Source organism: Rhinoraja longicauda, chromosome 3, assembly GCF_053455715.1.
Source record: "Rhinoraja longicauda isolate Sanriku21f chromosome 3, sRhiLon1.1, whole genome shotgun sequence".
In the NCBI taxonomy this organism is placed as follows: Eukaryota; Metazoa; Chordata; class Chondrichthyes; order Rajiformes; family Arhynchobatidae; genus Rhinoraja; species Rhinoraja longicauda.
In genome coordinates, this window is record NC_135955.1 from 88,225,217 (window position 1) to 88,801,932 (window position 576,716).

A 576,716-nucleotide genomic window follows, 5' to 3' on the forward strand; every position below is an offset into this window, starting at 1 on the left:
TTGGACTTTGGTTAAGCTGCATATGGAATATTGTGTGCAGTTATGGTTGCCCCGTTAAAGGGTGGGTGTGGAGTCTTTGAAAAGGGTGTAGAACTGGTTTACCAGAATGATCCATCATGATGGCTAGATTAGGAGATATTAGCTACAGGAAGAGGTTGGACAGCCATGAATTATTTTCACTGGAATGCCAAGGGTGGCACGGTGGCGCAGCGGTAGAGTTGCTGCCATACAGCGAATGCAGCGCCGGAGACTCAGGTTCGATCCTGACTACGGGCGCCGTCTGTACAGAGTTTGTACGTTCTCCCCGTGACCTGCGTGGGTTTTCTCCGAGATCTTCGGTTTCCTCCCACACTCCAAAGACGTACAGGTATGTAGGTTAATTGGCTGGGTAAATGTAAAAATTGTCCCTAGTGCGTGTAGGATACTGTTAATGTGCGGGGATCGCTGGGCGGCGCGGACTCGGTGGGCCGAAGGGCCTGTTTCCGCGCTGTATCTCTAAATCTAAAAAAAAAACTAAAAAAAAAGATTGCAGGGACCTGGTAGAAGTAGATAAAATTATGAGAGGCATAGAAACATAGAAACATAGAAAATAGGTGCAGGAGTAGGCCATTCGGCCCTTCGAGCCTGCACCACCATTCAATATGATCATGGCTGATCATCCAGGTCAGTAACCCATACCTGCCTTCTCTCCATACCCCTGATCCCTTTAGCCACAAGGGCCACATCTAACTCCCTCTTAAATATAGCCAATGAACTGGCCAAAACTACCTTCTGTGGCAGAGAATTCCACAGACTCACCACTCTCTGTGTGAAGAAATGTTTTCTCATCTCGGTCCTAAAAGACTTCCACCTTATCCTTAAGCTGTGACCCCTGGTTCTGGACTTCCCCAACATCGGGAACAATCTTCCCGCATCTAGTCTCTCCAACCCCTTAAGAATTTTATATGTTTCAATAAGATCCCCCCTCAGTCTTCTAAATTCCAGCGAGTATAAGCCTAGTCTATCCAGTCTTTCTTCATATGAAAGTCCTGCCATTCCAGGGATCAATCTGGTGAACCTTCTCTGTACTCCCTCTAAGGCTAGAATGTCTTTCCTCAGATTAGGAGACCAAAACTGTACACAATACTCCAGGTGCGGTCTCACCAAGGCCCTGTACAACTGGCCCTGTACATAGATAGGGTAGATAGACTGAACCTTTTCCCCAGATTAGAAAAATCAAATACTGGAGCACAGGTTAAGGGTGAGAGGGGTAAAGTTTACAGGAGCTATGCAGTGAATTAGATTTTATTCACAGAGGGTGGTGAATGCCTGGAATGTGCTGCTGGCAGTGGTGGTTGAGGCAGATACAACAGTGGCATTTAAGAGACTTTTGGATTGGCATATGAATATGCAGTGAATGGTGGGATATGGATTATGTGTAGGCAGACAAGAGTTGGTCTTGGATTCATCTCGGGTACAGACATCATGGGGTGAAGGGCCTGTTCCTGTGTTGTACTGTTCCATGTTCGAAAGAGAGTATTCAGATTTAGGGAGAATAAAGGAGAAGTTATGAACATATCAGATGTCGGAAAATAATGTAGACACATTTCTTTGCACATCAAAAGAGCTACTCAATTATTCCCAAGGAATACAAAGATGTAAATATATTTTGAGACAACTCCAAGTGTAAAGTGCTCCTGTTCTTGCATGTAACCATGGGATAAACATCGTAGAATTATGCTGCAAAAATACAGTTCAGTTAATCATTCAACCAATACAAGTCTTATGAAGTATTTACTTTTACTTTCTGCTTATTTTGAACAGTTCTTTGTCTACAGCCTCACAGTGCAGACCCTAATTTGTATAGTTTATAACTATTTCAATTGGTGATGATCACGGTCATTGCAGTCCCTAGATCCTTATCTTTGGACTTTAATTCTGTTTCTGACTCCAGTCAATACTGTAAGAGCAGTTCTACTTCATTATTCCGTGCTACTTCAGTGTCTGCACTGTATGAAGCACAAAACATTGATAGGTAGGGGAATTAAGATCCAGAGGGCAGAGGGTTTAAGGTGACTTGGGTAAGATTTAACATGAACCTGAGGGACAACTTTTTCCCTCAGAGGGTGGTGGGTATATGGAATGAGCTGCCAGAGGAGATAATTGAGGCAGATACTATAACATCATCTAAAAGACACTTGGAGAGATACATGGACAGGAAATGTTTGGAGAGATATGGGCCAATCATGGACAAATGGGATTAGCTTAGATGGGGCACAAGTTGAGCTGAGCTGAGGTGGGGGGGGGGGGGGGGGGGGGGGGTGCTCAATTTGTCCACACCGACTAATGTGCCCCATCTAAGATAGTCCCATTTGTCCATGTTTGGTCCATATCCCTCCAAAGCTGGTTCCGTGCCATATGACTCAAAAACATGATTGTTCACGTAGCTGACCACTCTGCCTGTTTCTGCGTTATCTGGAATCTTCTTTCAAAAATGTAAACTCGCACTTGGTAGTCATGTTTTCACATCCTGTTAATGATAAAGCTGATTGGTTACAAATCTCATTTGGACCCTGCAATTTGAAATAAATGGTTATCTCTCCTCCCAAAGGAAGAGTTATTAGTTGCTCATTACACAAGCATGGGGTTGAGTACTTGCTACATAAACAGTAGCGTCTAGGAAATCCTTAAGGCAGTATGGTGTGCCAACAAGGAAAGATATTTGGAAACTATACCCCCTCGAGCACAAAACGAACATACCTGACTGTAACATATGATGGTTCCATCAATTGGAACTTCAGTAATAACTGGCTGGCATCATCTACTGTGTAGGAAGGAACTGCAGATGCAGGAACAAAATACTGGAGTAACTCAGTGGGATAGTCTGAAGAAGGGTCTCAATGCAAAACGTCACCCCTTCCTTCTCTCCAGAGATACTGCCTGTCCCGCTGAGTTACTCCAGCTTTATGTGTCTATCTTTAGCATCATCTACTGTTCTGATTGTACTTCAAGTATCAAATTCTGGATATATAAATAGATTCAATCCCGTAGCAATCCCAATGAAAGCCTACGTGATCCTTCTTTACAACTATTGTTTTGTAAATAATGAAAATAAGGGATGCTTGTAAAAAATTTAAGAAACTCTTTCCACTGCTTTGTGGAACACCTGCATTCAGTCCGTGGGGTGTCCTTGAGTTTCCATTTGCCAGTCATTTTAATTCCCCGTCCCACTTCCACTCTGAGCTATTAGTATGCGGCCTCTTGTACTGTGGCAGTGGGTTCCAAATTAAGCTTGACAAACAGTAGCTCATCTTCCATCTGGGCACCTTGCAGCCTTCTATTGAAATTTACAACTTCAGGGAATACTTTCCATTTCCACATTTTACAACACCCACGTTCTTTTGTCTGGGTTCCCTTATCTCCAATTGCTCCCATTTACTCATTGACCTTGTTTATAGCTAATCCCCATGGACACCCTGTCAGTGCCATTCCCCTCCCCCACCCTCCCAGCAGTTTTACAAGCTTCTTTTGTCCCCTTCTCAGTTCTGACAAAGGATCTCTGACCTAAAATGTTGACCCCATTCCTCTTTCCATAGATGCGACCTGCCCTGCTGAGTATTTCCATTTTGTTTTCCTCTTTTTGTTTTAACTCTTCCCACTGTGGGAAGTTAGCATTAGCACAATGTTCATTTCTTCAGCACGCACTGGATTAGAATTCCATTCACGGTAATGAGCAGCAGTGGCCACAGGAACAACTCATGTGAAGACAAGAGTAGGCTCCATCATCTCCTGAGATCTTGGGTGACTCGTGACTTAACAACACACTGTACCACACCTCTTAAAAACTTTGTTAACACGTCTATCAATACCAGATTTAAAACTTAATTTTGACCTAGCATCATTTTTGCTTATTCTTAGAGAAGAAGAGTTACAAATATCTATCACACTTTGCATATTGACATGCTTCATTAATCATTTTCCTGAATGTTATGGCTCTGAATTCTACCTTATTGCCACCAGCAACCGTCGTCCTTATCTGCACCTCCCCCAGCCCACTCTATCAATTCCCCTTAATTTCTTGAAATCATTGATCCACTAATCTCTTAACCTAAGTCACAGAGAATAAGGTCAGGCAGGGTCTCAACTGAAACCTCGACATCCCTTTGCTTATACTGATGCTGCTTGACCCACTGAATTTCCCCAGCAAAAGGGCACAATGCTATTTTGGGGCGGCACGGTGGTGCAGTGGTAGAGTTGCTGCCTTACAGCGGTGAGGCCCCAGGTTCGATCCCGCCAACGGGTGCTGTATGTACAGAGTTTGTACGTTCTCCCTGTGACTGCATGGGTTTTCTCCGAGATCCTCAGTTTCCTCCCACACTCCGAAGATATACAGGTTTGTAGGTTAATTGGCTTGGTATAAATATAAATTGTCCCACGTATGTCGCTAATAGGATAGTGTTAGTGTGCGGGGATCGCCGGTCGGTGCGAACTCGGTGGGCAAAAGGGCCTGTTTCGGGTCTGCATCTCTAAACAAAGTGCTGGAGTAACTCACCAAGTCAGGCAGCATCTCTGGAGAACATGACGATGTTTCGGGTCAAGAATAGGGGTCTCGACTGAAAACGCCACCTATCCATGTTCTGCAGAGCTGCTGTCTGACTTACTAAGTTACTCCAGCACTTTGTGTTTGAACAGCATCTGCAGTTCTTTGTTTCTGAATTTCCCCAGCAGATTGTTCTTTTGCTTTTGGAGAAAATAATTCCCATTTGTACAATTTCTTATTGTAATTTGATAAGGTTCTTTATACGGGATAAAAGCTGAAAAACTGGTAAAACTGAACTGAACTGAACTGAACTGAACTGAACTGAACTGAACTGAACATGCTGGAAAACTGAACTAAATACAGAATGACAAAACATGCAGTAGATAAGGCAGTATCAGATGGAAGATAAAGTCAAAAGTGTTTCAGCAGATCTGGAAGAAGTCAAGAACAATTAAGATTAAGCCAAGCTCAATCAACACTCTATAACCTGGTTTAATACCTCTAATAGCGTGCAAACTGACCTTTCTGCGTACCATTGAGAGGAAGAGAAAAGAAACAGTGCTTTTGTTCCACAACACTTTATAAATTGTTCACATTGAAAGAGTCGGAACTATTTAGCATGACTTCAGGCATTGTGTGCATGCCAAAGATAGATCTTATTTCCTTAATCATATGGTCTGTGTTAGTGTGTCAGACAACTTGTTTGATTTCAAAATACTTCAAATGACTGCCAAGTGGTACCAAAAAGTAATCTGATCTTTTTCATAATAATTGATAGGAAGCCATTGTAATGGTCTTACTGGCCACTTCCACATCAAAGGTGGTGCTTTAGGAGTGGCACAGGGAAGCAGCTGGTACAAATGCTGCCTCGCAGCGCCAGAGACCCGGGTTCAATCTTGACCTTGGGTGCTGTCTATGTGCAGTTTGCACTTTGTGCTTTTCCACAGGGTGCCCTGGCTTTAGAGTCATAGAGCCATACAGCGTGAAAACAGGCCCTTCGGCCCAACTTGCACACACCAGCCAACATGTCCCTTGTCCCATTTCTCTCATGTCCCCAAATGGTTTGTAGGTTAATTGGCCGTTCCAATTTGCTCCCAGTGGATGGGAAAGTAGGAGTGGATGGGAAAGTAGAATAACATAGAACTAGTGTGCATCTGGTTCTCTGTAGGCCGAAGGGGCTGTTTCCACACTGTATCTCTAAACACGACAGGAGGTTAAGGTTAATAGACTCAACACAATGCACATCCCCAGTAAATTTCCCCCGGTGTGGGACAAATAAAGAAATATATAATTATTATTATATACTGGCCAAGATGTCTATATTTTTGTGAATGCCAAATCAATAGAGATTTGGCAACTGCCTTCAGTTCATAATCACTATTGTGTATCCCTATTTTATACACATCTGACTAGTCTATAATTTATGAAATTTCAAAACTATAATTGCAGGTGTTGAAAACCTGAAATAAAACCAGAGAATTCTGGAAGCACTCAACGTGGAAAGAGAAACAGTTGAGGTTTCAGGTTGAAGATCTCTCATCAGATCCGAGAAAAAGGAAAATAGGTTAGTTTTAAGTTGCAGGGAGGATGGGGACAGAGTGCATAGGACAAATTACATAACTGGTAAAATCAGACCAGGGTTGGCGAGGTATATAATTCACACCCTTTATGATGTCCATAATGAAACAACTTTATGCCCTCAGACAGAACTGTGACAGAATCTGTCCATCTATATTCATACACCTGATTCAGAATTGTGTATTTAATATACAGATGTAGCTATTCCTACCACTTTCAATAAATGTTGCTGTGAACAATTTTCAACAGAGCAAAAGCATTAAAGCAATAATTATTCTTCCCAACCTACAATATATTGTATATATTGAATTGATATTACTATATATATTTTACATATTATATTGTATATATTTTCCTGCTTGTAAAAGGCAGAGACATCTATATACTAAAACTCTCGTTTGTTATCTTGTTTGTGACTGAACTTCAGCCAAAACGGTACACGATAGCGTGACAATGTTAGGCCCAATTTACTCACCATTGTCACTTTAGTGATAATGCAAGTAGTGTCATTGAAATCGGTGTTATATTTTAAAAGTAAATCTATCTCCTAGGGAGGGAGGAGGGAGGGGGGGGGGAGGTGGGGGTGAGGGAGGGAGGGGGGAGGAAGGTGGATAAGGGGGGGTTGAGGGGGATGAAGGGGAAGGGAAGTGGGGAGGGGGGGGAGGGGAGTAGGAGAGGGTGCTGCACCAATGCAGGAGAAGTTTGGGCCCAACGGGTCCACTTGGTCTAGTTATTAATAATAACTGACAAGGTATTGATCTTGGGAGTAATTCAGAGCTCTGGACTGGCAGGCCTGAATTCTAGAGAGCAAGGAGAAAGTTAGTTGAAAAAATCATTTTGCATTGATGACAGTACTGTATCATTCAGGTTACTAAATCTCTCGTTGAAGTTAGTTACAGTTTGTATTACTGCTACCTGTGCCTATCAATTAAGCTGCAAACTTTTACTTGAACAAGGAACAGCAGATGTTGGTTAATACACAAAAAAAACACAAAATGCTGGAGTAACTCAGCAGGTCAGGTAGCATATCTGGAGAACATGGACAGTTGACGTTTCGTGTCGAGCCACTTCTTCAGAATGATGCAGCTGGAAAATGAAGTGTGCTGAATTTTTAAAAGAAGGACAGAAAGTCCTGTATACTCTCAGTTCAGGCAGCATCTGTGGAAAGAGAAAGAGAACTTACAGTTCTGCTTAAAGTCTGAAGAATCGGTCTGAAGAAGAATCTCGATCTATCCATGTTCTCAATAGACAATAGACAATGGGTGCAGGAGTAGGCCATTCAGCCTTTCGAGCCAGCACTGCCATTCAATGCGATCATGGCTGATCACTCTCAATCAGTACCCCGTTCCTGCCTTCTCCCCATACCCCCTCACTCCGCTATCCTTAAGAGCTCTATCCAGCTCTCTCTTGAAAGCATCCAACGAACTGGCCTCCACTGCCTTCTGAGGCAGAGAATTCCACACCTTCACCACTCTCTGACTGAAAAAGTTCTTCCTCATCTCCGTTCTAAATGGACGTTCTAATACTCCACAGATGCTGCTGAGTAACTCCAGCACGTTGTGTACTTCTGGTCAAAGATCCACTTCAGAACAATGCTGATTAACCTGCTGATTATTTCCAGCTGTTTTCATTTTAGGCTTCCAACATCTGTACATTTTTTTTCCTGGTGTGGGAAGGAACTGCCGATGCTGGATCACACTGAGGAAAGACACAAAATGTGGGGCAGGCAGCATCTCTGGAGAGACGAAGTGGGTGATGTTTCAAGTTGAAAGTCAGGGGAGAGGGAGACCAGAGATATGGAAGGGCAAGGGGTGAAAAGGACAGATCTAAACAGACGCTGCTCAAGGAAATGTAGAACGTTTCATTGTTGGCTGAGGGGAAGGTGACAACAAGGCATTCAAACAGTAACATTAAAGATAGACACAAATGCTGGAGTAACTCAGTGGGACAGGCAGCATCTCTGGAGAGAAGGAATGGGTGATGTTTCGTCTCGAGACCCTTCTTCAGACTTCTGCAGTCTGAAGACGGGTCTCAAAGGTCTTTTATTGTCACATGTACGAATTAAGGTACAGTGATATGCGAATTACCAGACAGCCATACGAAAAAAAAGCAACAAGACACACAACTACATAAAAATTAACATAAACTAACATCCACCACAGCAGATTCTCCACATTCCTCCCTGTGATGGAAGGCAAAAAAGTCCAATCCTCTTCATACTCCCGCGTCGGGGCAGTCGAAGCTCCTACGGCTTGGAGTACCCAATGTCGGTCTCTGACCAGAGGCCGTGGGCTTCGTGATGTTAAGTCCGCAAGCACCCACGGTTGGAGCTCCGAGGTCGATCCCTGGCAAAGGGATCACGGACTCCGCAATTTAAAAGTCCCCTAGGCTCCCGGTCGGTCTCCAGCAAAGCCCGCCAATTCCTCGATGTTAGGCCGCAGTGCGGACGGAGATAAAATACAGAAAAAAAACGCATTTTCATCGAGATAAGAGATTAGAAAAAGTTTCCCCCAACTTCCCCCCCCCCCATAAATCAAGCTAAAGAACACTAAAATCATACAATTAACACATACTATTAAAAGTATCAGCCATGATCACATTGAATGGTGGTGCTAGCTCAAAGGGCTGAATGGCCTACTCCTGCACCTATTGTCTATTGTCTAAGAAGGAAGGAACAGACAGACTGTCCCTTTCCTTCTCCAGAGATGCTGCCTGTCCCGCTGAGTTACTCCAGCATTTTGTGTCTACCTTCGGTGTAAACCAGCATCTGCAGTTCCTTCCTACGCAAACAGTGACATTAATCAAGGAGGACAGTGACACTTTTTTTTTTCTTGACTGTTTTGTCATCTGGGTCAAACGGAAACCAATCAGATGCCAGGAGACTCAGCGTCCAACAGAGTGGATTGGTGGATGGAGGCAGGCGAGGTAGCCAATGGTGTCGTTGGCCCCATGGGGCAGCGTCCTATGGGGTCGGGCAAGGCGAGAGGTGCAGCCAATGCCTGGCGCTGGCTCATGGCAGTGTAGTGTAGTGCAGGTAGGGCCGGCAGCTGTTCGCGCAGCTGGCGAGTTCCCAGGGACTTTCACCGAGCGCTCCCCGCTGAAGCACAGCCTCTCGTTTGCCTCCGCAAGCCGCCGCGTTAGCGAAGCCCCAGCATAGTCAAAGGCGGGACTTTTTTCGTTGTTGTAGTTCAATTCAGTTCAGTCTGGTTTAGAGATACAACGCTGGAAACAGGCCCAGCAGCGATCCCCGCACACTAACGCGAGTTCTACAAACACTAGGGACAATTTGCAATTCTTTTACCTAAGCCAATTAATCTCCAAACCTGCCTGCAGGAAGGAACTGCAGATGCTGGTCATAAACCGACGATAGACACACAATGGTGACTCAGTAACTCAGCGTGTCAGACTGGAGAGAAGGAATGGTTGACCTGAACCGATGTACCTTTGGTCAACCTGGGTTGTTTTTTAAATGTGCTGTACAAATAAAATTGACTTGACTTGACTTGACTTTTCGGGGTCGAGACCCTTCTTCAGACTGCAATTGAACTGCACGTCTTTGGAGTGTGGGAGGGAACCGGAGCTCTCGGAGAAAACCCACGGGGTGGGGGTGGGTGGGAGAGAGAGGGACGTGCAAACTCCGTACAGACAGCGCACCGAGGTCAGGATCGAACCCGGGTCCCTGGCGCGGTCAGGCAGCAACTCAACAGTGTTGTTGTCCTTATTTATTCACAAAAGTGCTGGAGTAACGATTTCTCGGGTCGAGACCCTTCTTCAGACTGTCAGTCTTGCCAGACTGACAGTCTGAAGAAGGGTCTCGACCCGAGAAGCGTCACCCATTCCTTCTCTCCCGAGATGCCGCCCGACCTGCTGAGTTACTCCAGCACTTTGTGAATAAAAACCTTCGATTTGTACCAGCATCTGCAGTTATTTTCTTACAGTAGTCAATAGTCGTTTATTTGTCACATACACATAAATACACATACAGTGTTGTCCTTGCTGCCTGTCTAGTACCCGAGGCACTTATTTGCATCAGGTGCAGCTTTAAGGGTGTCACCGACGCTCTCCACAATTGGCGGTGGACCAGGGTTATTTTTCTCTCGTGAGGGAAAGCTCCCTGACAACAGAGCCTGTTCCCCTCCCCTCCTCGCATCTCTCTTGTTGTCCAACCACTCGGTCAGAGCGGCTGACGTGTGCAGCCCTGCCTGCCTGTCTGACTCCAAGGCAGGTCCACGTTTTGGTGGGTGGGGAGGACGTGTAGGAAGGAACTGCAGATGCTGGTTATAAACCGACGCTTATATAGACACACAACGCTGGAGTAAACTCAGCGGGACAGACAGCATCTCTGGAGAGAAGGAATAGTGAGAGAGACCAAGAAACCAGCGGGCGTGAGTTCGGCAATACGGATGACATGTTGGATCTCTCCTGAGCCGGGACCACAGGAGGAGTTGTTCAACAAAGCTCCTAGACGGCGATCGTAAGGCTTGGGAGCAGCGGGAGTTTGCAGGTAGGCAACCCGGGCCCCATCTCACTCCTCCAGCTCTCACTGTGAAGTGAGGTGAAGTTGCTCCAAGGGGACTGACTCGCCAGCAACGTCGAAGCTCCAGTCGTGTTATGCAAACAAAAGTCCACCCCCCCCCCCCCCCCTCCTCCTCCTCCCTGTTGCAAAACAAAACTTAGCGAGCAAACTTGTCGAAAGCAAAGGGCTGGGATATTGGCTCTGGATGTGCTGGATTACCTAATTCTGATGTCGGCGTAGATTGCCTTTAATGAATAATGGATTGACTGTGTTTGTCGGCTCGACTGTGGGAGCCCCGGCGCTTTGATCAGTGTGGCAAGTCAGCATCCACTAGTTTGGAGGAGACGTGTCAGGCTGGGTATTAAAATCGTGAAGTCTGACGGTTTTCACAATTATTCGACGCACAAATATATCCACGCTGTGACATGCCAAACTCCGTTCAGACTGATTTTTGTCTCGCAGCTTTTCTCTCCATCCCATCTGTGGTATAAGAAAATAACTGCGGATGCTGGTACAAATCGATGTATTCACAAAATGCTGGAGTAACTCAGCAGGTCCGGCAGCGTCTTGGGAGAGAAGGACAACAAGAGGCCCTTCAGAAGAAGGGCCTCGACCCGAAACGTCACCCATTCCTTCTCTCCCGAGATGCTGCCTGACCTGCTGAGTTACTCCAGCACTTTGTGAATAAATCGATTTGTACCAGCATCTGCAGTTATTTTCTTGTACTCCCGTGGCATCACGTTGATACCTATTCTGTTTCATTAGTTCCATCAGAGGGCCAGCCTCATCTGGCCTATTTGATCTGTTTAGTTACACTTCGCGAGCAATCAGCTCCGCTTTATTTATTTTACTAGTTTTTCCTCTCTTAATTCGCCCTCTGCGCGTAAGAAATTCCGCTTGCAGTTGAGCGTTGAACAAGTTCTGCCAAACAACGTGCATAAAAAAAATAATGTCAAGGGCAGCTACTTCAACCTCGCCTTTATCATTGAGTTCTTGCTCGTGTTTGAACCGAGGTTGAAATGGCTTTTTTTTTGTTAGTCGAGTGCATTAGCAGAACTGAGAGTACTGTTGACAATAATCCTGATATTAAATGACGGACGATGGCACTGTTGTCAGCTTGTTGCATCGTGGTTGAGGGTGGGTAAACTCTAGGTTGGATTGGACCCGGTTTAGTGGACGGGAGAGATTCAGACACTAACTGATTTTGTTCTGGTGCATTGGTCTAGAGCATGGTAACCAGGCCGTTGTCAGGCTGTGAACTCAGCCATTTCTTAACATTACATGAAACGATTTAAAACTCTTCCACATCATTTTTGCTCATGGTTCATAATTGTTTCTGTTTGGCTTAACATCAGTCAACCATAACGCTTTTGGAATAATTCTCCACTCAACTTCAATAACTGTTGGTAGCAGGCATTGTATATTTTTACCAACCGAAGGAAAACCAAAGGAAATTTATAAAAACTTCCCCTTTTGTAATTATCTAAATGGTAAATGGTGCCTTATTGCTAACTGATAAGAGCTACCCAGCATATTAAAAAAAGTGGTTGGTAACAAATATAATAACAATTTAAAAAAAAATACATCGTGAGGAAGTAATTCCTCAGAGGCAATCTCAGGATTAAAAAAACAGTATCAGGCTTTCACTTGATTGTAGGAAGAGGACGGGAAATGCTTGATGTAAATAATTTTACCATGCACACTGACTTTGTCTCAGAGTGTGTCTCTCTCTCTCTCTCTCTCTCTCTCTCTCCTCTTGTTTTGCATTAACATGGTTTCTTTTTAATTTATTAAATTTTATTTTTGTTTATTGTGTTATCTATGAGGTCTGTGTTTACAGACCTATTATGCTGCCATAAGTTAGAGTTGTGGTGTTCTGTTTTCCATACATATGACAATTAAAACTCTCGACTCTTTTAGACAATAGACTCTTGACTTTCTTATATCCAAGTATTGTGACTCGGTTTCCCTCAATCTCTCAAGGCCTCATTATGTTTCTTCTGTTTCATCAGTTCTATCATAGGGCCTGCCTTATCTGGCCTATTTGATCTGTTTTGTCACACATATTGGTTCTGCACTATTCTTATTTTGATATCTGATTTTCTCCGAGGTTGCCTTTTGGAGGTGCACAGCACTTTCTCTCAGAGCGTCTAATGATAAGCTTCAATTTATAGAGTGACTAAAAGTTGTAATAAGGAAAATGTGCAGAGTTGCATATTATTTACAGATACTCCTGGATGTAATATTTACAGTGAAGCATCTGGGAGCATCAATGCTAAGCACAACACAATTGATTCTAACACAATCAAACAGTCCCATCAGATTTGGATGGGATAAGGACAAAAATAACATGAGAATTAAAACTGAATGAAAAAGAAATCTTAAAATTAAGAGAACATTATTATGGAAGAGAAGTGATCTTCATGAATTGGGGTGGGGTGTAATGATAGCGGGGCTCATCTTGAAGATGATAGGACGATATTTGTAGTTGTGTAGGAAGAAACTGCAGATGCTGGTTTAAACCGAAGACACACAGCCGTTCCAGATGCCAACTTCTCTACATCGGCGAGACCAAACGCAGGCTCGGCGATCGTTTCGCTCAACACTTTTGCTCACTCCGCTTTAACCAACCTGATCTCCCGGTGGCTCAGCACTTCAACTCCCCCTCCCACTCCCAGTCTGACCTTTCTGTTATGGGCATCCTCCATTGTCATAGGAAGGCCCACCGCAAATTGGAGGACAGCTCCTCGTATTTCGCTGGGGCAGCTTACACCCCAGCGGTATGAACATTGAGTTCTCTAACTTTAGATAGCTCCTCTGTCCCTCTCTTCCCCCCCCCCTTCCCGCTTCTCCCACTGTCCCTGTCTCATATTGCATCCTTTCTTTGTCCTGCCCCCTCCCCTGATATCAGTTTGAAGAAGGGTCTCGACCCGAAACGTCACCCATTCCTTCTCTCCTGAGATGCTGCCTGACCCACTGAGTTACTCCAGCATTTTGTGATACATACAGGAGATGGGATTAGTTTAATTTGGCATCATGAGCAGTGCAGACATTGTGGATCCAAGAGCCTATTCATTTGCTGTACGCTACTATGTTAAAGAAAAGTGCCATTTTCTTTGTTCAATTCTTTCTACTGTATTAATGTACAGCGGCTAATTCCCTTATTCTGCCTAAGCACGAGATTGCAGATGCTGGAATCTGGAGCAAAATAATCTGCTGGATGAACTCTGTCAGTGGGGGTTAAGAGGTAAAAAAATTGTTGACATTTCAGGTTAAGAACCTGCATCAGCATCAGGAAAATAAAATCATGTGATTTGATTTTTGTCTCCTTTGTAGGTTTATTCTGTGATTTTAACAATACTTAGACACTCAGTGTGACCAGCATTCAGCACTTCGAGAGTTAAAGGTATAGCTTAGGCAGTGCATCAAAAGGAAAATAAAGGGACAATACAATATGTAACATAACACGAGTCAAAAAGAAAACAAGAATAGACTTAATGGACTGCTAAAATGTTGCCAAATTGCTGATTTATTCATTGTAAAACTGTAGACATTGTAAGTTCCTTTGTTAGAAGCACACTCTAGTATCTTAATGCTTGCATAACTTTTACAAGTCACAGTTCAGAATGTGAGCGTGGGAATGAACTGTACATGTGGTTGTTCATTAGTGATGGAGTTGCTTGCACCCTATGGATTTCTCATTAGTTTGGATAATATTAAAGGGTATTGTTACTGTAGTTAGAAAATGTTATAAAGAAATATCTGAAGTCATAGAGTCATAGAGTCCTACAGCACAGAAAGAGGCCCTTCGGCCCATCGTGTCCGCACCGCCCGTTACCAAACACAGTCTAATTTTAATCCCATTTTCCCGCATTTGGACCGTAGCCCTGAATGTTGTAGCATTTCAAGTGCCCATCCAAATGCCTCTTAAACGTTGTGAGTGTTCCCGCCTCCACCACCACCCCAGGCAGTGAGTTCCAGACTCCAACCACCCTCTGGGTGAAAAAGTTCTTTCTCACATCCCCCCGAAACCTCCCTCCCCTTACCCTGTATCTATGTCCCCTCGTTGTTGAACCTTCCACCAGTGGAAGAAGTTCCCCGCCATCTACCTTATCTATGCCCCTCATGATCTTGTACACCTCGATCATGTCCCCTCTCAGCCTTCTCTGCTCCAGGTAAAACAACCCCAAGTAGGGCCTCGACCCGAAATGGAGTCTGAAGGAGGGTCTCGATCCGAAACGTCACCCATTCCTTCACTCCAGAGATGCCGCCTGTCCCGCTGAGTTACTCCAGCATTTTGTGTCTACCTTCGATTTAAACCAGCATCTGCAGCTCTTTTCTACACATAAAGAAAGGTCCGCTGATTTGGCTTGGAGGAGGCAGGACACCACCACGTGAGTTCAGACTTTATAAGAATGTCGACATGCTTGTCAGAATCCTCGCCGTCACTGACCATTATCAATTTCAGAATCGTTTTGAATTCATCAAAACCCATCTAAGCTGGTCCCATTTTTGCCTTGTCTGACCTACATCTCTCTAAACCTTTCCTATCAATGTACCTTTTAAAATGTTAGTATTATACCTGCCTCAATCAGTTCCTCTGGCAGCTTTTTCAATATACCCACCACCCTCTAAATGAAAAAAAGTTTATTCTTGGGTTCCTATTATTTTTTTTCCCACTCATGCTATACTGACCGCCTCAAGTTCTTGATTCTCCAACCCTGAGAAAAACACTGTGTGCATTCACCCTATCGCTGTTCCTCATGCTTTTATATACCTCAGTCGCTCCTCAGTCTCTTACATTCTTATCGAAACATATAAGATTATTAAGGGATTGGACACATTAGAGGCAGGAAACATATTCTCAATGTTGGGGGAGTCCAGAACCAAGGGCCACAGTTTAAGAATAAGGGGTAAGCCATTTAGAACAGAGATGAGGAAAAACTTTTTCAGTCAGATAGTTGTAAATCTGTGGAATTCTTTGCCTCAGAAGGCAGTGGAGGCCAATTCTCTGAATGCTTTCAGGAGAGAGCTAAATAGAGCTCTTAAAGATAGCGGAGTCAGGGGATATGGGGAGAAGGCAGGAACGGGGTACTGATTGAGAATGATCAGCCATGATCACAATGAATGGCGGTGCTGGCTCGAAGGGCCGAATGGCCTACTCCTGCACCTATTGTCTTTTCCAAGGAATAAAGTCCTAGCTTTCCCAACCCCCCCTATTACCTATTGCTTAAGTCCTGATAACTTATTTGAAAATCTTTTCTGCACCCTTTCAAGCTTAATGGCATCTTTTCTATAGCAGGGTGACCAAAACTGAACACAATATTCCAAGTGCAGCCTCATCATTGTCTTGTACATCCCAACTTCTAAACTCAATGCCCTGACTGAAGAAGTGTACCAAAAACTTTCTTCTCCACCCTGTCCATGTGTGCTACCACTTACAGTGAACTATGTACTTTTACTCCTAAGTCCCTCTGTTCTACAACATTCCCCCAGGAACCTGCTGTCCACTATAAAGTTCTTGGCTTGGTTTGACAAAATGCAACAACTCGCATTTAATTGAACTATACTTCATTTTGCCATTCCTTGGCAACACTTACCCAACTGTTCAAGATCCTGCTATAATTCCTGATAACCTTTCTCATTGTCTATGAAGCCACCTGTTTTAGTGTCATTTGCAAACTTGCTTATCCTGCCTTACCCTCCAAATCGTTGATATAGATGCAAACATCAATGGACTGATCGCTGAGACACACCACTCATCATGGGCTGGTAACCAGTCTAAGAAACAACCTTTCACCATCACCCTTTGCTTCCCGCCATCAAACCAATTATGTATCATTAACTAGCTCTTCCTGGATCCCAAGTGAAAGAAGGAAGAACTTTGGTGACACAATGGTGCAATTGTAGAGCTGCTGCCTCACAGTACCAGGGACTCTGGTTTGATGCTGACTACGGATGCTGTTTGTGTGGAGTTTGCATGTTCTCCTTGTGACTGTGTGGGTTTTCTCTGGGTGCTCCGGTTTCCTCCCACATCCCAAAGAAGTGCAGGTTTGTAGGTGAATTTGCCTCTGTAAATTGCCCGCTTGGCGTGCAGACTGCAAAAGTGGGATAACATAGAATGGGTGTGTGGGTGATTGATGGTTGGCGTGGACTCAGTGGGCTGAAGGGCCTGTTTCCATGCTGTATCTTTAAACTAAACTCAAGTTGGTGATTAGGAAGGACAAAAGGGGCCACAAAATAGCTTTGGCAACTCTGTCCCCGAGCCAGACTTCTCCTTTGCCCACAACCTGCTCCAATCAGCTTTTGCAAGCTCCTATCTAATACCATCAAAATTCGATGCCTCAATTTAAAACTGTAACTTGTGGACCAGTACTATCCTTTACCATAAATATTTTATAACTAATAGAACTATAGTCACTGATTCCAATGTGCTCTCCCATTGATACCTCAGTTGTTTGTCTTGCCATATTTCCCATCTATTTCAAAATAAAGCTTGCATTTTGGGTGTTTGGCTAATTTTCTGGTACTGCATATTATAAAAATTGTGAACACCCTAGATTGTGTGAATGATTTTTACAGACTGGGAAGAATGTAATTCAAACATAGACACAAAATGCTGGAGTAACTCAGTGGGACAGGCAGCATCTCTGGAGAGAAGAAATGGGTGACGTTTCGGGTCGAGACCCTTCTTCAGACTGATGTCAGGGGAGTGGGTGGGACGGAGATAGAATGTAGTCGGAGACAGTAAGACTGGTGGGGGAACTTGGAAGGGGGAGGGGATAGAGAGAGAGAGGGAAAGCAAGGGCTATTTGAAGTTAGAGAAGTCAATGTTCATACCGCTGGAGTGAAAGGTACCCAAGTGAAATATGAGGTGCTGTTCCTTCAATTTGCGCTGGAAATTCCTCCAATCCAGCGCAAATTGGAGGAACCGCACCTCGTATTTCGCTTGGGTAGCTTACACCCCAGCGTTATGAACATTGACTTCTCTAACTTCAAATAGCCCTTGCTTTCCCTCTCTCTCCATCCCCTCCCCTTCCCAGTTCTCCCACCAGTCTTACTATCTCTGACTACATTCTATCTAACCCGCCCAATCCCCTGACATTTGTCTGAAGAAGGGTCTCGACCCGAAACGTCACCCATTCCTTTTCTCCAGAGATGCTGCCTGTCCCGCTGAGTTACCCCAGCATGTTGTGTCTACCTTCAATTTAAACCAGCATCTGCAGTTCCTTCCTAACTTTGAGATGACTAAGAGGCCAGAATTGAAGGAATGCAGATGTGTTGGAGGTTTGTGGGACTGGAGATTTCAGATAAGGGGGAGGCAAAGCAATAGGGATTGTTGCAAGATAAAGATGGGAATTTTATTTGCTTATTAAGAAGGCAATGTCAGTCAGCAAACTATGAGGTGACAGGTGAAAGGGCATGTGGTCTGTGTCATTGACAACAAATATCGACCATTTATTTATTATGGGAATAATTCTTGTTTGGGACATGGAAATCTTGTTTGCAGAGCCAATTTAGACAACATTCACTATAAATTATGTACATCAGTGCAAGAAGAATTCTGGTGACACATTAAAGTAAGACAATTTTGCAACTCCACCTTCCAAGTCCTTTGCTGTTTTCTTTGTGTCTGGGCCTACGTTATAGTGCAAGACAGAGCCGACGTTATACTACAAATTCCTGTTTAAATGTTGTATATTTTTTAAACATGCAAGAATAATTTCAGGTTTGCAAGGTTCCCATAAATAACAGTGACATGCCTCTCAAGTACTAGTGGAAGAGGTACGAAGAGATGTTACTTTATCAGTTGTACATGATAAACGTAATTCCAATCTTCTTGTGAACTACGAACCCTGCAATTTCAGCACTTTATTGTAGTTCTTACAAAACAGCAAGGAAACTTAATATCAAAAGGAAAGACATTTCTGCTTTTGTATTTGGCATCATCTTTGTGTGGTGTTCCACTATGCCAGCCAATGAATTGGTAGGGTGGTCCACTGTAAACTTGCACCAGCAAAGTTTATAGCAAGACAAAGTTCATGCACGTACATAGCAAACTGATCAAAACTGAAAAGAGAGGTACTTTTACATACTTTTAAGTACTTTTACTGTGACTTCTGAAATCACAGCAATTTTTTCAGTGAAATGCAATGAGCAGATAAAGTTACATCCATATTATGAACATAAACTCAATTCTAGTCATAGCACTGGAGTGTTCAGGCATGGTTACTGAGGTAATTACCTAATGATCTCCATTCCCCTGCAAGTATCTGCAGCAACCTTTAGCTACTCGCAACAACGAAGCGAGTCGTGTTAAGCTGAGCTAATTAGAATTGGACAAACGTGATGGTGGAATTTGAGATCCTCTCTGGCAGACTCAATAACTTCTTAGTCAAGACAGTTGGCTCCAAGTAAGTTTACAAGCCAAAGAATTAAAGGTAGGTGGGGTTCTTTCTGGGGAAAAAATGGGATGAAGTACTTTAGTATCATTTGGCATTAAGATTGTACTAGACCTCATGGTTAAATCCAAATATACATTGGGGATTCCCTAAGATTGGTCAGCCTGAGATCTTTGGCTGAGGGAAGTAGATTTTCTTAGAGGGAAAGGACTTGCAATTGTAGGTAAATAATGTATTCACATTGACCTAATTCTGCAACTGCAACAGATTAGGAGCATGAGCAATTTATCAGTTACATAGAAAGGCTTCCGTTCTCTTCCACCACCATAATTAGAACTTTAACAACTCACGGGAAAGATCTGATGGCCTTGAACTAAATTGCTTCCCATCAACTTGTTCATGAAAAATTAATTTTGCAGGCAAATGTTCTTTTAGTAAAAAAAAAAATGGTGGTTTATCAAAGGATATTCCTGTTTTGTGACCAACCAAAAATAGTTTTACATTGGGGAAGAAAGTGATAAATAAACTTTTCATTATTCATAAAGCAGATTTCCTAGAGAGGTGATAGTAAAATGAGTGGTTTGTGCAGAAATATTTGGCTTTGGATTTTGGCAGGATATTCCTTTGACAGGTCTTGGGGTTAGGTTTACGGGTCGCCATTAAGTGTCCAGTTTTTTTCTTTGTCATGTTTGGAACAGTTGTTCCAGGAGTAAACATTATTTCAAAGTTAACACATTTGCACTGTTCAAAGCCCAATACTCATTCCCATTATTAATGCTGGTGCTGCATCCTTGATCTTTTTTTATGTACTAGCAACATTTTGTTTAATATGGTTTGCATTATTTATTTTCTAGAAACTATGTTGTCTTCTTAAGCAGTTCCTTGCATAAAATGATAATGTGTCCTTTCCAGTTTTGTGGGTTGTCAAATAGCTCCCTAGGCACGGACTCTAAACAGATGGGGCAGGAGATATCTATTGGAGTAGATGAATGATTTTATTTGAGGAGGAGGTGAACTCCTTCACCTTTTACTTAGATCTCTCATGCGCTCACAATGCATGGCCTTTTGGTCCTGGATAGCTTGAGATCCTGAATGCTGCTTCTCCCCTTTGAACAGTCATGGGTTTCCAAGAGTTCGTGGAAATGTTGCAGTCTTTTTTCCAAAGAGGCTTTGTGAAAATCTTTTAATTATTTCCTCTGTCCAACTGGTAATCTTTTCCCATGACAAAATTCAGAAAAGAACCCCTGTTTTGGGAGTTGGGTACATGAATCATAGTTCCGGAGCCGAAAAAAGCAAAGATCTCCAACCTGAACGACTACCGCCCGGTTGCCCTAACGCCGATAGTCATAATAATAATAATAATGCATTACATTTATATAGCGCTTTTCAAACACTCAAAGACGCTTTACAGGGATTTCTAGAACATAGAGAAGTGAATAAATAGATAAATAAGTAAACGAGCAGAAAAAGGAGACAGAAGGTGAGGTGACCTTCAGTGGTTGAAGGCAGTGCTGAACAGGTGAGACTTCAGTGATGTTTTGAATGTGGTGAGTGAGGAGGAGTCTCTGACGGTTTGGGGTAGTGAGTTCCATAGGGTGGGAGCAGCGATGGAGAAAGCCCTGTCCCCCCAGGATCTGAGTTTGGTCCGGATGGGGGGGGGGGACAGGAGATTGGCAGCAGCAGAGCGGAGGGTGCAGGTGGGAGTGTGCCTGTGGAGGAGGTCAGTCAGGTAGGATGGGGCCAGGTTATGGAGGGCTTTGTAGGTCATGAGGAGGATTTTGTACTGGATTCTCTGGGGGATGGGGAGCCAGTGGAGTTTGTAAAGGACGGGGGTGATATGGTCACGGATCGGGGAGTGGGTGAGTAGACGGGCAGCAGAGTTTTGAATGTATTGAAGTTTACTGATGATTTTTGAGGGTGAGCCATAGAGGAGGCTGTTGCAGTAGTCCAGACGGGAGGTGATGAAGGCGTGGATGAGGGTTTCTGCAGCTGTGGAGGAGAGGGATGGACGGAGACGGGCAATGTTTTTGAGGTGGAAGAAGGCTGTCTTTGTGATGTGTTTGATGTGCTTGTCGAAGGAGAGGGTTTGATCAAAGATGATTCCAAGATTCCGGATGTGAGGGGAGGTGGATACTGGGAGACCATCAATATTGAGGATGAAGTTTTGGGTGGATTTGGTGAGCGTTTTTGGACCAATGATGATGATTTCAGATTTGTTGCAGTTGAGTTTGAGGAAATTTGATTGAAGCCAAGATGCTTTGAAAGGCTGGTCCTCTCACACATCAAATCCAGCATCCCTGACTCACTGGAACCACATCAATTTGTATACAGGGCAAATAGATCCACAGAGGACGCCATCTCTCTGGCTCTTCACACTGTCCTGACTCACCTAGAGAGACAGGGCACGTATGTGAGAATGCTATTCATAGACTATAGCTCCGCCTTCAACACGGTCATCCCCACCAAGCTCATCATCAAACTCCACCAGCTGGGCCTCAGCTCGTCATTATGTTACTGGATCCTGGACTTCCTGCTGGAGCGACCGCAGGCAGTGAGAATGGGCCCGCACCTGTCCTCCTGAGTACCGGCACACCACAGGGTTCTGAGCCCCATGCTCTACTCCCTCTTCACGCACGACTGTGTTCCTGCATTCGACACCAACACCATTGTCAAGTTTGCAGACGACACAACGGTGATCGGGCTTATCACCAACGGTGATGAAACAAAATACAGAGCAGAGGTGCAGAACCTGGCGGACTGGTGCTCGGATAACAACCTGTCCCTAAATACCACCAAGACCAAGGAGCCGATCATCAACTTCCGTAGGTCACATAACGGGGAATATGCCCCGATCTCTATCAACGGGGACAGTGTGGAGAGAGTGTCCAGCTTCAAGTTTCTGGACACTCACATTTCGGAGGACCTAACATGGTCCAATAACACTGCTGCGCTGGTCAAGAAGGCACAGCAAAGACTGTTCTACCTAAGAACACTGAAAAAGTCTGGTCTACCCCAACGGCTGCTGATGACCTTCTACCGCTGCACCATAGAGAGCATCCTAACACATGGCATCCCTGTGTGGTATCTCAGCTGCACGGAGGCAGAAAGGAAAGCTCTACAGCGGGTAGTCCATAGAGCTCAGAGGGCCATCGGAACACAGCTACCAGACTTGGAGGGCATCTACAACACACGATGCCTCAGAAAAGCCACCAGCATCCACAAAGACTCTTCACACCCCTGCAACAGTCTGTTCGAACTCCTTCCATCGGGCAGACGATACAAGGCCTTCTACGCCCGTACCTCCAGACTCAGGAACAGCTTCATCCCCAGGGCCATAGCTGCTATGAACCGGTCCTGCTGAGCCGGATGATCACAACGCATAGTGATCCGGCACAGATCAACTTGCACTTTATCCTGTCTAAAACTGTTACAATTGTTTCGTTGGGTTGCTGTTGTCTAAATTAATTAAATTATTGCATCGTATGGGAGGCGCATTCCCAATCTCGTTGTACCCCTGGGTACAATGACAATAAAGATATATTGTATTGTATTGTATTGTATTGAATGGCATGACCTGGCGACTGGAGCTGAAATTATGCAACTGGGGCCGTGATGCTGAGGATGGTGGCAGTGATAGAAAATGGTTGATTCACTTATCCTTCCAGTGAGTGTTTATGATTTGCAGAGGCCGCATTGGTAGAATCTTTCCAGTGCCTTGAAGTGTCTGCAGTGGATAGTTCAGGTTTCAGAACATAGGAAATTGCAGCAGGAGGAGGTCATTTGCAGTTTTCCCTCTCCCCGACTTTCAATCTGAGGAAGGGTCTTGGCCTAAAACATCACATATTCTGCAGTTCCTTCCTACTCATTTGCACTTTACCTCATTTAAAAAAAAAGACGATCAGGTTAATTGGATGCAATTTGCCTTTTAAAAATCCTTGCTGGGTTTCCATATAGACTGATACCTCTTCTTTCTGTACTTCCTTCTCTATATTTAACGTGTCCATCTGACCGACTCTCCCTCCCCCACCACAACTTCGACTGGGATATTGACAGCATCTGTTTTTATTGGTTAAAACCGATAATGAAATACAAATGACATACAAATGAAGCATAAGTCAGCTTCTCGTTCCTTTTATTGGCACTGTTCCTCCTCTTCCTTACTATTTGCATGTACCTAGAAGACTTCATGGATTCCCCTTTGTGCTCAATGCTATTCAGTTCTCTTACCCATTGCCTTTTTTTCCTTTCAATTCACCTCTCTGTTTACAATATTCAGTCTGGCTCAGTCTGGCTCAAAGTTGAAATATTTACCTGATACAACTCATTGATTCATAGTGTTTTGGTTGCATTATCTTCTTGATTTTGTCTGGATTTGGTTTTCTGACCTTCGTTATACATCTGAGACTTTGGAGTATGGTGCAACAGTGCTACCGCCTTTGGGGGACAGGAGCTGTATTCTAATCTGTGAGGGTAACGGAGAAACTAGAAAATGTAGGAACATTTTGTTTGGTTAAATATTCCTTGAAGCATAATTTTATCCCAACCTTTCTGTTACATTATTACTCTAGAGGATATTGTATGTATATTGTTTATACTGCTTCTAAGTTTAAAAACATCAGTAAATATCATGTATCTAAGGAGTTGATTGCCAAACCTGCAACACCGTTCTGTCCTTGTAATTTCTCACATTACTCAGGAATGCTGTTGGGTGTAAACTGTATTTGATGTGAATACAAAGACAAACAAATGCATGTTATGGTATCTTGAAGACTTTAAATTTAGCCATCTTACAAATACGTGCCTTTTAGGACATATTAGACCAAGTGGACCCGTTAGGCCCATTCCTCGTAGCGGGGGGACAGGGAAGGGGAGAGGGTGTGACTGAATGAGCCCTCTACTCAAAACCTCCTGTATTGGTGTAGCACCCTCAAACCCCCCTTACTCAATCCCCGTTATCCCCCCTCCTCCCCCACTGACCCACTCCATCCCCCCTACGCACCCCCACTTGCCCATTACCTGGCCCCACCCCCACTTGCCCCTCCCCTGCCCCCACCCCCACTCCCCCAGCACTGCCTCCACCCCAATTCCCCCCCAATTCCCCCCTCCCCACCCCTATTGCCCCCTCCCCCTCCCCTCATCCCCCTTCCCTCACCCACACCTCCCTCCCCTTCCTGCACGCACCCCACTCTCCCCCCCACCCCCAATCTTCCCTCCTCCCCACCCCCACTCTTCCCCACCCCCACTCTTCCATCCCCCCCACCCCCACTCTTCCTTCCTCCCTCACCCACTCCATCCCCACCCCCTCCACCCTCCTCACCCACTCCATCCCCACCCCCCCACCCCCCCTCCTCACCCACCCCTCACCCTCTCCACCCGCCTCCTCCCTATCCTCCCCCCTCCTCCTCCTCCTCCTCTTTCCCCCTCTCCCCCTCCTCCTCCCCGCCCTCCCCTGAAGCTCTCGTCACCCCCTCCGGCCCCCCCTCCCCCCCATTGGCCACTGCAGTCACTGGGGCGAGCCCCCCCCCCCCCCCGCGTTTGTTAACATTTTAATTTTTAACGGCTTTTAAAAAAATAGTCTAAACTATGAGGTAAGCGGGGTTTTACCGTTTAAAAAAAAAAAGGAAATTGTTCTCCCCACTCACACACCCCATCCTCTCTACAACAGCAGAAGAGGCGTAGACCCATTGGCGATGCCCGGCTCGGGCCCACCGATCCTACCGGTGCGTGCACTGGTTTGCGGGCGGGGAGCAACCCCCGAGTCGTGGCTTGCGCTGTTAGTCGCGAGCTGCGGGGAATGGCGTCGCGCTGCACCATGAGGGGAAGGCAGACGTGAAGCATGCTGGGACGGGCGTCGGTCCTTCAGCTGGTCCTCCGGGGGGGGGGGAAGAGAGCGCTATTCTTAAAGACGTGCGGGTCGCATTGTGACGTCACATGCTGAATACCGGCGGGGCCGGGGGGGGGGAGGGAGCGCGAGCTCATCTCTCACAGTCGCACGGGTGCCATTGTGACGTCACAAGCTGAAGACCTTCAAGAAATGGGTTAGAAAGGACATTTTTAAACTTTAAAATCTCTCTAGCTTTAAAAATGTAGCTTCAATTTGAATGAGAGTTGTTAGCCATTATGCCGAGGATAATGGTGAGTAACGTGGGCCAAAAATTGTGGTGCTATGGTACATTGAACAAATTTTGAAAATAAAGTTCAACAATGTTTGGATTGTTTCAACCAAATTAGAGCGGCAGTGTAGCACAGCGGTAGAGTTGCTGCCTTACAGCGCCCAAAGACCCGGGTTCAATCCTGGCTATGGGTGTTACTCTGTACCGGGTTTGTACGTTCTCTTTGTGACCTGTGTGGGTTTTCTCCAACATCTTTGGTTTCCTCCCACTCACCAAAGACGTACAGGTTTGTAGGCTAACTGGCGTGGTATCAATGTAAAAATTGTCCCTAGTGTAGGATAGTGTTAATGTGCGGGGATCGCTGGTCGGTGTGGACTCGGTGGGCCGATGGGCCTGTTTCCGCGCTGTATCTCTAAATTAGGCTAAACAAATTGCGCCATAACAAAGCGTGATCAAGTACAAATTGCCAGCTAAATTAGAACTCCATCAAATTTGGCGCACTAATTACGACTTAATAAACCAGGTGCGATATGACCGAAAAACAAGCTGGAGCCATGAGAGGAGAGCCTAGGTTTAACATTTTTGCTTGATGTCGGACAATAATCCTATCCCTTTGCGCTGCCATGGATCCTGATGACATCTTTGTTTTTGCACACTTTTCATCACTGTCCTGTATTTATATGTAATTCATGTATTGTGTGTTGTCTGAGTCTATGTGGCTGTGATGTTGCTGAGCGCAAAATTTTCATTGTACCTGTACCTCACTGCACGTGCATATTACAATAAAATCAGCTTGACTTCACTTGAGCAAAAAACTAACAATGTTAATGATTGGAACTTTTTCATACTTCGCTTGACTTGATTTTTTTTCCCCCACCATCTGACTTATCGATCAGTGCATTAGAAAGCTTTAACCACTTGATGTGCAAAAACATGTTTCTCCTTGTGTTGGTGGACACAAAATGCTGGAGTAACAGCGGGTCAGACAGCATCTCTGGAGAGAAGGAATTGGTGATGTTTCGGGTCGAGACCCTTCTTCAGACTGAGTTTCTTTGTTTCATTTTTCATTCATATGATCTATTCTGCTCAGTTGTTGGAAGCTTTGTTTTTGTCTTATAAAAGCTTCCATCAAATATCCTTTTGTCATTCTCTGTGCTGAGGTGAACCATTTAGCTTAACCAACCTGATCTCCTGGTGGCTGAGCACTTCAACTACCCCTCCCACTCCCAGTCTGACCTTTCTGTCATGGGCCTCCTCCAGTGCCATAGTGAGGCCCACCGGAAATTGGAGGAACAGCACCTCGTATTTCGCTTGGGCGTTATGAACATTGACTTCTCCAACTTTAGATAGTTCCTCTGTCCCTCTCTTCCCCTCCCCCTTCCCAGTTCTCCCTCTATCTTCCTGTCTCCACCTATATCCTTCCTTTGTCCCGCCCCCTTGACATCAGTCTGAAGAAGGGTCTCGACCTGAAACGTCACCCATTCCTTCTCTCCTGAGATGCTGCCTGACCTGCTGAGTTACTCCAGCATTTTGTGAATATTTAGCTTCTCAAGGTTATCCAAGCAATTGTGTTGCCTCAACATAACATAACATAACAAAACTTTATTGTCATACGGCACCAACACCGAACGAAATTTCAGCAGTCACAAGACACAGCAAAAAAGAAAAGAACACAGGACACACGACCCCAACACAAACATCCATCACAATGACTCCAAACACCCCCTCACTGTGATGGAGGCAACAAAACTTCCCCTCTCCTCCCCCCGCACCCACGGACAGACAGCTCGACCCCTACCGAGGCAACCGACACGCACAGCCCCCGCAAGGGGATGGAAGGCCCCGCGGCCGAGCCGCCCCGGGCACCGAAACGTCCCGCGGCCGCACCGGGCGATGTTAAGTCCAGCGGCCGAGCCGCACCGGGCACCGAAACGTCCCGCGGCCGAGCCACACCGGGCACCGAAACGTCCCGCGGCCGAGCCGCACCGGGCACTGAAACGTCCCGCGGCCGAGCCGTGCCGGCGATGTTAAGTCCCGCAGCCGAGCCGCGCCGGGCACTGAAACGTCCCGCAGCCGAGCCGCACCGGGCACTGAAACGTCCCGCAGCCGAGCCGCACCGGGCACTGAAACGTCCCGCGGCCGAGCCGCACCGGGCACTGAAATGTCCCGCAGCCGAGCTGCGCCGGGCACTGAAACGTCCCGCAGCCGAGCCGCACCGGGCACTGAAACGTCCCGCGGCCGAGCTGCACCGGGCACTGAAACATCCCGCAGCCGAGCCGCACCGGGCACTGAAACGTCCCGCGGCCGAGCCGCGCCGGCGATGTTAAGTCCAGCGGCCGAGCCGCGCCGGGCGTTGGAAGGCCCCGCGGGCGAGCTGCGCCCCGGGGAAGAGACCTAATAAAAGAAAGGTTTCCCCCGCCCCACCCCACCCCCCCCACACCCACCCCCACCCCCACCCCCCCCACACATACACAGCCAAAAACAGAAACAAAAACCATCCCAACACCGACACAAACAAAAAAAAGAAAAAAAAGACAAACGGACTGCCAGAGAGCCGCAGCCGTTAGGCGCAGCCAACTCCTCCCATAGAGCTATTTCCAATAAATTGTTTTTGTAAAAATAAAAGACACAGGGTGCTGGATTAACTCACTAAGAATTCCTTTTTTTTGCCATCTGTGTTCCTTTTTTTTGGTTTGACAAGGTTGGCAGCTCTGCTTTCCTACTTTTTCCCCATATCCCTTGATTCTGTTAGCCCAAAGATCTATATATAACTCTCTCTTGAAAACATCTAGTGAATTGGCCTCCACTACCTTTTGTGGCAGAGAATTCCACAGATTCACTATTCTGTGGGTGAAAAAGTTTTTCCTCATCTTAGTCCTAAATAGCCTACCCTTATTCTTAAACTGTGAACCCTGGTTCTGGACTCCCCCAACACCAGGAACATTTTACCTGCATCTAGCCTGTCCAAGCCCTTAAGAATGTTATATGTTTCTATAAGATCCCCTCTCATCCTTCTAAATCCCAGTGAATACAAGCCCAGTCAATCCGTTCTTTCCACATATGTCTGTCCCGCCATCCTGGGAATTAACCTGGTGATCCTACACTGCACTCCCTCAATATCAAGAATGTCCTTCATCAAATTAGGAGACCAAAATTGCACACAATACTCCAGGTGTGGCCTCACCAGGGCCCTGTACAACTGCAGAAGGACCTCCTTGCTCCTATGCTCAAATACTTTCACTATGAAGGCCAACATGCCATTTGCTTTTTTGCACTGCCTGCTGTACCTGCATGCTTACTTTCAGTGACTGATGAACAAGCACACCCAGGTCTCGTTGCACCTCCCCTTTTCCTAAGCTGACACCATTGAGATAATCTGTCTTCTTGTTCTTGCCACCAAAGTGGATAACCTCACATTTATCCACATTATCTGCCATGCATATGCCCACTCACCCAACATATCCATGCCACCCTACTGCCTCATAGCATCCTCCTCACAGCTCACACTGCCACCCAGCTTTGTGTCGTCCGCAAACTTGGGAGAAGTCACATTTAATTCCTTCATCTAAATCGTGAATATAACTTGTTAACTTCCTGACTTGCACTTATAATAAGCCTTCTTTACCACTCTATCTATTTACGTTGCCACTTTCAGGGAGATTTGGACTTGGACCCAAAGATCCCTCTGTATATGAATGCTGTCAAGGGTCTGTTCATTAATTGTATACTATTTGCCTTCATTTCCACCTCCAAAGTGCAAAGTCATGTTCTTGTCCTGATTAAACTCTGTCTGTCCCTGTCTCCACCCATATGTGCAACTGATCCACATCTGTCTATATCATATAACAGCCTTCTTCACTGTCTGCAACGCCATCATTTTTGTTTTGTGTCGTCTACAAACTTGTTGAACAACCCATCTTACGTTTTCTTCCAAGTCATGATATATATCACAAACAATCGTGTAAGGAGAGAAAAATAACAAGGTGTGATCCTGTGCAAAATCGATCTTTTAGTTTCGTTTAGCGTCGACCAGCAATCCCCATACACTAGCACCATCCAACACACTAAGGACAATTTACAATCTTTACTGAAGCCAATTAACCTACAAACCTGTACTTCTTCGGAATGTGGGAGGAAACTGGAGCACCCGGGGAAAACCTACGTGGTCACAGGGAGAGCGTACAAACTCAATACAGACAGCACCTGTAGTCTGCATCGAACGTGGGTCTCTGGTGCTGTAAGGCAGCAAACTCTTGATTCAGGAGAGGGTGAGGAAGAGGATGTATGAGTATATTTTCAGCAAATGCTGGAGTAACTCAGCAGGTCAGGCAGCATCTCAGGAGAGAAGGAATGGGTGACGTTTCGGGTCGAGACACTTCTTCAGACTAAGAAGGGTCTCGACCCGAAATGTCACCCATTCCTTCTCTCCTGAGATGCTGCCTGACCTGCTGAGTTACTCCAGCACTTTGTGAAATAAATACCTTCGATTTGTACCAGCATCTGCAGTTATTTTCTTACAGTATATTTTCAACAATCAGTTCAACAACGCTGCAGTCTCAGGAACAGGTAGCCCAATGGTGGCCAGCAATCCTTCTTCCATGGGAGTTGGGGCATGCAGATTGCCCTTCTGTGCACTGCACCTGCATCAAACAAGGCATTGCTTTGTCCAGCCTGAGAGACTGATGCAAATCAGTTTGTTGTCTGATCGTTGTGCAATGTTCATACTGTTCATTACAACATACAATGTTCATATGACACACTGGCCAACCTGAGGAGTACCTGCAGTCGACCCGAAATGTCACCCATTCCTTCTCTCCCGAGATGCTGCCTGACCTGCTGAGTTCCTCCAGCATTTTGTGAATAAACCTTCAGCAACAGACTGGGTCCACCAAGATGCAGGATAGAACGCCACAGGAGATCCTTTTTCCCTGTGGCTATCAAACTGTACAACTCCTCCCCCTTCTGTCGTGGGGTAGACTGACTTCCCTCCCCAGACCCCCCCCCCCACCTCCCCCCATCCCAATCTTTGCACTTCCCCAATCCTTTCCACTCGTCACTTTAATTTAATGTTTCATGTATCTTGTGTTTTATGACTATTGGCAGATCAATTTCCCTGCTGGGATATATAAAGTTCTTTCGTATCGTACAACAATCCGATTGTTGTGCTCTGTTTCCTTGTACTGGTAGAATCACTGGTAGTGTGTTGTGAAGGCTTGCAGTAATGTGAAGGAAAGGTGAAGCTTATTTGAATAATGCCTGGTGCAAATGATGCAGTAGATAAACTGTGGTGACTGAAGGTGTATTCTGTTACCCTGATCAGGGGTGCAGCTGGTAGACCAGTTGCCTCACACTGCCGGAGACCCAGGTTCGATTCCGTGCTCGGCTGCTATCTGTGTGCAGTTTGCATGTTCTCCCCGTGACTGCATGGGTTTCCTCTGGGTGCTCCATTTTCATCCAAAAGATGTGGGTTTGTGAGTTAATCATTATTCACTGCAAATTGCCCCAAGTGTGTAGATAGATAGTGGATGTGAAAGTGGGATAACGTAGAGCTTGTACGAGCAGGTGATCGATGAACAGCATGGTCCCAATGGGCTGCAGCTTTCAACCAATTAATTTGTGCAAAGTCATTAAGCTTCATGTAGCATGGCAACTGTCCTGTCCCTGCTCCACCAAAGAGCTACTTCCCCATTGACAACTTCTCTACCCACGAGCACCGACCATCTACCCTCTGTGATCTTCTCCAGGCAGATGTCATGAGGAAGGGTGTGCCACAACCTGGATCATCAATAGTTAATCCACAAGATATCTGTGTCCATTTGAGTCAATGCCTTGTCCTCCATTTCCAAAGATGTCTGTTCCAAATGGACTCCAAAGCCCCAGCGATATGCCAGAAAACTGAAGACCAATTCGTGTGTGGCCACACCTTATCGGTGGTAAATTAGCTGCCAGCTCTGTTCCAGCCACATTGAACTTTCAGTTGTGGAAGTGAAGGCAAGATTTAAGCCGTCCAGACAAGCTTACACAGGTGTTAGCTACTCACATGGACTGGCATCCTGTTCATAATCTAGCCAAAGAACAAGTTGACTCTACTGTGGTGAACAGGCAGGATAAAGGTGGTTTGCAGTCTCGATTACACTGTTGGGATGCAAAACAATCTCGCATTACATTCCCTGTGCCTGAACTTGCGGCTAATGAATATGGATCCCTTAAAATTTGGCAGTCATGATCTATAGCTGATTAAATACCATTTTTAAAATTTTGTGGCACGAAACAAAAGATAGAATTGTTTCTCTTGCTAGATGACTAATCTTTGGTGTTGGTATTGCCATAGTTAGAATGGTTGACCCAACTGCACAGCTAAAATATGTCTAAGAAGGAACTACAGATGCTGGTTTACACCAAATTTACTCCGCCATTTTGTCTATTTTCGGCTAAAATACGATTTTTTGCAACCATATTGCAGGTTTAATTTTGACATCGAGAAAAAAAAATTGCTGTTGGTGGATCACTTAAGATTGATATATTGGTGATTGCTGGGCTACACAGTGGGGCTGCTAATATAGTCGCTCTCTCAGCTCCTAGGAATTAGGGTTTTGATCTTGAGTGTGGAGTTTGCACATTTACACTGTGACTGCATGGGTTTCCTCTCACATTCCAAAGTTATGCAAGCTGGTGGGTTATTTGATAAGTGCACAATCCAAATTCAATTAATAGGGCTTCCTAATCGAAACTTAGAATGGCTGCCTATTTTTAGTGTGTGTTAAAAGTATGTTTTAGTGTTCCTTGGTTTGTTTTATGTGGGGGAGGGGTGGAGGGGAATTGGGGGAAACTTTTTTACAATCTCTAACCTCGACGGAGATGTGATTTTTTTTTTCCCGTATCTCCGTCCCCACTGCGGCCTAACATCGTGGAGTTGGCGCTGACCCGGCGCTCCAGGCCGCGGGAGTCTGCGGGATTTTAACATCGTGGAGCTTGCGATCCCTTTGCCGGGGTTCGAAGCTCCAACCGCGGGGCCTGTGGACTTTAGCATCGTGAAGCCTGCGGTCTCGGGTAAGAAGAGGCCGACTCGGGAGCTCCATGCCGCTGAGAAGAGTTTCAACCGCCCCGACGCAAGGGCTTCGGACCGTCGCTTGTGGGGGCTTTGATCGCCCCAACTGCGGACGGTTTGACTGCCCCGACTGCGGGAGAACAAAGTGGAAGATGATTGAACTTTATTACCTTCCAGGAATGTGGAATCCGCTGTGGTGGATGTTTATGGTAAATTTTATTTTGTGTGGCTGTGTGTCTTGTTGCTTTTTACCTCGTATATGGCTGTATGGAAACTCAAATATCACTGTACCATGATTGGCACATGTGACAATAAATTGACCTTGACTGTGAAATCTTGAATGGACAATAATTGGAAGTAAATAATTAGTGGACACTGAAATATATCAGCTGCAGATTAATGAGATGCATTTACTGTGCCTTTGAAATGCAAGGTTCCTTTGACCTCAACTGTACGACATGTTGGTGAGACCACGCTATGAGTATGGTGCATATTTCTGGTCACCCAGCAATAGGAAGGATGTCATGGAACTGGAATGGGTGCGGAAAAGATTCACAAGGATGTCACCAGGGTTGGAAGGCTTGAATTATAAGGGGAGTTTGGATAGGCTGGGATTTTTCTTCACCTAGAGAGAAGAAGGCTGAGGGGTGACCTTGTAGAGGAATGAGGAGCATAGATAAAGTGGATGGTCAGTCTTTTTCCCCCAGTGTAGGGGAATCCAAAAGTATAAGGATTAGATTTCAGGTGAGAGGGTAAGATTTGGAAGGGACATGAATGGCAACTTTTTCTGGCAGAGGGTGGTTGGAATATGGCAACACTGCCAGAGTATGTGTTAGAGGCAGGTACAATTATAAAGTTTAAAAGAATTTTGGATAATACTTGAATAGTAATGGTTTAGAGGGATTTCAGTCAATGCAGGCAAATGGGACTTTTACAGATAAATACAGGCCAATGGCTCAGATAGACATCTTGGATGAATTGGGTCAAAGGGCCTGTTTTGATACCTTATAAATCTATAATGTTCATGTTTACTTGACAGTATCCATTCAAGATGTGATCCAACTCCTCCTGTTAATTGTAACAGAGCAAATGTGGACCATGTGGTACAGGCTTCCCTTTCATTGCCCATTTAACTTCATATTATTTATACTTTTCTTCAAATTTGTGAAAATATGTAGAGCTACTAATTATTTGCTTGAGGTAGAATCTGTATGCATTATTGAAGTGTTATCTGATAAGAGTGCTTGCAGTGACTCTCATAGCCACATGTAAAGAATTGTACCAGAAAAGCCCTCGCAAGCATTTGCAGTACAGATACACCGATCAGCCAAAACATTATGTCCTGATGAGCCAAAATATTATGACCACCTGCCTAATATGCTGTTGGTCCTCCGTGTGCAGCCCCATACGCAGCAGGGTGCGATGCACTGTGTATTGTGACACATTCCTCCCGTGACCACCATTAAAGTTTTCTGTGACTTGTGCCACAGTAGACCTTCTGTCGGTTCGGACCAGACGGGATAGCCTTCATTGCCCTCGTGCATCGATGAGCCTTGGGTGCCCAACACCCTGTTGCCGGTTTGTAGTTTGTCCCTCCTCGGACCACTGTCGCTCCACTGCTGACCGGGAGCACCCCACAAGCCTTGCCGTTTCAGAGATGCTCTGACCCAGTCGTCTGGCCATAACAATTTGGCCCTTGTCAAAGTCGCTCAGGTCTTTACTCCTGCCCATTTCTCCTGCATCCAACACATCAACTTCAAGAACTGACTGTTCACTTGCTGCCTAATATATCCCACCCCTTGACAGGTGCCATTGTTACAATCTAATCAATGTTATTCACTTTGCCTGTCAGTGGTCATAATGTTTTGGCTGATCGGTGTACATGTGTTTGTTGTGGGGGAAAACTTTTGTTCAGGAATTAAGGAAAATGAAGCACTCATAGTGAAAAACCAAAATCTCCCTTATTATTTTAACAACAAAAGGATAAGAAGGTTCTGTGTAGGAAGGAACTGCAGATGCTGGTTTAAACCAAAGATAGACACAAAATGCGGGAATAACTCAGCAGGACAGACAGCATCTCTGGAGAGAAGGAATGGGTGACATTGTCCCTCTGAGGTACTCCAGGATTTTGTGTCTATCTTCGATGAGAAGGTTCTGTTTCTTTATCCTGCCACATTGAAGCCGTACAAATTTGAATAGACAGCATTCGATAAACACATTTTGACATTAATGTGGTTGACTCTGCGTAAATAAGACCAAGGTAAAGGTCAAATCACTGGATGAATTTAAGAGAGAGTTAGGTAGAGCTCTAGGGGCTAGTGGAATCAAGGGGTATGGGGAAAAGGCAGGCACGGGTTACTGATTGTGGATGATCAGCCATGATCACAATGAATGCCGGTGCTGGCTCGAAGGGCCAAATGGCCTCCTCCTGCACCTATTTTCTATGTTTCTAAAGGGTCTGGAGGTTCCATGCAATGTGTCGTACAACTTTTCAGTGCTTCATGATAGAATGTGATGGTGTGGAAATTTTCAACTGTGCTTTTTATCTGCACCTTTAGCTGTGGCACTGTATTCTGCATTCTGTTTCCTTTCTCTTTTTACACTCCTGTCGTATTTGTATAGTTTGATTGTTCTTGCGTGTTTTTAGATTGTTCTGGATAGCATGCAAAAATAAAATTCTTAACTGTATCTTAATACATAAGCCAATAATAAGAAACCAAAACATGATAAAGTCACAAGGTCATGTGATAGGAGTAGAATTAAATCATTTGGCCCACCAAGTCTACTCCGCCATTCAATCATGGCTGATCTATCTCTCCCTCCTAACCCCATTTTCCTACCTTCTCCCCATAACCTCTGACATGTGTACTAATCAAGAATCTACCTTAAAAATGTCCACTGACTTGACCTCCACAGCCTTCTGTGGCAAAGAATTCCACACACTCATCACCATCTGTCTAAAGAAATTTCTCCTCATCTCCTTCCTAAAAGAACGTCTTTCAAGTCTGAGGCTATGACCTCTAGTCCTAGACTCTCCCACTAGTGGGAACATCCTCTCCACATCCACTCTATCCAAGGCTTTCACTATTCTGTATGTTTCAATGAGGTCCCCCCTCATTCTTCTAAACTCCAGCGAGTACAGGCCCAGAGCCGGCAAACGCTCATCATAGCCCAACCTACTCATTCCTGATGTCCACATTTAGGGAGGCATGTAAAAGGCATACAATACCTACTTGGTAGCATAATACAAAATTTTACCATGCAAACAGTGGTCATGACTGAAGGGTTGTTCTGCTGTCAGCAAACCTTTCCTTGTCTAGACTGATGCCATGGAATCTGAGGTGGCCATCTTGCCTCTAGTCATTTAATTTTTTTAACATTTTTTTATTTGCTGATGTTCGTTCTACCCAGCTGTGCAACCCCAACCCAATGTCCTTCAGACCTCTTCATTATGTTCTTTTGCTTCACCCCCCCCACCCCCAATGCTACGCTTCCCCATCCCCTCACCTTAATATGTTCCTCTCTCCATCACTTGCACCACCACTGCCTCGTCTCTGCTTAACATCAAACTTTTTCTTTACTATCTGTAGTGTCAAGAGATTGCAGAGGAGATGCTTTTTGGCGTGCTTGCCAATGGATAGCTAGTTCTGTTATATTTGATGCTTTGGGCCTCATGTATGGTCGGGGAATATAACAGATTGGGAATCTTGCCCAAAACTACACTGTGAAGTAATATCTGAAGTAGGATCCGGACTCAAAAGGTCACCTATCTATGTTCTCCCGACCCACTGAGTTACTCCATCACTTTGTGTCCTTTTGTGTAAACCAGCATCTGCAGTTGCTTGTTACTACATTGTGGCCTTATTGTAGCTCCATCTTATGGTGCATTTTCTACCCCTAATGTTTTTCAGAACTTTCTATGCCTCTATATCAATTGGCCTGCATTAATTTTACTGATAGGTACGTTCTCTCAAAAAAAACTAACTTGGGCTATTCCTTTTTGTAGTATGCTACCAAGAATTTTATAGTATGCTACTAAATGGTGCGGTGGCGCAGCGGTAGAGTTGCTGCCTTACAGCGAATGCAGCGCCGGAGACTCAAGTTCGATCCTGACTACGGGCGCCGTCTGTGCGGAGTTTGTATGTTCTCCCCGTGAACTGCGTGGGTTTTCTCCGAGATCTTCGGTTTCCTCCCACACTCCAGGTATGCAGGTTAATTGACTGGGTAAATGTAAAAATTGTCCCTAGTGTGTGTAGGATAGTGTTAATGTGCGGGGATCACTGGGCGGCACGGACTCGGTGGGCTGAAGGGCCTGTTTCCGCGCTGTATATCTAAATCTAAATCTAAGTAGCCTAGGTTTGAGAGCTTGACATCTGGGGGTCCATCTAGATTGTGCAGTGTTCCAATTTTCAATTGTGGCTACTGTATCATTATAAAGCTTTAAAAACTACTAATTGCATTGGAAATTATATATGTATGTGTGTATAAAATATGTATGTGTATATATGTGTGTCTGTGTGTGTATATATATGCCTTTTTGTTGTTTATTATGATGTTTACAGAGCACTAAGGTTACATATTTCTGGTCGCTCAGAGAGTGGCAAGGTGGCACAGCGGTAGAGTTGCTGCCTTACAGCGAATGCAGCGCCGGAGACCCGGGTTCGATCCCGACTACGGGTGCTGTCTGTACGGAGTTTGTACGTTCTCCCCGTGACCTTCGGTGGGTTTTCTCCGAGATCTTCGGTTTCCTCCCACACTCCAAAGACGTACAGGTTTGTAGGTTAATTGGCTGGGTAAATGTAAAAATTGTCCCCAGTGGGTGTGGGATAGTGTTAATGTGCGGGGATCGCCAGTCGGCGTGGATCCGGTGGGCCAAAAGGGCCTGTTTCTGCGCAGTATCTCCAAACTAAACTAAACTCAGCTATAGGAATGTTTGCATATCTGTTGTGCTGCTGCAAGTAAGAATTTCATTGTTCCAGGACATATAACACCATGTCTTGACTTTTTACTTGAATTGTTTACTGGTAATAAATGCAACCCAATAAAATGAATAAATCGTCTTTACCCTAACATCTGGCAAAAAATAACTTTTAGGTGGTGAGATGAGGCAGAATCTATGGAAAAGAAAACAGTTGACTTCCTAGCTTGACGACTTTTCATCAGGACTGGCAAAAAAAATTGGATGCAGAAATGGTTAGAAATATTATTGGAAAGTGCAAGATTATGCAGGCCATCTCGTATAATTTCAATGAAGAAATGATTATGTGGGGGAACAGAATTGCTGCATGTTTCATTTGTTTTCTTTTTTTTCTTGTTCTCCATACATATTTCTTCCATATTTTATTCTCTTTTCCCGAACCATTTATTTCCCTCTGGTCATGAGATTTGCATGTGTTGTTTTGTGGCCAAGACTAGGCTTATCTTGGCATCTGCCCAGGCATCAACCAAACCTGATGCGTGAAAGGGCAATGTTTTGACCTGTGCAATTGGATGTAATAATATTTTAATAATTCATTCAAACTGAACACAATTTAGAACACAGTAGCTGTAAAAAAAAATATGGCTTTGTAATAAATGAAAATAAATGTAATTTCTATTATAAATCTTTAACTATTGTGATTTTGACGTAATTCACTTGCAAATACAGGGGCCCCCCAGATTATTTGAAGACCTGACCTATGGAAATCTGACTTCGCACAAGTTCACCTTTATAGTTTGAAATATTTTTCAAGTAGAAATGTTAGTTGCCTAAATGAAAACATCTTCAGAAGTTGGGGAATAGGAGTATCAGCTAATTAATTCAAAAGATAACCGGTCTTCAAAAAAATCTCTTGCATGTATCCTGCCTACAGTACTCAAGCAGATGTCCATTCTTTAAGAATGGTGCTACCAGTTCACAGCGGGCGTTCATTTTAAGATTTGTTTTGGAAACTGACAAGGTAACTCTTCTAATTGCCACTTGTAAAATAGTTTGTTAAGTGTTGTAGCATGCATTGATGCTTTAAGGTCATTGAAACTAGCCATTTATATGTGGGGCATTCTGATTCTGCAACTTTGTAACCACATAAGAGAAAGACAATAAATATTCCTGTGAATAATTGAATTTCATTGAAATTGTTCATTTGTCTTATGGAATAATCGGATTACAGATGGTTCTCAAGAACTGAAATTCAAAACAGACTTAGTTAGGTAGTTAGTTTAGATATTAGTTTGAGCTGGTTTAATTATGGTTTCATTTTAATATTTTGACAAAGATCATGGCCTTTTGTCAAAAAAACCCATTAAATTCTTTAGAATCTTTGGGTTAGATTTCCATGTAGGATCATTGTGAATATAATTACATTTATTGTAGCATGGAAAATAATGTTGAATTCATGCAGATGAGTTTTAAATCTTTTCATGACGGCTAAGCGATATCATCAGGAGAGTTTTGACAGTCCATCACGATAATCCATGGAAGCACAGTCTAAGAGGATTAAATAGTTTTCAGATAGTAACAGAGGACTGGGCTTGGTGGAATGCAAGCAGTTATTCTGATATTTTTCTCAGTTGATATCATCAGCAGTAACGAGAGAACCAGGCTAAATTCATTGCAGCATGGTTCGGAGGCAATTTGGCCCATCAAGTTCATGTTGGCTGCTTTCGGGGTAACTCAGCCATCCCATCCATTCGCTCCTTTCCCTAGCTTATTTGCAAATTACTTTTCCTCCTGTTCCTGTCCAAATCTCTTGTAACAGCCCTGATTGAAGAAGGGTCTCGACTTGAAACGTCCCCCATTCCTTCTCTCCAGAGATGCTGCGTGTCCCGCTGAATTACTCCAGCATTTTGTCTAGTCCTGATTGTCTTCCTCATCATCAGCTTCACTAAGTCTGTGCTAGTTAGACACAAAACGCTGGAGTAACTCAGCGGGTCAGGCAGCATCTCTGGACATAAGGAATGGGCAAAGGGTCGAGACCCTTCTTCAGACTGATGTCAGGGGAGTGGGCGAGACAAAAATATAATGCAGTCAGAGACGGTAAGACTGGTGGGAGAACTGTGAAGGGGGAGGGGATGGAGGGAGAGGGAAAGCAAGGGCTATTTGAAGTTAGAGAAGTCAATGTTCATATTGCTGGGATGTAAGGTACCCAAGCGAAATCTGAGGTGCTGTTTCTCCAATTTGCACTGGGCCTCACTCTGACAATGGAGGAGGCCGAGGACTAGAAAGGTCAGATTCGGAATGGGAGGGGGAGTTAAAGTGCTGAGCAACCGGGAGATCAGGTAGGTTAAGACGGACTGCGCGGATGTGTTCAGCGAGCCGATTTGGCGAGCCTGCGCTTGGTGTTGCCGATGTATAGGAGTTGACACCTGGAACAGCGGATACAGTAGATGAGGTTAGAGGAGGTGACACCTGGAACAGCGGATACAGTAGATGAGGTTGGAGGAGCCTGTCCCACTGACTTACTCCAGCATTTTGAGTCTACTTCGATTTAAACCAGCATCTGCAGTTCTTTCCTGCACACTGTGCTCCTGGTTCATCATTTGTGTACAAACAACAGCAGCTTCTCTCTAAATTTCTAGTGATCTTGTACACCTACGTCAACTTTTTATCCAGCTTCAAATTTGTTGGTATTAGAAACATAGACATAGAAAATAGGTGCAGAAGGAGGCCATTCGTCCCTTTGAGTCAGCACTGCCATTCATTGTGATCATGGCTGATCATCCACAATCAGTAACCTGTGCCCAACTTCTCCCCATAACCCTTGATTCCACTAGCCCCCCAGAGCTCTATCTAACTCTCTCTTAAATTCCTCCACTGCCCTCTGTGGCAGAGAATTCCACAAATTCACAACTCTCTGGGTGAAAAGGTTCCTTCTCACCTCATTTGTAAATGGTCTCCCCTTTATTCTAAGACTGTGGGCCCTGGTTATGGACTCCCCCAACATTGGGAACATTTTTCCTGCATCTAGCTTCATGAAGGACTGAGCATAAAGATGTAAGAAATAGATGCAGACGGAGGATAGTTGGCCTATCATGCATGCTCTGTAAGATTGTGGTTGATCTTTCTACCTTGGCCCCATAAGCTAGCTAAGGCCCTCCTTGGTCGTGGCTGACCATGGGTGATGCATCCTGGTTGTTGGCTGCTTGCTCCAAACCTTGGCTAGAGCAGCGTCGATGTGTGGTCGGATGCAAGCCTGGGTGATGTCATGAAGGACAGGCTGTTGCCCGTGCAGCACGTCCCCCCTCTCCACGTCGCTGATCGATCCAAAGGAACAGCAGAGCCGTTACAGTTTGGCACCAACACTGTCGCAGGAGCTGCCAGAACTAGGTTGTAGACAACGACGAACTGCCTTAGGGACTCCGACTCTGAATTTTTCTTGAGGTTTACTCCTGGAGCCTTTTCCATGACCTTCCCGTCTATAGCACCTGCCCACTGCAGCCTTCATCCGCCTTCCCAGCCATTGTGACGCTCCACTAAAGTCAGCCATCATCCTCCGCCTGTTTCACCGTTGAGGTCTTGGTTGGCCCCTTATGCTTGCAATAATCCTGTATCTTTGATTGATTTTCAGATATAGTTAGGAAAGTCAATCTCTGTTTTGAATATTTTCAGCAAATGAGCCTCCATTTTGTCTCGATCGTGAATTTGAAAGATTAACCATTCCATTGATGAAGATTTTTTTCCACTTTACTGCACTGAATGTCCAATCTCTTATTTGTTCATATTTCTCATTTTTGCACGACCTGATGTGCATGTATTTGGTATGGTTTGCCTGGATAGAATGCGAAATAACATTTTTCCATCAGGACCATTATAAACCAATACCAATGCCAAGTTGGGACTTGTATGTCGACACAGGAGCTCCAAGTTTCCTTATGGAAAGCTTTCCTGTGGCTAACATGGAGCAAGTGCTGGAAGTTCTGTGTCAAACTGCAGGCATTTCCTGCAGGTTGTATTCCATTATAATCAAGGCAACCAGCAATTCCTGTTTTTGTTTTCTAAGTTGGCAATAAATTCTCTTTTTGTGGGGTTCATTCGCTGCCCAAGTGTTTTCTAGGGAACGCAAATTGTCCAGAATTTACGGTCCAAAGACGTACAGGTATGTAGGTTAATTGGCTGGGTAAATGTTAAAAAAAATTTGTCCCTAGTGGGTGTAGGATAGTGTTAATGTACGGGGATCGCTGGGCGGCACGGACTTGGAGGGCCGAAAAGGCCTGTTTCCGGCTGTATATATATGATATGATATGATAAGAATGATTGCTGCTGTCCTTTGTGGACCTCAATGTAAGGAGTCTTCATAATGAGAACTCCCCCTTTTCTGACTTTGGCTGCTGTTAGGTTTTGGTTCAATGGAATCCTTGGCAAGCAGCAACTGGGCAGATAAACTAATTCTCACAGATTGCAAACCAGGAATTAAAAAGCAAAAATTTAAATTTCCTATACGATACAATACAATGAAACTTTATTCATCCCCGAAGGGAAATTGGTCTTCCAACACACAACAAGGTACACGAGAAACTAAATGTGAAAACAGGAAGAAAAGGACTAGTGACTGTTGGCTGGCTGCAGTGTGCACAGCGCCTTCACCGGAACAAGCAAACAAATGAACACAGACTTATCCCCTCAGCAGAGGATTCTAAACTAGAGTGCCCTCCCACCCTCCCACACCGGGTTTCCCTTTGTTCTCCCACCGTCCCTCACGGCCGTCCCCCCTCGCTGGGTCCCCATTGTCTTCCCCCCCCTCCCCTCACGCTCATCGACCGCCGAGGCCCCACCGCCACTGAGGTTCCTGTTACTGCCAAGGCCCCCTGCTGCCGCCGAGGCTCCCATTGCTGCTGAGGCTCCCGCCGCTGCCGGGACTACTGTTGCTGTTGAGGCTCTCGCTGCCGCCAAGGCCCCCTGCCGCTGCCGAGACTCCAGCCGCCACCGAGGCTCCCATCGTCGCCTCCGCTGAGGCTCCTTCGGCCCAGGCAGGCCTCGCCGCCCGGCTTCTCCGCAGTCCCCTGGGTGGCTTGTGGGGCGAGTCTGGCCTACAGGGGCGCGTTCCGGTCGGCGCCGCGGTTGTTCGGCGGGTGGATCGGGCCCGTGCGAGTCCCCGGACACTCCCGTCACACGGGCGGCTCCCCGGACACGCCCATCACACGGGCGGCTCTCCGGACACGCCCATCACACGCGTGGCTCCCTGGACACGCCCGTCCCTGGGACACTATACAGACAATACCTAAATATTAAGTAATGTGCAGACTTGTGATTAGAGTTGAAATATGCTTTTCTTATTTTAAAATATCAATGTGTCGACATATATTCATGCAGAGTCACCACAAAACATGTACAGATCTGATTCGACGATAGGCACAAAAAGCTGGAGTAACTCAGCGGGGCAGGAGGCATCTCTGGAGAGACAGAATGGGTGAGGTTTCAGGTCGAGACTCTTCTTCAGATTGAAAGTCTAAAGAAGGGTCTCGACCCGAAGCAGAAAGTCCGAAGAAGGGTCTCGAACCGAAAAATCACCCATTCCGTCTCTCCAGAGATGCCTCCTGTCCCGCTGAGTTACTCCAGCTTTTTGTGTCTATCTTTAAACCGGCATCTACAGTTCCTTCCTACGCAGATACAGATCTGATTCAATGTTCAAGAAGTCTAAAACCTGTTGTGTCAGTGATTGGCTTTAGAAATACTCTCACTGTTACATAAACAATTTGCTGGGAAAATATTTGCAGTGCTTTGGGGAAAGAACAGAGAACTGCTATTAATTGGCTAGCCTCACCAAACAATTGGTACAGGCACAGTGGAACACATAGCTTCCTTCTGCTTGGCATCATGTGCTTCTAAATGAAGCAGCCACTTTGTTTAGGGCCAGATTCCACAAACAAATGATTGATCAGACGGTCAAATCTTCTGCTGCCCATGCTGATCAATTTTTTGAGCATGTGCGGCACAATGGCGCAGGGTAGTGCTGCTGCCTTACAGTGCCAGAGATCCTGGTACGATTCTGACTATGGGTGAGCTTGTACAGATTTGTGTATTCTCCCCGTGACCTGCGTGGGTTTTCTCCAGGTGCTCTGGTTTCCCACCCACATTCCAAATACTCGGAGGTTTGTAGGTTAATTGTCTCCTGTTAATTTTCCTTTGGGTGTAGGATAGAACTATTGTATGGGGTTCCTGTTGGTCAGCAAGGTGGGTTGAAGGGCATGTCTCCTCGTTATATCTTTAAACTCAACTAAAATGGTTCAGGGCGTGGTCATCCATTCAATGACCTAGTGTGTAGGACCTTTATGAGTACCCATCAAGACATGCACTGTTTTGGAATTTTGGAAAAAACCAATAACCCCCACAATCAAAATGTGGACTACGGAAATGACAGAGACCCTGCATTTGGAAAAAATAAGATTTGCCTTAATTGACAAACCTGAGTTATTTTTTAAAATATGGTCTCCATTTATTGAATTTTTAGAAAAGTAAATGGGTTTGGCACAGGACTAAAATAATTTTTTTTAATTAAAAGTTGAAACTTGAGTTTAGGGTTGGATGTACAACTGTGGTTATTGTCTCCCGGATCTACCCCCTTTAATTTTTAAAGTTATACCTTTTTTTTAATTTTCTTATTCTCTCTTTCCAATAGTTTATAGTTTTTTTTTTTTCTTCTTCTTTCTGCTTTATTTTTTATTTTCTCTCTTTAAAATTTTAAAATTTGCGGCTATGTAAGAACTTTGTAACAAATTTGTCTTTTATTTCTATTTGTACATATGCTTTTCAAAAAAAAAAAAAAAAAAAAAAAAAAGACAAGACATGCACTATTCATTTCTCAAGCTTGGAGTGGGTCACTGTAGCCTGTGTTTGTAGCCATCGTAAAGCACATTTAAAAAAAAAATCTTTTTAGATTTAGAGATACAGCGTGGAAGCAGGCCCTTCAGCCCACCAAGTCTGCGCTGCCCAGCGATCCCCGCACATTAACACTATCCTACACACACTAGGGACAATTTTTACATTTTACCCAGTCAATTAACCTACATACCTGCACGTCTTTGGAGTGTGGGAGGAAACCGAAGATCTCGGAGAAAACCCACGCAGGTCACGGGGAGAACGTACAAACTCCGTACAGACGGCGCCCGTAGTCAGGATCGAACCTGAGTCTCAGGCGCTGCATTCGCTGTAAGGCAGCAACTACCGCTGCGCCACCGTGCCGCCACATATTGCGTGAGGTTCCGTTCGTCAAAATGCGCGAAGCATGTGGAGGTTTAGGAAAGGGTGCAGAGAAGGTTTACAGAGTGAGTCTGGATTAGGGTGTATTAGTTACAGGGAGAGGTTTGACAGACTTGGATTGTTTTCTCTGGAACGCCAGAGGTTGAAGGGATACCTGATAGAAGTATATAAAATTATGAGGCATAGATAGGGTAGACAGTCAGAACCTTTTCCCCTGAATGGAAAAATCAAATATTGTAGGGCATAACTTTAATAGACCACAGACAATAGGTGCAGGGGTAGGCCATTTGGCCCTTCGAGCCAGCACCGCCATTCAATGTGATCATGGCTGATCATCCACAATCAGTTCCTGCCCTCTCCCCATACCCCCTAAGTACGCTTTCTTTAAGAGGTCTATCTAACTCTCTCTTGAAAGCATCCAGAGAATTGGCCTCCACTGCCTACTGAGGCAGAGAATTCCACAGATTTACAACTCTCAATGAAAAAGTTATTCCTCATATCATATTATATCATATCATATATCTACAGCCGGAAACAGGCCTTTTCGGCCCTCCAAGTCCGTGCCGCCCAGTGATCCCCGTACATTAACACTATCCTACACCCACTAGGGACAATTTTTACATTTACCCAGCCAATTAAAATGGCCTACCCCTTATTCTTAAACTGTGGCCCCTGGTTCTGGACTCCCCCAACATTGGGAACATGTTTCCTGCCTCTAGCATGTCCAATCCCTTAATAATCTTATATGTTTATATAATATCCCCTCTCATCCTTCTAAATTTCACTGTATACAAGCCCAGTCGCTCCAGTCTTTCAGCATACGACAGTCCCGCCATTCCGGGAATTAACCTCATGAACCTACGCTGCACTCCCTCAATAGCAAGAATGTCCTTCCTCAAATTTGGAGACCAAAACTGCATACAGTACTCCGGGTGTGGTCTCACTAGGGCCCTGTACAACTGCAGAAGGACCTCTTTGCTCCTATACTCAACTCCTCTTGTCATGAAGGCCAACATTAAGTTGAGAGGGGCAAAGTTTAAAGTAGATTTGTGGGGCATATTTTTGACGCAGAGGGTGGTGGGTGCCTGGAATGTGCTGAGTGGGGTGGTGGTGGAGCTGGATATGCAGGGAATGGAGGGGGATATGGATTATGTGCAGAGAGGTCAGGACTGATCTTGGCATCATGTTTGGCACAGCCATTGTGGGCTGAAGGGCCTGTTCAAGTGGTGAACTTTTCTATCTTCTCTATTCTATTTCTTCCAGTAAATAACTGGAAGCCTAGTGAAAAAAAAACCTTATTCTCAGCTTGGCCCATTGCCCTTTGATATTGTGTACCAGTGGCAGGCAAAACATGATTATTTGTTTAAATAAAACCGAGGAACAAAATAAGATGTATTGTCAGCTCACCCGAGAGGCATCTTTCATTCGCAGATGGTATTCTTATTAAGTTAGTTACCTCACTAAGTTGATACAAGCCGCCTGTGATTAAGGTTGGAGCATCAGGGGAAGAGATTTGCTGGGCCGCACCCTAAGGCTCACTGCTAATCAAACGGCACAGAATTTGAATATTTTCAGTGTTGTTGGCGTACACAAATGTTTGATATCACTGGGGAGCTATTAAAAAAGAAAAGTAGAACCGCAACCTAAAACAAAAACATTTTGAAGTATTCTTTTGGATAAAAGCTTATATCTTGGTGGGCAATATCCCAAGTCTCGAATGCACTTGCCTCAGAAGAAGACAGAATGTTGAGCAGGTGCATAATTTGTGGGCCTGTCTCCCCTCTTCACAACCAGCAGAGCTTCGCGCTTATCCTCGCCTCTTCTGATGTCCTCCCAGGCTGTCAGACTCCCATTGTCAGTGATCGTTCCCTAGTTGTCTCTTGCGTCAATTAAACTCGTGTCCACATAATTAAAGGTGTCACAAAATTCTGGAGTAACTCAGCAGATCAGGCAGCATCTTGGAGAGAAGGAATGGTTGACGTTTCGGGTCGAGACCCTTCTTCGGACCCACATCAGTCGGAAGAAGGGTCTCGACCCGAAACGTCACCCATTCCTTCTCTCCAAGATGCTGCCTGACCTGCTGGGTTACTCCAGCATTTTGTGATACCTTCGATTTGTACCAGCATCTGCAGTTATTTTCCCACTCCACATAATTAAATACATTTGAATATATAAAAGATAGAACGTAAAACAGTACCGCACAATAACAGGCCGTTTGGCCTACTATGTCCATGCTGAGCATGATGTCAAGTTAAACATCACCTATTGTCTGCATATGATCCATATCCCTCCATTCCCTGCATATCCGTGTGCCTATCCAAAAGCTGCATAAATGCCACAATTGTGTCTGTCCCCTGACCAAGCCTGGCAGCACCTTGCGGGCACTCAACATTCTGTGTAATAAATAAAAACCTGCCCTGCCCTTTAAACTTTGCCCCTCTTACCTTCGAGCTACGCCTTCTAGTCTTTGACATTTCCATCCTTTTGACTGTCTACCCTATCTGTACCTCTCATAACTTTATTGATTTCTAATTAAATAGTAAAAGCAGAATACAACAAAAACGGAACTGAATAAGACTAAAATTGAACTAAATGTTTTTTCCCATTCTGCCGCCAGCCATTTCTTCCCATTCAATTCAGTGGGACTGATGTTCTTGGCATGCCAGCTGAACATAGCACAGGCCAAGCTGGCAGAGTTCCCAGACTGGGAGATTGGAGAAAGACTGCAACGTCCCTTGGGACTCCCATGAGAAGTCTACCAGCATCGTGCAGATGTCCTGCCGCATGGCGCCAGTGGTCTGTAGCTCAGCGGTTGGAAGGCTGCACTCTGCACTCCAGATCTATTGTTCAGTTAAATGTTTTAAAGTTGGCAGATGCAAATGGGATGTTTTGCACATCATGGAGATGGGGGTGAATCGAAACTGAAAATCAATATCTCCATCAGTTCATTATTAAAGCATGGTCCCAAATTGGGTGTGTGTCCTCTGACACTTCAGGGTATAAATTCCTCCACCCTTGGGGCAAAACCGAGCTAAACTGACAGTGGTAATGCACACCCTTAGAACAGTGATGTTCAATTTTGCTAAATTCCTTAACGTCTCTTCATTGTTTAAAATGAGAACTTGGACAAAGAGCTAAAGCCTACCGTAAAGTTAAGCGAAAAGTCATTTGATTAAGGAAGTTACATAATGGAATTGTGTAAAGTTCTGCTTAATTCAATCTGTTATTGTATGCCATTTTTAAATAAGGCTGGCAGCAAAGATCAATTAGGGTTTATTTTTGCTCCGGGAAGTGGTATTCCAGCAGCAAAGTCTTTGTTTACAGAAAACCAATTTTGAACTTGTTTTTTTGGGTAATGTGCCTGATTTTTGTCTCGTGATTCTTGGCGTTCAAACAAGGTCAGTGCTTTACATAATGTCTTTGTTTTTATTTGCCAATTGAGTGATGGACTTGGAACTTTGCTGTTATTGTCAAATAATCATCATCAAATTTGTAAAAAGCTGACCTCACATAGGAATCGAATGCACCTACTGTTAGCCACCAAAGTAGAACATTCCACCAAACGTGACAGGTGTTAACGTTCAGGCGATCTCTTTATAAGGAATGGCAAAGAGAGAACTGGAAAAGCACGCTGAGTAAGATGAACGTGATACGTTCGCATATGTTTTTAGTTAAATGAACGTTGAGCTGTGCAGTGTGCAGCTCGGCAAACACCACAGATCCATGACTTCCAATCATTTTCAACTTGCACCAAAATGTAAGTTTTCTCCAGAGATGCTGCCTGACGTGCTGAGTTACTCTGGACAGCATTTTGTGTCTACCTTTGATTTAAACCAGCATCTGCAGTTCTTTCGTACCCAAACCAAAATGTAACAATTAAGTTATGCAAAAAGTTGGTAAAATATCAAACTAAAACAAATATCAGGCAGTTTTTATTAATGTTAGAATTTACTAGACCAAGTGGACCCGTTGGGCCCAAGCCTCTCCTGCATTCCCCCTTCCCCTCTCCCCTCTCCCCTCTCCCAAACCCCTCTCCCCAAACCCCTCTCCCCTCTCCCCAAACCCCTCTCCCCAAACCCCTCTCCCCAAACCCCTCTCCCAAACCCCTCTCCCCAAACCCCTCTCCCCAAACCCCTCTCCCCAAACCCCTCTCCCCAAACCCCTCTCCCCAAACCCCTCTCCCCAAACCCCTCTCCCCAAACCCCTCTCCCCAAACCCCTCTCCCCAAACCCCTCTCCCCAAACCCCTCTCCCCAAACCCCTCTCCCCAAACCCCTCTCCCCAAACCCCTCTCCCCTTCCCTCTCCCTTCCCTCTCCCTTCCCTCTCCCCTTCCCTCTCCCCTTCCCTCTCCCCCTCTCCTTCCCCTCTCCCCTTCCCCTCTCCCCTTCCCCTCTCCCCTTCCCCTCTCCCCTTCCCCCTCCCCTTCCCCTCTCCCCTTCCCCTCTCCCCTTCCCCTCTCCCCTTCCCCTCTCCCCTTCCCCTCTCCCCTTCCCCTCTCCCCTTCCCCTCTCCCCTTCCCCTCTCCCCTTCCCCTCTCCCTTCCCCTCTCCCTTCCCCTCTCCCCTTCCCCCTCCCCTTCCCTCTCCCTTCCCACTCCCCTTCCCCTCTCCCCTTCACCTCTCCCCTTCCCCTCTCCCCCTTCCCCTCTCCCCCCTTCCCCTCTCCCCCCTCCCCTCTCCCCCCCTCCCCTCTCCCCCCTTCCCTCTCCCCCCTTCCCCTCTCCCCCCCTTCCCCTCTCCCCCCTTCCCCTCTCCCCCTTCCCCTCTCCCCCCCTTCCCTCTCCCCCCTTCCCCTCTCCCCCCTTCCCCTCTCCCCCCTTCCCCTCTCCCCCCCTTCCCCTCTCCCCCCCTTCCCCTCTCCCCCCTTCCCCTCTCCCCCCCTTCCCCTCTCTCCCCCCCTTCCCCTCTCCCCCCCCTCCCTAGGAGATGGATTTAAACTTTAAAATGTGAATAACTTAAAAAATATAACACAGATTTCATTGAAGCTTCTTCCATTAGCACCAAAGGGACGACGGTGAGTAAGGTGGGCCTAAAATTGTCACGCGATCGTGTACCGTTTTGGCTGTAGTTCAGGAACAAACAAACAAACAACGAGAGTTTCAGTATACAGATGACTTTCATCAATTGCATGGTTTTGCTTTTTGGAGCACGGCCGTTATGTCTGCTGGAAGTAGAGTGGGGTGGCAAAGTAGCACAGCTGCTGCCTCACAGAGGCAGAGACATGGGTTCAATCCTGACCTCTGGTTCTGTCTGTGTGGTGTTTGCATGTTCTCCCTGTGAGCTCGCAGGTTTCCTCCGGGTGCTCCGGATTCCTCCACATCACCACATCATGAGAGTTTGGCCTCTGTAAGTTGCCCTTAATGTGAAGGGAGTGGATGAGAGAGTGGGATAACATAGAACTAGTGTGAAGGGGTGACTGATTTTAGGCATGGACTTGGCGGGTTGAGGGCCTGCTCCCATGCTGAAATCTCTTACAAAAATATAGCAGAGGGGAAAGCACCACATGTAAGGGGATTCAACAACACAAACAAGAGAGGGTGCCAGTTTTCAGTCTCTCTTCAATGATGTCCTCATGGAGGTCAAGAGAGGAACCACAACTTATTGGAGTGCCTCGCTGTTAGGAGTTGCAAAGTAAGTCAATGTTCCTGTTTTTGTGATTCGAGTTCTGCCATTTCCGATGTGAATTGGACACAAAACGATGGAGAAGAAAAGAACAATGCTGGCAGTTGAAATCCACTTGCTTCCCCTTATTGCCTGGGCTCAGATACTTCCATTAGATTAAACAACTGCAGATGCTGAAAAACTGAAACAAAAACCAACAATGCTCGAAGCACGCAGCGTGTTCATGAACATCAGTGTACTGAGAACCGCAATCAAACTTACAGCCCACATGGTTTCTTATTAAATATAAGATACTTTCCACAACTCCCCTTTTCCTCATCATGTATCTATACACTGTAAATGGCTCGATTGTAATCATGTATTGTCTTTCCGCTGACTGGTTAGCAGGGCAACAAAAGCTTTTCACTGTACCTCGGTACACGTGACAATAAACTCAACTGAACTGAACTGAATTCTCTGGACCTGGTTGTACTCTGTTTAATTTTTTTCCTGTGTCTCCAACTGCTGGTTTTTAAAGTAAGTGTTATTCCCTCAGTTCCATCCACTTCTCCCTAAAGCACACGTAACTTCCAACTTTTTTTAGTTCTGATGAAGCGATCATGACCTGAAATGTAAATTCTGTCTCCACCCACTGATGATGCTCGATTTGCTTCCAGCACTTCCTATTTTTGATAGAGCCTACTGCACCTATGAAATTTGGCAGCGAGTGTCTAATATTTCTGGTTGCTCTGCCTTTTATTGTAATAAGAACATTAACATCCATTAAAAGCAGAACTAGGCCATATAGACCCTCCAGCCTAATTTGCTGTTTTGCAAGATCATGATCTGATCTTGGCCTCTGCTCCACTTCCCAGCCCAATCCCCCCAAGTTGTATCACTTAAAGGCTAGAGCTCGACCCATTTTAGCTTTTAAACGAAAAACAAAATGGTGGAGTAACTCAGCGGGCCAGGCAGCATCTCAGGAGAACATGAACAGGGGACATTTCAGGTTGGGGCGCTTCTTTAAACTGATTGCTTTGGAGTGTGGGGGGTGGGGGGGTGGGGGGGGGGGGGGGGGGGGGGGGGAGAAAGCCAGAAAGGAGGAAGGGCAGGACAAAGCCTGGTGAGTGAGAGGTGGATACAGGTGAGGAGTATTTTACATCGGCAGATGGTTGGACAAAGGCCAGAGATGAAGGTGTGAGATAAGGATAGAAGAAATTTGAATTGTGGAGCCAGAGGAAGGAACATAGGGGAAGGGGATAAATAGGTGCATGTCCAAGTGGGGCACAGGGAAGAGGAGAGAGACGAACGGGGGTGGTTTTGAGGTAGGATGCCTAAAATTGGAGAGTTCATTGTTCAGACCGTTATGTGGTAAGCTACTCAACGGAATATGAGGTGCTGTTTGTCCAGTTTGCACGGGGCCTCACTCTGGCAGTGGAGGAAGCCCAGGACGGAAAAGTCAGAATGGGAATGGTATGGGAAGGTACGATGGTTGACAACTGGGACATCCAGTGGGCCTTGGTGGACTGAGCTGCCTGACCCGCTGAGCTACTCCAGCACTTTGTGTCTTAGAAAGTTGACAGAGTGTCCTTATTTTCTGAATAGTCATAGTCATTTGAGTCTCTGAGGTTTGGGGGCATGCTGCTCTTCGAAGTACAGTAAGACGTATTTATTTGCCTTGCAATTAGTCAGATTCATCCACTGTTGATTGGTCATAAGTTGCAAAGTTTGCTGGGTATGCAACATATTTCAGAAGTAAGATGATAATGCAATTGTATCATCTAAGCTTACTTTACCAATCTAGAGCTGTGGGCATGTGGAAATAACATTTGTAAGTGTGAGTTAGATGTTGTGATTTCTATTTTTATTTAGATTTTGGAAAGTTTGGTACTTTTCATATTTACTTGTTAAAAGAAGAGATGAATTTAAGAGAGAGTTAGATAGAGCTCTAGGGGCTAGCGGAATCAAGGGATATGGGGAGAAGTTGGACACAGGTTACTGATTGTGGATGATCAGCCATGATCACAATGAATGGCGGTGCTGGCACGAAGGGCCGAATGGCCTCCTCCTGCACCTATTTTCAATGTTTCTATAATACTCCTTTTGGATTTCTCGTCTCAGGTGTTGGATGCTTTTGCAAAAATGGACTCATCCAGATAATTGCAAAAAAGTAGCAGAGTATTTCTGTAATGGGGAAGATGCGTGTTCCTATGAAGAGAAAAGTACTTTGTGAAGCGTAAACCGAGTGGCCTTTGTTAGTAAGCAGGGTATTCTTTACTGGGGGAAGAGACGGTGAAGGTTGTGTGTCAACATATTTGGATTGACTGTGCCTATAGTTATAAATTTGACACCAATACCCTGATCAACATTAGTTATCAGTACGAAACAAATGTTACAAAAGCTGTAAAACCACAGATGAGAGAAGTGCGGGAAGAGGAAGAGGCTGCCAGTAACATAGCAAATCCTGACTGTTTAAATATGCAGAACATTTATAATTTATTCTGTCCTCAATAGAATAAGAACATTTGTCACAGCTTCCACTAAGCACATTAAAAGTCTGATTGATTTCTTTCCACGTGCTGGGAAAAGTGTGGGCCCTGCAGGACTCAAAAAGCCATCCATCACCTGAGTGATCACATCCTCCACCACAAACACCGTGGCTTCAGGGTGAATTATCGAAAGAAATAATATTGGTCCTCCAAAATCCACAGCTTGTGCTACATAGAAGGGCAAAGGCAACAGGGGCATGGGAACATCTCCGACTGCAGATTTCCCTCCACTCATCCCTGCCCAATAACAATACCTTCACCAGAAGGACTGCGTCAGCTCAAGTTCCTCCGAACATTCTCAAGGGCAATTTGGGATGGTCAGTAATTTTGGGATGGCTCCATCAGTGATGTATACATACGGAGAGAAGAATTAAAACACACACTTCTACGGATGCACTATGAAAATCATACTGTAGAGTTGTATCACAAATTGGTTGAGCAGCAGGTCTGCCCAAGATCGCAAGAAATTGCAGAGGGTTGTGGATACCGCCCAGTCCATCACATAGATGAGACTCCCGACTGGAGGCCTTCATAACAAGAGGAGTTGAGTATAGGAGCAAAGAGGTCCTTCTGCAGTTGTACAGGGCCCTAGTGAGACCGCACCTGGAGTACTGGGGGCAGTTTTGGTCTCCAAATTTGAGGAAGGATATTCTTGCCATTAAGGGCGTGCAGCGTAGGTTTACTAGGTTAATTCCCGGAATGGCGGGACTGTCATATGTTGAAAGACTAGAAAGACTAGAGCGACTAGGCTTGTATACACTGGAATTTAGAAGGATGAGAGGGGATCTTATCGAAACGTATAAGATTATTAAGGGGTTGGACACGTTAGAGGCAGGAAACATGTTCCCAATGTTGGGGGAGTCCAGAACCAGGGGCCACAGTTTAAGAATAAGGGGTAGGCCATTTAGAACGGAGATGAGGAAAAACTTTTTCAGTCAGAGAGTTGTAAATCTGTGGAATTCTCTGCCTCAGAAGGCAGTGGAGGCCAATTCTCTGAATGCATTCAAGAGAGAGCTAGATAGAGCTCTTAAGGATAGCGGAGTCAGGGGGTATGGGGAGAAGGCAGGAACGGGGTACTGATTGAGAATGATCAGCCATGATCACATTGAATGGTGGTGCTGGCTCGAAGGGCCGAATGGCCTTTTCCTGCACCTATTGTCTATTGACTGTAGACTCTATACCTAACAATGCCTCAGAAAAGCGGCCATCATCATCAAAGAAGTCCCATCCCAATCATTCCTCCTTCTTCCCAGTCCCGACGAGCAAAAGACACCGAAATGTGGAAGCGTGCACCACCAGACTCAGGAACAGCTGCTTCCCCTTTGTTATCAGGCTACCATAAGCTGGAGTGTTGTCCAATTCACCTCTACCCCACTGCAACCATTGGACTTTGTCTAAGTGACTGATGCCCTGCAATGCTAAGCAACATGCTCTGCACTCTGTATTGTTCCTTTTGCCTTAGCTATTGTACTTGAGTTTGACTTGATTATATTTATGTATGGTAATACGGTATGGTAATTTATGTGTGATAAAACATAATACCATTATCTGATCTGATTGGAGAGCATGCAAAACAAAGCTTCTCATTGAACATTACGACGAAAAACCTAAACCTGAAACAAAACAATTTTTTTTTTCTCTCGCTTAATTTGAAATCAAGGTAGAAATACTTTTATACTTTTATAGACAATAGACAATAGGTGCAGGAGTAGGCCATTCGGCCCTTCGAGCCAGCACCGCCATTCAATGTGATCATGGCTGATCATTCTCAATCAGTACCCCATTCCTGCTTTCTCCCCATAACCCCCTGACTCCGCTATCCGTAAGAGCTCTATCTAGCTCTCTCTTGAATGTATTCAGAGAATTGGCCTCCACTGCCTTCTGAGGCAGAGAATTCCACAGATTCACAACTCTCTGACTGAAAAAGTTTTTGCTCATCTCACTTCTAAATGGCTTACCCCTTATTCTTAAACTGTGGCCCCTGGTTCTGGACTCCCCTAACATTGGGAACATGTTTCCTGCCTCTAACATGTCCAACCCCTTAATAATCTTACACGTGTTTGGTTTCCTTGGGTGTGGGAGGGGTGACATTTACAGTACCCAAAGAAAATACTGTCAAATACATTCTGGGCTACCAGCTAATGAATTTCCATCTTCTTTCATTAAACGTGTGTGAATATGATCATTTGGGGTCTTCAAAGGAAGACACAAAATGCTGGAGCAACTCAGCGGGTCAAGGCAGCATCTCGGGAGAGAAGGAATGGGAGACCTTCTCGACCCGAAACGTCACCTATTCCTTCTCTCCTGAGATGCTGCCTGACCGGCTAAGTTGCTCCAGCATTTTGTGTCTACCTTCGATTTAAACCAGCATCTGCAGTTTTTTTTCCTACACATTTGGGGTCTTTGGATTCGCTCAGTTGGTTAACTCTTAGAAACACCTAATAATACGATTGTAGAAACCGTTACACCTTCAGTTTACTTAAATAGAGAAAAAGGCCTCATTTCACGTATGAGGGTGTTGTCAACTTAGCACAGTAGAGATGGATATTGACGTGCACTGCAGGTACTTAAGAATAATTATGATGCACCCATGTTACGTGCTTAGCAGATCAAATTACTTCCTGAATTTTCCTTGAGGGAATGAACCTAGCTGTTGCCGTACATATCAAGGACTGGTGAAATAATGTGATGTGTAAGTTGGAGTTCAGTTTATTGTCACGAGTATCGAGGTACAGTGAAAAGATTTTGTTGTCTGCTGACCAGTCAGCGTGAAGGCTATACATGAATGAATAGTGTAAGAAAATAACTGCAGATGCTGGTACAAATCGAAGGTATTTATTCACAAAACGCTGGAGTAACTCAGCAGGTCAGGCAGCATCTCAGGAGAGAAGGAATGGGTGACGTTTCGGGTCAGGGGGGCGGGACAAAGGAAGGATATAGGTGGAGACAGGAAGATAGAGGGAGAACTGGGAAGGGGGAGTGGAAGAAAGGGACAGAGGAACTATCTAAAGTTGGAGAAGTCAATGTTCATACCACTGGGCTGCAAACTGCCCAGGCGAAATATGAGGTGCTGTTCCTCCAATTTCCGATGGGCCTCACTATGGCACTGGAGGAGGCCCATGACAGAAAGGTCAGACTGGGAGTGGGAGGGGGAGTTGAAGTGCTCAGCCACCGGGAGATCAGGTTGGTTAAGGCGGACTGAGCAAAGGTTTGAGCGAAACGATCGCCGAGCCTGCGTTTGGTTTCGCCGATGTAAAGAAGTTGACATCTGGAGCAGCGGATGCAATAGATGAGGTTGGAGGAGGTGCAGGTGAACCTCTGTCTCACCTGGAAAGACTGTTTGGGTCCTTGGATGGAGTTGAGGGGGGAGGTAAAGGGACAGGTGTTGCATGTCGTGCGGTTGCAGGGGAAAGTGCCCGGGGTTGGCGTGGTTTGGGTAGGAAGGGACGAGTGGACCAGGGAGTTACGGAGGGAACGGTCCCTGCGGAACGCAGAGAGGGAAGTGGATGGGAAGATGCGGCCAGTGGTGGGGTCCGGTTGTAGGTGACGTAAATGATGGCGGATGATTTGTTGATTTGGTGGGGTGGAAGGTGAGAACGAGGGGGATTCTGTCCTTGTTACGAATGGGGGGAGGGGGAGCAACAGCGGAGCTGTGGGATGTAGAAGAGACCCTAGTGAGAGCCTCATCTATAATGGAAGAATATGTTACATGAATGAATATGTTATTGTCACGTGTCAAGTCGCAGTGAAATTCTTTGCTTGCATACCCAAATGGACCTTTCAGAGTACCCCTGTGCCAGGTCCCATTTGTTCTCCTCTCCTCCCCCTCCCCCACACCGGGTCCTCCTTTGTCCATTGTTCTTCCCCCTTCCCTCACGGCGGATCGTCCTTTGTACCTTCCCATGATTACAATCGAGCCATCCACAGTGTACAGATAGTGTGATATGTTAGCAATCTTCTGCACTGAAACCCATTGCTCATGCCTCTTAGCTGTCTTTGTGTCTTCTTGTCGACAGAAATAACCTTTCTTCTTCCAGGGGATTTTTTAATCTGCTGCGAAAATTAATTGAATATATTGTTTGAAAAATCAATTCTCTCTTTCCGTACACAGATGTAGAAGAGATGGAGTTAAGTTGCCACGAGGTGCCAATATATGTAAGTACTTATTTTCCTAATATCTGAATTTCTATCTTTCATGAAAGTTGTGTCAGTTTTTGTTTGTAAACAGAAAATAAAGTTTGGTTGAAGGTGGAGAATTAATCCTTTCCCGTTTCAGGTAGCCAAATCTCACCGGTTTCACCAAATTTGGTGAGAAATCATTTGAAATTCTGGGTGCACTTTTGTTCTCTGTACCCAAAGAAGGATATTTTTGCTTCAGGGGCAGAGCAGCTTAGATTCAATAGATGTATTCATGGAATGAGGCTGTTATCCTGCAGGGAGAGATTAAATAGGAAAGATTTATCCTTACTTGATTTGGAAAAATGAAAATGATCAACAAGACAAAGAAGGTTTTGAGGGATTGAGAAGGTTGATACCCAGAAGCTATTTTCAGCAGCAGGAGTGGGCTGCTTGGCTTGCTTCTGTTTCTATTTCGAGTGTATTTACATATTTTTTCACAGTCACTAAAGTAGACCATAATCTTTCATTTCAGCCCACCAATTAAACCAAACTCTGAACTGTCTCGGTTGCACTCGGGATTCCAAGCTTTTGTTTTGTTTTGCTCTATGGTTAGCATTAGTTGTATTTTTTAAATTTATTGAACATCTTTTTCTGCAAGTAACGTAGGGCGGCATGGTGGTGCAGGGGTAGAGTTGCTGCCTTACGGCGTTTACAGATCCAGAGACCTGGGTTTGATCCCGACTATGGGTGCTGTCTGTAAGGAGTTTGTATGTTCCCCCCCCCCCGTGGGTTTTCTCCGAGATCTTCGGTTTCCACCCACACTCCAAAGGCGTACAGGTTTGTAGGTTAATTGGCTTGGTATAATTGTAAATTGTCCGTAGTGTGTGTAGGATAGTGTTAGTGTGCGGGGATCCCTGCTCGGCACAGACTCGGTGGTCCGAAGGGCCCATTTCTGCGCTGTATCTCCAAACTAAACTGAGCTAAAAGTGCGAATTTCATTGTTCTGTTTCAGTAAGAATGTCATTGTCCCGTTTCAGTAAATACGACAATTAAACATTCTTGACTCTCTTGGATTGAATTCTGAGCAAACGTCTGCACTATTTGATGCTGTGTGGCTGTCTGTGCAGTAGGGTTGGAGAGTCAGAATATTGGAAGTACGCACAAACATCCCATCACATTTAGCATTTTTAAATTAAATTCTTCTGTCGACTACAAAAACACATTGCGGCATACAAAATAACCCACTGGATCCCTGTTTTCATTTTAAAACATCTAAAATTGGTGGCTGAACTGCAAGTTATATTTTCTTTTGGTTTTCATGCATAATTATGGAATTAGAAAATGAATTATTTATAGTCAATAATAGCTGTGTTGTAGAAGATTTTGCAATTTACTTTGTATTTGCTGTTGTGCAGCTGCATGGACTGATTTTGTTTTAAAGGGTGAATCATTCAAGGTATTTCCTTTCACAAAATGCTGGAGTAACTCAGCAGGTTAGGCAGCATCTCGGGAGAGAAGGAAAGGGCGCATTCCTTCTCACCCGAGATGCTGCCTGACCTACTGAGTTACTCCAGCATTTTGTGAATAAATACCTTCGATTTGTACCAGCATCTACAGTTATTTTCTTATACACAAGGTATTTCCTTTGTTCCTCATGGTTTTGTTTTGCTGCTCAATGCTCTATCCTGTTCAGGGGAGACTGCTCTTGGAATTATGCGAGTACTATATTAATTGGCACATAAAAAAATCCACATCAGAGATTACCCCAGTGCTTCATAAGTGATTGGAGCAGTATTAAGCCATTCGGCCCATCAAGTCTACTCCCCGCCATTTAATCATGGCTGATCTATCTTTCCCTCTCAACCCCATTCTCCTGCCTTCTCCCCATAACTCCTGGCACCCTTACTAATCAAGAAGCTATCCATCTCAACCTTAAAAATATCCATTGACTTGCCCCCCACAGCCTTCTGTGGCAAAGAATTCCACAGATTCACCACCCTTGAACTTGAACGCTCTTAAGCACCACCACAGCTTGAACGAACAACCTGTGTCACAATGCTCTAATAGAGCTGATGCCTTACAGCACAAGAGACCCGGGGTCGGTCCTGACTACTGGTGCTGTTTGTACAGTGTTTGTACAGTGTTTGTACGTTCTCTCTGTGACCGTGTGGGTTTTCTCTGGGCTCTCCTGTTTCTTTCCACACTCCAAAGACATGCAGGTTTGTAAGTTAATTGGCTTCGATTAAATTATAAATCGCCCCTAGTTTGTAAGATAGGGGTGCTTGCTGGTCGACGCAGACTTATTGGGCTGAAGGGCCAGTTTCTGCGTTGCATCTCTAAAAAATCAAGAGGTCATATATGGAACAAAAACAGTATAGACTGCAATGAGTAATTCTGCGCTTAGAATACATCTTAGTAAAACACTCCAACAATGCTAATGGTTCGGGAGTTCTAGAATTTCGAGCCAGTAACAACTTGGAGGAGAATCTGCAGCTGGTGGCACTGTATATACACTTACAAAATTGCTAATGGGTGTAGAATGTATCATAAAGAGTCTTTGAGGACAATTACATTTTAATACATTGCAGAAGCATTGGGTTGTATTCACAGAGCTGTAATCCGAGCCATGTCCCATTAGCTGACTTGTGCTCAATGACGATGGATTTGCAAAGCTGGCGAAAGGTGTATCATTGTCAGTGGGTTTTAACAAAGGCGCTTTTGTGATTTATGATACCTGAACCATCCCCTTGATTCATTAGGTTACACCCACCACAATCTTTTCAGACAAATAACATTGTTCTCCAGTTACTGATATTTTACGGAAATAGACTAGGTCAGGGAGAATGGTCGGCGTGGACTGGTAGGGCCGGACAGGCCTGTTTCCATGCTGTAGTTGTTATATGTTATATGTTATATGTTTGGGAGCAGCTAAGGTATTATTTTGGACACACCTATTTCGTGATCTACCAGACGGAAAGGGTATTCTGTAGGTTGAATCTGAAAATGTTTCTGATAATGTTTGTTTTAGGGATGTAAACGTTTTGACAATCTCAATGTGTTCTGTAAATCAAAATCACTGACCAAAATGTTTACATGCAAGAAGAAATCTATATGTTATTTAAAAGCATAAAAAACTGTAGATGGCAAAAATAAGAATTTAAAAAAATGCTTGGGTCAGGCAATAATTGCAAAGCAAAATGGAATAGACATTTCAGATCACATCAATGACATCACGTCAGGATTAGTGTCAGTTCTGGAAGGAATCTAATTTCAAATAATTGGAAGCAATTTTAATAAAATACATGCCAAACATCTACTGGTTATATTGGTTTCATGGAGTTCAGGTTTAAAAAAAAAAAAAAAAGAAAAACAGGCTTAATTTTATAAGTGCTTCCTTGGAGCCTGGCAATAGTTGAATTGGTGGGATGGATGCAAAATGCTGGAGTAACTCAGCGGGTCCTGCTGCCTCTCGGGAGAAAAGGAATGGGTGACGTTTCAGGTTGGGAGCCTTAGATTTAGATTTAGATTTAGAGATACAGCGAAGAAACAGGACCTTCGGCCCACCGGGTCTGTGCCGCCCAGCGATCCCCGCACACTAACATTATCCTACACCCACTAGGGACAATTTTATTTTATTTTTTACATTTGCCCAGCCAATTAACCTACATACCTGTACGTCTTTGGAGTGTGGGAGGAAACCGAAGATCTCGGAGAAAACCCACGCAGGTCACGGGGAGAGCGTACAAACTCCGTACAGACGGCGCCCGTAGTCAAGATTGAACCTGAGTCTCCGGCGCTGCATTCGCTGTAAGGCAGCAACTCTACCGCTGCGCCACCGTGCTGCCACCCTTAAGGGATCAAGTATCCTCAGTTGAATTAGTGGGAATTAATCTAAATCATGTGGGCGAGCAAAAAAATGTAGAAGCACTTGTAGAAATATGGAACTGCAGATTCTGGTATACAAAAATATACACAAAGTGCTGGAGTAACTCGGCGGGTCAGGCAGCATCTCTGGAGAAAATGGATAGGCGAAGTTTAGGGTCGGGACTCTTCTTCAGACTGCAGATTCTCCTCAAGGTATGCCTACTCTGAAGAAGTTCTCCACAGTCTGAAGAATGTTTCCTGACCTGAAATGTTGCATAACTATGTTCTCCAGTGACGTTGCCTGACCTGGTAGGAGTTTTCCCAGCACCTTGCGTATTTTTAAGGCAGAAACATTTGCCATGAAAGGCAAACCTGTTGAACAATTTGCTGTTTTTTTAAATTTCAGGTTTCCGGCATCTACAGTTTTCATAATTTGAGTTTTGAGGGCAAGGCTGGATTATGGAGCTAGTGATTTCCTTTTACAGGAGTGCAAAAAAAAAGATGCTGAAGTTTTGTTTGCCTTGAATGGTATTTTCTGCTTAATTCTGCTATTTTTGTGTGACCTATTCCAAGCTTGCACAAGAATAGCAGAATTTCAACCAGAAAATACCAGGACAACCCAGGAGAAAGTCTTGCATGTCGAATCTATAATATAGAAAAAGCACTTTGAAGTCCATGTAATTTTGGTGATGTTTATACTCCATAAGGACTCCTCCAAATGTAATTAGCCTTTTCCTTCCTTCTGCCATGTTCTCCTTCAGATATGAATCAAGTATCCTGAGTCCCCACTTATTTCCATTCAACAAACTGTTCATTAGCAATGTCATCTTAAAACCCACAGAAAAAAAACCCAGTAAAACAAAAACAAAAGATTGTAACTCATGATAGTTCAACCACCAAATTTATGCTGGGTGCTTGATTTTATAATTTCATTATGCTCCTGGCAGCCCAGTAATGACCAAAATTCATGGGTATAATCGCAGCAGTTAAAGCCAACCTGCAATTAAAGTCAGACAACTCCTAAACAGGCTCTGTGCTGCAACAGCAGAAGGGTTAGTTTAGAGATACAGCCTGGAGACAGGCCCATCAGCTCGGGTTACCAACTGTCCCGTATTAGCCGGGACATCCCGTATATTGGACTAAATTGGTTTGTTCCGTACGGGACCACCCTTGTCCCATATTAGGCCCGGGGGGCACTGTAGGCCCGGACACTGTAGGCCCGGGGGGGCGCTGTAGGCCCGGAGGCCTGGGTGCCGCCTACTGGAGGTTGCATAGCAACCCGCCTCCCGGCCTGGGCGGCCGCCATTGGTGGAACGGGACCACATGGCCGCTGGCTGGGTGAGGTCACGTGGGGCGGCGACGTCACCTTTTGTCCCTTATTTGGGAGTGAGAAAGTTGGCAACCCTACCATCAGCCCACTGAGTCCATGCTGACCATCGATAATCTATTCAGACTAGTTATCCCACTACACACTAGGGGCAATTTACAGTTGCCAAATAACCTACAGACCCACACGTCTTTGGGATTGCGGAGGAAACCGGTGCACTTGAAGGAAACTCACGTGATCAAAGGGAGAACATGCAAACTCCACACAGGTCAGGAAGGAACCCAGGTCTCCGGCGCTGCGAGGCAGTAGGTCTAGCAGTTTTACCACTCTGCTGAAGTAAGGATAACCCGAAAGAACTGTAGGATGGCATGGCGTGTGAGAGTGTTTGTCGTGCTTATAATGCTGCACTCGATGCTATACTGTTGGAAGTTAAGGGAAGGTGGGTTGATTTGTTTCTGCAATGGTAGAAGGGAACTTAAACTGGAAGTCAATAGACAATAGACAATAGGTGCAGGAGTAGGCCATTCGGCCCTTCGAGCCAACACCACCATTCAATGTGAGCATGGCTGATCATTCTCAATCAGTACCCCGTTCCTGCCTTCTCCCCATACCCCCTGACTCCGCTATCCTTAAGAGCTCTATCCAGCTCTCTCTTGAATGCATTCAGAGAATTGACCTCCACTGCCTTCTGAGGCAGAGAATTCCACAGATTCACAACTCTCTGACTGAAAAGGTTTTTCCTCATCTCTGTTCTAAATGGCCTACCCCTTATTCTTAAACTGCGGCCCCTGGTTCTGGACTCCCCCAACATTGGGAACATGTTTCATGCCTCTAACGTGTCCAACCCCTTAATAATCTTATATGTTTTGATAAGATCCCCTCTCATCCTTCTAAATTCCAATGTATACAGGCCTAGTCGCTCCAGTCTTTCAACATATGACAGTCCCGCCATTCCGGGAGTGAACATAGTAAACCTACGCTGCACGCCCTCAATCTTATACGTTTCGATAAGATCCCCTCTCTAGGGCCGGTGGGAGGAGATGCCTGTGATGCTTAAATTCAGGGTTGCGGGCCTGAGCACCAGGATGCAGAGAACCAGGATGCACAGTGCCCCAAGAAATTTAATGAACCAGCACACTATTGGTCGCCAATAGTGAATAGAGCTTCAAATGTCATGTCTCACAGTTTGTATCATAAACTTCAGTTGTTCCGTGAATGCACCACACCCCCTTATTTGCCTAACAATAACTTCTCTCGATCAGGACTCATACCAAGTATTTATATGCGCCACCACACCCTTACTAACTTCTACACTGTTGTGAATCTCCCACCCACACCTTACAATTTGTGTTTTCAACCATGGTAACCAAACAGATTTTGCATGACAGTAAATGTTTGTCTTTCATGGAACAAGCTGGTACAAACCGGATGTTGAAGAAGCTGATGGGTGAGCACAGTCACAATCCACTTATTCAGTTGTGGAGACAAGTGGTTTCTACCACTGAATATAGGCACAAAAAGCTGGAGTAACTCAGCGGGACAAGCAGCACCTCTGGAGAGAAGGAATGGGTGATGTTTCAGGTCAAGACCCTTCTTCAGACCCGAAACATCGCCCATTCCTTCTCTCCAGAGATGCTGCCTGTCCCGCTGAGTCACTCCAGCTTTTTGTGTCTATTTTCGGTTTAAACCAGCACCTGCAGTTCCTTCCTACACACGACTGAATGTGGTCTGTGCAGGGCAGAAGTCATGGAAGATGATAGACAATAGACAATAGGTGCAGGAGTAGGCCATTCGGCCCTTTGAGCCAGCACCACCATTCAATGTGATCATGGCTGATCATTCTCAATCAGTACCCCGTTCCTGCCTTCTCCCCATACCCCCTGACTCCGCTATCCTTAAGAGCTCTATCTAGCTCTCTCTTTAAAGCATTCAGAGAATTGGCCTCCACTGCCTTCTGAAGCAGAGAATTCCGCAGATTTACAACTCTCTGACTGAAAAAGATTTTCCTCATCTCCGTTCTAAATGGCCTACCCCTTATTCTTAAACTGTGGCCCCCGGTTCTGGACTCTCCCAACATTGGGAACATGTTTCCTGCCTCTAACATATCCAACCCCTTAATAATCTTATATTGCATCCTCTTGCCTCATTAGCCTTCTCGACTCCCATTTTACCCTTGGCCCAAGTGCTCTTCTGATTTGGAACTCGCGGACAGAACAAGAATGCACCTCTTATCTTCAACCTCTTCCAGCTCCACAATCCCAAGTGTTTTTTTTTGCTTTCAGAGAATATTGCAACATGACTAGGTCAGAGAATCGCAGGGTGATAAAGCACAATAATGGGACCTTTGTCCCCTCTTCATGTTCTCATTGACGATTGAGGAACAATCAATGATTTATCCTTTTTCCAAGAATTTGGTCCTCTGCCTCAGATGCTTTTGTGATTCAAGTGCTTGGGCTGGATGATTCTCAAATGTTGTGAGAATCTCTTGACTCCCACCTGTCCACACACTTGGGCAGTGCATTTCAGATTTTAACCATCCTATGTGCGAAAATAAACTTGCGTACTTGGATCTCCTTTTAAACCTCCCACTCCTTACATTGAATCTATGCTCCCTGGTTTTTGGACACCACTTTGCTACTCATAATTTTCGCAAACCTCAGTCCCCACCGTACTTATCACTGCAATAGGGAAAATAACCCAGAGCTAAAACATGAAAATGCTGGAAATACTGAGCTGGGATTTTTTCCACATACTTGTTTAAAATAAACGCTGCCTGATGATATAGGTGAAAACATTTGGTTTTTATATCCTAAGACAAAAATGCTGGTTTTATTTAGCGATTAGCTCAAAGGTAGGATTTGTTTGTGGTGAATTCATAAATTCATGTGAAAGGAGAAGAATTAGGCTTTTCAGCCCATCAAGTCCACTCCACCATTCAATCATGGCTGATCCATCTTTCCTCTCAACCCCATTCTCCTGCCCTTCTCCCCCTAACCTCTGATACCCGTACTAATTAAGAATCTATATCTCTGCCTTAAACATACCCATTGACTTGGCCTCCACAGCCCTCTGTGGCAATGAATTCCACAGATTCACCACCCTCTAACTAATTCTTTGACCTGCAATGCCAACTCAGCAGAGGGCTAGGCACTTTGCAGTGAACAAAGATGTGAACTTTATTGAGTCAGTCTCAGGGAAAACACTGATGTTTTAGCACAATAAAACACTCAATGAGAGGCATGGAAAAAAGATGCAATGGCCAATACTTGTGCATCAATCCAGCTCCAAAACGTAAAGGAGTTTGCACAGAGCTTGAAGCCTATCCTTTCCATTATGGAAATTGGTGCTAGATTGATTGAAGAAACTCAATCTTTGCACATCCAGTTTTAATACAGTCTCTAATGATTCAGATTCACTTTAGGATGAAAAGACTCAAAGTGCTGGAGTAACTCAGCAGGTCAGGCAGCATCTCTGGAGAACTTAAGTAGGTAATGTATGGGATCGGGACCTTTCTTCCGAATGAAGAAGGGACCCGACCCGAAACATCACCCATCCATGTTCTCCAGAGATGCTGGCTGGCCCGTTCAGTTACTCCAGCACTTTGTGTCTTTTTCTGTACAGACCAACATCTGCAGTTCCTTGTATACGGTCGGGAGGACGTGGTTGTGTTGGAGGGATGGCAAAGGAGATTTACCAGGATGTTGCTTGTTTTGAACAACATCAAATGCAGGTTCCCTTCAAGTTGTCCAGCATCACGACCTTCAAAGATATTGCTGTTCTTTCATTGTCACCAGGTCTAAAGACTGAAACTCCTTTTGAAAGTATATTGCGGGAAAACCATTTGCAGAACTGGTTTCATTTCCAACTTAAATTTAATGAATGCTCTGGGTGGCACAGTGGCGAAGCGGCAAAGTTGCTGCCTTACAGTGCTTACAGCGCCAGAGACCAGTGTTCAATTCCAACTACCGGTGCTGTCTGTATCAAGTTTCTAGGCTCTCCCCGTGACTGCGTGGGTTTTCTCCGGGTACTTCGATTTTCTTAGTGATAGTCGTGTTAATGTGCGGGGATCGCTGGTCGGCGCGGACTCGATGAGCCGACGGGCCTGTTTCCTCGCTGTATCTCTAAACTAAACTAAACTAGTTTTATTTCTAACTTAAATCTAATGAATGAATGAATGAATAAGTTTATTGGCCAAGTATGTGCATATACAAGGAATGTGCCTTGGTGCTGCGCTCACAAATGACAACACAAACATACAGTTAACAATTAAGAATAAAGCATAACCACATCAAAACAATAAGGATCCAACATTACGGTCTAAACATGTGGGTGAAAATAAACCAGAGCAAAAAAGAAACTACAGACTTTGGTTATTGAGTAGAACTACCACTCGTGGAAAAAAACCAATTTTTATGCCTAGCTGTGGCTGTGGCTGGAATGATCTCCATTTTGAAATATTGACCTTCTCTCTCCAGGGATGCTGCCTGATCTGTTGAGCATTTCCAGCATTGTTTTTATGGGTCTGAATAGGTTTGTGTCAGAGCTTCGCACCATGAGCCAATTGGATTCATTACATATCCCCTTCTTTTGGAAGTAACTTCATTTTTATAAGAACTGACAACATTTTCTTTAACAGTGGCTTTTAACAGATGGCAATCCATATCTTAACCAACTCTACAATAAAGAAAAAATGAAATCTTTTGGTAATTAGCTTTTACCCCAATCATTACTGTTTCACTCACCAGTGGAAATAATCGATCACTCTTTTTCCGAATCCAAGCATTGCCAAAACCATTTTGCAATCTCTGTTTCTCATGTCAGGTCTGGCCATTATAGTCACTGGCTCCAATGCACAATGCTTCAAATGATCAATCATTATAACTGCAAGCCTCCCCCTTGGACAGTTCTATCACTACTCCATTTAAACTAAGTTGTATCTTATTTCATTGCTTCACCTGTTCTAGAAAGGCCATAAAAACAAATGTCACAAGATGCTTCATGAAGCTCCACAGTCCGATATTAGCTACGTTTTTGTGTGTTTTTAATCACTTTAGGCACAAAACCAAGAATTAAGTACCCTTTTAATGGCAACGCCCTTATTTACTGAACAGAAGTATTATTCCTAAGGCTCAAAATGATATTGATATCATAGAAGCCATTGCAGCTTACTATATTTCACATCTGTTTAAAAAGACCCAATATGGTTTGAAATATTTTGTTGTGGGTTAAGTTGCTCCATCTAGTCAGAGTAATTCCAGGGAAGCCAGGATTGCTTTTTTTTTTCTTTCCTAGCCTGTTGCGAAACTTTGGATATGGTGTGCTGCTTGTTCCACATGCAAGAAAAAACCCCCCCTCTCTTGCAGTTGAATGTATCTAAGGACCTGAAAAAAACATGGAAGCAACCCGATTAATCTGAGTGAGTTGAAATGGATAGCATTGAGGGACTTTCAGGTTACATAGAAACATGGAGAATAGGTGCAGGAGGAGGCCATTTGGCCCTTCGAGCCAGCACCGCCATTCATTGTGATCATGGCTGATCATCCACAATCAGTAACCTGTGCCTGCCTTCTCCCCATACCCCTTGATTCCGCTAGCCCCTAGAGCTCTTATCTAGCTCTCTTTCTCTAGTTCCTTGGAACCATCATCTCCACGGACCTTAAATGGGGGACCACCATCGACTCCACAGTCAAAAAGGCCCAAAAGTGGATGTACTTCCTGCGGCAACTGAAGAAACACAATCTGCCACAGGCAATGATGGTCCGATTCTATTCTGCTATCATTGAGTCCATCCTCACCTTCTCCATCAAGGTCTGGTTTGGCTCAGCCACCAAGCACGACATCCGGAGACTGCAATGGATCGTTCGCATAGCTGAGAAGGATGGTGGCTGCAACCTTACCCCCATTGACGAACTGTACACTACAAGGGCCAGGAAGCGAGCGGGCAAGATCATCTCTGACCCCTCTCACCCTGGCCACAAACTCTTCGAAGCACTGCCCTCTGGAAGGCGACTCCGGACTGTCAAAGCAGCCACAGCCAGACATAAAAACAGCTTTTTTCCACGAGTGATAGTTCTACTCAATAACCAAAGTCTGTGGTCTCTTTTTTGCTCTGGTTTATTTTCACCCACATGTTTAGACTGTAATGTTGGATCCTTATTGTTTTGATGTGGTTATGCTTTATTCTTAATTGTTAACTGTATGTTTGTGTTGTCATTTGTGAGCGGAGCACCAAGGCACATTCCTTGTATATGCATACTTGGCCAATAAATTTATTCATTCATTCATTCATTCATTCATTCATTCATTCATTCATTCATTCATTCATTCATTCATTCATTCATTTATTTTAAATTCATCCAGTGAATTGGCCTCAACTGCCTTCTGTGGCAGAGAATTCCACAAATTCACAACTCTCTGGGTGAAAAAGTTTTTTCTCATCTCAATTTTAAATGGCCTCCCCTTTATTCTTAGACTGTGGCCCCTGGTTCTAGACTTCCCCAACATTGGGAACATTGTTCCTGCATCTAGCTTGTCCAGTCCTTTTATAATTTTGTATGTTTCTATAAGATTCCCCCTCATCCTTCTAAATTCCACTGAATACAAGCCCAGTCTTTCCAATTTTTCCTTATATGACAGTCCCGCCATCCCGGGGATTAACCTCATGAACCTACGCTGCACTGCCTCAGTAGCAAGGATGTCCATCCTCAAATTAGGAGACCAAAACTGCACACAATACTCCATTCCTTCTCTCCTGAGATGCTGCCTGACCTGCTGAGTTACTCCAGCATTTTGTGATAAATACCTTCGATTTGTACCAGCATCTGCAGTTATTTTCTTATACTCTAGATATGGTCTCACCAGGGCCCTGTACAACTGCAGAAGGACTTATTTTCTCCTTGTACTCGAATCCTCTTGTTATGAAGGCCAACATGCCATTAGCTTTCTTCACTGCCTGCTGTACCTGCATGTTTACTTTCAGTTATGTAGTGACATGTCTGCCTTTAATTCTATCCGTAACATTTACTGAATTTTGGGGTGAATTTAGGAAATGACTGCAGCCTTTACAACACGTATGTCAATTGATGGATTTAAGAGAGAGTTAGATAGAACTCTAGGGGCTAGTGGAATCAAGGGATATGGGGAGAAGGCAGGCACGGGGTATTGATTGGGGACGATCAGCCATGATCACAATGAATGGCGGTGTTAGCTCGAAGGGCCGAATGGCCTCCTCCTGCCCCTATTTTCTATGTTTCTATGTTTAATTGATTGACACCATATGGAGAACAGAAAAGCTGTAATGTTTACACCACCAACGAAAACAAACAGGCAGGAGACAGAAGAACAGTAAATGCATAACAGCAAAAACACTTCACAACATTTAACAAATAGCACCTGTTAATTTATATTAACAGGTGTTATTTGTTAAATATTGTGAAGTGTTTATGCAGTATTAATTCCCTTTGACGGTGCAAATCTACCAAGTTTGTTCATCTGAGTCTGGAGCTAATTGTTAATTACCATAGGAGCGTTCAAAGTGCCCAAATTAGTTCCAGGAAACAAGGTGTCAGTCAGGCTTCCTTCCTTAGTCATGTGGCTAAAGTGTTATTGTCCGTTGGATGCTTATTTTCTAAATGGCTTCCTGTTTTTTTAAGCCATTGTTTTGAATTTTTTTTGTTGGTTTATTTGGATTCATTAATTGCAAGGTATAGGTGCAGATCTAATACATGGGTCACACAAAAGTGGTATGAATTTGGAGAGGCATAAGACAATCTCCAAAGAATAATCATGCAAAAGTCAATAAATGGGGTAGCTGATTTTATATATTTTTTTTAATAAGTTTCAAAAAACATATGCTGTTCCTGAAAGCATTTGCAGTGTTCAGCTTTCTCTATAAGTTAAAAAGTGCACATCAAAGGATTACTGTCAGATTTAAAGTAGCAGTGCTTTTCCATTGCCAGTTATTTTCATATTGTACCATCTGTTGGCTGGCTTAAAAAAGCATGGGTCAGCGGAATTGGCGCTGCAATTCTAAAACACCGAATACAGTTCACGGTTGGGTTGCAGTATTTTTTACATAAAACATTGCATGGTACCGCATAGGAACAGGCCCATTGGCCCACAATGTGTGTGCCGAACATAGTGCTAAGCCCAACCCTTATCTGCCTGCACATGATCCACAGCCCGCCATTCTCTGCGTATCCATGCGTCTATCCAAAAGTCTCTTTTAAGTGCCACTATTGTAGTAAATGTCTCTTCCACCCCATCCCTGGCAACATGTTCCAGCCGCTACCCCCCTTATCCCTTGATTCTGGTAATGTCTGGAAATCTATGGATCTCTGCTTTGGACGAACACAATGACTGAACCTCTTTGGCTTCTTGACGTAAAGTCCTATCTCTTCTGAAATTGTGCCCCTGTTCCCTGGACAAGCAAGTCGTCCTCCCTGCACTAGCCCACCAAGCCATCAGATTCAGATCCTTCCACTATGGCAGTGGCTGAGAGTGTCAGCACTCAATGTGGGGCAGGAGACATGCTGATGATGACCCAGTATCATTTCTTAATGATTTGTTGAATTTAGATACAGTGTGGAAACAGGCCCTGCAGCCCACCGGGACCGCGCCGACCCGTGATCATCAATACACTGGCTCTATCCTACACACAGGTTCACAAGTTATAGGAGTAGAACTAGGCTATTCAGCCCATCGAGTCCACTCCGCCATTCAATCATGGCTGATATCTGCCACCTAATCCTATTTACGTGCCTTTTCCCCATCACCCTTGACACCCGTTCTAATCAAGAACTTGTCTATCTCTGCCTTACAAATATCCACTGACTTGGCCTCCACAGCCCTCTGTGGCAATACGCTCTGACTAAAGGAGTTCCTCCTCACCTCCTTCTTAAAACAGCGCCCTTTAATTCTGTAGGGACAATTTGCAATTTTACCGAAGCCAATTAACCTTCAAACCTGTATGTCTTTGGAATGTGGGAGGAAACTGGAGCACCTTGAGAAAACCCACGCGGTCACAGGAATAACCTGCAAACTCCGTACAGACAGCACCCGTAGTCAAACTCTGGTCTCTGGCGCGATGAGGCAGCAACTCTACCGCTGCGCCACCATACAGCACACACCCAGGATATGAACTGTTTGCTCTCCTGCCCTCTGGGAGGCGCTACAGGAGCCTAAGGGCCAGAACAAACCGACTTAAAAACAGTTTATTTCCCTGGGCCATAAGAACAGTGAATGGAAACACTTGACTTGATGACTCTCATTTTCGTCGCACTTAAAAAACCCCACATTTTTAGCATTTTAGGTGTAAAACTCATTAATTATTTATTAGGTTTTTTAATTGTTTTTTTATTGATACTGGTATTTGTTGTGTTGGTTCCTATGTTTGTGCGATTGTCTTTGAAAGATCTGCACTGTCACACTGTTTCAGCTGTAGCACTTCTAATTTCGTTGTACTGTTCGTACAATGACAATAAAGGCATATTATTATACCGCAAAATGAGTACTACCTTGCCATTGGCCTGGGGTGTCATGTAGATCGCTGACAACACAGTAGAGGTGAATACCCTCAGCCTCCTATCTTCTGTCGTATGTCTTTTAGACCTGCAGCTCCGTTGAGGCGAGCCAGGCCAACGTGTCATCGTCCAGGTCAATCAGACCTCGTTCACCATTCGGTGGCCGGTATTTGGGGCAACTGGTGACGATGTGCTCCACTGTCTGTGTTGGGTCCCCACACTCGCAGAAGGCACTGTCCACGAGACCCCACCTCTTCATCGCTACTCCATAGCGCCCGATGCCTGTCCTCAAGCTTATCCACTGCTTTCGGGGCAGGTCCTGGCCAGGGACGTCCATGGGTTCACCGATGTAGCGGTGTAGCCTAGATGGTTCCGCTGACTTCCACTGGTCTCTCCATCTCGTCTTTGGAGGAGACACTGCCTCTACGCGGCTTCCCCCACGAGTAGCTTACAGGCTCATAAGCCCTTAAAGCGAAACTAATGTCTTTGCCACGTCTGCAGACAGCAAAACGCCATGCCTCCCCAGGCCAGGCGGCGCCACCAAATGTCGAGGTTTAGCGCTACTGCAGCTCAACGTTTGAAGGCCTTACCACCGCCAAGCTCAACGTCATCGAACAGATCAGGCCTCCGATGATGGTCCCTAAGATGGATGGAGAAACCCTCAGGTTGCATAGCAGAGTCAGGGCTGACTATGTTTCAGTGAAAATGGAACACAACAGTCCCTGGTCTCTCTGTGAAACTGTGGCCTTGCTGTAAGCTCTTCATGCTCGTTCTGGAGTCATTGAACATCAGCTGGAGGTTGGCTGGGGAGGGGGTGAGGGTGGGATCCACATCGTTCCAGCCGCACGCAAGATAGCTGCTCTGTTTTCCGCATAACAGGCAACCTCCATGGTTTGCAACTCCTGAGAAACACTTGGCATGTCTAATATATACTTGCACAGTTTTTTGCAGCCTTTGCAAGTTAGAAAACATTTGGCCAATTACTCAATTTTGACTGTGAATGCTAAGGTCAGTGTGGAGGCGATGACTCATATTGGCCACCTTCACATTCAGAGGAATAATATTTTTTGTTGCAGTAAAATATGTTTTCATTTTACAACATTGATCTTCACAAGATACACTTCTGGAATTCTAATTCATCCATCTCTTGCTAGCTCCCTGTTGTATCATAACCACATGGACTTTGTCAATCACGTTGGCTTTCTGTTTGGTAATGTTAATCCAAATGTTGAGCAAACTTAGCAAAACACAGGAGCCCCAACAAATATGACCTTAATCAAAAGCTCCTTCAGATGTGGAACTATGCCCTGTGGAAACTGGACAAATAATATCATAACTTGACACAAAATGCTGGAGTAACTCAGCGGGTCAGGCAGCATCTTTGGCGAAAAGGAATAGGTGACGTTTTTTGGTCGAGATTGAGTCCGATGAAGAGTCTCAACCCGAAACGTCACCCATTTCTTTTGTCCAGAGATGCTGCCTGACCAGCTGTGTTACTCCAGCATTTTGTGTCTATCTTCGGTGTAAACCAGCATCTGCAGTTCCTTCTTACAAATAACATTGTGATCTGGAGAGCAGTCGGCAGCCTGTCAGTCAGAGACAGTCGGCAGAGTAAATGTTCGATCTGGCACCTCTCTAATCATAAAGAAGGAGCTTGACTCGAAACGTCACCCATTCCTTCTCTCCCGAGATGTTGCCTGACCCTCTGATTTACTCCAGCATTTTGTGTCTGTCTGTGATGAAGACAATACGGCTTCAGAGAGAGCACCAGGGCTAATGCTGAATCCGAGGGAGCTGCCACAAGGCAGAGGGGTCCAGCCACGCTGTCAGCAGGTCACCTGGCATGTTGGCTAAACCAGACCCTGTCGAGACTAGCATGGCTTGCGTTATTGAGCGTGTGCTATATAGATTGCACATGTGCACATTCCCTTTTGCTTTCCTCATTCCCCAAGTAAACATCCGAGATAACTTTGATACTTCTCGCATGTTACTCCAAATGAAATAACTGCAGAATTGAAGAAATGTGCAAGTCCTAGCAATCAGTACAAATTTAATGTTTTGGGAATGAATTCATGTATCCCCATGTAGGAGTACCAATGTCTTGATGCTCTTCGATTGTTGTTTTGCAGGGGCAACTGTCCGTGTTGGCAGTGTTTGAAGAAACGTGTCTCTTTCCAGAAAATGTGGAATTGTACTTTATTTATGAGGGGTCACGTCAGATGCATGTCACTGTGGCACAGAGGCTGGATGCTAGGACACTGAAGTCAGTTATTCCAGGTAAGAGCACAAAGTGAAATTGGAGAATTTATTCATGGAGAGATACAACACCGAAAATGAACCTGCGATCCACCAAGTCCATCAAACAGCCATTTAGAATCATAGAGTCATAGAGTGATACAGTGTGGAAACAGGCCCTTCGCCCAACTTGCCCATACCGGCCAACAATGTCCCAGCCACACTAGTCCCACTTGCCTGCACTTGGTCCATAATCCCTCCAAATCCATGTACTGTCTAACTGTTTCTTAAATGATGGGATAATCCCAGCCTCAACTACCTCCTCTGGCAGCTTGTTCCATACACCCACCACCCTTTGTGTGAGAAAGTTACCCCTCGGATGTCTATTAAATCTTTTCCCCTTCACCTTGAACCTATGTTCTCTGGTCCTCGATTCCCCTACTCTGGGCAAAAGATTCTGTGCATCGACCCGATCTCTTCCTATCATGATTTTGAACACCTCTATAAGATCACCCCTCATCCTCCTGCACTCCAGTGTACACTAATCCTTTCCTAAACCACATTTTCCCTCCAGATTAGGTTGAGGTATATCATTGTCACGTGTCTGAGGTAGAGTGAAAAGCTTTGTTTTGCATGCTATCGAATCAAAACAGATAATGCTGTACATAAATACTATCAAGCCAAACTCAAGTTCAATAGGTAGAGCAAAGGGAAAGAGTACAGAATATAGTTCTCAGCATTGTAGCACATCAGCTCCATAGACAAAGTCCAATGTCTGAAATGGGGTCGAGGTGAATTGGACAGTAGCCTAGCTTATGGAAGAACTGTTTAGAAGCCTGATGACAGAGAAAAAGAAGCTGTTCCTGAGTTTGGTGGTGCATGCTTTCTAGCTTCGGTGTCAACTGTCTGACGGGATGGGGTAATTTACTGTGGCCAATTAACCTACCAACTTGCATATTTTTGAGACGTGGGAGGAAACCCATTAGGCAACAGGGAGAACATTCAGACTCTACAAAGATGGAATTGTAGGCCATGATTGTTTTGTTTAGTTTAGTTTAGAGATACAGTTTGGAAACAGGCCCTTTGGCCCACCAAACCTCTGCCGACCAGCGATCCCTGTACACTAGTTCAAACCTACACACAAGGGACAATTTACCAAAGCCGATTAACCTACAAACTTGTACGCCTTTGGAGTGTTGGAGGAAACCGGAGCACCCTGAGAAAACCCACGCGGAGAACGTACAAACTCCGTACAGACAGCACCCTTAGTCAGGATCGAACCAGGGTCTCTGGTGCTGTAAGGCAGCAACTCTACTGCTGCGCCACCGTGCCAATCCGGATTGAATCTGAGTCATTGAAGGTGTCAGATTGAAGTTCTGTTAGCTGCACCATCGTGCCACTCAAAGTTATCTAATGTATATTTGAATAGAGTTCACATAATCTCACTTTAAAAATAACTTGTAAACAGTGAATTGGATTCTGTTCCCTTGTGAGACAAAGCAGATATTGATAATTCAGTATTTCTCGTACCAAATGTATTTTGTGCCATTTAGTTCAAAAGTAGAGATACAGCGCGGAAACAGGCCCTTCGGCCCACAGAGTCCACACTGACCAGCGTTACCTGCACAGCGTTACCTGCACATTAACATGATTCTACACACACTAGGGACAATTCACACTTTTACCAAGCCAATTAACCTATAAACCTGTATGTCGATGGAGGGTGGGAGGAAACCACAGGTCTCTGAGAAAACCCAGGTGGTCACGGAGAGAACGTACAAACTCCATATGGACAGCACCCGTAGTCGGGATCGAACCCGGGTCTCTGGCGCTGCAAGCGCTGCAAGGCAGCAACTCGACTGCTGCGCCACTGTGCCGCCCCTTGAAGAAGATTGACATTTATTGAGGATTTACTGGAGTATGTCAGACTTTCCAGACAGTATAAATTCCTCAGGAATTTTGCTTATCAGGGAACATAACTAAACATGTTACGGAAAATAAGCTCGCCGTGGTAGTAGATTTTAATGCATCTTTATAGAAGCTTCATCAATTTCTGGCAGTTTAAACTTTTCTTGCAAATTGTGTAATACAAACTGATTTTTGCAGGGGCATTGGTAAGTATACTGATTTGCATTTGTACAGCTCACTTGGAGGGCGTGTAATTGGAAAGCGTTACAGAGAGAAGAAAATAGACTTTTGAAAGGATGGATGTATCATTTTGGATGTTCCATTGTGCATGGAGTACCTAAGTTTATCAATCACTTACCTGGAACGTGTTCTCTGACTTCTTATTGTCGAGGGCTTGTGCAATCCATGGCCTTTCCTGCTCTAAATAGCAGATGTTTGAACACAGAAATGTCACAATAGCTGGTTAAATAAAATAAAAACCTAAATGTTAAATATTTTAATCATTGAACAGCGAAACAAAATAAATTTGCCAGAAACCACTTAAAAACAATTCAGCACACTGAATTCAATCAAATAATGTAAATCACTCTCTCTACTGCCTACTCTCTCCATGATGGTTCTTGCCCATTTAATAGAATAGATGACTTCTCCAACTTCAGATAGCTCCTCTGTCCCTCCCTTCCCCTCCTCCTTCCCAGATCTCCCTCTATCTTCCTGTCTCCACCTATATCCTTCCTTTGTCCCACCCCCGACATCAGTCTGAAGAAGGGTCTCGACCCGAAACGTCACCCATTCCTTCTCTCCCGAGATGCTGCCTGACCTGCTGAGTTACTCCAGCATTTTGTGAATTAATAGAATAGATGCACTGGTGTTGAGCTGGATTTAACCTGGGACAGGTTCAGCAGGCTAATTTCTGAGTACATATGCTGGAAACTTGGCAGAAGTTCCGTTGTGTAGGTGGCTAGTTTGAGGTTGAACTGCTCCGTCTGACGCACAAGTTCTTAGTCTTTGTCAGGAGAGGCTTTGGTGAGGTGGCTGAGCAATGACAAGGTAAAATCTTTTACTTTCCTCTGCGTACTTGGTGGACTTAGAGATGGCAATCCGGGCAGTCACACGCTGCTCCTGCAAAATGTGGAAGACCAGCAAAACCTCCAGTATCCCTGGCGTCTATGTCGGCAGCAGATGTGTCCTGCTACTTCTCCTGATTGACCACACAAAGTGCGGTCCTGACATCCCGTCTGCTTCATTGGAGGCCTTTGAAGTAACTTTAATCGGACTTTATCTATGTACTAAAGCTCTCGTTTGTTTGTTTGTTTGTTCCTGAACTACAGCCAAAACGGTACACGATAGTGCGACAATTTTAGGCCCACCTTACTCACTGTCAGCCCTTTGGTGCTAATGGAAGAAGTTTCATTGAAATCGGTGTTATATATTTAAATATATTTATTCACATTTTAAAGTTTAAATCTATCTCCTGGGGAGGGAGGGGGGTGGAGGGAGAGGGAGGGAGGGAGGAGAAGGGAGGATGAGGGGGATGGGGAGGGGGAAGTGAGGAGGGGAGGGAGGGAGGGTGTAGGGGGAGGGGGGGAGGGGGGGAGGAGAGGGTGCTGTACTAATGCAGGAGAGGTTTGGGCCCAACGGGTCCACTTGGTCTAGTCTTGCACTAAATGTTGTGCGCTTTATCCTTTATCTGTGCACTGTGGATGGTTTGATTGTAATCGTGTGTAGTCTTTGCTTTGACCGAAAAGTACGCAAACAAAAGCTTTTCATGGTACCTCAGAGTAACTGGCTGGAGCTGCAGTTGGACTCATTGAGGAGTGTCTGTGATGCTGAGAGCACTGTAGATTAGTTTTAGGATGGTGGTCCTGCCAAAGGTACAGGCAGCAGGCAATTTGGATTATCACCAGGAAAGGTACAAGGGGTAAACAGGGAGTCTACAATTCCCATGTGTTCATTCCCCTCAGTAACGTATATAAGTCTATAAATTTTAGGAGCAGAATTGGGCCATTCGGCCCATCAAGTCTACTCTGTCATTCAATCATATCGTACCCTCTACCCTCGGTAGAGTTGCAACCTTACAGCGAATGCAGCGCTGGAGATTCGGGTTTGATCCTGGCTACGGGCGCCGTCTGTACGGAGTTTGTACGTTCTCCCCGTGACCTGCGTAGGTTTCCTCCGAGATCTTCGGTTTCCTCCGAGATCTTCGGTTTCCTCCCACACTCCAAAAACGTACAGGTTTGTAGGTTAATTGGCTGAGCAAATGTAAAAATTGTCCCTCGAGGGTGTAGGATAGTGTTAATGTGCGGGGATCGCTTGGCAGTAAGGACCCGGTGGGCCGAAGGGCCTGTTTCTGCGCTGTATCTCTAAATCTAAATCTAAACCCCATTCTCCTGCCTTCTCCCTGTAACCCGTAACACACTTACTAATCAAGACTGGTTCTGATACACAGCTGGGAGAATCGATTCATGGCGAGCCGCAGTGATAGAAAACTCATTAGTTCGAGGGACAGACAGGAGATTCTATCTGCCAACAAGGGGCTGGTGCGTTGGCTTCCTGGAGCCAGGGTCAAGGATGCATCCGAGCAGCAGCAGAATATTCTCAATGGGGTGGGCAAATAGCAAGAGGTGTTGTACACATTGGTAACATGATCAGCGTGATCTTGGTGGATCAAAGGGTTCTGTTTCCATGCTGTATCTCCAAAACTAGAAGCCAGAGTTAATTTAAAAAAAGTATATACTCGTGTGATGCTTGCTATTTTTAATTTCATTTTCATTCTTGTCTTTTGTTGCAGGTCATGATAGTTTGGAAGATGTTACAGTTTCTGCCTGCATGTACACAGAGGGACACTTGTTATCTATCCTTGGGTGCAGTCAGATAACCTACATAAACGATGTAGTGTATGAACTAGCTCAGGTTCTGATTGGAAGTGTTGACACCGTCACTTGCAGTAGTTACTTGGCTCTGCTTGAACGATTTGGCCTAACCATCGAGGCAGTGCAGTCGTTGGATGAGAAGATAACGGCTGCTGCTGAACACATGGAATTATCTCCATCTTGGAATCTCCTTGGAAATTGGCCGGAACAAGGTAACTGCACATTTGCTCTTCAGTTTACGGAATGTGACTTCATTTACTTGACTAGACTAGACAAATATCTTTAAAATGTTATAGTCAATAGTATTTATGGATGCCAATACCAAATGGCTTGATTTGCAAACACGTTTGCAAAAGATTGTGCCTTTCTCATTAATGAGGACTTAATATTTGTTTCTGATAAACTGATTCCTGAAATTTATGCGGGTTCAGTGTATCTGTATAATGTGAGGTTTGATGCAAAATAGAAGAAAAGATTCCATTAAATTAAGAAAAGATTAATCCATTTATTCATAATTTGTTCACAGAACACATTTGAACACATAAGTTCTAACGCTGCTTTTGGATGGTGTGGTGGGTGGGCTTTTAACATACACGGCTCTTTGCCAGTGCTCTCAATTTATGAATCTTGATTAGAATTAATCAATTAGATTTGTCGCAATGGATATTGGTTTGGATATCAATATGCAAGCCGTTCTATTTGGGCGCATCTGTTGAAGAATAGGTGGATATCGATTGTACAACTAATGAAGAAACGGAGGCATGTGGCAACAACTGCAGGGAGGCATTACCTAAAGCACGACTTCTATGTTTTTTGAAAGCTTGGTATTCATCATGATGGGGTTGAGCTGAAATGGCAGAAGATGATACAAACTACCCTCGGAGTGAAAAAATTGCCATGAGGTCCCTCTGAAATGTCTCCCCTCTCACAAGCCTGTATCCTCTTTATTTTAGCATCCTCTAACATGGGAAATCTTCTGGTTCTAATATAGTGCTGTAATAGAAACATAGAAACATAGAAAATAGGTGCAGGAGTAGGCCATTCGGCCCTTCGAGCCTGCACCGCCATTCAATATGATCATGGCTGATCATCCAACTCAGTATCCCGTACCTGCTTTCTCTTCATACCCCCTGTTCCCTTTAGCCACAAGGGCCACATCTAACTCCCTCTTAAATATAGCCAATGAACTGGCCTCAACTACCTTCTGTGGCAGAGAATTCCACAGATTCACCACTCTCTGTGTGAAAAAACCCATTCTCATCTCGGTCCTAAAAGACTTCCCCCTTATCCTTAAACTGTGACCCCTTGTTCTGGACTTCCCCAACATCGGGAACAATCTTCCTGCATCTAGCCTGTCCAACCCCTTAAGAATTTTGTAAGTTTCTATAAGATCCCCCCTCAATCTTCTAAATTCCAGCGAGTACAAGCCGAGTCTATCCAGTCTTTCTTCATATGAAAGTCCTGCCATCCCAGGAATCAATCTGGTGAACCTTCTCTGTACTCCCTCTATGGCAAGAATGTCTTTCCTCAGATTAGGAGACCAAAACTGTACGCAATACTCCAGGTGTGGTCTCACCAATGCCCTGTACAACTGCAGCAGAACCTCCCTGCTCCTATACTCAAATCCCCTCGCTATGAATGCCAACATACCATTCGCTTTCTTCACTGCCTGCTGCACCTGCATGCCTACTTTCAATGACTGGTGTACCACGACACCCAGGTTTCGTTGCATCTCCCCTTCTCCTAATCGGCCACCATTCAGATAATAATAGTTGGCTAGTGATCGCAAATGAGACTTTGTCCAAGGGTTATTTATTTTTCTAGTGTGGTTTTCAGATTCTGATTTTTGACTTAATTTAAAATGAGATTGCGCAATCAGTTAAAAAATCAAAACTGAGGTTTCTCATTTCAAAGTTGTTGCTTAGTAGTTTCAATTGTCCACCCTTTAATTGTTGATTTTGATAGTACAATAATTGCATGAGCAGCTTTGTAGCAAAGCAAAAAAACTGCCCATTGGATAGTTTCTACATTGGATTTCTATTTTGCCTCTTAAACTTTTCAGGTAATAAAAAGTCCACTTGAGTGCTAATATTTTTGCCACACAGTTTTTAGTTCCTAACCGTTCATCAAATATGTCTTATTTAATTTAAGTAATTCACAAGATACGTCATCGACCAACAATTTGTGGATTGCTTCTGTTTTGTAAAGTTCAAATTAGATATTTTTCGTAATGTGAGTACTGTGTAAATTGTCGAATGATTGTTTAAAATATCATTTTGAAGTTATTTGAACTGAGGCAGTAAGATAAACAAATGCCCTTCATGTTTTTCAGTCTGATAAAGTGTGTTGATCCATTGAGGTGATTTAGTTTATTACAAAAATATAGGCACAAATATTATGGTGTTTTTTTGTTCTCATGCAGTGAAATAATTAGTGTGCACTAATAATTATGGAAATCACTTTTGTCATGCGTCATTGCAATGTCTTTGCAATAAATATTTGGGTTTTGTCCAGAACTATTGCACAATTCTTTTTTGTTTCTGTCTGATTTTGCAATTTAATTAGGGCTGATTCAAGGAAACTAAGCAATTTGTATAATTTGTTGGCATAGTTAGAATGAAAGCTTTTTGGTTGTAACCATTCATGTATGGGTTGCATTCAAAGATTTAATTAATGCATCAATAATACCTCTTAAATGTTGCCAACAATACAGCGTAAAAGTAAGATGTAAATATATGGAAGTGCTTTAGAAGTTCTACAACTGCCTCACTGTACCCAATAATGTGCTGGGATTATATCCCAGTCCTATTTTTGGTAAACAGGCCAAGTGATTGTAGAAATGCCCACCTCAAATTGGATAACTCCAAGACTAAGACTGACTCTATGAATTGCTGAGAGCTCGGGTCTTAGATTGGTACAGAGTGGAGAAACAAGTGCTTTTCAGCTATTTTTGCTTTCCTGTTGGAATCTAGGAGTTTACGTTACCATGCATATATTTCACCTAACAGTATGCAGTTATTTAAAGTGGAAGAGAAACGATACATGGATGTCATCTTGCATTCAAGAGAGAGCTGGATAGAGCTCTTAAGGATAGCGGAGTCAGGGGGTATGGGGAGAAGGCAGGAACGGGGTACTGATTGAGAATGATCAGCCATGAGCACATGAATGGCGGTGCTGGCTCGATGGGCCGAATGGCCTCCTCCTGCACCTATTGTCTATTGTCTATTGTAGAACTGAATGAGCTTGATAGAAGATAGAACATGAATCTTCGGCCCACAATTTCTCTGTGATGAACATGATTGAAACTTATAAGATTAAGGGGTTGGATGCGTTTAGATTTTTTTTTTAGATTTAGAGATACAGCGCGGAAACAGGCCCTTCGGCCCACCGAGTCCGCGCCGCCCAGCGATCCCCGCACATTAACACTATCCTACACACACTAGGGACATTTATTTTAACATTTACCCAGTCAATTAACCTACATACCTGCACGTCTTTGGAGTGTGGGAGGAAACCGAAGATCTCGGAGAAAACCCACGCAGGTCACGGGGAGAACGTACAAACTCCGTACAGACGGCGCCCGTAGTCAGGATCGAACCTGGGTCTCCGGCGCTGCATTCGCTGTAAGGCAGCAACTCTACCGCTGCGCCACCGTGCCGTGCTAGAGGCAGGAAACATGTTCCCAATGTTGGGGGAGTCCAGAACCAGGGACCACAGTTTAAGAATAAGGGGTAGGCCATTTAGATCGGAGATGACGAAAAACTTTTTCAGTCAGAGAGTTGTGAATCTGTGGACTTCTCTGCCTCAGAAGGCAGTGGAGGCCAATTCTCTGAATGCATTCAAGAGAGAGCTAGATAGAGCTCTTAAGGATAGTGGAGTCAGGGGGTATGGGGAGAAGGCAGGAACGGGGTACTGATTGAGAATGATCAGCCATGATCACATTGAATGGCGATGCTGGCTCGAAGGGCCGAATGGCCTACTACTGCACCTATTGTCTATTGTCTATGATCCCAAAATAGACCAATCTCATTTACCTGTACATGATCCATATTCCTCCGTTCCCTGCATATCCATGTGCCTATCCAAAAAGCCTCTTAAATGCCACTGCCTCCACCACTATCCCTGGCAACGTTTTCCATGCACGCAACATCCTCTGTGTAAAAATATTAAATAAATCTGCCCCACAAATCCTTTAAAATTTGAGCCGCTCACCTTAGTTGTACTCTCAATTGATTGAGATGGAACTTTGAGTATAAGAAAATAACTGCAGATGCTGGTACAAATCTTCACAATCTGCTATCTTCACAATCTGCTATCCCAGCAATCTCCATTTTGGTCCAAGTCATTTATAGATATCACAAACTATGATCTCCTTGCTCTCTCAAGATTCTGAAAGCAAACGAAGAAATGTGTCAGAAAGAACTGCAGATGTGGGTTTATATCGAAGATAGACACAGAATTCTGGAGTAACTCAGCGGGACAAGCAATAGACAATAGACAATAGACAATTGGTGCAGGAGGAGGCCATTCGGCCCTTCGAGCCAGCACTGCCATTCAATGTGATCATGGCTGATCATTCTCAATCAGTAACCCGTTCCTACCTTCTCCCCATACCCCCTGACTCTGCTATCCTTAAGAGCTCTATCTAGCTCTCTCTTGAATGCAGCATCTCTGGAGAGAAGGAATGGATGACGTTTCATGTCGAGACCCTTCTTCAAAAGAAGAAATTTCTAAATGCTCTTAAGTCAGAAGTTGAAATGGAAAATATTTAAAACAATGGTTCACTCATACACATAACACCTCCCTCCCCTCCCCACTCCTCCCCTATCACTAATTCATACCTACTTACAGCCTGACTCCAGTCTGCAAAGACTGTACTCTTCCCCACCCACTCCTCCCCAATCACCACGTCACACCCATTTACAACCTGACTCCAGTCTGCAAAGACTGGGCCCTTGTCCACTACCCACACCCTCCTTGCTGCCCAACATCAGCCTGGCCACTTCTCCATCACTAACAATAGCAATTGAGGAGGTGGAGAAGCTATTCCGGATACAGAAGAGCCGGAATTCTCCAGGACCGAACAATGTTTCCCCCTCTACCAGCAAGCTCTGTGCCGAATAATTGGCACCAGTCTACACAGACATTTTCAATTGGTCCCTGCAAACTTCAAAGTCTCCACTATTGTTCCCGTACCCAAAAAACCAAGGATTGCTGGTCTTAATGACTGTTGCACTGACCTCTGTAATCATGAAGACCCTTGAATGACTTGTGCTGGCCCAGCTGAAAAATATCACAAACCCCCTGCTGGACCCCCTGCAGTTTGCATACCGGGCAAATAGATCAGTGGATGACACAGTCAACCACTTCATCCTCCAGCACCTAAACCGCCAGGAGACCTATGCAAGGATCTTGTTTGTGGATTTTAGCTCTGCATTGAAGACCATTGTGCCAGAGCTACCAGACTCCAAACTCTCCCAGTTGACTGTGCCTGAACCCCTCTGTCAGTGGATCATCAACTTCCTGATGGACAGGAAGCAGCATGTGAGGCTGGGAAAGCACATCTCGGACCCGCAGACCCTCAGCATAGGAGCACCGCAAGGCTGCGTACTCTCCCCTCTACTTTACTCTCTCTACACCAACGACTGCACCTCCACAGACTCCTCTGTCAAGCTTCTCAAGTTTGCGGATGACACAACCCTGATTGGACTGATCCAGGATGGGGAGGAATCTGCCTACAGACGGGAAGTGTCACAGCTGGTGTCCTGGAGCCATCGCAACAACCTGGAGTTCAATACTCTTAAGACAGTGGAATTGATTGTAGTCTTTAGGAGAGCTCCCCCTCCCCTCCCCCACTCACCATCAACAACACCACAGTCACATCTGTGGAGTCATTTAAGTTCCTTGGAGCTATTATCTCCAGGGACCTTAAACGGGAGGCCACCATCGACTCCACAGTCAAAAAGGCCCAACAGAGGATGTACTTCCTGTGGCTGCTGAGAAAACACAATCTGCCACAGGCAATGATGGTCCAGTCTTATACTACCATCATAGAATCTGTCCTCACTTTCTCCATCATGGTCTGGTTTGGCTCAGCCACCAAACACGACATCCGGAGGCTGCAGCGCATCGTTCGATCAGCCGAGAAGGTTGCTAGAAACATAGAAACATAGAAAATAGGTGCAGGAGGAAGCCATTCGGCCCTTCGAGCCAGCACCGCCATTCATTGTGATCATGACTGATCATCCCCAATCAATAACCCGTACCTGCCTTCTCCCCATATCCCTTGATTCCGATCCCTTGAGTCGATCAGCCATGATTGAATGGTGGAGTAGACGATGGGCTGAATGGCCTAATTCTACTCCTATCACTTATGACATGGCCTTATGACTTGTCATAATCATACTTTATTAGCTAAGTATGTTTTGCAACTCTGACTCTGAGATCAATGTGAGTTAATGTTATTGCACCGCATTCAACACCAAAAACATTTCACCTGAACGATCACCACCGTGATTGAATAGGGGAGAAGATTTGATGGGCTAAATGGCCGAATCCTGCTCCTACGTCTAATGGTCTTATGGTGATGGCCTATAGTGCCACAGAGAGATACAGCAGGGAAACAGGCCCTAAGTCAGCACCGACTTACAAGCTTAGAACTATGTTCCACGCTCTGTATCTTGCCCTTTACTTTAACTATTGTACTTGAGTTTGACGATTGTATTTGTGTTTGGTATATCTGAAGTGTTTGGATAGCATGAAAAACAAATCTTTTCGCCATACCTCGGTATATCTAACAATGATAAGCCTAATCCTAAACCCCATCTGCAAATTTGTTTTGCTGAAATTTCCAGTGTGGCGCGATTCGATTCAGGAAAGAATGTGGTGATGGTGTTCTCAGTTTTCAGTTCTGTAAAATTCCAGACATTATTTTAAGATATTGAATAAAATAGAAATTTAAGAATTGTTGCATGAATATATGGATTTCATGCATATTGAAGTGAACAATATAACTCTGCTTCACAAGGTTCCAATGCAGTTGCATCAGACTTTTTCTCATTTCTCATGAACATCATTGATCTGAAATTTTAACTCCATTTTCTCTCTCCAAGAGTCAAGTCAATAGTCTTTAGGTGTCATATATATTGACACGGAGCAATGACAATCTTACTTGCAACAGCTTAACAGGCCTGTAAGTGCAATACACACAGCTTTAAATATAACAATCAAAACTAAATAAATTAATAACCATAATACTAGTACAAAAACACAAAGTCTGCCGTGCAACCAAAGACAGTTCATACTGGGTCATAGTTGAAATTGGCGTAATGTATGTATATATATCAGATGTAGTTAAAATAGACATTATTGTGTAAATAGGTATATTCATATGATTGTAGTGAGTATATATGTAGTTATATATGTATTTTAGGTATTAGTTATTATAGATAATACTTGATAAATATTGATTAGGGAATGGGGGTAGGATTAAATAAATTCACACTTCTTCCTACTCCTTTTCGCACATGTAAAGACGTTAAGTAATGGATGAAATTCTTTGTATTTCTTCTGTTTTTTTGTTTATTTTGTTTTTTAATTGATGTCTTGCTATTGAGGGCGTGCAGCGTAGGTTTACTAGGTTAATTCCCGGAATGGCGGGACTGTCATATGTTGAAAGACTCGAGCGACTAGGTTTGTATACACTGGAATTTAGAAGGATGAGAGGGGATCTTATCGAAACGTATAAGATTATTAAGGGGTTGGACACGTTAGAGGCAGGAAACATGTTCCCAATGTTGGGGGAGTCCAGAACCAGGGGCCACAGTTTAAGAATAAGGGGTAGGCCATTTAGAACAGAGATGAGGAAAAACTTTTTTAGTCAGAGAGTTGTGAATCTGTGGAATTCTCTGCCTCAGAGGGCAGTGGAGGCCAACTCTCTGAATACATTCAAGAGAGAGCTAGATAGAGCTCTTAAGGATGGTGGAGTCAGGGGGTATGGGGAGAAGGCAGGAACGAGGTACTGATTGAGAATGATCAGCCATGATCACATTGAATGGCGGTGCTGGCTCGAAGGGCAGAATGGCCTACTCCTGCACCTATTGTCTATTGTCTATGTCTTTTAACATGTACGAAATAAAATGATAGAAAGAAAGAAAGAAAGAAAGAAATTGGAGTTGTGTAATGTTCGTATGGCTGACTGTTGCTGGAAGGAAACTATTCTTGAACCTGGTTGTCATGTTTTTCCACTGCTATTACCTAAGCATTTCCAGAATGTTCTTTTCAAGTAAACCTTCATCCTTATTTCATTTTCCTTTCCAGAGCTAATTCCCAGGGAAACCTTGCTACATGTTGCAGTGAGATTAGGCCTTTATAAATTCTCGCACTTTCTGCTGTGCAAACCTGGTGGAGTCCAAGCGGTTATGGCGCCGAATGAAGAAGGGGCAACACCTGTGGCCTTGGCAATGCAGAATGGAATGCAACACCTTGCTGAATATTTCAGAGAGTAAGTATCTGATGCAATGCGAGAAATATCCAATTATGTCATGTGTGTTCTCACCCACATTACATAAGTACAAATCAGTTTTCAGTTCTGTAAAATTCCAGACATTATTTTAAGATATTGAATAAAATAGTAATTTAAGAATTGTTGCATGAGTATATAGGTGGGTAGAAAATCGAAGATGCACAGCAAAATAGAGTAAAATGTATTGATTTGAGTGATGTTGCCTTGATGTTTAAGAATTGCAGTATTGGTTCTGTTTTCATCAGGATTAGCATGGGAAAGATAGACACAAAAATGCTGGAGTAACTCAGAGGGTCAGGCAGCATCTCTGGAGAAAAGGAATGGGTGACGTTTTGGGTCGAGATCCTTCATCGTTCATTTAGCATGGGAAGGTAGTTTCACTCGACATTGCAAATGAAGCTTTGACGGATTGATTGAATTTGTCCTCTTCCAACGATATCAAAATACTTCCACTGATCAATGCTTATCTCTTCAAGTTGCAAAATTGTCCCTAGTGTGTATAGAATAGAGTACGGGTTGATCGCTGGCCAGCACAGACTTAGTGGGCTGAAGGGCCTGTTTCCACACTGTATCTCTAAAGTCTAAAGTAAAGGGTCAAAGTGGGTGAGGGGAGATACAAAACCAAACACGGAGCTATTTGCAGTTGGATCAACACATCGGACACTCCAGCAATAGATCAGGTAAGCCTGGTTTCCTTTATCCAACGTTGAAGTAGGTTGAATTATAGACCACAACTTTGTTTTGAGTGGGCAGTGCATGAAGGAATCCTGCACGGGACTTTAATAAGACTTTATTTGCCATTAGACATTGTTGCATCTGGGCAGTGACCTTGAGCTCATCAATAGCACAGAGGACCTGTGTGGAAATAAAGTGCGAACGTAAAAGGTCATTCATGTAAAGTAAATAAACGTGCTCTGCCAAAGAATTTCTATCTTTGTAGAAACAATAGAAGAAAGACGACTGTTGTGCATGGGTGTATGCAAATCAGGTTTTGGTACAAGCTGAGGAAGGTGCAGGCAAACAAAAACAAGTACATCTGGTTCAGGGAATATGAGCTGTGATAGTTTGGGAATGATCACCTTGTTGGGAGTGTACTATGGGTCCCCAAATAGTCAACTGCTCAGATTAATGGAACTAATTTCTTCAGTCTGTTCATGAACTACATGATAGGACAAGATAATATTACTGAGCTGGACGGTGGAGGAGTCTTTGATGGTCAACAATTGCAATAATAGTAATTTTGATCAGGGCAAATTTCGTGATTTGCATAGTTGGTAATTTGATGTGTAAGATTCAAAATTTACAGGAAAATTTGACAGGAATTTGGGAGACATATTTCGAAAGACCTCTATAAAAGAGGCCTGTGGACTTTAACACTGCGAAGCCCGCGGTCTCTGGTAAGAAGAGGCCGACTCGGGAGCTCCGCGGAGCGTGTTTCAATCCGTCCCGACGCCGGAGTTTCGATCATCCCAACGTGAGGGCCTCAGACATCGGACAGTCGGCAGCAGCGACTGGGGATGGTTCAACAGCCCTGACCGTGGGTGAACAAAGAGGAAGATGTTTGAACTTTATTACCTTCCATCACAGTGAGGAATGTGGAACCCGCTGTGGTGGATGTTTATGTGAAATTTTATTTTATGTGGCTGTGTGTCTTGTTGCTTTTTACTTAGTATGTATGGCTGTATGGTAACTCAAATTTCGCTGTACCTTTGGTACATGTGACAATTAAATTGAATCTTGAATCTAAAGTGGCAAGTAGATAGAGGGGTAAAGAAGGTGTATGGTATGCTCGACTTCATTGGTTGGGACATTACGTATAAGAGGAACTCATTGCAGCTTTAAAGGATTTTGGTTAGGCCGCAGAAAAAATAGTTAAAGTTTCAAGTCAATGGCTTTGAATCAGGTCTGATTCACTCTACCTTTTTTTTTTAGCTATGCATATTTGACCATACACATTGATGCAACTTTATAGGATTTTGGTTAGGCTGCATTTGGAGTATTGGGTCCAGTTCTGGTCACCCCATTACTGGAAGGACGTGGAGGCTTTGGAGAGGGTGCATAAGATGTCTACCAGAATGTTTAGGAAGGAACTCCCGATGGTGGTTTACACCAAAGATAGACACAAAATGCTGGAGCAACTCAACGGGTAAGGCAGCATCTCTGGAGAAAAGGAATAGGTGACGTTTTGGGTCTCGACCCAAAATGTCACCTATTTCTTTTCTCCAGAGATGCTGCCTGACCTGCTGAGTTACTCCAGCATTTCATATTTTACCCGAATGTTGTCTGGATTAGAGGTACAAGGAGAGGTTGGACAGACTGGGATTGTTTTCTCTGGAATGCCGTACGTTGAGGCATACATAGACTACCGTGTTGACATTTAACTGGCTGTATTCTCTTCTTGGTTGCCCTTAATATACCTGTAGCTTCTTGTTGAGCTCAACTGCCAAAGCTAACTATTGCATTGTCATGGAAGGTAGACACAAAATGCTGGAGTAACTCAGCGGGTCAGGCAGCATCTCTGGAGAGAAGGAATGGGTGACGTTTCGGGTCGAGACCCTTCTTCAGACTGATGTCAGGGGGCAGGACAAAGATAAGATGTAGTAGGAGACAGGAAGACTAGTGGGAGAACTGAGAAGGGGGAGGGGAAAGAGAGGGACAGAAGAACTATCTGAAGTTAGAGAAGTCACTGTTCATACTGCTGCGGGGTGTAAACTGCCCAAGCGAAATATGAGATGCTGTTCCTCCAATTTGCGCTGGGCCTCACTATGACAATGGAAGAGGCCCAGGACAGAGAGGTCAGATTGGGAATGGGAGGGGGAGTTGAAGTGCTGAGCCACCGGGAGATCAGGTTGGTTAAGGAGGACTGAGCGGAGATGTTGAGCGAAACGATCGGCAAACCTGCGCTTGGTCTCGCTGATGTAGAGAAGTTGGCATCTGGAACAGCAGATACAGTAGATGAGGTTGGAGGAGGTGCAGGTGAACCTCTGACTTACCTGGAAAGACGGTGTGGTCCTTGGACGTAGTTGAGGGGGGAGGTAAAGGGACAGGTGTTGCATCTCCTGCAGTTGCAGGGGAAAGTACCTGGGGAGGGGGTGGTTTGGGTAGGAAGGGACGAGTGGACTAGGGAGTTATGGAGGGAACAGTCTCTGCAGAAAGCAGAAAGGGGTGGGGAAGGGAAGATGTGGCCAGTAGTGGGATCCCATTGGAGGTGGCGGAAATGTTGGAGGATATGTTGTTTACGACGGCTAATGGGGTGGAAGGTGAGGACAAGGGGGAGCTGCGGGATATCGAGGAGACCCTAGTGAGAGCCTCATCTATAATGGAAGAGGGGAAACCCCGTTTCCTAAAGAATGAGGACATCTCTGATGCCTTAGTATGGAACACCTCATCCTGGGTGCAGATGTGGCGTAGATGGAGGAATTGGGAGTAGGGGATAGAGTTGATACAGGAAACAGGGTGGGAAGAAGTGTAGTCAAGATTGCTATGGGAGATAGTAGGTTTATCATAGATGTCGGTCACTAGTCTGTCTCCTGTGATGGAGAATGCTTCCTTGGGTACAGAGATCAGCAGATTGTCCAACTTTGCATAAACCTTGTCATATTGGTTACACTGGTCCAAGTTGTGGACCATTTCAGTGGTCTTTTTGCAATGCATTTTGCATTTGAGTGCTTTTTGCAGTGGTAAAAGGACAACTGACTGACTGTTGTAAGAATTTCCAATAACATTCTGCTTCTCCTGGGCAGTGTTTAGGGATATGAAAACTTGAGGCTATAATTGCACTGCTATTAGACAATAGACAATAGGTGCATGAGTAGGCCATTTGGCCCTTCGAGCCAGCACCACCATTCAATGTGATTATGGCTGATCATTCTCAATCAGTACCCCGTTCCTGCCTTCTCCCCGTACCCCTTGACTCCGCTATCCTTAAGAGCTCTATCTCGCTCTCTCTTGAATCTCTCTTAATATCCCCTGGTTCTGGACTCCCCCAACATTGGGAACATGTTTCCTACCTCTAGCGTGTTCAACCCCTTAATAATCTTAAGATCCCCTCTCATCCTTCTAAATTTCAGTGTATACAAGCATAGTCGCTCTAGTCTTTCAACATATGACAGTCCCGCCATTCCGGGAATTAACCTAGTAAACCTATGCTGCACGCCCTCAGTAGCAAGAATATCCTTCCTCAAATGTGGAGACCAAAACTGCACACAGTACTCCAGGTGCGGTCTCACGAGGGCCCTGTACAACTGCAGAAGGACCTCTTTGCTCCGATACTCAACTCCTCTTGTTATGAAGGCCAACATTACATTGGCTGCTGTACCTGCATGCTTCCTTTCAGTGACTGATGCACTAGGACACCCAGATCTTGTTGTATGTCCCCTTTTCCTAACTTGACACCATTCAGATAATAATCTGCCTTCCTATTCTTACCACCAAAGTGGATAACCTCACACTTATCCACATTAAACTGCATCTGCCATGCATCCGCCCACTCACACAACCTGTCCAAGTCACCCTGCAACCTCCTAGCATCTTCCTCACAGTTCACACTACCACCCAGCTTTGTATCATCTGCAAATTTACTAATGGTACTTTTAATCCCTTCATCCAAGTCATTAATGTATATTGTAAGTAGCTGCGGTCCCAGCACCGAGCCTTGCGGTACCCCACTGGTCACTGCCTGCCATTCTGAAAGGGACCCATTTATCCCCATTCTTTGCTTTCTGTCTGCCAACCAATTTTCTATCCATGTCAGTACCCTACCCCCAATACCATGTGCTCTAATTTTTCCCACTAATCTCCTATGTGGGACCTTGTCGAAGGCTTTCTGAAAGTCGAGGTACACCACATCCACCGGCTCTCCCCTGTTAATTTTCCTAGTTACATCCTCAAAAAATTCCAGAAGATTAGTCAAACATGATTTCCCCTTCGTAAATCCATGCTGACTCGGAATGATCCCGTTACTGCTATCCAAATGCTCAGCAATTTCGTCTTTTATAATTGACTCCAGCATCTTCCCCACCACTGATGTCAGACTAACTGGTCTATAATTTCCCATTTTCTCTCTCCCTTCTTTCTTAAAAAGTGGGATAACATTAGCTACCTTCCAATCCACAGGAACTGATCCTGAATCTATAGAACATTGGAAAATGATCACCAATGCATCCACAATTTCTAGTGCCACCTCATTAAGTACCCTGGGATGCAGACCATCAGGCCCTGGAGATTTATCAGCCTTCAGTCCCATCAGTCTACCCAACACCATTTCCTGCCTAATGTGAATTTCCTTCAGTTCCTCCCTCACCTTAGGATCTCTGGCCACTAGAACATCTGGGAGATTGTTTGTATCTTCCTTAATGAAGACAGATCCAAAGTACGGGTTCAACTCGTCTGTCATTTCCTTGTTCCCCATAATAAATTCCCCTGCTTCTGTCTTCAAGGGACCCACATTTGCCTTGACTATTTTTTCCTCTTCACATACCTAAAAAACTTTTACTATTCTCCTTTATATTATTGGCTAGCTTACCCTCGTACCTCATCTTTTCTCCCCGTATTGGCTTTTTAGCTATCTTCTGTTGCTCTTTAAAAGAGTCCCAATCCTCTGGCTTCCCGCTCTTCTTTGCTATATTATACTTGTTCTCTTTTATTTTTATGTTGTCCTTGCCTTCCCTTGTCAGCCACGGGTGCCTCTTACTCCCCTTAGAATCTATCCTCTTCTTTGGGATAAATTGATCCTGCAACTTCTGCATTATTCCCAGGAATACCTGCCATTGCTGTTCCACCATCTTCCCTGCTAGGGCCTCCTTCCAGTCAAATCTGGCCAGCTCCTGCCTCATGCCTCTGTAATCCCTTTTGCTATACTGTAATACTGACACTTCCGATTTTCCCTTCTCCCTCTCAATTTGTAAAACTTATCATATTATGATCACTGCCTCCTAATGGCTCTTTTACCTTGAGTCCCCTTATCAGATCAGGTTCATTACACAACACTAAATCCAAAATTGCCTTCTCCCTGGTAATCTCCAGTACAAGCTGTTCTAAGAATCCATCTTGGAGGCACTCCACAAACTCTCTTTCCTGGGGTCCATTACCAACCTGATTTTCCCAGTCTACCTGCATGTTGAAATCTCCCATAACCACCGTAGCATTATATTGAAGACAGTTGTTCCTCACTCTTTCTGAGATAAACCATTCTAAAGAAAATCTAACTTTTGCCTGTTCCTGAGTCTAGCTTCTTGTATGAGAGGTTAATCATTGTGCATGATTGTGCTGAGAGGCAGGAGTTGGTGGCAGTGGTCAGTGAGTCCATTTTGATTGGGCTGTGGAAAGATGGAATGCAATGGAGATGAGACATAGATGCACCTGATGTCTTGCACTGCCTGTGGACTCACCTTTGGGTCAATGCTATTCAAAAAGGCAGTGAAGTGGAAAATTGTCTTACTCTGCTTCTCTTTCAATAGGCAATAGACAATAGGTGCAGGAGGAGGCCATTCGGCCCTTCGAGCCAGCACCGCCATTCAATGTGATCATGGCTGATCATTCTCAATCAGTACCCCGTTCCTGCCTTCTCCTCATACCCCCTGACTCTGCTATCCAGCTCTCTCTTGAATGCATTCAGAGAATTGGCCTCAACTGCCTTCTGAGGCAGAGAATTCCACAGATTCACAACTCTCTGACTGAAAAAGTTTTTCCTCATCCCCGTTCTAAATGGCCTACCCCTTATTCTTAAACTGTGGCCCCTTGTTCTGGACTCCCCCAACATTGGGAACATGTTTCCTGCCTCTAACATGTCCAACCCCCTAATAATTTTATACATTTCGATAAGATCTCCTCTCATCCTTCTAGCAGATGCTACCTGACCTGCTGCAAATTTTCTGTATTTCCTGCTTTATTTCAATAATGTAGAGATGAGTGGTGTTGGATTATCAAATCTGGTGCTCAGCTGTTTCCACCCACACAGTAGTAAAGTAGCCTTTAGCCACAGACGGCTGTGGAGGCCAAGTCAATGGGTATTTTTAAGGCAGTAATTGATAGATTCTTCATTTGTTAGTGTGTCTTGAGTTATGGGGTTGAGTGGGAAAGATAGGTCAGCATGATTAAATGGGGGAGTAGACTTGATGGGCTGAATGTCCTAATTCTGCTTCTATAACTTATGAACTTATGGTCTTTTGTTTTCTCTTCCTCAGTCTTCAGAATTCCCGCGTCACTCCCTCGACTGGAATTTCTAAGATCTTTGGTGACAGCTACATATTGCAGAAATGTCTTAACGGACCAACCACTTATATATTGACCATGGAGAACAACAGAAGGCAATCACTTGAGGCAGACATTCTACTTCTGCAGAGATACATGCAAGAGAATGCAGTAAGTTGCAAATGTTTGGCATTATTTGCAAAACGAAAGAAAATATAAGTATTGTGGTATCTTCCATGTGGTGTTGGCTATTCTTAGAAACTGTTTGCTGTGTGCTTCTGCATCTGTGAACAAGCTGGTATAGATCGGTATGTAGGCAAAGAAAGACAGTCACAAGATGCCGGTGTGACTCAGCGGGACAGTATTTGCAGTTCCTTCCTACACATATAGGCAAAGCAAGCATCAGTTCTGAGCACCTTGAAATAAACTATTATTCCTTCTTCTCATGACCTAGCTCTTCGACAAAGATTTGACAAATCTTTCTGAGTTGCACTTGTGTTTCGTGCTGGGAAATGTTCTTTGTTAATACTCCTGTGAAGGATCTTGTAAAGGTCAAGTTCTTAGAAACACTGTACAAATGCATTCATGAATTGATGTAGATCCCAGAACAAAAACTTGCTTTTATAATTGCCCTTTGATGTTTTAAATGATGAATGCCTGGATGCATATGGAAAATATTTTCAACTTTTATTTTTTCATGTTTGTAATTGTAGGATATTAGTGAAATATTATCCGACTTAACAAAGCTTGTAGAGTTAGTTCTGTCGCACATTCTGAACCCATTGGTGAATTTATGTTGTGTGGCCCATCTTCCGGCACCATTTTTCCTTGGAAATGAATGGGTGAGATGCACCAAGAACCGTCTGACATTGGCAGTGCCTCTGGCATTGATGCCATAAACATGTGGAAATTGTGCCCCTCAGCCTGTGATGAGAGTTGTAGTACCTTCAAAGATGTGCAAGAAATGGATCTTTTCCTTACGTTTCCTTAAATAGACTGTTGCTGCAGCTGATTTCTTTCAGCATTAGTGGGCGGCACGGTGGCGCAGCGGTAGAGTTGCTGCCTTACAACGCCAGAGACCCGGGTTCGATCTTGACTATGGGTGCTCTCTATACGGAGTGTGTATGTTCTCCCTGTGACTGCGTGGGTTTTCCCCGGGTGCACCGGTTTCCTCCCACATTCCAAAACGTACAGATTTGTAGGTCTTGTAGGAGAATGATCAGCCATGATCACATTGAATGGCGGTGCTGGCTCGAACGGCCAAATGGCCTCCTCCTGCACCTATTGTCTATTGTCTATTGTCTTTGGTAAAAGATTGTAAATTGTCCCTAGTGTGTAGGATAGTGCTAGTGTACGGGGATCACTGGTCGGCACAGCCTCGGTGGGCCGAAGGGCCTGATGTGAACTGTAGATGCTCATTTACCAAGGAAAGACACAAAATGCTGGAGTAACTCAGTGGAGCAGGCAGCATCCCTGGAGGACATGGATAGGTAACATTTCACTGGCTGTCTTTGATTTCTGTTGTCACCTGTTCATTGGCAATTTTTGAAATAAAGCAGCTCCTGATGTATGTGTGTAGGAAGGAACTGCAGATGCTTATTTACACCGAAGAAAGACATAAAATGCTGGAGTAACTCAGCGGGACAGGCCAGCATCTCTGGAGAGGAATGGGTGTTGTTTCATTACCGAAATGTTACTCATTCCTTCTGTCCAGAGATGCTGCCTGTCCCGCTGAGTTATTCCAGCATTTTGTGTCTAACCTGATGTTTTTGTTAGAACAATGCAGATGTTGGGAGGAACATGGCAAAAGTTGTCTTCTGGATGAGGAGCTTGTGTGCAATTTATCCTCCAGTGGACGGGTCAGAGGAAAGTTATGGGGAATTGTTTTTCTGCCTTTGCCTCTCCATATTTGGCATTGAAAAAGCAAAGCAGAGAGTAGAGAAGGTGAAACACACATGACGTATGGTAGCAGTAAGACTATTCATAAATCGCTCGCCAGCTATTTCGGGAAGACAATTTCAGGATTGACTAGGTCGTACCATATTTTGTAGAAACAAATTAAGGAAACAATAGTCTGCAGATTTGTTTAATTTAAGGTTAAATTCTTTTTGCACATAGACAGCATTAATGTTTATGTCAGTAGTTCACAAAAAACAGTCCCCAAGGGTAATTGATAGTCTATTCTCATACCAAACCAGCAGCTTAACATTGATACCCTCCTGAATGTTTTTAGTTGGAAGGCCCGCAATTAACCTTCATGCCCTGAGGCTTAAACAGATGAAGATCAGCCAGGTGAATGTGACTATTGGTGAAAACAGGTTCAGGTTTGTATTGAGGGTCTGATGGTTGAATGACTTGCTGGCATTTGATGCTAAGCTCACACGTAAAGAATGGCTGGAGTATTGCCAGTTCCAGTGGAATAGATGCCAGGAAGAGTAATTATTTTTAAGCATGGATGAGGAGGAGGTAATCCTCCTTGCAATCCTACTCGTTCAAAAGAGGAAACCAACAATGCAAGGTCATAATGGGACTGGTGAAGTGTTAAGAGCGGGGTATCACAGGGATGAGTTCCAGGTCCATCGCTATAGGTCATTTATATTATGGATTGGGATAAAAAGGTAATATATCTATGTTTTCTGATTTCTCATATTTTCTTATAGTATAAGCTATGCTATGCTTATGCTATGCTATCTTTGCTAGCTTGCAGAACAATCTCAGCTCACCATACACCGATCAGCCAAAACATTATGACCACCTGCCTAATATGCTGTTGGTCCTCCGTGTGCAGCCCCATACGCAGCAGGGTGCAATGCACTGTGTATTGTGACACATTCCTCCTGTGATCACCATTAAAAAGTTTTGTGACTTGTGCCACAGTAGACCTTTGGTCGGTTTGGGCCAGATGGGATAGTCTTTGTTGCCCTCGCGCATCGATGAGCCTTGGGCACCCAGAACCCTGTCCCCGTTTTGTGGTTTGTCCTTCCTTGGACCACTATCGGTAGGTACTCACTACTGCTGACTGGGAGCACCCCACAAGTCTTGCCGTTTCAGAGATGCCCTGACCCAGTCCTCTGGCCATAACAATTTGGCCCTTGTCAAAGTCGCTCTGGTCTTTACTCCTGCCCATTTCTCCAGCATCCAACACATCAACTTCAAGAACTGACTGTTCTTGAATATATCCCACCCCTTGAGAGGTGCCATTGTAATAAGATAATCAATGTTATTCACTTCGCCTGTCAGTGGTCATAATGTTTTGGCTGATCGGTGTATATTTCCCAATATCTTTCCCTCGCTCACATGTGAAATCAGGTGGAAAGGGGGATTGTGAGGGCAAGGTAGCATCATAGACCCTCAGGATAGTTTAGCAACAAAGTGACAGATATAATATGTTGAAAAATATGGTATGCATTTTGATAGCAGGAATAGGGAAGCATAATGTTTATTTAAAACGGTGATAAATTGAAAACTAGGGAACTGTACGCTGGATCATGAGATGCAGAAAGTGAACTCTAGGTAGAGCAAGCAACCGAGAAGTTGCTCAGAGTTTGAAGTGCCAAAATACGGAAATGTTGTTGAGATTATGCAGACCTTTGGTGTGACCTCATGTAGACCCGCTGTGTGCTGTTTTCCTCTTCTTATCTCGATGATATATTTGTCTTGGATTCAGTGTAGCATTTGCTGATTCAGTGCAGCATAGATTCACAAGATTGATTTTTTTTCCGGGTAGGAGCACTATCCTGTAAGAAATGACAGGGAGAAAGAATTAGAGATGATCTAGATGGATCAATGCGGAAGGGGGAAATTAATTGGGGATTGACAGAACAGATAGAGGGAGGTTATTTTCTTCAGTTGGAGAATTCAAGGAGTCATCATTTCATGACAAGATATCAGTTTAGGACTGAAATGTGAGAGGACTTTGATACTGTCGGCTGTATGTCTTTTTGAGGCAGACTTCAATTGATTTTTGGACGTGGGGAAGTTGGACTTGAAGCAGAGGATTAGCCATCTTATTAAATGGCAGAATTGGCCTTATTGGTTAATCCTGCTTTATATTTTACTTCCTTATGAAAACAAGTGGCCGACTATCCTCTTGAAAAAATAGCATTAATAAAAGATTTACTCGGGATTTGAAGTTATGCCTTTTGACTTCCCTGTTCAGACAGATTTTGCATTTTACCATGATCCAGATATTCTTTGGCAACTGGAAAAGGTGTTTTTGATGTGTAACACAGCAGACCAATGAATGGTTATTCATTGACGCCAGGCGCAAAAATCCATTACACATGAGGTTCAAATTGTGCCGAACAGAATCAGCACACACAATTAGCCTGTTCAAAGATAATTCCTACTCACCATCCACCATTGGGAAGCAGGTGGAGGGAGACAGCTTATTGTTGCATGTCTGTTTGGTGATGAAAGGGAGCAAGGTGGGAGAGCGGACTGAGAAAGTGCAGAAAGGATCAGGGCATCAATTGGTGGGAAATTGCTCAAATGTGTGAATTAAGAACAGGAACTGCAGGATAACTAGAGTAATTTCCAAGTGACAGACACGTCAAGTGACTAAGAGTATTGAAATAATTGTGCAAACAAGAATATTATATAATAGAAAATTCTGCTAACTGGAGGTTATAAAACAGACAAGAGTAGGGCCACTCAGATCCTGGAGCCTGTTCTGTTGTTTCACAAGGTCAGAGCTAGTCCAATTGTAACTTCGGCTCTGCACTCTTGACTACCCCAGTCACCCCATTGCTTATCAAGAATCCATCTATCACTGACTTGTAAATATTTTCACCCCTTTGCTTATCAAGATTCCATCTGTATCTGACATAAATATTCAAAGGTTTCACCAATCTACGAGGAATAGAATGACAAAGAATCTCAACCTTCTGAAAAAGCATTTCGCTGAATCTTTGCCTATAACAGTGGCCCCAGTTCCAGATTCGCCTCTAAAATGATCCATCTTCTCTGCATCCATCCAAGACCAAGTCCAATTAGGATCACAAATATTTAAATCAAGTTGCCACTCTTATAAACTTGAGCAGCCACCAGTCTAGTCTGCCCAACTTTTCCTCGTATGGCAACATACTGATTTCAGGCATCAGTTATCTACAGGCCCCCAAACAGTAGCCTGGATATAGGGTGTAAGTTACAGCAGGAGTTAAAATTGGCATGTAATTAAGGTAATGCCACTGTGGTTATGGGAGATTTGAATATGCAGGTAGACTGGGAAAATCAGGTTGGTTCGGGACCCTTAGAAAGGGATTTTGTAGAGTGCCTCCGAGATGGATTCTTAGAGCAGCTTGTACTGGAGCCTACCAGAGAGAAGGCAATTCTGGATTTAATGTTGTCCAATTATCCAGATTTAATAGGGAACTCAAGGTAAAGGAGGTAGTGACCATAATATGATTAGTTTTAATCTGCAATTTGAGAGGGAGAAGGTTAAGCCAGGAATGTCAGTGTTGCAGTTGAACAAAGGAGACTATGAAGGCATGAGAGAGGAGCTGGCCAAGGTCAACTGGAAAAGGATCCTAGCAGGAATGACAGTGGAACAGCAATGGCAGGAATTTCAGGGCATAATACAGAAGATGCAGGATCATTTCATTCCAAAGAAGAAGAAAAATTCTAAGGGGAGTAAGAGGCAACCGTGGTTGACAAGGGAAGTTAGGGATGGAATATAACTAAAAGAAAAGATGTACAACATAGCAAAGAGTAGCGGGAAGCCAGAGGATTGGGAAACTTTCAAGGACAACAAAAAGTAACAAAAAGGGCAATACAGGGTGAAAAGATGAAGTATGGGGGTAAGCTGGCCAATAATATAAAGAAGGACAGTGAAAGCTTCTTTAGGTATGTTAAGAGAAAAAGATTAGTAAAGACAATTGTGGGTCCCTTGAAGGCAGAAACATGTGAAATGATTATGGGGAACAAGGAAATGGCAGAAGAGTTGAACTTTGACAGTGGAACAGCAATGGCAGGAATTTCAGGGCATAATACAGAAGATGCAGGATCATTTCATTCCAAAGAGGATAGGACTTTGGTTCTATCTTCACTAAGGAAGACACAAGCAATTTCCCAGGTGTTTTAGAGGAAGGAGGATCTAGGGAGACAGAGGAACTGAAAGAAATTTGCATTAGGCGAGAAATAGTACTGGGTAGACTGTTGGGACTGAAGGCTGGTAAATCTCCAGGGCCTGATGGTCTGCATCCCAAGGTATTCAAAGAGGTGGCTCTATAAATCGTGGACGCATTGGTGATCATTTTCCAATGTTCTATAGATTCGGGATCAGTTCCTGTGGATTGGAGGGTAGCTAATGTCATCCCACTTTTCAAGAAAGGAGCGAGAGAAAGAAAACGGGGAATTATAGACATTGGTGGTGGAGAAGATGCTGGAGTCAATTATTAAAGAAGTAATAACAGCTCATTTGGATAGCAGTAAAAGGATTGGTCCAAGTCAGCATGGATTTATAAAGGGGAAATCCTGCTTGACTAATCTTCTGGAATTTTTTGAGGATGTGACAAGTAAAATAGATGAAGGAGAGCCAGTGGATGTAGTGTATCTGGACTTATAGAAAGCCTTTGATAAGGTCCCACACAGGAGATTAGTGGGCAAAATTAGAGCACATGGTATTGGGGGAAGGGTACTGACATAGATAGAGAAATGGTTGACAGACAGGAAGCAAAGAGTAGGAATAAACGGGTCCTTTTCAGAATGGCAGGCAGTGGCGAGTGGAGTGCCGCAAGGCTCAGTGCTGGGGCCACAACAATTTACAATATATATTAATGATTTGGATGATGGAATTAAAAGTAACACGAGCAAATTTGCAGATGACACAAAGCTGGGTGACAGTGTGAAGTGTGAAGAGGATGCCAGGAGGTTGCAGGGTGACTTGGACAGGTTGAATGAGTGGGCAGATGCGTGGCAGATGCAGTATAATGTAGATAAATGTGAAGTTATCCACTTTGGCGGCAAAAACAAGGAGGCAGATTATTATCTCAATGGTGTCAGATTAGGTAAAAGGGAAGTGCAACGAGACCTGGGTGTCCTTGTGCAGCAGTCACTGAAAGTAAACATGCAGGTACAGTAGCCGGTGAAGAAAGATAATGGCATGTTGGCCTTCATAACGAGAGGTTTTGAGTATAGGTCCTTCTGCAGTTGTATAGGGCCCTAGTGAGACTGCACCTGGAGTACTGTGTGCAGTTTTGGTCTCCTAATTTGAGGATGGACATCCTTGCTATTGAAGCAGTACAGCGTAGGTTCACGAGGTTAATCCCCGGGATGGCGGGACTGTCGTATGAGGAAAGATTGGAAAGACTGGAATTTAGGATGAGAGGGGATCTAATAGAAACGTATAAAATTATAAAAGGACTGGACAAGCTAGATGCAGGAAAAATGTTCACAATGTTGGGGGAGTCCAGAACCAGGGGGCACAGTCTTAGAATAAAGGAGAGGCCATTTAAAACTGAGGTGAGAAAAAACCTTTTCACCCAGAGAGTTGTGAATTTGTGGAATTCTCTGCCACAGAGGGCAGTGGAGGCCAATTCACTGGATGAATTTAAAAGAGAGGTAGAGAGAGCTCTCGTGGGCTAGCGGAATCAAGGGATATGGGGAGAAGGCAGGCACAGGTTACTGATTGTGGATGATCAGCCATGATCACAATGAATGGCGGTGCTGGCTCGAAGGGCCAAATGGCCTCCTCCTGCACCTGTTTTCAATGTTTCTATGTTTAATCCTCCAAATTTCCCTGCCTTACACTCCATTTGCCACAAAGTCTGCCCACACAATTATCCCATCCACAATCCTTTGTAGACACCTGATGTCTTCTTTACAACTTGCTTTCCTGTCTTCCCTGCAGAAATGATCTACCAAATGTTTCTGTGTTTTTATCCAATTCATTCATATAAATTGAAAGAAGTTGTGACATCAGCACTGATGCTGTCTGGCTGCAGACCACACAGATGAAACCGGGTCACTGAGAGAACATGCACGTCATCACAGGGAGAACATGCAGCTGGTTGCATCTTGCCAACCAGTAAGAGTCCCATTGATGCCCATTCTCTGATTCTTGCTAGCCAACAAACTTCTATCCATGCCAAAATGTTACTTCTAAAATCGTGAGGTTTGATTTTTTTTTTGTGATAAACTTCGATGTAGCACTTATATCTAACAATGTCTAGCTCAGCAAAAAGTCACCCCACTCTCGGCACCATCTTAAACTTTCATAAACACCTTCTGGAAATCTAAGCATGAGTGTTATCTAGTTTCCTGCACTGCCCGGCGGGGGCTTCAATGTCGGGAGTCCCGACCGCTCTGACGTGCAGCGGCAGCGTCTTTTCCCGCCCCGAGTCGCGGCGCTTGGGTCGGCCCGCTGCGGACCTTTCACCGTCCGGCGCGGCCTGGAACGGGGCAACTTCAACAGCCTGACCGCGGGAGAAGACGGCAGAGGAAGAGAAAATACATTCTGGCCTTCCATCACAGTGAGGAGGTGACTGGAGGAGACTCACTGTGATGGATGTTTCTTTTTGTTTGGTGTTGGTTTATGATTGTGTGTGTTATTGCTTATTTTTATTGCTCTTATTGTTGGACTGTGGGTAATCTTTCATTTGACTGTTTGAAATTGACTATTGACAACAGATGTTACATCTTTGGAGAACTCCATTAAATTGGTCAAGCATGATTTCCTTTTCACAAAGCAATTTTGACTTTGCCTGTTATTTTTCCAAGTGCCCTACTCCACCTCTGTTAACCTCTGTTCAGGCAGAGCCTGTTAAACAAGTATTAACGCCCTACTTCTCTGTCTTATGACTCACCACATGCCAAAGCGTAGCACAGAAGACAAATTCATACAAACATTGTATCCAGGACACACAGGGGTTCTGAAAGGAATGTATGGACTATGCGGAGCAAACAGTAAGTTGCAAACCAGTCTCCATGATCAGCTTTTGGAAGAAATTCCAATGTGAAGTATACATGGATTATGCTGCGCTCGATGGAACTCCAAGGTTATGGAAGTGTAGACCACAGAAATTGTCCATTTGGTTTAACAGGTGATTTTTTTTAGATTTAGAGATACAGCGCAGAAACAGGCCCTTCGGCCCACCGGGTCTGCGCCGCCCAGCGATCCCCGCACATTAACACTATCCTATACTCACTACGGACAATTTTTACATTTACCAAGCCACTTAACCTACATACCTGTACATCTTTGGAGTGTGGGAGGAAACCGAAGATCTTGGAGAAAACCCACGCAGGTCACGGGGAGAACGTACAAACTCCGTACAGATGGCGCCCGTAGTCAGGATCGAACCTGAGTCTCCGGCCCTGCATTCGCTGTAAGGCAGCAACTCTACCGCTGCGCCACCGTGCCGCCCAATGGCGGTGTTTGTTTCAACTGACTCCCATCCCTCACCTTCTTCACCCAATCCTGTCAAGATGTCAGCTGTTGCCTTATTCAAGCTCCTCCTATTCACGTATAAAGCCCTAAATGGACATTCCCCCCCCACATCAAAAATCTTCTAACCCCCCTCTCTAACTCCAGGTCCCTCAGGTCGGCCGACTTGGGGCTACTCACTATCCCACGGTCTAGGCTTAAGCTCAGGGGTGACCGCGCTTTTGCGGTTGCAGCTCCTAGACTGTGGAACAGCATCCCTCTCCCCATCAGAACTGCCCCCTCCATCGACTTCTTTAAGTCCAGGCTCAAAACCTATTTCTACTCCCTAGCGTTTGAGGCTCATTGAGGAGGCGCTGTGAACTGTTTGCGTGCTACTGTATGTTTCATTTTTTTCCTTAGTACCTAATCAGATGTACAGCACTTTGGTCAACGTGGGTTGTTTTTAAATGTGCTATACAAATAAAATTGACTTGACTTGACTTGACTTATACTGCTGGAGGCCCGGGTTCGATTCTGACCATTGGTACTGTCTGTGTGAAATTTGCATACTCTCCCTGTGATTATGCGCATGTAGACACAAAAAGCTGGAGTAACTCAGCGGGACAGGCAGCATCTTTGGAGAGAAGGAATGGGTGATGAAGACATCCAGTGAAATGTCACCCATTCCTTCTCTCCAGTGATGTTGCCTGTACCGCTTTGTTACTCCAACTTTTTGTGTCTATCTTCGGTTTAAACCAGCATCTGCAATTCCTTCTTACGCTATGTGCATGTTCTCTGTGTGACCTGGTTTCCTCTGTGTGCTCTGGTTTCCTCCCATGTCCCGAAGATGTGCAGGTTTGTAGATTAATTGGCCTCTGTAAAATTGGTCATAATGTGTAGTAATGGGAAGGAACATAGAAACATAGAAAATAAGTTCAGGAATAGGCCATTCGGCCTTTCAAGCCAGCACCACCATTCAATATGAACATGGCCGATGTTCCTGCTTTCTCCTGATATCTCTTGATTCCGTTAGCCCTAAGAGCTACTTCTAACTCTCTCTTGAAAACATCTAGTGAATTGAAAGTAGGCATGCAGGTGCAGCAGGCAGTGAAGAAAGCGAATGGTATGTTGGCATTCATAGCGAGGGGATTTGAGTATAGGAGCAGGGAGGTTCTGCTGCAGTTGTACAGGGCATTGGTAAGACCACACCTGGAGTATTGCGTACAGTTTTGGTCTCCTAATCTGAGGAAAGACATTCTTGCCATAGAGGGAGTACAGAGAAGGTTCACCAGATTGATTCCTGGGATGGCAGGATTTTCATATGAAGAAAGACTGGATAGACTCGGTTTGTACTCGCTGGAATTTAGAAGATTGAGGGGGGATCTTATAGAAACTTACAAAATTCTTAAGGGGTTGGACAGGCTAGATGCACGAAGATTGTTCCCGATGTTGGGGAAGTCCAGAACAAGGGGTCACAGTTTAAGGATAAGGGGGAAGTCTTTTAGGACCGAGATGAGAAAGTTTTTTTTCACACAGAGAGTGGTGAATCTGTGGAATTCTCTGCCACAGAAGGTAGTTGAGGCCAGTTCATTGGCTATATTTAAGAGGGAGTTAGATGTGGCCCTTGTGGCTAAAGGGATCAGGGGGTATGGAGAGAAGGCAGGTACGGGATACTGAGTTGGATGATCAGCTATGATCATATTGAATCGAAGGGCCGAATGGCCTACTCCTGCACCTATTTTCTATGTTTCTATGTCTATGTTTCTATGAATTGGCCTCCACTGACTTCTGTGGCAGAGAATTCCACAAATTCACAACTCTCTGGGTGAAAACGATTTTCCTCATCTCAGTCCAGAGAATGTGGGATAACATAGAACCAGTGTGAATGGGTGATCAATGGTGGGCATAAACTCGGTGGGCCGAAAGGCCTGTTTCCATGCTGTGTCTGTAAACTAAGCGAAACTATGTACTTCAGTTTCCTTCTCCTTTACCTACTTACAATATCTGCAGGTTGCACTCAGAGGGTTTACCGCTGGCTTCACCAAGCTCAGGGTGATAGTAAATCTACTGAGTTGCAGAGACCTTCCTGCATCCATTCTGATTGATGACTTAGAGAGCTATAACCACACAGGAACAGGCAACCATTATTTATCATTAGTACCTGATCATGATGTGAAATTACTGCTGAAAATTATATTTGTGACAATTTATAAAATTGGTTTTATCTATGATGTCTCTGACTTGGGAAGTTCTGTTTGATGGATATTCTGCGAAGTTCATAATTGCTAATGTCAATATCTTAATGTTTGATGCCAAGTTCACCAGGGTGAATAAACAAATGGGAACTTGATTTTTCCACTGCATTGATGAGTCATCTAATGGTGGAGAACAGTAAATGCTGAGATTAGCTTTACTGACCAAACAAATAAACAACCGAGGAAACGAAATTGAGTGAATTTTAAATGCCTTGACCTTTCATGTTTGATCTATTGAAATATTATTCCATCATTAATCAGAGCTATTTTCTAACCAGTTGGCAGGCAGTTTTACAAGCACCATTCCTGTTAAAACAATTATTTCTGTGCAATTAGACGCACTTTGTAATTATGTCTACCTGCTAGTTGCAAATTATTACTCTAAATGTTTGGATTAAACTAAAGTTACTTCACACTGTTAATTTTTTTTATCATCAACAGTGTCACAACTGGTACAGAGGTGCGACTGTTAGAGTTGCTGCCTTAATGCCAGAGGGCCGGGTTCGATCCTGACCTCGGGTGTTGTCTATTTGCAGTTCACACATTCTCCCTGTGACCTCGTGGGTTTCCTCCGGGTGCTCCAGTTTCCTCCCGCATCCTAAAGATGTGTGTGTTTGTAGGTTAGTTAGTCTCTGTAAAATTGCCCCTGGTGTGGAGAGGGTGGATGATAAAGTTGGGTAACATGGAACGAGTGTGAACAGTTGATGGATGGTCCATGTGGACTCAGTGGGTCGAATGGTCTGTGTCTGTGCGACATCTCTAAGCTAAAGCTAAAGCAAATACAGTGCACTGGAAATTAATTACATAGACACATACAGCACAGGAACGAGCGAGTCCCTGGACCCACACTGTCTGGGCTGAACATGATGTCAAGCCAAACTAATCTCAGCTGCTTGCACGTTATCTATACCTCTCCATTGCCTGCACATCCATATGCCTATCTAAAGGTTGCTTAAACGTTACCATTATATCTGCCTCCACCATTATCCTTGGCAGCTGCTCCAGGTATCAACCACTATCAGTGTAAAAAAAAACTTGCCCCATACATCATCTTTAAACTTCCTCACTTTTATCTTAATACTACGCCCTCTAGTCTTTGACATTTCCACCCTGGGGGAAAAAGGTTCCGACTCTTTATCCTATCTGCGCCTCTCATAATGTTATAAACTTCCATCAGGTTTCCCTTCAACCCCCAACGTTCCAGAGAAAATAGTCCGTTTGTTCAACCTCTCCTTATAGCTAACATCCTCTAATCTAGGCAGCATTCGAGTAAATCTCTTCTTCACCCTTTCCAAACCTCCACTCCTTGTAATGGGGCGACTGGAACTGCACGCATACTCCAAATGTGGCCTAACCAAATTCCTATAAAATTGCTGCATGACTGCATGCAGACACTTATATTCAATGCCCACACACCTTCTTTACCATTCTATTTCCTTGTAATGTCACTTGCAGGGAGTTGTAGAGTTGGACCCCAAGATCCCTCTGAATATGTGGAATTCTCTGCCTTAGAAGGCAGTGGAGGCCAATTCTCTGAATGCATTCAAGAGAGAGCTAGATAGAGCTCTTAAGGATAGCGGAGTCAGGGGGTATGGGGAGAAGGCAGGAACGTGGTACTGATTGCGAAAGATCAGCCATGATCACATTGAATGGCGGTGCTGGCTCGAAGGGCCGAATGGCCTCCTCCTGCACCTATTGCCTATTGTCTAATATATAAAAGCTATGAGGGTTCATGCCGTTAACTGTATACTTTCCCCTTACTTATCCTCCCACAGTGTAACACCTCACAGCAACTTAGATTAAACTCCAGCTGCCATTTCTCTGCCCAGTTCTGTAGCCATTCTATATCCCGCTGGAGCTTTTGGAAACCTTCCTCACAGTCTGACAACCTAGCTCACATTCTTACAGTCTTCCTCGTGGTCTAATTGTGAGCCAAATCTAATTTTGGAGATAAAGTATTGACAATAACAAACTGGTAAGGCTGAAAGTAATCTATGATTCCTCATGACAACAGGATGCCTGGTTGTTTAATTGGAGACAGAATGAGACCCCACCCTCCATCCATATCCACCATAACCTCAGATTGTTCTGTATATGCTGAGGCAATCAATACACGTAAATTGGAAGTCGATGATGTATTCTGTCATCATCTCAACCAAAAACTGTACACCACTCTACATTGTTCAACTTGCTAGTAAGCTTAAAATTCCAAGGCTTGGAGATTCCATTGTGTAGTGTTTGAGTATACTTTGCATTAAGATTTCTTTCAAAAAGTTGTCATGGAAGTGATTCATGACTTATTGTGTGCTCCACATCATGGCATTTGATTGCTTGGTGTGCTTCCAACTTTAGATTACTTCCTTATGATATGCTTTATTTAATTACTCTAAATAAACCATATATATATATATATATATATATATATATATATATATATATATATATTTCATCTAACAGCCTTTATCTCACCCCTCCCTTGTATTCTTATCTACTGGCCATCTTTCCTCTGTCTTCTTTGTCCTGATGCAGGGTCCTAACCCAAAACATCAATATCATATCATATCATATCATATATATACAGCGCGGAAACAGGCCTTTTCGGCCCACCAAGTCCGCGCCGCCCAGCGATCCCCGCACATTAACACTATCCTACACACACTAGGGACAGCTTAAATAGATACTGCTTGGCCTGCTGAGTTCTTCCAGCGTTTGTTTTTTTATTCTTTATTGACTACCATTTAACTCCATATCAGCAGTTCAGGCAGTAGGATAGCTCTTGTGGCTTCCAATGATTTAAGCAATAATAATTTTAAGGATCATTGCACTGTGGCAAGGCCAATGTTTATTGCCTATTCCTAAATGCCTCTGAGAAGATGGTGTGAGCTACCTTTGTGAACTGCTGCAGTCCTTCTAATGAAGGTACTTCCTAAAAAATAGGAAGAGAGTTGGGGAGAGAGTTCCAGGATTTGCATCCAGTGGTTTAGGTTTGAAGAAGGGTCCCAACATGAAATGTCAACTACCCATGTTCTTCAGAGATGCTGCTTGACCTGCTGAGTTACTCCAGCACTTTGTGCCCTTTAGGTTTTGGTTCAGGTTTATGTTTTGTTGAGTGTAACGAGGTGCAGTGAAAAGATTTGTTTTGCATACTATCCAAACTAATCAAATATATTAAGAGAGATTCAAGAGTGAGCGAGATAGAGCTCTTAAGGATAGCGGAGACAGGGGGTATGGGGAGAAGGCAGGAACAGGGTACTGATTGAGAATGATCAGCCATGATCACATTGAATGGTGGTGCTGGCTCGAAGGGCCGATTGGCCTACTCCTGCACCTATTGTCTATTATCTATACCATAATTAAGTACAATCAAGCCAAACTCAAGTACAGTAGATGGAGGGAAGGGGAATATATTTCTTGGCATTGTAGCACATCATTTCCGTAGACGAAGGCCAATGCCACAATGGGGTAGAGGTGAATCAAACCGTACCCCAGTTTATGGAAGGATTGTTCAGAACCCTAATAACAGAGGAGAAGAAGTTGCTCCCGAGACTGGTGATGCATGCTTTCAGGTTCTGTACATTCAGCTGGAAGGGAACAGGGAGAAGAAGGAACGACCGGGGTGGGACAGTGTTTCATTGCATTGGCTGCTTTTCCGAGGCAGCATGAAGTGTTGATGGAGTCTATGTCAGAGGTCTGAGTCTGCGTGATGGGCTGGGCTACATCTACAACCGCAATTTCTTATGGTCTTGAACAGAACTGCACCCAAACCAAGCCACGATGCAACCCGGAGAAAAAGGACACGTGTCATTTCAGATCTGGACACTTCTTCAGGCTGAAGAAGAGGCCCGACCGGAAATGTCACCTATCCTTTTTTCTCCAGAGATGCTGCCTGTCCCGCTGGTACAAACCAGCATCTGCTGTTCTTTGTTTCTCTACTTTGTGATGCAATCTGACTGTGTGCTTTCTATGGTGCATCTGGAGAGGTTTGTTACAGTCACCGGAGACATGCTGAATTTCCACGATATCCTCAGAAGTTGAGGTCTCAGAAGTGCCGCCTTGGCTGTCACGTTAATGTGACCAGATTTGTGGTAACATTAATGCCAAGGAACTTGAAGCTCTTGACCATTTCCACTTTGGTACCATGAGTGCTGTTTGAGAGATGTGCCCAACCATGCTTCCTGAAGTCAACAACCAGCTCCATCTTGATGAGTGGCTGCAAATGTACTTCCAAGTACTGATGTAGGAGAACCTGCAGCTAGTGGTGTTAAAATACTGTGTTAATAACCCAGGGACCCAAGTTCAAATCCCACCATTGCAGGACTAGAATTTCAATTCAGTTTAGAATCTGTAATTTTGGAGAAACTAGACAGAGAAATGATGAACTTGAAAACTATTTTAGATTGCTGTAAAAACCTAGCTGGTTCGCTAAGCCTTCTTGGGAGGCAATCTGTCATTGTAACTCAGTCTGGTCTATATGTGACTGCAGACCCATCCCATCCCAAGGGCGGCACAATGGCACAGAGGTAGAGTTGCTGCTTCACAGCACCAGTGACTCGGGTTTGATCCTGACTCCGGGTGCTGTCTGTGTGGAGTTTGCACGTTCTCCTGGTGACCGCGTGGGTTTCCTCAGGGTGCTCCGGTTTCCTCCCACATTCCAAAGACTTGCGGGTTTGTAGGTTAATTGGCGACTATAAATTGTTCCTAGTATGTAGGATAGAATTAATGTACGGGTATCGCTGATCGGCACGGATTCCTTGGGCCGAAGGGCCTGTTTCCACGTTGTATCTAATAAAAAATGGAAAAAATGTGGTCTTAAATGCCCTTTTAAGTGAGTTAGCAAGCCAGTCAAGTGGTGCAACTACCCATCTGCTTCGTAAAGATACAAAGGACATGTGTCGGAAGGAACTGCAGATACTGGTTTATACTGAAGATAGACACAAAATGCTGGAGTAACTCAGTGGGTCAGGCAGCATCTCTGGAGAAAAGGAATAGGTGACGTTTCAGCTCGGAATTATTCTTCGGTGTCTGAAGCACCTCGTCCTTTTCTCCAGAGATGCTGCCTGACCTGAGTTACTCCAGCATTATGTGTCTACAAAGGGAAATATTCTGGATGGTGGAAATTCTTAGAATTTCTCAGTCAGCAGCTAGGCAATAGAATGAAAGTTTTGGGTTGGTGATCTCTGGAGGTATCAGGTTCTGGACCTGCATGTGCCTTCTGAAATCTGATAGGAGGTCATCGACCTGAAAAAACAACTTGGTTTCTCTTTGCTGAATGGCTTTCAAAAGAGCTGAGTATTTGAATATTTCCTGCTTTTATTTACGCATTTAAAGAGCCTACCATGTTAAAACGATACGCTACATTGAAGAGAGACACAAAATGCTGTCGTAACTCAGCGAGACGGGCAGCATCTCTGGAGAGAAGGAAAGGGTCGAGATCCTTCTTCAGACAGTGTTTACAGCCTCATCTTAAGGGGAAAGATTCATTTGTAGGAGGAGTAAAACAACAATGTTAGGCAAAAAGGGGAATGTGTAGGAGAAATTGGGGATGTGGCAGATGAGGTGGTCTACTTACGCAACTTGCAGACCAAGATGTGAGAGGCAAATGAATTGCTTAGTGAATCTGGAGACTTGATTCTTCAGCGTCATTACTTACACCAAACCTCTCTAAAATTAACAATCCTTCCTGCACCCTTCACCACTCTTTAAATCCTGCATTAAAGAACATCAAAACCATTCAGCCAAATTCAATAAAATACAGTTCTGACAATGCAGATTCAGAATCTGCTCTTAGACCACACTTCATTGTGCAGAATGTGATACAGGTTAACTCAATTCCCATCGGAATTATTGTCTTACATTCATTTATTATTCAAATGTCTTTCTTAGCAGGATGTTTATTGAGCCCACAACTTAAGGGTCACAGTTTAAGGATAAGGGGGAAGTCTTTTAGGACCGAGATGAGAACGTTTTTTTTCACACAGGGAGTGGTGAATCTGTGGAATTCTCTGCCACAGAAGGTAGCTGAGTCCAGTTCATTGGCTATATTTAAGAGGGAGTTAGATGTGGCCCTTGTGGCTAAAGGGATCAGGGGGTATGGAGAGAAGGCAGGTACAGGATACTGAGTTGGATGATCAGCCATGATCATATTGAATGGCGGTGCAGGCTTGAAAGGCCGAATGGCCTACTCCTGCACCTATTTTCTATGTTTCTATGTTAATGTGGTTCTGCTGTTATGCCTCCTCCTTTAAGACTTTAGAGATACAGCACGGAAACAGGCCTTTTGGCCCAGCGAGTCTATGCCGACCGGCGACCACTAGAAATAATGCATGCAACCCTCTTTGTGGTACTGCCAGTCTTATGGGACTGCGCTCATAACTTGAACACATCGATAGAAAAGGGACTCCAGAAATTAAATAAAGCTTTGAAAATTCCCTCCACAGATGCTGCCTGACCCTCTGAGTTCCTCCAGCATTTATGTTGGTATTTAGGTTGAAGCTTGTTCCTGTGAGCTGACTGCATCTCCAAGTTAGAGCAGAGGTTTAACCTCAGAGTGTTCAATATTCCAAGTGGAAAATTACCTAATTCCCAAGATACACAGGATAAATGAAGTCTCTTCAATTCTTGCTTCTGTCCAAAGGGACAGAATGATCTAATAATAAACTCAACTGTACTTGTTCGGTTAAAGTCACTCGGATCCTGATCATATTGACGTCTGCAAAGGACTTCTATGACTAGAGCCAGGATGTTTAGGCGCTAAAAATCTCTGAAATAGGCAGGCAAATAGGCATAATAAAATTCCAAAAAAGGCACGAGAATGGCATTTATTGACAAAAAAAAGGCATAAAAGGCATGTATTTCCACCACCAAAATATGGTTAAAAATGATAATATAAAGGTATACCACATTAAAAGACCAAAGTTGCCTGGTTGCACATAATTACTAGCATTTCTTTCAAATGATCTGGTATTAAACTATAAGAAAATAACTGCAGATGCTGGTACAAATCGAAGGTATTTATTCACAAAATGCTGGAGTAACTCAGCAGGTCAGGCAGCATCTCAGGAGAGAAGGAATGTGCGACGTTTCGGGTCGAGACCCTTCTTCAGACTGATGTATTAAACTATGCCATCTGCCAGACAGAATATGCTTCAGTTCTGAAAAACTTCTTTCTACCCCAGCTGAGGTCATTGGTGCATACCCGAAACAAGCTGCAGACTCTATATTCATGTCGATATTCTCCTTTGATTGTTGACCTGCCCCCAGTGCACCGATGACCACATTGGCAACATATCTCCCCACAGCATAGGTTGTTTCATCTATTGCTATCAATATTTTGTTGCATGCAACTTCATCTCTAATTTTCTGCACAACAATGTTGAAGTTGCTTATTTCACAAAATGCTGGAGTAACTCAGCAGGTCAGGCAGCATCTCAGGAGAGAAGGAATGGGTGACGTTTCGGGTCGAGACCCTTCTTCAGACTGATGTTGAAGTTGCTGTCAACATAATTTTTCCGTAATGATGACTCGCTCGGTATGTGTTCCTCTGTGTGTTTCTCTAAAAAACCTCTGAGAGATTTGTATTCCAATTTCCACAGTGGAATTCCAGCATCAATGAATGCCTTGCACAGATCACTCGAAAACTCAGATTTTTAACTGGAGCCAGCAGTAAATGTAGTGAGGAGACAAGCTTGCGTATTTCCCACCTTCAGTTTCTCTGCCGCCGACTTGTGTTTAGCTGTCTGTACAGGCTGGGAGGCGAAATATTTCTTGTTATGATTTGCCGCTTTCTCACATGCTTTGCAACACAGCACACAGTTGTCTGTAGAGAATATATCACTCCCGTACACTCTCACCAAATCATTCCGTTTTTTACAAGGCGTTGACTTGAGTTTAGGAATTTTGATGCTTGCAGGAGCGGGGATGCAGAACTCTACAGGCAGGCCAAGTACACGCTGAGAAGGGGAATCAGAGCTGCCAAGGAAAGATACTCTGAGAAGGGGAGGAGCAAGTTCTCAGCTAATGACCCTTCTTCAGTTTGGAAGGGTTTGCAAGAAATCACAAGCTACAAGAGTAAACCCTTCTAACCCTTGGACAATCGTCAGCTGACCTACGACCTGAACGAGTTCTACTGCAGATTCGATAAACAGAAACTTAACCCTGATACCCCTCCCCCCCTCCCCTAACAACACTTCACACCTACTCACAGCCTAACTCCAGCCTGAAAAGGCTGGACCCTTCCCCACCCACCCTTCTCCAATCACCACTTAACACCCACTTACAGCCTGACTGCAAAAGACCGAGGCCTCGTCCACTACCCACGAATGAACGACCGATGGTGGTGCTCCCAGTTTCGCCCCGGTGGTGGAAATTTTCTTGTCAGTGACGTTAACACGGCAAAAAAAGGTTGATTTAGGCACTCGATCGTGAAAAAGGCATTATCTTGCTGAAATCATCAAAAAAGGCATAAAAAGGCACTTTGCAAAATCCTGGCTCTATTTAGGACCATAGAAACATAGAAAATAGATGCAGGACTAGACCATTCGGACCTTCGAGGCAACACCGACCGCCATTCAATATAATCATGGCTCATCATCCAAAATCAGTAACCCGTTCCTGCTTTTTCCCCATATCCTTTGATGCCGTTAGCCCCAAGAGCTATATCCAACTCTCTCTTGATTACATCCAGTGAATTGGCCTCCACTGCCTTCTGTGGCAGAGAATTCCACAGATTCACAACTTTCGGGGTGAATTTTTTTTTCCTCATCAGTCCTAAATGGCCTACCCCTTACTGTGACCCCTGGTTCTGGACTCCCCCAGCATCGGGAACATTTTTCCTGCATCTAGCCTGTCCAATCCCTTAAGAATTTAATGTTTCTATAAGATCCCCTCTCATCCTTCTAAATTCCAGTGAATATAAGGCCTGCAACTGGGATTTTGAAATTGGCACCAAAACCTGGCGACTCTTGCACGTGGATTCAGTAGGCTGCTTTTATGCATTATGTACTTAATCGGGGATTGTACTTATGCTTGGCAATAATCTTGCTGATCTGTATGCAAAAATGAATTCACTGTACCTTGGTACTGATGATAATAAACAACCATTAAACCATTGTTCCTGCATTTTGACTTCTCTGTCCATTTTAGCCCAGACCATCAAGGTAACAAAAGACTTATTTATCATTTGTATCTTGGAAATTAAGTAATTGCCAAAGGTTAAGAATATGTATTAGTTATATGGTTTGTACTTTAACAAATGGTGTTAAATAGAGGTTTCTAATAATCTCTGAGTTGGGCGGCAGCGATAGTGTTGCCGCCTTAAAGCGCCAGAGACCCAGGTTCAATCCTGACTACAGGTGCTGTCTGTACAGAGTTTGAACGTTCCTCCGCCCCCCCCCCCCCCCGGCCGTGATCTGCGTGGGTTTTCTCCCACACTCCAAAAACGTACAGGTTTGGTATAATTATATATTTTTTAATTGTTCCTCGTGTGCAGGATAGTGTTAATGTGCAGGGATTGCTGGTCAGCACGGACTTGGTGGGCCGAAGGGTCTGTTTCCGTGCTGTATCACTAAACTAAATTCTGATTGTAACACAACATGTTCCTAGTCAGACAATTTATGCTGGAGTAATTCTGATTAATTTTACGCATTTCATGCACGTAAAGTTATTTATTGTTTTATAGATTGAAAGCAGTACAGATTTCTTCTTACTGATAACGTACTTCATATGTTCAGAAGTTGAGGTGAAGTGTTGCTTAGAAACCTGTGACATTAATAAATAAAAATAATAGTTTGTGGTTGTGTTTTCTTCCAGATGGTGGCTTTTCAGAGCCATGCTAATATGAAGGGATTGTTGGATCTCCCTTCCACAGAAGAGATGGACAGCGAAGTAGAATTAGATGAAGGTATGTTTGTGAAGTGTTTCATTTAAAGTGCGGCATCCAATTTGTTGCAAGTTAAGTATAGCTGCAGCTTGCTATTTAATTATTCATCTCTGTTTAAGAATTTATGAGAACAGGTGCCTCTCTGCCTTCTGAAGTTATTTGAGTTGAGATTCTTTATATCACAGCCGGCAGCCATCTAATTATTTAATGAGAAACACCTACGAAGCAGTCACATCTTGAGATCTAAGACTGTTACACTGTTGTTACTCATTTTTCTTGAATAGTAAGGGTGTCAGGGTAAATGGGATGAAGGAAGGAAAATGGGGTTGAGAGAGAAAGGTAGATCAGTCATGATTGAATGGTGGTGTGGACCTGATGGGCTGAATGGCCTAATTCTGTTCCTAGACTTTATGAAATGCAGACTGACATGCTGTGGATTGCAACAGTTTGTTACCTTTCCAGTGGAATCATGACATGTCTAAAAGATCTGGGCTGATTAGAGTGTGTGCAGTATTGGAAAAAAATATTGGGATAACCTACAAATCTGCACGTCTTTGGAGTGTGGGAGGAAACCAGAGCACCAGGAAAAAACCCACACGATCACAGGGAGAACGTGCAAACTCCATACAGACAGCATTGCATTTTTTTCTTCAAAGAGCACAGTTTTGGGTGAGGGGAAGAGAAACATCGCTCATCCATGTTCTACAGAGATGCTGCCTGACCTGCTGAGTTACTCCAGCATTTTGTGTCTTTTAAAAGAAACGTGCGTCTACATGCTGATTTGTTCTTTGGTTCCTGAAATTCTGGCTGATGTGGTGGCCTTTCAATCCGAGAGAATGAATTCTTGTACCTGTTTTCTTGCTTGGTACCATAAATAATCTGAACCATAGGAGATATCTACTGAGGCAAGTACAGTTTGGTTGACACATATTTATTGAGAGCTAGTTGGCGTTCCTCACACTGCCACCTCTTCATACCTCAAGTTTCCCTCCCCCAGACTCCCCCCTGATGAAGAGGTTCGACCCGAAGTGTCACCTATTGCTTTTCTCCAGAGATGCTGCCTGACCTGCTGTGTTAGATGCAGCATTTTGAGTCTATCTTCAGTATAAATCAATATCTGCACTTCCCTACATATAAATAGGTGCTCATCTGCAGCTAATTAGAACACAGGAACATAGAAAAAGCAACACCCTATTAAGCTGTTTGTAAAAGTCCCATAAAGATCAAGGTCTTCAGTCATGAGTTTCACAGAACACTGCTGATAGTCTCCCTTTGTAAGGTCAAGGAAATTGTCATAGCTGTGCGGCATAGTGGCTCAGCTTGGTGGCACAATGGCGTAGCTGGTAGAGGTGCTGCCACACGGCACCAGGGACCTTGGTTCAATCTCAACTCGGGTGCTGTCTGTGTGGCGTTTGCACGTTCTCCTTGTGACTGCGAGGATTTTCTTCTGGGTGCTGCGATTTTCTCTCACATCCCGAAGACGTGCGGGATTGTAGGTTGATTGGCCCTCTGTAAATGAGAAAGATGAGCAGATGAGAAAGTGGGATATCATAGAGCTAGCGTGAAAAGATGATCGATGGGTGGCCTGGAGTCAGTGGACCAAAGGGCCTGTGTCCGCAATGTAATCTCTAAAGTCAACAATAAAATTTGTTGGCATTTACCGTCATCGGCGTTAACTGTGAAGCCCATGGATCAAAATAAAAACAACATTCGAGTTATAGAGGAATGGTTGCTGCAATGAAGGCTGAGGAGGTTGGAATTGACTCTTTGTGTACAGCCTAAGTGAAGTCTGTACCGGATTGTATGCAAAAGCTAAGAATTTCACTGTACGGAAGTACATGTGACAATAAAGTGTCACTGAATCACAAGATAAAGATACAATAAACACAGAATGCCGGAGTAACTCAGTGGGACAGGCAGCATCTCTAGATCGAAGGAATGGGTGACGATTCGGGTCAAGACTAGGGTTGCCAACTGTCCCGTATAGCTGGGACATCCCGTATATTGGGCTAAATTGGTTTGTCCCATACAGGACCGCCCTTGTCCCGTATTAGGCCAGGACCGCCCTTGTCCCGTATTAGGCCCAGGGGGCACTGTAGGCCCGGACTCTTTAGGCCCGGACGCCACTGTAGGCCCGGACAGTGTAGGTCCATTCAGTGTAGGTCCGGGCGCCTAATGGAGGTTGCAACCTGCCTCCCGGCCTGGGCGGCTGCTATTGGTGGAGCGGGAGCACGTGGCCGCTGGCTGGGTGAGGTCATGTGGGGCGTAGGGCGGTGACGTCACCTTGTCCCTTATTTGGGAGTGAGATAGTTGGCACCCCTAGTCGAGACCCTTCTTCAGACTGAGAGTCAAGGGAGAGGGAAACGTCTCTCTTCGGTGTAAACCAGCATCTGTATTCCTTCCTAAAGATAAAATAATGCTGGACTTTAACTACATGAGGAAAACACCAGGTGGAGCTCTGTACTTGAGTCAACTCAACCTACCCTGGGCAAAGTACTGTACAGTGAAAGACAAATGTAGTATTTTTTCCACTTTAGACATATTTCCTGATGCAATAGAGGGAAGTGGGAGTGTAAAGTCAGTTAGGTTTGATGCTTAACAGACATCCCTCATTCAGAAATGTTTCAGACTGTGGCTTGGCAATCTCCTGGTGATTATAGAACAGATTAAGAGCAGAACAAATTAGGAATTTATGAGCAGGGGTGAGTGATGGAACAAAATATAAATAAGCAGAATGGAGTTATAAAGACTGTTGATTCACTGTGAGCATGTTTTGTGCTACTGAGAAAGGCAATTTTTACATTTATGGATATATATTTGTTTCTTTACTTGAAACATTGTAATATAAGGTGAACTTAAACCACTTCTGCTGGTATATGGAATGGACTGCCAGAAGAATTGGTTGAGGCAGGTACAATAAGAGGATCAATTAGGGAACTAAAGGACAGTCTAAGCTGTTGTTCAAGAGTCATAGAAACATAGACAATAGGTGCAGGAGTAGGCCATTTGGCCCTTTGAGCCAGCACCACCATTCAATGTGATCATGGCTGATCATCCAAAATCAATACCACGTTCCTGCTTTCTCGCCATTTCCCTTGATTCCTTTAGCCCGAAGAGCTAAATCTAACTCTCGCTTGAAAAACTTGAATCAAGAGAGTCAAAAGTGTTTTATAGTCATATGTGTCTAAGATAGAACAATCAAATTCTTTCTTGCAACAGCACAACGGAATATGTAAACATAGTACTTTGTAAACAGGGCATATGGAATAATTATCAAAACACAGTTGGGTACAATCAGAATAGACAATAGACAATAGGTGCAGGAGTAGGCTATTCGGCCCTTCGAGCCAGCACCGCCATTCAATGTGATCATGGCTGATCATTCACAATCAGTACCCCATTCCTGCCTTCTCCCCATACCCCCTGACTCCACTATCTTTAAGAGCTCTATCCTCTGGTGTCCCCTGGTTCTGGACTCCCCCAAGAATGAAGTCATTGTTTAGAAATGGGGCTGAAAATGGCAGATTCTCCATTGGAAAATAGGACTTTTTTTTCTCTTGAAGATCTGTGTTACTGTCAGATGTAAAAAAAAAAGCTCCATAATGAGCTGTTATTGCGGTATCCGGGGAAGTTTAGTTTAAACAGGCCCTTCAGCCCACGAGTCCCTGCAGACCAACGATCCCCACACACTTGGAACAATTGTTTTACAATTTTACAAAAGCCAATTAACCTAAAAACCTGTACATCTTTGGACTGTGGGAGGAAACCAGAGCACCCGGAGAACCAGAGCACCCGGAGAAAACCCACGCAAGTCACGGGGAGAACACACAAACTCCATACAGGCAGCACCCGCAGTCAGGATTGAAGCCGGGTCTCTGGTGCTATTAAGCAGCAACTCTACTGCTGCGCCACCTTGTTTGACTTCATTAAATTATTAAGTTTAACTGCATTCAATTATGTATACTGGCAACTTCAGGCTCTGTTCTGTGCTATGTAATGTATTATTTTAAATGTGCCTTGTGACTGCTCTCAGAGCACAATGGGAATTTGAATCATAGGCTTTTATATGCTGGAAGTGTAGAGGCATGGAGAATTCAGGGTGTGCAGCAGTGGTATCACATAACATTGTAATCCACGTTTGGTACCGCTGCAGCAACAATGAAGCACCTGTACATGACAGGGAGACAATGTAGACTTCAACCACAAATAACCTTAATGGTGGGAGAAGACCTCTCTGTGCATTACTCAGTGCAACAGCCTTGTATCTTGTATCTCCCTTTTGACCCAATTTGTAGTTGGTTATTCCACTATGGAAATGAACAATAGATACTTCTCCCTGGCACAGATGGACCAGAAATAGCTGCATCGTGCAAGTAAGATAGAGTTATAGAGCAAAAAAACAAGACCTTCGGCCCATCTTGCCCATGCCAACCAAGATACCCTATCTACACCAGTCCCAACAGTCTGCATTTGGCTCATATCCCTCTAAACCTTTCCTATCTATATACCTGCCCAACTGTCTTTTAAACCTTGTCATGGTACCTGCCTCAACTACCTCCTATGGCAGCTTGTTCCTCATACCCATTGCCCTCTGTGAAAAGGTTGATCCTCTGGTTCCTATGATATGCTTCCCCTCTCACTTTAAACCTATGTTTAACCTAAGGGTTTGCTGAAGTCCATTCAGACAACATCTCCCTTTGCCCTCATTAATCTTTAAGGTTACTTTTTCAAAAAACGTGATCACATTTGTAAAACACGATGTTTCACGTACAAAAACAACGCTGACTATCCTTAATCAGTCCCTAGCTACCCAAATAAATATATCTTATTCCTCAGAATCCTCTATAGTAATTTGTTTACCATAGACATTAGGCACACTGGTCTGTAGATCCTAGGTTTTCCTTACAGCCCTTCTTAAGTAGAGGGACAAAATCAGCCACCATCCAAGTCTTCTGACCCCTCACCTGTCTCTAACAATAGGCAATAGACAATAGACAATAGGTGCAGGAGTAGGCCATTCAGCCCTTCGAGCCAGCACCGCCATTCAATGCGATCATGGCTGATCACTCTCAATCAGTACCCCGTTCCTGCCTTCTCCCCATACCCCCTCACTCCGCTATCCTTAAGAGCTCTATCCAGCTCTCTCTTGAAAGCATCCAACGAACTGGCCTCTACTGCCTTCTGAGGCAGAGAATTCCACACCTTCACCACTCTCTGACTGAAAAAGTTCTTCCTCATCTCCGTTCTAAGGTTATGATTCATATATCTCAGCCAGGGCTCCTGCAATCTCATCTTTAGCTCACCACAGTGCCCTTGGATATATCTGATCAGGCCGAGGAGATTTCTACCATCATGTGCCTTAGGATGTTCAGCACCCCCATGACTGTAATATGTTCTGTCCTCGATACATTTCCATTAACTTTCTCAAGCTCCCCAGTCTTCATCTGTTTCTCCATGGTAAAAACAGAGGAGAAATACCCATTAAGGACCGTGTCCATTTACTGCTGCTCCATATAGAAATGACTGCTTTGGTTTCTGAGCCGCCCTATTCTCTCTTTAGTTACTCTCTTTCCTTTAATTTACATAAAATCTCTGGGTTTTCCTTAATGTCTCCGGCTTTCCTGATTTCCTTCTTAAGTATGCTGCTCTTCAGTTCCCAAAACTCCTCCAAGGATACACTTGGTCCCAGCTCCCGATACCTAGTTCCATGCTTTCATTTTCCTGGCCGTAGCCTTGATTTCTCTCGTCATTCAAGCTTCCTTACCCCATCTGCCGAGCTCTTCACTCGAACAGGAATATGCCTGTGCCTGCCAGCAACCTACTTGAATCAACTTTAGCAAGAACCTGTCTGATACTACCAATGTTGGCCTTGCTCCAATTCAGAATTGTAACTTGTGGGCCCGCCCCATCTTTATCCATAAATAGATCTTTAAGGAAATGGATTGAGAGGGCGTGCTGTAATTGTTCTAATCCTTACCCCAGGTGTCCACTAAAATAAATGATTTTTTTCATCAGAGGTGGGGGATACCCTGTTGCCTCCACTTTGCCAGAGGGTGGCAACACCTTTGCTTGCCTGGGCAATATAGGCGGCTTTGAAAATTCCTCCCATGATTTATGGAAGACATCAGCACAAATGTGCGCCACAGCACCGCAGCAGTAGAGTTGCTGCCTGACTGCACCAGAGACCCGGGTTCGATCCTGACCCCGGGTACTGTTTGTACGTTCTCCCCGTGACCTGTGTGACTGTTCCCTGGGTGCTCCGGTTTCCTCCCACACTCCAAAGACGTACAGGCTTGTAGGCTAATTCAATAGTCAATAGTCAATAGTCGTTTATTTGTCACATACGCATAAATGTGTAGTGAAATGAAACATTACCCGCAGTTGAACAATAAGACCAATAAGAATAATCAATAAAAATGCAATAACACATACAATCACAAACTAACACCAAACAAAAAGAAACATCCATCACAGTGAGTCTCCTCCAGTCCCCTCCTCACTGTGATGGAAGGCCACAATGTCTTTTCTCTTCCCCTGCCGACTTCTCCTGCGGTCAGGCTGTTGGAGTTGCCACGTCGGGGCGGTCGGGGCTCCCGACATTGAAAATCCCGCGGGCTATCCCAGGCCGCGCCGGACGGTGAAAGGTCCGCGGCGGGCCGACCCAAGCCCCGCGATTCGGGGCGGGCGAACACGCTGCCTCTGCCGCTGCCGGAGCTCCCGATGTCGGCCCCCACCCAGGGGCCTGCGGGCTTCCGACGTCCACGCGGCCCGCGCCGGAGCCTCCGGAGACGAGTCGCAGCCGCTCCCGCCGCATCCGCAGGCAGCCAGCGCCGCAGGTGGTGAGTCCGGGCCGCGGGCTCTGCGAACCAGAGCCCCAGGTGGTCCCAGGTGCATGGCCGGTGGTAGGCCGCAGCAGGAACGGAGACACGACAGGAACAAAGGTCGCGTCTCCGTTCGGGAGAGAGAATTTTACAGTTCCCGTTCCCTCCCACCCCCCCCCCCCCCCCCCCCCCCCCAACATAACATACAAACACTACACCATATTAAAAGTACATTGGCTGGGTAAAATTGTAAACTGTTCCTACTGTGTGTAGGATTGTGTTAGTGTGCTGGTCAATGTGGACTTGAGAAGCCTAAGGGCCTGTTCCCGCACTGTATCTCTAAATTAAACTAAAGTAAGTACATTGTACAGCACCATTTATCTTCACTTTGGTGAATGAAACAATTTCTGCCTTTTCCCTTTGTCTTGGGAAGTTAACCGTACTTTATAAGTGCTAGCTTTGTTATCAGGGTCTATTCTGCTCCACATATTGTATCTATGCACTCGGTGATTCTGACCTGTTGTTTCTTATCACTTGGAAAATGCATGGAATGAATGTTCAACTAAAGTTGGAACTTCTTTTAATGTATTCATTTCTGATATATGAATGGAGAGAATTCATTGTTGGGGGTGAGGTTCCAGAGCTAATGAGTTGGTCCAGAAGGAAAGGACATGAAAGGCAGATTTGTATATTATGTTGATCTTGGATGATGGGGCTTGAGGGGTTGAAGATGAGGCTTTGGGTGGACCGGAACTTCAGTGGACTGCATTCTGGAAGTACAGTTCTGATCCAAGCATGCACGTTTTCTTCACAGCCTATTCATTACCTCCTGACAAACAGAGTTTGCACGTGCTCCCTGTGACAGCGTGTATTTTCTCTGGATGCTCTGTTTTCCTCCCACACTCCAAAGACGTGTTGGTTTATAGACAATAGACAATAGGTGCAGGTGGAGGCCATTCGGCCCTTCGAGCCAGCACCGCCATTCAATGTGATCATAGCTGATCATTCTCAATCAGTACCCCGTTCCTGCCTTCTCCCCATACCCCCTGACTCCGCTATCCTTAAGAGCTCTATCCAGCTCTCTCTTGAATGCAATCAGAGAATTGGCCTCCGCTGCCTTCTGAGGCAGAGAATTCCACAGATTCACAACTCTCTGACTGAAAAAGTTTTTCCTCATCTCAGTTCTAAATGGCCTACCCCATATTCTTAAACTGTGCCCCTTGTTCTGGACTCCCCCAACATTGCAAACATGTTTCCTGCCTCTAACGTGTCCAACCCCTTAATAATTTTATACGTTTCGATAAGATCTCCTCTCATCCTTCTAAATTCCAGTGTATACAAGCCTAGTCGCTCCAGTCTTTCAACATATGATAGTCCCGCCATTCCGGGAATTAACTTAGTAAACCTACGCTGCACACTCTCAATAGCAAGAATATCCTTCCTCAAATTTGGAGACCAAAACTGCACACAGTACTCCAGGTGCGGTCTCACTAGGGCCCTGTACAACTGCAGAAGGACCTCTTTGCTCCTATACTCAACTCCTTTTGTTATGAAGGCCAACACTCCATTGGCTTTCTTCACTGCCTGCTGTACCTGCAGGTTAATTGGCTGTTGAAAGATTTTCCCTGGTGTGTAGGGTGGAATTAATGTATGGGTGATCGTTGGTCGGTGTGGACTCGATGGGCCGAAGGGCCTGTTTCCACACTGTATATCTATACTAAACTAAACTAAGATGCTTTAGGATGTTGCTCAGCATGAATTGGCATTCAGTTTTTGATATTGGAATGGTGACCACAATTCAAGAAATAATTAATTGGCTATAAAGCACTTTTGGGATGTTATAAATATTCGAGATGGTGCAATAAGATGTGCAGGCAGATTGCGCACTCGTATATCTTGGCATCGTTTATCTTCAGCACGGACATTGTGGGCATTGTTGCACAACAGACATTGTGGGCCGAGGGGCCTGTTCTTATGTTGTACTGTTCTATGTTCTATATAAATTCCTTCCATGCATTTTAATGCTTTGAGACAGCTAGATATTAAAAATGATTTTCAGTGTCTGAAAACTGTTTTCTTGCAACAATTATTACATTGCTATGTAAATCACGATGGGATTAATTTTTGTGGATTTAATTTTTTTTTAATTCAGTCTCTGCATATTTTTACCATTTTAATTTGAAATGGAGCAACTTTTGTCACTTGCTCACCTTTCAATTAATATATAGTTCATATTTTACACATTGCAAACTTTCTGCGTGACACTTTTCTGAAATAGAATAAATATTTTGAAAAATGGAGCTTAGTTTTATTACAGTAAGTAATGCTGCACTGTTTGTCAAATTGATGCTAAAGATTAAAGTTTAGTGCAGAGTTGATATGGAGCCAGCTAAATTGGTCCAAACTTACGGCTTTCAAAATCTTTAGATAAAAGGCAGCCTCATTTCTATGTAGGTTATTATAACTTTGTGCTGCATTGATTCTAAGCATCTGAAATAGCACTGACAACAACAACAAAAAAATGCGCCCTCTTCTGGAGATTTTGTGCAAATTCATTAATTTTGTAACTTAATAAACAATTTATTCTAATTAGTTTTGTTTAGAGATACAGCATGTATCCCGATATAGTAGCTGGAAACAGGTACTTCAGCACACTACGTTCACACCGACCCGTTCACATTAATTCTATATTGTCCTTCTTTCTCATCCACTCCTTACATACTCTTGGGCAGTTTACAGAGCCCTGTTAATCTACAAGTCCTCACATTTTGGGGACTTGGGATGAAGCCACTTGGTCACAGGAAGAACGTGCAAAATTTGTACAGACAGCACCCGAGGTCAGGATTGAACTTGGATCTCTGGCGCTGCAAGGCAGCTACTCTACTAGCTGCTCCACAGTGCTGCCCATTCGTCTAGATTATTGGTTATGTCACTCTACAAGGAATTTGTGTCTGAATTCCTTGCTGCTGCTAATTATTTTATGACCTACAATATGGTAGGCCATTTAGAACGGAGATGAGGAAAAACTTTTTCAGTCAGAGAGTTGTAAATCTGTGGAATTCTCTGCCTCAGAAGGCAGTGGAGGTTAATTCTCTGGATGCTTTCAAGAGAGGGCTAGATAGAGATCTTAATTATAGCGGAGTCAGGGGGTATGGGGAGAGGGCAGGAACGGATCACATTGAATGGCGGTGCTGGCTCGAAGGGCCGAATGGCCTACTCCTGCACCTATTGTTCATTGTCGATTGTCTATTATCTATAGATCTGAATTGCTATGAAGGACATCAGCAGGAAATGGGGACTATTATGAAGTTCCAGCGAAAGGTGTATTGATTGTAGGGGTTGTCATTTTGGATGACAGGATAAAACCAAAACTCCTCTTTAAAAAGGTTGATGCCTCACACATACAGCAGCATAACATCCTGGCTGGAGCCAACATTAAACACCCACATGGAAGACCTATTAGGAAGAATATAACATAAGAAATAGAAGATGGGCAATATGGCCACTGGTGGCTGCTCCACTATGTAATAAGTTTGTGGCTGAATTATTTTTGGCATCAGCTCAACTTTCCTTATTGTGTTCCTCATTACCCTAGACTCCTCTATAGATTTCAAATCTGGCTGCCTTGTTCCTCTGGGGTTGAGAATTCTGAAGATTTACAAGCTTTTCATTTCTATCGTAAATGGATGATCAGTTATTCTGAAATGTTACTTCCTAATTCTGGATTTTCCCATGAGGTGAAATCTCTTCTCAGAATCTGCCATGCCAAGCTCTCTCAGAATCTCATGTTTCAATGAAGTCATCTAATTCTTTGAAAGTCCGCAAACAACGTAGGCAAAAGAGGCTCAACCTTTATCCATTGGACAGCACCTTCATCCAAGTTATCAATGTAATTAACCTTTGCTCAATTACTTTCAATTCAGGTATATGCCTCTTTAAATAATAAAGAGACTAAAACTGTACACAACACTCCAGGTGTAGTGTCACCAACACTCTGTTGAGTTGCAGCTGTATTTCCCTACTTTTATGTTGCATCCCCATAGACTCATTTTTGTCGTTACTTGATATACTTGCACAGTACCTTTCTGTTTCATGTACAGTGACACAGCACTGTGGCGCAGCGGCAGTGTTGCTGCCTTACAGCGCCAGAGATCCGGGTTCGATCCTGACTATGGGCACTGTCTGTATGGAGTTTGTACGTTCTCCCCGAGACCTGCGTGGGTTTTCTCCGGGTTCTCCAGTTTCCTCCCACATTCCAAAAACGTACAGGTTTGTAGGTTAATTGGCTTGGTAAAATTATAAATTGTCCCTAGTGCGTGAAGAATGGTGTTAATGTACAGGGATCGCTGGTCGGCGCGAACTTGGTGGGTCGAAGGGCCAATTTCCATGCTGTATCTCCAAACTAAACAAAAAAAGACACTGTGATTCCTTTGAATGGATTCAGTCTGCAATCCTTTTCTGAACCATGCTCTGCTTTTTATTCTTTCTATTAAAGTAGACAACCTCGCTAAACCTGAGTTAAATTGTGCAAACCTCCGTGTATGTCAATTGACATCAGTGATTGTCAATTTTAACATACAATATGAGAACTCATGCATATAAGGAACTGGAAATGAAGTTATAGAAATGCCCTGAGCACACAAAATACCGAATTGAATTTTGGTTAGGATTCGTTCATGTAGAAAGAATGAACCTCATGAGGGATTCTAGGTTCTACTCTATTATCTCAGATAGTTTCAGGTACAAAGCTGATTGAATGAGCTGTTTTCTGCAGGCAAGGTGGGATTGCTTTTAATGGCTATTTCTTGATTGTTGGGAAGGCAGATATCTCTACTCTACTGAGAGCTACAGTATTTCTGAAACCAGAGCCCCCTTGTGGCACTTGGGGGAATGAGATAGTGGGGTGGAATTCATGAGATGAGCTTCTAAGCTCAATACTTCTGGAATAATATTGGACTTTCAACCATAAGCACCAGTTGCATAATCTATAAGGTAAAATTATAATTTGGTGTCCAATATTTCATTCCAGAAAGAGCGCGGAATTGGAAATACATTGTGTAGGAAGTAACTGCAGTTGTTGGTTTATACCGAAGAAAGCACAAAGTGCTGGAGCAACTCAGCGGGTCAGACAGCATCTCTGGAAAAAAGGAACAGGTGACGTTTTGGGTCGGAGCCCTTCTTCAGACTCCACTTCTGTTCCTTTTCTCCAGCAATGCTACCTGACCCGCTGAGTTGCTCCAGCATTTTGTGTCTATCTTCATTAGAAATACATTGCTGCAGGACATGGAAAACAAAGAAATTAATTTGATTGACCTTGGAAACTTTGAGTGGGGTTAGAATTCTGTATTTAATTATCATTATCATTGTACAGGTATGAGCCATTGTATTGGCGTTTCCTGTCAATGTTTTAAAATAAAAGTGTGATTCTGATGCAGGTTATGGTTTTCATTTCATTAAACGTAGAAAGTCAGACAAGACTTTTTGTCGGGATGAATTTTTATCGGACTTGTCTTCCAGCATGATCATTTTCAGAAATTTGCAACCCATTATTAGACATGCATGGAGACCAAACATAAAGATGGAAGTGGAAGAGAACTGAAATATTTAAAAAATATATATGATGTTCTTCTAAGGGAATGATAGAGCACATTTGCAAAATTAGATTTTCAGTCATTGCACATTGTTCAGCAAAATTTTTAAACTTGAGTATATTATTGGTTACCTCAAGAGTAAGAATCAAGTTCAATTGTCATACGTAACCAAATGGAACAATGAAATTCGTACCTGCTGGAGCATAACAGGTCTGTAAACACAGTATTCAATCAAAAATATCATAAACTAACAAAAAGGTTCAATAAATGAATTAATAAATTTATTGGCCTAACATAGAAACATAGAAAATAGGTGCAGGAGTAGGCCATTCGGCCCTTCGAGCCTGCACCGCCATTCAATATGATCATGGCTGATCATCCAGCTCAGTAACCTGTACCTGCCTTCTCTCCATACCCCTGATCCCTTTAGCCACAAGGGCCACATCTAACCCCCTCTTAAATATAGCCAATGAACTGGCCTCAACTACCTTCTGTGGCAAAGAATTCCACAAACTCACCACTCTCTGTGTGAAGAAATGTTTTCTCAACACGGTCCTAAAAGACTTCCCCCTTATCCTTAAGCTGTGACCCCTGGTTCTGGACTTCCCCAACATCGGGAACAATCTTCCCGCATCTAGCCTCTCCATCCCCTTAAGAATTTTATATGTTTCAATAAGATCCCCCCTCAGTCTTCTAAATTCCAGCGAGTATAAGCCTAGTCTATCCAGTCTTTCTTCATATGAAAGTCCTGCCATTCCAGGGATCAACCTGGAGAACCTTCTCTGTACTCCCACTAAGGCTAGAATGTCTTTCCTCAGATTAGGAGACCAAAACTGTACACAATACTCCAGGTGTGGTCTCACCAAGGCCCTGTACAACTGCAGCAGAACCTCCCTGCTCCTATACTCAAATCCTCTTGCTATGAATGCTAACATAACATTCGCTTTCTTCACTGCCTGCTGCACCTGCACGCTTGCTTTCAATGACTGGTGCACCATGACACCCAGGTCACGTTGCATCTCCCCTTTTTCTAATTGGCCACCATTCAGGTAATACTCTGCTTTTCTGTTCTTGCCACCAAAGTGGATAACCTCACATTTATCCGCATTATATTGCATCTGCCATGCATTTGCCCACTCGCCTAATCTATCCAAGTCACTCTGCAGCTTCCTAGCATCCTCCTCGCAGCTAACACTGCCACCCAGCTTCGTGTCCTCCGCAAACTTAGAGATATTGCATTCAATTCCCTCGTCCAAATCATTAATATATATTGTAAATAACTGGGGTCCCAGCACTGAGCCTTGCGGTACCCCACTAGTCACTGCCTGCCATTCCGAAAAGGACCCGTTTATTCCGAGGAATGTGCCTTGGTGCTCCGCTCACAAATGACAATACAAACATACAGTTAACAATTAAGAATAAAGCATAAACACATAAAAACAATAAGGATACAACATTACGGTCTAAACATGTGGGTGAAAATAAACCAGAGCAAAAAATAGACCACAGACTTTGGTTATTGAGTAGAACCATCACTCGTGGAAAAAAGCTGTTTTTATGTCTGGCTGTGGCTGCTTTGACAGTCCGGATTCACCTTCCAGAGGGAAGTGCTTCAAAGAATTTGTGGCCAGGGTGAGAGGGGTCAGAGATGATCTTGCCCGCTCGCTTCCTGGGCCTTGCAGTGTACAGTTCGTTAATGGGGGGAAGGTTGCAGCCAACAACCTTCACAGCTGTGCGAACGATCCGTTGCAGCCTCCGGATGTCGTGCTTGGTGGCTGAGCCAAACCAGACCATGATGGAGAAGGTGAGGACGGACTCAATGATAGCAGTATAGAATTGGACCATCATTGCCTGTGGCAGATTGTGTTTCTTCAGTTGCCACAGGAAGTTCATCCTCTGTTGGGCCTTTTTGACTGTGGAGTCGATGGTGGCCCCCCATTTAAGGTCCCTGGAGATGATGGTTCCAAGGAACTTAAATGACTCCACAGATGTGACTATGGTGTTGTTGATGGTGAGTGGGGGGAGGGGAGGGAGATCTCTTTGAAAGTCTACAATTCGTTCCACTGTCTTGAGAGCATTGAGCTCCAGGTTGTTACGATGGCACCAGGACGCCAGCTGTGTCACTTCCCGTCTGTAGGCAGATTCCTCCCCATCCTGGATCAGTCCAATCAGGGTTGTGTCATCCGCAAACTTGAGGAGCTTGACAGAGGAGTCTGTGGAGGTGCAGTCGTTGGTGTAGAGAGAGTAAAGGAGAGGGGAGAGTACGCAGCCTTGCGGTGCTCCTATGCTGAGGGTCTGCGGGTCCGAGATGGGCTTTCCCAGCCTCACATGCTGCTTCCTGTCCGTCAGGAAGTTGATGATCCACTGACAGAGGGGTTCAGGCACAGTCAGCTGGGAGAGTTTGTAGTGTAGTAGCTCTGGCACAATGGTGTTAAAAGCAGAGCTAAAGTCCACAAACAGAATCCTGGCATAGGTCCCCTTGTGGTCTAGGCGCTGGAGGATGAAGTGCAGGCCTAGGTTGACTGAGTCATCCACCGATCTATTGGCCCTGTATGCAAACTGCAGGGGGTCCAGTGACTACAGAGGTCAGTACGACAGGCCTGTAGTCATTAAGACCAATGATCCTTGTCTTTTTGGGTACAGGGACAATAGTGGAGACCTTGAAGCAGGCAGGGACAGTGCAAATTTGCAGGGACTGATTGAAAATGTCTGTGTAGATCGGTGCCAGTTCTTCGGCACAGAGCTTGAGGGTCGAGAGGGAAACATTGTCCTGGAGATTTCCGGCTTTTCTGTTTTCTGAATAACCTCTCCACCTCCGCAATTTCTATTGTTAAACTGGAGTCATTCTGTGAGGATGTGCAAATTGGTGATTATCATATCATATCATATATATACAGCCGGAAACAGGCCTTTTCGGCCCTCCAAGTCCGTGCCGCCCAGTGATCCCCGTACATTAACACTATCCTACACCCACTAGGGACAATTTTTACATTTACCCAGCCAATTAACCTACATACCTGTACGTCTTTGGAGTGTGGGAGGAAACCGAAGATCTCGGAGTAAACCCACGCAGGTCACGGGGAGAACGTACAAACTCCTTACAGTGCAGCACCCATAGTCAGGATCGAACCTGAGTCTCCGGCGCTGCATTCGCTGTAAAGCAGCAACTCTACCGCTGCGCTACCATGCCGCCCTTACTGCAGAGGGGTGGAAGGGGAAAGGGCCAGTCTTTGCAAACTCCAGCCAGTCTCTGAGTAGGTGTGAATTGCTGCTTGGGGAGGAGTGGGTGGGGACGGATCCAGTCTTTGCAAACTGGAGTCAGTCTTTGAGTACGTGTGAAGAGGTGATTGAGGGTGGGGGAGGGGGTACCAGGGTTATGTTTCTGTTTCTCGAATCTGCAGTAAATCTCGTTCAGGTCGTTGGTCAGCTGACAATTGTCCAAGGAGCGTGGGGTTTTCCTCTTGTATCTGGTGATTTCTTGCAAGCCCTTCCAAACTGAAGAAGAGTCATTAGCTGAGAACTTGCTCCTCAGCTTCTCAGAGTACTTTTCCTTGGCAGCTCTGATTCCTCTTCTCAGCTTGTACTTGGCCTGCCTGTAGAGGTCTGTATAGATAACAAGATAACAGAACTTTATTGTCATTCGGTATAAATACCGAACGAAATTTCAGCAGTCACAAAACACAGCAAAAAAAGAAAAGAACACAGGACACACGACCCCAACACAAACATCCATCACAGTGACTCCAAACACCCCCTCACTGTGATGGAAGGCAACAAAACTTCCACTCTCTTCCCCCGTTCCTGTAGGGCTCATCTGCCTTTAAGGCTGCAAAACATGCCTATAATGCTGCAAAACAAAACGAAAACCCAAAATCCCTAGTGCAACCAAGATAGTTTGTAGTTTATTTTGTGTTTGCAGTGTTCAATAGCCTGATGGTTGTTGGGAAGAAGCTGCTACTGAACCTGGAGATCATGGTTCTCAGATTCCTCTACCATCTTCCCAATCGCAGGAGTGAAATGAGAGTGTGGTGTGGGTCCTAGATGATGCATGCAGCCTTTTTGAGGCAAAGTCTCCTATCGATCCCTTCGATGGTGGGGGAAGTCAGTAACCAAACGGCAGATTCCACCACTTTTTGGAATCTCCATTGTGCCTGGGTGTTTGAGTTGCCGAACCAGGCAACCAGTCATTGTTCTCTTCAACAGTCAAGAGTGCTTTATTGTCATATGCAAAGAGGTTCTTCTGCAGATGTACAGGGCCCTATTGAGACCGCACTTGGAGTACTGTGTGCAATTTTGGTCTCCAAATTTGAGGAAGGATATTCTTGCTATTGAGGGCGTGCAGCGTAGCTTCATTCCCGGAATGGCGGGACTATCATATGTTGAAAGACTGGAGCGACTAGGTTTGTATACACTGGAATTTAGAAGGATGAGAGGGGATCTTATCGAAACATATAAGATTATTAAGGGGTTGGACACGCTAGAGGCAGGAAACATGTTCCCAATGTTGGGGGAGTCCAGAACCAGGGGGCCACAGTTTAAGAATAAGGGGTAGGCCATTTAGAATAGAGATGAGGAAAAACTTTTTCAGTCAGAGAGTTGTAAATCTGTGGAATTCACTGCCTCAGAAGGCAGTGGAGGCCAATTCTCTGAATGCATTCAAGAGAGAGCTAGATAGAGCTCTTAAGGATAGCAGAGTCAGGGGGTATGGGGAGAGGGCAGGAACGGGGTACTGATTGAGAATGATCAGCAATGATCACATTGAATGGTGGTGCTGGCTCGAATGGCCAAATGTGGCCCGAAACGGAACTATGTAATTCTTACTTGCAGCAGCACAAAGGATTATGTAAACACAGTACTCTGGAAAAACCATAATAAACAACAAAAGATTCAATATTAAAGTTTTATTTGAAGTTTTTTTTTCCAGTTTACGGAATGAAATAAAAACAGTAGAGCTAGTGCAGGGAAGATTTGTATTGGCCAAACCTGCACTTCCCAGCAGTGGTCTGTGCACAATGATTACGTGCAGGAACTTAAGGGTGCATCCAGGGTAAGGACTGACAGACTGAGAGACAAGACTGAGAGCTGACCTGGTAGAGATTTTTAAAGTCGTGAAAGGATGCAATCACGTAGAAAGTATGCTTCTATCTGTGGGGAGTCCAAATGTAGTAAGAAAATGTGTAGGAAGGAACTGCAGATACTGGTTTACACCGAAGATAGACACAAAATGCTGGAGTAACTCAGCGGGGCAGAAAACGATGGATAACTCTTCGGGAGGATTGAAAATGTAGAATTACCTAGAGGAATTGAGTGGTTTTGGAAGTATTTGGAAGGATATGTTGATGGGGTCAGATGAGACAACGATGGATGGTCTATTTAAATGTAGTAAAATTAATTCATAATTCAATATAATTCTACTCATTGGATACTCATACAGGGTGGAACAGGGGGTTTGTTTTAGAATGCGGGTGAATTTAGGAATAGGAATACTTTATTGTCACATGTGACTGGGCACCGTGAAATTCTTTGCTTGCATACCCAATGTAATTTATTGGCGGTGCAGTAATATTTACAACTTCCAGCAGTAGTATCATCTCACTTCTGAGAGGTTATAACTAAACATTTAATTGCCAAAGCCATTAAAAACCTTGCTTAATTTTTCAAACAGGATCTTGTTTTGAGACGCTGACCTGTCAAACTGATCAATCATCAAGACACTTAGATGGGAAGGCCAGTGTTAAGGTAATTGATTTATTGTTTATTACACATTTCTTTGAGATTAGATTGTTTGGATATGATACATAGTCCCCCCTCCCGTGATCTGTTTATTTTCCTAAGAGGATTTCTGTTTTGAAAATTGCATTTTTATTTGGCATTCGAGAACAAACGGCGGTAAGTGTTTTATTATATCATAATAATCATAACCATAATCGTAATTTATTAGCCAAGTATGTTTTGCAACATACGAGGAATTTGGTTTGTCATACAGTCATACGAAAAAAGCAACAAGACTGTATAAAAATTTGACATAAACATCCACCACAGCGGCTCCTCCACATTCCCCACTGTGATGGATGGCAATAAAGTCTTATCTTCTTTCTTCCTTTTCTCCTGCGGTTGTGGGAGTCGAACCATCCGCAGTCGGGGCGATTGAATCTCCCGCCGCCAACGATCGAAGCTCCCACATCGGGGCGACCGAAGCTCCCGCGATTGGGACGGTTGATGCTCCCATGATCGGGGCAGTCGAAGCTTCCGCGGCTTGGAGCTCCTGAAGCCGGTCCTTAACCAAGGACCGCCAGCTCCACTCCTGGCAAAGGGACCGCCAGCTCCGAGATGTTAAGACCACAGGCTCCCGCGGTTCGAGTACTCGAGGTCCCGGCAAAAGTCCGCCAACTCCACGATGTTAGGCCGTAGTGCAGACGGAGATACGACACAGAAAAAGTCGCATCTCTGTCGAGGAAAGAGATTAAAAAAGTTTCCCCCACCCCCCACATAACACAAAACTAAAGATAAACTAAAACATACATTTAAAAAATAAACTAAAAACACAAAGAAGGAAAAAGACAAGACAGACCATTGGTGAGGCAGCCATCGTTCGGCGCCCCCTGGTGGATATCAACATCAACCATATGAGCTTTGTAACCTTTTGACATATTTTGCTTTTTCAAGAAAGCTTAATTTTTTGGGAAACATGATTTTAGTTTAATTTTAGTTTAGTTTAGAGATACAGCGCGGAAACAGGCCCACTGAGTCTGCACTGCCGAGCTATCCCCGCATATTAACAATATACTACAGACACTAGAAACAATTTACATTCATACCAAGCCAATTTACCTACATGCCTGTACACCTTTGGAGTGTGGGAACAAACCGAAGATCTCGGAGAAAACCGACGCATGTCAAGGGGAGAGCATAAAATCATAGAAAAATAGGTACAGGAGTAGGCCATTCGGCCTTTGAGCCAGCACCGCCATTCAATATGATCATGGCTGATCATCTAAAATCAGTAGCCCATTTCTGCTTTTTCCCCTTTTTCCTTAATTCCATTAGCCCCATGAACTAAATCTAACTCTCTCTTTAAACATACAAACTCCGTACACACAGCACCTGTAGTCGGGTTCGAACCCAAGTCTCCGGTGCTGCAATATGAATATATCTGCACCAATCAACAATCAACAATCTTTTGACCTGCATAGTCCACATTTTCTATTTTATATCCTCTGTGCCTCTGATGAGCAAATGCATCGAGATCTCTGGACATTTCTATTGTCAACCAACAATGTTGCGAATATTTCCATAATTTTCTTTGACCGTTACCTGGTCCAAATCATCCTCTGCCCCTGTACAGACGCAGGCATTCATGGTGCCTGCAGCTTGCGATTATTGCATATCCCAACCTCCACCTGTTGACCTGGTGACCACTGATCCTATCTTGATTACCAAATGTACTCCCCATCTGCTAAACATAGCAACCAAGCCTTACCCCATCTCTACCTGACAACCAAGCCTTACCCCACCTCTACCTGACAACCAAACCTAGCCAAACTTCCAACCTCCTCTCGCCCCTGACAACTAACCACTCATTGGCTAGTGAACCTAGCCCAAATTACTGATCTTAGCAACTATCAAGCCTTTCTCTGGACTACAATGCTGGACCCTGATTTGCTATCGTATCCCAAACTAACAACCCAACTCTCTTAAAACCAACCTTACACTTGGATTATGGATCTTACTAGCACCCCCAGTGGGCTCAGGCTTGGTACCTCCTCTGGAAACTATCTAATTTCTTCTGCGCAATAGATTGTGTAAAAGGGAAGGGCCTTGTTGCCTTGTTGAATTATCCAGCAATAAGCACATGCACAAAAATATTCATTAGCCCATGTCACGGCCTGAGTAACAAAACTTTGGAACTGCCACCCAATTATATATAAATGGGTTAGGGTTAGGGTTAGTCTGAAGAAGGGTCTCGACCCGAAACGTCGCCCATTCCTTCTCTCCTGAGATGCTGCCTGACCTGCTGAGTTACTCCAGCATTTTGTGAATAAATACCTTCGATTTGTTCCAGCATCTGCAATTATTTTCTTATATTTAAATGGGTGAACATCTCGGATGATGAACTAGGTTATTGCAATATTTCATGCAAAAAATGCTGAAGCATGTTTTCCATAGTGTGCCGAAACATTGCTTATGTATGTTTAAAGTGTAAGTTTCCCTACTAGTTTATGTTAAGACATTAAATGAATTTATGAATTTATTGTGGCGTAAGTTTTAATATTAGATGAATAGCTTCACTATTTTATTATTTAGTGTGAACAAACTAAAGTGCTGCATCCCCTTTAAAGAGCACATTAAGGTTTACCATGGCCACCTTGTTGTGGTATTTTGTAAACTGGCAGAACTATGGGGCCCTCATAATAAATCCTTAAAGATCGTACCAAGTAAACTCATAATTAATTTGTGTGTCGCATTAATCATTGGAATTAACCTTTGAAAGTATTTTGTATTAAAATTGAGTTCAAAGAATGGTGGCATTGGATACTTGGAACTGTATTTTAATGTAGTTTGAATGCAGAGCATTGTACAATGCACAGACCTGAAAGCTTTGATGAAACATTTGCTGGTCTTACCAAACTGATTTTAAAATTCATCTATTAATAAAGTAAGTAATTAGCCAATTTGACATATCCCTGGAGATCAGTTATGATAAGGTATAATGGAAGCAAACTTTGAAGGACTAATATTCAGGGTGGATGCGGTGCCAGTAGGTTCCTAAGTACTGCATTGTGTAAATCTGGACTTAATTTTCTCTTGGATAAGGCAATGAGCTGTCAGCTGTAATTTATAGAGCAAGAGAAAGAAATAAAAGAAAATAACAGGCCTTTTATGAAACTTGAACTATGCATGTTGATCACAGTTGTACAAACTTTTCTTTTCAACTTCAATAGATGAAATACCATTAAAGATCAGTAGATTTGTGCATAATTTTCCCCCCTTTATCACACACACACACACACACACACACACACACACACACACACACACACACACACACACACACACACACACACACACACACACACTGTATTGTAAAAATACTTAAGGCCATTGTCCGTGGCACAACTTCTGTGGAGGATCATACAATATTCATTTTCTTTCCTTTTTTATTTTGAGAACTCGTATTAATGGCCACACATTAAAATCCAAGTTTTTACTCTTTTGGTGAAGATACAGACAAAGGATTTATTTTTGGCCACATTTGCATTATTCTGGGAAGTCAATAGTTGGCTGAACGTATTTCTTTGCAACTGTTTTTGTAAAGAACAAAATGGCTTTAAAATGATCAGGGTAATAATTTTGATTGAACCTAAGAAGTAAGATTACGATGTTTCTTCTTTGCAGAGTAGTAAGTTACGGCATAATGAAAATATGGCCCAGTGCTGAGAGAGGATGTGACACAGTTTTCTGTTTACCTGGCAGTGTGATTAACTGATATCTAAAAAAAAAACTGTACTTGTTGAAGAGACTAATTAATTTTCTTCCATCAATTTAGCATGTTAGCATGGTGGCAGACCAAAGAGGTTCATCACTGGATGAAGTGCATCAAAACTTACTGGATACAGGTACTGGAGATTGTTCAATGTTTGATAATGACGCACATGTTTGGATAGGAGCATAAGAAAGACAAAAAGACATTGGAGCAAAATTAGCCCCTTAGACCATTCAAGATTCAAGATAGATTCAAGATTCAAGATAGCTTTATTTGTCATCCAATGACGAAATTCAGTCACCCACAGTCCAACAATAAAACATTAAATTAGGCAGATTACACAATAAAGCATTAAAATAGGCAAATTACACAACCCCAAAAACACACAAAAAAAAGAAACATCCATCACAGTGAGTCTCCTCCAGTCCTCTCCTCACTGTGATGGAAGGCCACAATGTCTTTTCCCTTCCCCTGCCGTCTTCTCCCGCGGTCAGGTTGTTGTGGCTGCAGGCCGCACCGGACGGTGAAAGGTCCGCATCGGGCCGACCCGAGCCCCGCGATCCGGGGCGGGCGAACACGCTGTCGCTGCCGCTGCTGCTGCACGTCGGGGCGGTCGTGGCTCCCGACATTGAAGCCCCCGCCCAGCAGAGAGAAATCCCGCGGCCTATTTTAGGCCGCGCCGGACGGTGAAATGTCCGCGACCCAAGCCCCGCGACCCGGGGCGGGCGAACATGCTGCCGCTGCCGGAGCTCCCGATGTCGGCATCCACGCGGCCCGAGCCTAAGGCGAGTCGCAGCCGCTCCCGCAGCCTCCGAAGATGGCCGGCTCCGCTGATGGTAAGTCCGATCCGCGGGCTCTGCGAACCAGAGCCCTGGAGGCCGCCAGCTCCAGGAGTTGGGCCGAAGGTAGGCCGCAGCAGGAACGGAGACACCACCCAGAAAACAAAGGTCAGGTCTCCGTTCGGAAGGGACACATATTTACAATTTTACAGTTCCCCCCCCTCCCCCCCACACCCACACATAATACACAAACACAAAAACACGACATCACATCGACAATTAAGACACAAAAAAACAACAAAACACAAAGACAAATGGACCGCAGGTAAGCCGCAGCTGCTATGGCAGCGCCGCCATTTTGTGTCGGCTTGCTCCGCCATTCGATCATGGCCGATCTATTTTCCCCTCTCAACCCAATTCTCCTGCCTCTCCCCATAATGCAGGAGAGGTTTGGGGCCAACGGGTCCACTTGGTCTAGTTGTGTAGGAAAATAACTGCAGATGCTGGTACAAATCGAAGGTATCACAAAATGCTGGAGTAACTCAGCAGGTCAGGCAGCATCTCGGAGAGAGGGAATGGGTGACGATTTTGTGATACTTGCATTTGGTCTAGTTGTTCTTTATAGTCCATCTAGAATAGCAAAATTGAGAACTGAATTAACTTTAGCATTCTATAACCAAGATAAATAAATGAGCAGATTTCAGCAGAATTGGTGTTAATATTTTTAAATTAAAGTAAGGAACACTTTGATATGTAATTCATTGGCAATATTTTCATTGGCCAACATTATTAGGCATTCAACTTTAATTAATTAATAAACTGATAAAGAAGTTAGATTATGATTAATGCTTCAGTTTAATATAATCGGTGCCAAGTTAATGTACTGATTGAAATTGAAAGAAGAGAACACTTGGTGAACCTTGAACCTTAATTCAAGCACTGAATGTACCTTCCAGTGAATCACTAAACATTTAATGGCAGAAGTTTTAGTTAATCAACCTTAAACCAGCAATAACATTTTGATTCATCGCAGCATTGAAAAAGCAATCTCTTTGTGTGATTGTATTAATCATCCTAGTTATTTGCAAATTTCCATTTAGATCTTTAATGAGGTGAAAGTAACTTTGACCAAGGGTATGTTGCTAATTTCTTGGACGTAGGTGGGGAGGGGTTTGACCAGGGGGGATAGGATGGAGTCGACCCGAAAGGGTCTCGACCCAAAACGTCACCCATTCCTTCTCTCTTGAGATGCTGCATGACCTGCTGAGTTACTCCAGCATTTTGTGAAATAATTGACCAAGGGTATGGTAATTTCACAAATGTAACCCTTTTTATCGGTTCCTGCACTGGATCATAACACGTTACTTTCATTTCTGGTTATACTTCTGTTAATGACTGAATATCGAGAAATTCATTCCTGACTAACATTCTCTTAGTTTAGTTTAGAGATACAGTGCGGAAACAGGCCCTTCAGCCCACCGAGTCCACGCCGACCAGCGATCCCCCGCATAATAACACTATCCTACACACCCGAGGGGCAATTCACAATTTTACCAAGCTAATTAACCTACAAACCTGTATGTCTTTGGAGTGTGGGAGGAAACTGGAGCCCCCGGGGAAAACCCACGCAGGTCAAGGGAAGACCGTACAAATTCCGTACAGCCAGCACCCATGGTCAGGGTCAAACCTGGGTCTCTGGCGCTGTACGACGGCAATTCTACCGCTGCATCACTATGCTGCTCTCTGTCTCCTAAATTCATTTAATTGAAGTCAATGATTTCCTGACTCTCTATGGAGCTTTTATCACTGTCATTTGGGATACATTTGTATTCATGTATTTTCTAAAGACTATCGGGGAATTAAGTTGCTCGGTCTTGTGTGATACAAGCTCAATGTGGATCAAGAGCCTATTACACACAGCCTGATGTTCTTTTCTATCAAAGTGAACAGAAAAGATAATAAAGCCCATTGCAAGACAACACAGATTGTCCAGTTGCAGTGAACCATTTTTATACTGCATATGAATGACTAAATTTATCTTTTCAATAAACCACTAACTTTCAGTTCAGTTTGGTTTATTCTATCTCGTTTCCTTCTCCCTTTATTCATTCCCTCCCATCCAGCTCCACCTATCACTTACCAGGCTCTGTGTCTCCCCTCCCCGTCACCTGAATCCATCGGACCATTATTCCCTCCCATCCCTTTGCACCACCAGTCCTTCCCGTTCGCTCTCAGTCCTAGTGCAGGGTCCTAACCTGAAATGTCGACTTGCGCTGTTTGCCTCCACAGATGTTGCTTGACCTGCTGAGTTCTTTCAGCCTCCTGTTTTAGTTCTAGGTTCCAGTATCTGCAGTCTCTTGTGATTCCAATTTCACCTTTTTGTATTTTACATCAAATGGTATCCAACACAGGCTGAGAGGAGACATGCATGTTCCTTCCTTTCTTTCTCCCATTCTCTCTCTCTCATTACTCTCTTCCTACATACAAGTCGACCTGATTCGGTTGACATTTTTTTGACTTTAACATTGATTCCTGCACCATTGTTTAATGAAAGATGGGTTGCATTTTTCAGGTTTGGTCCTTTGTGCTTCCTTGATTTTAATCACTGCACCATTGCTGGCCATCCCTCAGCTCCAGTGATCCTAAACTCTAAAGTTGACTCTTAAGTCCTGCCCTTTCAGGCATCTACCCATGTCACCCCCATGTAAGGGATATACCCCAGTTGATCTGAATTTCATCCTATAGATGTGTGTAAACCTGGATTGAAAAATTAAATTGAATTACAAATGAGGAAGTAAGGTAGAAATAGGCACGTGGTGAATGTTCATTAGATGGAAAACAGAAGCAAAGCATAAGGAAGATGGACACAAAATGCTGGAGTAACTCAGTGGGACAGGCAGCATCACCGGAGAGAAGGAATGGGTGACGTTTTGGGTCGAGACCGAAGGAAAGCATACGAAATGAGTAAAACAAATCTTATTGATTGAGTAAATCAACAGACTACCGACATGAATTATTCACCCTGCTAAATTCACAGCACCTTTTTTGAGGCTTCTGCTAAAACATATTTTAGGCTTTCAAATATCAAATACCTTTTTGTGGACTTCATCCAGAGAATGGATCCACATCACTTTGTCGCACTTATCAAATTCCAGCATCTATCTTTACCTCCACCTCCAGTAACCTCCCGCCCCAAACTTGCTCCATTGCCCTCCCACAGACATTTGTCTCTACTTATCACCAACAAACTGCTGTTTCCGAACACCACCCTTCCCCCTCCTCCACCTGGCTCCAACTGCCCATCATGCTCTATCTCACTTGGTTCCTCGGATCACTTGTCTCACCCTTCCCTCTCATCATAGCAAGAGGATTTGAGTATAGGAGCAGGGAGGTTCTGCTGCAGTTGTACAGGGCCTTGGTGAGACCGCACCTGGAGTATTGTGTACAGTTTTGGTCTCCTAATCTGAGGAAAGAGATTCTAGCCTTAGAGGGAGTACAGACAAGGTTCACCAGATTGATCCCTGGGATGGCAGGACTTTCATATGAAGAAAGACTAGATAGACTAGGCTTATACTCCCTGGAATTTAGAAGACTGAGGGGGGATCTTATTGAAACATATAAAATTCTTAAGGGGTTGGAGAGGCTAGATGCGGGAAGATTGTTCCCGATGTTGGGGAAGTCCAGAACCAGGGGTCACAGCTTAAGGATAAGGGGGAAGTCTTTTAGGACCGAGATGAGAAAACATTTCTTCACACAGAGAGTGGTGAGTCTGTGGAATTCTCTGCCACAGAAGGTAGTTGAGGCCAGTTCATTGGCTATATTTAAGAGGGAGTTAGATGTGGCCCTTGTGGCTAAAGGGATCAGGGGGTATGGAGAGAAGGCAGGTACAGGTTACTGAGCTGGATGATCAGCCATGATCATATTGAATGACGGTGCAGGCTCGAAGGGCTGAATGGCCTACTCCTGCACCTATTTTCTATGTTTCTATGTGGCCCTTGTGGCTAAAGGGATCAGGGGGTATGGAGAGATGGCAGGTACAGGTTACTGAGCTGGATGATCAGCCATGACCATATTGAATGGCGGTGCAGGCTCGAAGGGCCGGATGGTCTACTCCTGCACCTATTTTCTATGTTTCTATCCCTTCATACAGACTACTTGCCCTCTGCACTAAACGTTATTCCCGTTATCATGCATCTCTACACTGTGGAGGGCTTGATTGGAATCATGTATAGTCTTTCTGTTGACTGGATAGCATGCAACAAAAAAGCTTTACATGCTACCTTGGTACACGTGACAATAAACTAAACTAACGTCCTCCACTCCACAGATGCTGCCTGATCTCCTGAGTATTTAGGGCATTTCTATTTTTACTTTGGGCATCTAATGTCTGCTGCATTTTATGTTTTGATTGTTTAAATAATGTTGCCATTAATAGAAAGTGATAGTGTTCACCTCTATGTCAAAAAATATTTTTTTGCTGATCAAGTTCGCCCCTGAGACTTGACCACATAATTAGGCTAAGGTGGCACAGTGCAGAGGAAGTACTGCAGTTTTGGCTGTAACTTCTCTGAAATGAATGGTTGAACAGAGATTCCATCTGTCCTCTCAGCCCCACACCACAGTCTGATGGCTAATATTCCTCCTCAAGTCCTGTTCAATATTTACCTTTTACCCAATATCACCAAAACTGCTCTTCTTCACTATACTTCAAACCAAAACTTTGCTCTGTAATTTTTCTCACAGCTATGGGTGGCGTCACCTGCTATTTCATGCATCTTCTGTTTTTATTTTAGATTTCTAATATATATTTTTTCTATTTTCACAAAAAAGTTAATCTAGTCATTTATTTCATTGTTTTAGTAGCACCGTGCTGGTGCTACTAAATGCTGACTGACACAAAATACTGGAGTAACTCAGCGGGACAGGCAGCATCTCTGAATAGAAGGAATGGGTGACGTTTTGGGTTGAGACCCTTCTTCAGTTTTTAAGAAAGACCATTCCTTCAACTAGTCGATTCATTGAAACACCTTGTGATGTCCAGGGAAAGATAGTGTTAATTGAAGTGCAGTTTTTAAATTCTTTTTATAAATGTCTCCACTGGGTAGTAATAATTTATTTACCTCCCCAAAGAATTCCAGCAACTTACTATGACGTCGGCCCCCTGCTTATATGAGTAATGATACCAGCTTATGCTTTCGATACTCACTGGACAAAGACTGAGAGTATGTATCCCTTATAAGGACAAAAAATGTATTTTTTACAAAACGGCATTTGGCTAACTGATCTGTGTATAATATCTATAACTTCAATCCCCATCATCAAAATCTGAGAAGGTATTTTGACTATTGTAATTCCAGGAACAGCTCCTAAACTTAACATGTTAATAATTCATTTAATTTGAGAACCAGGATTAAAGTATTCTTTTGAATTTTATTTGCTGTTTTATAAAACAAAGCATTTTAAAAACTATTTTACTAGTGCCAGGAGGTACTTTCACACATTCTTCTGATTTTTTTTGTTGTTGCTTGGTTCCCAATTATAAAGTTTAGTTTAGTTTAGTGATAAAGCATGGAAACAGGCTCTCCGGCTCACCGAGTGGGTGCCTACCACAATTATCCGTACACTAGTTCTATCCTACACACCGGGGACAATTTACAGAAGCCAATTATCAAAAACTTGTATGTCTTTGGAGTGTGGGAGGAAACCAGAGCAGCCGGAGAAAACCCACGTGGTCACGGGGAGAAAGTACAAGCTCCATGCAGACAGCAGCCGTAGTCAGGATCGAACCCGGGTCTCAGGCACTGTAAGGCAGCAACTCTACCGCTGCACCACTGTGCCTCCCTGGTCAATTTGCTTTTTCCTTTCAATTTTCTATTCTCAGCTACAATGGTTTTGGCTTTGCTAATTTCCTCAAAAATAGAGCTTTATGTAAGCAAAACAATTCTTCAGCTTGCAAACTTCAGCATGTTCACCAGCTGTGCATACCTATATTTTTTAAAGTTTACTCTCAGCGATTCTTTTAATGCAATCTTTCAATGCCTTCTTCCTCAAGTTTGCTCCTTGGTTATTTTCAATTTCTTCTTTTCCAGCTACATTTTATGCCTCAGGATCTAACAACTAACTGCTCTCCAAATAAACTTTACATTAGCATCAATATTATTATTGACAGTGTAATTTTCTCCATCAGCTTAATTTAACATCTGATTGGGAAAGAAGGTATGTTCAAGGGATGTGGGGAAAAAGCAGGAACGGGGTACTGATTTTAGATGATCAGCCATGATCATATTGAATGACTGTGCTGGCTGGAAGGGCCGAATGGCCTACTCCTGCACCTATTTTTCTATGTTTCTATGTTCAGTTTCTAAGATTGATATTCTCTATGTTCCTTTCCATTGGGTAATTGCCCAATTATCCACATTTTAACAATTACTGGCTGTGGTTTGTTCTCACACGCCCAGAATAACAATAACTTTAATATCTCAAGAGAAACAATAAATGTAGCTGCAGACTTTTCAGTAGGATTCCAATCATTACTTTCTCTGTACTGTCCACGAACTCATTTCTCTTAACACCAATAAAGTTTGCACGCAATAAACAATGTTGACCACGAGACTCCAGTTATTTTCCTCTTGTTGTTGCGACATATTTATTTCCACCAGAAATCCAGAAGGTATTTACTGCCAATCCCCCGCTGAAATCTTCAATGGTTCTACTTCCTGTAACTTGATTATTTCATTGCCGTTCTGGCCAGCCACCCACCCCCCCCCCCCCTTCAGGAACTCGAAATGCTCAAAATGCTCTGCTATTTATACCCTAAGACACATTAAGTCCTATCCCCTCACCTTCCCTGCCCTTGCTAACCCAAGTTGACTGCTGATAAGGAAACACCTTGAGTTTAGAGCATGCATCCATATTTCCATGACTATAACTGTTCTATCTTTCTGATTTTCTCCCAGAACTACAGTTCCTTTAGTATCCAACTCTTGGTATTCCTGATGTTTTTGGAAGTCTTCACTACTCAGGCGCTAAGCTTTGAGATTTTCCCCTTGGCCTCCCATTTATCTCACGCACACTCACGCTCACTCACACTCATCTACCAAGGTGCTCCATAAAGCCTAATTATTCAGTCAAGTTTTTGGTCACAACTAGTATTACTTAGTCTGTACTTGATCCATATCCCTCTTGTCACTGCACTTCCATGTGCCTACCTAAAAGCCTCTTAAATGACACTATGGTATCTGCCTCCACCACCAACCCTGGCAGTGCCTTCCAGACCCCCACTACTCTCTGTGTAAAAAACAAATTTGCTCCACACATCTACATTAAACATTGCCCTTCACTCTACCCCCCCCCCCCCCACCCCCATCACTTAATACATCTGTTCCTTAATATCTTGAAAGCTGTGTACTTAAACCCTTTGCAAATTTCAAGGTTATTCTCTCCTCGTCGTTTGGCCGTTGAAATTCAGCTATGATTCAGTTAAGCCTAATACACTGTTAAGCTTTTTATGCATGCAATAAGTCACAGCAGATGAGTGGTTATGTTACTGGACGAACAGCCGGAGTTCTAGTTCACAGATCCAGACCATAGCACATGCAGACCTTAAATCTGAGCAATTAAATAAATCTGGAATTTAAAAAAAAAATCTACCCTTAGCATCTACCCTTAGGACTGCCTAATTAAAATGAAACCATCTTGTTCACTCATTTCCGTCAGGAAAGTAAATCTGCTGCCCTTACCCACTCTGATCTACATATGACCCAACCTCTTAACTGCCTCCTCTGTTCAATGCAATTAGGAATGAAAAATAAAAAGCCTCGAGGGCCAGTGAGATTCACATTCCCTCAAAGAATAAATTTAAAAAACGCTGTACCTGCATTATAAGGACAATATATTCTCTGTAGGTTGCATTGCCCATCGTATGGAAGTCGCATTAACAATCTTGCTGTTTCCCTGTGCAATGACAATAAAGATATATTGTATTGTAACTGTTCATTATATTCCAGAGCCATAGGGGTTAAATTACTGGATCAGTATCCAGGAGCCCAGAGGCCTGGAGACACGAATTCCATTCACATAATTAAATATAGAGCTTTTGTCAATAATGATGGTGGTGGAACTGCTGGATTGTTAAAATCAATTAAGTTCATGAAATGTCATTTAGAGGAGGAAATCTACCTTTTCCCCCGATCTATTTGACCCTTAGAAGCTTGTTGAATTGCCAATTGAAATATGAAAGCGGAATAAATTTTGGCCATTTGGCAAATAAATGGACCTAAATGGGAATCAGCACTACATTCCCTCTAACTTGTGATGAAGTAGGTCTTGCATGTCTAATGAACGGTTTGCAGCCTTGTCTTGTTTACAGGCTTTTACTCATGCTTGAAAATCATGGATGTTCTAAGTTCATTAGTTCTAGGAGCAGAATTAGGCCATTCAGCTGATTTAGGTCTACTCCGCCATTCAATCATGGCTGATCTATCTTTTCCTCTCAACCCCATTCTCCTACCTTCGCCCCGTAACCCCTAACACCAGTACTGATCAGAAGTGTTTTTTGGATGTGGTAGACTTGGTGTCTGGGCGCATTAGGCATTGACACACGAGACACACCGTATGACTCAGACTCTATATGGTTCAGTGGTATTGTATGACAATAGACAATAGGTGCAGGAGGAGGCCATTCGGCCCTTCGAGCCAGCACAGCCATTCAATGTGATCATGGCTGATCATTCTCAATCAGTACCCCGTTCCTGCCTTCTCCCCATACACCCTATCCTTAAGAGCTCTATCCAGCTCTCTCTTGAATGCATTCAGAGAATTGGCCTCCACTGCCTTCTGAGGCAGAGAATTCCACAGATTCACAACTCTCTGACTGAAAAAGTTTTTCCTCATCTCAGTTCTAAATGGCCTACCCCTTATTCTTAAACTGTGGCCCTTTGTTCTGGACTCCCCCAACATTGGGAGCATGTTTCCTGCCTCTAACGTGTCCAACCCCTTAATAATCTTATACGTTTCGATAAGATCCCCTCTCATCCTTCTAAATTCCAGTGTATACAAGCCTAGTCGCTCCAGTCTTTCAACATATGATAGCCCCGCCATTCCAGGAATTAACCTAGTAAACCTACGCTGCACGCCCTCCGGGAATTAACCTAGTAAACCTACGCTGCACGTAAACCTACGCTACATCTACCCAGGGATGTACCCTAATCGGTCTGAGTTTCGTCCTATAGATACGTGTAAAATTGGATTTAAAAAAATTAAATTGAAAGAAGTAAGGTAGAAATAGGCACATGTGAATGTTCTTTAGAAGGAAAACAAAATGGTGGAATAACTCGATGGGACATGAGAAGGAATGGGTGACGTTTCGGGTCGTGACCAAAGCAAAGCATACTAATTGAGTAAAGCAGAGCTTATTGATCGAGCAAATCAACTGACTGCCTACATGAATTATTCACCCTGCTAAATTCACCGGGGCTTTTTTGAGGCCTCTGCTCAAGCATATTTTAGGCTTTTAAATATTAATACCTTTTCATGGACTTCATCCGTAGAATGGTTCCACATAACTTGTTTCACTAATCAAATTCCAGCATCTATCTTTACCTCCACCTCCAGTTAACCCTCCCCTGCCCCCCACCCTAAACTGGCTCGAACTCCCCCTTTTTTCCTCTTTCTCTCACAAATATTTATCGCTGCTTATCATCAACAAACTGTTGTTTCCCAACCACCCTCCCCCTCTTCCACCTGGCTCCAACATGCTCTATCTCGCCTGGTTCCTCGTATCACCTGCCTCACTCCTTCTCACCCCTTTATGCAGGCTATTTCCTCGCCTCTGCACTCCCAGTCCTAATGCGGGGTCCTGACCTGAAACTTCGACTATCCCTTCTCCACCACAGATGCTGCTCCACCTTCTGAGTTCCTCCAGTAGTTTGTTTTTTGTTCCTGACTAAAGCATCTGCGGTCTCTCTTGTCTCAGTCCGGAGAATAATTGGGAATGACTGAGGTAACAATTTGCCTCGTCCGCTCAAGATTTGTTTAGCCTTCACCATGATCTTGATGATCATGAAGGATATGGATGGGGAGGGGTAGTTCTTCACATCAGCAGATGGTTCATGAATCAGAGGAGATGGATTTAAAGGGAAGACAAAATATTATAGAGGGATGTGAGGGAAAACTTCTTTACAGAGGGTGGTAAAGATCTGGAATTTGATTTGTTTGGTGGTAGTAACAGAGCCGTTTGGAGCTTTCAAGTGGAATTGCAAGGCAAAACAAGTTGCATGGTTACAAGGAAAGAACAAGCAATGGAACTGGCTTATTTACTCCACAAGGTGTCAATGTGGACTTGATTTTGATTCTATGCAAAGCTAAATCATTTAGAAAGAGGCTCTTCTGGTGATGCCAGTAGGGAGAGCTTTTCTTTTTTAACTCGACAAGAGTTACAATTGTCTCCCATTCCCTTGTGCCCTATTGATAATGGAGAGCATCTGCTGCTAAGGTGTCAGCTGACTCAGCCGACTGATAGGATTCAAGTTAAATTGAATCAGGTTTGTTGTCATATGTAGCGAGGTGCTGGCACAATCACAGCATTACAGGCATAAAGACTCAGACAACATACAAAAAGATAAGTTATACTTACATTACACACAAATTCTACAACACAGCAAAATGAAAAAAATATTGCATAAAAAGATTACATTAGTGCAAAAGTACACCATTAGAAAACAATTCCATGATAGTGCAAGAGACGATCCTGTTGATCATGGTGACCATATGATCGTGGTGTTCTTTGTCGCGAAGGTGGCATTAGGTTGGTTCAAGAATCGAGTAGTGGCAGGAAAATAGCTGTTCCTGCACATGCTAGTGGAGAGGGAGTTTGAGGCATCTGTGCCTCCTGCCTGATGGTAGAAGTGAGAAGAGAGCATGACCCAGATGGTGATTGTGATGTTTGGTGGAAAAACTTCTGTATACCTTGAAGGCTCTCAAGTTTTATACAGACATAGAACAAGAACACGAAAGTGGTGATTCTCGATGAGGCAGCACCTCAGCTTGGGTCGGCCTGCCGCGGACCTTTCACCGTCCGGCGCGGCCTGGAACGTGGCAACGACATCAGCCTGACGGCGGGAGAGGACAACAGGGGAAGGGAAAAGACATTCTGGCCTTCCATCACAGTGAGGAGGGGACTGGAGGAGGAGACTCACTGTGATGGATGTTTCTTTTTTTTTTTTTTGTGTGTGTTGGTTGGGGTTGTGTAATTTGCTTATTTTATTGCTTTTATTGTTGGACTGTGGGTGACTAAATTTCGTCCAAAAAACTTGTTTTTTGGATGACAAATAAAGATATCTTGAGGTTCTTGTTGGTACCTGTGATGGACTGTGCAGATGCCACCACTCTCTTAACTACAGGTAGTGTAAGAAAATAACTGCAGATGCTGGTATAAATCGAAGGTATTTATTCACAAAATGCTGGAGTAACTCAGCAGGTCAGGCAGCATCTCAGGAGAGAAGGAATGGGTGACGTTTCGGGTACATTCAAGAGAGAGCTAGATAGAGCTCTTAAGGATAGCGGAGTCAGACGGTATGGGGAGAAAGCAGGAACGGGGTACTGATTGAGAATGATCAGCCATGATCACATTGAATGGCGGTGCTGGCTCGAAGGGCCGAATGGCCTCCTCCTGCACCTATTGTCGAGACCCTTCTTCAGACCATCTTCAGTCTGAAGGAGGGTCTCGACCCGAAACGTCACCCATTCCTTCTCTCCTGAGATGCTGCCTGACCTGCTGAGTTACTCCAGCATTTTGTGAATAACTCTCTTAACTACTATACGATAAGATCGTAATTAAGAGAGTGGTGGACTCGGCACAATTGATTGCTCAGCACAATTGATTGTTACTTTATTACCACATGTAGCATGTCACAGTGAAATTCATTGTTTGGTACACCATACACAAGAGATGCAAAGAGTCCTTGTATAGGGTGCCGACAAAGTTACAAGGTATTCATTCGAGTCCCCAATGGTCCCTCTTTGTACTCGGTCCCCCCCCCCCCACCCCCTACACTTGGTCCCTCGGTTCTCAGCGGTGCGCCATTGATTGACCTCCGGCACTCACCCGGGGCCCTTCCTCGGCCACCCGCCACCATGTCCTCTCTTGGACGGCATTGTGGTGCTTGCTGGAGGCTTCCGACAGCCTCTGCAGCCAGCCTTCAGTGTTCCCGAGCCTTGGAGTTGTCATGCTACTCTATGAAGTAATCAGCCACAATACTATCTACAGTGCATCTGTAGAGGTTTGTTAAGAATATTCAGTGCATGCCAAATCTCTTGAACCAACGTCTATCATCTTTTGTTTTGGGCATGTGTTCGTTGTAATCTGTCAAGGTGAAGCCCAAAATTGGACTCGGACCAAAACCACTGCATCATTATTCCACTATTTATCTTAATGCACTAAAGATCTTGGGCAGGCAAGGAGCATACCTGTGAACAGAATAATTTCTCTCAATTACTGCTCTGTCACTATGAAAGTGACACTGAACTTGTGTTGAAAACTCAAATTTCTGCTAAACTGTTGCTAAGTAATTAGGTTTGAAAAGTCAATTTCCATTTATGGGATAACAACTTGTGACATTCGTATATAGTGGATAGACACAAAATGCTGGTGTAACTCAGCGGGACAGGCAGCATCTCTGGATAAAAGAAATGGGTGACTTTTCAGGTCGAGACCTTTAGACTGAGAGTCAGGGGAGAAGGAGACACAGAGATTTGGAAGGGTAAGGTGTGAAGACGAGATATCAAAGGGGATGTGGCTCAAGGGAAATGTAGAATGGATCATTGTTACCTAGGGGAAGGTGACAACGAGGCATATAAAGATAAAATTTAATCAGGAAGACAGTCAGACTGGTCAGAGAACTAGGATGGTGAGGAACTCCAGCATTTTCTGTCTATCTTTGGAGTAAACCAGCACCTGCAGTTCCTTCCTACAAATTTCTTATATAGTGGAATATTTTGTCAAGTCCAATGAGCTTGTGAAATAAGCACTATCAATGTGGATTAATTAATGGAACCAAAATCATGCTCAATTTGATTCACAACTTGGACATAGTCCCAGACCCTTTACAAACCTGTATTAATGTCCTATTGCTGCGTAAGTCCAAACATTTAGTGCCCCCTGACTCTAAAATTTGCAAGGCCTCAGGAGACCAGGTCCAATGGGATAACAGGAACACCCAGAATCATGGAATAATTAGAGCAAGAAAGGAAGCCATGTAGGCAATCAAGTCCATGGCAGCTTCATCCAAGTGCAATCTAGCTAGAACTTCTCTCCAAAGCCTTGGGGTTCTTCGTGATCCTTCAGTCTGAAGAAGGGGTCCAACCTGAACTGTCACCCAGCGTTGACTTTTCTCACCAGAGATGCTGCCTGCCCTCCTGAGTTACTCCAGCACTTTGTATCTACCCATGGAGTTCTTCATTTTCAATTACTTGTTCGGATTCCTGTTGAACACTGTTTTTATCTCCTTGGCAGTGTTTTCCAATCACCAGCTGTGTTCATTTTTTGCCTCTTGTCATTTTTAATGTTTAATGGCCAATCACGTTAATTCTGTGTATCGTGTTTCTTGACCCTTGCACCAAATGGAACGGATTCTCTCGATCCACTTAATCAAAGAAGTATTTACCTGGAGAATGTAGAAACAAGGAACAGCAGATGCTGGTGTCCAAAAAAAGATACAAAGTGGTGGAGTAACTCAGCGGGTCAGACAGCATCCCGGGTGAACATGATAGGTGACATTATTCACAAAATGCTGGAGTAACTCAGCAGGTCAGGCAGCATCTCGGGAGAGAAGGAATGGGTGACGTTTCGGGTTGAGACCCTTCTTCAGACTGATGTCGGGGGTGGGACAAAGGAAGGATATAGGTGGAGACAGGAAGATAGAGGGAGCTCTGGGAAGGAGGAGGGGAAGGGAGGGACAGAGGAGCTATCTGAAGTTGGAGAAGTCGACATTCATACTACCGGGCTGCAAACTGCCCAGGCGAAATATGAGGTGCTGCTCCTCCAATTTCCGGCGGGCCTCACTATGGCACTGGAGGAAGCCCATGACAGAGAGGTCAGACTGGAAATGGGAGGGGGAGTTAAAGTGCTGAGCCACCGGGAGATCAATTGCGTTAATGCGGACCGAGCGCAGGTGTTCAGCGAAGCGATCGCCGAGCCTGCGCTTGGTTTCGCCGATATAGATAAGTTGACATCTAGAGCAGCGGATGCAATAGATGAGGTTGGAGGAGGTGCAGATGAACCTCTGTCTCACCTGGAAAGAATGTTTGGGTCCTTTGATGGAGTTGAGGGGGGAGGTAAAGGGACAGGTGTTGCATCTCGTGCGGTTGCAAGGGAAAGTGCCCGGGGTTAGGGTGGTTTGGGTAGGAAGGGACGAGTGGACCAGGGAGTTGTGGAGGGAACGGTCTCTGCAGAACGCAGAGAGAGGAGGGGATGGGAAGATATGGCCAGTGGTGGGGTCCTGTTGTAGGTGACGGAAATGTTGGTGGATGATATGTTGGATCCGCTGGCTGGTGGGGTGGAAGGTGAGAACGAGGGGGATCCTGTCCTTGTTGCGAGTGGGGGGATGGGGAGCAAGAGCGGAGCTGCGGGATGTAGAAGAGACCCTAGTGAGAGCCTCATCTATAATGGAGGAGGGGAAGCCCCGTTTTCTGAAAAACGAGGACATCTCGGAAGCCCTAGTCTGAAACACCTCATCCCGGGCGCAGATGCGGCGTAGACGGAGGAATTGGGAGTAGGGGATAGACTTTTTGCAGGGGACCGGGTGGGAAGAAGTGTAGTCCAGATAGCTGTGCGAGTCGGTGGGCTTGTAATAAATGTCCGTCACTAGTTTTTCTCCTGTGATGGAGATGGTGAGGTCCAGAAACGGGAGGGAGATGTCAGAGATAGTCCAGGTATATTTAAGGGCAGGATGGAAATTGGAAGTGAAGTGTATAAAGTCAGTGAGTTCTGCATGGGTGCAAGAGGTAGCACCAATGCAGTCGTCGATGTAGCGGAGGTAGAGTTCGGGGATGGGGCCAGTGTACGTCTGGAACAGGGATTGTTCGACGTACCCGACAAAGAGGCAGGCGTAGCTAGGGCCCATGCGAGTGCCCATAGCTACGCCTCTGGTTTGGAGGAAGTGGGAGGAGTCAAAGGAGAAGTTGTTGAGGGTAAGAACCAGCTCTGCTAGGCGGAGGAGAGTGTTGGTCGATGGGGATTGGCTGGTTCTACGGTCGAGGAAGAAACGGAGGGCTTCGAGACCATCCTTGTGGGGGATGGAAGTGTAGAGTGACTGGACATCCATGGTGAAAATGAGGGAGTGGGGGCCTGGGAACCGGAAGTTATCCAGGAGATGGAGAGCGTGTGAGGTGTCTTGGACGTAGGTGGGGAGGGATTTGACCAGGGGGGATAGGATGGAGTCGAGGTAGGTAGAGATAAGTTCGGTGGGGCATGAGCAGGCAGAGACAATGGGTCTGCCGGGACAATTGTGTTTGTGGATTTTGGGTAGGAGGTAGAATCGGGCCGTGCGGGGCTGGGGAACTATGAGATTGGAGGCACTGAGGGGTAGTTCGCCGGAGTTGGTGAGGTCGGTGATGGTGCTGCTGATGAAGCTCTGGTGTTTATCGGTGGGGTCATGGTCCAGGGATAGGTAGGAAGAGGTGTCTGATAGTTGTCGTCTGGCCTCGGTGCGGTAGAGGTCAGCACGCCAGACTACCACAGCCCCTCCCTTGTCAGCGGGTTTAATTATTAAGTCCGGGTTGTTGCGGAGTGAGTTGAGGGCTGCACGTTCAGGAGGGGAGAGGTTGGAGTTAGTCAGGGGAGTGGAAAATTTGAGGCGGCCGATGTCACGCCGGCAGTTTGAAATAAAAAGTTCTAGTGGGGGTAGTAGGCCATACTGGGGGGTAAAAGTGGAGGGGGTCCGTTGGAGATGGGAGAAGGGGTCATCAGTGGTGGGTCGGGGCTCCTTGCCATGGTAAAAGGCTCGGAGGCGGAGGCGGCGGAAGAAGAGCTCCACGTCATGGCGGACGCGGAACTCGTTGATGTGGGGGCGGAGGACCGACCGTTCGGTGTCTGAAAGGGGGAGGTCAGGGGGGATGGTGAACACCCGGCAATGGTGGGGGTTGGGGTCGGATGGAGGCAGGGGGGCAGGTGGAGGGGATGTATGGTGGGGGGTGGTGGGTTAGCAGGGCAGAGGGGGGCATGAGGACCGATGTGGGGAGTACTGGGGGTCGCCTGGCTGGAGGGGGAAGGGGGAGACCCAGTGGAACCCCTGCTGCAGTTACCTGTAGTAGAGGGTGGGCAGTAGGACCCAGCGGTGCTGAGGGGCTCTGCCTGGTGGGGGCTGTGGTGACATTTTGTGTCGGGACTCTTTAGAGATACAGCGTGGAAACGGGCCCTCTGGCCCACCGAGTCCGTGCCGACCAGCGATCACCCCGTACACTAGCACTATCCTGCACACATTAGGGTCAATTTACAGTAGCCAATTAACCTACAAACCTGTACATTTTTGGAATGTGGCAGGAAACCGGAGCACCCGGAGAAACCCACGTGGTCACAGGGTGAACGTACAAAACCCCGTACAGACAGCACCCGTAGTCAGAACCTGGGTCTCTGGCGCTGTGAGTCAGCAACTCTTCCACTGTGTCACCCTTCTGCAAACTATTTAACTGGAACTGGTTAAACACAGGTTATTCCCTTGAGGACTGCTGGCCAAAACCAACTTGATTTGGCCCTTTGTCATCACGTATGTCACATAAAGGGGCTTTTGTCTTCAACTCACCGTATAATGTTCAAATATTTTTGCACTTGCGTAATCTTCAAGATAGTCCAATAGTTTACTGAAGTTTGTGCGTTAAATGAATTGGAGTATATTGGGCTGTTCTGTGTGTGTATAGGTAGAACATCTGCTCACTAATGAATAATTTCAACTTGTTACTGAATGCCGCAGTGGGTTGAAAAATAATTGAACTGAAGTGAGGAATGTTAACAAGCTCAAATGTCAAAGTTTTGTAAAGCTGACATTTAAGCCAATCTGCACATTCATTCTCCATTTTTGCTCAGCTTCTTACAAGTGCACGCACGGCACGAGCTTCTTTCCTTTCCTGAAAAATAAACTCTGTCAAGTCTAACAAATGCCGTACAAATTATTCTGCGATTACCAATGTGTGCCCACGATTAGACACACAAAAAAAATTCTGGAAAAATATCCTGCCTGGGGGAGGGTAACAAGTGCAAGCTGAATACTAATTGCCAGCAAGTTGTTCAGGACACTGTACAAGAATGGAGGATTTGTTTTAAATTGGTCACTAGCTCCATTGTGCAATGCAGTGAGGTTAGGCTAGCGTTGTAAAGGTGCCAGACTTGTAAAATCCTGCAGTTCTCTCATTTTGCATAATATGGAATAGATATAATAGAACATAAGCTTGTCACTGATCGTCTTTAAGAATCTTGCTCGCAAAAGTTTGAACTCTTTGCGATTACTTCTTGTGGAGATAAAGTGCCGATCTTCAGGTAGCCGTTCTTTGGAGTGGTCGGGTTCGGTGTGGAGATGTCACTTGTTTTTCTCAGCTGCCGGCTCTGTGCGTTTGCCGGTGTTTGTGAGTGTCTGGATTGATGAAGGGCTCGAGCAAGTCCAGCAATGGATTGCCAGTCCCTAATGAGAAGTTGAGATTATTTGTTTAACCTATGCCCTGAACTTCCTATCGACAGGTCACAGAAACAGTTACGTAAATGTGTGATTTACATACTTACGTGTAAGTAATTACTTAAGTTGAGTTTTGTTTACTTTTTCTTTAAGAAAGGAAAACTTTAAAAAATATTTGATGTCGTGGCAGGAGTGGAAATTATTTTTTGCTTCTGATTTAAGATTTCCCTCACAAGGCAGGTCTCCACTGGAGATGTATTTGCATAGAAATGAAAAGGTGAGTTAATGATTTATGGGCTTATGCTGACCTTCCACATACACATGGATAGTAGGTGCAGTTCCATGCATATTTCTTGGTTTTGCATTTAGTTCTGCCTTGTTATTTACAACCCATCTACATGCCTGATTGCCCGAAGAGACCGAAAATGTTACTGCTACACCCTCCCCTGGGTTACTGGGCAATTTGATCCCAGCCTCCTTCATTCTTTTATTTCGCATCACGGCTAGACTTGAGTCACTTGTGTGCACAACAAAACCCTGCTCGAGTATATCCGTTCATTCTGTCGTTTTTACTCCAAGCCATTAAATGGATTCAGACTCAGATTCCCCTTTCAATTACTCCTGGCCAACTTTTCCTAAGATGAGGATTCGACGCAGGGCATCCAAACAAGGTAGAAGTTACATCCAATTACTTTTTTCTTTAAATAAAATGAAACTTTTACTTTTCAAGCTGTGTTTTTGTTTCTCCTTGAGAGAGTAAAAGGGGAAGCATCAAGCCAAAAGAGGCTTTCTGTCAAGTGCTGTAAATTACACAGACTTTTTTCACTTGTGTCTCCTACATTGCTGATCAATAAGGTGGTTACAGCTATAAGAATCTTATTTTAAAGGACAACTTTTTAAACTCCAAATATTGTGATTAGAATTAATTCAGAGAGATCTTAATGACTCCCATTGTTTTCTCCAACCACGTGTGCCTTCTAGTTGCTTGCTCCAGTGTTTGAAGAAAGACCTGCATTTATATAGTGCTTTGCATGCCGTCAACATTTCCCAAAGTGCTTTCCTGCCAGCAAAGTATTTGTTGGAAGTGCCTGATTTAACGTGGGAAACAATTTGCAGAGAAGAGTGTGTGACGTGACCAGAAAATCTGTTTTAGTTATTTTTATTTAAATCTAAATAAACCAGGGTTAATCGCCTGTCATTTTTACAAAGTAGTGGCTTTTACATCTAGCTGAAAGAGAAGAGGAATCCTGGTTTAGCATCTGATAGAGTGACAGCTGTACCAATGCTACACTCGCTCGGTCCTGTCTTCAGCTTTTGATTGTTGTGCATGAGGTTTTGGAGTGAGATTGGAATCCATTACCTTCTGACTTTGGGGAAAGAGTGCTACCAAATGACCCATTGCCTTTAAGAATGCATTGGTATTTTTTTTGTTAAATCATACATTTAAGCAGTAGGCCAAGTTTTGGTTTTGGACAACATGGGGCTGAGTCTCACAAACCATGCATCTACATTTGCTGGTATTCTAATGAAAGTCAAGATTGTGTAAATAGTGGAACTGTGAAAGAAAAGCAAAAAAAAAAGTTGCAACCTGGAACATCACCTTGTCATGTATTCCAACAGATGTTTGGTGATCTGTATGTATCCAGGATTTATTAGTTTACTTATTGGATCAATATTCTGTCTCACATGGAATTAAGAATTTCTTAAAACTTTGGCTTAAGTTATCTAATTCTTTATTAAGAAAATATTTCATTATATTTTATGTAGAAGGTATGATGGTGATTTAAGCTTGACTAAATAAACCAGCTGTATGTTTGAGATAGACACAAAAGTGCTGGATGTTTGTGCATGAGGTTCTGGAGTGAGATTGGAACTCATTACCTTCTGACTTTGGGGAAAGAATGCTACCAAATGATCCATTGTCTTTCAGTATGCATTGTTTTTTTTGTTGTTAAATCATACATTTAAGCAGTTGGCCAAGTTTTGATCTTGGACAGCATGGACGAAGTGCCACAAACCATGCATCTAAATTTGCTGGTATTCTAATGAAAGTCAAGATTGTGTAAATAGTGGAGAAGGTTCTGAAGAAGAGTTCTAACTTGAAACAATACAATACAATATATCTTTATTGTCATTGTACCCAGGGGTACAATGAGATTGGGAATGCGCCTCCCATAAGATGCAATAATTTAAGTAATTTAGACAGCAGCAACCCAACGAAACGAAACAGTTGTAACAGTTTTGGACAGGGTAAAGTGCAAGTTGATCTATGCGTTGTGGCCATCCGGCTCAGCAGGACCGGTTCATAGCAGCTATGGCCCTGGGGATGAAGCTGTTCCTGAGTCTGGAGGTGCGGGCGTAGAAGGCCTTGTATCGTCTGCCCGATGGAAGGAGTTCGAACAAACGTCACCCATCCTTTTCTTCTAGAGATGCTGCCTAACCCGTTAAGTTACCCCAGTTACTTCGGTATAAACCAGCATTTCCAGTTCCTGTTCCTTCCTATACTGCATGTCTCAGAGACTGTTAATTACTTCAGAAAACAGAATAGTGAAAAAGGTTGCTGCGATATAATTTAGCTGTAAGCAGCAGCATGTAGATGCTTTCAGCTGGTCATTGTCTTCTGATCAGCTTTAAAGTTCAACAATTGCTCATTGTATCATTTAAAAATGAACAACCTGGGAGAATTCTCAAAGGATTGTTGATGTGATATAATGAACACGTTTAAACTGGGTACTTCTGCTGTTGTTCAGTCTGAAGAAGGGTCCCAACCTGAAATATCACCGATCCACGTTCAACAGAGCTGCTGCTGTTGTTGGTTTAACATGGTATAGGAATAAATTTGCAGTGTTGTATTCTCAGTGTACAATAAGAACATGTTATCTCCTATGCCAGTTAATCAATTTCTTATTTTAAGACCCACGTAGAATTGTGTGAAAATTTTATTACACAGAAACATTCAGAGTCTTCAGCCAATAGATCGTTGCAGCTTGATCTTAACACTCTCAGTCGGTGGCAGTGGAATTGGCTACCATTTTCCTCATTAAGTTTGATTTTGGACAACATGGACTAAGTGCTATCAACCTTGCCTCCAAATTTCTCAGTGCTTTCTAATCTGATTGAGACACCTGTCTGGAACAGGAAACAGTGCCCTCACTGGTGAATGAAAATTAGGGTGAAAGAATTGGGTTTTAATTCTCTCCAATTGTCAGGCAGATAAATTATTTTCACCAGAACCTGTGTCATTGCATTGTAGTGCACAATCTGCACCATCTCTTGTGTAAACTATTCATTACAAAAGGAGAACAGCACTGAACCATGCTTTTCCTGCAAGCCTGTTATTCTACTGCGTCGGTCACCTATTAACTGAAAAGTCTTCACAACTTCTGTCAGAAAAAGGCACAGTGACCAATATTTTTTTTATTCAGCAGCAAATTGTCATACACTGTTAGTGCTGTGCAAGCCTTTTAATTGCACCTAAAGTGGGGAGGGGGAAGATATTTATCATGACTGAAATCAGAACTGAAAGATTGTTACTGCAGAAGAATAGGAAAGAGCACAGTGCTGTTTTATATACATACTTGTTTTAATAGTCCAGGATCTTTTATGCTCTGCTCTGCATGATTACATTTGCTGTAGCTTAGGATGACTTCATTAGAATGTGACCCCACAGGGTTTCATACTAGAAAGTGCCTCAAGTCAGTTAATGGACTGCGATCTTGCTGTTATATTACTTTTCAGCTTTCTAAAATTAACTTCAATTGGAGATTAGTGATTGACTGGCTGTTTGATGTTAATTCCAGCAAATGTTTATATCTTCGCTTGGACTACATGTGGTTCTGTTTAATTCAACATGTAACAGAAACATAGAAAACAGGTGCAGGAGTAGGCCATTCGGCCCTTCGTGCCAGCACCGTCATTCAATATGATCATGGCTGATCATCCAAAATCAGTTCCCTGTTCCTGCTTTCTCCCCATATCCCTTGATTCCGTTAGCCCTAAGAGCTATATCTAACACTCTCTTGAAAACATCCAGTGAATTGGCCTCCACTGCCTTCTGTGGCAGTGAATTCCACAGATTCGCAACTCTTTTTCCTCATCTCAGTTCTAAATGGCATATCCCTTATTCTTAAACTGTGACCCCTGGTTCTGGACTCCCCCAACACTGGGAACATTTTTCCTTCATCTAGCCCATATGTTTCTATAAGATCCTCTCTCATCCTTCTAAGTTCCGGTGAGTATAATGTAGTTCAACATGTGCTTGTAGTTGTGTTGTTTGCTATCATATCATATCATATCATATATATACAGCCGGAAACAGGCCTTTTCGGCCCTCCAAGTCCGTGCCGCCCAGCGATCCCCGTACAGTAACACTATCCTACACCCACTAGGGACGAATGGAGGTTAGAATGGGAGCTGAATTTGGCCGTACAGTCATGGGTGTATAGAGTGTGTAGGAGGGGACTGAGAACGCATTCTTGTGGGGCACTTGGATGCCAATTATTGTGGAGGATGTGTTGTCACTTATCTTCACTGATTGCAGTCTGTGGGTCAGAAAGACAATGAACCAGTGGCTTTTGGAGGGGTTGGGGGGGAGCAGATTCCTAGGTCCAGGAGTTTTGAGATATGTTTGGATCGGATTATGGTGTTGCAGGCAGAGCGATCGTCGATGAATAGGAGTCCTCTGTAGGAGTTCTTGTTGTCTCGGTGTTCCAGAGATGAGTTTAGGGCCAGGGAGATGGCATCTGCTGTGGACCTGTTGCGATGGTAAGCAAACCATAGTGAATCGAGGCTGTCTGTGAGACTGGCGTTGATGTGCACCATCACCAGTCTCTCGAAACATTTCATGATGGTGAATGTCAGAGCTACCGTACGGTGGCAATGAAGACATGCTACCGTATTTTTCTTTGACACCGGGATGATAGTGGTCTTTTTGAAGCAGGTGGGGACCTCAGAATCGAGTAGTGCGAGGTGAACAACACTGCAGCATGGCAGTGTGGTGGCGCAGCGGTAGAGTTGCTGCCTTACAGCGCCGGAGACCCGGGTTCGATCCCGACTACGGGTGCTGTCTGTACGGAGTTTGTACGTTCTCCCTATGACTGCGTGGGTTTTCACCAAGATCAGTTTCCTCGAACTCTCCAAAGACGTACAGGTTTGTAGGTTAATTGGCTTGGTATAAATGTAAAAAATTGTCCTCAGTGTGCAGGATAGTGTTAAAGTGCGGGGATCACTGGTCGGTGTGGACTCGGTAAGCTGAAGGGCCTCTTTCCGCGCTGTATCTCTAAACTAAACTAAACTAAGCACTGCCATCTGATCGGCACAGGTCCTGAGGTTATGGACAAGGGACTTCCCTATGGACCAGTTGTGATACATGTTGATGATACAGCATTTACAATTACAATTACAATATATCTTTATTGTCATTGTACAGGGGTACAACGAGATTGGGAATGCGCCTCCCATACGATGCAATAAATTAATTAGCTAGTCAGTATTAATTTAAACAACGCAATGAAACAAATTAGAACAGTTTTAAAACAGAATAAAGTGCAAGTAGATCTGTGCCGGTTCACTGTGCGATGTGACCATCCGGCTCAGCAGGACCGGTTCATAGCAGCTATGACCCTGGGGATGAAGCTGTTCCTGAGTCTGGAGGTGCGGGCGTAGAAGGCCTTGTATCGTCTGCCCGATGGTAGAAGTTCGAACAAACTGTTGCAGGGGTGTGAAGAGTCTTTGTGGATGCTGGTGGCTTTTCTGAGGGATCGTGTGTTGTAGATGCCCTCCAAGGCTGGTAGCTGTGTTCCGATAGTCCTCTGAGCTCTATGGACTACCCGCTGAAGAGCTTTCCTCTCTGCCTCCGTGCAGCTGAGATACCACACAGGGATGCCATGTGTTAGGATGCTCTCTATGGTGCAGCGGTAGAAGGTCGTCAGCAGCTGTTGGGGCAGACCAGACCATGTCATGTCTTTAGGCACTGACTGATACCCAGAGCCTTCGTATTATGTATCACGGCTTTCCTTGTGCCAGAATTACTATGGCTTTGGCCATTTGGGATCCAGATCGTTAGAGTTGACAAATATCTACTGAACTTGAATGTGATTAGTCTAGCAGCCATCAACATGGGCATCCTTGCAGTCCCTCACTTGGACACTGATGTCCTTGAGCATTAAGCCAGGACTAAATACTTGTATCCAGTCTTCTGCAATGAGAAGCCTGCAGAAGCAGTTGCAGAATGAGATGCCTCTGGAAGCCATTTTAAGAGATGGAGCTATTAAAAAAGAACTCTGCCACAAAGTCCTGGCTCCATTCTTTATATGGAAGATAAACCAAGGCAACACAAAACATAACAATGTAATGTTTCTCCCTGACAAAGTAGGGTTTTGGTCATTGTAAGAGTAGGTTTCTCCCTGACAAAGTAGAGTTTTGGTCACCTGTGTGCCAAGAATTGTAGCTGGAGGAACCCTTCACTGGACTTAGCTTCCCTACCTTCTTCACCACTTGTGCCTTTTCAGAGGCTTGTGCCTACCTCAGTTTGGGCATTGGATTTACCCAGGTGAATATATTGGGAAATTGTGTCGGGGATCGCTCAAAATTGAATAGAATTCCTGACAACTACCCACCAACATGCGTCACAGGGTGTCCACGGTGAAGGCTTTGCTCCGCAGTTGACCATGATTAGCACCCGTGAAGTAAGAGATTATGTCTTCTCTGCCAAGAAACACTGGGGCTGCTTTAAATGAACTGTCCAATTGATTCACGATCGCATTAACCACAAATGGAAAGCACTCTTGGACTGATAAACAAGAATTTTACAGCTCAGGGGGAAGAAAACGGATATACAGATATTTGAAGGCATAAGTCCAACAAAACAATGTGACCTGGAGTATGAATGACTGTGGAAACAGAGCAAAAGGTCAGTAACTCACTGGAATGTGGATTCTTCAGTGCTGACTATACCATCAATGACCCAAACCTCCAAACATCCATCTTGCTAAGTCTTAAGACAAATACAGTGGAAAACACCAACTTCACTACATAGTTTTTTTCAACCTCAAACAAAAAGGGATTTGGAGAATCCTTTCAGATTTGCTCCTCTCTGAAATTCATTACCATTGTACATCTGCCACAAGAAGACATTCAATCCTTAATCCTGACTGATGCTTTCACTCCAAATTTAATCCCAGTGTAGACTAAAACTAAGCAAGGCTGTGAATTTGGACTAATATGTTTCTTGCTGCAATACTTCACCAATAAACCCTGCTGAGATGGAGTTAATCCACAAGTCTGAAAACAGAAACTCGGTCAACCTTTCTCATCTCCTCTCATCTCTACTCTAGAACTAACCTCGTCTTTCATGTCATCAAGACAAAAGAGCTGGCTGCAGACCTAAGGAAATGAGGGGTTTAACACATGCGCACAAATGTAGAGGTGGTCAACAAATTCAAATTCCTAGACATCCGTATCACCAGCAGCCTAACCTGGTCCCTTCACAATGATACAGTGATCAATAAAGCACATCAGTAATATATTCCTTTATTTGTCCCACACCGGGGAAATTTGCAGTGTTACAGCAGCAAAGTGGATAGCAAGAGATGATTCATTATAAATAAAAATAAAGATAAGGATAATTGTCATCATTTACTGTGGGTTTTTTTTGTTACTGTTAACGGGTCTGTTGACTGCTCTGCTGGGAGTAGCGCTCGCAGCGGGAAGGAAGGACCTCCGATATCTCTCCTTCACACACTTGGGGTGAAGGAGTCTGTCACTGAAGGAGCTACTCAGTGCAGTGACAGTGTCCTGCATGACAGTGTTTACTTTCTTAGGTATCTGAGAAGATTCAGCATGTTCATGAGATTCTCCCAGACTTCTACATACATAAATACATAGACAATAGATGCAGAAGGAGGCCATTCAGTCCTTTGAGCCAGCACCACCATTCAATGTGATCATGCTGTTCCACCGTCATCCCTGCTAGGGTCCCTTTCCAGTCAACTCTAGCCAGCACCTCCCTCATGCCTCCATAGTCCCCTATGTTCAACTGGAATACTGACACTTCCGATTTTACCTTCTCCCTCTCAAATTGCAGTTTAAAACTTATCATATTATGGTCACTATCTCCTAATGGTTCCTATACCTTGAGTTCCCTTGTCAAAAAAATTGCAGTTTAAAACTTATCATATTATGGTCACTATCTCCTATTGGTTCCTATATTTTGAGTTCCCTTATCAAATCCGGTTCATTATATAACATTAAATCCAGAATTGCCTGCTCCCTGGTAGACTCCAGTACAAGCTCCTCTAAGAATACATCTCGGAGGCACTCCACAAACTCACTTTCTCGGGGTCCAGTACCAACCTGATTTTCCCAGTCCACCTGCATGTTAAAATCTCCCATAACCACCATAGCAATGCCTATGTTACATGCTAATTCTAACTCCTGATGCAACTTGCACCCTATCTCCAGGCTACTGGTAACTCCCATTAGGGTCTTTTTACCCTTGCAGATACGGTTTAGGAAGTATTCTGACCAGATATATCTTAGCCTGGTACGGCAAAATGATTGCTTGAACTTGCAGAGGGTGGTGAACACCACTCATATGATCACTTCCTTCCATACAGTCCATCTTCATGGTGTGATGTATCAGAAAGGATGGAAGTATCATCAAGGATGCCTGCCAACTTGACCACTCCCTGTTCTGTCTTCTACCTTCTACAAAAGATGCAGAATCCTGAAATCCTGGATGTCCAAATTTAAGAACAGCTTTATCCCCACTGCCGCACCACTTTCACAACCCTACCTGGAGGTGCTGCCGCATTCTTACCTCTACCTCATTCAGTTTTTATGTTATTATTTATTTCTTTTCTTTCACCATTTCAGATTGTTCCACAATCTTGCACCATTCTGCTGTTTTGTACTTGTCATTGCATTTATTATTGCATTTATCATTACTCTGTGAGCTTTATATGAGTAAGGAATTTCAGTGCACGCTGGTGTGTAAAACAGTAAGCTAATCTGAATGTTAACAGGGTCATTGAAGTCATAGTATGGAAGCAGGCCCTTCGGTCCAGCTTGCCCACGCCGACCAGTATGCCCTGTCTATACTAGTTCCACCTGTCCACATTTGGCCCATATCTCTCTTAACCTTTCCTATACATATATCTGTCCAAATTTTGTTTAAATGCTGCTATAGTATCTGGCTCTTCTAGCAGCTCGTTCTATATACCCACCACCCTCTGTGTAAAAAAGTTGCCCCTCCGATTCCTACTGAATCTTTCCCCACTCACATTAAACCTATGTTCCCTGGTTCTTGATTCCCCTACTCGAGGTAGAAAACTATAAGATCACCCCTCATCCTCCTGCGATCCAAGGAATTAAGTCCTAACCTGCCCAGCTCTAGGAAGGATTTACTGTCAGGTGCATGCACTAATAATACAATATGATATTGTAATGCAATATACACCACTTATGAAATTTGGATGCTAACCAATGGATGCCAACCAAATATTACATTTTAACAGCCATCTCAAATCAATCTTTGTAGACTTACGTACTTATACCTTCAAATTACTTTTTATCTGCAAACCTATTAACTGTGCCATATAGTTTATACTATGTCTTCTTCTAATCCATAATTGGACTCAACAACAGCACGATTGTTTCACTGGATGACATGACGTTATCAAATAACTCATAAGCTGCATAGTTATTTGTACAATTAAACATTAGATCTCTTATTAGAAATACAGAAAAAAATATTATTATAAATGTAACATGCAATTACAATGTGCGGGTTTGTAAGTAACGATGATTGACTTTATTGAGATTGTTACATCATTCTATCAAAAGTTATTTGGCTAAGGTTTTGATCATGACATGATGTCCATAAACTATTTTAAGACTGGGAAATCAATTAGCAATCTCATAAAAATAAAAGAGATTTGATATTCACAGTTGCTCCTTTAATCACTGGGCATGATACGATACGATACAGTAGAGCTTTATTTATCCCAGGATGGAAATTGATCTGCCAACAGTCATAAAAACACAAAATACATGAAACATGAAATTAAAATGATGCGTGGAAAGGATTGGGGATGTGCAAAGATTGGGAAGGGGGGGGGGAGGGAGTCAGTCTCAGTCTAACCCACGACAGAGGGGGGAGGAGTTGTATAGTTTGATAGCCACAGGGAAGAAGGATTTCCTGTGGTGTTCTGTCCTGCATCTTGGTGGAACCAGGCTGTTGCTGAAGGTGCTCCTCAGGTTGACCAGTGTGTCATGGAGGGGGTGAGCTGCATTGTCCAGGATGCTCCGCAGTTTGAGGAGATTTACATCAGAGAAATTTGAAAACATGGCAATGGAGTAAGAGTAATGGCAATAGTATGAAATCAATAACAACTGCCACCAATAATTGATATAACAGCAGTACATCTCTTAAAGAGAACAGGATTGAGCAGATTCAGTATGGATTTATGAAAGGGAAATCGTGTTTATCTAATTGGTGTTTTTGTGGATGTGACTTGAGGGTGTGATGTATTCCGATCAACAAAAGGATTCTGAGCGAGAAGTTGGTCAATAAGGTTAGATTACATGCAACCGGGGTAATATACTTGCATGGATTGAGAACTGGTTAACGGAATGAAAGCAAGCATGAAAGTCTGAAGAAGGGCCTCGACCCGAAACTTCACCCATTCCCTCTCTCCTAGATGCTGCCTGACCTGCTGAGTTATTCCAGCATTTTGTGATACCTTCGAGAATGAAACTGAAGTAGTCTTTTCTCAGATTGGCAGGCTCCACCAAACCGGTGGAGTACCACAGGGAAAGATGCTTGGATTCCAGCCATACATAGAGTGTACCAATGAATTGGCTGAGGGGGACCAAATGTCATATTTGGAAGTTTCTCATGAATCGTTACCAAAATATAATACACAATATGTTGATGCAGCAATCAATGCTGGGGAACAAAGAGAAGATGGAGTGAATTTCCATTGATCCCAAAAGTTAGCAGAAGTTGATAAAAAGGCTTCTGTGATTCTTTGCTTCATTGGCTTAGGATATAGGTGTAGGGAGCCGTGCTGGAATAGTATTAAACGCTAGTTAAGATTCAGGTAGATCAGGTTGTACAATTTTGGTTAACTTTGTATCAATACTAACAACATTTTATCTCAGCACTCCTTTTAGCTGTGATTAATAATTAAACTTTTTGTTTAATCTAATCGATTCAAGTATCACCCGGGCGGCCCAGAAACCAAACCCAGCAGTGGAGTTTTATCAGAATAATTTGATTAACTGCAATGTACACTCATTACATTATAATAACTTTAATAATAACTTTATTTGTCTGGCACTTTTCCTTCAATTGAATGCAACCCAAAGTGCTTTTCACAAAAAAACAGATCTAATCAAAAATACAATTTAAAACAGCAGGGACATAGACAGTTAATAACGTAAAAAGCACAGATTTATATAAAAATATAAAATAAAAAATAAAAAATTGAGAGTGTAAAAGGACAAAAAACAAAAACACTGGGGTCAAATACAGAGTCCCATATACTATATGGGTACACAAGCTGCTAAAGGGTATGCTGAGATAAATACAAGAGAATAAAGGTATTTTTTACAATGTCTTCAGAAGAAGTAAAGTCAGTTAAAAGCTTGGTTGAAAAGATAAGTTTTTAGCTGCTGTTTAAAAATGTCAACTGAGATTTGTTGTGAAACGATTGTTGTGATATGATTGTCTTAGCAAATGTTCAACTTTCATTATAACCATGCACCCATGGTTTGTAGGAGTGGGGAATGGTGCTGTGTGCCATGCCTCCTGAACTCCATGTGGACCCTGGCCGTTTTGATGTGGGAACTCCTGATCACTAAATTGGTCAAATACTATTATTGTCATTTTTTGCGAAAGGTGGCTAGAGTTATCTGACAATTTTAGTCGGGTTTTATTGTGAAGATCACCGGTATTGTGATAATGATCAGTCTGTAGTTTAATTGGCCTCTGCAAAAAAAAAGAGAAGCCCCTCGTGTGTAGGAAGTGGAAGTGGGAAAATGTGGAACTTGTGTGAAGGAGTGATCAATGGTTGGTGTGGACTCATTGGGCTGAAGGGCCTGCTTCCATGCTGCATTACTGAACTATAGATACACCCCAAATGGACCTCAGAGGCATTTTTATTAAAGCATTCTAAGATTACATGTCAAAGCATCTTCATAAAATAATTGATAACGTATGATCAGTGCAACTTGCCATAATTATGCAAAATGATTACTCCTCTAATTTTAGCATGAAAGTATGCCGTATCCAACATACTGATGGAAAAGGAAATTTGTCAGGGTTTTTAATCCCCATTTGAGTGTTGACACAACTGTAGTAGAGAGATGCCACTTTCTGCAGCAAACAAATGCCAGGCAAAATTAAAATGTGCCAGCTTCTCTCTGAAAGCACCGTAATTTTCCCATCAGAATGCAATAGGTGAAGGCAGGATATACTCAAATTATGTGCAAAAGAAAAATCATCCCAGTCCCCAACAGACTAAGGGGACGGTCATAAGGTCATAAGAGATAGGAGCAGAATTAGGCCATTTAGCCCATCGTTTACTCCGCCATTCAATCATGGCTGATCTATCTCTCCCTCCTAACCCCATTCTCCTGCCTTCTATCCATAACCCCCAACACCTGTTCTAATCAAGAATCTATCTCTCTATGCCTTAAAAATATCTATTGACTTGGCCTCCACGGCCTTCTGCGGCAATGAATTCCACAGATTCACCACCTTCTGACTAAAGAAGGGAGCTCTGACTGGAAGAAAGTGTCACCTTTATGTAACCGATGATATTTCTAGTCCCCGTCGCCCCTGACTCTCATTCTGAAGAAAGGTCTTGTCCCGAAACGTCATCCATTCCTTCTCTTCAGAGATGCTGCGTCCTGCCGAGTTACTCCAGCAATTTATGTCCATCTTCGGTGTAAACCAACATCTGCAGTTCCTTCCTAATAATATGTTTGTACTCTGTGTCAAACATTCCACATAACAATCCAAAATGTATTCAGCATTTGATGAGAATTTGCCTCAATGATGCTCTGTTTAAATGCTAATGAACGTGTGGACTGTTATTTTTTTTGCCCAATTTTGGTCTCTTTGATTATTGAAACTTTGCCAAGTGTTCATTTCAGATCCTCAGCAGTTTCTTTGAGCGGGTCGAATAATGTTTTCAGTTGATTTAGCCACCCTTTTTTTGATATTAAATATTTGTGTTTCCTTTTATTGTCACAGAATGCAAACATACTTCACAGGAATTCTTGAAAAGGTCAAAGCCACAATCATCTACCCTTCCAGCAAGGCATTCTTACACGTTAGATGGCAGAGAAGAAATTTATGCCAATTGTATGCTTGTAAATCAGGTAAGCTGTTCCAAAATAAGGCTAAGTACAGGATGTCGCTAGGATTGGAGGACTTTAGTGATGGGGAGAAATTTGTTAGGGTAGGCATCTTTACCTTGGAGTGAAGGAGACTGAGGGTGACCTGATAAAAGTATATAAAGTTATAAGAGGCATAAATAGAATAGACAGTCCTTTTTTTTCCCCCTCAAGGCAGGCATGTCATAAACAGGAGGGCATTCATTTAAGATCAGAGAAAGGAGTTTTAAAGGGAATTTGGGGAGTATCCCTTTTGCACAGAGAGCAGTTGATATCTGGAACACACTGCCAGATGAAGATGGGGGAAGTCAAATACAATTATTATATTTCAGAGTCATTTAGACAGAAACTTAAATAGGTATGGTCGAGAAGAATATACTCCTAATGATTAGCGTAGAAGGGCAAAATTGGTTGACATGGATGTGGTGGGCGGAAGGGCTTGTTTCTGTGTTCTGTGCCTCCAGTCTTGGCAGTTCTGCATTGTTTTGATCAAATTCACAGCTGAGAAAATTTGGATGTAATCACGGTGTCACGAGGTTGGCAGCGGTAGAGTTGCTGCCTTACAACACCAGTGACCCAGGTTCGGTCCTGACTATGGGTGCTCCTCTGTTCGGTGTTTGTACGTTCTCCCCGTGACCTGCGTGGGTTTTCTCCGAGATCTTCGGTTTCCTCCCACACTCGAAAGATGTACAGGTTTGTCGGATAATTGGCTTGGTAAATGTAAAACCTGTCCCTAGTGGGTGTAGGGTAGTGTTAATGTGTGGGGATCGCTGCTCGGCGCGGACCCAATGGGCTGAAGGGCCTGTTTCCGTGCTGTATCTCTAAACTAAACGAAAAATTTCAATCCAGATATTAGTTTAAACAAAATATGTACAAGTGTAGTGGCCTGGCGGAGGCCAGAGAAAAGGCAGGACGCCAGGCAGTTTTAGATAAAGGTCTTTATTAGGCTGTGAGCTCCTGCTCACAGCATAGTCCACTTAGGGATGAGCCACGCCTCCCAACGGGCTGGCTTTTAACCCCTTACGCCTGTCCGTCACGTGACGAGGGGGCTGACCCAAGGAGTGGCCTGATCCCCAGGGACCGCCACACAAGGCTATTAATGCATTTAACTGTTATTGTATTATGTTACACTGCATGGCAGCTTTGGCTCTGTTAATGATACGTGCTTTTCTTGAACTCTTTAGGTTGATGGGAGTGGTATACATTATAATATTGATGACGTTACTACTGAAAATACCAGTACTGAAAACACACAAAGTGGAGAACCATCAGAGGAGAATGTTGGTCAGGGTAATAGCTCCTCTCCCTCTAAGGACCCGGATGTACCTGCTTTATTAGAGACTAATATATGTAGGGCATTTTCGAGTGAATGTCCTGAAGACCAAATTGATGATGCCACAATTCTCAAAGAAGCTCAGGATAATTTAGTGGAACAAGCTTCCAATTTCTCTTCCGCAGATAGTGTTTTCCACCAGTCATTATTGCTGTCTCGGGGCCATGGCTGTGCCAAAGCAGAAAGTCCTTCCACAAGCATTTACATTAAGCAAAGGTATGTTATGTTTCAGTGATAGCATTGATGTTAAATATCCAGTTAACAGGTTCTGAGATAGACAATAGACAATAGACAATAGGTGCAGGAGTAGGCCATTCAGCCCTTCGAGCCAGCACCGCCATTCAATGCGATCATGGCTGATCACTCTCAATCAGTACCCCGTTCCTGCCTTCTCCCCATACCCCCTCACTCCGCTATCCTTAAGAGCTCTATCCAGCTCTCTCTTGAAAGCATCCAACGAACTGGCCTCCACTGCCTTCTGAGGCAGAGAATTCCACACCTTCACCACCCTCTGACTGAAAAAGTTCTTCCTCATCTCCGTTCTAAATGGCCTACCCCTTATTCTTAAACTGTGGCCCCTTGTTCTGGACTCCCCCAACATTGGGAACATGTTATCTGCCTCTAATATGTCCAATCCCCTAATTATCTTATATGTTTCAATAAGATCCCCCCTCATCCTTCTAAATTCCAGTGTATACAAGCCCAATCGCTCCAGCCTTTCAACATACGACAGTCCCGCCATTCCGGGAATTAACCTAGTGAACCTACGCTGCACGCCCTCCATAGCAAGAATATCCTTCCTCAAATTTGGAGACCAAAACTGCACACAGTACTCCAGGTGCGGTCTCACCAGGGCCCGGTACAACTGTAGAAGGACCTCTTTGCTCCTATACTCAACTCCTCTTGTTACGAAGGCCAACATTCCATTGGCTTTCTTCACTGCCTGCTGTACCTGCATGCTTCCTTTCATTGACTGATGCACTAGGACACCCAGATCTCGTTGAACTCCCCCTCCTCCTAACTTGACACCATTCAGATAATAATCTGCCTTTCTATTCTTACTTCCAAAGTGAATAACCTCACACTTATCTACATTAAACTGCATCTGCCATGTATCCGCCCACTCACACAACCTGTCCAAGTCACCCTGCAGCCTTATTGCATCTTCCTCACAATTCACACTACCCCCCAACTTAGTATCATCTGCAAATTTGCTAATGGTACTTTTAATCCCTTCGTCTAAGTCAGTATCGTCTAAATAAGCCAGTATAATTTCATGTAAATCATTATGAGTAGAATACTTTTCAAGTAAGTAAGCGTTGCAGTGTCTGTGCAATAACAGAAACAACATGTAAACAAGCCCTCGGTCCAACATGTCTACACCGGCCATCAAATACCCATTAATTCTAATGTCTCGTACCAGCATTTGGGATGAGCTTCAATGGAGCATCTTGGTCAGCATTGACCAGTTGGGCCGAAGGGCTGTTTAGTTTATTTTAGTTTATTGTCACGTGTACAGTGATGCTTTTTGTTCTATTGTTGCGTGCTAACCAGTCAGTGGAAAGACAATACGTGATTACACTCGGGCTGGCCACAGTGTACAGACACATGATAAAGAGAATAACCTTTAGTGCAAGATAATGTTCAGTAAAGTCCGCTGTATCATGCTCTATCATTCTACAACTCTGCACTTGGTCCTTAGCCTTCTTTGTCTCGTGGTATCCTAAAACCAAAACCTAGTGCTCATCTGATATCCTAAAGCAAGGCATTTAGTTTTGTGTAACTCTGCTACGGAGAATACATTTTTTTTAAATGTCCCTGTTTATTCCACTCATAATTTTGCATACCTCTACTAGCTTTCACCTCAGCCTTCTCCACTCCAAAGAAAAGAAACCAAGTCTCTCATAACTGAAACACTTCATACTCGGCAATATCCTTGTGAAGGTAGACACAAAATGCTGGAGTAACTCAGCAGGTCAGGCAGCATCTCTGGAGAGAAGGAATGGCTGACTTTTCGGATCGAGACTGACATTGTGAAGAAGGGTCTCAACCTGAAACTCTCAATCTCTCTAGAGATGCTGCCTATCCCGCTGAGTTACTCCAGCTTTTTGTTTCTACCTTCGGTTTAAACCTGCATTTGCAGTTCCTTCTTGCACAATATCCTTGTGAATATCTTCAGCACTCTCTTTAATGCAATCACATCCTTGCTACTGAGATGAGGAAAAACTTTTTCAGTCAGAGAGTTGTGAATCTGTGGAATTCTCTGCCTCAGAAGGCAGTGGAGGCCAATTCTCTGAATGCATTCAAGAGAGAGCTGGATAGAGCTCTTAAGGATAGTGGAGTCAGGGGGTATGGGGAGAAGGCAGGAACGGGGTACTGATTGAGAATGATCAGCCATGATCACATTGAATGGCGGTGCTGGCTCGAAGGGCCGAATGGCCTCCTCCTGCACCTATTGTCTATTGTCTATTGCTACAGTGTGGTGACCAGAGTCATACACAATTCTTGAGTTGTGGACTAACCAATGTTTTATAAAGCTGAACTGTAACTTCCTGCTCTTCTGTTCACTACCCTGGTTTATGAAGGTAAATATCCCACATGTCTTCTTCTGCACCTTGTGAACATGCGCTGTCATCTTCAGGGACCCTTCGACTTGTACACTGAGATCCTGGCCTTTCAAAGTTTGTCAACCTCACACTTAGCATGAATACATTTCATCTGCCATTGCTCTGCCCATCTTACCAACTGGTTAATATCATCCTGCAGCCTACGACTTCCTTGGTGAACTCCTATTTCCTTCTGATTATTTCTCTCAGCTGTTAAAGACACAATGAAATAAAGTTCTTTTTGCCTACAGGGTATTAGGTGAGGTTTGCCATGTGTAAACTGTGTCAGTCTGGGGCATGGGTCTTGCTTGCCAACTTGCAGCTTGAATTGAAATGGTGGAGAGAGAACTGGTAAAGAATTTGCTTTTGGCCTGATCAATGAAGAAATGGTGATATTAGAAAGTAGGAACTCTTGTAAGATTGGAAAGCAATTTGCCTTGAACATAAATACCTTCATGGAATAGTAGTCTAAAACATTCTTATCTTCTTGCTTTGAAGAATTTAACTAATATTACTTTTCCTGGAAACAATCTTTTCCTGATATGAGATGGTGTAATGCACTTATGGTATGCTTGGAATTCTAAATCTGACAATATGGTCATAGTTCATTTGCCAGTAGTTAGTTAATGAAGCTTTAGCACAGCTGCCTAGTGTACTTTAGCTCTCAAAGCATGTCTGGAATTTGAAGTTCAATACCTGTTTCACGTTTGAGTCAACAAAAATATTCTCTAAAAACAATTGTTCCTTGAACCTTTCCACATGTGATTGCCATGACTAATCCAAAACACTACATGACGTCAACATTTAGTTTTATATCCTCCAACATCAACTGGCACAGTGGCACAGCGGTAGAGTTGCTGCTTTACAGCGAATGCAGCGCCGGAGACCTGGGTTCGATCCCGACTACGGGTGCTGTCTGTACGGAATTTGTACGTTATCCCCGTGACCTGCGTGGATTTTCTCCGAGAACTTCGGTTTCCTCCCACACTCCAAAGTAGGTTCATTGGCTTGGTAAATGTAAAAATTGTCCCTAGTGAGTGTAGGATAGTGGGCAGGGATCGCTGGTCGGCGCGGACCCAGTGGGCCTGTGGGCCTGTTTCCGCGCTGCATCTCTAAACTAAACTAAACCAACCACCAATTTGTTCTTCGAAAGATCAATTAAATTAAAAAAAAAAAAATCCCAGTATCTAAAGATCGGGAAACACAAAATCAATGAGCATTATCATTAACTGAGGGGGAGGATGAGAGTTTTCAGTATACTAAGGTAGCGAATTTAGTAGATTGTAGAGCAGCAGGAATAAGAGGATAGTTGTAATCTTAAGCACAAATTAACCCAACTCTGCTTCATGATAAAATGTTCAATATTTTTGCCAGAGTCTATTACATCGGGGGAAAAAAATTAACTTGTCTCTTCAATATTGGATTTAATGGATTTTAGCAACTAAAGTGAACCAAGTCTAATTCTTCAAATTCGAGCAGGGCAGCATTAATCAGATTAACTTATTTGATGAATGATTTATTGGTTTCACTTCCAATTATATAGACAAATTTTATAATTGGTGAATTCTTACCATTAACCAACTCTGTGGTCACAAAAATATTGTGAATACCCCAATCTTAATCAGTCATGCATGTGCATACATCAAAAGGCAGAATTGCAGGGAAGAAAATATTTCTGCAAAGGAACAGAATTAATTTTAACATGCTATACTATATATGTACCCAGCATATTCTCACGATACACTTAAATTTCCACTCTCATTCAGGGGTTTTTTTCAGTGCTGTTGCTCTTAAGTAATAAAAGAATAGAAGCCTGCAGCAAGGTTTGTACGTCGTTGGAATGAGGGGGGAAACTGGAGCACCTGGAGAAAACCCATGAGATTACAGGGAGAACGTTCTCCCCGTGACCTGCGTGGGTTTTCTCCAAGATCTTTGGTTTCCTCCCACACTCCAAAGACGTACAGGTATATAGGTTTATTCACAAAATGCTGGAGTAACTCAGCAGGTCAGGCAGCATCTCGGGAGAGAAGGAATGGGTGACGTTTCGGGTCGAGACCCTTCTTCAGACTGAAGAAGGGTCTCGACCCGAAACGTCACCCATTCCTTCTCTCCCGAGATGCTGCCTGACCTGCTGAGTTACTCCAGCATTTTGTGAATAAATCGATTTGTACCAGCATCTGCAGTTATTTTCTTATACTACAGGTATATAGGTTAATTGGCTGGGCAAATGTAAAAATTATCCCTAGTGGGTGTAGGATAGTGTTAGTGTGCGGGGATCGCTGGGCGGCGCGGACCCGGTGGGCCGGAGGGCCTGTTTCTGCGCTGTATCTCTAAATCTAAAATCAACCTTTATCTGTAATTCAGTGAGTATCCACTTTCTTAACATGCACCTGTATCCCTTTGTTCACAACTGTGTGTTCATCCAGTGCAAATCATTTCAATTCATCTATTTGTTTGTTTGCTTCAATGCCTGTATCTCTAAACTAAACTAACTTCCCTTTCTTTTTATCTTCTTGCAACTTATTCTCTCCCACACATGCATCAAATTCTCTTTGATTCTTTTGTCATTTGCCGACACTGGGGTCATTTACAGCAGCCGATTAACTTACCAGCATCCACAGGACATGGATGGAAACTGGAGCATCCCAAGACAAAACAGCACCTGAGGTCAGTATTGAACCCAGGTCACTGACGTGGTGACTCAACAGCACTAACCATTGGCTGCATCTACATTCACGCTGCCTCGAAACAGCAGCCAACATAATCAAAGACCTGTCCCACCCCAGTCATTCCCTCTTCTCCCCACTCCCGCACAGCAGAAGATGCAGGAGTTTGAAAGCGCTAAAGCTCCAGACTCAGGACCCTGAAATAATTATTTCTTCTTCATGGTTCTACTGTAATCAGCTTTTCCAATGTGCCCGTACTGGCTTTTATTTATCTTAAATCATCGAAATGAGCTTTTTGTTTTCCATTGTCCCTTTATAATTTCTTAAATCTGTTGCCATAACTGTCTTAAACAGATTTATACTGTGGGAGGATATTGATTTTGGATTGCTATCAAAAATATGAGTGTGCAATTAAATGTTTTTAGTGAAAGGATGGGAGTTGGCTGACCCCAGCAGCAGACTGAAAGAAATGAAGGATATACAAAGGTCAGGGTAGAGGAAAATGTGATTGTGAGATTGGAATTTGATACATTAGTGTAAATGGGTGACTGATGTCTTTGCTGAATCAATGGGCCAAAGAGCCTTTTCTTGTGCTGTATGACTCAACCTGACATTTACGCAGATATATTCCGATAAAAATCACATTACCTTTGACATCCAGAGGAGGGGAAGGAAAAGATTTGCCAAATTCAGCAATGAAAACACATTTGTTTCTGTATGCAGACTTACATTTTCCTCAGTAAGTTTGTGGAGAGCTGTCTTTACAGATTTTACTTGTAGAAGCTGTGAGATTTTGCAATCGTTTGCTGGAAAATGACCTTCGTCCCATCTCTACAATACGAGAAGATGGACACAAAATGCCGGAGTAACTCAGGGGGACAGACAGCATCTCTGGGTGATGTTTCGGGTTGAGACCCTTCTTCAGACTGAGAGGGGAACTAGAGATATGGAAGGGGAAGGTGTGAAAACGACAGATCAAAGCAGAAGGTGCTCAAGGAAAATATGGAATGGTTCATTGTTAGCTGAGGGGAAGTTGATAACGAGGCATACAATGAGTAAAATTAATCAGGAGGACAGTGAAACTAGTCGGAAAACTAGGTGGATGGAGAGAGGGAAAGCAAGGGTTACTTGAAGTTAGATAACTCAATATTCATACCACTTCATAAGCTGCCCAAGCGAAATATGGAGCTGTCCCTCTAAATCTCTGTTGCTACAATGTGAGCAAGTCCTGGTTTGGATGCCTGGAGTGATTTGATAGACCAGTAAGCAGTGGGGAAAGTCTGTTATTGTCGAGCTAATTGCAGAGGATTTGGAAATCAGTGACAGAATCAGACAACGTCAGCATGGATTTACAAAAGGGAAATCATGCTCGACAGATTTACGCTGCTTGCATATAAACTATCCGCCACATTTCAGGGGCAAATACACTTTTATCTGCTTGAAGGCATATTGGTGACTGTCAGCTGAGATTGTGGGATTGTGCAAGATATGGCAGACAGTGGTGAAGCCTTCTCGTCTGCCTTCACAGTGGCACAGTGGTAGAGTTGCTGCCTTGCAGCGTCAGAGACCCAGGTTCGATCCTTATGAAGGGTGCTGTCTGTATGGAGTTTGTATGTTCTCCCTCTAATCTCATGGGTTTTCTCCAGGTGCTCCAGTTTCCTCCCTCATTCCAACGACGTACGGATTTGCAAGTTAATTGGCTTTGGTAAAATTGTAAATTGTACCTAGTGTGTAGGATAGTGCTAGTGTACGGGATGATCGCTGGTCAGCGTGGACCTGGTGGGCTGAAAGGCCTGTTTCCGTGCTGTATCTCTAAATCTGTTTGGTGTGCAGTTTGGGAGACCAATAGTGTTTTCAATGACTTATCCTACACTTTTCAGGCTTTTGCTGTTGCTGTGCTCAGTTGCTGTGCTCAGTTGCTGTGCTCGGAAAGTGCATGGTACGGTGATTGTTGGATAGGGCTCTGCTGTGGTGATGTTGAAGTGTGCTCTGGTATGGTCATTGTCAGAGAGCACACTGGTATGAACGATCAAGGAAATGGAGCTTAGCCACTGTTTCTCATATTCCAGACTGGTGCTGCCTTTGGAAAATATCCGGACTCTTTCAGGATAGCAGAGGAACTTGTTGAGGAAATTTTTCTCGTAATCCACAAGATACTGAACTTTGAGGAAATAGGAACCTTTCTTGATGCAGTGGTCCAGGTTCTTTGTGGGAGTTCTTGTGGGCACGTGGACGTGATCTTTGGTTTCCTGCTTTCAAGAGGAGCCAGCAATGCTGGCAAAAGCCATTGGTCAAGAAACCGCGTGTATTTTACAGTGATCAAAGCAGATGACATTATTCCTCAATTAATGTAGTGCTCGGTAGTGAAAAACAGAATGAGAGATGTGTGCAAATTCTGTAATGACTTAAAGAAAAAAATTGCTGCAAGCTAGCAGAGGGTCAACATGACATTGACCTACATGAACTGCGCAGGAACTGGAAGTTGCCCCGAGATCTTCCTGCAAGCATTTCACACATCTTAGCTTTGGAGGATCTGAGGCTGTGAATGCATTGATCATTAGGGGCTGCAGGTACTATCACAATGTTTAAGAAACATTTAGACAGGTACATTGATCGGACAGGTTTGGAGGGATATGGGCCAAATGCAGGCAGGTGGAACTATAAATGGAACATAGAAACATAGAAAATAGGTGCAGGAGGAGGCCATTTGGCCCTTCGAGCCAGCACCACCATTCATTGTGAACATGGCTGATCATCTACAATCAGTAACAATAGTCAATAGTCAATAGTCGTTTATTTGTCACATACACATAAATGTGTAGTGAAATGAAACATTACCCGCAGTTAAACAATAAGACCAATAAGAATAATCAATAAAAATGCAATAACACATACAATCACAACTAACACCAAACAAAAAGAAACATCCATCACAGTGAGTCTCCTCCAGTCCCTCCTCACTGTGATGGAAGGCCAAAAATGTCTTTTTCTCTTCCCTGCCGTCTTGTCCCGCGGTCAGGCTGTTGGATTTGCCACGTCGGGGCGGTCGGGGCTCCCGATATTGAAGCCCCCGCTGGGCGGTGAAAGGTCAACGGCCTATTTCAGGCCGCGCCGGATGGTGAAAGGTCCGCGGGGGGCCGACCCAAGCCCCGCGATTCGGGGCGGGCGAAGACGCTGCCTCTGCCGCTGCCGGAGCTCCCGATGTCGGCCCCCATCCAGGGACCTGCGGCCCGCGCCGGAGCCTCCGGAGACGAGTCGCAGCCGCTCCCGTAGCATCCGCAGGCAGCCAGCGCCGCAGGTGGTGAGTCCGCGCCGTGGGCTCTGCGAACCAGAGCCCCAGGTGGTCCCAGGTGCATGGCCGGTGGTAGGACGCAGCGGGAACGGAGACACGGCACAGAAACATAGGTCGCGTCTCCGTTCGGGAGAGAGAATTTTACAGTTCCCGTTCCCTCCCACCCCCCAAACATAACATACAAACACTACACCATATTAAAACTACAATTCATACAAAAACAACAAAAAACACAAAAGACAGACGGACTGCAGGCAAGCTGCAGCTGCGACGGCAGCGCTGGCTCCTAAGGATCCTGTGCCTGCCTTCTCCCCATACCCCATATTGCCTCAAGGACCCACACTGAGTCTCGCTGTGGTCTGAACCATACCTCCTGTAATGATGTGTCACTGCTTAAACATCCACTGCATACACATCCCCACAACTAAATGCTGGAGAAAGCACTCCACATTGTGGGCTTTGAAAGGTATCTGAGCAACAGGCAGTGTGACTCTTGAACGTGCCCAGCCAATGTTAGCGAAGGTAAATAGCAATAAAATCAACATGCTAGTGCAATGCATTCCTGGTTCTACCGAGACACTTTCACAGTGCATGTGGCGTGGAGCTTTGGGCTACAATTTATGTTGGTGTGGGCGAAAGAATTAAAGGGCGCTCTTTCAGAAAGGAGGTGAGGAGGAATTTCTTTAGTCAGAGGGTAGTTAATCTGTGGAACGCATTGCCGCAGGGGGCTGTGGAGGCCAAGTGAGTGTATATCTTTAAGGCAGAGATAGACAAATTCTTGATTAGAATGGGTGTCAAGGGTTGTGGGGAGAAAGCAGGAAAATTGGATCAGCCATGATTGAATGGCGGAGTAGACTCGATGGGCTGAATGGCCTAATTCTAGACCTCTCATTTGTGAACTTGTGAAAGCTGGTATTCCATGAATGGCGTTGTCATTAGGTGCACGTCTGATGGTGGAACAAAAATCCGGTGCATTATTGCCTGAATTATTGCAGTGAATTGCCTGAGAAAAGTGCCTGATCTGATTTTACATTTGGCACATTTCACCTGAAGACGATCGCTAGTGAAATATACTCTGGATAAAATAGAATTCTGAGTGACTAGTGGCTAAAAATGGATGCAATGCAAACCAATTTTATGACAGTTGATCTTTGAGAGTCAACTGCTACATTTTGCTGTATTTCTTTCCTTTAGTTGGTTCATCAGAGTGACTCATTTTATGTGGTTGTTCCAATAAATTTGGACTAAAAATGGAAAATGTTGGAAAAGAGTTTAATATTTTGGCAGAGATCTTTATTCCAGTATGTTTTGTTTTATTTAAGATTTCTGGCAGGTGAACTTGTTTTTGCTATAAATATAATCTGCTCAAGTATACCAAACATTTTTTTAAAGATGCAAGCAATTATTTAAAAAAAAACAGCTTGGGGTACTCATAAGCAAAATAACATATAGTTTCCTGGGCAACGTTTTGAATGAATTGGTTAAAAGTTTTTTTTTTGGTGTATCTAGTAGCATAACTTATCAATTTTTCTTTAGGCACTGACTATTGTCAGCAAAAACAGCACTGACTATTGTCAGCATGTTCATGATTACAGGATAGAGCTACTCTGGATATAAAATGACAATCATTAGCTCTGTGTCTTCTTGAACTAATGCCAATGAATTATACATGATCAAAGACAAAACATCACATATTGGTCTGAATGCAGCTTCATGTTCACTAATTGTTTTTGCAGGTTCAACTTTGATGGCATTGATGCGGATAGTGAAGGAGAGGAAGTTTCAGATCGATCTCAGGGTTCATGTACTCCAAAGTCCCCAAACTCTGCTGCGATAATTGCTAGCAGCGGGGATGAACTGGACTCGTTTGAGACTCACCAGGAAACTGAGATGGACATAAAGGGACCTGAATCCATGCTTTCCTCAAGCAGCCTAAGGCCCAAGGTACTTGGTACATGAGTAAATCCTGTTATCGAAGAACTGAATCAATGCTTATGGGTTACTTGAAGTTAGGGAAATCAATATTCATACCGTTGAGTTGTCGGCTGACCAAGCGAAATATGAGGTGCTGTTCTTCCAAATTGCTACAATACGAGCAATTGTCCTGGATAGTTCTGATAGGTTAGTAAGCAGTGGGGAATCAGGCAACGTCAGCATGGATTTACAAAAGGGAAATCGTGCTCGACAGATTTACGTTGCTTGCATATGAACTATCTGCCACATTTCAGGGACAAATACACTTATTTGCTTGAAGGCATATTGCAAAGATGACTGTCAGCTTAGGTTATGAGATTGTCCAAGACATGGCAGACAATGGTGAATCCTTCTCGTCTGCCTTCACAATGGCGCAGCGGTAGAGTTGCTGCCTTACAGTGCCAGAGACCTGGGTTTGATCCTGACTAAGGGTGCTGTAGTTTGTATGCTCTCCCTGTGACTGCATGAGTTTTCTCCGATTGCTCCAGTTTTCTCCCACATTGTAAAGACATCCAGGTTTGTCGGTTAATTGGCTTCTGTCAATGGTAAATTGCACCTAGTGTGTGGGATAGTGCTAGTGTATGGGGTGATCACTGGTCTTCAAGCACTCAGTGGGTGGAAGGGCATGTTTCCACACTGCATCTCTAAAGTCTAAAGTCTGAAGAGATACGTTCTCTTCTTAAGTTGACTACTGACATTTCAATGGCAGCATTAATAAGTAATTTCTGGAGTTAAATAAAACTAATTTGTTTCCAGAATAAACTTATTTTTCTTCCCTCACTTTATTTTGTTAGCCCTACTTGATTTTAATGTGAATTAACTTTGATTTTAAACTTCCTGAATTTGTCTACATGCAACTCAATTCTATGCATTCTGTTTGGTTAAGGATTAAGGATTTGCTTAGAATTTTGTCTCTGATTGGTAATATTGAGCACACTTTATAGTTTTATAATTTATAACACTTTATAGTTGTGTCGGCACTTTGTACTCTTCCTTTAAAATGTATTCCATTGACTTCAGTGAAATGGATTTCAGTCAGTTCAAGTACTGATGCAACTTCATAATGGACTTATTGTTTCTGATGTCGATTATGAAATCTAATGGAAAGTCTATGGCAAATTACAGGTGCAATAAATGTTCACTGCTGATTGCAAAATCCGGCCCTCTTTTCCCTTCAGTGGTATGGTAACGTACCTACATTTTCTATAGACAGACACAAAAAGCTGGAGTAACTCAGCGGGCCAGACAGCATCTCTGGAGAAAAGGAATAGGTGATGTTTCGGATCAAGACTCTTCTTCAGACTGAGAGTCAGGGGAGAGGGAAGTTAGAGGTACAGATGGTGATGTAGAGAGATATAGAACAAATGAATGAAAGATATGCAAAAAAAAGTAACGATGATAAAGGAAATGCCATTGTTAGCTGTTTGTAAGGCGAGAATGAGTTATAGACAATGAGACTCAACAAGATGACTTTGAAGCTGGTACAACTTGGGTGGGGGAGGGATGGAGAGAGGGGGAATGCAGGGGTTAATTGAAGTTAGAGAAATCAATGTTCATACCTCTGGGCTGTAAACTGCCCAAGCAAAATATGAGGTGCTGTTCCTCCAATTTGCGTTTGGCCTCAATCTGACAATGGAGGAGGCCCAGGGCAGAAAGGTCAGTGTGGGAATGGGAAGGGTAATTAAAGTGTTTGGCAACCGGGAGATCAGGTAGATCCAGGCAGACTGAGCGAAGGTGTTCAGCGAAACTATAAATTGTCTATATGTGGTTAAAATCAGCTTTGTTGTCAAGCATGTTGCCAATGTGCTGTCATGCATGACCATGTTGATATAAAAATTCCATGTCTTTTTTTGTGTGCCATGAGCTTAATGGTGTGGCATCACAGCTCTGTAGTACATGTGATTGATGTAGATTGCATGGCTAAATTACACAAATATAACATGGTACATATTCTAAAACATCTTTTGCAAAATATTAACATGTAAGGAATGTATTTTCATAAGGTAACGTAATTTGCATAGCAGATAACTTGGATTGGTCACGATAATAAACTAATGTACATTCAAAATTTGCTCATTTGTGACATGTTATCTGTTTGGACATTTTGGAGGTAAGTACTCTGTTCATTTCAATGGAGCTCAAAGGTTTAATCTCTGTAGTAGCAGTTTTGTGGTAGAGTCCAGCATATTGTGCTTGATGTAATTTCCATCTGTTCTTTAAAGGAGACTGAAGATTCAAGGATTCGAATGCGATCATACTCCCTTTCCTCGGCTAAAGTATCGCAAAGTAAATCTCGAATCGTAAGGGATTTTAGTTTGTGTGATTCCACAAGTGAAGGTTAGTGCCGTTTAAAAAAAAATGCGCAGCATATCAAAATATTGAAATATCTGACAAAAATGCTGTGGCTACTTATATTACTGGTATTTTCCATTGTATCCATAGCCTCTCTATTTCACATTCGTGTCTGTTGCTGAATAACTCAAAGCAAAAGTACGAATTCTTTTTGCTCTCTGGTTAATTTGTTATAGTATGATATTGTATAGATTATAATTTCAGTTTCAGTTTACTTTATTGTCACGTGTACCGAGGTAGAGTGAAAGGCTTTATTCTAATTTCTAATTTGTTCTCTAAACATAATGTTAACCTACCACAAGCAGTTTAGCATGTGATACTATGTCGTCAAGTATCCCAGCAACTTCAGCATTGGAATGCCACCTGCATTTGTCAGAAACTGAGTCTCAAAAGAGTGATCAGTAATCATTTTGGCAATTTTGGCAATTCTTTGCTTTATTCAATGAAACATCGGTGCCTCCTTGTGAATTTAACTAGTTTAAAAGGGAGGAGAAGTTGGAACCTGACCATTCACATCTTGTGCATCTTGCAGTAGCCTTTTATTCAGCTAATACAAAGCATGTAAGCCTTAGATGTATGGCAATAGGTGAGTAAGAAGACAGTGAAACTCCAGAAATATGGAACTACTACTAATGCAAAATTAATTTCTAATGGGAAGTAACTTGATCAAGTGACAAACATTCTGTTTAGCTCATGACATCCCTGATCCCGGAAGGCACTCCGCTAGGCCCGACATGCCCCACAGGCCTCCCAGGGGACTGCGGTGAAGCTGGCAGGCGAGGCCTACCTGGGGCGAAGGAGCTTCAGCAGAGGCGATGATGGGAGCATCGGCGGCGGCAGTGTGAGCCTCAACGGCAACAGGCGGTGGTGGGGCCTCGGTGGCAATGGGAACCTCCGTGGCAACGGGAACCTCGGCGATGGCAGCGGGTGCCTTGGCCGCAGTGGGGCCTCGACAGCAACAGGAGCCCTGGCGATGGTGGGGCCTCGGTGGCAATGGGAACCTCAGTGGCAACGGGAACCTCGGCGATGGCGGGAAACCTCGGCGGCAGTGGGGCCTCGCGATCGACCTGCGATCAACGGTCAAGGAGCGTGAGGAGGAGGGGAGGACAATGGGGACCCGGTGTGGGGGAGGGGGGGTGGGCACTCTAGTTTAGAATCCTCTGCCCAGGGGATAAGTCTGTGTTCGTTTGTTTGTTTGTTCATTTGTTCCGGTGAAGGCGCTGTGCACGCGGCAGCCAGCCAACAGTCGCTTGTCTTTTTCTGTTGTTTTCACTTTTAATTTCAGGTTTTTTGTACCCTGTGTGTTGTGACTGTCGGCAGACCAATTTCCCTCCGGGGATGAATAAAGTTTTATCGTATCATTACGTATCGTATCGTATCGTAGGTCTTCTCTGAGATTATGGTACATCAGTATATCTTTAGATTGCCACTAATACAGATAAAAGGCTAAATTTAATACATTGAAATATTTAATAAGCAATTGAAGAGAAAACAATATTAGAATCTTGAGTTTCAAACCGCATAATTTCATCTGTGTTTATTGCTTCTTTATAATTCTGATGTTATTCCTTTGTTGAAAGCTGATCGATTGTTTTCCCCAGGGGATTAGTCACGCCATGAATGAGCATTCAAATAGATTTCATGTGTTCATTCTGATGAGTTTGTCCCTGCTCTGTAGATGGCGTTCTCAGCAGTGGACGTTCCCTTCTTCAGGCGCTCTCCCTGTCTAAATCAGTTTCTCTGCTTCACCATGGTAGTAAGTACCACTTGCATTTAGATAACCCTGTCACTTTCCTGCACAAAATTCCCGCCTGCTACCTTTTCGTGCGATAGTTCTTTGTTTCTGAAGGCACTGTTTTAGTTCTAATCAATGTTGCTTTTTTGTGGAACGAAGCATTGAGAGGAATGTGGCTTGAAAATTGCTGGGCTGCCCATTATATTTTATAGCTTGCTTGTACCAACTAGATTATCCATATGTAAACTAACTTTAACACTGTAAGGACCCACATTAGTCACAATTGAGATCTCTCAACATTTCTCATAGTTGATACAGTGTGGAAACAGGCCCTTTGGCCCAATTTTCCCATACCGGCCAACATGTCCCAGCTACACTAGTCCCACCTGCCTGCGTTTGGTCTATACAACCTCCAAACCTGTCCTATTCATGTACCTGTCTAACTGTTTCTTAGACATTGGGATAGTCCCTGCCTCAACTATCTCTTCGGGCAGCATGTTCCACACACCCACCACCCTTTGTGTGAAAAGGTTACCCCTCAGATTCCTATTAAATCTTTTGCCCTTCACCTTAAACCTAAGTCCTCTGGTCCTCGATTCACCTACTCTGGGCAAGAGACTGTGCATCTACCCAATCTATTCCTCTCATGATTTTATACATATCTATAAGATCACCCCTCATTGTCCTGCACTCCAAGGATTAGTAGTCCCAGCCTACTCAACCTCTCCCTCGAGCTCAGGCCCTCTATTCCTGGCAACACAGTGCTGGTTAGTACAAAAATTCAACTGAAACATACTGTATCTCAGATAATCAAATAATTTATCAGCCATATAATGAGCCCAACAAGAATAAACTGGTTAACACTGTGCAGTCCAACTCATGCACCCAAGGCGATATAATAATAATTGACCCTATTTTTATCCCATCACAATGCCAAAGAGGATCTTGAACTTCAACTTAATTATTTTTCCAGAAATCTATGCCAAATGTGCATTGCTCTTACGTGAAACATCCTATCTCTTTCTTCCACCACTTTGGGCAAATGCCCTGCTTCTATCTACCGTGAATTGATGGTAACTTTATTTTATTGCCTGATATTTTGAACACTTTATTGGGTAAAGCCACTCATTAAAGTCCTCTTTCAGCCTAAGGAGACATAGTTTCTCTCATCTGTGTTATGCAGGCCACCAAACTGGAGATCAATCTCATGACATTCGGTTCATTGCATCCAGAATCTGGATGTTTCCCTTGTGCCTTGTTAATGAAAGCTAAGTGCATTCTTCCCTGAGCAAATCGATATGGGAACATAAATGCCCATCTTCCAACTGACAACGTAAAGAGAATAATTGATTCAATGCTTCTGCTCGTGTAACACATCGAGTTCCATTTAATAAGCTTGCATGTGTTTCCTAATCATATTTCAACAATCCCCATTGTAAGAAAATTATCATTGTACGGCATGTTTTCTGTAATATTGTTGGTGTCATTTTCACTAAAGCTGCTATTTGTTTGTGGTAATTACTTTTCGAAAGCTTGTTGTTCTCCTTCTGTTAATTAATGCTATGTCATTAATGGGGTCACAGTAATGATATTGTCCTGCAGTGTGAAGGCAAAGGGTATCAGCCTTTCACGTGTTTTTAGAGTGCTGGATTTTAGGCTTGATATCTCCTCCACTAAATTACGGGTTTTGATGCTGCTTTTGGATGGCTTATGTGCAGAAACCAGCATCCAGTTTTAACTGACCTCGCTTGAAGAGCTGGAGCTGGTAGTCTTAATTAAAATAGTCATAAATCAGGTGTCAGGGGTTATGGGGTGAAGGCAGGAGAATGGGGTTAGGAGGGAGAGATGGATCAGCCATGATTGAATGGCGGAGTAGACTTGATGGGCCGAATGGCCCAATTCTACTCCTATTCCTTGTGACCTTATGATCACACACCTGCTCAAAATAGACTACTCTTTGGGCTTTGTTCCATTGTTAACTTTCTCCACTCCTCCTCGGTGGTGGAATGGGGATACAGCATTGCTTCCACATCCACTTGCTGTCAGAACCTGACACCCCACACACCATGCTCCCAATTACCATCCAGGTCGTGATTCAGAAGAAGTTTTCCTCTGGAACACAAGCAACTGCTGATGCTGGAATCTTGAGCAAAACACAAAAAGGTTGGAGGAACTCAGCAGGTCAGGCAGCATCTATGGAGGTAATGGACAGATGGTGTTTCAGGTTAGGATCCTGAGAATCTGAAGCAGTCTGAAGAAGGGTTTTGACCCGAAATGTCACCTGTTCATTTCCTCCAAAGATACAGCCTGACCCACTGAGTTGCTCCTACACTTTAGTTTAGCTTAGAGATACAGCGCGGAAACAGGCCCATCGGCCCACCTAGTCCGCAGTGACCAGCGATCTTGCACACTTACACTACTCTACACACACTAGGGTCAATTTACAATGACACCAAGTCAATTAACTTTCCAACCTGTACATCTTTAGAGTGTGGGAGATCCCGGAGAAAACCTGAGCAGGTCACGGGGAGAACTTACGAACTCCGTACAAACAGCCCCCCAGTCAGGATCGAACCTGGGTCTCTGACGCTGTAAGGCAGCAACTCTAACACTGTGCCACCGTGCCGCCCATTATGTTCTGCTCAACTATTATTCCAGGCAAGCTTGCATGCCAAATAGGATTGCAGTACACTTCTGAACCACAGGAGGGAGGAGCCCTGCAGCCCTGGGCTTCCGCTCCATCAGGATGACAACCCACAGCATCTGCACTGACCCCTTTATGACTTTACGAGATCTTAGAGTCATAGAGTGATGCAGTGTGGAAACAGGCCCTTCGGCCCAACGCCCACACTGGCCAACAATGTCCCAGCTACCCTAGTCCCATTTACCTGCGCCTGGTCAATAGACAATAGACAATAGACAATAGGTGCAGGAGTAGGCCATTCAGCCCTTCGAGCCAGCACCGCCATTCAATGCGATCATGGCTGATCACTCTCAATCAGTACCCCGTTCCTGCCTTCTCCCCATACCCCCTCACTCCGCTATCCTTAAGAGCTCTATCCAGCTCTCTCTTGAAAGCATCCAACGAACTGGCCTCCACTGCCTTCTGAGGCAGAGAATTCCACACCTTCACCACTCTTTGACTGAAAAAGTTCTTCCTCATCTCCGTTCTAAATGGCCTACCCCTTATTCTTAAACTGTGGCCCCTTGTTCTGGACTCCCCCAACATTGGGAACATGTTTCCTGCCTCTAATGTGTCCAATCCCCTAATTATCTTATATGTTTCAATAAGATCCCCTCTCATCCTTCTAAATTCCAGTGTATACAAGCCCAATCGCTCCAGCCTTTCAACATACGACAGTCCCGCCATTCCGGGAATTAACCTAGTGAACCTACGCTGCACGCCCTCCATAGCAAGAATATCCTTCCTCAAATTTGGAGACCAAAACTGCACACAGTACTCCAGGTGCGGTCTCACCAGGGCCCGGTAGAAGGACCTCTTTGCTCCTATACTCAACTCCTCTTGTTACGAAGGCCAACATTCCATTGGCTTTCTTCACTGCCTGCTGTACCTGCATGCTTCCTTTCATTGACTGATGCACTAGGACACCCAGATCTCGTTGAACTCCCCCTCCTCCTAACTTGACACCATTCAGATAATAATCTGCCTTTCTATTCTTACTTCCAAAGTGAATAACCTCACACTTATCTACATTAAACTGCATCTGCCATGTATCCGCCCACTCACACAACCTGTCCAAGTCACCCTGCAGCCTTATTGCATCTTCCTCACAATTCACACTACCCCCCAGCTTAGTATCATCTGCAAATTTGCTAATGGTACTTTTAATCCCTTCGTCTAAGTCATTAATGTATATCGTAAATAGCTGGGGTCCCAGCACCGAACCTTGCGGTACCCCACTGGTCACTGCCTGCCATTCCGAAAGGGACCCATTTATCCCCACTCTTTGCTTTCTGTCTGTCAACCAATTTTCTATCCATGTCAGTACCCTACCCCCAATACCATGTGCCCTAATTTTGCCCACTAATCTCCTATGTGGGACCTTGTCGAAGGCTTTCTGAAAGTCGAGGTACACCACATCCACTGACTCTCCCCTGTCAATTTTCCTAGTTACATCCTCAAAAAATTCCAGTAGATTTGTCAAGCATGATTTCCCCTTCGTAAATCCATGCTGACTCGGAATGATCCTGTTACTGCTATCCAAATGCTCAGCAATTTCGTCTTTTATAATTGACTCCAGCATCTTCCCCACCACTGATGTCAGACTAACTGGTCTATAATTACCCGTTTTCTCTCTCCCTCCTTTCTTAAAAAGTGGGATAACATTTGCTATCCTCCAATCCACAGGAACTGATCCTGAATCTATAGAACATTGAAAAATGATCTCCAATGCTTCCACTATTTCTAGAGCCACCTCCTTAAGTACCCTGGGATGCAGACCATCAGGCCCTGGGGATTTATCAGCCTTCAGTCCCATCAGTCTACCCAAAACCATTTCCTGCCTAATGTGGATTTCCTTCAGTTCCTCCATCACCCTAGGTTCTCCGGCCCCTAGAACATTTGGGAGATTGTGTGTATCTTCCTCAGTGAAGACTGATCCAAAGTAACGGTTTAACTCGTCTGCCATTTCTTTGTTCCCCATAATAAATTCCCCTGTTTCTGTCTTCAAGGGACCCACATTTGCCTTGACTATTTTTTTCCTCTTCACGTACCTAAAAAAACTTTTGCTATCCTCCTTTATATTATTGGCTAGTTTACCCTCATACCTCATCTTTTCTCCCCGTATTGCCTTTTTAGTTAACTTTTGTTGCTCTTTAAAAGAGTCCCAATCCTCTGTCTTCCCACTCTTCTTTGCTATGTTATACTTCCTCTCCTTAATTTTTATGCTGTCCCTGACTTCCCTCATCAGCCACAGGTGTCTCTTACTCCCCTTAGAGTCTTTCCACCTCTTTGGAATAAATTGATCCTGCAACCTCTGCATTATTCCCAGGAATACCTGCCATTGCTGTTCTACCGTCTTCCCTGCTAGGGCCTCCTTCCAGTCAATTTTGGCCAGCTCCTGCCTCATGCCTCTGTAATCCCCTTTGCTATACTGTAATACTGACACTTCCGATTTTCCCTTCTGCCTTTCCATTTGCAGAGTAAAACTTATCATGTTGTGATCACTGCCTCCTAATGGCTCTTTTACCTCTAGTCCCCTTATCAGATCAGGATCATTACACAACACTAAATCCAGAATTGCCTTCTCCCTGGTAGGCTCCAGTACAAGCTGTTCTAAGAATCCATCTCGAAGGCACTCTACAAACTCTCTTTCCTGGGGTCCATTTCCAACCTGATTTTCCCAGTCTACCTGCATGTTGAAATCTCCCATAACCACCGTAGCATTACATTTTTGACACGCCAATTTTATCTCCTGATTCAACTTGCACCCTATGTCGAGGCTACTGTTTGGGGGCCTATAGATAACTCCCATTAGGGTCTTTTTACCCTTACAATTTCTCATTTCTATCCATACTGATTCAACATCTCCTGATTCTATGTCACCCCTTGCAAGGGAATGAATATCATTCCTTACCATCAGGGCAACCCCACCCCCTCTGCCCACCTGTCTGTCTTTTCTATACATTGTGTACCCCTGAATATTCAGTTCCCAGCCCTGGTCCTCTTGTAGCCATGTCTCAGTGATCCCTACAACATCATACTTGCCCATGACTAACTGAGCCTCAAGCTCATCCACTTTATTTTTTATACTACGCGCATTTAAGTACAACACTTTAACTTCTGTATTTACCTCCCCTCTCACATCGGTCACAATTGGCCCTGCCCTTAATTTATTTTCCCCTCTAGAACTTCTGTTCCAATTCTTCCGAGAGTCTTTTGCAATATCTCCTGTATTCCCTTTTACTTCATCTTCATATTCACAATGAGGTATCCCTTCAAATCTGTCCTATCCATGTACCTCTCTAGCTGTTTCTTAAACGATGGGATAATCCCAGCCGCAACTACCTCCTCTGGCAGCTTGTTCTATCCACCCACCACCCTTTGTGTGAAAAAGTTACCCTTCACCTTGACCCTATCTCCTCTGGTCCTCGATTCCCCTACCCATGGCAAGAGACTCTGGGCGTCTACCCAATTTATTCCTCTCATGATTTTGTATACCTCTGTAAGATCACCCCTCAAGAGGAAGATGATTGAAATTTATTACTTTCCATCAGTGAGGAATGTGGATTCCGCTGTAGTGGATATTTATGTTAAATTTTACTTTATGTGGCTGTGTGACTTATTGCTTTTCACTAAGTATGGCAGTCTGGTAATTCAAATTTCACTGTACCTTAATTGGTACATGTGACAATAAATTGATCTTGAAATCTTGAAAGGGGATCTTATCGAAACCTATAAGATTATTAAGGGGTTGGACATATTAAAGGCAGGAAACATGTTCCCAATGTTGGGGGAGTCCAGAACCAGGGGCCACAGTTTAAGAATAAGGGGTAGGCCATTTAGAACGGAGATCAGGAAAAACTTTTTCAGTCAGAGAGTTGTAAATCTGTGGAATTCACTGCCTCAGAAGGCAGTGGAGGCCAATTCTCTGAATGCATTCAAGAGAGAGCTAGATAGAGCTCTTAAGGATAGCGGAGTCAGGGGGTATGGGGAGAAGGCAGGAACGGGGTACTGATTGAGAATGATCAGCCACGATCACATTGAATGGTGGTTCTGGCTCGGAGGGCCTAATGGCCTCCTCCTGCACCTATTGTCTATTGTCTATTGTCTAACAAGGTGGGTGGAAGAACCTGTTTTTGTGTTGTATCTCCCTAGAACACTATGACTGTTGGCCAGGGTAGTCAGTCTGGTTGGTTGCTAAGCACCACTGCATTGATTCGTTTAATGGAAAGCTGCATAGATTCAATGAATGGAAAGTGGTCTTTTCTGGTTAGCACGTTCCCAATTTATATGCCCTTTTATTTCCTGGATTTTTGCTCTCACCATCCTTTGTCATCCATGTGCACCTTCACAGAAAAGAGAAAATGAGAGGGGTAATTAATTGATAATAAGAGAGTTAGATTTAGCTCTTGGGGCTCAGGGAATTAAGGGATTTGGGGAAAAAGCCGGAACTGGGTACTGATTTCGGATGATCAGCCATGATCACATTGAATGGCGGTGCTGGCTCAAAAGGCCGAATGGCCTACTCCTGCACCTATTTTCTATGTTTCTATGCTCATAACCCTGATGGCGCATGTATTGCACACACAGCCAGGAATGGACTGTTTTGCTTGATACAAGAACTACTCAGGGGATGAAAAATGTGCAATCAAAATTCTGGAGTTAATAAAGTTTAACATATTGAGCTTCTTGGCATCCAGGAAGAATCCTAAAGGGAATTTGTTAGCACTGACCCACAATTGCAAACGGTAGTTATCTATAACGTCATAAGGGATAGGAGTAGAATTAGGCCATTTGGCCCATCAAGTCTACTCTGCAATTCAATCATGGCTGATCTATGTCTTCCTCCTAACCCCATTTTCCTGCCTTCTCAAAACAGAGGTTTTAATCACCTGTATTAATCAAGAATCTATCTATCTCTGCCTTAAAATTATCCACTGACTTGGCCTCCACAGCCTTCTGTAAATTAAGCTATAAATTTCTGTCCAACCACACCCCTAGAATTTTAGCCTAACCTCACCACTAGTTTGCCAATTCAAATCTTGCAATTTTGGTACATGCTTCACAACCTTTCGACGGTCATTGTTGTAGATCAGTTAATTTTTTTTTACCAGGAAGCAATTTCTCTCCTACAGCCTGTTAAACATTGAAAATTGTGGTAGGACTTCCTGTGAGACTTGCAAATAATATGGTCAGCATTTAGCTGTCAGTTGTTGTAATGAATTGGTAATAACTTCCTAAATTTGCTTGGGATAATCGTAGAAGCGTCTTAAATTGATGACATGGACTTGAGAAGTGTTTTTTTTCTGTGTTTCAAGGAAGTACATTGGTGTAAGTTTAAATACGACTGACAACATTGAAGATTTTTTTACTGTCAAGTTGCTTTGGTGCTATCGATTTAAATCTTCTAATTCAGCTCACCTATGACTCATTGGCCAGTTTTGCATCAACTTGTAAACTAGGCCCAGAATGGCTTTTTGCAGGAAAAACTATTCTACCTGGACTGAAATGCCATTTTGGAGCAGAATGGAGGACGTTTTATTATGCAAGACATTCATGAGAGTGCATGCTTCTGCATGGCGCAAAATTTGGAAACATATAATGAGCGCAGCGGTAGAGTTGCTGCTTTACAGCGAATGCAGCGCCGGAGACTCAGGTTCGATCCTGACTACGGGTGCTGCACTGTAAGGAGTTTGTACGTTCTCCCCGTGACCTGCGTGGGTTTTCTCCGAGATCTTCGGTTTCCTCCCACACTCCAAAGACGTACAGGTATGTAGGTTAATTGGCTGGGTAAATGTAAAAATTGTCCCTAGTGGGTGTAGGATAGTGTTAATGTACGGGGATCACTGGGCGGCACGGACTTGGAGGGCCGAAAAGGCCTGTTTCCGGCTGTATATATATGATATGATATGATATGCAATCTTCGCCAAGCATATAATCTTGAAAAGATTCAAAAGAATCTGAATGACAAATAGATTTGACAATATTCATTGTCAAACTTCTGATCAAGGCATATGTCCAGAGTATTTTCTATTGAAGGAAACTCCTTAACAGTTTAAAGAAAGTTGGCCATGTATTGTTTTCACCTTTTTCTTCTGTAAACATATTTATGTTGCTTTATTTCAGAACAGCGAACCTTCAGTCTACCTGAGCACCCGAAAGAAAAAAGGTACAGTGAAGAATAGAATTTTAAACTGGATTAAGCTGGAAAAGCCTTTGTAACCAGGCAGTTACAAAGCATAACTAAATTACATGATTAACAAAAAAGTCATAATCTATCTACCTCTAGAGATAATCAAAGTTTAGATTATAAAACTGGCAATTGTTTTTCAGGATAGAGAATGTGTACCGTGGGAGATTGTGTGACTTGTTACATTTTCACAGACGTTGTTTATTTCTCGTTTTGTATAGTTTTCAATTAATTTGAACGGATATAGTCATCAATGAAAAGGACATTATTTATTGACCACTCCTACTTGCTCCTGTCCATGCATATGAGGATGTTGATATATGTATGTGATTTGCATATAATTAAGTCCGTGTGAATTGTATATGAACATATTCATACCTGTCTCTCCTTTATTGCCATTAAATTTTCTTCTCTCTTTCATTAATATCCATCCGACCCAATCCCCCGGCATTTTGTCTCATCCCCAACGTTTCCTTCTCCATTTATTTTACTGTGCCAAACAAACATGGAATTATATCCTTTGGAATCCTCTTTCTTGAGTTCTCTCACACCCCTCAGGTTCATACATCTCTTTCCCCATGCCTGCTAGTAAGAGGCTCTTGTAGTTATTAGACAAAGCTAGCTTTGATCTTTCTCTAGTGTGCTACCTCCATACATTTACAACCTAGCCTGCCAGCAGGAGCTCCCATTCCATGATAGACAATAGACAATAGGTGCAGGAGGAGGCCATCCGGCCCTTTCGAGCCAGCACCGCCATTCAATGTAATCATGGCTGATCATTCTCAATCAGTACCCCGTTCCTGCCTTCTCCCCATACCCCCTGACTCCGCTATCCTTAAGAGCTCTATCTAGCTCTCTCTTGAATGCATTCAGAGAATTGGCCTCCACTGCCTTCTGAGGCAGAGAATTCCACAGATTCACAACTCTCTGACTTAAAAAGTTTTTCCTCATCTCAGTTCTAAATGGCCTCCCCCTTATTCTTAAACTGTGGCCCCTTGTTCTGGACTCCCTCAACATTCGGAACATGTTTCCTGCCTCTAACGTGTCCAACCCCCTAATAATCTTATACGTTTCGATAAGATCTCCTCTCATCCTTCTAAATTCCAGTGTATACAAGCCTAGTCGCTCCAGTCTTTCAACATATGATAGTCCCGCCATTCCAGGAATTAACCTAGTAAACCTACGCCCTCAATAGCAAGAATATCCTTCCTCAAATTTGGAGACCAAAACTGCACACAGTACTCCAGGTGCGGTCTCACTAGGGCCCTGATAGTAACTTGAGGTAATGCAAAGACTTTAGACTGTACTTTAGTGATACAGCATGGAAACAGGTCCTTCGGCGCACTGAGTCTGCACTAACCAGCAATCGGCGATACACTAGCACTATCCGACACTCTAGGAACTAATTACAATTTGTAAACCAAGAGAGGAAATGCACTTTAGATCTAAGATACCAAAGCAATTTTTATATTGATGGCTGCTGACATTTTGACTGGATCCTATATATTATGCATGTGTCTCTTCATCTGTGCTAAGATTTTGTTATTACTTCTCACTCAGGAAGGAGTTTTATTTAATAAGGAAATCCTTGAGCTTATTCATTCCGTGGTGGAACATTATACTAATCCCAAAACAGTACCAATAATGTTATTTTGCCAGAATGACTTTACTTTAGACTTTGGAGATGCAGGGTGGAAACAGGTCCTTCGGCCCAGCGAGTTTGTACTGACCAGTGTCCACACTCTACACGAGCACTATCCTACATACTAGGGACAATTTACAGAATTAACCTGCAAACCTCTATGTTGTTGGTGGAAACCAGAGTACCCGAGAAAACCCACGTGGTCACGGGGAGAACGTACAAACTCCGTACAGACAGCACCCGTAGTCAGGATTGATCACGGGTCACTAGCGATGTAAGGCAGCAACTCTACCGCTGCACCACTCTGCACCCACCTGACCTTTTGATAATCATTCATTGACAGTGGCCGAGCCTGCTATTTGCACCATTTCACTAATAGAAAGTGACACATTGCAAAAGAATCAGAAGCAACCTAATAGAAGTAAATGATTTTCAGCTGACTTCATGAAAGCAATATGTGAAGAGGTCATTCATTCCACTCCGAGAGAACTTGTAAAGTTAGGTACAGCCAAATAATTTAATTCCACAAGGTCTCTGCTGCCTGCATCCTAACCAAAACTTGCACATTCATCATCGCTGAACTACAATGGCAATGCAGAATAGTAAGTCCACTGCTTTAGAATGTTTACCCCCATGTTCAAATTCTTTTGCAGCCTTGCTTCTCCCCAACTCTGTAGCAATTCAATCCTGTGTGATCTCTTTCTGTTCTTCCAATTCCGATTGCCTCTTCATCTATTTTTCCTTCAACCCATTATCTATGTCTTCAACTGACTGGATTCTACAATTCCAGCCCTTAATCTCTACGCCATTCCTCCTCCTTTGAAACTCTTTCTGTGACTAGCCTTATGATTACAGGGTCCAACATCAGTTTGGCCTGGTGTCTTTTTATTTTCAGATAATGTTCTGAAGAAGTACCTTGGGCCATTTTACAGCATTAGAAACACTGAACAAATATAAACTGTGGTTGTAATTTTAATATCAATGGTTTTCCAGGTTTCATTTTGGTAACCTGTAATTTAGGTTAAAGATCAGGTAAAATCCAGTGAGGGGGTATTTTAATTTTTCTGGTCGAAAGTATAAGTTTAAAAAAAAAAGATTATTGAATCCAAAGTCGTTGGATTTAATTACACAGCATTGGCAAACAATTTTAATTTTTTAAAAAAATTTAAAAATTTAAATTTTTTAAATAGGTGCAGGAGTAGGCCATTCGGCCCTTCGAGCCTGCACCGCCATTCAATATGATCATGGCTGATCGTCCAACTCAGTATCCCATACCTGCCTTCTCTCCATACCCCCTGATCCCTTTAGCCACAAGGGCCACATCTAACTCCCTCTTAAATATAGCCAATGAACTGGCCTCAACTACCTTCTGTGGCAGAGAATTCCACAGATTCACCACTCTCTGTGTGAAAAAAAACGTTCTCATCTCGGTCCTAAAAGACTTCCCCCTTATCCTTAAACTGTGGTCCCTTGTTCTGGACTTCCCCAACAACGGGAACAATCTTCCTGAATCTAGCCTGTCCAACCCCTTAAGAATTTTGTAAGTTTCTATAAGATCCCCCCTCAATCTTCTAAATTCCAGCGAGTTCAAGCCGAGTCTATCCAGTCTTTCTTCAGTGGAAACAAAATTAAAATTCATTTTTTATTTTGCTGAAGGATATTAAAATAGGGAAAGCCGCATTGTAAGTACATCTGGAAATCGTGATGGATGATTTCAGTATTTCGGAGTCCAACACTGGTCGTAAAATACATCTTCTAGGGATGGACTACAATATAAATGTAATCATATCTAAACATAAAATGAGAAGGCTCTCGCTCAAAAAATGTTAAAACTGAGGCATGCAGTTTAAACTGTTTATAGTCAGGTACCCTGAGATATACAGTTAATCTATTTTGCATGATTGACCACAACATTCCTCAGATTACAAAATTCTATTGTGTGATCAATGATCACACTTGAATAGTTTATCACTCCACTTTTAATCAGGCACACGTATTTCAAAATTCTCTTTAAACTGCACATAATTGTTTACTTTTTCATGTTAAATGTTGCCATTCAATCTTGAGGAGTAACAGGATTGAACAAAAATCTATTAACTGAGTCCATGAATATCCTCTCAAACATCTATGAAATAGACATCCAATTTTTTCCATACATTTTTCACTATTTGCCGTTACAGCTTCTACAGGAAGGCTGTTTTACATATTTACTAGACACAGCCGATAATAAAATCTATAACTGTCTGCATCTCCATCCCAATTATGCATCTTCAATCTTAATGCTAATGCTCTGACTTAATGCTCTGATGCCTTGAATTAGAATTTAGTTTGCTGACTTTTCTTGTACTGCCCCTGTGTCTAGATGCCCTTTCTCCAGTATGAAAGGTAGAAGTACACAAAATAACCTGGAGGCAGTTGAGCCAATGTTTGTTGAACATTCTCATTTTCAACTTCTAGGATTTCCGTTTTATTTATCCGATGAGATATCATAAGGTCTGATTATTTTTCATTGTAGCTATCTGCCCTGTTGTTGACTTGAGTAAACTATCCATCATTACCTTCTCATATGTTGTAGCCTTGACTTTGAACCATTATGTCCATACTTTTTATTTCTCTGTCTCGGTTTCAGTGTCCTAAACTCTTTCACGTTAAATGTTCTAAATTCTTCATTCTTCCAATTTCCCAACCCAGCCAGATCTCACATTTGACTATTGCTTATTATTCTAAAATCCATGTCCAGATTTAGGCTTAGTTGAAAGCTTAGGTAGACTTGTATCTGTCACCAGCACCAAATACACAGGTGTAGTACTGGCAGTGAATCCCATTTGCAAACCCACTTCATCTTGACACAACTCTCATTGCCTTGTAGTATGGAAGCTAAGCAGTTATATGAAGCGATTGGGCAAAATGACAAAATCTGTGCTTTGTTTGTTTCTAATGCTCTTTAGTTTAGTTTAGAGATACAGCGCAGAAACAGGCCTTTTAACCCACCGAGTCCGCTCCGACCAGTGATCCCCTCACACTAACACCCATCCTACACACACTAGGGACAATTTACACATATCAAGCTAATTAACCTACAAACCTGTACGTCTTTGGAATGTGGGTGGAAACTGAAGATCTCGGAGAAAACCCACGGGAGGAACGTACAAACTCCGTACAGACAGAACCCGTAGTCGGGATCGATCCTGGGTCTGGCGCTGCAAGAGCTGTAAGGCAGCAACTCTACCACTGCACCACTGTGCTCTTCTCCAACCAATGTACATCAATCTCAGGCACAGGCCTTCAGCATCTTTCTGAGGTACTTTATGAATTAGACAATAGACAATAGACATTAGACAATAGGTGCAGGAGGAGGCCATTCGGCCCTTCGAGCCAGAACCGCCATTCAATGTGATCATGGCTGATCATTCTCAATCAATACCCCGTTCTTGCTTGTTGGGCTTGACACCAAAGGCCATTTATAGATTGATTTTGTCCGGATCATCAGATCATAACTTTCCTTTCCAAATTTTATAGCAGTGAATACAAGTTGTGTGTCAGAATGTGACCATGTAAATCTGTCCTGGCAGGAAGCCTTGACACATTAACCATCATTTTGTTATTCAGAATAATGGGTGTCTACAAGGGGTCACATTGCATTTTATTTTAAGTTATCCAGATAATATGATCTCTAGGTAAACCACAAGCATGGAGTCTAAAGAAGGGTCTCGACACAAAACATCACCTATTCCTTCTCTCTAGAGATGCTGCCTGTCCCGCTGCGTTACTCCTGCATTTTGTTTCTCTCCCCACAAACATGGATGTATGCTTTGAATTTACCAAAAGGAGTTTTACCCCAGTGTTGGAAAATATATTTCAGTTTCAGATAATTTGTCGCAATAACAAACAAACTGAATGTATTATTCTGGAGTTCTGTTGGTTGTGTTTTTTGTTGCAGAAAAAAATAAATCGTGAATCTGTCATTTTCTATAGGGAACTTAGTTTTCGCAAACGGGCACAGTCAGCTGATGAGGAAGGCTGTTCGGAGCTAGCAGACTCCCTGCAGCACCTGACACTACCGGAGTTTCTTAAAGAGTACGTTTCAGTCCTCTACTAAATATGTGTCTATGTGAATTAACATCCATCTGTTTCAATTCGATTACACTTAATTTGGAGAGATCGTCCATGTGTGTTTGGGCATTCAGCTATTGACATGATGTATTCTTATTGGTGATTTGCCCCAATTAAATAATGGGGCAACAGTGTGAAAATACTGAATGTGACCATGTGCAGTGCTGACTTGTCCAGTGATTCCTCAAATGTATGTTTGGCCCATGTTTGCCATTTAAAAATTCAGGTAGTGATAGTCTTAGTTGATAGTGTTAATCTTCCGATGGAATGGATTCACTGGCAGTGATTGTTTTTGCTCCAGGGAGTATGTTTAAATGCCTGCTGCCTCTCTTTTCTCACCAGGTTCCCAACCAGTGGTTAGTACGGGTGTCAGGCGTTACGGGGAGAAGGCAGGTGAATGGGGTTCGGAGGGAGAGATAGATCAGCCATGATTGAATGGCGGAGTAGACTTGATGGGCCGAATGACCTAATTCTGCTCCTATCACTTATGATCTTATGATCTTGTGCCTGTCTAGATTAACATACATCCATGCACTTTTTCTCTCTTGAATCTTTTCATATCGGTGTTGATTTTTCAATTATATATTCCTACATATAAATTCATAGAACACAGAACAATACAGCACAGGAACAGTCTCTTGAGCCCACCATTTCTGTGCAGAACATAATGCCAAGATAAACTCATCTCATCCACCTGCATGTGACCTGTATTCCTCTATTCCCTGCATATCCATGTGCCTATCCAAAAGCCTCTTAAATGCCACCATCGTATCTGGGTTCATAATGGAAATCAAGCAATATAAACATGTTACTGTGTAGAATATGGTTTATATAACACTGACCTATAAAGCTTGATGTATGTAATTTTTTTATCTCATGTGTGAATCCTGCCAGCACCTTCTGAAAGGCATATGGCCATTACCCTCCCTTTCAAATTCTGTCTGGAACCCATTATTACCTGTGGTTGTTTTTCCACGAGCTTGGAGTGTATAATTAATTCCATATATTGTGAAGTACATATTTTTCCTCGCCACCTGTTCTGTGTCATTGTCTTTTAACATTGACAGGCTGGTGAAGAATATTGTGTGCAAGTCTCCTTAGATTTGATGTCACCGATGATTTCCAAAAGCTAATTCTGTGTCCCTCTTGACCTTTACTGCATTAGCCAAATTATTTTGAAAGGGAATCTCGCTGTAGTTGTGTGATGATGATTGTGATTACACAAGGCCTCATGAGTTTCATCTGTCTACAGGCAGGCATAGCGCTGAGGCATCTGGTGAAGCAAGACCAACTTTGAACCAACAACGTGCTTTATCTTACCTAGAATGTATGAAACGTAAAAAGATTGGAGGAGTGAGCCCTTTGGTTCTTTAAACCTGCAGCTCCACTATGCTGTCATGGCTGACCATCCATCCCCACATCATATTCCTTCTCACACACTTCACTTACTCCCTGCTATCTTCTTGTGTCTATAACTCTGCCTTCCTTGTTCGTAAATATATTCAGTAATTTGTTTCCCCACCGCTTTCTGTGGTAGAGAATTCCATAGGTTTGCCATCTTCTGAATGCAGCAATTTCCTCTCATCTCAAGCCTAAATCTCTTTAACCTGAGTCTGTGAACCCCTCGTTCTGGATACCTCAGCCATGGGAATTTTCCATCCACCCCTTCAATGTACCTCGGCACGTGTGACAATAAAATAAACTCAAACTCTCCAATAGTCAGTCTGGCTCTATAAAAAAATTGTGAACTTCATTCACATTTGTTAATCCTTACATTATTGGCACATTATTAGCACATAGATAACAATGAGCAATAGTATCTAATCCCTTCCCTCCATTCCTCACCCTTCACGAGGAGATATCCCTCATCCCGACTCCGAGCAGGAAATAGAGCCTGAAGTCCTGTTTCAGAACTTCCAATAACGCTGTCTATCCGCCAACTATACTGCCCCCCATTGCAACTGCTTTCCTTTGACCTCCCCACACTTGAATGGCATCTTTTACCATGATACTGGGTTCAGTTTATTCATTCTCCACGCAATCACCACATATATGCACAGGGCTTGCAAAAACCTTGCATCAATTGGCAAGTGCTGGGTTCCAGCAACACTAGCATTAGGATTCTTGTACTTGCCTACCTCACAGTCATGCCTTCCTGACCCTGAATGTGTGTCAGTTCCACAGCATTTAATAGATACAGATAATAGACACAGATAATGGACACAAAATGCTGGAGTAACTCAGCAGGTCAGGCAGCACCTCTGGGAAAAAGGAATAGGTGACGTTTTGGGTCTAGACCCTTCTTCGGGCTGAAGACCCGAAACGTCACCTAATTCCTTTTCTCCAGAGATGTTGCCTGACCCGATGAGTTACTCCAGCATTTTGTGTCAGTGTAAACCAGCATCTGCAGTTCCTTCCTACACATTCTGACACAGATAATCGTCTCTCTTGTTGACGTGTTGCTGCATTAGTAAGTCAGGCAGCAGCTTCTCAATATGACGCGGAAGTTCCCTGAGCTATAGCCATTGACTGCAGACGGAGAGACACAGTTCACAATATTCACAAACTCCCTCAAGTTGCAGGGGCAATACACCTCCCTGTCCTCCAATTCTTAAATTAATTCAATGAATATGTTTGTGATCTGTAATTAAGTGGTTTAGTGTTGGTTTAATTAATTGTATAATTTTGCTGTGCAATTCATTATATTTAATAATGATTTAAGATAATAGTGAATCTGTACCCAGCCAGCAGTCCTGACTTATTGCTTACCAGCTCACCAGGCCTGTGCCTTTCTACTGTCTGCTCACTGAGAACCTTCGTGAATAATGTTTTCAGAATCCAATTTATCTTTTTTGCAAATGTTGATAGCATCAAAAATGACACATTGTGTGAATTTACTGGTGGATTTACAGTGTGATGGAGTTATGCAACACAGAATCAGCTCTTTAAACCAACTCGTCCATGTTGGCCAAGTTGCCAACCTGAGCTAGTTCCATTTGCCTGTGTTGGCCCATGTCCCTCCAAATCTTTCCTATCCATGCAAAAGATTGGGGAGAAGACCAGTCATAAATCATGGCAGTGGCTTTACCTTGCAATACTTGCACTTACAACAAGATTCCCGTGAGATTATTTTATGGGTTATTCTTATTATTTCATCTCTTCCCTACTAATAGCTCTTCTTATAAACTTTGGAAGCGCCCTTTATGGGCGACTATTTGCATACCTTGGGTATGTAAGCAAAGAATTTCACTGTGACTTGTCACATGTGACAATAAAGTATTCATTCATTCATAATAGACGTGCCCCCCCCTCCTCAGTGAACCCCCACCATCCCCCCACCAGATCTCGCCTCAGCCTCCGTCCACTCACCTGCCCCCCTCTGGCATCAACCCCCACCCTTGTCGTGTCTTCACCATCCCCCTTGACCTCCACCTTCCTGATGCAGAGCAGTCTGTTGTTAATAAAAGCTCAGTCTGAATAGACAATAGGTGCAGGAGGAGGAGGCCATTCGGCCCTTCGAGCCAGCATCGCCATTCAATGTGATCATGGCTGACCATTCTCAATCAGTACCCCGTTCCTGCCTTCTCCCCATACCCCCTGACTCCGCTATCCTTAAGAGCTCTATCCAGCTCTCTCTTGAATGCATTCAGAGAATTGGCCTCCACTGCCTTCTGAGGCAGAGAATTCCACAGATTTACAACTCTCTGACTGAAAAAGTTGTTCCTCATCTCAGTTCTAAATGGCCTACCCCTTATTCTTAAACTGTGGCCCCTTGTTCTGGACTCCCCCAACATTGGGAACATGTTTCCTGCCTCTAACGTGTCCAACCCCTTAATAATCTTATACGTTTCGATAAGATCTCCTCTCATCCTTCTAAATTCCAGCCTAGTCGCTCCAGTCTTTCAACATATGATAGTCCCGCCATTCCGGGAATTAACCTAGTAAAACTACGCTGCACGCCCTCAATAGCAAGAATATCCTTCCTCAAATTTGGAGACCAAAACTGCACACAGTACTCCAGGTGCAGTCTCACTAGGGCCCTGTACAACTGCAGAAGGACCTCTTTGCTCCTATACTCAACTCCTCTTGTTATGAAGGCCAACATTCCATTGGCTTTCTTCACTGCCTGCTGTACCTGCATGCTTCCTTTCAGTGACTGATGCACTAGGACACCCAGATCTCGTTGTACGTCCCCTGTTCCTAACTTGACTCCATTCAGATAATACTCTGCCTTCCTATTCTTACCACCAAGAAGGGTCTCGACCCGTAACGTCACCCATTCCTTCTCTCCAGTGATGCTGGCCCGGTGAGTTACTCCAGCATTGTGTGTTTATCTTCAGTGTAAACCAGCATCTGCAGTTCCTTCCTACACACAGGCTACACACCAGCTTGCAACTGAGCTTCAAACTTCATGGCTCCTTTTTTAATTTCCTTTTTATCAATCAATTAATTTAGTGCATGTGGATGTTGCTGACAGAGAGTCATAGAGTGATACAGTGTGGAAACAGGCACTTCGTCCCAACTTGCCCACACCGGCCAACACGTCCCAGCTACACTAGTCCCACCTGCCCATGTTTGGTCCATATCCCTCCAAACCTGCCCTATCCATTTCACCAGACATGACAAGACTGAATATCATGTCTTTGAGAAAATGCTGTTTATCCTTATTGAAAACGGTGGTCCAAGGTTGAATGTTGTGTGACTTGGAGGGGAACCTGCAAATGGTGGATTTCCCATGTGCCTGTCCTCTTGATCTCCTCAGTTGTAGAGGCCCTGAATTTGGAAACAGCCTCACCAAGTAAATCCTGTGTATTTTGTAAACAATGCACTCTTAAGTTCCTACCATTGACTCTTCATTTTATTTCCTAGTTGGTCCATCATTAGGCACTCGTGTGTAGGAAGGAACTGCAGATGCTGATTCTGAACGGGTCAGGCAGCATCTCTGGAGATAAGGAATAGGTAATGTTTCGGGTCAGAACCCTTCTTCAGACATGAAATGGTAAGTCTGAAGAAGAGTTCTGACCAGAAACATACCTATTCTTTTTCTCCAGCAATGCTGCCTGACCCGCTGAGTTACTCCAACATTTTGTGTCTATCTTCTTATTAGGCAATCATTGTTCATCTCCTTTTTCCCTATTTCCCGCACTCCGGAGCTCCCTCCTTCTTTGGATGTGAATGTAGGAGCTATAATTAGTAAATTTACAGATAACATGAAAATCGGTAATGTTTTGGATAGCGAGGAAGGGTTTCTAAGGCCACAGCAGGATATAGATTCCAAAGCACTGGTTAGACTGCAATTGAAGTATTGTGTTCCATTCTGGTCACCCACTACACGAAGGATGTGTTTACAATGGAGAGGGTGCAAAGGAGATTCATCACGATGTTGTTTGAATGGAGGACTTTTAATTATGTGGAGAGATTGGAAATGTTTTCGCTGGAGCAAAGGAAGCTGAGGCGTAAACTGTTGGAAGCATATAAGATTATAAGAGGCATAGATAATTAGATAGTTCAAATCTTTATCCCTTGGTAGGGGTATCGAAAACTAGAAGGCATACGTTTATGGTGGGGGGAAGAAATTTTAGCGGAGACCTGAGGGGGAATTTCTTTTTGCGCAGAATGATTGATATTTGGACGTCAGAGGATTGGATAGAATTGCTATGTTTAGAAGGCATTTAGATAGGACTTAAATACGCAAGAAATTGCAGGCAGGTGGAATTAGATTAGATGGACATAAAGGACAACATGGACATAGTGGGCCATTGGACCTGTTTATGTGCTGTACGACTCTCAGACTCTATCTCTACCTCACAATCTGCAACAATTTCTCCTGGGCAGACCCCCAGGTTTGTGGATGACCTGCTTCCGCTCTGGCTTTGTGGTCTTAGGAGACTGATGAGGCCAATATAGGAAATGCAAATTCTTCCGCAGATGATGTATGCAGTGCCCATTGCGTGGGTAGTGTGTGAGGTGGTGCGCTCCTTCAGAAACTCACATATGGCTGTGTGATCAAAATGAATGGGTCTAAGGTTCTCAACACCATCCCACATGCTCCCTCTCCAGTTGGTGTGACCAAGGGCCAGATATTCCGGAGAGATGGTGGGGATGTTGCATTTTTAACGGAGGCTTTGAGCTCATTCTTGAATTTTTGCCCCATCAGCCTGGATAATCACTTTTCGTGGCGGACATCAGAATAGAGTCAGGAGATTGGCGTTGGGTATTTGTACAATGTGGCCTGCTTGACAGGGCTGACTGAACATAGCAGGGGTGTTAGTCGTGGGAATATTGGGCTGGGGTGGACACTGATGTTGTTTAGTGGATCTGGAGAATTTTGCAGAGAACGCATTAGTGAGGTTTTTCCTTTAGGCCTCGAGGTGCCTACTGTGGTCTCAAGCAAAGAGAAAGACAGAAAGCATTGCTGCCTGTCAGAACCAAGAGTTTTGTGCTGGTCTTGAGATTAAGATTAAGACATTCTTATCCTCAATCTACCAAAGGCTGCACTGGCTCATGGAAGGAGATGACAAACATCATCACTGATATCTGCCATTGCTGGGAGGTGGATCCTGAGATATGGAATGGGTCTTCTGGAGTCTCTTTAAACTTTAGAGAAACAGCGTGGAAACTGGCCCTTTGGCCCACCAAATCCGCACCAAACCAGCGATCACCCCATTCATTAACAATATCCTACGCACTAGGGACAATTTCACAACTTACAGAAGCCAAGTAACCTACAAACCTGTACGTCTTTGGAATGTGGGAGGAAATCGGAGCACCCACATGGTCACAGGGAGGACGTGCAATCTCCGTACAGACAGCACCTATGGTCAGGATCAAATTCGGGGGTCTCTGGTGCTGCAAGGCAGCAACTCTACCACTGCACCACTGCACCACCCCTCGTCTCGCTGCGAACATTTATTGCCAGAGAGGAGTGTCATGTAGCGGGAAAAGGTTGATAGAGGACAATAGACAATAGGTGCAGGAGTAGGCCATTCGGCCCTTCGAGCCAGCACCGCCATTCTATGTGATCATGGCTGATCATTCTCAATCAGTACCCTGTTCCTGCCTTCTCCCCATACCCCCTCACTCCGCTATCCTTAAGAGCTCTATCTAGCTCTCTCTTGAATGCATTCAGAGAATTGGCCTCCACTGCCTTCTGAGGCAGAGAATTCCACAGATTCACAACTCTCTGACTATAAAACTTTTCCTTATCTCCGTTCTAAATGGCCTACCCCTTATTCTTAAACTGTGGCCCCTGGTTCTGGACTCCCCCAACATTGGGAACATGTTTCCTGCCTCTAACGTGTCCAACCCCTTAATAATCTTATACGTTTCGATAATATCCCCTCTCATCCTTCAAAATTCCAGTGTATACACTGATATATCCAGATGTTGGATGTAACACTCATCTCAAATGCTGCAGTAAACTCGATGTTTAAGTTGGGTGGGTTGAAGATTTAAAGGAGACACAAGAGACTGCAGGTGGTGAAATAATTGACAAAATACAGTGCTATGGAAACCCAGTGGGTCAGGCAGCATCTGTGGAGGACATTTTGGGTTGGGACCCTTCTTCAGTCAGATGGAGTAAGAGGGGGAGAAAGCTGGAAGAGAGAGAAAGTTTAAAGGTGATGTGCAGAGCAAGTTTGTTTACACAGAGAATGGCAGGCGCCTGGAACATGCTTTCAGGGGTGGTGGTGGCAGCAGATGGTTTAATGATGGCAGCAGATGGTTTTATGCTTTTGATAATGTTTAAGAGGCCTTTAGATAGGCATACGATATGCAGGGAATGGAGGGATATGGATCATGTGCAGGGTAAAGAGATTAGTTTAACTGGACCTCATGTTCAGCACAGGCATTATAGGCTGCATTGTGCATTCTGTAAGTTGTGTGTTCCTGTATTGTGCTGCATGATATTCTATGAAGACTTGGAGCTCTGTGTCCGAGCATATGCAAATACAAATGTTATGAAAATTGCAGCAGGACTAATGAAGTTTGGGGTGACATTTGTTCTGGAATAGAGTTGTTGTAGACTGAACGGTTATCATTAATTTTGAAGATTAGCTTAACTCCCGAAGGAAGTGTATTGGATGTGAGGTGCAGGATTGTGACAGGAGTGATTGAGAATAGTGTCGGGGCATTGAAGCATTCAATTCATTATCTAGTACATAGCTGCAAGCAGTGCTCCATGTAAATTAATTGTAGCACCAATTCACCTTGCCAATGATTACATTAATTAGACTAAGTAGGGAAAAGCAGAACAAATGAATCTATTACATATACAGTGCCCTCCATAATGTTTGAGACAAAGACCCATCATTTATTTATTTGCCTTTGTACTCCACAATTTGAGATTTGTAATAGAAAAAATCACAAGTGCACATTGTCAGATTTTATTAAAGTGTATTTTTATACATTTTGGTTTCACCATGTAGAAATTACAGCTGTGTTTATACATAGTCCCCCCATTTCAGGGCACCCTCAGGTTTGGGACACATAGCGTCAGAGGTGTTTGTAATTGCTCAGGTGTGTTTAATTGCCTCCTTAATGCAGGTATGAGAGAGTTCTCAGCACCTAGTCTTTCCTCCAGTCTTTCCATCACCTTTGGAAACTTTTATTGCTGTTAATCAACATAAGGACCAAAGTTATGCCAATGAAAGTCAAAGAAGCTATTATGAGACTGAGAAACAAGAATACAACTGTTAACATCAGCCAAACCTGCGGCTTACCAAAATCAACTGTTTGGAACATGATTAAGAAGAAAGAGAGCACTGGTGAGCTTATTAATCGCAAAGGGACTGGCAGGCCAAGGAAGACATCCACAGCTGATGACAGAAGAATTCTCTATATAATAAAGAGAAAAACCCAAACACCTGTCTGACAGATCAGAAACACTCTTCAGGAGTCAGGTGTGGATTTGTCAATGACCACTGTCCGCAGAAGACTTCATGAACAGAAATACAGAGGCAACACTGCAAGATGCAAACCACTGGTTAGCTGCAAAAATAGAATGGCCAGGTTACAGTTTGCCAAGAAGTACTTAAAAGAGCAACCACTTCTGGAAAAAGGTGTTGTGGACAGATGAGATGAAGATTATATCAGAGTGATGGCAAGAGCAAAGTATGGAGGAGAGAAGGAACTGCCCAAGATCCAAAGCATACCACCTCATCTGTGAAACACGGTGGTGGGGGTGTTATGGCCTGGGCATGTATGGCTGCTGAAGGTACTGGCTCACTTATCTTTATTGATGGTAGGAGCATAATGAATTCCGAAGTGTATTGACACATCCTATCTGCTCAAGTTCAAACAAATTCCTCAAAACTCATTGGCCGGCGTCCATTCTACAACAAGACAATGATCCCAAACATACTGCTAAAGCAACAAAGGAGTTTTCAAAGCTAAAAAATGGTCAATTCTTAAGTGACCAAGTCAATCACCCGATCTGAACCCAAATGAGCATGGCTTTTATATGCTGAAGAGGAAACTGAAGGGGACTAGCCCCCAAAACAAGCATAAGCTAAAGATGGCTGCAATACAGGCCTGGCAGAGCATCACCAGAGAAGACATCCAGCAACTGGTGATGTTCATGAATCGCAGACTTGAAGCAGTCATTACATGTAAAGGATAGGCAACAAAATACTAAACATGACTACTTTCATTTACATGACATTGCTGTGTCCCAAACATTATGGTGCCCTGAATTGGGGGGAACTATGTATAAACACCATAAATGTATAAAAATGGCTTTTATTGAAATCTGACAATGTGCACTTTAATCACGTGATTTTTTTTTCTATTACAAATCTCAAATTGTGGAGTACAGGGGCAAATGAATAAATGATGGGTCTTTGTCCCAAACATTATGGAGGGCACTGTATCAGGAAGAGTCAGTTATGGTTAATTCATATCTAGTTTATTGATACCCAAAGAGTTTTTTTGCAGAGAGTGACATTTTCCAAATTCAATATGCTGGTTTCTCAGGTACTTTAAAGTTTTGAATTTAGCAATGCGATGAAAAGACTGAGATACTGTTTTATCTGCTCTTCGCCTGCCATACAAAATTGATTTATCATCGTCTTTAAATGCAGGTGCATTCTTCTGTAATACTATTTGTGCACCACTATATCAACAGGAGTATGCCCAACACAGACAGAAATTTAATACAAATTGAAACAAATTAATACAAATTAATACAATTTAATACAAATCAATACAAATCGATTGAGGCCTTTTGGGACATTTTCCCTCTTTGTACTAATCTTGTCATTCAAAGACTAATTTTGCAAGTTAGCTGTGCTGCACATAGAGTCATTGTGTTCTTTGAGCTGCACGGCTAAATTCACACCCTAAAGTTGTGACTCACTTCAATTAGTTGCAAGCCTTCCTCCATGTTGTCGTAACCCTTTGTGCTATTCGTATCTAAATGTGATTTTCGTCTGGAGGAATCCTTAACTTTATTTGCTCAAGCATGTTGTAAATGTGTCCCACAAATTTATTGATGACAGAGAACTTTGCACTCTCTTCTATTCTCATCAGCTAGTTCCTCCACTCTCCAAATGGAGCGCTGGTATATAATGCTACGAAGGCCAGTACCGATCCATCTCTTCTGGCCCTTATTCAAGCCTTAATAAGCCTTCATTCAAGCCTGAACCTTAATAGCAGCTGGTGGAAAACTTTTCAAGTATGGGGAGCATTTTGCTCAAACTCCGTTTGCGCCTAGCGAGCACCCCAACATGCTTGTAGCAGTGATAGCTGGAGACCAACAACATGAATTGAGTCCCCATTGGCGATCTGAATGATTGTACAAACCAGGGATCAATTCTCGCACATACAAGGCTTTGTAATTCAGCAATGAGTAAATCAGCTTACTGAACCTTCCAAAGTTGCTGGTTTTGTTTTGGTTTGTAAGAATTAAACCCTGGAGCAAATTTTGAAATTTTGGCGGTCAGAAGAACTTTGCCTAATAGTATTTTTTAAATTTTTTTTTTTTACAGAATTGAAGAGGAAGAGTGGGACAAGTATATTATTCCTTCAAAAGCAGAGAGTGAAAAATATAAAGTGAGCCGCACATTCAGTTTCCTCAAGAACAGAATGACGAGCACCAGAAACAAGGGCAAGGTAAATAATAATGTTCCATTTCATTTGATCATTCATTTACAACCAGTGTCGCATCATGTAGTATGATAACGCATTAGACGTACTTGTACAGTGGAATATTACTGCATGGTTTTGGTTCATTTAGGTCAATAATTTAGAGTCATAGGGTGATACAGCGAGGAAACAGGCACTTCGGCCCAATTTGCCCACACTGGCCAACATGTCCTAGCTACACGTATTCCATTTATTGGAAAACATGTTGAGGCTACAGTTAAGTTACATACCACTGCGTATTTTTAAAAGTGTGTCCATTTAAATGCTTCAAACTAATTAGCTTACATTAATCAAACTCACTAATGCAACAGCAACTTAAGTCCCTGGAGCTTAAGTCGTTGACCCGTCAAACAGCAGTAAAACCACTGAGCAGGTTGTTTAAGTCTGCTTGCTTTTTAAAATTTCTAGTTCAATTTCCCTGCTATTTTGTTACTTACATTATTACCAAGAAGGAATGCAGGAACACTTCTGGATTTGGAAATATATCACTGGCCCTTTCATGCAGGGTATAAATCCAGGATCTCCCTTCTCATCAACTCTGTGGGATTAGCTTCACCAAGACCATTCTTATTTGAGAAGGTGAGCCACAACCACTTTCTCAAAGGTAGTTAGGGGCAGACAATAAATCCTAGCATTTGCAGCAGTTCCCAGATACAGAATCATAAATAAACTTGCCACAGTGGACAGTGATTAGCATGGGTGCTGGCCACTGAGACCAAGTTCATAACCATTAAGTCCTTTATTCTGCCAACTGCCCTTTTGGTGACCTAATTGATTCAAATTTCTTTGTTTCCAGTGATAAATGAACAATGGTAAATTCATGGAGGCTAATTAATTTTCTTAAGGACTAGGTGACTTTTGTTCAAGGTATCCAAACCCCAGGCATAAGGAATTGAATGTACTGAAATTGCATTGAACTTATGTGCTTGTTTCTGGTTATCAATTCAATTTCCACTGCAGAAGGCGTTGTTTAACTGAAAATGGAGACAATAATTTCAATACTTTATTTGAAGCCTTGAAGATAGATGCAAAATGCTGGAGTAACTCAGCGGGACAGGCAGCATCTCTGGAGAGAAGGAATGGGTGATGTTTGGGTCGAGACCCTTCTTCAGACAGAGTCAGGGGGAGGGGGAGGGAGTCAGGGAGAAAGTCAGACTGAAGAAGGGTCTCGACCTAAAGTGTCACCCATTCCTACTTTCCAGAGATGCTGCCTGTCCCGCTGAGTTACTCCAGCATTTTTAGTACATCTTTGGTATAAACCAGCATCTGCAGTTCCTTCCTACACATTTGAAACCTTGAAACGGGTCTGGGTTAAGTAAATTTCTGTGGACAGGACAAGTATGAAACATTTCATATACCTCTCACCGTCATGGATTCAACATCACTGGATTTGGACAATGCAAAGCAATGTTGAGGCCATGCTGAATGTTTGGTGAAGTGTGCTGAGTTGAGTGGGTGAAAACCAAGCCTCGGGATTTGGTATTGTCACAGACCAGTAATTAGAGAATTTACGGAGGTACATGGTGAAAGTTATAATAGTAGCTGGGCATGGGTCAGCTGAGTGAACACAGTTTAATTTTATTATCACGTGTAGGGGCGGCACGGTAGCGCAGCGGTAGAGTTGCTGCTTTACAGCGAATGCAGCGCCGGAGACTCAGGTTCGATCCTGACTACGGGTGCTGCACTGTAAGGAGTTTGTACGTTCTCCCCGTGACCTGCGTGGGTTTTCTCCGAGATCTTCGGTTTCCTCCCACACTCCAAAGACGTACAGGTATGTAGGTTAATTGGCTGGGTAAATGTAAAAATTGTCCCTAGTGGGTGTAGGATAGTGTTAATGTACGGGGATCACTGGGCGGCACGGACTTGGAGGGCCGAAAAGGCCTGTTTCCGGCTGTATATATATGATATGATATGATATGAGATACAGTGAAAAGCTTTTGTTTGTGTGCTCTCCAGTAAAAATAAACATATAGAGCAGATATACGAGGATGTTGCCAGGACCTAAGGGGCAGTCTAGAACTTTATTCCTTGGAACACAGGAGGCTGAGGGTTGATCTTATAGAAGTGTAGAAAATCATGAGCAGAACAGGTAGGGTGAATGCACAGAGTCTTTAACCCAGGGTAGGGGAGTCATAAACACGAAGACATATGTTTAAATTGAGAGGGACACGATTAAATAGGAACCTGTGGAGCAATATTTTCACACGGAGCGTGGTGAGTATATGGAACATGCTGCCAGATGCAGTTGAGGCAGATGCTACAACAGCATTTAAAAGACACTTGGACAAGTACATAGATAGGAAAGGTTTAGAGGGATATAGGCCAAACCTTAGATGGGGTATCTTAGTTGGTTCGGACAAATTGGACCACAGAGCCTGTTTCAGTGGTGTATGACTCTATATACAAAGTTGTCCTGTATTATAGTGTCATTATTACACACTCTGAAAATTGATGTTTTTGTGTATAAATGTTTCTTATGCATAATCTAGCTCTGCGTGATTTCATTCCTATTTCCAACATATGTTTTTACAGGGGAAACACAAGGATACCAAGGATAAAGAGAAATGGAACAATGGCCATCATTTTTTTGCAGGGGCTATTTCAGGGACAGTGCACTGCTTGGTCTGTGACAAGTTTGTCAATGGGAAAGATATTCTGCAGTGCTCCAGTGAGTGGGAAACATTTTTTTTGTGTATGAGGTCAACATAATAAACAGGCATGATGGTGTCGGACAGAACTTCATGTAATGAGTTTGGACCCAGCATGATCAATATATCTCACAACCCCATCTTGTGCAACTTCCCAATGTTAACTTTCATCAGGCCAAGATTTAAAAAATACTCTGATGTATTTGTGTTGGAAAAGTCGCAGTAATTCAAATGCGACTCTTTGTTTGATAGAGCAGATGATTTGGCCAGAATCCCCTTCTCCCACACAAGAAAAGTCATTTCTCTAGAAACAAAGATGAAATAAAAGATTAGAGGCAGGCCATCGAGCTATAGTATTTCTCCTCAGTGAAGATGAACATATGTATTATGAATATGAACTTATGAAGACTTGGGTACTTGGGACAGTTAATGGAGATGTCTTCAGGACAGACTGACCGTTATAGTTGAAGAGGTGGTGGAAGTCCTAAGGCGTATGAAGGTAGATACATTTCCCAGCCCTGATCTGATACCTGTGGACACTGTGGCTGGAGAAGAGAAGAGATTGCAGGCACCCTGGCTGAGATAAATAAATCATCACGAGACATGGGTAAGGTGCCGGAAGACTGGAGGGTGGCTAATGTTGTGCCTCTATTTAAGAAGGGCTGCAAGGAAAAGCCTGGGATCTATATACTATGAGCCCACATCGGTGCTAAACAAGTTAATGGAGAGGATTCTGAGGGATAAGATATATATGCATTTGGATGTACAGGCTGATTAGGGATGGTCAGCATGGTTTGGACCATGGGAGATCATGTCTTACAAATCTGATTTGAGTTTTTTGAAGAAGTAACAAAAAAGATAGATGAGGGCAAAGCCATAGATGTTGTTTATATGGACATGAGCAAAGCATTTGATAAGGTTCCTCTTGGTAGGCTGCTGTGGAAGGTTAGATCACATGGGATCCAGGGAGAGCTAGCTGACTGGATAGAGAATTGGTTTAATGGAATGAAACTGATGGTGATGGTTGTCAGGTTGTTTTTCAGACTGTAGAAGAGTGACCAAGCGGTTGGACACGTTAGAGGCAGGAAACATGTTCCCAATGTTGGGGGAGTCCAGAACAAAGGGCCACAGTTTAAGAATAAGGGGTAGGCCATTTAGAACTGAGATGATGAAAAACTTTTTCAGTCAGAGAGTTGTGAATCTGTGGAATTCTCTGCCTCAGAAGGCAGTGGAGGCCAATTCTCTGAATGCATTCAAGAGAGAGCTGGATAGAGCTCTTAAGGATAGCGGAGTCAGGGGGTATGGGGAGAAGGCAGGAACGGGGTACTGATTGAGAATGATCAGCCATGATCACATTGAATGGCGGTGCTGGCTCGAAGGGCCGAATGGCCTCCTCCTGCACCTATTGTTTATTGTCTATTGTCTATTGACTAGTGTTATGCCACAGAGATCGGTGCTGGGCCCATTGCTGTTTGTGGTTTATATTAGCAATTTAGGTGAGAAAGTACAAAGCACAATTAGTAAGTTTGCAGATGACACTAAAGTGGCTGGTATCGCAGATAGTGAAGATGGTTAATGGATTTTAATGCAGATAACTGCGAGGTGTTGCAGTTTTGGAAGTCAAGCCAGGGCAGGACCTTCACAGTGAATGGCAAACCTCTGGGGGTTGATTTAGAGCAGGTGAATATGGGAGTGCATCTACATAGTTCCTTGAAAGTGGCATCGCAGGATGGTCAAGAAGGCTTTCGGTACACTGGCCATCATCAGTCAGGGTATTGAGTGTCGAAGTTGGGATGTTATGTGGAGGATGGGACTGCAGATGCTGATTACACCAAAGAAAGACAAAATGCTGAAGTAATTCAGCAGGTTGGGCAGCATCTCTGCAGAAAAGGAGTAGATGATGTTTTGGGTCAAAACCCTTCTTCAGACTGAAAGTAGAGGTGATGTGGATAGGAGAGGATGTTATGTTACAGTTGCACAAGACAGTGAGACCACATTTGGAGTACTGTGTTCAGTTTTGGTCACCCTGCTATAGGAAGGATGTTGTTAAGAATGCAGATAGGATTTATGTGGATGTTGCCAGGACTTGAGGGCCTGAGCTATAAGGATAGGCTGGGTAAGCTCGGACTTTATTCCTTGGACTGCAGGAGGCTGTGGTGTGATCTTGTAGAGGTGTATAAGATCATGAGGGGAATAGATAGGATGAATGGACAGAATAGCACTCATCCAGAATAGCATCGAGAGCCCAGCATAAATAGCAGAAGGGATGCATAATCTCTAATATTATTCATCCATCTGCTCTGTCAAGCTCCTCTTGCCCATCATCAGCTACTTCACAATTCACAGAACTGGATTGGAAGCAAGTTAACCTTGAATCCAAGGGATTGCCTGAATAGAATATCTGACCTGCTGAAATTTGCCTCCAACACAGAGGGTATCCTCAGGAAATGCCAGCAGCGGCAGTATCTCCTGAGGAAACATCCTCATAACGTTTTCCTACTCCTTCATTGAGAGTGTTATCACATTCTCCTTCACCTGCTGGTTCCACTCCATCAGCCTTCAGAACAGAAACCGCCTGCAGAGCACAGCCAAAGTCTGTTCCAAAATTATTGGACTCCCTGTCAGAGCCCTCTCCACCCCCTATGCGACCAGCGGATGCTAAGGTCAGCTGGCAGGATTTTACAGGACAATAGACAATAGGTGCAGAAGGAGGCCATTGGGCCCTTTGAGCCAGCACCGCCATTCAATGTGATCATGGCTGATCATTCACAATCAGTACCCCGTTCCTGCCTTCTCCCCATACCCCCTGACTCCGCTATCCTTAAGAGCTCTATCTAGCTCTCTCTTGAATGCATTCAGAGAATTGGCCTCCACTGCCTTCTGAGGCAGAGAATTCCACAGATTTACAACTCTCTGACTGAAAAAGTTTTTCCTCATCTCAGTTCTAAATGGCCTACCCCTTATTCTTAAACTGTGGCCCCTTGTTCTGGACTCCCCCAACATTGGGAACATGTTTCCTGCCTCTAATGTGTCCAACCCCTTAATAATCTTATACGTTTCGATAAGATCTCCTCTCATCCTTCTAAAAGGACCCCTCACACATCCTGTCCTCTGCGTTTGAGTGGCTCCCCTCAGGACGCCGGCTTCGCTGCCCAGGCTGTGGGACACAGAGGTGAAGGGCAACCTTTGCCCCGAGGCTGTTCAGCACCTCAACTCCCAACCACCCCTGTCCTGCTGCTCATCCTGCTAATCCACCCCCCCCCCAACTAATAGTTTTTGTACTACTCTACTTGCCTACGTAAATTGCCCCACGGGGACAAATAAAGTGTTTTGAACTTGAACTTGAACTATAACAAAATGAGTGGAAAAACTATGATAACAAAAATATAAACAAGCTATTAGAAATGCATTGTAAGTCTATCAGGGAAAAGCTGAGTTAAAAGTTGGGTTATATTTTTACGACAGGTATGTTATGTTTTTATTTGCTATTTAAGTTTTCAGACTTCCCACATTTGTATTTTTTACTTTTTTTTGCTGAATATGGTTTTTTTTTTCCAGATTGTTCCACGAACGTTCACAAAAGTTGCAGAGATTCTGCCCCTCTGTGTGCCAAAGTCAAGCATCCCGTGAGTACCGGCAATGATTTAGGAATATAAGAGCTTGGGTCCGTGAAGAAACTTCTGAAACCTATTCACTTCTTGAGCCAATTTTGTGGGTTGATAATTGGCATATTTTCACAATATGCCAATTACCAACTGGCATGTTGGTAATTGTTCACAAGTTTTAGGAGTAGGATTAAGCCATTCAGCCCATCCAGTCTACTCCACCATTCAATCATGGCTGATCTCTGCCTCCTAATCCCATTTTTCTGCCTTCTCCCCATCACCCTGATCACCATAATGTGATCAGCCATGATCACCTTGAATGGTGGTGCTGGCTCAAAGGGCCGAATGGCCTACTCCTGCACCTGTTGTCTATTGTCTAACCCTTGACACCCGTTCTAATCAAGAACTTGTCTATCTCTCTGCCTTAAAAATATCCACTGACTTGGCCTCTAGAGCCCTCTGTGGCAATGAGTTCCACAGATTAACTACCCTCTGACTAAAGAAGTTCCTCCTCACCTCCTTTCTAAAAGAGCGCCCTTTAATTCTGAGGCCAGGACCTCTGGTCCTAGACTCTCCCACCAGTGCAAATATCCTTTCCACATCCACTCTATCTATGCTGACCTGGTGGTGTGTCCAGATCATATGTACACTGTCCTCACTATCTGAGGGGTCACCACTGACCAGAAACTTAACTGGAGAAGTCAATAAATTTCAATGCAAAAGATAGACACAAAGTGCTGGAGTAAGACAGCGTCTCTGTATGAAAAGGATGGGTGACGTTTCAGGTCAAATCCATTTTATTTGTATAGCACATTTAAAAAAGCAGGTCAATGCAAGTCAGAGGGTAGGTTTGCTGCTGTGACTGAGTTTTTCCCTGTGACCCAAAATCTCCTCAGTTTCTTCAATACACATATCCGTGGATGATGAGACAATCATAACTTGCCTGGAGGATAATAGATCCAGTCTCATGTAACAACTTCAAGATTGCTCACGGCAAAGTGGCATCAAATGAGGTCTAATCGATCGATAACTATCCACAATCATAACAATTCACCGTATACCATGACTGCAGTGTACGCCACTTACAAAATGCAGTGCAGTCACACACGTAGACCATACCAATAGCCCCACTTGTGACCTCAACTGTTGTCATATCATATACATACAGCCGGAAACAGGCCTTTTTTCGGCCCTCCAAGTCCGTGCCGCCCAGTGATCCCCGTACATTAACACTATCCTACACCCACTAGGGACAATTTTTACATTTACCCAGCCAATTAACCTACATACCTGTACGTCTTTGGAAGGACAAAAACATGGGAGCCAGTTTGTTTTCCCTCTAAATCACAAACAATCATTTGAAATATACTGCTGAGACTTTTAACCTTTGTTGAAATGTAAAAGTAATGAAATGCAAATTGATTGCAGAAACAGTACCAAAACGGAAAGATTGGTTAGCTTGGATTTTTAATAAAATGTGTGAAAACTTAAAGATGATAGACAATAGACAATGGACAATAGACAATAGGTGCAGGAGGTAGCCATTCGGCCCTTCGAGCCAGCACCACCATTCAATGTGATCATGGCTGATCATTCTCAATCAGTACCCCGTTCCTGCCTTCTCCCCATACCCCCTGACTCTGCTAACCTTAAGAGCTCTATCTAGCTCTCTCTTGAATGCATTCAGAGAATTGGCCTCCACTGCTTTCTGTGGCAGAGAATTCCACAGATTCACAACTCTCTGACTGAAAATGTTCTAAATGGCCTACCACTTATTCTTAAACTGTGGCCCCTTGTTCTGGACTCCCCCAACATTGGGAACATGTTTCCTGCCTCTAACTTGTCCAACCCCTTAATAATCTTATATTTTCGATAAGATCTCCTCTCATCCTTCTAAATTCCAGTGTATACAGTGTATGATCTTTAAAATTCATCATAGGTTGCACTGGGGTACAGGCTGAAATGACTGAGAAATGGGATAGCCTAAAATTACAAAAATGTACTTTATTTAGTGTCATATAGTCATCCAGCACAGAAAAATACCCTTCAGCCCAACTTGTCCAACGAAGATACCCCACCTACACTGCCCCACCTGCCAGCGTGAGGCCCATGTTCTTCTAAAGGATATCCTTCCAGGCCCAAGATAGACACAAAATGCTGGAGTAACACAGCGGGACAGGCAGCATCACTGGAGAGAAGCAATGGGTGATGTTTTGGGTTGAGACCCTTCTTCAGAGTGAAAGTCATGGGAAAGGGAAATGATGGATACAGACGATGATGTTGAGGGATATAGAACAAAGGAATGAAAGGTGAGGAAAATAGTAACAATGATAAAGGGAACTGGTCATTGTTAGCTGTAGATAGTTGAGAACGATAGTTGGTGTGACTTGGGTGGGGGAGGGATGGAGAGAGAGGGAATGCCGGTGGTTACTTGAAGTTGGAGAAAACAATATTCATACCCCTGGTTTGTAAGCTGCCCAAGCAAAATATGAGATGTTGTTCCTCCACTTTGCATTTAGCCTCACTCTGACAATGGAGGAGGCCGAGGACAGAAACGTCAGTGTGGGAATGGGAAGGGGAATTAAAGTGATTAGCAACTGGGAGAACAGGTAGTTCCAGTCGGACTGGGCAAAGATGTTCAGTGAAACGATCACCCAGTCTACATTTGGTCTCATCGATGTATAAGAGTCCACATCTTGAACAACGGATGCAGTAAATGAGTTGGCGGAGGTGCAAGTAAACCTCTGCCTAACCTGAAAGGACTGTAGGGGTCCCTGGACAGAGTCGAGGGAGGAGGTATAGGAACAGGTGTTGCATCTCCTGCAGTTGCAGGAGAAGGTACCTGAAGAGGGGATGGTTTGGGTGAGAACGTACAAGTTAACCAGGGAGTTGCAGGGAGAGCGGTCTCTACAGAAGGTGGAGATGGGAAGATGTGACTAGAGGTGGGATCCCTTTGGAGGTGGCGAAAATGTCGGAGGATTATGTTTTGTATGCGATGGCTGATGGGGTGAAAGGTAAGGGCTGGGGGAATCTGTTATCTGTCCCTGTTGCGACTAGGGGGAGGGGGAGCAAGGGCGGAGCTCCGGGGTACCGAAGAGACACGTGGGCCTCATCTATGATGGATGAGGGCAGCCCCCATTCCCTAAAGAATGAGGACGTCTCAGATGTCCTGCTATGGTAAACCTCATCTTGGGCGCAGATGCGATGGAGAAATTGGGAGCAGGGGATAGAGTCTTTGCAGGAAGCAGGGTGGGAAGAAGTGGGAAGAGATAGTTGTGAGAGCCAGTGCGGTAGACATCAGTCGATAGTCTATCTCCTGTGATGGAGACGGTGAGATCAAGAAAGGGGAGGGAGGTGTCGGAGATGTTCCAAGTTAATTTGAGTGTGGGATGGAAACTGGTGGTGAAGTTAATGAAGTCCACGAGTTCTGCATTTTTGAAGGAGATAGCACCGAGGCCCGAGCCCCCACTCTGCTTTCCCAGCCTCCACTCCATCATCTTTCCTATGGGCGTTCAATCATTCAACACCTCCATGAGGAAGGCCTTAAAGTCCTCATTTCTTCCTCGACCCTCAACAAACTCCTTCTTGGCCCGCATCATTCCTATCCATTTGATTAAATCAAAATCATTAAACAACCCTAAAATAATACAAAAGGAATTGGAAGAGCCTGACGCAGTACCCAAGGATCTGTTTTTTCAGTTTAGATGCTGAAGTTTCGACCGATGAGCTACGTTGCTTGACTTCTTGGGGAGTCCGGTGGTGGAGCAGAACGCAAGATGCAGCATTAGTCTGTTGGGCAGTAAGGATCAGGCTTCGGTATTTGCCTGTGTATGTGTGGACTAGTGGGCCTGGTGTCATTAAAAAATGGGTAAATGCCAGCAGTTATGAATGGCTCCTTGCAAATGGCTCCATCTATCAGTGCTACTGTACTACTTTATTTTATTCTCTCCTTGTAATTTATTTTTCTGCAGAAATCTCAAGACAAATATCACATAGTTTGCAGAAGCAAGGCTATGCAATGTAAGTATGAAATAGATCCATCAATGGTGTGAAATTAAATCTATCCATCAAAATGGCAATCTCTGACATTTTCCTTGGCCATTGTCTTGTGCTAATCAGTTAGGCTGGAATGAAAAAGCAACAGAAAACCATAACATTCAATCTCCACCATCGCTTCAATCTTCCCTGTTGTTCACATTGTTTTCCACTCATGACAGAAGCTGCACATTTTTAGGGGAGAATATTCATGCCTGGTGTATATCGCTGTCGAGGACTGTCGACAATAGAGATAGAAAAGTTAATGGCAGAGGTAATTGGGTGACAGGGCTAATTTTCTTTGTCCTTGTAAACAAGAGTTTCACTAGATGAGCTACAATCAATCAGAAATGCAGATGTAGGAACCTGTGATGCTGGCTTCTTGCTCTATCTGTTTTTCTCCACAGGTGTGCTGGTATGAAGTATCCTTCATAAAGCTGTGGCTCAGACAAGCATAGTAATGTATATAGGCTTGTGATTCAGAAATCTACGTCATGTGTACTATGTTACTGTGTGTTTCAGATTTCAACTACTGTCTGGGTAAAAAAATTCTTCCTACATCTCCACTAAATCTCGTAACCCTTACTGCAAACCTGTACTCTCTAGTTTTAGACATCTCTGCTATAAGGAGTTTAGAAGGATGAGAGGGGGATCTTATAGAGACATATAAAATTATAAAAGGACTGGACAAGCTAGATGCAGGAAAAATGTTCCCAATGTTGGGCGAGTCCAGAACCAGGGGCCACAGTCTTAGAATAAAGGGGAGGCCATTTAAAACTGAGGTGAGAAGGAACTTTTTCACCCAGAGAGTTGTGCATTTGTGGAATTCTCTGCCACAGAAGGCAGTGGAGGCCAAATCGCTGGATGGATTTAAGAGAGAGTTAGATAGAGCTCTAGGGGCTAGTTGAATCAAGGGATATGGGGAGAAGGCAGGCATGGGTTACTGATTGTGGATGATCAGCCGTGATCACAATGAATGGCGGTGCTGGCTCGAAGGGCCAAATTGCCTCCTTCTGCACCTATTTTCTATGTTTCTAAGGAAGCATTTCTTACTATCTACCATCATTGTGCCCCACATAACTATATACACCTCAATCAAGTATCCCTTGGACTTCTCTTCTCCGAGGAAAACAAACTCAACCCTATGTAGCCTCTCATCATAAATGAATGGCTCCATCCAAGGCAACATCTTGTTTAATCTGTAGGAAGGAACTGCAGATTCTGGTTTAAACCAAAGATAGACACAAAAAGCTGGGGTAACTCAGTGGGACAGGCAGCATCTGTGGAGAAAAGGAATAGATGACGTTTCTTCAGTCTGAAGAAAGTCTCGACACGAAAGGTCACCTATTTCTTTTCCTTAGAAATGCTTTCAAACCCGCTGAATTACTCCAGTTTTTTATGCCTATTTTGTTTAATCTCCTCTTCACACTCCCCAGTGCAATCACATTCTTCCTGCAACGTAGTGACCAGAAATACTGGCAGTACTTTAGCTGTGGCCAGGCCACAGTTGGATAAAGTTGTACCATAACCTCTCTGCTCTTATATTCTGTCCACTGGCTATTGAGTGCAAGTATCCCTTCTGCCTTCTTCAGCACTTTAACTATCTGTACAGTCATCTAGAGGGATCCGTGGACATACATTAAGTAGGGTTGCCAACTTTCTCACTCCCGAATAAAGGACAAAGGTGATGTCACCGACCGTGCCCCACATGACCTCAGCCAGCCAGCGGGCCACGTGGTCCCGCTCCACCAACGGCGGCCGCCTGGGCTGGGAGGCGGGTAGCTACACAGTCTCCGTTAGGCGAACGCACTCGGCCCCGCTCCGCGAACACACTCTGTTAGCCTAGTGTCCGGGGCCTACAGCGGCCCCCGGGCCTATAGTATCTGGGCCTACAGCGGCTCCCAGGCCTCAAGTGTCCGGGCCTACAGTGTCCGGGCCTACAGTGTCCGGGTCTCCAGTGTCCGGGTCTCCAGTGTCCGGGCCTCCAGTGTCCGGGCCTCCAGTGTCCGGGCCTCCAGTGTCCGGGCCTCCAGTGTCCGGGCCTCCAGTGTCCGGGCCTCCAGTGTCCGGGCCTCCAGTGTCCGGGCCTCCAGTGTCCGGGCCTCCAGTGTCCGGGCCTCCAGTGTCCGGGCCTCCAGTGTCCGGGCCTCCAGTGTCCGGGCCTCCAGTGTCCGGGCCTCCAGAGTCCGGGCCTCCAGTGTCCGGGCCTCCAGTGTCCGGGCCTCCAGTGTCCGGGCCTCCAGTGTCCGGGCCTACAGTGTCTGGGCCTACAGTGTCCGGGCCTATAGTGTCCGGGCCTACAGCGCCCCCCTGGTCTAATACGGGACAAGGGCGGTCCCGTAAGGGACAAACCAATTTAGCCCAAAATACGGGATGTCCCGGCTAATACGGGACAGTTGGCAACCCTAACATTCTGGGGCCCTCTTTCTCTCAATACTTCCTTTTTAATTGTTTCACTCGCAAAGAGGTGAAAGCTAGGATGCCTTTTACAAACGTTATGTGAAAATAAGGATGATCTGGAAACATTGCCAAAAGTATGGTTGCTTAGATATCACAAGAGAAGAAAAAGGCAGGTGACTTAGAGGAACAACAGGCCATCAACATTCGTAGAACACAAAGTGCTGGAGTACCTGGTCTTCAGAGATGCTGCCTGACCTGCTGAGTTACTCTAGCACCTTGTGTTCTATGCAAGATTCCAGCACCTGCTGTTCCCAGTGTCTACGGCCATCAACATTCAATGTTTTCTAAATGAGTCAGTTCATATCATTGCTTCAGGTGGACCACAGATCTCTGTTAACAACTGGAATCCTCCACGGTTCTTCCTGTGTCATTGAAGATTACACTGGTACTCACATTTTATTCTTCTACAGGTCTTCAGTCAATTACAGATTTTGTATCATGGTCTTAAATGAGTCATTTATGTTTTGTTTGCTGGGGCTGTAGTTACGTTAACTGCCTGACTTGCTCAGTGTTAAACTATTAAATTATCTGTTGTTTCAATAGCTAATTCGCTTAAAGATGCTTCGTTACTATCACTGAACTCCACATCATTCTCACTACCTATTGGAATATCTGCTCTCAAGCGAGAAGCCTCGCTCCAACATCAGCCACTGTCAAAAAGTGCTTCGAGTATCAGTATAGACAGGTAAACAGAATGTTTGTAAAGAGTGCGTATCCGGCGAACATGAAGTCGAGTTTCTAAAATATTCTACTTCTCTGGAACAATGGTGTCTTTGTGTTTTTATAGGAGACTTGGCGAGTCGATGGAGACGGAAGTGGATGGCTATGTTTCCAGGAACAGATCACAGTCTGAGGAATTAATTCAAACAATGGGCTCGTCTCCTTCAACAGAATCACTTGCACTGGATGGTGAGTGCCAGTGAAAGGCTGCCTGTGAAAGGGACAATAGGTGCAGGAGGAGGCCATTCGGCCCTTCGAGCCAGCACCGCCATTCAATGTGATCATGGCTGATCATTCTCAATCAGTACCCCGTTCCTGCCTTCTCCCCATACCCCCTGACTCCGCTATCCTTAACTCTATCTAGCTCTCTCTTGAATGCATTCAGAGAATTGGCCTCCACTGCCTTCTGAGGCAGAGAATTCCACAGATTCACAACTCTCTTGACTGAATTTTTTTTTTCTCATCTCAGTTCTAAATGGCCTACCCCTTATTCTGAAACTGTGGCCCCTTGCTAATTTGATAATCTAATTTGGTTTAGGTTGCAGAAACAATGGGATGAGGGATGGAGAGGAAAAGGGAAATGGGGAGCAAATATCACTCTCTAACCCCCACCCCCCCCTCCCATTAAAACCCTGACCAGAGGATCTCCACAATTTATCCTAACTGCAAATGTAACACAATTTTTATTTCACAGCGCAGTGATATGGCTTCACTGGCTGATGCATCTCAGATTCAGCTAAAGGCAGTTAGTCATTCCTTGACGGCTGAAAGGATAATGTATCGATGGGGGGGGGGGGGGGGGTGGGATTGCTTTGATAATATGGGCAATGGTGTTTTCAGGGACAGGTGTGCTAGGAAGTTGTGAAATCCATACTAGAGGTTGGGCTGAAGCAGCATGATTTGATTCATGGAAGTTCAGTTCTTCATCAATCTTGCTTTGTCATTGTGGAGTGTCACTTAGATAACCCTGACATTGTCCCTTCCACAATCTTCAATGATGCACCCTTCCATCGGGCAGACGATACAAGGCCTTCTATGCCCGCACCTCCAGACTCAGGAACAGCTTCATCCCCAGGGCCATAGCTGCTATGAACCGGTCCTGCTGAGCCGGATGGCCACAACGCATAGATCAACTTGCACTTTACCCTGTCCAAAACTGTTACAACTGTTTCGTTTCGTTGGGTTGCTGCTGTCTAAATTACCTAAATTATTGCATCGTATGGGAGGCGCATTCCCAATCTCGTTGTACCCCTGGGTACAATGACAATAAAGATATATTGTATTGTATTGTATTGTATTGTAATGGTGTTCTTCCTCTTGTGTACATTTTTATCCCATGGCATTTACATGTCATGTTTTTCTAAAAATTCGTATTTGTGCATCATGCCAAACTCTGCAATGCCTTTAGCTACCCTGGATTTAGCATCATTGCAACACACCCGGTGAGACCGGATAGCTCATTCTGGGTGCACATCCTGTTTGTGTCCCAAATGCTTATTGCCAGACGTCACTCTTGGGTCCTCTAATCACAGCCTTGTGCTGGATGACTCTCGTCTACGGAAGCGCAGAAGGCTGCCAATGATATATAGAAGCTGGATGTAAAACTGATAAGCTCCAAGAATAAAGAACTAAAAAAAGGATTGCGGAGGTTGGAGAACTGTGAAGTCAGTCTTTAATTCACCCGATGCACTGGTAGGAAGCAAACAGGGAGAACATTAAGGAGTTCTTTATCCTCAAAAATATCAAAATATCCAGACCAAGAGGAAATGGACCAATTTCAGGAAATAATCTGATACTTCAGTGGTCTCTGGGTTTGATGTTGAGGTGGAACTCCCAAGACCTTCCATCATAAGATGGCTGGAAGATTGAAAGGCTGCATGCACCATGCTTCCCAGAATACCTTGTCGCTTAGAGGCTGCAGATGACAGGGAGTGGCAGGGTTTTGACCGATTATTAATTCTGTACAAGCTGAATTGTACTTGGTTTTGTTGAACTGGATTGACCAAGGTGGGTTGGAGGTATAGAGTGGAAAGCATTTTCTTGATAGCATGCCAGAAACTTTTGAGGACAGGCATAATCACCCACTCCCTGCAAAAGAGTGTCTCCCTCTCCCCTGACTCTCAGTCTGAAGAAGGGTCTCGACCCAAAACGGCATCCATTCCTTCTCACCAGAGATGCTGCCTGTCCTGCTGAGTTACTCCAGCATTTTGTGTATACTGTTTTAAGACCAAATTGTTTTAACGATATATCTTACGATATAATACAATAGAACTATATTTATCCCAGAGGGAAATTGATCTGCCAACAGTCATTAAACAAAATACATGAAACATGAAATGTTAAGTACAGATTTCTATCTTCAAGCAGTTATTTTCTAAGAAGATCATCATTCTGGGGTTATTTTGGGAAGGAAGTCAGTAATAATTTATGCATCTCCCAAACAATTTTTGAGTATCAAACTCCTTGGATGGAAATGGATATGGAGAGAAGGCAGGTACGGGATACTGAATTGGATGATCAGCCATGATCATATTGAATGGCGGGGCAGGCTCGAAGGGCCGAATGGCCTACTCCTGCACCTATTTTCTATGTCTATGTTTCTATGGATGGGAAAAGGAAAAGGCTTGTAATTGATTTCTCCACTGGCTGCAATAGTTTAAGATTTACCCATGTGAAATTATCTTACAGGGAAAAGTTATTTGTCAGACACTGATTTTAGTTTCCATTTTACCAGATAATATGGTCCCTCCAATGCGTGAAGACCTTGAGTTTGACGCACAGGAGTTTAAAGCTGAGTCTTGGAGCCTTGCTGTTGATCAAGCATTTAGTAGTAAACAGCAGAAGGATCTCATAAAGAGACAGGATGTGATCTATGGTGAGTAAACTGATTTTACAATGTGGTTGCTCGTGGACCAATCAATTTATCAAAGTTGTTTAACTTTCTGTTGTTTCTTCCTGATTCGAAAAAGTACTGGATGCTGCTTGGGGGTTTTCAGAGTTTTATAAAAGACTAGACCAAGTGGACCCGTTGGGCCCAAACCTCTTCTGCATTGGTGCAGCACCCTCTCCTTCCCTCCCCCCCTCCCCCACCCACTCCCCTCCCCACTTCCCCATTCCCCTCAACCCCCCTTAGCCACCTTCCCCCTTCCCTCCCCTCACCTCCCTCCCCCTCCCTCCCTCCCCCTCCCTCCCTCCCTCCTCCCTCCCTAGGAGATAGATTTAAACTTTAAAATGTGAATAACTTAAAAAATATAACACCGATTTCAATGAAACTACTTGCTTTCCCATTAAAGCGACGACGGTGAGTAAGGTGGGCCTAAAATTGTCGCGCTATCGTGTACCGTTTTGGCTGTAGTTCGACCACAAATAAACAAACAAACTAGAGTTTTAGTATATAGATTATTATAAAATTGATCAAAACAATTTTCCCCTCATTATTCAAATTGAGAATTCTTGTTATTCCACTTCAGGTCTGAAGAAATAACCAGGAAAAGTTATTTTGTCTATGGGCATAATGTCATTGTAATATTCCTTTCATCATTGCATCCAATGATATTCGGCCCCAAAAGCATAATTATTGCAAATATTATTTTTTCAGCATATTAATCTGGCATGTTTCCAACCACTCTTGCAAACTTCTGCAGGTGGACCATAGAAAGCATACTGTTCAGTTGCATCACAGCTTGGTTTGGGAACAGCTCTGCCCAAGACTGCAAGAAATTGCAGGGAATTATAGATGCAGTCCAGTCCATCACACAGTCCAGACTCCCCACCATTCACTCCATCTGCCTCGGAAAAGCACCACAGAATTGTCCCACCCTGGTCATGCTTTCATCTCCCTGCTCCCATCAAGCAAAAGGTACAGACGCTTGAAAGCGTGCACCACCAGATTCAGGAACAGCTTCTACCACTCTGTTATCATCCTTCTGAACGGTTCTTCCATCAGCTAGGTTACTGTCCAATGTATCTTTAGTTCAGGTTAGAGATAGAGCGGAGAAACAGGCCCTTCAGCCCACCAAGTCTGCACCTACCAGTAATCCCCGCACACTAATGCTATCCTACACACGCTAGGGACAATTTACGTTTATACCAAGCCAATTAGCTGACAAACCTGTACGTCTTTGGCGTGTGGGAGGAAACGTAAGATCTCGGAAAAAACCCCATGCAGGTCATGGGTAGAACATACAAGGCAGCAACTCTACCGCTGCGCCACCGTGCCACCCCAAAATGTAATGCATTTTGTTGGCGACTTGACCCAAAGGCATGTGCAAGCATTTGCTGTATGTTGTAATTGAGTCCTCAGACTTGAACAACTGAAGTATTTCTTCTTTATTTTCAGAGCTGATGCAGACAGAGGTGCACCACCTTCAGACACTGGAGATAATGTCAGAGATTTATCGGAAGGGCATGAAGGAGGACCTGCAGTTAGATCATAACACCATCGATAAAATATTCCCCTCTTTGGATGAGCTCTTAGAAATCCACAAACACTTTTTCTTCTGCTTGAAAGAGAGACGGCGGGAGTCTTTCGAGGAAGATAGTGAAAATAATTTTTTCATTAATAGGATTGGTGATATCCTTTTACAGCAGGTAAGGCTGGAATAAGTGGCACAATAATGGTCATAAAATGTCTCTTGGAACGTGGTAGATCCGAAGGGATGTCAGGATTTGAAAGTCTGGTTTCTGTTGCAGAAAAGAAGCTCCATGTTTTAGTTCCAACAAGTCTGCAAAACTAGAGAAGTCAACAATTCACTTGTTCAGGAGCAAAGAGGTCCTTCTGCAGTTGTACAGGGCCCCAGTGAAACCGCACCTGGAGTATTGTGTGCAAATTTGGTCTCCAAATTTGAGGAAGGACATTCTTGCTATTGAGGGCGTGCAGCGTAGGTTTACTAGGTTAATTCCCGGAATGGCGGGACTGTCGTATGTTGAAAGACTGGAGCGACGAGGCTTGTATACACTGGAATTTAGAAGGATGAGAGGGGATCTTATTGAAACATATAAGATTATTAAGGGGTTGGACACGTTAGAGGCAGGAAACATGTTCCCAATGTTGGCGGAGTCCAGAACCAGGGGTCACAGTTTAAGAATAAGGGGTAGGCCATTTAGAACGGAGATGAGGAAAAACCTTTTCAGTCAGAGAGTTGTAAATCTGTGGAATTCTCTGTCTCAGAAGGCAGTGGAGGCCAATTCTCTGAATGCTTTCAAGAGAGAGCTAGATAGAGCTCTTAAGGATAGTGGAGTCAGGGGGTATGTGGAGAAGGCAGGAGAGGGGTACTGATTGAGAATGATCAGCCATGATCACATTGAATGGTGGTGCTGACTCGAAGGGCCGAATGGCCTCCTCCTGCACTTATTGTCTACTGTCTATAATTAATGTTACATAACTCTCCCAGAACAGTTGGACAATAATCTGTTTCAATATAGTTTGAGTTTAGTGTATTTTAGAGATACAGTGTAGAAACAGGCCCTATGGCCTACCGGGTCCACGCCGACCAGTGATCCCTGCACACTAGCACACTAGCACTATCCTACCTGTTGTCAGGATTGAACCCGGGTCTCTGGCGCAGTAAGGCAGCAACTCTACTGCTGTACCACCACACTGCCCAAAAAGGCTGCTGTAACAAAGCAGGTACGAAAAACTCCACCCAAAATGATTCCTGGTGGTTAGAGTACACATTGAATCCTAATGACATCTGACGTTAAAGCTTAAAATTGAGTTCAGATTTAAAATCAGGGCCCATTATTTTAGTTCAGGTCCTGTAAGTTTAGGTTGGGACAGATCCCTGTGTCATTACGCAGAAATGAATTGGTGGTAAATTAATTGTAAAGCTTTAAAATGAACAGCATTCGAACTTAATGATTGCCACTCAAGTAAATAAGAATAATCAATTGTTGGTTTTGTATGCAGTAGGACATGCTTTGGGATATCTATTGCGTTAAGGTGCCCATTGGGTTTATTGTGTCTTTGAGGAATCATGAGTTCCTTCAAAGGTTATTTTACAATTTATTTCCCCTTAACATGCCTGATAGTGACAACATTCAAAATAATTCATTCTGTGTAAAATGCACTTTTTTCCTGATACATGTGAGGAGATTTTTTGTGGATTATAATGTAAGTTAACCATCTTTGCATCAATATCTGTGGTAAGCACCATGCCTTGATGGTTTGGAAATGTTTAGTGTTAATGTCTTAGACGAACGACCCACTTCTTGACCGTCTTCACGTTTAGTTTACAGATGAAAATGCGAGTAAGTTGAAGCACACCTACGGAGAATTTTGCAGTCACCACAATGAGGCAGTCAGTTTCTTTAAGGAACTGCAACAACAAAACAAAAAATTTCAGAACTTTATCAGGGTAAGTATTTGTTTGTCGATTTTCTCTCCAAGATGAAGTATTGTGAAGGCAAGATTTTTCATTGTATCTCGCGTTTCCTTTTCATTTTTAGCAACAGAGCAACAACCTACAAGTCCGACGCCTTGGTGTGCCTGAATGTATACTCTTGGTTACACAACGGATCACCAAGTACCCAGTCCTACTGGAGCGGTTACTGCAATACACACAAGGTACATTTTGAGCTGGTCGCTCGATGCTGTTTCATGAAACTGTAGGTTCCTATGTTACCTCAAATGTATGTGATTATAATAATAATAATAATAATAATAAGCATTTATTTTATATAGCGCCTTTCCAGAAGCTCAAAGCGCTTTACATAAACAATCATAACATAAAAACAAACAGACAAACTATCCTAACGGAGAAGCGGCGAATAAACAACGCCAGCGTCCTCTCACGTCAGGGTTGTTCAGAAGTTCAGAAAGGTGTTAATTATTGCAAATGTTTTTTTTATTTTGTCAAGAAGATTAATAATGCAATTTTAGAATCAACTAGACCAAGTGGACCCATTGGGCCCAAACCTCTCCTGCATTGGTGCAGCACCCTCTCCTCCCCCGCCCCCCCTCTCGTCCCCCGCCACCCCTCTCCTCCCCCCCCCCTCTCTCCCCCCCCCCCCTCTCCTGTTACTGCTATCCAAATGTGCTGCTATTTCATCTTTTATAATTGACTCCAGCATCTTCCCCACCACTGATGGCAAGCTAACTGTTCTATAATTTTCTGTTTTCTCTCCCCCTCCTTTCTTGTAAAGGGGGATAACATTAGCTACCCCCTAATCCACAGGGACTGATTCTGAATCTATAGAACATTGGAAAATGATCACCAATGCGTCCACAATTTCAAGAGCCACCTCCTTAAGTACCCTGGGATGCAGACCATCAGGCCCTAGAGATTTATTAGCCCTCAGTCCCATCAGTCTACCCAACACCATTTCTTGCCTAATGTGAATCTCCTTCAGTTCCTCCGTCACCCTAGGTCCTCTGGCCACTAGAACATCTGGGAGATTGTTTGTGTCTTCCTTAGTGAAGCCAGATCCAAAGTACCTGTTCAACTCTGCCATTTCCTTGTTCCCCATAATAAATTCACCTGTTTCTTTCTTCAAAGGACCCACATTTGTCTTAACTATTTTTTTCCTCTTCACATACCTAAAAAAGCTTTTACTATCCTCGTTTACATTCTTGGCTAGCTTACCTTCGTACCTCATCTTTTCTCCCCTTATTGCCTTTTTAGTTATCTTCTGTTGCTCTTTAAAAGTTTCCCAATGCTCTGGATTCCCGCTCATCTTTGCTATGTTATACTTCCTCTCTTGTATTTTTATACTATCCTTGACTTCCCTTGTCAGCCACGGTCACCTCTTACTCCCCTTAGAATCTTTCTTCCTCTTTGGAATGAACTGATCCTGCACCTTCTGTATTATTCTCAAAAATACCTGCCATTGTTGTTCCACTGTCATCACTGCTAAGGTCTCTTTCCAGTCAACTCTGGCCAGCTCCTCTCTCATGCCTCCATAGTCCCCTTTGCTCAACTGTTATACTGACACTTCCAATTTTCCCTTCTCCCTCTCAAATTGTAGATTAAAATGTATCATATTATGGTCACTACCTCCTAATGCTCGCCGTCTAAAAACAGCACCGAAGGGGCGCTGGCTAGCGAGGCTGGAGGGGGATCCACCGCCGGGGATGTGCACACATTCTCGGTGTCCGAGCATGAGGTGAGGTGGGCTCTGACGCGTGTGAAAACGAGGAAAGCTGGAGGCCCAGATGGTATATCTGGGCGAGTGCTAAAGTCTTGTGCTACTCAGCTTGCTCCAGTGCTCACCACAATATTCAACCTCTCCTTGGCCAAGTCCATGGTCCCTGCATGCTTCAAAAGATCCATCATTGTACCGGTGCCAAAGAATGCCTCTCCAGCGTGTTTGAATGTCTACCGACCGGTGGCCCTCACCTCGGTTGTCATGAAATGCTTCGAGAGGCTAGTCAAGAAGCACATCTGTGCCCTCCCTCCTCGCAACATGGACCCACTGCAGTTCGCATACCGTCCGAACAGGTCCACGGATGATGCGGTCTCCCAGGTTCTGCACACCGCTCTCTCTCATCTGGACAGCCAGGGGGCATACGTGAGGATGCTGTTCATTGACTTTAGTTCAGCATTCAACACAATAGTCCCCAGCAGACTGGTTGAGAAGCTGCTGGAACTGGGGCTTAGCACCCCTCTGTGTGCCTGGGTCCTGGACTTTCTCACCGCCAGGCCCCAAGTGGTCAGGATGGGGGAACACACATCTAGCTCCCTCACCCTGAACATAGGATCCCCCCAGGGTTGCGTCCTTAGCCCCCTACTGTACTCCCTGTACACACATGACTGTGGGGCCAGGTTCAGCTCAAACTCCATCATCAAGTTTGCTGATGACACTGTGGTGGTGGGCCGGATCTCCAACAACGATGAGAAGGCCTACCGGGAGGAGGTGGCTGATCTGGCACTCTGGTGTCAGGACAATAGCCTCCTCTTGAATGTCACTAAAACGAAGGAGCTGATTGTGGATTTCAGAAGGGCTAAACATCCAAGGACGTACACGCCACTGGAGATAAATGGGTCTACTGTGGATAGGGTGAGCAGTTTTAAATACTTGGGAATCCGCATCACAGAGGATCTGATGTGGGCAACGCACATTGCCGCACTGGTGGGTAAGGCAAAGCAGCGCCTTTACCACCTTAGACAGCTGAGGAAATTCAGAGTGTCTCTGAGGATCCTTCATTGCTTCTACTCTGGGACTGTAGAGAGCATCCTGTCCGGCAACATTACAGTCTGGTTTGGGAACAGCTCTGCCCAGGACAGGATGGCCCTGCAGAGAGTAGTGCGTTCGGCAGAACGCACCATGGGAACTACACTCGTCCCCCTGCAGGACCTATACATCAGGAGGTGCAGATCCAGAGCAAGTAAGATCATGAGGGACCCCTGCCACCCCAGTAACGGACTGTTCCAGATGCTACGATCAGGCAAATGCCTCCGCTGTCACGCTGTGAAAACAGAGAGGATGAGACGGAGTTTCTTCCCACAGGCCATCAGGACTGTCAACTTTTATAACTCCAGAGACTAAATTTTTGTCTACACTATAGTAACTTATTAACTTTATTTATATGCTGTAACTGTAATTCTTTTTTGTGCACAATCCGCAGGCATTGCCACTTTCATTTTCCTAGTCTACCTGCATGTTGAAATCTCCCATAACCACCATAGCATCACCTTTGCTACATGCCAATTTTAACTCGTGATTCAACTTGCACCCTATATCCAGGCTACTGTTTGGGGGCCTGTAGATAACTCCCATTCCTCAGTTCTGTCCATACTGGCTCTACATCCCTTGATTCTCTGTCACCCCTCACAAGGGACTGAATTTCATTCCTTACCAACAGAGCTACCCCATCCCCTCTGCCCACCTGTCTGTCTATTCGATAGGATGTATAACCCTGAATATTCAGTTCCCAGCCCTGGTCCTCTTGCAGCCATGTCTCTGTAATTCTCACAACAACATGCTTGCCAATCTCTAACTGAGCCTCAAGCTTATCTACTTTATTTCTTATACTTCACGCATTCATATATAACACTTTAACTTTGGTATTCACCTCCCCTCTCACACAGGTCACTATTGCCCCTGACCTTACTCTCTTATCCCTTCTCGAACTTTCCTTCCCATTAATTCAGGTGTCTTTTGTAACTTTTCCTGTACTCCCTTCCACTTTAACTCCATCTTTATACTCCCAATTTGTCAACCCCTCCTCCCCGTTATTTAGTTTGAACCCACATGTGTAGCACTAGCAAACCTGCCTGCCAGAATGTTGGTCCCTCTCCAGTTAAGGTGTAACCTGTCCCTTTTGTACAGATCACTCCTACCCCAGAAGAAATCCCAGTGGTCTATAAATGTAAATCCCTGCTCCCGGCACCAGCCCCCCAGCCACACATTCAGATCCCCCTATCTCCCTCTTCCTGCCCTCACCAGCACGAGGTACAGGAAGCAATCTTTCCCTCTTCACCTTAAACCTATGTCCTCTGGTTCTCGATTCCCCTACTCTGGGCAAGAGACTCTATGCATCTACCCAATATACTGCTCTCATGATTTTATACACCTCTTCCTCTAGCTCAGATCCTCGAGTCCTCATAAATCTTCTCTGTACCCTTTCTAACTTTACAACATCTTTCCTATAACATGGTGTCCGGAATGGAAGACAGTATTTTAAGGCCTCCCAGGTCTGCAAGGAAGTTTGAGAACAATTGCCAACATCTGTTGCTGCCCCTTAAAAAAGTGTGTTCATGTTTTGCTGGCAAGGTCAGCATTTATTCCTCTTCCCTAATGGGCCTTGAGTAGGTGGTAAGCAGTAAGCAGAAGTAAGCAGTAGCTGCTTACTTTAATGTTTCCTTTAAAAGCATTAAGTGGTTCTGGTGACATTGACTTTCCTGCTGAGCTGTGCAGCATTAAGGTGGGTGAATACTCTACTCCGTCAATAAGTAAGCAGCAGTAAATTAGCGAGCAGTTTCCAGCTGAGGGAACAAGCATGGTTTATTCCAAATGTGTCGGACCGGAACTGCAGATGCTGGTTTAAACCAAAGATAGACACAAAAAACTGGACTAACTCTAGGTCCCGGCAGCATCTCTGGAGAGAAGGAATGGGTGACTTTTCGAGTCGAGACGAAGAAGGGACTCGACCTATTCCTTTTCTCCAGAGATGCTGCCTGACCTGCTGAGTTACTCCAGCTATTTGTGTCTACCTATGGTTTATTCTAATATGCAGGGGCTACTCTTACACGTCTTAATCTTATTGAAACAAAAATTGAGAGTGAATAGAATCTGTACTCATTTAGAAAAAAGAATTTCTCGGGTAGATTGTTGCAGGCATGTTTGGAAATCTACAAGATTTCAATGTACATGGTGTTCCGATCTGACATAAAATGCTTTCCTGTGTGTTTCTCTTGCCTGATTAGCATTCAAGCTGCAAGATGCACTGACCTTGCCCGTCTCAATCACAGGGTAGATGCAGGGCACAGGCAAAGATAATGACGCAGGATTGTTAATGTCGAACCTATGGCTTTAGATCCTTTAAAATTGTTCTAGGAACAGCTTGTGGCCACCTCCTTATGGTGTGTGGGACTTGCGCAGAAGAGTTTTGTGTAAATTTAGCCGAATCTGAAAGATCAATATCTCTAATTTGGCCTTTTCCAGATGGCTGTCAGTGTAAATGCAGTACATTTACTTCAGTCTGGCACAAGCATAAGGCTTGGCCAAATTTAAATGGCAGGATTAATGTTCCGCAGAATGGAGGTTTACCACATTTGACAGCTGCTCGATGGTCCTGAGGTGATTGAGAGCCTGTGGCAAACATAAATGGCCTTAATTTCTGGTAACAGGAGCCAGATGTAAGCTGCCAGAATTTCTAAGCCGGCATTTGTGTTGCTGTTTAAAGCCTGTGAAAGCACCTATGCTGATTCAGTCACCACACAAATTGGATCATTCAAGTTTTGTGAAGAACTCGCAAATTAAATAAATTGTAGGCTCCAGCTTGGGACACAATGAGCCGATGGTCTATTTAGTTCCATACTTTGGAGGCACTAGTGACCTCACATGCTAGAATCTTGAGGAAAAACTCAAAAAGTGCTGGAGGAACTCAGCAGGTCAGGCAGCATCTGAGGTAGGAATGAACAGGCTACGGTTCGGGTCAGGACCCATCTTCAGACTGATGGTATTTAGTTCCCAATCTCCCAATCTCGTTGTACCCCTGGGTACAATGACAATAAAGATATATTGTATTGTATTGTATTGTTTGTAGAAGGGTCTGACCTGAAATATCATCTGTCCATGTCCCTCCACAGATGCTGCCTGACCCGCTAAGTTCATCCAGCGTTTTTTTGGCTTGGTTCCGTAATTCTTTGATGAAGTAATGAATATGGTGTTCAATGCATAAGAAACTACCCAAACGGGGCTGGTGTCACCATGAAATGTGTGGTGCATGACTGTTGGAGGACAGTGTCAGGATCCATTTCTAACGAATGCCAGTGGTGATACATTGAAAAATGCCACTGGAAATGTGTTGTAGGGAGCCAAACATGATTAATATTTGCGTATGGGAATAGATTAGTACAGTTTCATCGGGCTTCATCCCTTTACATGTGCCATAACCAACATGGAGGACAGGCCACTTTCAATGCTGATGATGTTAGACATGCTGACCCATGTTTATGCATGCCTTTCAAAATTTATACTCCGTAAAATGTTTCACCCATGACTTTTAGGTGTAATATCCTATAAAGTCAAAAGGCATGAGTCAGTATGTGAAGCTCAGGTGTTTGTTTCACTCCAGTTCGTCAAGGAATTTTACGTAAAGGAATACGCCTGACTAATACGACTAATAGGAATACGCCTATGTAAAGGAATACGCCTGGCGGCACGGTGGCGCAGCGGTAGAGTTGCTGCCTTACAGCAAATGCAACGCCGGAGACTCAGGTTCGATCCTGACTACGGGTGCTGTACTGTACGGAGTTTGTACGTTCTCCCCGTGACCTGCGTGGGTTTTTCCCGAGATCTTCGGTTTCCTCCCACACTCCAAAGACGTACAGGTTTGCAGGTGTTTAATTGGCTGGGCAAATGTAAAAAAATTGTCCCTAGTGGGTGTAGGATGGTGTTGGTGTGCGGGGATCGCTGGGCGGCGCGGACCCGGTGGGCCGAAGGGCCTGTTTCTGTGCAGTATCTCTAAATCTAAATCTAAAAAATATAATAATAGACTGAAATGTGGTTGTATTGTTGTTCCCAGAAGGGACAGAGGAGAATGAGGATGTGACCAGATCTCTTGCCATGATAAAGGACATCATAGCATCAGTGGATACGAATGTCAACAAATATGAGAAAGTACAAAAACTGCAGGACATCTTAAATAAGTTTGAAAACAAAACGCATGCCAAGTTGAAGAATGGCCGTGCGTTTAGGAAGCAAGACCTGACCGGCCGGGACAGGGAGCTGCAGCATGAGGGATCGATGTACTGGAAAACAGCCACGGGACGATTGAAAGGTAAAGTCACAGCGACTCGCAGCTCGTAAGTTGTGCTGTAAATTGCGTTCTCATCATTTAAATGAAGACAATGAGGCACAAATATGCGGAGTTATAAATCATTTAGTTTAAGTTAGTTTAGTTTATTGCCACATATACCGAGGTACAGTGAAAAGCTTTTGTTGCGTGCAATCCAGGCAGCGGAAAGACGATACATAATTACAATCGAGCCATTCGCAGTGCAGAGATTTAAAGGAGTGGAGCAATTATAATGCGTGATTGCAGATCCACTTCTGCGACTAGCACTCAAAGAGTCGACTGGGTTGGGCGCCATCTTAGATCTTGGATAACATGGAGTCAATAACGGATCACCATCAGTTTTTGGTAGGTATGTCTCGAACAACGTCTGTGGTATTCGGTCCACCTTGTACCCGCTGCCACAAAGTTGCTGTTGCCAATCCATCTTGCAAAGACCCTTTGTGTATCCGACCCGATACACCCCACACATGATTCTGCTTTCTGAGGTAGTTGCTTGCCACTAATTTTCACTAACGATAAAAGACCTGAGGTATTTATTCACACAATGCTGGAGTAACTCAGCAGGTCAGGCAGCATCTCGGGAGAGAAGGAATGGGTGACGTTTCCGGTCGAGACCCTTCTTCAGACTGATGTCAGGGGGGCGGGACAAAGGAAGGATATAGGTGGAGACAGGAAGATAGAGGGAGAACTGGTAAGGGGGAGGGGAAGAGAGGGACAGAGGAACTACCTAAAGTGGGAGAAGTCGATGTTCATACCACTGGGCTGCAAGCTGCCCAGGCGAAATATGAGGTGCTGTTCCTCCAATTTCCGGTGGGCCTCACTATGGCACTGGAGGAGGCCCATGACAGTAAGGTCAGACTGGGAATGGGAGGGGGAGTTGAAGTGCTCGGCCACCGGGAGACCAGTTTGGCCAATATATATATTTGGCCAATATATATTGTACCCGCTGCCACAAATATAATTGGCCAATATATATTGTCTTATATATATGAAAGACCTGAGGATCATTTCACATGCAAGCTGCTTAATATCAGCAAAGAGCGAGATTATTGCATAAATCATTAGAGATGGCAAAGCATCCATGTTTTAAGTGATGTTACTTTGTTTTGCAGATATCACTGGTCTGCTCCTTACCGATGTGCTGATTTTCCTGCAGGACAAAGACCAAAAGTATACTTTTGCCACTGTGGTAAGTTCAACTTGGTTTATCTTGACCAACACAAGATTGTTTTACCATTGGAAATGGAAAGAGCGGCAGAATTTCTATCTTTCCTTTTTATGCAATTCAGTACTTAAATGTTCCTTCTGGCTATAATGTCATTGTAAAATATAATATGCTTAGGAAGTTCGGCATGCCTCCAACAACTCTCACCAACTTTCACGGATGCACCGTAGAAAGCCTTTTATCGGGACGTATCACAGCGTGGTTTGGGAATAGCTCCATCCAAGACCGCAAGAAATTGCAGAGAATTGTAGTCTCAGCCCAGACCAACGCACAAACCAACCTCCCTTCCATTGACTTCACGCTACCTCAGCAAGGCTGCCAGCATAATCAAGGACGAGTATCACCCCACTCCCTCTCCCATCAGGCAAGAGGTACAGAAGTGTGAAAACGCACGTGGGACAGTTTCTTCCCAGCTGGCACTGAACCATCCTATCAACAACTAAAGACTGGTCCTGAGCTAGTATGTACCTGATTGGAAACCCTCAGAATATTTTTTAATCGGACCTTACAGGACTTTATCCTGCATTATACATAATTCCCTTTATCCTGTATCAGAACACTGTACACTGCTCAATAAGCGAGTTCGGTATCTTGACTGTGCAAGCCCAGGTCATAGGTCACTCGCGCTAAACATTCTCACCAGCTGAGCTGCTGCATGTATACAGACCTGCGTTTCATCCGTATCTTCCTGTTTTTGGACTGTGGGAGTAGGGCATAACATCTGAATAAGTGGATGCAGAATGTGTGTGACAGCTACAACTGTAAATTTGCAAACAGGAAACTTTCTGCCCACCTCCCTTCAAACTCTAGGAAAGAAAACTGCAGATGCTGGTTTCAATCGAAGGTAGACACAAAATGCTGGAGTAACTCAGCGGGTCAGGCAGCATCTCTGGAGAGAAGGAATGGGTGACGTTTCGGGTCGAGACCCTTCAGAAGTCTGGAGAATAAGCGATTTCAGTATCTCGCTTCTTCATACTTCTGAAGATGGGTCTCGACCCTGAAATCCATAATTCCCTGCAATTTCTTGGAGGTAGACAGTATTTCTCTCAGTGTGTAAATGACAAATACTAGAGGGCACGGCTTTATGGTGAGTAGGGGTAAGATTTAAAGAACATTTCCTGACAAGTTTTATTTTGTAGAGATTGGTAGGTGCCTGGAACATACAGCTTGGGGAAGTGGTGAAAAGCAACGTTGAAAAGACTTTAGACAGACACAAACAAACAGGAAATTGAGGGATATAAATTTGGTGCAGGCAGATCTGCGGTTTAAATTAGAAAATATGTGCAGGAGGAGGCCATTCGGCCCTTCGAGCCAGCACTGCCATTCATTGTGATAATGGCTGATCATCCACAATCAGTAACCCGTGCCTGCCTTCTCCCCATATCCCTTGATTCCACTAGCCCCTAGAGCTCTATCTAACTTAAATTCATCCAGTGAGTTGGCCTCCACTGCCTTCTGTGGCAGAGAATTCCACAAATCCACAACTCTCTGGGTGAAAAAGTGTCTTCTCACATCAGTTTTAAATGGCTTGCCCTTTATTCTTGGTCTGTGTCCCCTGGTTCTGGACTCCCCCAACATTGGGAGCATGTTTCCTGCATCTAGCTTGTCTAGTCCCTTTATAATTTTATCATGGTTGGCATCATGGTGGGCACAGGCATCATGTTGTACTCAAAATCTTGCTGCTGCCAGAGTAAATTGTTTGGGTAATAGAATATAACTCATTTAAATCAATTCATATATTGGATGCGTAACTTCAGGATCACTTGGCATGCTTCACTCTAAATTAGGTTGCATTACACATCTTTTTGTTTATTCACCTGACCTTTTCACTTGTTCCTATCAGGACCAGAAGCCTGCAGTTATCTTACTGCAGAAGTTAATTGTCCGTGAAGTTGCAAATGAGGAACGAGGAATGTTCTTAATCAGTGCTTCATCTGCTGGGCCCGAAATGTATGAAATACACACAAGCTCAAAGGAGGAGAGGAATACTTGGATGCGACTGATTAGAATGGCAGTAGAGAGGTACGGTGATCTGCATCAGGCCCACCTCAGTTTGATTGTTTGCAGAATTTTACACACATAGTTTATAGCAGTTTTAGGTTCTGCCTTATTGTATCCATGATAAGTGGAGACACTTTTCTCCAGGCACTGATTGTGATAAATTAGAAAGGCAAATGCAGTCCGATGAATAGCACCTCATGTTTCGCATGGTTAGCCTGCAACCCAACAGCATGAACATTGAATTCTCCAATTTCAGAAACCTCACCTATCCTCCTCCTTCTCTTCCACTCAGTCCTCCCACCGCCACCCCCCCCCCCCCACAAACCCCCACCCCAAGCACCTTTCTTACCACTTCCCCTGCCCTTTCCCCTCTCCATTTGCTCATCCCTACCACCCCCACTCTACATCTCCCATTTTCTCCTACCTCCCTCCCACTCACCACCCTTCCCTCTGGTTCTACATTTCACTCCAATCCCTGGAGGAGTTTTGGATGAAAACATCTACATTTTAATTCATTATTCAGCTGTGTATGTTTTTATTGTATACTAGACCAAGTGGACCCATTGGGCCCAAACCTCTCCTGCATTGGTGCAGTACCCTCTCCTCCCCCTCCTCCCCTTCCCCCCCTCCCCCCTCTCCCCCCTCCCCCCTCTCCCCTCTCCCCCCCTCCCCCCTCTCCCCCCCCCCCCCCCCCTTTCCCCCCACGCTATCGTGTTCCGTTTTGACTGTAGTTCAGGAACAAACAAACAAACAAACAGGAGTTTTAGTATATAGATGATTCACTCTTAATCTGATTAATGGTCCTACTTTCCTTAAAACAAATGTCATCTTGCAATTTCCTAAGCAACCTGGTGTAGTTCCAAACGTTCCAGACAAAGAGGAAAAGGGATTTGTAAAGTTTAATCTTACATTGCGTGTTCAAATACCTTCTGCTCAGCCACCTTCGAGAATGTTTACCCAGGATTTCTTGGATCAATAGGCATAAAGAGCCTTTGATCTGCAACTTTAACTTCTTGTATCTGAGGAAGTGTTAATGTGAGGAATATTTTTACAAAACCTCTTTTATTGGTATTTCTAAAGTTATTATACAAATCTCTCTTAAATATATTTCCTGAATAGTTCATTTGTCTGTGCTGGTAGCCCCTACCCCTTTGAGCTAAAACACAAACAGAAGAACACTTCCAAACAAGTGTCAGAAGGAACTGTAGGCAGATGCTGGTTTAAACCGAAGATAGGCACAAAATGTTGGAGCAACTCAGTGGGTCAGGCAGCATCTCTGGAGAAAAGGAATAGGTGACGTTTCGGGTCTGAAGAAGGGTCTCGGCCTGAAACGTCACCTATTCCTTTTCTCCAGAGATGCTGTCTGATCCACTGAGTTACTCCAGCTTTCTGGTGACACCTTGTGGCAAGTGCACTTTGCAAGAAAACAGTTGAGAATAAGGAAATTGTATTTTGTAATGTATTTCAGTAGGATAAAATCTTGGAGCGTTAATATTGGAACTTTTACTTATAATTTATTATCACTAAAGATTAAGTAGGTTTGTAAAGAATCTACCATTTTATCTCTGAGGTTTTCCTACTTTTCAGTGAGGTCAGAGGTGATTTATGTTTCAACACCTTTTCCCCGTCTATCCCTTAACACTCAGTTATCAAAAATAGATCAACGCTAGATTTATAATTGTAATTGACCTCATATCATGCAGATAATCTTCCCATACCATCCTCTGGAAGAAGATATATTTCCTAACTTCAGACCTGAAAGCCCTGTCTTTAATTTTTACACAATGCTGCTTTCTCAACAGAAATAGTTCCCACACCATTATATGAGAAGGTTGAATTTTGATGTCTAATTAATGACTCATGAAATTAAACCTGCAAGAAGAATCAAGACATTCTGATTAGCAATGAGTTGTTCTTGCTTGCCAGCCTCGCTCACCATTATCCCAATCACTCGGGCCACACTTAATTAGTGCATGTTTTGCGAGCAAAAGCTCCTGACCTGATCTTTATTGACAAGATCCTCTGCTGCCACAGGATCTTTTGCTGCGTGAATTGTTCGCTTCAGGGTGGGGTGAATAGGCAAACCTTCCCTTCCTCCGCCATCTCCATTGCCCACCCTCCCTCGCCCCCCCAAATACACACACAATTTAAAGGTGAATCATTTTTATAGCAAGCTAAAACACTCCTGGTTTGCTAGCAAATTAATCAGATTTGACAGCTATAGTCGGAAAAAGGGTCTCGACCCAAAACGCCACCCATTCCTCTCCAGAGATGCTGCCTGTCCCGATGAGTTACTCCAGCATTTTGTGTCTATCCTCGGTGTAAACCAGCATCTGCAGTTCCTTCCTACACAGCTGTAGTAGCATAATCAGTTGTTAAAGTCATAAAAATAGAAAATTTCTCTAGCATTCTGAAACATTCGGAAATATTTTGAAGGCAATCTATTTAAACGAATCTATTTAATTATTTTAAAATCTTAACAAGTAATAAAAAGGAAAGCAATTTAATATCAGAAGTAATTAAACTGAGACTTATCCTAATCTCTCATCCGTTGCTATACATGGAAATTTACGGAGTAATTGTATGATGTTTGAGTGGTTTCTTTGACATAATTCACAAAAGCACTGGCAAACAGATGCCAATAAATTTTAAGACTTTATTCATGCATGCATGTGCAAAAACGCAAATCGATAGCAGGTATGTAGGGATATGCCAACATTTCTCTGCAAAATCTGGAGCATTGTGACAAGCGTTTTCTGCTAGGCCGCAGTAAATTGGTGATCATTTACACCGCTGTGTCATCCTGATCAAAGGGTCCCTCATTTAATTTAGCTGTTCTCATTTGAGGTGGAAGTGGAAGTACAACAATTGAACTGGCCTCTTGAGAAAACGTATCTGGAATTCATGCTACTTGCTTGAAAGTAGATTTAGTTTAGTTTGGAAATACTGCACGGGAACAATCCCTTTGGCTCAGCAAGTCCACGCCGACCAGCGATCCCCTGCACGCTAGCATTATCCTACACACTAGGGACAACTTACAATTTTAGCGAAGCCAAATAACCTGCAAACTTATACGTCTTTGGAACGTGGAAGGTAACCGGAGCACCCAGAGAAAACCCACGCAGGTCACGAGGAGAACCTACAAACTCCATACAGAGTTTGGTGCGCAGCGGTAGAGTTGATGCCTTACAGCGAATGCAGCGCCGGAGACCCAGGTTTGATCCTGACTACGGGCGCTGTACTGTACGGAGTTTGTATGTTCTCCCCGTGACCTGCGTGGGTTTTCTCCGAGATCTTCGGGTTCCTCCCACACTCCAAAGATGTACAGGTTTGTAGGTTAATTGGCTGGGCAAATGTTTAAAAAAAATTGTCCCTAGTGGGTATAGGATAGTGTTTATGTGCGGGGATCGCTGGACGGCGCGGACCCGGTGGGCCGAAGGGCCTGTTTCTGCGCTGTATCTCTAAAAAAAATCTAAAAAAGACAGCACCCGTAGTCAGGATTGAACCCGGGCACTGAATCTCTGGCACTGTTAAGGTAGCAACTCTACCGCTATGCCACCGTGCCCCCCTTGTGTATGTAATGCCAATATGTGCTGAAATGTTGAAGAAATACAGCTGCTTCAGTTTGTAAGATGTCAAGCACTGATTTCTTCAATTCAAAAGTTTTCACTATTTATTATACAATAACCATATATGTTGAACTACACTCAATGAAACGTGGCCACCTTTGTGCGTTCTCCCCGTGACCTGCGTGGGTTTTCTCCGAGACCTTCAGTTTCCCCCACACTTCAAAGACGTACAGGTTTGTAGGTTAATTGGCTTGATAAAAATTGTAAATTGTCCCTAGTGTGTGTAGAATAGTGTTAGTGCGGGGATAGTGTTAGTGCGTAGAATAGTGCGGGGATCGCTGCTCGGTGTGGACTCGGTGGGCCGAAGGTCCTATTTCCGCGCTGTATCTCTTAAAAAAAAACCCCACCTTGTTCTGCATTGTAAATTAAGACTTGTATAATTGATGTAGCAATATCTTTTTTAACGCACCTTTTGGTACTTCTTGCTCTCATTGATAAAGTTGCCCTGAGGAGGAGGAAGAACGATTGAGTGAATATGAAGAGGACAGACGTATTGCTGAGGCCAGAGCAGCCAAGACCAGGAAATTCCAAGGTATTTGCATCGTGGCTGTGCTGTTCCCTGTTCCATTTTCTTCAGTAAACAAATTAAGTGCAGTTTCAGGAACACACTTACGATTTTCCACAACAGGAATCAATTCCTCCAGAAGCACGTAAAACAGATTTATCTGGATTAATTGAGAGTAGATATCTTCGGTCTGATAAATGCTAGACTTAAACACAAAGTACTAAAATTAGCACTGTTAAAACTGTCAATGCAGGAAAAGAAAACACACACTCTAAATGTGCAGGACATCATCTTAATTCATTTGATGAGTGAAACGTTCTCATAATAAAAGATGGTTTATCACGGTGCAGAAAAAATATTTTTTTTTTTCCTACCCTTTTTAATCAAATTGCATGATTCGTTTTAGTTCTCTGATTTGTGGCAAATTTAACCTCATGATTTCAGACGGTTTGGGAATCGTGGCCATTATGTATGGGTTCCCTTTTAATGTGTTTAGTTTAGTTTAGAGATGCAGGGTGGAAACAGGCCCTTCGGCCCACCGAGTCCATGCCGACCAGCGATCACTCGTACACTAGTTCTATCATAGAGCTTGTCATAATAAGGAATACTTTTTCTGGAAGAAATACTAAAATGCAGCTTCCACAAAGTTGTGCCTTCCCCATGATCTGAGCTTCTGAAATGTAGCCAGTGGTTATTTTTTTATGTGACAGCACATGAAGGACCAGCACCACCAAAAACTTTAAAATTAGTTTTTATGACAATAGACAATAGGAGCAGGAGGAGGCCATTCGGCCCTTCGAGCCAGCACCGCCATTCAATGTGATCATGGCTGATCATTCTCAATCAGTACCACGTTCCTGCCTTCTCCCCATACCCCCTGACTCCGCTATCCTTAAGAGCTCTATCTAGCTCTCTCTTGAATGCATTCAGAGAATTGGCCTCCAGAGATTTCCACAGATTCACAACTCTCTGACTGAAAAAGTTTTTCCTCATCTCAGTCCTAAATGGCCTACCCCTTATTCTTAAACTGTGGCCCCTTGTTCTGGACTCCCCAACATTGGGAACATGTTTCCTGCCTCTAACGTGTCCAACCCCTTAATAATCTTATACGTTTCGATAAGATCTCCTCTCATCCTTCTAAATTCCAGTGTATACAAGCCTAGTCACTCCAGTCTTTCAACATATGATAGTCCCGCCATTCCGGGAATTAACCTAGTAAACCTACCCTCAATAGCAAGAATCTTCCTCAAATTTGGAGACCAAAACTGCACACAGTACTCCAGGTGCGGTCTCACTAGGGCCCTGTACAACTGCAGAAGGACCTCTTTGCTCCTATACTCAACTCCTCTTGTTATGAAGGCCAACATTCCATTGGCTTTCTTCACTGCCTGCGGTACCTGCATGCTTCATTTCAGTGACTGATGCACTAGGACACCCAGATCTCGTTGTACGTCCCCTTTTCCTAACTTGACACCATTCAGATAATACTCTGCCTTCCTATTCTTACCACCAAAGTGGATAACCTCACACTTATCCACATTAAACTGCATCTGCCATGCATTCGCCCACTCACACACCCTGTCCAAGTCACCCTGCAACCTCATAGCATCTTCATCACAGTTCACACTACCACCCAGCTTTGAAACATCTGCAACTTTTCCAAATTTTAATTCATTTGCTCTTCAATTTTAAATTATCTATTATATTACGAAAACATTCCTACAGTTAAAAAAATAAAATCTCAACAGAATAGGGGTATACTTTGATGGGAAAATAGTGTTGATAAATGTAGCTTAATTTCTAATTAAAATGTGTTATGATTCTAATTAAAATTAAAATCTAATTAAAATAGACATCTTTTGTCTACACCAATGGCCTCCCGGTTGTCAAACACTTTAATTCCCCTTCCCATTCCAACATTGACCTTTCTGTCTTGGGCCTCCTCCATTGTCGGAGTGAGGCCAAAAGCAAATTGGAGGAACAGCATCTCGTATTTCGCTTGGGCAGCTTACAACCCAGCGGTATGAATGAATATTGATTTAGCACGCAACAAAAGCTTTTCACTGTACCTCGGTGCAGTTTATTTATTACAATAATAAAATAACCTAAATTCCGGGCTGATCAGGGATCAAAATATGAGTAACCAGGGTATTTGTGATGGTAAGACAAAGTCCAGGGAAAAAAAACAGGCAAGGATTTGAAAGAAAAAGGGAGAGTTTCTTGACCAGTGTAGGTCAGGGAGCACAAAAGTGATCGGGATTTGATAGGGGTCTGAAGAAGGGTCTCGACCCAAAATGCCACTCATTCCTTCTCCCCAGAGATGCTGCCTGTCCCGCTGAGTTACTCCATCATGTTGTGTCTATCTTCTGTTCTATTTCGCCAGGATCAGAGATGAGATTGGAAAGTGGTCCAGAGACACGGGGTCAGCCGTGATTTTATTGAATGGTGGTGCTGGCTCAAGGGACTGAAAGGCCTCCTCCGTTTTATAATTCTTATGACTTTGTTTGCATTTCTTTAGATAATGACGCCCCACATGTCCACATTGCAACATACTAGGATTGAAACGTTGAATAATTTAGTCCTGACTATCTTGTGAAGAATGCAAATTATGCAGACGGTGATTTAAATCCCCCTGTGGTTCTGGATTGGTGCCAGCCCTGCAAAGCTGAGTCACACCAACCCAGCTAAAAAAATGGTCTTAAACTGGATTTTTAATGTAGGAAAAACATTGCGTCATTGACTCTGGAACATAGAAGATCGGAAAATGCAGTACAAATACAGGCCATTTGGCTCACAATGTCTGTCTGCATGTGTCTGCCTGTCCCGCTGAGTTACTCCAGCTTTTTATAGACAATAAACAATAGGTGCAGGAGAAGGCCATTCGGCCCTTCGAGCCAGCACCACCATTCAATGTGATCATGGCTGATCATTCTCAATCAGTATCCCGTTCCTGCCTTCTCCCCATACCCCCTGACTCCACTATCCTTAAGAGCTCTATCGAGCTCTCTCTTGAATGCATTCAGAGAATTGGCCTCCACTGCCTTCTGAGGCAGAGAATTCCACAGATTTACAACTCCCTGAGTGAAGAGGTTTTTCCTCATCTTCGTTCTAAATGGCCTACCCCTTATTCTTAAACTGTGTCCCCTGGTTCTGGACTCCCCCAACATTGGGAACATGTTTCCTGCCTCTAACGTGTCCAACCCCTTAATAATCTTGTATGTTTCGATAAGATCCCCTCTCATCCTTCTAAATTCCAGTGTATGCAAGCCTAGTCGCTCCAGTCTTTCAACATACGACAGTCCCGCCATTCCGGGAATTAACCTAGTGTAGCATTTTGTGTCTTTCTTCGGGATTTGATTGTAATTAGGAGTCAGACAAAAGTATGTGAATTGTCTCAAATTTATAGAGATTGGAACTTGGAGTTCTGTCCAAGTGTGTGTTGATATGGCCAAGGGTGGAGCTCAAAAGATATACGTTACAACTTTCAGCAACAGTTAAGAATAGGAAACGAATGCAGAAGGGGAATGTTACGGAGGTGGGGATATTGATATGTCATTGAAGCTTATCTCAGGGTCAGAAATGGCATTACGTTTATAAACAATCTGGTTGCTTTCAGATAATTGCCATGGAGAGAGAACAGACTTTGTGACAGGAACTGAAACAGTTTTTTTTGTATTGGCCCCTTATGTACAGAGGAGATTTCTACGCATTGACCGAGTGATGTAAGTGGTGCACTGATTTAAAAGCAACAGAACATCAAAGGCGGTGGTGATGAGGCAGAGCCAGGTGTTGAAAGACACATTTGGAAGTTGATACTGTTTTTGTATGCTATTGCTAGGATTTGCACTTAGTTGAGAAATATAAACAGGCCGGGGATATATCCTTGAGAGTCACAAAGTGAGTGGTGTAGGTGTGAGAAAAGAGGCAACTGTAGCTAGTTCTTAGTCTATGACAGCGTTGATTAAAAGGCAGGCTGGTTTATTCCCAGTCAGCTGGACAATGGCTGAAGAATGTGGAAGAGAGTGATGAGATTAGCCGTGTCACAAGCTTCACATGACCTGATGGAGGTGAGGAATGGAAAATCACCTTTGTCACAATTGCAGAGGAACATCATTAGTGTGTTGACAGATAATGCGAGTAAATCATTTTGGTACTGGACTGGGTAGAAATCATATCACAGGGTTTAAAGCCGAATTTGGTTTAAAAAAAATTGCATAAGTTTGGGAGGCCCCATCATTTTCAGGAACATTGGCGAGGTTTGGCACACAATGTCTGTCTGCATGTGTCTGCCTGTCCCGCTGAGTTACTCCAGCATTTTATAGACAATAGACAATAGGTGCAGGAGTAGGCCATTCGGCCCTTTGAGCCAGCACCGCCATTCAATGTGGTCATGGCTGATCATTCTCAATCAGTACCCCGTTCCTGCCTTCTCTCAGGGATACCCCCTGACTCCGCTATCAAGAGCTCTATCTAGCTCTCTCTTGAATGCATTCAGATAATTGGCCTCCACTGCCTTCTGAGGCAGAGAATTCCACAGATTTACAACTCTCTGAGTGAAAAAGTTTTTCCTCATCTCCGTTCTAATTGGCCTACCCCTTATTCTTAAACTGTGGCCCCTGGTTCTGGACTCCCCCAACATTGGGAACATGTTTCCTGCCTCTAATGTGTCCAACCCCTTAATAATCTTATATGTTTCGATAAGATCCCCTCTCATCCTTCTAAATTCTTTTATTTGCCGTCGATCAAGTGGATGTGGAGAGGATGTTTCCACTAGTTGGAGAATTTCGGACTAGAGGTCATAGCCTCAGAATTAAAGGACGTTCCTTTAGGAAGGAGATGAGGAGGAATTTCTTTAGTCTAGGATGGTGAATCTGTGGAATTGATTGCAACAGAAGGCTGTGGAGGCCAAGTCAATGGATATTTTTAAGGCGGAGATAGATTCTTGATTAGTACGGGTGTCAGGGGTTCCTGGGGGAAGGCAGGAGAATGGGGTTAAGAGGGAACGACAGATCAGCCATTATTGAATGGCGGAGTAGATCTGATAACCATATAACCATATAACCATATAACAATTACAGCACGGAAACAGGCCCGTTCGGCCCTACCAGTCCACGCCGACCACTTTCACTGATGAACTGAATGGCCGAATTCTGCTCCTATCACTTAAGAACATGAACATTGTTTATTGTCAGTAGATGTACCCACACCCTGTGCTCCTCTGAGCTCTGGCCTTTTGTACGATCTGCAGTATTGCAATGCATTGCTTCCCATCAACACTCACAGTAGCTTGGCCACTCTTCAGTTCCACAACCACAGAGTCATAGACTGATACAGTGTGGAAACAGACCCTTCGGCACAACTTGCCCACACCGGCCAACATGTCCCAGCTACACTAGTCCCACTTGCCTACGCTTGGTCCATATCCTTCCAAACCTGTCGTATCCATGTACCTGTCTAACTGTTTCCTAAACGTTGGAATAGTCCTCAACTACCTCCTCTGGCAGCTTGTTCCATACACCCACCACCCTTTGTGTGAAAAAGTTACCCCTCAGATTTCTATTAAATCTTTTCTCCTTCACCTTGAACCTATGGCCTCTGGTCCTTGATTCCCCTACTCTGGGCAAGAGATTCAAAGGTCTTTTATTGTCACATGTACCAATTGAGGTACAGCCATACGGGGAAAAAAAAGCAACAAGACACACAAATACATCAAAGTTAACGTAAACATCCACCACAGCGGATTCCCCACATTCCTCACTGTGATGGAAGGCAAAAAAAGTCCATTCTTCCTCTTTATTCTCCCGCGGTTGGGGCAGTCGAACCATCCGTCGGAGCTATCAAAGCTCCCGCGGATGGCGGTCAAAGCTCCCACGTCGGGGCGATCGAAACTCCCGCATCGGGGCGGTCGACACTCTCGCGGCTTGGAGTTCCCAATGTCGGTCTATGACCAGAGACCGCGAGCTCCGTGTAGTTAAGTCCGCAAGCACCCACGGTTGGAGCTCCGAGGTCGATCCCTGGCAAAGGGATCACGGACTCCGCGATGTTAAAGTCCCGTAAGCTCCCCGCGGTGGAGCTCTCGAAATCGGCCTCCAGCAAAGGCCACCAACTCCTCGATGTTCGCCCGCAATGCGGACGGAGATAAGATACAGAAAAAAATCGCATCTCTGTCGAGATAAGCGATTAGAAAAAGGATTCCCCCAACCCACCCCCCCCCCCCCCCCACTTGCACATAAAACAATAGACGCAGGAGTAGGCCATTCGGCCCTTCGAGCCAGCACCACCATTCAATGTGATCATCGCTGATCATTCTCAATCAGTACCCCGTTAAAGCTAAAGAACACTAAAAACGTACTTTAACACATACTATTTAAACACAAAGAAGGAAAGGACAGACAGACTGTTGGCGAGGCAGCCATTGCTGGCTCCACCCGCAGATTCTGTGCATCTACCTTATCTATTCCTCTCATGATTTTATACACCTCTATATGATTACCCCTCATCTTCCTGCATTCCAAGGTATAGAGACCCAGCATATTCAACGTTTCCCTCTAGCTCACACCCTCTCACCCTGGAAACATCCTCGTAAATCTTCTCAGAACCCTTTCAAGCTTGACGATATCTTTCCTATAACATGGTGCCCAGAACTGAACACAATATTCTAAATGTGGTCTCGCCAACATCTTGTACAACTGCAACATAACTTCTCAACCTCTATACTCAATACTCTGACTGATGAAAACCAATGTGCCAAAAGCCTTTTGACCACCTTATCTACCTGCGACTCGACCTTCAAGGTACCATGCACCTGCACTCCTAGATCCTTCTGCTTTAAAACACTCCCCAGAGGCCTACCATTCACTGCTAGATAGAGTTCTTAAGGATAGCGGAGTCAGGGGGTATGGGGAGAAGGCAGGAACGGGGTACTGATTGAGAATGATCAGCCATGATGACCTTGAATGGTGGTGCTGGCTCGAAGGGCCGAATGGTCTACTCCTGCACCTATTGTCTATTGTCACGTCTTCAAAAAACCCAATTAGATTTGTGAGACACGACCTCCCACGTACAAAACCATGCTGACTATCCCTAATCAGCCCTTGCCCATTCAAATGACTGTATCACCTATCCCTCAGAATACTCTCTAGTAACTTTCCAACTACAGATGTTAAGCTCACTGGCCTATAGTTCCCAGCATTTTTCCTGCAGCCCTTCTTGAAAAGAGGTACAACATTTGCTACCCTCCAGTCTTCCGGCACCTCTCCTGTATTTAAGGACGACTCGTAAATTTCAACCAGGTCTCCCGCAATTTCCTCTCTAGTTTCCCACAATGTCCTTGGATATATCTGATCAGGCCCTGGAGATTTGTCGACCTTTATACACGATAGTACCTTCAGTACTTCTTCGACGGTAACACTGACTGCTCTCAAGCCACTTCCATTGACTGCCCCAAGTTCCTCCGTCCTACTGTCTTTCTCCTCGGTAAATAGAGAGGAGAAATACTCATTGGGGACCTTGCCCATATCCCGTGGCTCCACACAGGGGTGACTGCTTTAGAAACATATAAACATAGAAAATAGGTGCAGGAGGAGGCCATTCGGCCCTTCGAGCCAACACCACCATTTATCGTGATCATGGCTGATCGTCCACAATCAATAACCTGTGCCTGCCTTCTCCCCATATCCCTTGATTCCACTAGCCCCTAGAGCTCTACCTAACTCTCTCTTAAATCCATCCAGTGATTTGACTTCCACTGCCGCTCTGTGGCAGAGAATTCCACAAATTTACAACTCTCTGGGTGAAAAAGTTTCTTCTCACCTCAGTTTTAAATGGCCTCCACCTTTATTCTAATGATTCTTTGATTCCTGAGAGGTCCCACTTTCTCTCTAGTTACCCATTTCCCCCTTATGTATTTATAAAATCTTTTGGGATTGTCCTTAATGCTACCTCAGCCAGAACTATCTCCTGGCCCCTTTTTGCCCTTCTGATTTCCTTTTTCAGTTTACTCCTTAGTTCCCAAAACTCCTCCAGGGATGCCCTCGATTCCAGCTGCCTATACCTGTCCCATGCATCCTTCTTGTGTTTGACCAATGCCTCAATTTCCTTCGTCAACCAAGCTTCCTTATGTTTGCCTGCTTTGCCCTTCACTCTGACTGGGACGTACACATCCTGAGCAATACTAATGCAAACGACAATGGTTGATGAAGTCCATCACAGCTGTGAAGAGTTAGCTATGCAGTGTGTTTCCTTCCTCACACTCCTACTCCTCAACCCCCACCCCATCAACAGTCTGCAGCAGAAACCTTTAAAGAATTTATTTCAAGGATAAATATTTTGTATTTTGTAAACCTGGACCGAGCAAAATGGTGTATAGACAGGCATTTGTATTTCCCCAGAATGAGCTGAAAAATTAATGAAATGTATAACACACTAATAACAATTGTCATTCCTGGCTTAACAGCTCTGATGTTGTGTTAATAATAGACATATCATTACCGTTTCTGATTTGCATCCATATTTCTCAAGATAAATATGTTGTTAAATCTACTGTTTAGACTTGCACATAATTAGCATAATTTTGCAATATTCTGAAAATTATGTGGGTAATATTCCAGGTTTGTGTAAGCATACTTTCTATACAGAATTGACTAATGTTCTATTTTTCCGCTGTGCTAGGTTGGTTAAAGGGGATAAGTGAACATTTATACAGTTGCAGTGCCGTGCACAGAATGCAGAAGATTATGTTTGCACAGTAGATTGTTTCATGTTAGCATTCCCAACAGCATCTATTTGTGTTTGTGACTGTCGATCTTGCTGTCTAGAGCGTCTGGGTATGCAAGATCAGTTGATTTGCACTTGTTTGGAGGAGAAGCTGCAGATCCACACAGACATGATTGAAAGGCACGGCAGTGAAGAAGTAAATCAAGAGGCCCACCTTTTGATTCGACCAGATACGGTTGAGCTTCCACAGGCTGGATTTTTATTGAACGCTGCACTCAGGGAAGGTAGGAATTTTGTCGTACTTTAGCTTGACTATTTAAGTCCAAAAGGACATCTTATAAAAAATATTCAGATTGATAAAGTTTCTTGTTTTTAAAGGAGTTTAGCTGAAACGCGACACAATCGGATTATTCTTGTGTTTTATTGTCTTCTCATTTCATAGCTGAGGGCCTTCAAACTGCACTGACATCTCAGCCATGCAGCTATGCTGGGCAACCATTGGAAAATTTGGGAGGACCAGTGATGCCAAACAAGCTGGATGTTTCTGGGGACTTCAATCTTTATTCACCGCCATCTGTGTGTAAGTACTCACCACCATCTGGTTACGGGGGATTAATGAACATTTACACAGTTGTCAGATGGATAAACTCTAACCATGTTATTTGCAAAGAATAGTGGAGAGATATCTTAAAGAAATTGTCTGGTTTACAATGGAGATGATTCTCTACTTTTTTCATCTCTCCAGCAGTAAGTTTGATGTGTTAAAGCAATAAGGACATGGTAATGATCATAACATTTAAAGTGAAGGAAATGAAATCCTATTAAATTAAGTTAAAGTTATAAGACACGGTACCATAAAATTGTTGAACAACTTTATAATACCATTTGGTACAGGTCCATCTTTGAGGTGTGATTGTGCTTATTTAGCAACATGTGTTGTTAGTCTTAATCAACTCTGTATCTTCTTCTAACTTTAAATTTCTAACTTCAAATAGCCCTTGCTTTCCCTCTCTCTCCATCCCCTCCCCCTTCCCAGTTCACCCACCAGTCTTACTGTCTCCAACTACATTCTATCTCTGACCGCCCACTCCCCTGACATCAGTCTGAAGAAGAGTCTCGACCCGAAATGTCACCCATTCCTTCTCTCCAGAGATGCTGCCTGTCCCGCTGAGTTAGTCCAGCATTTTGTGTCCACCTTCAATTTAAACCAGCATCTGCAGTTCTTTCTTGCACTATATCTTTTAAGATATTCTAATACAGTTTTACTTATTTTGCCATTTTAATTTCAATCTATCTCTCTATTCCTCATTTCCCTCCCCAATCTATTAAACATATTTCCAAATACAAGTGTAAAGTTATGAATTTAGTTAGGATACGTGCATTAATACTGGCAAAATTATAGTTCTTTGGATTTATTCCTGGGAGAAGAGGATTTTCCTATATCTTATAAATGAGCCACAATGTTTATTAAATGACTTGCTTAGAATACTTTCAGTTGAAAAATAGGCATCATGCTTTCAAGGTTATTTCTTATAATGCATGGGTTCAAAGTAGACCCATAGAGCTAGTTTGTGGTATTATATAATTCCACTCTCATGTAATCAGTCCATGATCATGCAAGTTTTAGAAAAGAAAGTGTATTAAGTTTCAACGTTTCCCTCTGGCGGTCCTCTCAACTTTCACCCACTTTCCCCACCACCATCGTCAAGCGAGAAATACAATTTATTGTGACAAAATATGGCTTTCCCCTGAAAGTCATTTGCCTCTTTGCCTTTGTTCCCTGTTAGAACAGGAACATTGGTTGATCCAATATTTATTTGGCAGTCCTATGGTTTCTGTATGTGCAGGAAGCTACCTTTTATTCGAAAAACTTGTGAATTAAAGGAAGACGTGGATTCTTGAGGGGGTGGTTCACAATAAGTGTTCAGAGGTATGTGATAGTGGCGGGCATGAAAGCATACACTGCTCTAATTCATCTCTTTGTTGTCACAAATTGCCACATTCATTAAGAGATTGTAGAGTCGTTGAGACAAAATCAAGTTCCTGCATTATATGCTGTCTTTAATTTCGAGAAGCGGTCAAGGTGAAGATATAACTTTCTTATAATAGACAATAGGTGCAGGAGTGGGCCATTCGGCCCTTCGAGCCAGCACCGCCATTCAATGTGATCATGGCTGATCATTCTCAATCAGTACCCCGTTCCTGCCTTCTCCCCATACCCCCTGACTCCGCTATCCTTAAGAGCTCTATCGAGCTCTATCTAGCTCTCTCTTGAATGCAATTATAAGTTTGGTTAAGTTTACTTGCTCTTTATACAGTGCAATATTTAATACAAATGGTTCTGGTCCTGGTTGATTACTGCGCAAACACCTCATAAGCGGTTACCTCTGCTCCTATCATTTATATTATGTGGGTAATATTCCAGGTTTATGTAAGCATACTTTCTATACAGAATGTATACATATGAATAAAACATTACTTTTTTTGTATGGCTTATTAGCACCTGACACCAAGAGCCTAGATTTGAATCTACCAGTCACAGATTCTGCAACAAGGCCATCGGAAAATGCCCGGAGCGGCTCTGATGCTCTGTTTTTACAAGGAGACAGCGAACTCGACCCACCTAGGCCGGAAAGCTACATGCAAACGGTAAGTAACAACACAATCCTGACTAAGAATTGATAGCTTTTAGATTGCCAATGCACACGAGACTGGCTGACTGAACAGTGACTGTGGTGTTGAAATGCCCTCTTCCTTTTGGAGGATCTTGTTACGCTTTATTCCATAACACTCTTCAAGACAGCGACATTTGTTATGAATTAAGTTTGGATCAAACCCATAAGCTAGAAGTTTGGTTTTGTGGCTCGATGGGAACTTTCTTGAATTTATTTTTCCCTTGGTTATTCCAGCACAGTAATTCATTGTGACTTACTAAGTCACAATGCAAATTGAGCTTTTTTTATCCTCTTCAAATCCACTTTTTTTTGTGCAGTATGAACTTTACTTTGTTCTCCCCCTCTGTAAGTTGGACATAATATTTTATTCGGTATTTATTTATCAAAACAAACCTTTTAACTTCAATGTGGTTAATAATACTTGCCAAAAAAACTGGAAACATTGGTAAATGGATTCCAATTTGCAGTGACAGTTTGCCCTATAGGTTTCATTATTGATTCTATCATCTGGAATAAAATTTACTCTTAATACCGAAGGTCTGAAGAAGGGTCTCGACCCGAAACGTCACCCATTCTTTCTCTCCATAGATGCTGCCTGTCCCGCTGAGTTACTCCAGCATTTTGGGCCTATCTTACCTTTAATACAGTTGCATTCGATCGTTTGCCATGTCCAGTAAATTATTAACAGTGTAGGAGGAGAATTATGTTTTTCTTTGGATTTTGCCTTGTAGATAGGAGTTATTTTATCTAATTTTACAAAGGCTAAATCAACAGGCAGCACACAACACTGCAGAACGATAACACAGAACACCATTGCAAACATTTCCAAACATTTTGCATTATGAACCGCTGATGTTCCCATTGATATCTTTCCATCGCTTTGTACATTAGTACATATTGCAGGCTATGGTTACTAATTATACTTGGAGTTCTAAATAAAGATGAATACATCAGCAGCAAGAATGGTAAGAACAGCCAACTGCACATAATTAAAACAAGACAAACCAATGTACTGGAACAAGTTATATAGCTCTGCCAAAGACGTCTGATGTCGCAAAGAGTCTCTCTGACACTGTACTCTATGACTTTGTGACTCTGAACCTCGAATGATCAGTGCAAATGTAACAAAGGAAACTATTTATTAGACAGAGTGCATGTGTTATATATTCTATATGCCATGAGATTAACACAGTCACACACGAGGCTGCAGTTACTAGAGAACTGCAGTGCAAAATACAAAATTACCGAGACCAAAATACAACATGCTGATAGAACTCAACGGGTCAGGCAGCATCTGTAATGGGAATGGAGAGATGATATTTTAGGTTGGAACTCTTCATCAATCTGAAGCAAGGATCTGACCCGAAGGGTCTCGACCCGAAATGTCACCCATTCCTTCTCTCCAGAGATGCTGTCTGTCCAGCATTTTGTGTCTACCTTTGACCTGAAACATCGTCTGTTCAGGGTGGCTTTGAAAGGGAGTGGTGACCTTTTGCAGGTCGCACGCTTTGGAGGTTGATAAGGATCACAAGAATACACTCGTAATCATCTAATTGAAACAAATGGTTGGGAGTGAAGGTATTGGAGGAGATCAGAAGCTGCCACATTTCTTGCAATTGGATTGGAGGACAACTATGGAGTTGAGTCTGAAGAAGGGTCTCAACCCGAAATGTCACCTATTCCTTTCTTTCAGGGATGCTACCTGACCAGCTGAGTTACTCCAGCATTTTTGTCTATCTTCGGTGTAAACCAGCATCTGCGGGTTGTTCCTACACACGGACTTGAGATGCTGTAATGGAAAATCGTTTTTTCCTGGAGTAAAGTGTAATAACCAAGGTCAGGAGAACAAGAGCCGAACCTTGCCACTTGGAGAGTGGACGGGGTGCCTTAGAGATCAGGAATTGTTGGGGGTAGTGATCCTATGGTGGTGCAAAGAGAGACCTAGAAGGTCCTGGTACTTTGGCATGAACATCACATAGTCCTGGGAAAGGCCAATGATGGTCTCTTACAAAACATCTTTGTCCAAGTTCCATCCAATGCTCCAAAAAGGTAATAATGTTATCCAGTGCATCCTTGTTGCATTAATCACTAAGGCTATTCACTGCAGGAAAGGCCAGGTCAAATTTGAGGCAAATCTATGTGGATGTGGTTGTCATCGTGTTTTACTCCAGGATTTTCCATTGCATTTCAGTGAAAAATCAGCTGGGTGGGTGATGCTAGAAAAATGTCTGATGCTGGAAAAGGAGCAGAAAGATGTGACTAACTTCTCAGTGTCCATAATTCGAATGCACACTAAACCCAAGGGCCTATTTCTAAGACAAAAAAAAGGGGGGCACGGTGGCGCAGCAGTAGAGTTGCTGCCTTACACTGCTTGCAGTTACCAGAGACCTGGTTCGATCCCGACCACGGATGCTTGTCTGCACAGAGTTTGTACGTTTTCCCCGTGACCTGCGTGGGTTTTCTCTGAGATCTTCGGTTTCCTCCCACACTCCAAAGACGTACAGGTATGTAGGTTAATTGGCTAGGTATCAGTGTAAACTGTCCCTAGTGTGTGTAGGGTAGTGTTAATATGTGTGATCGCTGGTCGGCGCGGTCCCGGTGGGCCGAAGGGCCTGTTTCCAGGCTGTGTCTCTAAACTAAACTAAACTTGTGATATGCCCCATACTTGGGCGTGTACACACCAAGGATCAACACTTTATGAGGAGAGCGAAAGGTTTGGAAATAGTTAGAAAAACTCGTTTTAACAAAGACAGTTGCTTAGAAATTTTAGTTATCTGTTTTGGTCATACTGCGAGAAAATGCAGTTGAGATCGAGGCCCAGGGCATTTTATTTATCATTCATCAGAACATTAAAAGCTCATTTACCATTGTGTTGTCTCACACCTAATTTCTCCTGCCAGCTTTCGCAGGAACTAGGAAATTGATGTTGCCTTATGTATTTGTAAAGGACTTAAACAGCAAACCTTCCTTAAAGTGTGGCATCCCTGACAGCATCTTCTGGATCTCCACATGCAGTAATTGCCATTTTCAGATATCAGAAAAAATTTACAACTTTAGAAATAAAATATTTATATATTCATCTTTGTTAATAATCTTGGCCAGGGGATTTATTAAAATCAAATTGTTTCAACTGATAGAAGTACACCCTGTAGTTGTTAAAATTCTCACTCTGTCATATTTACACCTTGCAACTTGTACTGACTTTTCTTATTTGTACGAGGTGCATTGCAAGTTGAGTTTGATCTTGGAATATAAACTTGGCAGCGTGCTGGTTGTGGTTCTCTGCCAGGGTTTGAAGTTGTGTGGGATTAGAGAGTTGACCTTTGAAATCTCAATCACAGGCATGGCGCAAAATGCTGGTGCAACTCAGCGGGACAGGCAGCATCTCTGGAGAGAAGGAATGGGTGACGTTTTGGGTCGAGACCCTTCTTCAGTCAGAAGGAGAGTCTCGATCAGAAACGTCATCCATCTCTTCTCTCCAGTGATGCTGCCTGTCCTGCCGAGTTACTCCAGCATTTTGTGTTTATCTTTGGTTTAAACCAGCATCTGCAGTTCCTTCCTACTCAATCACAGGCATGCTGTTGTGCAGAATAATGTCCAGCTGTGGTCAATCTCTTCCCCAAGAGAAGAGCCAGTGCTCCCGTTGCTTGATCTTTATATTTGTGACCAAGTTTCAATAAATGCCTGTACTGGGATAGTGGGTTGCCTCCTAGTAAATTGTAAATGAAGAAAGGGAAAGGAAGAACATTTATTGATTTAGTAGCAATTAACTTCTTTAAACTCGTTTGAGAAGCAGGTTTGGAGGGATATGGACCAACCGCTGGCAGGTGGGACTAGTGTAGCTGGGACATGTTGGCCAGTGTGGGCAAGTTGGACCGAAGGGCCTGTTTCATCACTCTATGACTCTATGAATCTAGTACTTTTTACAATCTCAGGACTTCACAAAGAGCGTTGCACCAATGAAGAAGTTTTGAAGTTATAACAAAGAAAAACATCACAACCAATTAATGCAAAACACGACCCCACAATTATCATAAAATAAATACCCAATTTTTCTTTTAGTGCAGCTGGTTAGAAGGTAAAGACAGGCCTCCTAACTTTTCTTCAAAAGAAGTGCCAAGGGTCTCTTTGAGATTAAATTTCTACTTAATGGCTCATCTAAAAGATGGTGCCTCTGGTAGTACAGCAGCATCATAATACACTAATAATGTATGCTGCAGGCTAGAACTTTCATGTGGGTGGAATGTGTTCCAATGTAAGGAAATTGTAGTTACTTTTGTTTTCATTTTGTTTTGTGTAATGATAAGCAGAAACTGAAATGCCAAATGTCTTTCTCTTGGATTTGGCCATATTTGACTTCCTACTTTTCCTATGTCTGACCGACGGGCAATGCCCACTTGCATTTGTATAGTGGAAGTTTAATTGAACCAACATTTATGCTCGACCAAGGTTGGGAAACAAAATAATTGGTCAGAGATGTTGGACTTAAGGATGGTGGAAGGTGGAGACTTTAGTTTTGGAAGGGAATTCTTAAACTTAGGGTTTTTGCGCCTTCGTGAAAGGACATTAACTACTTGCCAAAATTGGGAGAGTGCACAACAGAATAAAAGGACATTAACTGAGTTCATGGAGATTTGTAAAGTTGGATGAGATCACAAAAGAAATGAGGTGCAAAGCTGAGGAGAGCTTTGAAGATAGTTCAAAAAATTTAACTTGGGACCTTTGTAGAACTGGAGCCAATAAAGGCAAGTGAATAGAACTTACAATGGGGGTTTGGATTGCATCTCGTGCAGGACTGGATGCTGAACAGCATTCTGTGGAAACATCAGACGGGTGAAGAGATTGGGATGTTGGGGAACTGTCAGAAGTCATTTTGACTTAAATTGTTTTACAGGCTAATAGAAAATTGACATATTTTAAATCTATTTCTTTTAGAAACAAGGAACTGCAGATGCTTGTTTACAAAAAAACGACACAAAGTGCTAGAGTAACTCAGCGGGTCAGACAGCAGCTCTGGGGAACATGGATAAGTGAAGTTTTGGGTTGGTATCATTCTTCAAACTGGAAAAGGGTCTCGACCCAAAACAGCACCTAATCATGTTCTTCAGAGATGCTGCCTGACCCACGGAGTTACTCCTCCACTTTGTATTTCTTTTGTTTGCCACAAGATGGCAAATGGTAAATAAAGGATTATTTACAGTTCATTATGATTTTTAGGTCTAGCTTCAGGTTTAGATTTATTATTGTCATGTGTACTGTGAATAGCTTTGTTTCGCATGTTGTTCAATCCAATCAGATAATACTACACCTAAATACAATTAAGCCAAACGCAAGTACCATAAGTAGAGAAAAGTGAAAGAAACAGAATGTGGAATATAGCTCTCAGCACTGTCGCTTTTAGTTTTGGAGGAACAGGTATTTCTATCACTGAAGAAGAAGGGTCTCGACCCGAAACGTCACCCATTCCTTCTCTCCCGAGATGCTGCCTGACCTGCTGAGTTACTCCAGCATTTTGTGAATAAATCGATTTGTACCAGCATCTGCAGTTATTTTCTTATATATTTCTACCACTGGTTGGCCCACTGAGTCCGCACCGACCAACGATCCCTGCACGTTAATACAATCCTATACACATCAGGGACAATTTTACAATTTTACTCAACCAATTAAACTACAAAGCTATACATCTTTGGAGTGTGGGTGGAGCTCCCGAGGAAAACCCATGCAACTTACGTGAAGAACGAACAAACTCCGTACAGACAGCACACATAGTCAGGATCGAAACCGGGTCTCTGGCATTGTAAGGCAGCAACTCTACTGCAGCGTCTCTTTGTAGTGCACTAGTTCCAGAGACAAAGTCCAATGTGCACAATGAGGTGAAGAAGAATCGGACTTGGCGCTCGCTTGTGGAAGGACCGTTCGGAAACCTGATAACGGAGGGGAAGAAGCTGTTCCAGAGACTGGTGGTGCATGTTTTCAAGCTTCTGTATCTTCTGCTCAACAGGAGCAAGGAGAAGAGCAATGACCCTTTTTTTTTGCACCATCTGGATTTCAAATTACTTATTACCAAGTTCCCCCCCCCCCCCCCCCCCAAGGCATAATATTTATTTTATAGGATTCAGCAGTATATTGTTTGGACAAGAAATTAAATTGATTTCTTGACAATGAAGTATTACATGTTCCTGGAAATAGGATCACGTAGTGCTCCATAGTGCTGGTTGTATCAGTGTGGGTCATGTCATAAATTAAATCAATCTAGAATAAATTGCAATTGTTTCCATTTCAGGTCATAATCATGCTTGTCTTGGCATGAATCATTCTCGTGGCCCTGACATGGTTTCTGCAATAGGGACTCGCATGATGATGACAATCCCCTGCTGATACTCCTTTTGAAGTATAACAGGGGAGCTGGGACCACAATAGCCTGTGGACTTCTATCATTGTGCACGTCTGGAGCAAAGTGGTCTGACTCTGGCAGTGGTGAACAGGTTTCAGCAGCAACATAAGTCAAATGCCTACCTCTATCCCGATCACCATCTCCCCTCACAATAACTAAAGCAACTCCCGCTCTGCTGCCCCGCTACCCCCTAACTCACCTCCAGAAAACACCTTGAGTTTCCCCACTGTAGGGCTTTCCTAAACCTTGTGGAATCCCAACCTTTGCTACCAATGACATCTTTAAACCTGATCTGCAGCCTAGCCCTGTTCCCGACTTTCTGCAAGAACATACCAGCCGTATTTTAACCCCCTTCCCCACCACGCAAGTAAAAAGGCCCACTCAACACAACAAGACTTGCAAATGCCTCCACTCACCACCCCAAACACGACCCTGCTAGCATTTACCAATGCAGCTAAGTTTTTCTTATGGAAGATAATACACGGGCTTTCCCAGTCAGGTCTGTGGCCTATCTATCACGTTTGGTCACTGCCTCAACTCATCTGGCTCCTCATCCCATCTAAAGTCGTTTTTGCTTAGTCTCAACATTGCATCTTTCTTTGGAAACACAGAAGACTGTAGATGCCAGAATTTCCTTTGGGCGCAGTGTTTACTGGGTAATGATGACATCAGCCATTGTACACATATATTCACAACAACTTGGGCTCCGATTTTGCAAGGCTTTTGTTTGAGGCCTGATAATGAGTGTTCAAAGTATTATAACACTTTGCCAGTATGTGCTTGGTGACAATAAAAGGAAAGGGTTTAGGATGGAAAAATCAAATACTAAAGGGCGTAACTTTAAGGTGAGACGGGCAAAGTTTAAAGGAGATGTGCAGGACAAGTTTTTTTACATAGAAGGTGGTGAATGATTCCTGGGATGGACCAGATTGATTCCTGGGATGGCAGGACTTTCATATGAAGAAAGACTGGATAGACTCGGCTTGTACTCGCTGGAATTTAGAAGATTGAGGGGGGATCTTATAGAAACTTACAAAATTCTTAAGGGGTTGGACAGGCTAGATGCAGGAAGATTGTTCCCGATGTTGGGGAAGTCCAGAACAAGGGGTCACAGTTTAAGGATAAAGGGGAAGTCTTTTAGGACCGAGATGAGAACGTTTTTTTTCACACAGAGAGTGGTGAATCTGTGGAATTCTCTGCCACAGAAGGTAGTTGAGGCCAGTTCATTGACTATATTTAAGAGGGAGTGAGATGTGGCCCTTGTGGCTAAAGGGATCAGGGGGTACGGAGAGAAGGCAGGTACGGGATACTGAGTTGGATGATCAGCCATGATCATATTGAATGGCGGTGCAGGCTCGAAGGGCCGAATGGCCTACTCCTGCACCTATTTTCTATGTTTCTATGTTTCTATGCCTGGTACACTCTGCCGGAGTTTGTGGTTAATGTAGTTGCGATTGGGGCATTTAAGAGACTTCTGGAAAGGCATATGGATATCTGGGGAATGGAAGCATATGGAGGCATGCATTTAATGCAGGCATTAAAGAGTTGGTCTTGGCATTATGATCGGCACAGGCATTGTGGACCGAAGAGCCTGTTCTTGTGCTGTACTGTTCTATGTTCTATGTTTGTTCTATGTTGCACTGGAAACTCTTAGGTAAACTGCCAACTGTTTGTGAAATTCCAGTCCTTTGTTCATAGAGTCATAGATTGATACAGTGTAGAAACAGGCCCTACGGTCCAACTTGCCCACACTGGACAACAATGTCTCAGCTACTCTAGTCCCACTTGCCTGCGATTGGTCCATAACCCTCCAAACCTGTCCTATCCATGTACCTGTCCAACTGTTTCTTAAACGATGGGATAGTCCCAGCCTCAACCACCTCCTCTGGCAGCTTGTTCCATACACCCTCCAGCCTCTGTGTGAAAAAGCTACCTCTCGGATTCCTATTCAATCAACCTTGAACATGTCCTCTGGTCCTCAATTTCCCAACTCTGGGTAAAAGACTCTGTGCATCTACTCCTCTCATGATCTATTCCTCTCATGATTTTGTATACCTCTATAAGGTCTCCCCTCATCCTTTATCGCTCCATGGAATAGAGACCCAGCCTACTCAACCTCTCCCTATAGCACACACTAGTCCTGGCAACATCCTCGTAAATCTTTTCTGAACCCTTTCAAGCTTGACAATATCTTTCCTATAACATGGTGCCCAGAACTGAACCCAATATTCTAAATACAGTCTAACCAACGTCTTATGCAACTGCAACATGACCTCCCAACTTCTATACTCAATACTCTGAGTGATGAAGGCCAAAGCGCCAAAGGCCTTTTGACCACCTTATCTACCTTCGACTCGACCTTCAAGGAACCATGCACTTGTACTCCTAGATCCATCTGCTCCACAACACTACCCAGAGGCCTCATTTATTGCATCCGCTGCTCTAGATGTCAACTTATTTATATCGGCGAAACCAAGCGCAGGCTCGGCGATCGCTTCGCTGAACACCTGCGCTCGGTCCGCATTAACGCAACTGATCTCCCGGTGGCCCAGCACTTTAACTCCCCCTCCCATTCCCAGTCTGACCTCTCTGTCATGGGCCTCCTCCAGTGCCATAGTGAGGCCCGCCGGAAATTGGAGGAGCAGCACCTCATATTTCGCCTGGGCAGTTTGCAGCCCGGTGGTATGAACGTTGACTTCTCCAAATTCAGATAGCTCCTCTGTCCCTCCCTTCCCCTCCTCCTTCCCAGATCTCCCTCTATCTTCCTGTCTCCACCTATATCCTTCCTTTGTCCCACCCTCGACATCAGTCTGAAGAAGGGTCTCGACCCGAAACGTCACCCATTCCTTCTCTCCCGAGATGCTGCCTGACCTGCTGAGTTACTCCAGCATTTTGTGAATAAATCGATTTGTACCAGCATCTGCAGTTGTAGTATACATTTTTTTCTTAACATTTTAAGAACTTCTATCTTCACTGCACAATCAAGGGGTTGAAAGAGGTGATTAGTGTTGTGCAGCTGAATCTAAAATTTATGTGGCATTTAAACTATATATCATTGTAGAATTTTGTGCACAAACTGTAGCTCTTTGTAGTCAATTGCCAAATTTAGTTTCAGAGGTAAAATGAAATACACTGTTGTACTGACGGCATGAATCTTTAGATAACTGCTTTTAATTAATTCTACAGTATAAACTGAAATAGATTCTGAGTCTTTTAAATCTGCAATTCTTTAATCTGCCTCAAGATGGCAGAAGATGAACAAAGGAGAATAATCCTTTTTATTCTTATTTTACTGAAGAAATGATTTAATATAATATCTTTCTTGGGCAATCATTACCCTTGCAAGATTCATCTCATGTATTTTGCTGTACAGATTGCTCTGTCAGTTCAATGAGAAGATACAAGAAGTGTTGCATATTTTGAGCTATTTTTCTTTAAAACCATAAGGTGGCCAAGTTATTATGAATTTATTTATGAGTTAAATCAAAATTGTCAATAGGAACAGGCCTGCACTATGGAAATGTGAAAGACAAAAGGAAACTACTTTTAATTAATTGTAGAAATAGTTATTTTTGTGAAGGATAATGATCATAGATGATAGATTACCATCTATCCCATTGTTATGATTTTAGTTCATGACTGCCCTAGTTTTGCTCATGAAATTTAATTTAGAATATAACTTCCTTACCTCCAAGAAAATACAATTCCCAAAATGTCTTTGTAAAACGCAGCACATGATACCAAGTGATACTGCGAAATGGTCAATTTTAAAGGTTCCATAAACCCATCTTATATTCCATTTAGAATTTTAACAGCAATTAATTCAATGTTAGTTAAAATAACGTAACTATTTAATAAGGTAGGTGCAGAGAAGATGCTCTTCAGCTGGCAGGGTGAGGGGACAAAGCAAGTATAATCTTATAATGAAAGTCAAGATATCATAAGTGATAGGAGTAGAATTGTGCCATTCGACCCATCAAGCCTACACCTCCATTCAATAGTGGCTGATCTATCTCTCCCTCCTAACCCCCTTCTCCTGCCTTCTCCCCATAACCTCTGACACCCATACTAATCAAGAATCTATCTATCTCTGCCTTAAATATATCCAATGACTTTGGCTCCACAGCCTTGTGTGACAAAGAATTACACAGATTCAATACCCTCAAACTAAAGAAATTCCTCCTCACCTCCTTCCTAAAAGAACATCCTTTAATTCGGATGCTATGACCTCTAGTTCTAAACTCTCCCACTAGTGGAAACATCCTCTCCACATCCACGCAATCCAAGCTTTTCACTATTCTGTCCTTCACTATGAGGTCCCCCTCATTCTTCTAAACTCCAGCGAATATAGGCCCAGTGTTACCAAACGCTCATCATATGTTAACCTATTCATTCCTGAGATCATTCTTGTAAATCTCCTCTGGACCCTCTCTGGAGCGAGCACATCCTTCCTCAGATATGGAGGGTATTTGGAGGATATTTAGAGTGAGGTCTGGAAGATCCTGTTCGTGTGTGTATATTAGGAACTCGCGTTCATAAGTCGCGTTCATGAGTCGTTTGACATATTGAAGAGATAGAAATTAACAGACATTTCTTTGGCAATGATATCTTGATAAACAAGAATGATGAGAAAGATGGGACATCAGCCAAAGCCTATTTAGATGATTGACTGGCCATTATCATTAGTTATGTTCACTCTTTTTCATTTTCAGTGTGGAATAGTATGCCTTGTCTTTCGGATTATTATCAGTTCTGACAGTGTTCTGAGTTGCATCTTGCTCCGAAGCCTGGATTTTTCATTGATGTTATTTTAATGGAACTGGTGGGTTATCTGCCGAGTGAACAGTGTAGGCTAATTTAGTTTTTTTTGCAGCAAATTATGTGTGTTATAACTTTTTTTTCCCCCAATGGGATTACTGTTGAACAAACAGTGACCTTGCACTAGAATCGCAGATTGGAAATTCAATCATGCATCGCACACTGTTTCAACCTTTGAAATCCTTGGCATAAAATCCGTGGGCAGTGCGCTTCCAGATTCCCGATGTGCTTGTCTGACTGGCCTGGCTTCCTGCTAGCTGTACAATGTCAGCTAATTACTCCTTCTTTAAAGCAGCAGCTGCAGGTGTGCATAACCACAATCATCTTCCTGCAACCATCACATCGGACATCGGCTGTTAAAAGCACAATTAAGGTTGCTCGTCAGAAGATGGATCTCAGCCCAAAAAGAGGGAGGGCGGGGGCGGAGGGTGGACAAGGGGGGTTGGGGGGATGGAGAGGGGGAAGGGAAAGTGGGGAGGGGATGGGGGAGGGAGAGGAGAGGGTGCTGCACCAATGCAGGAGAGGTTTGGGCCCAACGGGTCCACTTGGTCTGGTGTCTTATATAATCGGTGGAATTGAGTTAGCTGAAATTGCTGAATTTGATATTGAGTCAGACAACAGATGAGATGCTATTCCTCAAGCTATATACATCTATGGACCTGTAATGAACGCCCTTCCTATTCCAACAACCAAAATTGGTAACCATCTGTTGCTTCCATCTGCTTCGTCTATAACAGTACGGCATCATTTCTACAGGGCATTGGTGAGGCCGAATCTGGAGTATGGTGTGCAGTTCTGGTCGCCAAATTATAGGAAGGATGTCGACAAAATGGAGAGGGTACAGAGGAGATTTACTAGAATGTTGCCTGGGTTTCAGCACTTAGGCTACAGAGAGAGGTTGAACAGGTTGGGTCTTTATTCTTTGGAGCGTAGAAGGTTGAGGGGGGACTTGATAGAGGTTTTTAAAATTTTGAGAGGGACGGACAGAGTTGACGTGGGTAGGCTTTTCCCTTTGAGAGTGGGGAAGATTCCAACAAGGGGACATAGCTTCAGAATTGAGGGACAAAGGTTTAGGGGTAACATGAGGGGGAACTTCTTTACTCAGAGGGTTGTGGCTGTATGGAATGGGCTTCCGGTGGAAGTGGTGGAGGCTGGCTCGATTTTATTATTTAAGAGTAAATTGGATAGGTATATGGATAGGAGGGGATTGGAGGGTTATGGTCTGAGTGCAGGTAGATGAGACTAGGTCAGGGAGAATGGTCGGCGTGGACTGGTAGGGCCGGACAGGCCTGTTTCCATGCTGTAGTTGTTATATGTTATATGTTATATGTTATGTAACTGCTTTTGATTATTACTAGATAACAGGAGGTAGAATATTACCAAAACAAAAGTTCGATTTATTAAATAAAAGTTATATTCTTCCTGTAGATTGTTTGGAGTGTGCAGAACCTGACTCAGCTTCTTTACAGTTTACAGGTGAGCTAATTTTTTTTCTTTCATCAAATATGTCCGTTATGAAGTAATTTGCAACTTTACTGCTAGAAACGAGGTCTGCAAAAAATTGGATGTGCAGAATCTACTGGGTGTCGAGGTTGGCGTGCAACGCATTTGCCCACACATTGGTCGTGCCATTCAAGTGGCTGCTGTATTGAGAACGGAATTAGTACCTGTTACCTCTACCTGCTGGTGACCATGAATCCAGCAGATTGACGGCATTGCCATGTGTTCCACTTGTGTGGAGCCAGAGAAGACCAAGGAGACATTTCTATAGTTGAGGAGGAATTTCTTTAGTCCGAGGGTGGTGAATCTGTGGAACTCATTGCCACAGAAGGCTGTGGAGGCCAAGTCAATGGCTATTTTTCAGGCGGAGATAGATAGATTCTTGATTCGTACGGGTGTCAGGGGTTATGGGGAGGAGGCAGGAGAATGGGGTTGAGAGGGAGAGATAGATCAGCCGTGATTGAATGGCGAAGTAGACTTGATGGGCCGAATGGCCTAATTCTGCTCCTATCACTTATGAAAGAGTTGTTGTTCTACATATTTATGCAGGATTGGATGATACCATGTGCTCTACTCACTCTTGGCTTTGTATTCAGGCTGCAGTGACCATCCAGGACAGTTACATTGAAGTGCAGCGCCTCGTCCTGCAGGAGCGTGAGCGATTAGCTCACACCCACAGCGGCCGAGGGAATGTACTCCTCGAGCAGGAGAAGCAGCGCAACCTGGAGAAGCAAAGGGAGGAGCTGGCAAACGTGCGCAAACATCAGAGCCAGCTGCAGCAGGAGCAGCATCGCTGGGAGCAAGAGTGCGAGCGGTGGCAGAGGGAGCAGGAGGCGCGAGAGAGCCGGCTGCGGGAAGGCGAGCAGGAACGCCAGGAGCAGGCCGAGCAGCTGCAACGGGACCGAGAGGAGATGGAGAGCCAGTGGAACGAATACCAGCAAAGTCTGGAGCGGCTGAGGGAAGGCATGAGAACGCTGGAGAATGAAAAAGAAAAGCTGGAGTCGCAACAGAGGCACATAAACTCCTGGAAGCACAGTCGGCAGAGAAGTCTGCCTGTGATGATGTTACCGCAGGAAATCCCTCAGGTACGCAGAAAAGAATAAGATAGATCACTGTTTTCAGATAAGCAGATATGCCTATTGAGGGCGTGCAGCGTAGGTTTACTAGGTAAATTCCCGGAATGGCGGGACTATCATATGTTGAAAGACTGGAGCGACTAGGCTTGTATACACTGGAATTTAGAAGGTTGAGAGGAGATCTTATCGTAACGTATAAGATTATTAAGGGGTTGGGCACGTTAGAGGCAGGAAACATGTTCCCAATGTTAGGGGAGCCCAGAACCAGGGGCCACAGTTTAAGAATAAAGGGTAAGCCATTTAGAACAGAGATGAGGAAAAACCTTTTCAGTCAGAGAGTTGTGAATCTGTGGAATTCTCTGCCTCAGAGGGCAGTGGAGGCCAATTCTCTGAATACATTCAAGAGAGAGCTAGATAGAGCTCTTAAGGATAGCGGAGTCAGGGGGTATGGGGAGAAAGCAGGAACGGGGTACTGATTGAGAATGATCAGCCATGATCACATTGAATGGCGGTGCTGGCTCGAAGGGCCGAATGGCCTACTCCTGCACCTATTGTCTATTGTCTAAAGCTGTACAGCCATGGAAAAATGCCTCTTGGCTCAACTTGCTTACGATGACCAAGATGCCCCATCTACACTAGTCCCAACTGTACACATTTGGCCCATGTCCCTCTAGATCCCTTTCCTGTCCATGTACCCACCCAAATGTCTTTTAAATGTAGTACCTGCCTCAACTCTCTTAATGTTATCAAGCTGGAAAGGGTGCAGAGAAGATTTACAAGGATGTTGCCAGGACTCGAGAGCCTGACCTATCGGGAGAGGTTGAGCAGGCTAGGACTTTATTCCTTGGAGTGCAGGTGGATGAGGGGTGATCTTAATGGGGTGTAAAAAATCATGAGAGGAATAGATCAGGTAAATGCACAGATAGATACAAAATGCTGGAGTGACTCAACGGGACAGGTAGCGTCTCTGGAGAGAAGGAACGGGTGACGTTTCGGGTCAGACTGAAGAAGGGTCTCGACCCGAAACGTCACCAATTCCTTCTCTCCAGAGACGCTGCCTGTCTCGCTGAGTCACTCCAGCATTTTGTGTGTATCTTCAATTGAAACCAGCGTCTGTAGTTCTTTCCTACACAGGTAAATGCACAGAGTCTTTTGCCCAGAGTATGAGTCTCAAGAACCAGAGAACGTAGGTTTAAAGTGAGGGGGGAAAGATCTAATACGAACCTGAGGAGTAACTTTTTTACACAAAAGGTGATGGGTATATGAACTGAGCTGCTGGTGGTGGTGGTTGAAGCAGGTACTATCTTAACATTTAAGAGACATTTGGACAGGTACATGGATATGGTCACAAATTCACAAGTTATTGGAGGAGAATTAGGCCATTCGGCCCATCGAGTCTACTCCACCATTCAATCGTGGCTGATCTCTGCCTCCTAATCCCATTTTCCTGCCTTCTCCCCATAACCCTTGATGCCCGTTCCCATCATGAATGCTCGCAAGAAAGTAATGTAGACAAACAAACATAACCCATGTGTCATAATGTCACGTTCTGATTGCTAATGGCATAGAACACCATTAGAAAGGGCACCTTCACCACAGGATTTGTAATTAATATAATGCACAAAAACTTTCATTTTCATCTCAATGCAATCGTCTATGAATATCTTACCAGAGAATCAATTTAAAACGTTTTGTTCTTAATTTTATTGAAATTCAATGTACAGCTGCCATGTTTATTTTACAAAGGTGTACTAAGGCTAGAAATACCACTTGAGATATACTGATTTCCAGCAGGCAATGCAATACTGTGTTTCTTCAAATACTAGATTGATGAGGGAACTCTATTTTGTCCAAATAATAAGTCATTCCCAAAACTAGATTTTGGGGTGTTTCCATAATTTTCTTAGCAAATAAATCATCCATCCCCTACAGGATATACTGTCAGCCCAAACTAAGAGAACGTTTTAATACCAATATTAGGTTTAGGTTTATTATTGTCATATGTACCGAGGTACAGTGTAAAGCTTTGTTTTGCATACAATCCAATCAAAACAGATAATGCAATGCATAAATTCTTGTTTATGAGAGGACTGTTCAGAAGCCTGATAACAGAAGGTGGTGCATCGTTTAAGGTTTTTGCATCTTCTGCCTGATAGGGGTCGGGAGAAGAAGGTCTTTGATCATGTTGGCTGGTTTCCAGAGGCAGCGTGAAATGTAGATGGTGTCAATTGTGGGGAGTCTGGTCTGTGTGATGGACTGGGCTACTCCACAACTCTCTGCACTTTCTCTACACTCCTGTGGTCTTGGGCAGAGCTGTGATGCAAGTCGACAGTATGCTTTCGATGGTACATCTGCAGAAGTTCGTAAGAGTCATTGAAGACATGGAGGCATTGGCGTGTCTTCTTGGTTGTCGCTTCAACGTGGTTGGTCGACTGCAGATCGTTGACAATAGACAATAGGTGCAGGAGTAGGCCATTCGGCCCTTCGGGCCAGCACCGCCATTCAATGTGATCATGGCTGATCATTCTCAATCAGTACCCCGTTCCTGCCTTATCCCCATACCCCCTGACTCCACTATCCTTAAGAGCTCTATCTAGCTCTCTCTTGAATGCATTCAGAGAATTGGCCTCCACTGCCTTCTGAGGCAGAGAATTCCACAGATTCACAACTCTCTGACTGAAAAGGTTTTTCCTCATCTCATTTCTAAATGGCCTACCCCTTATTCTTAAACTGTGGCCCCTTGTTCTGGACTCCCCCAACATTGGGAACATGTTTCCTGCCTCTAACGTGTCCAACCCCTTAATAATCTTATACGTTTCGATAAGATCCCCTCTCATCCTTCTAAATTCCAGTGTGTACAAGCCTAGTCGCTCCAGTCTTTCAACATATGACATATGGTCATATATTCACAACAAGGAACTTGAACCTCTCCACCATTTCCACTTTAGCTCATTGATGCTGATTGGGCCATGTTCTCCACACTGCTTCCGGAAGCTGATAACCAGCTCCGTCGTCTCGCTGGCTTTGATTGGATAATGGTTGAATAGCTGCCATTACCCCCAAGTCCTTTTTCTGACCTGATCAGAACTTGCTGCATCAAGTAAGAATTTAATTGTTTGGTCTGGGACATATGACAATAAAACACACTTGACTCTTGATTTGACTAGCCATTCAACAGGATCAATGCATTCATGCAACAGCACTAATATAACATCCAAAATTTACCAACGGGGTCCGACACTGTGCTTTTTATTGGAGTATTAAGGCAAATGACAATATGCTTGATCAATAATGTAGGTTTTATGGAGCGTCTTTCTTAAAGGAGGAAATAGAGGTGGAGAGGCCAAGTGGTTGAGGGAGGAAGTTCCAGAGCTGGGACCACAGCCACGACTAATAAAATAATTAAACTAATGCCCAGGAAGCCAGGTTTGGAGGAACATAGATATCTTGGAGACTTGTGGGACTTCTACAATTATTATTCTGTAAAGATGAGATTGCTTGACAAATTAGCATGGATTTCAATGAGCGAAATGGTTTTGTTCAGTATTGTAATAATTCTATGATCCTAAATCGAAGATATATTTAAAACAGCTCCGAACTTCCACTAATAAGATAAATTGTTTGCAATATATTTAATTATAGTGTCTCAAAAAAGCACCGTGTCAATGACAAGCACATGAAATTATAAACTAATGGGGAATGTGACAACGATTTTGTGATGATTTGAAATTGCAAAGCACCAATTAATGTACTCATTTTAAATTAATTATCAGACATCAGAACAGTCTGTCACCCATGAACATATGTGAAATATGTGAAGCTATTTAAGCTCTCTTTCGCATTTTCCTCTTTATGTGACAAATATTGTATTTGCACGGCTTATCCTATTTAATGACGGCACTTACGCACAGTTAAAAATAATAAAAACAGGTTGTACAAGTAGTTCCGAGTAATTCATTTGAACTGCATTTTTATATGTCCTGCTCCTATAGTACATGACATAACCAGCGAGGCAGCTAGGAAGACAACTTGTCAGCATTACTTATGAAGTGGTTGGTTGGTTGCATCAGAGAAATGTCTGTGTACTGCTATTTTAAAACCCTTTCAGGAGATTCCAGAACCTTTATATCCATTCCTTGAATGTATGTTTGAGGTCAGAACTCTGAGGCGTGTAGGTGGGGTGTGGGAAGAGAATGCTGAAAGTGCGAATTTACATCCCACCCTTCTGCAGTGCACAAGATGAGTGTACTAAGCAAACGGTTGTAATTTGGTGAGAAACAAAGTGGGTAAGGCAGCATCGTTGGAGGGGTGACATTTTGAGTCGGGACCCTTTTGCAGACTGGGTCTACTACAGTGATGGTCTTGGGCTCGCATGGTTCACCACCATGATGCTACCTGACCCATGCATTTAAAAATCACTTGGCCAGGTACACGATAGGAAAGGTTTTTAGAAGGATATGGGCCAAACACATGTAAATAGCAGTAGCTTAGATGGGGTAGAAACATAGAAACATAGAAAATAGGTGCAGGAGTAGGCCATTCGGCCCTTCGAGCCTGCACCGCCATTCAATATGATCATGGCTGGTGTCTTGGTCAACATGGACAAGTTGTGCTGAAGAGCCTGTTTGCGTGCTGTATGAGTCTTTGACCTGCTGAGTTACTCCGGCACCTGAGTGTCTTTTGTTTTCCAGTTCAGTTTAGTTTATTGTCACGTGTACCGAGGTACAGAGAAAAGCTTTTGTTGCCGTGCTAACCAGTCAGCGGAAAGACAATACATGATTATGATGGAGCCAGTTACAGTGTATTGATACACAATAAGGGAATAACGTTCAGTGCAAGGTAAAGCCAGTAAAGTCCGATCAAAGACAGTCCGAGGGTTTTACTCAAGATTCCAGCATTTGCAGTTCTTTGCGGCTCCAAAAGTTGTTAATTTGTGCAATAAGCGACAGCAGTGATTAGTTCACTCATTTCAAATGTCTTCATTCCTACAGGCCCTTACACACTCTCGAACAGGAAGCTTGGACCACACGCTGCCAGAGACAGCATCAATCTTTGTAAACGAGGCTGCACTCCACTATTCACTGAACAACCACAACAGGGCAAACAGTGTGCGGACATTATCTGAGTCTCACAAGCTGGAGAGCTCCGATGGTCCCGCCGTGAGGATAACTGAGAACCTGAGGCATGAAGTTCCCGTTCAACTCCTGAGTATGACCAACCAGTTCCTGAAATTCACAGGCATCCAGCAACAGATTCCAGCAAAATTAGCATGTTTCTCCAAAGGAAACAAGGAAAAGAACAAAGGTACATGAAAATAACCTTTTTTTTTAAATAGTTCACAATTGCAGTGTGTACACTCTCCTACAGTGTGTACAGGGCATTGGTGAGACCACACCTGGAGTATTGCGTACAGTTTTGGTCTCCTAATCTGAGGAAAGACATTCTTACCATAGAGGGAGTACAGAGAAGGTTCACCAGATTGATTCCTGGGATGGCAGGACTTTCATATGAAGAAAGACTGGATAGACTAGGCTTGTACTCACTGGAATTTAGAAGATTGAGGAGGGATCTTATAGAAACTTACAAAATTCTTAAGGGGTTGGACAGGCTAGATGCAGGAAGATTGTTCCCGATGTTGGGGAAGTCCAGAACAAGGGGTCACAGTTTAAGGATAAGGGGGAAGTCTTTTAAGACCGAGATGAGAACGTTTTTTTTCACACAGAGAGTGGTGAATCTGTGGAATTCTCTGCCACAGAAGGTAGTTGAGGCCAGTTCATTGGCTATATTTAAGAGGGAGTTAGATGTGGCCCTTGTGGCTAAAGGGATCAGGGGGGTATGGAGAGAAGGCAGGTACGGGATATTGAGTTGGATGATCAACTATGATCATATTGAATGGCGGTGCAGGCTCGAAGGGCCGAATGGCCTACTCCTGCACCTATTTTCTATATTTCTATGTTTCTACTCTGAATCATGACTTTGAGTAAAGCATTTAAAACATCATGTTTAAATCGAAGAAAAAACACATTTTGCCTCAAACCATGCGAAGGTTGGCTATTCACTAGCCTACATTTTATCTCGACATCTTCCAAGGCCAGTGCACCTATTTTCTATGTTTCTATGCCTGGTACACTCTGCCGGAGTTTGTGGTTAATGTAGTTGCGATAGGGGCATTTAAGAGACTTCTGGAAAGGCATATGGATATCTGGGGAATGGAAGCATATGGAGGCATGCATTTAATGCAGGCATTAAAGAGTTGGTCTTGGCATTATGATCGGCACAGGCATTGTGGACCGAAGAGCCTGTTCTTGTGCTGTACTGTTCTATGTTCTATGTTTGTTCTATGTTGCACTGGAAACTCTTAGGTAAACTGCCAACTGTTTGTGAAATTCCAGTCCTTCGTTCATAGAGTCATAGATTGATACAGTATCTCAACGTCTTCCAAGGCCAGTGGAGTTGAAATTGTACTTTGTCTGAACACCATTACGACCGATCATTCTAAACATGAAGTGTAAATTGGCTATTGCATGTGCCTTCACTGTAACAGTGAATAGATTCACGAGCTGTGAAGTCTTCTGGGACAATCTGCGGATGTGAAATTATCCTTTCTTTTCTGTTTTCATACATTGCAGCAATACAAGTCGTTTGTATTATCTTTCCTTTCCAACAGATGAGGATGCCTTTACAGAAAAGAGCCAGGAAATTGAGAAATAAAAGCGATGGTTGCTATATCCTTAGTAAATACATTACGAGCAAAAGGGTGACTAGGGAAGAGAAGATGGGCTCTTAAGGATCAGTGGTCATTCACGTGCAGAGCCATAGGAGGTCCTAACTGAATATTTCTCATCTCAATTCTCTGTGGAGAAGGCAATGGCAGCCTGGGAATTCAGGAAAGCGAATGGTGCCGTCTTGAATCAATCACATCACAAAAGAGGAGGTGCTGGTGGAATAAGGGCCCATATTCTCTCCCTAGTTACCCTTTTGCTCTTAATGTGGATCAGTCATGGGGGTTGGTCAGATTTGTGCAAGGACAAGAAGATAGACACAAAAAGCTGGAGTAACTCAGCGGGGCAGGCAGCATCTCTGGAGAGAAGGAATGGGTGATGCTGCCTGTCCCGCTGAGTTACTCCAACTTTTTGTGTCTATCTTCGGTTTAAACCAGCATCTGCACTTCCTTCTTACACACTATCCTAGGACAAAGTGGGAAGCCAGGGTAGGAATTGCTGGGGCCCTGCCAGAAATATATGTATCATCATTAACCATGAGTGAGGGCAGCACCGTGGCACAGCGGTAGAGTTGCGGCCTTAGAGCGTCAGAGGCCCGGGTTTGATCTTGACAACAGGTGCTGTCCCTATGGAGTTTGTACGTTCTTTCTGTGACCGCATGGGTTTTCTCCAGGTGCTCCCACATTCCAAAAACGTACAGGTTTGTAATATTGTAAAATTGTCCCTAGTGTTTCGGAGAGTGTTTAATATATGGTGTGTAAGAAAATAACTGCAGATGCTGGTACAAATCGAAGGTATTTATTCACAAAATGCTGGAGTAACTCAGCAGATCAGGCAGCATCTCGGGAGAGAAGGAATAGGTGACTTTTCGGGTCGAGACCCTTCTTCAGACTGATGTGAAGGCATCAGTCTGAAGAAGGGTCTCGACCAGAAAAGTCCCATCCCCTCATACTAAGGCAATTCCATTTAATATCAGTGATGGACAATAATGCTGGACTTGCTACCTGGAACTCATGCTGAATAGATGTGCATGCCACTGGCATATTACACAAATCAAAATACACACAATTATTTTCACTAATATGGAGAATATTAGTTTAGTTTAGAGATGCAGCATGGAAGCAGGGCCTTCAGCCCAACAAGTCCGCGTCGACCCGTACACCTGTTCTATCCCACGCACTGGAGACAATTTACAGAAGCCAATTACCCTACAAACCCGAAGTTAGCCACAAAATGCTGGAGTAACTCAGCGGGTCAGGCAGCATCTCTGGAGAGAAGGAATGGGTGACGTTTTGGGTCGATACCCTTCTTCAGTCCGAAGAAGGTTTAAACCAGCATCTGCAGTTCCTTCTTACACCCTACAAACCCGCACATCTTTGGAATGTGGAAGAAAACCGGAGCACCCAGAGAAGACTCACGCCGTGGTCACAGTGAGAACGTGTAAACAACACAAATAGCACCTGTAGTCAGGCTCGAACACGGATCTCTGGCACTGTAAAGTAGCATCTCTATTGTTGTGCCACTATACCACTCCAAAGTAATCTAAAATTTACTTTAGTGCCTTCAGAGGACACAATACTCGTGGACTTTAATGTTAGGAGTGAATCACAAAGTCAGGAGGGACGTCATTTCTTTAATGAATTGATCCAATCAATCTTTCACTGGTTGAGTTACCTGTCCATAGAGATGCAAGGAATTGCAGATGCTGGAATCTTGAGCAAGGCACAAATTGTGCTGAAGTAACTCAACGGGTCAGGCAGCATCTCTGGAAGAAATGGACAGGTGACATTTTGGGTGGGGACCCTTCTTCAGTCTAAAAAAAGGGTCCCGACCCAAAATGTCACCTATCCAAATCTTCCAGAGAAGCTAAACACCACTGAGTTACTCCTGACCCACTTAGTTACTCCAGCACTTTGTGTTTTTCTCCCTGTCGATGGAACCCACCTCCAAAAATAAAACTGTTTCCGAAGATATTTCTGCAAGAAAATGAAACCACCTTTGAAAAGTAGTCAGTTACCTGGGAATACGTGATTTTGATGCATTCCTATCCATTTTCTCAAAACCTAAGGATCAAAAACAAGATCTGAAACAAAAGCAATTTTTGTTAACCCATTAATGGCTGGGGGAACGTGCTGGAGCAGAGAGCCACAGAACCATTGGAAAGTCCTCAAACGTGAGGCAGTTGCTCAAATAGATCAAATGTGACATGACTTCTTTCAGAGTTCCATTTGACAGCTGAGCTCAACATTTAGGTCACCACAATTCCTCAGGAAACCTGGACCCCCTGTGTTTTTTTTCACACATTCTTGATAAAAGACGAACCCTTATCGTGATTCACTTCATAGCGCCTCGCTATCCAAATGTTGAATAGCTTTAGAATCGTAATACCAAATACTTTATCATTTAGAAACATAGAAAATAGGTGCAGGAGTAGGCCATTCGGCCCTTCGAGCCTCCACCGCCATTCAATATGATCATGGCTGATCATCCAACTCAGTAACCTGTACCTGCCTTCTCTCCATACCCCCTGATCCCTTTAGCCATAAGGGTCACATCTAACTCCCTCTTAAATATAGCTTTCTGAAATAGAAGAAAATGAAAATTTGACTTATTTATATTTGCTTACCTTAATTTGTGTTATATAAAAATAGGTTAGAGTTACTTATAATTCAATTTGCAGTTCCCGTCAAAATGTTTTATTTTGACTGCATTGTCGTCGTCTTCCTCCAACATGTATTTCAATTTGTAAAAATACAGCAGAAAATGCAAATGTTCAATTTCTTTCTCCCGTGGTCATTTTGTGTCTTTGTCACAGCTTGACTCCCAGAGCTGTTAGGTGGAATAACATTGTGCTTGATTTATGTCTTAATTGGCCTTCTCAGATGGTAAGTTTATTTTAAGCATCTCTCTGCTCCAGCTTGGCAGATTAGCAATTCAAATCACAATGATGCTGCTCAGTTATGGATGGGTACAATCCATTTGTATAAAATTGAATGAGGAAGAACATTTGTGTAAAAGCCCTCACTATTTGAATGTAATCCAGTCAGCCACATCAAAACCACTATTCCTTTTTTGTAACATGAGATACACAAACGTCACAGATATTTTATTTTTAAAGGTCTCTTTTGCATCTTTTATGATATTACGCCTGCATATTTCTAATATTGTACCAATTGCATATCTTTTGCACCTGCATAAAATAATTAACTTGTGAAATTAGAACAGGGCATAGAATAGAACATAACCTTTGTTTGTATAAAATCTTTTGAGCAACATTTCAGGAGAGATGATGTTGTTAAAGGTAAATGCCTTTACCAGTTTACTAGATATTAAATACATATTTGAAAACTATGAATGCTTATATTAAAAATAGAAAATCATTCTCCATTGGCATGGAGATATACTGTTATCAGCACACAGAGATGGTTAGATTAAGCTTTTGAAATGCTTTTTTATGCTATTTAATGAAACTTACCTTTCCCGCCATCATATACTGTAGTTGTTATCAATATTTTGATTGCAAGATATCAAAATTCTCAGATATTTTATTGTAAAGGTCTCTTTTCAATCTTTCGGCTCCCACCTTAAACCTATACCCCGTAGTTCTGGACTATAGTTCTGATTGTAGCATCTGCTTCAAATATGACACAATTATTGATCTACTGTAACATTGTGTGCCTCAGTAACAGCCAGCATCTCATGGGCATTTTAACCATCTATTAACCTATGCTTCAGCTTTGAAAGATCTGTGAACATACACTCTAAAGCCTCTCTGCTCCTCCACTACCTCGACACAGTTGCGGTAGTGCAAAACATTTTACCGTGAGGTAAGTGTGCAATCAAGTTATTAATGCTAACCATCTGAATGAAGGTTAGACTGGAAAGTTTCATTAAAGGCAGTTGGAAGGAAAGTTTTGGATTACAGTCCAGTGAGTGTGTGAAGTAATGTTTTTGGGAGGAGCACATTAAAAAAGGACATTGTGAGATGTGGAGGAACAGGGAGACTTTACAGTGCATGTCCACACATCTTTCAAGGCATCTGGACAGGTCAATAGGTGGTTAAAATGCGCATGAAATGTTGTCTGTTATTACTGAGGCATCGACTGCAAGATGAGGGAGGTTCTGCTGGAACTGTTATTTTTTTTTAGATTTAGAGATACAGCGCAGAAACAGGCCCTTCGGCCCAGCGGGTCCGCGCCGCCCAGCGATCCCTGCACACTAACACTATCCTACACCCACTAGGGACAATTTTTACATTTGCCCAGCCAATTAACCTACATACCTGTACGTCTTTGGAGTGTGGGAGGAAACCGAAGATATTGGAGAAAACCCACGCAGGTCATGGGGAGAACGTACAAACTCCATACAGACGGCGCCCGTAGTCAGGATCGAACCTGAGTCTCCGGCGCTGCATTCGCTGTAAGGCAGCAGCTCTACCGCTGCACCACCGTGCTGCCGTTATACCATAGCCAGTTTACCTCTCACCCTACTGGTCATCCTTTACAGTTAAGTTGGACTGGAAAGAACATTCGGAAGACGTGTGACATTGTTGCTGGGACTGGAAGCTTTAAGCTGGGAGAAATAATTGAATAATCTAAGAATATTCACTTTGAAACAGAGGAGCCAGAGAGATGACAAAATTAAGATGTATAAAGTTATGAAGTGCCTTGTTAGGGTAAATGGAAAGACTTAAGAAGGGTTCCGACCCAAAACGTCGCCTATTTTTTTTCTCCAGAGATGCTGTCTGAGCTGCTGAGTTACTCCAGCATGTTGTGTCTACTTCCACTTCCCATTGTTGGAGCATCAAACCCAGAGGTCATAACTTTACAGTAATTTGTAGAAGACGGGAGAGGAGAGACGATGAGATCATTACCGATCGACCTCCAAACAGCAGGATTTTAATCTAGTCTCACTTAATCACATTTATACTATTTGCCTCCACAACTCCTTAATGTGACAAGTTCTCTGGAAAAGATGACCTTCCTGAATTCCTTTTGGATATTCGGGTGATAGCATTGTCCCCGTATACCCTGAGGGTGGTCAAGGTCTGGCACTCACTGCCATGAATGGGAGTAAAGTTGGAAAACCTCACCATGTGTAAGAATTTATTTGGATGTGTCCTTAAAGATCTGTAAGGGCTCCAATCCTAGTGCCTGAAGATGGGTTTAGGCTGGGTTCATTATGTTCACATGCATGAGCATGTGCTGGGAAAAGTGGCTTCCTGTAACATAACTTTTCGGAATGTAGCATCTGTTTCAGGCCAAAGTGTAATGTACAAAGCAGTCTACAACCTGTTTATTAATACATTTGACCATTGTGTACTGTGAGCAACTCTGGTATCTCCATGACAAACTAGATAAAGAGGCACTGCAAAATATGCAAAGACTGGAGCGACTAGGCTTGTATACACCTCCTCGGTCTCGGCCGAATTTAGAAGGATGAGAGGAGATCTTATCGAAACGTATAAGATTATTAAGGGGTTGGACACATTAGAGGCAGGAAACATGTTCCCAGTGTTGGGGGAGTCCAGAAGAAGGGGCCACAGTTTAAGAATAAGGGGTAGGCCATTTAGAACTGAGATGAGGAAGAACTTTTTCAGTCAGAGAGTTGTGAATCTGTGGAATTCTCTGCCTCAGAAGGCAGTGGAGGCAAATTCTCTGAATGCATTCAAGCGAGAGCTAGATAGAGCTCTTAAGGATAGCGGAGTCAGGGGGTATGGGGAGAAGGCAGGAACGGGGTACTGATTGAGAATGATCAGCCATGATCACATTGAATGGCGGTGCTGGCTCGAAGGGCCGAATGGCCTCCTCCTGCACCTATTGTCTATTGTCTATTTATGAGGATGGTACCAGAATTGGGAGGTTGTACTTTTTCAATATAACGGAGCTCTTCGTAGAAAGAACAGTATTGACCGTTGACTCAATGGAAGCTGTCATCGTCATGAGAGAGTTTGATTGGATAAATTGAGTCAAGATATTTCCACAGGAATGCATTGAGAATGTTTAATAGTCATGGGTACCCACAACAGAACAATGAAATTCTTAATTGCACCTGCTTAACAGGCCTGTAAACGCACTACACACAGATAAATATAATCAAAAAATCAATAAGATATTAACTTATATGAACTTAATATCTGTAGCACTAGTGTAAAAAATAAAATAAAGTCCCTAGGGCAACCAAAGACACAGTCCATTAGTCTAGTCAAGTCAAGTTTATTTGTCACATACACATACACGATGTGCAGTGAAATGAAAGTGGCAATGCCTGCGGATTGTGCACAAAAAAGAATTACAGTTACAGCATATAAATAAAGTTAATAAAGTTACTATAGTGTAGACAAAATTTAGTCTCTGGAGTTATAAAAGTTGACAGTCCTGATGGCCAGTGCTTATTTGAGGGTAGTATTGCATAGTGTTCAAGAGCCTGATGGTTACTGGGACAAAGCACTTCTTGAATGTGGTGGTCATGTTTTTTGGTCCCTCTATCTTCATCCTGATGGGAGGAGTGAAATGAGAACGTGGACAGGGTGGGTATGGGTCTCTGATGATATTAGCCGATTTCTGAAGCAGGCAGGTCCCTTTGATGGGGAGGTCAGATCCTGTGATTAACCTGGCAATTTCAGGACGAGGCCCTGGAAATATAAGGGTACAATGCTGTCACTAGAATATCCAACAGGGATTCAGGAAGGTCATCTCTTCCAGAGAGCTTGTCACATTAAGGAGTTGTGGGGGCAAATAGTATAAATGTCTTTAAGTGAAATTAGATGAAAATCCTGCAAGAGAACAAATGAGGGATAAAAATTTGGAACCTTTTTAACAAATGACTTTTTTTTAATGAATGAATGAATAAGTTTATTGGCCAAGTATGTGCATATATAAGGAATGTGCCTTGGCGCTCCGCTCACAAATAACAACACAAACATACTGTTAACAATTAAGAATAAAGCATAACCACATCAAAACAATAACCACGACAAAACAACATTACGGTTTAAACATGTGGGTGAAAATAAACCAGAGCAAAAAAGAGACTACAGACTTTGGTTATTGAGTAGAACTACTACTCGTGGATAAAAGTTGTTTTTATGTCTGGCTGTGGCTGCTTTGACAGTCCGGAGTCGCCTTCCAGAGGGAAGTGCTTCAAAGATTTTGTGGCCAGGGTGAGAGGGGTCAGAGGTGGTCTTGCCCGCTCGCTTCCTGGCCCTTGCAGTGTAATTATGAAATTAATAAATTTTGTTCACCAAAAGATATTATAGGATATAGGGAGAAGGCAGCTATTTGGGGGTCAATCAGTTACAATTTTATTGAAAATGGAATAAACTTCCTGACGTCAGTCTGAAGAAGGGTCTCGACCTGAAACGTCACCCATTCCTTCTCTCCAGAGATGCTGCCTGTCCCACTGAGTTACTCCAGCATTTTGTATCCATCTTGAAAGTCCAGATCAATAATTTGCTTATAATTAGCTACCACAGAGCAATGTAAGCTCCAGGACTAACTGATGAAGCAGCAAACATCTTTTAAAGACCTTGTCTAAAAAAATTGGTGCTTCTTCATTCTCTGCAGCTCAATAGACTGTGCCAACTAGTCTTGTTGTATTTGAGCAGAAACCTAATGAGGGTAATTATTCTTGTGATCCCTTGCATTCAATTACAATAGTTTCAGTGGAACGCCCAAATGTGTGGACAGACAAGCTTCCACAAAAATTATATAGCAGGAGAAACCATTAATTCCTTGGCATCCCTGTGTTCATGACCCGGCATAATAACAGTTGTTGCCCAATGTTCCTTCACAAGAATAGAAACCCCAATGAACGAAAATATATTGCAGCTCACCATATCTTCTTTGCTCATCACAAAAAGCTGGAGTAACTCGGCGGGTCAGACAGTATCTCTGGAGAAAAGGAATAGGTGATGTTTCGGGCCGAGATGTCTGAAGAAGAGTCCCCCCCCCCGAAAAGTCACCTATCCCTTTTCTCCAGTTATCCTATCTGTCCCGCTGAGTTACTCCAGCTTTTTGTGTCTATCTTCGGTTTAAACCAGCATCTGCAGCTACATACACTCTTTGATCATCAGCTTGGCTTCAGAGACATAAGGTTGACATCATCATCATCATCATCATCATCATCATCATCATCATCATCATATATATACAGCCGGAAACAGGCCTTTTCGGCCCTCCAAGTCCGTGCCGCCCAGCGATCCCCGTACATTAACACTATCCTACACCCACTAGGGACAATTTTTACATTTACCCAGCCAATTAACCTACATACCTGTACGTCTTTGGAGTGTGGGAGGAAACCGAAGATCTCGGAGAAAACCCACGCAGGTCAGGGGGAGAACGTACAAACTCCTTACAGTGCAGCACCCGCAGTCAGGATCGAACCTGAGTCTCCGGCGCTGCATTCGCTGTAAAGCAGCAACTCTACCGCTGCGCTACCGTGCCGCTGCAGGTGCATCTCTTCACAGTCTGAGCACATGTGACAATGATATTACGTTTAAATGTCAGCATTTTGGAACTACTTCCTCATGGATTTACATGTGAATGGCATAAAATGGCATCAAGTACAAATTTGTTAATCATATATTTCAAATCTGGTCCTTTGAGTTAAATATTTTCCATGCTTTTTGATTAAGCATTTGTTCGTTGCATACCATGAATAGCCTTTTGATTAAGTGTGCATTTAAAAACGCATAACCATCTAGCAAAAGTGCCAGTGACCTTAGATTCAGTCAATCAGAAACTAACGTGCATGGAGCCTGAGGTGGGTTCCCACAAATCTAAAAATAGGGAAGGTGTGGAGAGAGAGAAAGAGAGAGAGAATTAGTGGGCGTGTGAAGAAATGTGTTTGATCTTTCAGCAATTGAAGGAATGATGCTGAATGAAAAGAAATAGACTCCCAATAGAAACGAAAATAATTGTTCAGTTAATGCTTAATGTCAGCAGCAGGTTATATTTAAAGCTGTTACTTTGATTGGATGTCAATTCATTATATTTTTCAGGTGGATACTCTAATTCAAAGCTTTAAATAGACCTCTGTAGGAAAATAACTGCAGATGCTGGTACAAATCGAAGGTATCACAAAATGCTAGAGTAACTCAGCAGGTCAGGCAGCATCTAGGAGAGAGGGAATGGGTGACGTTTCGGGTCTGAAGAAGGGTCTCGACCCGAAACGTCACCCAGTCCCTCTCTCCTAGATGCTGCCTGACCTGCTGAGTTACTCCAGCATTTTGTGATACTTTAAATAGACCTCGTTCTTCATAGGCCAATTGCACCTGGACAAAGATATTTTTGCAATTGTGTTTTTGCATAAAATACTTGCCTACAGCACTGATTATAATTGCACATCCTGCAAACAATGTCTGTGAGATTTTAACAGAATTGAATGCAAAATGAAGGGTGTGTTACAGAACAAGTATTACTAATATTTTTGCAACATTCCACCGCTGTGAAAAAAGAATGTCTGTCAAATTATCCTACCCTTAATCGGAAGGGTCTCGGCCCGAAACGTCACCCATTCCTTCTCTCCTGAGATGCTGCCTGACCTGCTGAGTTACTCCAGCATTTTGTGAATAACTACCCTTAATAGACATTATTTAAGTAATAACCGGAAATATAAAATTTTCAAAACAAATCATGAAGTCTATCAGGACTTGAACTGGATTAAAGAAACTACTCAGTTATATATTCTTTGAGCTATTTCGCTAGATAGAGCTCTTAAGACTAGCGGAGTCAGGGGGTACTACATGATGTGTCATCAGCTGATTGCTGCATTCTTGCAGTTTGAAGCTTCCATTACACGAATTAAATCATTGTGATCAAATTTGTCACTTCATCTGCAGTACAATGGAAAGTGCTTTTCCTAATAATGTAGTTTTAAAATATTTCAGGTTGTTCATCTGCCAGGCATTAAGATAGGAATCAGATATTATGCTCTCTCTTTATTGGTGCAGTAAAATATCTTGAGTTGGGTCTATGTTACGTGTTTCTGTTACATCAACAGTTCTGATTTATAGCATTAACAAAAGCATTGCAACACCTTACTCCATTGTGTGTGCAAATGAATCATTCTGTTCAGCCATGATCACATTGAATGGCGGTGCTGGCTCGAAGGGCTGAATGGCCTACTCCTGCACCTATTGTCTATTGTCTATTGTTTATTGTCTAAATGTCATTTATTATTGTTGTGTGGTTCCTGCGCCTGTAATCTGATAACTTGACAAAAACAAAATTAATTAATAGGGATTAGTTTCTACCAAGTTCACACTGCACCACATTCCAATGATTAGGTGGGTTTGAAATTAAATAAATTCCCAGCTCATTTCTGTCTGATTAACATTTTGTAGTTTAGAATTAACTATTAACACGTATCGACTTCAATCAAGTTGCAGTAAATTTGTGTTATTTTGGTCTGAATTTATTTCTAGCCTTACCATAGTTTATATAATATTTTCACCTTATGACGAAGATAAGGAGATAAGGAACATCCGTTCCTGCACTAATCCTTTGATTACCTTGGTATTTAAAAATCTATCCGTCGTAGTCTTACACATACTTAACCACTGAAATAAAAACAGAAAATGCTGGAATCACTTAGTAAATCAGGCAGCATCTGTGGGAAGACAAACAGAAATAATGTTTCAAGTCAAGTTGTCTTACCACAGATGATGACTGACTTGCTGACTGTTTCCAGCTTTTTCGTTTTTTATTTCAGATTTCCGGCATCTGCAGTTTTTTTCCCTTGGTTTTTCGTGCAATAAGACACTGACTCTTCACAGCCCTCTTGGGCAGAGAGAATCCTAAACAGTCCTCAGCCTCGAGTGGAAGAAATGTATTTTCATTATAACAGTATAACAGTATAACAGTATAACAGAGCTTTATTTGTCATTCGGTACCGAGGTACCGAACGAAACTACATAGCAGTCACACAAAAAAAGAACACAAGACACATAACCCCAACACAAACGTCCATCACAGTGACTCCAAACACCCCCTCACTGTGATGGAGGCAACAAAACTTCCACTCTCTTCCCCGACCGACCCGCACAGTCCCCGCAAGGGGGTGGAAGTCCCCGCGGCCGAATCGCACCGGGTGCTGAAACGTCTCGCGGCCGAGCCGGGCGATGAAAGGCCCCACGACCAAGCCTTGCGCAGCTAAGTCCCGTGGCCGAGCCGCACCGGGCGATGTTAAGTCCCGCGGCCGAGCCGCACCAGCGATGAAAAGTCCCGCGGCCGAGCTGCACCGGGCGATGTAAAGTCCCGCGGCCGAGCCGCACCGGGCGATGTTAGGCCCCGCAGCCGAGCTGCACCGGGCACTGTTAAGTCCAGCGGCTGTAGTAGCCAACCTCCTATTTTGGGACTATAATCCTTCCAGCCGTTCATGCACCAACCAGAGAAACATCAACTCTGCACCTACTTCTCCAGCACACTAAAAAATTAGCATCACCTGTTTACTCTCTTTAGTCAGAGGACGGTGAATCTGTGGAATTCTTTGCCACAGAAGGCTGGAGGCCGTGGATATTTTTTAAGGCAGAGATAGATAGATTCTTGATTAGCACAGGTGTCAGAGGTTATGGGGAGAAGGCAGGAGAATGGGGTTAGGAGGGAGAGATAGATCAGCCATGATTGAATGGTGGAGTAGACTTGATGGGCTGAATGGCCTAATTCTACTTCTGTTCCTTATGACTTGTTATTCTTCTGAACTCAAGAGACCATGGTCCTCTCTCCTCTCCTTAAATGCAAAACTCGCCAATTCAGAAATCAATCTGATGAACCTTTTCAGTATTCCTTCTTTTGTTAATATATCATTCCTAAGGCCACAAGATTATATATGAGGTTTTACACAGGCCCAATATAATTGGAGCAAAACCTCTCTATTCTTGGTCAGACTCTCTTGCAATGGAGACCAACAAACCAAAGTCTTTCAATTTCTCATCATTTAAAAAAAATAATCTGCATTTCTTTTTCTTCCTACCAAAGTGGATGATCTTAAGATTCCCATTTTACTTTCCATTTGTCTTTGCCCTTTTATGCATCCATGTTGTCTGAAGCCTCCTCACAGACTACACTGCCAAACAGGTATTTAATCAACAACAACCTCGGATAAATTACAGTCGATTTCATCATCCGTGTCATTCATATCAATTGTGAAGCATACCCTAGGACACATACAAGATACACTTACAAGTGTAGTTTCACCAACATCTTGTACAACTGTAACAGGATTTCCCAACTTCTATACGCAACTCACTGACTGAAGAATGCCAGCATGACAAATTCTTCACCGCACTTTCTATCCGTGACAAAAATTCTAAGCAATTATGTACTTGTACTCCTAGATCCCTCCACTCTACAGTACATCCCTGGGCCCTACCATTCACTGTGAAGGTCTTGTCCTGGTTTGACATCCCAAAATGGAGCAACTCCCACTCAACCGATTTAAACTCTATTGGCCATTCTTCAGCTGATCAATTGCCATCTGCAAATTTACTAATCATGCCTTGTAGCTTTTCATTCAAATTGTTGATATATATGACAAATATCAATGGGTACAGCATATTATTCCTGAGGCACACTGCTAGCCACGGGCCTCTAGTCCAAAAAACAACCTTCCACCGTCATCCTCTGCTTCCTACCATGAAGCCAATTCTGTATATAGTTAACTAGCTCTCCAAGGATCCCATTCGATCTAACCTTTCAGTATAGCCTACCATACAAAAATATTTACAATTTTTGCTGCTCCATATAGACTACGTCAGTGGCTCGGCACCTGCCCTCGTTAACCTTCTTGGTTCCTCCTTCAAAAAACTCAATCAAATTTGTGAGACCCCATTTCGCATGCACAAAACCACGTTGACCCTTTCTTAACAAACCATGCCTTTCCAAATGCATGTATGTTATGCCTCAGATCCTCCCCAGTGACTTTGCTATCACAGATGTTAAGCCTCCTGGTCAACAGTTCCCAGGATTTTCTTTAAAGCACTTCTTAAATATAGGTACAACTTTAGACCCCCTAGTCTTCCAGCACCTCACCTGTGTCTAACGATGATTCATACATCTCAGCCAGAACTCCTGCAATATCTTGCCTAGCTTCGCACAGTGACCTTGGATATATCTGATCAGGCCTGGGAGATTTATTTATCTTGAAATGTGTTAAGATGTTCAGTATCTCCTTCACATCAATATGGATTGTCTTCAAGCATCTCCATTAACTTTACTAAATCTTCATGCCTTTCTTTGTGGTAAAATTGGAGGAGAAATACTCATTGAGGACCTTGCTTGCCCATCTCCTGTGGCTCCACGCATAGACGACCACTTTCGTTTCTAAGGGGTCCTATTATGCTCTCTCTAGTTGCCCTTAATTTCCCTTAATATATGTTAAATATTTTTGGATTCTGGCTTTATAAATGGATATCCCTTTAAGATATAAAAGCCCCAGAGGTATAATGGCTGACAACAGTATTATATCAAAGGAAATAGCAGATAATTGTCAAAAAGAAGTAAAAAGCCAGAGAATTTCAGAGCTCAAAGCAGAATCGAGAAATTGACAAGGAAAGCAGATATGAGAGTAATCTTGTGAGGCATAAATCAGACAGTAAAAACTTCTATTGGAATGAAGACAGGAAAAGATCAAACAAACTGAAATTATGTTGTGGAACAGGAAAAGTAGAGAATTTGAAGAATTACTATCTATGTGCCTTTATTCACAGAAGAAAACACAAAAATACTTACAAAAATAATGGCATTCTAAAGGTCTGGAGAGAATAAAAACAATAGTATTAAGGAAATTAATGAAACCAAAAGCCAGTAATCCCCAGGACTTGGCAAAGGAGTCTTCCACGTGAAATGTTAACTCTGTTCGTCTTTCCACAGAGACATGATGAGTGTTTCCAGCATTTTCTATTTTTATTTCAAATCCCCAGGACCCGATAACTTGCTACCTGGGGTTTTGAAAAATATTGTCAAGGCTCTATTTGTCATCTTCCAGAATTCCATAGATTTTAGAACATATCCCAGACTGGAAATGTGACTCCACTATTTCAGAAAGGAGGGAGAGAAAAAAATGAGGAAACTACGGACCAGTTAGCCTGACCAAGCAGGGAAAGTGGTAAATTCTACTAATAAGAAAGAGGAACAGGGCAATTAGAAAATAATAATAATAGGATTGGCAGAGTCAACATGGATTTATGAAAAGGATATCACATTTGGAAAATCTGTTGAGCTTTTTTGATGTTGCAACTAAACCATGAAATATGGGTCCATCTAGATTTATAGAAAGTACTAGACCAAATGGACCCGTTGGGCCCAAACCTCTCCTGCATTAGTGCAGCACCCCTTCCCCTCTCTCTCCCCTCTTCCTCCCCTCCCCTCTCCCTCCCCTCTCCCTCCCCTCTCCCTCCCCCTCTCCCTCCCCCTCCCCTCTCCCTCCCCCTCCCCTCTCCCTCCCCTCTCCCTCCCTCCCTCCTCCCGCTCCCTCCCCCTCTCTCCTCCACCTCCCTCCTCTCCTCCCCCCTCCCTCCTCTCCTCCCCCCTCCATCCTCCCCCTCCCTCCCCTCCCTCCCCTCCCCCTCCCTTTCCTCCCCCTCCCCTCCTCCTCACCTCCACCGCCCTCCTCCCCTTCCCCACCCAGCCCACTCCATACCCCTCAACCCACCTTATCCTCCCCCTGTCTCCACCCCCCCCCTCGCTCCCTTCCCCTTCCCTAGGAGATAGATTTAAACTTCAAAATGTGAATAACTTTAAAAATGTAAGACCGATTTCAATGAAACTTCTTCCATTAGCACCAAAGGTACGACGGTGAGTAAGGTGGGCCTAAAACTGTCGCGCTATCATGTACCATATTGGCTGTAGTTCAGGAACAAATAAACAAACAAACAAGAGTATTTTAGATTTAGTTGCCGCACAAGAAAGTACTATGCTGCACCATGAACAGCTTTTTTCCACGAGCAGTAGCTCTACTCAACAGTCAAATGTCTGTTGACTCCTTGGGCTCCGGTACTTTATTTCATTCTTCACATGTTTAAATTATAATGTTTTATTTGCAATTGTCTACTGTATATTGTGTTGTAACTTGCAAGCAAAGCACCAAGGCAAATTCCTTGTATGTATACATACTTAGCTAATTAAACAAAAGTTCAATTCAATTCAATTCATACCATCTTTTAACACATAAATGAAAGGAAGGTTACTGATGAAGTACGATAGCTGAAGTTGGTCTCTGCCTTGAGACTTGTGCCCAAAGGCTAAGATGAATGTCCTACATCAACAATTTTCCTTTGAGCAAGTATGACTCCAGCATAGGACTGCCTTCATTGACATTACTTTTACACTTGTGATCAAATACTGCCTTGGTGTCAAGTGCAATCAATCACTTCACCCTTGGAATTAGGCTGAAGATAGACGCAAACAGTGAAACTCAGCAAGACGACAGTGAAACTAGTGGGACAAAAAGGGTGGGGGAGAGACAGAGAGAGAGGGAATGCAAGGATCGCCTGAAGTTAGAAAAATCAATATTCATGCCGCTGGGTTTTCAGGTGCCCATGCAAAATATGAGGTGCTGTAACCCCAATTTGCGTTTGGCCTACATCTGACAGTGGTGCAGATCAAGGACAGAAAGGTCAGTGTGGGAAGGGGAGTTAAAGTGTTTGGCAACCAGGAGATCTGTTCAATTTTTCTTTGAACAAAGGCTGTGTGGAGGCCTGAAGTTGAATGACCCAGATGAAAAGCAAACTGGACATCTTTGATGACACATAGATACATAGATAATAGGTGCAGGAGTAGGCCATTCGGCCCTTCGAGCCAGCACCGCCATTTAAAGTGATCATGGCTGATCATCCACAATCAGTACCCCGTTCTTGCCTTCTCCCCATACTCCTTGATTCCGCTAGCCCTAAAAACTATATCTCACTCTCTTTTGAATGCATCCAGTGAATCGGCCTCCACTGCCTTCTGTGGCAGAGAATTCCACAAATTCACAACTCTCTCTGTGAAAAAGTTTGTCCTCATCTCAGTTCTAAATTGCCTACTCCTTATTCGTAAACTTGTGTGGCCCCTGGTTCTGGACTCCCCCAACATCGGGAACATGTTTCCTGCATCTAGCGTGTCCAATCCCTTAATAATTTTATGTTTCTATAAGATTCCCTCTCATCCTTCTAAACTCCAGTGAATATAAGCCCAGTCGCTCCATTCTTTCGTCATATGACAGTCCTGTCATCCCGAGAATTAACCTCGTGAACCTTTGCTGCACCTCAATAGCAAGAATAGACAATAGACAATAGGTGCAGGAGGAGGCCATTCGGCCCTTCGAGCCAGCACCGCCATTCAATGTGATCATGGCTGATCACTCTCAATCAGTACCCCGTTCCTGCCTTCTCCCCATACTCCCTGACTCCGAATGTCCTTCCTCAAATTAGGAGACCAAAAATGCACACAATACTCCAGGTGTGGTCTCCTCACCAGTGCTCTGTACAACTGCAGAAGGACCTCTTTGCTCCTATACTCAACTCTCGTTATAAACGCCAACATGCCATTAGCTTTCTTCACTGCCTGCTGGTTTAAACCAAAGATAGACAAAAAAAGCTGGATAAACTCAGCGGGTCAGACAGCATCTCTGGAGAAAAGGAATAGGTGACATTTGGGATTGAGACTCTTCTGAAGAAGGGTTTCGACCCAAAATGTCACCTATTCCTTTTCTACAGAAATGCTGTCTGACCCGCTGAGCTACTCCAGCTTTTTGTGTCTATCTGGGCATTTGTAATTACTTTCAATCCCTATCACATTATTATCCTGTATCTTTCCTCTGGTCAGTCTGAAGAAGGGTCTTGACCCGAAACGTCACCCATTCCTTCTCTCCAGAGATGCTGCCTGTTCCGCTGAGTTACTCCAGCATTTTGCGTCTATCTTTCCTCTGATCCTCTCTTTCTTCCAATGAACATACAAGTTAAGAGGCAGAGTAGGCCACTCGGCCCCTCAAGCCAACACTGCCATTCAATAAGATCATGGTTGATCTGATTGTAACACCAGCTCCACATTCCTGATGGTAATCTTTTACCATCTTCTGCTTTAAAGACGTTCATGGACACTGCCTTCACCGCTTTTTGAGGAAGAGCTTCAAAGAATCACAACAATCTAAATGAAAGAATTTCACCTCATCTTTTTAGTGCAGATGACCGCTTCTTTTTAAACAGTGATTGCTCATTTCTTATATCCTCCTGCAAGAGGAAGCAAACTCTCCCCATCTGCCCTGTTAAGAACCTCCTATTCAAAGGTTTCAAAAGTCTTTTATTGTCACAGGTACCAATTAAGGTACAGTGATATGCGAATTACCATACAGCCATGTGAAAAAAAAAGCAACAAGACGCACAAATACATAAAAGTTAACATAAACATCCACCACAGCAGATTACCCACATTCCTTGCTGTGATGGAAGGCAAAAAAAGTCCAAACTCCTTCCTCTTTACTCCTCCAGGTTCATTCACAATATTCACCTCACAGCGAACAAACAACTTCAAAGTATAACTGTTTTGAAAATAGAAGTCTCCTTTAGGATTATTTTTATGGATCTATCTTGCTTCTATTATTTGAAGCTTTCAGACATAAAATAAATATTGCAGTAAAGAAATCAATAGATCAAACATTATTTTTTTAACTCTCTTTTTCACACCTATCATACCGGCTGTTGATTTTGGCAAATTATTTGAGGCAGTGTGATTTGTAGCAAATACTCACTCAAACAATGTTTAAATGCAACTAAAATAGGGGAAGCGCAATAGGATAGATAGATATCTCATGGAGCAGTGAGTTGTGAACTGTGAGTCATTGACAGTGTTTTGCTCAGTAGTGCTCATCAATTTCCAAGAAAGGAGGGGTTTTTTTTGCTTGTGCTTAAGTCACGAACAAGCCATTGCCCTTCGTGACAAATGTAACCAGTCAAACTTGGCAAGTTGAACATGTCTTATCAGCTCCAAACTGAGAGAAACTTGGCAAGACTCACACACGAGGCAGAATGCAACAAAGGAACTGCTTTTCCCTAACAACCAGGAAAATTAGATTCCGTCAGCTGCCTTCTGAAGAATTTTGAGCCTGTTAAAAATCATTGCAATATAATAGTGTCTAGTGATTCGGTACTGTTTATATAGTTCCAACAAATCATTTATTTTACGGTTTAATGTTTTATAGTGATTGCTGGACTGCAATATGATTACTCCCATTTCCTGTATTTCATTTTGGTTGAACTGGGTCTTCAAACAATGTGGATAACGACACTTAGTACCAAGAGCTCATTAATATCAGAAGAACTTGCCAAAGAAAGTCATTGTAGAGGCTTAAAACATTTCCATGGTTAAAACGAAATATCGATTGTATCGCATGAACATGAATATAAGTGGGGTTTTTAAATAAATTCAAAGGTCTTCCGCTAAGTAAATGTGACTATTAGATATCCTTTAAATATATTCTCTTCAGAAGATTCTTTAAACAGTTTACTAAACAATTAATCCATGTACCACTATATGGTATTTTATAGAATTTTAGTTTAATTTAGAGTAAAACACGGAAACAGGCTCTTTGGCCCACTGAGTCCGCACCGTCCAGCGATCCCCGCACACTAACACTATCCTACACACACTAGGGACAATTGACAATTATACCAAGCTAATTAACCTACCAACCTGTACGTCTTTAGGTAAAATCACTTTTCTGTTATTTACTGCTGCTATATTCCAGAGGTAGGTTGGATGCATTAAAATGTCTTAAGCTTTTGCAATAAACCAATTTTCAGCTGTTATTTTTTAAAAAAACATGCTTCAAGAAACACATGGACAATTGCACTTTGGAAGATTTTACATTTGCTGATGTACAACAGGTTTCAACAGGCATGTGAGGTTTGTAAATTTAGCACAGTTGTGAGTGCAATTCACAGCTAGATCCAAATTGTGTTAAATTTGTGAACCTTAGTCATTGTGCTACCCTAAGGCGACCAAGGTAAGATAAACAATAGACACAAAAAGCTGGAGCGGGACAGGCAGCTTCTCTGGAGAGAAGGAATGGGTGATGTTTTGGATCGAGACCGGGGTTACTTGAGTTAGAGAAATCAATATTCTTACCACTGGTTTGATAGATAAATGATAGGCAGGGGGAAGGGAAGCAAAATCCTTCTAGATAAATACAGGACACTGGTTTGGTTCTTTTATCAAACCATAATTAGGGCCATGCATCAAATTGTAAATGGAATTGAACGTTGATGTAAGTGATTTTTCGGATTTTTATTTCCGGGAGCATATATTTGCCTTTGAAAAAAAAAGTTTTTAAGTGACATTTATCAGAAGAAGGGTCTTGACCCGAAACGTCGCCCATTCCTTCTCTCCTGAGATGCTGCCTGACCTGCTGAGTTACTCCAGCATTTTGTGAATAAATACCTTCGATTTGTACCAGCATCTGCAGTATTTTATAACACTATTTATCAGAAGCTTTCATTTTAGATGAAACTTTTATGTGAAACTTCAAATGATACCATTTGGAAAATAGTCATTTTGCTCCATTTAAGAAGGTTTGAAAAATACAGCATGCACACAGGCCCTTCAGCCCACCAAATTCATGCCGACCATCGATCACACACTTGTTAGTTTTATGTTATCCTATTTTTTGCATCCATTTCCCCAACACTAGGGTCTATTTAAACAGGCCAATTAACCTACAAACCCGCATGTCTTTGGGATATTGGAGCAATTCGGGGCGTCCAGAGGAAACCCAGGGGGTCACAGGGAGAATATACAAACTCCACACAGGCAGAAACATTTAAAAAGAAAGATAACAAAAATCTCCGAATTGATAGAAGAGATATATTCTGCATTTTAATGGTATAATCACACATACTGTTCCCCCCAAAACACTGATTACACTGCGAGAGGCATAGCGAACGGTGGGTTTTGCCTTCTAAAATGGCTCCTTTCCGTTCTACACTTCAGTATAGTACTTTGGGGTAAGGAGGGGGAGGGTGGCGAAAAATGGAATCCACATGGAGTCAAATCAGTTCTGGCTGACATAACCACAGCCCCCCATTCTACCATGCTGAGAATAATCTGCTACACACCAGCACTCACCTGGAACATATAAATCCAACACTTTGTAGTGGAAAACCTATACAGGGATTTTAACGGAGTGGTCCATCTTGTTCCTCTAGTATCTTTGGTATGAATTTGTCAGCCCGTTGCTCCATCAGAAGGTGGGACATCAGTCCTAATGTAAACATAACTTATGGAGGTGTTAGTGAAGGAGACTTTAGCAGTCAAACTTGGGTGTCCAGAACCCTGTTGTATCCTTCATCGTAATGGGATGAATAGTCATCAACCTGAAATATTAAAATGTATTTCTCTCTCCGTTGATGCTGCTTGACTTTCTTGGTATTCCGAACACTTCCTATTCTTTTGGTTTAGTTTAGAGATACTGTGCATCAACAGGCCCTTCATCCCACCGAGTCCTCACCGACTCTGCAGTGATCCCCGCACATTAATACCAGGGGTGGAGTGCTGCTGGACCACACCGGAGCGCCGCTCCGGCACCTCTGTAAAAAAAAAAGCCAAAATAAACAGCGGGGAATTTTAACAGCGGCTTCACCGGCACCAGTGACAGCTCCAGCTCCTAAAAAATCAGCGCTGCAACACTGATTAACACTATCCTACACACACTAGGGACAATTTACATTTATATCAAGCCAATTAGTCCACCTGTATGTCTTTGGAGTGTGGGATGAAACCAAAGATCACAGAGAAAACCCATGCAGGTCATAGGGAGAACGTACAAACTCCGTATGGACAGCACCTGTAATCAGGATCGAATCCGGGTCTCTGGCGCTGTAAGCGCTGTAAGGCAGCATCTCAACCATTTATTTTATTCTTTTTCACAACAGGTTGGTTTACTGTTCGAGATAATAGTGTTTTGACATGACAGTAAGCCGTAGACTTGTGCCTGTCCAGCCACAAACTAGATAACGTTGGGTAGATTACTTTTGCTGAAGGATATGAGGCAGCCATTTAGTTTTTTTTATTACAACCTCGTAGTTCTGTGGTCACCTATTACTTTTTATTCCACATTGATTTGATTGAATTTAAATTTACCGACTGCTGTGCTAGGCTTTGAACAAATGTCTCCAGATCGCTGGTCTGGGTCTGTTGGATTACAAGTTCATTATGCAATGTTACCATACCCTGTATAGGTTTTCCACTACAAAGTGTTGGATTTATATGTTCCAGATGAGTGCTGGTGTGAAGCAGATTATTCTCAGCATGGTAGAATGGGGGGGGCTGTGGTTATGTCAGCCAGTACTGATTTGACTCCATGTGGATTCCATTTTTCGCCACCCTCCCCCTCCTTACCCCAAAGTACTTGCTTCCCTCTGGTTTCAATCCTCTGTCAGGCACTTCATTTGCTTACCGTTATGATCGATGGGATTATTTGGGGAAAAAATAGCTACGTGATCTCTGACAACTCAGGGTCACCAGTACAATCAATTATTGAACATAACTAGTGATCAATTGGCGGGTAACTTGCAGGTGAACATATTCTTTTGCTTTGAGCACTTCTGAAGCTTGGCTTGCAAGAATGTAAACCCTTTTGATCAATTTGAAGTTTATTTTAGTCCTTAAACATATTTGAGCCTCTCCCTGTGCAGAGATTATGCAGCACAACATGAAAAAGGACAGCAGTGAGGCAAAGTGCTTATTCATAAATTCCAGGTGCAGAATTAGGCCATTCAGCCTATCAAGTCTATGCCACCATTCAATCATGGCTAATCTATCTTTCCCTCTCAACCCCATTCTCCTGCCTTCTCCCCATAAACACTGACACCCGTACTAATCAAGAATCTATCTATCTCTGCCTTAAAAATATCCTATGACCTCCACACCCTTATGTGGCAATGAATTCCACAGATTCACCACCCTCTGACTAAAGAAACTCCTCCTTGATCCTTTCTAAATACGTCCTTTTATTCTGGGGCTGTGGCCTCTGGCCCTAGACTCTCCCACTAGTGGAAACACCCTCTCAACGTCCACTCTATCCAAGCCTTTCACTGTTCACTTATTTATCTGCATAGTCCCTGAAGATCCATTGCTCAACCTAACCGGGCACAGTACATAGAAAAACAAAGTGGGCAAAACCCCTGGTAAATGCTGGAAAATAACAGAAGTGACAATATGACAGTAAAATGACAATAAATGCTAGTGTAAATGATAAACTGACAGTAACGATCAAAGGATAGGTAGAGGGATACGAATGATTGGGTTGCTCTACAGAAAGCCAGAGCTAATTGGCTGAATGGGCTCCTGTACAACACTGACTCCCTGACTTGGCACTGACTTGGTAGAGCTGCGTTCCTCACAGCGCCAGAGACCGGGTTCGATCGTGTGCTTGGGTGCTGTCCGCGTGGTGTTTGCACATTCTCCCTGTGACCGTGTGGCTTTCCCCTGGCGATCCAGCTTCCTCCCGCATCCCAACGTTGTATAAGGCATAGGTGAGGCCACGTTTAGAATATTGTGCTAATGTTTCTCACCATGTTGTAAGAAAGATGTTGTTGTGCTGGAAAGAGTGCAGAGAAGATTTACGAGGATGTTGCCAGGACTTGAGGGCCTGAGCTATAGAAAGAAGTTAAGCAGGCTAGGATTCTATTCCTTGGAGCGCAGGAGCAAGAGGAATGATCTTTTACGGGTCGACAAGATCATGAGAGGAGTAGAATCGGTAAATGCACAGAGTAGTCTTTTGCCCAGAGTAGAGGAATCAAGAACCAGAGGAAAAAAGGTTTAAGGTGTTTCTATGCTGTATCCTTAAATTCCCTGACTCCTGAATTACTGTTTAATAAATTCTACCCACCTTGTATGTTTTGGGACAATTGAGGAGAACTAAAGCAATTCTCAGATATTTTCAGATCAATGTCAAGAAATGGGGGACATGTTTTCTCTCAATGGTTACCATTTTCTTCAGGTAATCCTCCAATATTTAAAGCAGATGAGATGACTTCTACATGTAAGGCCGAGATGTCCCTTGCATTACTTTGATTGATTTCATCTATCTGAATTCCATGCCACCAATCATGTGCAAAACGATTTATTCACAAAATGCTGGAGTAACTCAGCAGGTCAGGCAGCATCTCGGGAGAGAAGGAATGGGTGATGTTTCGGGTCGAGACCCTTCATCAGACAAAAATGGCCTTTGCAAAGGTGGCCCCACACAGAAGGTGTCAGCTTATTTAATTGGTGTAAGACTTACCACTAAATGAAAAGCTTAAGGATGTAAACCTAATCTCGACCACAAGAAAGCATCCATTGCTAAAACATTGGGCATTCTTCAAATGGACTTTAAACCTACAATACAATACAATACAATATACAATACAATACAATATATCTTTATTGTCATTGTACAGGGGTACAACAAGATTGGGAATGCGCCTCCCATACGATGCAATGAATTGATTAGCTAATCAGTATTAATTTAAACAACCTAATGAAACAGATTAGAAACAGTTTTAAAACAGAATAAAGTGCAAGTAGATCTGTGCCGGTTCACTGTGCGATGTGACCATCCGGCTCAGCAGGACCGGTTCATAGCAGCTATTGCCCTGGGGATGAAGCTGTTCCTGAGTCTGGAGGTGCGGGCGTGGAAGGCCTTGTAACGTCTGCCCGATGGTAGAAGTTTGAACAGACTATTGCAGGGGTGTGAGGAATCTTTGTGAATGCTGGTGGCTTTTCTGAGGCATCGTGTATTGTAGATGCCCTCCAAGGCTGGTAGCTGTGTAGGCTCCAAACCTGCACCCTATTTGCCTTCTTCGAAGAGTCACATGGGCAATAAAATATCTATTTTGCCTTCAATGGGCAAGCCAGTTCTTTATCCGATCAATCAAATCACCATGGATTCCATGCACTGTGATCTGCTGGAATCATAAAGAAAGCATGATTGGTCAAAGGCCATTGTTCATATTTTCAGATTTACATTTTTTTAATTTTTTTTTCATGTGCTATATGTTTTCTTGACTAATAAATTATATCTTGAGAGATATCCGTCAAGATAGCTAATATCTTCTCTCCTTCTCAACACAGTGAATGCCCATAAAATGTGTGCCAAGCCACTGGTGCTTAAATGTCACTTTAGCTTTTAACATTCACTTTCATAATTCTACAAGATATGTTTCTTCGTACACGTTGTGGTTGATTGAAGCATAAAGTTTCTTTCTCCATAGGTGTTGTTTGATCTTCTGAGTAATTCCAGAATTTTAGATCTTTATTTCAAATTTCTTGCATCCACATATTTCATTTTTGTTCCTTTTATCCCATTGTAGTTCATTCAGTGGGTTATGACCACCTGCTCGTTCCATATCAAAATGTCCTAAGCCACAAATGTCCCGCGGTCTAGGCTTAAGCTCAGGGGTGACCGCGCCTTTGCGGTTGCAGCTCCTAGACTGTGGAACAGCATCCCTCTCCCCATCAGAACTGCCCCCTCCATCGACTCCTTTAAGTCCAGGCTCAAAACCTATTTCTACTCCCTAGCGTTTGAGGCTCATTGAGGAGGCGCTGTGAACTGTTTGCGTGCTACTGTATGTTTCTTTTTTTTTCCATTGGAACCTAATCAGATGTACAGCACTTTGGTCAATGTGGGTTGTTTTTAAATGTGCTATACAAATAAAATTGACTTGACTTGACTTGACTTAATGTGTTTGTTGATGTTAAGTATGTTGCCTGATATATGGTGAGTTATCACTGTCAAATCAAATAGGCGGGAGACTAATATTAACAATTTGTACAACCTTATTGGAGACACAAGAAACTGCAGATGCTGGACTGTTGAGTGGAACAGAAAATGCTGGAGTAACTCAGCAGGTGAGGCCGCATCTCTGGAGGATATGATAGGTGACATTTCGGGTTGGGACCATTCTTCAGGCTGATTGGCGAAGAAAGTAGAAAGCTGGGAAAGAGGTGGGAGCGGGAGTTGGCCTTCATAACACGAGGAGTTGAGTATAGGAGCAAAGAGGTCCTTCTGCAGTTGTACAGGGCCCTAGTGAGACTGCACCTGGAGTACTGTGTGCAGTTTTGCTCTCCAAATTTGAGGAAGGATATTCTTGCTATTGAGGGCATGCAGCGGAGGTTTACTAGGTTAATTCCCGGAATGGCAGGACTGTCATATGTTGAAAGACTGGAGCAGCTAGGCTTGTATACACTGGAATTTAGAAGGATGAGAGGGGATCTTATCGAAACATATAAGATTATTAAGGGGTTGGACACGTTAGAGGCAGGAAACGTGTTCCCAATGTTGGGGGAGTCCAGAACCAAGGGCCACAGTTTAAGAATAAGGGTTAGGCCATTTAGAACCTGATTTAGGCCATTTAGAACCATTTAGAGATGAGGAAAAACGTTTTCAGTCAGAGAGTTGAAATTTGTAAATCTCAGAAGGCAGTGGAGGCCAATTCTCTGAATGCATTCAAGAGAGAGCTAGATAGAGCTCTTAAGGATAGTGGAGTCAGGGGGTATGGGGAGAAGGCAGGAACGGGGTACTGATTGAGAATGATCAGCCATGATCACATTGAATGGTGGTGCTAGCTGAAAGGGCCGAATGGCCTACTCCTGCACCTATTGTCTATTGAGATCAATTTCTCTAAAGAATTTCTTGATTAGAACGGGTATCAAGGGTTATGGGGAGAAGGCAGAAATATGGGATTAGGAGGCAGAGATCAGCCATGATTGAATGGTGGACTGGACTCAATGGACCAAATGGTCTTATTCTACTCCTGTAAACGTGAACTTGTAAAGAAGGGACCCAAAATGTCACCTATTCATGCCCTCCAGAGTTGCCGCCTGATCCACTAATTTAATCCGGCACTTAATGTTCTCGATCGCCCGGTTGTATCCTTTTACTTTGTGGTGCTAGACAATTCCATTGGCAACCGTGGAGTTTTGCCCTCTGCAGTCTAATCGGACAAAGCAAATAACATTGGGACAATTTGGCATTTTCTGTAAGTACATATTTCTTGGGAATTTGCACTGTGATTTGTTTTGATCTACATTAAAATCAACGTGAGTGCTTTCCAGTTTGTATTTCATTGCATTAGCTTCTACAAAGGGATAAAAATACATTTCTATTCAGCTCACGCAATAAGGTGGCACGATTTTTGCACCTCATGGATAGATCTCTGCATTGATCCTTGATCAATACTCCAGCGGCATAAAATGAAAGGGATCTAAAGAAGTTGCTGATAAATGGACACACAAGAGACAGAAATCAATAATATCCCCTTTGAAACAATGAATCAAGTCTTAGTTGAATGCCTCAGGCAGAAAATGGTTTGAAGTCAGCAGCGCTACATTAGGTAGCTCCTATCAAACAAAGTATACCATACAATGGAAACTATTTCTTGACTTTTCACCTGAATAAAAATAACATTGGATTATGTATGTGAAGAAGTTTTGAATATTGTTTAGCTTTTTCAGAACTTTATGTTGAACTTTATTTGGGACTCCTTCCTAATTTCCATACTTTAATTATAGGGCATCACAGTGGCATGGTAGTTAATGCTGCTTTCACTCGACTCCAGCGATCCTAACTTTGGCCGCTGTCTGTGAGGAGTTAGCAACACCCCCCCCCCCCCCCCCCCCCCCCATCCGTGACCACATGGATTTCCTTTGGGTGATCTGATTTTCTTACACATCCCTAGGACATGCTAACTGCTTAGTTAGTTACTGTAAATGTCCATCAGGACACTGATGGTCCTCTGAGAGAGAATAGTGACGGGGGAACAGGAAGGGGAGCGGGTCGATCAGATTACTCTGCTAATTGGCTTAGATTCTGTGGTCAAAAGGCCTTTCCCTACTTTCTAAGAACAAATGAGAAATATTTGAAATGAGATCAGGGAACGAGATGGGTTAATTCCATCACTATTGCATAAATATCTCCATTGCAGACATTACTGTATTTCCCAATGTGTTAAAAGTATGTTTTAGTGTTTCTTGGTTTGTTTTATGTGGGGGCAACTTTTTTTCAATCTCTTACCGCGACGGAGATGCGATTTTTCTCCGTATCATATCTCCGTTCCCACTGCGGCCTAACATCGTGGAGTGGTGTGGCCTTTCCTGGAGACTGGCTCGACGCTTCAAGCTGCGGGCTCGGCGCGGACTTTAACATTGTGGAGCTGCGATCCTTTGCTGAGGATCGACTGTGAAGAGCTCCAACCACGGGGCCTGTGGACTTTAACGCAGTGAAGCCCACGGTCTCTGGTAAGAAGAGGTCGACTCGGGAGCTCCAATGCCGCGGAGAGTTTCAATCCATCCCGACGCCGGAGTTTCGTTCATCCCGACGTGAGGGCTTTGGACATCGGACCTTTGGCGGCAGCGACTGCAGATGGTTTAACAGCCCCAACCGCGGGTGAACAAAGAGGAAGTTGATTGAACTTTATTACCTTCCATCACAGTGAGGAATGTGGATTGCACTGTGGTGGATGTTTGTTAAATTTTATTTTATGTGGCTGTGTGTCTTGTTGCTTTTTACTTAGTACTAGACCAAGTGGACCCGTTGGGCCCAAACCTCTCCTGCATTGGTGCAACACCCTCTCCTCCCCATTCCCCTCCCTCCCTTCCCTCCTCCTCTCCCCTCCTCCCCCTCCCCCCTTTCCCCCTTCCCCCTCTCCATCCCTCCTCCCCCTCCATCCCTCCTCCCCCTCTCCCTCCCCTCCCCTTCCCCTCCTCCCTTCCCCTTCCCCTCCCCCCACTCCATCCCCCTCAACCCCCTTATCCTCCCTCCTCCCCCTCCCTCTCTCTGTCCCCACTCCCTCCCTAGGAGATAGATTTAAACTTTAAAATGTGAATAACTTTAAAAATATAACACCGATTTCAATGAAACTTCTTCCATTAGCACCAAAGGGATGACGGTGAGTAAGGTGGGCCTAAAATTGTCGCGCTATAGTGTGCTGTATTGACTGTAGTTCAGGAACAAACAAACAAACAAGAGTTTTAGTATATAGATGGCTGTATGGTAACTCAAATTTCACTGTACCTTAATTGGTACATGTGACAATAAATTTTCTGAAATAAAAGCAGTGCTGGAAATACACAATGCGTAGGGAGAAACAGTTCATCTATCAGCTTGGTGAGGTTCCATGGAAACTAGAAGTTGGAATTAACTTTTTTTTAAAGTTGCAGAGAAATAGGGTTGGGTTCGACTCAAAAAGGGAATGAATGTTGTAAGCTGAGGACCAAGAATGAATGAATGGCATAGATGATGCTAGCATCCTGTGAGAGCAGTGAAAGCTTGTTATTCTCAGTTGGTCTATCTGGAGGAAAGAGGGAGAAATACCAGAACTGTGAGATACAAAACTTGCTTGTCTTTTGCTGTTATCACAATGCTGTTATCACACTTTTATTGTTCCCAGGCAGCAGTTCAGTACCATTTTATCAACTGTGCGAGATGAATTGACATGATGTGTTGTACTTTGGATGGATGTTACACTTCCCTCTCTATGCCAGCAATGACTCCATTCATTGTAAATTACACCAAATTAATCAGCTATCCATTTTCAGAAAACAGCTTCTTCCTGGTTTCAGTACACTAACAGAAGCTGGCTTCTTGCAGCTACACATTGTAAACTGTTAGATTGGATCAAACATAACACTGAAATGTCAGACTTTATGTAATACATTTACACCGCATAATCCTTCTTGACAGGCTTCTACTAAAAAAAAAAGTACCACGAGAAGATTTTAGATAAGACGTGAAGAAAGAAAATGGCTGTTGTACAGCACAAAGTTTCAGCAAAGTAAAATGAAGTACTTTGGAAATTGTCTGTGGCTTTAATAATAAAGTCATTGGCAAATGAATGTCTAAAGGGCCTGTCCCACTTAGGCGATTTTAAGGCGACTGCCGGCGACTAGGCTGGCGCTGACAGTTTGCCGGGGTGTCGCGGGCATGATCGTGAGGAGTCTTCCAAGAATCGTAGTGGATCTCAGCGCGTCGCTGAGAAATCAAACGGAGTGAAGTTTCTCGGCCACAGCTGGCTTGTCGCCAGGTATCGTTGCTTATTGCAGGCGCTGTCGCATGCTGTCCCCAGGTTTGCTGGTTTCTCTTAGATGCATTTAGAAGCACATAATATTAAATTAAGTAAAGTCATTTGAAGATACCATAAAATACTTGTGTTTAACCAATTTATTTACCGTCAGGACATTTGACAGGTAGATTGGAGGCAACAGTTTGACGGTCAGGTAAGCATGGGAATTTTCCCGATGTTTATGGCCAACCCAGATATGCAACCAGATATGCATCTCCCGTACATTTTCAAAGAATGCCCACACTCCGCACAAAAATCCATTTAACCACTTTAAAAATTAAATTTCTTAATACTGCTATTAGTAAACTGGAAGTCAATCCAGTTTATGCCTTGTTACCGTGAAGCTTGGTTTTCAAGTAACCCGGGCATGATGTTATATTTCAAAACTCTCAAGTACTTACCGACTTATCAGTGATTTCAGCGAAAATTAGGACGCCGGAGAAGCATTGACAGCGTGGGAATTTCGTGATGTTTCCGAAGACGGTGTAATCTCGACCTGACTCGGCATTGTCGCGGTCATTGTCGTCGGGTAAAAGAAAATTTCGGCGATCTGCTACGACTTTGACAGTCGCCGGCAGTCGCCTAAAAAATTGCCTAAGTGGGACAGGCCCATAAATGGGACATGATCTGTTTTGATCGCGGTCAGTCTAATAAGACTTTTGATTTATAAAACTATTTTGCCTTTTTGTTTCATTTGGAGATAGTAGGGTTGGTTTAGCCTCATGATATTCAAGTAGTTTAGATGTTTATAACGTCATTCAATTATTTCTTGGAGCAGGGAGTGGTTTTGTTTCTTTCTGGGTTTTGTTTGTGCGTGATATGTTTAAAAATAAGGAATGCTCATAAAAGTAGACCGCTCCCACAATTCAGCGTAAAATGTCAGTGATATTTATACTCACCTGAAAACGTCACTGCAAGAGAAAACATGATGGTACCTGAACATAAACTGCCACTACACTGTAAAAGTGAAGTGAACAGAATGATCGAACGATTGGATGTGCAACCCATCTTCCATTATTAAACTTGTAGCTCAAAGGCCATCTTAAAAAAAAACTCGATTGACGTGTCATTCATCTCTTCTGGTTGCCTGCATAACAGACACGGCAATTCTAAAGAAATGTATTGTGTAGAATTCTTGAGATGTGAGAACATGATAAGGTGACAGTTAAATCCATTAAAAAAATATTCATTTGGTTGGAGCAAGATAAAAGCAGGAAACAAATTAACCAAATAGTTTTTCTGAAGGTCTTTGAATCTCGAGGCAGCTTCCTAGAACTAGTTAGTTGTGAATCATGTGTTAGGAGCAGAAGTTCAGGCAGAACTGTGAAATATCAGAATGCGACAATCGAATATTAGATTGCAGAATTAAAGGACGTTCCTTTAGGAAGGAGATTAGGAGGAATTTCTTTAGTCAGAGGGTGGTGAATCTGTGGAATTCTTTTGTCACAGAAGGCTGTGGAGGCCAAGAGATTGATAGATTCTTAATTAGTACGGGTATCAGAGGTTATGGGGAGAAGGCAGGAGAATGGGGTCAGGAGGGAGAGATAGATCAGCCATGATTGAATGGTGGAGTAGATGTGATGGGCTGAATGGCCTAATTCTATTCCTATCACTTATGAATTTATAAAGAACCCAGGGCAGGTACATAATAGCCATTAATGAGTGCCATTTAAACTGCAAAAAAGGGCCAATTTAATCCTCATCTAAAATAGGAACCTGAAAGATGTCAGATTATTTAACCATTAAAAAGTTTTTTTAAATGGAAATAAATCATAATTGAGTTTCTTCCTTTCTTTAACTCTGTCTTTTTGCTGGGTGTGGCATGAGGGTAAGGCTGCCATTTATTGCTTATTCTTTATTGCCCCTCAAGGTGGCAGTGAGCTGCAGTCATTCCATTGAAAGAATTCCCACCGAGCTGGTTGGGAAATTCCAGGATTTAGATCCGTGTATAGGCTTGTATACACTGGAATATAGAAGGATGAGGGGGGAATCTTATTGAAACATATAAGATAATTAGGGGATTGGACACATTAGAGGCAAGAAACATGTTCCCAATGTTGGGGGAGTCCAGAACAAGGGGCCACAGTTTAAGAATAAGGGATAGGCCATTTAGAACGGAGATGAGGAAGAACTTTTTCAGTCAGAGAGTGGTGAAGGTGTGGAATTCTCTGCATCAGAAGGCAGTGACAATAGACAATAGACAATAGGTGCAGGAGTAGGCCATTCAGCCCTTCGAGCCAGCACCGCCATTCAATGCGATCATGGCTGATCACTCTCAATCAGTACCCCGTTCCTGCCTTCTCCCCATACCCCCTAACTCCGCTATCCTTAAAAGCTCTATCCAGCTCTCTCTTGAAAGCATCCAACGAACTGGCCTCCACTGCCTTCTGAGGCAGAGAATTCCACACCTTCACCACCCTCTGACTGAAAAAGTTCTTCCTCATCTCCGTTCTAAATGGCCTACCCCTTATTCTTAAACTGTGGCCCCTTGTTCTGGACTCCCCCAACATTGGGAACATGTTATCTGCCTCTAATGTGTCCAATCCCCTAATTATCTTATATGTTTCAATAAGATCCCCCCTCATCCTTCTAAATTCCAGTGTATACAAGCCCAATCGCTCCAGTGGAGGCCAGTTCGTTGGATGCTTTCAAGAGAGAGCTGGATAGAGCTCTTAAGGGTATGGGGAGAAGGCAGGAACGGGGTACTGATTGAGAGTGATCAGCCATGATCACATTGAATGGCGGTGCTGGCTCGAAGGGCTGAATGGCCTACTCCTGCACCTATTGTCTATTGTCTATTGTCTATTGTCTAGATCCAGAAATTATATTAACAAGACAGAACGGTGTGTGTTAATAAACCCGCAAAATCTGTAAATGCTGGGAATGGGAAATGAACGCAGAAAAGTGGTGCTTTTATTTCAGAATGGTGCGTTACTTTGTAATTTGTAACGAGGTGGATTTCTGGAGTGGTGTGTCTTGTCCCCAAAAATCATTGTTCGTTCTACTCTGGAAGCAACGCGTTTTCATTTGCATTGACAAGATAAAAAGTGCTTTGTATATATATTTCTAGGCCACTGTAATACATTATAATATAAATGAGAGAAACATAGAAAATAGGTGCAGGAGTAGGCCATTTGGCCCTTCGAGCCTGCACCGCCATTCAATATGATCATGGCTGATCATCCAGCTCAGTAACCTGTACCTGCCTTCTCTCCTTACCCCCTGATCCCTTTAGCCACAAGGGCCACATCTAACTCCCTCTTAAATATAGCCAATGAACTGGCCTCAACTACCTTCTGTGGCAGAGAAATCCACAGACTCACCACTCTCTGTGTGAAGAAATGTTTTCTCATCTCGGTCCTTAAAGACTTCCCCTTTATCCTTAAGCTGTGACCCCTGGTTCTGGACTTCCCCAACATCGGGAACAATCTTTCCGCATCTAGCCTCTCCAACCCCTTAAGAATGGCTGATCATCCAAAATCAGTACCCCGTTCCTACTTTTTCCCCATATCCCTTGATTCCGTTAGCCCTAAGAGCTAAATCTAACTCTCTCTTGATAGTTAGAAACTGTCAGATAGGATCGCTTCAGAGAGTAAGCAAGATAAATTCACTGGATGGCAAGAATTCTGATTGCATATTTTTCCAGTGTTCCCAATGATGGACTAACAAGGAATGAACTGGTGGCCAGTAAATCTAACTATTTTCTTCAAAAGGATCTTGAACTAATCCAAAGCACAATTACAGTCACAGTTTAGTTTATTGTCGCATGGACTGAGGTACAGTGAAAAGCTTTTGTTGCATGCTATCCAATCAGCAGAAAGACAGTACGTGATTACAATTGAGCCATTTGCAGTGTATAGCTACATGATAAGGGAATAACGTTCACAGGTCAGGCAGCATCTAGGAGAGAGGGAATGGGTGACGTTTCGGGTCGAGACACTTCTTCAGCCTGCTCCTCAGTCTGAAGAAGGGTCTCGACCCGAAACGTCACCCATTCCCTCTCTTCTAGATGCTGCCTGACCTGCTGAGTTACTCCGGCATTTTGTGATACCTTCGATTTGTACCAGCATCTGCAGTTATTTTTCTACACAGGGAATAACGTTTAGTGCAAGGTTAAGCCAGCAAAGTCCGATCAAGGATGGTTCAAGGGTGTCATAGTTAAAGTAAGAAATGTTGTGGTAGGGATAGAGATTTAAGAGTGTGGAGCGATTGTAATATGTGATTGTAGATCTGCTGGGTTGGGCGCCATCTTGGAAGCATTTAATAAACTGATTGCGAAGTATTAGAATCTTTCCTTCGAGATAGGTAACCATTAACGAGTAACAGAATGTATTATTTTTAATATATTATGCATATCTTTTCTACATTGTTCTTTATCTCTCCACATCATCGTCTACATCTCTCATTTCCCGTATCCCTAACCAGTCTGAAGAAGGTCACCCGAAAGGTCACCCAATCCTTCTCTCGAGAGATGCTGCCTGTCCCGCTTAGATACTCTGGCATTTGTGTCAATCTTCGGTTTAAACCAGCATCTGCAGTTCCTTCCCACATATTATTTTTAAATCCTGTTTATTTTTTTTAAATTCCTTCTTAAGCACTCTTACTGATTTTTTCAAAGTTGTTATTTAAGCAATGGCTCATCATGTAAAAGGATTTTGGTCCCCCCTGCAAGGATATTGGAGGGAGACCAATATCCTTGCAGGGAGGTTTGCTGCTGCTACTCAGGGGAATTTAAACTCAAGATGCAGGGGGGTGGGAACCAGAATCGTAGCTCAGAAACTGGAAGGATTGATGGGAAGATAGAGATTAGTAAGAGGCCAGTAAGTCTCAAAGACATGATAGGGAGGGAGAGGTGAAGGAATATAGTGTAGCGGATGGGCGGCTGAAGTGTGTTTATCTTGTTGCAAGGAACATTGTGGGGAAAGCAGAAGACATTGGAGGAACAGCACCTCATATTTTGCTTGGGCAGCTTACAACCTAGCAGCAGGTCATCATTTCTCTCACTTCAAGTACCCTTGCATTCCCCCTCTCTCCATCCCTTCCCCACCTTAGCTTCAAAGTCAACTTTGTCATCTGAATCTCATGTGTAGGAAAAAACTGCAGATGCTGGTTTAAATCAAAAGTAGACACAGAATGCTGGAGTAACTCAGCGGGCCAGGTAGCATCTCAGGAGAGAAGGAATGGGTGAAGTTTCGGGTTGAGACCCTTCTTCAGTCTGAAGAAGGGGCTCGACCCAAAACGTCACCCATTCCTTCTCTCCTGAGATGCTGTCTGACCCGTCGAGTGATTCCAGCATTCTGTGTCTACCTTGTTGAATCTCATTGTCTGTAATTCGTTTTCACCTAGCTCACAGCTAACAATGGCCTGATTCCTGTATCACCGTTACTATTTTTGCATATCTTTCATTCATTTGTTCTATATCTCTATATATATCACCGTCAATATCTCTCGTTTCCCCTTTACCCCGACTCTCAGTCTGAAGACGTCCTCCACCTGAAACGTCACCTATTCCTTTTCTCCAGAGATGCTGTCTGACCCGCTGAGTTGCTCCAGCTTCTTGTGTCTATCTTCAGATGAACTTAGAGCCTGGTTCATGATGTTGTGGCCACTACAGGAACGAGGGACATGACTGGACATGACCTTAATGTTCCAGGGTTTTGATGATTCAGACCTAAAGGGGGGAAGGAAAAGAGTTGGGGGAGTTGTCACAGCGACAGTCAGAGAGGACATACTACAGGGTCTGTCCGCTGTGGCGATATGGGTAGAGATGTTGCGGCTATTGAAGAACATTAAAAGGATTGATCCCCAGGACGTGATGGGACCTTTTAGATTTTGTGATCTTTGTAGGGTACGTTGAACAATCCCTGTTCCAGGCGTGTTCTGGCCCTATCCCCGAACTCTACCTCCATTACATTGATGACTCCATCTGATAGAATAATGACGGAGACGAGAGAAGAGATTGTGGGACGCTGATGAAGACCGTTGCAGCTTCTCTTGCCACAGGCGAGGTCCCAGAGGACTGGAAAGCAGCTAATGTTAGTTCGTTGTTACGTTGTTCGTTGTGTTCATTGTTGAAGAAGGGACGTAGAGAGAATCCAGGGAATTATATTCGCATCAGTGTTTAGTTTAGAGATACAGTACGGAAACAGGCTCTTCGGCCCACCGGGTCCACGCCGACCAGCGATCCCCACACATTAATACTATCCTATACATACTAGGGACAAATTACACTTATACCAAGCCAATTTACCAACAAACCTGTACGTCTTTGGAGTGTTGGGGAAGCTATTGGAGCGGATTCTTCAGGATATAATTTGCTCCCAATAGGAGGACAATGGGTTAATTAGGGATGGTCAGCATGGCTTTGACCACGGCTGCTTGTGTCTTACTACCTTGATTGAGTTTTTTGAGGTGTCGAAGGTGATCAATGAGGGTGGGGCAGTGCGGGTCGACCATTACAAGGAAGGATGAGGAGGCTTTGGAAAGTGTGCAGAGGAGGTATATCAGAATGATGCCTGGATTACAGGCTATTAGCTTCAGGGGGAGGTTGAACAGACGTGGTTTGTTTTCTCTGGAACATTGGAGATTGTGGGGAGATCAGATAGAAGTACATTAAATTATGAGAGGCTCTGATAGTGTGGATAGTCAGAACCTCTTCCCCAGGATGGAAAAATCAAATACTAGAGGGTTTAGCTTTCAGGTGAGAGTGGCAAGGATTAAAGAAGCCTAGACCAAGTGGACCCATTGGGCTCAAACCTCTCCTGCATTGGTGCAGCACCCACTCCTCTCCCCCTCACCCCTCCCCTCCCCTCCCCCCTCCACTCCCCACTCCCCCTCCCCTCCCCCCTCCACTCCCCCCACCCCCTCCATCCTCCCCCCTCCTTCCTCCCCTCTCCCCTCCCTCCTCCCCTCCCCTCCCTCCTCCCCTCACCCTCCGCTCCCCCTCCCCCCCTCCCTCCTTCCTCCCCCTCCCCTCCCCTTCCCCTCCCCCCACTCCATCCCCCTCAACACCCCTTCCTCCTCCCTCCTTCCTCCACCCCCCCTCCCTTCCTCCCTCTCTCCCTCTCCCCTCCCTCCCTAGGAGATAGATTTAAACTTTAAAATGTGAATAACTTAAAAAATATAACACTGATTTCAATGAAACTTCTTCCATTAGCACCAAAGGGATGACGGTGAGTAAGGTGGGCCTAAAATTGTTGTGCTATCGTGTACCGTTTTGGCTGTAGTTCAGGAACAAACAAACAAACAAACGAGAGTTTTAGTATATAGATGTGCGGGGCAACCTTTTTACACAGAGGGCGGTGAGTACCGAGAACAGGCTGCTTGGTGGTTGTGGAGGCAATTGTTGCATTTAAGAGATTTTTGGATAAGCATATGGATATGCAGGGAATGGGGGGGGACAAGAGTTCGTCTTGGCATCATGTTCGGCACTGAGATTGTGGGCTGAAGGGCCTCTTCTTGGGCTGTACTGTTCTATGTTTCCTGTAGCTCGCTGAATATGTGGAGCCATTGCTGTGCAAATCCACTTTATTTGCACTTGTCAGAGAAGGAGGATAGTTTTATTTAAAAAAAAAATTAAAATCACATTGCTTTCTCTCTTTCATTGTTCACAGCTTCCTATGACCCATCCAACTATATAAGAGAGAGAATATACATGAAAGGAGATGATGCTGAAAAAGCCTGTAGTTCTTCAAGTCATGTGTTAATGGAGCATCAGAGTTTGATTTTCCATTCAGGTGAGTGGTCCACTTGCACCCACTGGGGCCAGAGTTTGGTTTGACTATCCCTGATTAGGGAAGGGGTGTAATATTAGGATTCCTGCCCCTTATTTCAAGCTAGTGCATCCCTGTTGGACATTTTGCACATGAGGATGTCAGATGTGAATACACTATCCCATAACTAGTGCTACCTCCTGCTGGCACGGCGTTTAATTTAGTTTAGAGGTACAGCTCGGAAACCAGCCCCCGGCACACAGAGTCCGCGATCCCTGCACAGAAACGCTATCCAACACACACTGGGGACAAATTACAATTATACCGAGCCAATTAACCTACAAACCTGTACTTGAACGAGGATTAGCCAACTTTGCAAATAAAAAAATTAAAGAATTGAATGTATACAGCAGATTATAATCTTGTATACAATAAGGCTTGTATTCACTGGAATTTAGAAGGATGAGAGGACATGTTATCGAAATGTATAAGATTATTAAGGAGCAGAGGCAGGAAACACGTTCCCAATGTTGGGGGAGTCCAGAACAAGGGACCACAGTTTAAGAATAAGGGGTAGGCCATTTAGAACTGAGATGAGGAAAAACTTTTTCAGTCAGAGAGTTGTGAATCTGTGGAATTCTCTGCCTCAGAAGGCAGTGGAGGCCAATTCTCTGAGTGCATTCAAGAGAGAGCTAGATAGAGCTCTTAAGGATAGCGGAGTCAGGGGGTATGGGGAGAAGGCAGGAACGGGGTACTGGTTGAGAATGATCAGCCACGATCACATTGAATGGCGGTGCTGGCTCGAAGGGCCGAATGGCCTCCTCCTGCACCTATTGTCTATTGTCTATAATCTCCCAATACCTTTGAATTATTTTTGTTGTATGCTCAGTGTGTTAATGTATCGAACGCAGTAGTCCGCAATAAGCTTCTCTGGCCAGATATAGTAAAATTCCAATAATGTGCTATCCAGTCATTCAGAAAGCCTGATAGTTCCATACCTTGCTCACCTGGTTATGTTGGTCATTATGTTGCTCCCATCTAACTTGCTGGGACTTCAGTTCCTGCACTCCATTCCAACTCGTCAGGCCCCTGTTCCTGAATTCACTTCAATCTCTCCATTGAGTTGCCATTGCTTGCACTTCCTTTGAACCTCCCTGGTTCACTGTAAAATGTATTATAATTCTTATACAAGCAGCACGGTGGTGCAGCGGTAGAGTTGCTACCTTACAGCACCAGAGACCCGGGTTCAATCCTGTCTATGGGTGCTGTCTGTACGGAGTTTGTACGTTCCCCCTGTGATCACGTGGGTTTTCACTGGGATCTCCGGTTTCCTCCCACACTCCAAAGACGTACAGGTTTGTAGGTTACTTGGCTTCAATAAAAATTGAAAACCGTCCCTAGTGTGTCGGATCGTGCACGGGGGTCGCTGGTTGCTGCGGACGGTGGGCCACAGGGCCAGTTTCCACACCATATCTCTAAACTAAACGAACACTATATTGAAATAGGTCATTGTTCAACTGTTCTGAAAGAGTTATGTAACCTGGGTCACATTAATTGTTCACTTCTCTAATTTTGCAGACTAGTTGGAGCCTCCTGTATTTTTGGGGGCTTTGGTAAAATTGTAAATTGTCCCTAATATATGTAGGATGGTGTTAATGTGCAGGGATAGCTGGTCGGCGTGGACTTGGTGGGCCGAAGGGGCTGTTTCCGCACTGTATCTCTAAACTAGACTAAACTAAATCAGAATAGGTGGCTGGATTATTTGCTAATATGGCTCCACTGAAGACCCAGATGAACTGCAATTTATTTTAGTGAAGTTGATTGAGTGGTAAACATTCACTAGGATGTCAGCATAGTCTCCTCACTGGTAATCAAAGTAGAGGCCGCACAGTGGCGCAGCGGTAGAGTTGCTGCCTTACGACAGCAGAGACCTGGGTTCAGTCCTGACTACGGATGCTGTCTGTACGAAGTTTGCAAGTTCTCCCCGTGACCACGTGGGTTTCCTCTGGGTGCTCTAGTTTCCTCCCACATTCCAAAGATGTACAGATTTGTAAGTTAATTGGCTTCGGTCAAAAAAATTGTCCTCAGTGTGTAGGATAACGCTAGTGTACGGGGTGATCGCGCGTTAGATTGGTCGGTGTGCCGAAGGGCCTGTTTCTGCGTTGTCTCACTAAACTAAACTAAACTAAACTAAACTAAACTAAACTAGTGCCATGAGACCTTGTATACACTGGAATTTTATACACTGGAATTTAGAAGGATGAGGGGGGATCTTATCGAAACGTATAAGATTATTAAGGGGTTGGACACGTTAGAGGTAGGAAACATGTTCCCAATGTTGTGGGAGTCCAGAACAAGGGGCCACAGTTTAAGAATAAGGGGTAGGCCATTTAGAACTGAGATGAGGAAAAACCTTTTCAGTCAGAGAGTTGTGAATCTGTGGAATTCTCTGCCTCAGAAGGCAGTGGAGGCCAATTCTCTGAATGCATTCAAGAGAGAGCTAGATAGAGCTCTTAAGGATAGCGGAGTCAGGGGGTATGGGGAGAAGGCAGGAACGGGGTACTGATTGAGAATGATCAGCCATGATCAAATTGAATGGCAGTGCTGGCTCGAAGGGCCGAATGGCCTCCTCCTGCACCTATTGTCTATTGTCTATTGTCTATTGACCTCACAGTCCACCTGAGAGAGCAGACAACACCCTAGATTACTGCCTTATCTGAGCTTGATGTCTGCGATAGTGTGGCATTCCCTCTGCAATTCACTGGTTTTTTTATGCGTGTGTCTCTTGACTTCTTATGGATCTTATAAAAGCTTCAATGCCTCTGTTTTCATGATAATATCATTCCGGGAGTGAACGAGGAGCATGGAGGATTTGATTTCTAGCACCTGGATGGGACTATGCCCCTGTGAATAACATGGTAATCTCGGAAAAGCAGCTGGGTACAAGGTTCTTTATAACATCATTAGTATTTCTTTGCTAACTTCCTGACCAAGTGCCTGGAGAATGGTGGGATGCAGCTGCCCTGCATTAAAACAAACTGATCAGTGGGATACTACTGATGTGGGCTAATGTGAAGTGGTCACTGACATGTGGTAAAGTTTTGGGAAAGGAGTCCCTAAATGGGACATGGGGGAGTTTGGCTGCTGCAGCATAAACCCACAGTTTCCTGGTGACCCAGAGAAAACTTTGTGCTCCATGACCCAAGGGGGGAAATGAAAGAAAAGCTATAAATTTACGATTGCGAGCCTCTATACAGTTCAAAGAAATGTATAGCTTTGTGAGGAACCTTCGAGGATTTCCCACTCACGGCCCCAAAGTTGTGCGGCACAGTGGCGCAGCTGGTAGAGCTGTTGCCTCACTGTGTCGGAGAGCCGTGTTTGATCCTGACCTCGGGTGCTAGCTGTTTGATGTTTGCACGTTCTCCCTGTGACTGGGTGGGTTTCCTCCAGATCCTCTGGTTTCCTCCCACATCTAAAAAATACGTGGGTGTGCACGTTAATTGGCCTCTGCAAATCGCCCCTAGTGTGTAGAGAGTGGATGGGAAAGTAGGATTAGATAGAATGAGTGTGAATGGGTGATCAATGGTCGACGTGGACTCGGTGGGCCGAAGGGCCTGTTTCCATGCTTTAACTCCAAACTAAACTAAAACTAAACCAAAGGGGATGGCACGGTGGCACAGCGGTTGTTGCTGTCCTACAGCGTCAGAGACCAATGTTCGATCCTGACCACACGTGCTGTCTGTACGGAGTTTGTACGTTCTACCTGTGACCATGTGGGATTTCCCCAGGTGCTCCGGTTTCCCCCCCACATTCCAAAGGCATACAGGTTTAGATTTTTAAAGATTTTTTTAGATTTAGAGACTAAGCGCAGGAACAGGCCCTTCGGCCCACCGGGTCCGCGCCGCCCAGCGATCCCCGCACATTAACACAATCCGACACCCACTAGGGACAATTTTTACATTTGCCCAGCCAATTAACCTACATACCTGTACGTCTTTGGAGTGTGGGAGGAAACCGAAGATCTCGGAGAAAACCCACGCAGGTCACGAGGAGAGAACGTACAAATTCTGTACAGCACAGCACCCGTAGTCAGGATCGAACCTGAGTCTCCGGCGCTGCATTCGCTGTAAGGCAGCAACTCTACCGCTGCGCCACCGTGCCGTACAGGAGGTAAATTGGCTTCAGTAAAGACTAAATTGTCCCTAGTGTGCAGGATGGTGCTAGTGCATGGGGATTGCTGGTCGGCACAGACTCGATGGTCCGAAGGGTCTGTTTCCATGCTGTATCCCTAAACTATATTAAACTAAAATGTAAAATCAGGATCTGATTATCTTATTGGAGCCTGACCTGCAAATTACATTGAAAGAAGTTCCTGACAGATAGAGCTGGTAACATTATCCCATGCAATTTAAAAATTGAAGTCAGTCAAATCAAGATGGTAAGAGGCGGGTATAGTCTCTAGTCAGAGGGTGGTGAATCTGTGGAATTCTTTGCCACAGAAGGCTGTGGAGGCCAGGTGAGTGGGTATTTTTAAAGCAGAGATTGATAGATACTTGATTAGTAAGGGTGTCAGGGATTCTGGGAAGAAGGCAGGAGAATGGGGTCAGGAGGGAAAGATAGATCAGCCATGACTGAATGACGGAGTAGATTTGATGGGCTGAATGGCCTAATTCTGCTGCTATCACTTATGAATTTATGGTATGTCCTCGGTTCCATTTTAATTGCCCATCGTCACCTCCTTCCCCACAGCCTGGTTTATAGACAATAGACAATAGACAATAGGTGCAGGAGTAGGCCATTCAGCCCTTCGAGCCAGCACCGCCATTCAATGCGATCATGGCTGATCACTCTCAATCAGTACCCCGTTCCTGCCTTCTCCCCATACCCCCTCACTCCGCTATCCTTAAGAGCTCTATCCAGCTCTCTCTTGAAAGCATCCAACGAACTAGCCTCCACTGCCTTCTGAGGCAGAGAATTCCACACCTTCACCACTCTCTGACTGAAAAAGTTTTTCCTCATCTCCGTTCTAAATGGCCTACCCCTTATTCTTAAACTGTGGCCCCTTGTTCTGGACTCCCCCAACATTGCGAACATGTTTCCTGCCTCTAATGTGTCCAATCCCCTAATTATCTTATATGTTTCAATAAGATCCCCCCTCTGCCAGAGAGAAGAATTGAAATGAAGCCGGTCGCCTCTGAAATTAGAACGGAGTGTTTACCTGCTTTTCCCTTTGTGCAGATCTGAACGGCAAACAAGCAGGCTCGTCTGTGCAGCAAGCAGCTACTGGTGTTCAGCATCCTTGGAGCTTGCAGTCAAGGCAGTTAATGGAAGGGCCCTCGTTTGCCCCACAAGAAAGCAAAAATGGACAAGAGGACGGGCCAGAGGAGGAAAACATATTCTACTTCTGAACCACTTTCAACATCAGCACTTTTATGTGAAACTGGAACAACGGGACGCCCTGACCTCTTGGTCGCATTTGGTTAAATGTTACAAGTACTGAAATCTAGCAGTAAATGCTTCACAAAGCCTCGTAGACCCAGAAATGCTTATAAACCTTGAAGTTTCCTGAAATTTATTACACGTTTCACTTTAGCGATAAGATTGTGATACATGAAATAATATATCATGTGTTATGTCAGGCCTGCTGAAGCAGTTGTAAATCAAAAATGACTATATCTAACTTGCATACTACTAATTTCAAGGACAGGTTTTTCCGATGTTTCTAAAGTTAAACACTACCTTGCTTACTCAGTTTAAACTTAATTTCCCAGAGACACAGTGGCCTATGCTGGTTCCGTTTTATTTCATCAAGTCAAGTATTTATTGTCACATGCACAAGTGTGGTGAGGTACAGGTACAATGAACACCTTGCTTGCAGCAGCATCACGGAAAGTCCGAGTGGAGGTTATTAAAGTTGTTTGGTGTTTGTTGCACTTGGCCCTCGCTAAGGTTTTGCTTTTCAATTACAATTTGATATTCCTCTTCATGAATATTTACAAAAATATTCCTTTAGTTACTTTCCCCGTGGAGGTGTTGATTCAGTTAACCCAATGTTTTGCACTGTCCTATCGCATGCTCGGAAGGTGGCAATGATCAGACCTTTCTAATGTCGCAGCAGGTTTTCCACAAAACAAATATCAAAGGCAATTGATATCCTCAGAAACTCTCTGTGAAAGTCCACGTATGTTGCAAAAACATACTTGGCTAAAAATGTATGATTGTGATTGTGACTGAAATATAGTCATTCAATGCATCCCAGAATTGGCCTGTCCCTGTATATTCACTGATTTCCAGGTTAGTTTGATTCACTTATTTGGCATCTTTCATGTACAGTACTACATTTTCCCTCATGAGCCTGAATTGGTGATTGTTTGGTCCAATTTGTGCTCAGGTTCAATACACCACTGGTTTAATGAAAGAATCTGCACCCATAAAGTTTGAAGAAAGGTCTTGACCCGAAACGTCACCTATTCCAAGTTCTCCAGAGATGCCGCCTGACCCGCAGAGTTACTCCAGCACTTTGTGTCTTTATGTGCATCTATAAAGTGTGGTCCATGACCTCAAACTGCCCAAATGCTTTACAGTCAGTGAAGTTTCTGTTTACCCATTCATCTTTGATTGATTCAACTCTTTCCATTGATATCCTCATTGTTTATATACATTGTCTAAAGTTTGTTATATCTATCTATCTATATACTACTAAAACTCAGATCTTGTAGCGTTGTTTGTATATATATTCCACTGATGTCGGCTGAAGGCAATTCCGGCAAAACGGTTAACCGTAGCGCCAAGATTTTTGAACCGCCTTAATCAGCATGCGGTTCGCTGCTGGAAAATGGTATTTTTATTTATTTCGGACGCATATTTTTAAAGTTACAGAGGTCTAAAGGTGCTGCCCCCCCTCATTTATCGAAGTTTTGACAGAAGGGGGGCGCTGCGGTCCGGCAGTGCACAGTACACATGCGCGGAATCTCCTCACTCTGTACTCAGCACGCATGCGCGACATCTCCTCACTCGCACCAAAACAATGGACGCCGTTAGCGGCGCCAGCCCGCGATCACCGGCTCACCTCTCCTCTCTCCCCTTGCTTCTCTCCTCTCTCCCACACATGGGAGAACATCTCCCCGCTATCCCCCCCCCCCCCGGGCCCCCTCCCCCCTCACTCTCTCCCCCCTCCACAAATACCGCCTCTTCTCTCATCACCCTCCCCCCCTCAATCCTCAACACCTCCCTCCCTCCACCACTCCCTGGGTGTGGGCACGGGCCCAACGGGCCCGCTTTGAACGGGCACACTTGTTCTAGTATACTATTAAAACTCAGATCTTGTATGGTAATATATATGTATGTATATTTGATTTCGCTGATTTCTCCAAAACGGTAAACCGTAGCGCCAAGACTTTTGCGCAGCCTTAATCACCAAGGGGACATCTGCCGGAAAATGATGTTTTTATTTAATTCGGTCGTATATTTTTTAAGTTACAGAGGTTTTAAAGCACTGCCCCCCCCCCTCATTAATTATTGATGGTCCTATAGGGGGCGCTGCGGTGCGGATTTAGTCTTCAGCGTGTGACGTCACAATGGACAAGCAGCTGCTATTGGGTGTCTACTCTTTACAAATTTACATCTTTTTATTTTTAACCTTTTTTTCCAAGGTCTTCAGCTTGTGACATCACAATGCTTGTGTGAGATGGTTCCAACATTGTTGCGAAAGGCAACTGATTGTTTTTTAAAGTTGTGTTTTTTATTGCAAGTCACTTAACATACACAGATCAGCATGGGGCCCCTATGCTCGTGGGCCACCGGGGCAAGTGTTTCGAAAAAAGAAAGGGGAGGTCCCCCTTCCCCCCTCAACCCCTTCCTCCCACCTCCTTCCCACCTCCATCCCCACTCCCTCCCCCCCTCCTCCCCAACACCCTCCCCACCCCTCCCCACCTCCCTCACCCCTCGGGGACAGGCCCAACGGGGAAAGAGGGGTACTGGGAAAAGGGGAGGTACCCCTCCCTCCCCCCTTCCCCCCTCCCTCCCTCCACCTCCCCCCCTTCCCCCCTACCCCCCTTCCCCCCTCCCCTCCTCCCTCCCTCCCCCCTCCCTCCCAGCCACCCGGTTACAATGGAAACCCTACGAGGACGGGCCCAACGGGGAAAGAGGGGTACTGGGAAAAGGGGAGGTCCCCCTTCCCCCCTCCCCTCCCCCATTCCCTCCCCCTCCCCTCCCCCTCCCCTCCCCCTCCCCTCCTCCCTCCACACCTCCCTCCTCCCTCCCTCCCCCTTCCCTCCCTCCCCTCCTCCCGGTTACAATGGAAACCCTATGAGGATGGGCCCAACGGGGAAAGAGGGGTACTGGGAAAATGGGAGGTCCCCCTCCCTCCCCCCCCTACCCCCCTCCCTCCCCTCTCCCTTCCCCTTCCCCCTCTCCCTCCCCCCTTCCCCCCCTCCCCTCCCCTCCCCCCTCCCTCCTACCCCTCTCCCTCCCCCTCCCCCCTCCCTCCCCCCTCCCTTCCACCCTCCCCTCCCCCCATCCCCCCCTCCCCTCCCCCCTCCACACCTCCCTCCTCCCTCCCTCCCCCTTCCCTCCCCCCCACTCCCCTCCCGGTTACAATGGAAACCCTACGAGGACGGGCCCAACGGGCACACTTGTGCTAGTATTTCTTTAATGACCCACTGCCAATTATCCTTTCTGTGCTAATGTGGTTAGAGATGCACTCGCACACAAAGTAATTTTGCTGTAATCTTCTGTTCACTTTCTGAGACCGGTACTTCATCCACCTGGCTTTGGAGTGTGGGAGGAAACCGAACATCTCGGAGAAAACACACGAAGTGAAAGTACAAACTCCGTACATCCTCCTGGATGAAGAACCTGCACTTTTCTTGCCACAGATTATATCGTGGTTTCAGAAAATGTACCACATTTTAAATGCATTCACCACTGTTATCTCCTTCTGTTTTAACCTACAGTAAATGCTGATTATGTTTTATATATTCATCTTCTCAGTGTGTCTCACCACTTTGTTCCTCTGAAGACAGACACAAAATGCTGGAGTAACTCAGCGGGACAGGCAGCATCTGTGGAGAGAAGGAATGGGTGACGTTTGGGGGTCGAGACAACTTTTTCAGACTCTGCATGTTCGATAGAACGTGCCACTTATTGGTTTCATTTTGCGATCTAAAAGCTTACTTTGTTTTTGCTCTGTTTGTTCTTTGTCATTTCTGGTCTTGGCCTTTTCTTTTTTTTTCACTCGCACAAGAATATTTGATGCTCTCAGCAAACCTCTGTGTGCATTTCGAAATAATTTTAGTGCATGTTGCAAACAATACCGGAACGTGCACTGATCTCCGAGCATCCGGCCAGTCACCTCCTTCCCACTGATGCGGCCCCAGGCACACTGGCCCTTTGTGAGTTCTGATTCAAACAATTTCCAGTTCACTTCAGAAATTTGGCTGCCATTTAGAAGAATGTGCCCTTGGGTTTATTAACCTTTAAAACTGCCTACAGTTGTGTTTGCAATTCCTTGTTGAACTGTTGTTGACAGTAACCTCTGGTACTGCCTACTCTCATTTATTTTCAAATGTAATGTTTTTTTTACACTTAAAAAAACCCAAACTCAATTATGTTCTTTGCAAGAGTTTGGAATCATCATTGCACCCCATCCCTCCCACTCCGCCTTCAGGGTAGCCGCATTAATACTGAAGCTTTTGGGTCACAGTATAAAGGTGCACACTGATGGCCTAGAACAGGGAACATCGGGGCAGCATGGTGGCGCAGCGGCAGAGTTGTTGCCTTACAGCCAGGGTTCGATCCCAACTACGGGTGCTGTCTGTACGGAGTTTGTACATTCTCCCCGTGACCGCCTGGGTTTTCTCCGAGATCTTCCGTTTCCTCCCACACTCTAAAGACATTCAGGTGCAGGTTAATTGACTTGGTTTAAATGTAGAAATAAATTGCCCCTAGTTTGTGTAGGATAGTGGTAATGTGCAGTGAGAGTGTTAGTGTTAATGATCGCTTTTCAGTGCAGACTCGGTGAGCCTGTTTCCGTGCTGTATCTCTAAACTAACTAAACTAAACAGAGGTGCCCGTCCCGCTGAGTTACTCCAGCATTTTGTGTCTATCTTCCAGGTAAAGCATAAATCCAAAAATAAATTCAGTCATATCGGTATCACCTTTACATTACATCTGGACTGGATGACCATCACGATTATGTATTGTGATTCTGCATTTATGCTCTTGGGTTGTTCAGCATTTTGTATCAAAATCTATTAAACAATAGTGGCTGAACTGGACAACAGAGCAAATTAAATCAGTGTTAAGAAAATGAACTGCCTATTTCGAGCTCCCTCTTCGTAGTTGTCTCTCCTTACAACTTTCCTATTCGGCCAAGGTTCATGCCAATTTTCTAATATCTTTTTACATGGTTTAGTTATATCACATACTACTTTGGAAAAGACCTTGGGAAAATTTAACTATGTCAATGGTGCTACCTAAATGCAGCATTTTCATTACTGTGAGGAGATTAGCAAGATTGATGGATGCTTGAAGTCTACATCAATTAAAATCATTCATTCATTCACTGTGGCCTATGAAATATTTTTTAAATGGCTTTTTTTTGTCATATTGGGTTTGCTATTGCATTTCAATTGGACTAGTGTAATGTAAATAGATAAATAAATAGAGCACAACAATAGCAATTCAAAAGTAAGTCACTTCATTCGAGCTCTTTAGCCTATTTTCTAACCAACCTTCAAAGCCCAGAGTATTAAGTTGCTCATGATCAATGAGTGAATGCTGATTACTTAAGGGATTACAAAACTGGATTAAACGTGTACTTAATGTTCCATTTACCTACAAGCATAACAAACTAAAGCAATACTACATCATGTAAACTTTTTTTATTACCAAGAGGAGTCCTCTATACGTGTGCATTTAAAGTTCCAGTTACTTTTTCATAGTTGAGACCCTTGTACTGAACTGCCTAGATGCACACTTAATTATGTTAAGTAGCATCAGCAAATAATATTAAAGACGGGTCCCAACCCGAAACGTCACCCATTCCTTCTCTCCAGAGATGCTGCCTATCCCGCTGAGTTACTCCAACTCTTTGTGTCTATCTTCGGTTTAATACCAGCATCTGCAGTTCCTCCCTACATATTAATTCCAGAGAATGTTCACATGACACTAACCTGTTCAAAAGCTTGAATTTCTAAACTTAAGTTTCAGTAACTTGTATAAATACCCAAAGAAACATCAGGCCATTCTCCATCCTATCCCCCCTGGTCCAATCCCTTCCCACTCATGTCCAAGACACCTCACACACTCAGAGTCTGAAGAAGGGTCCCAACCCAAAACGTCACCCCATCCTTTTCCTCCAGAGGTGCTGCCTGACCAGCTGGGTTTCTCCTGCACATTGTGTTTATCTATCTTCAGGTTACATCATATGTTTTTTTAAATAGGGGGCAAGCAAATTACACTTTTTCAGTCAGAGGCTTTTGAAACATGGCAACAGAATAAATTAAATTCAAGTTATTAAATATATAATTTTTTAAGGCAAATTAAAATTAGAAAAGTTTATTTTATTTTAACTAGAGGAAAAATGATAGGTCTAGTTGACTATATTATTGAAAGTAAATGCCTTCTTTACACTCAAAGGTAACACAGTTGGAGTGGGTTTATTTTTTTTAAGGTAGATTATAATTAGAAAAGATTACTTTGTTTTAGCAGAGCAAAAATGATTGTTCTATTCTAAATTGCTGAAAGCAAATGCCCTATTTACACTTCAAAGGTAATAAATTTGGACTGGGTTCCTCTTCAAATCTGACTTTGGAGTACAGATTCTAATCAACCATTGAACGGAGAACCTCCAGTTGAAAGGGAATGCAACTATTATTTGTACAACACTTGCTTTTCATTCATAGAACTATGGGGGAATAAATGGAGATTTTGACAGGTCCTCAGTTTAAATTTGCTCCATTACAAATGTAAGCAAAACTTTTACTTTTTGATATGCGGGAAAGAAAAAAAACTTCTGGTAACAGTAGCCTGAAGTATTAACATCAATACAGAGTCACAGAACTAAACAGCACATAAACAGGCTCATTAGTTCAATTGGTTCATCCCAACCAAGTTGCTCAACCAAGCTAATCACCTTTATCTGTGCCTGGTCCATATCCCCCAACCTTTCCTATCCAATTACCCATCCATGTGTTTTGTTAACTGTTGTAATTGTACCTGCCTCTTCCATTTCCTCGGGCAACTTGTTCCACGCATGCATCACCCTCTGTGTGGAAAAAAAATCCTCTTCAGTTCCCATTAAAATCTTTGCTCTCTCACCTTATGCCCGCTTGTTTTACCCCCTACCCTGGGGTGATGACTATGGCTATTCACCTTCTCTAAGCCTGACATGATTTTATAAACCTCTGCAAGGTCATGCCTCAGCCTCTTGTGCTCCAGGGAAAGAAAGACCTAGCCTATCCAACCAACAGTTTTTAATAAGCATCATATCAAAGGATTTTATCTGCTAAATGTTTGTCAGACAATCCCATTTACTTATTATGGCTTATAGACAATAGTCAATAGATGCAGGAGTAGGCCATTCGGCCCTTTGAGCCAGCACCGCCATTCAATGTGATCATGGCTAATCATTCTCAATCAGTACCCCGTTCCTGCCTTCTCCCCATACCCCCTGACTCCACTATCCTTAAGAGCTCTATCTAGCTCTCTCTTGAATGCATTCAGAGAATTGGCCTCCACTGCCTTCTGAGGCAGAGAATTCCACAGATTCACAACTCTCTGACTGAAAAAGTTTTTCCTCATCTCCGTTCTAAATGGCCTACCCCTTATTCTCAAACTGTGGCTGGTTATTTAGAAGATCAGCGCATTATGTCCATGCCAACTCTTGGCACAGCAACCCCATAAGTCCCATTCCATTTTCAGTTATCTTGCAATGTAATCTCGCTCACATACCCGATAATTCTCCTTTAGATTCCTCTGCCATTTAGCAACACTAATAATAACACTATAATTTACCTCCCATTAACCCATCAGCGTAGCTTTGAGTGGTAGGAAGCAACTCACGCACCCAGTCACAGGAGAACTTGCAAACTCCACACACTCAGCGCCATAGATACAGATCAAACCCGGGTCAAGCAAGTGCCTTGTGTGAATCTTGTGAACTTGTTACATCGCACGTATTATGAATTAAAGGAACAGCATCTCATATTTCGCTTGGGCACCTTACAACCCAGTGGTATTAATCCTGATTTCTCTATCTTCAAGTAACCCCTGCATTCCCTCTCTCTCCATCCCTCCCTCCCCCACCCAAGTCGCATCAGATTCACAGTCTTCTTGTCGAGTCTCATTGTCTGTAACTCGTTCTCACCTATCAAACAACGAACAATAGGAGGTAGACACAAAATGCTGGAGTAACTCAGCGGGACAGTCAGCATCTCTGGAGAGAAGGAATGGGTGACGTTTCGGGTCGAGACCCTTCTTCAGACTTCAAACAACTAACAATGGCCTGTTTCCTTTATCATCTTTACTTTTTTGCATATCTTTCATTCATTTGTTCTATATCTCGCTACATCACCGGGTCCATCGTTTCCCTCTCCCCTGACTCTCAGTCCGAAGAAGGGTCTCGACTCAAGACGCCACCTATTCCTTTTCGCCAGAGATGCTACCTGACCTGCTGAGTTATTCCAGCTCCTTGTGTCTATCTTACGAAGTAATGTAATGTTAGCCCATCAAGTTCAAGAACATAAACAAAAATAGTGTTAGCACAATGTTAGCTTTGTGAAGAAATGTATAAATAAACTTTATTTTTTAAATGTGAGAAGAGTCAGAACTCAGAATTCACCGTAAAGTTTCAAAATAGAGACACAAGGAAGTGCAGCTGGTGGAATCGTGAACAAAACACAAGGTCCTGGAGTAACTCGGCACGGGCGGCACAGTGGTGCAGCGGTAGAGTTGCTACTAGAGACTCGGGTTCAATCCCGACTATGGGTGTTTTCTGTACAGACTTCGCAGGTTCTCTCCACGTGGGTTTTCCCCAGGTGCTCTGGTTTCCTCCCACATTCCAAAGAAGTACAGGTTTGTGGGTTAATTGGCTTTGGTAAACATTGTAAATTGTCCTGAATGTAGAATAGTGCTAGTGCATGGGGATCGCTGGTCGGCGTGGACTGGGTGGGCCGAAGGGCCTGTTTCCACGCTCTATTTCTAAACTAAACTCTAGACTGAACTAAACGCTGTTGGTCAGGCAGCATCACTGGAGGACATGGATAGACATGTCCTCTGGAGATGTTGGTTGACCCGCTGTTACTCCAGCATTTTGTGTTTTGGCTAAGTCACAAACCATTTATTGATGTGTTTACCACAATCCATATTTTTCAAGGAGATAGATAGGTCACCAATGCCATCTGCAAAAATTCCGCAGCTCATCATTTCAAATTTACTCAACAACCATCTACGTATTCTGAAGGAGTTTCAGCACCATGGTTTCACAGGGTGGAAATAAACATTTAAGCAATTGTTGCTTACTGATGGTGCATAAGTGTTTTATAACTGGAAATTTAATTATGTTCAATCTCCAAAGCAAAGCCTCATTTAGAATATTATTTGAAGTGACAAATATTTACACAAATCACACCTGTTCTACATTAGATTGCACATGTCAAGTGTTCACCCTTAATGATTTCACGGACATTTAAAAAAAATCTACAAGCATTTAACCAAACAAAGACTATTTATACTGCTGTATACCTAGAACTGTAAATACTGAACTGGATATATATGCATTAGCTTCTATTTCTTGCACTTTTTAATGTTTAGAATTGCTGTTTTATTGAGGAATTGCAAATTGCAGAGCATTTATTTTAAGAAAAATAATCTAAAATGAAAATGTACATCAAAAGCCTCTTGCAAAAAGGATTATGACAAATTTAATTGTTACTTCTGTAAAAAGAATAAAGATACATTTTAATAGAATGGCCCAAATGAGCCTTGGTAATCCGATAGGCATTTTAATAAAATCTGAATAGATGTTTCGGAGTGTCTTTTGTGCATTGTTTCTAATTAATTCTGAGACTGCTAATGTCTGAATGTACCAAGTCTAATAGCATTAAGATCACTGATGGGAAGAGAGCCCAAGCTAATTTAATTTTAATACACAGAGCGGAACGAATTCTTAAATGGAAAAGTGGAGTAAATTGCTGCAAAAGACACGCACCAAAATAAAAAGAAAGCAAGATCATCGCTGGTGAAATCTGACCTTTAAATTTTTCTGGTTATGATCTGAGATGTGGTAATCAGGTGCAATGAATCATTATGATAGGAGGTAATTATGCCAATGAACTTCTTATCGACAGGAAAGATAAACATACTTAATTAGTTAAAAGATAGGCCACCGGGGTCCATCAGACATTGATCACATCAACTGGTCGATGTTTTTTCTGTGTTCAGTGTTTCGTTTTAAATATAAATGCCACTGAACACATCATTCATCTTGTTTATTTACTTTGAAGTAAATTTAGTAGCTTTTTTATATATGGCTAAATATTTCTTTCAGTTAGGACATGCACAGTGGGAATGATGGTGCAGCACGAGAGCTGCTGCCTCACATCTCCAGTGATCCAGGTTCGATCCTGACTATGGGTGCTGCCTTTACGGAGTTTGCACGTTCCCCCCCGTGACCTGCGTGGGTTTTCTCCGAGATCTTCAGTTTCCTCCCACACTCCAAAGACGTACAGGTTTGTAGGCTGATTGGCTTGGTAAAATTGTAAATTGTCCCTAGTGCGTGTAGGATAGTGTTAATGTGCAGGGATGGCTGGTCGGTGCGGACTCGGTGGGCCGAAGGGCCTGTTTCCCCGCTGCACCTCCGAACTAAACAACATGTAGTGCAAAATATTTCCTCTTTTTCTTTCTGATGATGTAGACTCGTGGGCATCTTATGCCAGGTGCTTGATCAAGGAGTGCAGGTACATAGTTCCTTGAGAATTGCATTGCAGATATTAGATAGGGTGGTCAAGAAGGCTTTCGGCACGTTGACCTTCATTAGTCAAGAGTATTGAGTATAGAAGGTAGACACAAAATGCTGGAGCAACCCATCGGGTCAGGCAGCATCTCAGGAGAGAAGGAATGGGTGACGCTTCGGGTCGAGACCCTTCAGACTGATGTCAGGGGAGGGGGCGGGACAAAGATAGGATGTAGATGGAGACAGGAAGACTAGTAGGAGAACTGGGAAGGGGGAGGGGAGAGAGAGGGGAAGCAGGGGCAACCTGAAGTGGGAGAAGTCAATGTTCAAACTGCTGGGTTGTAAACTGCCCAAGCAAAATATATCTACTACAAACCCACTGAATCCCACAGCTATCTTGACTACACTTCTTCCCACCCTGTTTCCTGCAAAAACTCTATCCCCTACTCCCAATTCCTCCGTCTACGCTGCATCTGCGCCCAAGATGAGGTGTTCCATACTAGGGCATCGGAGATGTCCTCATTCTTTAGGAAACGGGGGCTTCCCCTCATCCATTATAGATGAGGCTCTCACCAGGGTCCCCTCAATATCCCGCAGCTCCGCTCTTGCTCCCCCTCCCCCTATTCGCCTACTCATAACAAGGATAGAGTCCCCCTTGTCCTCACCTTCCACCCCATCAGCCGTCGTATACAACAAATTATCCTCCAACATTTCCGCCACCTCCAACGGGATCCCACTACTGTCCACATCTTCCCACATCTTTCCATCTCCACCCCTTTCTGCTTTCCGCAGAGACCGTTCCCTCCGAATCTCCCTCGTCCACTCCACCCTTCCTACCCAAACCACCCCCTCCCCAGGTACATTCCTCTGCAAACCGCAGGAGATGCAACACCTGTCCCTTTACCTCCCCCCTCGACTCCATCCAAGGACCCAAACAGTCTGTCCAGGTGAGGCAGAGGTTCACCTGCACCTCCTCCAACCTCATTTATTGTATCCGCTGTTCCAGATGTCAACTTCTCTACATCGGCGAGTCCAAGCGCAGGCTCTGCGATCGTTTCGCTGAACACCTCCGCTCAGTCTGTCTCAACCAACCTGATCTGATTGTTCAGCAGTTCAACTCCCCCTCCCATTCCCAATCTGACCTTTCTGTCCCGGGCCTCCTCCATTGTCAGAGTGAGGCCCAGCGCAAATTGGAGGAACAGCACCTCATATTTCGCTTGGGCAGTTTACACCCTAGTGGTTTGAACATTGACTTCTCCCACTTCAGGAAGTCTCTGCTTCCCCTCTCTATCCCCTCCCCCTTCCTAGTTCCCCTGCTAGTCTTCCTGTAGTTAAACCAAAACCATCTGATGCTTGCAGATGTATTTATGACATGGCTCACTGGATAATATTTAAGCACAGGTTCCCTTGTTAATTGACCACCCTCACTCTGAGTATGGATCCCAAATGCAAACGCTTCAAACCCAGTTATGATTGAAACCCAACCTCTTTTTGATCAGTGGCAGCAAATGGATTGTAATGCTCCTGGTGTGTTTTACCTGTTAAATCATTTAGGGTAGCTCTCAAGGAGGTCAATTGGTGCATTGATATTATTGGCAAAATAATACAAAGTTTGAAAGGCCTGTTATGTGGCAAGGTGGGAAGAGTGGTACCGTCGTCTCCATGGCGATGTCTTTCAGACGGGATAAGCACATTCATTCCACTTCTCATGAGATCCAATTATGCACTTTTTAACGAGCTAACTCTTTTCAGATGGCAGGAACCTTCTCATTTCTGTTTCACTTTTGAAGCTCTTAAATTTTCTGCTTGGCCACCTGCACCAGTGATTTGTTCCATACGTCATGTGGCCTTGTAGTTGAAGTCAGAACATTGCCCTTTCCCCTCTGGGGCCTGGTTTTAAATCTAATCCCTCTCCCATATCCTCCCCCAAACATCCGCAGTGCACCTCCCAGACCTTTCCATATGAAATGACTTTCGCCAGGCCCTGGTGTGCACAGAGCTTAGACACAGGCCCGCTCAAAATTTAGTGCTGGCTCGTAGAGACAAAGCACAAAGAAAGTTGATGCGGAACATTGGAACTGCAGATGCTGGTTTAAACCGAAGATGGACACAAAATGCACTAGAAATCCTGCTTCTGTCATTGTGTTACGGTACCGAGAGAACAACATGTGAACGGCTCATTTTTCATGTCGTCATTATTATCTACTGGTCTAATTAATCCTCCCCAAAAAACTAAAACTGTGCATTTTTTTTTGGATGTCAAATTTTTAATGAAGTTCATGATTTGTCCTCTTTGTACATCAGGTCTGTGAACCTCAAAACAGTTAAACTAAAAACTTGACAAGAGCAAAGCCACAGATGTTGTTCATCTGGACTTCAGCAAGGCATCCGATAAGATTCCACATGTAGGATAAGAAAATAACTGCAGATGCTGGTACAAATCGATTTATTCACAAAATGCTGGAGTAACTCAGCAGGTCAGGCAGCATCTCGGGAGAGAAGGAATGGGTGACGTTTCGGGTCGAGACCCTTATTCAGACTGATGTCAGGGGGGCGGGACAAAGGAAGGATATAGGTGGAGACAGGAAGATAGAGGCCCTCCCTTCCCCATCTCCTTCCCAGATCTCCCTCTATCTTCCTGTCTCCACCTATATCCTTCCTTTGTCCCGCCCCCCTGACATCAGTCTGAAGAAGGGTCTCGACCCGAAACGTCACCCATTCCTTCTCTCCCGAGATGCTGCCTGACCTGCTGAGTTACTCCAGCATTTTGTGAATAAATCCACATGTAGGATGCTCTGGAGGGTTAGATCGCATGGGATCCAGGGAGAGCAGACTAGCTGGATAGATAATTGGCTTCATGGATGGAAGCAGAGGGTGATGGTGGAAGGTTGTTTTTCGGACTGGAGGCCTGTGACTAGAAGTTTGCCTCAGGGATCAGTATTGGGCCCATTGCAGTTTGCAGTTTGCAGTTTATATCAATTAATTGGATGTCGCTAAAATGGGGGGTATCATCGATAGCGAAGATGGCTATCAAAAATTATAGCAGGATCTTGATCAGATGGGCAAGTGGGCAGAGGAATGGTTAAAGGAGTCAATGCAGATAAGTGCGAGGTGTTGTATTTTGGGAGGTCAAACCAGGGCAGGACTTTCTCAGTGAATGGCAGGTCCCTGGGGTGTGTTGTAGAGCAGAAGATCAGGGAAAGCAGGAACATAGTTGCCTGAAAGAGGCATCACAGGTAGATACAGTGATCAAGTAGGTTTTCAGTACATTGGCCTTCATCAGTTAGGATAATGAGTATAGAAGTGGGGATAGACACAAAGTGCTGGAGTAATTTTGGACCCGAAACGTCATCCATCCTTTTTCTCTCGAGGTGCTACCTGACCCGTTGAGTTACTCTAGCACTTTGTGTCTATCTTTGGTATAAATCAGCATCTGCGGTTCTTTATTTCTACGTAGAAGTTGGGACGTTATGTTACTGTTGCACAACACATTGGTGAGACCACATTTGGAGTCAACCTGCTGGAGGGAGGATGTCATTAAGCTGGAAAGAGTGTGGAGAAGATTTACGAGGATGTGGCCAGGACCTGAACTATAGGGAGAGGATTGGCGGGCTAGGACTCTATTCCTTGAGTGGTGGAGGCTGTGGGGTGATCTGGAAGAAGTTTTTCAAGAGATTCAGAGGTGAGGTGAGAAGGACAATCCATTGCCCCTAATATCAGGCAGCATTCAATTCAGTGTCATAAAGGAGCCCTGATAAAATGAAATCAAGAAGATTGGCTGGAGAAACACAGGTTATTTCAGGGCAGCGCGGGTGGGGAGGTTAGTGTAAGGTGAGGTCCAGAAACGGGAGGGAGATGTCGGAGATAGTCTGCAATACCTGGAATGAACCTAGTGAAACTATGCTGCACGCACTCAATAGCAAGAATATCCTTCCTCAAATTTGGAGACCAAAACTGCACACAGTACTCCAGGTGCGGTCTCAATGGTTTATCTATTGTCACATGTACCAGGTACAGTGAAAAACATTCATTGCATACAGCTTATGCAAGACAAACAGAAACGTACCCGGATCAAGTCAAGTCAAGTTTATTTGTCACATACACACACACACACACACGATGTGCAGTGAAATGAAAGTGGCAATGCACAAAAAGGAATTACAGTTACAGCATATAAATAAAATTAATAAGTTAATATAGAGAAGACAAAATTTAGTCTCTGGGGTTATAAAAGTTGACAGTCCTGATGGCCTGTGGGAAGAAACTCCGTCTCATCCTCTCCGTTTTCACAGCGTGACAGCGGAGGCGTTTTCCTGACCATCTGGAACAATCCGTTGCTGGGGTGGCAGGGGTCCCTCATGGTCTTGCTTGCTCTGGATCTGCACCTCCTGATGTATAGGTCCTGCAGGGGGACGAGTGTAGTTCCCATGGTGCGTTCTGCCGAACGCACTACTCTCTGCAGGGCCATCCTGTCCTGGGCAGAGCTGTTCCCAAACCAGACTGTAATGTTGCCGGACAGGATGCTCTCTACAGCCCCAGAGTAGAAGCAATGAAGGATCCTCAGAGACACTCTGAATTTCCTCAGCTGTCTAAGGTGGTAAAGGCGCTGCTTTGCCTTACCCACCAGTGCGGCAATGTGCGTTGCCCACATCAGATCCTCTGTGATGCGGACTCCCAAGTATTTAAAACTGCTCACCCTATCCACAGTAGACCCATTTATCTCCAGTGGCGTGTACGTCCTTGGATGTTTAGCCCTTCTAAAGTCCACAATCAGCTCCTTAGTTTTAGTGACATTCAAGAGGAGGCTATTGTCCTGACACCAGAGTGCCAGATCAGCCACCTCCTCCCGATAGACCTTCTCATCGTTGTCGGAGATCCGGCCCACCACCACAGTGTCATCAGCAAACTTGATGATGGAGTTTGAGCTGAACCTGGCCCCACAGTCATGTGTGTACAGGGAGTACAGTAGGGGGCTAAGGACACAACCCTGGGGGGATCCTATGTTCAGGGCTATGATCAGCTACATATATAGTAAAAACAAGTCTATTTCAAAGACAGTAGATAGTGACTCCGTTCCAGATTCATCAACCCCATCTGTTGCCCATAATGACCAAGGTAGGAGCAGATACTTGGAAAGAAATACCCATCAACTCAACACCTTATCCATCAACCTCAATCCACAAGCTTGGCTACACACTCCTGCTTCAGGGACAAGGTACCATCTGCAAACTGCACCGCCGCATCTTGCCAAGGTTTCTTTGACTGCACTCTATTCCTTGAGTGGGGGAGTCCAGAACAAGGGGCCACAGTTTAAGAATAAGGGGTAGGCCATTTAGAACTGAGATGAGGAAAAACTTTTTCAGTCAGAGAGTTGTGAATCTGTGGAATTCTCTGCCTCAGAAGGCAGTGGAGGCCAATTCTCTGAATGCACCTTCTAAATTCGAGGACTCTGCCACCGAAAAGAACCGGGGACTGGGAACATCACCATCATCAAGATGCATGCAGTACAGCATTGGGTATTGAGTGCCATCATTGCCAAGGCAACATCTTGCAATTACAGATCTAACCGCGCTGTGGGAGTACATTTATCACTAGGCTGGCAGCGGTCCAAGCAGGTGGCTGTCATCTTCTCTACGGCATCTGAAGGTGAGCAATAAATGTTGGCTTTGCCGACGATGTCAATCGCATGAATTAATTAATATGTGTAGATCTCAGCTGCTGCCTGTGGTTTGGAAAGATGCTGTTGACTGAATTTTATTTTTACTCGTTCAAACTAGCTCACCCTGTCCGAAACACAAATTGCTGGAATAACTCAACGGGTCAGGCAGCATCTCTGGAGGTCATCTCTGGGTTACATTTTGGGTTTGGTTTGGTTTAGATATACAGCATGGAAACAGGCCTTTCTGTCCACCGGGTCCACGCCGACCATCAATCACCAGAGCAGTTTAGTTTAGTTTAGAGATACAGCATGGAAACAGGCCCCTTGGCCCACTGAATCCATACTGGCCAGTGATCCCCGCACAGTAACACTATCCTACACACACTAGGGACTATTTCCTATTTTACCAAGGCAATTAGCCTACAGCGCTGTATGTGGGAGAAAACCGGAGCACCTGGAGAAAACCCAGGCAGTCACAGGGAGAACGTGCAAACTCCACATAGACAGCACCCGAGGTCAGCATCGAACTGGGTCTCTGGCGCTGTGTGACAGCACCTCTAGTGCTGTGCCACAGTGCCGCCCATTTTGGGATCTTTCTTCAGACTCGTATCCCTGTTCAGTTCTTTCTGTTTTTATTGGGCAGTTTCTTTAACCTCCTGGGTAAAATCTTTTTGATCGATCCACGCAGCAAACGTGCTTCCGACCAACCAGACCATCAGCCTCAGCAATGAACGAGACAGCGAGAGAATGAAAGGAATTGACGATTTTTAAAATCAATTGTCGGTGGGTTTTCTTTGACTCGTATGAATGGTTTAGTGCTGCCGACACGTATTTGATGTTATATGCTGACATTCATTTATGATTCCTGTCACAAGTCCAGCCAGGATGCTTCAGGGAAAGGCAGGAGCTGCAATTAAGAAAACAAATCAGTTCCTGCAGCCGAGAGGCTCCTCCTGGGTGAATGTTTTGGCTGTCTTGTGGGCTAGCCTGACACGCAAGGAATGAGGTTGAGAAAATACAAACTAATTGTGATTCGTATAAAAAAAATCAGAAGCTAGATTTATTCTTGCAGTGTGGAATTCTCTGCCTCAGAAGGCAGTGGAGGCCAATTCTCTGAATGCATTCAAGAGAGAGCTAGATAGAGCTCTGAAGGTTAGCGGAGTCAGGGGGTATGGGGAGAAGGCAGGAACGGGGTACTGATTGAGAATGATCAGTCATGATCACATTGAATGGCGGTGTTGGCTCGAAGGGCCGAATGGCCTCCTCCTGCACCTATTGTCTATTGATAATCTAGATGACATTTGTGGCACGTTAGAAACACAGTTCACTTGTCCATTCTGTAACCACGTAAGGTCATGTAATGTTAAGATGCACCGTGCGCGGAATATGGTATTATATCCTGCACCGTATGTTCAGAAGAATTCCAGGCACCAATAACATATCCGTCGTAGCCAGGGGATGTATGCAGGGATTGGATTGATGCCTGTGAAGCAGCAAACCAATGGTTTCGCCTCAAGTACCGTGTGCTTTACTTTGAGGCCCTTTTTTCCCCCCTGACTGTTAATAATAGTCAATGCGTAATCTTCTGTAATACTTTGGATGGTTTTCAGGGTTTAGTTTAGTTTAGAGATACAGCGCGGAAACAGGCCCATTCGGCCCACCGGCCCCCCCCCCCCCCCCCCCAACAGCGATCCCTGCACATTAACACTATCCTAAACCCACTACGGACAATTTTTACTCATACACCTAGCCAATTAACCTGTATGTCTTTGGAGTGTGGGAGGAAACCGAAGATCTTGGAGAAAACCCACGCAAGGTCACGGGGAGAACGTACAAACTCTGTACAGACAGCACCTGCGGTCGGGATCGAACCTGGGTCTCCGGCGCTGCATTCGCTGTAAGGCAGCAACTCTACCGCTGCGCCACCGTGCCGCATTGGGTGTTATTAAAAGTTTAGAATTCTGGTATATATATATTTTTAAAATAATGATAATTGGAGGGATATGGACCAAGCGCAGGCAGGTGGGACGAGTGTAGTTAGGACATGTTGGCTGGTGTGGGCGAGTTGGGCCGATGGGCCTGTTTCCACACTGTATCACTATGACTCTAGGTTTAAAATCAAAATGGTTTAAATCATCTCAACTTGGGAGAGGTGATGTTTCAGACTTCATTGGGATTGGTCATGTGCTCCATGAGAATGCTGTGGACCTGTACTTCTGAACCAGCCAGCACAACCTGGTCTTCTGGATCCCCACCCATCAAAGTTGTCCTATGATTGAAATTTCTAAACTGTTGGAACGTCGCATTTACAATCCCTAAGGACCAACTGCAAAAATAAAATGATTGCATCATATTTTTTAAAGTAAAAAAATGGAACAAACCACACACATGCATACCCCACACGTCCACTACATATATGCATACGCACGTACACCACAAACACACACACACGCACGCGCACACCAAACAGACACACCCACTTGTACACACGTACATCATATACATGCATACACATGTACACCATATACACACGTGCACACACGCGCACACCAAACAGACACACCCACTTGCACACATGTACACCACATACATGCATACATATGCACACACACATGTATATCTCACACACACACATGGGAGCACACCAAACAAACTCATGCATGCGCCCACACGCACACACGCGCGCACACACGCACGTATGCACGCACACACCCACCCTCGCACCCTCTATCCTCCAGCCACCACGTTGCCCTGACAGTTAATGTCTCCCATTCATTGCACCAGGTAATTTGCCAGCCGGAGAGTTGGTTCCGCCCTGTTGCTCTCCGTGAGGTCTCCACAGCTCAGCTCCTGTGGCCTGGGGCGATTGCTGTATGGGAAAGCCGCCAGTCCTTGCTGGAGAATAGCCCATTCACAGGCTGATGACCTTTGCTCCACATACAGTGGATCGAGGGCCTTGTCTTTAAATGTGCCACGATGATGTCTGGAATGCTCCACTGACCGAAATGCATGGAGCTGTAATCTCCTCACTCTCCAGTTATGGCTAATGCACTAATTAAACGGCCCTGCAGTCATTCACAGATCTACAGAGTGATATTTAATTTCTTATCCAGTATGCGCAAGCAACAAGGCTGTGTTGAAATACAAGGTCGTGCATACGGGTGTCAGGGGTTATGGGGAGAAGGCAGGAGAATGGGGTAGAGAGGGAAGGATAGGTCAGCCATGGTTGAATAGCGAAGTAGACTTGATGGGCCGAATGGCCTAATTCTGTTCCAAGAACCTATGAACTTATGTACTGAAGCGGTGTTTAGAATCAAACTTATGTTGACAGGGGATCTGTTGCTGCATTGATGGCATGGTGGCACAGTGCTACTGCTGGGCACCAGAGACCCCAGTTCGATCCTGACCCCGGGTGCTGTCCATGTGGAGTTTGCTCATTCTCCCTGTGACCGCGCGAGTTTCCAATTTCCGATTTTCTCCCACATCCCAAAGATGTGTAGATTTGTAAATTAATTGGCCTCTGTAAATTGTTCCTAAGTGCGTAGAGAGTGAGTGAGAAAGTGGGGTAGCAGAGAACGAGTGTGAACGAGTGATCAATGAGTGGTCAGTGTGGACTCGGTGGGCAGATTGGTCTGTTCCCATGCTGGATCTCTAAACTAAAGTCTTTCCTCGGGATTTATGAAGGGGAAATCTTGCTTGACAATAGACAATAGACAATAGGTGCAGGAGTAGGCCATTCGGCCCTTCGAGCCAGCACCACCATTCAATGTGATCATGGCTGATCATTCTCAATCAGTACCCCGTTCCTGCCTTCTCTCCATACCCCCTGACTCTGCTATCCTTAAGAGCTCTATCTAGCTCTCTCTTGAATGCTTTCAGAGAATTGGCATCCACTGCCTTTGATGCAGAGAATTCCACAGATTCACAACACTCTCAGTGAAAAAGTTTTTCCTCATCTCCGTTCTAAATGGCCTACCACCTTAATCTTAAACTGTGGCCTCTGGTTCTGGACTCCCCCAACATTGGGAACATGTTTCCTGCCTCTGACGTGTCCAATCCCTTAATAATCTTATATGTTTCGATAAGATCCCCTCTCATCCTTCTAATCTTCTGGATTTTTTTGAGGATGTAACAAGTAAAATGGATAAGGTATCTGGACATTCAGAAAGCTTTTGATAAGGTCCCACATAGGAGATTAGTGGGCAAAAATTAGAGCACATAGTATTGGGGGTAGGATATTGACATGGATAGAAAATTGGTTGGCAGACAGGAAACAAAGAGTAGGAATTAACGGGTCCCTTTCAGAATGGTAGGCAGTGACTAGTGGAGTGCTGCAAGGCTCGGTGCTGGGACAGCAGCTATTAACAATAAATATTAATGATTTAGACGAAGGAATTAAAAGTCATATTAGCAAATTTGCAGATGACACAAAGCTGGGTGACAGTGTGAACTGTGAAGAGGATGCTATGAGGATGCAGGGTGACTTGGACAGGTTGGGTGAGTGGGCGGATGCATGGCAGATGCAGTATAATGTGGATATATGTGAGGTTATCCACTTTGGTGGTAAGAATAGGAAGGCAGATTATTATCTGAATGGTGTCCGATTAGGAAAAGGGGTAATGCAACAAGACCTGGGTGCCCTTGTACATCAGTCACTGAAAGTAAGCATGCAGGTAAACAAAGAAACATAGAAAATAGGTGCAAGAGGAGGCCATTTGGCCCTTCGATCTAGCACCGCCATTCATTGTGATCATGGCTGATCATCTGCAATCAGTAACCTGTGCCTGCCTTCTCCCCATATCCCTTGATTCCACTAGCCCCACTAGCACCTCGAGCTCTAACTCTCTTTTAAATTCATCCAGTGAATTGGCCTCCTCTGCCTTCTGTGGCAGAGAATTCCACAAATTCACAACTCTCTGGGTGAAAAGGTTTCTTCTCACCTCAGTTTTAAATGGCCTCCCCTTTATTCTTAGACTGTGGCCCCTGGTTCTGGACTCCCCCAACATTGGGAACGTTTTTCCTGCATCTAGCTTGTCCAGTCCTTTTATAATTTTATACATCTCTATAAGGTCCCCTCTCTTCCTTCTAAACTCCAGTGAATACAAGCCTAGTCTTTCCAATCTTTCCTCATATGACAGTCCCTCCATCCCAGGGATTAACCTCGTGAACCTACGCTGCACTGCCTCAAATTAGGAGACCAAAACTGCACACAATACTCCAGATGTGGTCTCACCAGGGCCCCATATAACTGCAGAAGGACCTCCTTGCTCCTAAAATCAAATTCTCTCGTTATGAAGGCCAACATGCCATTAGCTTTCTTGGTGCAACAGTAGAGTTGCTGCCTTACAGTGCCTACAGCTTCAGAGACCCGGGATAGATCCCGACTATTGACGCTGTCTGTACGGAGTTTGTAAGTCTGTGGGCTTTCTCCGAGATCTTCGGTTTCCTCACACACCCCAGAGATATACAGGTTTGTAGGTTAATTGGCTTGGTATAAATGTAAATTGTCCCTGGTGTGTGTAGGGTAGTGTTAGTGTACGGGGATCGCTGGTTCGTGCAGACGCGGTGGGCCGAAGGGCCTGTTTCCGCACTGTATCTCGAAACTAAACTTGTCGTGCAAGTTTGGGAAGACAATCAGTGGAATAATTTCATAAATGTGAGTTCAAGATCTTCGAACATTTAACCCATTCTTTTGAAAATACCTCAAGAGGTTGCAGTTCCGATGGGGTTTTCACCCAAAGCACTTCAGCCTAGATTTGTACTGGTCCTGCCCTTTGTGGTCATTCAGCTGACAAGCCCTCGGTCTGCGCTTTGCCTCATGGGTAACCCTCTCCCATGGCAATGCTAACACGCTCCACGGCAGATATATAAAACTTGCTGCACAAAAGCAATTCTGTGGTGCCGCTCGTTATCAGATTAGTCCAGTCCTGTCAGGGCAACCTTCCTTTTCACACGTCCTATCCTCTGAACAACAGCTTCTCACCGCGCTGGCTCTAAAGCCGCTCAGTAGGGTATATCCCCTGCAGCCAATCCCTCTTGTTCCCAACGTCCCGCCATGCACAAATCCCATCGAGATTCACACTTTAGCCATTCCTGCCTCCAGCTTGTTTACATTTGTTAATGTCGAGGCCTGTTTTTATCCTGTCATTGTCTTCCCCCTCTCCTTCTGTTCAACCTGAACTCGCCTGTTCCTTCTCTCCGGAGATGCTGCCTGTCCCGCTGAGTTACTCCAGCGTGTTGTGCGTAACTTCATAATAGTCTGGTCCCAGAGGAATTCCTCAATCCTGTTCTCTCGTTTATGATAACTTAGACCGTTTTTTAAAAACAATTTTCCATATGCACCACTTCCTTTCTATTGAATTGTAACCCACTGAATTCAACAGCATTGCGGCAGTATGAGATTAGCTGATGCGCAATCATCCTCATATCATCATCATATATATACAGCCGGAAACAGGCCTTTTCGGCCCTCCAAGTCCGTGCCGCCCAGTGATCCCCGTACATTAACACTATCCTACACCCACTAGGGACAATTTTTACATTTACCCAGCCAATTGACCTACATACCTGTACGTCTTTGGAGTGTGGGAGGAAACCGAAGATCTCGGAGTAAACCCACGCAGGTCACGGGGAGAACGTACAAACTCCTTACAGTGCAGCACCCGTAGTCAGGATCGAACCTGAGTCTCCGGCACTGCATTCGCTGTAAAGCAACAACTCTACCGCTGAGCTACCGTGCCGCCTTCAGGTACAAATTCTGTCCAGGCAGCACCCATAGTCAGGATTGAACCTGGGTCATTGGCTCTGTGAGGCAGCAAATCTACCGCTGCGCCACCGTGCCACCCAAAAGGTGCCATTGGACTTTTCCATAGATTTTCTACACACATACAAAAGTAAGGATTAAGGAGCAGGATTAGACCACTTGGCCCTTTGAAACTGCTCCATTATTTGATATATAATATATAATATGATACTAGACCAAGTGGACCCGTTGGGCCCAAACCTCTCCTGCATTGGTGCTGCACCCTCTCCCCGCCACCTCCACTCTCCCCCCCTCCCCCCACTCCCCCTATCCCCTTACCCTCTCCCCTCCCTCCCCTCTCCCCCTCCCCTCCTTTCCCTCCCCCCTACTCCACCCCCCTAAACCCCCTTATCCTCTCTCCTCCCCCTCCCTCCCCCTCCCTTCCTCCCACCTCCCCTCTCCCTCCCTCCATCCCCCCCTTCTCTCCCTCCCCTCCCTCCCCTCTCCCCTCTCCCCCCCCCCCCACTCCATCCCTCTCAACCCCCTTATCCTCCCTCATTCCCTCCTCCCTCCATAGTAAGGTGGGCCTAAAATTGTCACGCTATCGTGTACCGTTTTGGCTGTAGTCAGGAACAAACAAACAAACAAACAAACGAGAGTTTAAGTATATAGATATGATATATAATATATAATATATATCAGTCTGAAGAAGGGTCTGGACCCGAAACGTCACCCATTCCTTCTCTCCAGAGATGCTGCCTGACCCGCTGAGTTACTCCAGCATTTTGTGTCTACCTAATATATAAAGGGGCTGATTGTAACATCAACTCCACATGCATGCCCACAGAACCATACACCCATCCCAAAGGTTGTAACCCCCTTGATGCCGAGCGAGGAAAGGAGCCCGTCACTAAAAAGTTTTTGGTAATGTATCCTGAGATTTTTAATAGACCACATAGACATCGACTCTAATAGAGTCATAGAGCCATTCAGCACAGAAGCAGGCCCTTCAGCCCAACTTTTTCAATGCTGACCAAGATGCTCCATCTACACTAGTCCCACCTGCCCGTGTTTGGCCCATATCGCACTAAACCTTTTCTATCCGTATCTGTCCAAATGTCTTTTAAATGTAGTTATAGGACAATAACATAAAGTTACAAGTACATATAGTTAATGGAGACGCAAGAAACTGTTTATAGAAACATAGAAACATAGAAAATAGGTGCAGGAGTAGGCCATTCGGCCCTTCGAGCCTGCACCGCCATTCAATATGATCATGGCTGATCATCCAACTCAGTATCCCGTACCTGCCTTCTCTCCATACCCCCTGATCCCTTTAGCCACAAGGGCCACATCTAACTCCCTCTTAAATATAGCCAATGAACTGGCCTCAACTACCTTCTGTGTCAGAGAATTCCACTGATACAACCTTTGGCCCATTGAGTCCATGCTGACCACTGATCCCCGTACACTGGCACCAGAGGCTAGGGACAATTAACAATTTTTAACCGAAACAAAATTAACCTACAAACTGTACTTCTTTGGAGTGTGGGAGAAAACAGAAGCACACTGTATGGGCGGGACGGTGGTGCAGCGGTAGAGTTGCTGCCTTACAGCGAATGCAGCGCCGGAGACTCAGGTTCGATCCTGACTACGGGCGCCGTCTGTATGGAGTTTGTACGTTCTCCCCGTGACCTCCGTGGGTTTTCTCCGAGATCTTCGGTTTCCTCCCACACTCCAAAGACGTACAGGTATGTAGGTTAATTGACTGGGTAAATGTAAAAATTGTCCCTAGTGTGTGTAGGATAGTGTTAATGTGCGGGGATCGCTGGGCGGCGTGGACTCGGTGGGCCGAAGGGCCTATTTCCGCGCTGTATCTCTAAATCTAAGATCTAAATCTAAATCACCCGGGGAAAACCCATGCAGTCATGGGGAGAACGTACAAACTCCGTTCAGACAGCGTCCATAGTCAGGATTGAACCCAGGTCTCTGGGGCTGCAAGGCAGCAACTCTACCGCTGCGCCACCGTGCTGTCGTATCTTGAGCGAGATCCCTCGACAGATGCTGCCTGACACGCTGAGTTCAATGGTTCAATAGTCCTTTATTGTCATGTGCGCACGGCACAGTGAAATAATAATAAGCTGCAGTAATTCCACTGGGCCTCCTGTGGAATTATTGATAAGTTAGCAGCTCGTTATATCAAAAGCAATTATTAACCTATTATTTTCTGCAGCTTCTGACCTGCGGGCATAAAAATGCAAAACATTGTTGTGTTCAGAAGCATTAGCTGCCGATGGTTTGTGATGGGTTGTTTAAGAGGAATGTAAGTTCGGCAATTACTTTGTGTTTGGCAACTCTTGAACAATGTTTCTGCGCTCAGATTATTCCATTGTTATCCCTCTGGACTGTCAGATGATCAGCTTCTCGGCAATTTCCAGCAAAAACAATTGACTGTCAGCAGTATTTAAATAAAATGATTAATTGCTGTTACTATGGAGCCAGGAGCCACAGCATGTTATCTAGACACCACACCAGAAAACAGTGGCACACACATGAGGTCCCTGATAAATTATTGAACCCTGAAGCAAACCACTGAATGATAGCAGCCATCCAAACAGTCACTGACAAAAGAACCATAAGGTTTTAACTGTGCCAAGAAATTCTGGCGATAACAAGGTTTGCATCCTTTCACAGCGCAAGTGATTTGGAGCATTAAATTGTCTCCCCGACTTTTCTTTTAGCAAAGATGTGAATTCGCAACGTTCAGCATGTTCGACCTAAAAGAATGGTAAAAATGGATGAAGCGCTAACTTTTGAAAAGGATTTATTCACAAAATGCTGGAGTAACTCAGCAGGTCAGGCAGCATCTCGGGATAGAAGGAATGGGTGACGTTTCGGGTCGAGACTGAAGAAGGGTCTCGACCCGAAACATCACCCATTCCTTCTCTCCCGAGATGCTGCCTGACCTGCTGAGTTACTCCAGCATTTTGTGAATAAAACTTTTGAAAGGGATTGGATTGAAGAAAAAAAACGATTTGTGGAACTGTGAGAAAAGATTGGGAGGAGACTTATTTCAAAATTGCATAAATATGTGGTTGAAGCAGATCTGAGGAAACGTCTCGACCCAAAACGTCATCTGAGTCTGAAGAAGGGTCGCGACCCGCGAAGGGGCGGCACGGTGGCGCAACGGTAGAGTTGCTGCTTTACAGCGAATGCAGCGCCGGAGACTCAGGTTCGATCCTGACTACGGGTGCTGTACTGTAAGGAGTTTGTACGTTCTCCCCGTGACCTGCGTAGGTTTTCTCCGAGATCTTCGGTTTCCTCCCACACTCCAAAGACGTACAGGTATGTAGGTTAATTGACTGGGTAAATGTAAAAAATTGTCCCTAGTGGGTGTAGGATAGTGTTAATGTGCGGGGATCGCTGGGCGGCACGGACTTGGTGGGCCGAAAAGGCCTGTTTCCGCGCTGTATCTGAAATATGAAAAAAGAAATAATAATATCACCAATCCATGTTCCAAAGAGATGCCGCCGGAGCCGCTGAGCTACTCCAGCACTTTGTGTCCATTTGTGTATTAACCAGCATCTGCTGTTAGACAATAGACAATAGGTGCAGGAGTAGGCCATTCAGCCCTTCGAGCCAGCACCGCCATGCAATGCGATCATGGCTGATCACTCTCAATCAGTACCCCGTTCCTGCCTTCTCCCCATACCCCCTGACTCCGCTATCCTTAAGAGCTCTATCCAGCTCTCTCTTGAAAGCATCCAACGAACTGGCCTCCACTGCCTTCTGAGGCAGAGAATTCCACACCTTCACCACTCTCTGACTGAAAAAGTTCTTCCTCATCTCCATTCTAAATGGCCTACCCCTTATTCTTAAACTGTGGCCCCTTGTTCTGGACTCCCCCAACATTGGGAACATGTTTCCTGCCTCTAATGTGTCCAATCCCCTAATTATCTTATATGTTTCAATAAGATCCCCCCTCATCCTTCTAAATTCCAGTTCTTTGCCTCTACAAAAAAACAGGGCTGATTGTCTTTCTGACCGGTATCATTCTGTATGTCTTGGCAGCCTACACTTAGATTGGCTTCGATGTTCTATTGTGTGTACAATTTATCCTCTACTAATACTTTTTGAGTATTGAACAAATAATGAATTGAATGAATCCAAATCATTACAAACATTTTCTCAGGAATTTCTTTTGATACTGCATACTGGAAACAGTGGGGCAGCAGGTAGAATTGCTGCCTTACAGGTAGAATTGCTGCCTTACAGGTAGAATTGCTGCCTTACAGCACCAGTGACCCATGTTCAATCCTGACCACGGGTGCTCTCTGTACTGTTCTCCCCATGACCGTGTGGTTTTACTCCAGGAACTCGGATTTCCTCCCACACTCCAAAGACGTACAGGTTTGTGGGTTAATTGGCTGAGATAAGAATTGTAAATTGTCCCTCGTGCGTAGGATAGTGTTAGTGTGTGGGGATCGGCTGGTCGGCGTGGAATCGGTGGGCCGAAGGGCCTGTTTCCGTGCTATATCTCTAAACTAAACTAAACCGCACTAAATGACAATGTGGATCAACGTTACCGAACAGATAGGGCAGTCCAGTTTTCAATGGGAAATTCTGAACTGAGTCAATAGGATGCGAGGAATGTGTGCCTTTGCTTGACTGCTACGCCTGCCAAAATGTAGATAATAATGTTTCAGCTGGCTCAGCAGGCTCCAGCCTTCAGACATTGCGCACACACACACACACACTGTGCTCCTGCCAACCACGTGACATAGGAGAAGAAGGTTATTTTGCTCGTTTGGACTCTGCGGGAGAACCACCACAATCTTTACAGTGGGATCGCTGGCAGCATTTCCCTGCCGGGGGTCGCCACAGATGTCAGTCGGAATCCAAGGTCCTTGTGCAGACTCGCCTATCAACACAAGCACCTCGTAATGACTCCTGACGGAGGGAGTAGTGATTTAGCCAGGAGACAGTTGCAGATGTGAGTGGAAGCATCCCTTTGGACAGATCTGGAGGAGATGCACCGTGAAAGGCATCAGCCACATTCTCCCAGCTGGCCTGCTGCAGGAGTCTTGCTGCCTTCACTTCGGGCCACCCTGGATGCGTTTCAAGTAGCTCGGAGCCACTTGCAGCGGGTCCTGCCAATTGACAAGATTTGACATTCAATTTCTCACCCTTTCCTGGCAGATAGAGTCGCAGAGTCAAACAGGCCCTTCGTCCCACACCGACCAACATGTCCCATCTGCACTCGTCCCATCTGCCTGCGTTTGAGCTGCCAGAGGAAGTAGTTGAGACAGGGACTGCACCAACGTTTAAGAAACATGTAGACAGGTACATGGATAGGATAGGTTTAGAGGATTATGGACCAAACGCAGGAAGGTGGGACTAGTGTAGATGGGACGCATTGGTGGTCATGGGTAAGTTGGGCCGAAGGGCCTGTTTCCACACAGTATGACACTATAACTCTATAATTAATTGGCCTTCAAGCATATTAAGGCCAGGAAGGTACCAATAAGGTTGCCCAGGTTAGCTAAAGAAGATGTGGTGACATTGTGCATATGACAACAACCTCGACTTGCATTGACATCTTCGTAGGTTATCCTCTACATTTTGTTGCAGAAGCCGAGTGCATGCTGGGGGGGGAGAGAGCAGGGAATACAACACAAATGTGAGACTGCAAGATATAGGAGCAGGAGAATATCATCTGACCCTTTGGAGGCTCAGGGGACTGCAGATGCTGGAAAACTCAGCAAATGGAGCAGGACCCGTGAAGGTAAAGGACACTCGACATTTCAGGTTGTGACTCTGAATCAAGACTGAGAATGCAGAGGGAAGTTAGCCAATTGTATAGGAGTGAGAGGGATGGGTGAGAGAGGGGCTGGAAGGTGATAAGTGGAACTTGGATGAAGGAAGGAGTAATAGGTGGATGGTGCCAGGCATGGGAAGGGGAGGATTGAATGCTGATACCGAAACAGTTTGGTGATCGGTGGAAATGTATAAATAATTTAAAATAGGCAGAAAGAGCCAGGTGGAGGGGAGGAGAGGGGGAGGACACAGAGACTGACAATAGACAATAGACAATAGGTGCAGGAATAGGCCATTCGGCCCTTCGAGCCAGCACCGACATTCAATGTGATCATGGCTGATCATTCACAATCAGCACCCCGTTCCTGCCTTCTCCCCATATCCCTTGACTCCGCTGTCTATAAGAGCTCTATCTAGCTCTCTCTTGAAAGCATCCAGAGAATTGGCCTCGACTGCCTTCTGAGGCAGAGAATTCCACAGATTCACAACTCTCCGAGTGAAAAAGTTTTTCCTCGTCTCCGTTCTAAATGGCCTACCCCTTATTCTTAAACTGTGGCCCCTGGTTCTGGACTCCCTCAACATTGGGAACATGTTTCCTGCCTCTAACGTGTCCAATCCCTTCATAATCTTATATGTTTCAATAAGATCCCTTCTCATCCTTCTAAATTCCAGTGTATACAAGATTAGTCGCTCCAGTCTTTCAGCATACGACAGTCCCGCCATTCCAGCAAGAATATCCTTTCTCAAATTTGGAGACCAAAACTGTACACCAGGTGCGGTCTCACTAGGGCCCTGTACAACTGCAGAAGGACCTCTTTGCTCCCATACTCAACTCCTCTTGTCATAAAGGTCAACATGCTATTAGCTTTCTTCACTGCCTGCTGTACCTGCATGCTAACTTTAAGTGACTGATGAACAAGGACACCCAGATCTCGTTATACTTTCCCATTTCCTAACTTGGCACAATTCAGATAATAATCTGCCTTCCTGTTCATACCGCCAAAGTGGATAACCTCACACTTATCCACATTAAACTGCATCTGCCATGCATCCGCCCACTCACACAATCTGTCCAAGTCACCCTGCAACCTCATAGCACCCTCCTCACAGTTCACACTGCCACCCAGCTTTGTGTCATCCGCAAATTTGCTAATGTTAGTATTAATCCCTTCCTCTAAAGTCATTAATGTATATTGTAAATAGCTGCGGTCCCAGCACCGAGCCTTGCGGTACCCCACTAGTCACTGCCTGCCATTCTGAAAGGCTGGTAGAGCCATTCTGAGAGGCTGATGGGTGCCAGGTGGAACCAGATAAGGGAGGGATGAGGGGCATAGGGCACCAGGTGGGAGAGGAGATGGGAAAGGTGAACAACAGAGAAGAAATCCGTAGGCAGGCATGTGGGTGATGGGCAGAGGGAACCAGGTAGGCAGACCCTTTGAACATGTTCCACCATTAATTCAGATGCTAGCTGATCTTCAACTTCAGCACCATTTCCAAAAAGGTCACCATGTCCCTTGGTTCCCTTGCGCAGAAAGGAACTGCAGATGCTAGTTTACCCCGAAGATAGACACAACGTGCCGGAGAAACTCAACGGATCAGGCAGCATTTCTGGAGAAAAAGGGAGGAGTCTGAAGGAAGGTCCTGACCCGAAACGTCAGCCATCTTTTTTCTCCAGAGATCGTCACCCATCTTTTTTCCCTTGGATACTGTTCGATTCACCTCTACCCCATTGAGGACATTGGACTTAGTCTAAGGAACCAATGTGCTACAATGCTGAGAACTATATTCGATACATTAGATACGATATGGTGGAACTTTATTTATCCCAGGAGGGACATTGGCCTGCCAACAGCTATCAAACACAACAAGGTACACGAGACATGAAACTAAAGTGACAAGTGGAAGGTCCAATTTGGCGATGTACAAAGATTGGGCAAGGGGGATGGGGGAGAGGGAAGGGGAGTCAGTCTACCCCAGACAGAGGGGGGAGAAGTTGTACAGTTTGGTCGCGACTGTATTCTGCACACTACCTTCCCCTTTGCTCTGTCTGTTATAGACAATAGACAATAGGTGCAGGAGTAGGCCATTCGGCCCTTCGAGCCAGCACCGCCATTCAATGTGATCATGGCTGATCATTCTCAATCAGTACACCGTTCCTGCCTTCTCCCCATACCCTCTGACTCCGCTATCCTTAAGAGCTCTATCTAGTTCTCTCTTGAATGTATTCAGAGAATTGGCCTCCACTGCCTTCTGAGGCAGAGAATTCCACAGATTCACAACTCTCTGACTAAAAAAGTCTTTCCTCATCTCTGTTCTAAATGGCCTACCCCTTATTCTTAAACTGTGGCCCCTGGTTCTGGACTCCCCCAAAATTGGGAACATGTTTCCTGCCTCTAACGTGTCCAACCCCTTAATAATCTTATACGTTTCGATAAGATCCCCTCTCATCCTTCTAAATTCCAGTGTATACAAGCCTAGTCGCTCCAGTCTTTCAACATATGACAGTCCCGCCATTCCGGGAATTAACCTAGTAAACCTACGCTGCACGCCCTCAATAGCAAGTTAGGGCATTGAGCCATTGAGCAAGTTAGCATGTTGTACTTGAGCTTGAACTGATTGTATCTTTCTTTCTTTCGTATGTCAACTACAAAAATCAAAAGTGGCAATTGGTGCTTCGGAGTACCATAGTTGACGCTTTGCTGCAAATGTTGCCAGTTCCGTAGAACTACCCAGGGTGGACAATGAGGACACTGAAGCAGCTCCCACCCCTGATTGTATCTGTGTACGGTATATCTGAAATGCTTGGATAACATGCAAAACTATTTTTTTTCCACTGTAACAATAATAAACCTGGAGCCTAAAAAAAGCCAGTTTCCGTGCTGTGTGACTCCATGGGTGTACACACAACCTTTCCTCATTCAGCAAACCAGCCAACCCTGAAACCAGTCTCGTGATTCCACATTGCGCTACAACTATGACAAGCACTAACCTTTTTAGATAAGGAAACTAAAATGACATGCAATGCTCCACGTGTGGACATACCAAGGCCGGTAAATATAGCTCATCCTATTTCATTGTGGCATGTTGCCAATGGAGCTGGACTTGAAAGGCTTTCCAAACCTTTCAGCCCATCCTCAGCTTTGTATTCGTATACACTCCTCCCTTTACTTCCCCGGGTGCGGGCAGTTCAGGGAATGCAGTCCCGCCTCCTGCCATTGAGGCCGTGCTTCAATGGGTTTCTACTGAAAACGCACCTCTCCTAAGTCAGAATTACACCCGGTGGCTGGGGCTGTGATGCATCTGCACTGCCTGCTGCGCCACTGTGCCACTGGATTGATTGAAAGGTACAGCAATGGAAACAGGCCCTTCGGCCCACCAAGTCCACGCTGATTATCGATCGCCCGCCCACATCAGTTCTCCGTTTTTCCACATTCGCACCCACTCCTTGCACACTGGGGGCGATTTACAGAGGCCAATTAACCAGCATGGAAACAGGCCATTTGGCCCACTCAGTCCATGCTGACCAGCAATCACCTGTACACTAGTTCTATCCTACACACTGGGGGCGATTTACAGAGGCCAATTAACTACAAACACGCAGGTCTTTGGGATGTAGGAGGAAACCGGAGGCAAACAGAGGAAACCTACCTGGTCACAGGGAGAATGCGCAGATCGGGAGAACTCCACACAGATAGCACCCCATGTCTCCGGCGCTGTAAGGCAGTGGCTCTACCAGCTGCATAACTGTGCCGCATTGCCCCACAAGAAGGCTTCTCACCGTGGGGTTCCTGTGAGCAATTACAGATGAGCAATTGGTGCTCATTGCCCCCTAGCTCCACCCCGGGAACAAATTAATAAATTAAAAAGAGCACTGGGCAGTAGACAGAAATGCGCTGGCCCTCCACCAATGCGCTGGCCCTCCACCAATGCGCTGGCCCTCCACCAATGCGCTGGCCCTCCACCAATGCGCTGGCCCTCCACCAATGCGCTGGCCCTCCACCAATGCGCTGGCCCTCCACCAATGCGCTGGCCCTCCACCAATGTTCCAGTAAGTTGTGCATCAGTTTTCTTACCTGCTGGAGGTACTGGATTGCTCTGCACGGACCTCAGCAGCTGGTAGATGTGCTGTCTCACAGGACCTTGCTTCAGTCCTGACCAGGGGTGCTGTCATTGTGAAGTTTGCACTGTTCTCCCTCTGACTGTGTGAAGTTCCTACGCATGCTCCGGTTTCCTCCCACGTAGCTGAGATGTGCGGGTTTAAGAGGCTTTTGGATAGGCACATGGAAATGCAGAAAATGGGGGGAATATGAATCATGTTCAGGCAGATGAGATGAATTTAACTCGGCACCATGTTCGGCACATGCATTGTGGGCCGAAGGGCCTGTTCCTGTGCTGTTCTACGTTCTATGTCTGTGGGCTAATTGACCACTGAAAATTGCCCCTAGTGTGTAGTGTGGATGTGAAAGCTGGATAACGTAGAACTAGTGAAAATAGGGATGGATGGTCACTTGATGGGCCCAAGGGCCTGTTTCCTTGCTGCATCTTTCAATCAATACCCATATACCATTAGGTAAGTGCCCACTGTGGACCCTAATCATGGAGTGTTGGTGAAAGCAATGTGCACCATTAGTGGCATCAGCTCGCAGCGGTAGAGTTGCTGCCTTACAGCGCCAGAGACCCGCGTTCGATCTTGACTACGGGTGCTGTCTGTACGGAGTATGTACATTCTCCCCGTGAACAGCATGGGTTTTCTCCGGGTTCTCCGGTTTCCCCCTAAACTCCACTTGGATGAAGGGAATAAAAGTACCATTAGCAAATTTGCCGATGATACAAAGCTAGGTGGCAGTGTGAACTGTGAGGAAGATGCTATGAGGTTGCAGGGTGACTTGGACAGGTTGTGTGAGTGGGCGGATGCATGGCACATGCAGTTTAATGTGGATAAGTGTGAGGTTATCCACTTTGGTGGTAAGAATAGGAAGGCAGATTATTATCTGAATGGTGTCAAGTTAGGAAAAGGGGACGTACAACGTGATCTGGGTGTCTTAGTGCATCAGTCACCGAAAGGAAGCATGCAGGTACAGCAGGCAGTGAAGAAAGCCAATGGAATGTTGGCCTTCATAACAAGAGGAGTTGAGTATAGGAGCAAAGAGGTCCTTCTGCAGTTGTACGGGCCCTAGTGAGACCGCACCTGGAGTACTGTGTGCAGTTTTGGTCTCCAAATTTGAGGAAGGATATTCTTGCTATTGAGGGCGTGCAGCATAGCTTTACTAGGTTAATTCCCGGAATGGCGGGACTGTCATATGTTGAAAGACTGGAGCGACTAGGCTTGTATACACTGGAATTTAGAAGGATGAGAGGGGATCTTATCGAAATGTATAAGATTATTAAGGGGTTGGACACGTTAGAGGCAGGAAACATGTTCCCAATGTTGGGGGAGTCCAGAACCAGGGGCCACAGTTTAAGAATAAGGGGTAGGCCATTTAGAACAGAGATGAGGAAAAACTTTTTTAGTCAGAGAGTTGTGAATCTGTGGAATTCTCTGCCTTAGAGGGCAGTGGAGGCCAATTCTCTGAATACATTCAAAAGAGAGCTAGATAGAGCACTTAAGGATAGCGGAGTCAGGGGGTATGGGGAGAAAGCAGGAACGGGGTACTGATTGAGAATGATCAGCCATGATCACATTGAATGGCGGTGCTGGCTCGAAGGGCCGAATGGCCTACTCCTGCACCTATTGTCTATTGTCTATTGTCTACTGTCTATTGTCCACAGATGTACAGGTTTGTAGGCTAATTCGCTTGGTATAATTGTAAATTGTCTCTCGTGTGTGTAAATTAGTGTTAATGTGTAGGGATCGCTGGTCGGTGTGGACTCTGTGGGCCGAAGGGCCTGTTTCCGCGCCGTATCGTATCTCTAAACTAAGCTAAACTAAACTAAAATAAAATAAAATAAAATAAAATAAAATAAAATAAAATAAAATAAAATAAAATAAAATAAAATAAAAATAAAATAAAATAAACTTAACTAAACTAGTGACCTCAGTCCATCATATTAGAAGCTCTCTTAACGCTACAGGCACCTACACAACAGATGCAGCAGCCAATTACATGAGCCCGTAGCCTGTAAATCAAGTGGCTAGAATATAGTCCAATCACATGGTGCAATAGAAGGTCGTAAATGATAGGAGTAGAATTAGGCCATTCAGCCCATCGAGTCTACTCCGCCATTCAATCATGTCTGATCTATCTCTCCCTACTAACCCCATTCTGCCTTCTCCCCATAACCTCTAGCACCCGTACCAATCAAGGATCTCCCTATCTCTGCCTTAAAAATATCCACTGACTTGGCCTCCACAGCCTTCTGTGGCAAAGAATTCCACAGTTATTTTGTCTTGAATTCGTCAAAGATCTTTTGTCTTCAATTACAGAATTTTACCAAAAGCCTGGTCACTAAAATTTGATATGGGCCCTGCATTCAAGTATTACACATATAAATGCTTGATTTGTACACAGTTAAAGTGCATTTACAAGGACCAGAGTTGACTCAACTCTCAAACACTGAAGTAAGGCCCGAGCTGCAGATTGAGGCCTACCTCTATTATTTCAAGTGAGGCCAGCATTACCCAGCTGCTAATGGGGAATGCAAAGCATCCAGCTTCTTCCAGGTAGGTCTTTTTTTTCTTTCTTAATGAGTCAGTGTTTTAGTTTTATAATTTAGTTTGTAGATACAGTGTGGAAACAGGCCCTTCAGCCCACCGAGTCCACGCCGAGCATTGATCACCCCATTCACACTTGCTCGATGTTTTCCCACTTTTGCATCCTATATACTAGGGGCAATTTGAAGAAGGTAATTAACCTACAAATCTGCACGTCTTTGGGATGTGGGCGGAAACTGGAGAAAACTCAGGTGATCATGGGGAATGTATAAACTCCAGATAGATACAATAAGCTGGAGTAACTCAGAAGGATAGGCAGCATCTCTGGAGAGAAGGAATGGGTGACGTTTCGGGTCAAGACCAGATGATTTTGGTAATACAGCGTAGAAACAGGCCTGACTGCCCACTGAGTCTATGCCATTGATCACTTCACTTGTTCCACATTACCTCACTTTCTCATCCACTCCCTAAACATGTGGGGCATTGTACAGTGTCCAATTAACCTGCTAATCTGCATGCCTTTGGGATATGGGAGGAAATTGGAGCACCCGGAGGATAACCCATGCAGTGTATTAACCCTCTTTTATATTCCCAATAACTAAATCCCTACCCAACACTCCCCAGGAAATGACCCACCCAGACTGATGGCCGCTGACCCACTCTCATCCCCCCATGATGTCCTACCACAAGATTAGTTCCCCATGACTAATTCCCCCCCCCTCCATAACCCTCTTCCTCTTCAAATCCCAGACTGTCTTTCTCATTCTCCTCCCACCCACTCCAGAATTTAGTCATAGAGGATGCTGGTGATCTTATAGAGGTGTATAAAACCATGAGGGGAATGGATAGGGTGAATGCACAGAGTCTTACTCAGGGTTGGGGAATTAAGAACCAGAGGGCATAGGTTTATGGTGAGAGCAGAAAAAATTAATAGGAATAGGAATAAAGCACCATAGTAGCGCAGCAGTAGAGTTGGGTCCGATCCTGACTATGACCCGGGTTCGATCCTTACTATGGGTGCTGTTTGTATGGGGTTTGTACATCCCCCCCACCCCCCCCCCCCCCGGTTTTCTCCGAGATCTTCGGTTTCCTCCCACACTCCAAAGACGTACAGATTTGTAGATTAATTGGCTTGATGTATGTGCACATTATCCCCAGTGTGAGTCGGATAGTGTTAATGTTAATGTTAGTGTTAATGTTAAAGTGGTTCTAACCCACCACTCTATCTCCAGGTCCCTCAGGTCGGCTGACTTGGGGCTACTCACTATCCCACGGTCTAGGCTTAAGCTCAGGGGTGACCGCGCTTTTGCGGTTGCAGCTCCTAGACTGTGGAACAGCATCCCTCTCCCCATCAGAACTGCCCCCTCCATCGACTCCTTTAAGTCCAGGCTCAAAACCTATTTCTACTCCCTAGCGTTTGAGGCCCTCTGAGGGGGCGCTGTGAACTGTTTATGTATGTGCTGTTATGTTTGTGTGCCATTGTATGTTTGTTCTTAGTACCTGAACTGATGTACAGCACTTTGGTCAATGTGGGTTGTTTTTAAATGTGCTATACAAATAAAATTGACTTGACTTGACTAATGTGCGGGGATTGCTGGTCGGCACGGACTCAGCGTTGTATCTCTAAACTAAACTAAATTAAACCTGAGGGGCAACTTTATTTCACTCAGAAGGTGGTGAATATATGGAACAAACTGTCAGAGAATGTAGACAGACACAAAATGCTGGAGTATCTCAGCGGGTCAGGCAGCATCTCAGGAGAGAAGGAATAGGTGATGTTTCGTGTCGAGACTCTACATCACATAAAGGAGGTAGTTGAGGCAGGTCATATAACAGCTTTTTAAAAGACAATTGGACGTACATGGATGGGAAATGTTTAGAGGGATATGAACCACAGTATGGGACTAGCTTATGTGGGATATGTTGGTCGGCATGGACGAGTTGGTCGGAAGGGCCTGTTGCCCTTAAATGGACGAATTGGTCGGAAGGGCCTGTATGACTCTATGACTCTAACTTACTTCCTTCAAGAGGTGCACTGTCAGAGTGTACAGACTGGCGCAAGTCTGCGTATCTTTGTGTAACACCGGAATGCAACTTGGCGCAGCGGTAGAGTTGCTGCCTTACAGCGCTTGCGACGCAGGAGACCCGGGTTCGATCCTGTCTACGGGTGCTGTCTGCACGGAGTTTGTACGTTCACTCCGTGACCGCTCGGGTTTTCTCCTAGATCACCGGTTTCCTCCCACACTCCAAAGACGTACAGGTTTGCAGGTTAATTGGCTTGGTGTAAATGTAAATTGTCCCCAGTGTGTGTGTGTAGGATAGCATTAGCATGAGGGGATCGCTGGTCTCAGTGGCCTGTTTCCACGCTGATCTCTAAACTAAACTAAACTAAACTTGCTTGCTTGCTGCTGTATGCCGTTGTTGCTTTCTGTGATTGTTACAGTTTCTAAGCCAGTGTTTTTTTTATTGCTTAAGCCATTGGGGGAGCCCTGGATCGTGTGTGTGTGTGTGTGTGTGTGTGTTGCCAGCTGAATCATCCCTTACTAGTGAGGCGTGAAGAAATGAAGCTGAGTAAATAATTTAAATGTCTCTGGCTGCCTTCCAGAAGCCACCTGCCAGCAATAACAGGCACATTGTTGGGACTCATTTCATTACAGAAAATAATTATATTGAATCTGTAGCTGCTGAATAACTGGTCACACCTGAGTATGTCAGATGCAGCTTTGAAGTGGTTATGTGATGGATGGGCGTGGATGCTTTGCATTGTATGTCCAAACGGAGCAGGATTACCCGAGTTAAAGGGAAGATTTTAAACCCGATCCCCTTGTGCAAGGGACTCATCACCCTCACAGTCAGTAAAGACGTACACTTGCCAAAGATACGTTCTTGGTTTGGCATTCGGTTTAGTTCTTTTAGTTGAAAGATGCAGCGTGGAAACAGGCCCTTCGGCCCACCGAGTCCGTGACGACCAGCGATCCCCGCACATTACCAGTACCTTACACACACTGGAGACAATTTTACATTTATACCAAGCCAATTAACCTGCAGACCTGTACGTCTTTAGAGGGTGGGAGGAAACCCCAAGATCTCGGAGAAAACCCACGCAGGTCAAGGGGAGAACGTGCAAACTCCATACAGACAGCACCTGTAATCAGGATCGAACCCGGGTCTCTGGCGCTGTAAGGCAGCAACTCTACCGCTGCACCACCGTGCCACCCCTTACTTCATCTCATCTCCTGAGTTTTTAAATATTTTGATGATTAAGTAATCTATTCACTTCAGCGCTGTCAGCCCTCTGCCCTCAGTTAGAGATTATTTCCCAGAAAAACTTGCACGCAATTCAATTTGATGGAGGATAAAAATCCCAAAGAAACATCTTGTTGCCGAACAATAAATACAAAAAGAAAATCATGGCGATTCATGTGTGCCAAAAATGACAGAACCCCGATCTATTCAGATGCTGTAGAATAATGGTCTCGACCCAAAACGTCACCCATTCCTTCTCTCCAGAGACGCTGCCTGTCCCACTGAGTTACGTGAGCTTTTTGTGTCTATCTTCTGTAGAATAATTTACTGGTTTGACACTGCTGAATATCAATGCGTTGGCTGCTAAGGTTTGTGATTTATAAAAATGAGGAGGTATATTCAGTATTTAATGAATGGTGGCACTGTTACAATTAAATTCTGTTCAACACAAATTGCTATGCTTGCTTATAAGAGGAACCAAAGATTCATGAAAGTACAGGAACCATGGTTATTAATTCAATGTATTTTTCATTATTATATGTTATCTGTGCGTGGCTGCACTAATGGGCCACTTAAGCTGCAGCAAGTAGGAATTTCATTGTTCCATTTAATTGTTTAGTTTATTGTCATGTGTACAGTGAAAAGCTTTTGTTGCGTGCTAACCAGTCAGCGGAAAGCCAATACATGATTACAATCGAGCCACTTACAGTGTCTAGATACATGATAAGGGAATAATTTTTAACGTTTGTCGGTACGTATAACAATTTAACAATCTTGACTCTCTTAACTCTCGGCTCTTGAAGTGATTCTGTCAAATCTTGCTCAAGCATTTTGCTAGCAAAAGCCAGTCAATTTTCCTAGTCCAAATTTTTTGCTTTTTTCCTTCCAGAACCATGATATCTCTTGACCAAACATCTGTTTTTCGGCCTGATTTTTATGGAAAGGCGGGGAGGAACGAGAGTGAGTTGACAAATTGGGAATATGAAGATGGAGTTAAAGGGGAAGCGAATACAGGAGAAATTGCAAAGGAATTTCGAATAAATGGGAAGGAAAGTTCTAGATGGGATAAGAGAGTAAGGTCAGGGCCAATGGTGACCGGTGTGAGAGGGGAGGTGAATACCGAAGTTAAAGTGTTGTATTTAAATGCACGAAGTATAAAAAATAAAGTGGATGAGCTTGAGGCTCAGTTAGACATTGGCAAGTATGATGTTGTGGGAATCACAGAGACATGGCTACAAGAGGACCAGGGCTGGGAACTGATTATTCAGGGGTACACAACGTATAGAAAAAACAGACAGAGGGGGTGGGGTTGCTCTGTTGGTAAGGAATGATATTCACTCCCTTGCAAGGGGTGACATAGAATCAGGAGATGTAGAATCAGTATGGATAGAAATGAGGAATTGTCAGGGTAAAAAGACCCTAATGGGAGTTATCTATAGGCCCCCAAACAGTAGCCTCGACATAGGGTGCAAGTTGAATCAAGAGCTAAAATTAGCATGTCACAAATGTAATGCTACGGTGGTTATGGGAGATTTCAACATGCAGGTAGACTGGGAAAATCAGGTTGGTACTGGACCCCAGGAAAGGGAGTTTGTGGAGTGCCTCCGAGATGAATTCTTAGAACAGCTTGTACTGGAGCCCACCAGGGAGAAGACAATTCTGGATTTAGTGTTGTGTAATGAACCTGATCTGATAAGGGGACTCGAGGTAAAAGAGCCATTAGGAGGCAGTGATCACAACATGATAAGTTTTACTCTACATATTGAGAGGGAGAAGGGGAAATCGGAAGTGTCTCTATTATAGTATAGCAATGGGGATTACAGAGGCATGAGGCAGGAACTGGCCAGAATTGACTGGAAGGAGGCCCTAGCAAGGAAGACGGTGGAACAGCAATGGCAGGTATTCCTGGGAATAATGCAGAAGTTGCAGGATCAATTTATCCCAAAGAGGAGGAAAGATTCTAAGGGGAGTAAGAGGCACCCGTGGCTGACAAGGGCAGTCAAGGACAGCATAAAAATAAAAGAGAATAAGTATATCATAGCAAAGAAGAGTGGGAAGCCAAAGGATTGGGACTGTTTTAAAGAGCAACAGAAGATAACTAAAAAGGCAATACAGGGAGAAAAGATGAGGTACGAGGGTAAGCTAGCCAATAATATAAAGGAGGATAGTAAAAGCTTTTTTAGGTATGTGAAGAAGAAAGAAATAGTCAAGGCAAATGTTGGTCCCTTGAAGGCAGAAGCAGGGGAATTTATTATGAGGAACAAGGAAATGGCAGACAACTTGAACCGATACTTTGGATCTGTCTTTACTAAGGAAGATACAAACAATCTCCCAGATTTTTTATTTTATTTTTTATTTTATTTTTTTAGATTTAGAGATACAGCGCGGAAACAGGCCCTTTCGGCCCACCGAGTCCGCGCCGCCCAGCGATCCCCGCACATTAACACTATCCTACACACACTAGGGACAATTTTTACATTTACCCGTTCAATTAACCTACATACCTGTACGTCTTTGGAGTGTGGGAGGAAACCAAAGATCTCGGAGAAAACCCACGCAGGTCACGGGGAGAACGTACAAACTCCATACAGTACGGCACCCGTAGTCTGGATCGAATCTGAGTCTCCGGCGCTGCATTCGCTGTAAGGCAGCAACTCTACCGCTGTGCCACCGTGCCGCCCACTAGATGTTCTAGTGGCCAGAGATCCTAGGGTGACAGAGGAACTGAAGGAAATTCACATTTGGCAGGAAATGGTGTTGGGTAGACTGATGGGACTGAAGGCTGATAAATCCCCAGGGCCTGATGGACTGCATCCCAGGGTACTTAAGGAGGTGGCTCTAGAAATCGTGGACGCATTGGTGATTATTTTCCAATGTTCTATAGATTCAGGATCAGTTCCTGTGGATTGGAGGGTAGCTAATGTTACCCCACTTTTTAAGAAAGGAGGGAGAGAGAAAACGGGTAATTATAGACCAGTTAGTCTGACATCAGTGGTGGGGAAGATGCTGGAGTCCATTATAAAGGACGAAATTGCGGAGCATTTGGATAGCAGTAACAGGATCATTCCAAGTCAGCATGGATTTACAAAGGGGAAATCATGTTTGACTAATCTTCTGGAATTTTGTGAGGATGTAACTAGGAAAATTAACAGGGGAGAGCCGGTGGATGTAGTGTACCTTGACTTTCAGAAAGCCTTCGACAAGGTCCCACATAGGAGATTAGTGGGCAAAATTAGAGCACATGGTATTGGGGGTAGGGTACTGATACGGATAGAAAATTGGTTGGCAGACAGAACGCAAAGAGTGGGGATAAATGGGTCCCTTTCAGAATGGCAGGCAGTGACTAGTGGGGTACCGCAAGGCTCGGTTTTGGGACCGCAGCTATTTACAATATACATTAATGTCTTAGATGAAGGGATTAAAAGTACCATTAGCAAATTTGCAGATGATACTAAGCTGGGGGGTAGTGTGAATTGTGAGGAAGATGCAATAAGGCTGCAGGGTGACTTGGACAGGTTGTGTGAGTGGGCGGATACATGGCAGATGCAGTTTAATGTAGATAAGTGTGAGGTTATTCACTTTGGAAGTAAGAATAGAAAGGCAGATTATTATCTGAAGGGTGTCAAGTTAGGAAGAGGGGATGTTCAACGACATCTGGGTGTCCTAGTGCATCAGTCACTGAAAGGAAGCATGCAGGTACAACAGGCAGTGAAGAAAGCCAATGGAATGTTGGCCTTCATAACAAGAGGAGTTGAGTATAGGAGCAAAGAGGTCCTTCTACAGTTGTACCGGGCCCTGGTGAGACCACACCTGGAGTACTGTGTGCAGTTTTGATCTCCAAATTTGAGGAAGGATATTCTTGCTATTGAGGGCGTGCAGCGTAGGTTCACTAGGTTAATTCCCGGAATGGCGGGACTGTCGTATGTTGAAAGGCTGGAGCAATTAGGCTTGTATACACTGGAATTTAGAAGGATGAGGGGGGATCTTATTGAAACATATAAGATAATTAGGGGATTGGACACATTAGAGGCAGGAAACATGTTCCCAATGTTGGGGGAGTCCAGAACAAGGGGACACAGTTTAAGAATAAGGGGTAGGCCATTTAGAACGGAGATGAGGAAGAACTTTTTCAGTCAGAGAGTGGTGAAGGTGTGGAATTCTCTGCCTCAGAAGGCAGTGGAGGCCAGTTCGTTGGATGCTTTCAAGAGAGAGCTGGATAGAGCTCTTAAGGATAGCGGAGTGAGGGGTATGGGGAGAAGGCAGGAACGGGGTACTGATTGAGAGTGATCAGCCATGATCGCATTGAATGGCGGTGCTGGCTCGAAGGGCTGAATGGCCTACTCCTGCACCTATTGTCTATTGTCTATTGTCTATTGTCTGTTGTCTATGAAGGGATTAAAAGTACCATTAGCAAATTTGCAGATGATACAAAGCTGGATGGCAGTGTGAACCGTGAGGAAGATACTATGAGGTTGCAGGGTGACTTGGAAGGCAGATTATTATTTGAATGATGTCAAGTTAGGAAAAGAGGACATACAACGAGAGCTGGGTGTCCTAGTGCATCAATCACTGAAAGGAAGCATGTAGGTACAGCAGGCAGTGAAGAAAGCCAATGGAATGTTGGCCTTCATGACAAGAGGAGTTGAGTATAGGAGCAAAGAGGTCCTTTGGCAGTTGTACAGGGCCCTAGTGAGACCGCACCTGGAGTACTGTGTGCAGTTTTGGTCTCCAAATTTGTGGAAGGATATTCTTGCTAATGAGGGCGTGCAGCGTAGGTTTACTAGGTTAATTCCCGGAATGGCGGTTCTGTCATATATTGAAAGATTGGAGCGACTAGGCTTGTATACGCTGGAATTTAGAAGGATGAGAGGGGATCTTATCAAAACATATGATTATTAAGGGGTTAGGAAACATTTTCCTAATGTTGGGGGTGTCCAAAACCAGGGGCCACAGTTTAAGAATAAGGGGTAGGCCATTTAGAATGGAGATGAGGAAAAACGTTTTCAGTCAGAGAGTTGTAAATCTGTGGAATTCTCTGCCTCAGGAAGCAGTGGAGGCCAATTGTCTGAATGCATTCAAGAGAGAGCTAGATAGAGCTCTTAAGGATAGCGGAGTCAGGGGGTATGGGGAGAAGGCAGGAACGGGGTACTGATTGAGAATGATCGCAGCCATGATCACATTGATTGGTAGTGCTAGCTCAAGGGGCCAAATGGCCTACTCCTGCACCTATTGTCTATTGTCTGTTGTCTATTGTCTATAAAATTGGAGCTGCAGGTTTCTTATAGATCCTGTTAAATTTAGCAGTAGACACTTTAGTTTAGTTTAGAGATACAACAAGGAAACAGGCCCTTCGGCCCTCCGAGACCGCACCAACCAGCGATCCCAGCACCTTAACACTACCCTGTACACACCAGGGACAATTTACATTTATACCAAGCCAATGAACCTATAAACCAGTATGTCTTTGGAGTGAGGGAGGAAACTGAAGGTTTCGGAGAAAACCCACGGAGGTCACGTGGAGAACGTACAAACTCTGTACGGACAAGCACTCGCAGTCAGGATCAAGCCCGGGTCTCTGGTGCTACAAGCGCTGTAAGGCAGCAACTCTACCGCTGCGTCACCGTGTTATGATTCCTTTCTGCCAAGAATCCCACAGGAAAAGAAAAAGACTCATTCAAAATTGCACCACTTCTCTCCTTATCTGACTCTTGCCCATCTCCTGTGGCTCCACACAGAGGTGACAGCTTTGATTCCTGAGAGGTCCCACTCTCTTTCTAGTTACCCTTTTCCCCCTTATGTATTTATAAAATCTTTTGCGATTGTCCTTAATGCTACCCGCCAGAGCTATCTCCTGGCCCCTTTTTGCCCTTTTGATCTCCTTTTTCAGTTTACTCCTTCGTTCCCGAAACTTCTCCAGGGATGCACTTGATCCCAGCTGCCTATACCTGTCCAATGCATCCTTCTTGTTTTTGACCAATGCCTCAATTTCCCTCGTCAGCCAAGCTTCCTTACGTTTGCCTGCTTTGCCCTTCACTCTAACAGGGACGTGCATATCCTGAGCTTTCGTCAGCACACTTTTAAAAACATCCCACTTGGCCGATGTTCCTTTCCCATCTAATAACCTGCTCCAGTCAACTTGAGCGAGACCTTCTCTCATACCCTCAAAGTTGGCCTTACCCCAGTTGAGCATTTTAACACGTGTATTTAGAAGGATGAGGGGGGATCTTATTGAAACATATAAGATAATTAGGGGATTGGACACATTAAAGGCAGGAAACATGTTCCCAATGTTGGGGGAGTCCCGAACCAAGGGCCACAGTTTAAGAATAAGGGGTAGGCCATTTAGAACGGAGATGAGAAAAAACTTTTTCAGTCAGAGAGTTGTAAATCTGTGGAATTCTCTGCCTCAGAAGGCAGTGGAGGCCAGTTCGTTGGATGCTTTCTAGAGAGAGCTGGATAGAGCTCTTAAGGATAGCGGAGTGAGGGGGTATGGGGAGAAGGCAGGAACGGGGTACTGATTGAGAGTGATCAGCCATGATCGCATTGAATGGCGGTGCTGGCTCGAAGGGCTGAATGGCCTACTCCTGCACCTATTGTCTATTGTCTATTGTCTATTGACCCTCTCCGTCCCGATCCATAACTATCTGAAACCTAATCGAACTGTGGCCACTGGTCCCAAAAGGCTCCTCCACAAACACTTCATTAACCTGCCCTTCCCAATTTCCCAATACTAGATCCAGCGTTGCCCTCTCATGTGTTGGGGCCTCTACATACTGCTAAAGAAAACTCTCCTGAACACCTTTGAGGAATTGCACCCCATTTAAACCCTTCACACTCTGATTTTCCTAGTCTATATTGTGAACGTTAAAATCCCCTACTATAACAGCCTTATTTGACCTGCAATCTCCTGGCATATTTGTTCTTCTAATTCCCGTTGACTATTCAGGGGTCTGTAGTACACCCCCAACAAGGTGACCATCCCTTTCTTGTTCCTCAGCTCCACCCCTATAGCCTCACTAGACGAACCGTCCTTAATGTCACCTCTGATCACTGCCGTGACATCCTCCTTAACCAACAATGCAACCCCCCCCCCCCCCTCGTTTACCCTCACCCCTGTCTCTCCTGAAGCTCCTGTACCCCGGAACATTGAGCTGCCAGTCCTGCCCCTCCCTGAACCAGGTTTCAGTCATGGATACAACGTCCCATTCGCTCGTAGCCATCCATGCACTAAGCTCATCTGCCTGACCCGTCAGGCCCCTTGCATTAAAATACGTGCAGTTTAAACCAACCCTCCTTCCTCGTCCGCCATCTTTCACCTGCCTACTCTAACCACTAAGCTTTCCCACATCACCACCCATACCAACTTCTAACCTCTTGCGTGCCTCTGTCCTGTACGAGATCCCACCCCCTATTAATTTTTGTTTAAAGACACATGTGTGAAACAGGCCCTTCGGCCCACCGAGTCCATGCTGACCATCGATCACCCATTCACACTGGTTCTATGTGATCCCACTTTCACATCCACTGCCGACACACCAAGGGCAGTTTACAGAGGCCGATTTATCCACAAACTGGCACGTCTTTGGGATGTGGGAGGAAACCAGAGCACCTGAAGGAAACCTGAGGGTCACAGAGAGAACTGGCAAACTCCACACCGTCAGCACCCGAGGTCAGGATCGAACCTAGGTCTATTGGGCTGAGAGGATACAGCTCTACCAGCTGCACCACTGTGCTGACGACTAATAATAATGCATGTTCAACGGAAAATATTTCACCTTTTTGACATGCCTGGATAATGTGGAATATTAACCACATTCTAATGAGGAAAAACGTTCTTTGAGACAGAATGCAAACAATTTAGATTGGAACAGTAAATATTCTAACGAACCTGGTCTCACATTGATCATTGTGTAGCTTGATGAGTCCGGATTCAATTTATCCTGTATTAATCTTAGGCATTCACATCAGATTCTTAAGCAAAAGCACAAAGATATAATTGTTTAGGAACCAAAATATTTCTCTGGAGCATTCCAGCCTCTTTAGCTGCTGCTCCCCCCCTCTCATAGAAACATAGAAAGTAGGCCATTCGGCCCTTCGAGCCAGCACCGCCATTCAATATGATCATGGCTGATTGTCCAAAATCAGTACCCTGTTCCTGCTTTCTCCCCATGTCCCTTGATTCCGTTAGCTCTAAGAGCTAAATCTAACTCTCTCTTGAAAACATCCATCTCTATCCAATTTTAATGCAGTCCCAAGTAAACCTATTCAACTTGCTCAGGTCCAGTGAGTGGGAGATAATTTTTTTTTGAAGTATTGATGGTGACAGCAAACTCAAACTAAAAGCAGTTTTCTCTGCATCAGTTCGTGTGCTGTTGATCTATTCTGTCTCCTGTTTCCTCAGTCTGTTCATCCGCGTTGCACTTTCCCTTATTTTAACATTTGGCAGTGTCAGATTGTAGAAATCCGTGAGAACAGATGTCTAATAAATTCGTAAGCATGAAGTGGAAAAAGACTTGGTGAAATTGAACTAAGCTATGTTTTTAGTTAAGTTTAGAGATACAGCGCGGAAACAGGCCTTTCGGCTCACGGAGTCCGCGCCGACCAGCGATCCCCGCACATTAACACTATCCTACACGCACAAGGGACAATTTACAATTTCTTCCGAAGCCAATTAAACTACAAACCTGCATGTCTTTGGAGTGTGAGAGGAAATCGGAGCACCCGGTGAAAACTCACACGGGTCAAGGGGAGAACGTACAAACTCCGTACAGACAGCACCCGTAGTCGGGATCGTACCCACGTCTCTGGTGCTGTCAGGCAGCAGCTCTACCGATGATCAGTCATGATCACATTGAATGGTGGTGCTGGCGCGAAGGGCCGAATGGCCTACTCCTGCACCTATTGTCTATTGTCTATTGTCTATTGTCTATTGTCTACCGATGCGCCACCGCGCCGCCCCTTTGATTCCCATTCTTATTGTGTTATCTTTCACTGTCTCCCTGCATCCGTATCATTCTCGATCGATGGCACCAACCTCACCCAACCCAACCTGGAGAAGTTAGAATCAGAAAATGCTTTACGCGATGCCTAATTTTATTCCTCAACGAAAAGTAAAATCAGACATCTGTCTGAACTCACTGTTTCTCACATAGGTTAAAGCGTTCTCATTAACATTGCAATTCTTCCATAACACCTTTATTCTCCTGAGCATGTAATCACAGAAAGGTCTCCTCGTCATTGCTCTTGCCAAATGCCCCAAATTAGCCATCTGTCCCCACATGATCCAATTTTCCGGCAGATGTGTAGAGGTTAAATTCAATCAATGACCCTCTGGCTTCATAGCAGCTGTTGCTGACACTAGTTGGTAATTTTCTGTAGATTTAATGCAATTTAAATATATTTTTTAAAATGCACACGGTAGTTCTGAATGAAGGCTTTGATTGCGTTTGGAGCAGAATGAGAGCCGGTGTCAATATTCCAAGGTGAGAACTCGGAAGGGCTGCCAGCACGATGTAACCTACTGCATTGGCAACAATACGATGATACAGCAGAACTCAACAACACAGGACAAGGGGCAGCTGTCATCCTGCAGAGACACAATCCTTTTCCAGGATGTGCTGTGTCACTTTACTTCGGTTTTCCTGGGAAGAGCAGGGCACAGTTGGGATCTGATCTGGTCTGGAGATAGAACATGGAAAAAGGTGTGGCGCAGCGGTAGAGTTGCTGCCTTACAGCATCAGTGACCCAGTGACCCAGGATTGATCCTGACTACGGGTGCTGCATGTATGTATGTACGCTCGCCCTGAGTGCTCCAGTTTCCTCCCATGCTCCAAAGACGTGCGGGTTTTGTAGGTTAATTTTCTTTTGTAAATTGACCCGAGTGTGTAGGATAGAAACATAGAAAATAGGTGCAGGAGTAGGCCATTTGGCCCTTCGAGCCTGCACCGCCATTCAATATGATCATGGCTGATCATCCAGCTCAGTAACCTGTACCTGCCTTCTCTCCATACCCCCTGATCCCTTTAGCCACAAGGGCCACATCTAACTGCCTCTTAAATATAGCCAATGAACTGGCCTCAACTACCTTCTGTGGCAGAGAATTCCACAGACGTACCACTCTCTGTGTGAAGAAATGTTTTCTCATCTCGGTCCTAAAAGACTTCCCCCTTATCCTTAAGCTGTGACCCCTGGTTCTGGACTTCCCCAACATCGGGAACAATCTTCCCGCATCTAGCCTCTCCAACCCCTTAAGAATTTTGTATGTTTCACGCAAGAACTAGTGTGAACCAGTGCTCGTTGGCCTCAATGGACCAAAGGGCCTGTTTCCATGCTGTCTCTTAAAACAACCCCCAAAAAAACATGGAACATAGAACAGTACATCACAGGAACGGATCCTTTGGCCCACAATGTTTGTGCAGAACATGGTGCATAGTTAAATTGATCTCATCTGCCTGTACTTGATCCATATCCCTCGATTCATTGCACTTCCTTATGCCTATCTAAAAGGCTCTATAAACCCCACTATCATATCTGCCACCACCACCACCACTACCACTTGCAAGGCGTTCCAGGCCCCCACCACTCTCAGTGTAAAACACTTGCTCCCCCACATCTCCATTAAATATTCCCCCTCACACCCGATGGATGTGCCCCTCTAGTGTTGGACATTTCCACCTTGGGGGAAAAAGGCTCTGAATGTCTATCCTATCTATGCCTCTCATCATTTTACATACTTCTATCAAGTCTCCCCTCAACCTCTGACATTCCAGAGAAAGTCTATCCAATCATTCCCTATGGCTAAAGCCCTCTGATCCAGGCAGCGTTCTGATAAAATAGGTACATTAAAATAAATTCACACAACAATCCTTGTGCCTGAGGTGTGACAGTTTATCTCCAAGTGACCTTAGTCATAGAGTCGTAGAGTGATACAGCGTGGAAACAGGCCCAACTTGCCCACACCGGCCAACATATCCCAGCTACACTAGTCCCACCTGCCCGCGTTTGGTCCATATCCCTCCAAACCTGTCCTATCCATGTACGGTAAGCAAGTAACCATGCAGGAACAGCAGGCAGTGAAGAAAGCTAATGACATGTTGGCCTTCCTGACAAGAGGAGTTGAGTATAGAAGCAGAGAGGACTTTCTGCAGTTGTACAGGGCCCTAGTGAGACCGCACCTGGAGTACTGTGTGCAGTTTTGGTCTCCAAATTTGAGGAAGGATATTCTTGCTATTGAAGGAGTGCAAAGTAGGTTTACTAGGTTAATTCCCGGAATGGCGGGACTGTCGTATGTTGAAAGACTGGATCGACTGGGCTTGTATACACTGGAATTTAGAAGGAGGAGAGGGGATCTTATTGAAACATATAAGATTATTAAGGGAAACATGTTCCCGATGTTGGGGGAGTCCAGAACCAGAGGCCACAGTTTAAGAATAAGGGGTAGGCCACTTAGATGAGGAAAAACCTTTTCACTCGGAGAGTTGTAAATCTGTGGAATTCTCTGCCTCAGAAGGCAGTGGAGGCCAATTCTCTGAATGCATTCAAGAGAGAGCTAGATAGAGCTCTTAATGATAGCGGAGTCAGGGGGTATGGGGAGAGGGCAGGAACGGGGTACTGATTGTGGCTGATCAGCCATGATCACATCGAATGGCGGTGCTGGCTCGAAGGGCCGAGTGGTCTACTCCTACACCTATTGTTTATTGTCTACCTTATTTTCAGCAAAATAGGTCTGGGAATATTTTGTTGGGATCGAGAGTTGTAAAGAACATAAATGGGCCCTTTGGCCCATCATGTCCATGCTGACCATTAAGTAGACGTCTACACTGATTCAATTTTCCAGCATTTCTATGCTTCATGAAACATTGAACAGCACAGCACAGGAACAGGGCCGCAATGTTTGTGCCCAACATGAGGCCAAGAACAGGGCAGCACGGTGGCGCAGCAGTAGAGTTGGTGCCTTTCAGCGCCAGAGACTAGGGTTCAATCCCGACTACGGGCGCTGTCTGTACGGAGTTTGCACGTTTTCTCCGTGACCGTGTGGGGTTTCTCCGAGATCTTCGGTTTCCTCCCACACTTCAAAGACGTACAGGTTTGTAGGTTAATTGGCTTGGTATAAATGTAAATTGTCCCTGGTGTGTGTAGGATAACATTAGTGTATTGGGATCGCTGGTCGGCGCGCACTAGATGGGCCGAAGGTCTTGTTTCCACGCAGCATTGCAGCGGTGGAGTTGCTGCCTTACAGCGCCAGAGACCCAGGTTCGATCCTGACTAAGGGCGCCGTCTGTACGGAGTTTGTGTGTTCTCCCCATGACCTGCGTGGGTTTTCCCCGGGTGCCACATTCCCACACTCCAAAGATGTACAGGTTTGTAGGTTAATTGGCTTCCGTAAATAGTCCCTAGTGTGTAGGGTATAACTAGTGTACGGGTGAATGCTGGTCGGCGTTGACTCGGTGGGCCAAAAGGCCTGTTTCCATACTATACCTCTAAACTAAACTAAACTAAACTAAAATACAGAGTGAGGCTCTGCACCAGTAACAGTTAAATTACCCGAGGACTCAGTGTCTTCACGTTAAATGGAGGAGTAGCTGAAATGTAAGAACTCAACATTCAGTGTCTCGTCGTGAGGAAGTGCAGCTCTCATTTGCACATGGAAATTGCAATGTAAACTGCAGATGCGCCACACTGTTTGTGAGCTGAATTTTGATTAGATCGGCAACGTCCATGAGGAGCAGCTATGATTGTGCATCAGCCGAGCTCCGTGCTAAGCTGATCTTAATTTGACTGTATAGAGTGACAAACACAGCAGGGCCTTCAGTAATGAGAGGCAGATAGAAAAGGCCCAAGGCAAGTTGGCTGGGGTTGACCAAGCTATGGTGCTAGTGCACAAACTGACTCATCAACGCAAATGCTCGTGGGAACCTTCCGTTAAGTGCCTTCTTTTCAACCCTTCGCTCCTTCCCACTTGCTCTGTGGAAGTCCTGTGATATGCCATGAGATTGTTACCTGGGAAGTCTAACTCTGAACGGTTTAGTGTAACTGTGGAAATGAATGGTGAAACCAAAGGACTTTAGTGGTGAATGGGGAATGCATAATTATTTCAATAATTGAATTGCCTGTCATTTTTGAACCGTTTAGTTTAGTTTAAAGATAAAGCGTGGAAACGGGCCCTTCGGCCCGCCGAGTCCACGCCAACCAGCGATCCCCGCACACTAACACTATCCTACACACTGGGGCCAATTTTAACAAGCCAATTAGTCCACCAACATGTACATCTTTGGAGTGTGGGAGGAAACCGGAGATCCCGGTGAAAACAGGTCACAGGGAGAATGTACAAACTCCGTACAGACTGCACCCACAGTCAGGATCAAACCCGAGTCCCTGGTGCTGTAAAGCAGCAACTCTACCACTGCGCAGCCCGTCAAGGATGTTCCTTGTACTAAGTTTCAAAGGCCATTTCTAGGAGTGATTTAGAACATAGAACAGCATAGCATGGAAACAGGTCTTTTAGCCCACAATGTTGCCAGGACTCGAGGGCCTGATTTACAGAGAGAGGTTGAGCAGGCTTGGCCACTACTCCCTGGAGTGCACGAGGAAAAGTGGTGATCTTATAGAGGTGTATAAGATCACAAGAGGAATCGATAGGGTAAATGCAGAGTCATTTACCCAGAGTAGGGGAATCGAGAACCAAGGACTTAGGTTCAAGGTGTGGAAGGAAAGATTTAATAGGAACCAGTTTTCACACAATGGGTGGTGGGTGTATGGAAAAAGCTGTTCGTGGAGGTAGTTGAGGCAGGTACCATTTAAAAACATTTGGACAGGTACGTGGATAGGATAGGCTTAGAGGTATATGGGCCAAACACAGGCAGGTGGGGTTAGTGTAGATTGGGCTGATGTTGGTTGGCGTATGGAGATTGGGTCTGTTTCCACGCTGTGTGACTCTATGGCTCTGCGGATTACCCAGTGAATCAGATGCAGAACCATTGGGATTTCCGAATAGTGGACGGAGGAATATTGGAGTTTTATGGTACTCAGAAATCATGGAATCACAGATCAAAAATAGTAAACTTGGATTGACAATAGACAATAGGTGCAGGAGGAGGCCATTCAGCCCTTCAAGCCAGCACCGCAATTCAATGTGATCATGGCTGATTATTCACAATCAGTACCCCGTTCCTGCCTTCTCCCCATACCCCCTGACTCTGCTATCCAGCTATCCAGCTCTCTCTAGAATGCATTCAGAGAATTGGCCTCCACTGCCTTCTGAGGCAGAGAATTCCACATATTCACAACTCTCTCAGTTCTAAATGGCCTACCCCTTATTCTTAAACTGTGGCCCCTTGTTCTGGACTCCCCCAACATTGGGAACTTGTTTCCTGCCTCTAACGTGTCCAACCCCTTAATAATCTTTTACGCTTCGATAAGATCTCCTCTCATCCTTCTAAATTCCAGTGTATACAAGCCTAGTCGCTCCAGTCTTTCAACATACGATAGTCCCACCATTGCGGGAATTAACCTAGTAAACCTACGCTGCACCCCCTCAATAGCAAGACTATCCTTCCTCAAATTTGGAGACCAAAACTGCACACAGTACTCCAGGTGCGGTTTCACTAGGGCCCTGTACAACTGCAGAAGGACCTCTTTGCTCCTATACTCAACTCCTCTTCTTATGAAGGCCAACATTCCATTGGAAATGGAATTTGGCTTGGAAATCCAAATGTTCACTTTCTGGTTGCAAATGGTTATTTTCCATCCTCAGCATTCCGATCTGCATTTATTACGAAATGTAAAGATTTCTTGTAGAAAAAAAAGGTACGCAAAAGGACACAAAGTGCTGGAGTAGCTCAGCGGGTCAGGCAGCATCACTGGAGAACATGGATAGGTGATGTTTCAGGTTGAGACCCTTCTTCACGCCGACTATAAATCCACTGCACTCTTTCCTCCACTACTGAATCATATGAGATGATGTTAACTGCTGCGCAACACGGCACAAAATTGGTTATAACGGTCATAATGAAATACTTTCACAAGGGAAGTGGAATTGCATGTTCTGTGGACGTGACATGATTAATGGTGATGTACGAGCAGGCGATTTAACATGTGTGGCTGTGCACGGGTTCAGTAGCTCCTTCCTCAATGACATGGAAGGATGGTTTCCTCAAGACATTTCAATCACCCTGTCTCAAAGAGGCGGATTTAAATAGTTGCATCTGCATTGCACACATACACGGCTCCATTTGGCAGCAGCTTCCTGTGTCTCCTGGTGTGAATTTCCCATCTTAAGGCTCGGAGACAAATTGCCTGATATGTCAGCTTGTGTTTTGTCATTTCCCAGCAGCCCATCCAGTGGTGGGGTGTGTGTTGATTCTGGGGCTGTCATGATGCTAATGCCTCTTTATGCTGTTGCTGTCATCTTCCACGGGCTGATGGCGTTGCTACTGAACAAGCAAGCAGCTGAGAGCGAGCAAAATAGCAGCATCTTAATTCTTGTGTTATGTCCTGTTCCTGCTGAAAGTACGGTCGATTAGCTGATCGTTGCTTAAAGTGTCGTAAATAACTGTGCAACGCTGAGGACATATTCACAGCATTAAAACCCACGGCGGTAAAGGCATGGAAGCAAGGTGAAATCACAATTGGTTCAGGGAGTGAACATAGATGGTGCAGCTATTTCAAAGTACTGCCTGCGTTGTAGACAAAACCAGCATTAGTGGGGACAACTTTAATTGCCCTTATAAAATATTAACAAACCTTCTCCATCTGCTGTGATGCTCGTGGTGAAGGTTCTCTCTCAATGCTGTCAGAAGGGGAGTTTCAGAATTTTGCATTGTCACGGTGGCGCAGCGGTAGAGCTGCTGCCTGACACCACTTGCAGCGCCAGAGATCCGGGTTCGATCCCGGCTACGGGTGCTGTCTGTATGGTGTTTGTACGTTCTCCCCGTGACCTCGTGGGTTTTCTCCAGGTGCTTTAGTTTCCTCCCATACTCCAAAGGTTTGTAGGTTAATTGGCTTGGTATTAGTGTAAATTGTCCCTGGTGTGTGTAGGATAGTGTAAAAGTGCGGGCATCGCTGGTCGGCGCGGACTCGGTGGGCCGAAGGGCCTGTTTCATCGTTGCATCTCTAAACTTCAATAAACTGAACAATGAACAAGGCTGTGTTACCAAATCAGGTCAGTGGGTGACAAGGAGGTCATAGAGTGATACAGTGTGGAAACAGGCCCTTCGGCCCATCGTGCACGTGCCGACTAACATGTCCCATCTACACTAGTCCCACCTGCCTGCCTTTTGCTCATATCCCTCTAAACCTGTCCTATCCATGTACCTGTCTAACTGTTTCTTAAACGTTGCGATTGTACCTGCCTCAACTACCTCCTCCGGCAGCTTGTTCCATACACCCACCGCCCTTTATGTGAAAAAGTTACCCCTCAGGTTCCAATTAAATCTTTCCACCCTCACCTTAAACCAATGTCCTCCGGTTCTCGATTCCCGTACTCTGGACAAGACTCTACATTTACCCAATGCATTCCTCTCAGGATTTTGTACACCTCTATAAGATCATCCCTCTTCCTCCTGCGCTCCAAGGAATAAAGTCTTAGCGTGCTCAACCTCACCCTACAGCTCAGGCCCTTGAGTCCTGACAACATCCTCGTAAACCTTCTCTGCACCCTTTCCAGCTTGACAACATCTTTCCTATAACATGGTGACCAGAATTGAACACAATACTCTAAACGTGGCCTCACCAATGTCTTGCATAACTGTAACATGCCCTCTATACACAACACTGACTGATGAAGGACAATGTGCCAAAAGCCTTTTTGACCACCCTATCTACTTGCGACTCCACCTTCAAGGAACCATGCACCTCATCCCCTAGATCCCTCTGCTCTACAACGCTCCCCAGAGCCTTGCCATTCACTGTGTAGGTTCTGCCCATGTTAGACTTCCCAAAATGCAACACCTCACATTTCTCTGTATTAAATTCCATCAACCATTCCTCAGCCCAGGTGGCCAATTGATCAAGATCCTGCTGCAATTTTTCACAACCATCTTCACTATCTACAATGCTAGCTAGGTGAGTGATTACAGTACCTTCACACTTGTCCTTCAGGCCAACAGTCATAGGTTTGGGCATGTTACAAAGAAGCCAGAGGGCGTCCCACTGAGCATTTTGTGATGGTACACATGGTGGCTGTGGTGCATGGGTGATGTGGTGACTGTTTAAGGTGGTGAATGGGGTTTCAAACAAATAGGATGCTTTATCCTGGATGTTCCATAAGTTCTAGGAGCAGACTTAGGATATTTGCCCATTGCATCTACTCCACCATTCAATCATGGATTGAATGGTGAGTAGATGTAATGGGCATCCCCATTCTCCTGCCCTCTCCCCATATCCCCTGACACCCTTACTAAGCAAGAATCTGTCAATCTCTACCTTAAAATTATCCATTGACTTGGCCTCCACAGCCTTCTGTGGCAATGAATTCCACAGATTCACCACCCTCTGACTAAAAATAATTCCTCCTCTAAAAGTACATCCTTTTATTTAGAGCCATCGAGGCACAGTGAAAATCTTTTTTTGTCGCGTGCTCTCCAGTCAGATACAGGGTAAAGAGAATAACGTTTAGTGCTAGAGAAAGTCCATTAAAATCTCATTAAAGATAGTCCGAGGGTCTCCAATGAGGCAGGCGGAAGCTCAGGACCATTCTACAGTTTCCTGATAACAGCTGTGAATGACTGAGTAACTCATAAGGTCTTAAGGGATAGGTGTAGAATTAGGCCATTCGGCCCATCAAGTGTACTCTACAATTCAATAGTGGCTGATCTATCCCTCCCTCCGAACCCCATTCTCCTGCCTTCTCCCCATAACCTCTGACACTTGTACTAATCAAGAATCTAGATATCTCTGCATTAAAGATATCCACTGACTTGGCCTCCACAGCCTTCTGCACGAACTCATGTGAACAAAGCAGAGGTGGCATGAGGAACTTTGTTTTGACACAGCCGTTTATCACGACAATGGAATACAATTCTGCAAGAATAAAGGAAGCATACCCAATAGTAATTCTGAAAGTGACAAAGACATGTGTGGACACTAATCCCAGGGAGCAGGATGAGAGGAATGGGCTCCTTCTGCACGCTATCATTTGGCAATCTGATTTTTATTTATTCGTGTCATCACACAGCTGTTTGCCAATAGCGAGCAAATTTTAGTGGCACGTCGTTGGCCCCTGCAAGATCCTTTACAGTGTATCATGCAGCATGTCACAGCTCAGGAAACGTTCCATAGTCTGGAGGCCCCGTCCGCACTTGCAGTCTGCCGCATCTTCAGTATATCCCCACTTCAACATGTTCGATTTGCCCCTCCCCACGCCTGTCCGCAGTCTGTTAAGACTGTGCCAGGTTATCCACGGTTGGTCGGAACCTGCTGGGAGTTTCTCAGAGGGATCGATTGCCACGTGAATGTCTGATGATCAGTCTGACTTTAATTGGAAAATGCCAACTGTTTTCTTCCTGCCTCCCCTTCTGCTGCACTCCCTGAATCTTCATTAAGCGCCCATTCCTCCTCTATCCATCTGCATTGCTATCCTCCTTGTTGTGCACGGTTCATCATGCTCTCTTGCAATAACTACAATAATCCCATGCCTTGGACTCAGACTGACCGATTGTGAACATACCACAGGAGATTAGTTAACTTACATATAAAAGAGAATGCAAGTTATAGGCACAGAATGCTGGAGTAGCTCAGCGGGTCAGGCAGCATCTTTGGAGAGAAGGAATGGGTGACGCTTCGGGTTGAGACCCTTCTTCAGACTGGTCTGAAGAAGGGTCTCGGCCCGAAATGTCACCCGTTCCTTCTCTCCAGAGACGCTGCCCGAACCGCTGAGTTACTCTAGCATTTTATGTCTATCTTAGATTTAAACCAGCATCTGCTGTCCTTTGCTACATATAAAAGAGAACACTACAGTTGAAACCGAGTATTTAAGTGGAACCTACACAGAATAACACCATAACTCCTGTGTGGGAAGGAACTGCAGATGCTGGTTTAAACTGAAGATAGACACAAGAAGCTGGAGTAACTCAGCTGGTCAGGCAGCATCCCTGGAGAGACATTTCGGGTCGAGACCCATCTTCAGACTGTTCAGTTCAGAGCTCACTCCGTAACTCTATGGCTGAATAACTCATTGCAAACCTTTGGCTGTGCTAGAGATATTGATGAAAGTCGAATAAATTGCCAATCTTGTTTTCAAAGGGCTTTTGAGGGAAAAGTGACCATGATGTGATGGGCAGCATGGTGGCTCGGCAGTAGAGTTGCTGCCTTACAGCGCCAGAGACCAGGGTTCAATCCTGACTACGGGTGCTGTCTGTATGGCTTAGGTTCATTATTGCCATGTGCTAGGTACGGTGAAGAGTTTGTACGTTCCCACTGTGACCTGCACGGGTTTTCTCCGTGTGCTCCAGTTTCCTCCCACACTCCAAAGGCTAATTGGCTTTGGTAAAATTATAAATTGTCCCTAGTGTGTAGGGTAGTGTGAGTGTAGGGAGTGATCTCTGGTACCATATAACCATATAACCATATAACAACTACAGCATGGAAACAGGCCTGTCCGGCCCTACCAGTCCACGCCGACCATTCTCCCTGACCTAGTCTCATCTACCTGCACTCAGACCATAACCCTCCAATCCCCTCCTATCCATATACCTATCCAATTTACTCTTAAATAATAAAATCGAGCCAGCCTCCACCACTTCCACCGGAAGCCCATTCCATACAGCCACCACCCTCTGAGTAAAGAAGTTCCCCCTCATGTTACCCCTAAACCTTTGTCCCTCAATTCTGAAGCTATGTCCCCTTGTTGGAATCTTCCCCACTCTCAAAGGGAAAAGCCTACCCACGTCAACTCTGTCCGTCCCTCTCAAAATTTAAAAAACCTCTATCAAGTCCCCCCTCAACCTTCTACGCTCCAAAGAATAAAGACCCAACCTGTTCCACCTCTCTCTGTAGCCTAAGTGCTGAAACCCAGGCAACATTCTAGTAAATCTCCTCTGTACCCTCTCCATTTTGTCGACATCCTTCCTATAATTTGGCGACCAGAACTGCACACCATACTCCAGATTAAACTTCCACTGGAAACTTCCACCTTCCAAATTTCCTTCCACCTTCCAAAGACATGCATGCATGTATGAAAATTGGCTTGTGTAAATTGTCTCTAGTGCACACGATAGAACTAGTGTATGGGAGATCGTTGGTCAGGGCAGACCCAGAATGCTGTAGGGTCTGTTTCCACGCTGTATCTCTAAACTAAACTAAACGTATTATAGAACGTGACATTATGTTTGAAAATGATATAGTTCAATGCAAAACCCGGGTTGTAAATCTAAGCAAGGCAAACTATGAAGTCATAGGGGAACTGTAGGCTGTGGTTGAATGGGAGAACGCTTTGTAAGTTATGGTGACAGTAGGCAGGCAATAATTCACATTCAAAGAAATAATGCATATGTTGAAATAAAAATCCTTTAAGGCATGAAAACCCAACATAAATAACGTTTTAGTTTTTCATCCATGGCCTGCGAGATAAATTAAAGATGGTATTAAATCTAAGGAAGAGGCTTTTCAAATCGCAGCAGGGCCGATGGTTGGGAATGTTTTAAAACTCGGTATAAAGGATGAAAAAATGGATCAAGAAAAGCAAAAAATCATGAGAGGAATAGATCGGGTAAATGGAGAGTCTCCTGCCCAGAGAAGGAGAATTGAGAACCAGGGGACATATAGACAATAGGTGCAGGAGTAGGCCATTCGGCCCTTCAAGCCAGCACCGCCATTCAATGTGATCATGGCTGATCATTCTCAATCAGTACCCCATTCCAGCCTTCTCCCCATACCCCCTGACTCCGCTATCCTTCAGAGCCCTATCTAACTCTCTCTTGAATGCATTCAGAGAATTGGCCTCCACTGCCTTCTGAGGCAGAGAATTCCACAGATGTTTAAAAGTGAAGGGAAAGGATTTAATGGGAATCTGAGGGGTAACTTTTTCCACGCAAAAGCAGCTGATTAGGAGGAGTGACCATGGTTTTGTAAATGGGAGATCGTGTCTTGTTGAGTTTTTTCAATACAGAGAAGTGCAAGGTTGCACTCTGGGAAGTCAAACGAGGGCAAGGTCTTCACAGTAAATGGCAGGGCTCTGGGAAGTGTTATAGAGCAGTGGGATCTTGGAGTGCAGGTACATAGTTCCCTGAAAGTGGCATCACAGATAGATAGGGTGGTCAAGAAGGCTTTGGGTATATTGGGCTTCAGCAAGTCAGGGTGCTGAGTATAGAAGTTGGGATGTTATGTTACAGTTGTACATGGCATTGGTTAGGATGGGTTTGGAGTATTTGATCAACCTGCTGTAGGAAGGATGTGGTTAAGCTGGAATGGACGCAGACAAAGTTTACGAGGATGTTGTCAGGTTTCGAGGGCCTGAGCTGCAGGGAGAGGTTGATCAGGCTAAGACTTTATTCCTTGAAGCACAGGGGACTGAGGGGTGATCTTACTGAGGTGTATTCAATCATGAGGGGAATAGATAGGGTGAATGCACAGTGTCTTACAAAGGGCAGGGGAATCAAGAATCATAGGACGTAGGCTTAAGGTGAGAGGGCAAAGATTTATTAGGAAATTGAGGGGCAAATTTTTCACTCAGAGGGTGGTGGGTATATGGAACGAGCTGCCAAAGGAGGCAGCTGAGGCAGATACTATAACAACATTCAAAAGATATTTGGGCACATACACAGATGGGAAAGGATTAGAAAGATATGGGCCAAATGTGGGTAGACCCCATTCAAGAAATTACAGTTTTGGTCTCCTAATTTGAGGAAGGACATCCTTGTAATTGAGGCTTTGAGGCAGTGCAGCGTAGGTTTACAAGATTGATCCATGGGATGGCGGGACTGTCATACGAGGAAAGATTGAAAAGACTAGGTTTGTATTCACTGGAGTTTAGAAGGATGAGAGGGGATCTTATAGAGACATATAAAATTATAAAAGGACTGGACAAGCTAGATGCAGGAAAAATATTTTCCCAATGTTGGGCGAGTCCAGAACCAAATGCCCCAGTCTTAGAATAAAGGGGAGGACATTTAAAACTGAGGTGAGAAGGAACTTTTTCACCCAGAGAGTTGTGAATTTGTGGAATTCTCTGCCACAGAAGGCAGTGGAAGCCAACTCACTGGATGAATTTAAGAGAGAGTTAGATAGAGCTGTAGGGGCTAGTGGAATCAAGGGATATGGGGAGAAGGCAGGCACGGGTTACTGATTGTGGATGATCAGCCATGATCACAATGAATGGCGGTGCTGGCTCGAAGGGCCGAATGGCCTCCTCCTGCACCTATTTTCTATGTTTCTATGTTTCTATGTTTCTAGATTGATTTGAATCTGCTTTCATTCATGTGACCAATCATCATAATGACAATGATGGTGTTCTGATGCAACCCTGACAAATAATCCACTATATTCAGCACCTTGCCTCAATACTTTACGTAGAGGGGCGTTCCAGAGCATGCCCCGTAACAACACGACAATTCTCTAGCATAGAGTCATAGAGTGATACAGTGTGGAAACAGGCCTTTCGGCCCAACTTGCCCACATCGGCCAGCTATACTAGTCCCACCTGCCTGCGTTTGGTCCAAATCCCTCCAAACCTGTCCTATCCATGTAACTGTCCAAATATTGCTTAATCGTTGCAATAGTACCTGCCTCAACTACCTCCTCTGGCAGCTCGTTCCATACACCCACCACCCTTTGTGTGAGAAAGTTACCCCTCAAATTCCTATTAAATCATTTCCCCTTCACCTTAAACCTATGTCCTCTGGTCCTCGATTCCCCCACTCTGGGCAAGAGACTCCGTACATCTACCCGATCTATTCCTCTCATGATTTTATATTTCTTCTCATGATTTTATGCATGTTAAAAAAGATTTTTCAGGAATAAAGAAAGAAAAGAGTAAACAGTTAAAATCCAGGCGAGAGTGGGGTTCTGAAACATGGTCATTGAATTTTGGTATACTGAGAGGAGAAGAGTTTATGCATAATATTTGGTAAAGATCTATGCAGACCTTTGTGAAATATTCTGCTGGCATTGTCAGTTGTCAGGGAGTTTTTAAAATGATGCTGTTTCATCTCAAAACTTGCAATGGGACCAAATCCTGGTGGAAGGGAAATCATTTTTCTGTCTGACGTTTCAGTTCTAACTGCTAAAGATTTGATATATAATTTCTTGGCACAGCTGAAGACAGATCAAGATCACAACCTTATTATTCATAGAGCTTGAATATTTTCTTTTAAAATTTTGCTTTTAAAATTTGGAGATTTTCTTTGTTTTGGGAGGGAAAAATTAGATTTCTTCAGTTGGTAATTTGCAGTAATCATAATCATAATCATACTTTATTAGCCAAGTGTGTTTTGCAACATACGAGGAATTTGATTTGCCATACATTCATACCAATAAAAAGCAACAGAACACACAAAATACATTTTAACATAAACATTCATCACAGCGACACCTCCATGTTCCTCACTGTGATGGAAGGCAAAAAAAAAGTTCAATCTCTTCCCTTCTTTGTTCTCCCGTGGTCGGGGGCCTCGAGCCTTCTGTTGACGGGGCGATCTTGGCTCCCCTAGCCGGCGGTCGGGCCCTCCGCATCAGGGGGATCTCAGTTCCCCACGCCGGGTGATTGGACCCCGGTTTGGGGCTGGTCGAACCTCCTGCGGCTTTGGAGCTTCCCCACATCAGTCTCTAGTCGAGACTGCGAGCTCCTCGATGTTGAAATCCGCAGGCCGCAGTTGGAGCGTCGATCCCAGGCAAGGGATCGCAGGCTCCGATGGTAAGTCCACGGCCCCGCGGTGGGGCTCAAAGTCAGTCACGAGCAAGGCCGCCAGCTCCACAGTCACGGTAGCGCAGCGGTAGAGTTGCTGCTTTACAGCGAATGCAGCGCCGGAGACTCAGGTTCGATCCTGACTACGGGTGCTGCACTGTAAGGAGTTTGTACGTTCTCCCCGTGACCTGCGTGGGTTTTCTCCGAGATCTTCGGTTTCCTCCCACACTCCAAAGACGTACAGGTATGTAGGTTAATTGGCTAGGTAAAGGTAAAAAAAATTGTCCCCAGTGGGTGTAGGATAGTGTTAATGTGCGGGGATCGCTGGGCGGCACGGACTTGGTGGGCCGAAAAGGCCTGTTTCCGGCTGTATATATATGATATGATGATATGATATGTTAGATCGCAGAGCGACCGGAGATACGATCTGGAAAACAATCGCATCTCCGGCAAGATAAGAGATTGAAAAAAAGTTTCCCCCAACCCCCTCCCCCACCCCCTACATAAAACCATCCAGAGACCATTAACACAAACCGTTCAAAACACAAAATAACAAAAAAAGACAAAAAGACAGATAGACCGTTGGCGAGACTGCCATTGCTGACGGCGCTATCCAGTGAGTTAGTAATAGTACAAAATCATGAGAGGAATAGATTGGGTAAACGCAGAGTCTTTTGCCCAGAGTAGGGGAGTTGAGGACCAGAGGACATGGGTTTAATGTGAGGGGGGAAAAATTTAATAGAAACCTGAGAGGTAACTTTTTTTACACAAAGAGTGGTGAGTGTATGGAACGAGCTGCATGGAACGGGGGTAGTTGAGGCAGGGACTATTGCAACGTTTAAGAAACTATTAGACAGGCACATGGATAGGATAGGTTCAGAAGGATATGGACCAAACACAGGCAGATGGGGCATATTGGTCGAAGTGGGCAAGTTTGGTCCAAGGGCCTGTTTCTGCGCTGAATGACTCTTAAACCCTTTGAGCCTAGAGTCAATATGCATCACCTTTCAGTCTGTATGAAGTGTTGCTATGAAAGTTGGTAAGATTCAATCCAGTCATATTGATTTATTAAAATTGACAACTGCCTGCCTAATTGCTACCATCACACCATGGACCAGTGCACACTGCAAACAAATGGGTGGCCCAGTGATCCATGACAATTATAGACACATGGAGCAATCTTAAAGCAAAATGAATGATACTTTTTTTTTTGGAGTTCTGAAAAAAGATGTTATATTTCCAAGCCTGCCTTTATGGGCACGACTTTGGGTTTTTACAAAGGCAGGAACAGAAAAATTAGTAGCACACATCTGGAAGTGCATTTCTCCACAGCTGGCTCAGGCAATCCTCATGTAGAATTTCAAATCACTTCCTGTCGTTTCCACCAAAGAAAATCCCAAATCTTAGGCAGCACTTTCCCCAATTACACCAGCCATCTTTCCATATAAATCCACTGAACATTGCTGAACCTTGCAACTGCCTTCAACTAAACTAGGCGGTGTTTTTAGATCCCATTTTTTCCATACGTTCCAGACAGAAGGTTCCAAAGACCAGAGTCGTAGAGCGATACAGTGTGGAAACAGGCCCTTCGGCCCGACTTGCCCAGGGCACGGCTTTGCGGTGAGAGGGGCAGAGTTTAACGGAGATGTGTTCATAAGGTCAAAGGTGATAGGAGCAGAATTAGGCTATTTGGCCCATTACGTCTACTCCGCCATCCAATCATGGCTGATCTAACTCTCCCCTTAAAGGTCTGTAAATCAGGCAAAATGTACCTGCAGTTTCCCAAGTGCATCTATTGTAGACAAATTTCCATTTCTGGAAAATATATTGTAGAATTTACATCATGAAATGTAGATGGATATTTGGCCCAACATGGCACCCTTCTATCCAAGATAGACAGAGAATGCTGGAGTAGCTCGGCAGGCAGGCAGCATCTCTGGAGACAAGATGATATTTTGGGTTGAGATCCTTCTATCTAATCTTCTCCTGCAGAAAAAGCATTTCTCTGTGAGTCAATCCCCAGAATATTTGAAGGGTCCCGACCCAAAATGTCACCCATCCATGTTCTCCAGAGATGCTGCCTGACCCGCTGAGTTACTCCATCACTGTGTGTCTTTTTTCCAGAATATAAAACCAATCTTACCTTGTGTATTCTTCACCATTTGCTTGACATAAGATTTGTGTCGTTCGGTATCTCTGAGATAATGAGGTTGCATTAAGGATTCAGTTCCTCCTCTCTGTACTTTTCTTTCTATGGTGGCACATTGAATCAACTCATCTTAACTGGAGCAAAGGAATCATAGAATGATCACGCAATATATGAAAGCCATTGAATCCATGCCAGGTCTTCGTAGAAAAATCCACCCTGTCCATTTCTCTTTCCCAATTGACTGCAGGTCATTTCCACCTAAGTGCCTTCCAATTCTATTTGGAAGGTTCTGACTGATTATGTTCTCCCCAGCCTTATAGGCAATGCTCCGGGTCAGAACATCATTTATCTCCATCCTCCCTGTATCTTTTGCTTGTCTCTCTACGTTCGTGTCTTGTGATCTTCAAACTATCTGCTAACAAGAAGAACTTCACTCCGTTCATTCGATTTTACCCTTCTATGTTCTTATACCTATACCTATAGCTGTAATTCATTATTCCTAGAACCATGGAAACAAGCAAGATCAAATATAACTATAAGTATGAGGTGAGGTGACTCCAGCCTATTCTGCCATTGTGCCACATCATAGCTGCTCTGTAACACAACCCACATCACTTTTCACACTTCTTTTCAAACACTAGTTTCAGAGGTTTACAGGGATATATGGGCCAAACGAGCAAACGGGACCAGCTTAGATAGTGCATCTTGGTCGTCCTGGATGAGTAGGGCCGAAGGGCCTGCAGGCTTCCATGCTGCACATCTCCATAACTCTACTCTCGAAAAAGATAGAGACAACCGGTCTCCGAACTAGTGTAGGAAGGATCTGCAGATGCTGGTTTACCCTGAAGGTAGACACAAAAAGCTGGAGTAACTCAGCGGGTCAGGCAGCATCTCTGGAGAAAAGGAATGGGTGACGTTTCGGGTCGAGTCCCTTCTTCAGACTGAGAGTCGGGGGATAGGGAATAGGTGACGCTTCTAGGTGGCAATGAATTCCACAGACATGCCACCCTCTGACTAAAGAAACTCCTCCTCATCTCCACGGCCTTTTATTCTGAGGCAGTGGCCTCTGGTCCTAGACTCTAGCCTTGATCCATGTGCCACATTAACCTGCGGTTAGATCACGCCAAAATGTTCTAAACATAAGTTGTGATAGACAATAGACAATAGGTGCAGGAGTAGGCCATTCAGCCCTTCGAGCCAGCACCGCCATTCAATGCGATCATGGCTGATCACTCTCAATCAGTACCCCGTTCCTGCCTTCTCCCCATACCCCCTCACTCCGCTATCCTTAAGAGCTCTATCCAGCTCTCTCTTGAAAGCATCCAACGAACTGGCCTCCACTGCCTTCTGAGGCACAGAATTCCACACCTTCACCACCCTCTGACTGAAAAAGTTCTTCCTCATCTCCGTTCTAAATGGCCTACCCCTTATTCTCAAACTGTGGCCCCTTGTTCTGGACTCCCCCAACATTGGGAACATGTTATCTGCCTCTAATGTGTCCAATCCCCTAATTATCTTATATGTTTCAATAAGATCCCCCCTCATCCTTCTAAATTCCAGTGTATACAAGCCTGATAAAGAGCCCGATGGAGAACAAGATGCGAGTCGCATCTCAGCAGAGCCAGCCTCTGCCCTGTTTGTGCAGTCAGTGTGTAGCCATGGCTAATCCTTTGCTCATCAATCAACAAAGCATTGAAGTAAATCGAAAACAATGTTTCATTAAGATAATTATTAGGCTGGTTACCTCCTTTTGCTTTTGATTTTGTACAGAGCGTCTCTCAATTAAGGAGAAAAGACCTTATGGCCATGCCGTGAATTCACTTCGTCTCGTCTGCCTATTCAAAACATATATTACAATGAAACCTCATGAACTGTGCACCTAATGATTTGCAGCAGAACCGTGGGGTCCGCCCCAAGAGACCTGCTTTAAGAACTTCTGCAAAATCTCAGAAGTTACCTTTTCTGGCGTCAAGCCCACCAATGTTTCAACCCATGGACTTTTATCAACAAAATTCTAAGTAGTGTACCAGATGGTGAATAAGCATTTGGAGACTTTGCCAGCGTAGTTTGTTTTATAAAATCTGAAGCAATGTGACTTTGAAATATTAGATAGAAATCAAATTTAAAACTTAGTGCTTTTGCACTATTTAAAGACATACCTAAATCTCAAGTATAAATATCTGGTGTCGAGGGTGATGGGGAGAAGGCAGGAGAATGGAGTTCGGAAGGAGAGATAGATCAGCCATAATTGAATGGGGGAGTAGACTTGATGGGCCGAATGGCCTAATTCTGCTCCAATCACTTCTGAACTTATGAACTTATATCATTACATTTTTCAGCTCGGCATAACTAATTACAAGTCCAGATACAAATCCAGGTGTGTAGGAAGGAATGGTAGATGTTGGCTTATACCGAAGATAGACACAGAGCGGGTCAGGCAACATCTCTGGAGAGAAGGAATAGGTGACGTTTCGGGTCTGAAGAAGGGTTCTGACCCCAAACGTCACCCATTCCTTTTCTCCAGAGATTCTGCCTGACCCACTGAGTTATTGCAGCACTTTGTGTCCACAAATCCAGGTGTGTTTAGCAGCCTAAGGCAAAAGCACAGGTCAGAGAGATGAATTTAGGGCGTCAAATTTAATAAGTTAGGGCAATTAAACACAGTAATTCCTATCGCTTTAATTATCTTCTCAAGTGATGCAACAATCTATTAGCATTGTAATGTTCTGAGAGTGCCTCAAAGCGCCAGAGACCAGTATTTGATCCTGACCTCGGGTGCTGTCTGTTTGGAGTTTACATGTTCCTACTGTGACCATGTGGGTTTCCTCCCACAACACAAAGACGTGTGGGCTTACAGGCCACTGTAAATTGCACTTAGTGTGCAAGAAGTGGATGAGAAAATGGGATAACATAAAATGGCAGGTGGCACGGTGGTGAAGCAGTCGAGTTTATGCTTTACAGCACCAGGCACCCGCGTCCGATCCTGACTGCGGGTGCTGTCTGTATGGAGTTTGTACGTTCCCCCCGTAACCTACATGGGTTTTCTCCGGGTTCTCCGGTTTCCTCCCACACTCCAAAGCCGTACAGGTTTGTAGGCTAATTGGTTTGGTAAAATTATAAATTGTCCCTAGTGTGTAGCGTTGTGTTGTGGGGATCGCTGGTCGGCGCGGACTCAGTGGGCCAAAGGCCTGTTTCCACGCTGTATCTCTAAACTAAACAATAGACAATGGACAATAGGTGCAGGAGGAGGCCATTCGGCCCTTCGAGCCAGCACCGCCATTCAATGTGATCATGGCTGATCATTCTCAATCAGTACCCCGTTCCTGCCTTCTCCCCATACCCCCTGACTTCCCTATCCTTAAGAGCTCTATCTAGCTCTCTCTTGAATGCATTCAGAGAATTGGCCTCCACTGCCTTCTGAGGCAGAGAATTCCACAGATTCACAACTCTCTGACTGAAAAAGTTTTTCCTCATCTCGGTTCTAAATGGCCTACCCCTTATTCTTAAACTGTGGCCCCTTGTTCTGGACTCCCCCAACATTGGGAACATGTTTCCTGTCTCTAACGTGTCCAACCCCTTAATAATCTTATACTTATCTTATACGTGTCCAACCCCTTAATAATCTTAAACTAAACTAAACTGGTGTGATCGGGTGGTCGAAGTGGATTTGGTGGGCCGAAGGACTGTTTCTATGCTGTATCTCTAAACTAAACCGCGGGAAACTTAGATCTTTAATTTTCTGTGTGGATCGTAGTTAGATTTCTTAAAGATACTTAATTTATTGTAAAGTCCTTTGAGACATCCTAACCCCATGATCAGTGCAAATTCCTTCATTCCCTTCTCGCCAAAAGCATGAGCTAAGGTAACGCACAGATCAGAGGCAACGGATTCAAACTCAGCAAGACTTGCTCAGAATTAATTATGCAAAGTAAAATTTTAACTGCCTTTCAATTTAATGTAATTAGAGGTATTTAGGTATTGTGTTCAAAATGTCAACAGACTTTTCATTTAAGCCTTCTAATAAAATTACCGGCATTCACAACAACAGCCCTGTCATTACACATTACACTTCAAAGTGAACTGTGCAGAACAATGTGGCTAGTGTTGAAAACCTAGTCAGGCAACCTTGCATCTTTTGAAGGGAATGCTAAAGGACAATTGCGTTTCAAATCTTTGACCCCCTACCAACATCCATCCTTGTCATGTCTGCACCATCCCCCCTGACCTCCCCCTTTCCGATACGGAAAGGTCTGTCCTCAACAGAGGCCTTACCTTCGTTCCCTTCCGCCCCCAACCTCAACGAACGTTGCTTCCATCGCCTCCACCTCCGTGCCTTTCTCTGTGGGAAGGAGTCCTCACCACCCAGTGATGACCCCCTTCTCCTGTCTCCACCGGTCCCCCTCCCCTTGGACTCACCACACCGTATATCTTAGGAAGAAGGGTCTCTACTCGATCCTTTCTCTCCAGAGATGCTGCCTGCCCCGCTGAGTAACTCCAGCTTTTTGCGTCTATCTTCATTTTAGCCGTTCGCTCTACGGGGTGACAGATCAAGTCAAGTCAAGTCAAGTTTATTTATCACATAGGCATACATGACATGCGGTGAAATGAAAGTGGCAATGCCTGCGGATTGTGCAAAAAAAAATTACAATTACAGTATATAAATTAAAATTAATACAGAAAATAAAATTTAGTCCCTGGAGTTATAACAGTTAACAGTTCTGATGGCCTGTGGGAAGAAACTCCGTCTCATCCTCTCCATTTTCACAGCGTGACAGCGGAGGCATTTGCCTGACCTTAGCAGCTGGAACAGTCCGTTGCTGGGGTGGCAGGGGTCCCTCATGATCTTGCTTGCTCTGGATCTGCACCTCCTGATGTATAGGTCCTGCAGGGGGGCGAGTGTAGTTCCCATGGTGTGTTCTGCCGAACGCACTATTCTCTGCAGGGCCATCCTGTCCTGGGCAGAGCTGTTCCCAAACCAGACTGTGATGTTGCCGGACAGGATGCTCTCTGCAGCCCCAGAGTAGAAGCATTGAAGGATCCTCAGAGTCACTTTGAATTTCCTCAGCTGTCTGAGGTGGTAAAGGCGTTGCCTTGCCTTACCCACCAGTGTGGCAATGTGTGTTGTCCATGTCAGATCCTCTGTGATGTGGACTCCCAGGTATTTAAAGCTGCTCACCCTATCCACAGTAGACCCATTTATTTCCAGTGGCATGTATGTCCTTGGATGTTGAGCCCTTCTAAAGCCCACAATCGGATGATTGTGGACTTTACTATACCTACTATTCAAGATGAGAAACAGCAATCAATTAAGTGAAAAGGTTCATGTCACAATTTACTATTTGCCAAACTGGCATTTGCTTATTTGTTATCGCTATTAAGTTATGTTTAAATATATGACTTTAGACTTTAGAGAGCCTGCTTCCTTCTATTCCCAAGATGTGCAGCCTTTTTAGTTTAGTTTAGAGATGCAGCATCGAAATAGGCCCATCGGCCCACTGAGTCCGTGCCGACCAGCGATCACTTGTACACGACCACTATCCTACACACTAGGGACAATTTACAATTAACTGAAGCCGATTAACCTACAAACCTGTACTTCTTTGGAGTGTGGGAAGGAAACCGGAGCACCCGGAGAAATCCCACTTGGTCATAGGGAGAACGTACAAACTCTGTACAGACAGCATACATGGCCAGGATCTAACCCGTGTCTCTGGCGCTGTGAGGCAGCAACTCTGTCGCTGCGCCACCGTGCCACAAATACATATTTTGAATAATAGAATTAAAATTAACCGCGCATCGATTTGATACAAAGCCGTTTGCTAGATCGTTCTGAAAAAATGATTCTTTGCATCCCATCATAAAACTTTAAACAATATTCTTGAAGTTAGATCATTATCAATCTTAAATTGAATGACTATTCCTGGAAGGGAGCGTAAGCATGAGGTGCCAGAGAGTTGTGTTTAGGCGGAGGCGTGCTGAGCTCAGAGATCAGCTGGACACATTCCCCAGCAGCCAGGAGGAGGAAAGGCTTTTGAAACGGGTCCCAGAAGGCAGTCATGCTGTAGATTTAGTGGACTGAAATGGCAGGATAATAAAATGGTAGTGACAGAGTGTAAATGTCCACAGAGGTTTAACTGAGAAATTCCCTTTGCAGGAAGCTCAGAGAGCCTTAACTTGTTAGCTTTGTAATGAGAAGCTGATGATCAGGATATAGGCGACGCATAGAGGTGGCGCAGCGGTAGAGTTGCTGCCTTACAGCCCCAGAGACCCGGGTTCGATGCCAACTACAGTTGCTGTCTATATGGAGTTTGTACGTTCTCCCCGTGACCTGCGTGGGTTCTCTCCGAGATTTTCGGTTTCCTCCCACACTCCAAGGACATACAGGATTGTAGGTTAATTGGCTTGGTATAAATGTATAAATGTAAAATTGTCCCTAGTGTGTGTGTAGGGTAGTGTTAATGTGTGGGGATTGCTGGTTGGTGGGGTCTCGGTGGGCCGAAGAGCCTGTTTCCGCGCTGCATTGGGCGGCACGGTGGCGCAGCGGTAGAGTTGCTGCCTTACAGCGAATGCAGCGCTGGAGACTCAGGTTCGATCCTGACTACGGGCGCCACCTGTACGGAGTTTGTACGTTCTCCCCGTGACCTGCGTGGGTTTTCCCCGAGATCTTCGGTTTCCTCCCACACTCCAAAGACGTACAGGTTTGTAGGTTAATTGACTGGGTAAATGTTTTAAAAAATTGTCCCTAGTGTGTGTAGGATAGTGTTAATGTGCGGGGATCGCTGGGCGGCACGGACTCGGTGGGCCGAAGGGCCTGTTTCCGCGCTGTATCTCTAAATCAAATCTAAACTAAACTGAACTAAATAGATAGGTGTCCCTATGCAACAGGATCCTCGACTTCCTGATTGGCAGACCTCAGTCAGCATGAACTGGCAACGACGCTTCCTCCTCAATGATCATCATCAGCACTGGAGCAACACAAGGCTTCAAGGCAAGTCCCCTACTCCAATCTCTCCATACCCATGACTGTGTAGCCAGACACAACTCCAACTCCATCTTATGACCAGCATTGTGAGCAATTTTGGGCCCCACATCTGGGGAAGGATGTGCTGGCTCTGGAGACGGTCCAGAGGAGGTTTACAAGAATTATCGCAGAAATGAGTGGGTTAACACATGAGGAGCATTTGATGGCACTGGGCTTTCGAAGAATGAGGGGGGACCTCATTGGAACGTACTGAATAGTGAAAGGCTTGGATAGGGTGGATTTGGGGAAGATGTCTCCATTAGTGGGAGAGTCTAGGACTAGAGGTCATAGCCTCAGAATTGAAGGACGTTACTTTAAGAAGGAGATGAGGAGGAATTTCTTTCATCAGAGATTGGTGAATCTGTGGATCTTATTGCCACAGAAGACCATGGAGGCCAAGTCAGTGGATTTAAAAGGCAGAGATAGGTAGATTCTTGATTAGTACAGTTGTCAGTGGTTATGGGGAGAAGGCAGGTGAATGGGGTTAGGAGGGAGAGATAGAACAGCCATGATGGAATGGTGGAGTTTACATGATGGGCTGAATGGCCTGATTCTGCTCCTATCACTTATGACCTTTAAATTCACCAATGATACCACCCTGTCATTGGACGAATAACTTGAAATGATGAGTCAGAGTACACAGGGGAGGTCAATAATCTAGTTGAGTGGTGCAAGAATAACAATCTAGTTCTCAATGTTAGCAAGACCAAGGAGATGATTGTTGACTTCTGGATGAGAAAAACTGAGGATACGTACCCTGTCTTCATCGATTGGATAGCAGTTTAAAGTTCCAGAGGTAGATATTTTAGTTTAGAGATACAGCATGGAAACAGGCTCTTCAACCCACCGAGTCCACACCAACCTTTAACACGACTTATCCAACCACGCACTAGGGGAAATTTACAGAGGCCGATTAACCTACAAACCCGCACGTCTTTGGAATATGCACGGAGGGAACCCACGTGGTCACGGTGAACATGCAAACTCCACACAGACAGCACCCGAGGTCAGGATCGTACACGGGTCTCTGGCACTGTGCTCTACCATTGCACCACTCTGCTGCCAAATATTGATAACCAAGGGGTGAAAAGTTACTATGAAAAGGCAAGAATGTAGATTTGAAATCAAAAACAAATCAGTGGTGATCTTATAAAATGGTGGGGCAGGTTTATCGGGCTGAGTTGCTTCTCATAAATTCATAAGTTCACGTGATAGGAGTAGAATTAAGCCATTCAGCCCATCAAGTCTACTCTGCCATTCAATCATGGCTGATCTATCTCTCCTTCCTAACCCCATTCTCCTGCCATCTTCCCATAACCCCAGACACCCGTGCTAATCAAGAATCTATCTATCTCTGCCTTAAAATTACCCATTGACCCGGCCTCCACAGTCTCCTGTGGCAATGAATTCCACAGATTCATCACCCTCTTCTGCTTCGAAATCATAGGTTTATGGATAGAAAATTGGTTGACAGACAGAAAGCAAAGAGTGGGGATAAATGGGTCCCTTTCAGAATGGCAGGCAGTGACTAGGGGGGTACCGCAAGGCTCGGTGCTGGGATCGCAGCTATTTACAATATACATCAATGACTTGGATGAAGGGATTAAAAGTACCATTCGCAAATTTGCAGATGATACAAAGCTGTGTGGCAGTGTGAACTGTGAGAAAGATGCTATAAGGTTGCAGGGTGACTTGGACAGGTTGTGTGAGTGGGCGGATGCATGGCAGATGCAGTTTAATGTGGATAAATGTGAGGTTATCCACTTTGGTGGTAAGAATAGGAAGGCAGATTATTATCTGAATGGTGTCAAGTTAGGAAAAGGGGACGTACAACGATATCTGGGTGTCCTAGTGCATCAGTCACTGAAAGGAAGCATGCAGGTACAGCAGGCAGTGAAGAAAGCCAATGGAATGTTGGCCTTCATAACAAGAGGAGTTGAGTATAGGAGCAAAGAGGTCCTTCTGCAAATGTACAGGGCCCTAGTGAGACCGCACCTGGAGTGTGCAGTTTTGGTCTCCAAATTTGAGGAAGGATATTCTTGCGATTGAGGGCTTGCAGCGTAGGTTTACTAGGTTAATTCCCGGAATGGCGGGACTATCATATGTTGAAAGACTGGAGCGACTAGGCTTGTATACACTGGAATTTAGAAGGATGAGAGGGGATCTTATCGAAATGTATAAGATTATTAAGGGGTTGGACACGTTAGAGGCAGGAAACATGTTCCCAATGTTGGGGGAGTCCAGAACCAGGGGCCACAGTTTAAGAATAAGTGGTAGGCCATTTAGAACGGAGATGAGGAAAAACTTTTTCAGTCATAGAGTTGTGAATCTGTGGAATTCTCTGCCTCAGAAGGCAGTGGAGGCCAATTCTCTGAATGCATTCAAGAGAGAGCTAGATAGAGCTCTTAAGGATAGCGGAGTCAGGGGGAATGGGGAGAAGGCAGGAACGGGGTACTGATTGTGAATGATCAGCCATGATCACATTGAATGGTGGTGCTGCTCGAAGGGCCGAATGGCCTACTCCTGCACCTATTGTCTATTGTCTACTGTAATGTATGTTTATCATAAATTCACTGTCGATCATCCCCTTTGTCCTATTGTCCCAAGTCCTATTGGGAGGTTAGTATAGTTTCATTGAGTTTAGTTTAGATTATTGCCACGTGTACCGCCAACCCTAGACATTAACTTTGTCTCTCTCATCATGAATGATGCCAGACTTGCTGAATATTGTCAACATTTTCGCTTCTTTTCAGGTTTTTGGCATTAGATTAGATTAGATGAGATTAGATGAGAGTTACTGCGTGGAAACAGGCTATTCAGCCCACCAAGCTAACTCTATCCAACACGCTTGGGATAAGTTACAATTTTTACCAAATTAACCTACAAACCCGTCGGAGTGTGGGAGGAAAATCCCACGTGGTCAGGGGGAGATCGCACATGCTCCGTATGGTTTCTGGCGCTGTAAGGCAGCAGCTCTATCACTGTGCCACCGTGCCACACTGCATCATTGGTATTTTGCTTACATTCTCAGTTCATTGATGCTTGCAGATTCCACTTGCGGTGCAAGACTTTGTGTCAGGTTGGGGGTCAGGGAATTACCCACAGCAATTTCTCGTCTTCCAATTTAACTCCACATGTCTATGCCCCCAATGACATTGCCTTGCCCTCTTTCCCCTCCCCCTCCCCCCCTCCCCTGTGCCCCATCTGGACTCGCACCATTTTCTCCGCCTCCCCTCTTACATTCCTTCCTCTGGCTGCACAACCTGCAACTCTTCAATCTATCTGTCTCACACCTTCTACTTTAATCTCTGACCTTTGTTCCAACCATCTGCCCATCAACCCCTCCCCACCACCTCGCCTGTGTCCACCTATTCGCTTCCATGCTTTATCCTGGCAGTCTGGAGAAGGGTCGCGACCCAAAACATCACCTATTCCTTTTCTCCAGAGATGCTGCCTGACCCGCTGAGTTACTCCAGCATTTTTTGTCTACTTTCGGTGTAATCCAGCCTCTGCAGTTCCTTCCCGCACATGCGATGTCCTGCCTCTCCTCTCTCCCAGTTTTCTTGCCATCTCCCCCACCCCCCACAATCAGTGTGAAGAAAGGTCCCAGGCTGAAACGTTACCAACCCATGTTCTCCAAAGATGCTGCCTGACCATACTCCAGCACTTTGTGTCCCCCACATGTTGTTAGAAGGTTGAGAGGGGATCTTATCGAAACGTATAAGATTATTAAGGGGTTGGACAAGTTAGAGGCAGGAAACATGTTCCCAATGTTGGGGGAGTCCAGAACAAGGGGCCGCAGTTTAAGAATAAGGGGTAGGCCATTTAGAACTGAGATGAGGAAAAACCTTTTCAGTCAGAGAGTTGTGAATCTGTGGAATTCTCCGCCTCAGAAGGCAGTGGAGGCCAATTCTCTGAATGCATTCAAGAGAGAGCTAGATAGAGCTCTTAAGGATAGCAGAGTCAGGGGGTGTGGGGAGAAGGCAGGAATGGGGTACTGATTGAGAATGATCAGCCATGATCGCATTGAATGGCGGTGCTGGCTCGAAGGGCCGAATGGCCTCCTCCTGCACCTATTGTCCATTGTCTATTGTCTATTGTCTATCGCCCGGCGCGGCTCGGCCGCTGGACTTGGCAGCGGTCGGTGCGGCTCGGCCGCGGGCCCTTCTATCGCCTGGCGCGGCTCGGCCGCTGGACTTAACATCGCCGGCGCGGCTCGGCCGCGGGACGTTTCAGTGCCCGGTGCGGCTCGGCCGCGGGGACTTCCATCCCCTTGCGGGGGCTGTGCGTGTCGGTCGCCTCGTTAGGGGTCGAGCTGCCTGTCCGTGGGCGCGGGGGGGAGAGAGTGGAGGTTCTGTTGCCTTCCATCACAGTGAGGGGGTGTTTGGACTCACTGTGATGAATGTTTGTCTTGGGGTCGTGTATCCTGCGTACTTTTTTTCTTTTTTTGTGTTGTGTTTTGTGACTGCTGTAATTTCGTTCGGTACTTGTACCGAATGACAATAAAGTTCTATAATATACTACTACTATACTACTATACTATTGTTAGCAGCTTCCCACCATAAAAATAATCAATGTTAATTATCATAAGATCATGAGTGATAGGAGCCATTTGGTGCATCAAGTCTACTCCGCCATTCAATCATGGCTGATCTATCACTCCTAACTCTATTCTCCTGCCTTCTCTCCATACTAATCAAGAATCTATCTATCTCTGCCTTAAAAATATCCATTGACTTGGCCTCCACAGCCTTGTGTAAGGCAGCAGCACTCCATTGTGTCACTGTGCCAACAAATATGGAAACCAAGGGGTGAAAATTCCACAGATTCACCACCCTCTGACTAAAGAAATTCCTTCTCATCTCCTTCCTAAAGGAACAACCTTTAATTCTGAGGCTATGACCTCTAGTTCTAGGCTCTTCCCCTAGTGGAAACATCCTCTCCACATCCACTCTATCCAAGCCTTTCACTATTTAGTACATATCAATGAGATTCCCCCCTCATTCTTCTAAACTCCAGCGAGTACGGGCCCAGTGCCATCAAATGCTCATCATAAGTTAACCCACTCATTTCTGGGATCATTCTTGTAAACCTCCTCTAGACCCTCTCCGGAACCAGCATTTCCTTCCTCAGATATGGTGCTGAAAATTGCTCACAATACCCCAAATGCAACTTTACCAGTGCCTTATAGAGCCTCAACATTACATCCCTGTTTTTGTATTCGAGCCCTCTTGAAATAAATGCTAGCGTTGCATTTGCCTTCTCTACTACTGATGCCATGAATAGTTCTCATCAAATATCTCAGATCACTATCCTTGCGATTCATTTGGCAAAGACTTTATTTGTTTAAAATTGAGTGCCGCCTGGACTCGGAGGACACTTTGAAATGAACAATTGGAAGTGACAGATAAAAGAAAGGCTGGTATCCTTCAAAGGGCTTCTATCAGATCTCAGTGTCTACTGTACCAATTAAAATGCAAAGTCTGGAATGTTTAATAAAGGAGACTTGTGAATGCAATTTCATTAAATAAAGTACGTGAGCATAATCTACAATTACAATTTTCACCATAGATTTGTGTGCCTGCATCTCAAAATCATTTTCCATGCTCTAGTTTGAGAGTATTTCTAATTTCTCTGAAGCAGGGTCTCGACCCGATACGTCACCCATTCCTTCTCTCCAGGGATGCTGCCTGACCCGCTGAGTTACTCCAGCATTTTGTGTCTATCTTCTCTCTTTAATTTGTAATATTGGTTCGGGAAGTCGTCGGTTTTGTGCTTTTAAGTAAGTCAGGGAATTTAATTAAACTAATAATTGGTGACAGTGAAGAGGCAAGTGAAGAAACGATCGCACTTCTGAAATCGTCTTTCTCCTAATGAACGTCCGAAGAGAAAATGTTTGACTCTATTAATGGATGGCTGATATAAAACAAGGCATCTGACCAGCTAGACACAGGATAAAAGCTTGCATTCTGAAGCCACCATTATTTTCCATTGGTAATAAAGAACATTGCACTGTATTCCATGCCTGTAAACAGCCTCATACTCTCAATGCCCTTTCCCAGTGTTAAAGATGTGCAGATGTCATTGTCACCACATTAAGGCATGCTGCGTGATTCTAAACAACTCTCTGATTCAGCTTGATAATGCTCAGTGTTAGAAATAGGCTGATGCAGGATATGCGTGGTCATTTAGTTCACGGCTCTTCCATTGCTGGCCATGCGATCACTTGCACTGCATGGTATTAGCAGTCCAAATGATCATTGAGGGGATTTCCAATTTTCCGCTGCCTCTGACCTAGTATTGGGTTACGGGAATTTTCTACATTTTCGACATCAATTTTCCGGGAATTAACCTACGCTGCACGCCCTCAACAGCAAGAATATCCTTCTTTCCAACATCTTCCCTCTCTCATCAGGCAAGAGGTACAGAAGTGTGAAAACACACACCTCCGGATTGAGGGAGGGTCTCTTCCCAGCCGTCATCCGGATTTACTTTAGAGATACAACGGACTTGGTGGGCCGAAGAGTGGAGACACCCTCGTACCATCTTTAATTGGACTTTGCTGGACTTTACCTTGCACTGAACGGTAACCCCATTATCCTGTATCGGTACACTGTGGACGGCTTGATTGTAATCATGTGCAGTCTTTCGGCTGACTGGATAGCACGCAACCAAAAAGCTTTTCACTGTACCTCGGTACACGTGACACTAAACTGAGCTGAACTCAACCTGTGAAATGACCATTGGTGGCACTCAAGGCATGAGGTTGATTGGCTGGTCTTTCACACATTGGAAATGGTGGATGGCTCACAATGGAAACTATTCTACTACTAAACAATCTGAGAGGTGGTAGTGCATGGAACATGCCACGACTGATAATAGATAGCACATTGTGTGGGTGGAGATGAGTACTACCCTCCACTGGTGCCTGTGAGGTCAGATGAAATAACCAACTCAGGAGCCTAAAGAGAATGCTTGACCTCATACTGCACTGTATCATTTTAAGGTCATAATGTCATGTGATGGGAACAGGATTAGGCCATTCGGCCCATTAAGTCTACTTCGCCATTTAATCATGGCTGATCTATCTCTGCCTCCTAACCCCATTCTCCTGCCTTCTCCCCATAACCCCATTGAGATCTTATCATTCCTCATTACAACGTAGCACCAACTCGATATTGTCTGCTAGTATATCATAACCCTTTGCAAGAACTTGCAAAATGTATTAATTATGATGAGTGTAGCAATTTTTTTTCCATTGGCAGTTTACAAGTAAACAATTAATACACTTGGATTGTGGCGATGCACGGACATTGTGGGCCGAAGGGCCTGTTCCTGTACTGTACTTTTCTATGTTCTCTATTCTATAATGTAGTTTAATGGGGCAATAGATCCTAACCCTGACAATAGACAATAGACAATAGGTGCAGGAGTAGGCCATTCGGCCCTTCGAGCCAGCACCGCCATTCAATGCGATCATGGCTGATCATTCTCAATCAGTACCCCGTTCCTGCTTTCTCCTCATACCCCCTGACTCCGCTATACTTAAGAGCTCTATCTAGCTCTCTCTTGAATGTATTCAGAGAATTGGCCTCCACTGCCCTCTGAGGCAGAGAATTCCACAGATTCACAACTCTCTGACTGAAAAGGTTTTTCCTCATCTTCGTTCTAAATGGCCTACCCCTTATTCGTAAACTGTGGCCCCTGGTTCTGGACTCCCCCAACATTGGGAACATGTTTCCTGCCTCTAATGTGTCCAACCCCTTAATAATCTTATACTACCAAGCTGTCAGGACAATAACCTTTCTCTCTCAGTGTCAGCAAGATGAGGGTGCTAGTTATTGACTTCTGGTAACTGGGTGGAGTGTTTGCCCCAATCAGCATCAATGGTGCTGAAGTGGAAATGGTTGAGAGCTTCAAGTTCCTCGGCATTAACATTACCAATGATCTGTCGTGAGCCAGCCACATAGATGCGACAACCAAGAAGGCACACTACACCTCTACTTCCTGAGGAGAGTGAGAACATTCAGCATGTCTTCAATGACCACAATCAGAGAGCAGTCCTGAACTACTATCTATCTACCTCATTGGTGACCCTCAGACCATCTTTGATCGGACATTACTGGCTTTACTTTGAACTAAACGTTATTCCCCTATTATGTATCAATACACTATAAATGGCTCGATTGTAATCATGTATTGTCTTACACACAATAGACAATAGGTGCAGGAGGAGGCCATTCGGCCCTTCAAGCCAGCACCACCATTCAATGTGACAATGGCTGATCATTCTCAATCAGTACCCCGTTCCTGCCTTCTCCCCATACCCCCTGACTCCGCTATCCTTAAGAGCTCTATCTAGCTCTCTCTTGAATGCATTCAGAGACTTGGCCTCCACTGCCTTCTGAGGCAGTGAATTCCACAGATTTACAACACTCTGACTGAAAAAGTTTTTCCTCATCTCCGTTCTAAATGACCTACCCCTTATTCTTAAACTGTGGTCCATGGTTCTGGACTCCCCCAACATTGGGAACATGTTTCCTGCCTCTGACGTGTCCAACCCCTTAATAATCTTTATATGTTTCGATAAGATCCCCTCTCATTCTTCTAAATTCCAGTGTATACAAGCTTAGCAGCTCCAGTCTTTCAACATACGACAGTCCCGCCATTCCGGGAATTAACCTAGTAAACCAACGCTGCACGCCCTCAATAGCAAGAATATCCTTCCTCAAATTTGGAGACCAAAACTGCACACAGTACTCCAGGTGCGGTCTCACTAGGGCACTATACAACTGCAGAAGGACCTCTTTGCCCCTATACTCAACTCCTCTTGTTGTGAAGGCCAACATTCCTGTGGCTTTCTTCACTGCCTGCTGTACCTACATGCTTCCTTTCAGTGACTGATGCACTACGGCACCAAGATCTCGTTGTACATCCCCTTTTCCTATCTTGACACCATTCAGATAATAATCTGTCTTCTTAGTCTTACCACCAAAGTGGATAACCTCACACTTATCCACATTAAACTGCATCTGCCATGCATCCACCCACTCACACAACCTGTCCAAGTCTTTCCACTGACTGGTTAGCACGCAATAAAAAGCTTTTCACTGTACCTCGGCACACGTGACAATAAACTAAACTGAACATAACTCTTGCAACCCTCTCCAGAAGTACGATGGAAAGCATACTGTCAGGTCGGATCACAGCTCAGTCTGGCTCTGCCCAGGACCGCAAGGAATGGTCGGGAGTTGTCGATGTAGCCCATTCATCACACGGACCAGACTTCCTACCATTGACTCTTGCTATGGAGGGCGTGCAGCGTAGGTTTACTAGGTTAATTCCCGGAATGGCGGGACTGTCGTATGTTGAAAGGCTGGAGCGATTGGGCTTGTATACACTGGAATTTAGAAGGATGAGGGGGGATCTTATTGAAACATATAAGATAATTAGGGGATTGGACACATTAGAGGCAGGAAACATGTTCCCAATGTTGGGGGAGTCCAGAACAAGGGGCCACAGTTTAAGAATAAGGGGTAGGCCATTTAGAACGGAGATGAGGAATAACTTTTTCAGTCAGAAAGTGGTGAAGGTGTGGAATTCTCTGCCTCAGAAGGCAGTGGAGGCCAGTTCGTTGGATGCTTTCAAGAGAGAGCTGGATAGAGCTCTTAAGGATAGCGGAGTGAGGGGGTATGGGGAGAAGGCAGGAACGGGGTACTGATTGAGAGTGATCAGCCATGATCGCATTGAATGGCGGTGCTGGCTCGAAGGGCTGAATGGCCTATTCCTGCACCTATTGTCTATTGTCTATTGTCTATTGTCTATTGACTCCATCAACACTTCACACTGTGTCGGGAAAGTCGCCAACATAATCAAAAACCTGTCCTACCTCGGTCATTCCTCCTTCTCCCTGCTCCCGCCCGGGGCAAAAGGTACAGTAGTTTGAAAGTGGACACCACCAGACTCAGGAATAGCTTCTTACCCTCTATTATCAGACTTCTAAACTGTCCTTCCTTAAACCAAATACTGTCCGATTCACCTCTCCCCCATTGTGGGCATCGAACTTTGTCTAACGGATGCACCACTCCGCTATCCTTAAGAGCTCTATCTAGCTCTCTCTTGAATGCATTCAGAGAATTGGTCTCCACTGCCTTCTGAGGCAGAGAATTCCACAGATTCACAACTCTCTGACTGAAAAAGTTTTCCCTCATCTCAGTTTTAGAAGGATGAGAGGAGATCTTATCGAAACGTATAAGATTATTAAGGGGTTGGACACGTTAGAGGCAGGAAACATGTTCCCAATGTTGGGGGAGTCCAGAACAAGGGGCCACAGTTTAAGAATAAGGGGTAGGCCATTTAGAACGGAGATGAGGAAAAACTTTTTCAGTCAGAGAGTTGTGAATCTGTGGAATTCTCTGCCTCAGAAGGCAGTGGAGCCCAATTTTCTGAATGCATTCAAGAGAGAGCTGGATAGAGCTCTTAAGGATAGCGGAGTCAAGGGGTTTGGGGAGAAGGCAGGAACGGGGTACTGATTGAGAATGGTCAGCCATGATCACATTGAATGGCGGTGCTGGCTCGAAGGGCCGAATGGCCTCCTCCTGCACCTATTGTCTTTTGTCTATTGTCTACCACAATGCTGAGAACTATATTCTGCACTCTGTATCGTTGCTTTTGTTCTACTATTACACTTGAGTTTAGTTTGATTTAATTTATGTATAGTGTTATCAGATCTGATTGGATAGCATGCAAAACAAACCTTTTCTCTGTGTCTTGATACACGTGACAATAATAAACATAAGTTCATAAGTTTACAAGTGATAGGAGCAAAATTAGGCCATTCGGGACATCAAATCTACTCCACCATTCAATCATGCCTGATCAATCTCTCTCTCCTAACCCCATTCTCCTGCCTTCTCCCCATAACCTCTGACACCTGTACTAATCAAGAATCTATCTATCTCTGCCTTAAAAAATATCTATTGACTTGGCCTCCACAGTCGTCTGTGGCAATGAATTCCACAGATTCACGACCCTCTCACGAAACAAATTTCTCCTCATCTCCTTCCTAAAGGAACGTCCCGTTATCCTGAAGAATAACCTAAACCTAATCCTGTTTCTAACATCTTTATTTTGAAAATAGAGTTCATAGTCATAAAACTGCTCATATTCTCAACATCATGACGTAGCTTAAAAAAAATGTAAAAGATTTCTTTCATCGGTAACTCATCTATGTGATGAATAAATAAATGTTAGGAATGTTCTCCATTTCCTTCTGACAGTGAGAGTGATGGTTTGAAAATACAATCCCTGAGGGCAGAATAAAATGTCTAAAATATATTCTGAAGACAATACATGTGGATAGCACTGGAGTGTATCACTTATAGACAATAGGCAATAGACAATAGGTGCAGGAGTAGGCCATTCGGCCCTTCGAGCCAGCACCACCATTCAATGTGATCATGGCTGATCATTCTCAATCAGTACCCAGTTCCTGCCTTATCCCCATACCCCCTGACTCCGCATCCTTAAGAGCTCTATCTAGCTCTCTCTTGAATGCATTCAGAGAACTGGCCTCCACTGTCTTCTGAGGAAGAGAATTCCACAGATTTACAACTCTCTGACTGAAAAAGTTTTTCCTCATCTCCGTTCTAAATGGCCTACCCCTTATTCCTAAACTGTGGCCCCTGGTTCGGGACTCCCCAAACATCGGGAACATGTTTCCTGCCTCTAGCGTGTCCAATCCCTTAATAATCTTATATGTTTCGATAAGATCCCCTCTCATCCTTCTAAATTCCAGTGTATACAAGCCTAGTCGCTCCAGTCTTTCAACATACGACAGTCCCGCCATTCCGGGAATTAACCTAGTAAACCAACGCTGCACGCCCTCAATAGCAAGAATATCCTTCCTCAAATTTGGAGACCAAAACTGCACACAGTACTCCAGGTGCGGTCTCACTAGGGCCCTGTACAACTGCAGAAGGACCTCTTTGCTCCTATACTCAACTCCTCTTGTTGTGAAGGCCAACATTCCTTTGGCTTTCTTCACTGCCTGCTGTACCTGCATGCTTCCTTTCAGTGACTGATGCACTAGGACACCAAGATCTCGTTGTACATCCCCTTTTCCTAACTTGACACCATTCAGATAATAATCTGCCTTCTTATTCTTACCACCAAAGTGGATAACCTCACACTTATCCACATTAAACTGCATCTGCCATGCATCCACCCACTCACACAACCTGTCCAAGTCTTTCCACTGACTGGTTAGCACGCAATAAAAAGCTTTTCACTTTACCTCGGCACACGTGACAATAAACTAAACTGAACATAACTCTTGAAACCCTCTACAGACATACGATGGAAAGCATACTGTCAGGTCGGATCACAGCTGAGTCTGGCTCTGCCCAGGACCGCAAGGGAGTTGTCGATGTAGCCCATTCATCACACGGACCAGACTTCCTACCATTGACTCCATCAACACTTCACACTGTGTCGGGAAAGTCGCCAACATAATCAAAAACCTGTCCTACCTCGGTCATTCCTCCTTCTCCCTGCTCCCGCCCGGGGCGAAAGGTACAGTAGTTTGAAAGTGGACACCACCAGACTCAGGAATAGCTTCTTACCCTCTATTATCAGACTTCTAAACTGTCCTTCCTTAAACCAAATACTGTCCGATTCACCTCTCCCCCATTGTGGGCATCGAACTTTGTCTAACGGATGCACCACTCCGCTATCCTTAAGAGCTCTATCTAGCTCTCTCTTGAATGCATTCAGAGAATTGGTCTCCACTGCCTTCTGAGGCAGAGAATTCCACAGATTCACAACTCTCTGACTGAAAAAGTTGCTCCAGTCTTTCAACATATGACATATGACAGTCCCGCCATTCCGGGAATTAACCTAGTAAACTTACGCTGCACGCCCTCAATAGCAAGAATATCCTTCCTCAAATTTGGAGACCAAAACTGCACACAGTACTCCAGGTGCGGTCTCACTAGGGCCCTGTACAACTGCAGAAGGACCTCTTTGCTCCTATACTCAACCCTCCTTGTTATGAAGGCCAACATTCCATTGGCTTTCTTCACTGCCTGCTGCACCTGCATACTTCCTTTCAGTGACTGATGCACTAGGACACCCAGATCTCGTTGTACGTCCCCGTTTGCTAACTTGACACCATTCAGATAATAATCTGCCTTCCTATTCTTACCACCAAAGTGGATAACCTCACACTTATCCACTTGGTTCATGAACACTCACATAGGGTGGTGGGTGTATGGAACAAGCTGCCAGCTGAGGTAGTTGAGGCAGGGACTATAACAGCGTTTAAGAAATAATAAGTTAAGTACATGGATAGGACTTTAGAGGGATATGGTGTGGGCAAATTGGGCCGAAGGGCCTGTTTCCACATGACTCTATGACTCTATGAATGATTATTACCAAAATATCTCAACGGCCCATCTGGGTATGGGTGAAAAACGTTTTCCCATTGAATGTCGCTGGATTATGATGCATAGTTTAGAGATACAGTGTGGAAACAGGCCCTTCGGCCCATCGAGTCCACGCCGGCCAGCGATCCCCACACATTAACACTATCCTACACTAGGGACAATTTTTACACATACTCCAAGCCTATTAACCTACAAACCAGTACGTCTTTGGAGTGTGGGAGGAAACTGAAAATCTCGTAGAAACCCCACGCGGGTCACGGGGAGAACGTACAAACTTTGTACAGACAAGCATCGTGGCCAGGATCGAACCCGGGTCTCTGGCGCTGTAAGCGCTGTAAGGGCAGCAACTCTACCGCTGCACCACCGTGCCACTTGACCGCATATTGTTTTTAATACGAGCTCCTTGAGAGACTGGCCAGTCTGAAAGCTGTGGAAATGGAATAAAATATGTTTAGAAAAGATTTTTTTCCCTGAATATACAGTTTGTATGTGGTCTGCTGATTTAACATAATTTCCTCGAATAGCCAGTCATGTAATGATGATGATCTTACATCTCAGATCAGATCTTCCGGACTATTAACACCAGGGTTCATCTGTGAAGGGCTTGTGCGGCCGAGCAATTGTATTATGTAGAACCGGAATCGGCTATCATTCTTTTTTTTTCCCATATCAAATTTAAACAGCAGCAAGAAAACAATTATTTCTTCATGTATGAGCGCCAGTGGCAAAACTGACGTTTATAGTGCTCAGCCTGGTTTGCTTATATGGCCTTCCTGAACCACTGTAGCAGTAAATCCGTGCAACTTAAATGCCTTTATGGGTTTGTAGTAAAACTCATCACGATGGAATTGGACCGGATTTTCTTTCTTTGTTCTTTCATAGAAACATAGAAAATAGGTGCAGGAGTAGGCCATTCGGCCCTTCGAGCCTGCACCGCCATTCAATATGATCATGGCTGATCATCCAACTCAGTATCCTGTACCTGCCTTCTCTCCATACCCCCTGATCCCTTTAGCCACAAGGGCCACATCTAACTCCCTCTTAAATATAGCCAATGAACTGGCCTCAACTGGCAGAGAATTCCACAGATCTCGGTCCTAAAAGACTTCCCCCTTATCCTTAAACTGTGACCCCTTGTTCTAGACTTCCCCAACATCGGGAACAATCTTCCTGCATCTAGCCTGTCCAACCCCTTAAGAATTTTGTAAGTTTCTATAAGATCCCCCCCTCAATCTTCTAAATTCCAGCGAGTACAAGCCGAGTCTATCCAGTCTTTCTTCATATGAAAGTCCTGCCATCCCAGGAATCAATCTGGTGAACCTTCTCTGTACTCCCTCTATGGCATGTGATGTGAGTGTCCCTGGCATGGGCAGTAAATATTATAGAGAGATTTGCTCCATTGGCTGCAGAATCACAATGGTCTATCCACAGCTTCCTGCCTCCCTGCCTCAGTTTTGTCCTACATGTGGTAACTGTAGGCGGCCCGGTGGCGCAACGGTAGAGTTGCTGCTTTACAGCGAATGCAGCGCCGGAGACTCAGGTTCGATCCCGACTACGGGTGCTGTACTGTAAGGAGTTTGTACGTTCTCCCCGTGACCTGCGTGGGTTTTCTCCAAGATCTTCGGTTTCCTCCCACACTCCAAAGACGTACAGGTATGTAGGTTAATTGACTGGGTAAATGTAAAAATTGTCCCTAGTGTGTGTAGGATGGTGTTAATGTGCGGGGATCACTGGGCGGCGCGGACTTGGTGGGCCGAAAGGGCCTGTTTCCGCGCTGTATCTGAAATATGAAGAAAAAAAATGAAAATATGAAACTGTGTAGGCAGGAACTGCAGTTGTTGGTTTACACCGAAGGTAGACACCACAAAAATGCTGGGGTAACTCAGTGGGCCAGGCAGCATCCCTGGAGAGAAGGAATGGGTGACATTTCGGGTTGAGACCCATTTTCAGACTGAGAGTCAGGAGAGAGGGAAACTGAGAGTCAGGAGAGAGGGTCCCGCTGCGGACCTTTCACCGTCAGGCGCGGCCTGCAACCACAACAACCTGACCGCGGGAGAAGACGGCAGGGGAAGGGAAAAGACATTGTGGCTTTCCATCACAGTGAGGAGAGGACTGGAGGAGACTCACTGTGATGGATGTTTTTTTTTTTGTGTGTGTTTTTGGGGTGTTGTAATTTGCCTATTTTAATGCTTTATTGTGTAATCTGCCTAATTTAATGCTTTTATTGTTGGACTGTGGGTGACTGAATTTCGTCCAAAAAAATCGTTTTTTTGGATGACAAATAAAGCTATCTTGAATCTTGAATCTTGAATCTAGAGGTATGAAAAAAAAACCCCAGAACAAATCAGAGCCGGCACCGATGACCAAGGAGCCCATTGTTGGTCCTTAGATGGCTGTGGAAGAGGTGACACAAATAGTGAAACTAGCAGGACAACTAGGGTGAAGGAGGGACAGAGAGAATGAGGGAATGCAAGTCTACTGGGTCGAGTTCCTTCTTCAGCCTGAGTGGAGGTAACTGTAACTAGTTGACACGTCATTTTTAGATATAGTGTCCCACATTGCCCAGTGAAACGGGAGATCTCCCGGTTGCCAAACACTTCAACTCCCCTTCCCATTCCCACACTGACCTTCCTGTCCTGAGCCTCCTCCACTGTCAGAGTGAGGCCACCCACAAAATTGGAGGAACACCCCAGCGGTATGAATATTGATTCCTCTAATTTCAAGTAACCCTTTCACTCGCTCTCTCTCCGTCCCTCCCCCACCCTAGCCATCCTGGTAGTTTCACTGTTCGTATTCCTTCATTATCACCTCCTCCACAGCCAACAATGGAACATTGTGGGCTCCTTAGCCATCGGTGCTGGCTCTGATTTGTTCTGTATCTTATCATTCCTCCGGTTTCCCTTTCCCCTGACTGTCTGAAGAAGGGTCTCGACCTGAAACATCACCTATTCCTCTTCTCCAGAGATGCTGCCTGACCTGCTGAGTTACTCCAGCATTCTGTGTCTACCTTCAGTGTAAACCAGCATCTGCAGTTCTTTTCTACTCATACAAGGCAGCCTGGGTTTTGCTTTGACACGTTTGGTACCAATATTGTTTTCGGGTGATTTGTCTGATTTTATTCTTATTGCTTGTCATCCTAATCACCTTAATCCACAAGGCAGTTCAGAGTCAGCCACATTACTGTGGTACTGGAGTCTCATTAAGGTCAGACTTCCTATCCTGCAGGTCATTACTGAGAATAGACTGTGGTATTAATTATGTTCAGTGTGAGCCAGTGCTTCCTGCCATTAGTCCTGAACTTCATTTGGCCCAGTCTGCCCCTGCTATTGTTGCATAGCATAGTCGCGTGCTAGTCTTCGTTAACCACATCGATACCAGTAGTCCTGCTCCTACGTTTTAAATCCCATTTATTACTTCCAGGCCATGCATTAGGAAAACCAAAGCGCAGCATTAAAGGCACAAATGACAGAAACTCAGCACTGCCTCGGTATGACAGACTAGCACTTTAGATTAGTTTAGTGTAGAGGCACAGCGCCGAAACAGGCCCTACGGGCCCAGGCCCGTAGGCCCTACGAGACAGCACTCGTAGTCAGGATCGAACCCGGGTCTCTGGCGCTATAAGGCACCACCCCCTTTAACTTCACAAGTTTGACATCCCAGAGTTTTACTTGATGTTCTGGTTGCTGCTTGGGATTAATATAACTTGTTGAATATTTAGAGTAACAGGGGGTCAGAGAGTGATACAAATGGCAACAGGCCCTTTCGCCCAAATCGTCCATGCCAACAAAGATACCCCATCTAAGCTGGTACCATTTTCCCACGTCTCATATCCCTCTGAACCTTTCTTATCCATTATCCATACAAATGTTGTTATTGTACCTGCCTTAACTACTTCCTATCACATCTTATATGAAATATAAGACTCTCAGGTTCCTATTATCTCTTTGAGGTCTAGAAATGATGTTATTCACAATGGCAAAAAAACAAATCGATCCCCTTGGATGCAATTTAATGGCAATATAAAAATTAGCTCAGGGTCAACTGTTCTGAACTAGTTTTATGCCATGTGTGAAAAAGTTACCTCTCAGGTTCCTATTAAATCTTTCCCACCCTCACCTTAAACCTATGTCCTCTGGTTCTTGATTCACCTATTCCTCTCATGATTATATATCACCATAAGATCACCCCTCATTCGGAATCAGAATCAGAATAACCTTTATTGTCATCCAAAAAAACAAGTCTTTTGGACGCGATTTCGTCACCCACAGTCCAACAATAAGAGCAATAAAAATAAGCAATTACACACACAATCACAAACCAACACAAAAAAAGAAAAAAAAGAAACACCCATCACAGTGAGTCTCCTCCAGTCACCTCCTCACTGTGATGGAAGGCCAGAATGTCTTTTCTCTTCCCCTGCCGTCTTCTCCCGCGGTCAGGCTGTTGAAGTTGCCACGTTCCAGGCCGCGCCGGATGGTGAAAGGTTCGCAGCGGGCCGACCCAAGCCCCGCGATCTGGGGCGGGCGAAGACGCCGCCGCTGCACGTCGGGGCGGTCGTGGCTCCCGACATTGAAGCCCCCGCCGGGCAGAGAAAAATCCCGCGGCCTATTTCAGGCCGCGCCGGACGGTGAAAGGACCGCGGCGGGCCGAGATATAGAGTCCTAGCCTGCACAACCTCTTCCTGTAACTCAGGCCCTCGAGTCCTGGCAACGTCCTCATAAACCTTCATGCACCCTTTCCAGATGTTGGGCAACATCTTTCCTATAACATAGTGCCCAAAACTGAACACAATTCTCTAAATGCGGCATCACCAACGTTTTATACAACTGCAACATGACCTCTCAACCTCTATACTCAAGTGATTAGGTTTATCTATTTATTATCCTTTACACTCTTTGATAGCAACATAAAGTAATTCAACGAGTGTTTGTTAGTAATCCTGGCCCACCAAGTCATCTTCATTCAAATCATGGCTGTGAAATAGTGTATGGGGCTTAAAAATCTCACCCTTGACTCATTCCTGCAAATCAAACAGCTCCACCTTCTCACCTTCAGTATGGCATCCTCATACTGAATATTTATTTTCTTGACAAGTTGGCTTCTGCAAAAAGAAAGCCGATAATTCCAATCGGGAGGGGTGGATGACATTCGGGAGAGCAGGTGACCCGAGCAATCAGGATCTTCAGTTGATGATTAGAGTTGGACCATTAAATCTGCTTATGGAACCAATGAGACAGAAAACAGAAAACATGAATGGAAAACATTGAGAATATAGTAGTGGTGTTTCAGTAAAAACAGGATGAATAAAGGACAAATCATGGAGCTTAACACTGGAGTCACTCGTCGGGTCAGGCAGCAGATCAAAGAAGTGGACAGGCAACATTTCTGGTTGGGAGCCCTGGGAGTGAAGAAGGGTTCCAATGCGAAACGTCGTCGATCCATTCCCCCCTCAGATGCTGCCTGACCTGCTGAGTTCCTCAGTCACTTTGTGTTTTGCTCAAATTACCAGTAATTGCCGTTTTTTTTTGCAAAATTGACGGATTCTATGAATTCTGTAATGTAGATTTCCAATGTAGAACCTTTCAATTGGGTGATGCACCATCTGATTTGTTTTGTTGCAATCACCTGTAGCTTACTGGATAAGATTACTGTTAGCTGTACTTTAGTTTAGTTTAGTTTAGTTTAGTTTAGTTTAGTTTAGTTTAGTTTAGTTTAGTTTAGTTTAGTTTAGTTTAGTTTAGTTTAGTTTAGTTTAGTTTAGTTTAGTTTAGTTTGGTTTAGTTTAAAGATACAGAGCGGAAAAAGACCACCACTTCTAAGCCATTTTGTAGGCTCGGTTGCAAATGTAACTGCAGAGTTCTGCTGAACGGCCAAGTTTGCACGTGGCGATGCAATCAGCTCATGTGTCTGAGGGACCAGTGATCCAAAGTTCCATGGAGGGAGCAATCAGTTGATGCCTCCTATACTATTCATTTGATGTCTATCCCATTGAAGGAAGTGCATGTGCCTGACAAGAATACCATTAAAGTCTGATGCAATTCATTACATGGCTTGACTAGGCATGCACGTGAAGAAAGGTTGATTGGATGAAGTATTGGTGGCCTTCATCAGAGGTGATTGGGTCCTCAGAGGGCAACTACTTACGACAGTGAAATAAAAACAGAAAAAGCTGAAAACAGTCATTGGGTCGGGCAGCATCTGTGGACAGTCTGAAGAAGGGTCTCGACCCGAAGCGTCACCCATTCCTTCTCTCCAGAGATGTTGCCTGTGCTGCTGAGTTACTCCAGCTTTTCATGTCTATCTTTGGTTTAAACCAGCATCAGTTCCCTCCTATAAATCTGTGGATATTGATCGGGTTAACATTTTAGGTTATCAAGTATATTCTGACGAATAATCTTGGACCTGAAATATTAGCTCTGCCTCTCATTCACAGATGCTGTCTGATCTGCTGAGTGCAGACACGAGGAACTGCAGATGCTGGAATCTTGTGTAGAACACAAAGTGCTGGAGTAACTGAGCGGGTCGAAGTGTTGCCAGCATTTCCTGATTTTATCTTATCTTATCGAAACGTATAAGATTATTAAGGGGTTGGACACGTTAGAGGCAGGAAACATGTTCCCAATGTTGGGGGAGTCCAGAACAAGGGGCCACAGTTTAAGAATAAGGGGTAGGCCATTTAAAACTGAGATGAGGAAAAACCTTTTCAGTCAGAGAGGTGTGAATCTGTGGAACTTTCTGCCTCAGAAGGCAGTGGAGGCCAATTCTCTGAATGCATTCAAGAGAGAGTTAGATAGAGCTCTTAAGGATAGCGGAGTCAGGGGGTATGGGGAGAAGGCAGGAACGGGGTACTGATTGAGAATGATCAGCCATGATCACATTGAATGGCGGTGCTGGCTCGAAGAGCCGAATGGCCTCCTCCTGCACCTATTGTCTATTGTCTATTGTCTATTTTATTTCGGATTTCCAGCATCTGCAATGTGATTCCCTTTCTCTGTATGTCTTCACTGAAATCTTCATTTTCACAAAAGATGCCCAGGTTTTTTGCAAACTGCTTCATGAATTTACATTAAATGATCCTGCCTGTAAATACACAGTTAAATCCAGCAATATTAAAGACTGGTGCTCAGATAACAACCTGTCCCTAAACACCTCTAAGACCAAGGAGCTGATCATCAACTTCAGGAGGTCACATAACGGGGAATACGCCCCGATCTTTATCAACGGGGACAGTGTGGAGAGAGTGTCCAGCTTCAGGTTTCTGGGCACTCACATTTCGGAGGACTTCAAATGGTCCAATAACACTGCTGCGCTGGTCAAGAAGGCACAGAAATGACTGTTTTTCCTAAGAACACTGAAAAAGACTGGTCTGCCCCAACAGCTGCTGACGACCTTCTACCGCTGCACCACAGAGAGCATCCTAATGCATGGCATCCCTGTGTGGTATCTCAGCTGCACGGAGGCAGAGAGGAAAGCTCTTCAGCGGGTAGTCTACAGAGCACAGAAGATTATCGGGACGCAGCTTCCAGCCTTGGAGGGCATCTACAATACACGATACAAGCCACCAGCATTCATAAAGACTCCTCACACCCCTGCAACAGTCTGTTCGAACTTCTCCCATCCGGCAGACGTTACAAGGCCTTCTACGCCCGCACCTCCAGACTTAGGAACAGCTTCATCCCCAGGGCCATAGCTGCTCTGAACCGGTCCTGCTGAGTGCCCCCCCCCCCCCACCATGAACTGTCTCCTTCAGATGTTCACGTCGCACAGCGACCCGGCACAGACCTATTTGCACTTTATACTGTTTTAACTGTTTCTAATTTTGTTTCTCTGGGCTGTCTAAATTTCTGTTGATTAGCTAATTAATTTATCGCATCAAATGGAAGTCGCATTACCAATTTCATTGTGCCCCTGTACAATGATAATAAAGATATATTGTATTGTATTGTATTGTATTGTAGATAGACACAAAGTGCTGGAGTTACTCAGCGGGTCAGGCAACATCTCTGGAGAAAAGGAACCCATCGTCAGACTTGAAACGTCACCTGTTCCTTCTCCCCAGAGATGCTGCCTGTCCCACTGACTTACTCCAGCACTTTGTGCCTATCTTCGGTACAAACCGGCATCTGCATTTCCTTCCGACACATTTTCCCAGCAGTATTAAATTGTATTTTGACCCAGTTTTCCCGAGAGGGTGTTAAAGGACCTGTGGCATTCACGTACCACCTGTGAACTAAACAGTTTTGCTGAGCTTCTGCCTAAGAGGTAACAATTCTGAATGATAATAGTCTTTAACCTCAAAAGAAGGGAAGGAATTTTGGAATTAACTCTAAGTGCTAGGGGAGCCTGGACAGAATAGAGTGTCATATTTTAGAAAGCTATGAGATAAAGACAAGTTAAATGTTAAGAGCTCTGTTGGACACAAGGACTGCGAGCTTAATTAGCACTTGGGTGCCATCATTTCCTGTTCCTGCTCATTCATTAGGCAAACAAAAGATGGACCATAGCTACAAAATTATGCAGACAATCACTTCTTTTTATGTAGCAAGACATGTTTAAGTTCCTGTAGGGCACATTACCCCCCCTATCTTGCCAACTTAAAATAGAAGATCGTGTATAATTGTAGATCTGAGAGACAAAGGTTGCTGGGGTCAGGATGTGGGTTAGTGAGCTGAAAGCTGGAGGTTCATGAATTAAAGTCCGAAAAGGGGGAAAAAGTGCAAACCGCAGATTTGTTTATTTAGAACAAATGTCTGAAGAAGGGTCTCGACCCGAAACGTCACCCATTCCCTCTCTCCTGAGATGCTGCCTGACCCGCTGAGTTACTCCAGCATTTTGTGAAATAAATACCTTCTGTTTATTTAGAAAGGTTAACGCTAAACTTTAAGGTTTAGTTTAGTTTAGTTTAGAGATACAGCGCGGAAACAGGCCCTTCGGCCCACCAGGTCCGTACCGACCAGCGATCTCCAGGGGTGGAGTGCTGCCGGAGTTCATCGGAGCGCCGCTCCGGCACCTCTGTAAAACAAAGCTCAAATAAACAGCTGGGAATTTTAACTAGCGGGCAATTTAACTGCGGCCGCCCCGGCACCAGTGACAGCTCCGGCAACTAAAAAATTAGCACTGCAACACTGGCTATCTCCGCACATTAACGCTATCTGACACACACTAGGGACAATTTTACATTCATACCAAGCCAATTAACCTACAAACCTGTACGCCTTTGGAGTGTGGGAAGAAACCGAAGATCTCGGAGAAAACCCACACAGGTTACGGGGAGAACGTACAAAACTCCATACTGATACCACCTGTAGTCTGGATCGAACCCAGGTCCCAGAACCCAGGTAAGGCAGCAACTCTACCACTGCGCCACCGTGCCGCATTTCAAAGAAGGCCCTTCAAAGGTCCTTCCACGAAAACGATAGAACAGGAGAAAGGATTGGCAGGGTTGTATTTTGTTTTGTAAACAACCGTTTAGTGGCACTGGAATTTGCTGGAGTAATTATGCTAAATTTCTGCAAAATAAATTGGTGGTTTGGGTGCAGGAAGTGGAAGCAAAACATAAATGCATTCCACACTGATAGCTGTCAGAGCGGGAAGGTTGAGACCATCAATGAATGTCACGCACTACATTCATTTCATAAGTACTGCTTGTCAGCATGTTGAAATGTTTCATTAGAATAGATTAAAAGGTCTTAATAATGTAACTCGATATTTGTTACTGAATGCCAGGGCTTTTACAATGAATCATATATAACATCTCAGAGTGGAACATTGAAGCACTCACTGCATGCTGCACCCTCTCATCGGTAGACATCAGGTGGCGCAGCGGTAGAGTTGCTGCCTCACAGCGCTTATAGCGCCAGAGAGCCGGGTTCGATCCTGGCTGCGGGTGCCGTCTGCACGGAGTTTGTACGTTCTCCCCGTGACCTTCGTGGGTTTTCTCTGAGATCTTTGGTTTCCTCCCACACTCCAAAGGCGTCCAGGTTTGTAGAGTAATTGGCTTGGTATAAATGTTAAAACCTGTCCCGAGTGTAGGATAGTCATAATGTCATAAGGGATAGGAGCAGAATTAGGCCATTCGGCCCATCAAGTCTACTCCTCCATTCAATCATGGCTGACCTATCTCTCCTTTCTAACCCCATTCTCCTGCCTTCTCCCCATAACCCCTGACACCTGTACTAATCAAGAATCTATCTATCTCTGCCTTAAAAATATCCACTGACTTGGCCTCCACATCCTCTATGGCAAAGAATTCCACAGAATCACCACCCTCTGACTGAAGAATTCCTTCTCATCTACTTCCTAAAGGAACCTCCTTTAATTCTGTAGGAAAATAACTGCAGATGCTGGTTCAAATCGAAGGTGTCACAAAATGCTGGAGTAACTCAGCAGGTCAGGCAGCATCTCTGGAGAGAAGGAATGGGTGACGTTTGGGTCGAGACCCTTCTTCAGACTGATGTCGGGGGGGGGGGGGGGGGGGGGGGGGGGGGCGGGACAAAGAAAGGATATGGGTGGAGACCCACATCCACTCTATCCAAGTCTTTCACTATTTGGTACGTTTCAATGAGGTCCCCCCTCATTCTTCTAAACTCCAGCGAGTACAGGTCCAGTGCCGTCAAACGCTCATCATAAGTTAATCCACTCATTCCTGGGATAATTCTTGTAAAACTCCTCTGGACCCTCTCCAGGACCAGCACATCCTTCCTCAGATATGGATAGTGCGGGGATTGCTGGTCGGTGCGGATCCGGTGGGCCGAAGGGCCTGTTTCCACGCTGTATCTCTAAACTAAACTAAACAAAACTGAAGGTGTCTTAACTTTGATTTCTTGCAAGCGAAATACTTTCCACACTGAAAATTGACATCATACTCATATTCTGCAGTTGTGTAGGAAGGAACTGCAGATGCTGGTTTAAACTGTAGATAGACACAAAAATCTGGAGTAACTCAGTAGGCCAGGCAGGATCTCTGGAGAAAAGGAATAGGTAATAGGAGAATGGTCGGCGTGGACTGGTAGGGCCGGACAGGCCTGTTTCCATGCTGTAGTTGTTATATGTTATATATGTAATGCTTCGGGTCGAGACCCTTCTTCAAACCTCAACCCGAAACGTCACCTATTCCTTTTCTCCAGAGATGCTGCCTGTACAGTACAGAACTTTATTGTCATTCGTTACCGAGGTACCGAACGAAATTACAGCAGTCACAGAACACAACAAAAAAGAAAAGAACACAGGACCCCAACACAAACATCCATCACAGTGACTCCAAACACCCCCTCACTGTGATGGAAGGCAACAAAACTTCCACTCTCTTCCCCCCACGCCCACGGACAGGCAGCTCGACCCCTACCGAGGCGACTGACATGCACAGACCCCGCAAGGGGATGGAAGGCCCCGAGGCCGAGCCGCACCGGGCACTGAAACGTCCCACGGCCGCGCCGCACCGGGCACTGAAACGTCCCACGGCCGAGCCGCACCGGGCACTGAAACGTCCCACGGCCGAGCCGCACCGGGCACTGAAACGTCCCACGGCCGAGCCGCACCGGGCACTGAAACGTCCCGCGGCCGCGCCGCGCCGCGATGTTAAGTCCTGAGTTACACCAGATTTTTTTTGTCTGCACCAGTAGTCATGTCTGTCTCAGATCAGTGGCTGGGTGTTGCCAGTGTAGGTTACGGTACTTAAACTAGACTGTGGTGCAGACTGGAATATTGACTTCAAAGATCTTAAGCTCAGATTGGCTTTATGTTCAGACATCATCAAACCATTTGCAGCTCTGCTGAGTTTTGGTGGTGTTGGCAATGGTACTGATACTGGGCTTCTGTCCAGACTGTAATATTGACTTTGACTGTGCTGATTGACGTTATGTTCAGACATCACTGAACTATTTGCAGCTCTCTCTTTACGCAAGCAAATGCCTTGGGTAAAATCTGAATGAAAATCTAGTTTAGTTTAGTTTAGTTTAGTTTAGTTTAGTTTAGTTTAGTTTAGTTTAGATTAGAGATATAGAGCGGAAACAGGCCCTTTGTCCACCAGCGACCCCCCGTACACTAACACTATCCTACACACAAAGGACAATTAACCTACAAAGCTGAACATCTTCAACATCTGAACATCTGGACATCTCCAAAGACGTACAGGTTTGTAGGTGAATTGGTTTGGTAAATGTAAAGATTGTCCCTCGTGTGTGTATGATAATGTTAATATGCGGGGACCCGGTGGTGGTGAAGGGCCTGTTTCCACACTGTATCTCTAAACTAAACTAAACCAAACTAATAGACAATAGACAATAGGTGCAGGAGGAGGCCATTCGGCCCTTTGAGCCAGCACCGCCATTCAATGCGATCATGGCTGATCATTCACAATCAGTACCCAGTTCCTGCCCTCTCCCCATACCCCCTGACTCCGCTATCCTTAAGAGCTCTATCTAACTCTCTCTTGAAAGCATCCAGAGAATTGGCCTCCACTGCCTTCTGAGGCAAAGAATTCCACAGATTTACAAATCTCTGAGTGAAAAAGTTTTTCCTCATCTCCGTTCTAAATGACCTACCCCATATTCTTAAACTGTGGCCCCTTGTTCTGGACTCCCCAACATTGGGAACATGTTTCCTGACTCTAGCATGCCCAATCCCTCAATGATCCTATATGTTTCAATAAGATCCCCTCTCATCCTTCTAAATTCCAGTGTATACAAGCCTAGTCGCTCCAGTCTTTCAACATATGACAGTCGTTGGAATGTGAGACTAATCTTTGGAATTTGGGAGGAAACCGAAGCACCCTGGGAAAACCCACGTGGTCATGGGGAGAATGTTTTAACTCCGGACAGACAGCACCCGTGGTCAAGATTGAACCTGAGTCTCTGGGTTCTTTCAGATTTCAGATGAAAAAATCAAGCCAATTAGCCTACAAGCGTGTACGTCTTTGGAGTGTGGGAGGAAACCAGAGCACCCAAAGAAAACCCACGTGGTCACAGGGAGAACATACAAACTCCATACAGACAGCACCCACAGTCAGGATCAAACTCGGGTCTCTGGAGCTACAAGGCAGCAACTCTACTGCTGCACCACCATGCCTACCAATCTGCCTGCACATAATCCATATCCTCCATTCCCTGCACTACAAGGGATTGTCAGAAACCTTCCAGAAATGGCAGTATATCAGGAATTGCAAGTGAGGACAAAATCAGGAAAATTACAATCTACAGAGAACAGTTACTGAACTGGTTGTTGGAGCAGTTGCCAGACAAGTCTTCATGTTATCTTCTCTTCATCCCAATTTTATAAAAGTAACAGCTGGTGAAAGATTTAGATAGGAACAGGGGTAGGATACGTTTAGAGAGATATGGGCCAAACGCAGGCAAGTGGGACCAGTGTAGATGGGGCATGTTGGTCGACATGGGCGAGATAGGCCATGTATGACTCTCTGACTCTGTGAGGGGAAAACAGAAAAATGCTAGGCTAGCTCGCTCACCACCAATCACAGGAAATGTGCCGGCTGCCATTGTTGAAGGCATAATAACAAGGCATGACTAAAACGCAAGGCAACTCAACAAAGGTAACAAAGGGAATCCAGGATTCTGCTGCTGGATGGCTCCGTGTCTCTAAATGGGACGTGTAAGAAATGAATGAGAAGGAAAATTACCATGGACCATTCATTTGAAGAGTCCAGTATTGAATCTCAGCAAATCTACCTGAGCACTTGATCCATATTCACCACTCCTTTTAGGCCCCACATCTGAGGAAGATGTGCTGGGGCGAGAGAGGGTCTAGAGGAGGTTTATGAGAATGATCCTGGGTATGAATGGGTTAATGTGTGAGGAATGTTTGATGGCTCTGGGCCTATCCTCGCTGGAGTTTAGAAGGATGAGGGGGAAGCTCATTGAAACCTACTGAATAATGAAAGGCCTAGATCGAGTGTAACTGGAGAGGATGTTTCCACTAGTGGGAGAATCTAGGACCACAGCCTCAGAATAAAAGGACATTCCTTTGGGAAGGAGATGAGGAGGAATTTCTTTAGTGGCGAATCTGTGGAATTCATTGCCACGGAAGGCTGTGGAGGCCAAGTCAGTGGATATTTGAAGGCAGAGATAGATAGATTCTTGATTAGTACGGGTGTCAGGGGTTAGGGGGAGAAAGCAGAATGGGGTTGAGAGGAGAAGATAGATCAGTTAGGATTGAATGGTGGAGTTGATGGGCCAAATGGCTTAATTCTGCTCCTATCACTTATGATCATGAACATGAAGTATGAACATTGAATTCTCCAATTTTAGGTAACTAACTGCCAACCCCTCCCCCTCTTCCCCAGATCCAGTTGGCCTTTTCGGACCGAGCGCAAGTGTTCGGCGAAATAGACAATAGACAATAGACAGTATAAGAAAATAACTGCAGATGCTGGTACAAATCGATTTATTCACAAAATGCTGGAGTAACTCAGCAGGCCAGGCAGCATCTCGGGAGAGAAGGAATGGGTGACGTTTCGGGTCGACACCCTTCTTCAGACTGACAATAGACAATAGGTGCAGGAGGAGGCCATTCGGCCCTTCGAGCCAGCACCGCCATTCAATGTGATCATGGCTGATCATTCTCAATCAGTACCCGGTTCCTGCCTTCAAATGTTTGCCGAGTCTACGCTTGGTGTCGCCGATATACAGGAGGCCACATCGGGAACACCAGTTGCAGTAGATGAGGTTGGAGGAGGTGCACATAAACCTCTGGAAGGACTGATGGAGTCCCTGAATGGATGTGAGGGAGGACCCGAAACATCACCAATTCATTTTCTCCACTTTCTGCTTGACCCGCTGAGTTACTCCAGCATTTTCAGTTTCAGCTTCAGTTAATTTTCTTGTCACATGTGAAAAGCTTTTGTTGCGCGCTAACCAATCAGCAGAAAGACAATCCGTGTTTACAATCGTGCCGTCCACAGTGTACAGATACATGGTAAGGGAATAACATTGAGTGCAAGGTAAAGTCAGTAAAGGCTGATCAAAGATAGTCCGATGGTTACCAGTTTTATCTATCACCATTTCGTGTCTATCTTGGAGGAAACACCTTATAGGTGGGAGTATTTCAAAAACTTGCCTTTAAAGCAAATAGTTCTGCAACCTGTCTCAAAATACTGACTTGTTAATAGACCGTTGAACATTTGAGGATGATCATTTTTATTGAAGAATTTAACAGAGTCATAAATTGTGGGCCACCTCATTGTACTCTCACCTTGTTAGCCTAACAATGCAAGTGCCTTTATTATATTCTGAATGCAGCAACAAAGTGAAATGGCTTCAAAGGGAATTTTGAGGACTTCGGTCCAGGCAGGCCAGCGGGATTTTTATTTTATTTTAACAGGTTTCAACAAATGTTTTTATACTTTTGCCGAAGTTCAAAACAGCGAGAGAATTTATCCTTGATAACTTACGCAGTGTTGAAAGTTCCACTTCCTTGCAATGCTGCAATTTTGTTGGTGGTAATGAGAAAAATAGCAGTAACGCGCACTGTGTGTATTGGTTGCCATAACGTTATACCCTTTTAATGATCTCCATCTGGTTTATGCACAGATGGAAGGAGTTATACGTCTCCCATCTCCACCAAACAGCCATGTCCCTTTCCACCCTTCCCTCTCCCCCAAGTCCAGAGCAAAGTTCGTAATTACACAGCAGAAGCTTGAAGTGAAACGTATTAAATTGTGAAAAACGCAATATATATATGGATAGAGGCACACAACTGCTTTAAGGTCCCTGGGCTAAACTTGTACACTTCATCAAGGATCGTCACATGCAACATATTGTGGACAATAGACAATAGACAATAGGTGCAGGAGGAGGCCATTCGGCCCTTTGAGCCAGCACCGCCATTCAATGTGCTCATGGCTGATCATTCTCAATCAGTACCCCGTTCCTGCCTTCTCCCCATACCCCCTGACTCCGCTATCCTTAAGAGCTCTATCCAGCTCTCTCTTGAATGCATTCAGAGAATTGGCCTCCACTGCCTTCTGAGGCAGAGAATTCCACAGATTCACAACTCTCCGACTGAAAAGGTTTTTCCTCATCTCAGTTCTAAATGGCCTACCCCTTATTCTTAAACTGTGGCCCCTTGTTCTGGACTCCCCCAACATTGGGAACATGTTTCCTGCCTCTAACGTGTCCAACCCCTTAATAATCTTATACGTTTCAATAAGATCTCCTCTCATCCTTCTAAATTCCAGTGTATACAAGCCTAGTCGCTCCAGTCTTTCAACATATGATAGTCCCGCCATTCCGGGAATTAACCTAGTAAAATTATGCTGCACGCCCTAACCTACGCTGGAGTTGTGGAGCTCCAAACAATATTGTACCTCCTCCATCAACTTTGTCCAGGGACTCCGGCAGTCCTTTCAGGTGAGGCAGAGGTTTACTTGCCCCTAATCCAACCTCATCTACTGTATCCGCTGTTCCCTGTGTGGGCTCCTATATATCGACGAGACCAAGCGTAGACTCGGCGATCGTTTCACTGAACACCTATGCTCAGTCTGCCTTGGCTTACGCGATCTCCCGGTTGCCAAACTTTTTAAGTCCCCATCCCATTCCCATACTGACCTTGTGGTCAGTATGATCCGGAGAAGGGTCTCGACCACAAACGTCACCTATCCCTTTTCCCCAGAGACGCTGAGATACTCCAGGTTTTTGTGTCTGCCTTAAGTGATGCGTAGAATTGCCAGATCTTTTCAGCTGAATTTACTCTAGATACAAACCAGATATCTTCAGTATTAAACCACCATCTGCAGTTCCTTCCTACGTACAGTAATATGCTTCTGTCTGATATAACAAAGTGAATGAGGAATGGGCTCAGGGAGAATTATCTCTTAATGATAATCCAAAAGCTTGTTTAATAAACTGATCAACCTTGAAGAGATTCAAGCAGTCTCTTCTGTGCTTCTATGTTCCAAGGCATTTCTTCTGTCGCTGATTAGAAGCTGATCAGACCAAGTGCTTTGAGTAGAGAAGATCTAGTGTTTTAAGATCTGTGTTTTAAGATGGCTCTCTGAGTTAATGGAAGAAATAAGCAAAGACCTGTATGCTTCATAGTGGCACAGCTGGTAGAATTACTGCCTCACAGCTCCAGAGACCCGGGTTCAATACTGCCCTTGGGTGCTGGCTTTGTGGAGCTTTGGGCGTTCTCCTGGTCACCTCGTGGGTCAGATATCCTGAGGCATTAAAACCGAAGCAAATAATTCAAAAAAAAGGTCATTAAAAAAAACACATTGGAAGTGGTTTTAAAATGTATCTTATCTTGGATAGACAAAAAACACGGGAGTCACTCAGCGGGACAGGCAGCAAACAGGTAGCAAAAGCAATTCAGGGTGGCACGGCAACAGAGCTGCTGCATTACAGCACCAGAGACCCAGGTTCGATCCTAACTATAGGTACTATCTATACGGAGAGTGTGCATTATCCTAGTGACCGAAGATAGACACAAAAAGCTGGAGTAACTCAGGGACAGGCAGCATCTCTGGAGAGAAGGAATGAGTGACATTTCGGGTCGAGGCCCTTCTTCAGACCGCATGGGTTTTCCCCGGGTGCTCCGGCTTCCTCCCACATTCCAAAGATGTGCGGGTTTCCAGGTTACTTGGCGTCTGTAAATGGTCCCTAGTGTGTAGGATAGTGCTAGTGTACGGGGTGATCGTTTGTCGGAGTGGACTGAGCGGGCCAAAGACCCGGTTTTCACACGGTATCTCTGAAACTACAACTAAATGAGGTTGGCAGGATACTTGCCAATCATATACAGGACTAAAATATCACAAATTACACCGCAAGATCATCTTAAGGTAGAATGGAGTCAGAAAGTTGCTGCAACTTGTTTCCCCATGCTAAATAAATATCTGAAAGGGGTTCGCCTGTGAAGAGACCTCGTAGGATAGATTTATTTTCCATTTTGTCGACTGGTAGAATATAAACTTCCTCTTGAACCCAGCAGGAATGTTGAGATCTTTCCTGGCCTCGGAATCCCAGAATGACCCATGTTCTCCAGTGGGACACATCCCAATCCCCCGCCCATCAGTTAAACGCAGCAGGTTTGTAGTTACTGCTTTTGTAGGGATAAGTCCCTTGGTTAAAAGAAATGTTCTGCAAAAATAATTGTTAAAAAAAGGAAGTAGATTTTTTTTAAACTCAAGGGAAACGCCACTTGAGACCACAGGCAAAAAACACGAAATTTTGAAATCTTTTGACCCTACCTAACAGCGCTTACAACGCCAGACGCCCGGGTTCAAACCCAACTAAAGGTGCCGTCTTTAAGGAGTTTGTACATTCTCCCTGTAACCTGCGTGGGTTCTCTCCATGATCTCCGGTTTCCTCCCACACTATATAGACATACAGGTTTGTAGGTAAATTGGCTCGGTGTAGTACGAATTGTCACTAGAGCGCATGGGATAGTGTTAATTTGTGGGGATCACTGGTCGGTGCAGACTCGGTGGGCCGATGGGCCTGTTTCCGCACTGTATCTCTAAACTAATCAAAACCAAAAATAAGGAGACTACAGTTACATCCATTAAACGTTGAGGGGAAAAAATGTTTCTTTGGTGATGATTGTTCAGATGAATAATGAAAATGCTGCTTTGACATTTGCATGTGTCAATCCAGGAACTTGCAACATAGAAACATAGAAACAATGAAAATAGGTGCAGGAATAGGCCATTCGGCCCTTTGAGCCTGCACCGCCATTCAATATGATCATGGCTGATCATCCAACTCAGTATCCCGTACCTGCCTTCTCTCCATACCCCCTGATCCCTTTAGCCACAAGGGCCACATCTAACTCCCTCTTAAATATAGCCAATGAACTGGCCTCAACTACCTTCTGTGGCAGAGAATTCCAGATTCACCACTCTCTGTGTGAAAAAAAAACTTTCTCATCTCGGTCCTAAAAGACTTCCCCCTTATCCTTAAACTGTGACCCCTTGTTCTGGACTGCCCCAACATCGGGAACAATCTTCCTGCATCTAGCCTGTCCAACCCCAGAAGAATTTTGTAAGTTTATAGAAACTTATATAGATCCCCCCTCAATCTTCTAAATTCCAGCAAGTATAAGCCTAGTCTATCCAGTCTTTCTTCATATGAAAGTCCTGCCATCCCAGGAATCAATCTGGCGAACCTTCTCTGTACTCCCTCTATGGCAAGAATGTCTTTCCTCAGATTAGGAGACCAAAACTGTACGCAATACTCCAGGTGTGGTCTCACCAATGCCCTGTACAACTGCAGCAGAACCTCCCTGCTCCTATACTCAAATCCCCTCGCTATGAATGCCAGCATACCATTCGCTTTCTTCACTGCCTGTTGCACCTGCATGCCTACTTTCAATGACTGGTGTACTAAGACACCCAGGTCTCGTTGCATCTCTCCTACTCCTAATCGGCCACCATTCAGGTAATAGTCTGCTTTCCTGTTCTTGCCACCAAAGTGGACAACATTTGTGCCAAAGTCCCATGCGATCACATGTTAATTTCGGTTCAAATTATTTTGGTCACCCTGACAGTGATGATTATCCAATGGCGAATAAAGCCTCAGTGGTGGATTCTGTTGAAAGTGGTACATGGTGATTAAGAAAAGTGTTGGAAGGAACTGCAGATGCTGGTTTAAATTGAAGATAGACACAAAAAAGCTGGAGTAACTGGCGCCATCACCAGCATGGTGGCACAGCGGTAGAGTTGCTGCCTTACAGTGCCAGAGACCTGGGATGGATCCTCTCTATGGGTGCTGTCTGTACGGAGTTTGTACGTTCTCCCCATGACCTTGCTGGCTCAGGTATCCTCCCACATTCCATGGATGTGCAGATTTGTAGATTAATTGGCTTCTGTAAATTGTCCCTAGTGTGTAAAATAGAATCAGTGTGAACTAGAGTCAGCACGGACGCACTGGGTTGAAGGGCCTGTTTCCATGCTGAAAATAAATGAGTTGGCAGGATACTTGCTAATCACATTTTACAGCCCAAAATCAGCTTAAGATAGAATGGAGTCAATAGACAATAGACAATAGGTGCAGGAGGAGGCCATTCGGCCCTTCGAGCCAGCACCGCCATTCAATGTGATCATGGCTGATCATTCTCAATCAGTACCCCATTCCTGCCTTCTCCCCATAACCCCTGACTCCGCTATCCTTAAGAGCTCTATCTAGTCAGAAAGCTGCTGCAACTTGTTTCCCCATGCTAAATAAATATCTGAAAGGGGTTCGCCTGTGAAGAGACCTTGAAGGATAGATTTATTTTCCATTTTGTCGACTGGTCGAATAAAAACTTCCTCTTGAACCCAGCAGGAATGTTGAGATCTTTCCAGGCCTCGGAATCCCAGAATGACCCATGTTCTCCAGTGGGACACTTCCCAATCCCCTGCCCATCAATTAAACGCAGCAAGTTTGTAGTTACTGCTTTTGTAGGGATAAGTCCCTTGGTTAAAAGAAATGTTGGGCAAAAATAATTGTTAAAAAAAGGAAGTAGATTTTTTTTAAACTCAAGGGAGACACAACTTTGAAATCTTTTGACTTTGACCCTGCCCTTGCAGCGCGGGTTCCATCCCGACTACTTGAAGCTGTCTTACGGAATTTGTACATTCTCCCCGTGACCTGCGTGGGTTTTCCCTGGGTATTTGGGTTTCCTCCCACACTCCAAAGACGTACAGGTTTGTAGCATAATTGGCTGGGTAAAATTGTAAATTGTCTCAAGTGTGTGCAGAATAATGGTAATATGCTCTAGTTGGCGCAGACTCGGTGGGCTGAATGGTTTGTTTCCACCCTGCATCTCTAAACTAAACTAAACGAAAATAGGTGAAGTGTTGGGGGCGAAGAAGGGTATCGACCCGAAACGTCACCTGTTCCGTTTCTCCAGAGATGCTGCCTGACTCACTGAGTTACTCCAGCTTTTTGTGTCTTTCTTCGGTGACTAAGAAAGGTCTGGTGAAGCAGAATTTTTGAAAAATCATAAATAAACTTTATTCAGGATAAAAAATATGTACAAAACAAGAACTGTGCAAACTACCTCTGACTTTCTTCACGGCTATACATACTTTCAAATATAGCATTATATTTGATCCTGTTCCCAAAAAACCATAAATACAGCAGGCATCCTTGCCACTCATGTGGCCCCCTTGGTTGATATTCCTTCCTTTGTTTGAGGGGAGTCTCCACCACACCCTGCCCTCCAATGTGCAGCAGCGGAAGGACCCTAGGCTGTGGTCCTCCCCCACAGAGCCTTGGCGTTGGTTACACCAAGCCTCAGTGAGTTCCTCAGCATCATTGCACCAATCAGGAATGGAAGTTCATCAGAAGGGATAGGAGTAAAATTAGGCCATTCAGCCCATCTATTCCACCATTCAATCATGGTTGATCAATCTTTCCCTCTCAACCCCATTCTCCTGTCTTCTCCCCATAACCCCGGAAACCCGTACTAACCAAGGATCTGTCTATCTCTCTGGAATTTAGAAGGATGAGAGGGGATCTTATTGAAACATATAAGATTATTAAGGGATTGGACACATTAGAGGCAGGAAACGTGTTCCCAATGTTGCGGGAGTCCAGAACCAGGGGCCACAGTTTAAGAATAAGGGGTAGGCCATTTAGAACGGAGATGAGGAAAAACTTTTTCAGTCAGAGAGTTGTAAATCTGTGGAATTCTCTGCCTCAGAAGGCATTGGAGGCCAATTCTCTGGATGCTTTCAAGATAGAGCTAGATAGAGCTCTTAAAGATAGCAGAGTCAGGTGGTATGGGGAGAAGGCAGGGACGGGGTACTGATTGTGAATGATCAGCCATGATCACATTGAATGGCGATGCTGGCTTGAAGGGCTGAATGGCCTACTCCTGTATCTATTGTCTATTGTCTCTCCCTTCAAATTTGTCGGCCTCCACAGCCTTCTGTGCCAATGAATTCCATACACTCACCACCCTCTGACTAACGAAATTCCTCATCATAGAAACATTGGAAATAGGTGCAGGAGGAGGCCATTTGGCCCTTCGAGCCAGCACCACCATTCATTGTGATCATGGCTGATCATCTCCTTCCTAAAGGAACGTCTTTACATTCTGAGGCTATGATCTCTGGTCCTAGACTCTCCCACTAGTGGAAACATCCTCTCCACATCCCCTGTATCCAGGCCTTTCACTATTCGGTACGTTTCAATGAGGTCAGTCTGGTGCTTGAGACTGATGTGAACACTGAGGATTTATAACAGTAGGCAGCAGTGAAGCTGGCAGAGGAGAAATGACTTTTTTTTTTAACGGGAGCATTCTTCCTGTGGGAGTTGTTAATAACCAGCAGCAGTCAATTTGGAACTCATTCAAAGGATCCTTTCTTCATTTGACACAGGGGGTGATGTGTCAAATAGCAGCTGGAACCCAGAGTGTCACAGGAAGAGCACTCTACGACACACAAACTGGAGGCCGTAATCTCCTTTTCACTTCAAATGAATGGAAATCTGCCGACTCGCGCCTGGATGTTGTGCAACTTAATCAGGTGCAAGGTCACTTATCAGTTGTCCAATGTCAGAGTGCAATAACAATGTTGTTTGAAAGAAATTAGATTATCCCGACAGAGTAAAATTGCACTTTTATATGCAGTTAATCAAGGCAATAAATCTCCATCATTTTTTATTTCGTTCGAAGACTCGCTCCCTGAACCAAGTATATTTCATGACGTCCCTCAGTAGAACACAAGGGTCTCACAAAAGTAGTTTCTTTGATTATACTCACGGCAGGGTAGGTTAATGAGTGCAGAGGGATCTCAGCCATGGGGTTGAGGCTGCCTTGAAAGGGAGTAGCGTTTTATGTCTTTTTAAATATTTTATAATATTTGTTGAACCTTATCATAAAATTGCAGGAGCAGAGATATGTATCAGTGATGAATCCAAACTGGGTTTCCAAGTGCTTTGAATAGCTGACTAAGTCTTGTTCTTGTCTGCGGCAGTAATATAAACTGAACTGAATCTGAAACGAGTAATACCAGTTGAAACTCCACAGATCCAGTCAGTGTTATTTGCGACATGGACACAATGATGAATGTGAGGGGAAGCGATCAAGGAAGCAATTATTGGTTTCCTGCATAATCCTCACACTTCAGTTTCACTTGAAATTGGCAACAGGTTGCCAGTAAAAGTCAACGTGCTGGGATGGACTTGACGTCACAAAGAGAAAAACTGGACGTGAAATCGTAGTGTATTGCATGCATCCAATTTCCCCTCCAGTTTTAGCACCCCTGCCTCTCAGTTAGATGGATGTGGTTCAAGCTCCATTCTAGTGATTGAGCGCACGTGGTTTGGACTTTAGGCTTTGGAGATACAGCGTGGAAACAGGCCCTTCGGCCCACCGAGTCCGCGCCGACCAGCGATCACCCCGTACACTAGCACTATCCCGCACACAAGGGACAATTTACAATCTACAGAAGCTAATGAATCTACAAACCTGTACGTCTTTGGAGTGTGGGCAGAAACCGGAGCAGCCGGAGAAAACCCACGAGGTTACAGTAAGAATGTTCAAACTCCGCACAGACATATTAGTCAGGATTGTATCCAAGTCTCTGGCGCTGTAATAATAATAATAATAATAATAATGCATTACATTTATATAGCGCTTTTCTAAACACTCAAAGACGCTTTACAGGGTTTACTAAAATATAGAAAAGAAAAGAAATAGATAAATAAGTAAACGAACAGAAAAGGAAAAATAAGGTGAGGTGACGGTCAGTGGTTGAAGGCAGTGCTGAACAGGTGAGACTTCAGTGATGTTTTGAATGTGGTGAGTGAGGAGGAGTCTCTGATGGTTTGAGGTAGTGAGTTCCAGAGGGTGGGAGCAGCGATGGAGAAAGCCCTGTCCCCCCAGGATCTGAGTTTGGTCTGGATGGGGGGGGGGACAGGAGGTTAGCAGCAGCAGAGCGGAGGGTGCAGGTGGGAGTGTGCCTGTGGAGGAGGTCAGTCAGGTAGGATGGGGCCAGGTTATGGAGGGCTTTGTAGGTCATGAGGAGGATTTTGTACTGGATTCTCTGGGGGATGGGGAGCCAGTGGAGCTTGTAAAGGACGGGGGTGATATGGTCACGGATCGGGGAGTGGGTGAGTAGACGGGCAGCGGAGTTCTGGATGTGTTGGAGTTTATTGATGATTTTTGAGGGTGAACCATAGAGGAGGCTGTTACAGTAGTCCAGACGGGAGGTGATGAAGGCGTGGATGAGGGTTTTTGCAGCTGTGGAGGAGAGGGACGGACGGAGACGGGCGATGTTCTTGAGGTGGAAGAAGGCTGTCGTGGTGATGTGTTTGATGTGTTTGTCGAAGGTGAGGGTTGCTGTAAGGCAGCAACTCTACGCTGCACCACCATGCTGCCCCAAAGAGGCTCCACATAGACTCCACATGTCTGCCTCCACATTGACAATCAGAACCTCCTTCTACCAATGAGGAAAAATGTGAGAAAATATGAAAAAATATAATTTTGCAATGTAAAGAGCAATCTAACGATTATCTGTAATTAACAGAAGTAGAACTATAAATATTAAGAAAGTGAAATGCAAAAGTTGAAATGGCTGATTGTGTTAAATTATTGAACCTGTTGAGATCAGAATGCTGCAATTCATAGGATTCTGCATCCAAATAGTAAGAAACATGCCCAATCCTTTCTAATACAGGCAAAAATGCAATATTTAAAGGTTCACAAAATGTGTAATCCCCATTTCAATAACTGAGTATTGGTTTGGTACCGGTTTATTAGTTTAGTTTAGTTTATTGTCATGTGTACTGAGTTACAGTGAAAAGCTTTTGTTGCTTGCTAACCAGTCAGCAGAATGATAATATATGATTACAATCAAACCATTCACAGTGTGCAGATACATGATAAGGGAATAAAGTTTAGTGCAAGATTGTGCGGCACGGTGGCGCAACGATAGAGTTGCTGCCTTACAGCGAATGCAGCGCCGGAGACTCAGGTTCGATCCTGACTACGGGTGCTGTACTGTAAGGAGTTTGTACGTTCTCCCCGTGACCTGCGTGGGTTTTCTCCGAGATCTTCGGTTTCCTCCCACACTCCAAAGACGTACAGGTATGTAGGTTAATTGACTGGGTAAATGTAAAAAATTGTCCCTAGTGGGTGTAGGATAGTGTTAATATGCGGGGATCGCTGGGCGGCGCGGACTTGGTGGGCCGAAAAGGCCTGTTTCCACGCTGTATCTGAAATATGAAAAAAAATATGAAAGATAAAGCCAGTAAAGTCCGATCAAAAATAATCCAAGCTTCTCCAATGAGGTAGATAGTAGTTCATGACTGTTCTCCGGTTGTGGTAGGATGGTTCAGTTGCCTGATAACAGCTGGGAAGCTGGTGGGCGTGCGTTTTCACACTTCTATACATTTTGCCCGATGGGGGAGGGGAGAAGAGGGCGCGATTCGTCCTTGATTGTGCTGTGGCCTTGCCGAGGCAGCATGACGTATAAATGGCGTCACTGGAAGGGAGGTTGGTCTGTGTGATGGTCTGGGCTGCATCCACAATTTGCTGCAATTTCATGCGACCTTGGATTATAGCCACATCTATTGAGGGCGTGCTATTGAGGGCGTGCAGCGTAGGTTTACCAGGTTAATTCCCGGAATGTTGAAAGACTGGAGTGACTAGGCTTGTATACACTGGAATTTAGAAGGATGAGAGGAGATCTTATCGAAACGTATAAGATTATTAAGGGGTTGGATACGTTAGAGGCAGGAAACATGTTCCCAATGTTGGGGAATCCAGAACAAGGGGCCACAGTTTAAGAATAAGGGGGAGGCCATTTAGAACTGAGATGAGGAAAAACTTTTTCTGTGGAATTCTCTGCCTCAGAAGGCAGTGCATTCAAGAGAGAGCTAGATAGAGCTCTTAAGGATAGCGGAGTCAGGGGGTATGGGGAGAAGGCAGGAACTGGGTACTGATTGAGAATGATCAGCCATGATCACATTGAATGGCGGTGCTGGCTCGAAGGGCCGAATGGCCTCCTCCTGCACCTATTGTATATTGTCTATTGTTTATCTACCGAAGTACAGCAAACAACCTTTGTTTGCATCTTATCTAATTATATCAGATGATAGTGTACATGAATAGCATCAAGTCAAACAGAAATGTAACAGGATGAGCAAAAGAGAAAAGCACCAGTGTGTAGAGTATAACTTTCACATTGCGGCATTGCAGTTCCAGCGAAAAAAGTCCATTGTCCGCAGTGAGGTAGGTTGGAGGATTAGGACTACACCCTATCTTATTGGAAAACTGTTCAGAAGACTGATAACCGAGGGGAAGAAGCAATCCCTGAAGGAACGTGCTTTGGAGTCTTAAGAAGGGTCTCGACCCGAAACGTCACCCATTCCTTCTCTCTTGAGACGCTGCCTGACCTGCTGAGTTACTCCAGCATTTTGTGAATAAGTGCTTTGGAGTAACATGACAGCGATGGCAGTCATTGCTTCCACTCTGGTTCTGTAAGTTCTTTCCTATCCATGTACCCGTCTAAGTGTCTTTTAAATGTTGTAATTGTACCTGTATCTACCACTTCCTCTGGGTGGTTCAGTCCATGTACGCACCACCCTCTGTGTATAAAAGCTGCCCTTTTCTGGACCATTTTAAATCATTCCCCTCTCACTTTAAACCTGTGCCTTCCATGTTTGGACTTCCCTACTCCGGTGAAAGACTGCGGTTATTCACCTTGTCATCTTACCCACTTGCAAAATTAGGGATTCCCTCCTCATAACTTACAACGTTTAAAGTAATGCACCAGCTAGTCTTACTCAGCTCGCCATCTGATGAAGAGTCTCGACCCAAAACGTTACCTATTTCTTCTCTCCAGCGATGCTGCCTGACCCGCTGAGTTACTCCAGCATTGTGTAAACCAACATCTGCAGTTATTTCCTACTCATCAATGTCTGAAATATTAATTTCACTCACCCCACCTTCTCCACTTTCTGTGTGGAAGCAAAGAACTACAGATGCTGGGGTAGCTCAGCGGGTCAGGCACCGTGGCTGGAGAAGACAGGTAGGTGACATTTCAGATCTGAAGAAGGGTCCCGACCCGAAACATCGCCTATTCATGGTTTCCAGAGATGCTGCCTGATCTGTTGAATTACTCCAGCACTTTGTGTCTCTTTTCTCCTCTTTCAACATCTCTGCTTACTAAAACATGCTTGTGATGTTTAATTGGCAGCTGACCTGTACTTTTGAGGTCATTACTCGAATGCTTCCCACGAGGAAACGTTTGAAAGAGCAATGAAGGCCAATTAGAGGGTAATTATAGTTGTCTCTCGGCAGTGGTATCTGCTTAGCTTTTCTCCCTGCCATATTAGCGATCTCTCCAGATTGTTTCAAGGTGAGGGAAAACACGTCAAGTAATTGAATTCCTTACTTCTTGTTGCATTTTGTTAAGAGAGTTCGGTTATAATTTGTTGCTTTATAAAATATAACATCAGGAATGAGAGGTCGAAAGTGGCAGTGTGCACTCATTAAATTAGCCCTTCACTTATTGGCAAATCCCTTCTCTACGTTGTTTACTTGTAATGTTAAGTGCGGCTTAGTGCGTTTGCTAGAAGCGGTTATGGCGCTCAGCATTTTGTATTGAGTTGCGTGTACAACATGATTTTCACTGCTGAATGCATGTTGAATGCTCACTGCCAATGTATCAGCTTCAGTTACACCTCTGATCATGGTGAACAGTGTGGTGTCAACTGCGGGCTTGCACGTGTGTGTGTGTGTGTGATCCCAACTATATCCCCCTCCCACCCGCACCGGCCCCCAGTCTTTGAACTGGATTTAAAAAGTAAATGTGACTAGGTGTTTTATCTTAGCATGTAGAAGCAAGGAATTGCAGATGTTGATTTATCAGTGTCTGAAAGATCCCGACCCTATACGTCACCTATCCATGGTCATAAGCTCATAAGTGATAGGAGCAGATTTAGGCCATTCAGCCCATCAAGTTTAATCCACCATTCAATCTTGGCTGATCTATCTTTCCCTCTCAACCCCATTCTCCTGCCTTCTCTCAATAACGCCTGACACCCGTACTAATCAACATTCAACTGTATTTCTCCACATATGCTGCCTGACCCTCTGAGTTACTCCAGCAATTTGTGTTTTGTTTAGGTGTCTGGTGACAGTTGAAGTTCATGATGTGTTTCAACTGAGTAGTAGAGTCTTTAGACTTTAGGGATACAGCATGGAAACAGGCCCTTCTGTCCACCAAGTCTGTGCCGACCAGCAATCACCCCATAGACTAGCAGTATCCCAAACACTAGGGACAATTTACAATTTAGGCCCTTTTAGATCATCGAGACACAAGTTGTTCCTTACTCCTTGTCTCAGCATGTTGAACCCAGTCTAGTTAAATTATAAATTACAAAGTTCAAACTTCCCTAATATAGACTCACAAGATTTAATACACAATTGAAGCTGTGGGTTGCACTCGTGATGAAGGTTCACTCCCTTCATTGATTGATTGTATTTTATCACTTTGCCACGTGTTAATAAAACCAAATTTAGACCTTAAACTTTAGTTTAGTCTAGTTTAGAGATTCAGCGCGGAAAAAGGCCCTTCAGCCTACTGAGTCTGCGCTGACCAGCGATGCCCGTACACTAGCACTATTCTACATGTTTGGGGCAATTTACAATTTTTTTTACCAAAGCCAATTAACCTACGAACCTGTATGTCTTTGGCGTGTGGGATACCGGAGCACACTGGGAAAACTCACGTGGTCACATACAAACTCCATACAGACAGCATCCGTAGTCAGGATCAAACCCAGGTCTCTGGCGCTGTAAGGCAGCAACTCTACCACTGTGCCACCCAAGAGACATACAGATCAGAAACAGACCCTTCAGCCCAACCTGTTCATGCCAACCAAGATGCCCCATCTAAACTAGTCTTATTTGCCCGCGTTTGGCCTACATCCCTCTAAAATGTTCCTATCTTGTGCCCGTCCAAAAGACTTTTAAATGCTGTTATAGTCCCTGCCTCAACTACCTCTTCTGGCAGTGTAGGAAAATAACTGCAGATGCCGGTACAAATTGAAGGTATCACAAAATGCTGGAGTAACTCAGCAGGTCAGGCAGCATCTAGGAGAGAGGGAATGGGTGACGTTTCGGGTCGAGACCCTCTTCTCCAACTTTAGATAGTTCCTCTGTCTCTCTCTTCCCCCCCCTCCCCCCCCACCCCCTTCCCAGTTCTCCCACTGTCTTCCTGTCTCCACCTATATCCTTTCTTTGTCCCGCCTCCCTGACATCAGTCTGAAGAAGGGTCTCGACCCGAAACGTCACCCATTTCCTCTCTACTAGATGCTGCCTGACCTGCTGAGTTACTCCAGCATTTTGTGATACCTCTTCTGGCAGGCTCGTTCCACATACCCACTTCCCTCTGAGTGAAAAAGGTGCTCCTCAGAGTCCTATTAAATCTTTCGCCTCTCACTGGAATATTCTCCTTTCGGATAAACAGATGGAATTGACACCACCAGCATTTGCCAGAGAATGCAATGTCCACTGTTGGATGAAACATTGGCCATAAGGCAGCCTGATGGTGTGGTATAAAGTGGTGGCCAGTGTCGATCACATCCACGAGCATGCATTGGGAAGCCTCCTCAACTGATGTTGGAGAAAGCGCAAGCTGGCACACTGAGTAAGGTCACAAAGCCAAGGTAAATGACAGGTTACAACAGCAATTTCTGAACTCGTGTGTTTTTTAAATGCAATTCCCCGCAGGCTAAAGTAGTGAATTGCAAGTTTAAAGCCCCCCAGGGGCTGCTTAATCAAGATCTCAAATCGTTCTCTGGATGGAAGCTCGCATTCGGAAAGAGAAGTGTACTTCAGACGGTTTGACAAACTCGTCGTCGGGCCAAGGCATAAGAACCAAGCCAAAAAAAGAGACAAAGTGCTGGAGTAACTGCGCATCGAACAGCACCTCCGGAGAACATGGATAGGCGATGTGTGCTGAAGAAGAGTCCCGTCCCGGAAACACCACCCATCCATGTTCTCCACAGATGCTGCCTGACCCGTTGAGTTACTCCAGCATTTCTGGTGTCTTTTTTTTTGTAAACCAGCATCTGCTGTTCCTTGTGTCCAACATGAAACAAAACAAGTTTGAAACAGGCTGCAGAAGTCAGCAGCCTTCAAATGTTTCAATCGCTTTGTCAAATAGACTGGTCATTTTTAAAATACTCGTCAAAGCAAGCGGAATGATTGGTGGATTTTAAAGAGAAAATGTTGCTTTTCTGTTGTGTCAAATGTGTTTTATTGTCATATGTCAGTTCAGTTTAGTTCCGTTCAGTTTAGTTTATTGTCACGTGTACTGAGGTCGAGTGAAAAGCTTTTGTTGCGTGCTAACCGGTCAGCGGAAAGACAATACATGATTAGAATTAATCCATTCACAGTGTGCAGGTACATGATAAGGGAATAACGTTTAGTGCAAGGTAAAGCCAGTAAAGTCCGATCAAGGATAGTCCATAGTCCCGATGAGATAGGTAGAAGTTCAGGACTACTCACTGGTTGCGGTAGGATGGTTCAGTTGCCTGACAACAGCTGGGAAGAAACTGTCCCTGAATCTGGAGCAATGAAATGCTTATTTGCAGCATTCTTACATTCTTACTGTGGATGGCTCGATTGTAATCATGTATTGTCTTTCCGCTGACTGGTTCGCACGCAACAAAAGCTTTTCACTGTACCTCGGCACACGTGACAATAAACTCAACTAAATTAACTAAATTAAATTAAAGCAACACAACAGATATGTAAACGTATTACTCTGTATAATAACCAACAACAAAAAGTTCACAATAACAGTGCAAAGACAAAAATAATGTCCCCAAGTCTGTATATTTTGGAGCCTATTTGAAGGTTGTAGTGTTTAATAGCCTGATAGCTGTAGGGCAAAAGCTGCTCCTGAACCGATAGGGCAGCATGGTGGCGCAGTGGTAGAGCTACTGCCTTACTGCGCCGGAGATCCGGGTTCGACCCTGACTACGGGCGCTGTCTGTGCGGAGTTTGTACGTTCTCCCCGTGACCTGGGTGGGTTTTCGCCAAGATCTTCAGGTTCCCCCCACACTCCAAAGTTGTACAGGTGTGTAGGTTAATTGGTTTGGTTATAAATGTTAAATTGTCCTTGGTGTTAATGTGTGGGGATCGCTGGCCGGCATGGACTCGGCTGGCCGAAGGCCCTGTTTCTGCGCTGTATCTCTAAACTAAACTAAACTAAACTAAACACAGTTCTCTAGGTGTGGTCTCACACTGTGGTAAACACGCTATGGTTTTCAGGCTCCTATATCTTCTTCCCTTGTGGAGGAGGTACAAAGGATCCTTGTGACCTGTGGAATAACCTGACCATAATGTCTGGGTTTGTACGGTGGAAAATCCATGTACTTTTATGCAATTGCAGCCCTCGTAATATATCAAACTGTACAAGTCGGGCAGCACAAGACCTGAGATTCACTGACTCGTGACTTCCTCAAAGGCCAGAGAACTGGGTTAATTAAGGCTGTTAGTGAGTTAGGTGGAGCGCCATTCCCCTTTTGAAGTTCTGCACTGGCAGATAAATGATTTACGATTTTAATTCTGCAAACACCTCTTCTCTCTGACAGAATAATTATGTCTGATGAAGATCTCTGTTTTCCGTTTCATCGTACTGGTTAAATGGAAACAAGTCCTAAATCTGCCCTGACAAACTGTCTAACAAGGTAGATAGTCTATATTACATTAAGCACTCTAGTTCAAAGAGCTGTTTTGAAAGGCAGCTCTGAATATTCAAGAGTTTTTAGCCACAATTTTTGTTCAAGCTTCCACCACCATTGTTAGTACAGGGCAAAACTTCTTGAAATACCTTAAAGAGGTTGTCAGCAGTAGAAATCAGAGGTAGGTAAGTCAGTTTTCCAAAGATAGGCACAAAAAGCTGGAGTAACTCAGCAGGTCAGGCAGCATCTCTGGAGAAAAGGAATAAGTGACATTTCGGGTCGAGACCTTTCTTCAGACTGAGCGTCAGGAGGAAGAGATATAGACGGTGATATGGAGAGATATAGAACAAATGAATGAAAGATATGCAAAAAGCAACAATGATCAAGGAAAGGTGGAGCCCACAATGGTCCATTGTTGGCTGTGGGTAGGTTATACAGACAGTGAAACTCAACAGGACGACAGTGAAACTAGTATGACGACTAGGGTGAGGGGGGAGGGATGGAGAGAGAGGGGATGCAAGGGTTTACTTGAAGTTAGAGAAGTCAATATTCATACCACTGGGTTGTAAGCTGCCCAAGCAAAAATATGAGGTGCTGTTCCTCCAATTTGCGCTGGGCCTCACTCTAACAGTGGAGGACAGAAAGGTCAGTGTGGGAATGGGAGGAGAGTTAAAGTGATCTCCTGGTTGCCACGTTTTAACCCAGGAATCAATTTTCCATGTCAGTTGCTATTGTTACCACTTTCTCAATCATTAACTTTTTTTCTGTACTCCAGTACCGACCACAAACTTCAGTTAGCAATAAAGTCGCATTAGCTCTATGCCTAATGGAAATTATTCCTGTGGCAGAGTGCAGTGAATTATTGCAGCCACAAAAGGCAATTGAACGTGAATGAATTTCTAGACTCGAGCCTTACCCACGCAGTTAAAATAGACAATAGACAATAGACAATAGGTGCAGGAGTAGGCCATTCAGCCCTTCGAGCCAGCACCGCCATTCAATGCGATCATGGCTGATCACTCTCAATCAGTATGTATTTTTGTCTTAATTAAAATCGGTCACTTACTTAAGACGAGGCTGGAGTGTCAAACAGTGATAACTTAATAGGAATGGCTGCTTTGCCTTAAGATAAGTTCTTCCTTTCTCCTAATTTAGAAGGATGAGAGGAGATCTTATCGAAACGTATAAGATTATTAAGGGGTTGGACACGTTAGAGGCAGGAAACATGTCCCCAATGTTGCGGGAGTCCAGAACAAGGGGCCACAGTTTAAGAATAAGGGGTAGGCCATTTAGAACTGAGATGAGGAAAACTTTTTCAGTCAGAGAGTTGTGAATCTGTGGAATTCTCTGCCTCAGAAGGCAGTGGAGGCCAATTCTCTGAATGCATTCAAGAGAGAGCTGGATAGAGCTCTTAAGGATAGCGGAGTCAGGGGGTATGGGGAGAAGGCAGGAACGGGGTACTGATTGTGAATGATCAGCCATGATCACATTGAATGGCGGTGCTGGCTCGAAGGGCCGAATGGCCTCCTCCTGCACCTTTGTCTATTGTCTATTGTCTATAATATCCTCTTTGATGGTTCACACATTGCTCTCATCACCAATTCCATGCCCATAATCATACCTACTCTATCCCCATCTCATCCACGCTCATAGAGTCATTGTCATAGAGTGATACAGTGTGGAAACAGGCCCTTCGGCCCAACTTCCCCACACCGGCCAACATGTCCCAGTGACACTAGTCCCACCTGCCTGCGCTTGGGCCATATCTCTCTGAACCTGTCCTATCCATGTACCTGTCTAACTGTTTCTTAAATGTTGGAGCTCTCTCTCCTCCAGCCCCCCCCCCCCCCCCCCCCCCTCCCATTTCTCACATGATCCTTTCTTTCCACATTCCAGTGAGCCTAGGTGGAACAGTGTGGCACAGGAACCTGTCCATCAGCCCATGACATCTGTGCCACACATGGTGCCAAATTAAACTAATGGCTTCAGCGCACATATCCATTCATCCATTCCCTGCCCATCCATGCAGCTAACTAAAGCTAGACACAAATTGCTGGGGTAACTCAGTGGGCCAGGCAGCATCTCTGGAGAGAAGGAATGGGTGATGTTTCGGGTCAGACTGCAGAAGGGTCTCGACCCGAAGCATCACACATTCCTTCTCTCCAGAGATGATTCATGCCTGTCCCTCTGAGTTACTCCAGCATTTTGGGTCTATCTTCAGCGTAAATCAGCATCTGCAGTTCCTTCCTCCCTATCTAAAGGCTGCTTAAACGCTGCTACCTTACCTGCCTCCACTACCACCCCAGGCAGTGCATTCCAGGCTCCCACCACTCTCTGTGTAACAAAAACATCTCCCCACACATCTCCTTTACACTTTCTCACTCTCACCTTCAAGCTCTGCCCTTCAATCATTGACTTGTCCACCCTGGGAAATAGGTCTGACTGTCTGCCCTATCTATGCCACTCATATCTTTATACTCTTCTTTCAGGCCTTCCCCCCTTAGTCTCTGATGCTCCAGGGTGCAAAGTGCTGGAGTAACTTAGCAGATCAGGCAGCAGCTCTGGAGAACATGGAGGGGTGATGCTTCTGGTCGGGACTGAAGAAATGGTCTTGACACCCAATAAATCATCTATCCATCCATTCCAAAAATGCTGCCTGACTCGTTGACTGACTCCAACCTTTGTGTCAATAGACAATAGACAATAGGTGCAAGAGGAGGCCATTCGGCCCTTCGAGCCAGCACCGCCATTCAATGTGATCATGGCTGATCATTCTCAATCAGTACCCCGTTCCTGCCTTCTCCCCACACCCCCTGACTCCGCTATCCTTAAGAGCTCCATCTAGCTCTCTCTTGAATGCATTCAGAGAATTGGCCTCCACTGTCCGTTTGTGTAAACCAGCATCCTTTTCTAAAGGTCCCTAGTTTCACCGTTTGTTCGTCCTCTCCTTATAGCTAACATCCTCTCATCCAGGGGGCATTTGGGAGACAACCAGAAATGAAAATAATACTTCAAATCTGGCCCAAACAAATTGTTATGGTTACTCCTGCTTTTTGTGCCTAAATTGTTATAAAGGTCTAGCAGAATTTCCTTTTGTACTTATTGGCATGACTGATGAAGGCAAGCATAGCATGTGCATGCTTTACCAATCTATGTACATGTTCATAAGAACATAAGTCCAGAAGTGATCGGAGCAGAATTAGGCCATTTGGCCCATCAAGTCTGCTCTGCCATTCAATCATGACTCATCGATCTCTCCCTCCTCACCCCATTCTCCTGCCTTCTCCCCATTACTGCTGACACGCGTACTAATCAGAAATCTATCCATCTCTGCCTTAAAAATATCCATTGATTTTGCCTCCACGGCCTTCTGTGGCAAAGAATTCACCACCCTTGCTACATTTAGGGAGCTGTACACTTAGATCAGGCATTAGTGCTGCCAGAGGCCCCGCCATTAACTGTATACTTTCCCCTTTACACTTGACCTCCTGAAATGCGACATCTCAAATCTATCTCAGATAGTAAACTCCATCCGCTAATTCAATTTATAGAAGCCAATTGACCCACAAACCCACACATCTTTGGAATGTTGAAGGAAACCAGAGCACCCAAGGAAAACCCAGGGAGACACGCGGAGAATTTACAAACTCTGTCCAGACAGCACCTGTAATGAGGATCGAGCCCGTGTCCCTGGAGCTGTAAGGCAGCAACTCTGCCGTTGTGCCACTGCGCCGCCCTTCCACCGCTGCGCCATTGTACGGCTCTACTACTAGGTTATCAAGGGGCAAAATTTGAAGGTGTGCAGCAGCAGGTTTTCCATACAGAGGGTGGTGGGTGCCTGGAACGGAGGTGGTTGAGGCAGATGCAATAGTGGCATTTAAGAGCTGTTTAGATAGGCACATTTGGATATGCTCGTTTTGGGATGGTTTGAGATCACATGTAGGCAAGGTGAGATTAATCTATCTTGCCATTTTGTTCGGTGCAGACATTGTGGAGTGAATGGCTTGGTGCTGTGTTGCGCTTTTCTATCTCCGATGTTGTGAAATATTTCAGCCTTGTATCGAAGGGGTCATTTTATCTAACCAGCTGGAACAGAAGGGTTCGGTTAAATCACCCATGTTACTTCATCTGATGTTATGTTAATTGTGTCAATTCAAGTTATCAAATGTTCAGATTAGTTTATTGTCATATAGACCAGGATGCAATGACATTCCTCGTTCACATTCCTTCTCTCCTGAGATGCTGCCTGACCTGCTGAGTTACTCCAGCATTTTGTGAAATAAATACCTTCCTAGTTCACATGATAATCACAGAGTAAGCAGTACACAAGCAGTAATCACGAATACAAAGTAGACAATATGCACATCATATAATTTTTTACAGTCTATGGTGATGTTTCCTTTGGGAAGAAATTTCTCACTTAAAATGACACATTACTTAATGGCAGCATTACTTAAAATGACAAGTAATTATAAAATGTTAAATGAAATAAAACACACTGGAAATACCCAACAGGTTAGGCAGCATCTATGTAATAAGAACCAGAGTTAAAGTTCCAGCTCAATGGTTTTATTTAATGTTAAAATGTTAATACTGTGGAGTATTTCCAACCCTTAATAGTGTCATAGTGTGGATACGGGCCCTTTGGCCCAACTTGCCCACACCGACCAACATGTCCCATCTTCTACACTAGTCCCACCTGCCCGTGTTTTGCCCATATCCCTCTAAACCTGTCCTACCCATGTACCTGCCCAAATGTTTCTTAAATGTTGCGATTGTCCCTGTCTCAACTACCTCCTCCGGCAGCTCCTTTCACACACCCACCACCCTTTGTGTGAAAAAGTCACCCCTCAGATTCCTCTTAAATGGGTCCCCCCTCACCTTGAACCTTTGGTTCTCGATTCCCCTACGCTGGGCAAGAGACTTTGAAGGTGACTTTTCATTGTAGGCCATTGATCCGAAAGATTAGCACTGATGCTTCTTTCCAGCGTAATCTATTTTTATTTCAAATGTGCTGCACGCACGATATTTTGCTTTGTACAAAGGCTGAGTGTAGCCATCAATCAGTAGTCAAATAAACAAAGGATTCGCCTGAACAATGGAGCTGGATTAGTGAGAGGGCTTGTGAGTAGCAGACAATAATTATTATCATGCTGCGTTATGTATTATGAATGTGGCACAAACTGAACTAGAAAAACAAAATAAATTGGGATAACCAGTGAACAAAACAACATTCGATCTGTAGAGAATTGCATAGGCTTGAGAGGAATTGATGCAATCAGGCAATAACTCTGTAGTTATGTATGTTCACCACAACTGCCTTTAGAGCCATAAGCTTTCACAATACTCTTTCGACTGTAATCATGTATTGTCTTTCCGCCGACTGTATAGCACCCAATAAAATCTTTTCACAGTACCAGTACATGTGAGAATAAAATAAACTAAACTAAACTATACTAAACTACCAACACTTCTCAAACTGCAGAGCTCATTTAAAAATATGGGGAGAAGGCAGGAACGGGGTATGGGGAGAAGGCAGAAACGGGGTACTGATTGTGAATGATCAGCCATGATCACATTGAATGGCGGTGCTGGCTCGAAGGGCCGAATGGCCTATTCCTGCACCTAATGTCTATTGTCTATTGTCTGTTGTCTAAAACATAATTATTTCACCAGGTAAAACCCACCTATAGAATTAGGAAGTAGAAACAAGGACCTGCAGATGCTGGTTTACAAAAAAAAAAAGACAAAAATTGCTGGAGTAACTCAGCGGGTCAGGCAGCATCTCTGGAGAACCTGGATGGGTGACGTTTCAGGTCTGGTCTGAAGAAGGTCCCGACCCAAAATGTTTATCTTGGCATGATGTATGGCACAGACATTGTGGGCTGAAGGGCCTGTTCCAGCGCTGTACTGTTCTAAGAGTCATTGAAAATGACAAGAGGGGCTGGGTCAGGGATGGAAGGAAATTATTATAGTATGGACTTGCCCACAATTTGGACAGGCACAATGTAAAGGCAAGAAAGAGGTTAGACACTGAATTCCACATGCATTACTGATCCCCAGTTCCCTCTGAGAATCATTGGTATCACAGTCCCTTGAATGAATGTACTCCTAAAAAGCTTCCACAAATGAGGACTTTGACCAGGCACCGCCAAAACAGAAATAACGCCCTGCTTTAATGCAAGACGAAATGTCACGAAGCTTCACAGGAACGCCTTCAAGGAAAACATTGAACCAAACACTTGATCCAAGAGTTGGGTTTTAAGGAGCACCCTACACGATGCAGACAGGTGGATAGAGTGAGAGAAAGAATTCCAGAGTTTAGGGTTGAGGTTGGTGCAATAGAGTCACAGAGTCATACAGTGTGGAAACAGGCCCTTCAGCCCAACCTGCCCATGCAAACCAAATGCCCCATCTACACTAGTCCCACCTGCCTGTGTTTGGAGCATATACTTCTGAAGACAATCCTATCCATGTACCTGTGCAAATGTCTCTGAAATGTTATGAAAGTTCCTGCCTCGACTACCGCCTCTGGCAGCTTTTTCCATATACCCACCACCCACTGTGTGAAAATATTGCCGCTCAGGTTCCACTCCGAGAGTTGTGAATCTGTGGAGTTCTCTGCCTCAGAAGGCAGTGGAGGCCAATTCACTGGACGCTTTCAAGAGAGAGTTAGATAGAGCTCTTAATGATAGTGGAGTCAGGGGGTATGGGGAGAGGGCAGGAACGGGGTACTGATTGTGGATGAACAGCCATGATCACATTGAATGGCAGTGCTGGCTCAAAGGGCTGAATGGCCTCCTCCTGCACCTATTGTCTATTGTCTATAGTCTATTAAATCTTTCCCCCCTCACCTTAAACCTATGTCGTCTGGTTCTTAATTCCCTTATTCTGGGTAAAAGACTCTGTGCATCTACCCTATCTATTCCCCTATTATCTGTGAGATCACCCCTCATTCTCCTGTGCTCCAAGGAATAAAGTCCTAGCCTGTTCAACCTCCCCCTATAGCTCAGGCCCTCGAATCCTGGCAACATCCTTGTAAATGTTCTCTGGACCTTTACCAGCATGACAACATCTTTCCAATATCAGGGTGACCAAAACTGAACACAGTACTCTATTGTGAAGGTCTTGCCCTGGTTTGGATTACCAAAATGACTTGCAACGCCTTGCATTTATCTGTAATAAACTCCATTAACTAGCCCTCAGCCCACCTGCCCTACTGATCAATCGCCCACCAAGAGCTCTGGTAGTGCTTTTCAGGCATTCACCACCTTCTATGTAAAAAACTATAGCCCCTCACATCTCCTTTAAAGTTTGCCCCTCTCAAAGTTCTGAGGTTAAACTGAGGTTTTGGAGACAAGCACACTTCAGAGATCTGAGTACAAAGTTCCTGACTGCTATTCAGATGGAGCGTTGCAAATTAATTGGTATGGTCCATCGAGAGTGTGCTGGCATACTGTATAACCACATGGTATGCCAGCTGCTCAGAAAAGGACAGGAAGGCCCTTCAGAGGGTCATCACGATGGCCCAGAAGATCATCGGCTGCTCACTGCCCTCCCTGGAGCACCTGTTCAGCCTACGCTGCCTCAGTAGAGCAGGCAAAATAATAAAAGATCCATCCCACCCCGGCCACCGTCTGTTTGTTCATCTGCCCTCTGGTCGACGTTTCAGGTCGATCAAATCCCGAACAAACAGACTTAAGAACAGTTTTTACCCCAGGGCCATACGAGAACTGAACACTACTTTCTGCACTAGGCAACACTGTTAAAACTTTTGTACTTAATATATTTGTATTTATTTGTTTTGCATTTATTGCATATATGTTTTTACGCACCGTCAGGATTGGCTATTTTTTAATTACGTTGTACTCGTTGCAATGACAATAAATGAATATTATTATTATTATTATAGATGAGATGTAAAACAAAGTTTGCCTTCTCTCTTGAGTAACAATGCATTGAAAGGAACTTAATGATATTGTCTAAGGAACTGCAGATGCTGGTTTAAACCGAAGATAGGCACAAAAAGGTGGAGTAACTCAACGGGACAGGCAGCATCTCTGGAGAGAAGGAATGGGTAACGTTTTGGGTCAAGACCCTTCTTCAGACCTGATTAATGATATTGACCATGTTTTAACCAATATTGCCATAGAACATTGAACATAGAATAGTACAGCACAGGAATAAGCCATTCGGTCCACAATCACTGCCAGACACGGTGCCAAGATAAATGAATCTCACCTAGCTGGAGGTGATACTTCAACCAACATTGCCAAGCTGATTATGTGTTCATTGACACGTTGCTGTTCGTGGGAGGTTGCTCCGGGCAATTAACTGATTCATTTTCTGCAGTACAACTCTGGTTACATTTCAGAAAAGGGGGTTTCAGCACTCAGTAGTGAAACTGAAGTTCTCCAAACTTTCCAGGTTATTTTCCCGTTTTTAATGTAATATTCCCATTGTTTCATGTCCTGTATTTTAAGTAGTATAGATCATGGTGTATAGCCAAAATAATGAGATGAAGCAAAAATTTAAAAATCTGTCTTTTCAAAGAAAAATATCAGATATGTCCCTGTGTTTTTTTGCCTTTTTTGTGACATTCTTTCAATCAGGATTTCATCAAATCCTTAGGCTAATTTATACCAAAGAAATTACATTAATTTTGCAATTAAATAACCCTATATAAGTCAAATTCTAATTATGCTTATGATTTGTATAATTGGTCAAATTTTGGTCAATTTTGATTAGCTCATAGATATGCGTATTTTTTTATGCCGTGGTATTTCATTATGATTTAATAACTTTCAAATTTGGCCACCCATGTCACAGGTTGGTGTCTTTATTTATGGAAACACTCAAAAGCCCCTAGCTTTTCAAGAGAGAAATATAGCTCTTAGGGCTAAAGGAATCAAGGGATATGGGGGGAAAAGCAGGAACAGGGTACTAATTTTGGATGATCAGCCATGATCATATTGAATGGCTCGAAGGGCCGAATGGCCTACTCCTGCACTTATTTTCTATGTTTCGAAAAGCTTCTATATAAAATCATTTTCTTTCTTTTAAACTATTTTAGGAGCAAAGAGGTCCTTCTGCAGTTATAGGAGCAAAGAGGTCCTTCTGCAGTTGTACAGGGCCCTAGTGAGACCGCACCTGGAGTACTGTGTGCAGTTTTGGTCTCCAAATTTGAGGAAGGATATTCTTGCTATTGAGGGTGTGCAGCGTAGGGTCACTAGGTTAATTACCGGAATGGCGGGACTGTCGTATGTTGCAAGACTGGAGCGACTAGGCTTGTATACGCTGGAATTATAGACAATAGACAATAGGTGCAGGAGGAGGCCATTCGGCCCTTCGAGCCAGCATCACCATTCAATGTGATCATGGCTGATCATTCACAATCAGTACCCCGTTCCTGCCTTCTCTCCATACCCCCTGACTCCGCTATCATTAAGAGCTCAATCTAGCTCTCTCTTGAAAGCATCCAGAGAATTGGCTTACACTGCCTTCTGAGGCAGAGAATTCCACAAATTTACAACTCTCTGACTGAAAAGGTTTTTCCTCATCTCCGTTCTAAATGGCCTACCCCTTATTCTTAAACTGTGGCCCCTGGTTCTGGACTCCCCCAACATTGGGAACATGTTTCCTGCCTCTAATGTGGATTTCCTTCAGTTCCTCCGTCACCCTAGGATCTCTGGCCACTAGAACATCTGGGAGATTGTTTGTATCTTCCTTAGTGAAGACAGACCCAAGGTACCGGTTCAACTCGTCTGCCATTTCCTTGTTCCCCATAATAAATTCCCCTGCTCCTGTCTTCAAGGGGCCCACATTTGCCTTGACTATTTTTTTCCTCTTCACATACCTAAAAAAGCTTTTACTATCCTCCTTTATGTTATTGGCTAGTTTACCCTCGTACCTCATCTTTTCTCCCCGTATTGCCTTTTTAGTTATCTTCTGTTGCTCTTTAAAAGAGTCCCAATCCTCTGGCTTCCCGCTCTTCTTTGCTATGTTTCCCCTGACTTGCAACACAACAGGTGGACACGAGTACGAGGGATATTAACCAAGGAAATTATGCCTCGCATTTATTTTAATCTGTGATTCAACCTCAGATAGATTATTACTTGTAATTCTGGCCAACGCTCTCAAAGAAGAATTTCAAGGTTTTGAAGAGAGTGGTGAGGATAGTTCCAGAGTGTCATCAGGGTGGCACGGTGGCACAGAGGTACAGTTGCTGCCTTGCAGTGTCAGATACCCGGATTCGATCCTGACTACGGGTGCAGTCTGTGCGGAGTTTGTACGTTCTCCCCGTGACCTTTTCTCCAAGTGCTCCGGTTTCCTCCCACACTCCAAAGACGAGCAGGTTTGTCGGTTAATTGGCTTCGGTTAAAAATTGTAAATTGTCCCTGGGGCCTGTTTTCGCGCTGCTTCTCCAAACAAAACTAAACTGAAGTTAAGGTACATCATTTATCTGCGCAGGGTAGAGAAGCTAACGTTGATCTCTTTATAATAGAGAAGATTAATGAGAAGCATAATAGAGACGTTGGAAATTAAAAAGGGTTTTGAAAGAATGCACAGGCAGAATCGTTTTCTTCACCGGCCAGAGGCTTGGCAAACAGAAAGCACAGACTTAAGGTCATTGGGGAAATAAACATGAGAGAAGGAGGAAGATTTTTTTTATGATCCGTGATGTGCTGTCTGGAAGCAGATTCAATTATACTTTATGGGAACTCAAAAGGGAATTGGGTACATATTTAAAGAGGGGAAAAAAATGACTGGTCTTTGGGGAAAGTGTGATTTATTCCTTGAAAGAGCAAGGACAGGCAAAAGTGGCTCGTGCTTTATAATTCAAGATTGCAGGAGAATGAAGTTCGGAAAATGTTATAAGCAATGGCATTGAGTAAAAGCTCGCATAATTAGGCTTTTACGGAATGCTGAGTTTGTGGCTGCTTGCATCCTTTATGCACTAGGCCAGGAAGTAATGTCTAAATGACTCAATATGTATTGGCATGCTTTCATCTCCGGAGGAAGTCCAGATGCTGCCATCAAATGTTCTTTGTAAAGAGCGTTGCATCTGCCGCTGCATCTTGCTCTCGGCGTTCAGGGTGGTGCGCTGGGGCCTTCAGCTGCTGATTACTGTTTAGAAGCAACAAAGTCATGTCCAGGTGTTTTGTGGCATTCCCACTGCAGACATGAAAGATGGAGAGGAGTGGTAATCTTATTTAATTACATCCTTTTATATCGGGTTTAATGTAGCTGTCCTGCACAAGTTATAGGTTTAGAGATTGGTTCAAACCCCACACCGGAACCAAGAAGCCCAAAGTTCTCATCAGACTGGTGAACTGAAAATTCCTGTTGGACATGCCCGGGCAACAATTGATGAGTACCGTGGAGTGATAGAGTGATACAGTGTGGAAACAGGCCCTCCGGCCCACCTTGCCCAAGCGGGCCATCATGTCCCAGCTTCACTAGTCCCACCTGCCCGTTAACTTGTGCTCAGAGTACCATCTGAGCACAAATACTAAAGCAAAGGTGGCGCAGCGGTCAAGTTGCTGCCTTGCAGTGTCAGAGACCCAGGTTCGATACTGACTACAGGTGCTGTCTATACGGAATTTGTACGTTCTCCCTGTGACCTGCGTGGGTTTTCTCCAACGTCTCCCACACTCCAAAGACCTACAGGTTTGTAGGTTCATTGGGTTGGTATAAATGTAAATTGTCCTTGGTGTGTGTGTAGGATAGTATTAATATGCAGGGATTGCTGGTCAGTACGGAGTAGGTGGGCTGAAGGGCCTGTTTCCACGATGTATTTCTAAACTAATAACTAAACTAAACTAAAACAAATGTTGAACATCGACAAAATCTGAACACCTCTCACCTTAACGCTAAGTCCGCTTAGATGTTACTTGACCTGCTAAGCATTTACACTATTTTCTATTTTTATTTCACTTTGAAAGCCTTCACAAGTTCACAGTTCATACGTTCATAAGTTATAGGAGCAGAATTAGGCCATTCGGCCCATCAAGCCTACTTCGCTATTCAATCATGGCTGATACATCTTTCCCTCTCAATCCCATTCTCTTGCCTTCTCCCCATAACCCCTGACATCCATACTAATCAAGAATCTGTCAATCTCCTCCTTAAAAATGTCCATTGATGGCCTCTGCAGCCTTCTGTGGCAATGAAATCCTCAGGTTCACAACCCTCTGACTAAAGAAATTCCTAGTTTATATGCTCTAATCCAGGCATCATTTTGATAAACTTCTGCACCCTGTCCAAAGCCACCACATCCTTCCTGCAATGGGGTGGCCAGAACTGCATGCATTACTCCAAATGCAACCTGACCAAAATCCTTTTGCTTCCTGACTCTTACATTCAATGTCCCGTCCAATGAAGGCAAACATACCATATGCCTTCTTTACCTTTCTATCTAAATGTGTCGTCATCTACCTCATTGGAGATCCTTTAATCGGACTTGACTGGACTTTGTCTTGCACTCCATGTTATTCTCGTTATCCTGAACCTGTACACTGTGGACGGCTTGATTATAATCATATGTAATCTTTCCACTGACTGGATAGCACGCAACAAAAATGCTTTTCACTGTACCTCAGTATACGTGACACTAAACAAAACTAAACTAAACTACGAACAAGATCCCTCTGTACATCAGTGATGTTAAGAGTGCCATTAACTGCTTACATTCAATCTCCCAAGTGCAACACCTCACACTTGTTAGGTTTAAACTCCATCTGCAATTTCTCCGCCCATTTCTGTAACTAAAGGATTAGAAATGAACCCCCCCCAAAATGCAGGCTAGTCAGTGGTGGACAACAGTTGAAAAGATTTATCAGGGATAAATTCATCATTCACTTGCGAAGGCAAGGGTTAATCAGAAAATAAAAACCCAGCATAGGTTTGGTAAAGGCAAGTCACGAATGACTAACTTGATTGGATTCTTTGAAGAGAAGGTTGCTCAGTTATTGTACATGGGGAGTATATATATATATATGACTGGAGGGAGAGTCACAGATGGCTCTCTTGAGAGAAAAATATATAAATGCAAGAAACGATTATTTGGCCTCAGTCCAATTTCCATGTTGATCGATGAACAGGAGAATTGTAAAGGTGACTGGAGAGGTACTGATATCGTACAATGCTCTGTGAGGGCTGAAAGGTCAGCGGAACTGAGTTGGATGGAATGGAATGAATATTTATTGTCACATGTGCAATGAAACATTACGGAGTGAGATTCCTTTTGCATATAATGACGGTGCCGCCATGTTTGCTGCCATTTCATCAAGTCCAAAGTCTGGATTCCCGCCTGTCCGTTCTACCAGAGCGGGAGAGACAGCGAGATTGAAGACGGAATAGCAAAGTGGCCGACTGCCTGGCAGCTTCAGGTTCCATAGGTTTTGAAATACAACTTCGGTTGTGTGAACTGAATGAGAAACGTTGTCATATTGACCTCCGCGGGACCAAACTGTAGATGTGAAGCACATTGCAACAGCCGCTGGGAGATGACAGGTTTAGCGCGAGAGACCCAACATTGATCTCCATTCCCGTTCTTCCGAGACGATTAGTACCCAGAAGAAACTGTGCTGATTTAGTTGAATAATAATAATAATAATAATAATAATAATAATAATAATAATAATAATAATAATAATATTCATTTATTGTCATTGCAACGAGTACAACGAAATTAAAAAATAGCCAATCCTGACGGTGCGTACAAACATATATGCAATAAATGCAAAAACAAATAAATACAATTATATTAAGTACAAAGATTTTTTAACAGTGTTGCCTAGTGCAGAAGGTAGTGTTCAGTTCTCGTATGGCCCTGGGGTAAAATCTGTTCTTAAGTCTGTTTGTTCGGGATTTGATCGACCTGAAACGTCGACCAGAGGGCAGAAGAACAAACAGACGGAGGCCGGGGTGGGATGGATCTTTTATTATTTTGCCTGCTCTACTGAGGCAGCGTAGGCTGAACAGGTGCTCCAGGGAGGGCAGTGAGCAGCCGATGATCTTCTGGGCCGTTGTGATGACCCTCTGAAGGGCCTTCCTGTCCTTTTCTGAGCAGCTGGCATACCATGTGGTTATACAGTATGCCAGCACACTCTCGATGGAGCAGCGATAGAAGGACATCATGAGCTTCTCCTGCAGGTTGGTTTTCCTGAGGATCCTCAGGAAGTGGAGTCTCTGCTGTGCCTTCTTTACTGTGGTGATGGTGTTGGTAGACCAGGTAAGATCCTCTGCGATGTGCGTACCCAGGAACCTGAAAGCGGGTACCCTTTCCACACAGACCCCATTGATGTAGAGTGGGTCGTATTCTACACTGGTTTTCCTGAAGTCAATTATAGGTTCCTTTGTTTTGGAGGAGTTCAGGACAAGATTGTTCACTGAACACCATGCTGCCAGCCTTTGGATTTCATCCCTATAGGCTGTCTCATCTCCTCCTGAGATGAGTCCAACCACAGTCGTGTCATCCGCGAACTTGATGATGGTGTTGGTGGGATGGGTGGGGGCGCAGTCATGAGTGTAGAGGGAGTAAAGGATGGGGCTCAACACACAGCCCTGTGGTGAGCCGGTGCTCAGTGTAATGGTGGAGGAGAGGTGAGGGCCTATTTTGACGGTCTGGGGGCGGTTGGTCAGGAAGTCCTTGATCCATTGGCAGATGGTTTGGGAAAATCCAAGGTCAGAAAGTTTGGTGACCAGTCTGCTCGGGATGACCGTGTTAAAGGCAGAGCTGAAGTCGAGGAAGAGCATCCTCACATAGCTCCCCTGGTGTTCAAGGTGGGTCAGTGCAGTGTGAAGAGCAGTGTCGATGGCATCCCCTGTAGACCTATTTGCTCTGTAGGCAAACTGGTGTGGGTCGAAGGTGGGTGGGAGGCTGGCTTTGATGTGCTGCAGGACCAGTCTCTCGAAGCACTTTGTGATGACCGGTGTGAGTGCTACCGGACGGTAGTCGTTAAGGCCGCTGATGACAGACTTTTTCGGCAGTGGGATGATTGTGGCGGACTTCAGGCAGGGAGAGATGGTGGATTTTAAAAGGGACAGGTTGAAGATTTTTGTGAAGACCTCAGATAATTGGTCTGCACATTCCCTCAGCACTCTGCCCGTCACACCATCGGGGCCTGCAGCTTTCCTGGGATTCACTGCTCTGAGCACGCGCTTAACATCATACTCCTGCACAGTGAAGGTGTTGCTGTCAGGTGCTGGAGAGGGTGTTATGTCTGCCACTGCAGCTTTCACCTCGAAACGAGCAAAGAAACAGTTAAGTTCCTCTGCCAGCGAGGCGTCGCCGTCGGCAGTCGTGCGGTTGCTGGTCTTGTAGTTGGTGATGTGCTGGATGCCTTGCCATACCCGCCGTGGGTCATTGTTGGTGAAGTGGTCCTCAATCTTCCTCTTGTAGGACGCTTTGGCATCCTTGATGCCTCTCTTCAGGTTGGTTCTAGCAGCACTGTATAGAGCTCTATCACTAGACCTGAAGGCGGTGTTACGGTCCTTGAGAAGAGACCTGACATCCTTTGTCATCCAGGGCTTCTGATTGGGATACAACCGGATACGTTTGTCGACGGTGACATTGTCAACACAGTTTTGGATGTAGCAGAGTACAGTTGATGTATACTCCTCCAAGTCCTGATCCTCAAAAATATCCCAGTTGGTCCTTTCGAAGCAATCCTGCAGCTGCGAGGAAGCTCCTTCAGGCCATGTCTTAACAGTCTTTATGGTGACTGGAGCTTTCCTCCTGAGTGGGGTGTATGCTGGAGTTAAGAATATGGACAGGTGATCTGACTGCCCCAGGTGTGGTAGTGGTGCTGACCCAAGCAAAAAGAAAACTTAATTTATAGCTAACATGGAATAATTTTCTTGCTTGCGTTTCAATAGAAGCCACCATAAGTGATTGTGAAAGGATTTTAAAAATAGTCCTACTTTGAAAATTGCAACTCTTCACTGCGCGCTGCTTTGCTAGACAGCTGTTGCTATTGGTAACGGCTCAAACTCTTCTAAATTGTCCTCATTATTACATTCTTCTGTATCTACAGTGACAGGATGCAAGCCTGATTGATTTCTTGATATTTATGGAAGGAGAATAGATAAGACTGAAATGGAAATCTCAATGGGGGCTGTGTTTCAGTGATGGCCTGACAGTCTTAGAGGAGATAATACAGATGGGAAAATAATTTATTCATTGAAATTGTGATAGAAACTGTTTGACATTATGTGCACACCCCCCCCCCCTCCCCCAGCCACCTTTCCTACAGTACTCTGACGAGTCAAGATGAGGAGTCAGCTCGGTACGTAGGTGAGATTACCCATCTACAGTACCCCGCATGAAACATGCCAGAAGGCATTAACTTGTGCTACTGTACAGTCTGTCCACGTGTAGCAATTGCCAATGTGCTTGACACCTCTGAGAATCATAGCATCTCACAGAGCAGAAGGAGGCCATTTGGCCCATCTTGCTTATGCTAGAACGGTAGATACAAAGAACTGAAGATGCTGGTTTATACCAAAGATAGACACAAATTGCTTTTTTTTTAGATTTAGAGATACAGCGCGGAAACAGGCCCTTCGGCCCACCGGGTCCGCGCCGCCCAGCGATTCCCGCATATTAACACTATCCTACACACACTAGGGACAATTTTTTTTAACATTTGCCCAGCCAATTAACTTACATACCTATAGGTTTTTGGAGTGTGGGAGGAAACCGAAGATCTCGGAGAAAACCCACGAAGGTCACGGGGAGAACGTACAAACTCCGTACAGACGGCGCCCGTGGTCAGGATCGAACCTGAGTCTCCGGCGCTGCATTCGCTGTAAGGCAGCAACTCTACCTCTGCGCCACCGTGCCGGAGTAAGTCAGCAGGTCAGGCAGCATCTCTGGAGAGAAAAGGACAGGTGACGTTCCGGGTTGGGACTTTGTTTATCTATAAAAGAACTGAGCAGTTTAATCACTCACACACTTTCTTCAAAATCCTGCAAACAGATAACGGGCAAGACACAAAATTGCTGGAGTAACTCAGTGGGTCAGACAGCATTTCATGAGAAAAAGAATAGGTAACATTTCCAGTCGAGCCCCTTCTTCAGACTCAACCTGATATGTTACTTATTCCTTTTCTCCAGAGATGCTGCCTGACCCGCTAGATTATTCCAGCATTTTGTGTCTATCTTTCGTGTAAACCAGCATCTGCAGTTCCTTCCTACACAGATAACGAGTAGGTTGTACTGGCAAGTTGGGCCGATAGGCCTATTTCCATGCTGTTTGGTTCGATACGGAATAGGCTCAGCTTTCTCTTAAGGTTAGGAGACATTTATATGTCCAACAGCCTTTTGAAAGTGCACACCATCATCCCAGCCCATCTCAGTCTGAAGAAGGGTCTCGACCCGAAACGTCGCCCATTCCTTCTCTCCTGAGATGCTGCCGGACCTGCTGAGTTATTCCAGCATTTTGTGAATAAATACCTTCGATTTGTACCAGCATCTGCAGCTATTTTCTTACGTCATCCCAGTTAGAATCGTTCACATCTTGACAAACAAGAGAAGTTCTCCCAATAGGAGAAAAGAGGTCCTTCTACAGTTGTACCGGGCCCTGGTGAGACCGCACCTGGAGTACTGTGTGCAGTTTTGGTCTCCAAATTTGAGGAAGGATATTCTTGCTATGGAGGGCGTGCAGCGTAGGTTCACTAGGTTAATTCCCGGAATGGCGGGACTGTCGTATGTTGAAAGGCTGGAGCGATTGGGCTTGTATACACTGGAATTTAGAAGGATGAGGGGGGATCTTATTGAAACATATAAGATAATTAAGGGATTGGACACATTAGAGGCAGGAAACATGTTCCCAATGTTGGGGGAGTCCAGAACAAGGGGCCACAGTTTAAGAATAAGGGGTAGGCCATTTAGAACGGAGATGAGGAAGAACTTTTTCAGTCAGAGAGTGGTGAAGGTGTGGAATTCTCTGCCTCAGAAGGCAGTGGAGGCCAGTTCGTTGGATGCTTTCAAGAGAGAGCTGGATAGAGCTCTTAAGGATAGCGGAGTGAGGGGGTATGGGGAGAAGGCAGGAACGGGGTACTGATTGAGAGTGATCAGCCATGATCGCATTGAATGGCGGTGCTGGCTCGAAGGGCTGAATGGCCTACTCCTGCACCTATTGTCTATTGTCTATTGTCTATTGTCATTGAATTTAATCTTTCAATCTGTCATTTTTGATCACCAATTCACTTTTCCAAAGCTATTTCTTCCAGTTTGTTGAATGAAAATGTTCTACCTTCTTTGCTTTAAAAATGACGATCCTACCAACATTATGGTATGGTATATAATATTTTTCAGTATCTATTATCTACCTGCATGAAAATACTAACGTTTATGTGAATGTAATATTCCATGGAAATCCCTGGGACTCGATTTCAAAAATCACTCAGGCAAAGTTTTTTTCTGAGTTCTCCTTTTGAATGTGAGAAGCAATGGTTGAATGAAGTTAGTTTCCTTATCTGTGTTTCGCTTTGCATTTTGTCTTTCCCAACTTCCGACTTTTTGCTTTTGCTCTGCAAGGTAGACTTCTAACTTCATTGCCCGGTCAGAGGTCTTGCAGAGTCTGCCCTTTACAGAACACGTTTTGATGGAAGATAGACACAAAGCTGGAGTAACTCAGTGGGTCAGGCAGCATCTTCGGAGAGAAAGAATGGGCGACGTTTCTGAAACGATCTGAAACGTCACCCATCCCTTCTCTCCGGAGATGCTGCCTGTCCCGCTAAGTTTTTGTGTCTGTCTTCGTTTTAAACCAGCATCTGCAGTTCCTTCCTACACACGTTTTGATGGAGTGACAATTAGGCATGTTCTAGAATGAGCGAGATTGTTAAAGCAGTGGCGGGTGGCCAGATTGAAATGTACCTCTGTCTTACTCCATTTTCAACATCAGATAGTTTTATCTGTTTGTTTTTCCCATCCATTACCACATCTGTTCTCCAGACTTCCTGGGCACCAGACCTTCGGAAACATCTCTGGTGCTCACCACACCGTAGGGATAATAGGATTCTTGCACAACAGGCTGTTCCCCAAGGTTGTTTTCTTGACCTTTGTTTAGAGATGCTATTATGCGAGACCCTTCTTCAGACTGAGAAATATTGCATGGGATTGCATATTTTGCTTTGAATATGTCTGAAGAAGGGTCTCGACCCGAAACGTCACCCATTCCTTCTCTCCCGAGATGCTGCCTGACCCGCTGAGTTACTCCAGCATTTTGTGATACCTTTGATTTGTACCAGCATCTGCAGTTACTTTCCTACACCAGTTCATTGGCTATATTTAAGAGGGAGTTAGATGTGGCCCTTTTTGCTAAAGGGATCAGGGGGTATGGAGAGAAGGCAGGTACAGGCTACTGAGCTGAATGATCAGCCATGATCATATTGAATGGCGGTGCAGGCTCGAAGGGCCGAATGGCCTACTCCTGCACCTATTTTCTATGTTTCTATGTTTCTATGTTTCTATTTTGCTTTGATATATAGCTGGATTAAATGGGGAGAAAAGTCCATGGGAAATCTAGTTCCTACATTTATTTTCACCACATGGGGTTAATCTAGTGAAGTGTATTTATTATTTTTTCCCCTTTGTCTCCAGTGCTAATTAGGAGTCTATATTCAGAATTCTAGGAGATCAATCGATACCTGAAACCACAATGACCCAGGGATCATGTTTTATCGGTTTTCGATGATAAGGCTTAATTCAAAAGCTTTACATGAGGAGGTTTCCAATGGAAACTGGGTTTTGGCCTTGGACTGAGCTTACAAAGCATCGATTAAAATCATGGCACCATTGCAGTAGGGAATTGCACACACTTTTAATTATATGTGTTTAGTTTGCTTTACTTTAGTTTAAAGGTAGAGCATGGAAACAGGCTTCAGGGTCCAACAAATCCACACCAATGTATTGATCTCCCATTTAAGAATACAGTTAAGGCCACATTTTAAGAATAAGGGGTAGGCCATTTAGAATGGAGATGAGGAAAAACTTTTTCAGGCAGAGAGTTGTGAATCTGTGGAATTCTCTGCCTCAGAAGGCAGTGGAGGCCAATTCTCTGAATGCATTCAAGAGAGAGGTAAATAGAGCTCTTAAGGAAAGCGGAGTCAGGGGGTATGGGGAGAAGGCAGGAACGGGGTACTGATTGAGATCATATCATATCATATCATATACATACAGCCGGAAACAGGCCTTTTCGGCCCACCAAGTCCGTGCCGCCCAGTGATCCCCATACATTAACACCATCCTACACACACTAGGGACAATTTTTACATTTACCCAGCCAATTAACCTACATACCTGTACGTCTTTGGAGTGTGGGAGGAAACCGAAGATCTCGGAGAAAACCCACGCAGGTCACGGAGAGAACGTACAAACTCCTTACAGTGCAGCACCCATAGTCAGGATCGAACCTGAGTCTCCGGCGCTGCATTCGCTGTAAAGCAGCAACTCTACCGCTGCGCTACCATGATCACATTGAATGGCGGTGCTGGCTCGAAGGGCCGAATGGCCTACTCCTGCACCTATTGTCTATTGTCTATTGTCTATTGTCATTCACACCAGTTCTATGTTAGCCCATTTTCTCATCCAACCCTTACATATTAGGAGTCTTCTTCAGACTCAAAGGAGAGGTAAACTAGAAGCATGATAAGGTACAGAATAAAACAGAGCCAGCACCGATGGCTCAGGGAAGGTGGAGCCCACAATGGTCCATTGTTGGCTGTGGAAGATGTGACAATGAAGGGATACGACCAGGAAACGAGCAGAGTGACAATGGTAGGCGAGGGACAGAGAGAGAGAGAGGGAATGCAAGGGTTACTTGAAATTAGAGAAATCAATATTCACACCACTGTGTTGTAAACGGCCCAAGTGAAATTTCCAACAATTAAGATTAAACCAGCATCAGTACAGAGGCAGCTGTAACTTTTATTTACTTCTGGCAAATGTTGGGATTAAAGGATGAAATAAACTGGCACTTCACCAATTGCAACGGAAAGGCAACTGAAATAAAATCATTATTCCAAGCTGTGTGGGAAGAAACCGGTTTAAACCGAAGGTCGACACAAAATGCTGGAGTAACTCAGCGGGACAGGCAGCATCTCTGGAGAGAAGGAATGGGTGGCCTTTCGGTTCGAGAACCCGAAGAAATCTGAAGAAGGGTCTCGACCCGAAAGGCCACCCATTCCTTCTCTCCAGAGATGCTGCCTGTCCCGCTGAGTTACTCCAGCAGTTTGTGTCTATTATTCCAAGCTGGTCCCAGCACTCTGTTCTTTTGCATTTAAATAACACACTGGCCAAACTATTTTTCCATCTCTCATCCGATCCAATTAATTAGCTTTATTGTCTTTCCAATTTCACTCAATTTATTTGGACGCACTTTCCGGAACCGAATGCTGGATGCAGTTGGATTTACGGTATGCAGTAAGGATTTGCAATACGATTTGCAGTAAGGAATACGCCTGGAAGTTTACATCAAAACAGAGCAGAGTGCACATAGTAGCTCTTTCTTTCTGCACGATAAAATGAGGCAAGACCTACACAGTAAACAGTATCAACAGCGAGTCCTGTGCAACCTCAGATGCTTTAAAGGGATCAAAAAATGCTTTCATCTGCAGAGGCGGTCGTCAGTAGTTCCTGTCACCAGGAGTCCAAACAAAAATAAGAGTGGAGTTGGTGCTGTGGGAAAGGTAAAGCTGATCACAGGCAACTGCAATGCTAAATGTGACAACAGCATGTAGCATAAACAGGCTGAAATTCACACCGAGGTGCCATCCCCTGAGTGTTTGGTTAGATGGGAAGTGAGAGGTGACTGTAAGGAAATGCGAGGGCAAAGGGTGGTCGATCTTTCTCAGACTTCAAGGTGTGTAATTTGAACTCTTTCCCTTCCTCACACAATCTGTAAGCGTCTAACCCACCCCCACCCCCAGCCGGTCATCACCTATCACTGCTAATTGATTTATTTATTTTTCTTTTCATCCCTTTTCAAGCTTAATGCCCTCCCGCATTAAAGCCCCATGGCCTTTCAACTTCATGTCACAATGTTTAGCAAAACAGAACCAACCTCCACAAGGACAAGAATGTGAGCAGCTCTGTTTGCGGCTCAGTTGTTGAGGCTTTTGTTTTAAAACCAGGCTCTGCTATGGAAGTGCTCGGAGGCGCAGCGGGTAGAGCTGCTCCTTGACCCTGACCCCGGGAGCTGTCTAGGTGGAGTTTGCACGTTCTCCCTCTAACCATGGGGGGTTTGCATTTCACTCCTGCCGTTGGGAAGAAGGTTTAGTTTAGTTTAGAGATACAGAGCAGAAACATGCCCTTCACCCCACTGAGTGCCAACCAGCGATTCCCGCACACTAGCACTCTCCTCCAACACACTAGGGACAATTTACATCAATACCAAGCCAATTAGCCTACAAACCTGTACATCTTTGGAGTGCGGGAGGAAACCCGGAGAAAACCCATGCAGGTCCAGGGGAGAACGTACAAACTCCATACAGACAAGTGCCAGTAGTCAGGATTAAACCCGCATCTCTGGGGCTGTAAGGCAGCAACGCTACCGCTGTGTGTGGTACCGGAGTCTGAAAACTGTGAGCTCCAGGTTCAAGAACAGCTTCTTCCAAACAACCGTCATGCTCGTGAACACTGCAAACAGCAACAAAACTGTGAACCACGAACCGTCTTGGTTGCAATTAAGAACTTCCGGCTTTTTTGCACTAATATCGGGAGTTTTAATTCATTGATTTTTTTTGTTCATTATATAATTTTCTATAAGTTCTGTGTTTATTGATCTGTTATGCTGCTACAAGTAAAACAATCATTGTTCTGATTTCTGTACATATGACAATTAAAGACTCTTTTCCCTTGACTCCTCTGGGTGCTCTGATTTCTACCCACACCCCAGGTTTGTAGATTAACTGGCCTCCAGCATCTGCAGTTCCGTCCTACACATTGCAGGGAAATGACTGCCTGTGAACTGCTTGTATTCCTGGGTGTGTATATCTCTGAACATCTGCCCTGGACTCAGCACACTGATGCAATCATAAAGAAAGCCCATCAACGCCTCTACTTCCTTAGAAGATTGAGGAGATTCAGTATGTCATATCATATCATATATATACAGCCGGAAACAGGCCTTTTCGGCCCTCCAAGTCCGTGCCGCCCAGTGATCCCCGTACATTAACACTATCCTACACCCACTAGGGACAATTTTTTACATCTACCCAGCCAATTAACCTACATACCTGTACGTCTTTGGAGTCAATGAATATGCTATTAAACTTCTACATGTGTACAGTAGAGAGCATATTGACCAGTTGCATCACAGGCCTAATTTGGTAACTCAAACGCCCAGGGATGAAGATGGTTGTGAAAGGTAGTGACCATTGCCCAGTCCATCACGGGTTCTGACCTCCCCACCATCACAGGGAACTACAAGTGTCGCTGCCTCCAAAAGGCAGCCAGCATCATCAGAGACCCAAACCTCCCTGGCCACACACTCATTTCACATCTGCCAAGAGGAAGAAGGTACAGGAGCTTGAAAACTATAACGTCCAGTTTCAGGAACAGCTTTTTCCCTACAACTATCAGGCTATTTAACACTACAAACTCCAAATAAACTCAAACTACATAGACTTGGAGGCATTGTTTCTGTCTTTGCACTATTATTGCTTGTTCATATATATATATATTTAGTAACTGCTATATATAGAGCTAAATATATATATATAGTGTAAGAAAATAACTCCAGATGCTGGTACAAATCGAAGGTATTTATTTCACAAAATACTGGAGTAACTCAGCAGGTCAGGCAGCATCTCAAGAGAGAAGGAATGGGTGACATTTCAGGTCGAGACCCTTCTTCAGACTGTATATATATATACACACACATAAACAAGTTCAGTGTGTAATATATATATATATATATATACAGTATACATATATATATAGTATACATATATATATATATATATATATATATGTATTTATGTATATATATGTATATATATATATATGTATACTAAACATTTTTGTTGTTTATCGTGTCTACAAAGTACTATGTTTACATATCTGTTGTGTTGTTGCAAGTAAGAATTTAATTGTTCTATTCTGGAACATATGACAATAAAACACTTTTAACTTGACTTGACTCTTGACTAGTTATAATCAAACGCCCACAGAAGATACTTGGCCCATTACCTCGATGAAGGGGCTCCATTTATTGGCATGAGGGGAATGACAATTTCACTCCCTGGACAAGCGCAACTCACACTTCTGGCTTACCCTTGAAAACTTCACTGATGGGTTTTGGGCCACTTGAAGAGGCAGCGAGAAGGAACCGTGCAATCACATTCCGCCGTTGATTGTTACTGTCAACAGAATCTGAGTGCAGTTGGCGGTGCGGTGCAGTGTTCTCAACTTTCATAGTGACAGGTAAGACACACAATGCTGGAGTAACTCAGTGGGCCAGACAGCATCTCTGGAGAGAAGGACATTTCGGGTCGAGACAGTCATAGTGACAGTGTGTCTTTGATGGCGACTGTATTGCACACCTGTTGCTGACAGCGCCCAAATGATATTGAAGTGTTTTCAGCTTCAGTACAACACCTAATTCTGAACTTATCTGTTAACCTATCACCAAAATATTTTATATATATTTTAGTGAATTTATTTCCTTGCAAACATAATGGTTATAATTGCTCGTTAGTTTTAGTTTAATTTAGTTTAGAGATACAGCAGGGAAACAGGCCCTTCGGCCCAACTGGCGATCCCCGCACATTAACACTATCCTGCACAAGGGCGGAATGGTGGCTCAACGGTAGATATGATGCCTTACTCTGCTTGCAGCACCGGAGACCCTGGTTCGACCATGATTACAGGTGCTACGAGCCAGCACCGCCATTCAATGTGATCATGGCTGATCATTCACAATTAGTACCCCGTTCCTGCCTTCTCCCCATACCCCCTGACTCCGCTATCATTAGGAGCTCTATCTAACTCTCTCTTGAAAGCATCCAGAGATTTGGCCTCCACTGCCTTCTGAGGCAGAGAATTCCACAGATTTACAACTCTCTGACTGAAAAAGATTTTCCTCATCTCCTTTCTAAATGGCCTACCCTTTATTCTTAAACTGTGGCCCCTGGTTCTGGACACCCTCAACATTGGGAACATGTTTCCTGCCTCTAGCGTGTCCAATCCCTTAATAATCTTATATGTTTCAATAAGATCCCCTCTCATCCTTCTAAATTCCAGGATTTGAGTATAAGAGCAGGGAGGTTCTGCTGCAGTTGTACAGGGCCTTGGTGAGACCGCACCTGGAGTATTGTGTACAGTTTTGGTCTCCTAATCTGAGGAAAGACATTCTAGCCTTAGAGGGAGTACAGAGAAGGTTCACCAGATTGATCCCTGGGATGGCAGGACTTTCATATGAAGATAGACTGGATAGACTGGGCTTATTTTCGCTGGAATTTAGAAGACTGAGGGGGGATCTTATTGAAACATATAAAATTCTTAAGGGGTTGGAGAGGCTAGATGCGGGAAGATTGTTCCTGATGTTGGGGAAGTCCAGAACAAGGGGTCACAGCTTAAGGATAAGGGGGAAGTCTTTTAGGACCGAGATGAGAAAACATTTCTTTACACAGAGAGTGGTGAGTCTGTGGAATTCTCTGCCGCAGAAGGTAGTTGAGGCCAGTTCATTGGCTATATTTAAGAGGGAGTTAGATGTGGCCCTTATGGCTAAAGGGATCTGGGGGTATGGAGAGAAGGCAGGTACAGGTTACTGAGCTGGATGATCAGCCATGATCATATTGAATGGCGGTGCAGGCTCGAAGGGCCGAATGGCCTACTCCTGCACCTATTTTCTATGTTTCTATGTTTTCTATGTATATATTCAGTTAATGTGCAGAAAGAATGGGAAAATTCTGAACCTCCATTGCTTCTATATTCTATTTCGGTCATTCCAACATCATTCATCAACAGAGCAGCACAGTGGAGTAGTGGTAGAGTTGCTGCCTTACAACGCTAGAGACCTGGATTTGATCCTGACTACGGGTTGGATTCGATCCTATACAGAGTTTGTACATTCTCCCGTGACCTTCGTGGGTTTTTCCTGGGACCTCCGCTTTCCTCCCACACTCCAAAGACGTACTGGTTTGTAGGTTAATTGGCTTGGTAAAATTATAAAGTGCCCCTAGTGTGTGTAGGGTAGTGTTAGTTAGTGTGCGGGGATCACTGGTCGGCATGGGCCTGTTTCCACGCTGTATCTCTAAGCTGAACCAAAGAACTAAAATCAAGGCGCAGTAGCTGGTGATGTGTGCGGACTCTGAGCCAAGTTGAAAATCATCGTTGGCTAACTCACCAAAGCATGCGTTGAAATGGTTTAAATTTAATCATCCGTAAAATAAGCATCTGTACCAACCTGCTGCAGCACATCACCCTGGGAAATCTGAATCACTTTCCAGCTAATAGGACTTCCACTCATTTAAGGAAGACGTGAATGGATATACAGTAGATAGGAAAGGTTTAGAGGGATATGGGCCAAACACAGGCAGGTGGGACGAGTGTAGATTGGGGACAGACACAAAAAGCTGGAGTAACTCAGCAGGACAGGCAGCATCTCTGGAGAGAAGGCATGGGAGACGTTTCGGGTCGAGACCCTTCTTCAGACTGGGCATGGGTAGGTAGGGCCGAAGGGCCTGTATTCGTTCTGTATGAATCTGACTCTTTGACTCTATGAGTAGTGAAATTTGCCACTTCCAATGTACCATCACAGCTTTTGTACCGCCTGCAGAATAGCATCCTAAGAACAAATCCTAAAATGCAGCATAAATCTCATTGTGCATACAGTGTCCCACACCATCTATGGTGCAGAGACATGTGTTACTGGCAGCAGGCAACTCAAAGAATGGAAATCACCTTGCCAATGCTGCTTCTGCAAAATCCAATGGTTCATAAATTCATAAGTTATCAGAGCAGAATTAGTTTACTCTGCCATTCAATCTATCTTTCCCTCTCAACCCCATTCTCCTGCCTTCTCCCCATAACCCCTGACACCCGTACTAATCAGGAATATGTCAACCTCCGCCTGAAAAATAGCCATTGACCACTACTTCCCCTGGCAGCTCACTCCATCTACTCTGCACAAAAGCTCAACGAAAATGGGGTGCCCTCTTCTCACTTCTCCAGGCAACTCATGCCCTACCTGTGGTTGTCTCAGAGCCAAGTGGGCCTCAGTTTAATTTAAAGATACAGTGTGGAAACAGGCCTTTCGGCCCGCTGAGGCTATGCCGATCATAATGACCCTGGTACTAGTTCTGCCTACACACAATAGGAGCAATTTGTACAGAAGCCAATTAATCTACAAACCTGCACATCTTTGGGATATGGGAGGAAACTGGAGCACCTGGAGAAAACTCACGCAGGTCACAGGGAGAACGTACAATCCCCGTAATGACAGCACCCGTGGTCTGGATCAAACCCAGGTCTTTGGTGCTGTAAGGCAGCAACTCTACCGTTGTTTAGAGAAGGGTCTCGACCCGAAACGTCAGCCATTCCTTCTCTCCAGAGATGCTGCCTGTCCCGCTGAGTTACTCCAGCATTTTTGTGCCTTTCAAAATGGGCTGTTTGCTTAAACCAGCATCTGCAGTTCCCTCCGAAACAGACTATTTGCCTTTAGGGTTTTGGAAATTTCTGGAATGATATCGACCTTTTGAAGACAGTGGAACAATCAATAAGAGGCGCGCATGATGGAACAAATGTTCCATTTAATTCTCCAGTCAGTCTATGCCCTGAGGAATAGCAGCCAATGTGCCAGCAAATGGGTGACACTACATAAATTAGATCACAGTAGCACACTGAATGTAAAGGCTTAGATTCTACTCGTGAGGATCAGTTTAATATACGCAGAGTAAAAATGAAGAAGTGGAGATGTGATGTTATCACTTCTGTGGAATTTAGTTGAGTCACTTAAATTTTGAGCTGGTGATGGACTGGGCACCATATATATATATATATATATATATATATATATATATATATACACACACACATGTACCTTGTTGTGTGTTATGGCTGTTGGCAGACCAATTTCCCTCCGGGGATGAATAAAGTTCTATTGTATTGTATCGTATCGCATCCTACATATGTACACATAAAAAGCAAACGAATAATAATACTGCAAAACCAATGCCGCCAAGTCTATGTAGTTCAGAGCTTATTTGGTTGTAGTGTTTAACAGCCTGAAGGCTGTAGGGAAGAAGCTGAGAAGCTGTTCCTGAACCCGGACGTTACAGTTTTCAGGCTCCTGTACCTTCTTCCCGATGGCAGGGGTGAAATGAGTGTGTGGCCAGGGTGGTGTTGGCTGCCTTTTTGAGGCAGCAACTCTGGTAAATTCCTTGGATGGTGGGGAGGTCAGAACCCGGGATGGACAGGGCAGTGTTCACAACTTTTTGCAGTCATCTTCAGTCCTGGGCATTAAAGTTGCCAAACTAGGCCGTGATGCAACCAGTCAATATGCTCTCTACTGTGCACTGTACACCTGTAGTAGTTCAAGAGAGTCCTCTCAAGCAATAATAGGGCGGCACGGTGGCGCAGCGGTAGAGTTGCTGCCTTACAGCGAATGCAGCGCCGGAGACTCAGGTTCGATCCTGACTACGGGCGCCACCTGTACGGAGTTTGTACGTTCTCCCCGTGACCTGCGTGGGTTTTCTCCGAGATCTTCGGTTTCCTCCCACACTCCAAAGACGTACAGGTATGTAGGTTAATTGGCTGGGCAAATGTAAAAAAAACATTGTCCCTAGTGTGTGTAGGATAGTGTTAATGTGCGGGGATCGCTGGCCGGCGTGGCCCCGGTGGGCCGAAGGGCCTGTTTCCGCGCTGTATCTCTAAATCTAAAAAAAATCTAAATCTAATAACGCAGTCAAAAAGTGTAGGAAGGAACTGCAGGTGCTGGTTTACAACCGAAGATAGACCCAAAATGTTGGAGTATCTCAGTGGGACTGGCAGCACCTCTGGAGAAAAAGGAATAGGTGACTTTTTTGAGTCGAGACCCTTCTTCAGACTGAGAGTCAGGGAAGAGGGAATCTAGAGCAATGAAAGGGTGCAAAGAACAAAAGAATGAAAGGTATGAAGAGAATAAGTAAAAACAAACACCGATGATCAAGGAAAGGTGCATGGTCCATTGTTGGCTGTGGAAAAGGTGATAACGAGGAAGTACGAACAGAGAAACAGAAGCAGGACGATGGTGAAACTAGTATGACGATTAGAGTGTATGAGGGACAGAGAGAGAGAGAGGGAACGAGGGTAACTTAAAATTAGATAAATCAATATTCATACTACTGGGTTGTAAGCTGTCGAAGTGAAATATAACTGCAGATGCTGGTTTAAACCAAAGATAGATACAAATGCTGGAGTAACTCAGAGGGACAGGCAGCATCTCTGGAGAGAAGGAATGGGTGACGTTTTGGGTCTAGGCCCTTCTTCAGACTGAGAGAGAGATACAGAAATATGAAAGTATAAAGTATAAAGTGTGAAAATGAGACAAGGGGGATGTGGATTAAGGAACGTCACCCATTCCGTCTCTCCAGAGATGCCGCCTGTCCCGCTGAGTTTCTCCAGCATTTTGTTGCAAATGTGAAGCAGAAGCAATAATTATTTCAAGCTGATGACCTTTCTCTTGAAACATTTACTCTGCTTTTGTCTCCACAGTTGAGTATTTTGAGCAGCTTCTATTTTAATGTAAGGATTTCACCACCTGCGATATTTTACACCTGTAATGCAAATAAGTATTTCAGATGGAGACTCGGCAGTGGTGGAGCCTCAGCAGCGGTGGAGTCTCAGCGGCATTGGAGCCTCGGCGGTGGTGGGCCCCGGCGGTGGTGGGCCTCGATGGTGGTGGGCCTCGGTGGTGGTGGGCCTCGGTGGTGGTGGGCCTCGGTGTTGGTGGGCCTCGGTGGTGGTGGGCCTCGGTGTTGGTGGGCCTCGGTGGTGGTGGGCCTCGGTGTTGGTGGGCCTCGGTGGTGGTGGAGCCTCGGCGGTGGTGGAGCCTCGACGGTGGTGGAGCCTCGGTGGTGGTGGGCCTCGGCGGTGGTGGAGCCTCAGCGGCGGTGGTGAGCCTCGGTGGTGGTGGAGCCTCGGCGGTGGTGGAGCCTCGGCGGTGGTGTGCCTCGGTGGTGGTGGAGCCTCGGCGGTGGTGGGCCTCGGCGGTGGTGGAGCCTCGGCGGTGGTGGGCCTCGGCGGTGGTAGAGCCTCGGCGGTGGTGGGCCTCGGTGGTGGTGGAGCCTCGGCGGCGGTGGTGGAGCCTCGGCGGTGGTGGAGCCTCGGCAGTGGTGGGCCTCGGCGGTGGTGTAGCCTCGGCGGTGGTGGAGCCTCGGTGGTGGTGGAGCCTCGGCGGTGGTGGAGCCTCGGCGGTGGTGGAGCCTCGGCGGCGGTGGTGAGCCTCGGTGGTGGTGAGCCTCGGCGATGGTGGGCCTCGGCGGTGGTGGGCCTCGGCGGCGGTGGAGCCTCGGCGGTGATGAGCCTCGGCGGTGGTGGGCCTCGGCGGTGGTGGAGCCTCGGCGGTGGTGGAGCCTCGGCGGCGGTGGTGAGCCTCGGCGGTGGTGTGCCTCGGCGGTGGTGGGCCTCGGCGGTGGTGAGGCCTTGGCGGCGGTGGTGGGCCTCGGCAGTGGTGGGCCTCGGCGGTGGTGGGCCTCGGCGGCGGTGGTGAGCCTTGGCGGTGGTGGGCCTCGGCGGTAGTGGGCCTCGGCGGTGGTGGGCCTCGGCGGTGGTGAGCCTCGGTGGTGGGCCTCAGTGTTGGTGAGGCCTCGGCGGTGGTGGGCCTCGGCTGTGATGGAGTCTTGGTGGTGGCGGGCCTCGGCAGTGGTAGAGCCTCAGTGGTGGTGGGCCTCGGTGGAGGGCCTCGGCGTTGGTGGGCCTCGACAGTGGTAGAGCCTTGGCGGTGGAGCCTCGGCAGCGGTGGGCCTCAGCGGCGAGAGTGGGGCCTCATGTCCAATGGAGCCTGGCAGCGGCGGTGAAACCTCACGGGTCCACCCGTGGTCGGCGGTTGAGCGCGCAGGGGAACCATCGTGAGGGGAGAAGCGGGAAGAACAATGGGGGAGCCAGCCGGGGTACTTTGTAACTTTGTCAGCGTCAGACTATTTGGGTATGCAAGCAAAGAATTTCACTGTACCTTGTCACATGTGACAATAAAGTATTCCAATCCATTAAGTATTCCATCCATAGATATCCCCCTTGTTTCTATCCATCTTTTCCCCATCTTCTCTGCAATGTACTTTTCTTCCTCGCTTTCCCGAGGTTTTCACGTTCTTCACCCTGAAACATTAACTGTTTCTCTTTCCACAGATGTTGCATGACTTGCTGAGTGCTTCTGGTAATTTCTGGTTTTGTCACGAATTTCCAGCATTCGCACTGCTCTTTGCGTGGTGGGTATATGGAAAGAGTCGCTGAAGGAGATAGTTAAGGCAGATACTATAACAACATTTAAAAGACATTTGGATCGGTGCATGGCTTGGATAGATTTGAAGGATATAGAAACATAGAAAATAGGTGCAGGAGTAGGCCATTCGGCCCTTCGAGCCTGCATCGCCATTCAATATGATCATGGCTGATCATCCAACTCAGTATGCCTTCTCTCCATACCCCCTGATCCCTTTAGCCACAAGGGCCACATCTAACTCCCTCTTAAATATAGCCAATGAACTGGCCTCAACTACCTTCTGTGGCAGAGAATTCCACAGATTCATCACTCTCTGTGTGAAAAAAAACATTCTCATCTCGGTCCTAAAAGACTTCCCCCTTATCCTTAAACTGTGACCCCTTGTTCTGGACTTCCCCAACATTGGGAACAATCTTCCTGCATCTAGCCTGTCCAACCCCTTAAGAATTTTGTACGTTTCTATGAGATCCCCCTTCAATCTTCTAAATTCCAGCGAGTACAAGCCGAGTCTATCCAGTCTTTCTTCATATGAAAGTCCTGCCATCCAAGGAATCAATCTGGTGAACCTTCTCTGTACTCCCTCTATGGCAAGAATGTCTTTCCTCAGATTAGGAGACCAAAACTGTACACAATACTCCAGGCCAAACACAGTTCAGTTCAGTTCAGTTTACTTTATTGTCATGTCTACCAAGGGTTTTGTTGGGTGCTAACCAGTCAGCTGAAAGACAATACATAAATACGATGGAGCCTTTTACAGTGTACAGATACATAATAATAGAATAAGGTTTAGTGCAAGGTGAAACCAGCAAATCGATCAAGGATAGTCCGAGGATCATCAAAGAGGTAGATAGTAGTTCAGGACTGCTCTCTGGTTCTGGTATGTTGATTCAGTTGCCTGATAACAGCTGGGAAGAAACTGTCCCTGAATCTGGAGGTATGTATTTTCTCACTTCTATACCTTTTGCCTGATGGGAGAGAGGAGAAGAGGGAGTGGCCAGGGTGCGACTCGTCCTTGATTATGCTGCTGGTCTTGGCAAGGCAGCGTGAGGTATAAATGGAGTCAATGGAAGGGAGGTTGGTTAAGAAACATAGAAACATAGAAAATAGGTGCAGGAGGAGGCCATTCAGCCCTTTGAGCCAGCACTGCCATTCATTGTGATCCATGGCTGATCATCCACAATCAGTAATCTGTGCCCAACTTCTCCCCATATCCCCTGATTCCACTTACCCCCAGAGCTCTATCTAACTCTCTCTTAAATTCTTCCAGTGACTTCGCCTCCCCTGCCCTCTGTGGCAGAGAATGCCACAAATTCACAACTCTCTGGGTGAAAAAGTTCCTTCTCACCTCAGTTTTAAATGGCCTCCCCTTTATTCTAAGACTGTGTCCCCTGGTTCTGGACTCCCCCAACATTGGGAACATTTTTCCTGCATCTAGCTTGTCCAGTCCTTTTTAAGATTTTATATAGGAAGGAATATAGGAAGGAATTTTATATAGAAGGAAAAGATCCCCTCTCGTCCTTCTAAGCTCCAGTGAATGCAAGCCTCGTCTTTTCAATCTTTCCTCGTATGGCAGTCCCGCCATCCCAGGGATCAATCTCGTGAACCTGCGCTGCACTGCCCCAACTGCCGTTGTGTTGTGGTCTGGGCTGCGTCCACAATTCGCTGCAATTTCTTGCGGTAGGTGATGTGACAGGCAGGCAGGACGAGTGCAGATGAGGCATGTTGATCGGTGTGGGCAGGTTGTGCCGGGGGGCCTGGTTCCACGCTGTATGTTCTATGACTTTATCATTGTGATGTGACCACAGGTAACCATTTTGTTGTCACACTGCCATAAAAATCCCTGTAGCTCCTGGTAACCCCTGGAGGTTATTGCTGAATAGAAGTCGCCACCCTATGTCTGGCTCCCAGATCCCCTGTAAATACACTACAATTGAGTCTGTGACTGCATGACTGGGATCAGTGAGTTCAATCCTGTGACATAATGGAGCCAGCATGTGAATGCCAGCCCAATATCAAACCTGAATGAGAGCCAGTGCCAGTGAAACCTAAAAGTGCCTTATGACTGTTGCAAATACAATCAGCCGCTCATGCTTTATTCAGATCATGTCAAATTAGCTGAAACTACTGCTGTTTGGCCACTGAATTTCACATGAAGCCCATTCCCAGGAGACGTTTCAGTGTCAGGTTTCACATCGGCATAAACACAAAAAAGACTGATGCTCTTAGAAAGCGAGATTAAGTTACAGTCTCAAGGCTCAGGTGGTTTCCATCTATTCTCCAACTCGAGAAAGTTGCATGTGCGTTGCATTATTTATATTCAAACAAAAACCCCTTACGGTGTGACCACTTTATAAATTCTCCATCCTAACTTCAAGGTGGCTCAGTGGTAGAGTTGCTGCCTTACAGCGCCAGAGACCCGGGTTCGATCCTGACCACGGGTGCTGTCTGTACAGAGGTTGTACGTTCTCCCCGTGACCGTGTGGGTTTCCTCCGGGTGCTCCTGTTTCCTCCCACACTCCAAAGACGTACAGGTTTGTGGATGAATTGGCTTCGGTAAAAATCGTAAATTGTCCCTAGTGTGTGTAGGATAGCGTTAGTGCGTGGGGATCGCTGGTCGGTGCCGACTCAATGAGCCAGCATCCATGCTCTATCTCTAAACTAAACTAGACTGGTAGCAAAGAGAGGAAATCCTGCCTACGATATACAAAGCAGCAGTTGTGTTTGTCATGCCTTTAGAGCATTTGACTCCATCCAAGGACCCAAACAGTCTTTCCAGGCGAGACAGAGGTTCACCTGCACCTCCTCCAACCTCATCTATTGCATCCGCTGCTCCAGATGTCAACTTATTTACATCGGCGAAACCAAACGCAGGCTCGGCGATCGTTTCGCTCAACACCTGTGCTCAGTCCGCATTAACCAATCTGATCTCCCGGTGGCTGAGCACTTCAACTCCCCCTCCCATTCCCAGTCTGACCTTTCTGTCATGGGCCTCCTCCAGTGCCATAGTGAGTCCCACCGGAAATTGGAGGAACAGCACCTCATATTTCGCCTGGGCAGCTTGCAGCCCAGTGGTATGAAGATTGATTTCTCCAACTTTAGATAGTTCCTCTGTCCCTCTCTTCCCCTCCCCCTTCCCAGATCTCCCACTATCCTCCTGTCTCCACCTATATCCTTCCTTTGTCCCGCCCCCCTGACATCAGTCTGAAGAAGGGTCTCAACCTGAAACGTCGCCCATTCCTTCCCTCCTGAGATGCTGCCTGACCTGCTGAGTTACTCCCGCATTTTGTGAATAAATACAGTGGAGTATTGTGTTCAGTTCTGGGCACCATCTTACATGAAAGAAGTCAAGCTGGAAAGCGTGTAGAGAAGACTTACAATGATGTTGCCAGGACTCAATGGCCTGAGCTATAGGGCCATTCTGGCTATTCCCTGGAGCGCAGGAGGATGAGTGATCTGATAGAGGTGTAGAAAATCATGAGAGGAATAGATCGGATAGACCCATAGGGTGTCTTGTCCACAGTAGGGGAATCCAGAACCAGAGGGCATGGTGAGGGCGGAAAGATTTGGTAACTTTTTCACATAAAAGGTGGTGGGTGTATGGACCGAGCTGCCGGAGGAGGTAGCTGAGGCAGGTACTGTTGCAATGCTTAAGAAACATTTAGACAGGCACATGAACAGGGAGGGTTTAGAGAGATATGGACCAAATGCAGGCAGGTGGGATGTGTAGCTGGGACATTGTTGGTCAGTGTGGGCAAGTTTGACGGAAGGGCCTGTTTCCACGCTGTATGAATCGATTTATTCACAAAGTGCTGGAGTAACTCAGCAGGTCAGGCAGCATCTCGGGAGAGAAGGAATGGGTGACGTTTCGGGTCGAGACCCTTCTTCAGACTGATCCACGCTGTATGACTATGACTCTAAACATGGTTCAATGCAGTTGCAGTTTGGTCAAAGATAATACTCTATAAGCAGTGAGTTCTTTTGATTTAATCAGTTGGCAAGGATTTTTAAATCAAGTTACTGTTAAAAATAAAATTACGACATCTTGGAAAATGTATTTGAAAACCCACAAACAGGTTTATGCTTGTTTACCAAAATTCACAGCTGCATTTGGAACTGAGTGGCATTTGCCTGAAGGTATCTGCCTTCTGTTGAGCTAAAGCCAAATGACAAGTACAATCATTAATATGTTCCCAAAGTTTATTTAGTATTAAATTATCAAGATTAAAATCTGGATGCTATAATGATGATTCAGATCTTGTGATTTTTTTTCACTCCCTTTAGGACTTCCGTGTGGGAGAATAAGTCCCCTAGGCAAAGCAGGAATGCAAAGATAAGGAAAACTGAGGAATGCCAGGGTAAGGAAAGGCCACTCCAAGAACGAACCTGTGCCCATTCATGTCCTATCAGGATATCTCACCACTTCACAGCGCGTAAATACTTTAGAAATGTAATCATCCTTGCCTTGAGGAAATTGCGAGCACCTAGAATAATTTCGTTACGAAATCTACACTGCCCCATTTCCCATTTATTCAACATTTCTGGCCTATAGTTTTTAGTTTTAGAGACAACGGCCATTCGGCCCACTGGATCTGCACCCACCCATGCACTAGTTCTATCCTACACACCAGGGACAATTTACAGAAGCCAATTAACCTTCAAGCCTGCATGTCTTTGGAGTGTAGGAGGAAACCGGAGCACCCGGAGAAAACCCATGCAGGTCACGGGGAGAACGTACAAGCTCCGTACAGACAGCACCTGTAGTCAGGATCAAACCCGGGCCTCTGGTGCTATAGGGCAGCAGCTTTACAGCGCCAGAGGCCCACTTATTCAACACTTCTGGATATGGTTTTTAGTTTTAGAGATACAGCATGGAAACAGGCCCTTCAGCCCACAGAGTCCAGTCCACGCCGGCCAGTGATCCCTGCACACTAACACTATCCTACACACACCAGTGGCAATTTACAATTTTACAAAAGCTAATTAACCTACAAACCTGTAAATCTTTGGAGTGTGGGCGGAAACCGGAGCGCCCGAAGAAAACCCACGTGGTCACAGGGAGAACATACAAACTCCGTACAGTCAGCACCCGTAGTCAGGATGGAGCCCGGGTCTCTAGTGATGGAAGGCAGCAACTCTACCACTGCTCCACCTGTGATATCTGAAGTTCCTGCTCCTTAAGCAGTGTGGCAACTGCGAATCATCAAAGGTGTTCTGCAAAAAGAAACTGCCTCAAGATGGCGAGGTAGAACTGGGCATGAGGTTAATTATGCTGTAGGGACCATACACATTTATTTAAACGTATTCAATAATCAATAAGGATAGGAATAGAACTCAACTGAAATTAGCTCCTGGGACCCCATTCAACCTCTCAGAAGCAGCATTGCTAATACGAAGAAGGGATGAAAAGTCTGAAGAAACGGTCCCGACCCGAAACATTGTGTTCGAAGCAGGGTCCTGACCCAAAACATTACCTATCCATGTTACTCCAGAGATGCTGCCTGACCTGCTGATTTCTGGCATTTGGTGTAAACCAGCATCTGCAGTTCCCTGTTTTGACTTGATAAATATAAGAGTTCTTTAGACAATAGGCAATAGACAATGGGCCATAGGTGCAGGAGTAGGCCATTCGGCCCTTCGAGCCATGCAATGTGATCAAGGCTGATCATTCACAATCAGTACCCCGTTCCTTCCCTCTCCCCATACCCCCTGACTCCGCTATCATTAAGAGCTCTATCTAACTCTCTCTTGAAAGCATCCAGATAATTTTTGTATCTTGTATCTTATATTGTATCTTGTTTTGGAATTAATTTATAAGGTCTTAAATTTGATATTCTTCGGGACACTATAACAAAAGGGAAGGCTTTTTTAAGCAGAAGTGGACAATGGCTCATAAATCTTGGACTCGAAAGTGGTTCTGTAACATTCTTGCTGGGATCGTGAAGTGGAGGAAACTGAGAATAATTAGACGTTTGGCTGTGTCACCTGGATGGAAATGAGTTCAACTCTTCTGCGCTGGCTTGGTGAGATTTTTAATCAGTGAGCAGAATGTGCCATTCGATCTCTGGATTCAATCCCCTGCAGAGTTGATTGTTCTCAACCATATACCTTTCACCCAGTTCACTGCTGGAACTTATAGCTTGACTGTAGAAGGCTGAGGATCAGAGCTTACCTGTGGCTCCACCTACTGTATCTGGGCTGACACCTAGATGATCGCCAAGGGGCCACCTAAATTTGGCACTTCACAGGATTCGTGTTACAATCGTCATGTGCAGATTCTACAGTTAATTTTTTTTTTTATACAGGGCAGCACGGTGGCCCAGCGGTAGAGTTGCTGCCTTAGAGCGCCAGAGACCCAGGTTCGATTCTGACTACGGGTGCTGATGTACGGAGTTTGGACATTCTCCCCATGACCTGCGTGTGTTTTTTCCCAGGTGCTTTGGTTTCCTCCCACTCCAAAAACGTACAGGTTTGTAGGTTAATTGGCTTGGTAAAATTGTAAATTGTCCCTAGTGTCCGCAAATTCAGGGGGCCGAAAGGCCTGTATCCACGTTGTATCTCCAAACTAAACTAAACCTCATGCAGGGAAAAACACAAACTGCTGTAGGAACTCAGGGGGTCAAGCTGCATCTGTGGAGGGAATTAACAGTCTGAAGTTGGGTCTCGGCCCAAAATGTCCTCCGTCCATTTATTCCGCGGATGTTGCCTGACCCATTGAGTTCCTCCGACTCTTTGTGTTGTGCTTAAGATTCCAACATCTGCAGTTTCTTGTGGCTTCATTTGGAGGAGTTGAAGGAACAAAAAAGATCAAGAGGAACTGCAGATGCTGATTTAAACCAAAGACAGACACAAAATAAATGCTGGAGTAACTCAGCAGGTAAGGCAGCATCTCTTGAAAAAAGGAATAGATGTTTCCGGTCGAGACCCTTCTTCAGACTGAGAGTCAGGGGAAAGGGGAATGACAAAGGAATGGAAGATATGCAAAATGCAACATTAATCCCACAATGTATAGTTTAGTTTAGTTTAGAGATACAGCGCAGAAACAGGCCCAATAGAGCCCACAATGGTCCATGACAACTTATACAGACAATGGAACACAACAGGACCACAGTAAAACTAGTACAACGACGAGGGTGGGGGAGGGACTTAGAGAGAGGGCATGCTCAACCTCTCCCTGTCGCTCAGACCCTTGAGTCCTGGCAACATCCTCGTAAGGGACATGTGCCATGTTCGGATACAGCTTTAGTTGGATGCACAACACAATACACAATGCACATCACTGTTAGATTTACCAGTGATGCCCACATTCATAAAGGAATTAAAAAAGAAAAGTTTAAAAGAGAATGCTATTTTTACACTCTTGAGCTTTCAAAGTACATAACAATTACAACCTGAACAAATCATATGAAATGGTTCATTTTCAGAGTTAAAAGGGTTACATTTAGAGAAGATAGACGTAAAAAGCTGGAGTAACTTAACGGGTCAGGCAGCATCTCTGGAGAAAAGGAATAGGCGATGTTCCTCCCTATAGGCGGCACGGTGGCGCAGCGGTAGAGTTGTTGCCTTACAGCGAATGCAGCGCCGGAGACCCGGGTTCGATCCCGACTACGGGGGCTGTCTGTACGGAGTTTGTACGTTCTCCCCGTGATCTGCGTGGGTTTTCTCCGAGATCTTCGGTTTCCTCCCACATTTCAAAGACATACGTACAGGTATGTAGGTTAATTGGCTTGGTAAATGTAAAAATTGTCCCTAGCGGTTGTAGGATAGTGTTAATGTGCGAGGATCGCTGGTCGGCGCGGACCCGGTGGGCCGAAGGGCCTGTTTCCGCGCTGTATCTCTAAACTAAACTAAACTAAACTATACATTTAGAGAAATTTGGTTGTCAGGGTGTCTTGTCTGAAATGGACAAAATGCTTTTCAAGCAATTTACATAAGAGGTAACTGCAGATGCTGGTTTACACTGAAGATAGACACAAAATGCTGGAGTAACTCAGCGGGTCCAGCAGCATCACTGGAGAGAAGAAATGGGTGACTTTTCAGGTCGAGACCTTTCTTCAGACAGAGAGTCAGGGGAGAGGGAGACACAGAGATATGGGTAAGGTGTGAAAACGACAGATCAAAGGGGACAAAGGTCAAGGAAAAGGTAAAATAGATCATTGTTAGCTAGAGGAATGTGACAACGAAGCATACAATGATAAAATATAATGAGGGCAGTCAGACTGGTCGGAGAACTAGGATGGAGGAGGGATGGAGGGAGAGGGAAAGCAAGGGTTACTTGGAGAAGTTAATATTCATACCACTGTAAGCTTGCCAAGCGAAATGTGTAGGAAGGAACTGCAGATGCTGGTTTAAACCAAAGATAGACACAAAAAGCTGGAGTAACTCAGCGGGACAGGCAGCATCTCTGGATAGAAGGAATGGGTGACGTTTTGGGTCGAGACCCTTCTCCAGACTGAGGTGCTGTGAGGTGCTGTTCCTCACTCTGACAGTGAAGGAGTCCCAGGACAGAAAGGTCAGTGTGGGAATGGGAGGGGGAGTTAAAGTTATTTAGCAATGGGGAGAAGCAATTTAGTTATTTTCTGCTGTGCAACGCAGTATCTTCAGGGCATTCAATGCATTTTTGTAGGCGAGGCTGAATAGCAAAATCCATTTTTGTGGAGGTAATTGTAGAGCAGTAAAACTCGGACCACCGTAACGTTTGGACATTTGAATTTAATCACATATCTTTTCCTTGCCTCAAGCTGCAATACCGCATCCACACAGATAACAAGATGGTCATTATCCTCACCGTTATCCTGAGAAGAAAATGATTCGGAGAGACCCTGGAAAATAAACTATGGTAAAATCCGTCAAAAGTTGGAGTGAAGATTACATTTTAAAAGCAAGTTTCAACCCAATGGTTATAACCAGTTCATTTAAGGTAACAAAGGTTTCCAGTATAAACAGTAGGTGGACGTCCTAATTGGGTCGCCGGTTGTCGGTAGCTTGTCGTAGCTGGATGTCGACTGGTTGGTGTGGCTTGTCGTAGACATTGGCGTATGGGGGGGGGGAGGGGTCCAGTCGCCATTTTTTCGGCGACCTGCTACGACTATGACAGTTGCCGGCAGTCGCCCAAAAATTCGCCTAAGTGGGTTAGGCCCTTTACTCTCAAGAGCCAGATATGGTATACACAGTGGTATAATTAGTCCGATTTCTTTTTCATAGATAGCAAACTATAATAGTGCATGAAAGGACATAATCTGTCTTTTGAGAAAAGCACCCAGCTTGCTCTATTACAAAGCAAGTAGCACAAATGGAATTTAATGTGTTTCCCACTTATAAGAAGTTCAATATTGCACTCGATGCAATGAAACAGCTCCATTTTTCACTGCAGGTGTTCTGCAGTAAAAGTCACATCAACCAGAATAAAAAGAGCTTTGTACTCGACTGGATCTGCTGCTTAAAAAGAAACAAACCAGGCCATATTAAAAGCTATTAAATGATGCATAATTACAACCTTCTGAACTCCTTGAAGAAAGAGGCCTTTTGCTCAACAAAACGACCTGTTCCGTGACCTCAACACCTGTTCCGTGACCTCAACACCTGTACAATAATTCTCCTCAGATATTGGTTTTCTGGCAGCTTACACTTGAGGTCCATTATTGAGAGAATTTCTTATTGCAAATGCCAGCAATCTGTGAAGCTCACCATGAGCTAAATGCGTCTCTGACATTGCGTTTGACTTCCGACTGAGGTGGGCAATGAATACAATTGACCTTCATTCACTTCATCACATCTTGATAATGATGGGAGTCAATCCTATTTACTGATGCTGTACACCACCAAGATTTTAATCTGGTGTACTGTGAACTGTTTTAACCTTCTTAGTTTAGTTTCGTTTAGTTTAGTTTAGTTTAGTTTCATCCCATTTACTCCCATTTATCCATTGATCCCATTTACTGATGCTGTACTCCATCAAGATTTTAGATTTTTTTTTAGAGATACAGCTCAGAAACAGGCCCTTCGGCCCACTGGGTCCGCGCCGCCCAGCGATCCCCGCACATTAACACTATCCTACACCCACTAGGGACACTTTTTTTTTACATTGGCCTAGCCAGTTAACCTACAAACCTGTACGTCTTTGGAGTGTGGGAGGAAACCGAAGATCTCGGAGAAAACCCACGCAGGTCACGGGGAGAACGTACAAACTCCGTACAGAACAGCACCCGTAGTCAGGATCGAACCTGAGTCTCCGGCGCTGCATTCGCTGTAAGGCAGCAACTCTACCGCTGCGCCACCGTGCCATCCTTTTAATCTGGTGTGAGTTGAGTTGAGTTGAGTTGAGCTGAGTTGGGTTGAGTTGAGTTGAGTTGAGTTGAGTTGAGTGACACAGCGTGGAAACAGGCCCTTCAGCCCACTGAGTCCACCCGTTCACACTAGTTCTATCATCTACTTCCTATACCATTAGGGGAAATTTTTACAGAGGCCAATTAACCTTCAAATCCACGGGTCTTTGGGATGTGGAAGGAAACAGGAGCACCTGGAATAAACCCATGCGGTCACTGGGAGAACGTGCAAACTCCACACAGACAGCATACCCAGGTCTCTGGCGTTGTGAGTCAGCGGGTCTGAAGAAGGGTCTCGACCCGAAACGTCACCCATTCCTTCTCTCCAGAGATGCCATCTATCCCGCTGTACTACTCCAGCATTTTGTGTCTAGTCAGCAGTTCTACCAGCTGCACCAATGGCCACTCTTGTGACATGTGCAAACTTACTCTTTTGGACTGTTACCCATGTTGCTATCTTCTTTCTTAAATAAGTTCTAGATGTCCAAGATGTTTGGCAAATATTATAAAGCTTCTACCAACATTGCCAAAAGCATTTGATAAAGAATTTTGTTCAGTTCTGGACAATTGTATTAAGCAAGATGTTAACATATATAGGAGAGGATAATAACAGGATTGGGCTTAATCATTAATGATATATGGTAGAGTTGCTGCCTTATAGCACCAAAGGCCTGGGTTCGATCCTGACCACTGATGCTGCCTGTATGGAGTTTATACATTCTCTCCGTGACCGCGTGGGTTTTCTCCAGGTCCTCTGGTTTCCTCCCAAACTCCAAAGATGCACTGGTTTGTAGGTTAATTAGCTTCAGTAAAAATTGTAAATTGTCCCTAGTGTGTAGGATAGTGCTAGGGGATCACTGGTTGGCGTGGACTCAGTGGGCCAAAGGGCTTGTTTCCGAGCTGTATCTCTAAACTAAAATAAACCAAAAGATGTAGAAGGGATTTTACCACTATGGTAGTGTGATGAGAAACTCTTGTTACATGGAGAGACAGAAAAGATTGATCTACTTAGAGCTGGGATGATTGAGTATGACTTAATGGAGGCATTTAAAGCCAGAACAGATATTGATGTCGTCAATGAGGGAAATGAAAATGTTTGAAAAAGAGTAAACTGTTTCCAGAAGACAGAGATTTGCAAATAATTATATAAAAGATCTAGAGGTGAGATGAGAATTATTTTCGGACACTGAGTTCTTATAATTGGAAATGCAATGCCTGTAGGACTGGTGCAAGTAGATGCCACGGTAATTTCCAAAAAAAGGAATTGGGGAAATACTTAAATGGAGGGAAATTCCAAGACTCCGAAAAAGTAGATTGAGACTATTTCCTTCAAAGACTTTGCATATGTTTCATGGGGGGGGAAATGGCCTCTTTCAGCTGTTTAAGGTTCTGTGATTAAACATGTGTACACATCACCGCGTCGTGGAGTACTGGCTCATTGTAACAACCAGCAAAGTAATGAAGCTGCATGGCTGGACTAATGAATTAGGAAAAGCTTATTTCCACATTTAGACAGCTTTTGGCTATAGAACTGTCGATCAAACCAGCACAGAGACACAATTTTAATGAGCAGTGACACCCGAGAGCATATGAAAAGAAGCAAAGCAGGTTAATGAGGCCACAGGAAGCATCGCAAGTACTAGGATTTATTTCCACAGGGGTGGAATTGAAAAGTAGGAGTTATGCTAAATATTTGCTTCCACCACATTTGGAGCACAGTGTCGGATGGAACTGCAGGTGCTGGTTTAAACTGCAGATAGGTGCAAAAAGCTGGAGTAACTCAGCAGGTCAGACGGCATCCCTGGAGAAAAGGAATTGGTGACGTTTCGGGTCGAGACCCTTCTTCAGAGCACGGTGTTCAATTCAGGTTGCCATGTTGTAAAAACAATATTGAAATGCTAAAAGACTTAAAAATATGATGTAAGAAATTTGAAGCTATGCGAATCACAAACCTAGATTTTTAGATATTAGGGAACACAATAATGTAGGGTTAATGAATGAAACACAAAGTAATGGCGGATGTCAGTGGGTCAGGCACAACCTGGGAGGGAATGGGCAGCTAATGTTTTGGGCCAAGACCCTTCTGTAGGCTAAAACATTGAAAATGGCACTGAGATTTAAAAATCATGATTTTACTGAATGGCAAAGCAAATACAGTCGACCGACTTTCTTAAAATCTCATGAAGGATTTTTACTAAATCCCAAAGCATTTTACTTTTGGCAAGGCTGAAAGGGGTTAACCGACAGAGCTCTTTAAAGTTAGTCATAGGGTCGTACAGCTCTAACAGAGGCCTTTCAGCCCAACTTGTCCATGCCAACCAAGATGTCACGTCTAAGTTAGACCCATTTGCCCTCATTTGGCCTATCTATATACTAAAACTTTTGTTTGTTTGTTTGTTTGTTACGAACTACAGCCAAAACGGTACACGATAGCGTGACAATATTAGGCCCACCTTACTCACCATCGTCTCTTTGGTGCTAATGGAAGACGTTTAATTGAAATCGGTGTTATATTTTTTTAATTATTCCCATTTTAAAGTTTAAATCTATCTCCTAGGGAGGGAGGGGGGTGGAGGGAGGGAGGAGATGGGGGGTTGAGGGGGATGGAGTGGGGGAGAGGGGAAGGGGTGGAGGGAGGGGTACAGGGAAGGGGAGGAGGGATGGAGGGGAGGGGGGGAAGGGGGAAGGGGGGAGGGGGGGAGAAGGGATGGGGGAGAGGGTGCTGCACCAATGCAGGAGAGGTTTGGACCCAACAGGTCCACTTGGTCTAGTATTTCTCTCAACCTTTCCTATGCATAGATCTATGCAAATTTATTTTTAATGTTGTTATATATAGTGCCTGCCTCGACTACCTCCTCTGGCACCATATTTCATAAACCCACTATCCTCTGAGTGAAAATGTTGTCCCACGGGTTTATCTTAAATCTTTTCCTTCTCACCTTGAACCCATGTCTTCTGGTTCTTGATTCCCCATACCCTGAGTAAAGGACTCTGTGCATCACCCTATCTATTCCCCTCATGATCTTATTCACCTCTATTAGATCACTCTCATCCTCTTGTTCTCCAATGAATAATGTCTCAGCCTGCCCAACACTTCCTTATGGCTCAAGCCCTCGAATCTGAGTTCAATCCAGGTTCAAATCCTGACTACAGGTGCAGGCTGTATGGAGTTTGTACTCCCTTTTCTCCCTATGACCACGTGGGTTTTCTCTGAGTGTGCAGGTTTCAAAGATGTACAGGTTTGTAGGTTAAATGGCTTCTGCAAATTGTCCCCAGTGTGTTGGATAGAACTATCCAAACTCAACTGCAACAAATCTGAAATCATCATCATTGGTCCAAAAACGCTCACCAAATCCACCCAAAACTTCATCCTCAATATTGATGGTCTCCCAGTATCCACTTCCCCTCACATCCGGAATCTTGGAATCATCTTTGATCAAACCCTCTCCTTCGACAAACACATCAAACACATCACAAAGACAGCCTTCTTCCACCTCAAAAACATTGCCCGTCTCCGTCCATCCCTCTCCTCCACAGCTGCAGAAACCCTCATCCACGCCTTCATCACCTCCCGTCTGGACTACTGCAACAGCCTCCTCTATGGCTCACCCTCAAAAATCATCAGTAAACTTCAATACATTCAAAACTCCACTGCCCGTCTACTCACCCACTCCCCGATCCGTGACCATATCACCCCCATCCTTTACAAACTCCACTGGCTCCCCATCCCCCAGAGAATCCAGTACAAAATCCTCCTCATGACCTACAAAGCCCTCCATAACCTGGCCCCATCCTACCTGACTGACCTCCTCCACAGGCACACTCCCACCTGCACCCTCCGCTCTGCTGCTGCCAATCTCCTGTCCCCCCCCATCCGGACCAAACTCAGATCCTGGGGGGACAGGGCTTTCTCCATCGCTGCTCCCACCCTATGGAACTCACTACCCCAAACCGTCAGAGATTCCTCCTCACTCACCACATTCAAAACATCACTGAAGTCTCACCTGTTCAGCACTGCCTTCAACCACTGACGGTCACCTCACCTTCGGTCTCCTTTTTCTGTTCGTTTACTTATTTATCTATTTATTCACTTCTCTATGTTCTAGTAATCCCTGTAAAGCGTCTTTGAGTGTTTGAAAAGCGCTATATAAATGTAATGCATTATTATTATTATTATTATTAGTGTACAGGGAATTGTGGTCAGCGCGGACTCAGTGGGCCGAAGATTTTGAGATTGTTGTATCTCGAAACTAAACTAAAAAAAGTCTGCATAGACCAATGAATGAAGAGGAAACAGCAATGGTGTGGGGGGTGGCTAAGGAGCATAGCAATTGCATGGACTAGTTGGGCCACACGGGTTGTTTCTGTACGATATATACCAACAGACAATGTTGTCAGGTCTGCAGCCAATTTCAATGAATGGAAGTGGAACTATATTGCTGCATCTTCTCTGGTTGATAACTAATCACCTGAAAATGAGCCATCTCCTGGCTGTGGTGGTTACTAGATGTCATGGGATTGATAATGGACTATTACATTCTGAAGATAGACACAGAATGTTGGAGTAAATCAGCGGGTCAGGCAGCATCTCTGGAGAAAAGGAATAGGTGACGTTTCAGGTTGAGACCCTTCTTCAGACTGAGAGTCAGGGGAAAGGGAAATAAGAGATATAGATGGTGATATAGCGAGATAGGGAACAAATGAACGAAAGATATGCAAAAAGTAACGATGGATCAAAGAAAGGCGGAGCCAGCAATGGTCCATTGGTGGCTGTGGGTTAGGTGATAATGAGTTATAGACAGTGAAACTCAGAAGGATGACAGTGAAACTAATACAATGATTAGGGTGTTGGAGGAACACCTTCCGCCCATCAGCCGCCGCATGCAGCATATAATCCTCCAACATTTTCGCCACCTCCAACAGGATCCCACTACTGGCCACATCTTCCCATCTTCACCCCTTTCTGCCTTCTGCAGAGACCGTTCCCTTCGCAGCTCTTTGGCCAACTTGTCCCTTCCCACCCAAACCACCCCCTCCCCAGGTACTTTCACCTGCAACCGCAGAAGATGCAACACCTGTCCATTTACCTCCCCCCTCGACTCCATCCAAGGACCCCAATAGTCTTTCCAGGTGAGGTAGAGGTTCACCTGCACCTCCTCCAACCTCATCTACTGTATCTGCTGTTCCAGGTGTCAACTACTGTCCATCGCCGAGACCAAGTGCAGGCTCGGCGATCGTTTCACTGAACACCTCTGCTCAGTCCATCTTAACCTACCTGATATCTCAGTTGCTCACCACTTTAACTCCCCCTCCCATTCCCAATCTGACCTTTCTGGCCTGGGCCTCCTCCATTATCAGAGTGAGGCCTAGCGCAAATTGGAAGAAGAGCATCCCATATTACGCTTGGGTAGCTGACACCCTAGCGGTATGAACATTGACTTCCCTAACATCAAATAGCCCTTGCTTTCCCTCTCTCTCCTTCCCCATCACCCTTCCCAGTTCTCTCACCAATCTTACTGCCTCCAACTACATTCTATCTCTGTCCCGCTCACTCCCCTGATGTCAGTCTGAAGAAGGGTCTCGACCCGAAATGTCACCCATTCTCTCCAGAGATGCTGCCTGTCCCACTGAGTTACTCCAGCACTTTGTGTCTACGTTTGATTTAAACCAGCATCTGCAGTTCTTTCCTACACATGGAAACAGGGCCTTTGGCCTACAGAGTCCACGCCAACCATCGATCATCTATGATACGATACGATACGATAAAACGTTATTCATCCCCAGAGGGAAATTGGGTCTGCCGACAGTCACAACACACAAGGTGCACAAAAATTTGAAATTAAAACTGAAAACAAAAAGAAAAAGACAAGCGACTGTTGGCAGGCTGCCGTATGCACAGCGTCTTCATCAGAACAAATGACCAAACAAACAAACGAACACAGACTTATCCCCGAGCATAGGATTCTAAACTAGAGTGCCCCCCCCCCCCCTCCCCCACACCGGGTCCCCCTTTGTTCTCCCACCGTCCCTCACGGCGGTCCCCCCATGCCAGGTCCCCATTGTCTTCCCTTCCCCCTCGCGCTCATCGGCCGTGAGGCCCCGCCGCCACCACGGCTCCCATTGCTGTCGGGGCTTCCGCTGCCGCCGAGCCTCCTGCTGCCACTGCCAAGGATCCCATCACCGCCACCGCTGAGGCTCCTTCGGCCCAGACAGGCCTCGCCTTGCGGCTTCACCGCAGTCCCCTGAGAGGCCTGTGGGGCAAGTTGGACCTAACGGGGTGTGATGCAGTCTTCCATGTTATCCTACTAGTTCCATGATATCCTACTGTCCCCTGCGCACCCTACACACGAGGTCCAATTTGACAGAGGCCAATTAACCTTCAAACCCGCACATCTTTGGGATGTGGGAGGAAACCGGAGCACCTGGAGAACTGGGAGAACGTGCAAACTCCTCACAAACAGCATCTGAGGGTGGGATCATTCGCGGGTTTTATTTTAGTTTAAAGATACAGCGTGGAGACAGGCCCTTCGGCCCACCCTACCAACCAGCATTCCGTGCACACTAACATTACTCACTAGGGGCAATTTTACAATGACACCAAGCCAATTAACCTACAAACCTGTACGTCTCTGGAGTGTGGGAAGAAACCCGAAGAAACCAGAGAAAACCCACGCAGGTCACGGGGAGAACGTCCAAACTTCGTACAGACAGCGCCTGTAGTCAGGATCGAACCTGGGTCTCCGGCGCTGTGAGGCAGCAGCTCTACTGCTGCTCCTCTGCGATGCCCCATGTAGCTCAGCCTCATGAGTGAGAAGGTGCAGGATTTAAAATGCAATCCAGGGAATTGAGCATAAAATCTAGGCTAATTCGCCACTGTAGTATGAAGGGAATGCTGTGATATTGGAGGAGCTGCCTTCTGTAAATACCTTTGCTTAAGACCTTAAACAATAACCTGTACTCAGGGTCTCCTGTTAAAGATCCCATAGTGCTATTTGAAAGAAGACTGAGAAGGCTATCTCCGATATCCTCGTCCAATATTTATCCATTTGGTCTCCGGTGGAGAAGGAATTTATATTAAGGAAGAATATATGAAATACAAGAATAAACTTGTGGAAGTTTGCAATGAAAGAATTAGTCTCAACATAGATAAGTGTGCGGAGGTGCATTTTGGCAGAATGAATAAGGAGACCACCTACTGTTCGGAAAATAAATACCTAAATGGAGCTGAGAAACAAAGGAATTTACAGAAATGGTTACACTAGTCACAATAGCGGAAAAATGCTCCTCTAACAATGAACCACTTTTGAGGTAAAGAAGTGAAAATCTGCTCCCTGACCAACTGAGTTACTCCAGCACCATGAATCTTCTTTTTGTAAACCAGCATTTGCAGTTCCTTGAGACTGTGTTTAGTGTTTAGTTTGTATAATGAGGAATTGAGTATAGGAGCAAAGAGGTCCTTCTGCAGTTGTACTGGGCCCTAGTGAGACCACACCTGGAGCACTGTGTGCAGTTTTGGTCTCCAAATTTGAGGAAGGATATTCTTGCTATTGAGGGCGTGCAGCGTAGGTTTACTAGGTTATTTCCCGGAATGGCGGGACTGTCATATGTTGAAAGGCTGGAGCGACTAGGCTTGTATACACTGGAATTTAGAAGGATGAGAGGGGATCTTATCGAAACGTATAAGATTATTAAGGGGTTGGACACGTTAGAGGCAGGAAACATGTTCCCAATGTTGGGGGAGTCCAGAACAAGGGGCCACAGTTTAAGAATAAGGGGTAGGCCATTTAGAACAGAAATGAGGAAAACCTTTTTCAGTCAGAGAGTTGTGAATCTGTGGAAGTTGTGAATCTCTGCCTCAGAAGGCAGTGGAGACCAATTCTCTGAATACATTCAAGAGAGAGCTAGATAGAGCTCTTAAGGATAGCGGAGTCAGGGGGTATGGGGAGAAGGCAGGAACGGGGTACTGATTGAGAATGATCAGCCATGATCACATTGAATGGCGGTACTGGCTCGAAGGGCCAAATGGCCTACTCCTGCACCTATTGTCTATTGTCTATTGTCTATAATATCATGGTTAGGCTAGACTGGAAATACAGTGCAGTTTTAGTGTTATAGTTTAGTTTAGTTTAGAGATATTGAATAGAAACAGGCCCTTCGGCCCATCAAGTCCGCACCGACCAGCGATCCCCGCACATTAACACTATACTACGCACACTAGGGACAATTTTACACAAACGCCAAGCCAATGAACCTACATACCTGTACGTCTTTGGAGCGTGGGAAGAAACCGAAGATCTCGGAGAAAATCCTACCCGTTCACGGGGAGAACGTACAAACTCCGTACTGACAGCTCCCGTAGTCAGGATCGAACCTGGGTCTCCGGCACTGCGGGCGCTGTAAGACAGCAACTCAACCACTGCGCCACCATGGCCGCATTAAAGTTAGGATATTGAGGCCGTGGTTGAGAAGCAAGATGCATGGATGAAACCAGAGGTACTGTAGAGTACATGTTTAAATTGCCAGACTCATCATCTTTGATCCTGGAACATCCCAACTGGCAACTGGAGAATTTAACCTCAAATAATTAATTTAAACTGAATGTTAAGAAAAATCCAGTCTCACATCCAAAGCACATTTGGGTCAGGAGTGAAAAGTCAAGTCAAGAGTGTCTCATTATAGACAATAGACAATAGACAATAGACAATAGGTGCAGGAGGAGGCCATTCGGCCCTTTGAGTCAGCACCACCCTTCAATGTGATCATGGCTGATCATTGTCATATGTACCGACAATAGAACAATAGAACAATGAAATTCTTGAGTTTGAGTTTAGTTTATAGTCACGTGTACCGAGGTACAGTGAAAAGCTTTTTGTTGCGTACTATCCCGTCAGCGGAAAGACAATACAAGATTACAATCGAGCCATTTACAGATACGTGATAAAGGGAATAACGTGAATAACGTTTACTGCAAGATAAAGCCAGTAAAGTCCGATCAATGATAGTTACTTACTGTAGTTTTAGACTTTACTTTAGACTTGAGAGATTCAGTGTGGAAACAGGCCCTTTGGCCCTCTGAGTCCGCGCCGACCAGCAATCACATCGTGCACTAACACTATCCTACACACTAGGGACAATTAACAATTTACAGAAGCCAATTAATCTACAAACTTGTATGTCTTTGGAGTGTGGGAGGAAAATGGAGCACCAGGTGAAAACCCATGCGGTCGCAGGGAGAATGTAGAAACTCCATGCAGACAGCACCTGCAGACAGAATCGAACTTCAGTCTCTGGCGCTGTAAGGCAGCAACTCTACCGCTGCGCCACTGTGCCGTTTTATAGGCAATAACACATAAATCAATATGCAATATTCTATAATGTAATAAATTAATGATAAATAACACTGGGTAACTAGACCATAATAGTGCAAAATTAAACTTTGTCATGCACCAAAACCAAGTTCAGAATGGATCATACTTACTGAGGTGGGGTTGTGGTTTGTGTTGTGCAGTATTCAAGAGCCTGATTATTACTGGGATAAAGCTGATCTTGAATCTGGACATCTTGGTTTTCAGGCTACTATATCTTTCACCTGATAGTAGTAATAATCCCTGGATATGCATTGCCTATACCACAGGCTCTTAAATATTTTTTAAATAAATTTTAAAAATGTTAAAATTTAAATTTAAAAAAAATATATATTTTTAAAATAATTAAAAAACAGGCTCTTAGAAAATGTTGGAGTATTAGGAAATGTTGGAGTATTAGGGTCTCGACCCGAAACGTCACCCATTCCTTCTCTCCTGAGATGCTGCCTGACCTGCTGAGTTACTCCAGCATTTTGTGAATAAATACCTTGGAGTATTAGGAAATCCTTTGTACTAAAGAGGTGTCATTGGGAACCAGTGCCTATATTATACGAAAATAACTGCAGATGCTGGTACAAATCGAAGGTATTTATTCACAAAATGCTGGAGTAACTCAGCAGGTCAGGCAGCATCTCAGGAGAGAAGGAATGGGTGACGTTTCGGGTCGAGACCCTTATTCAGACTGAAGAAGGGTCTCGACCCGAAATGTCACCCATTCCTTCTCTCCTGAGATGCAGCCTGACCTGCTGAGTGCCTGTATTATGGTTGTGGTTACTTTCTCCTAGCTAACAATGATCTATTCTACATTCTCCTTGATCTGCGTCCCCTTTGTCTCGTTTTCACACCTCACACTTCCTTATTCAAGATTCAAGATTCAAGATTCAAGATTCAAGACAGCTTTATTTGTCATCCAAAAAAGTTTTTTGGACGAAATCCAGTCACCCACAGTCCAACAATAAAAGCACTAAAATAGGCAGATTACACAATAAAGCATTAAAATAGGCAAATTACACAACCCCAAAAACACACACAAAAAAAGAAAACATCCATCACAGTGAGTCTCCTCCAGTCCTCTCCTCACTGTGATGGAAGGCCACAATGTCTTTGTATCTCCCTCTCCCATGACTATCAGTCCGAAGAAGGTCCGAACCGTCGCCAATTCCTTCTCTCCAGAGATGCTGCCTGTCTCGCTGAGTCATTCCAGCATCCTGTGTCTGTCCTGTTTTGCGGTTTGCAGATGGATTACGTTCCAGGTTGAGAGGGGAGGTTTACTACCTCTGTCCGCTGCTTGAGAGCTCATTGGCTAAAGGAAAAGGAAGCTGTGGCTTTTAGCACTACATTCTGCTCGGAGACGAGATCTCCCATTCATTCTTTTAAGAACGACAGCGGTATTTCAGGACCAAATTTAAAAAAAATACAAAAGAATTTTAAAATGTGGCTCAAACTCTTGAAACGTAATCAATAGGGCAAAGAACAACGAACAATGTAAAAAAGTGAATAAAAGACAAACTGAAAGGAGAGAAATGAAGAAAGTAATAAAGGAAAGATAATTAAAAGAGATTGATGAATATAAAGAAAGATTTATAGTTTTTTGGCGACGTTAAAATTGTATGTGATCCAAACAGCTAACACAGTAAAGGGCGGAAGACATTCTTTGGATCATGAGTTAGTCCTTTGTCACCTATACGCAGTTTCATTGTGGAATAAATATTCCTTTAGAATTTCACTTGTAAGGAGTGAAATCATTATCTAGCTCCAACAATGCATAGCTGGGAGGATTCTCATTCTGCTAAATCCTCCCTCTTTTTAGTTGTGTGTGCGTGCTACAACCTGATAAACGGAGAAAGCACTTAATTGTCAGTTTAAAGCTTGGCACATTTTTAAAATTCCTTCTGAGTTTCATCTGTGCTCAAATGCCTCATTCATCAGCCATCATTTTAAACAGCTTAGAAAATCCATTTCAACTACCCGTTCAAATCCGCTGCACACTAATAGTAATCAATGTTCTGTAAATAAACTGTGAATGCAAACTGCTCGCGGAATAAAACACATTTCAAATAAAGCACCGAGTAAATTTAAAAGTAATGATCCCTGGATTATCTTTTGAAAATGAATGAATCAATTTGTAACAGAAATTGTTATTGGTGAATGCAATGCTCTACTGTATAATCAGCCGGTGTTTTGAAGACTGCATCAAACAGTATTGTTGCTTCTCATCCCTATTTGTGGCCAAACCACATCTTGAACCCTGTTCCATTTTTCAGCTAGTCACATCTTGTCACGTGGAAGATGAAAATCAGTCTCTGTTGCTTTCTTGTTGAAGAAGGTGAATGCATATTAATGTATAATGTACTTTGATCAAACCGGGACTTCCGTCAGGAATCAATTGCCGCTTATTGAATCGAAAGCAGTCACTTAAAATAAATTCAATGGCCCATTTTGTGCAAAGCAAATAGTTCACTACATCGCAGGATTAGAAATATTAATCAAAGGCATCGTTAAGACCTGGTGAAATTGCTGAGCTTGTGTCCAACTGCTGAATTCAAAACAATATAGTTGGAGCATGATTGTTGGTGGATTGAAGCGGTCGATGGCACGATGTCCCCCTTGTTAGGAAGGGTTAGGAGGGAGAGACAGATCAGCCATGATTGAATGGCGGAGTAGACTTGATGGGCCGAATGGCCCAATTCTACGCCTATCACCTTATGACCCTGAGGACGGGTGAGGGGAGGGACGTCAGTTCACTGGAGGATCCAGATGTCCATGGAAGGTGACAGGTGGAGGCCCTGCAGCAGCCTGGGGCTCGCCTGGATCAGGCACTGCTCATAGGACCTAGAGCGTCGATTGGACTTTGAAAATGGTGCCTCTGGCATGCAGTCTCAGTGGACTATTTCTGCACTTTGCTAATCGGGGATTGTGCTTAGGTATGGCAATACTCAACTGAACTGTATGCAAGAGGATAATTTCGCTGTGCGTTTGTACTCGCGACACAAAGGCATCATTGAACTGTGCAGGAGTCTGATGGTTGTTGGGAAGAAGCTGTGACTCCTATGCGTTCTTCCTGATGGTCGGAGTGAATTGAGAGCGTGGCCAGGATGGTTTGGGTCTTTCACAATATTGGCTGCCTTTTTGAGGCAAAACCTCCTATAAATCCCTTCGATGGTGGAGAGGTCAATAGACAATAGACAATAGACAATAGGTGCAGGAGTAGGCCATTCAGCCCTTCGAGCCAGCACCGCCATTCAATGCGATCATGGCTGATCACTCTCAATCAGTACCCCGTTCCTGCCTTCTCCCCATACCCCCTCACTCCGCTATCCTTAAGAGCTCTATCCAGCTCTCTCTTGAAAGCATCCAACGAACTGGCCTCCACTGCCTTCTGAGGCAGAGAATTCCACACCTTCACCACCCTCTGACTGAAAAAGTTCTTCCTCATCTCCGTTCTAAATGGCCTACCCCTTATTCTTAAACTGTGGCCCCTTGTTCTGGACTCCCCCAACATTGGGAACATGTTATCTGCCTCTAATGTGTCCAATCCCCTAATTATCTTATATGTTTCAATAAGATCCCCCCTCATCCTTCTAAATTCCAGTGTATACAAGCCCAATCGCTCCAGCCTTATTCTGCAAAAATGCTCTCTAGTTCCAGATACCCCCATTTGTAAAACATTCTTTCAGCATCCACCATCTTATTTCCTCTCAGAATCTTATATGGTTCAATAATGCCGTGTGGCGCCAGCAAGCGGCTGCCTCGCCAACAGTCTGCCTGTCCTTCCTTCTGCTTTTGTTATTTTAAGTACGTGTTAAAGAGTATGTTTTAGTGTTCCTTGGTTTGTTTTATGTGGGGGGTGGGGGTTGGGGAAAACTTTCTTCAATCTCTTACCTCGACGGAGATGCGATTTATTTTCCGTATCGTATCTCCGTCCCCACTGCGGCCTAACATCGTGGAGTGGTGCGGCCTTTCCTGGAGACCGACCCGGCGCTTCAACCGCGGGCGCTGCGCGAACTTACCATCGTGGAGCTTGCGATCCCGTTGCCGGGGATCGACTGTGGAGAGCTCCAACTGCGGGCCTGTGGGTCGTGGAGCCCGCTGTCCCTGGTTAGAGACCAATTTGGGAGCTCCAAGCCGCGGCGAGTTTCAACCGTCCTGACGCGGGAGTTTCGATCGCCCCGACGCGGGGGCTTCAGATCGCCGGCTGCGGGAGCTCTGATGACCCCGACTGCGACAGCCCCGACCGCGGGAGAATAAAGAGGGAGAAGATTGGACTTTATTACCTTCCATCACAGAGAGGAATGCGGGGAGCCGCTGTGGTGGATGTTTATGTTAAATGTTATTTTATGTGGCTGTGTGTCTTGTTGCTTTTCATTTCGTATGGCTGTATGGTAAATCAAATTTCACTGTACCTTCATTGGTACATGTAACAATAAACTGACCTTGAAACCTTGAAACCCTGAAACCTTGAAGATCATAATAATAATAATAATAATGCATTTTATTTATATAGCGCTTTTCATATACTCAAAGACGCTTTACGGAGATTTTGAGAACATAGGGAAATGAATAAATAGATAAATAAGTAAATAAATAAATGAACAGAGAAAGGAGACAGAAGGTGAGGTGACCTTCAGTGGTTGAAGGCAGTACTGAACAGGTGAGACTTCAGCGATGTTTTGAATGTGGTGAGTGTGGAGGAGTCTCTAACGGTTTGGGGTAGTGAGTTCCATAGGGTGGGAGCAGCGATGGAGAAAGCCCTGTCCCACCAGGATCTGAGTTTGGTCCGGATGTGGGGGGATAGGAGATTGGCAGCGGCAGAGCGGAGGGTGCAGGTGGGAGTGTGCCTGTGGAGGAGGTCGGTCAGGTAGGATGGGGCCAGGTTATGGAGGGCTTTGTAGGTTATGAGGAGGATTTTGTACTGGATTCTCTGGGGGATGGGGAGCCAGTGGAGTTTGTAAAGTACGGGGGTGATATGGTCACGGATCGAGGTTTGTGTGAGTAGACGGGCAGCGGAGTATTGAATGTATTGAAGTTTATTGATGATTTTTGAGGGTGCGCCATAGAGGAGGCTGTTGCAGTAGTCCAGACGGGAGTTGATGAAGGCGTGGATGAGGGTTTCTGCAGCTGTGGAGGAGAGGGATGGACGGAGACGGGCAATGTTTTTGAGGTGGAAGAAGGCTGTCTTTGTGATGTGTTTGATGTGTTTGTCGAAGGAGAGGGTTTGATCAAGGATGATTCCAAGATTCCGGATGTGAGGTGAGGTGGATACTGGGAGACCATCAATGTTGAGGATGAAGTTTTGGGTGGATTTGGTGAGCGTTTTTGGACCAATGATGATGATTTCAGATTTGTTGCAATTGAGTTTGAGGAAGTTTGATTGAAGCCAAGATTTTATTTCAGTGATGCAGTTTGTCAGTGTAGAGTGTGTGGTGGGGGAGATTGACTTGGTGGAGATGAGGAGCTGGATATCATCGGCGAAGCAGTGGAAGTTGAGACCATGACGGCGGATTAATTGACCAAGGGGGAACAGGTAGAGGATGAAGAGGAGGGGGCCAAGGACTGAGCCTTGGGGGACACCTTGGGGGAGGGGAGCGGTGGGGGATTTACAGTTGTTAATGGAGATGAACTGGTGTCTGTCAGAGAGGTAAGATTTGAACCAGGATAGGGCTTTTCCGGTGATGTTAAAGGAGGTTTCAAGTCGGGTGAGGAGAATGGAGTGATTTATGGTGTCAAAGGCGGCGCTGAGGTCAAGTAGGATGAGGATGTTGAGGTTGCCAGCGTCGGAGGAGAGGAGAATGTCGTTTGTGATTTTGAGGAGCGCAGTTTCAGTACAGTGGTTTGAAATTCTCCCATTCTTTTGTATTGCAACAGGTACAGGCCCAACCTGCTCAACCTGACTACATATGTTGACCGCTTCACCCCGTGGAGCAGCTTAGTGAATCTTCCCTGCACCGGGCAGAAACAAATGGCAGGAGGAACTCAGCGGGGCAGGCCACGTCTGTGGAGGGAGATGGACAGTCAATGGTTCGGGCCAGGCCCCACAAATGCTACCTGGCCTGCTGAGTTCCTCCAGCAATTGTTTTTTGCTTAGGATTCCAGCAGTCTGCAGCCTCTTGTGTCTCCTTCCCTGTACTGTTCCTTCCTTAAAAAGGGAAATCAAAAGTATACACTACTTGGGGGGCATGGTGGCGCAGCGGTAAAGTTGCTGCCGTACAGCGCTTACAGCGCCAGAGACCCGGGTTCGATGTACAGTGTTTGTACATTCTCCGCGTGACCGCGTGGGTTTTCTCCGAGATCTTCAGTTTCCACCCACACTCCAAAGACGTATAGGTTTGTAGGTTAATTGGCTTGGTGTAAATATAAATTGACCCTAGTGTGTGTAGGATAGTGTTAATGTGCGGGGATCTCTGGTCGGTGCAGATTCGGTGGGCTGAAGGGCCTGTTTCGGCGCTGTATCTCTAAATTAAACTAAACTAAAGTAAGCACAGTTCTCTAGGTGTTGCATCAAAACTTCCTTACTTTCATACCTCACACCCCTTTTCGATAAAGGCAAACATTCCATTAACCTGTCTAATTATTTTCTGTACCTGCACGCTAACTTCCTGTGGTTTGACCTACGAAGATATTTGTTCTACGCCTATGTCTCCCAGATTCTAATACTGCTTGTCACTTAATGAAATATTTAATGATAAGATCACTAAGCGGGATTATCCAACAGAAATAGTTTGGACTGATATCCATTTGCACTGCCTGACTAATCAGTAGCACTGTAGGAAACCTTCTTTTCAATATCCTTTCAATCCCCTCTGTGACTCATTTAATTACTGTTCTAGGCTTATGGTTTCATTAATTACCAGCCACTCATGAAGAACTTATCCTTTCCTAAACTACCTTCAGTTTGCAGCGTACTTGCATGTCGGGGTTTGATACTAGGATGGAGAGGAGCTTTTGTGCTGCCAGTTTAGTACAGTTGGCACTTTGCTGTTTGTTAATGTCTTCATTCAATTACAGTTTGTATTGTGGATTCTGTTGCCCTCTTTATATTGCTACCAAAATATTCTAACACCGACCCTCCCCAATTTACAGCAGTTTACAGCTATTGTTTGTTTATTTTTTGTGTACATATGTATGCGTGTGTGAATATATACATACACACACACACACACACACACATATATATATATATTATATATATATATATATATAATTTATGTGTGTGTGTGTGCGTGTGCGTGTGTGTGTGTGTGTGTGTGTGTGTGTGTGTGTGTGTGTGTGTGTGTGTGTATACTGATTTTTTTTCTCTCTCGTTTATCATATTGTTTACACTAGTGTACTGTGTTTACATATTCTGTTGTGCTGCTGCAAGTAAGAATTTCATTATTCTATCTGGGACATATGACAATAAAACACTCTAGACTCTTGACTCTAGACTCTTGACTCTCTTTGAGCAGGTTGTAACCCGGACAGTTTGCATTTCAGAAAAGTGGTTGCGAACCATATTCCCATGTGGCAGAAGATGTCTGCAGGGCCATAACAACTGGCAAATCCATCCCGCCGGTCCCCCATTTGTATGTACGTTGGGTATTTGTATGCTGGGCAGGCCCTGTATCAGGTTAGACACAAAATGCCGGAGTAGCTCTAGTGGGACAGGCAGCAGCTGTGGAGAGAAGGAATGGGTGACGTTTCGGGTCAAGACCCTTCTTCTGACTCAGGTTCATATGATTTGAGGGCTTCCTCACAATTAGTTCGGTTCAGTTTGGTTTATTGTCACGTGTACCGAGGTACAGTGAAAAGCTTTTGTGGAGTGTTAACCGGTCAGCGGAGGGACAATGCATGATTACAATTGAGCCACTCACAGTGTACGGATACAAGTCAAGTCAAGTCAAGTTTATTTGTCACATACATATACAAGATGTGCAGTGAAATGAAATTGGCAACGCCTGCGGATTGTGCTAAACTACAAACAGAATAGAATATTGTTTTAAAAGATGGAAAAAAAGACACAACACAAAAAATAAATTAATACAGTAAATTAGTCCCTGGTGATATGAGAGTTAACAGTCCTGATGGCCTGTGGGAAGAAACTCCATCTCATCCTCTCTGTTTTCACAGCAATAGACAATAGACAATAGGTGCAGGAGGAGGCCATTCAGCCCTTCGAGCCAGCACCGCCATTCAATGCGATCATGGCTGATCACTCTCAATCAGTACCCCGTTCCTGCCTTCTCCCCATACCCCCTCACTCCGCTATCCTTAAGAGCTCTATCCAGCTCTCTCTTGAAAGCATCCAACGAACTGGCCTCCACTGCCTTCTGAGGCAGAGAATTCCACACCTTCACCACCCTCTGACTGAAAAAGTTCTTCCTCATCTCCGTTCTAAATGGCCTACCCCTTATTCTTAAACTGTGGCCCCTTGTTCTGGACTCCCCCAACATTGGGAACATGTTATCTGCCTCTAATGTGTCCAATCCCCTAATTATCTTATATGTTTCAATAAGATCCCCCCTCATCCTTCTAAATTCCAGTGTATACAAGCCCAATCGCTCCAGCCTTTCAACATACGACAGTCCCGCCATTCCGGGAATTAACCTAGTGAACCTACGCTGCACGCCCTCCATAGCAAGAATATCCTTCCTCAAATTTGGAGACCAAAACTGCACACAGTACTCCAGGTGCGGTCTCACCAGGGCCCGGTACAACTGTAGAAGGACCTCTTTGCTCCTATACTCAACTCCTCTTGTTACGAAGGCCAACATTCCATTGGCTTTCTTCACTGCCTGCTGTACCTGCATGCTTCCTTTCATTGACTGATGCACTAGGACACCCAGATCTCGTTGAACTCCCCCTCCTCCTAACTTGACACCATTCAGATAATAATCTGCCTTTCCATTCTTACTTCCAAAGTGAATAACCTCACACTTATCTACATTAAACTGCATCTGCCATGTATCCGCCCACTCACACAACCTGTCCAAGTCATCCTGCAGCCTTATTGCATCTTCCTCACAATTCACACTACCCCCCAACTTAGTAACATCTGCAAATTTGCTAATGGTACTTTTAATCCCTTCGTCTAAGTCATTAATGTATATCGTAAATAGCTGGGGTCCCAGCACCGAACCTTGCGGTACCCCACTGGTCACTGCCTGCCATTCCGAAAGGGACCCATTTATCCCCACTCTTTGCTTTCTGTCTGTCAACCAATTTTCTATCCATGTCAGTACCCTACCCCCAATACCATGTGCCCTAATTTTGCCCACTAATCTCCTATGTGGGACCTTGTCGAAGGCTTTCTGAAAGTCGAGGTACACCACATCCACTGACTCTCCCTTGTCAATTTTCCTAGTTACATCCTCAAAAAATTCCAGTAGATTTGTCAAGCATGATTTCCCCTTCGTAAATCCATGCTGACTCGGAATGATCCCGTTACTGCTATCCAAATGCTCAGCAAATTCGTCTTTTATAATTGACTCCAGCATCTTCCCCACCACTGATGTCAGACTAACTGGTCTATAATTACCCGTTTTCTCTCTCCCTCCTTTCTTAAAAAGTGGGATAACATTTGCTATCCTCCAATCCACAGGAACTGATCCTGAATCTATAGAACATTGAAAAATGATCTCCAATGCTTCCACTATTTCTAGAGCCACCTCCTTAAGTACTCTGGGATGCAGACCATCAGGCCCTGGGGATTTATCAGCCTTCAGTCCCATCAGTCTACCCAAAACCATTTCCTGCTTAATGTGGATTTCCTTCAGTTCCTCCATCAGCGTGACAGCGGAGGCGTTTGCCCGACCGTAGCAGCTGGAACAGTCTGTTGCTGGGGTGGTAGGGGTCCCCCATAATGTTACTGGCTCTGGATCTGCACCTCCTGATGTATAGGTCCTGCAGGGGGGCGAGTGTAGTTCTCTTAGTGCATTCAGCCGAACGCACTACTCTCCGCAGAGCCTTACATGATAAGGGAACAATGTTTAGTGCAAGGTAAAGCCAGCAAAGACTAATCTGAAGGTCACCAATGAGGTAGAGTGCAGTTCAGGACTGCTTTCTAGTTACGGTGGAATGGTTCAGTTGCCTGATGACAGCTGGGAAGAAACTGTCCCAATGCTCTCGCCATGAAAACAATGCGATCATTTTTGAAGGGACTTTCTTTTGCAAATTCCAAACTAAAGGCATTGGCAGTGAAGATAATCTGGCAGTGAGGAAACTGCTATCTCAGGAACAAATGACAGCTCTGCAGAACTATGTAGCCCCTCTTGGAGGCTATCAGCACTAACTGTGCACAGAAATGTATCAGTGGGTCAATGTCTTTTGCCGCTGTAGTAAGCTGAGGCATTTGAAGCTGCTTTATTTTAAATGAGGGTGCTGGCTCCCAGCATGGACACCTTCAACGCCTGTGTTGGTGACAAAAACTGAACAACATCACACCCTCATGTATCAGCCTGCCCTCCTGGACTTTGACAATAGACAATAGGTGCAGGAGTAGGCCATTCGGCCCTTCGAGTCAGCACCACCATTCAATGTCATCATGGCTGATCATTCTCAATCAGTACCCCGTTCCTGCCTTCTCCCCATACCCCCTGACTCCGTTATCCTTAAGAGCTCTATCTAGCTCTCTCTTGAATGCATTCAGAGAATTGGCCTCCACCGCCTTCTGAGGCAGAGAATTCCACAGATTTACAACTCTCTGACTGAAAAAGTATTTCCTCATCTCCGTTCTAAATGGCCTACCCCTTATTCTTAAACTGTGGCCCCTGGTTCTGGACTCCCCCAACATTGGGAACATGTTTCCTGCCTCTAATGCGTCCAACCCCTTAATAATCTTATATGTTTCGATAAGATCCCCTCTCATCCTTTGCTGGCTTTACCTTGCACTAAATGTTATAATAATAATAATAATAATAATAATAATAATAATAATATTCATTTATTGTCATTGCAACGAGTACAACGAAATTAAAAAATAGCCAATCCTGACGGTGCGTACAAACATATATGCAATAAATGCAAAAAACAAATAAATACATAAATACAATTATATTAAGTACAAGATCTTTTAACGGTGTTGCCTAGTGCAAAGGTAGTGTTCAGTTCTCGTATGGCCCTGGGGTAAAAACTGTTCTTAAGTCTGTTTGTTCGGGATTTGATCGACCTGAAACGTCGACCAGAGGGCAGATGAACAAACAGACGGTGGCCGGGGTGGGATGGATCTTTTATTATTTTGCCTGCTCTACTGAGGCAGCGTAGGCTGAACAGGTGCTCCAGGGAGGGCAGTGAGCAGCCGATGATCTTCTGGGCCGTCGTGATGACCCTCTGAAGGGCCTTCCTGTCCTTTTCTGAGCAGCTGGCATACCATGTGGTTATACAGTATGCCAGCACACTCTCGATGGAGCAGCGATAGAAGGACAACATGAGCTTCTCCTGCAGGTTGGTTTTCCTGAGGATCCTCAGGAAGTGGAGTCTCTGCTGTGCCTTCTTTACTGTGGTGATGGTGTTGGTAGACCAGGTAAGATCCTCTGCGATGTGCGTACCCAGGAACCTGAAAGCGGGTACCCTTTCCACACAGACCCCATTGATGTAGAGTGGGTCGTATTCTACACTGGTTTTTCTAAAGTCAATTATAAGTTCCTTTGTTTTGGAGGAGTTCAGGACCAGATTGTTCACTGAACACCATGCTGCCAGCCTTTGGATTTCATCCCTATAGGCTGTCTCATCTCCTCCTGAGATGAGTCCAACCACAGTCGTGTCATCCGCGAACTTGATGATGGTGTTGGTGGGATGGGTGGGGGCGCAGTCGTGAGTGTAGAGGGAGTAAAGGATGGGGCTCAACACACAGCCCTGTGGTGAGCCGGTGCTCAGTGTAATGGTGGAGGAGAGGTGAGGGCCTATTTTGACGGTCTGGGGGCGGTTGGTCAGGAAGTCCTTGATCCATTGGCAGATGGTTTGGGAAAATCCAAGGTCGGAAAGTTTGGTGACCAGTCTGCTCGGGATGACCGTGTTAAAGGCAGAGCTGAAGTCGAGGAAGAGCATCCTCACATAGCTCCCCTGGTGTTCAAGGTGGGTCAGTGCAGTGTGAAGAGCAGTGTCGATGGCATCCCCTGTAGACCTATTTGCTCTGTAGGCAAACTGGTGTGGGTCGAAGGTGGGTGGGAGGCTGGCTTTGATGTGCTGCAGGACCAGTCTCTCGAAGCACTTTGTGATGACCGGTGTGAGTGCTACCGGACGGTAGTCGTTAAGGCCGCTGATGACAGACTTTTTCGGCAGTGGGATGATTGTGGCGGACTTCAGGCAGGGAGAGATGGTGGATTTTAAAAGGGACAGGTTGAAGATTTTTGTGAAGACCTCAGATAATTGGTCTGCACATTCCCTCAGCACTCTGCCCGTCACACCATCGGGGCCTGCAGCTTTCCTGGGATTCACTGCTCTGAGCACGCGCTTAACATCATACTCCTGCACAGTGAAGGTGTTGCTGTCAGGTGCTGGAGAGGGTGTTATGTCTGCCACTGTAGCTTTCACCTCGAAACGAGCAAAGAAACAGTTAAGTTCCTCTGCCAGCGAGGCGTCGCCGTCGGCAGTCGTGCGGTTGCTGGTCTTGTAGTTGGTGATGTGCTGGATGCATTGCCATACCCGCCGTGGGTCATTGTTGGTAAAGTGGTCCTCAATCTTCCTCTTGTAGGACGCTTTGGCATCCTTGATGCCTCTCTTCAGGTTGGTTCTAGCAGCACTGTATAGAGCTCTATCACTAGACCTGAAGGCGGTGTTACGGTCCTTGAGGAGAGACCTGACATCCTTTGTCATCCAGGGTTTCTGATTGGGATACAACCGGATGCGTTTGTCGACGGTGACATTGTCAACACAGTTTTGGATGTAGCAAAGTACAGTTGATGTGTACTCCTCCAAGTCCTGATCCTCAAAAATATCCCAGTTGGTCCTTTCGAAGCAATCCTGCAGCTGCGAGGAAGCTCCTTCAGGCCATGTCTTAACAGTCTTTATGGTGACTGGAGCTTTCCTCCTGAGTGGGGTGTATGCTGGAGTTAGGAATATGGACAGGTGATCTGAAGCAACAAAAGCTTTTCACTGTACCTCGCTCGGTACGCGTGATAGTCCTTCGGTATGTCTCTGTGAGAAAATGAAGTATCATTGCATTGAATCATTAAATCTTGAGTCATTGAAGAGACGAGTAGTCCATTATGAATTAATAACATAAAACGCAAACGTTCTTTTTCATTCTAGGCGGATTCTGTGATCATGATCCAAACAGGTATTTGTGATGTTCGGAATGCTTGCAGTTATGCTGTGACCTGCCATAACCCATTTGGAATTTCCTGTTCTATTCATTGCTTCATAATCAGTTAGCTTTGATGTTAATGCGTTTAAGATAACAAGCCTATCCATTGAGAAAACAGCATTCTGCAGAAGAATTACACTCGTGTAAATTCCAAAATATCAGTGGTAAAAATAGCAAAGGTAATTTGTTTGCGCTTTAATTCTGAGGAGTTGAAGTTCCCCCTGTCTGTAAAGCACCCGGAGGAAACCCACGCTGTGACGGGAAGAACGTGCAAACTCCGTACAGACAGCACCCGTAGTCAGGATCGAACCCAGCTCCCTGGTGCTGTAAGGCAGCAACTCTACCGCTGCGCCCCCGTGCCTCTCAGATTTCCCATCATCCTCCAGGTTGTGCAGCACAATGGTGCAGCTGGTAGAAAGACTGCGTCACAGAGGCAGTCTCCAGAGACCCAGGTTCAATCCTGACTGTGGGTGGTGTCTGTGCGGAGTTTTACTCTGACTGCGTGCATTTCCTCTGGGTGCTTCGATTTCCTCCCACATCCCAAAGACGTGCAGGTTGTAGGCTAATTAACTTTGGAAATAATTTGTAAATCGTCCTTTGTGTGTGTAGAATAGTGTTAGTGTACGGGGATCGCTGGTCGGGGCGGACTCAGTGAGCTGAAGGGCCTGTTTCCGCGCTGTATCTCAAAACCTAATAACCTAAACCTACCGAACAAGCGTCCCACCCAAAACACCATCTACCAATGCTCTCCAGAGATGCTGCCTGACCTGCTGAGTTACTCCAGCATGGTTTGTCTTTTTTTAGTAAACCAGCAACTGCAGTTCCTTGTGTCTACGTACACCGATAAGCCAAAACATTCTGACCACTGACAGGCGAAGTGAATAACATTGATTATCTTGTTACAATGGCACCTGTCAAGGGGTGGAATATATTAGGCAGCAAGTGAACAGTCAATTCTTGAAGTTGATATGTTGGATGCAGGAGAAATGGGCAGGAGTAAAGACCTGAGCGACTTTGACAAGGGCCAAATTGTTATGGCCAGACGACTGGGTCAGAGCATCTCTGAAACGGCAAGGCTTGTGGAGTGCTCCCAGTCAGCAGTGATGAGTACCTACCGACAGTGGTCCGTGGAGGGACAAACCACACACAGGGTGTTGGGCACCCAAGGATCATCGATACGCGAGGGCAACGAAGGCTATCCCATCTGGTCCGAACCGACAGTAGGTCTACTGTGGCACAAGCATCCCTCACCAGCCTTTCCCATTCTTTCTAGACACCAGAATCTATGTTATCACTGATCAAAATGCCTGTACTGCTCACTTCCGTTTGTTATAGAGCAGCGCTTTGAAAGTCCATGGTCTCTCAATCATCTTTCCCCCATTACTTTCAAGTATAGTTTCTATTCTTTTGTCTTCATTCTTCAATGTTGTAAAATATCTGTCCATTTACTTGTTCCCCTTTATAATGTAAAAAAAAAAGGTCAATTATATATATTATATGTAGAGAATACAAAACTGATAAGTTCTTTGATGTTCTTCATATTCCACCTCACACCCTTCATCTGTAGTGCTGATGAAGTTCAGACCATGGCAATGAGATTGAATAACTTGATTTGGATTACATAGATAGATAGATAGATAGATTGCTTTATTTGTCATCCAATATTGGACGAAATTCGGTCACCCACAGTCCAACAATAAAAGCATTAAATAGGCATTCAAATTACACAACCCCAAAAACCCCCAAAACACAGTCCAACAATAAAAGCATTAAATAGGCATTAAAATTACCCAACCCCAAAAACACACAAAAAAAGAAACATCCATCAAAGAAACATCCATCACAGTGAGTCTCCTCCAGTCCTCTCCTCACTGTGATGGAAGGCCACAATGTCTTTCCCTTCTCCTGCCGTCCTCGCCCGCAGTCAGGTTGTTGTGGTTGCAGGCCGCGCCGGACGGTCCGCAGCGGCCCGAGCCTAAGGCGAGTCGCAGCCGCTCCCGCAGCCGCTCCCGCAGCCTCCGAAGACGGCCGGCTCCGCCGATGATAAGTCCGATCCGGGGCGGGCGAACACGCTGCTGCTGCCGCTGTTGCTGCACGTCGGGGCGGTCGTGGCTCCCGACATTGAAGCCCCCGCCCAGCAGAGAAATATCCCGCGGCCATCTTAGGCCGCGCCGGACGGTGAAATGTCCTCGACCCAAGCCCCGCGACCCGGGGCGGGCGAACACGCTGCCGCTGCCGGAGCTCCCGATGTCGGCATCCACGCAGCCCGAGCCTAAGGCGAGTCGCAGCCGCTCCCGCAGCCTCCGAAGACGGCCGGCTCCGGTGATGGTAAGTCCGATCCGCGGGCTCTGCGAACCAGAGCCCTGGAGGCCGACAGCTCCAGGAGTTGGGCCGATGGTAGGCCGCAGCAGGAACGGAGACACGGCCCAGAAAACAAAGGTCGGGTCTCCGTTCGGAAGGGACACATATTTACAATGTTACAGTTCCCCCCTCCCCCCCACATACACACATAGTACAAAAACACAAAAACACGACATCACAACTACAATTAAGACAAAAAGAACCAACAAAAACACAAAGACAAATGGACCGCAGGTGAGCCGCAGCTGCTAGGGCAGCGCCGCCATTTTGAGGAGCCATGGGGAATAGGGAGTCATCTGGCAACTGAACCATTCTATCATCAACTAGAGAGTGCTTCTGACCCACCATCAACCTCATTGGAGACCCCCAGACTATCTTTAATCGGACTTCACTGGACTTTATCTTGCACTAAATGTTATTCCCTTTATCCTTTTCTGTACACTGTGGACAGCTTGATTGTAATCATGTATAGTCTGTCCACTGATTGGATAGTGTGCAACATTAAAAAAATTCGTTGTACCTCGGTACACGTGACAATACACTAAAGTAAACAGTGGTTAGAGCTATGTAGAAGAGAGGAGAGCACAATGAGGAAGGGAAGGAGAAAAAGGTTTGGGGATGAAAGTTACATGGTGAAGAGCAGAGTGTAAGTGAGGGGCGGCACGGTGGCGCAGCGGTAGAGTTGCTGCCTTACAGCGCCAGAGACCCGGGATCGATCCTGACTACAGGTGCTGTCCGTACAGGGTTTGTACGTTCTCCCCGTGACTGCGTGGGTTTTCCCCGGGTTCTCCTGTTTCCTTTCACGGAACCAAACGCGAACAGGTTTGTACGTCGATTGGCTTCGGTAAAGATTGTAAATTATCCCTAGTGCGCAGGATAGTGTTAGTGTACAGGGATCGCGGGTCAGTGCGGACTAGGTGGGCCGAAGAATTGTATCCACGCTGTATCTCTAAACTACACTATATCTCTAGACTACACTGAACTAAAGTGGCGGCACGGTGGCGCAGCGGTAGAGTTGCTGCTTTACAGCGAATGCAGCGCCGGAGACTCAGGTTCGATCCTGACTACGGGTGCTGTACTGTAAGGAGTTTGTACGTTCTCCCCGTGCTTTCAAGAGAGAGCTGGATAAAGCTCTTAAGGATAGCGGAGTGAGGGGGTATGGGGAGAAGGCAGGAACGGGGTACTGATTGAGAGTGATCAGCCATGATCGCATTGAATGGCGGTGCTGGCTCGAAGGGCCGAATGGCCTACTCCCGCACCTATTGTCTATTGTCTATTGTCTATTGTCTATTGACCTGCGTGGGTTTTCTCCGAGATCTTCGGTTTCCCTCCCACACTCCAAAGACGTACAGGTATGTAGGTTAATTGACTGGGTAAATGTAAAAATTGTCCCTAGTGTGTGCAGGATAGTGTTAGTGTGCGGGGATCGCTGGGCGGCGCGGACTTGGTGGGCCGAAAGGGCCTGTTTCCGCGCTGTATCTGAAATATGAAATAAAATATGAAATGTGAAATGGGAACAGGGAGATAAAGACAGACAATCACATGCCCATTATGCAGTGAGGGAGTCCTGAAAATCTGTTTGTTTTTTTATGTGACAGATGGTTTTATTGACACCGTGGATAGGTCAAACTATCACCAGAGAAACCATCTGGTTTCAGTTGACAGTAATTGTTATATAGAAGGGTCACTAATGTGAAGGGGAAACTGGGAATCAATAGGTTAATATATTTAGCCTGGATGGTGACTACAATAAACAGAAGGGAAAATTTGCAAATGAAATATTTTCATTTTTCATAGCCATTTTTATCGTGGCATCTGGATTTCCCAAAGCACTTAGTCATCGAAACATTTCCTGGAAGAGTAGTCGTGGCTGCAATATAGAAAATCTGACAGTTAAGGGTGGCACGGTGGCGCAGCGTTAGAACTGCTGCCTGGCAGTGGCAGAGGCCTGGGTTCCATCTTGACTAAGGGTGCCGTCTGTGTGGAGTTTGTACGTTCTCCCCTGTGACCGCGTAGGTTTCCCCCGGGTCTGGCAGTGCGCACTTTCGATCTTCTGACCAACAGGATCAGGGAGAAGAAGGAATGATTGGGGTGGGAAAGGTCTTTGATTATGTGGCCTGTTTTCCTAAGTCAGCATGAAATATAGCTGGAGTCAACAGTGGGGAGTCTGAAGAAGGGTCTGGAGCTGAAACGTCGCCCATTCCTTCTATCCAGAGATGTTGCCTGTCCCGCTGAGTTGCTCCAGCAGTTTGTGTCTATCCTCAGGGTAAACCAGCATCTGCAGTTCCTTCCTACACAGTCTGGTCTGTGTGATGGACTGGCTACTTCCACAACTAACATCTGTGGTCAGAAAGGGACGAGATAATATTCTGTGGGATAAGATATACATGCATTTGGATGGAGAAGAGCTGATTAGGGATAGTCAACATGGTTTTATACATGGGAGACCATGTCTCATGAATCTGATTGTTTTTTTGAAGATATGACCAAAAAGGTTGATGAGGGCAGAGCTGTAGATGTTGTGTACATGGGCTTCAGTAAAGCATTTGACAAGGTTCTGCATGGTAGGCTGCTCTGGAAGGTTAGATCACATCAGACCCAAGGAGAGCTAGCTGAATGGATAGATTATTGGCTTCATGGAAGTGTGGCGCCTTCAGGCCTACGTTTATTCCAGAAGCCTCTTTTACCTACATTCTCACCAATCATAACCCGTGTGTCAATGAGTGCGTCTGACCTTGGAGTTATTAATGAGCTCTTGTGGCTGGACCTTCTCGCGAGGCTGCTGGCGAGTCGCTGTATGCAAAACCAACGTGGGCGTGAAGGCGCCACAGAAGGAAGCAGAGGGTGATGGTGGAAGGTTGCTTGTCGGACTGGAGGCCTGTGACTAGTGGTGTGCCTCAGGGTTCGGTGCTGGGCTGGTTACTGTTTGTCTATATCAATGATTTGGATGAAAACGTACAAGGCATGATTAGCAAGTTTGCAGACTACACTAAAGTAGATGGTATTGTACATGGTGAAGATAGTTGTCTTTCCTCGACGGAGATGCGACTTTTTCAGTATCGTATCTCTGTACGCGCTGCGGCCTAACATCGAGGAGCTGGCAGCCCCTTGCCAGGGATCGACGTCGGGAGCTCCAACCTCAGGAGCCTGCGGACTTGACATCGTGGAGCTCACGGTCCCTGGTTAGGGATCGACTTCGGGAGCTACAAACCGCAGGAGCTTCGACCGCCCCGATCGCGGGAGCTTCGATCGCCGGCTGCGGGAGCTTCGATCACCCCGACTGCGGATGGTTCGACTGTCCCGTCCGCGGGAGAATAAGAAAAAAAGAAAAAAAGATTGTCTTCCATCACAGTGAGGAATGTGGGGGAGACGCTGTGGTGCATGTTTATGTTAACTTTTATGTAGTTGTGTGACTTGTGGCTTTTTTGGAATGACTATGGCAAATTAAATTCCTTGCATGTTTTTACATACTTGGCTAATAAATTAATTGCAATTACAATGACAATTATAATTACAATTACAAAGATTGCAGCAGGAATTTAATACAGGGAAGTGCAAGGTGTTCAATTTTGGGAAGTCTCACAAGGGCAGGACCTATACAGTGAATGGCAGGGCACTGAGGAGTATTGTAGAGCAGAAAGATTTAGGAGCACTTTACATGAAAGTGGCATCACAAGCACATAGAGTGTTCAAAAAGGCTTTCGGCACTTTAGACTTCATCAGTCAAAGTATTGAGTATAGAGGTTGGGTTGTATAAGGCATTGGTGAGGCCACATTTAGAGTATTGTGTTCAGATTTGGTCACTATGTTATCGAAAAAATGTTGTCAAGCTGGAAAGGGTGCAGAGAAGATTGATGAGGTTGCCAGATCTCGAGGGTCTGAGCTACAGGGAGAGGTTGAGCAGGCTAGGACTTTATTCCTTAGAGCACAGGCGGATGAGGGGTGATTTTATAGAGGTATATAGAATTATGAGAGGAATAGATCGGGTAGATGCACAGAGTCTCTTGCCCAGAGTAGGGGAATCGGAGACCAGAGGACCTAGGCTTAATACAATACAATACAATACAATATATCTTTATTGTCATTGTACAGGGGTACAACGAGATTGGGAATGCGCCTCCCATACAATGCAATAATTTAATTAGCTAGTCAGTATTAATTTAAACAACCCAATGAAACAAATTGTAACAGTTTTAAAACAGAATAAAGCGCAAGTAGATCTGTGACCATCCGGCTCAGCAGGACCGGTTCATAGCAGCTATGGCCCTGGGGATGAAGCTGTTCCTGAGTCTGGAGGTGCGGGCGTAGAAGGCCTTGTATCGTCTGCCTGATGGTAGAAGTTCGAACAGACTGTTGCAGGGGTGTGAAGAGTCTTTGTGGATGCTGGTGGCTTTTCTGAGGCATCTTGTGGTGTAGATGCCCTCCAAGGCTGGTAGCTGTGTTCCGATGGTCCTCTGAGCCCTATGGACTACCCACTGAAGAGCTTTCCTCTCGGCCTCCGTGCAGCTGAGATACCACACAGGGATGCCATGTGTTAGGATGCTCTCTATGGTGCAGCGGTAGAATGTCGCCAGCAGCTGTTGGGGTAGACCAGACTTCTTCAGTGTTCTCAGGTAGAACAGTCGTTGCTGTGCCTTCTTGACCAGCGCAGCAGTGTTATTGGACCATGTTAGGTCCTCCGAAATGTGAGTGCCCAGAAACTTGAAGCTAGACACTCTCTCCACACTGTCCCCATTGATAAAGATCGGGGCGTATTCCCCGTTGTGTGACCTACGGAAGTTGATGATCAGCTCCTTGGTCTTGGTGGTATTTAGGGACAGGTTGTTATCCGAGCACCAGTCCGCCAGGTTCTGCACCGCCGCTCTGTATTTTGTTTCATCACCGTTGGTGATAAGCCCAATCACCATTGTGTCGTCTGCAAACTTGACAATGGTGTTGGTGTCGAATGCAGGAAGAGGGAGTAGAGCATGGGGCTCAGAACACAGCCCTGTGGTGTGCCGGTACTCAGGGTGAGAGTGGAGGACAGATGCGGGCCCATTCTCACTGCCTGCAGTCGCTCCAGCAGGATGTGATGGGGGGACACATTTTATAGGTACCTGAGTGCTAACTTTTTTACATAAAGGCAGCGACTCTACTGCCACACCAACGTACCACCTTTATGCAGCTTGCCCCCATAGTGCAGGTAGAAGCATAGATCATCATCCTGACCAAATGTCACCTCAAGCTGTTCTTGGCAGTAGGATGAGGTCCTCACCTCCCAAGCAGTGCCAGCGATTAGTGTCATAAAGACATGCAGCGTAGGAATAAGCCCTTTGCCCCAACAAAGGTCTATGACAACCTTCCAGCACCCATTTACACTGATCCAACACCTATCCCAGTTTCATTCTCCCTGCATTCCCATTTGCTTCTTCTGGATTCTGCAGCTCACGAACACATTGCGGGCAATTTATACTGACCAACTTTGGGTTGTGGAAGGAAACCAAAGCAGCAGGAGGAAGCCCCTGCCTTCACAGGTAGAACATGCAGACTTCACACAGACAGCACCTGAGGTCAGGATTGAACCCAGGCCATTGGAACTGTGAGGCAGCAGTTCTAAATGGCCTACCCCTTAGGCCTACCCCAGAGGCATGGCAGATGCAGTATAATGTGGATAAATGTGAGGTTATCCACTTTGGTGGCAAGAACAAGAAGGCAGATTATTATCTGAATGATGTCAGATTAGGAAAAGGGGAGGTGCAACAAGACCTGGATGTTCTTGTACATCCAGCAGGCAGTGAAGAAAGCTAATGCCATGTTGGCCTTCATAGCGAGAGGATTTGAGTATAGGAACAAGAAGGTCCTACTGCAGTTGTACAGGGTCCTAGTGAGACCACACCTGGAGTATTGTGTGCAGTTTTGGTCTCCTAATTTGAGAAAGGACATTCTTGCTATTGAGGGAGTGCAGCGTAGGTTCACCAGGTTAATTCCCAGGATGGCGGGACTGACATATGATAAAAGAATGGATCGACTGGGCCTATATTCACTTGGATTTTGAACGATGAGAGGGGATCTTATAGATTCTTAAGGGATTGGACAGGCTAGATGCAGGAAAAATGTTCCCGATGTTGGGGGAGTCCTGAACCAGGGGTCACAGTTGAAGAATAAGGGGTAGGCCATTTAGGTCTGAAATAAGGAAAAACAATTTCACCCAGAGAGTTTTGAATCTGTGGAATTCTCTGCCACAGAAGACAGTGGAGGCCAATTCACTGGATGTATTTAAGAGAGAGTTGGATATAGTTCTTAGGGATAACGGAGTCAAGGGATATGGGGAGAAAGCAGGAAAGGGGTACTGATTCTGGATGATCAGCCATGATCACATTGAATGGCCTACTCCTGCACCTATTTTATATGTTTCTATGTTTCTAATTAAACTGGCCTGAAGCGGAAACATAGAAACATAGAAAATAGGTGCAGGAGGAGGCCATTTGGCCCTTCGAGCCAGCACCGCCATTCATTGTGATCATGGCTGATCATCCACAATCAGTAACCTGTGCCTGCCTTCTCCCCATATCCCTTGATTCCACTAGCCCCGAGAGCTCTATCTAACTCTCTTTTAAATTCATCCAGTGACATGGCCTCCACTGCCCTCTGTTGCAGAGAATTCCACAAATTCACAACTCTCTGGGTGAAAAAGTTCCTTCTCACCTCAGTTTTAAATGGCCTTGCCTTTATTCTTAGACTGTGGCCCCTGGTTCTGGAATCCCCCAACATTGGGAACATTTTTCCTGCATCCTGCTTGTCTAGGCCTTTTAATGATTTTATACGTCTCTATAAGATCCCCCCTCAACCTTCTAAACTCCAGTGAATACAATCCTAGTCTTTTTTCCAATAGTTCCTCTGTCCCTCTCTTTCCCCTCCCCCTTCCCACTGTCTTCCTGTCTGCTACTACATCCTATCTTTCTCCCGCCCCCTCCCCTGACATCAATCTGAAGAAGGGTCTCAACCCAAAACGCCACCCATTCCTTCTCTCCCAAGGTGCTGCCTGACCCACTGAGTTACTCCAGCATTGTGTATCTAATTTTGGAGTTACGCTGTTCATTGCTACCACAGCTTTAATGTCTGCTGTGTGTGGTAAATAGAAGCAGGTTGAAGAGCATCACTGCATAGCAGATGAAAAAAATATAATTATCTAATCTCATCTATGTTATATAAATAATAGTTTCTGTAGGTCTTTGAAAAAGAAAATCCTTTTAACCTAGTGGCGTTTAAGGAGATAATTTCAGACTCTATGTAGCAGGATGATTATTTTCCATCTTACACAAGGCCTTTTCACCTCAACACTCTTGAAAGGCCTGGCACTGATTATTGGACTAAACCCCCAGCAATAGTTTGCCCAACCACTGGAAATAATTTATTTTTATATATCTTATCAGTTCACCTCATTATCTTGGAAACATTAGTCAACTCGTCACCTTCTAAATTTCTGTGGGTCGGCACGGTGGCGCAGCGGTAGAGTTGCTGCCTTACAGCGAATGCAGCGCCGGAGACTCAGGTTCGATCCTGACTACGGGCGCCGTCTGTACGGAGTTTGTACGTTCTCCCCGTGACCTGCGTGGGTTTTCTCCGAGATCTTCGGTTTCCTCCCACACTCCAAAGACGTACAGGTATGTAGGTTAATTGGCTGGGCAAATGTTTTTTTTTAAATTGTCCCTAGTGTGTGTAGGATAGTGTTAATGTGCGGGGATCGCTGGGCGGCGCAGACCCGGTGGGCCGAAGGGCCTGATTCCGCGCTGTATCTCTAAATCTAAATCTAAAAAAATCTAATCCAACCAGAGTTTGTACAAACTCTTCCTACGAAAACTTATCTAAGTTTAAAATACTAGATCAGCAACATTCTACGGGAGAAATACAACCACTTTGTTAGTTTAGTTTAAAATGGGAGAGTAGGTAGGAGCAGAAACCAAAAACAAGTGTGGCATGGCGGTGCAGCGGTAGAGTTGCTGCCTGACAGCGCCAGAGACCCGGGTTCCACCCTGACTACGGGTGCTGTCTGCATGGAGTTTGTACATTCTTCCCGTGACCTGCGTGGGTTTTTCTCTGGGTGCTCTGGTCTTCTGCCACACTCCAAAGACGTAAGATTTGTAGGATAATTGGTTTTGCTACATTGTAAATTGTCCCTAGTGTGTGTAGGATAGTACTAACGTGCGGGGATCGCTGGTCGGCGTGGACTCGGTGGGCCGAAATGCCTGTTTCCATGTTGTATCTCTAAACTAAACTAAACTAAATTCAGCAGGGCAAAAGGCCCTTCGGCCCACTGAGTTCATACTGACCATTGATCACCTGTTCACGCTAGTTTACTTTTGTCCCGCTTTCTCAGCCACTTCTTACATACGCGGGACAATTAACGTACAGACCTACTCGGCTTTGGGATGTGGGAGGTAACTGGAGTACCCGGAGTAAACCCACCTAATCACAGGATGAACGTGCAAACTCCACACAGACAGCACCGGAGGTCAAGATTGACCAAGGTCTCTGGCGCTGTGAGGCAGCAGCTCTACCAGCTGCACCATTGTGTCATCTGCAAAGTTACTGCAAGCGAACTGCATTCTCACCTAAATCGTTAATATGGATGACGAAAAGCAGTTGACCCAACTCCGAACCCTCAGGGCTCACCGCTAGTCACAGGCCTCCAATCCCCAGATACTGATCATCCTTTCCACCCAAATCCCACCCCCGGCCAGGATCGAACCCAGGCCCCTAGCACACACAGAGAGAGCAGCTCGACCAGCTGTGCCATTGAACCACTGGTCATTATCCATTATACCAAGAAGGTCCAAAAATGATGAAGGAAATCTGGCAATGAACATTTTAAGTAGCCTTGACACCCGACGACTTCCGATTTCCAATACGCCAAATGATGTCGCTGAGGACATGGCCTACTTGGAAAAGTCCAAGCTCCTCAGTGTTTTAGGGGAATGCCTAGCCTGAGACTACTCACAATGACGAAGGAGCACTTGGGCAATGGCTAAGTACCGGCTAAGTACCTGCAGACTTCACAATGGCGATAGGCGGAGGCCACGTGCAAATGTGCAGGAAGGAACTGCAGATGCTGGTTCACACCGAAGACAGACACAAAATGCTGGAGTAACTCAGCGGGACAGACAGCATCTCTGGAGAGAAGGAATAGGTGACATTTCGAGTCAAGACCCTTCTTCGAATGTCGATCCCCGCCTTAAAAATATCCATTGACCTGGACTCCACTGCCTCTGTGGCAATGAATCCCATAGATTCACCACCCTCTGACTAACCTCAATGGGATTAGGCTCAATGTTTCCTGGGAACTGAAACTAAAATGGCAGGGAGATATCGTGCCTTCTGTCTTGGGGTAGACTGAGACTGACTCCCTTCCCCCCACCCCCCCCCCCCACTCCCCAATCTTTGCACACACCTCCAATCCTTTCCATTCGTCACTTTAATTTCATGTTTCTATGACTGTTTACAAATCAATTTCCCTCCTGGGATAAATAAAGTTGTATCGTATCATATCGTATCGTATCGTATGGCTACTAGGATATCAGAGTGAAAAAGAGGAATAAGTGAGGGTGATGGTAGAAAGTTGCTTCTGTGACTGGAGGCCGGTGTCCAGTGGGGTGCCGCAGGGATCGGTGTTGGGTCCCTTGCTGTTTGTGATCTACATTAATGCTCTGGATGTCAACGTACAGGGCATGATCAGCAAGTTTGCAGATGACACAAAGCTAGGGGGGGTGGTGAATAGCGAGGAAGGGATCTGCAAGCTGCAGGAAGATATAGATGAGATGGTCAGATGGGCGGAGCAGTGGCAGATGGAATTTAATCCTGAAAAGTGCGAGGTGATACACTTTGGCAGAAATAACTTGGAGAGGGAGTACACCATGAATGGAAGGACCCTAGGGAAGACAGGGGTACAGAGGGACCTTGGAGTACAGGTACACAAGTCCTTGAAGGCAGCAGGACAGGTGGACAGGGTGGTCAAAAAGGCATATGGGTTACTGGCCTTCATTAGCCGGGGCATCGAATATAAAAGTAGGGGGGTAATGATGGAATTGTACAGAACACTGGTGAGGCCACAGCTGGAGTATTGTGTACAGTTCTGGTCACCACATTATAGAAAGGATGTGATAGCTTTGGAGAGGGTGCAGAGGAGATTCACCAGGATGCTGCCAGGGATGAAGGGCCTCGGCTATGAGGAGAGACTGAGCAGACTGGGGTTGTTTTCCCTGGAGCAGAGAAGGCTGAGAGGGGACATGATCGAGGTGTACAAGATCATGAGGGGCATAGATAAGGTAGATGGCGGGGAACTTCTTCCACTGGTGGAAGGTTCAACAACGAGGGGACATAGATACAGGGTAAGGGGAGGGAGGTTTCGGGGGGATGTGAGAAATAACTTTTTCACCCAGAGGGTGGTTGGAGTCTGGAACTCACTGCCTGGGGTGGTGGTGGAGGCGGGAACACTCACAACGTTTAAGAGGCATTTGGATGGGCACTTGAAATGCTACAACATTCAGGGCTACGGTCCAAATGCGGGAAAATGGGATTAAAATTAGACTGTGTTTGGTAACGGGCGGCACGGACACGATGGGCCGAAGGGCCTCTTTCTGTGCTGTAGGACTCTATGACTATGAGTCTATGACTAAGTACATAAAATGGGACATTTGGTAGGTATTGCAGAAGAAAATTGTGCCGTATTAGAATGCCAAGGTCAGTTTAAAATGTATATTATTAAAGCCGGGTGTGTAAGGATGTGCATCTACAAATGTCAGCAGAAGAATATGATGCTGTGCCACTAACGGAAATGGTGGGAGCTGGTCACTAATATTCATAAGCTCTAATATTCATAATATTCATAAACACAAAGCTAAGGAAGGGACAAAGGGAAGATGACAAGTCGCTATTGATTAGCAAAGATATTGTAGTGATGGAAAAAAGGGGATGCCCTTCAGGGACAGAAATGAAAAAGCAAAACAGGTGTAAACTTTGTCTAGTTGTCATGAAGGATGTGCTGGCTCCGGAGAGGGTACAGAGGAGGTTTACAAGAATGATTCCAGGAATGAGTGGGTTAGCATATGATGAGCGTTTGACAGCACTGGGCCTGTACTCGCTGGAGTTTAGAAGGTTAAGAGGGGGACCTCATTTAAACATTAAAATAATGAAAGGCATAGATAGAGTGGATGTGGAAAGGACGTTTCCACTGGTGGGAGAGTCTAGGACCAGAGGTCATCGCCTCAGAATTAAAGGACGTTTTAATTTAGAAAGGAGGTGAGGAGGAACTTCTTTAATCAGGGGGGGTAGTTAATCAGTGGAACTCATTGCCACAGAGGGCTGTGGAGGCCAAGTCAGTGGATATTGTTAAGGCAGAGATAGACAAATTCTTGATTAGAACGAGTGTCAAGGGTTATGGGGTGAAGGCAGGAAAATGGGATTAGGAGGCAGAGATCAGCCGTGATTGAATGGCAGAGTAGACTCGATGGGCCGAATGGCCTAATTCTACTCCAATGACATGTGAACTTGTGATATGGCAAACAAAGCACGAAGGCTCATATCAAAGATGGTGCCCAACCCAAGTAACTCTTTGTGTGCTCGTCACAGAATCTGCAATCACGCAATACAACCGCTCTTTTATAATATCTGTACACTGTGGATAGGTCAATTGTAATTGTGTCTTGTCTTTCCACTGACTGGATAGCACGCAAACAAAAGCTTTTCACTGTACCACAGTACACGTGACAATAAACTAAACAAGTGCTGGAAGAACTCAACGGGTCAGGCAGCATCCACGGAGGGAATGGATAGACGGCATTTTGGGTCGGGACCCTTCCACAGATTCGATAATGATATGTCATTGACTTGCAAGGTTGAAGAGTTGCCTATTGATTTCAATGTAGACAATGAGTAATATCTGAATATTAAGGGGACAAGCGGAGAGGCAGGAAAATGGTATTGAGAAAAAAATATCAAACGTGATTTCATCGAGCAGCTGAACAAGCTCGAAAGACCAGATAGCCAAATCCTGCTCCTAATCCTTATGTTTTTATTTCTTACCTTGTTAACGGCAGAAAAGAGATTTCTGGTAAGTGGCTGTGTCTCTGGTGGGAAGATGAAAGACAGCTATTCATAAGTCGGTGCAAGGTCCACCGAGTGTTTTAAAATAGATATAAATTGCTTGCATATCACAATGCAATATCCAAACTTGCAGGGGTGGCAAGATGCGAGGAAGCAGTTAATCTATTGGAACAGGACACAGAGAACCACACAAAATGGGGAGCAAGGGAACGGTGGAATTCAATATGGGGAATTGTGAGTTGATATCATTATGTAGAATGAATGGGGATAGGAAATAGACTCCATGAAATAACTCTAACTCGTACAGAGACAGAAGGAACTGGGGGTTTATATTCCAGATCTTTGAAGCCTGTAGGCTATATTAACCTAGTAGGGGATCCATGGCTTTATAGACTAAGGTATTGATTACAGGAGAAGAGATGCGATGTTAAACAGCAGGTACAGCAGGCAGTGAAGAAAGCCAATGGAATGTTGGCCTTCATAACAAGAGGAGTTGAGTATAGGAGCAAAGAGGTCCTTCTGCAGTTGTACAGGGCCCTAGTGAGACCGCACCTGGAGTACTGTGTGCAGTTTTGGTCTCCAAATTTGAGGAAGGATATTCTTGCTTTTGAGGGCGTGCAGCGTAGGTTTACTAGGTTAATTCCCGGAATGGCGGGACTGTTATATGTTGAAAGACTGGAGCAACTAGGCTTGGACACACTGGAATTTAGAAGGATGAGAGGAGATCTTATCGAAACATAAGATTATTAAGGAGTTGGACACGTTAGAGGCAGGAAACATGTTCCCAATGTTGGGGGAGTCCAGAACAAGGGGCCACAGGTTAAGAATAGGGGGTAGGCCATTTAGAACTGAGATGAGGAAAAACCTTTTCAGTCAGAGAGTTGTGAATCTGTGGAATTCTCTGCCTCAGAAGGCAGTGGAGGCCAATTCTCTGAATGCATTCAAGAGAGAGCTAGATAGAGCTCTTAAGGATAGCGGAGTCAGGGGGTATGGGGAGAAGGCAGGAACGGGGTACTGATTGAGAATTATCAGCCATGATCACATTGAATGGTGGTGCTGGCTCGAAGGGCCGAATGGCCTCCTCCTGCACCTATTGTCTATTGTCTATTGTCTATTTCTAAAACCAGAGGTTAGGCTGCAGTTAAGAGTATTGCATCCAGTTCTGTTTAACCACAATTAGATGTATGGTTCTTACTTGGAAAAAAATCCTCCTCAGAAAAGATTGACACCTTCGCTCAGTCCGCCTGGACCTACCTGATCTCCCGATTGCCAAACACTTTAATTGCCCTTTCTGTCCTAGGCCTCCTCCATTGTCAGAGTGAGGTCAAACACAAATTGGAGGAACAGCATCTCATATTTCGTTTTCTGAAGCTTACAACACAGTGGTGTGGTTGATTTCTCTAACTTCAAGTAACCACTGTACTCCCTCTCTCTCCATCCCTCCCCCACCCAAGTCACACCAGGTTCCCGTTCTCACCTAGCAAACAGCTAACAATAGCCTGTTTCTTTTATCATCCCTACTTTTTTGCATATCTTTCATTCATTTGTTCTATATCTCTCTACATCAGGTAACAGGTTGTTATCCGAGCACCAGTCCGCCAGGTTCTGGTGCAGAACCTGGCGGACTGGTGCTCGGATAACAACCTGTCCCTAAATACCACCAAGACCAAGGAGCTGATCATCAACTTCCGTAGGTCACATAACGGGGAATATGCCCCGATCTCTATCAATGGGGACAGTGTGGAGAGAGTGTCCAGCTTCAAGTTTCTGGGCACTCACATTTCGGAGGACCTAACATGGTCCAATAACACTGCTGCGCTGGTCAAGAAGGCACAACAAAGACTGTTCTACTTAAGAACACTGAAAAAGTCTGGTCTACCCCAACAGCTGCTGACGACCTTCTACCGCTGCACCATAGAGAGCATCCTAACGCATGGCATCCCTGTGTGGTACCTCAGCTGCACGGAGGCAGAAAGGAAAGCTCTATAGCGGGTAGTCCATAGAGCTCAGAGGGCAATCGGAACACAGCTACCAGACTTGGAGGGTATCTACAACACACGATGCCTCAGAAAAGCCACCAGCATCCACAAAGACTCTTCACACCCCTGCAACAGTCTGTTCGAACTCCTTCCATCGGGCAGACGATACAAGGCCTTTTATGCCCGCACCTCCAGACTCAGGAACAGCTTCATCCCCAGGGCCATAGCTGCTATGAACCAGTCCTGCTGAGCCGGATGGCCACAACGCATAGATCAACTTGCACTTTACCCTGTCCAAAACTGTTACAACTGTTTCGTTTTGTTGGGTTGCTGCTGTCTAAATTACCTAAATTATTGCATCGTATGGGAGGCGCATTCCCAATCTCGTTGTACCCCTGGGTACAATGACAATAAAGATATATTGTATTGTATCACTGTCTATATCTCTCTTTTCCCTTTCCCCTGACTAGTCTGAAGAAGGGCATTGACTCGAAACGTCACAAGGATATGTGACTTTGTGTCTATCTTTACATTAAAGATAGACACAAAATGCTTAAGTAACTCAGCACAACAGACAGCATCTCTGGAGAGAATGAATGTGTGACGTTGCAGGTCGAGACCTTTCTTCCGTCTGACCCGAAACATCATCCAGTTCCTTCCTACACACTCCTTGACAAGTTCTGAGTTGGCTAAATATGTTTTTCAGATGATCCTTAGAACTATTCCATAATTAAACAAATAATTATAAACTGGTTTCAGTTTACTAACCCTGGCACTTCCCTTAGCTTGGTGGTTAGAAGCAAATATCCTCAACAAAAATCATGCTGCCAGCAGTTTCTTGTGGGCAATGTTTGATAGTCTTCGCTATCTGGTAGTGGTGGGATTGCCCAATGCCGATCACTGTTGTTGTTACTCAGGGGTAAGGGTTCCCCCAACTGTGATAGATGCCACCAGGGGCTCTTTCACTGCCTGGTCTACAGGTTCGATATCAGCCTGAAGAAGGATCACAACACGAAACATCATCAGATGTCAACTTATTTACATCGGCGAAACCAAGCGCAGGCTCTGCGATCGCTTTGCTGAACACCTGCGCTCGGTCCGCATTAATCAAACTGATCTCCCGGTGGCTGAGCACTTCAACTCCCCCTCCCATTCCCAGTCTGACCTTTCTGTCATGGGCCTCCTCCAGTGCCATAGTGAGGCCCACCGGAAATTGGAGGAACAGCACCTCATATTTCGCCTGGGCAGTTTGCAGCCCAGTGGTATGAACATCGACTTCTCCAACTTTAGATAGCTCCTCTGTCCCTCCCGTCCCCTCCCCCTTCCCAGATCTCCCTCTATCTTCCTGTCTCCACCTATATCCTTCCTTTGTCCCGCCCCCCCCTGACATCAGTCTAAAGAAGGGTCTCGACCCGAAACGTCACCCATTCCTTCTCTCCCGAGATGCTGCCTGACCTGCTGAGTTACTCCAGCATTTTGTGAATAAAAACCTTCGATTTGTACCAGCATCTGCAGTTATCTTCTTATACATCATCAGAGGGGTAGAGTTGATGCCTTCCAACACCAGAGACCCGGGTTTGATCCCGACTGTGTTTTCTGACTGGGTGGGTTTGCATGTTCTCCCTGTGACCACGTGGGTTTTCTCTGGGTGCTCCAGTTTCCTCCCACATTCCAAAGACGTGCAGGTTTGCTGGTTAATTGGCTTCTGTAAATTATCCGTAGTGTGCAGGTTCAAAACTGGAATAACATAGAACCAGTGGGTGCGGATGAAGAAGGGTCTCAGGTGCGGGTTACTGCGGACTTGTTGGCCGAAGGTCTTGTTTCTGCCCGCTATCTCTAAATCTGAAGAAGGGTCCCAACCCAAAATGTTACCTATTAATTTGCTCCAGGGGATGCTGCCTGGCCTGCTGGGTTACTCCAGCACTTTGTGTCTTTATTTTGTAAACCAGCAGCTGCAATTCCTTGTTTCCACTATATGGTTTCATCGCAGGCATCTAATTAAGGTTGCCTCTTGCAAGTCATGTACATCCTGTGTTATTTTCTGCTCACACTCTGTATGCTTTAATATTAGCACATTGCACCTCCAGGTATTGCATGAATTTGTGTACATTGGTGCACTATTGAATATGGGCAAAGGACCTCCAGTGAGCACTGCATAAACTCCCACAGAGGATACAAACAAATTTCCAATGGGAAATAATAGTTGAGTCATTTCGCCCTTTGACAAGTGCATTACTGTGGCCCTGCACTACTGATGATCCTTTGTTTAATTTACATTTACAGTCCAGAAACATCACTAACACCACTTTAGATTTTCCACTCAATCTGGGATATATTTCATCCGACCATTGTAAAGGCTTTAAACATTAATCACGCAGCAGGTGGATCGTGAAAGCTTATCAACGTTTTCTGCCTTGTCAATTTTTTACACGAGAACATAGTTGGTTGAATGATCACTTCCAGTAATTGAACCTAATGTAGGAATGTCTGAAGAAGGGCCTCGACCCCAAACGTCACCCATTCCTTCTCTCCAGAGATGCTGAGTTACTCCAGCATTTTATGTCTGTCTAATGTAAGAGCATGTGCCTTAGGAGCAAGAGGAGTCAGAGCAACACTTTGATTCGACCTGCACGGGATAACCACATGAGGTGTTTGCACAGTAATCAACCAGAACCAGAACCAGAACCAGATTCCGATGTAACATTGAATAAGATCATGGCTGATTTTGTGGTCCTGATAACCTCAGAGAAACATAGAAGTGTAGAAACATCCCTCGATCCCCTTAGCTTCCGAAAATCTATTACTCTTGGACTTAAACATTCAAAACAAATATTCAATTTCCTCTGAGAGTGAGAATGCCAAAGATATAGTATCCTACTTAATTTAGTTTAGTTTAGAGATGCAGCATGAAAACAGGTCCTTTGGCCCACCGAGTCTGCACCGACCAGCGATTCCCGGACACTGGTGCTATCCCACGCACACGAGGGACAATTTATAATTTTACAGAAGCCAATTAACCTACAAACCTGTACCTCTTTGGAGTGTGGGAGGAAACTGGCGCACCCGAAGAAAACCCACACAGGTCACGGGGAGAACGTACAAACTCCATACAGGCAAGCACCCGTGGTCAGGATCGAACCCGGGTCTCTGGCGCTGTAAGGCAGCAACTCTACCGCCGTGCCACCGTGTCACCCAACGACTGTGTCCTATGGAGAAAGTAATTCAGCATCATCTGATCCTCAAGTGGTGGACCCCATATCCTACGATCCTCTCATGTGCTTTTCAACAAGAGGAATATGATTGAAAGATACAGCATGAAAGCAGGCCCCTCGGCCCACCGAGACCACAATGATCATTGATCACCCGTTTGTAGCTAGTTCTATGTTATCCCACTTTCGCATCCACTCCCGACACTTTAGGGATAATTTACAGATGCCAATTAACCTACAAAGCTGCATGTCTTTGGGATGAGGGATAAACCAGTGTACCCAGAGGAAATCTCAGCAGCATTATCCATCCACATGTGATATCATCTCTCATGTGTATCCAACCACTACTTTATTTGACTGTCTACCCTCAGTTTAGTGTATTATTGTCACGTGTACTGAGGTACAGTGAGAAGCTTTTGTTTGTGTGCTATCCGGTCAAAGAAAAGACTATACACAATTACAATCAATGCGTCCACAGTGTACAGATAAAGGATCAAGTGTACATCATTTAAAGCAAGATGAAGTCTGATAAAGTCCAATTAAAGATAGATGAAAGGTCTTCAATGAGGTCGATGGGAGGTCAGCTAATGAGAGGCCCATTCAGTTGCCTGGTAAAAAGCTGGGAAGAAACTGTCCCTGAATCTGGAGGTATGTGTTTTCAAACTTCTGTACCTCTTGCCTGAGGTTGTCAGACAAGATTGTCAGTGTGTAGGAAGGAACTGCAGATGCTGGTTTATACCGAAGATAGACACAAAATGCTGGAGTAACACAGGCAGCATCTCTGCAGATAAAGAACTGGTGGTGTTTCGGGTCAGAACTCAATTCAAAATATCACCGATTCTTTTTCTCCAGCGATGATGCCTGACTCCAGCATTTTGTGCTTATCTAAAGGAAAGACTGTCAGTCATAGAGTCATAGAGTCATAGTCATAGTCATAGAGTGATACAATGTGGAAACAGGCCCTTTGGCCCAACTTGCCCACACCGGCCAAAATATCCCAGCTACACTAGTCCCACCTGCCTGCATTTGGTCCATATCCCACCAAACCTGTCCTATCCATGTACCTGTCTAACTGTTTTTTAAACGTTGGGATAGTCCCAGCCTCAACTACCTCCTCTGGCAGCTTGTTCCATGCACCCACCGACCATTTGTGTGAAAAAACTACCCCTCAGATTCCTATCTTTTCCCCTTCACCTTGAACTTATGATCTCTCGTCCTCGATTCACTTATTCTGGCAAGAGAGTCTGTGCATCTACCCGATCTATTCCTCTGAAGTAAGACTGTCTTGCTTCCAATTCTGAGTTCCTCTGACACCCACACTCCGTCTTAGCTTGGTCGCCAGGGTTTCAGCCATCATGCCATTGGAACTCCATCATCAGATCATTTCTTCTCCATTTTTAAACATGTTGTTGTTGTTGATCAGCTTTTGGCCACCGTTCCGAACACTCCCACTGGTGTTTGGCATCTGTTGCCGGTTTCTATTGTTAGATCAGCCGCTGCACAGTACCGTCTGCTCTTGGCAAGAATTGAAGGCAGATCAGGAATCAAACTTGGCACCGTCCAATTTGTGTGGTTTGGTACTGCACCTCGTAGAACGCACGAATGTTTAGAGAAAGAACTCACGAAATTCACAAACTTTTAGAGAAAGCATTAAATGTCACAGCCTCAGAATTAAAAGACGTTTCATAAGGAAGGAGATGAGGAGGAATTTCTTTAGTCAGAGGATGGTGAATCTGTGGAATTCTTTGCCACAGTAGGCTTTGGAGGCCAAGTCAATAGATATTTTTAAGGCAGAGATAGATTCTTGATCAGTACAGGTGTCAGGGGTTATGGGGAGAAGGCGGGAGGACGGGGTTAGTAGGCAGATACAGATCAGCCATGATTGAATTACGGACTAGACTTGATGGGCTGAATAACCTAATTCTGCTTGGAGCGTGGGAGGAAACTGGCGCACCCGAAGAAAACCCATACAGGTCACGGGGAGAACGTACAAACTCCATACAGGCAAGCACCCGTGGTCAGGATCGAACCCGGGTCTCTGGCGCTGTAAGGCAGCAACTCTACCGCCGTGCCACAGTGTCACCCAATGACTGTGTCCTATGGAGAAAGTAATTCAGCATCATCTGATCCTCAATTAGTGGACCCCATATCCTACGATCCTCTCATGTGCTTTTCAACAAGAGGAATATGATTGAAAGATACAGCACGAAAGCAGGCCCCTCGGCCCACCGAGACCACAATGATCATTGATCACCCGTTTGTAGCTAGTTCTATGTTATCCCACTTTCGCCGGTTGCCGGTTTCTATTGTTAGATCAGCCGCTGCACAGTACCGTCTGCTCTTGGCAAGAATTGAAGACAGATCAGGAATCAAACTTGGCACCATCCAATTTGTGTGGTTTGGTACTGCACCTCGTAGAACGCACGAATGTTTAGAGAAAGAACTCACGAAATTCACAAACTTTTAGAGAAAGCATTAAATGTCACAGCCTCAGAATTAAAGGACGTTTCATAAGGAAGGAGATGAGGAGGAATTTCTTTAGTCAGAGGATGGTGAATCTGTGGAATTCTTTGCCACAGTAGGCTGTGGAGGCCAAGTCAATAGATATTTTTAAGGCAGAGATAGATAGATTCTTGATCAGTACAGGTGTCAGGGGTTATGGGGAGAAGGCGGGAGGACGGGGTTAGTAGGCAGATACAGATCAGCCATGATTGAATTACGGACTAGACTTGATGGGCTGAATAACCTAATTCTGCTCCTATCACTCATGACCTTATGTTATTTGATCTGTCGATCTGTTGCTTTCACACCTTACCCCATATCTCTAATCTCCCTCTCCCCTGACTCTCAGTCTGAGGAGAGTCTAGACCCGAAACGTCACCCATTCCTCCTCTCCAGAGATGCTGCCTGTCCCGCTGAGTTACTCCAGCATATTGTGTCTATCTTTGGTGTAAACCAGCATCTGCAGTTCCTTCCTACACAAATGTTATTTAAATCTGAGTGTCGTCAGCCAAACCGACAATTTACTTCTAAATATCTGTGCGGGGAGGAGCTGCAGATGCTGGTTTATACCGAAGGCGGACACAGAAAGCTGGAGTAACTCAGCGAGTTGGACAGCATCTCTGGAGAAATGCCGGAGGGCGTCACAGTGACGCAGCGAAAGAGTTGCTGCCTTAACAGCGCCAAAGAACCGGGTTCGATCCTGACTAGGGGTGCTGCCCGTACGGAGTTTCACGTTCACCCCGTGACCTGCATTGGTTTTCTACAGGTGCACAGGTTTCCTCCCACATTTTAAAAAAATGACAATTTAAGAATAAGGGGTAGGCCATTTAGGACTGAGATGAGAAGAAACTTCTTCAGGCAGAGTTGTGAATCTGCAGAATTCTCAGCCATGGAAGGCAGTGGAGGTCAATTCACTGGATGTTTTCAAGAGAAAGTTAGATTTAGCTCTGGGTTATAGGAATCAAAGGTTTGGGGGTAAAAGCAAGAACGAGGTACTGAATTTAGATGATTAGCCATGATTATGTTGAATGGTGGTGCTGGCTCAAAGGGCTGAATGGCTTACTCCTGCATATATTTTTCTATGTTTCTATGCTTCTATGTAGGCTATTTGGCTTGGTAAAATTGTAAAATGTCCCTAGTGTGTGTAGGTTAGGGCGCGGGGATTGCTGATCAGCCGGTCTTGGTGGGCCAAAGGGCTTGTTTCCACGCTGTATCTCTAAACAAAAGGAATAGATGACGTTTCAGGTCGAGGCTATTCTTCGAGGGTCACCTATTCCCTCTCTCCAGAGATGCTGCCTGACCCGCTGGGTTACTCCAGCATTTTGTGTCTAACTTCTAAATATGTGTCGTTTCAACTCAGAGAGGAAAAGCAGGTTGGTAACAAAACTAACTGTTTTTGCAGCATTTTTTTTTTAAATTCCCAATGTAAATGTTAAAATTAAGAATACAGGAGATAAAGCAGGAACCTTGCCTGTAAACAGATGCTTTGAGCATCTGCGTAGCCACAAAATTAACATGAGACTCAACAGATACATACAATTGCTCTCATATTTCATAACACATGTAGCAATTTGTGCCTAAATGGTTTCTGGCCAGTTGTCCTCTTGCAAGTGGTTGAAAGGCTGGCACATCTGTTAAGCTTTTAGTCTCTGTACAAATACCAACATGAGCAGCACTAAGTGGACCTGGATGTCAGATGCAAATCGCTGACATTTACCGACGCGACAAACCTTTAATTCTATGACTTATTTATCTACGCTCACACTTTCCGCGGGATTAATCTTAAATTGGGTTTAATACGTGAGATTTCTTTCAGTTTAAGCCTTCTATTTTTATGCAAAGGGCACTTCTGCTGAGAAGGTTCTGCTGCGAAACAATGAAAGCTGCAAGTATCATTGGTCTGGTGTTGGAAAATAGTACATTCTCATTTACTGGAAGCCTGAGCCCTAATGCCCTACTTACTATTCTACACCTGCTTCAGATTTATATGCTAACATTTTATTGAATTCAATGTCTATTTGAAATAGTCAGTGTGCTTGAACACAGCCAGGAATGTAAATTAACCCAGGCTTGCCTCAGATCTTGGCTTGAGACGACAGAGATGTGGGCCACGTGTTTTTTCTCTGCCGATTATTTTACCGAAAGAAAGAAAATGTCAGGAAACAGGTGAGCAAGGCTATCGAACGATGTTCACATCCGATCTTACGGTTTATTTTTATATCGCCCGTGAGCGATAAAAAAAAATAGTGGCACGAAAGAGAGAGAAAAGAAGAATTTGCTTGTTGATTCAAAGAATACGCAACGAGGTTTATTCACGAGATTGCAAGGTGTCAGTAGATGCATAAATGTCAAGTTCCCTCTATTTTATCTCATCCATTCAAAAAGATCATAACACCTTGGATTCCACATCAGCCACAATACAATTCATTGCTTTGTCTACAGTTCCAAAGTTTTTAATCTCAATTGTTCTCGGCAGCTGTTTATTCCATATGTTGAACATGTGTGATATCAGACTTCAAATTACCTTCTGCTAATATAAATACATACATACCTCCCTCCGCACAATTCCATACCACATGTGTGGTTTATACAAGTAACCAGGGTTACCTAGGTGACTCAGTGGCGCAGCGGTAGAGTTGCTGCCTTACAGCGCCAGAGACCCGGGTTCGATCCCGACTACGGGTGCTGTCTGTATGGAGTTTGTACGTTCTCCCCGTGACCTGAGTGGGTTTCCTCGGAGATCTTCGGTTAACTCCCACACTCCAAAGACGTACAGGTTTGTAGGTTAATTGGCTTGGTAAAAATGTTTTTTAAATTGTCCCTAGTGTGTGTAGGATAGTGTTAATGTGCGGGGATCACTGGTCTGTGCGGACTCAGTGGGCCAAAGGGCCTGTTTCCACGCTGTATCTCAAAACTAAACTAAACTAAACCTTTTATCATCCATCCATAACAGGTTTGGTTTTCTCTTAGATAGACACAAAATGCTGGAGTAACTCAGCGGGACAGGCAGCATCTCTGGAGAGAAGGAATGGGTGACGTTTCGGGTTGAGACCCTTTTTATCTGATTAGCAACAGTGCAAATTGAATGATAACAACCCCAGGTTTCCCCACCCCCCCCATCCCCCCTCCTACTCTCTGCACTTTTCTTCCACCATCCCCACAACCTTGCTCATTGCTTCTCCTTCCACCATTCATCCCATAACCCTCCCCACTCAGAGCCACCATTTTTCTTTTTTCTCCTCTCTTTCCCCTTTCCACTTTCCACTTCCACTTTTATCTCTCGCTCCGGCTTTGCATTTTACTCCTCCTTTTCTCTCCTCACCTGACACGCTTTTGTCTCCTTTTCACCCCTAGCCACACCTCTATCTCCACCCGTTTGCCAATCAACAGCCCCCTCCCCTCGCTTGTATCCACCTATCACTTGTGTAGGGAAGGAACTGCAGGTGCTGGTTTACACCGAAGATGGACCCAGAATGCTGGAGTAACTCAGCGGGTCAGGCGGCATCTCTGGAGAGAAGGAATGGGTGACGTTTCAGGTCGAGACCCTTCCTCAGTCCACCTATCACTTGCCAGGCTGTGTCCGCCCCCTCCTGTGGGCTGTTATTTGTTACTTTCCCTATTTACTGATTGCTTGCCTCCAGAGAACGTGATGGTTTCTGTGCAACCTGCTGGCATTATTCCAAGAAGGGGAGGATCTGGCTGACTGAGGCCTGCGCCATCTCCCAGGACAACCAGAATCACTCAGCTCCATAAACACAGCTGAAGCAGCACTTGGACAGCTGTCAGGGGCCTCTTGTGCCGTAACATTGACCGTACCTGCTGCAGCACGAACAATGTGCAGGAACGAACTGCAGATGCTGGTTTAAAACCAAAGATAGACACAAAATGCTGGTGTAGCTCAGCGGGACAGGCGGCATCTCTGGAGAGAACGAATGGGCGACGTTTCCGGTCAATACCCTTCTTCAGACGAGTCAGGGGAGAGGTAAACAAGAGATACGGACTCTTGGATGTAAAGGGATATAGAAGAAATTAATGAAAGAAATGCAAAAAAATAACGACGATAAAGGAAACGGGCCATTGTAAGCTGTTTGCTAGGTGAGAACGGGAACCTGGTGTGATTTGGGTGGGGGAGGGATGGAGGGAAAGAGAGTGCAGGGGTTACTTGAAGTTAGAGAAATCAAATTCATACCATTGGGTTGTAAGCTGCCCAAGCGAAACATGAGGTGCTGTTCCTCCCATTCCAACAATATTCAGATCCTTTCACTGACACCTTTGCTCAGTCCACCTAGGCCTACGTGATCTCCCGGTTGCCAAATACTTTAACTCCCCATCCCATTCCCACACCGACCTCTCTGTCCTGGGCCTCCTCCATTATCAGAGTGAGGCCAAATGTAATTAGGAGGAACAGCATCTCATATTTTAGACAATAGACAATAGACAATGGGTGCAGGAGTAGGCCAATCGGCCCTTCGAGCCAGCACCGCCATTCTCTGTGATCATGGCTGATCATGCACAATCAGTACCCTGTCCCTGCCTTCTCCCCATATCCCTTGACTCTGCTATCATTAAGAGCTCTATCAATCTCTCTCTTGAAAGCATCCAGAGAATTGGCCTCCACTGCCTTCTGAGGCAGAGAATTCCACACCTTTACAACTCTCTGAGTGAAAAAGTTTTTCCTTATTTCCATTCTAAATGGCCTACCCCTTATTCTTAAACTGTGGCCCCTGGTTTGGGACTCCCCCAACATTGGGAACATGTTTTTTGCCTCTAGCGTGTCCAATCCCTTAATAATCTTATATATTTCAATAAGGTCCCCTCTCATCCTTCTAAATTCCAGAGTATACAAGGCTAGTCGCTCCAGTCTTTCAACGTACGACAGTCCCGCCATTCTGGGAATTAACCTCGTGAACATACGTTGCTCTCCCTCAATAGCAAGAATGTCCTTCCTCAAGTTTGGAGGCCTAAACTGCACACAATACTCCAGGTATGGTCTCACTAGGGCCCTGTACAACTGCAGAAGGACCTCTTTGCTCCTATACTCAACTCCTCTTGTTATGAAGGCCAACATGCCATTGGCTTTCTTCACTGCCTGCTGTACCTGCATGCTTCCTTTCAGTGACTGATGAACTAGGACACCCAGGTCTCGCTGTACTTCCCCTTTTCCTAACTTGACACCATTCAGATAATATTCTGCCTTCCTCACATTTATCCACATTAAACTGCATCTGCCCACTCACACAACCTATCCAAGTCACCTTGCAAACTCATAGCATCTTCCTCACAGTTCACACTGCCACCCAGCTTTGTATCATCTGTAAATTTGCTAATGTTACTTTCAATCCCTTCATCCAAGTCATTGATGTATATTGTAAATAGCTGCTGTCCCAGCACCGAGCCTTGCGGTACCCCACTAGTCACTGCCTGCCATTCTGAAAGGGACCCATTTATCCCTACTCTTTGTTTCCTGTCTGCAATCAATTTTCTATCCATGTCAGCACCCTACCCCCCAATGCCATGTGCTCTAATTTTGCCCACTAATCTCCTATGTGGGACCTTGTCGAATTTTGCTTGGGCAGTTTACAATCCATGAATATCGATTTCTCTAACTTCAAGTAACTCCTGCACCCCTCTCTCTCCGGCCCTACCCCACCCTAGTCGTAATACTAGTTTCACTGTCACCCTGCTGAGTTTCACTGTTTGTATAACTCGTTATCACCATCTCCACAGCTTACAATGGACCGTTGTGGGCTCCACCCACAATGATCATCATTGCTGGCTTTGATTTGTCGTTTGGCATTTCTTTCATTCATTAGTTCTATGCACCTTGTCCTGTATCTCATTTCGAAATTTAGATTTAGAGATACAGCGCAGAAACAGGCCCTTCGGCCCACCGGGTCCGAGCCGCCCAGCGATCCCCGCACATTAACACTATCCTACACCCACTAGGGACAATTTTTACATTTGCCCAGCCAATTAACCTACAAACCTGTATGTCTTTGGAGTGTAGGAGGAAACCGAAGATCTCGGAGAAAACCCACGCAGGTCACGGGGAGAACGTACAAACTCCGTACAGACAGCACCCGTAGTCAGGATCGAACCTGAGTCCCCGGCGCTGCATTCGCTGTAAGGCAGCAACTCTACCGCTGCGCCACCGTGCCGTCACGGAGTTTCCCGCTCTCCCATGACTCTCAGTCTGAAGAAGGGTCTAGACCCAAAATATTACTTCTTCTTTTTCTCCAGAGATGGCTGTCTTAGTGAGTTACTCCAGCTTGGTGTATCTGTCTTCAGAAAATAACTATTGCCAGGTGTGATCAATGGTGTGTGTTCAGCTTATTATGCTGCCCATCTATCATTGTATGTCTGTTAAATGAGACAGCTGATGAATCATGTGTGAGGATGGTGAAAATACTCCGTTATTTTCATCAATAACAGATGTCATTTATGTTGTCAAGCTGGAAAGATTTACCAGGATGTTGCCAGGACTAGAGGGTGTGAGCTATAGGGAGAGGTTGAGTAGGCTGGGACTCTATTCCTTGGAGTGCAGGAGGATGAGGGGTGATGTTATAGAGGTGTATAAAATCATGAGAAGAATAGATCAGTGGATGCACAGAGTCTCTTGCCCAGAGTAGGTGATTCGAGGGCAAGAGGACATAGGTTTAAGGTGAAGAGGAAAAGATTTAATAGGAATCTGAAGGGTAACTTTTTCATGCAAAGGGTGGTGGGTGTATGAAATAAGCTGCCAGAGGAGGTAGTTGAGCCAGGGACTATCCCAACGTTTAAGAAACAGTTAGACAGTTACATGGATAGGACAGGTTTGGAGGGATATGGACCAAACGCAGGCAGGTGGGACTAGTGTAGCTGGGACATGTTGGCTGGTGTGGGTAAGTTGGGCCGAAGGCCTGTTTCCACACTCTATGACTCTATGACTCTCTCATCCACACACATCCCAAAAGGAAGAGGGGAGACCTCATTGAAACTTACCGAATAGTGAAAGGCCTGGATAGAGTTGTTGGAAGAGAATTTTGCCCGAACAGTCTGTGAGCCATAGCGTTGCAGCCGTTAGCACTATTAAGGGGTTGGACACGTTAGAGGCAGGAAACATGTTCCCAATGTTGGGGGAGTCCAGAACAAGGGGCCACAGTTTAAGAATAAGGGGTAGTCCATTTAGAACTGAGATGAGGAAAAACGTTTTCAGTCAGAGAGTTGTGAATCTGTGGAATTCTCTACCTCAGAAGGCAGTGGAGGCCAATTCTCTGAATGCATTCAAGAGAGAGCTAGATAGAGCTCTTAAGGATAGCAGAGTCAGGGGGTATGGGGAGAAGGCAGGAACGGGGTACTGATTGAGAATGATCAGCCATGATCACATTGAATGGCGGTGCTGGCTCGAAGGGCCGAATGGCTTCCTCCTGCACCTATTTTCTATTGCCTATTGTCTATGTTTAAAGCCCCTAGCGCTGTGGCCGGTAGCACTATGTTTAACGCCCATAGTGCTGCAGCCGACAGCGCTTTGTTTAAATCCCCACGCACTAAGTCGACAGCGCTCTTTTTAAACCTTTACGCGCCACACCAGCAGTGCTGTGTGTATTACCTTTACACGCCTAGCATGTAGTGCTGTGTGTATGGATTTGCGCGCCAAGTCTCCAGCGCCATGTATTGTTTTACGCGCCAGTCTGCGGCTGATGGCGCTTTGTTCCCGAAGGGGGGGAGGGGCTGGCTGGGATGCTGTCCCCTGCCATTGGTTATAGTCTGAATTTGGGAGCAGCGCTATTGCCCAGGACTTACTGGCGGCCATTTCAACGCCTGATTTCTTACCTGTGTAAAGGCAGGCGCCAGGAAGCCACGAAGTTAGTTCATGCATGAGAGGGGTTCACCGACGAACTGGGTAGTGATCAGCGCCATGGAAGGAGGCAGAGAGAGAGGGAGGTGTGCTGCTGTAAGACGGGCCCCAAGTATTGTTTTTGTTCTCTCTCTCGCCAATAAATCTAATTTGTAACTTAACGGACGAGTGTGCCTTTTTTTCTGTTCTACTAGTCAGATCCTTGAACCTGTTCCCTTGTAACAAGAGTGGATGCAGCGAGGATGTTTCCACTGGTGGGGGAGTCTAGGGCCAGAGGCCACAGCCTCACAATAAAAGGACGTACCTTTAGAAATGAGACGAGGAGGAATTTCTTTTGTCAGAGAGTGGTGAATCTGTGGACTTCGTTGCAACAGGCGGCTGTGGGGGCAGTCATTGGGTCTTTTTAAGACGGAGATTGACAGATTCTTGATTAGTACGGGTGTCAGAGGTTATGGGGAGAAGGCAGGAGAATGGGGTTGAGAGGGTATTCTTTGAACTTTAGTACCTTTGTCAATGCCAGAAACGTGGCGTGCAGTGACTAGTGGGGTGCCGCAAGGCTCGGTGCTGGGACCACAGCTATTTACAATATACATTAATGATTTAGATGAAGGGATTAAAAGTACCATTAGCACATTTGAAGATGACACAAAGCTGGGTGAACTGTGAGGAGGATGCTATGAGGTTGCAGGGTGACTTGGACTGGTTGAGTGAGTGGGCGGATGCATGGCAGATGCAGTTTCATGTGGATAAATGTGAGGTTATCCACTTTGGTGGTAAGAACAGGAAGGCAGATTATTATCTGAATGGTGTCAAGTTAGGAAAAGGGGAAGTACAACGAGATCTGGGTGTCATTGTTCATCAGTCACTGAAAGGAAGCATGCAGGTACAGCAGGCAGTGAAGAAAGCTCATGGCATGTTGGCCTTCATAACAAGAGGAGTTGAGTATAGGAGCAAAGAGGTCCTTCTGCAATTGTACAGGGCCCTAGTGAGACCGCACCTGGAGTATTGTGTGCAGTTTTGTTCTCCAAATTTGAGGAAGGACATTATTGTTATTGAGGGAGTGCAGCGTAGGTTCACGAGGTTAATTCCCGGAATGGCGGGACTGTCGTATGTTGAAAGAATGGGGCGACTGGGCTTGTATACATTGGAATTTAGAAGGATGAGAGGGGATCTTATTGAAACATATAAGATTATTAAGGGATTGGACACGTTAGAGGCAGGAAACACATTCCCAATGTTGGGGGAGTCCAGAACCAGGGGCCACAGTTTAAGAATAAGGGGTCGGCCATTTAGAACAGAGATGTAGAAAAACCTTTTCACCCAGTGAGTTGTGAATCTGTGGAATTCTCTGCCTCAGAAGGCAGTGGAGGCCAATGATCTGGATGCTTTCAAGCGATAGTTAGATAAAGATAGCTGAGTCAAGGGATATGGGGAGAAGGCAGGAACGGGGTACTGATTGTGGATGATCAGCCATGATCACAGTGAATGATGGTGCTGGCTCGAAGGGCCGAATGGCCTACTCCTGCACCTATTGTCTCTTGTATATTATCTTGTGTGCTGCCTAAGTGAGGTCTGCTGTATGATTTTACTGGGTTGTATGCAACACAAAGCATTTCACTGTACATGTACAGTGTACACTGTACACGGCACGGTAGCGCAGCGGTAGAGTTGCTGCTTTACAGCGAATGCAGCGCCGGAGACTCAGGTTCGATCCTGACTACGGGTGCTGCACTGTAAGGAGTTTGTACGTTCTCCCCGCGACCTGCGTGGGTTTTCTCCGAGATCTTCGGTTTCCTCCCACACTCCAAAGACGTACAGGTATGTAGGTTAATTGGCTGGGTAAATGTAAAAATTGTCCCTAGTGGGTGTAGGATAGTGTTAATGTACGGGGATCGCTGGGCGGCACGGACTTGGAGGGCCGAAAAGGCCTGTTTCCGGCTGTATATATATGATATGATATGATATGATAAAGTATCATGGAATTGAATCCAGCACTCTGTGTCCTTTTGTGTAAACCAGCATTTGCCGTTCCTTGTTTTTACATATTACAATACTATTCAAGCTAATTGTTAAACCTCTCAATGTTCATTAAAATGCAATCTACTTTTTATTAATACATATATACTTTGAAGCAATACCAAAATATGGCAAGAATATAAGCAGAATACAAAATTAAAAGTTGCTTGACAGTGGATAGTCAAACATTTATCAGTACAAAAAGATAATGCAACATCAGATTATTAAATGTTTTTAAATGTTTTGCTGCTCAGATGTAGTTGGTCAAATGTTTATTTTGTATTTACAAACCCATTACCAACTTTGAGAGTAGGTTGACCTGTAATTTAGGATGACAATTCAATGTTCTCTTTGGTTGAGACATTAAATTTATGCTTGCAGACATGAAAGTTAGTAATGACTCTGCCTTTAATGACCGTCAGAATATTAAGCATGTAGTGATGTAGAAGATATCACTTTATGTCGGAGTCCCGTATAAATTACAGCATAGGATGCAATCTATTGCACACAATAATCTTGACTTCTGATCTACCAAAGAAACTGGGACAAAACTAATTCCAAGGCGTTTTTGTCCTTTGCTGTTCATTAAATGGATGGAAATCTTCACAGTCCGCTCCATATTTTTTAATGAATACAATCAAAATATCTTCCGATAAACCTTACTTATATTAGAAATGAATGTCATTTTCCACATGGAACCGAAGGCGGTGGAAGTGGGAGGAGAGGAGAGGGCAACAGAGAAGGGTTGACCAAAGGATAGCTTGTGGGGTCATTCACCACTATGAATTGGTGCCTTAAAACGCCAGAGACCCAGGTTCGGTCCTGACCTCGGATGCTTGTCTGTCCAGTTTCCAAAGACATACAGGTTTGTAGGTTAATTGGCTTGGTACACTTATAAATTGTCCCTAGTGTGTGCAGGACTGTGTTAGTGTGCGGGGATCGCTGGTCGGCGTAGACACGTTGGGCCGAAGGGCTTGTTTCCACGCTGTATCTCTAAACTAAACTAAAGATGGAAAAGGGGAATAATAATATGATATTAGCATGAGGATGTGGTGGTGATAACAGCTCAGAAGTGGCTGGTTCGTTGTTTGAAAGTGAGCCATAATTTTGTGTGCGAACAGATTGAGATAGGAAGGGTGGACCAAAGGACAGCTTTTGCGGTGATTCACCACTTTGCATCAGAGTGTTTACACGGCTCTTCCTTTTCCAGCTTGGTCACTGCTTTTGAAATGGGTTCAAATCAATGGAAACTATATACCGAAACAGATGGGAACGTGTCAGAGAGGGCCTCAGCAAGGACATTGTACTTCAGTCAACTTTCTATTGATTGTGAAACCTTTTTGCCAACTAGTCACTAACCTTGCACGAAAAAAGTGGTCATCAACTTTAAGGTCGTCGACTCCAAGCTACTATGGCAGACAATGGCAGATTGACATTGAGTTGAGGCATTCTGACAGATTTAGTAATCCGATACATTAAAAAGGCATTCAGCAGTACTCCAGTTAATAATTGACCAGCCAGCTTGACTCACATATGGCATTTGAAGAACCAACCTCATTATTGCAGGAAAAATGTTGCCGATGTTGGGGGAGTCCAGTACCAGGGGGCACAGTTTAAGACTAAGGGGTAGACCATTTAGGACTGAGATGAGGAAAAACTTTTTTCACCCAGAGAGTTGTGAATCTGTGGAATTCTCTGTCACAGAAGCCAGTGGAGGCCAACTCACTGGATGTTTTCAAGAGAGAGTTTGATATAGCTCTTAGCGCTAATGGAATCAGGGGATATGGGGAGAAAGCAGGAACGGGGTACTGAATTTGGATGATCAGCCATGATCATATTGAAGGGCCGAACGGCCTACTCCTGCACCTATTTTTCTATGTTTCTATTGAGGACTGACATTTCCCCATGTCGGTTCAGGCATTTTGCAAAGTAATAGCCTAATAAAGCTTAGTTTAGCTTACTTTAGAGATACCACGCGGGAACAAGCCCTTCGGCCCATTGAGTCCGCGCCGACCAGCGATCCCCGCACACGTACACTATCTCACTCACCAGGGACAATTTACAATTATACCAAGCCAATAACCCTACAAACCTGTACGTCTTTGGAGTGTAGGAGGAAACCGGAGATCCCGGAGAAAACCCACGCAGGTCGCGGGGAGAACTTACAAACTCCGTACAGACAGCACCCTTAGTCAGGATTGAACCCGGATCTCTGGCGCTGTAAGGCGGCAACTCTACCGCTGCACCACCGTGCCAATGGGATGGACTAATGTCAGCAAGCAAACTTAACATTCTTTAAAGATAGTTAAAGTTTGCAAGTTTATCTTGTATTTAGGACAATTTAAGCCTTACATGGCTTCATTTTATTTTAATTTGTTCTTGGTGCAGGCAGCAGTGTGATCGGTGTATGGAACGAGCTGCCAGATGAGGTAGGTGATGCAGGTACTATGACAACATTTAAAAGACATTTGGACAGGTACATGGATAGGAAAGGTTTTGAGGGGTACCAGCCAAAAGCAGGCAGGTGGGACATCATGGACAAGTTGGCTCAAAGGGCCTATTTAGACAATAGACAATAGACAATAGGTGCAGGAGGAGGCCATTCGGCCCTTCGAGCCAGCACCACCATTCAATGTGATCATGGCTGATCATTCTCAATCAGTACCCCGTTCCTGCCTTCTCCCCATACCCCCTGACTCCGCTATCCTTAAGAGCTCTATCTAGCTCTCTCTTGAATGCATTCAGAGAATTGGCCTCCACTGCCTTGTGAGGTAGAGAATTCCACAGATTCACAACTCTCTGACTGAAAAAGTTTTTCCTCATCTCAGTTCTAAATGGCCTACCCCTTATTCTTAAACTGTGGCCCCTTGTTCTGGACTCCCCCAACATTGGGAACATGTTTCCTGCCTCTAACGTGTCCAACCCCTTAATAATCTTATACGTTTCGATAAGATCTCCTCTCATCCTTCTAAATTCCAGTGTATACAAGCCTAGTCGCTCCAGTCTTTCAACATACGACATATTTCCATGCTGTATGACATTTAATTATAAATGTTGCAATTTTCATTGCCCACCTTTTGTTTGAGAGTAACTGTATACCCTGTAAAATCTTTGCACATATAATAAAATCCCTGGGACATTTTATTTAACCAAACTTTTTCCTGAAATTAAATAGTGCTATAAGCACTCAATTGGGGCAAATGAAATTCAAAACAAAACCAATAAATGCTGAAAATCTGAAATCAAAACAGAAAATGTTCCGCAGGTCAAGCCACATGTGTGGTGTAAGAAACAGACTCTGCTGAAGGGTTTTTGAATGGTCTGGGGAAGGGTCCTGATCTGAAACATCACCTATCCATGTTCTCCAGATATGGTGTGCAGTTCTGGTCGCCAAATTATAGGAAGGATGTCGACAAAATGGAGAGGGTACAGAGGAGATTTACTAGAATGTTGCCTGGGTTTCAGCACTTAAGCTACAGAGAGAGATTGAACAGGTTGGGTCTTTATTCTTTGGAGCGTAGAAGGTTGAGGGGGGACTTGATAGAGGTTTTTAAAATTTTAAGAGGGACGGACAGAGTTGACGTGGGTAGGCTTTTCCCTTTGAGAGTGGGGCAGATTCCAACAAGGGGACATAACTTCAGAATTAAGGGACAAAAGTTTAGGGGTAACATGAGGGGTAACTTCTTTACTCAGAGGGTGGTGGCTGTGTGGAATGAGCTTCCGGTGGAAGTGGTGGAGGCTGGCTCGATTTTATTATTTAAGAGTAAATTGGATAGGTATATGGATGGGAGGGGATTGGAGGGTTATGGTCTGAGAGCAGGTAGATGAGACTAGGTCAGAGAAAGTGGTCGGCGTGGACTGGTAGGGCCGAACGGGCCTGTTTCCGTTCTGTAATTGTTATATGGTTATATGGTTATATATGTGGGTTGAACGGCTGACTCACTCCAGCACCTTGTGTCTTTTTTATAAAGCAGCATCTGCAGTTCCTTCTTTCTATATGGGACATTAACTCTTCCCAAAAGATGCAGCCTGATCTGCCGAATATTTGCAGTATTTTTCCGTTTGGCGTTTAGCTTATTGTCGCGTGTGTACAGTGAAAATCTTTTGTTGCGTGCTAACCATTCAGCGGAAAGACAATACCTGATTACAATTGAGCCATTCGTAGTGTATGGATACACGATGAAGGGAATGACGTGAATAACGTTTAGTGCAGGATAAAGCCAGTAAAGTCCAATCAAAAATAGTCTAAGGGTCTCCAAAAAAGTAGATAGCAGTTCAACTGCTGTACAGTTGCCTGAGAACAGCTGGGAAGAAACTGTCCCTAAATCTGGAGGTGTGCGTTTTCACACTTCTATAGCTTTTGCCCGATAGGAGAGGGAGTTGCAAGGGTGTGACCCGTCCTTGATTATGCTGCTGGCCTTGTCGGTGGCAACGTGAGGTATAAATCATATATATATACAGCCGGAAACAGGCCTTTTCGGCCCTCCAAGTCCGTGCCGCCCAGCGATCCCCGCACATTAACACTATCCTACACCCACTAGGGACAATTTTTACATTTACCCAGCCAATTAACCTACATACCTGTACGTCTTTGGAGTGTGGGAGGAAACCGAAGATCTCGGAGAAAACCCACGCAGGTCACGGGGAGAACGTACAAACTCCTTACAGTGCAGCACCCGTAGTCAGGATCGAACCTGAGTCTCCGGCGCTGCATTCGCTGTAAAGCAGCAACTCTACCGCTGCGCTACCGCTACTGCAATGGAGTCAATGGATGGGAAGATAGACCAAAAAAGATGAAGTAACTTAGCAGGACAGACAGCAAGCATCTCTGGAGAGAAGGAATGGGTGATGTTTCAGGTCGACAGCCTTCTTCAATGGAAGGGAGGTTGGTTTGTGTGATGGTCTGGGCTGCATCCACAACTCTCTGCAATTTCCTGTGGTCTTGGATGGAGCTGTTCCCAAACCATGCTGAGATGTACCCCGATAAAATGCTTTCCACGGCGCATCTGTAGAAGTTGGTGAGAGTTGTTGGGGACATGTCGAGTTTACTAAGCTTTCTAAGGAAGGAGAGGCGTTGGTGTGCCTTCTTGGTCGTTGCTTCAATATGGGTGGCCCAGGAGAAGTTGTTGGTGATATTTACTCCTCGGAATTTGAAGCTTTCAACCATTTCTACTTCGGCGCCCTCGTTGCAAACCGGGGTATGTGTACCGCTCTGCTTCCTGAGGTTGAACACAGTGCTGTGACTGCGGTGGCCATTTAGTGACCCAGCAGTTCCAATCTCACAACAGCAAGCTGACAAATTCATTACAAGTTGTCAAACTGGCAATGATGGATTAATGCTTCATTCTAGAAAAGAGTTTAGTGCTGAGATTACCTTTTGCTGCCAGGATTCCAATGAACATAGATCATAAGTAAAATGAACATAGGTAAAATGTATGCATTATGATAGTAAATATAGAGTACACACCATGCTGTGGGTTGATTAATGCCGCAGATGATACATTTGCTTGTACATTCGCAATCAATTTTCAGTAACATTTCCTGCTCGTCAAATGGAATGAAATTAACTTATTTTAATCATGCTCTCATCATTTATTCACTCCATGAACTACATTTCATGCGTGTTACAATTAATCACATTTTAATCAAGACTATCAACATGCTTTTATAAATGAAACATATCGTGCACATAAAACACTGCATTATATTTTAATTAGTAGCATTAACATGCAATTCCGGATGAAACATTTATCTTCCCATTATTTTACTGCATGCTGCTTAATGAAAAAAACAGATAGTCCCATAGTGTGCTAAAGTCTAATTAAAACATTGAGAAATAGAGGAGGTATAATGTTAGGAAGCCTAATTTAATATCGGGTCTCCTACAAAGACAATGGATAGAATCGGAAAGCCACAGACCATAGAAACATTGAGCCCATTTTCCCCATGATGAACAAATGAAGGTATTTAAGTAATTCCCCATTTCTGTCCCCAGTCGAAGGACATATTATTTAACTAATTCATATTCTCATCTCAGATGTCTTTTAAATGTAATGAAGATTCCTGCCTCCATTACCCTTTCTTGCTGTGAATCTAATATCCCCACTATACTTCAGCTAGAATTAGTTTTGTTCAACTTTCCTCTGAACTTCCCCTTAATTATGTCTCCATCCCTGATCTTCAAACCCAGGATTGATCCTGACTACGGGTGCTGTCTGCACGGAGTTTTCACCTTCTCCCCGTGACTGCGTGAGTTTCCCCCGGGTGCTTTGGTTTCTTCCCACATTCCAAAGACGTGCAGGTTTGTAGGTTAATTGGCTTCTGTAAATTACCCCTCATGTGTAGGATGCGAAATTGGGATAACATGGATTTGGTTTACTGGAGATCGACGGTCAGCATGGACTGGTGGGCTGAAGGGCCTGTTTCCACGCTGTACTTTAAAACTTCTTGTTCACTCACTCTAGCCTCTTGTGATTTTGTACAGCATGTGTAAATCTTCCCTTGGTGTTCTTTGCTTCAAATAAAAATATTTACCAATCGAGTAACCTCCCCTCCCATTTCATTTCATTTTATGTTGAGTTGAGTTTGGTTGAGTTGAGTTTAGTTTATTGTCACGTTTCACATGAGGTACAGTGAAAAGCTTTTGTTGCGTGCCAACCAGCCAGCGGAAAAACAGTACATGATTCCAATCTAGTCATCCACAGTGTAAAGATGCATGATAAAGATACATTTGGCCACTCCAAATGAGTAGGCTAACCTATGATGAACGTTTGTCGGCATTGGGCCTGTACTCACTGGAGTTTAGAAGAATGAGGGTGGACCTCGTTGAGACATACAGAATAGTGAAAGGCTTGGATAGAGTGGACTTGGAGAGGATGTTTCCACTAGCGGGAGAGTCTGGGACTAGAGTCAAAGCCTCAAGAATTCAAAGATGTTCTTTTAGAAAGGAGATGAGGAGAAAGTCAATGGATATTTTTAAGGTAGAGATAGATGGATTCTTGATTAGTACGGGCGTCAAAGGTTATGGGGAGAAGGCAGGAGAATGGGGTTAGGAGGGAGAGATAGATCAGTACGATTGAATGGCAGAGTAGACTTGATGGGCCGAATGGCCTAATTCTACTATTCCTATGACCTTATAACCTTAGAAAGGGAATAACATGAATAACACGTTGGGATGTGGTTGTCATTGGCAAAGCCAGCATGGATTACTCATGCCCATTGCCCATAGGAAAGAGATTGAGAGTTGCCTTCCTCAGCCGCTGCAGTCTTTCTGATGAAGGTGGTCCCACATCAACGTTGGGGATGGTCATCTAGGATTCACACCCAGTGACAATGAAGTAGGCATAGTATATTTCCAAGTCAGAACTGTATGTGACGTGGAGAGGAAGCTGCAGATTGATGGTGTTCCTAATTGCCTGTATGCACGTCCTTCTTAGTGGTAGAGGTTATATATTTGAGACGTATTGTTGGAGTAGCCTAGGCAAGTAATTGAAGATTGCCTCGTAGAAAGTGCACTATGTAGCTACTGTGCACGGATACTGTAAGGAATGATTTTTTATAGTGGTGGATGAGGCACCAAACTAGCAGGCTGCTTTGACTAAGTGGACACAAAGTGCTGGAGTAACTCAGCGGGCCAGGCAGCATTTCTGGAGAACATGGATTGGTGACGTTTCGGGTCGAGACCTTTCTTCAGACTGCTAAGTGGCATTTCAGATCGAGGTCATTCTTCACACTCAGACCACATGGTTCTGAGCTTCTTGAGTGTTGCTGGAGCTACACTCATCCAGGTAAATCGACCCAGCTTGCTACACGCATTACATGTTGCCCCTTGTGGAAACAAAGAATGGCAGGTGCTGATTTAGACAGCAGACACCAAAGGCTGGAATAACTCAGAGGGTCAGGCAGCTGAGTCTGAGGAAACATCTGAAAGATCACCTATACATGTTATCCATGGATGCTGCCTGACCCGCTGAGTTACTCCAGCACTTTGTGTCTTTTGTTGTACTTGTGTTTAGCCTAATTATACTCATATATCGTGTGCTTTGATTTTACCGGATAGCATGCACACAAAAGGAGGGCATGTTGGCGGAGCGATAGAGTTGGCGCCAGGCCACAGAGGAGGACGGACCACGTGGAGTGAGGACGCCGCTGCCGAGAGAAGGAACAATGGAGGACCCGATGTGGGGGGGGGGGGGGGGGCGGGAGAGGGGGATTAAAAAGGGGGACCTGGCGCGGATACTGTTTATACTTTGTAACTTTCTCAGCGCCCTTATGTGGTGACTATTTGCATACCTTGGGCATGCAAGCAAAGAATTTCACCATGACTTGTCACATGTGACAACGAAGTATTCATTCATTCATTACAGCACCAGAGACCTGGGTTCGATCCTGACTACAGATGTTTGTACGTTCTCCCTGTGACCGCGTGGGTTTTCTCCGCGTGCTGCCGTTTCCTCCCACATTCCAAAGGCGTGCAGGTTTGCTGGTTAACAGGCTTCTGTAAATTGTACCTTAGTGTGTAGGATAGAACTATTGGATCGCTGGTCAGCGCGGACTCGATGGTCCGAGGGGCCAGTTCCCACGCTGTCTCTCTAAAACTAAGAAAGCTTTTCACCGTATCTCGGTGCAAGTGACAGTAATAAACCAATCCTAAAACCAACTCATCAGGCCTACTTTTCAATTTACTGCTCCTGTTTCCTGCACTCCTTTTAAGCTCACGTTTCCTGCAATCAGCAGCATGTTTCCTGTGTTCCTTTCACGCACCTTGCTGTTTCCCTGATTCCGGGAATGGCTTGGATAGAGTGGATGTGGAGAGGATGCTTCCACTTGTGGGAGAGTCTAGGACCAGAGGTCATGGCCTCAGAATGAAAGGACGTTCCTTTCGGAAGGAGATGAGGAGGAATTTCTTTCGTCAGAGGGTGGGGAATCTGTGGAATTCTCTGCCACAGAAGGCTGTGGAGGCCAGGTCAATGGATATTTTTAAGGCAGAGATAGATAGATTTTTCATTAGTACGGGTGTCAGAGGTTATGGGGAGAAGGCAGGAGAATGGGGTTAGGAAGGAGAGATAGATCAGCCATGATTGAATGGCGGAGTAGAATTGATGGACCGAATGGCCTAATTCTGCTCCTATCACTAATGACCTTATGACCTTTTCATCCCAATGTGTCCCTGTTTCAATTCAGCCCTAAGATGGAGGACCTAATATTTCCCTTTGTTGATGCACAAGTCATGATTCCTCCAGCAATACCAGCAGCATACGTGACAAACCTTTAAAATGAACAGGGCACATGAAATATTGATCATAAAATCATTAAAAAGCGAGCACGCGAAGAAGAAATGCATCTAATGGATCTTTATAAGCTTTTCCCTGGAGCCTGTGGTTGGCTTATTTGCAATTATTTGCTCATTTATTCTGATATGCTGTCAAATATCTAGCCAGGATCTAATTTGTAGACAGTGCTCTGAGTTCATGTGTCTCAGATTTCCAACGAGCTATTAACTTATATTTGTATTAACCAAACCTTTAACCCCACTACAGAGATGTCATAATAACATTGTCCATGGATTACATCTGTCCACTGGTGGGCACGTGGTATCGTTGGAGCCTTGAGTCAGAAGTCTGCAACTTCCACGTAATTAGCCACGATCGCTAAATCTACCATCACTCCCTGTGGGGCCCAGGCGCGATGTGACTGCACTCTTTGAAGCTGAGGAGAGGAGTTCATCCCTACGCCACAACCCACATGCTAAAGCAATCCGCTCATCGCCACGGTTCGGCACGTCAAGTCGGGTTTATTGTCAAATGCACAAATACAGTGAGGTGCAGAAACTGTGAAAATCGTACATGGCCACATATACTAACACGCAAAAACATAAATCAAATGAGTCAATATATTTGCAGCAGCACAACAGAATATGTTAACATAGAACTCTGTTTTCTATATTATATATATATATTATTACAGGTTTTAATTATATTTTGATTAGTATGGGTGTCAGAGGTTCTGGGGGGGGGAGGCAGGACAATGGGGTTAGGAGGGAGACCAAGCTCCTAGTTGTGGGAAAACAGTTTCTCAGCAACTGCCCATCCATGCAGTTTGAAATCTTATATTCTTCTAAACTCTACTAAACTTATTCAATCACTCCTCAGAGATTCACCTTCAATTTAGGAATTAAACTAGTAATTTCACACTGCAGGCATGTATATCTGCACGTGTGTAAGATCATAAGATCAGAAGTGACAGGAATAGAATTAGGCCATTCGGCCCACCAAGTCTACTCTGCCATTCAATCATGGCTGATCTATCTCTCTCTCCTCACCCCATTCTCCTGCCTTCTCCCCATATCCCCTGATACCCGTATGGGGACTAAATTGCAGATAATGCACTTGGTGGATTCTCGTGACATCCATCCACAAATGCAATCTGACTTCAACTTTCGTGTACGCCAATTACCTTGTAACAAAGGCCAACAATGCCTGCCTTCCTCATTGATTGCTTTACCTGCATGTCTACTTTCTGCTCTTTAATTGATTGATTGATTGAAAGATTGAAAGTTACAGCATGGAAACAGGCCCTTCGACCCACTGAGTCCAAGCTAACCATTGATCAGCCTATCACGCTAGTTCTACTATATCCTAGTTTGGCATCCACTCCCGATACACTACTGGCAGTCTCAGAGGCCAATTAACCAACGACCCCGCACGTCTTTGGAATGTTGGAGGAAACCTGAGCAGCCATAGGAAGATCGTTCAAACTCCATGCAATACAGCACCCTGGGTCAGGATCAAAGCCAGGTCTCTGGTGCAGTGAGACAGCAACTCTACCAGCTGCACCATTATGATGCCCTTCAGCCAACACAGCAGGCCTTGTGTCTGAAAAAGGGTCTCGACCCGAAACGTCACCCATTCCTTCTCTCCAGAGAAGCTGCCTGACCCATTGAGTTAGGCCAGCTTTCTTGTGTTTATCTTCGGTGTAAACCAGCATCTGCAGTTCCTTCCCATACAAGCCAATCTCTTGCTCGTGTCTATGAATGCATTCAAGAGAGAGCTAGATAGAGCTCTTAAGGATAGCGGAGTCAGGGGGTATGGGGAGAGGGCAGGAACGGGGTACTGATTGAGAATGATCAGCCATGATCACATTGAATGGCGGTGCTGGCTCGAAGGGCCGAATGGCCTCCTCCTGCACCTATTGTCTATTGTCTATTGAACGGTGGGGTGATATTCCATGTCTAGCTGACTCGGCAGCACTGTGAAAGGAAGTTGTGCTTTACAGGGGGAGCCTATCATTGAGTTATGCCAGGCAGCATCTCCGGAGAAATGCTGTCTGAATGGAGTCTGAAGACGGGTCTCGACCCGAAACGTCACCTATGCCATTTCTCCAGAGATGCCGTCTGACCCGCTGAGTTACTCCAGCATTTTGTGTCTATCTTCGGTGTAAACCGGCATCTGCAGTTCCTTCCGAAACATTCAGTTACGCCATACGTTGCTACTTAACCTATAGCCCAAATGTCTTTATTCTTAGTGCAGCCAGTTAATTCGTCAGCTTCCCAGTGGACAACTGGAATCAGCATGTCAGGAAGCTGCAATTTCACAGAGCAGCTGAATTGCCTCAGGTGCGGGGGGTCACAAATTGAATCTATTTGCCCATCAATGCTTGCTTCATCAATCACATTGCGTGTCCCTAGGAGAGGATTACGCTGGTTCAATGTCTGCCACAGAAGGGCCAAGCAACATCAGATCACGGAAGATAATGCTCTCCTTCCTGCAGACTTCCACAACGCCTGCACTTTAGACTTTATAGACTTTACAGAGGCACAGCGCCGAAACAGGCCCTTTGACCCACCGAGTCCGCGCCGATCAGCCATCCCCCCGTACACTGACACTAACCCACATACTAGGGACAATTTACAATCTTTACCGAAGCCAACAAACCTGCAAACCTGTACGTATTTGGAAAGTGGGAGGAAACTGGAGCACCCAGAGAAAACCCACGCAGGTCACGGGGGGAATGTACAAACTCCGTACAGATAGCACCCGTAGTCAGGATCAAACCAGGGTCTCCGGAGCTGTAAGGCAGCAACTCTACCGCTGGGACACTGTGCTGCCTCTCTTTTCTAAAGGCCGACTACCTCTTTTCTAAGTCAGTCTGAAGAAGGGCCTCGACCCGAAACGTCACCCATTCCTTCTCTCCTGAGATGCTGCCTGACCTGCTGAGTTACTCCAGCATTTTGTGAATAAATACCTTCGATTTGTACCAGCATCTGCAGTTATTTTCTTACACCTCTTTTCCTTTAGTACTTAGGTAGTTCCTATGAGCTCAAATCTATTCACTACAGATATTGCCGTGGCAACAATGCATGTTCCTGAAACACCAGACTGCCACTATTATAAGTTTGAGTTTAGTATATTGTCACGTGTACCGAGGTACAGTGAAAAGCATTTGTTGTGTGCTAACCAGTCAGAGGAAAGACAATACATGATTACAATCGAGCCGTCCACAATGTAAAGATACATGATAAAGGGAATAACGTGAATAGAAGCATAGAAACATAGAGTAATATAAAATAGGTGCAGGAGTAGGCCATTCGCCACTACTGTGCCAGTACCGCCATTCAATATGATCATGGCTGATCATCCAAAATCAGTACCCTGTTCCTGCTTTTTCCCCATATCCCTTGATTCCGTTAGCCCTAAGAGCTAAATCTAACTCTCTCTTGAAAACATCCAGTGAATCGGCCTCCACTGCCTTCTGTGGCAGAGAATTCCACAGATTCACAACTCTCTGTGTGAAAATGTTTTTCCTCATCTCAGTCCTAAATGGCCTCCTACCCCTTATTCTTAAACTGTGACCCTTGGGTCTGGACTCCCCCAACTTACGGATAGCGGAGTCAGGGGGTATGGGGAGAAGGCAGGAATGGGGTACTGATTAAGATTGATCAGCCATGATCACATTGAATGGTGGTGCTGGCTCGAAGGGCCAAATGGCCTACTCCTGCACCTATTGTCTATTGTCTAACATGGGGAACATTTTTCCTGCATCTAGCCTGTTCAATCCCTTAAGAATTTTACTTGTTTCTATAAGATCCCCTCTCATCTTTCTAACTTCCAGTGAGTACAAGCCCAGTCGACCCTTTCTTTCCTCATATGTCAGTCCCGCCATCCTGGGAATTAACCTGGTGAACCTACGCTGCACTCCCTCAATAGCAAGAAAGTTCTTCTTCAAATTAGGAGACTAAAACTGCACACAGTGCTCCAGGTGTGTTGTCACCAGGGCCCTGTACAACTGCAGTCAGACCTCCTTGCTCCTAAACTCAACTCCTCTCGCAATGAAGGCCAACATGCCATTAGCTTTCTTCAGTGCCTGCTGTACCTGCATGCTTACTTTCAGTGACTGATGCACAAGGTCACCCAGGTCTCGTTGCACCTCCCCTTTTCTAATCTGACACCATTCAGATAATAATCTGCCTTCATGTTCTTGTCACCAAAGTGGATAACCTCACATTTATCCACATTATACTGCATCTGCCCACTCACCCAACCTATCCAAGTCACTCTGCAGCCTCATAGCATCCTCATCTCAGCTCACACTGCCACCCAGCTTTGTGTCATCCGCCAACTTGGAGATGTTACATTTAGTTCCCTCGTCTAAATCATTAATATATCCCCAAATCCAACCAATCCCCAGTTCTCCCAGTGAGCCAGCAATGATTCAGTGCTGCACTACAACTGCCCACCGTTTGCCCCTCATTGCCTCTCAGACCAATGGCAGGGGTCATCACTGACATGTTGGGAATGCCGTGGCAGTGTAGGTCAGACTGCACCGGGGGGGAGGGTTTAGGTTCAGGTTTACCATTGTCACCTGGACTGAGTTAGTTTAGTTTAGTTTAGTTTCGTTTAGTTTATTGTCACCTGGACTGAGTTAGTTTAGTTTAGTTTCGTTTCGTTTAGTTTATTGTCACGTGTACTGAGGCAGTTTAGTTTAGTTTAGAATAGAATAACGCTTAGTGCAAGATAAAGTCCGGTAAAGTCTGATCAAAGTCCAAGGGTCTCCAATGAGATAGTTGCAGCTCAGGACTGCTCTCTAGTTGTTGGTACGATGGCTCATCGCTTAATTATAATTATCCCCTTTATGAATGAAAGATTCTGCATTAGGCTACTAAACCAAGTACTGGAGATCAACAATTTAGCCTAGTGTGTGGGAAGGCACTGCAGATGCAGAGTTACACCGAAGAAAGACACAAACAGCTGGAGTCATAAGGTCATAAGGTCATTAGTGATAGGAATAGAATTAGGCCATTCGGCCCATCAAGTCAACTCTGCCATTCAAACATGGCTGATCTATCTCTCCCTCCTAATCCCATTCTCCTGCCTTCTCCCCATAACCTCTGACACCCGTACTAATCGAGAATCTATCTATCCTTGCCTTAAAAATATCCACTGACTTGGCCTCCGCAGCCTTCTGTGGCATCCATTGCTTCCTCTATTCTGCCCCCTGCATGAATAATCCTGCCCTATGATCCCTCTTCCCTGCAATTGTTTTGTTTGTGGACATCTAGTAGCAATTCTACTGAAGAGGAAATTCTAGGCTGCCAAGCCAGGAATGGGTGAGGGGAGAGACACCAGTTCGCTGGGTGAACCGGATGTCCAAGGTAGGCAATGGCTGGAGGCCCTGCAGCAGCCTGGGGCTCGCCTGGATCGGGCACCTCTCATAAGACCTAGAGCGTGGACTGGACTTTGAAAATGATGTCAGAACTTGGCGACTCTTGCATGTGGTCTCAGTGGACTATTTCTGTGCACTTTGCTTATCATATCATATCATATATATACAGCCGGAAACAGGCCTTTTCGGCCCTCCAAGTCCGTGCCGCCCAGCGATCCCCATACATTAACACTATCCTACACCCACTAGGGACAATTTTTACATTTACCCAGCCAATTAACCTACATATCTGTACGTCTTTGGAGTGTGGGAGGAAACCGAAGATCTCGGAGAAAACCCACGCAGGTCACGGGGAGAACGTACAAACTCCTTACAGTGCAGAACCCGTAGTCAGGATCGAACCTGAGTCTCCGGCGCTGCATTCGCTGTAAAGCAGCAACTCTACCGCTGCGCATAGGTGTGGCAATATTTTACTGAACTGTATACAAAAAAAGAATTTCACTGTGCGTATGCACATGTGACAGTAAAGCACCTTTGACCATTGACCTTTGACCATTGGCCTTTCAGATGAATCGGAGCCAAAGGAAGCAGATTCATTTCCGTTCAGTCTCTGAATACCAATCTCTCTCAATGTCAGCAAGACAAAGGAGATAGTGATCGACTTCAGGAACTGGTGAGCTAACACATACCCCAGTTCGCATTGACAGCGCCGAAGTAGAGATGGTTGAAAACTTCAAGTTCTTAAGAGTAAATATCACCAACAACTTATATTGAAGCAACGACCAAGTAAGCACACCAATGACTCAACTTCCTTAGAATGCTTAGGAAGTTGGGCATGTCCCCACCAACTCTTACTAGCTTCTACAGATGCGCCATAGAAAACATTTTATTGGGATGCATCACAGCATGGTCTGGGAACAGCTCCATTCAAGACCACAGGAAATTGCAGAGAATTGTGGACGCAGTCCAGACCATCGCACAAACCAACCATTGACTCCTTTTACACCTCACGCTGCCTCGACAAAGCCACCAGCCTAATCAAGGCAGAGTTGCACCACGGCCACTCCCTCTTCACCCCTCTTCCATCAGGCAAAAGGTATAGAAGTGTGACAACGCACACCTCCAGGTTCAGGGACTGTTTCTTCCCAGCTGTTATCAGGCAACTGAACCGTCCTACCGGCAGCGAGAGAGCTGCTATCTACTTCATTAGAGACCCTCGGACTATCTTTGATCGGACGTTACTGGACTTTATCTCGCACTAAGCATTATTCACGTTGTTCCCTATGTCATGTATAAGATTATTAAGGGGTTGGACACGTTAGAGGCAGGAAACATGTTCCCAATGTTGGGGGAGTCCAGAACTAGGGGCCACAGTTTAAGAATAAGGGGTAAGCCATTTAGAACAGAAATGAGGAAAAAAAAATTCAGTCAGAGAGTTGTGAATCTGTGGAATTCTCTGCCTCAGAGGGCAGTGAGGCCAATTCTCTGAATACATTCAAGAGAGAGCTAGATAGAGCTCTTAAGGTTAGTGGAGTCAGGGGGTATGGGGAGAAGGCAGGAACGGGGTACTGATTGAGAATGATCAGCCATGATCACATTGAATGGCGGTGCTGGCTCGAAGGGCCGAATGGCCTACTCCTGCACCTATTGTCTATTGTCTATTGTCTATTGTATCTAATATGGCTCGATTATAATCACATATTTTCTTTCCGCTGACTGGTTAGCGCACAACAAAAGCTTTTCATTGTACCTCGGTACACGTGACAATAAACTAAACTCAACTCAGCCAATTGTTCGGACTTATCCTGGATCACATTTGGGCTCGGGCAAATTTCCCTTGGGCACAGAAGGCAAATCTGCCAGTCTCATTGTGTCAATGACTGTAATAATTAGCACCAGTGATTGAGCAATCATAGTTCAGCCTGGCTGGGCAGATGTGGCACGGGAGATGCCCTCTACGCTGGGACATTCGCCACCGGGCACCATGACGATTCCAGCGCCTTGAGTCGGAGGTTTTAATTACGAGCATTATAAAAAGAACGTTACTTCCAGTAACAGTAATTTGATTCGGATATAAATCTGACGTTTGCTGGATCTCTCTTCCCTGAGGTTTAATCTGTCAGAGACAAAAGAAAAAAAGAACCTTCAATTAACATTTGGAATTGGGTTTTTTTGGACATAAGCCATCCCATATGGTTACCCTGCACAAGTTTGTACTGTTACTTAATTTTGTGCTTCACTGCTCCACGAGGATGTGGGATTCCCTCTGTAATTTATGGTACACTGTGCTATCGTGAAGCCAGTTTCCAAGACGATTTCTTGATGAATTTCGTCTCCCGTGTCTCATTTATTCCCAGACGTTGCATTTAATGTGGATAGATTTGATTCAGCTTGCGGCTGAGCTGATGTACGGCCTGGCCAAATTGCAACTGTGCAGCAGGCCGTATGAAGGATGGCTCGCTTTGAAGCAGTCCTTCTCAACCATTCAGCCTGACAAAGTCAAAATCAATAGGCCCCATGTCAATACGGTTAGCAGCAGTGAGTTGTGAAAGGGTGTAGAAAACAAAGGCAAAGAGGTTCAAAATGCTGGAGTAACTCAGCGGGACAGGCAGCCTCTCTGGGGAGAAGGAACGGGTGATGCTTCGGGTCGAGACCCTTCTTCAGTATGAGTGGGACAATAGACAATAGACAATAGGCAATAGGTGCAGGAGTAGGCCATTCAGCCCTTCGAGCCAGCACCGCCATTCAATGCGATCATGGCTGATCACTCTCAATCAGTACCCCGTTCCTGCCTTCTCCCCATACCCCCTCACTCTGCTATCCTTAAGAGCTCTATCCAGCTCTCTCTTGAAAGCATCCAACGAACTGGCCTCCACTGCCTTCTGAGGCAGAGAATTCCACACCTTCACCACTCTCTGACTGAAAAAGTTCTTCCTCATCTCCGTTCTAAATGGCCTACCCCTTATTCTTAAACTGTGGCCCCTTGTTCTGGACTCCCCCAACATTGCGAACATGTTTCCTGCCTCTAATGTGTCCAATCCCCTAATTATCTTATATGTTTCAATAAGATCCCCCCTCATCCTTCTAAATTCCAGTGTATACAAGCCCAATCGCTCCAGCCTTTCAACATACGACAGTCCCGCCATTCCGGGAATTAACCTAGTGAACCTACGCTGCACGCCCTCCATAGCAAGAATATCCTTCCTCAAATTTGGAGACCAAAACTGCACACAGTACTCCAGGTGCGGTCTCACCAGGGCCCGGTACAACTGCAGAAGGGTAAGGTGTGAAAACGAGACATCAAAGGGGATGGGGTTTAGGGAAAATGTCGAATAGATCAGTGTTAGCTAGGGGAAGGTGACAACAAGGCATACATAGATAAAATTGAATCAGCTGGACAGTCATACTGGTCGGAGAACTAGGATGGGGAAGGGATTCATTTTAATTTTTAATTTAAAATCATTGAAAACATTCGTGACGCGGTGGTGCTGGTTTCCGACGGGCACGGTGATGGACGCACCACACATCTCTGTCCAGGGCCTTCTTTACAGCATTATGGGCCCGGGGCAAAGCAGTGTACTGGGGCCCCTACGACAACTACTCACAGGAATAAAAATGTAAATGGTCGATAAAATTAAACATATAAGCTCGTGGAGCCCCGGGCAAGTGCCCATCAGGCCCATGCGTTAAGACGGCCCTGTCTCTGTCCTACATACAGCTGGGAAGCTCCTCTTTTGTCTCTACATATGCGTCTTCCATCACCGTCTTCAGCATGGTCATGTTTGGTCGTCCTGGATTCCGTCTTCCATGGGCGGGTTCCCACAGCACAACCTTGTTTGCTGGTGTTTCTGGGTGGCGGTGGCTTTGACCAACGAGCCTCATCCTTCTCGACCTGATCTTCTCGGTCAGAGGTGGGCGTTGGTGATGTGATCCCTCCAACCGACATTTTGACCTTTTCTGAGCATCCGGGTTTAGACATCATCGAGAGACTTGGATTGTGCTCGAGTGAGAGTCCATGCCTCTCACCCGTACAATAATATTATCTCTACAGTTGCATGGAAGAATCTCAGTTTGAGACCCTTAGACATCCGAGACGTCCAGATTTCCCCCATGTTATTGAGGGCTTTCCAAACGAGCGCTTCCTTGATGTCATTCTCCGAGCTCTGCATCCTCGCTCCCAGGTACTTGAAGTCCTCCACTTTCTTGAGCGGAGGGAGTGGAGGGCGGGATGGAGAGGGAGGGAAAGTAAGGGTTACTTGACGTTAGCTTAGATTGTTGGAGCTTTCAAGTTAACAACCTGCACAGGCGAAACGACATTATGACTCCAATTAAACACAAGAAACAAGTCCACCATTTATTTTTTGATGCAAATCACAACCAGTTTATGAGGAAAGTTCCTTTTTTGGTCTGTGTCTATATTTAAGAGACAGATTGTAAGTCACAGTGGGATTACTTTGCAGATTTGCATTCAAATTATTTCTTACATTTCAGGTGTGAGAAATATTAACTTCAACTCTGATATGATGTCATGAAGTCATAGAGTGATAGAGTGTGGAAACGGGCCCTTCAGCCCAACTTGTCCACGCCAACCAACATCCACACTAGTCCCATCTGCTTGCGTTTGGCCCATATCCCTCTAAACCTGTCCTATCCATGTACCCGTCCAAATGTTTCTTAAATGTTGCAACAGTACCTGCCTCAACTACCTCCTCCAGCAGCTTGTTCCATACACCCACCAACCTTTGTGTGAAAAAGATACCCCTCAGGATCCTAGTAAATCTTTCCCCCCTCGCCTTAAAACTATGTCCTCTGGTCCTTGATTACCCTACTCTGGGCAAGAGTACCTGATCGAAATACCAGATCTGTGCATCTACCAAATCTATTCCTCTCATGATTCTGTTCACGAATATGATTCGTAAAGAAAACTGCAGGTAATTGTAGTCGAATTTCAAAGTTCCAGAAGCTAATTTTATAGCCCAATAGTTCAAAGATGAAGTTGAAACTCCACCAGTTCTTCTGCAGTTGGTCCAAAATTATAGAAATTGGTTTGCCATAAGAAGCCTTGTGATATGTGTGAAAGCCCTAATAATACCAATTTTCCATCCAGGTTGGTGGTGAACCTCCAAGTCAACAGGTAGAAACAAGGAACTGCAAGTGCTGGTTTACATAAAAGGATGCACAGTACTGGAGTAACTCAGCAGGTCAGCCAGCATCTCTGGGTAAGATGGATAGGACGTTTTGGGTCAGGACCCCTTCTTCTGACTATCTACATTTTGACTGTTCCACTGCGAAATTTCCTGAAGATATCCCTACGTTGAAGAAGTTCTCTTCCTGTACAAAGAAGGATCCTGATGTGAAATGTGTAGGAAGGAACTGCAGATGCTGGTTCAAACCAAAGATAGACACAAAAAGGTGAAGTAACTCAGCGGGTCAGAAGAGCATCTTTGGAGAAAAGGAATGGTTGATGTTTTGGGTCGAGACCCTTCTTCAGACTTACGGATCACAACGCAAAACGTTACCTATTCCTTCTCTCCAGAGATGGATGCTGCCTGACTCGCTAAGTTACTCTTCTAACATTAAATGTCCTATCCATGCTATCCAAAAATGCTGCCTGGCCCATTGAGTTACTACTACCTTGTGTATTTCCAAGTCAACAAGCTGATCACCGGATATTGCATGTATATCATATCATATCATATCATATATATACAGCCGGAAACAGGCCTTTTCGGCCCACCAAGTCCGTGCCGCCCAGCGATCCCCGTACATTAACACTATCCTACACCCACTAGGGACAATTTTTACATTTACCCAGCCAATTAACCTACCCGTACGTCTTTGGAGTGTGGGAGGAAACCGAAGATCTCGGAGAAAACCCACGCAGGTCACGGGGAGAACGTACAAACTCCTTACAGTGCAGCACCCGTAGTCAGGATCGAACCTGAGTCTCTGGCGCTGCATTCGCTGTAAAGCAGCAACTCTACCGCTGCGCTACCGTGCCTAGAAGAAGCTATTCTCAATTCATAACCAATAGTAATAATGTTAGGTATTAGAGCCATAGGCTAATAGAGTGATACAGTGTGGAAACAGGCCCATTGGCCCAACTTGCCCACACCGGCCAACATGCCCCAGCTACACTAGTCCCACCTGCCTGCGTTGGGTCCATATCCCTCCAAACCTGTCCTGTCCATCCACCTGTCTAACTGTTTCTTAAACGTTGGGATAGTCCCAGCCTCAACTACCTCCTCTGGCAGCTTGTTCCATACACCCACCGCCCTTTGTGTGAAAAAGTTATCCCTCAGATTCCTATTAAATCTTTTCCCCTTCACCTTGAACCTTTGTCCTCTGGTCCTCAATTCCCCTACTCTGGGCAAGAGACTCTGTGCATCTACCTGATCTATTCCTCTCATGATTTTGTACACCTCTATAAGTTGATGACAAAGTTACATAGGTGTCTCTGTAGCTGCTCAGTGTTTACATGGGAACACGGGGACACGTTAGCTAGCCTAGCCCATTGAGCTTATCCAATCAGGTTGTGGCTAACATGCTGTCCAATTCCATGCACCAGTTTCTTCCTTCATTGCCCTGAACATCTTCATTTAACACTAGTCTTCCCATTGAAGAATTAACATTAATTAATGATGCAACATCGGTTTGTATTTGTGGAAGACAATTGCAGATTCTTATCACGTTTTGCACTTAGAAGTCTTTCTTACTTTTAATATTTAGGTAACACCCCTGGGTCTAAAACTTAAATATCATAGAAACACAGAAACGTGGAAAATAGATGCAGGAGTAGGCCATTCGGCCCTTCGAGCCATTCAATATGATCATGGCTGTTCATCCAAAATCAGTACCCCGTTCCTGCTTTTTCCCCCATGTCCCTTGGTTCCATTAGCCCCAAGAGTTAAATCTAACTCTCCCTTGAACACTCTCTAGCATTGGGACAGCTCCAATCCAATTACTTTATCAGTTCCCCTTAATACATTAAAAAACGTCAATTAAATCATCCCACGATTTTCTAAATTCTAGGACACACAACCTCAAATAATGTAAACCCCTCTCTCTATTCGTAGATCAGGCAACATGTTGGTATATACACTGCATTGCCTCCAACCCCAATACTCCAAAAGATATGGTGCCCAGAATCACTCGTTGATTTAACCTGAAGGAATAAAGGCATAGACTACTTTCTAAATGGGGAGAGGATTCGGAAAATGAAGGTGCAAAGAAACTTGGGAGTGCTGGTGCAGGATTCACAAAACATTAATTTGCAGGTTAAGTCGGTAGGTAAGGAAGGTACACAAAAAATCAGCATCAAAGGTTACAGGTAGGACGCAGGAGAATAGGGTTAAGAGGGGAAACATAGATCAGCCATGATTGAAAGGAGGAGTAGACTCGGTGGGCAGAATGGCCTAATTCTGCACCTATGTCTTATGGTCTCATGGTCTGTAGACTTTAGACTTTAGAGTTACAGTGTGAAAACAGGCCGTTCGGCCCATTGGCCCTCATGCCGACCAGTGCTCTGCCTGTACACTAGCACTATCTTACACACGAGGGACAATTTCCAATTTACAGAAGCTAATTAACCTACAAACCTGTACGTCTTTGGAGTGTGAGAGGAAACCAGAGCACCCAGTGAAAACCCACGTGGTCATAGGGAGACCGTACAAACTCCATACAGGCAACACCCGTAGTCAGGATCGAACACTGGTCTCTGGTGCTCTGCTTCCATTTTGGTCACATCTTCAAAAACTCAATCAGACTCAATCCCACTTACAAATTCGTACTGAATATCCCTATTCAGCCCTTGTCCATCTAAATGCATGTATATCTCGACCCGAAACGTCACCCATTCCTTCTCTCCCGAGATGCTGCCTGACCTGCTGAGTTACTCCAGCATTTTGTGAATAAATCGATTTGTACCAGCATCTGCAGTTATTTTCTTATACTACTGTATATCTTAGAGTATCGCTTAGAATACTCTCTCGTAACTTTCTGACCACAGATGTTAGATACACTGACCTATGGTTCCCAGGCTTTTCTTTACAGCCCTTCTTAAATAGAGGCACAACATTTGCCACCCGTCAGTCTTCGGACACCTCCCCCGTACTTAATGAGAACTCATAAACCTCACCCGGGACACCTGCAACTTCCTCTCTAGCTTCCCACAGTGTCCTCGCTTACATACATCTGATCAGACCTGGGAGGTTTGTCAAGATTCAGGAGTGTTTGTATTGTCTTATGTCCCAAAACAGAACAATGAAATGTAAACATAGCCCTCTGTAAACAATGTAATGAACTAAATAAATGTCAGTACATATTTCAGTATATGTGTATGACTAAAGAAGGATCGAGACTGAAGAAGGGTCTCGACCTGAAACGTCACCCATACCTTCTCTCCAGAGATGCTGCCTGTCCCGCTGAGTTACTCCAGCATTTTGTGTCTATCTTCTATATATATTAATATATATGTGTGTGTGTGTGTGAGCGTGTGTGTGTGTGTGTGTGTGTGTGTGTGTGTGTGTGTGTGTGTGTGTGTGTGTGCGCGTATGTAGGAAGGAACTGCAGATGCTGGTTTAAACTGATGATAGACACAAAAAGCTGGAGTAACTCAGTGGGACAGGCAGCATCTCTGGAGAGAAGGAATGGGTGACATGTGTATATATATACATATATCTTAATGTGTATGAAGGTAAATGCATATGATGGCATTGGTTTTGTGTATATATATATATATATATATATATATATATATATATATATATATATATATATATATGTATATATGTGTGTGTGTGTGTGTGTGTGTGTGTGTGTGTGTGTGTGCGTGCGTGCGTGCGTGTGTGTGTGTGTGTGTGTGTGTGTGTGTGCATTAGGACCTTCAGCATCTCCTGGACCATAATACTGAAGCCCTGGGGCCTCTTCCATTCACTACTCCAAGTTCCCCAGTCCTCATGTCTTTCTCAATGGTGAAAACAGAGACTGAAAATAAAGACATGAAGATTTAGGAACCTGGACAATGTAATGGTAATGCCTTGAGAACAGCCAATCAAGGAGGTGTTAGATGTCATGAGAAGTATGCAGATAGGTAAATCTCCCAGGCCTGAGCAGAAATATCCAAGGACACTGTGCGAAGTTAGAGAAGAAATTGCAGCAATCCTGACTGAGATGTATAAATCATCATTAGATACGGCTGGGTGCTGAAAGACTGGAGGGTAGCTAATTTTGTGCCTCTGTTTAAGAAGGGCTGCAAAGAAAAACTTGTGAACTGCAGATCAGTAAGTCAGAAATTCACCATGTCTCCAGTGACTCTTGCAAACTTCTATAGACACACCATAGAAAACATACTGTCAGATTGCATCACAGTAGGGTTTGGGAACAGCACAAGACATTGCAGAGAGTTGTTGATGTAGCCCAGTCTATCACACAGACCAGACTCCCCACCACTGACTCCATGGTAAAGCAGCCAACATAATCAAAGGCTTGTCCCATCCCAGTCATTCCTTACATAGATAGATACATAGAAAATAGGTGCAGGAGTAGGCCATTCGGTCCTTCGAGCCTGCACCGCCATTCAATATGATCATGGCTGATCATCCAACTCAGTATCCCGTACCTGCCTTCTGTCCATACCCCCTGATCTCTTTAGCCATAAGGGCCACATCTAACTCCCTCTTAAATATAGCCAATGAACTGGCCTCAACTACCTTCTGTGGCAGAGAATTCCACAGATTCACCACTCTCTGTGTGAAAAAAAAGTTCTCATCTCGGTCCTAAAAGACTTCCCCCTTATCCTTAAACTGTGACCCCTTGTTCTGGACTTCCCCAACATCGGGAACAATCTTCCTGCATCTAGCCTGTCCAACCCCTTAAGAATTTTGTAAGTTTCTATAAGATCCCCCCTCAATCTTCTAAATTCCAGCGAGTACAAGCCGAGTCTATCCAGTCTTTCTTCATATGAAAGTCCTGCCATCCCAGGAATCAATCTGGTGAACCTTCTCTGTACTCCCTCTATGGCAAGAATGTCTTTCCCGTCAGGCAGAAGAAACAGAAGATTGAAAGCGCGCACCACCAGCCAGAGGAACACCTTCCTCCCTTCTGTTATCAGGCTTCTGAACGGTCCTTCCATAAACTATGGTGCTGTCCAATTCACCTCTATCCCATTGTAGACATTGAACCTTATCTCTAGAACTGATGTGCTACAATGCTGAGAAATATATTCTGCACTCGGCATCTACACCTTTGCTCTACCTAACGTTGATTGAGTTTTAATTGGTTGTACAGTATTATCTGTATGTTTGCTTAGCACGCAAAGCAAAGTTTTTCACTGTACCACAGTGCACGTGACAATAAAAAACCTAATTCTTAGGTTAGTGCAAATGCTTCTGATGGGTTATTGTAAAGTTTATGGGATGAATATTTATCATCCGGCGTGTGGATCAGATGCATACTGTAATAAAGTATGAGCAATGAACTCCATTTTTAGAATTGACTGCCATTAACTTCAATGTGATGGGGCTAAAGCATCTAAAGCGACACTGACACTAGAAATGGAATTTCCTGAGGAAATGACCGTCTTTTTTTTTGTGTAGAAAAGAACTGCAGATGCTGGTCAATGCCGAAGATAGACACAAAGTGCTGGAGTAATTTAACGAGTCAGGCATCAACATCTCTGGAGGAAAAGTATGGGTGAAGTTTCAGGTGAGAACCCTTCCTCAGACTGAAGAAGTCTGAAGAAGGGTCCCGACCCGAAACGTCACCCATCCTTTCTTCTCCAGAGATGCTGCCTGACCCGCTGAGTTACTCCAGCACTTTGTGTCGATCTTTCTTTTGTGTCCATCTTGGATCTCAATCGTGTCATTCCCACGTCATCAGCTCTGTCCTAATGTACAGCTATTTAGGCTTCCCGTGTGAACATTGGGCAATTTGAACTAAACAGTGCATCTCTTGCCCTGTGTTTCTATGTGTTATGTTAGTCCAAACCACTGCCAATTACCCCATTGAACAGCTGAGAAAGCAGAGCCGTGTGAACAGATGGATCAAGAAGTTAACAACCACCACTAATCTCCTCGACTGTCACAACAGCACCGCAGATAGAATTTTCCACTTCCAGAGAGATAAACTATTAACCTTGCAATCCCTGTACTACAACCTTAAGGAAGTGTTAAGTTTTGCACTTGTTAGGCGGTCTGAAGGTGTTAACAAACACTGACTTGCAAATATTTCAGCTTGTTGCTAAAAAGAAAAGTTGAAGTTTGGTGTCAACTGAACACAAAATGAAAACAGTTGAATAGATACAACAGTTAAGATTGATTCAAAATGCTAGAGTAACCCCCAGGTGGGATAGGCAGCATCTTCTCGATGAGAAGACCCTTCTCGACCTGAAACGTCACCCATTCCTTCTCTCCAGAGATGCTGCCTGTCCCGCAGATTTACTCCATCATTTTGTGTCTTTCTTCGGTGTAAACCAACATCTGCAGTTTCTTCCTACACAGTTAAGATTGACTGATTGATTTGACTGAAAGGTACAGCATGGAAACAGGCCCTTCGGCCCACTGAGTCCAAGCTGCCCATTGATCATCCGTTCACACTAGTTCTATGTAGAAACAGGAGCTGCAGATGCTGGTTTACAAAAAAAAAGACACAAAGTGCTGGATAACTCATCGGGTCAGGCAGCATCTCTGGAGAACATGGATAGGTGACGTTTTGGGTTGGGACCATCCAAAGAAGGGTTTGGACTTGAAACGTCACCTATCCATGTTCACCAGAAATGCTGATTTTTTTCCGTGTGGAAATTGGCCATTATATTACAATAGTGACTGGAATATATTTATCAGATGTAAAATGCTTTGGAGCATTCTCAGATAGAGAACGTATATGGTCTGGTTTCGACCCGAAACGTCACCTATTCCTTCTCTCCAGAGATGTTGTCTGACCCGCTGAGTTGCTCCAGCTTTTTGTGTCTCTCTTTGGTTTAAACCAGCATCTGCAGTTCCTTCCTACACATGCGTTCCTTCATTGTCTCTTCTTAAATGCATTGACATTAATAAATATGCTTGAAGGGTGGAGATTGGTAAATGTCTAAGCCCACCTCCATTAAACTCCCAACTCTGCCGAGCTGCAATTAACATTTTCCATGCCTCTCTCTCTGATGTTCTCACCCAGCCACCATGAGATTCTGCACTTTACATTCCTCGTGGAACAATTATATCAACGCCTTGCATCCGCATTTCACACTGACAATCAATCATTCAGCCCCAAATGGGACCAATTCTCAGCATTTGCTGAAAAACAGCGTGATCTCAACCTTCCACCAAGGATGCTCCAAATTGCTGCTGGACCAATCTGAGATTGCGATGAAATGATAAATGAAAAATGATAAAATCGCGCAGGTGAACTTAAATCGTGTAGGAAGGAACTGGAGACCCTGGTTTATACCGAAGATAGACACAAAGAGTCAAGGGCCAAGAGTGTATTATTGTCATAATTTCCAGAATTGAACAATGAAATTCTTACTTGCTGCAGCACAACAGAATATGTAAACATAGTACACTGTAAACAATGTGATAAACGAGAGAGGAAAAACTAAACTGGACAGGTACAAGGATAGGATAGGTTTAGAAGGGCTAAATGCATTCATTATTTAATAAAAGTTCAGTGTGTGTGTATATATATATGCAGTATATATACACCGATCAGCCAAAACATTATGACCTGATGAGCCAAAACATTATGACCACCTGCCTAATATGCTGTTGGTCCTCCGTGTGCAGCCCCATACGCAGCAGGGTGCGATGCACTGTGTATTGTGACACATTCCTTCCGTGACCACCATTAAAATTTTCTGTGACTTGTGCCACAGTAGACCTTCTGTCGGTTCGGACCAGACGGGATAGCCTTCGTTGCCCTCACGCATCGATAAGCCTTGAGCACACAACACCCTGTCTCCATTTGTGGTTTATCCCTCCTCGGACCACTGTCGGTAGGTACTCACCACTGCTGACCGGGAGCACCCCACAAGCCTTGCCGTTTCAGAGGTGCTCTGACCCAGTCGTCTGGCCATAACAATTTGGCCCTTGTCAAAGTCACTCAGGTCTTTACTCCTGCCCATTTCTCCTGCATCCAACACATCAACTTCAAGAACTGACTGTTCACTTGCTGCCTAATATATCCCACCCCTTGAAAGGTGCCATTGTAACAAGATAATCAATGTTATTCACTTCACCTGTCAGTGGTCATGATGTTTTGGCTGATCGGTGTATATATATATATATAGACAATAGACAATAGACAATAGGTGCAGGAGTAGGCCATTCGGCCCTTCGAGCCAGCACAACCATTCACCGTGATCATGCACAATCAGTACCCCGTTCCTGCCTTCTCCCCATATCCCCTGACTCCGCTATCATTAAGAGTTCTACCTAACTCTCTCTTGAAAGTATCCAGAGAATTGGCCTCCACTGCCTTCTGAGGTAGAGAATTCCACAGTTTCACAACTCTCTGATTGAAAGAGTTCTTCCTCATCTCTGTTCTAAATGGCCTACCCCTTATTCTTAAACTGTGGCCCCTGGTTCTGGTCTCCCCCAACATCGGGAACATGTTTCCTGCCTTTACCGTGTCCAATCCCTTAATAATCTTATATGTTTCAATAAGATCTCCTCTCATCCTAAATTCCAGAGTATACAAGCCCAATCGATCCAGTCTTTCAACGTACACCAGTCCCGCCATTGCGGGAATTAACCTCGTGAACCTACGCTGCATTCCTTCAATAGCAAGAATATCCTTCCTCAAGTTTGGAGACCAAAACTGCACACAATACTCCAGGTGCGGTCTCACTAGGGCCCTGTACAACTGCAGATGGACCTCTTTGCTCCTATACTCAACTCCCCTTGTTATGAAGGCCAACATTCCATTGGCTTTCTTCACTGCTTGCTGTACCTGCATGCTTCCTTTCAGTGACTGATGCACTAGGACACGCAGATCTCGCTGTACTTTCCATTTTCCTAACTTGACACCATTCAGATAATAATCTGCCTTCCTGTTCTGACCACCAAAGTGGATAACCTCACATTTATTCACATTAAACTGCATCGGCCATGCATCCGCCCACTCACACAACCTGTCCAAGTCACCCTGCAAGCTCATAGCATCTTACTCACAGTTCACACTGCCACCCAGCTTTGTGTCATCTGCAAATTTGCTAATGTTACTTTCAATCCCTTCATCCAAGTCATTAATGTACATTGTAAATAGCTGCGGTCCACCGGGCCTTGTGGTACCCCACTAGTCACTACCTGCCATTCTGAAAGGGACCCATTTATCCCCACTCTTTGCTTTCTGTCTGCCAACCAATTTTCTATCCATGTCAGTACCCTACCCCCAATACCATGTGCTCTAATTTTGCCTACTAATGTCCCATGTGGGACCTTGTCGAAGGCTTTCTGAAAGTCAAGGTACACTACATCCACCGGCTCTCCCCTGCCCATTTTCCTAGTTACATCCTCAAAAAATTCCAGAAGATTAGTCAAGCATGATTTCCCCTTTGTAAATCCATGCTGACTCAGAACGATCCTGTTATTGCTATCCAAATGCTCCGCAATTTTGTCTTTTATAATTGACTCCAGCATCTTTCCCATCACCGATGTCAGACTAACTGGCTTATAATTTCCTGTTTTCTCTCTCCCTCCTTTCTTAAAAAGTGGGATAACATTAGCTACCCTCCAATCTACAGGAACTATATATATATACACACACAAACAGTAATGGTGCAAAAAGTCAAATCAATGCCCCTAGTTCTCTGAAATTCAGCGCTGGAGTAATTTATTGGGTCAGGCAGCATTTCTGGAGAAAAAGGATGGGTGACATTTTGGGTGAGAACCTTTCTTCAGACTGGAAGTAGAGGGGGGCATGGGGTTGGGTGGGAGGGAGGAATCGTGTTTATTTAATAAAAGAGCTGTGGAAAAGTCAAGGTAAAGGAAGCACTCGATAGAGCTAGAGAATTACCACAATGTTATTCAAAAAGACAGTCATTTCTTAATCCTTTGCAAGACTCACATCAGCCTTTCATTCCCTGAGGACAGCACAACTCATTTACAAGATGTATATCATTATGGATTGATTAGTAGGACTAGATGTTACAATCCCTAAGGTTTGCACTACAATTGACTAGTGTTGTTCTTGGGGGTGACCACTAGGTGATGTTGCTACCATTCAGACACATCTTCAGTTGTGTACCTCAACGTCACTGGGTGTTTCGGCCTTTTATCACAAGACACCTTCAGTCGAGGCAGGCCCACCGCAGGGTGATCAGACCTGGGTGTGTGTCTTATGGTTAGCCTCTAGAAGGTCACGTGGCAGCCCAGACAGTATCTTTTCTTTTCAGCCACAGCCAGTGACTGCTCCGTTCGGCGGCATTTGCAAGTTCTTTGATTGCCCTCCTTTGGGCCTGCCCTCTGACTCCAACTTCCCTCAGGAGCCTTGCAGTGGAACTGGCTACAAAGCCCCTGCACCCCACGTCCACTGGACGCACCCTTACACTCCAACCTCGCTCCTCTGCCTCTACTGCAAGGTTGGACTATCTCAGCCTTTTCCTTTCATATGCCTCGTCCACAGCCTAATGATTTAGCCACATACCCCATTACTCTTTATTGAATTTATTTCTCAGTGCAAATTTCTTGCAGTTTTTTTTGTATTTCAACTGTGGGCCCATTCAACGAAAGAACTTTATTATGAAGTGTCCAAACCCAAACGCCGCCCATCCATGTTCTCCAGAGGTGCTGCCTAGCTCACTGACTCACTTGCTATTGAGGGCGTGCAGCGTAGGTTTACTAGGTTAATTCCCGGAATGGCGGGACTGTCATATGTTGAAAGACTGGAGCGACTAGGTTTGTATACACTGGAATTTAGAAGGATGAGAGGGGATCTTATCGAAACGTATAAGATTATTAAGGGGTTGGACATGTTAGAGGCAGGAAACATGTTCCCAATGTTGGGGGAGTCCAGAACCAGGGGCCACAGTTTAAGAATAAGAGGTAGGCCATTTAGAACGGAGATGAGGAAAAACTTTTTTAGTCAGAGAGTTGTGAATCTGTGGAATTCTCTGCCTCAGAGGGCAGTGGAGGCCAATTCTCTGAATACATTCAAGAGAGAGCTAGATAGAGCTCTTAAGGATAGCGGAGTCAGGGGATATGGGGAGAAAGCAAGAACGGGGTACTGATTGAGAATGATCAGCCATGATCACATTGAATGGCGGTGCTGGCTCGAAGGGCCGAATGGCCTACTCCTGCACCTATTGTCTATTGTCTATTGTCTATTGTCTATTGTTTATTGTCTATGGTCTATTGTCTATTGTTATTCCAGCACAATGTCTTTTTTTTGCAAACCAGCATAGAGTCATAGAGTCATAGAGCATGGAAGCAGGCCTTCCAGTCTACCTTGCCCACACCAACCAACACGCCCCATCTACACTCATGGGCCTGCATTTGGCCCATGTCCTTCTAAACCAATCATATCCATATACCTGTCCAAATGTTTTTTAAACGTTGTGATACTAACTGCCTCACCCACCTCCTCTGGGTTATTTCCATATACCTATCACCGTTTGTGAAAAAAGTTGCCCCTCAGGTTCCTATCAAATCGTCCCCTCTCCTCACCTTAAACCTGTGTCCTCTGCTTCTTGATTTTCCTACTCTAGGCATTTACCCGATCTATTCCTCTCAAGTCAAGTCAAGTCAAGTCAAATTTATTTGTCACATCCACATACTCGATGTGCAGTGAAATGAAAGTGGCAATGCCTGCGGGTTGTGCACAAAAATAATTACAGTTACAGCATATAAATAAAGTTAATAAGTTACTAAACATAGCACAAAAAGTGTCGACAAAAATTTAGTCTCTGGGGTTATCAAAGTTGACAGTCCTGATGGCCTGTGGGAAGAAGCTCCGTCTCATCCTCTCCGTTTTCACAGCGTGACAGCGGAGGCGTTTGCCTGACCGTAGCATCTGGAACAGTCCGTTACTGGGGTGGCAGGGGTCCCTCATGATCTTGCTTGCTCTGGATCTGCACCTCCTGATGTATAGGTCCTGCAGGGGGACGAGTGTAGTTCCCATGGTGCGTTCTGCCGAACGCACTACTCTCTGCAGGGCCATCCTGTCCTGGGCAGAGCTGTTCCCAAACCAGACTGTAATGTTGCCGGACAGGATGCTCTCTACAGCCCCAGAGTAGAAGCAATGAAGGATCCTCAGCGACACTCTGAATTTCCTCAGTTGTCTAAGGTGGTAAAGGCGCTGCTTAGCCTTACCCACCAGTGCGGCAATGTGCGTTGCCCACGTCAGATCCTCTGCGATGCGGACTCCCAAGTATTTGAAACTGCTCACCCTATCCACAATAGACCCATTTATCTCCAGTGGCGTGTACGTCCTTGGATGTTTAGCCCTTCTGAAGTCCACAATCAGCTCCTTTGTTTTAGTGACATTCAAGAGGAGGCTATTGTCCTGACACCAGAGTGCCAGATCAGCCACCTCCTCCCGGTAGGCCTTCTCATCGTTGTTGGAGATCCGGCCCACCACCACAGTGTCATCAGCAAACTTGATGATGGAGTTTGAGCTGAACCTGGCCCTACAGTCATGTGTGTACAGGGAGTACAGTAGGGGGCTAAGGACGCAGCCCTGGGGGGATCCTATGTTCAGGATGAGGGAGCTAGATGTGTGTTCCCCCATCCTGACCACTTGGGGCCTGGCAGTGAGAAAGTCCAGGACCCAGGCACACAGAGGGGTGCTAAGCCCCAGTTCCAGCAGCTTCTCAACCAGTCTGCTGGGGACTATTGTGTTGAATGCTGAACTAAAGTCAATGAACAGCATCCTCACATAGCCCCCCTGGCTGTCCAGATGAGAGAGAGCGGTGTGTAGAACCTGGGAGACCGCATCATCCGTGGACCTGTTCGGACGGTATTTATTTATTATCTCGTGATCTTATTCATCTCTATGCAATCACCCCTCATTTTCCTGCGCTCTAATAATAATAATAATAATATTCATTTATTGTCATTGCAACGAGTACAACGAAATTAAAAAATAGCCAATCCTGACGGTGCGTACAAACATATATGCAATAAATGCAAAAACAAATAAATACATAAATACAATTAAATACAATTATATTAAGTACAAGATTTTTTAACGGTGTTGCCTAGTGCAAAGGTAGTGTTCAGTTCTCGTATGGCCCTGGGGTAAAAACTGTTCTTAAGTCTGTTTGTTCGGGATTTGATCGACCTGAAACGTCGACCAGAGGGCAGATGAACAAACAGACGGTGGCCGGGGTGGGATGGATCTTTTATTATTTTGCCTGCTCTACTGAGGCAGCGTAGGCTGAACAGGTGCTCCAGGGAGGGCAGTGAGCAGCCGATGATCTTCTGGGCCGTCGTGATGACCCTCTGAAGGGCCTTCCTGTCCTTTTCTGAGCAGCTGGCATACCATGTGGTTATACAGTATGCCAGCACACTCTCGATGGAGCAGCGATAGAAGGACAACATGAGCTTCTCCTGCAGGTTGGTTTTCCTGAGGATCCTCAGGAAGTGGAGTCTCTGCTGTGCCTTCTTTACTGTGGTGATGGTGTTGGTAGACCAGGTAAGATCCTCTGCGATGTGCGTACCCAGGAACCTGAAAGCTGGTACCCTTTCCACACAGACCCCATTGATGTAGAGTGGGTCGTAATCTCCACTGGTTTTTCTAAAGTCAATTATAAGTTCCTTTGTTTTGGAGGAGTTCAGGACCAGATTGTTCACTGAACACCATGCTGCCAGCCTTTGGATTTCATCCCTATAGGCTGTCTCATCTCCTTCTGAGATGAGTCCAACCACAGTCGTGTCATCCGCGAACTTGATGATGGTGTTGGTGGGATGGGTGGGGGCGCAGTCGTGAGTGTAGAGGGAGTAAAGGATGGGGCTCAACACACAGCCCTGTGGTGAGCCGGTGCTCAGTGTAATGGTGGAGGAGAGGTGAGGGCCTATTTTGACGGTCTGGGGGCGGTTGGTCAGGAAGTCCTTGATCCATTGGCAGATGGTTTGGGAAAATCCAAGGTCGGAAAGTTTGGTGACCAGTCTGCTCGGGATGACCGTGTTAAAGGCAGAGCTGAAGTCGAGGAAGAGCATCCTCACATAGCTCCCCTGGTGTTCAAGGTGGGTCAGTGCAGTGTGAAGAGCAGTGTCGATGGCATCCCCTGTAGACCTATTTGCTCTGTAGGCAAACTGGTGTGGGTCGAAGGTGGGTGGGAGGCTGGCTTTGATGTGCTGCAGGACCAGTCTCTCGAAGCACTTTGTGATGACCGGTGTGAGTGCTAGCCTGCTCAACCTCCCCCTATAACTCAGGCCCTCGAGTCCTGGCGACATCCTCGTAAATCTTCTCTGCACCCTTTCGAATGTAGCAACATCTTTCCTATAACAGGGTAACCAGGACTGAACACAATACTCCAAACACGGCCACCCGATCTGCAGTTCCTTGTTTATTTGTGAAATATAAAGGGCTTTTGAACAGCCTATGTTTGTGAAAGGGACTACGTAAAATAAAGTCCTTCACCTACCCTTTATGTTCAATATAATTTCCAAGATGCCGGAAGCCTTTGGCCCACCAAGTCCATGCTGACCAGCCATCCCTGCACACTAGCACTATCTTACACGCACAAGGGACAATTTGTCGGCCTTGGGTCGGCCCGCCGCGGACCTTTCACCGTCCGGCTCTGCACTTCAATGTCGGGAGCCCCGACCGCCCCGATGTGGCAACTCCAACAGCCTGACCGCGGGAGAAGACGGCAGGGGAAGAGAAAAGACAGTCTGGCCTTCCATCACAGTGAGGAGGTGACTGGAGGAGACTCACTGTGATGGATGTTTCTTTTGTTTGGTGTTGGTTTATGATTGTATGTGTTATTGCATATTTTTATTGCTTATTTTTATTGGTCTTATCGTTGAACTGCGGGTAATTTTTCATTTCACTGCACATTTATGTGTATGTGACAAATAAATTGACTATTGACTGTTGACTATTACAATAATACCAAGTCAATTAACCTACAAACCTGTACATCTCTGGAGTGTGGAAGGAAATCGGAACTCCCAGAGAAAACCCATGCAGGTCACGGGGAGAACGTGCAAACTTCTTACAGACAGCACCCGTAGTCAGGATCGAACCCGGGTCTCTGGTGCTGGAAGGCAGCAACTCTACTGCTGCGCCATCATGTCGCCCATTAAGCAAATTTCTTAAAATTAAAATTAAGAAGAGTTTCCTTTTCTCCAGAGATGCAGTCTGGCCCATTGAGTTACTCCAGCTTTTTGTATCTAGCTTAAGCAAGTTAAGAATATTGATGAATTATCAGGGGCTTCTCTGAAGTGCAAAGACTGGAGGCATGATTCAACCTTGCAGCAACTGGTGTCATGCTGGTGTCCATGACACACTGGTCAACCCGAGGAACACCTTCAGCAACAGACTGGTTCCATCAAGATGCAGCACAGAACACCACAGGAGATCCTTCTTCCCAGTGGCTATCAAACTATACAACTCCTCCCCCTTCTGTCGTGGGGTAGACTGACTCCCCCTCTACTCCCCCCCCCCCCCCCTCCCTTCCCCAATCTTTGCACATCCCCAATCCTTTCCACTCGTCACTTTAATTTCATGTTTCTTGTATTTTGTGTTTTTATGACTGTTGGCAGATCAATTTCCCTCCTGGGATAAATAAAGTTATATCGTATCGTATCGTACGATACGATACGATACAATAGAACTTTATATATCCCAGGAGTGAAACTGAATAGTATGTCTGAAATGCATGGAGGCAGAGAGGAGAGCTCTTCAGCGGGTAGTCCATAGAGCTCAGAAGGCTATCGGAACACAGCTACCAGCCTTGGAGGGCATCTACAATACACGATGCCTCAGAAAAGCCACCAGCATCCACAAAGACTCCTCACACCCCTGCAATAGTCTGTTCGAACTTCTACCATCGGGCAGACGCTACAAGGCCTTTTACGCCCGCACCTCCAGACTGAGGAACAGCTTCATCCCAAGGGCCATAGCTGCTATGAACCGGTCCTGCTGAGCCGGATGGTCACATCACACAGCGAACCGGCACAGACCTACTTGAACTTTATTCTGTTTTAAAACTGTTTCTAATTTTGTTTCACTGGGTTGTCTAAATTTATACTGATTAGCCAATTAATTTATTGCATCGTATGGGAGGCGCATTCCCAATCTCGTTGTCCCCCTGCACAATGACAATAAAGATATATTGTATTGTATTGTATTGGAGGATGTTAAATGATCCGCTTGAATTTACAGTAGATCAAGGCTTCTATTTGCTATAGGATTTCCTCAATGATTTGTGGCTGGGGCCTGAATCATCAGCAGGATTGCAGGAAGGATTTGTTAGTCCTTGAGCCAGATTTGCATTTCAATGTCAGACCACAGGATGCACTTCAATGTCATTTCTCAATCTAATCACACCAAGGGAAAAGTTTCACATCATTGTTTTCCTTGCATGTCAATGCCTTTTCTCAGATAGCATCATTGTGTGAAATTGCGGCCTTCTAAATGCAAATACAAAGTTTGTTCAAGTTCACAGCAAGTCATAGGAAAGAGAAACACAAAGTGCTGGAGTAACTCAGCAGCATCTCTGGAGCACATAGATTAGTGACGTTCCGGGTCAGGACCCATCTCAGACTGATTGCAGCAGGGGGGGGAGAAAGCTGGAAACAAAGTGGGGGCGGGACAAAGCCTGGCAAGAGTTGGATAGATGGACACAAACTGCTGGAGTATCTCAGCGGGAGAGGCAGCATCTCAGGAGAGAAGGAATGGGTGCCGTTTTGGGTCGAGACCCTTCTTTAGACCTGACCCGAAACGTCACCCGTTCCTTCTCTCCAGAGATGCTGCCTGTCACGCTGAATTACTCCAGCCATTTTGGTTTAAACCAGCATCTGCAGTTCCTTCCTACACAAGTTAGGTAGACATATATGAGGGAAGATAGTGTAAGAAAATAACTGCAGATGCTGGTAGTAATCGAAGGTATTTATTCACAAAATGCTGGAGTAACTCAGCAGGTCAGGCAGCATCTCAGGAGAGAAGGAATGGGCAACGTTGAGGCAGTGAATTCCACAGATTTACAACTCTCTGACTGAAAAAGTTTTTCCTCGTCTCAAGAATGCAAGAAGCACAAACAATAAAATTCCCCGAAACATCACCCATTCCTTCTCTCCAGAGATGCTTCCTGTCCCACTGAGTTACTCCGGCCTTTTGTGTCTATCTTCGGTTTAAACCAGCATCTGCAGTTCCTTCCTACACAATGAACTTCTTACTGGCTGCAGCTTTACAGGCACATGAGTCACAATAACTACAATGGCAACAGCTGCAAAATAAATATCCAATAAATGATCCATTATTCTAAGTAAACGACCATGACAGTGCAAAACCAAAGTATGTGGAGCGAGCATAGGAGTGGAAAGCCTGGAGTGGTTTTGGTGCTGAGGTAAGATTGTGATCAGGGTTATAGACAATAGACAATAGACAATAGGTGCAGGAGTAGGCCATTCGGCCCTTCGAGCCAGCACCGCCATTCAATGTGATCATGGCTGATCATGCTCAATCAGTACCCCGTTCCTGCTTTCTCCCCATACCCCCTGACTCTGCTATCCTTAAGAGCTCTAACTTAAGAGTTGTACAGGGTGGTTAAAGAACCTAATGATTGAATGGGAGGAAGTTCTTCTTGAGTCTTGAGGTAATAGATCTCAAACTCCTGCACCACCTTCCTGAAGGTGGCGGTAAGAAGAGACCATGGCCAGGGTGGTGTGATTCCTTGATGATATTAAGGTGATGAATCCAGGACAGATCACCAGAGATACGTGTACCCAGGAAATTGAAGCTGTTGACTGACTCCACTTTCATCCTGCCGATGGAGACAGATGGGGGTTTGTGTTGCTGCATATTGTTCCCCTTTCAAAGAGTGCGTCAAAGGCATTGAACTCATCCAGAAGTTTAGTTTAGTTTAGTTTATAGTTTATTATTGTCACGTGTACCAAGGTACCGTGAACGGCTTTTTTGTTGCATGCTATCCAGTCAGCAGAAAGGCTGTACATGATTACAATCAAACCTTCCACATTGTACAGCTACAGGATGAAGATTAGTGCATGTTTAGTGCAAGATAAACTCCAGCAAAGTCCGATTAAAAATAGTTCAAAGGTCTCCAATTTTGTAGATGGTGGGTCAGGACTGATCTTTATTGTGTTTTACAGAAGAATTCTGTTCTAAAGCAGTTAACATAGAAACATAGAAATTAGGTGCAGGAGTAGGCCATTCGGCCCTTCGAGCCTCCACCGCCATTCAATATGATCATGGCTGATCATCCAACTCAATATCCCGTACCTGCCTTCTCTCCATACCCCCTGATCCCTTTAGCCACAAGGGCCACATCTAACTCCCTCTTAAATATAGCCAATGAACTGGCCTCAACTACCCTCTGTGGCAGAGAATTCCGCAGATTCACCACTCTCTGTGTGAAAAAAAACGTTCTCATCTCGGTCCTAAAAGACGGACGTCTTTAAACTGTGACCCCTTGTTCTGGAACGTTTTTCAGTGTCTTATTCTCTCATATACTAAAAACTACAATGAATTTATTTAATAACCTCACGTTAGAAATAGCAAACAAGATCTGGTGCAGAACTAATAATCTAATTATGTGACAAACATACATCAAACTTCAAAGAAAACCTCCTCCCTTGAGGTGTTGAAGGAAAGATTTCAAAATTTACATAATGTTAAGTATGTGTTTTGTTAATTATATTATGGAACTAATGACTATAAGAACTATAATTATATAGAACGTTATATAAGAATTATAATCTGGCAGGGTTTGAAAATATAGATGCCAGGGGAATATATCTGGCCAGAATATCTAGAATCAAATTAGGAGAGAAGCCTCAAATTGTGGATTGATTTTAAATTTAGATTTAGAGATACAGCGCAGAAACAGGCCCTTCGGCCCACCAGGTCCGCGCCGCCCAGCGATCCCCGCACATTAACACTATCCTACACCCACTAGGGACAATTTTGTACATTTACCCAGTCAATTAACCTACAAACCTGTACGTCTTTGGAGTGTGGGAGGAAACCGAAGATCTCGGAGAAAACCCACGCAGGTCACGGGGAGAACGTACAAACTCCGTGCAGACAGCGCCCGTAGTCAGGATCGAACCTGAGTCTCCGGCGCTGCATTCCCTGTAAGGCAGCAACTCGACCGCTGCGCCACCGTGCCGCCCTTTGGAAGGAACTGCAGATGCTGGTTTAAACCGAAGATAGACACAAAATGCTGGAGTAACTTTTCAGACCCTTCTTCAGCCTGAGAGTCAGGGGGGTGGGAGAGTCAGAGGTAAGGTGTGAAAACACAAATCAAAGGCAACGATGCTCAAGGAAATGTGGAATGGTGCGTTGTTAGCTACAGGGAAGGTGACAACGAGGCATACACACAATAGGATTTAATCAGGAGGACAATAAACTGGTCGGAGAACTAGGATGGGGAGGGATGGAGGGGGAGGGACGGAGATGGAGGGAAGGCAAGGGTTACACAAAATATGGGGCTCCCTGTGACTGCGTGGGTTTTCTCCGGGTGCTTCTCAGTTTCATTCCCCATTCCAAAGACGTGCAAGTTTGTAGGTTTGTCTATTGTCTATTGTTTGTTGGCTTCTGTAAATTGGCTCTAGTGTGTAGGATAGAATTAATGTATGGGGATCGGTGGTCAGCCCAGATTCAGTGGGGAAAAAATACCTGTTTCTACGTTGCATCTCTAAACTAAACTAATAGAATTTATTTTTGTCTATAATGTTGTTCACAGAGTACTATGTTTACATATTCTGTTGCAAGTAGGAATTTCATCGTTCTGTTTGGGACACGTGACAATAAAACACTTTAGACACTTGACTCTTGAATCAAGAGCAGCATGTAACGAGTGGTGCGTACCTGTCCCATAATGATGAGCAGAGATGAATTTCTTTCAATGCGATTCCACCACAGTCACATCCTCCCATCTCCACCTTTTCCACTTTCCATAGAGACTACTCATAGAGTCATAGAGTGATACAGTGGGGATGCAGGCCCTTCGGCCCTACTTGCCCACACCGGCCAACATGCCCCAGCTACCGTTGTCCCACCTGCCAGCGCTTGGTCCATATCCCTCCAAACCTGTCCTATCCATGTACCTGTCTAACAGCTTCTTAAATGTTAGGATAGTCCCTGCCTCAACTACCACATCTGGCAGTTTGTTCCATACCACCCTTTTGTGTGAAAACGCCTGCCCTCAGATTCCTATTAAATCTTTTCCCCTTCACTTTAAACTGTTTTTTCGCCTCTCCCAGGGGATCACACGGTTCTTTTGGGTGGGAAGAAGGGCGATAGTGGGAAGGGGGTTGGGGTGGGATCAGCCATGATCGTATTGAATGGCAGAGCGGGCTCGAGGGGCCGGTTGGCCTACTCCTGCTCCTATTTTCTTGTGTTCTTGTGTTCTTGTGTACAATATGTCCTCTGGTCCTCGATTCACCTACTCTGGGCAAGAGACTGTGCATCTACCCGATCTATTCCTTTTATGATCTTCTACACCTCTGTAAGATTACCCCTCATCCTCCTGCGCTCCAAGGAATAGAGTCCCAGCCTGCTCAACCTCTCCCTATGGCTCAGACCCTCTTATCCCTGGCAACATCCTCGTAAATCTTCTCTCTACCCTTTCCAGCATGAAACAGTACCCACCTAAACCTCCCCCTCCCCAGGTACTTTCCCCAGTAACTGCAGGAGATGTTACACCTGTCCCTGTACCTCCCCCCTTATCTCTGTCCATGGAGCCCAGCAGCCCTTCCAGGTGAGGCACAGGTTCACATGCTACTCCTCTGACCTCACCTGCTGCACTCAGTGCACTTGATGTGACCTCCTTTATATCGGCAAGACCTAGTGTAGACTAAGCGAAAGTCTTGCAGAATACTTACGCTCAATCTGCCATGGCATGCTGGATCATAAGATCATAGAAACATAGAAACATAGAAAATAGGTGCAGGAGTAGGCCATTCGGCCCTTCGAGCCTGCACCACCATTCAATGTGATCATGGCTAATCATCCAGCTCAGTAACCTGTACCTGCCTTCTCTCTATACCCCCTGATCCCTTTAGCCACAAGGGCCACATCTAACTCCCTCTTAAATATAGCCAATGAACTGGCCTCAACTACCTTCTGTGGCAGAGAATTCCACAGACTCACCATTCTCCGTGTGAAGAAATTTTTTCTCATCTCGGTCCTAAAAGACTTCCCCCTTATCCTTAAGCTGTGACCCCTGGTTCTGGACTCCCCCAACATCGGGAACAATCTTCCCGCATCTAGCCTCTCCAACCCCTTAAGAATTTTATATGTTTCTATAAGATCCCCCCTCAGTCTTCTAAATTCCAGCGAGTATAAGCCCAGTCTATCCAGTCTTTCCTCATATGAAAGTCCTGCCATCCCAGGGATCAATCTGGTGTATCTTCTCTGTACTCCCTCTAAGGCTACAATGTCTTTCCTCAGATTAGGAGACCAAAACTGCACACATAAGTGAGAGGTGCAGAATCTGGCCATTCGGCCCATCAAGTCTACGCTGCCCTTCAATCATGGCTGATCTATCTCTCCCTCCTAACCCCATTCTCCTGCCTTCTCCCCACAACCCCTGACATCCATACTAGTCAATGATCTATCTCTCCCTGCCTTAAATATATCCACTGACTTGGCCTCCACAGCCTTCGGTGGCAAATAATTCCACAGATTCACCAGCCTCTGACTAAAGAAATTCCTCCTCATCTCCTTCCTAAAAGAAAGTCCTTTAATTCTGAGGCTGTGACCTCTAGTCCTAGACTCTCCCACTAGTGGAAACATCCTCTCCACATCCACTGTACCCAACCCTTTCACTATTCTGTACGTTACAACGAAATCCCCCCTCATTCTTCTAAACTCCAGGGGGTCAAGGCCCAGTGCCGTCAAACCCTCATCATATGTTCATCTACTCATTCTTGGGATCGTAATTTTAACTCATCCTCCCATTCCCGTGCCAGTCTTAACCCAAAACGTCACCTATTCCTTTTCTTCAGAGATGCTGCTGGACCCACTGAGTTACTCCAGCATTTTGCGTCTATCTTTGGTGTCCTACCCATTCTTTCTTTGGTGTCCTACAATTCTTTCCTGCCCATACCAACCTTTCTGTCATGGGTCTCCTCCATTGCCAGAGTAAGGCAAATTGGAGGAACAGCAACTCATATTCTACTTGGGTGCTTTTACAACCCAACGGTATGAACATCAAATTCTCCAATTTTAGGTAATAGACAATAGACAATAGACAATAGGTGCAGGATTAGGCCATTCGGCCCTTCGAGCCAGCACCGCCATTCAATGTGATCATGGCTGATCATTCTCAATCAGTACCCCGTTCCTGCCTTCTCCCCGTACCCCCTGACTCCGCTATCCTTAAGAGCTCTATCTAGCTCTCTCTTGAATGTATTCAGAGAATTGGCCTCCACTGCCCTCTGAGGCAGAGAATTCCACAGATTCACAACTCTCTGACTAAAAAAGTTTTTCCTCATCTCTGTTCTAAATGGCCTACAACTTATTCTTAAACTGTGACCCCTGGTTCTGGACTCCCCCAACATTGGGAACATGTTTCCTGCCTCTAACATGTCCAACCCCTTAATAATCTTATACGTTTCGATAAAATCCCCTCTCATCCTTCTAATAACCCCTTCTTTCCCCTTCAGTGCATCTCCACTCCCACCTGGGTACGTGCCTATTTCTACCACTAGAAGAAGGGTCTCGACCCAAAACGTCACCCATTCCTTCTCTCCCGAGATGCTGCCTGACCTGCTGAGTTACTCCAGCATTTTGTGAATAAATATCTCCCACTAGATCACCCTCTTCCCCCTTCCCACCACCCCTCCCACCCATATCCCCCCCTCTGGCTTTACATTTCATCCTTACCTGACACCCTACGTCTCCTTTCCATCTCCCGCCTTTGCCCACTCGTCTAACAATCAAACCCTACCTTCCCCCTTTTCCATATCCACCTATCACTCGCCAGGCTTTGTCCTGCCCCCACCCACTTTTCCAGTTTTCTCCCCCCTGAAGAAGGATCCCCACCCAAAACGTCGACTGTTCATTCCCTCCACACAAGCTGCCGGGACCTGCTGAGTTACTCCGGCACTTTGTCCCTTCCGACCAGTGATCCCCCACACACCAACACTAGGGACAATTTATAATTTTACCAAGCCTATTAACCTACAAACCTGCACTTCTTTGGGGTGTGGGAGGAAACCGGAGAAAACCCATGCAGATCACGAGGGGAATGTACAAACTCCGCACCTGTAGTCAGGATCGAACCAGGGTCTCTGGCGCTGTAAGGCAGCAACTCTACCGCTGCGCCACCAGGCCGCTCATTTTACTCAAGATTCCACCATCCGCAGTTCTTCAGAATTCTCAGAATTCCTTCTCCTTTAACTTTAAAGGGCGGCACGGTAGAGTTGCTGCCTTACAGCACTTACAGTGCCAGAGATCTGGGTTCGATCCCGACTACGGGCGCTGTCTGTATGGAGTTTGTACGTTCTCCCCGTGACCTGTGTGGGTTTTCTCCAAGGCGTTCAGTTTTCTCCCACACTCTAAAGACGAACAGGTTTGTAGTTTAATTGGCTTGGTATCAATGTAAAAATTGTCCCTAGTGTGTGTAGGATCGTGTTAGTGTGCGGGGATCGCTGGGCGGTGGACCAAAGAGCCTGCTTCCACGCTGCACCTCTAAACTAAACTATAAAAACGAAAGTGTTCCCTCTGAACAGGGCTCTGAATAATGGACCGACAGTTGCTGTGGTTCAGTGGGCTGTGTTCAAACATTTCATAATCTTGGCATTTGTTAGTTTTGCATTCAGCTCACTAGCTGTATTCAGTGTTCTTGCCCTCTGGTTAAATGTTGCTGTTGCAACATTGAAATGGCACTCTCCCAAGGGCAGCTGTGCCTGCTCTTTACACTGACATTTACATTTTCACTCGTCTCAAATGTTGCTTTCTTTTGTTTAATTTCCTTAATGGTTTTATTAAAATTTCACGCTATAAATTGTGCCAAAGACTCGCTGAGGTGATAGGAACATCGTACAGATATAGTTCATTTATCCATTAAATAACCCAATGGACATTCAAAATATACCCAGCATCCCTTCCTCATAGAGAGTTAGAGGGTCTTAAAGCACGGAAACAGGCCCTTTAGCACAACTTGCACATGCCGACCAAAATGCTCCATTTAAGCAAGTCCCATACACCCGTGTCTGGCCCAGATCCCTCATAACGTTTTCTACCCGGTGGCGCAGCGGGAGAGTTGCTGCCTTACAGCGAATGCAGCGCCGGAGACTTAGGTTCGATCCTGACTACGGGCGCCGTCTGTAAGGAGTTTGTACGTTCTCCCCGTGACCCGCGTGGGTTTTCTCCGAGGTC

The 576,716-nt window shown here is 44.6% G+C and overlaps 1 protein-coding gene across 1 annotated transcript; it reads left to right on the forward strand.

Annotated features, from left to right (window-relative positions):
- Window positions 1-78,472: 78,472 nt before the first annotated feature.
- arhgef28a (Rho guanine nucleotide exchange factor (GEF) 28a) lies at window positions 78,473-320,844 on the forward strand. The gene is made up of 34 exons (XM_078396613.1): window positions 78,473-78,560; window positions 86,668-86,851; window positions 94,057-94,234; window positions 115,490-115,580; window positions 133,637-133,710; window positions 137,519-137,588; window positions 169,156-169,283; window positions 170,483-170,847; window positions 180,932-181,139; window positions 183,392-183,506; window positions 194,066-194,108; window positions 199,747-199,848; window positions 210,870-210,993; window positions 213,559-213,694; window positions 217,233-217,300; window positions 221,251-221,299; window positions 224,318-224,459; window positions 224,562-224,683; window positions 227,229-227,369; window positions 228,834-229,084; window positions 230,725-230,850; window positions 230,942-231,059; window positions 237,684-237,938; window positions 239,069-239,145; window positions 241,025-241,203; window positions 245,252-245,343; window positions 254,133-254,315; window positions 254,474-254,611; window positions 256,532-256,680; window positions 269,350-269,397; window positions 270,018-270,506; window positions 275,489-275,801; window positions 313,913-314,035; window positions 319,250-320,844. The coding sequence occupies exons 1-34, from the start codon at window positions 78,512-78,514 to the stop codon at window positions 319,417-319,419; spliced, it is 5,100 nt and encodes a 1,699-aa protein (XP_078252739.1). The 5' UTR covers window positions 78,473-78,511; the 3' UTR covers window positions 319,420-320,844.
- The last annotated feature ends 255,872 nt before the right edge of the window (window positions 320,845-576,716 follow it).

Bases quoted from the DNA above. Each gene is read 5' to 3' on its own strand.
- arhgef28a (XM_078396613.1), top strand. From the start codon at position 78,512: ATGGAATTATCTCCATCTTGGAATCTCCTTGGAAATTGGCCGGAACAA. The intron at 94,235-115,489 runs GTAAGTTGCAAA...GTTTTCTTCCAG, and splicing joins GATACATGCAAGAGAATGCA to ATGGTGGCTTTTCAGAGCCA. The intron at 221,300-224,317 runs GTAAGTATGAAA...TTGTTTCAATAG, and splicing joins CAGAAGCAAGGCTATGCAAT to CTAATTCGCTTAAAGATGCT.